This window comes from Bemisia tabaci, chromosome 7, assembly GCF_918797505.1.
Source record: "Bemisia tabaci chromosome 7, PGI_BMITA_v3".
Classification (NCBI taxonomy): Eukaryota; Metazoa; Arthropoda; class Insecta; order Hemiptera; family Aleyrodidae; genus Bemisia; species Bemisia tabaci.
In genome coordinates, this window is record NC_092799.1 from 22,248,691 (window position 1) to 22,825,406 (window position 576,716).

The 576,716-nt window shown below is 39.8% G+C and overlaps 15 protein-coding genes and 3 non-coding genes across 26 annotated transcripts in view; 4 read left to right on the plus strand and 14 right to left on the minus strand.

Moving 5' to 3' along the window:
• Positions 1-3,082: 3,082 nt before the first annotated feature.
• Positions 3,083-28,235, minus strand: LOC109029594 (uncharacterized). 3 transcript variants are annotated; one of them, XM_019040108.2, is made up of 14 exons: positions 28,085-28,235; positions 25,790-25,910; positions 25,207-25,347; positions 24,675-24,841; positions 23,648-23,831; positions 22,347-22,418; positions 19,325-19,385; positions 18,259-18,404; positions 17,505-17,623; positions 16,189-16,262; positions 15,312-15,576; positions 13,884-14,106; positions 12,692-12,816; positions 3,083-5,040 (listed from the first exon to the last, which is right to left on the minus strand). In XM_019040108.2, the coding sequence occupies exons 2-14, from the start codon at positions 25,908-25,910 to the stop codon at positions 3,727-3,729; spliced, it is 3,012 nt and encodes a 1,003-aa protein (XP_018895653.2). In that variant the 5' UTR covers positions 28,085-28,235; the 3' UTR covers positions 3,083-3,726. The 3 variants fall into 3 exon arrangements, with proteins under 3 accessions (XP_018895653.2, XP_018895654.2, XP_072158559.1); XM_019040109.2 differs by lacking the exon at positions 22,347-22,418; XM_072302458.1 differs by lacking the exons at positions 22,347-22,418; positions 23,648-23,831; positions 24,675-24,841; ... (1 more) ...; positions 25,790-25,910; positions 28,085-28,235 and adding an exon at positions 19,869-20,106.
• Positions 28,236-28,377: 142 nt separating this feature from the next.
• On the plus strand, positions 28,378-41,340 carry Tsen54 (tRNA splicing endonuclease subunit 54). Its single transcript, XM_019040107.2, has 6 exons — positions 28,378-28,753; positions 30,184-30,348; positions 31,785-31,932; positions 33,492-37,359; positions 38,356-38,509; positions 40,015-41,340. The coding sequence occupies exons 1-6, from the start codon at positions 28,659-28,661 to the stop codon at positions 40,175-40,177; spliced, it is 4,593 nt and encodes a 1,530-aa protein (XP_018895652.2). The 5' UTR covers positions 28,378-28,658; the 3' UTR covers positions 40,178-41,340.
• Ppt2 (palmitoyl-protein thioesterase 2) lies at positions 41,210-49,850 on the minus strand. The gene is made up of 5 exons (XM_019040110.2): positions 49,353-49,850; positions 48,321-48,462; positions 45,369-45,476; positions 43,215-43,488; positions 41,210-41,691 (listed from the first exon to the last, which is right to left on the minus strand). Exons 1-5 carry the CDS (start codon positions 49,512-49,514, stop codon positions 41,493-41,495), a joined length of 885 nt encoding a protein of 294 aa, XP_018895655.2. The 5' UTR covers positions 49,515-49,850; the 3' UTR covers positions 41,210-41,492.
• A 951-nt stretch (positions 49,851-50,801) lies between these two features.
• On the minus strand, positions 50,802-64,047 carry Ak1 (Adenylate kinase 1). 5 transcript variants are annotated; one of them, XM_019040112.2, is made up of 6 exons: positions 63,882-64,047; positions 59,287-59,362; positions 55,988-56,151; positions 55,388-55,504; positions 53,814-53,999; positions 50,802-51,692 (listed from the first exon to the last, which is right to left on the minus strand). In XM_019040112.2, the coding sequence occupies exons 2-6, from the start codon at positions 59,339-59,341 to the stop codon at positions 51,621-51,623; spliced, it is 594 nt and encodes a 197-aa protein (XP_018895657.1). In that variant the 5' UTR covers positions 59,342-59,362; positions 63,882-64,047; the 3' UTR covers positions 50,802-51,620. The 5 variants fall into 5 exon arrangements, with proteins under 5 accessions (XP_018895657.1, XP_018895660.1, XP_018895658.1 ...); XM_019040115.2 differs by lacking the exon at positions 63,882-64,047 and adding an exon at positions 63,517-63,654; XM_019040113.2 differs by lacking the exon at positions 63,882-64,047 and adding an exon at positions 61,133-61,523.
• Positions 64,048-68,745: 4,698 nt separating this feature from the next.
• LOC109029557 (adenylate kinase isoenzyme 5) lies at positions 68,746-126,594 on the minus strand. The gene is made up of 10 exons (XM_019040055.2): positions 124,409-126,594; positions 108,306-108,476; positions 91,629-91,739; positions 90,668-90,816; positions 88,370-88,552; positions 77,595-77,817; positions 74,782-74,957; positions 74,180-74,293; positions 72,398-72,562; positions 68,746-70,061 (listed from the first exon to the last, which is right to left on the minus strand). The coding sequence occupies exons 1-10, from the start codon at positions 124,428-124,430 to the stop codon at positions 69,762-69,764; spliced, it is 1,614 nt and encodes a 537-aa protein (XP_018895600.2). The 5' UTR covers positions 124,431-126,594; the 3' UTR covers positions 68,746-69,761.
• An 11,050-nt stretch (positions 126,595-137,644) lies between these two features.
• pcx (pecanex) lies at positions 137,645-167,251 on the minus strand. 2 transcript variants are annotated; one of them, XM_019040198.2, is made up of 24 exons: positions 166,940-167,251; positions 164,957-165,141; positions 163,987-164,132; positions 162,588-162,707; positions 161,654-161,811; positions 160,921-161,134; positions 159,934-160,458; positions 158,039-158,803; positions 157,291-157,404; positions 156,115-156,243; positions 155,485-155,652; positions 154,141-154,311; positions 153,822-153,932; positions 152,659-152,995; positions 150,573-152,335; positions 149,930-150,129; positions 149,334-149,498; positions 146,367-148,091; positions 145,025-145,174; positions 144,396-144,565; positions 143,901-144,013; positions 143,456-143,718; positions 142,213-142,353; positions 137,645-141,236 (listed from the first exon to the last, which is right to left on the minus strand). In XM_019040198.2, exons 1-24 carry the CDS (start codon positions 167,090-167,092, stop codon positions 141,096-141,098), a joined length of 8,127 nt encoding a protein of 2,708 aa, XP_018895743.2. In that variant the 5' UTR covers positions 167,093-167,251; the 3' UTR covers positions 137,645-141,095. The 2 variants fall into 2 exon arrangements, with proteins under 2 accessions (XP_018895743.2, XP_018895744.2); XM_019040199.2 differs by lacking the exon at positions 156,115-156,243.
• Positions 167,252-180,943: 13,692 nt separating this feature from the next.
• On the minus strand, positions 180,944-185,735 carry LOC109029558 (uncharacterized). The gene is made up of 2 exons (XM_019040056.2): positions 185,005-185,735; positions 180,944-183,486 (listed from the first exon to the last, which is right to left on the minus strand). Exon 2 carries the CDS (start codon positions 183,473-183,475, stop codon positions 182,123-182,125), a length of 1,353 nt encoding a protein of 450 aa, XP_018895601.2. The 5' UTR covers positions 183,476-183,486; positions 185,005-185,735; the 3' UTR covers positions 180,944-182,122.
• Positions 185,736-195,132: 9,397 nt separating this feature from the next.
• LOC109029713 (uncharacterized) lies at positions 195,133-199,158 on the plus strand. The gene is made up of 2 exons (XM_019040300.2): positions 195,133-195,336; positions 197,341-199,158. The coding sequence occupies exon 2, from the start codon at positions 197,352-197,354 to the stop codon at positions 198,669-198,671; it is 1,320 nt and encodes a 439-aa protein (XP_018895845.2). The 5' UTR covers positions 195,133-195,336; positions 197,341-197,351; the 3' UTR covers positions 198,672-199,158.
• A 2,332-nt stretch (positions 199,159-201,490) lies between these two features.
• On the minus strand, positions 201,491-458,674 carry LOC109029642 (Transmembrane O-mannosyltransferase targeting cadherins 2). 2 transcript variants are annotated; one of them, XM_072302864.1, is made up of 14 exons: positions 457,897-458,674; positions 436,482-436,561; positions 434,969-434,994; positions 406,968-406,993; positions 379,696-379,876; positions 333,403-334,045; positions 274,842-275,715; positions 267,873-267,987; positions 225,197-225,282; positions 216,317-216,561; positions 210,126-210,266; positions 206,707-206,791; positions 202,804-202,982; positions 201,491-201,827 (listed from the first exon to the last, which is right to left on the minus strand). In XM_072302864.1, the coding sequence occupies exons 5-14, from the start codon at positions 379,812-379,814 to the stop codon at positions 201,657-201,659; spliced, it is 2,658 nt and encodes an 885-aa protein (XP_072158965.1). In that variant the 5' UTR covers positions 379,815-379,876; positions 406,968-406,993; positions 434,969-434,994; positions 436,482-436,561; positions 457,897-458,674; the 3' UTR covers positions 201,491-201,656. The 2 variants fall into 2 exon arrangements, with proteins under 2 accessions (XP_072158965.1, XP_018895738.2); XM_019040193.2 differs by lacking the exons at positions 406,968-406,993; positions 434,969-434,994; positions 436,482-436,561; positions 457,897-458,674 and adding an exon at positions 391,979-392,413.
• Positions 285,987-286,074, plus strand: TRNAY-GUA (transfer RNA tyrosine (anticodon GUA)). The gene is given in 2 exon segments: positions 285,987-286,023; positions 286,039-286,074. It is a non-coding gene; the product is annotated as a tRNA-Tyr (tRNA).
• Positions 403,743-403,830, minus strand: TRNAY-GUA (transfer RNA tyrosine (anticodon GUA)). The gene is given in 2 exon segments: positions 403,743-403,778; positions 403,794-403,830. It is a non-coding gene; the product is annotated as a tRNA-Tyr (tRNA).
• On the minus strand, positions 404,360-404,447 carry TRNAY-GUA (transfer RNA tyrosine (anticodon GUA)). Its single transcript is given in 2 exon segments — positions 404,360-404,395; positions 404,411-404,447. It is a non-coding gene; the product is annotated as a tRNA-Tyr (tRNA).
• LOC109029644 (uncharacterized) lies at positions 408,861-414,318 on the plus strand. Its single transcript, XM_019040194.2, has 3 exons — positions 408,861-408,967; positions 410,825-411,235; positions 412,453-414,318. The coding sequence occupies exons 1-3, from the start codon at positions 408,926-408,928 to the stop codon at positions 413,392-413,394; spliced, it is 1,395 nt and encodes a 464-aa protein (XP_018895739.2). The 5' UTR covers positions 408,861-408,925; the 3' UTR covers positions 413,395-414,318.
• A 20,800-nt stretch (positions 458,675-479,474) lies between the features above and the next one.
• Positions 479,475-492,686, minus strand: LOC140225054 (uncharacterized). The gene is made up of 6 exons (XM_072302520.1): positions 492,560-492,686; positions 487,352-487,435; positions 484,885-484,989; positions 483,391-483,456; positions 481,087-481,482; positions 479,475-479,726 (listed from the first exon to the last, which is right to left on the minus strand). The coding sequence occupies exons 1-6, from the start codon at positions 492,633-492,635 to the stop codon at positions 479,551-479,553; spliced, it is 903 nt and encodes a 300-aa protein (XP_072158621.1). The 5' UTR covers positions 492,636-492,686; the 3' UTR covers positions 479,475-479,550.
• A 14,091-nt stretch (positions 492,687-506,777) lies between these two features.
• Positions 506,778-514,352, minus strand: LOC140225101 (uncharacterized). Its single transcript, XM_072302667.1, has 2 exons — positions 514,197-514,352; positions 506,778-508,332 (listed from the first exon to the last, which is right to left on the minus strand). Exons 1-2 carry the CDS (start codon positions 514,282-514,284, stop codon positions 507,773-507,775), a joined length of 648 nt encoding a protein of 215 aa, XP_072158768.1. The 5' UTR covers positions 514,285-514,352; the 3' UTR covers positions 506,778-507,772.
• A 21,017-nt stretch (positions 514,353-535,369) lies between these two features.
• On the minus strand, positions 535,370-537,234 carry LOC140225133 (uncharacterized). Its single transcript, XM_072302899.1, has 2 exons — positions 536,891-537,234; positions 535,370-536,504 (listed from the first exon to the last, which is right to left on the minus strand). The coding sequence occupies exons 1-2, from the start codon at positions 537,092-537,094 to the stop codon at positions 536,160-536,162; spliced, it is 549 nt and encodes a 182-aa protein (XP_072159000.1). The 5' UTR covers positions 537,095-537,234; the 3' UTR covers positions 535,370-536,159.
• Positions 537,235-537,485: 251 nt separating this feature from the next.
• Positions 537,486-557,315, minus strand: LOC109036057 (uncharacterized). The gene is made up of 7 exons (XM_072302306.1): positions 557,172-557,315; positions 554,928-556,500; positions 547,751-547,903; positions 547,184-547,261; positions 546,421-546,486; positions 540,839-541,936; positions 537,486-539,036 (listed from the first exon to the last, which is right to left on the minus strand). The coding sequence occupies exons 2-7, from the start codon at positions 555,070-555,072 to the stop codon at positions 538,852-538,854; spliced, it is 1,725 nt and encodes a 574-aa protein (XP_072158407.1). The 5' UTR covers positions 555,073-556,500; positions 557,172-557,315; the 3' UTR covers positions 537,486-538,851.
• Positions 557,316-568,075: 10,760 nt separating this feature from the next.
• Positions 568,076-576,716, minus strand: part of LOC109036058 (uncharacterized) — a 14,052-nt gene continuing 5,411 nt past the window's right edge. Inside the window, exons 7-9 of the mRNA XM_072302554.1 lie at positions 575,609-575,764; positions 572,997-573,253; positions 568,076-569,125 (exon numbers count right to left, since the gene is read on the minus strand). Coding sequence (XP_072158655.1) covers positions 568,814-569,125; positions 572,997-573,253; positions 575,609-575,764 — 725 coding nt within the window. The 3' untranslated portion in view covers positions 568,076-568,813. The remainder of the gene's footprint in view (positions 569,126-572,996; positions 573,254-575,608; positions 575,765-576,716) is intronic.

Genomic DNA, 576,716 nt, shown 5'->3' on the forward strand with positions numbered 1-576,716 from the left:
AGCGTCAAAAAGTCAGTTTGAACTTTCTCTCCGCCATAAGGATCCATGTAATGTCAAAACTTCAAACACGTATTCCTCGAAATAGCAAAAACTGCACTTCAGGGCCGGATTTTCCTACTTGCCGCCCATGGGCCGCCTGTTTTTTGCCGCCCCCTTCTCATTCGTTTTGAAACATCAATAAAAACCATCAAGTGAACGTGCCAGCGGGGGAGGGGTGCATAAGACGCGTTTACTCGTGTTGAACACATTTTTTGGGAAAGCCCTGTCAACACTACTAGCTAAGGGTCACGGAACTTTGCGCGAAAGTCAAGTTTCGTAAACCTATCTCTAATGGACAAGGCCTTCCATTCATAAGAAATGAACGAAAAAATTATGAAAGAACAAACACAAAATTTGGTTTAATGATTTTAACTTCCGCTGCCGCGCCGACCGCACCGTGTTTGGCGTAATGCGTGAAGTATTCACGCAGTCTTGTAGGCGCTATGCGTTTCACGCTGACCGCACTGTGTTTGGCGCAATGCGTGAAGTATTCGTGCAGTCTTGTAGGCGGCAATACGTGTTACATGCCGACTGCCGCGCCGAGGGCTTCTCTTATTCATCTCAAGTCCTCGTCATTATTTCTCCCTAAGTCGCGCCGTTCCAGGCCAAATTGTGTGTTTGGTTTCTCTCTTAACTCGACTAATAAACGGTGCTGTCTCTTGTATCACTAAAAGAGGATAAAATTAGAAATTACTATACTCTCAGAGAATGAGAGATTTTGTAGCCTTTTCTCGTTTGTAATTTTTTTTTTCTAAATCCGATTTTTTTTATACCTACATTTAAAAAAATTTCAAAATTTGTCGCCCCCCTAGATTTGCCACCATGGGCCGCGGCCCATGTGGCTACCCCCTTGATCCGGCACTGCTGCACTTATGCGCCTTGTCTTCCAAGTACCCCAATTCCAGTCTGGAGATCGATTAATGAGAAATTTTCGTGCCGAAAATAATCCTCAAAAATTTTGAAGCAAAGTCAAAATTACTGTTTTCATTTTGCAGGGACTCATATCTCCAGTCCGGAGTTTACAATATTATCTGTGAATAATTTTCATTATTTGTTATTATGCAAGACCTCTTTATGGAATGACACATTCATTCTAAAAATAAATTAATCCCTGATCATCAATCATTAATATAGCTTCTTTTTAAAGCAGTGAAGAAGTAGAGTAAAGTTTTTCCCGTGGATGGCAGAAAAGGACCCTAAAATTCTGATATACTCCAGCTCCATTTATTTCCGGGTAAAATTTCACAACCCATTGGATGAAAAGTATGTATATGTCACTCTCAAGAAATTTGGCAACAGTGCTGAAATGGCGTGGCGCTTTGGTGCATGCGCGTGAGCTTTGGGTCTCATCAATGGCCCTTCCCGTGCATCTCCATCAATAATTGACCTCTTGACCTCGATTTCCCAAACGCGACAACGCGTCTCAAAATAATTCGTCACATTAAGTGAGCACTACTCCACTTAAAATCCGGTAAATACGGTACAAAATTTCCCATCGCGGAATACCTAGGTATTGCGGCTATTTACTCCTTTTTTTCAAAATTGATAAAAAAATGAGTTTTTTTTTTCTTTTTTTTTCTGAGAGCTGTTGTCATTTTAGACTCCCTGAATGGCAAATTCTATAGTTCAATCCAGCCACCCCCTCCCCCTTCTGCGTGAAAGAATTTTTGCTCTTACAGTGCTCAAAGTGGATTCCAGGTCCTACTTACTTTTTAAGTTGTAGAATACAACGTAACATAGATGTATGTAGGTTCAGAAATTATAACAAAATCATTCTCGTTAAGGGTGCCTACTCTGGCAAGGATTTGTTAGACGGTCCTGCATAATGCTAATTTTTGAGACTCTATGGTGCGCGTGCATCTGACTTCTGTATCTGCATACAATACGTTCCTACTTTCATTATCACGAAGTTATTTCTAAGGATATTTGACATAATAAATACAATACCTATAGTTTCAGTTTGGTTCTTTTGGTCTCGTAGTTTTGTGGAAAAAACGGAGAAATAGGAGTCTCGCCCTTATTAAAAGGAATAGATGGTACCTAAAATATGTCATTAATTGTATACTGTAACTTCTTTCTAAATTTAGTCTGATTTTTACCCGTTTAAAGGATGGAATGTTTGGATGAAAATGAAATCTGTATCGTAGGCCAATGGTCAAGACAGGCGTTGATTTAACATTGGCGGGTGCAAGAGGAGAGTGGGAGCGCCCCCCTCCCTTTGCCCAAAAAAGAGGAGGGAAAATACTGAAAGAAAGAACGAAGGAAGAAAGAGCTAAGGAAGAAAGAACGAAGGAAGAAAGAACGAAGGAAGAAAGAACGAAGGAAGGAAGAAAGAACAAAGGGAGAAAGAACGAAGGAAGAAAGAACGAAGGAAGAAACGATGGAGGGAAGAAGGAAGAATTCTTATTTTTGGTAATTATTCGTGACGAAATTGATTCAAACTGCATATTAGATTTGTTAACATTTCGAAACTTTTTTGGAGGGAGCCCCCTAAACCCCCTTCCGCCCCCTCATCTCGTGCGAAGTGTCTCGATCCGCCTACGTGATTTATAAGTACTTCGCCAAATAGGTACTAAAATAATCAAACTGTATAGAAATTCACGTTGACTTTTCCGAGGCATTTTCTTTGGATGGGTACCAAAATACAAGAGGAACTTCCAACCTGCCAAACGGAACTATGTGCATTAAGACGTGGGCCCTGAGACCCTTAAGAATATATGCAAATCAGGGCTCACATCATGATGCACATAGTTCCGTCTGGCAGAAATACGTCCATTGCGTATCTTATTGAACAAAAAATCAAGGACTGGTAATTTGCGGATCCCCAACGCAATGGTGCCTTACAAAAACGTGCTAACGTAATTTAATGGAACTCATAGAGCTTTCAGAGGATGATTGTTGCAGCAAAACTGAATCAGACTGATTCACCAAGCGGATTCTGAAATATCGCTGAAGATATACATCTTTTTCAACTTTAATCATCAATAAAATTGCCGAGGTTGAAAACAAGTGTTGATAATTTTATAGAATAAAAGAGTCCAGATAGAGAATGAAACATTGAATTTAATATGATGAGTGATTGACTATTAAATATCATAAAAGTACAAAATATGAAAACGAGGGAAAATTGATAAGCCCTCACTTCTGGATGAAAACGAGTATTTAAAGGAAAAATTAAAGTGAGTTTGAAGAGAAGAAGCCTCGCGTGCTGGTCACTAAGCGGAAACAATGGTCTACGAGTGGAGGTGAGTGAAGATTAAAATAACTGCAATCAATCGAATTAAAACCAGAGATCGATCAGTTTAAGCTTTGACCCAAGTAGCAGTGATCACGATTAGGTGCGATTTGATCGGAGGATGTATAGCGGTTGTATCGGCGTCGATTTATTGTGAAAGAATCGGACAAAAAAATTGCGATAAATTGCGATTTCATTGCATAAATTTGCAATAAAATTGCGATTTTATTGACGGCGATTCGTCGCAATATTATCGAACTAAAAATCGCGATAAAGTGAGAAAACATCACGATTTTACAGGGATAAAATTGCGACAATGTTGACTATAATTGGTCAGATGTTGACAATCCTGGCGATTTTATCGCCAGAAAATCGTGAAAAAATCGCAACTTAATCTTAAAATATCGCGATGCTCCCGTTAAAAAATGCTACTCGGGAAAACGATACAAAAATTACTTCGGCGTTTTGGATCCGCCGATGGTTTTCTCAGTATCACCTGAAGGATTACCTTTCACGCCTGTGGGTGTAGTTGTGACAGAATCTGTTCCAGACTTCCTTTCGGTGCCAGGATCCTTTGCACCCGCAACCGTCGAAGTAACATCTCGCGCTCTCGTTACAAGAGACACCGACGAAGCTGCAGTTGGATTTGACAAGGTCACCGTCCCGGAGACAGTTGTGGAGGGCACCCTAGGGTCACCAGACTCAGGAGCGGGTGCCATTGGTCTGCTCTCAGAGCTAGAACCACGTGGCACAAGCTGTGTGACAGATGGATTGGTCGTCGAAGTTACAGAAGAACTGTGTGTTACAGGTAGGTTTGATACATTAGCGATGGTAAAAGTAGGTGGATTAGAGGCGGAACCCGATTCAGGAGATACTGAGAGTGTGACAGGTTTACTTGGAGCTGTCCCTCCGAGAATCGGAGCCTGTCCAGACTCAAGTGTCCTAGCGGGCGCAGTCGACACGCCGGCAGTTGACAATTTCACGCCTGAGGTTGAAATTGCTGGAGTAATTGCAGATTCCCGTGTTCTAGTGGAGACATCATCGGTTGACACTTTCTTCGGTGAGGTCAAAGTAGCTGAAGATTCACGTGTCCTATCAAATTCAGTAATTACACTCGGATTCGTTCCTTTTACAGCCGAGGTTATATTTGCTGGAGTTACCGCAGATTCACGTGTCCTATTGGATGTGGTCAATGCACTGTCAGTTGACTCGTTCGTGACTGTGGTTGAAATTGCCGGAGGGACCGCAAATTCACGTGTTCTATCGGATGAAGTTGTTACACCGTCAGTCGGCCCTCTCGGGGCTGGAGCCCGAATTGATGGAGTCACTGGAGATTCACGGGTCCTATTGGATGCGGTCAATACACTGTCAGTTGACTCGTTCGTGACAGTGGTTGACATTGCCGGAGGGGCGGCAGATTCACGTGTTCTATAGGATGCTGTCGATACACTGTCAGTTGACACTGAGGTTGATATTGTTGGAGAGACCCCGGCAGTGACCACTCCTGAGGCGACTTCGGGCGCCGCACGTGCTGGATGCGGCACGGGTGGACTCGCAGAGGCTGGACTGACCGTACGTGGAGGACGTGGTTGGGGAGGATCAGCCGTCGTGACCGCTGGACGAGTGACTGGCAGCGCGACGGGTCCGGTCGGTGCACCGGCTGTGTTGTATGCCGGGGGTGTGGTGGGCACGGACGCGCAAGCGAAGAGCCCGCTGGGTGAGAAGTTACCGGCGGTGGGTGTCGTCGGTAACGAGACGGTGCCTCTCTGAAATCAGTAAACATTTTCGTTAAGTTACATCATGTATATAAACTTAAACATATATAGTTAGTAGATACTGTAAGTCAAGTACAATAGTTGTGAAAATTGTATAAAATGAAAGTGTTAATAAAAAAACATTTGCAATGTTATTCATTTGGTATTTGCGGAGAGAGAATGATGCCAAGAATACTACCGTGCTGAGTAAAACCGCCGAGAAAACGCGTTCCCAGGTGGAGTTACGCCTCCGATTCAAAATTCCTAGGGAAATTACAGTATTTTCTGAATTTCGGAAACGGCTAAATGGACTAAAATGCATTAAAATTAGCATGTCTTATAATTTTCAATTGAAGGAGAGGTATATCTCAAACTAGAGGCTCTTCTGAAACAAGTAGAGGAAAAAAGACTTTGATCCATCTAACGGTTTAAACGGTTAATGAGGCAAAGAAAGCACTTAATATGTGTAACCAAGTACGCTCGTAAAAGATGTACAATTTTTTAACAGATGTGTACACAGCATGAAAAAGTTACTGACTGAGTAAAAGTTTGCCGTTAACATGAGCTTCCGAAAAAAATGTTTTTCTAGAGGAAAAAGAAATGTTCGACATTTATCTGAGTTGATGGTTTAGAGAAAAATCACTACCTAAAATATTGCTCAATACTTGCGGATAGGTGCTAAATTGTAAACAAATCTATCGAGCTGCAGGTCACTCTGAAATTGCTGGGAAAGAAAAAAACTTCGGTCACTGCGATCTAAAAAATATGCTAAAAAACGCACCCAAAAACGGTTTGCAGGGGCTGAGTCTATGGTACGTGTGGACTTAAAATCGCAAAAAATCAAAATCTTGGCTGATCCTAATTTCGGAATGTCCCTAATTGACATTATCATGGTAAATGCAAGGATGCTTTTTCATTTATCGGTCGTCATTGAATCGGCGTGAATCGGTTCACGTTTTCATTTTTCGTTTGATTCGTGTCGATCGAATCCATACCCTCTCGTTGCATGCAGACTTCCTACCATGCTCTTTTTTTCAACTGAACAATTCGCCCTCTGCTGCGTCTGCAGCAATTGTTATTGCGGATGAGTTGTGCGTGCTAATCTCAGCTCATTACATACTGGACTCTCTGAAGGCGTTTTATGTGCGAGAGCAATTCGCCTTCAGTTGCGTCTGCAGCAATTGTTGTTCCGAATTTGTTCTGCGTACTGATTTAAGTCCATTAGGGGAGACCGGGGCTATGTTGACCAGATTTTTTGAAAACTTGTGTCTGAAGAAACAGAAGAATAGAATGCCATTTCTTTGATGCTCTAATCCTTGAGCATACAGTGTAAAATTAAAATCAACTGAAAACATTGTACAAAATACTTTAATTTTGTGAGTTTCATGCGTTTTTATAAGAAAATCCATTTTGGTCAACATAGCCCCTGCTTGGGGCTATATTGGCCACCCCCGGGGCTAAGTGAGCCACCTGTAAGGAAGCTATGTTAACCTTGTTCAGTTGATTGTAATTGCACTTAAAAAGCTTAGTATTATGCCCTTACACTTATCTTTCGTAATGTTTGTAAAACTCAATACCTTTGGAGCTGAAAATTTAAAAATAAAAAAAAAAAATTTTAAAGAACAGTATCAAATTTAATAAGTGAGTTGGCGTGAAAAGCAACTTAAAAAATAATAAGAAGATCTACTTCTCCACTAAATAGGACCGTTTTAAACTCAAAGAGAATGGATTTGAAACCTTACGCAAAAAAAAGTATAAAATGTATGTCTTCTTAGTAGGTCAACATAGCCCCAGAAAAATGGTCCACATAGCCCCGATCGAGGTTACCTCAAATCAAAGTCATCCAACTAAGAAACAAGGAGTCAAAAGCCATAAATCCATACACTAAAATCAAAGGAAAGGGGTCTACTTCAAATAGAAACAAAGATTAATAAGATACAAAATAAATACTCGCCACAGCAAACAAAATTCAAAATTAAAAAAATCGCGTTTTCGGGCTATTTTCGAAGGTAAACAAGAATGTTACAGCACAGAGCATAACAGAGGGGGACACCATCGATGTTGATATTTTAAATTGTTAGTCTACATCGCTGCCAACCTTTTTGCTCATCAAAACATCAAATTTACATTTTCCTCTACAAAATTCTCACGATGGTTATCATAGCCCCGTGGCCAACATAACCCCGGTCTCCCCTACATGCTCGTCTCTCTGAAGGCGTTTTATGTGCGCAAGTAACGCCATCTGTCGGAGACTGAACGAATTAGGGATTGAGCGATTCAATCGATCTCACTTCTGTTGTTCTCCAACAGGATGCTCTACTTTCGCACGTTAAACGCCTTTAGAGAGTCAAGTATGTAATGACCTGAGATCAGCATACGCACAACATATTCGTAACAACAATTGCTGCAGACGTAGTTGAAGGCGAATTGAAAATAACCGTATAATACATGTACAAAATGAATTGAAAGCCTGGGGACTTGAACGCGCGGATACAAGAGAGAGCAGTTCCCCTTTCTCTTCAACAAATGTCTCCGGGATTAGATTTGTGATTTAGGTATCTTTTTTTCGTAGATGATGAAAGTCATACGGTTTCCACTTGAAACTCGGGCAAGGAATAAAGTAGTGAAGCACCCAAAACAGGAACAAGGAACTAAATGTTGAGAATTTGGTCGGACAAAGTACTAAGTCCCGTCGATGGTTCCCGCAAGTGGAGGATGCCGTGATCGAAATTGACAGATCAGTGGTTTCTAAAAACGTATTTTATTCGCTCCCCTTAAAAGTGTGGTCTCTAGTTGCCTATTTTCTTAAATCGAAGGAGAAATTTAAGTGCACAAAATCTGAGTAGGTACTAATAAATCACTCTTTGCTCATTGGTTCAGTATGCAGAGGATAACTGAATGTTTTTTTAATAGTTTTCAGATGACCTGAACTTGTTCCTGCGTGAAACACCGATTTTTTGTTACTCTTTTGTGATAGAATTCGCCCGTAGGAACCAAAAATAAATACCGACACTCTTTCAACACTCATAAAAATCTTCCTGCATGCGTAGCTCCCTCAAGGTCCTACCGTTGCCTACGAGAATGGTCCTACGTGGTTTTTTAGTCTTGGTTGCAATTTTACTTCTGTGGTAATAACTATTTCGTTCAGGGCCGGATTTACCTACATACTTGCCGCCCATGGGCCGCCTGTCTTTTTCCATCCCCTTCTCATTCGTTAAGTGAACATGGCGGTGGGGGAGGGGTGCATGCTGCCATGCTAAGCAAGAACGCCGTAAATCCATCAAGATTTCCCCGCATTTTTTGAAACTTAACACTTTATAAGATAAAAACTATTATACCCATGCACCTCAAATTTTCAGGTTACCTAAGTTCTTGACAGTATCTGCAAAAGAATTCTGTAAAAAAAAGTGTCCCCAGGTACGCAAGTTCTTCTGCTATGATACATTGTTTCCAAAAAATTTAAAATGGCGTTTACGTCGTTTTTGCGTTGCACGGCAGTAGTATGAGACACGTTTACTCGTGTCGGGCACATTTTTTGCGAAAGCCCTGTCAACGCTAACAAAAGCTCACGGAGCTTTACGCGAAAGTAAAGTTCCATAAACCCAACCCTGTTTGGACGAAGCCTTCCATTTAGAACAAACGAACGACAAAATTATGAAACAACAAACATACATGTGGTTTAATAATTTTAACTTCCGCCGCTGTGCCGATCGCACTGTGTTTGGCGCAATGGGTGAAGTATTCATGCAGTCTTGTAGGCGCTATGCGTTTCAAGCCGACTGCTGCTGACTGCAGTGTGTTTGACGCAATGCGTGAAGTATTCATGCAGTCTTGTAGGCGCTAGTATGTGTTACATGCTGACCACCGCGCTGAGGGCTTCTCCTTTTGATCTCACGTCCTCGTCATCATTGCTCTCTGCGCCGCTCCGCTCAAGGTCAAAGTGCGTGTTTTGTTTCTCTCTTAACTGGACTAATTAAAGGAGTGGTCTCTTGTATCATCGAAAGACGACAAAATTAGAAATTACTATACCCTCAGGAAGTGAGAGATTTTGTCGCCTTTTCTCGTTTGTAATTTATTTTCTGAATCCGATTTATTGTTCTTTTTTTTGGTACCTACATGCATTAAACAGATTGCAAAATTTGCCGCCCCCTACATTTTGCCGCCATGGGCCGCGGCCCATGTGGCCATCCCCTTAATCCAGCCCTGATTTCGTTCCCGGCATCAATGCTGCACGGGTCATGTTTTGTTGCAAAATAAATAAGTTGCCACTTTTTTTTTGCATTAGAAATTGCCTGTATATATTTCGTTTGTTATTCGATTCCAATCAGCATTAATTGACTGATAAGTAATTACTTATCAAAAAAAAATTGGGATTCTATTTCAATCTCTTTGCTGTAAAATGCTACTTTAAAAGCTGAAATTGATAAGCGAAGGTGGCTCGGAAAGTCCTTACTGGCGTTTTATTTTCATTAAGAGAACCTAAAAAACAGTTTCTTTGATAATTTTCTGAGAATTTTTTTCACTCATTTGATAATGTTTGTACTGAATTCCGCAATGAGATTGTTCCTGAAAAATAAATTGTACCTAATGGGAGAATTTCAAACATTGAAGTAGGAATTTTCAAAATTTACCTCCTGATTTTATAGTAATACAGTAACTTTGGAAACAACTAGGGGTTTGAAAATCTAGTTAGAAGCTAGATAGAAATTTTAAAATTTGTAGAAATTGTGCAGCATTGAAGCATTAATTTGAGCAAGATTCAAAAGAAGATTTCTGCTGCAAAAACAAACATTTTTGCAAAGTAAACGCGAGGAAAGATTAAGACACTGAGATCGTTATTGGATATCGTCGAGATGTTATTGGTACTGACTTCAGGGTTGCCACAGGATTTAGGAAATGAAGTTTCATGGCATTTCCCTGACACATTTTGGTGAAATTTTCTAACAATTGAAGATATGCAAGATCGTTAAAAAGACATAATTTGAAATACTTTTCAGGCAAAATTTATGGTTTGAAATGTCAAATCCGGTTGAGACAGGGAAATAAAGGTGACTGATCAATTTTTCATTGACACTTCTGTCATTTTTTAAAATTCCTTGAAGTTTCCCTATTTTCCTCTTATCTGTGGCAACTCTGTTTATTAGTGCTGAGTCAAGATTTGCAGGGAGGAGCTGTTAATTTCAATCAACACACAAAAAAGAGAAAATTATTTGATTATGGCAGACCGCAAGAAGGAGGGTTCATTCTTTTATTATAAACGCTGGGCAGTGAAAAAAATGAAAAAAAATTAATTCATAACACAAGACACGTTTAATAAGAGAAATGCGATACTTGTAACATTACAAAAATACAAATATACAAAATAATGATGGAGAAAATTGAAGTAGAAAACAATCAGTCGCAATTCAATTGTTAATAGGGAAAACATTAACGGAAAATAAGAATGAAAGAATAAAAGAAAAAAAAAACTCAACACAAACAAAATGGTAGGTAGTTACAAAAAGAGGGGAAAAATTAGATTTTTCCATCCGAGAGTCGCAAATAAGTTTAATTAACCGTTCTCAACAAGGTAAATCAACTGTGGGAGGAATCATCCTTCACTGAGCTCCCGTACAACACAGCCATTTTTGTACTCAAGCCTTCTAAGTGAATTACTCAGAAATTCTTTCTGGTAGAATTAGGGTCTGAAATTAAGGGGGGGGGGGCGAGGTCTGCAAGTTGGTAAAAAACTTAGCTATTACTAATCCGGGCTCATTACGCTACATTTAACCACATCATCAAAAAATCATTGAATCTGTCATTCTCTAGAAGAATCAAGCACCAAGAATTAAAATAAATCAAAGAAAATAGTCAAAACCGTTTAAATCGATCCAGTCTAACTCTCAGATCTCTTAAATATTAAAGCTAGTAATTAATCTGAGATTTAAAATGGGTCAATTTTTAGTTTTCTCCCGCTTTCCTTTCTTTCTTTCTTTTCATTTCTGGCTCTTCAGTATTTTTGAGAATGACCGTATCAATTCATACCAGAAATACTCGCTACAGTCATGGTGGTTGAGACTTCTCTTTCAAGAAAAGGATCTTCAGATTTTAAACTATCTTTTCTCTGTCCATGAAAAAGAGAAAATACTGACAGCTAAAGTATGGATGTTTACTGATTGACGATTATGTATGGTATTTCAAAATCATTTAGAAGGCTGTAGGTGTAGGCTGCAAGGTGGAATTACGCTGGCAATTTACTTATTTCTTACAAAAAAAAAAAAACCAATATAATAATGATGTTACATAAAATAAAAATAAATTAAGAATTTACAATAGGCACATTCCTATGGTACTACTTCTTTAAAGTAGAGTCGCAGGGGTAATTAAGTTGGTCTGGGAAATCTTTTTCTATTACATCATTTCACTTGTTTTAACACTTAAATTAGAGATATATACTGTTCTAGAGATATTTTTTAGAAACAAGTATTATTGAGTCAAAACTTTCATTTTGGAGGGACTTCATTGTTTAAGTATTTCTACAGACAGTAAGTCAAACAAATGAATATTTCTTAGCCTCAAGATAATACTTTTGAACAGAGGGTAAAAAAGTTGGAAGTAAGTTAGTATGAAAAACATACATTACTGAGTTGCAGAGTAGCAAAGGTCATTTTAAAAGCTCGGTGTATAAACTTATTGCTAGTGTGAAAATAGGTTAAGTATCCAATTACAGAAAAAGTAGTTTGAAAATTTCAATGATTTCAAATTCAACAATGAAACATCACTAACAGTACACAGTGAAGTAGATTTCATGTGTTATTGCGGGGTTTTAAAGAGATAAGACAAAGTTATTTGCACAAAACAAAGAATAGTTCAATAAGAAAAAAAAGGGGGAGTATATATTCCTAGTACATGAGTAGTCAAAGTTGTTTAATTGAAGAAAGTGAAAGTATGTATGATGTATTACTGAGACATACTCATCATAATATACATGCAAAATTAAAGAGAACATTATACTTCTGAGTAATGATGGACCATAAAATCCATGATGAGCATTTAGAACTTAGAATAAAAAAGCATTAACTGCATTTTAGAATTTTTTTACTCTTTTTTTTAAAATTCTCAATTACTGCATGCTAACTCGGTAAATTAGAGGGCTAAAAGCATATTTGTTTTAAATTAAATAAAGCTTTGAAAATCAAAATTAATAATATCTCATTTTAAATATCACGAATGAATCAGTCAAGCATGTAATTTTGAGTTACATGAAAAAAATTAGAAAAATATGTTATTTAATAAAAACTTGATTTTCACATTAACACAACACACCACAGTTGAGATGAAACTTTTTTTTTAAGGGGAATGAAGTTGCAGGAGCAGTTATGAAATTCAGGATGCATTATTTTCATACATCACGCATTCACAGTTATAGTCATATACATTTCCATTAGAAGCAAAAAGATAGTACACAAGCAGTTACAAGATGGATTATTGAAAGGGTCTATTATACTTGGCACTGAATTAATGAAATGAATGAGTACTATATTAAAGAGCTCACAAAACCATCAAGTGAAAAAAGAAAGAAAAAAGGCTCTCTGCTTCAACGAAGGGAGGCTCTGTGATTCAGAGGGGCATGCATATCAAACCGCATACCAGGATCACTAATTCCTCGATTGTAACGTTTTACCGTTTTAACGATTGATGGGAACTCCTCTGCAATTCTCTCCCAGTTCTGCGGTGGTTCTGAAGAGATGTTCGACGATCGGAGGGCTTCAAGGGCATCTTTAGAGTACTGCTTGATTCTTGGTTCATCTGCAGGAGAGTAATATTCGAGATTTCATTAGCATGAAAAGACAAAATCAATTAGAACACAATAAAATCAAAGTGATAACACACTTCAAAGTGTTAAAATTTCTGATTTCAGGCATAACAGAGAGAAAAATTTTGCATGAACAGTGATAATTATGACACCCAGCCAAAAATTTAGAGCAGATATGTGTTGAAATTTAGATCCTTTCAAGTTCAACTAGCGCACAAATCAGGGATTCAGTTCTCATAGCACTTGCTTTGCAGCAACAAATTACAGAAAAATTCATGAGGTTTTCCCTGACCTTTGCACCCTAAATATATCACCGATGGAAACGGGACTCCCAAGGTTGCAAGAAAATAATTTCACTCATCACCCATTTCATGCAGTTCAATAGTGATTAATGTAATCAAATTTAAAGAAAGTAAAAATGTATTCTTAAGGTGAAAATGCAATTCAACTCATGATAAGTTTTAATTAAATCATCAATCAAGAATTAAATAAAGAATTTCAATTCAATTTAAAATTATTTTACCTGTTTCAAGGAGGCAAGAGAATGAAAACTTATGACTCTATGGGGAAATTTCATGCATAATCCTCCGTTCGATTGTCTAAAATTATGGTGAATAAATACATAAGAAAAGAAAAACTAGTGAAAATGTGTCCCAAAAATTGGAAACAACAAGATAGTAGAATACTGCTCGGTCCACACTATTCAACAAGAAAATTAAGACCGAAAAATTGCAAAAAAATTAACATTAAAGTCTCAAATTGAACCCTACAACTGAGACTAATTAGAAGTCACAAAATGAACTCTTGCACTGAGACTCATTAGTTCACAACATAAATGCTCTTGCCAGAACTCATTAGCATACATTTTGTAACTTTAATGCTAATATGTGTAATTTTTACAGCCTTAATTTCCCTGCAAAATAAAGTGGAACCCAGCACTATTCTACCGTCCTGTTAAAATGGTGATTGAGAAATGAGTTGAGTAAACACAAGATAATACTACTATCCAAAAGAAGGTTTAAACAGAAATTGACAAGAGTTTTCAAGGTGATAAGCTCACCTTTCTTAGTAGAAGTAACAGAAAGAAGTGCACTTAAAGATTGGTTGAGACTAAAGGCTTTGTTGCGACCATCATTCAGCTCTGCTAGACTGATGGGGGTCACAAGGTCACCGGGACTAGATAAAATCACATTATTAGCAGAATCCGCAGATATAACTGGACTCAAAATGCTTGAATTGCTGCTGAGTATTGACTGATTTCCAATTTGGTTTGAGTCGCTGATCTGAAAATGGATTAACAGTATAGAATAGTCAGACAAGTGAAGGTAGGTATTGGACAAAGACAATGAATTCAGTAGACCCTGTGCTGCGTACCTCCGCTGTGCCAGAAAAGCATGGCAGGTCTGATGGAGCTTCATGATACCATACCACACGTGAAATCTGCCATTACAACACATGGGTTTGTCCTATGCTTCCAGGGCAAAACTGCTGACTGATAGGTGGTCAGTGTTTCAAATTCATGTCAGTGCATCATCCAAATAAAAGTTAAGTCATTACAGTTCAGCGTTTTGAACCGCCTTCACTTATTTAATTTTTTCTTATTTCAACTTTTTTTGGCATTGAAGAAAGCATTCCAATGAAGCAAATGTAAGTTGTGAAACATTAAAGAAGTACAAGAACAAATTAAACCAGCAGTTTTCAATCTTTTTGGAGCATAGACCACATTTTGGCTGCAAGGAAAAGCTGCTTTTTTCTTTTTTTTCTAAGCTTCTCTGATTTGACTTATACTATTGGTTTTATTAAAAGAGGGGAGGTTAAATCTTCACTGTTATTCTCTAATGAGAGCATTGAGCATTTTTTCTTTCCGGTGTTGCCTTATTTTGGGCGATACTTTAAAAAAGAAAATTGATGAGCCTTTGCTGACCATCATTTGAGAACTGCTGATTTAAACCACGAACAAAGATTTTAAGTTACAAATATCAGTTTCAGAAAATTTTAACTTAACGGCATAACTTCCATCTGTTAAGACTCAGAAACACAGGAACATTTGTCAACTATTCTGCCAAAGTTACCAGCTTGACCATAAAACAACATACCTCAATTGCAACGTTTCATAATTTTCAAGATATCCATGAGTATTTTACTTTTAAGAGGTAAGCAAATCAACATCCTTGCTGATTACAGCTTTTTAGCAATGATAATGAAATGGTACAGGAAAAGCAGAAACAATTTTAAGCAATGAAATTGTCAGTGATCCTCACAAACAATTAAGTATGCACGGAAATTTTGAAACGGTGCAATTCAAACCCTGGTCTTAAAGTTAATCCTTCACATGGTGCTATGTTCAAACAAGGAGTCAAGAAAATTCATCTATCATGCAACTACACTCAAGCAAAATAAGATCAAGACATCTGGGATGCAAACTAAAGAATTGAGTCTGACGTGTACTTTTATAAACATACAGCAGTTTCTTCAGCTGTTCACTTACCAAGTTGTTTGCAACGTAAGAGGAGAAGGGTTGCGCAATAGGTGGGCTTTGTAGATCACTGCTCAAGACAGAGCCGGATAAATTTGAATAAGCGATTCCACTTGGAGTGCTGGATAGTGAAGAGAAGCTTGGATTTAAACTACTGGTGCTGCCGAGAGATATGCCAGATGATTTTAGGCTATCGTTGTCCATTGATAATTTTTTTGAAATACTGGGCACTACTTCGTTTACACCTACTGAATACATACTACTGTTACTTTTGCACCTGCAACATTAAATGGAACATCGGTCAAGTAAACTAACCTCAGAGGACCACTAGACATGATAAGAAATTGAGCACTACAGCACATGTTTTTTTCCTTCAAAATTCTACGCAGAAAAAATTAAAATTATCAAAAAATTTCAAAACTAAGTAATTAACACATAAGTGAGTATAAATGTGCGTTGTTTACATTACAAACAGTAAACTTAAACTTTTCGCTCGCAAAACTCCATAAGAAACGTAGGCCGATTACGGCAGAGCAATCAGTCTGAACATTAAACAAATAACTAGAGCTTGGTTTCACAGAGAATTCCTTCCTTTTCTGATAACATTTACACTAATCTAATAGAGTAGAATTACTTTCAGAGTACTAAAACGTATTTAGCAGTAAAATTGTAAAAGGTTCAAAAAAAGGGGCCCAAGATAGTCTGGGGTGCGCATTTTTCCAAGCAGCAGTGAACAAAAGACAGCATGACTGGCTGAGACCGCTTCGACTTGCTTGCCCTGACAAGAGTGATCAGAGAAACAAACTTGCCCAAATTTTATGGGACCTTCTTTCGGAGTCCTCCTCAATGTAAAATTAAGAAAAAGAAAAACTAAAGTTACTGAACTTACGGAGAAAAATAATCAGATGATTCGATCGGATTTGAAGCATTTGCAAAATGTTCATCGAGTACAAGTTTCGCTGTCTGTAAAAGAAGAGAGAAAAAAAATTAAAAATACATTAATAGGAGAGACCTCAATACATTTAGATTGGAACTTGAATTTAATTTCCTCTTTGATAGCATAACATTTGAAAATTAATTACCATATTTGACTTAATTGGCATTACATATGGTTTAAGAGAAACATTGATACTGAAGGATTCACTATTTTATTTCAGCATAGATTACCTCAAAAGTTGGTTCCTTTTGCGAAGTACTAAATACAGCAAATTATATGTAATTAATATGATTTTTCTCAAAAATTGAACCTCATCGGCACACATTTAAAAATTCCACTACATAGGTATAACTTTCTCTCAGGATTTCTCATCAAAATGCTTTCTCGCAATTTTGTGTGGTTTTTTTTAGAATATTTGAAGAAAATTCACAGGAAATTCAAATAAAAACTGTTGGCCCCTTTTCCATTAGATAAAAAAATACAGCAAGAGCAAAGACCTGCGGATTGATTATTGAAATGAAATCGACTCTATCTCACCGTTTTGTTGTTTTGCACAATCGATTGAGTGGAGGCGCGATTTTTGAAATCTATGTCTTATCGGTTCATGACATAGAGGCGACATAGTGTCGACAAACTAAAGGCACCTCCGGAGCACCCGACAAAGGCTTAATCGATGAATAACCTCAAATTTTTTTCACATGATTCGGTGAAAAAGGAACTTATGAAGTGAAAAAGTGCAACTTTTTATTTGAGATTCGTCCCAACGAATTCAGACGCGTTTTCATAGTCCACATAGCGCAGGGCTGAGTATTCCATCATTCTATCCAATGACCAACCGTATGTTAGCCAAGTCAGCAGTCAACGGGTTGTTTACAACCAAATCTACGTCATCAATAAGCGGATAAGTAAAAAGGCGGACTGATGTCATTCAGTTGGCCGTGCTGCGTTTTGATTGGTTCAAAGACATCTAAAAATTCGATAATTACGCAATCAACAATGGCAACGCTGCCGCTTTGTCTAATCCACTTAAATAGACAGTTAGTCTTGTTGTGTCAGGTCCGAGAAATTCAAAAATCACTCTCTGCTAACCCAATCGACACGGCATAGAGTCGATTGAGCTTTGTTGCCCATTTCCCATAATCATGCTGAACCATAGCAATCGGAGATGCCTTTTTTTTACTGAAGCCATCAAAATGAGCTTCTACCTCCTATAGATTAACTAAATAATTTACTAAGTAAAACGGACACACAAAATCAGAAATACTCACCATGGCTAGACCAAAGTTACTTGAGACAATACGAATAACTTCATTACCCACAGTTACAGTATACTTGAATTCGTCAAAACTTGATTCGTTCGTTGAATTGCTGTGCAATCGTTTCTCACCTTCCAAAAATTGAAAATTTGTTTAGTTTACAGAGGAATAAAATGCAAAATAATTTTTATGAAATAAATTGTGATACAGAGGATTTGAAAATCAGTTTCCATTAGTTCTTAATCAGCTCATAGTTATATTTTGATCCAAGATTCATAAAATATTTATTTTCAATTTAAGAAGCCTGAAATTGTTAGTGCCAGATGATGAATGTGAAGTTCTTGGACTAGCAGTTTTCTGGAAAAAGGATTGGAATGATTTTTTATATCGAGAGTCAAATCTGCTGATTCATCATTAATATCCTAGCTTTCATGTCATCAAAGTGCGATTAATGTCAACAATAATTTGCAACCAAGTTTGTTTTGCACCTTTGACAGGGAGCTGTTTATCAGTATGTAGCTGTTTTTACTATATTTTGTATGAAGAGAGCTTCCTACAAAATTCCTATTCACTCTCTCTAGCCTCAAGGAATTCCAATTTTTTATTTTGATAGAAGGCTTTTCATACTATCATTCCCTTTCTTGACTTATATGTGTTCTCTCTTTAATTTGCACGTTTCCCACTTAAACGGAATGGATCTGTTTCATATCAAATGAATAATTTTAGTTATTTGGTAAAACATGAGTCTAGGACATTACAAACTTACTGATATGGTTGGCTATTCTGTTGCTTTCATCAGATGCACTGCTATTGAGACTAGAGCTGGATCCACCCATTTGGTCTTTTTCGACTGGGTCTCGGATTGGCGACGCATTTCTCCTGATTGTATCATCCATTAGATGGATGGCATGACTAAAAAATTGATGAAAGTTACATCAATGAGAACTCAGCAACTATGAGTTTTTTTTTAACTTCAGAATCAACTTTTAATTTTCACCTAATCTTAATATTAATTCTAGGCGACCAGAATTCAGACAAAGTGTTGATGATTTTTCCAACAAGCGGAAAAATTCAGTATAAAACTCAAATTCTCATTACAAGAGGTAAAAACCCCATTCCTAAACAAATTTCTCCTCGAGATAAACGCTGTTTGATGCAACACTAGTTGCGATCCATCAGAAAAACAACTGAGGAAGTTTTTTGGATGTATTTGAACTCATCATCAGTGCGACACAGCCTCAGGATTGTCTGTTTCCAAGCTCAGAGAGGTCGAAAAAACCAATCCAAGATTTTGGCGTGGAGCGATTATCCAAACGGCTCTGCTTTTTCCTTCTGTAAAAGGAATTTCAGTTGTATACTTTTACACTGAATTTTAACACATGCTGGAAAAATCACTGTCTTTTGTATGTAGAGCCGCAATCTATTCATAGATCCAATCTTAACTAGGAGCTCAACTGAAATGAGCACACAAGTAAAATTATACTTAAAATTATAAGTAATTTAAATCTAATGACTATTGGACATCATAAAATCTTGAGAATTTTCTATTCTTTAGGAAGGAGTAAAAATGTGATTTTGAAAAAACTTGAAATCAAGTAGAGATGACTGAAATCTAGATAAAGGCTCATCTAGAAAAAACACACTGGTGAAGTTAAGACTAATATGATGGGCAATTATAACCTCACAGCCATTGGATAACATGAAATCTTGCCGATTATTCTATTCAGGGAAGAAGACCCAATACCTGCAATGCAAAATGGATTCGAATAAGGTGAGAGAATGGTGAAAGAGAAAGAAAATTTGATCATGACTGAATTTAATATTATACTTACGATATATTGTCTTCTGACGGTCCTGTGATTTGCACAAGCCTCTCTTTAGCACCTGATGGGACTGAAAAAACAAAGAGTTTAATTGGATATGGGAAATGAAAGAAAAACTAGCCCAACCCTAATCAATAAGTTGGAGGAAAATGTGAGCGTTAAAAACTCTTGTTGAGAGGAATTTAGGCGGCAATATGACTGACGGCATACAGGACCTCACATAATTTTTTTTTCCTTTTGTTTGGAGTCTCAAGCCTATTTTGAACTCTTCATCCCTCCATTTGACACTAGCATTAACTTACTTGTCTTGAGTCTGTTTAAAAATTTCAATTTCAAGTCGGTAATTTCTCTGATATAATACCATCCAATTCCATCTTGATTGATGCATTAAAATAGTTGTAGAGGAGGGAAGCAGCTATAAAATACCGTGGGTAAAACTGAACGATTTCTAAAATACCACTATCATTCTGATACTGACAGCATTGAATGAATATGGAAAGAATGAGTTAATGAAAACGTTCAAATTAGAAAGAAAAAATGTTGCCAGTTGTACTAGAGTCTCCAGGGAACTTTAAACTGGATTTGTAACAATCTGAGGTTGAAAGAGGGGCCAAATCGGATTTAAAGTTGCCAATTGTAAACATCACTACAAAAAAAATTGTTGCCGATCAATATTCATTGTACGATAAATACATGGAAAAAAATTGAGGAAAAAAGTCAGAATGCGGGGAAGAACACAAATAAAGATAAGCTGCCATTTCATATCATCATTCTTTAGCACATAACTGGCAAGAAGCCATTCGCTATAAAAAAAAAGGCCTTTGAGATAAATGCAATTGATAAGATTATATTATGATAAGATGTAATCAGGGAAATTACAAAATAGAATTTTCTGCTGAATACAAGGTGTCTAAAAATAAAATCCGTACCAGCATTTCAATAGGATCCTATTGATTTTATGCCCTTTCTTATTAATGTCTTCCGCTGAATATTTTAAACACAAACATTCTTAGCCTTTTCTCTTGATTTATCATAAAAAAAAGTCAGACTCAGTGACGAGATCGATTTCTGTTCATATTTAATTCAACATGCTCAATGTAGTCATGGAACTAAAAATTGAGGTCTAAAATTATTTCTACCAATCTCCATGATCACTGTTGACAACTCAAATACTTCACAGTGATTGAAAACAAAAGAGACTTCATCATTTTGTTAGGATGATGACCTAAAACGAAAACTAATCAATTACGTTAGCAAAAAACTACACTATTAGAGATCTGAAATTAGTGCGTTAATATCTGGGTTAAATTAAATCTTGTTAGAAGTGCATCACTCAAGGAATATAAAAAAAGTGTATCCTCTATATGGCTTCGCCTTGGAAGATAATATGCCATAGTTAGGTAATTTGGGAAAGTCAATAATATGTATTTAACTCCTAAAAATCTGTTATTTTCTCTTTTTGGAAATACAGCTAATTTACTGCTAAATTTCATCATTGAAGTTTCTTTCAGTAAACCTCTGGTTTTGTTAAGATCCTTACTTTTCATCCTGAGCCTTTATTTCATTGCAATTAACTCTTACTTGCATTATAACTTCAGCTTTCATCTTATCCATCACTTATATTCCTTTATTTTTTTCAACTCCCTCCTTTCCCTGCCCATACATCTGACTTGAACTGACTGAAGGCTGTGTGAGAAAAAATATAATTCTGTGAGAGTAAAAGTTTATCTGTCCCTTTTTTTTCATTTTAATACCACTTAAACTTGCTTCTTTAGAATCAAATTTTCTGTTTGTTTGCCTCAAATAACTTTGAAAAGTAGAGCTATTGATGTTACGATTCAAATTAAAGGACAATAAGTCCTTCCTGATTATTGAAAGCAGACGCAAAGCAAAAGTGCAGTTCTCATAAACTATCCAGTGTTGTTGTCGCTGAGTTTGATACATACAAAAATCAAAATGAGAGGCATTTATTTATTGGTAAATGGATTTAAGCATTGAAACGATAAAACATTTGTATGATTGGAGTCAAACATGTTAGGGCTCGGAAGCAAGGGGATTTTATGATTGTGAAATTCCACTCTTTGGAATTCTCTCAAGCAGAGGAGACATTGGTTAAAACTGAGGGTAAAAAGAATGTAAAAGAAGAATATGTTGCAAGAAAGATTTAGAATTGCAATCTTAAAAGGGGAAAAAAGAAAAGAGAATCCTCAAACTTCCTCTAAGCTTGGTTCGAACCTCCTAAAATTATGGAAGCTACTTCTATTTTGATAACAGCAGGAAAAAAAAAATGATAAAAAAGAAAATAAAACTTCTCCTTAACATCATTCCACAAAGAATATCCGTACTGCCAAGGGAAGAAAACAGCTCCATTTTTGTTAGGTTGATTCATTTCACAAAATAAATTTACTGATCTGAGGGGACTGATCTGACTGACAGGTGTCCAGATGAATCATTGATGGTAAACTACATGTACTGCATGTTTCTAAACACCGATCTTTTCCGATAATAAGGCCGTTCTTGTCAGAGACGGGCAGCTTTATCAGAATTGCGAAAGCTTCGGGTCGCAGCACCACTGCCTGTCTCATTCAGTCGCTTGGCCCATATAAGTTATATTCATGACGAGAGTCCATTTCCACGAGCAATAAAAACTCTGACTTATGTGTGAGAGTCTTTTCATCGTTACATTTTTATACTAGGACTGTTCCAATAGCTTACTGAAAACCAAGAGGACACTCCCAACATACACACACAAATTTACTCTTTAAGGCAGAAGTTTATTCATTCTTGGAGAAAATGTACCCGCTTTGAAGAGGAGTCATGGATGCATGAGTAATTAAAATGCTACTGAAAATTTACCATTCCGAACTTAGAGAAAAATTTGAGGAAGTGTGAATGTTTTTGGTTTGTTTGAGTGTTTGCTTTAAGGTTAATCTCTTGTGAAGGGGTAAAACGTTTCAAGCTGTTAAAAGCAGCAAGACATGAACTTGAGGCCATTCCCACACAATAGTGGACAGATAATTGAAAATTTTACCTCTCTGGAACGAAATAATAGTTTCACTCAGTTCTTCTATCATATGCACACGTCTGCCTTTGATTCCCATCACTAAACAAATATATCCATTAACCTGATTCCTACTTAAGCAATAAGTGCTGATCAGAAGCAATGAATACAGAGGCAAATTTCCGCTGGTGGATTTGGTCAACTTTTTCAACCAGATCAGCAGGGTTGCAAACCAAAGGAGATTAATACTTTGCTGCAGTCAAAAACTAAACTCAGTTACTTCGTAAATGTTTGCCAATACATATTTGCATCTATTCACTTTTCAGTCCACCTCAGGAGAATTTCAGATGTGGTAGCCATTGCTGCCAGCATGAAAACCAAATAGTGTAAGCGCACCGTCATCCCGCAGGAATTTTCTTTCATTATAGCAGAGGTTGGCAGTAATGTTAAAAAAAACTTAATCAAATCCACTTGCAAAAATTTGACTAAGGAGGTTTACAATCTCTGATCAAAATTTCATTGCTGCAACAGCTTGTCTCATTTCAATTTTGAAACAAGTGAATCATATTTAAATTCAGTGTAAGTTATAATCTTGAGGAAATCTGAATTAACTCTTCTATTAAAAATATGATTATATTCATGAAGCCATTGGAGTATATATCTTCAAACCTCCGCTATTTAAATTATAGAGCAGTACTGTACATATTACAAGATAAAAAAAGTTCATTTTGCGAAACGGTAACACATTCCAATAACATATTTCATATGTTCTTTCTTTCATCTCACTTCAGGTTTTTCCCCACTACGTTCCCTTCTGATACTTGTTCCAATTTCTCAACAGCAAATACTGCTACCTACAGAGAATATTTTTTTTTTTTCGCCGTATCACCCATGACTAGGTACAACTAGGTTTTGACTAGGTACACACAGGATACTGTGAAATTTTTACTTGCTGCATGTTCATTAAATACAATACACTCTTTCTAAAAAAAATGATTTAGCAACTAGCTGTGAGATTTTTGTTACAACGAAAATTTCCTTAAAAAAAGTAGCGCATGGCGCAAATATGGTGGCATGAGGGCTACATAATTCCTCCGCTACAGAGGAAGTTTATTCACAACGGACTACGCTGTAGAGACAGAGGAAGAGTACTGTAATGTAAGGAAAAATACTTTCTTATCATCTTGAGAAAATTTTACAGATAAATAAAAAATTATCCGATTTAATACATGTTTCCATACTTTAAAAAATAGGATGCATTAAATAAAAAAGAAAGGAACAAAAAAAATTACGGTGTAAAAATTGGTATGAGATAAGAATTTTGTCGGTACCTTTTCCTGAGTCGGCGTTGCGAATAACTACTTCATCTTTACAGTAGTTCTTCCCTGGCAACTTTGTTGGTTTAGGAAACTTTCCTGATGCTTTGATCATTTCTCCAGGACTCAAAACAGGTGAGAGGGGAGGATAAGGCACAGATTTGGAGTTAAGTGTCAGTTCATTGACAGCGTTTTCCAACTGTAATGAAAAATATTAAATATTAATAAGACTTAGAGGATCAGGACAAAAAAGAGAAGACGTTTGCCTCTACAACCTTCCAACTTGGATGGCATACTCTTAATTGACATAGGCAACTCTTTTTTGGAACGTTCTAATCGGATTTTTTAGAATTTTTTTCAAAGGACCACTGGAAAAAGTGGGAATTAAGGCATTAGAATTTGCGTTATCTCATCAGAATTTCATTTAGAACACGATTTGTACAAAAAAAGTTACTGAAAGTAACTCCTAACAAAGAAATTAACAAAATTCGACGCATCCATTCAACCCTCTCCCTAAATAAAGTAACCTTAACCTACTTGAGTTGCATTGCATACTGAACGTTATCGTGACAGTCTGTGCAGAATGAAAATTACAACCTCAATATTTTCCTTTCAACTCAGCTATTGCATTTAAACTTTGAACGACACAGAGAGGGGGAGGGACACTGCTTGTTTGAGAAGCCTGCCAAAACAGTTGTACGACACAATTTGATTCAAATAGACTCCAGGTTTTCTTAGGAGTGGAAAATTAAAATTTATCGTAACCAATGCCAAATAAAATCAATACCTATCTTGGTTAGGTGTTAATTTAAGTGCATTTTGTTGCACAAATCGTACTTTGTATGCAATCTTGAAGAGAAAACGTGCATTAGAATTATTAAATTTGTAGGAATTTTGTCTGAAAGTCCATTTAGTAAAAATGTTTCTACACCTATTTTCTTTTCAGTTTTTACAGATGCTATATTAAAATTATGTTGGATTGAACTGAATACAATAATAAACTAAGTAATAAACTGGGTTAATTAATTGGACTGATTCTTACTGATCCAGGGCTGAAGCTTGCTGTATAAAATGATGTAAAATTGTTTCCAGGTTGCCAGTGAGAGTCTCTCAGCTCAATGAGTTTCAGCAGATTTAATCGAGCAACGTGATCCAATCTATTATTTCTAGAAGCATCCCGGAATAAATAGAACGCTTGATCTAACTGGGCTGGAAAATAATAAAAATAAATTGGAAAAAGTGGTTAGTAATAAAATATTAGGGAAAAGAAGCTAAATAATAAATTGGTGTGGAATAATTAGCTGAGGAAAAAAATATTAAAAAAATAGACTTCAGCACTGAAAGATCCCTTAGTTCAATTTGAAACATAATGAGCTGTAAAATTTGGTGGCTATTTGATTTAAATAGGTATGAAGAGCAAGACACATTGATAGGGTTTCCATAATTTATCCATTTTTCAATTTTCCAACTTTTTACTTTTTCCTTGACTTAAAAATTAATGTGAGAAATTCCAGTGCACTCAGTAAGGCTACCAAAAAAATTGGATTCAGTCATCTTGTATTGTAGGTGTGTACCTTTGTTGGTGGCTTCTAGCTGAGCACCATACAATTCAAGCTGTTTACAGAGCATACCAATGTTCACTGCCAGCACATCGTCAAAGTTTTCTTTGGAGATTGTAGAGGATACAAAATCAAGAAGAGTCATGACTCCTTCGCCTAAAAGCAGAAAAAAACACCTTTAAAATAATGGATAACACCAAAAGTAGACAGGCAAAAAACTCAAATTTTCCTTTATTTTTACATCATGACACATACCTACTGTAAAGTTCGGATAGTTGTGCGCTTGGTGTCTGCTTTTACCAGTGTTGATCCATAAAGCATTGTTAAGCAAATTTCTGTGAATATTATACAATTTCACGGAAATTAGCTTGACAATGCTTTATGGATCAACACTGGTCAAAGCAGACACCAAGCTATTTTACCAGAAATTTGATAAAAAGAGTGAGAAATTATACGGTTACCATCTCAACATCGCGGCAAATACACAATTTTTTCAGCGGTTTTGCAAAAGTATAAACAATTACGCATACTAAAAAGTACCAACTGACCAGGAATTTGCTACCTATTTTAAGAGAAAGATTCTCGGAAGTTTACTCACTTATATTTGTTTCAATAGATGGAGTGAATGACTCAACCCCCTCCGTTGGTCGATTTAAAGGTCTTGGTTTCTCTAGCCGCCTAACAGCACGGGTGTTCAGGCTCCTTGTTACGGAGGTCATCTGCAAACAGAGTGATGAAATTTACTTCTTCAGAATACCAAAACAGTTTTGAAACTGAAAACTAAGATGGAAATTTAATTAAATCAATCAAAACCATTTGATGCTAAAGTATAAGCCACAGAGGTGATCTGAAATTTGGGCCCGATTCACTTGCTTGAACCAAAGCTTTGTCTTGTTCAGGATAGCTTTAATTTAAAAATAAGTAAAGTGATTTTTCCAAGCAAAAGGTTCTGTTTAACCTGAAATTTTCTTGGCTCTCTTGTATCTCGACCCATGAAAGGGCCAGAGCCGACAGGACTTAATAGCACTGCAATGTAGGAAAATATCGCTGAGACGTTGTTTCTCTGTTCATAATCCCTTGTAGGTGTGTTGTAAATTTAAAATTTCAGAAAATTTTGGGTGAAAGACAAAAGTTAATAACAACGAAATACAAGAGAGGCAACAGATACACCTACTATTGAGTAAAGCCAATGAGCTATCAAAAGAAATTTAGATTCATTGCATTACACGCGATATTCCAGAGATTTGCGATTCAAGTGCTTGGCTTCAAATGCAATTTTTAAAGAAACACAATGGTGCCACTGGTTAAAATTTAGGGCAGTGATCAGGGCCGGATTTACCTATAGGGCACTGGGGCACTTAGCCATAGCGGCAAATTTTGAGGGGCGGCAAATTTTGAGGGGCGGCAAATTTTGGCACTGGATTAATTGCAAGTTAAAGCGAGAAAAAAGGAAAAAATGGAGACAGAGACGGAGCGAAGTGAAAAGATGAGCGGCAAAATGTATGAAGGAAGGAAGTTGACGCTTGATGGGAGCGGCAAAGCTGCCGCCCCTTAGGTCCGTCCTTGAGCGCTAGGATGATCGTTCGCTGGAGTGATACTAAACAACACGGCAATTTTAAACATTGAGGCAGACTTGATAATCAATTTAGACGTTGATGCTCTGGTTGACAGCTTTGCTAAACTGAAAACCCGGAGAAAAACTTTTAAAACCTGATCTTCCGAAAATACATTGCAACTAATACATTAAGCTACACTAGCTTCAACTTTGTCTCCACATTTTATTTTTGTCTCATCCATCCATTCCATTTTATATATTCGCGGCGCATTTTGAAGCAGCTACACGCATGCGCCCAGGCGGCGCACGAGAGGGGGGGCAAGATGAGATGGCGTGGGAAGTTCGGAGTGCGGAGAGGGGGAGGGGGAGGAGGGGATACTGTTGACAATATAGTGGCGAAATATTGCAGACCCAGGGGCGGCAAAATGTAGCTTACCCAGGGGCGGCAAAAAGCTAAATCCGGCCCTGGCACTCCTGGCAGTGATGGTGGGGATTGCCTAGTCAAACTCTTCATGTAGAGGTGGAAAACCAAGGCAATGGCAGGCTTGCCACTTTCTGCGGGGACTTCAAGGCTACAGTCACAATAAGCAAATTGACAGTGAAACTACCAAACCATGTATCTTGTTTGCAATTTTTAAAAATCTCCGCTCCCACATCATTTTTTACAGGTGGACGAATCAACGTCATTAGGTACTTGAAGTTTTAACAAAATTTTCTTCGCACAGAGAAGAAAAATCATGACAGTTTTTAAAACTTGCCGTTGAGTAGTTTTCCATTTGAAAAGTAAAATGTGATGGGAAGTCTGCAACGTCGCAAACCAAGAGACGTGGTCTGGTAGTTTCACCATCGAAATGTGTTTCCTCTCTCTGCAGACGAACAGCATGGCAAGTTCAATTGAATCTAGGGATGGACTCTCACCATGACAAAGGTGACCCTTTTCACTGTAGCTTCAACTTTGTGAGCTTTCTTTGAACTTAAGACTTTTATTTCAAAGAAAACCCTGTGTTGGATAGTAAATTTTCTACGTAATTCAATATGGAACTAAAGCACGTCGGAGTCCTGGAGGCGACTGCTATCCTGCCACCAGAATCTCTCTACCCCAGATTGACTGATGCACCATTACAAGACTTAAGGAGACATAATTTGGCACTATGTGAGGGACAAAAAAGGATCAACTTAGGATAAGCTGCTAAGGCTGCTGTGCGAAAGGATGGGGATGCTGGCACAAGTCCATACGGTGCTAATAGAGGAGGTCCAATCAATTTAAAATAGTGAATGCTACAATAACATTTACCGTTAGTTGTAATCCCTAAAAAATCAATAGGAGAGGCAACTTACGATCAGGTGCTAAAGAAAGCCGATTAAGTCCAATTTAGTTTAAAAGTTTCACTTCACTTCCACCATACTCAGTCAGACCAGCGAGAATTGTCAACATAACCTTAATTTGCCAAAAGCTCACATGGTTGTCAATTTAGAGTAAATTGGAAAATTTAGTTCATGACAACTTCAAGGACAGATTTGAAGGGTTCATGATTCATCTCTGAAGAATATACAACTTCGCGATGCTCAATAATGGATTTTTTCCGCAGAGGTGATAATTTTGAAAAATTGCATTGAAAACGCATCAACGGCATGCAACAATCAGGCAACGGTGCAAAGTGTGAAGTGTGATAATTAAGGTTAGAATTTGAAAGTGAGAGAAAAACAGCAAGTTTCTCTTTGGTTCCTGCAGCTGCAATCATTTACTTAATGCAAGTACAAACGCACTCTACATTTATAAATTTTTCGAACTATTTGAAAGTTTACTCTCTCATGGCCACGTTCAACAGAACCTTGACATCTCACTAGCGGACTTTATCAAACTCAAATCAACCCACATGTTTGTCCATTATCGCGATCATGTCATCCGCTTATGCAAGTCTGTCTTTTTGGAGTTGCTCTTAACTGTCTTTATGGAACAGAATTGACACTCGCAGGAGGCAACACAAGGATGGCGAAAATACTCACGTAAGATACCTTGGAATAATCTTTTCTGATATTGCAAAATGTAGTTTGAATGCTCCTTAAAAAGCTGTCGCTAAGAAATTATTAATTTTTGGCAAGATCAAGCTGATGAAGCATATCCTGCACCAGGATCCAAAAATTCAAAGCTACGCCTTTGGTTGAAAACTCATCACACGTTGAGAGTTTGACAATCGTTTGAGAGCTCGATCGAGGTAGCAATTTTATCCAACGACTGGCATGACTGCATCAGCTAAATACTTATAGGATTGTGACTACTGCATTGAGTGAATTGGCAGGGCAGTGGCGAGGCGTGAACGTTCGATTATCGATATTTCTCTAATTGAAGCTATGGTAAATAATTGATTCTTAAGGTGTTCGCAGCAAACACCCTGTTTATCGATCTTTTTCCATAGGTTTAAATGGCAAATCAATCGATAAATCGCAAAGTACGCCACGTCACTGTGATAGGGTGCCCTGTCCAAGTTCACATCAAGGCACATTCACATGGCGCGTCAAACGGCCTCTCAGGTCGCTGGTTAAACCTGTAAGCAAACATGCTTTATATGGAGAAAAGAGAGCGCTTAAGGAGGGCTTGTCGGGTGGCAGGCTTGGAGACCTGCCAAGAGGCTTGATGAGCGGATTGAGTGCGCTTCCAGCTGTTGATACTGGAGGAAGTACCCTTACTTTTAGTATAATAGTGAAGTATTGACATTGTTATATTGCCATGCTACTGAAGAACACCATATAAACATTCGATAGTTGCCAAATTTTCTACGATACAATGTTTATCGATTATCAATTATAGATGTTTGTTGATATTTTTCCTTAAAATTTTAAGAATTTTAGATCAAATCACAAGCAAAATTCCCTGTGAAAGTGGAGATAATATTCACAAATTTTCTTGAAAATTAGTGATTTGTCAATGTAAATTTGGCAATGCCTGAAGGCTCATAGGGCGTTTTTTCTTAGCACGGCAGTATAGGGGGTAGTTTAATCAGTATCTTAGTAATGACTCTGTTTTTCATATTTAAGGGCAGTAAGGGTACCACAGTATATGCCTAGCTGCATCATCAGAGCCCGCCAAAAATATCGTTTCAAATGGATCCTGTTCTCAGCATTTTCAAATCAAGTTTTCCTTACCATTTACTTAGGGTAAAAAAATCTGCAAAATTCCAAGTAGCTTAGTTCACACCTTACTTTCAGAAAAAGAGTTTAATTGGCTGCTCCTAACCCAATACACATGTTCTTGAATTGATTTTAATCAATTCAAGAAAGATCAGTTGCATAACTTACCCTCCCAGTTTCATTTTTAATCTCATTTATCTTTCCTAAAATGCCTCATCAAATAATTCTACCAAAATTAACAAGGTGGAAGTTGCTTTTCAGTAATGACTGTGTAGGCCTCCAATGTCATGTATTCTCTTGTTTTCTAGTGCGGAACAGCTAATTGAAGAACGGCTAAAAACTACTAAAAAACAGTTACCTTCTTTTGGCCCGAAAGATTTTTGTGTAACTGGTTCAGAGGAGGAAAAAGAAAAGATTCATAATGTTTTATCAACAACTAAGGCTCTGTTAGCTTGTGAACGAGTGGAGAAAAGGTACGTTATCCTCACTGTAATTTTTAGTTGGCTGCTCACCAACATACTTACATTTAATACAACATTGATGTATGTAAAAAAGAAAAAAAAAAAAAAAAAAAAAAACGGAATCATCATTCACTGTACCATCAGGTTCAACATTTAATCGAAATCCCTCAATTTTGAGGCCAGTTTTAAGCTGCCACTAAATAAACCATTTCCACTTTTATCCTGTGAGTTTTCTTTTTTAGCATATCGATGGCTAAATGTGAAACATGCCACTAGCAATTGTAGTGTTTAAAAATCTCTATGTGTTTTATTTCTTTAAATAAAACCAATCAACGTTTTTCCTTGAAATTCTGTGTAATTTTCTGTAGAGTGAGTGAAGGAAATTTACAAATAATCTCAGTACTTAAAAACTATTGACTAGTTTGCCCTTCAAAGTTTACAACATGAGTGGAAACTTACAATGTTGCAGTCTGGGGTGCACATTTTTCAACTTTAGCCATCAATATGCATTCAGTCATGATAGGATGATTGCAAATTCTAAAGATGGTCTTCAAAAGCTGTTGCATCTGTTCAATTCAATTGCGATGAAATACCTAGATGATAAAATTGTTGGAAAGAAGAACAAAAAAAATATGTAGGTTGCTGGAAAAAACTGAATTTTTAAGCCTAGAATAATTTTAGCCGGTTTCTCTTCCAAGACAATTATAAGCAAATCTAAATTAAAGTTGGTAGTATAGGAACGTAAGAATTAATTAGACAATTTATTAAATTATATTAAATCTTGACTTCACATTTTAATGGGAAGTGACAAAAAAAAGCATGTTTTCAGATCAGTGGCTATGGCGCCATCTCTAACAATTTTTTAACAGCTTTCTGGGTGGCTCCACTGCAATCAATTGTGTTATTCTACCATGTTTCATGTTTGCATACTTCCAACTTGAGTTTAATGTTTTCAAAAGGAATTTTAGGGGCAAAAGCAAGGTGGAATGTGCTTCCAGGTGCAAACATTTTTGAAGTGGGCTACCTGTTTCACAAAAAACAAAATTAACCATCTGATTGCACTAATAAAAAATGATACTTAACATGGTTCATGTTTGCATACTTTTACTTTTAATGTAGTTTTTGGATGAGATTTTTCCATAGCAGCTAACTATAATGTGTCTATAGGCTGACCATCCTCCTTTTTGTTGAAATTTCAGTGAGACCAGTATCAGAGCGTTTGTTCAATATTTTCAAGTTTCTTGAAGATTATCTTCGAATACCTTTTTACAAAAATTTAAATTTTCATTTCTTACGTATTTAATTTATTGTAACATGCATTCCATAGTAGACATAGGATGTTCTGAACTTCTGGGAGTATCTTTTAACTTCAGAAAAGGAGGCAATAATGGCAACAGCTAATAAGACTTACTGCAGGTCCTTTCACTTATAAATTATTCTCTTTTCAGCAACTTCCTGTCAAATGCAGAGTGGGACAATGACCTGAAGTTAGCTAAAGTAACGAAAAAGGTTGGCAAATTTTTTGAAACTTTCGGACATTCCATCAATGGATGTGACTATCTTTATCCAGAAGAGTGCTTATTCTTACTTGAAAATGTAAGTAAAAATTAATAGTGGTTTTAGATGCTGCTTTTCATGAACCATTCTTATTAAAGTACCGATGTAAGAAATAAATCTTAAGGTAAAATATAAATATCAAAATGAAAATTCTCGCCTTACATGTTTGTTGATGTTTTTATATTACTGTCTATACATGATTACAAACAGTCTATTACATGATTGTTCTCTTTCGTTTTTATTGTCTTTTACAGCCCAAATGCATTAATTCAATGCATTTTTTTTGATAATAGTGCTCAGGATGGACTTGTATAGTCCGAATGTACATACACTAGACAGTAATATATAATTTAAAAAAAAAGTGAAGTCAGGTGTGTAAGGCAAGAATTTTCATTTTAATTATATATTAATAAAATGCGCCTCTCAACTCATGTAAAAAATTAGTATCTAAAGAGTGGCAAAGAGATTCAGAGGCGAATTCAGCAATTTGGGAACACTGGATTTCCTACATTTAAATCTATGCTACATAATCGATTATTGTCGGAGCACCTGGCCCCTCCAAAAATTGATACATTTCCACAGGTTGAAAGGAAGAAAAGACAATGTTGCCAATTTGCTGGATCAAATTCATTCCCAATGGGATGGGCAATGATATTTAAACCTTATTTACCCCCCCCCCCCTTCTTTTTAAAGTCAAACCTTTTCTTAATCATCAGCCTTGTTGTGCAAGAGAGAAAGTAAAATCTGTATGCAACAAAAAACTTGAGATCTGTGAAATAAATTGCATCTAAAATTATACAAAAAAAATCTTTATATGCTTTTGCTAAAAGTAAATCAAGACTTGTTACTCACATAGGTTAACTCAAAAACCATTCTTAGTGCACCAAGAAAGCTTGCAAGTTACTCTTTACATCACAATTTTCATAGAGAATTGGCACATTACTATTTTTCCGTACAGTGTGCAATTTTTAGTTGCCTTTATTTTCGTGTGAAAACAAGTGCCAGTTTTCTATAAAATTATGAAGCATTAGCAAAAATTTTGAAATATCTCCATCTTCCAATTACGCAGCTATTTGTTATACGCCATTAACATTACCTGTATAAGTTAACCAGTTCAATATGACCGAAATTTTGTAATTAATCCTAAACATGAAGAAAACTCTAAAAGAACTCAAATTCTGCAAAATTCTAACAAAAATGTGTAATAAAAACAGACCTTGAAGAAAACTTGAACCGGCTTTCATCAGTCCAAATGATTGGAACATTGCTGCTGGAGGCTCCTACTTTTTTTTTTTTTTTTTTTTTTTTTTTTTTTTTTTTTTTTTTTTTTTAAAGGTAGGCAACTATTTCTTGAGTCGCTGAGATGTGATGTATTTGACTGCTAAAGCGTCAGATATACCCACTAGCTAAAAGCATTGGTTGAAGCCAAGAGTAGGATTCAATTTTACTCTAGGCGAGTTATTGACAACCAGTCTCAGCTTACAACAATTGCCCAATCCAGTCAAAGACTGACTAAATGCAGGTCTATCTAGCGCTTAACTTCTTACTGTTTGTTCCTTTTCACCTAATTGTCAAATTTTATTTGTTTTGTTTTGCAGAGTAACCTAGAGCTGTTTTTCTGTGGTCTTGCCGTTAGCATCCAAAGAGGATATTCTCTCCTCCTGGGCTTCAATTCTGGTTGCACTTTGAATGAATACAGAGTGTATGCTCATCTTTCCAAAAGTGGTTACAGAGTTTTCAGACATGATGGAAAGGAAACCATACAAAATAAAGAATCGAGCAGCAGTTTTGTGCCGAGTGAAGTTACAACATCAGGCAAAGAAGCAATTCCTCGGTCAGACATCACTGCTGAAACTTTGGCTAAATCTCCAACGCATACTGAATTACTCAAGATCTCATCTTCATCTATCGCGCATCATTCTCCTGATAAAATTCCTACCATCGATCAAGCATCTTCAGTGACTAAAGTAACAAATCAGGTAGAAAAAAAAGAAATCATCTCTAAACCAAAATTTCAACCCCAAATACGTTCGCAGTATCATTTCTATGAATTTTTTAGAAGGAGAGATGACGACCCAGAACTTGCCAAGATAAGACAAGTTGATATTGATGCTTTTATGATGGCATTTCGATTTCTCCTAAAAAATAACAAAACAGTCCAATCAGAGGTATACAAGAAAAGTTTCAGAATTAAATTAAAACTCGCTTATTGCCTGAGGTTTTATCCACCAGTATATGAAAGTCTTCAACCTTTCTCTACTTATCACAAAGCAATGAGGTGGCAATTCATTCAGCCTGAAGATCTAGAGAGAAAGCATGTCACTGCTTTCAGCTATAAACCGCCAGGTCTTATTCGGGATTCAAAATTTGCTGCAATTGTAGAACTTTTCCCAACTTTTGATAAAGGTGAAATTTATGCACCCATGCCACCAAATCAGATCATTCCTACCAAAATTCGGAGCAAATTCCTTTCAGCCACCATCAATCTAGAAACTAACAAAATCACCCATAAAACATGTCCTTCTGAAAAGGAGTTTACTTCAGTTCTCCAAAATTTTGTTAGACCAAATGAACGTCATAAAAATCCAACGGAACTCCCGAATTCCAGTGGAGGACCTCAACCTAAGCGATATTTTTCCCAACCGGTTCAACCCAAATTGACAGGCAGACAAAGAAGAGGGGGGCTCTCCAAAAAGCAAATGAAACGCCTCAGGAGAGTCGAAAATTTCAAAAAAAGGCAAGAAAAACTAATTAAGGAAGAAAATTTGTCAAACCAGAAGCAAAAAAAATTTCCTAACTCAGCAACTGGCAATCGGTCTGCGTCTGGCCCTCGCGGTGAGAGACACAGAGATGGTTCAAGGTGGGACTCTAGGCCAGATAACTCAAATACACAGACTCATCATCAGATTCAAGTCAAATCTGAGTTTCAATCAATCTCAAGTAGCAATCAAACGGAAGAGTCGCTGACTCATCAGCCGTTCATGAATCAACCACAAATGAACCAGTCCCTGATGGGAGGGCCAGTCAAACCTGAATTTCCAAGTGCTGGCCAAATTCATGAGCCACTGATGAATCAACCATTCATGAATCAGCCTTTTCCAAATCAACCTGTATTGAGCCAACCGTTCATGAATCAACCAATTCCGAATTTACCACCAATGAGCCAGACTCCTGTTGGAGGACAAACCCCTTTAAACAACCCAGCAAACCCATTAGATCCTGGCGTACTAGGTCAGGTAATTGCAAATGTTGTGAGTCAATTACTACCCAACCAAATGAACCCAAGTCTCCAAAATCAGATAAACCCTAATTTTATGAATGCTGCTCCCCAAAATTTCCAACCTCCTATGATTCCTGGTCCCCCAAATCCAATTTTTCCAAATTTTCCGAATCCTATGAATTCTGATCCTCATAATCAAATTAACCCATCCTTTCCAAATCCCAACAATCCCAACTTTTTCAACCAACCGCAACCTAACTTTCGTTTCCAAAACTATAATCCTCGTTTTCCTAGTCAAAGGTTTCCTCGTCCGTACAATAATCATGGAAATAATAATGGTGAAATGAGTGAAGTTACCAGGCAAGCCAGAAAAATGCAAGGAATGGCCAGAAGAATGATGGCAATGGCACAAGCAATGTTCAAGAACCCGGAAGAATTTGCTGAAAACCCAGAAAAAATCAATATGTATAATTACTCGAACCGATTCCGTCACCCAAACAATCAAGGTAATTGGAGATTTCCCAACCAGATGCAAAATCAAAATAATAATTATCAAAATCTCTTTAGACCCAGGTTTGGTAACAACTACAACAACTTCAATCCCAACTTTAATCCTAATTTTGGTTCAAATTCCTTCAATCCAAATATGCCTGAAAATTCTCAACCACACTTCTCGCACAATCCTGACAACTCTGCAAGACCGAGAGATGAGGAAGACAATGGTGATGGTTCTGCACCCGTCAATGAAATCCCTGAAACAAAATTCAATCCTCGTGTTTGTAGGTCATCTTCTAATCCATCTCCTCCGGGCGAAGAAAACGATATATTTTTTGTCGACGTTGCAGGTGAAAATCCATCCAATCTGTTGAACCGAGCAAGAACCATCCCCGCCTGCAAACCAACCGTTACTTTCAAAAAAGAGAAACCTGATGAAAGTTCCTCTTCCTCTTCCTCCGAATCGGAGAGTGATGAAGATGATATTGAGGTTATTGAACAACCCACCCCTAAACCTGTCGTAGAAACTATTGATGTTTTATCTTCAGATGAAGATACTTTCATTAGCATTGCCTCCAAAGTTCGCCAATCAAAGTCTGAAGCTGATAGAATTTGCTCAAAGTTTGGAAGAGCTTGGAAAAAGAAAAACTCTGATGAAAGGTATAATGATGTGACGAAAAGAAGGAGAATAGATGATGATGCTGAACTCATAACTCTAGATGACGATGTTGTAATCCTTGATAGTGATTCGAGTCAACCAGCACATAGTTCAGAAAAAACACCCCAAAACGCTGGTGCTCAAAACATGTCTAACCCATTAAATATGAACAATCCAGCAGATGGTGCAGCAAATGAGGGAGTCATTACTGTCAAACAAGAAAGTATTGATGTCACAAGGGTTAAGACTGAAAATGGAAGTGAAGCTACCATTACTATCCCACCACTAGATGTGCCTAGAATAAAAGAGGAAAAGGATGCAGCTAGTGATGCAACTCAGGAATCAGCGATGGACTCTATTGAAGTCCCCATCAAGTCAGAAATTCCTGAAGTTAATGAAGTCGAAATTGAAAGGGTGAATCAAAATATTGGTTCAAATCTCATTGAAAACACTGCCAAGGTCTGTAACGTAGATTCTTCATTTCCTGCTACGGATGAATCAGGATCAGAAGATGAAAGTACGGATAGAAGTAGTGCCTCTGAAGAGCATAACACATCAAGAGATAGTGAAATTATGGATACCAGCTCAAACCGAACTCCTTCCAGAACATCAATATCAGAAATTTCAAAAGACCAGCCTACTGCGGGTAATTCACAATCAGTGGCAGATTCCCAAAAAGTAGGTTGGGCAGCTCTAAAAGCAAAAGAGACCAACGAAACATCATGCACTTCTACGATTGACTCACGTAAAGTCGTGAGCACCTCTTTACAAGGATGGGCAGCTTTGAAAAGAGTCGAAATCAACAAAGCGTCCAACGAGGAGCCCAATGATTTGTCATCTGTTGAAAATTCTCAGAAAGGAGAGGACACCAACGAAACCTCAAGAATCACTACTGAAGCTGTTGAAAGCACTCAGCCGGGGAAAATTACAGACATTGGTACAAATCAAGAAACCACTTCTTCGGAAAGTAATGAAATGGAAATCAATTCAAGTCAAACTAAGCAGGAATCTGAAATATTAAACGCTCCATCTAGTCCACAAGAGAAAGGAAAAATGGAATCGCTTTTGCAGCCCTACCATTGTAAAAATTTAGGTAAGTCTCAAGATCAGCAATCCCCCCCTCCCTTTTTTTTCTTTTCTCATAACGAAAATGCATAGGCATATGTAAGCAATTATAAATCTATTCTCAAAGAGAAAAAAAATTGGTGAAAAACCTGGTTCAAAGTAATGGAGGTACTATTTCAAATGGCTTTTTAGCGAGAAATGATTTATTCTAAGTAGAAAGCCCCCTCAAAAGAAATCCTTGTCTATTTCCACCATTAATTTTTAAGTTGCATTTATAATACGTGGAAATAGTATGTTGTTAAATTAGGGTAAAAAAAAACAGTAACCAAAATAGTAGTCAAAAATAAATCAATATAAAGAGGGAGGAGGAAGAAATCCTCTGGAGTTTTTAGATCCAAAAAATCCGTTGATGATCTATTATTGTATGTTTGTTGAGAACCACACGTCATTTTCATTTGTGCTTCTACCGTAGTGCAACAAATTTGCTGCATTTGCAATGATTTCTGCCTCTTGACAGAAGCGATGTACGTGTTGTTAGTCTCCCTATGTACATAGGTATTCTCATACATGAGCCAGGAACAGTATTTCCTGATTGCGAAATTGAGTCCAAGTAATACTCAGCTATAACCGTGGTGCTTTAATATTGAATTTAATTTAAAACAATTCTGCATCATGGAACAATTTAGTTGCCTTGTGGAAAGCCACCTAAGAGTGTAGAAATGATAACAGTACAACTAGAGGTGAGTTTAAATTGTTTTCTTTAGAAATCTTGTGAAACTTATGATAGTAAATTGTTCAGTCAGCAGAAAGGATAGAAAGATTTACATAGTAATCTCTTATTTCTTGGCTGACAGTCCACAAAAAAACATAAAATAGTATGCAATAAGTCCATTTTTGGTTTTAACTTATCATGAATTCAACATCAAATAATTCCGCTGCTTCATTACCAAACACTATAATCAAGTCATTTCCTCTGTCAAGTCAAAATAATTATGAATGTTTTTTCTTAATTTTTTCAATCCAGGCACAGCATTAAGCGCTCTCCAGATTTTCAAGTCTAAAGTTAGGGAGGCAGGAGATTTCCTACATCTGAAAGTTAGCTTTGATGTTTACCAACCAAAAAAGGTCTTTGCAAAAGTGTCAAGGTCAGACCCCGATTTTAGAATCATCGTGACAAGGTAAGTCGTTTCTCCCCCAACAAATAAGGCCAGATGTAATTATGTTAGAATATCACAAACCACATCTCTTTTCCATAACTAGGAAAGTCCTTGCAGAGTCATTTGAATGTCCAGTATTTATATCCTTCATAGATTGTTTCATTTTCTTATCTCATAACTTGGGTAATTAAGATTCATGATTTTGATTCCAACAATTGGGGCTCTAGACTCCATCTCTTGAGATTTGAAATACAGTCTCTCGCTAAACCCGAGGGTGGTAGACCCAGCCTTTCAACCAAAGCTCCCTGTTTTCTTTTTACTTCTCAGCCCTTTTGCTCTTCAGGCCATTTTGATTTCCAATCGCTCCTAGCACCCTTAGTGCCTGTATTTATTTTAAGTCTTCTCAGACTACTTATTTTTTTTTATCCTCTCTGTTGTTTGTACTTATATTCACCATTAATTCAACTTTTAAATACATAAAATGTGTATTTATAATTAGATTTAGAAGAGCACAATAAACTCATATAAAAAATAATATAAAATAATAAATAATAAAAAAACTACATACTTTTTAACTAAGATCTCCCTTTTAATAATTTTTTATTTCAAAATGTTTTCCTGTAATTTACTTCCAAAATGAAGGGAGACATTTTGAACGGAGAGATGTACGAAAGAAATTTGTTTTTTCTTCCTTTTGTGTCCAACCCGTTTTCCTTCCAGCCAAATCTCCTAAGGCATTTTTTCTCTGTCCGTTTCTGGATTCTACATACATCTTGCTAGGACATTGACCAGCTCTGAACGTGACGGTCTGGCTGAACTTAAAGTTTTCCTTTGATTCGTTCCTACATCTTGGATCTCTTCAAGTTTAAAAAACAAAGTCAAAATTCAATTTTATTTATTTATTATTATTTCAAGGATATTCCATCCTTTTAAAATCAGACTCCTCAAAAACCAAACTTCAACTTACCTAAACCAAATTGGTACTAAATTAATTTCATTATGTTTTACATCAAAATCCCTCAGGATGCTGGATCCACCTTGCCAAGGTTAAAAGCATCGTATTTTAAGGAAGGTAGTTTTTTCGAAACATTCAGTTCGGTCCTGATGATCAATTTTATTAATACTTATGCTTTTGTTTTTATACCTAATTACAAAGTTGATATTAACTCATTATAATTTGAATCAGTACTTTTATAAGGAGCTGAACTCCATCTTTTGAAATTCTTTTTTTGTTCTGCATTTTTGAACTCTGCATATTAAAAAAAAAAAAAAAAAAAAAAAAAAAAAAACAGTTTGGAAAATTTGTCTTCTGCTCTTTGTAAAAGTACTGATTTATTTAAGCCATAAAAGTCAAGCTCCCTTTTTCAAGTGGATTTTGAAAATCTTGGATACGTTCAACGCTTTGCATGAGGTGGTAAGGAAGCATGTTTTTGGTTTATTCACTTCTCAACCTGTCTAGTGCTCCGCTTAGTCACTCTTTGCTAAATTTTTGCAGTGATTTTCATGTACTCTCGATTTTGTTTCAGTTACCTGGATCCAGTGCCTTCGCCTGCACAGATCAATGAACTCTCAAGCCGCTACAGTGATAATGTCAAGATCCTTTTTGCTGTCGTCCATCCAAATACTATCTCCTTCTTCTTTATTGGTAATGTACATGTTCCAGTTCAAATTGATGAAGTCCTTTTCTAATCCAAAATATCTGAACACTTTCGCACAGAAGTCTTCTCATTTTTTTTCTGTATTCATTAGAAAATAAGCTTGCCATGACTTTTTTACTTTTTCTCTTTTCCTTTCTATATTCCACTCAATGAAGTCTTACCCTGATATTTCATGATTGTTTAAAGATGAATGATTTTAGAAGTGCACATATTTCTCACATTGAATTGGTGAGAGATTGGTCCCTCAGAAATTCAATGTGAGAAATAGTGTCCTTTCCTCTGCAAGAACAGAACGAACTGATGTGAACAATTATGGTTAAGACAAAGACCTAAGAATTGCTGGTGGGTAATGAGCGGATTAAGTTGAAGGGAAATTTTCAGATTTTATTTCAAAAACAGGTATTTAATGAAGAATTTAAAAAACTCTTTCTAAAAATTTGTTTCAAAGTGGAGTTAGTTTTACGCAACCTATTTCATCCGAGTACAAACCCCTCATGGAATCTTTGGTATCTGTAGTCTCAAAATTTTGACTCTTGAAAATTAAGGTTTGAGTTTTATACAGTCATCCCACCTTAGTGTTCATCTAGTTTTGTCATCCTATTCTTACAATTTGCAAAAATCCAATCAGACAGTAATACCGTACCCTGTGGAATCATGTGATACCTAGTCTATAATTATGTACTTTAATTTTTTTTTAACCATCCGTCAAAACAATGTGAGATGACAAGATCTGCAGCTAATCTGTAGCTTGTTCTGAGAATCAAGAGTTTGTATGAGTCCCATGGTGTTATTGATGTACACTGTTTGATCTTTGAAATTTATTAACGCTCTATTTTTATTGAAGGAACCAAAGTGACGGAAGAATTGAAAGAGAGGGCGCATTTGTACTCTCCTCAACTTTTCTCGAAATCATTCGAATTTAATGTGCATCGTGTGTTATTCAAGAGACAAAACATGCGCCTCTAGTATATTAGTTCCGTCTAATTCTTTTTTATTTATTTGATCGGGCAACGCAGGACTATGACGCCGATTTTTCGGGTTGTAACAAACAATACAGGAAGCATTTATTTTTCTAATTTATTTATAAATTTTGTGTAAAAATGTAAACACTTGTTACTTTTTCCAATGGTTCTCCTCTCCGAGAGAGATATTATTATAAAATTATTTCTGCATAAAAGTATTTTTTCGTTAAAACACCTCTTATTCCATAAGATCCAAAATCCGTAATCACTTTTTCAAATCTTTGATTTTTTTCTTTCTTTATTGCTGTTTCATTGATGAAAAATCTAATCATCACTTGGTACTTTTCAAAATTTTGCAAGGAGGTAACAGTATTGTCGTCATTTTTAATCCAGCCAAGGAAGAATAAAATCATCTGTCACTGTATGATTTCTGTGCCAATTGAAATGGGAGACATTGCTGAGCGTTATAATCTGTAGCTTGTTCTGAGAATCGAGAGTTTGTAGTCCCATGGTGTCATTTATGTACACTGTTCGATCTTTGAAATTTATTATCGCTCCATCTTCATTGAAGTAACCAAAATGACTGAAAAATTAACAGAGACATCAGTGATTCAACATCCTCAAAGATCCATGTTTTCAGTAGCTATAGATAAATGTACAGTTCTTGACTTCAGAGAAGTAAATTTGGTAGATTTACAACCACAGGGCGAAGTAAAAGAATATTAGCAAATCATTAATTATCTTCAGAAAAAAGTATCGAAGACCTTTACAAGTTTTCAATCGCGAAGTGACGAAGGCCTTTTGGTCAAATCTGCAATTCTTTAAGAAATTTGGCTTTTATCCAGTCAAATCGCAATGTGACCAGTCCCATGCTGATTTCACCACAAACCCGCCGTTGGTCGAAACGTAAGTCGTTTTTAAAAATGAACGATTTAACTGGACAACTCAGGAAATGGCTAAAAGAGGAGCCAGTGAGTAATAAATATCTCAGTAAAGAATCCGGTTACTTCAAAAGGTCCGTCTATTTAAATTTATTATATAACTTTCAAAATTTATCAGATCCACAGAATGAGGACCAGTATCAAAATTTTAAAAAATAGGAAGATCTTTAATTTTTTATCTATCACTGCAAGGCAGTGAGAAGTAATTTCTTCCTAGGTAACACTTCTTTGTCGTACCCTTAGTTTTGCAGCAACAGGCGAAAAAACCCTGGCCTCCAGTTAGCGATGTTTGAACGTTTACGATCCTGATACAGAGCTCCTTTCCATCGGGAAAATCGGTGGAAGAAATTAAACTCACTTTTAACAGACAATTTACGTTTTGACCAACGAGTTTGTGGTCAAATCGGCATGTGACTGGTCACATCGCTATTTGACGGGACAAAAGCCGACTTTCTTGTTGAATTACAGATTTAACCAAAGGACCTTTGTCCCCTCACGATTGGACCAAATTTCGGGTTTTGACTACAACATACACAGAGTGATCCAAGGTTAAACGGCCAGACTGCAGGAGCTGAAATAGCCCCAAACCCCCTCTTTCAATTGAGATTTAGATTTTCTTTGGATCATTTATGAATGCAGGGCATAAAAGTACAGGTAAGTACAAATTTCCATGAGATTTGGTTCACGACCGTTGCCAAAATTCAGGGAAAACGATTTTCTTTTAATTTTTTTTTGGAGGGGGGGGGCGTAGCCCCGACTGGGGGCACTTATGGAAAAATCTTCATACTACAAAAAATTCTTATTTTGACCCATAGAACATGCTCCTGCAGTTTAGCCGTTTAACTCTTGATCACCCTGTATATCATTATCTGATTTTGAATACTGAATAACATGGCACTTCTGCTGACCCAACCGAAGGCCTTGCTCTATATACCCCCGAATGATACCTGTCACGGTTGATGCGGACAGTATAAGACACCAAGGCTCAGGATTTCTAATGAACGCAAACATGCCATAATGCCCAGTGCATTTTTTCAATTTTTAAATCAGCGTCATCAATAGTTTGACTATTCATTTGAAGGTAAAATTTTAGGGAGACCTCATATCTCTCACAATTTTACATTAAAAATCCGGCAAACTCAAAAGCACAATCACAATTACCTACCTTGACTGCCATGGAGTTATCACCCCATCATCAGGCCCGCCTATCAGAACCATGTTCTTTAACTTAGAGATTCCTTCTTTGAACTGATCGCTAAAATCACTTTTAATCATATTGTTCAAGAACGGCAGGAAAGAACTGTACTTGAAGAATAACTTTTGATGGTATGGGTCATTCCAATAATTTCCAACTGAGATCGTTTGACCAATTTTCGAGTAGAACAGCTCGTAAGCAGTTGCACAGACCAGGTTTGGAAAAATAAGGTGCAAAAATGAATCTGGAATGTATCATAGTAAGGAAAAATGAAAAATAATGCCTTTAATCATAGATTAGTCCACCAATCAATTAGACAAAAGTTATGCACTCAGATTATTTTCCTTTAAACAAATAAAACCCAAAAAATGGATCAACAAGACTAAAATACACAAAATGTCTGGAACGTGTGTTGGGATGGGGGGGGGGGGGGGCAGTCTTGACATTTTATCAACCGAGAATGAAAAATAAACAAAAAATCAAAACCCTCAGACACCCCCCGCCCCCATTGTACTAACTGACGAAATAAGAGGTCCACATAGGTCCATATCCAGCGGTAATCCAAGCATGCGCGAGAGGTGACTACGCGACAAAGGCACTAGGATTGCGCGAGTAGAAACCTTACCATCTGCTACAGGAATGCGCGAATTTAAAATGAAGTATTTTCAACTGTTAAGTAGAATTTTGGCAAAACAAGGAACAGTTGGAAAATAAACGCATTTTTATTTTAACGCTGGTTTTGGTTAATTTTTTGACAAGTCATCGATGTCTCACGTTTTGACGATAAATGATGTGAAAAGATTGAATAATGGTCGTGGATATAAAGAACTTTCCTAACTTTTCTCGGAAAAAATACTTAATCGGGAGAAACGAGGCAACGCTGGAATGCTCATGCCGCGTCGAAACACAAAATGGGCCTTTTAAGCTCTATTATTCGATAGATGCCGCGATTATTCTGACGCGAGTTCGAATAATCGCGCCAAACACAGTGCTGCCGGCGGTAATCGTATATCAGCGCCTGCAAGACTGACGGAATACTCCACGTATTGCGCCAAACAGTGCGGTCGGCGTCAAGCCCATATTAGCGCTTACAAGACTGCATGAATACTTCTCGCATTGCGCCAAATGCCGTGCAGTCGGTCAGTTGCCGTGAAACGCATATTAGCGCCTACAAGACTGTGAAAATGCTGTAGGACTGCGTGTTATTATTCTTGATTTTCTGCTCCAGTTTTTACCATAACTAAAGGTAAAATACAAATCTTCATCGCAACGATTCAGAAACTCGGATGATATTTAATTGTTCTTGGGTTACATTAAAAGAAAATAGAACAAACGAGTATATCGCGTCAAAATTTTCGATACTTATATTTGAGATCATTTAAGTAAATTCGCGGGAACTTTTTAGAAAAAGTGTGCGCAGCTTTTCAAAAACATTTATTAAAAATAAAACATAAAATTGGCACTACATAACGTTGCGATCAGAGATGACTATACGCATTCTTTCGGGTGCAACCGGCGGGTTTTGAATCCATCCATCTCTTAAAAAACTTGAACATGGCTGTTCTACGCTTTTTTTCAGTGATTGGCGGCCGTGTAGCAGCCACAGGCCCCCTGTTTACTTTTTTAATGTCTATGAAAGCTCTCTGGGCCATTCGTGCTGCGAGGGCTATATCGAGCTATAAGAGAGACGTGCCCGTAAGTATATGGAGGGAATAAACTGTCTTCTGCGATCTAGTTATCTACCACTAACTACCAAGGTTGCCAGATTAACGCTTCCTCGTTGAACATTGAATATTCGCGCGAACATTTACCAGAAAAATTCACGCATTCCTACCATGCAACTCCAAAAAGGTACAAAAGAGGACATTCGTGCAATCCTATCGCAGCCTCTGATATATATCCAGGTGCTGAGACCGACAATGCTCTAAGTCTACAACTCTGACCTTACATAAATTGTTTGCCTTAACTTAATGTGCTACTCAACATGAATCCATCTAAATCTGGTTATGGGTCTCAGCAAGATGAACCTATCAGTGTGATGAAAGAAACCCAGTTGTGTGTTTGAATGTAAAAGAAAAAGAAAAAAATATACGAAGAAGATGTAACACGTACTTAATTACCCACCTCCATACTGGCCAGCTTGAGGAGAGCTCAGCGAGACGAAAGTATGAACATTATGTTTGGGGAACAATTCTAGAAGTCCCCTGGCTATTAAACCACCTTGTGAGTAACCTGTGCAAATCAAAATCATGAAAATTTAAAAGGGGTAAGTACTCGATTTTAAGCATGAGTATATTACAGTCTAAGACTTTAAAACTTTTGTCAATACCCAATCCTTATCCTCCTTTCTCTTCTTCATCTGCAATGTTTAGTAGCTGTCAAGATTCTCTAAAATTACATCATGGTATCGCAATAGTTTTTCAGTATTTATTAGGCCATGATCGGTGTCTGCCTAATAATTTGTCGAAGAGGCTTCCTCGAACTTCCATCGATTTTATGATAGGATTTCCATTTTTATTTGTCACCTCCATCTCTCCCTCCCCCTTTTTTGAAAACTAAATTCCATCTTTTCGTCCGAGACTCAAAGTTCAGGGTGTCTACCGTCAGTAAAAACCGGAAAATGTCAGGAAATTCGATTGTATCAAGAAAAAATCGGAAAATTGGCCGTACACCAGGGAATTCTGAGTGTTTTAAGCATTTTTCTAACATTTGATTAATTTCATCAGATGTAAATGAGTGTTAATTTATTCGCGAAAAAAAATCAAGAAATCACGTCTGAAATACTTAGCAGAAAAAATCAGGAAAATCCGAAGTTAAAGAGCCTCGCCAAGTTTATAGCCCCTTTTTTTTTATACCCGAGTTGGTCAATCGGACGGTGCTCAAATGAAAGCCTATGGTAAGGCAAACTTCCATGCAAAGTTTCAACTTGAAGTGACCCCTCGTTTAGGCTGTACAGCGTTGCCAATTTTCCAGTTTCATGTGCCAAAATCAAGGATATTGGACTATTAGTTCGGTGCATAAGTAGACTAGTACACCCGAGTTTGTCAACGGGACAAGGCCTAAACGAAAGCTTATGGTAAGGCAAACTTCCAGGAAAAGTTTCAACTTGAAGTGAAACCTCGTTTAGGCTGTACAGCGTTGCCAATTTTCCATTTTTATGCGCTATACTCAAGGAATACTGGATTCATCATGGTTGAACAGACTAGTATACCCGAGTTGGTCAACAGGACAAGGCTCAAACGAAAGCTTATGGTAAGGCAAACTTCCAGGAAAAGTTTCAACTTGAAGTGAAACCTCGTTTAGGCTGTACAGCGTTGCCAATTTTTCATTTTTATGCGCTATACTCAAGGAATACTGGATTCATCATGGTTGAACGGACTAGTATACCCGAGTTGGTCAACGGGACAAGGCTCAAACGAAACCTTATGATAAGGCAAACTTCCAGGAAAAGTTTCAACTTGAAGTGAAACCTCGTTTAGGCTGTACAGCGTCGCCAATTTTCCATTTTTATGTGCTAAAATCAAGGAATTCGGGACTAATAGTCCAGTGCATCATAATTAAACAGACTAGTGCATCGGTCTACGAGCTGAATACTACCCTGAGATCGAATAGAAGCGCAACTAAAGGCCATCGTGAACTCTTCGAAGCAGTGTTGCCAATTTATTATTAATTTTTTAACATAAAATTAGGGTTTTTTCGAGATTTTTGACGCTGTACAGCCTGAACGAGGTTTCACTTCAAAGTGAAACTATTCCTGGAAGTTTGCCTTATACCATAAGCTTTCGTTTGAGCCTTGTCTCGTTGACCAACTCGGGTATACTAGTCCGTTCAACCATGATGAATCCAGTATTCCTTGAGTATAGCGCATAGAAATGAAAAATTGGCGACGCTGTACAGCCTAAACGAGGTTTCACTTCAAGTTGAAACTTTTCCTGGAAGTTTGCCTTACCATAAGCTTTCGTTTGAGCCTTGTCCCGTTGACCAACTCGGGTATACTAGTCTGTTCAACCATGATGAATCCAGTATTCCTTGAGTATAGCGCATAAAAATGGAAAATTGGCAACGCTGTACAGCCTAAACGAGGTTTCACTTCAAGTTGAAACTTTTCCTGGAAGTTTGCCTTACCATAAGCTTTCGTTTGAGCCTTGTCCCGTTGACCAACTCGGGTATACTAGTCTGTTCAACCATGATGAATCCAGTATTCCTTGAGTATAGCGCATAAAAATGAAAAATTGGCGACGCTGTACAGCCTAAACGAGGTTTCACTTCAAGTTGAAACTTTTCCTGGAAGTTTGCCTTACCATAAGCTTTCGTTTGAGCCTTGTCCCGTTGACCAACTCGGGTATACTAGTCTGTTCAACCATGATGAATCCAGTATTCCTTGAGTATAGCGCATAAAAATGGAAAATTGGCAACGCTGTACAGCCTAAACGAGGTTTCACTTCAAGTTGAAACTTTTCCTGGAAGTTTGCCTTACCATAAGCTTTTGTTTGAGCCTTGTCCCGTTGACCAACTCGGGTATACTAGTCTGTTCAACCATGATGAATCCAGTATTCCTTGAGTATAGCGCATAAAAATGGAAAATTGGCAACGCTGTACAGCCTAAACGAGGGGTCACTTCAAGTTGAAACTTTTCCTGGAAGTTTGCCTTACCATAGGCTTTCATTTGAGCACTGTCCGGTTGACCAACTCGGGTATAAAAAAAGGGGCTAAAAAACACCACTTTTTGGCGAGGCTCTTTTAGTAGACACTCTGTTTCTGTTTTTACGATGAGAGAAATGCTAAATCATGGACGTTTTCCTGGCCTTGAAGACTAAGTATGAAAGGCACCGTCTGAGGTAAGTTTTACTCATCGTTAGGCCCTCTTAAATTTCGTATTAATTTTGATCATTCAATATCCTGATCTTATATTTTTTATTATCTCTGTGTCAAGACCATTTTCCAACAGGGCTGACAATGCAAGAAATCTCGCAACTTTTTGTTTCTCCAGATATTTTTTACATCAGGCAACGTTTTATTCTATTTTCAAGAAACATATATTCAACAAAACCAACAAACACTGTCCACAGGGCTTACCTATTACGTGAAATCCATCTGGGTGAGAGTCCGATATATTTTTGAAATCCTCTCCTACTCGTGAAATTTGCCGCCAAATGGGCTCTAAGCTAGACCATTTCAGGAATCTATCGGAAACGTACGTTTTGGTGCCAGGATGCTTCTACACGAGGCAGAAAAAGAGAAGAGTATCATGCACCCACTTTTATTTGAAAATAAATTGACTGACCCAGGCTAGGTTGCTACTCACTTAAAGTGTGTTGAGGACGAAAAGTTATTCGTATAGTGAAAAAGGAGTCAAAACTGCTGATTTTAGCCTCAAATCGCCTCTAGGGACTATCAAATTGGCAACATTTTCCGGGGGAAGCCCCTCCCCTCACACCTCCTTCAAGGCGTCCACGCACACCCCCTCGAAATCCGCGGCTGTTTCGAGGGGGGGGGAGGGGTGCAAAGTAATGAAATAGGGGGGAACTCGGCAAGTATCTAGGGAGAAATGGCATAATAAGTACACATAATTTTTACTCGTGAACTGAATTTTCACGAAGAAACTAAATTGGGAAAAAAATGTCACTGACTTTTTTCTCTGGTTACTCGCAAAATTCAGGAATATTTTGAACCGATGTCTTTTAGTCACAAATTTGTCGAAAATTAAGGTGTTTAAGTCAGTTTTGCAACCTTGGAATGGAGTTACGTTCTTTCGTCTGGGAAACGACAAATTCGACAACATTTTGCGATTCGGAACCACATTTTCTGGCTCGGTTTAAAAACAACCTATGAAGCATTATTTTCCCTATGTACGTAAGTGTTTTTAAGGATGAGCCAGAAATTGCAGTCCTCATATTGCAAAATTATAGCCAATTCCAAGGGAATTAGTGCACGCGATTTTTTTCACGGTAGAAGAAAAGTGCCAAGAAAATCCTTCGTCACGGAAGGAATTCGACAGTCCATTTTCTAAGCTTTAAGTGCCATCTTTTTAGTGTAAATGAGATACCCATTAGATAGTGATAAGTATTACAAAGAGGACTTTATAAAGTACAGTTAATGGAGTCAAACCTCCTCTATCCTTCTTGCCAGAGCCTCCATAGAACGGTTCGATGATAAAATCCCGTGGACCAAGAAGACCGGTTTGTAACAATCGCCGACAGAAATCGCTGAGAAAAGCACCAGGAAAACTCCCAGTCGCTGTATCAAAGCTGCATGGATTAACAACAACATTTCCAGTATGTACACCGATCCCTGAGTTGGTAGATAAAACTCTCACGACACCGTCAATCGATTCCAGGCACCCGTGAAAAAAAATTCGTTTACTATGACATGTCGATCCATAGCTCGTAAAGGAGCTTCTGATTTGACTCTAAGGGTCTATCATGTCTACCGTAGTGCACACAAGGACGAACACTACCACGAAAAGCGAAACTGAAGCTGCTAGAATGTGGATCGAAGCTGTCCGTAGATTTTTAGGGAGGGGGATCTGTTTCAATTATCAATTGAACTCATTCAGTCGCGAAACGATGTCCGCTGAGAACTGAGGCGGTGTTAGAGTGACCATTGATAAAGACATGATTCGCTCTGAGATCTTGGTCAAAGTCGAGAAACGGTACCGGTCAGCAATGGTCGTAAACGCGTGCGCTCCGATCAGTTCGATAAATATTTTCAATTATCTTCGATGCGGTACTGTGTTACGCTGAGAACTGGATTGCGCTAGGATATTATCTCTCGAAACTGGCATCGATGTGTCTTCTGGAGGTCAGCGTATTGCTCTCACAATCAGTTTATAAGTTCAAACAGCTGTTGGGAGTAAGTAAATATTTAAGTGCAACGCGCCTCCCGCTCCCGTAAAAAACTCACATCAGCGTAACGTCCAAAAAATTTCAATGCAGCCTGTGAAATCGTGACAGTCCAAAATAGCAGAGAGCAACGAAAATACTGAAATACAGTTGAAATTCAATGCAGTATATATGTACCTAATTAGATTTGGTCCATATATGGCATTGTTCAACGATCAATAAAATGAGTTTCTCGTTCCTGAAAGTTAGTCAATTTTCAATACAAACAGAAAGGGCGACTTACTCTTATTTCAACTTTATTGCAGTAGTTTTCAGTAAGAGTAGCCCCTTCTATCAGTAGATAGGCAACTTACACTACTCTCCACATTTCGATCCTTGTTTTTGCGTACTATGTCCTCATCTAACCGTGTTTGGCTCACTATCAGTTTGGATTAGCTTCGCTTCCAAACGATCTCAAATGGAGGAGTTTTCCTCTTGGGTATGTCCAAAAATTAAAAAAAAAATCCCAATATAATTATGTTTTATGAATTTTCCTTTAAAATGTTGCACAAATTCATCGATGGTGAAATCTCTACCACGATCAATTATAAGGATTCATGAAAGTCACATTAAAAACGCACAAGTATTTTCATTTTTTTTTTTTTTTTTAATTTTCAAAGCATATACATTATTTACAATAAATAGTATATTTATATATGAATTAAAAAAATAAATGTTTTTACTTAAGAGGGACAAAATTATTCTGAAAAGACTTCACGTTCACAGGCCTAACAATTTTATCCAACAACTTTTACCCGAGAAAAATGTATGCAACTTTTTTATTACTTATCTGTGGAAGCAGGTACTTAGTGATTTACTAACTTAAAATACTGTGTTACAAATCCGGTAACAAAGTTTCATCCAAAAATAATTGTGCAAAAACATAAATAGATCTTTGATTTCTGACTCTTAATTTTCATGAATAAAAAATTGGTAACCTTCTTTTTTCACCTTGTGTTGAAATTCTCAACATTCAAACTGAATCTCCAATAAATTTTACCATGCACCTTTTCCTTTAATTAGGAACATGAATGAGTACGTATATCCGCATTCCCTATAGTAAAATTTTTAGACACGCTAAAAAGCAATCATATGTTGCAGCAAACCATATCTACCTCAAGCTTAAACTGTCACCCTAAGTTCACATCAATTCCACCGAAATAAAGCATGAGTATTTCATAGAATAACATAAGGAGATGTACCTAGGCACTCGAAACTGTAGACATATTGATGAGTGGCGAATTAATAGTTTGTACTAGTCTAAAAACTTGCAGATAGAGACGAAAGTGTATCAGAAGTGTAGGTATATGCAGAGCTACGTAGCTACAACTACATGAAGGTGAAACTTTATAGCTGAGCTGAATCTGGTTATATGCCGAATGATCATAGTAATCAGGCTCTGTTCTTGACCAGATCCTGACCAGCCCCTCTTTGATTTTTTCCTCTTTGAGGCCTTATGTTTTGCACTTTCAGTGGAACGCTTCAGAGTGGATTTTTACTTCTTTAATTCGTCCAAGTATTTCACCACCTCTGCAAAGACTTCATCCGGAGGTCGCTCCGCCGATATCTGAAAAATAAATTGTAAAACGGATTAGTTTTTTTCAATGAATGCTGTTATACGAGTATTATGCAATTTTCATACAATGATGAAAAAAAGTTACGGGCTTTATACACATACCGCCCGTTCCTGGCTCAGAGGCCGAATGTTCCGGGTGCTGGAGCCGTAGTTCGATTGTTCCGGGTGATGCGCCCGGAACTTTCGGCCTCTGAGCCCGGAAACCGGACGGTATGTCTATTCATCCGGATGGTCTATAAAGCAGATAGTCTATATCCGGAGTCTCTATAGCCCGTGAGTATGGCTTCCACGGCCGGAGTTTTTTTTTCATTTTTCAGTGTATGAGGGAACTCTTTGAATGAATGCCCCTCAAAAATCAACGAGATAAATTAACAGGTTCTCTGGAAAATTTGTATTTTATCAGAAAAACATAAAGAGCGTACGAATATCAGGACGAGTTTCCTTCGTACAGTGGTCATAGTGATGACCTTGCAAATAACACCTTCTGATAATTTGGACATTTTTGTTTGTTAAGAATATCTAAGAAAGATAGGAAGAATAATAAGGACGAGAGAGAGGAAGAGGAAAATATCTGAGGAATAAATACGAACATAAACGCGACCTAGACTCAATGTAAGTACTCCTTGCATAAGTGCAACGTAAATATTCGACAGTTCGAGCGTGGCACAGTATTACTCGAAATTTAAGGCGAACTAAACGCGCCAACTCCCGAGGCCAAATCTGCAACGACTAAAGTTGTTGTAAGGAATAACAATAAAAATGAAAAGGACCTAAGCATATGCAAGCGCGAGGCAACTCTTTGACCACCCGAGCGTGGCACAGTATCTCTCGAAATTGAAGGCGAACTTAACACACCAACTCTCTATGCCAAACCTGCAGCGAGCAAATTCAAGTCGCTGGATTTTCAGGAACAAACATAAAAATGGTATTTGCACGAAGCAACTATTTGACCACCCGAGCATGACACAGTATCACTCGAAATTGAAGGCGAATTAATGCTCCAACTCACCATTTCAATTCCTACAACGGCTAGAGTCGCTGAATTTTAAGTGTTTGTCATGTTTTTCATTTTGTGTCAGTTAGTTTTTTAATAGTTTATTCAGTTATTGATATTTTTAAGAATGGTTGTATGGCCTTCAAAAGTTGATGAAGAATGTTGAGTAAGAAATTCTACCAGATCTTATTCTGACGTGCTAAGGAAAAACGCCGTATGAGCCTTCAGGCGTTGCCACATTTCCTTTAATAACCAACAAATGCACTGGGAAAATTCTCACTATTTTTGTCCAATTTTTCAGACAATTTTATTCCCAATTAAATATAAAGTATCGAAAAAAATTAAGGGAAAATACGCATAACTTTCCTCAAAAATACAGGTTTTATTTGGGGAAATTTGGCAACTCCAAATGTTCATACGGTATTCTTCCTTAGCACGGCAGTATTGTTAAACTGCATATGGGGAATTTGAGCCGGAAAAGAAGAAGTAGATCTTTGGGATCACTCAAAGAGGAGCAAATACCACGGGAGGAGAGAAATAACACGTGCGAAATTACAGCATGCACGCAACTAATGCTAGCCACGCGTCATTTCGAATTTCGCGCGTTGCCGAAACGGGTCAGCCGCTCCCGCGCGCAATGCGCGTTGAGTATGCGCAGAGGAAATGGCGCGAAAAAGTTACTTCGGTGTTGCCGCACGTTGCTCTTATTGCTCGTCACTCTCCCGATGTAGGTAATAAGACTTCCCTCTAAATGTCCCTCAGTGACAATGTATAACTAAATGGTTTATTCCCTGAACAAAGGAACTGTCCATTGAGCAACGACTAGCCGTGCCTCTGGAATTGAGATAAAATAGACAGAGTTCATCAGAAAGGAACCAACCACATTAAGTTGAAACTGGGGAAAAGAGGTTCTAAGTTTTATTCCTGTATAAGGCTCAATGTAAAAAATAAACTTTAACCTCTGTTTTCGCATCAAAATTTTTGTTTTTAGACTTCCAGCTTTTAGCAGGAGAAAATTTACGGCTACTTAAACTCAAAAAGATTATTTACTTAATTTTTTCGAAAATGTGGGTTGGTTCCTTTCTTATAAACTCGGTCCAAATATAGTGCAATCTTACCGTTTTCGTTTTGCTTGCGTATTGTTGAATGATTGGGTCATTATTCTGATGGAAGGTTGCTAGTCTTTTCTTAATAGTTTCGGCGTTATCGTCCGAACGGCCCGATGTTTCAGCTCGTTTCAAAAGCCTCTGCGTCATCGTTTCATCGGAAGCCTCGAAGTAAAGGACTATGGAAACTTCAGCTACCTGCAATAATATTAAGTAATACCATAACGCTAGTGACAAAATACCAACATTTTCTTTATTTTGAACCGCGGTATTCTAAAAACCTACTTGAAAACGGCCCTTTTTCCTTTCAATTTCGAACAACTTTGGGATTATATCGATGGCCAAAGTGCCAAAGTCCGTTAGCTACGCTACAGACTTCCAGTCATACTAATTTTTTCTTCAAGAAACTATAGTCAACCTAATGCCTTGGAAACTTCCTTGAATTTCCATTCGTACTTATTTGTAAACTATTCTGCACTCATTTCAAACCATAAAGTCAGCTTGTTTCTGTTCGAAAAATGAAATAGAAACGAAAATTTTGAAATACCGCAATGGAAGACACGTGGTTTCGCACTTATTTAGGCTATATTGATATCAAAATGTGGCTGAAATGAAACTTTATGATGATGAAGCTGTCCGTAAAATTGAAACAGCAGAGCAAAATAATCCCCCTCTCCCAGGGCCGGATTGGGGTGGCCACGTGTGCCGCGGCCCATGGCGGCAAATTTTGCAATTTTTTTAAATGTAAGTATAAAAAAATCGAATTCAAAAAAAAAATTATCCATGAGAAAAGAAAATCTCTCTTTCCTGAGAGTATAGTAATTTCTAATTTTGTCGTTTTTCGGTGATACAAGAAATAGCATCTTTAAATTAGTAGAGTGAAGAGAGGCACTAAACACGCAATTTGGCCTGGAGCTCAACGCAGAGAGGAATGATGACGAGGACTTGAGATGAAAAAGACAAGCCCTCGGCGTGGCGATCGGCTTGTAACACATATTAGCACCTGCAAGACTGCATGAATACTTCACCCATTGCGCCAAACACAGTGCGGTCAGGAGCGGTTGGCGTGAAACGTATAGCGCCTACAAGACTGCAGGAATACTTCACGCATTGCGCCAATCACAGTGCGATCAGCGCGGCGCAGCGGCGGAAGTTAAAATTATTAAACCACATTTATGTTTGTTCTCTCATAATGTTTTGGTTCATTTCTTATAAATGGAGGACCTTGTCCACATAGAGAACGGTTTACGGAACTTAACTTTCGCGCAAAGTTCCGTGAAATTTTGCTAGTAGTGTTGACAAGGCTTTCGCAAAAAATGTATCCAACGCGAGTAGGTAAACGTGTCTTATGCACCCCTCCCCGCTGGCACGTTCATTTGATGGTTTTTATTGATGTTTCAAAGCGAATGAGAAGGGGGCGGCAAAATGCAAGCGGCCCATGGGCGACAAGTAGGTAAATCCGGCCATGTCGGATAAAACGCTATGTCATAGAGGGTTATAGCACCAATGCATTTGGGAATACATAGCAGGAGGAGCGACTAATCTAACCCTGTACATAATTGAGGCAGTTCAATGTTGTGACTTACGTCTCTTTCGAATTGGATTCCTTGCTCCTTCTCGCGTGGATAACCGTCAATCAAAAATCCTTTGGTGTTGGGTAATTCTTTTACAATTTTTTCTTTCAGTAAGCTCATTACGATATCCTGCAAGTCAATAAAAGAAACTGTATTACTTACACCATTTAAATGTAGAAAAAACTGCTTTATTGATATAAAAAAAATTTATTAATCTCCAATCGTAGGGGGTACTCCTTAAAATGGAAGACAGCTGCTTCGAGTATCGCAGCAGACAGCCTGTTGCCTTTTTTGCAATTTGGCAGCATCTGCCAGTTATTGCACTTGCAACTGTTTTCCTTAATGCATGTTAAATAATCTACTCCAGATGAGGCTGGTTTCTTCACTTAGAATCGATTTTTATGATGGATTTAAATATAGGATTACAGTGTTGCCAACCTACAATACTCGGCACCGCATCATCGCTCAGGTGATGTTCGAAAATCAACATGCAATTCTTTCTTTCACCATTATGATTCTCAACCGCGGAGCACGCGTAAATTGAACTCATAAGAGGGTCGGCTGTGCTTTTAACATGTCCGTAAACTCCACGTTAATGTGTCTGTTACTCACCGTGGGAACTAATTTCCCTTCCTTCATAATAGCCGTAAGTTCTTGACCCCTCTCGGATCCACTGGCCACCTCATCCCGCAAGAGATCGCCGGTGGAGATGTGAGTGAATCCGTATTTTTGAACGATCCTGTCACACTGGGTGCCTTTTCCACACCCCGGTCCACCTGACAACAGAATGAGAATAGAAAAACAATATAATAATTATTCAACTGAAGGCAAAGCGATGACGGAAATATTCGCCATCCAGCGGATCTTTTCTGCGAGGGATGCTGAAATATTTGTTGCAATTTTATATTGATTAATAATTCAATTGGACTGCGTTTAGAGCGTTTAGCAGAACGGAAGCAAGCCACATCAACTTTTGCCAAACTTAACGGAGCACTTTAATTTTTTACAATTGAACTTTTGTGAAATTTTTTTTATAATATGTAGAGAATTTGCCTCGCACTATGGCAGAAAATTCACTGAAATTTGCAAAAAAAAAAAAAAAAAAAAAAAAAAAAAAAAAAAAAAAAAAAAAAAATCCGCACATCCATTTTCATGTATAAAATTAAATTGTCCATTTAAATTTGACAATAGCTGATGTGGCTTGCTTCCCTTTCTGCTTATCGCGGTCCAGTTTTAACCCCTCATGAAACTGCAATACTTTTGGCCGATGAATTTCAATTTTTAATGATTGATAAAATAATGAAAGGAAAATGCTTTTAATGAGGGACGTATGGTACAGCCAAAACGCTGTAAAAACGCTTTCTCTTACTGCGTTTTGGCTGACTGATCAAACTCGATCAGTGAAGTAAGTTTCATGCATCAGAAAGGTAGCCACTTTTCAAAGCAAATAAATAATTCAATCATTTTATTTTATCCTGATTTTTTTAAACGAGAGGAGCCCCTTCAATTAGCAGATAGGCAACATGCATTACAAAAAAAATGTTCTGCGATTCTACAATACCAATCCTGCTCAGCAGTGGCGTGGCCTCCTGTTGTGCGTTAATTCGATTGATTTGCCATTTGACCCAATTGAAAAGAATCGATCATGAGGGTGTTCACAACGAACATTTTAGCAATCGATTCTTTGCCATTGCTTCAAATGGGATAATATCGATTGTTGACGATCCAGCACTGCTGCCCAATGGGCGGTTCAGGGAGTGACGTCTTAGAAGCTTAATTGACTACTTATTCATACTAATATATTTTCATTTGAAGGTATGTATAAACATCAAAGACTAAAATCACCTTAATTACTTAAGTCATTACGATTAAAAGCGAAAAAAGGCTCCAATCAAATAAGCGCTTTATGCCAAATTGATTTATTTGCGATCTGTTTACTAACAGCTAATGAACTTAGATTCTTTTACTTTCGGAGTTCGCCGCTGTAGCTGGGCGAATTATTTTTACCCGACAGCCCAACGTGCCATGCTACACGAACCACGCGGGCGAACTGCCAGTTTTGAATTTTTGCCGCGCTTCTCTAGATTCAATCTTTAACTCACTTTTTTTCTATCCTCCCAGCGTGAACTTGACACTCAAATTTTATGTGACAAAATCCCACGGTTATTCTGCCGTGCTAAGTGAAAACGCCGTATGAGCCTTCAGGCTTTGCAAAATTTCCTTTAATAAATCACACATTTTTCAGGTATATCTATAAGCATTTTTCTTCCAATTGTTCAAAGAATTTCATTCATAATTTGAACTAAATAGTCTAAAAATTCCAAAGAAAAATATTGATAACTTTCCTCAAAAATAAACATTTAATCGAAGAAAATCTGGCAACTCTCGAATACTCATATCGACGGTGAAACTACCAAACCACGTATCTCGTTTGCGGTGTTTAAAAATCTACGCTCACATTTTATTTTTTTGAAGTAGACCAAATCAATATCATTCCTTGAAATTTTCACGGAATTCTCTCCGCACAAAGAGGAAAAATCACAGAAATTTTCAAGACTGGATGTTAAGTAGTTTTTCATTTAAAAAATAAAGTATGACAGGAAGTCTGCGACGTCGCAAACCGAGACACGTGGTTTGGTAGTTTCACCGTCGATATGGCGTTTTCCCTTAGCGCGGAAGTATTATTCATGACGTTGAGACCATAAAGTGCGTGAAAGAATAAACAGGCAAACATTAGGTATTTTCAGAATTTGTCGTTCCACTAACGTAAGGGCGTAAATCCATTTTTACGAGGGTCATCCAAAAAGTAAGGTTCCCTACCTTGTATCTTCCGAACGAAACAAGATAAATCAAATCGGTAAAAACGTACATATTAGACATACTCTAAGCTTTAAAACAAGCTCAAGTTTTTGAAAATCGGTTGAAAACTTCGCGAGAAAACTCAATTTTACTGAGACGACCTCCCGTCGTCGCGTGCCCACCTCTGAGGTGAGGATGCGCGGAGAGTCCCTCACTTCAGACTTGGCTTATCGCCTCTGAACATCAAATCGAAAAGGAATTTTAAAGATTATATCAAGTAGGCCTTACCTTACTTTTTGAGATAGTCTCCGCATCTTTTTTGACATTTCTGGTATCATTACAGCAGCTCTTTCATGCCTTCCGCGTAAAAGGTCTCGTCTTGGCTCCAAAACCTGTCATTGCCAGCGATCTGCACTTCCAAATCAGTTGCTTACCGTGGTAAAATTTTTCCCCAATCCTCCGTACTCTCTTAATTTAGCCTCAGGTGGCTTTCGTCTATTCCTGAGATGAAAAACTCCCACTGTGGAAAGCGATTTCCAACCAATTTAGAGGTGCAGATCGCTCGCAATGACTGGTTTTGGAGCCAAGACGAGACCTTTTACGCGGAAGGCATGAAAGAGCTGCTGTAATGATACCAGAAATGTCAAAAAAGATGCGGAGACTATCTCAAAAAGTAAGGTAAGGCCTACTTGATATAATCTTTAAAATTCCTTTTCGATTTGATGTTCAGAGGCGTTAAGCCAAGTCTGAAGTGAGGGACTCTCCGCGCATCCTCACCTCAGAGGTGGGCACGCGACGACGGGAGGTCGTCTCAGTAAAATTGAGTTTTCTCGCGAAGTTTTCAACCGATTTTCAAAAACTTGAGCTTGTTTTAAAGCTTAGAGTATGTCTAATATGTACGTTTTTACCGATTTGATTTATCTTGTTTCGTTCGGAAGATACAAGGTAGGGAACCTTACTTTTTGGATGACCCTCGTACGTACGTCTCCGGAATCATAAAGTTATACGGGCGGAAGGCTCATCTTTAAGTGTTCTTATGTGTTTTCGGTGGAGTGATAACTATTCTTATTTGACTGTGGCTTAGTTTTATTCTCAAAGGAAACCTTACTTACCTAAAACCCACACAATTGGGACGTCCGTAGGTACTCTAGAATCCGTGGGTGGCATGGTGTTGTCTGTTATCCGCCACTGAAACAAGAAAAGGTAAAACTCGTATGTTAATCCGCAGAAAGTGTGCTCTCTAATTGGACAGCATTTCGTAGTTCGGAACTACAATTTCTGGCTCACGATCAATGTAGAAACAAACGTACGAGACATTTGTTGTTGTCGAGCCGTCGTATGTACCATTTGTTTCCCACTTCATACAGTGTTCTCACAGTTGAGCCAGGAATTGAGCTTCCGAGTTGCAAGATGTATAGTCTACGATGATAGATGTTAATTTGTTTAAAATCACGTGCGATTAAGTGAAAGAACTCGTGACGTAATATTCTGCTGAGCACGTCCGTTCCACCCCGTGCGATGCTACGAAACGAGAGGGATGATAGGTGATAGCCATGCTCCTATAGTATGGAGCAATGGAGCGTTACACATGTACAATTTTCAGACGGCTCCATACGCAATTACGCACTTCCTCAAAAAAGAGTGGCATAAATTCTTTTAAAATCCCTGCGCTAATATTCTACGTAACTGAAAGAATGCCGTCATTCCTCCGGAAAAACACATCGAAAGTTAAATTTAAAAAAATGCGTACCTTTGACTGCAACGGTGCAAATCTCCGCTCAGGTTTTAGGTATGTTTTTAAATGGAATCTGACCAAGAGGTTTTTTTTTCCTATGAATTTTCCTACCTCCTCTAAAAATATTCACAAAAAATTTCAAGGAGTTTCTATGCTTTTCTTATGGTCCTTCAAAAGAAAATGAAATGTGACCAAGGATTTTTGAACGTTGCAGGTGAGGTGCGCATTTTTTCGACTATGTAACCGCACCAACATGAACGCACGCAGAGAATACCACGCTTTGGATCTCGTTCTTGAATTTTCTTTTCAACCAGAAACGGCATCAACACGACAAATAGTCGTGCATTATTAACTCTCTTAAATAGCAGAACTACAATGTAACGAGACTCTCAGTGGAGGACTCAATGATTATTGTCTATGAGTGTCGTACAATTCGTACATATCCGAATCATGCGATGATGTTATCACAAAGATGACAATGAGGCTTATTTCACACGCCTCGCTGCTGAAATTAAGAGGCTCAATTAAACCATCCGAAAGCTGTAGACACAAGTATTAACTGCGATAGATAGAGAAGGATGGACCTGCAGCCTGATCGTTGGAACTTCAACTGGCTTTGTCGGCAAGATTAGAAAAGACATAGCACCGTCTGCGCTGTGTAATGTATCGATTTTCGATTCTTGTCGTTCGCTCATAAATTTCAACAATCGGGCTGCTGCTGTACGAAGTAACAAGCTGTAAGTACTGCCCAAGTAGTGCAATGTAATGAAAATATTATAATAGAGTTTCGATTAAATGTGATAAAATTCATTTTTTTTTTAACTTACAAAATTTCTACAAAATTTAATCAGGAAAATATCGATTTTAAAGATCCAATATAAGATGAGATTCATGTATCAGGAAATTGGAGCACTAAAAAATGAAGAGAGAGAGAGTGTGTGTGGGAGAAATCCTAACTTATTTAATTTTTATCGCGAAGTTTCTGTAAGAAGTGCCCCTTCAATCAGTAAATAGGCAACACACCGAACACTGAGCCGCAATAGCAATAATTATTTTACCATGTATTTGCAATTTATCGCAACCTTATCTACTAAAGGTGCAGTGACGGAGAAATTACATTTCAATCCGATTTTTTGGACAAGCATGTCACCCAATTTTTTTTTTTTTTTTATTCTTTTTTTTATTTCAATTTAAATTCTGAAAATGAAATTGAACTAGCGTACCTCAAAGATGAGAAGACTTTAGATCGTGACTTGGAAATCGTGAAGATTGTTATTGGAGAATAGGAAATTATTGATGTACTGTGCTATATGGTAGCAAACAAAAAAGCCGACTGCGAAAATTCCCGTAATGATGTAGTTCTCCATTTTAATAAGTGCGGTAGAAATTTAACTCTCCCCGCCACGAAATTCACTTACGACCGTGTTTCGGTCAAGTTAGAAAATGGCAAACGAGTCACTGGTGACTGAAACCTAACTGCACTGAAGTAGGTTTTTTCAATGACTTTTCGCGGCACGGTGTAAGACGGAGGCGACAATCACTAAGATTCGTTTAATTATGATCATTATGAATAACTTGCGCGAAATGGAAGCAAGCGATGACGCTCATAATGACAAAAATGAAGTAGAACATGTTAGGTTTTAAATAACCGACTGACCATGCATTCTTTGTATGATGTTAGGTCACCTCTTATTCATTTAAAATTATATAACACCCATTTTTTCAGGTTTTTACGACAGAAATAATAGTTCCTCTACTTATTTCCTCTCAATTTAGGCTAATAGCTTTTCTGACGGACTGATAGGCCGTAGGTATCAAATGATTATGGTCCTGGCATTAAAATTGCGACAATTTTGCCTATGATGACGAATTGAGTCCAATAAATGGAAAATGATAGACATCGCATTTTTTTTCCACACTCGTCGAGTGCAACATTTTATTTTGATAGGTGCCAATATGAAAGTCCGTAGGACATGACAGAAAATTTTGTATCACGGAACGGAAGTTTTAATCGCTCTAAATTCTATGAAGGCGAGAATTTCGAACGCTTTCAGGTGGGTGCGAGGTACCTATATACGTAGCCGCGGTCCACCAATATAGTTCAAGATTGGAGATCAGCCATCCACGGTTCAGCAGTGGGTTTTTCTTTCTTTTTTCTTTTTTTTTAATAAATAAAGCTCTATGATTTTACAGCTGTTTTCTGCTCTAGCCCATTTTACTCTCTCTATCTCTCCCTCATGCTTCCTCTCTCCTTGTTTTTCAAGCACGTGATCATATGTGCGAGAGAATTTTTGCGTTGATAGCAACTCCTATGGCATTTTTTCAGTAAGTAGTTGTAGGGATTTGTTTAAAAAATAAATCAAAAAGAACTACTTATAAGTTTCATAATTCCTTTTGATTTAATTTATTTGTACATAGTTTGTTATTAGCATATACACAGCCAGTTTAGCTGTATCAAGTACGCATTAAGAATAGTTTTTTTAAGCCAAAGTTAGGAGAGCAAACATGTGGACTGAAATGAACAGAGAGAAACCAAGTCACATTTTAAGGAAAGAATGAGCAAAGAGTATAGTTTTGAGATTAAAAAGCCGCATATTTTCTCCTGTCAAAATTTCAAAGTCGAGAAAAATATTTTGAATGTGATTTTTTAAGGCGTCGAACCCTATTTCCAAAATTGCGATCCTAAATTATCCTATCGATGTCAGTCATCAGTGGAATTTTTTCATCATTTTCCAAGAAAACTTATTCTAATTAGAAGGTTTTTTCACGTGGGATTCACGTTATCTATGGCATCTCATTTTGATCTATTTTTTATTAGGTATTTTTTCTTTTTTTTTGTTTTGGATGCGGTGTGAATAGATTTTGAGATAGGTATCTGACATTGCATAGTCAAACTCTGTCCTAATTATTATTATTATTATTTGTCTGTCTAATTATCTGTTCGTGTATTACTTGGATCTGCGCCCATCAATCGGCCAAAAAGAAGTAAAGAGAACCTACCAACACTCGCATTAGCGGAGATTCAATTAATATCATTTGGGACTATCAACTGATATCATCAGAATTTACCTGTTCAAATTTTTCATTCTCAGCAACGCAACGATGTGACTTGATTTCTGTGTATGTATGAGCCGCTTTTACGGCGCGCTAGGGCGCTCTGCGACGCCTATTCTCCACAGGAATCTGTCATGGTAGAGATCCTCCGGAAGTTGGCATCTCTCCATCTCTTCGTGGATGCCCTCTACCCACCGTTTGGCTGGACGTCCTCTCCGTCGCCTACCTGGGGGGACCCACTCCAACACCTTCTTCGGCAACCTGGTATCAGCCATTCTCTGCACATGCCCATACCATACCAATTGCTTGGTCATGATATCGTGCACAATCGTCCCCTCAACGCCCATTATCTCTCGGACACGTTCATTCCTGACACGTTCTCTCCTCGAGATTCCTTGACTTGATTTCTCTCTGTCAAATTCAATCCATGTAACATGACGACGCTTTGATTCATACCACCGGTCCATAATCCTCCCCGAGCAAGGGGTAAAAATCCAACTTAACCCTGACAAAAATCCCGCGTAACAACCTCAAAGCACAAATCATAACTCACGTTTTGAGAACTCGCGAGAACGAGTAGGAGGGTGAGCGTGATTATTTTAATCCGAACGCAGGGGCGGGCGTGATTTCGGAGGCGGAACTGAGACTGAAAAGGAATCCGGGCAAAACAAATCCGATCGGATAGTATATATAACTATTATATATATAACTATTATATATAACTATTATATATATATAACTATATACGAAACCCAATATTTGAGAGCTGTAAGCCAAATGGAAATGCTTACTATGTAGGCAATAAAATCTCAAAGATTGTTATTTATTTGTATCATTATGCCAATAATTCTCACTCTTGTTATGTATATAATTATATATGTAATTATTTATATAATTAATAATGCAAAGATGACTCACCTGGGCGTAAGTGCGGCTCGTGAGACAGGAGGAGTGCAGCCGGAAGAGGAGCGAAACAACGACGAAAAGCGCGAAGAGGAATGCGAGCCCCAGGCCCAGGGTAGAAGGCGGATCGATATACACAAATCAGCTGTTCCCCGAACGAAAGCGCGCCGCCGAGTTTTCAAATCCGGGGCCGCCGTTCCCGCTCGACGACCACCCCCGCCCCCCCGGGCCCCCCTCGCCCGGCGTCCCCGCTATCCCGGTCTCCGTCCCCTCCCAGCGCGACGAGCCGCGACCTTCATTTTCCCGTGACATACTTTACCTCCGACGATTTGACGGTCCGTCGCCCGACCTACTGATTCGCGCTAATAGCCCCCGCTCCCCCGCCCGTCGGAGTGGTTGGGGGGGGGGTGCTCCCTCCTCGCCCGCGTTCGTTCTCTGGTGCATCTCTGCGTTCACCTGGAAAAGTCGGTGGTCCCGTTCGGGAGAGCTCGTTGCAAGATTTCGACCCGTCGAATTTCGCGATTTTTTTTTTTTTTTTTTTTTTGGAATCGGTTGCGGGACGCTCATGTATGATTTTGGGAGCAATGATCACTGAAAAGAGGCGGTTTTCAAAAACTCTCATAGGAAAAAAATGATATATTTAACGAAATAGAAAACTTTCAAGGTCATTTTTAAGAAAATCACCCAGGAAATTACTTGTTTCGGGACATATTTTTAGAATTTTGAAAAATACCAAAAATGTGTTTCCATTTTGTATTGTTTCAACGGTCATTACCACCACGCAAGTAGCACAGAGGTTGCAATGGATTACGATGACATGATGGTACAATATTACTACTGCATTGAGGTATTGAGGTGTCGAGAATGTTGCCTATGTATTCAGGATTCCACTTTCTGTAATTCATTCATCGCAATAAAATTGAAATAAGTTGTAACTTTCTTTGCATTGCGAATTGCCTATCTTGCTGTCGCACGGAGCTCATTTCATTTGCGCTTTTAAATCGGCATTAATTGACAAGTTATTGGAATAGTGTTGGTGTCTCGTGGTGAAATAATTGAATCATCAAAACAAATCTTCATTCGAATTTTTTTAAAAAATACTTTAAGTACTCAAAATTTTTTATCCACCAAAATACATATTTATCTAAATTAGCAAATTGAGTTGAACCAATTTTCTTTAAATCAGCAGCAAGTTTTTTTACTTTCTCATCCGAATAGCAAATGGCTGGGTTGCAAAATGCACTGTCACCTACTCGGTGAGGGTGGGTGGCGAAGAGCAAACGAGCTGGTAATCGTTGCACTTTGATTGAATTAGATTCCCTGTAAAAAGCGTGTTGCTCCGTGTTGACTCGCGGAGGTCAAGGAAGCGCAAGAGTAAACAAAACCCTCACCCCCCGTCACCCTCCCTCGCGCAGAGTTGATAAAAGCGTGAGCTTAATAATAGCCTCCCTTTTCTTCATATTTATTAAACCCTCCACCTGTAGGGCTAATTAAAAGTATCCTCTCATCATGAGTCAGGAGCCGACATTATATTCGGTCCTAGACCTTTCTACTTAGGGGTGCTACATGTGTTCCTCCTCTCGCGGAGAGGGGAGGGGGTCTGGGAGGTGGGATGTCTCCAGCAATGAAGCCTCCGAGAGTTCTTCCTCGGAAATTTTTTTATTTTTCCTTCGCAAATGTGATGCAAAAGTAACCTCTGAAAGGGAGCATGCGACGTTAGATACAGTTTTGTAGAGAATACACCGAAAAAAAAAAGTTAAGAAACATTCTGGATGTAAAAAAGGTGTGCGAGCACTTGTAAAATGCTAAATTACCCGTCACAGCAGTTACTTTTACATCTCGGCATTGCTAAAGTAACTGCTGTAGCGGGTAATCCAGCATTTTACAAGTTCTTGCACCTGCGGGTCGATTGTTGAATCGTTATCGAATGCTTCTGATCGATAAATCCCTATCTTACCAACGTTATATATCGATCAAGGTCATTCGATATCGATTCAACAATCGAGGAGCAGGGCCGGATTTACCTACTCCGCCCATGGGCCGCTTGTATTTTGCCGCCCCCCTCTCATTCGTTTTGAAACATCAATAAAAACCATCAGGTGAACGTGTCGGAGGAGGAGGGGTGCATAAGACGCGTTTACCTACTCGTGTTGAATACATTTTTTTGCGAAAGCCCTGTCAACACTACTAGCAAAATTTCGCGGAAGTTTGCCTCTCCATTTATAAGAAATGAACCAAAAAATTATGAAAGGACGAACATAAATGTGGTATAATAATTTTAACTTCCGCCGCTGCGCCGCGCTGATCGCACTGTTTGGCGCAATGCGTGAAGTATTCCTGCAGTCTTGTAGGCGCTATGCGTTTCACGCCCACCGCTCCTGACCGCACTGTGTTTGGCGCAATGAGTGAAGTATTCATGCAGTCTTGTAGGCGCTAATATGTGTTACATGCCGACCGCCGCGCCGCGCCGAGGGCTTGTCCTTTTCATCTCAAGTCCTCGTCATCATTCCTCTCTGCGCTAAGCTCCAGGGCAAATTGCGTGTTTAGTTCCTCTCTTGACTGGACTAATTAAAGATTTTGTCTCTTGTATCACCGAAAAACGACAAAATTAGAAATTACTATACTCTCAGGAAAGAGAAATTTTGTCCCCTTTTCTCATTGATAATTTTTTTTTCTGAATCCGATTTTTTTATACCTACATTCAAAAAAATTGCAAAATTCGCCGCCCCCTTAATCCGGCCCTGTCTCGCACACTTTTTTTACATTCAGAATGTTAAATCAACCTCACCCTTTTTTTTTTGGTGTAAGTATTTGCACTTCCTTCATTTATAATTCTGTAGGTATCCAGTCAAAAAGTAAAATGGAGTGAATTACGCGAATTTAAAAAAAAAGGAATGGGTTAATTTTGGAATCTATCCAGGACAGTCCCTGCACCACAACGTTACCTATTGATATATTTTTCAGGTAGTTTGCTTCTGAAAAGTCTAAATGTCCAAATTTTACCATACAATTTCTTTTATATAATTACATAATTGAAAGACGAACTAAGTTTTATTATTTTCGTGAATGGGTGTAAATTTTCTGTAGGTAAAATAGTCCCAATGCTTGGAAAAAAAATCGAGCCAAATATCTTTCACCAGACCCTTTAAAGAAAATTCAAGGTCTCACTCTCTCACTGGTATTTAGATAAATGAAATTCAGATAAATAAAAACAAGCGCTTAGAAAACAGAAGTCAACTAATTTATTCAATAAACGCGTGGTATCATTTATACAAAGTTACAGATTGTTACAAATATACAGTATAAAATAAAATTTATAGTACAAATGAACAATAAAAAAATACTCATCTACTTCATCCAGAAAATATTTACAAATTACGTAGAATTTCATTTCGTTTATAACTCGAAAACTGCGGCAATTCTTGACGTTGCGAATTAAGTTTTGGAAATTAAATAACATTCAACATTATCGGTAGTCAGTCGTTTGTAATGATGAAGACCACTGTAGACTAGACTTGGAATTCCGAATGGAAAAAAGTTTTTGCCCGAATTAAGACTATATTACATGAATTCAATTCTATAATACCTATGCAATCCATGGTCGTAGACCACTATGCAAATCAATGAACCCACGTACCAGGGCCTGATTTAGGTCATACGGCGCCCCAAGCCGATGATTTTTTGGCGCCCCCCCTCATCTCCTTCACTTCCACCCCCTCCCCCCCACCCCTCCCCCGCCATAACCAACTCTCCACTACTACACCCCTTTCCCTCCCCTTGCCCTTCTCTCCCAATTTCCTCTCAGAAATGATTGACAAACTTAGATTAATGGAATCGTTTAAAATTCTATAGCTTCGACAGAGAAAGAAGAAAAATTCAACTTATGTGAAAATGACAGTTTAATAGGCACTTATTCGACATAAGGTATTAGATATTCAAATTAAAATGTAATTTTTGGGACGCTTACCTAAACAAATGTTTTTCTTCGGGCTTTAGCTGCTGCAAAGTCACTGATTATACCACTAAAGTCAAGAGTTTGTAAGAGTTCGTTCTCAATATAGAGCAGAGCGGAGGAATTAAGAAAGTCTTGCTTCTTGGTTGTCTGCAAATGATTTTTCACTCGTTTAAGAACCGAAAACGACCTTTCACCAGTGCAGTTGGTGACAGCCATACACAAAAAGATACGAAGACTTATATTTACATTTGGATAGTCTTCAATTCGATTTGATTTTAGAAACTTCAAAAGAGCTTGGGGATTGCCAAAATCTTTGACAGCATTTGGATCCATTTCTTTGTATTCTTCCAGGAAAAAGGCGAAACAGACGCATTCCTCCGGAAAAGTTTTGTCAAGATCGTCGCTATATTTTTCTTGAAGTTTTTTTGCATGCTTTGAGATATCGCTTTTATGTAAATTCAGCAGATTCCATAAAAATCCAAAATCTTCATTAAGATCTGAATAAATTTTTATCTTGTCCGACAAACTGGTACAGATTTTGTCGAGAGCTGCATAATATACATTGAAAATGAATGACTCTCGACCGGAGAATTCTGTATGATTTTTGGTACTTTCACCGAATGGAAGTTTTGGTTTCGTCGACCTGGATTGATCTTTTTTGTATTCATTGGAGCCACACAGTTGTTTAGCTTCTTTTTCAATCTTACTAAATTCATTTTCATTACGCAAAGACGTCCCAAAAGCTTTTAAGGAAACATACAAGTTTAGCACACTTTGTAAGTCCAAGCCTTCTGTTTGAAGTTTTTTGCTGTAACGATGAAATTTGTCTAAAACTTTGTTCCAAAAAAGCAGCAGTATCGCAGTTTCAAGCTTTTGAAGTTGCTTAGCGATGGAATTTGCCTCAACCCGTGCAGCGATTTGTGCCGCTTCGGTTGGAGAATATTTTTATTTTCTCTCCTTTCTCATCCTTGGCAGCAAAATCCAAAATTTGGCGCCCCCCAAAATTTGGCGCCCCAAGCCGCGGCTTGATCGGCTTGTGGGGAAATTAGGCCCTGCCACGTACCATTTCATTGGGAATTTCCCAAATGGTATGCTGACTTTAATTAAGTACGCCTGATTAAAAAATTGATGAATTGACGACAAGTTCAACAAGTTCGTTTTCCACAAGTTCTGAATGTCGTTGGGAAATTAGGTACATGATTTTTAATTTGGACTTATGAAAGGTACAAGATATTCCTCGCACTTAGTTAGCTAACTCTCTCATATAGGTATTTAGGAGGGAGCCATTTGGATCTCTGGCAGGGGTAGCCTTCCCTCCAGTGACGTAGCCAAGAGAGAAGAAGGGGCCTGTACCTGACGAACCTTCATTTTTAGCGATTTTCAGGAATCATTTATCCTCGAATCCCTCCTTCTTAGCGGAAAATTTTGAAATTTCCGTCTGTGCCACTACCCGGTCCCGCCCACAAGTTTAATTAAATTTGGACTAAAATTTCCAATTAGGAACTGCAATTTCTGGCTCATCCATAAAAACACTTATGGGCATATATGTAGAAAATAACTGATTTTGTCGTCAGATCAACTTTCCGCGAGTCATACGCCATAATCCGCCACAAAAGCCAATTTCAGGCAATTTTTGCCAAATTTGGCAACTTTCCAGTCCGAATTTTTTGGTTCAAAGTTAAAATTCGGATTCAGCGTCAAAAATTACATAGGAATCACTGAAGATATTTTTGCAGGCTCTAATCCTTTTTTGCCTGAACTATTAGGGAAACTGCATGGTACGTACGTTATTGCTAGGCTGATTGTGAGCCGGAAATTGTGGTTCCCAACTGCAAAATGTAGTCAATTCATTAGGAGTCGGACGGATTTTGAGCTTCTGGTTCTATGACTCCGAGATCGCGTGTCAAATCGGAAAGACGCTAATCACCTTTTCAGTGTCGCTATCTGGAGTCCGGGAAGAGACTCGTTTGCTTGGCAAGTCCTGGCCCATCGCGGCCAGTCCTCGCTTCCCTAGGGGGGCCGTAGCCGTTCATTTGAAATTTCGGTGGGGATCGCGGGGGTGAGATGGGCTCTCCGAAGGCATCGCCGTGGACGTCGACCACCGTTTGGGTCCTTCCACCTCTCGCCACCGGCGAGGCGGCTCCCCCTCTCTCGCCTTGAGACTGGATTTCGTTTATCCTTTTCAGGAGGATTTCCGAGAAAATGTCCTGGACCTCAGATAAGTCTGTATCGCCATCAACCTGCGGAGTAATAAGATCGTCGTAATTAACACGGGGCACAACATGGGAACAGAGCAAGGGAAAGGATGAGCGACGAGCGTTATGCCGGCGCTCTGATACAACTATTCGTGCTCGATGGATGTCCGTGTTGCGTCTGCAAAATTGAAGGCGCGATGGCGCGAGGTGCGGACGGAATAAAAGCAGACGACGAAAGCAAATAAGAATAAAAATAGGGAAGAGAAGAGGAGGAAGGCAAGAAGTCGAAGAAAAAGGCAAAGGAAAAGTATTCTTCTACTCCTGGTATTCTTTTTCTTCTTCAATCGTTTTCCGATAACAATTTTAACCGCAATGGGTCATTGCATGCAAGAAAAACGGTTATGTGAATCGTCCTAATGAAGGTAAAATAGCACAAAAATTATGGTGGTAACGTTAAAAAATTCTAAAATATACACCGCAAGGGGCAATTTAGGTTGTATAGAATACGCTTTTTCAAATCTGCCGCATCTGCTGGGGGCTGTTTTCAGACAACGTATCTAAAAACAAGAGGCGGAAAGTTCCGACAACTTGCGGTGAACGAAAACTGACAATTTTAAACATAAGACTTAAGCAGATCGATGAAATGGAGAGATCGTTTGCATGGACAGGAGCCACGATCAGAAATCACGTTTTGGTTGTAAACAAAGCAAATGAACAACACCAACTAATCGGCAACTACCGATGCAGGCTGAAGTTGCCGTTTGCTCCGGTAACTAGAAAACTGCCCCCAGACGTAGGACACTTAAAAAAGCGCGCTCCATGAAAATTTCAAATTAAGAAGTGTATTTTAGGCTTTTTTAATGTAATCGTTGCAATTATAACGTGCCATTTTACCTCTAAAACGTCTTTTCACCACCGCTGTCTCTTTTGCGTACAACAGATACATTTGATTTAAATTAGTTGGAAACTTCGAGGAAAATTTGTTATAACGTTCCTCAAAAATTCAGATTTTACCTGGGAATATTCGGCAGCGGCCGATCACGAAACGGGGGGTTTCCCTAAATTTTCAAAAGAACAATTTTCAGGAATCTTCGAAATACTTTTGGTCCGAGAACGCCACTGCTTGAAATCTCCTTGGAAATTATTTTAAAATAGAAACTTAAGTGAATGTAAAGAATACTCTAGGAGATTTCAAGACAAGACAGTTAAAGGATCGTCTTGAAATTTCTCCCTAAAACTTAAAAACTCTCCTCTTTAGTGGAAAGTTAACAAAGGTTTATAGGCTTCTAAAGATAGAGAAACGATTATGAATGAATACGAGGTCTGTTAGATTAGAAACCGGATTTTGGTCATAACTAGCCCACAATGCGTCCAAATTAGGTTTTCTTGAGCTTTCCTGATAGCTGGAAATATACTTAAGAACGCTACGTTCACAGATTTTGTTTATTTTGATCAGTGTTTATTCTGTGTCATCTTGAATACGAGTAAGTCAGGTGCGTTTTGCGATTTTCATCATGCGATCACTGATAGAGCAAAGATTCAACATTAAATTTTGTTTTAAACTCGGTATACCTTGTACCGAAACTTTTAGTATACGCTAAGTAAAGTTTACCATGATCATTGTAGGAGATGTTCCCACTGTTTTGAATGAGTTAAACGATTCAAAACTGGTCAGGAGTTCGTCAAAGATGAGGAGCATGGGAATCGACCCTCAACGGCAACTGACATTTGTCACGCGTGGAAGAAATGCGGGCAAAAGTGCTCGAAAACGATCGTTTCGAGCTTGTTGAACAGAGTAATATTTCTGAAGGCTCTGTACATACAATTTTGATAGAATATGTAGACACGCACTGAATTTCAGGTACACTTGCCCCTTGATTGTTGTCCGTTGAACGAAAATCCAACCAAATGTCAATTTTCCTTTAGCTGCTTGAACGTTCTAACAATGATCCTACATTTTTGGATAGGATAATTTTCGGTGACAATACTTAAGTGTACGGCTACGATATGGAGACGAAACTCCAATCGTCCTTGTGGGTTGAAAAATGTAGTGCAAGACCGAAAAAAGAGAGACAAGTTCGGTGAAACATAAAAATCGCAAAACACCCTTGAGGTTGCCTTACTTCAAGCCACATACCAACGAAGCTAATTAGGATTTTTCAAACTTGTGAACGTAGCGTTCTTAAGTATATTTCCAGCTATCAGAAAAGCTCAAGAAAACCTAATTTGGACGCATTGTGGGCTAGTTATGACCAAAATCCGGTTTCTAATCTAACAGACCTCGTACAGCCTCAAGTAAATCATCTTGAGATCGGTATGAAACGAGAATCCGAGACAGCTCGGGTCAGTGACAAGCTAATAATGAATGATCGAAGACTTACAATATTCATTCTATGGTCATCATCCAAATGTTTGAGCAATGGTAGAGTGTGTTCTCGAAAAAGCTCGAGTCGTTTCCGAAAAGCTGCCACAGTGTCGTCTAAGCGTCCTCGCGCCAGCTGAAGTTTTGAGCAATCCAACAATATCAAAGTCGGCTTTTGCTTGAACTGTATCGAATCAGAAAAAAATTGATAATACGATAAAAACTAAAAGAAAAAACCCGTCATTCTAGTATTCTCTACGCAAGTAGCACAAGTTCCCTGGTAAAAATTGGCAGTAGAATCTGTGTTCCAAAATACCATGGACCTACAGCTGGCTGTAAGATTTACAATAGCTTCTATAGCCGGCTACACAATTTCTTACAACCTTCTATAGCCGATGGCGACTTAACAACAGCCAGGCGATAAAGTGTATGCTAAGCGTTACTAATTACGGATGCTAGGACTTAGTGAGTTTTTGGAATACTGCTCTCTTTTTGGGCCATAGTATCTTGATTTATTTTGCGAGGAAAGCTCCGTACTTTGGATGGATGCCTGCCGTTACTAATATATTAGAGCACCTTCAGTTTTGTATGATACTGTGCAATACCTCTGGTGTGAAATAGTTGCTTCAAGCGCCGTGGTACGCTGCGGTGCGGCAGGCGGGCAGCCAGCGCGAAACGCGCATTGGCGCCTACAAACCTAACAGGGATACTTCACGCGTTGCGCAATGCGTGAAGTATCCCTGTTAGGTTTGTAGGCGCCAGTGCGTCGCGTCGCCGCGCGCCGCTCCGCCTTGTGTTAGACTCAAATTTTAATCTCGCGGAGTCAGCGTTTTTCAACTCATGATTTTGAAATGTTTGCACATCCTGTATGGATTTTTCTCATTTTAATTGATGAAAAAAATATCTATTAAAGGAAAAAATAATGTGTGTTTTGTAAATATTAAGGTGGTTCCGTATCAAACTTAATGATTTCCAAAGCACATGAATTTCTACACAATTTCTTATAGCCTTTTATAATCGATGGCGAAAAAGCAACAGCAAGGCGATAAAGTGTAAAGCCCGGCGATAGGAACTATAGACCGGCTGCATAATTTTTTATCGCTTCGTATAGCCCGGCCGTATGATTTTCTCCGCACTCTACAGCCAGCTATATGATTTTCTGTAGCCTTCTTTAGTCGGCTATAAGAATTCCTATGGTATTTTGAAACGCAGCTCTTATCGCCAATTTTTACCAGGGTTGCTATCGATAAAGTTACGATTACGTGGTAGAGGCTTCGATCGAAGATCGAGTTTTGAACGAATTTTGATCAAAATAGACTATTTGATGACAGATGATAACCATGCAACATGTTACGGTCGAAACTTGCCGGGCCGCCGAGTTGTTTTCAGGAAAGAGTTTTGATATTCATCATATTTTACCGCATGGAACATTTTTGCCAACTCTTTATCTGAACTTGACCCGAAACAACGTTTTTAGGACTGATGACTTTCACGTTTCGATCAGATTCTGATGAGAATTTTAATCATGGATCAAGGGCTGAAAATTGTGGATACTATGTAGGTGTGCCGTGTATGTTGCCTATCTAGTAATTTAAGGGGCTCCGTATATTGAAATTCATTTGAAAGTTAAGCAAAATGAGTCGCAATCTTTTTATACATTGCCAGTGGCTCGTGGCTCGTCTTTCAAACACACGGAAATTATTTTATTGATCGATTAATTGACATTCATTCTCCAAATGTCAAGAATTTAGTGGATTTGATGCAATTTTAGGCTTGCTTTACGCAAATTTAAACATCTTACCTTGATTTGGAACTGTTCTAACTGCTTTAGATCTCGGGGGAATCCATCTAATACGATACCTTTTGCAAATGAGTTATTTTTAATTTCTCTTTCTACTAGATGCATCACTTGCTCCTAAAATGACAGAAAAATTCATTTAGATTAGAGGAAATCATGATGAATGTATCAATGACGTTGACACTGAATTAACACATTGCCAGGGGTCCATGATTTCGTCAATGGACAAGACAAGACAAAGCCCTATCTTAACCACTTATTACATCGCAAATCAATGTCTTATAACGCTGATCTAAAATTTCAATCATTGGCCTACAGTGCGATGTTTGATTGAAATCTTTAGCCTCTTTTTCTGTAGAAATTATGGGCGAGTACTACAAAAAAAATCCGTTTTAAAAGTTGCTAATCTTTCATGACAGAGTACGGTATAAAAGAAGTTAAGGAATTTACATCTAGCGACGTCAGAATCCATCACCATGACATCGACTCTTTCGACTACTGACTCAGAAATCAACTTGGCCATTCGTGGAATTCGTAACGCTTGTGCTGAATAATATTACTCGCATATTTAACGCTTTTTCTCATGTTGATAGAAGTTAACTCACCGATGGCGCTAAATCTCCGCGCGCTATGATATTTTTTAGCTGGTTATCAGGCACTTGAGAGGCATTCGTTGTTTCTAAAAGTGAACGCAACAACTGTCCTACACTAATATGAATCCATCCATGAGCTTTTCGAATTGCTTTTTGGCACAAGGTAAATTTATTGCTTCCAGGTCCGCCTAAAAATAAAAGAGAGGAAATAAAAATTCAAGGTTCATTACGTACTCAAAATTAATAACAACTAATGAAACAAATCAAAAATGCACGCGGCTCAAATATTTTGAGAAACTTAGATTTGTCTTTGCACAACTTCAGAGAGATTCTTCTCCTCGCCACACCACCCTCATTCTTCCGACTCAGACACAAAAAATAGCCACAAGTTCTGGATGGATAGCTAGCACAATCGAAGTGCCTTCAATTGATCGTGATACCACCACCAATGACGGTTGAAATTCGCGCTCAAGGGCTCACTAGATTTCTCACCAGGATTAAGGCATTCCAATTACTCGCTTTAACATTGATAGTCCATTCGCATTCAATGAACTCTTCGAAAAAAAATTATTTTTCTTCGGAATAATTTCACTTGTATAGATTAATCATAATATCAACGTTTTTATATTTTAATTTATAAAACTAGGTTTATCGATGTTCTCAGCCTCGAGTTTGTTTCTTAGAGAAAATGTAATTACGAGTTCTTAACATGACATTTCCGCGAATGGAGGAGAAGCGTCGAGGGCCTTTTTAGTTTCTCGGCCTCACCTGGATTATGATAAGTGTTTCATATTTTCAAAGCGTTAGCCCTAGGTAGGCGCTATGCCAAATATTTAGTCAAAGTCCTTAGGCATACCGATCTATCAAATTTTTGCCGTTTTGCCACTCCAGAGCAATTTTCGCAATAATTTAGAAACTTATAAAATATTTATAGAGAGCATTATTTCATAAATTTTCTTTTTTTTTAAAGTTAATGTACCTACACAGTTTTTAAGTTAATTTAGGTTTTAAATGTGTAAAATTGAAAAGAAACCAGTCATTAACAGCACTCTACCCTTTTGAGTCAGTTGGAAACCGCTTTCCAACGAGAAAGTTCTCAGGCCACGGAACAAAACAAATATGCATGAAGCTAAATCTTGAGAGTGAGGAGACTGGGGAAAAATTTCCCTGTGAAAAGGAACTGATTCGGAAGGTTAGTGCGCTGTCAATGACTGGTTTCGGTGCCAAGACAAGATCTTCTACGCCGAGAGCATCAAGGAGCGGCCATATTGATACCTAAAATTTCAAAACAGAGGCGGAATCTATGTCAAAAAGTGAGGTAAGGGCGTATCTCTATTTCCACATGAGACCCGGGAAGCATAGACTTATACAGAGAACAGGGCTCACGTTGAAATGGGTCAATTGTGCTGGTCACAGAATTCTGATTTGACGCTTTGATAAGCTAAAAATAATAGCTCTGTCAAAATAGCAATTTTCACTTTCAGTATGAACCGAGGTATCGCGCTTCGAAAAATTCGGTTCACAACGTCACCCACCGCGCCTGTATTTTGCCGCCCATGGGCCGCCTGTATTTTGCTGCCCCCTTCTCATGCGTTTTGAAACATCAATGAAAACCATCAGGTGAACGTGCAGCGGAAAGAGGTGCATAAGACGCGTTTACTCGTGTTGGGCACATTTTTTGCGGAGTCTTGTCAACATTACCAGCAAAAATTCACGGAACTTTGCGCGAAAGTTAAGCTCCGTGAACCTCTCTCTATGTGAACAAGGCCTTCCATTTATAAGAAATGAACGAAAAAATTATGAAAGAACAAACTGACCGCACTGTGTTTGACGCAATGCGTGAAGCATTCCTACAGTCAAATAGGCGCTGTGCGTTTCACACTGACCGCTTCTGATAACGCACTGTGTTTGACGCAATGCGTGAAGTATTCATGCAGTCTTGTAGGCGCTATGCGCTTCACGCCGACGGCTGATGACCGCACTGTGTTTAACGCAATACGTGAAGTATTCATGCATTCTTGTAGGCGCTATGCGCTTCACGCCGACCGCTGCTGATCGCACTGTGTTTGACGCAATGCGTGAAGTATTCATGCAGTCTTGTAGGCGCTATGCGTTTCATGCCGACCGCCGTTAAACGCGCCACTCCGTTCGAGGTTAAATTGCGTGTTTGGTTTCTCTCTCAACTCGATTACTTAAAGGTGTTGTCTCTTGTACCACCGAAAGACGAAAAAATAAGAAATTACTATACTTTTACTCTCAGGAAATGAGAGATTTTGTCACCTTTTCTCGTCTGTAACTTATTTTCTGAATCCGATTTTTTTCTCTCTTTTTTTGATACCTACATTAAAAAAATTGCAAAATTTGCCGCCCCCTAAATTTTCCGCCATGGGCCGCGGCCCATGTGGCCATCCCCTAAATCCGGCCCTGTCACAAACCGAATTTTTCAAAGCGAGATATCTCGGATTATAGTGAACGCAGAGAATTGTTGTTTGGACAGATTTCAATATTATTAACTGATCTACGAGAATCAATCATCAAAACACGATTTTATGACCACACTGGTAAAAAAAACCTCCTGGTTCAAGAGTGCCGTTTCTTGTCGCCAGATTTAAGAGTCTGGACTCTTGTTTCAGTGCAAAATCCGCTTGAATTAATGCAAAATCCGCTTGAAACAAGAGTTCAAGACTCTTAAATCCGGCGACAAGAAACTGCACTCTTAAGTCAATGCAATGCGGCATTGGTCCAAGAGGTTTTTTTTTTACCAGTGAGCGCAACTAACCCATTGAGATACACTTGCACTTGAGAGAGGAGACGAAATGTCTTACCGACAATCCAAATGACAGGCGGTATCCTGTTGCTAGTTTTCTGTTTAGTCTCTTTCGTCGGAGAGTTGTAAACGGAGATGCTGGTCTTGATCGGCCGATCAGAGGCTCCTTCACCGGCGGTCTTCATGCTTCCAGTCTGTGTCGTCGACTGCTTCCCGATTATCTTCAAAACGGCCGATCGGAAATCCGCGTAAACCTCTGTCGGATTCCGCTCCCCGTTGATCTGGGAACAATAACGAACGGCCAAAAGTAAAAACACAGTTCAAAATATGCGTGATTAAGGTTACTTTTCTTGGTCAGATCAACCGAAAGGACCTGGTCACTCAACGAAATTTTTTATTAAATCGACCAAAGCCTAGCCGTAGGTTGCTCTGAGACATCTTGGGGTGAAGAAAGTGTCCTGCTCAACTTAGTGTCCTGCTCAACTTAGTGTCCTGCTCAACTTAGTTTCCTGTACTGGAAAAAAAAACACATTGGATCTAGAGTCCAGACTCTTGAGAACATTGACAAGAAAAAGGACTCTTGATTCAAGCAGATTTAAGCTTAAATCAAAAGGAAATCCGCTCAAATTAAGAGGCTTATTGGTTCTTGATTTAAGCTTGAATCTGGTTGAATCGAGAGAATTTTTTCTCGTCGATGTTTTTAAGCGTCTGGACTCTAGATCCAATGTGTTTTTTTTTTCCACTGTAGACTGCCGTACTAAGGAAAAACGCCGTATGAACATTCGAGAGTTGCCAAATTTCCTTCTATAAAATGTTCATTTTTGAGGAAGGCTATGAATATTTTTCCTTGAAATTTTCAGAAACTTTAGATGATGTTGCGAACAAAATCATATTATAAATTGGAAGAAAAATATTCCCGAGAATTCGTGATTTAATGAAGGCAATTTGGCAACGCCTGAAGGCTCATGCGGCATTTTTCCTTAGCACGGCAGTAGAGTACCCTCTTTTTCCTCTCGATGACCCCTAGAGGGTGACTCGCGATCGGCCAGCGTTATCACGAGATATTCATATCAATGGCCAATTTGCGAAATCACGTACCTCCCTCCATAGCGGTGTTTCAAAATATCCTTTCCTACTTTATTTTTTTTTTATTTTATTTTTTTTTTTAAATAACAAGTTAACTGCATAGCTTGAAATTTATACAGAATATTTTACCGACATAGATGAAAAATCAAGGAGGTTTTCAAAAAAGTACGTTGACTGTTTAAAGAAAAAAAAACAAAACAAACAAACAAAGAATGACAAGAAGTCTGCAACGTTGCCAACAGATACACGTGGTTTCGCACCTTGGCCATCAAAATATACATAAAGATTTCCATAATTGGCAAGAAAAACAGTTCGCAGCCTGCTCTCAAAGACACCAAAGAGAATTCATTCTTGAATCCAAATTCAATCATTTAATCCAACTCCACAAAAATTGCTTTACCGTTTCGCCTCCGTGTACTTACGTCCCTTTCACGATGGATCTACGTACACCATGTCATACCATGTGACCACATACACTTCGCTCCGCTGCGAACAATGATGGGTGGGTGGTCTTTTTGGGGCATCGAGCATGTTATAATGGGTCAAATGTGTAATTTTCATGACATTTTCCTCTCGTGACGGGCTCTCGTGGTCATAGCAGGAGGGTGGCGTGCTTCGCGATACATCGATTAATTTCCAAATTAAACCTATGGAAAAGGATCGATAAACGGGGTATACCTTAGTAATCGATTCTTCACCATAGCTCCAAATGGGGAAATATCGATAATCGCAATCATTCACGCTTCGTCGCTGCTAGCGCCAGGCTGGGGTGTCTCAAGTCGTCAAAAAACTATCAATGCTGAGCTGAATCGAACGCACAACGCAAATATTTATCGATGGGCCGCTGGTCGACCCAGGGACGCGGGTCATGAAAAATTCATTGTTTCGTGACAGGGGCTATTTAAGCCATTTAAGCTATTTAGTCAGGAGTAGTGAGAGGCCGCCAGTGGTATCCGTTTGTAACTCTCGTCTCATATTCGAACTTTATGACTATTGAGCCTCTTTGCCTCCCTTGCAACTCTCTGTCCTTTTTCTGTATCGACTTAAGTGGTGTTCTCTCTCATCAGGAAGCATTGTTAAATTTTGAAACTTTGTATCACCTGATCTCCTAGATTCAGAATTTCACTCTTTGCACTTTTATATGCACTGTTAAAAATCAATGATTTACTCTGGATGAACGACCGGCGAGAAAAACAAACCCAGCGCGAATTTCGCGCCGAAATCTGAGTGAATAGATCAGAGCGTAAATATCACCAACGACGCGACGGACGCATTAGTTGAGGTACCTCAAGTAGCGCGAATTCAGGGCTGCCTGAAAATGAGTGCCGAATGGCAAAGTGGTAGCGCTCTTTTCTATCATCGCCGCGACTCGAGTTCAACTCCATGCTGCGGCAGTTCCGTTTTACGTTTGCCTATCAGATTTTCACTCCCGCCAGAGCGCGAAATTTCGCGCCGGATCCATGCACTCAGAGTAACAGGTGGTCAAAATAGCAACTGAGTAAGCGTGCATTTCGCACCGGGATTTTTGACAGTTTGCGATGATCACGTTGGCTATTCCACAGGTATCCTTAGGAACGTATAAGAACATTTCCGGACTAATGCTTTTCTGGTCATTATTTAAAGGAAAGAAGCGCAACTTATACATTGTTAGAGGGACAAAATAACCAACGACTAAGGAAATGATAATCGTATTGAGAAGTGAAGAAAGATTATCATTTATATTCATCGGAAAGAACACGTAGAACAAATAAACAATATTTTTTCGTATGTTTTAATCGAGTTTTCTCTTGACGCTCTATTTAACATATTAATCGCTTTAAAGTCATAATGCACAGATTTTCTTCTTCAGATAGAATTAACTTCAGTATTTCCTTGAAATTTTTTGAATTTGTCTGCATGACTAAAAACAAATTCATATAAAATTTCAATAATAATTGTTGGTTTTAAAAAATAGTGTTTTTTGACTTTTGCAACGTCGCAATGAGGTATACCTTTTCTCCAATTTTACCTATTCACATCGTTGATTAAACTCAGAGATCACATACCTCCGTCCGAGACGTTGCTTTCCAGTTGAAGGTCCTTTTTTTTTTAAATCAATACAGAAATCAATCATCGCAATTTATTGGAAATTTGAGTGCTTTGCCTTCTTCGTTTGAAGAGTATCATGTAAAAAGTTAAATGGACCGCGTTAAACAGAAAGGAACCAAGCCACATCAGCTATTGCCAAATTTAGTTGGGTAATTTAATTTGTTACATGAAACGATTGTGCGGATTTTTATGCAAATTTTGGTGAATTTTCCGCATATATAGATCGAAGCGAATTCCCTAGAGGTCCGCACCAGGGCCGGATTTTCCTACTCGCCGCCCATGGGCCGCCTGTATTTTGCCACCTTCTTCTCATTCGTTTTCAAACGTCAATAAAAACCATCAAATGAACGTGCCAGCGGGGGAGGGGTGCATAAGACGCGTTTACATTGTGTTGAACACATTTTTTGGGAAAGCCCTGTCAACACTACAAGCAAAAGTTCACCAAACTTTGTGCGAAAGTTAAGTCTCGTAAACCCATCTCTGTGTGGACAAGGCCTTCCATTCATAAGAAATAAACGAAAAAATTATGAAAGAACAAACATAAATGTGTATTAATGATTTTTCTTCCGCCGCTGCGCCGCGCAGACCACCCCGTGTTTGGCGCAATGCGTGAAGTATTCCGACAGTCTTGTAGGCGCTCTGAGTTTCACGCCGACCGCTGCTGAACGCACTGTGTTTGCCGCAATGCATGAAGTATTTGTGCAGTCATGTAGGGGCTAATATAAGTTACATGCCGATCGCCGCGCCGAGGGCCTCTCCTTTTTATCTCAAGTCCTTGTCATCGTTTCTCTCTAAGTCGCGCCGTCCCAGGCCAAATTGCGTGTTTGGTTTCTCTCTTAACTCGACTAGTTAAAGGTGCTGTCTCTTGTATCACTGAAAGACGACAAAAGTAGAATTTACTATACTCTCAGAAAATTAGAGATTTTGTTGCCTTTTCTCGTTTGTGATTTTCTAATTCTAAATTCGAATTTTCTATATTTACATTTAAAAAAAATTCAAAATTTGCCGCCCCAATAGATTTGCCGCCATCGGTAGCGGCCCATGTGGCCACCCCCTTAATCCGGCCCTGGTCCCCACAAACGTTCTCTTGTAAAACATTAAATTGCCCAGCTAAATGTGGCAATAGCTGATGTGACTTGGTTATTTTCTGCTAGACGCGGTCCAAAGAAAGATGCGAACGTGTTTCTCTTCAAATAAGTCAAAAAGAGTGGGGATTTTAAAATACTACATACGATTGAGGTTTGTGGGCTGCAAGTTTAGCCGTTTAAACCCAATTCAATCGTGCAACTTTCAAACTTTTCAGCTATCTCTCTCTTGAATGATTTTACACGCACAATTTTTCCTAAATTATTATGTTTTTGCTGGATGTATAATCATCCTCTTCCGTTTCATTCGTCATTTTTTATGCATCAGAAAGTCATTTTATCCAGAATCAAGACTCTAAAACCACTGATGGGCAACAAGAGGCTTCCAGAGAAGCAGCCGCATCCAATCTCTGAGGACCGGCAAATTGAGGCCGCGACAAGATTCACACTCTCCATGATGCACAGCAAAGTCTCCTTCATTTCAATGGTTAGGCAGAAATAACTACATTGTGTCGAAATAATCACACACATTGCGTTGCGGGAATTGAAATGATAGCATTCTCAAAGCTTTACGATAAACTTCTCATTGATTCGGCTGGTAAGTGATCGGCGCGTCTGACTTTAGGTCAACAGGTCCCGGGTTCAGATCCCTAGTAGCGCACTGATTTTCAAGGAGCTGATGAGTGAATCGGTTCCAGAGACAAGAGACGCTCCACTAGTTTCTTAGCCATTGTGGAAGCTTTTACTTTCAGGACTTAAGCATGCTACTGTTGACTTACCTACATGGTTGATGTTTAACAACGTGTTGGCAGTTTCGTTTTACAAACAAGCCGAAAATGGCCGACGTTTGGGAAACTTGTTTGGCTCATGACGTCACCCGAAGCTCATCATCGACCATGTAGGTAGGTCAACAGCCGAAATTAGGGTGATGACTGGTGTTCCCTAATAATTACCCATAAGCGATTGTTGAAACCCCGAAAGTAAAAGCTTCCACCTGTCGCTAAGAGGCCAGCGGGCCGATTTTTGAAATTTAAACCAGCCAGATAAGACATCGAATTGCGATATATTTCATGGTTAAGATATGGCTATGTCTTGTCGTGTCGGGCTGACACAGTTTCAATAATCGGGCCGCTGTGGAGGGTCTCTTGTCCCTGATCGGTTCTAGTAGATTTCACTCAGTCTAAATCCCTACAAATTTGAGAAGCATAAAGTATGCGTCTTTCCTGATGTTGCCTTCAGACAATAAACATCGTAACTTTAAACACTGCAGCTGTGGGTTCCAGAACTGGAGTATAAACCACGAAACTGAATACATTTTTTAAAAAAAAAATTCTCATTATTGTTTTTTCGAGTATTTACACCCTTCGCTGCAGTTGATACCTAGTTAACGTTGGACACAAAATCCCTGCACTTAAATCTGCACATCGGGTCTCATGTCTTTTCGTGTTCACGATCAATACAATTTATATGCAAATCGAGGTATCTGATAATTGCTGTACAGCAGTTTGGATGAAGTTTATGGAATATCGAAAGATATCAACCGAGGCCGGCCTGTTGTTTCGTTTTCCTGGGATCCTCTGAAATTCATATCGGGTTCCCCGTCCCGTTTGAAAATGTATAATTCACCAAGTCAATATCGTAGCCCTCGGAGCAACCATTCATTAAGCCAACTTCCATCGGCTTATCGTGAATACTTTAATAGCGACAAATTAACATGGGGAAATTATACGAAGGCGCAAGGATGAGTGGAAGCCCGTATCGACCCGACCCGACGCATTAAAATTATATCGATAAGCCACGAGGGCAGGAGGCAAGTCCCGGATAGTTTTGATTACCAGTTACCGGCGCATTAAAATTATATTGATAAGCCGCGAGGCCAGGGGGAAAGTCCAGCATAGTTTTGATTACCAGTTACAGACCCTGCGGCCGGGAAAAGAGAATGATAGGTCTTAGAATAGACAAATTATTACACGAGAGACCGCGGAACAGGCCAATTCTACCCCGCCGCACAGTTGGAATTTGCCGTGTTTTATATCACTGCGGGTTGATTTTCTTACGGTTTGATCAACTGAAACGCTTTGGTTTATTAAAATATTTTTTGATTGAATCGATCTAATTTTCAGTTGGACTTACCTAAAAGTTTGGTTTAATCAACCATAATCTTAGGTTACTCCAAGATGTCTCAGGATGAAGAGATAGTTCTACTAACCTAACTTACTTACGTTACGTTACTTACGTTACGTTCGTTGGTTGCGACTCGTAAGTGACCAGCGGGCTGCTTTTTGAAATTGATAGACAAAGCTATGGACAAAGACGACAAAGATGATATGGTGGGCTCCTATTGGTGGACGCGGGTAGTTGCAATGGACACAAATGGTAGGTAATAGACTAACTGACGGCAACTTACGAGAGACCCTATAGTTAGTACATCATTTTGTCCCTTAGTCTTTAGTAACCAACCAATTCAACCAATAGGGTTACTCCACGCTCCCTATGTCCTCTTTGTCTATAGCTTTGTCTATCAATTTCAACAATCAGTGCAGTTCATTGAATAATAGTGACCCTGCCACCTGTTCCTGTTTTTACTAAAGAAGGTTCTATTTCTTAATCCAACAGATTTGCTAATTTGACCCAGAGATTCGGTTAATTTAATCGAGAGAAAAATTGACCGAAAGAAACATTAATTTGTGTTCCGTATCCCATATTGACGGTGAAACTCCAAAATTATGTATCTCGTTTGCTGTGTTTGAAAATCTCCACTCTTGTTTTGTTTTATTAAAGAAGAACGAATCTAAATCATTCCAAGCAATCTTCACAGAATTTTCTCCGAACAAAGAGGAGAAATCAAAGAAGTTTCAAAGAATTGACATTGGATAGTTTTCCACTTAAAAAATTAAAATGGACAGGAAGTCTGTAACGTGGCAAACCGTTTAATCGCCACAACCGTGGTTAGGAAGTTTCAACGTCCAAATGCTAATTAACATTTTGGAGGGTTTTCGATATGTGCATTTCAACCCCGAGCATATTTTGCCATAAAAAAACCCAAGTCATATTAATAGGAGTAAAATCCTAAAATTTCATGAAAAATTGGAATTTGAACTTGAACGCAGCATTCTGTGAAATTTCCTCGTGTTTCAACGATACATTGAACAATTGAAATCTAAGAATATTTTCCATGAAACTAATGAAATCTTTTGAAAAGTCATGTGACATTTAACGTAAAATTTCACTTCCGCTTATTCAAGCAGCAGTGATCGCGACAAGTTGCGATTTGATCGGAGACTTTATCGCGATTTTATCAACGTTGATTTATTGCAATATTATCGGACCAAAAATTGCGATTTCATCCCATGAATTTGCAATAAAATTAAAATTTTATCGACAGTCCCAAGAAGCCTTTTTCAACGGAAAAATCGGGATGTATTGCAATTTTATCGGCGATAAAAATGCAATTTATATCCAGAATATTCTAGAAAACTCCCTCTTCATTTCAAAATATCGCGATTCTTCCGTTGAGAAAATCCACTTGGGTACTGTGCGGGTGTCGAACGACGGTGACAGGTGGAAATGTCCTATTTAAAATGTCCAATGTACAAAATGTCCAACAGGAAATGTCGATTACAAAAATGTCCACTTTGAAATATCCCATTTACAAGGTGTCCATGATAAATAAATGTCAAATGTAAAATTTGTCCATTATACATAGATGTCCTGAAAGTGGTGCCGAATCATCAACTGGGTAAGACGCCCGAAAAGCCCACTATGTGCTTCGTCCAAGAGGAGCTTCGTCAAAACGTACAATTTCATTCCTGCTTTCTGCCTTCTCCGTCATTTCTGATTTTAACCACCTCCTTCGAGACATTTAACACCCTGGGGTTTTTAGATTCATGGAAAAAATCTACTATTGGACATTCCTTTTTATGGACATTTACTTACAATAGAAAAAGTGCATTGGACATTTTAGAGCCGACATTGTTGCAATGGACATTCCTCGTTGGACATTTTGTAAATTGGACGTATTTCTGCCAAACGGAACTATATGCATTAACACATGAGCCCTGGGGCCCATAAGAATATGTGCATAACACTGGAAAAAAAAACACATTGGATCTAGAGTCCAGACTCTTGAAAACATTGACAAGAAAAAGAACTCTTGTTTCAATCAGATTTAAGCTTAAATCGAAAGTAAATCCGCTCAAATTAAGAGGCTTGGTTCTTGATTGAAGCTTAGATCTGATTGAATCAAGAGCATGTTTTCTTGTCGATGTTTTTACGAGTCTGGACTCTGGATCCAATGTGTTTTTTTTTTCTCTTTTTTTCCAGTGAATAGGGAGACTCACGTTATAATGCACATAGTTCCGTTTGATAGAAATACGTCCAATTGAGGAGCTTTCCGGAAAAAGGGCACATAGCAAAAAATTGCGTTTGAGAGAAATGCATTTGAAGTTTTGATCATTACTCTACGACCATTGACAATGACTTCCGTTCGAAATCGGGAGTCCAAGCTGCGATGAAAGGTATCATCAGTGGCCAGAAATTAATGATGGAAGCCTAAAATGCATTTCCTTCAAACGCTATTTTTTACTATGTGCCCTTTTTCCGGAAAGCTTCTCAATTGGACTTTTATAATAGGACATTTCCACTGATCACCCGAACGACACTTCCCCGGTTTACTTTTTGTTTTGCGGCGGTGTTACATCTACACGGCACGGATTCGTGGCCGTCCGTGCGGGGGCCCAGGCCCACGTGTCTCGAACCTCGATATTGGGAGCGATAAGTTTGATAAGTGGTCGCCGGTGATTCGTGCAAAGAGGGTTTGATATGCATAATGAGCGGTATGAATGACACGTCTCATGTTTCTTTGATCGGACGTCCGTCGGCGCGGCGTCCGCGTCGCCCGCGGCTCCAATGCATCCTCGCGTCCTCCCTCCGGCGCGGCGCTATTCCAACGCGGTGACCACCCAATGCCCTTGCTTCATCGCCAAGGTGGTAGTTACCGATTTCATTGATCATCGTCCCAGTCTAACGTCCTTCGCAACGTGTCGGAGAGAGATAGTCCCAGAGACAATTTACAGATATAAACTACCTTAGAGCAAGGTGAGTGGAACGAGGGTATGCTCCTCCCGACCCTTTTCGGCTAGAACTAGAGTACCTATAGACACCTCGCATTATGTAGCTCGTAGAGCCCAAAAGGGTAAGTAACCTTTGAAAACGAAAAATGTCACTGTCAATCTTTAGACTCTAATATCAAACGAAAATGGACAAGAAAATTCATAAATAAGTATTCTTCCGCAAAAATGAGTAAGTTTATGCAAAAACCAAGTCAAATACGTGCTTTACCAACGACAGTTCCCAACAATGGAGATGTTGCATGTGTGAGGAATTTGTAATTTGACTGTTGATTCTTCTGTAAAAGTTCGTGAGAAACAAGATGGTGCCACTGGTTTTCTCTGAAATCAACTCCCCAGCTCAAAAAAAGCTCTCAAGTTGAGGCCAAAATGGAGGGAATATCCTACGCTTTCCTGAGAGTCCACCTCTACATCAAACTCCCCCATACTCCCCTCGATCAACGTAAACGGTGAAATTTTTTCATTTAAAATAATAAAGAATTGCTGAAATATTATTATAGTCATTATAATAGTATGTATATTTACAAGATCAATACACGGAGTTTTCGAGCGATAGAAGAATATACCTATTTAATAATATTTAAGTGTTGTACTAATGAAACATCACTTAAATATATTAGAATAAAGAAATATGAAAATATATATCTAATAAACTGACTCTCTACTTCTGAATCTGAGAGTGACATTTCATCGTATTGGCAACATAGCGAGTTACGCCTCGTGCCATCGCGCCTTCAATTTTGCAGACGCAACACGGACATCCATCAAGCACGAATAGTTGTATCTCTGCGCCGTCATCAACGCTAGTCCTTACTCTTGCTCAATCCTTGTTTTGTGGGTTCAGTTTGTCTCATTTGTGGTGGTGCTTTGAGGGCTGCCTGAGCAACACGGCCGCAGATAGGGAAGATGTAATCGGGCCGCGGTTTTTAACGTTTTTTCCCGAATCTAAACGACATCTTAATGGCAGCAAAAAGCAGTGCATACATGCAGCGAATGCTGACCTCGTGTAGTGCAAAAGAACTTATTTATTGATTCTGAAAGAAAGACTCGTACATTTTTTCGCGATGATAGTGAAATTTTTGTCAAACATGACAAAATTGGCTAAAAAAAGTGGCGAAAAGTGTCACCGGATGATGTGGACACTGGAAAAAAAGTCGCTTGGATCTAGAGTCCAGACTCTGAAAAACATCGACAAGAAAAAATACTCTTGATTCAATCGGATTTTCGCTTAAATCGAGAACCAAGTCTCTTAGTTTAAACGGATTTCCTTTTGATTCAAGCAAAAAGCAGATTGATTCGAGAGTATTTTTTCTTGTCATCGTTTTCAAGAGTCTGGACTCTAGATCCAAGCGACTTTTTTTTCCAGTGGACGATGATCAATAATAAAATTTCTTGTAATGAAGAGCACGGTGCCAAGAAAAAATTGGAATAAGGGAGATTCTTACCATTGTGAGCATTTTCTTCTGATCAAAGTAATCTATGACGGGGATCACGTTCTTATAAAAATTGGCCAGCTCCATCCGCGCCAGGCCGAGAACAACGTGACCCAATTTGGCTCCGTATTCTATCTGCCTCTCGAGAACTCGCTGTCGCCAAGAGACTAGGATAACTCCACTAATTGTTTGTATCTGTAATTATATGAGATTAATTGAAGAAAACCGAAGGCATAAAAAGTGCTTTCGTTACATTCAAACTAGGACCACTTTTACCTTTCATTTCGGCATGTATTCTCCACACAAATCACCAAATACAAAATAAATCAATCGCAATGAGCCAATGAAGTCTTTATATTCTTTTTTAACGCAACAACATGCTTCCATCTGTATTCTCTCTTTCCCACCTAATTGTATTCTCTGTCCGAACTCTTTTTGAAATGGTTCAACACTCGCTAAGTTATATAGAGGCAGAACTAAATGCGAAAACATTGACGTAGCTAGTCTCCACCCCCCTTTCCTTCCATCCCGAGGCAAAATTGTTACCACATGTAGGCATTGTAGGTCCTCAATACCATTAAAACTCCGTGAAGAATAACGCCCTTTTCCGCCCTTCTCTCCAAAAAATATTGTCTAGCTCCGCTCATGAATGCAAAATGATTTGACATCAAGGTACAAAACGTCTCGTAATGTTCGTGGCAATTAAGGAAAAAGAAATACAAAACTGCTCTAATATTGAACATACTATATACTTAGCTTGGTTACAGATTTCTGGTTGATCATTTTTTGCTTTCCTTCCTGCTATTCCATTCCCTTCTTAGAACTTTCTTACAAAATCCTCGGTCTACTTTTTTTTTTAAAGATCCCGACTTGAAAGAGCGACGCCAAAAACGACCGTTTTTTGGCACAATTTGGGCCAGAAGGGATTTTTCTGAAACCGGGCCCAAACGATACCTTATGATACCCTAAAACTCTGGTAAAAATTTTAGCTTGAGTATACGCACGGTTTTTGAGAAATGAGGGGGCAAAGTTGCCTAATCGCCATCATTCTGGACAACATTTCTACAGCAAAAAGACGGGAAAAATGGACGAAAAAGTTACACCTTTGATGAATTTCGGCTGTACATGTTCTCATTAGGTTCCCAAGCATTTAACTGTGTTCAGTTTCAAACATTTTGGTCGCACAGTGGTCCAAAATGGGGAGAAATCGTCGACAAATCAGGATTCTTTGTCAAATTTTTAGAAATGGAAGTAAAATTGTCGGTCTACTGCAGTTTTCATGGCTAACAATGTTCTCATCGGTCATCAATGCATGAAATTGTGTTCAGCTTCACAAATTTACATCGCACAGTGGTCAAAAATGAGGGAATTAGTGGACAAATTAAGATCCTCTGTCAAACTTCTTAAAAATGAAGTGAAACTGTTGGTCCCCATTAGACTGTAGATCCCGGAAAAATTCATGTTTTTAATTTTTTTAATTATTACTACATGTCAGACCGTATTGTCTATAGAATAGACTTTGTAGCATTATCTCAATAAAATATGCAAATTTTCAGAAATTTAAAAAAAAGAAGTAAAAATGGAGAGAAAAAATTAAAAAAAGATTTAAATAGTCAAAAAAAGAATTTAAAGAATTTTTCCGGGATCTAAAGTCTTCTGGGGACCAACAGTTTCACTTCATTTTTAAGAAGTTTGACAGAGGATCTTAATTTGTCCACTAATTCCCTCATTTTTGACCACTGTGCGATGTAAATTTGTGAAGCTGAACACAATTTCATGCATTGATGACCGATGAGAACATTGTTAGCCATGAAAACTGCAGTAGACCGACAATTTTACTTCCATTTCTAAAAATTTGACAAAGAATCCTGATTTGTCGACGATTTCTCCCCATTTTGGACCACTGTGCGACCAAAATGTTTGAAACTGAACACAGTTAAATGCTTGGGAACCTAATGAGAACATGTACAGCCGAAATTCATCAAAGGTGTAACTTTTTCGTCCATTTTTCCCGTCTTTTTGCTGTAGAAATGTTGTCCAGAATGATGGCGATTAGGCAACTTTGCCCCCTCATTTCTCAAAAACCGTGCGTATACTCAAGCTAAAATTTTTACCAGAGTTTTAGGGTATCATAAGGTATCGTTTGGGCCCGGTTTCAGAAAAATCCCTTCTGGCCCAAATTGTGCCATTCTTGGCGTCGCTCTTTTGCGCCTTAAGTTGCGACTAGTTTAGTTTAAGTATGAATTGGGCCACAGAAACATGGCATGTGTGCGCATTCCAATGATAAATGAAATCATAAAATTAGTATACCTTATTAGAATATTCTACTAAATCACGCATATTCCTCGGATATCCCGAGACAAGGTAAGTCTTGGCTGCCGGCGCCATTTTCATCTCCAACATTAAAACCTCGGTTACAGTTCGACTCATCAAACGACTGAAATCACTTGTTCCAGCAGCTGAAAAAAAATCGTTTATCATTAGTTGATACGCTATACTGGGTGGAATATTCACGCAGCTCGGCAGATGATACAGCCTGCAAAATACTCCTTTAGTAAATCAGATCCAAGCACTAGAACTGAGCCTCTAGTCAGGAGGCTTCCTCATACTTTATTGTTAGTTTGAAGGGGTATCCCGAAAAAAAAATAAATAAAAGAAAAACTTAATTAAGGAGACAGAGGCAAATGGTGAAATTCCAAAACGACGATGAAAAACAAAAAGCTATGTCAAATTTTAATCAGCCTCCGGTTCAAGACATGAGGTTTCTGGATCATAATGCTACTTTACTTTTTAGGGGACTGAAATTTATTAAACCTCTTGCAACTCATTTTTTAAGACTTTAAAGATTGTGCACGTTTGAGATGTGAAAATTTGATCATTTCCTCTAACCAAATTAGCTATACTGGGAAGTGTGTTTTCGTGGATCAAGGCCTCCTTTTCTCTCGACAGTCGCCATTACAGCAATCATAAATGAAACATGTTCTGTTCTACCGAGCTGAGGAAGAACGCTCTAAGGGCCTTCAGATGATGCCAAATTTCTTTTAAAAAACACGAATGTTTGGAATTTTTTTAGATATTTTTCTCCCGATTTTGCAGAGAATTCTGTTCGCAATTTGATCTAAAATGTCTGAAAAATATGGCAACGTCCGAAAGCTCATACGGCGCCCTTCCTTAGCACCGCAGTGTTAGCATATGCCCCTGCAAAGCTGGGAAAATTTGACGTAATTTTTGATAAAACTGGGCGGAAGCGAAACAAGGCGGAATCACTCACAGTCTCCAACACTGTATTGTTGAAGTAGATCGGTCATATTAATGTGGACAACCCCTCTTTTTTCCTGCGTGAGACTATCACAATGGGTCACCTTACCGCTCCCTGGTCCACCTGAAACACAAAGGAAACTAGGTTCGTGAGTGTGAAACCGCATGCAACTCGTTGAATGAAACGTGGGAAGAAAATGTAATCAGCGTAGAAGGTTTAAGAATAGCCTTCGGTGACCCGGTGAACTAGTGATCGAGAACTTTATCAATGCTACTACTCTCATATTCTGCTCTTTTCATATTTGTATTCTCGTATGCGGTGCTCTGAAAGATAAATTGGACATAACCTGTGAGAATAACGGTCTTCGTGCAGAAACCGAGTCATTATTTTGGACGTGTCCGTCAATGCTGTAGCGGGATTGCAATGAAAGAGGGATGAAGAGAGCGAAAAGAGGAACCAGCAAGTGAGAAAAATGTAATAATGAGGGTAGAAAATATTTGAATTGAAGAAATCTAACAGCACTTTGAAGGAAAAACCATCATATTGCAAGAGCGGCATCGGCTAATTTGAGCCGTGTCACTACGTGAGGTACAGTTTTTACCCTGAATTCTCGAGGATTTTTCGTGAAAAATTGCGCTTTTCCAAATTTCAATGAGTGACAACTTTTGCGTTGAGAAATTTACTTGGAACGATGGTCAAAAAACGCTTAGTTTGCGAAACTGTCGCCGAATACCTTGCTCATCAGCCATAACTAGGCGAAGATTATAGCACTCTTATAGCAGGGCCCTGAAGCATCGAAATTTTACTATTTAGGAATTCATAGTATTGATAAACTTTAATTTTGGTTTTTGCGAGAGTGGGAAGTTTTAATCGCTCGATTGTAGTTTAAACCACAAAAAATGATTCCTTACTCATGCACTGAGAACAAAATTTTGTCGTATGACTCGTTAGAAAACGGAGATGCATGCCGGTCGCAGTATTCGATTCAAATAACCGTTTTCTCGGCTCTATACGAACCGTACCTATCCTCGATTCATGCAACCGAACTTTGAAATCAAATCGAACTATAGAAAAAGCTTGGTTGCATCAATCGAGAATGCGGTTTCTAAAACTAGGAACTACTGCCACGCGAACCGCATTATGCAACACTGCACTTACGGTTCATAGCAATTCGGTTTATTGTTGACATTTTTCGATATGCTAAAGATGTTCTGCCAGGAATTTAATGAGAGACCGTGTTTTGAGGAATTTTCCAAACCATTTGCATGTGGAAGTCGAGTTGGTGGATGATCCCACTCTACAGAATCCTCTTCATCCCTCATCCTTCTCCCTGCGTTTACGCGCCGGTTTGTGCCACTTTCTGTTGGCGCCTCCCCATGACTGACTGTTGGTCGTTGGTATACCTCAGCCCCAGAGACGGATCCAGCAATTTGGCAACGCTGGATTTCCTCCATTTAAACTTGCGTTGAAAAATCGATTCTAGTCGAAACACTCCTCCGAGAATCGATTTATTCCCATGGGTTTAAATGGCGAAAAGACGATGTCGCCAATTTGCTGGATCCGTCAATGCACCCAAGAAAACGACGGGCTTAGCAGTATGTTCGATTTTCAAAGGCGAATGCACATGCACAACTGAATATTTTGCACTAAAACGCCTTCAATTAGGAGCGATACTGAAGTATACACCTATGGTCGAATAGTTGCATCTTACGCATTGGCCAATACAGCAGCACGTCTATAAGTGTGAGGAGCGAGGATTCGATGTAGTTCAATGACAAAACAATTAAAATTATTCGTTATCACTAATTTTTACATAAAAATTTATAGAATCAGTAGTGTAGCAATAGTTTACTCGACTCCATTCTTTTACAGATAAATATCACTTCAACATTAAAATTACAAGCGGTGGTTACCCGCTTCCACCAACAGTAGCCTGATTGTTGAATTTTTTTGTTTGTCGGGACAGCATAGATGACATAGGTTAAAAAGCGGAGCGTGATTGGTCGGCTGTGTCTTATCGCTGCTTTGTCGTGCCTTTGTCAGGTGGAATGGACGACATACTGTCGGAAACTTAAGAGGTGCAGTCAGCTTGTCGTGAGTTCAACCCGACGTAGGCACGACGAAGCAGCGATAAGACATAGCCGACCAATCACGCTCCGCCTTTTAACCTATGTCATCTATGTCGTCCCGACAAACAAAAAATGTCAACAATCAGGCTGCAGGATCCCTCCGTATCTCTTTTGTCTTCTTTGTCTATAGCCTTGTCCATCCATTTTAATAACCAGCCTGCTGAAAACGACTATTTCGGCGATGAAAACTTGTTCTGAGTGGGATTCGCGCGTATTTTTACCGCGGCGAAGATCGATCGGAGGACGGCCCTCCGAAAGTGAGGATGAACAAAGGAGGGGGGCTGTTTACCTCGGAGACTAGACTTAATAAAGAGTGGAGGAGCCGCCGAATTCAGGGCCGAGGAGGTGCGTATTCAATGACGGGATCCGCGGTGTCCTGGTCTCGGCTCGAACTCCAGTGGACTCCAGGTGAGCGAGGGGTGGGTGGGGGTAGGGGTCGCGGGGCGGACGTAAGGAGGTCAGGGGCAGCCGCGGATGGAGTGGACGCGGGTCCGATGGGCCGGTCGTGTCCACGATGAGCTCCGTCAATGTGTGCCCAATCGATCCGTCCTCGGCCCTCGAACCCTCGACGCCTCGAATCCTCAGTCACTAGCTGTCGCGGACCAAAAACCATTCCCGTCACTTCATTTACATGCCCGTCCATACGGAGACGGGATATTTCAGCGATCGTATAGGCTGCCCACACTCGTTGAAATCCAGGAATGGAATGGAGATGCTGCATGTGTGAGGGATTTGCGATTTGACCATGGATTCTTATGTGAAAGTTCGCGAGAGACACGATGGTGCCACTGGTTTTCTCTGAAATCATCTCCCAAGCTCAAAAAAAGGGCTCAAGTTGAGGCCAAAATGGAGGGGATATCCCACCCTACCCTGAGAGTTCACGTCTACATTAAAACAAACTCTCTATACATAGATAGGGAGCGAATACATTAGCAGGGTTGCCGTATTTTCAGTTTTAGAGTCCCCAAGTAAAGTGGCAGCCCTGTCAATGTATTTGCTCCCTATCTTTGCATGGTGAGTTTGTTCTGATGTAGAGGTGGACTCTCAGGGTAGGGTGGGATATCCCCTCCATTTTGGCCTTACTTTGAGAGCTTTTCTTGAGCTTGAGAGATGATTTCAGAGAAAACCAGTGGCACCATCGTGTTTCCCGCGAACTTTTACATAAGAATCAATGGTCAAATCGCAAATCCCTCACACATGCAGCATCTCCATTCGGTGCCATTGAAATTGATAGACAAAGCTATAGACATAAATGACAGAGGGGAAAAGGAGCTATATGATCGGCTGTAGGGGTGGTCGCAATAGACAAAGGAGGCGGGTAACAGACTAACTATAATGGCAACCCACGACTCTATAGTTAGTCCATCATTTTCTCTCTAGTCCGCATAGGAACCACCCAATTCAACCAATAGGATCGCTCTATACTCCCCATGTCTTCTTTGTCTATCCATTTCAATAGTCAGCCTGCAGGACAAGAGTCATTTTTAGGGAGGAGACAAAGGGGATTCCCGGTGAAAGGGTGACGACAGGGGGTTTTAGAAGAAAATCCAACTCCCTGAAGGGCTTTGGGAGGATAATGAACTTTGGCGGCTAGATGTCGCAGAGTGACAGAGAGCGCAATAAAAGTGGCTTATAAATATAAAAGTCATTTCCAGGGTAGCTTACGATAGTCACTTCTGCAGGTTGATTTTTAAGATTGATAGACTAAGCGATGGAAAAGCAGGACAAATGGCAAATGAAGTGACCTTATTGGTACAAGCGGGTGGTTGCAATAGACAGAGGAGGTAATTATTAGGCTTACTAATGACTGCCTACAAGAGAACCTACAAATGTAGGTTCTCTTAGTGAATACTCCACCGTTTTCCCTTTCAGTCCATGACGACCCACCCATCCATTTCAACTAATAGAATAGCTCCATTATTCCTTTGTATAATAATTTCAATAATCGGGTCTCAGGTAAGAGCGGATGAAAAGGGGTTGCAGTCAACCTTCGATATTTGCCAGTTCTTGCACTCTTTATCAACTATACAATTAAAAATGCCCGAATGTATGATTTTTTTTGGTTACTTCTCTTCGGTTGGCTCAACCAGAAGGACTTAGTTGATCAATCAAAAATTTTGGTTAAATGGACTGGAGCTGTTGGTTACTCCAAGACTTTTGTGGATGGAGAAAGTATCCTGCTGAGCTAATGTAACTTTACTTCACTCAATGTTACCCAGAGGTTACAACTTGCGAAAGGTCAGCGCATCATTAACCCACTACCAATATGGTCCAACTGGTCCAGGGTCTGGTACGTGATGAGCGCGCAATGCGCGAAGTATTCCCACAGTCTTGCAGGCGCTACTATGCGTTCCACGCCAACCGCGCTGCGTCCGGAGTAATTAGTTAAACTCAATGAGTCAACATGGCAAATCGCTCCTGATTTTGACGAAGTTGCAAATTTTCACCCGAATGATTTGGTAAATGTAACTCATAGGAAGACTAACCAAAAATATTAACTTAGTATTATTTAAAAATCCAAATAATAGTAAAAAAATTTCAACTTTTGGGGAAGGAAAACGGGGAATTGAAAAGGGGAGCTGCTACAGTTTACCGGTGTGTTGTCAGTTGTTGAATTTATTCATTTTAAAACGTGTATCACACCATTAGTAATACAAATTTTAGCTTAAAATTTTGACTCGATGCTCTGAGGAGTATTGGAAAAAGTTTAGCACCGAAAACTGAAAATCGACTTTGTTAACTCCAAACCTGTTTTTCCACTGATCTAAAATAATATAAATGTTCATTTTATGGACCATTTCTTCTTCTTTCGTCATATAGTGTACAGAACTTGTACTCCCAATCTAAGCGATGTGATCGGCTGCAGAGAAAGGTGAATTCGAAAATCAACACTATTTGAGCGTCGCAACAACTATAGCTATAGCTATAGCTATAGCAACACTATATATCACACACTCATGAGCGTCGTGGAGATTACTTTGATATACAAAGGTTTTTCAAAACATGTTAGGTTTGCCGAACTGATTTTTCAACGCTTTTGTCACCAGTCGCCATTTAAGAATATCAGCGTTAACTTCCAAACATAACCTTAGCTGTATGGGGAACAAAGCGGTGCAGGACTTCAGGGTCTCAAAATTTTAATGTCTCTGAAATTTTTTTTTTTTTTTTTTTGGTCGTCATTTTTTAGGGGGAGTTTTTTAGGATGGGCCGGGGTGGCTACCGCCACCTAGAATAAATAAATAAAAAAAGTGCGAATTCATCTGGGCAGGGTTGTCATTTCAGTCAAACCATCGGCAGTTGTGATCCTTACTACTCACGGCTGCACCGAATTTTGTGCATTTGAAAGTAAGTAAGTAAAATAAAATAAATGGTTTTTTCAAAGGAGGAACATCTAAGTGACGGCTTGTTGTATCTATTTTCTCGATAAGATATTACGGAATTTTAGTCTAACTTAAAGAGATGTAATTTTGAATGGGTCTTGTTCGAGACGTGCAAACTGGATTATAAATCCACCGCTATCTTGTTTGAGTCTAGATTCTATCAAAAATTGACCTGCGTACATCACTCCTTCAGAATGATTATAGTTTCAAAAGGAGGCCTAAGACTTTTGAGTATGATCAGTATCTAGACCAGAGGGGCTCGTATCTAGAGGGGTAGTATCTAGATCAGATGAGAAGAGTGGGATATGAGACGGCAGACTGGAATTCCATCGTTGGACGAAGGGTTATTTTCCGTGCGTTCTCGTCAGAATATCATGAAACCTGTCAATTTTCTTCTATTTCGGTCCGCTGAACTTAGCTTCAACATCTCAATAGTAATTATTCCGCGTGTTCGTCCTACGACCGTGGCTTACAATCAGACAAATTACCTTGACCTAGATAGGTTCGCGGGCTCATCGGAAACTGGCAAATTTTCCTATTGGCCTAAATTGGCCTATTTTTTGAGGCATTTAAGTGAGGTATTCGAATGCTTTTTCTCCTTTTCCTCTCTTTTGAAACGTTTAGTCGATTGAGAGAGAAGCTCAACTGAGCCGTAAAACATGGAGTGTTTTCACCATTCAACAAAATAAACGTAGCTCAGCTGTTAAAAGTAACCGATGTTGCTCCCAAGTCACTGATATGGCCTAATCAGTTCTTTGAAGGCGAATCGTTATTATATACCGCTGAGGAGCACTTTAATGTAAAGTATAGCATGTGCTTTACAGAGACCAGATTTTCAAACTGCTGAAGCAAAAAATGGTGTCTTGAGTCTCTCACACGTTTTAAGCAAGTTTTTAATTTTAGATTCGTTCAAATAAGTGTGAAATACCGAACGCACACTGCCACGTTACTGAAAAGAGTTGAAACATCTAAATTTTCAAAATCAAGTTTTCTTCCAATTTGACTTATCAAATTACTGATCCAGCTAATTCCGCAATATTCGCCTTATTCGTAAAAAATCGAAGGCCATGAGAAAGAGCAGCGAGTCCGAATAATGCTGTGACTTGCTGCTGTCTTGCGTAAAACTTCACGCTTTTTTGCCACTTTGCAACCTTAAAAGTTGCTGGTCGTTTCTCCAAAACGAAAACACACAAGCATACTGTCACCGCGATGTTAAGACACTTCTCATACGGGAACTTTAAAATGAAAATTGTTCCAATTTCGATCAAAGATATATATCGCGTGATGACCGGATTTTAAAGTGTTCACATTGGTTTACGCACACAGAATAGGCCGTGGAAAACTTGAAACGTCACAAATTAGGCTTTGAATGTTTTTCAAGTCATCGTTGGTGATGAGAAAATGTGCAACTAGGTACGCGCTAAACTTTAGTGTCAGCGGTAATCGTGATCCTCTGCCAGCAAGTCTACGCGATACTCTGGAAGGCGCTCTGAGCAACTATTTGGCCTCAGCGGTATTGCACAGTATCAGACGAAATTGAAGGCGCACTTTCGTGATGACTGGACACAATATGACTAGTATTGTTTATCACTATGTGGAGTTCTACTGCGGTTCTTGTTCGATCGATTTCAGTGAAACATGTCACTAGATGGTACTTTTTGACGGGAAACTTTAATTTCAACACAAATTCTCAAAATTCGAACACCCAAGATGGTAGATGTGGCTTAAATTGCAATATCAGCTCCTGTTTGGTGAGTTTTTCTGTGATTTCACGTTAGGGGTACTTTTTGACGTAAAAATTTCATTATTCTCAGTCACATTTTCAAGATTCAAAAATGTGGAAGTATCCTAAAATTCTATCTTGGCGCCTGCGAAATTTTCCAACCCTCCAATTGAGATACTTATATTTTTTTAGATTCAAAATCGATGAACTCCCCGCCAATTTAGACGTAGTAGGGATTTATACATCGGCCCTCTCTGCAGCTTTTTGTGTTGAACCTGCTTGTTTATGCATCCGTGTTTTTATTGCCGTATTTTTTCTTTTTTATTTTCTCATTTGATGAAGCAATACGAGAAAAGCTAATAATCGCTACATCATGAACGCGAAGACGCAAAAACGAGCTGATGCTAGCAGCAAAAAATGATATATGTTCTCAGTCAAACATTTATCTTTTCACGACCTTGATAACATAGAGGCGGAGATTTTCAGACACCGCAAACGAGATATGTGATCGCGGACTTACGCCGTCGATATATACCAAACTAAAAGAAGTAACAAAATTTATAAGTATAGTAATTTTTTTTTTAGTTATTATTACTAGACACACAGTTAGAATGTTTTTTTTTTTTTACTCTGCATGAAGACTGGGCTCACTTTGTCTTTATTATTGACTTTATGCAACCGAAGGAACAAAGACTTGTTGCAACGCCGCACTGACTAGTGTGAGGTCGCTCTTAAAAGTCAATAGTGAATGCATTATTTAATGTTTATTTTGATTCGCATAAACTCACCACAAAAGGCGACGGGAGAGAGGGGGCAGTGAAACTGTGGCGCAAAGGTTGTGTTGCTGTGTTTACTATTTGTGAAAGAACTCGCTGACATCAATAGGAGCCAAGGGTGGCACTTGTGAGGAGAGAATTGCTGATTTTACACATGAAACTAGGTAATCCGACTTTGAAATATGGACAGCGTCGGAAAATGACCGAGATTTTAAAGAGCCTCCCAAAAAAAGGGCCTTTTTTGGCCCCTTTTGTGAAACTCGGGGATTTCATTCAAATGTGGCCTAAACGAAACCTTATGATGACCCAAGACTCCAGTAAAAATTTTAGCGTGAGTATACGTCTGGTTTCGGAGATACAACGTTGCAAAGTTTGCATATTTAAGCTTTAAAAATCTTCATATTTTCAAATATTATCTTCCTAAAACTAACATAAGAGTGAACTTTACAATACTGAAACAAAGCGTAAATGAAGCATAATGATAAAGCAAGTCTCCAGTAAAAGTTTCAGCTTATGTATGACCCCTGTTTAGGTAGTGCAACGTTGCAAAGTTTACCTTTCTGAGCTTTAAAAATACTCATATTTTTGAGTTTCTTATTTAAAAACCAATTTTAGTGAATGTCCAATTGTATTTTGTGGCACGAGATTAACCCCTAGTGGCACTCTTGGATGCATAGTGCATTGATGTAAGGCTACAATAATTTCAAGTAACACAGCGTTGCAAAGTTTACATCTTATACCTCTGAACATGTCTTTTCTATTGTTTTTTTATTAAAAAAAAACTTCGATCAAACATGTCTCGGTATTTTAAAGCAAAATGTTAGGACTCTAGTTAGAACTAGATCACAATTGGTATAAAAAATTACACTGTTGCCTATTTTTTTGTTTTCCTTCAACATTTATACATAAAATAATTTTAAAATTAGGATACTTCCAAAAATAATAATCTGATTTCAAAATCAAATTCAAGAGACTTTGTCATGCTTAATGGAATACTCATCATCAGCGTTTCTTTCAAAATCCAACAAATTCTGCCTCGCCATAGTTGCCAATTCGACCTTTTGTTAAGAAAAATTAAAAAATAAACATAGAATACGGAATATTTCGAGTTTTTTTAAGTATAAATTAATCTTGATCTAGAGAATACATTTATTACGCCTTGAAAAAATAATGCGTTCATCCATTGCATCCGTTCTTGTTCCTTTAGTGTTCATTTAAATCATTTATTTGTTTTTTCTTTTTTTTTCTTAATGTTAAAGTTTAAGATTAGCGACAGTGTCAAGAGTGTCAAGAGTGTCAAGACATTGTCCATAGATTTGCAGGCAGAACTTGTACCGATGTGTGATAAATTCATGCAAAAAAAAAATAAATATAAAAAATGGGAAAAAAATGAAGAAAAAAATAAAAAAAAATTATAATTGTTATTTAAAAAATGTAAAAACATTAAACATGTAAAAAAAATAAAATAAGTAAAGTAAAAATTAAAAAAGTAAAGCAAAGTTATAAAAAACAAAAATCAAATATCAATTCTTAGAGGATTCCTTATTTTAATTTCTCATTTATTTATCGTTTTAAAAGAAGTATTAATAAACTTGATCATAGTATTTTTGCCAATACCAATTGTCACTCGGAACTGACATCAACCCTCGATATTTTGCCTTGATATCAGGTATTACATTCATAGACGTCATCTTTAACTACCATAAATAATAATTTCAAGAGTTTAACGTTGTTAGCTTGGCAACGCTGTACCACCACCAATCAAAGTATCCCTGTTTATTCGAACATACATCTACAAATGACACGTGGGTAGATTTTACTCCTCAAATTCGAAAACAAGATCCACGAAAATCGCTCTTTAAACGCGGAACTTCAAAATATAAACATTTTTAAAGCTCAAATAAATAAACTTTGCAACGCTGTATCATTGAATCTGTGCTTACGCTCGCGGTAAGGCCTATATGGAAGACGTATCTTATTATAAAATCACACCTAAACCCCATAAACATATATTTTGGTGATCAGTAAGTTCGTCTTTTTATAAAAAAACTAACCAAACTGAGCATTTTTTATAGGTCTTTGGTGTCAACTTTGCAACGTTGTATCAAGAGAATTAGCAGTATTATTGTATCAATAGATGTATGCATTCAATAATAAGACTAACTGTTGGTTAAATGTCACAAAATATCATAAAATGTCCGATGGAGGTGTTTTCGACAATAAGATACTTGAAAATATGCGAATTTTTAAAGCTTAAATATGCAAACTTTGCAACGCTGTATCTCGGAAACTAGACGTATACTCAAGCTAAAATTTTTACTGGAGGCTTGTCTCACCATAAGGTTTCATTTCAGCCACATACGAATGAAATCCCCGAGTTTCAAAAAAGGGGCCACTTTTTGGGAGGCTCTTTGCCCGGACCCCTAAATTATACCTCAAATTGGACTATATTTGTATTTTATGCGGGACTACTATTTCTGGCAGATATCCGGAATGTCGTATGCACCCTTAGTCTCTCCAAACAGGTAAGTGCTTTTATAAATAAAGCCAGAAATAGTGGTTTCCTATTTCAAAATGTAGTCCAAAAACCCGAGACTGGCAAATACCTATCACTTGGATGTATTTATGCTAAAAGGAATTATGTACATAGGGTTTGCGTGTAACAGTTCCTTTTAGCATAAATGAATCACATATTGCAGAAAGGGCACTATTGCAGAAATGTTAACTGTTCAGAAAATGCAAAAAACTGATTTGAGTAAACTATAAGCTTTTGGAAAAAAATTTTTCGAGGTTTTCTTTTGTCCCCCAAGTAGACTGACAATTTCCATAAAAAAATTTTACATGATACTCTTTCTGGGTTGTAAATAATGACACTTGAAGGAAGAGCATTAGTGCCCTTTCTGTAATACATGGGGGAAGGAGCCATAAAGAGTGATAGAATGAAGCCAGAAAATTATTTTAGTCCTTGTTTTTCATCTCAAATGTATGGCAATGATGCATGTCTATAGCGAAAGTTGGAAATTGTATATCTCCATTGCAACGTTTCAAAATTTCTGCTCTCTTTTTATACTATTTTTTTAAAGAGAACTAATAGAGATTTTCCCATGAAATTTTCAGAAAACAATCTTGATGGTTTGAAGAAAATTTACACAAAATTTCAATAGAGAATACTTAAGAACAAAAAAAAAGAAGACGAAATAAAATTGGCAATGTCGCAATTGATGGTATGCGATTTCGAACTTTCACCATGTGGTTTGCCCACAGCTACCTATGTAAATTTTAAAAATATTTCTGGCTTATTTCAAGTCAAGAAATTAAAAAAAAAGAAGAAGAAGAAAAAAAATGTATCCCTTGAAGTTCAATAGCGTAGTAATCTTCTACCTACTTCCTCATCCAACCTGTTAAGGACTCCTCTCACTTCCTACACTCAAGGTTCAATTCTCATTCCTTTCATTTTCAGCGTGAGTGAAGCGTGTAGCGTGATCACTGTCGTTTCGAAACGCAAAACTAACCTCTCAATCGTATCAAAACAAAACAAACGACGAGTTGCCGCTGCCGATGCGCGCGCACCCAGTGGACATGTACTGCAGAAACGGCACTTTATGCTGCAATAGTGCCCTTTCTGCTCTACGTGAAGAACTTAACCCCTGTCAAAAACACATAAAAAATGCGAATATAGTGCCCTGTCTGCACTACAAGATGTGTCTACATACACTAATGCGAAAACCGCAAAAAACTCAATTTCGAAAAAAATGTCGATTGTGCCCTTTCTGTAATAGCTGATTCAAATACGTCCACTTATCTTATTCAATAGGCCCGGAGAGATGGAGTAGAATCCCAAACGGTGGCGGAAGCGGGGGGGGGGAGGTAGAAAATTTCTCGTGGAAATTAAACATGAAACATAATTTTGCTGCACATCTCGTGAAAGATAGGCTGTTTCCGATCATAACCGTGCAAACATTGATTAATGCGTTTGATCGGAAGCTAAAAACCGAAAATGTTTATGAATTAAACATGTTAAAAGGAAAATAACATTCTTTTTACGTCTTTAAAACATCATGACGTCGTACTTTGAAGTCAAAACTGAATTTACTGTTCGTTTTATCATATCGCTGGCTAACTTCGAAAAGTGCTTGTCTTCATTGTAACGTTTAAAATTCTTCGATTATATTTTCTTCTCTTCTTAACTAACCGAACTGTCCCCCAGAGATCCTCAGAGAATATTTCTGATTGAAGGGTGGGGGAGGAATCTTCAGAAAATATCGAAACAACCCTATTTAAAAAAAAAAAAAAAAAAAAAAAAAAAAAAAAAAAAAATGAAAAGACAACTTGAGTTGAAGTTTAAAGCGTCACAATAGGAGATACGTGTTACTTGGCTGTAGCCATCGATGTCTCTTAAGAATCAATACATATCCAAACTACCAAAATTCAATCATTCCTCGTAAACATGAATTGTGCTGATGAGGGAATAATTATTTTTTACGTCAAAATTGGCGTTTCGGGTCTTGGCAAAGACATAACTAATAATACTGCCCATGAGATTTGCGGTGGCTGCTGAGGGCCCATCATTAGATACGTCACACAAAGAATTGTATTTTTTATCGCCCTCACTCTTCCCTCTAAAGTACCTTTAATGGAAATCTGTATCTTTGTAAAAAAAAATGTTGACTCTCCCACCACAATCCAAATATTGTCTATAAAACCAAATTTCTCTGTTTTTTTTTTTTTTTTTTAAATTTTTTAATACGTGAAAAAAACAAGGGTTGAACATAAGCAAAAATATGTATGAAATAAAATAAAATTCAATTTGTTTTTAAAAAGGCATAACCTTGCAAGTAATATAATTAGCAAAAAATTACATTACAGCTTTAGACGTCTTTCGGGCATAGCCCATCTTCAATAGCTTACAAAAAATCAGTAGCTCAACAAACAAATCTATTCAAATAATAACAGAACAAATTATTTGATTAGCTTTGTTTGTTAAGCTATTGATTTTTTGTAAGCTACTGAAGATGGGCTGTGCCCGAAAGATGTCTAAAGCTGTAATGTAAGTTTTTGTTAATTATATTATTTATAAGGTTATGGTTTTTTTAAAATTTTTTTAAATTTTATTTTATTTCATTTATATTTTGCCTTGCTCGACAAATAAAGCTCGCAAACTCGTTTAAAAGAATATGTGGTTCGATCATTTCCTAAACTCAGAAATTCAAGAAAAAAGGAGACTGATGAAACAGAGACTCTTTGCTGAAGAAAATATCGCTAAAAGTTCTCTCTCTCTCTCTCTCTCTCTGTGCGCACGATTCGGCATCGCGGTTTCGGAGGGAGCGTAATTAAAGTTTAAAATTCGCACAATCCTTTCTTCAGGTGACGGCTCAGGGACTGTGGCGGTCGGCGCGAGGTCAATAAAACGTGGAGCGTGGCGGTGTAAGCGCCTGGCGTCGACCGACCCCTGAGCTCCCTAAGAAGTCCCCCCCCCCTCCTCGCGGTTCCTGGTGATGTCCACTTCCATCGTCACTCATGGCCGGCCCTTCATGTTGAGCCGTCACCCCCCTTCGCTTTGCTTCAAATCGATGCTTTGCTCATATCCTAAATTGGGTTTTCTTTTTGCACGTGTCTACAAATTTGATGTAAAATCTCATGACGGACGAGAGGTGGTTCCAAATAGTACTTATTATTGCGATTAAAAGGAGTCATGAGAAACCAAGCCACGGAAGTATTGGCAAATTACAGTATCAGTACAGTATTGGCAATTAGTATTTTAGTATTGGCAATTTTTGTATTGTCGGCCTCCTGTGGTGTAGTGGTTGTAGCGCTGGCTCTACAATCAGGAGGTCCCGGGTTCGATTCCGTGCTAGACGACCCGAGTTTGATGGTCTCAAAATAACGGTCGCCTTGAGCTGGTACATGGTAGGGACGAAAGGGGGAGGGGCTCTGACTGGAAGTGCAAGGATTACCATTTGTGTGGTGTTTGAAGCAGTAAAAAAAAAAAAAAAAAAAAAAAAAAAAAAAAAAAAAAAAATTAAGTGGGCAGTTTAATTTTTTACAAGAGAACATTTGAGCGGATTCCTTTGGAAATTTTAAGAAATTTGCTTCGTACTAAGTAGAACATTCAGTAAAGTTTGCATAAAAATCTGCACAACCGTTTTCATGTGAAAAATAAAACTGCCCAAGTAAATTTGGCAATAGCTGATGTGGCTTGGTTCCTTTCTGTTTAACGCGGTCCAATTACAACTAGAAAATTAAACTGAATCACCTAACACAGAAAAATTGCGATGATGTTAAGATTTTTATAACCATCATTGTATTGGAGGTTATGATAGATAGAGAGACAATTCTCTCGCTCAGCAGGCTGGGGCTTAATAACGTTTTGCACTTAACAGTATTTTATTATTTCAACTGGAGATGGAGATGCTCTAAGAGTCGTGGTTTGAAAATATCAGAATTGAGCTGGTAGCATCAACTTTAATTGAGGGAAATTGCCAAAAGAGCGAGAAAATACAAAACTACCTAAACCAGAGTGTCATTTTAATGAAGAAGCTACAAACTTTTTGGATAGCTCTTTTTGGAGAATAGGTTAAAAAGATGAGAGATTTTCTAACTTCCGGTATGGTTTAGCCCGACATATTAGTTTTGGAGTCATAAGGGCCAGTGCTAAAATGCGGAATGATTCGTTCACTTAAAGTAATCAAGCCACCCTTTGAAAGTTTCTTGAGTTCGGACTTCCTCAAAGTGTATATACAAACTCTTCACTTTAAATGGAAGGGGCAATAGCAACTATTTTAACTCCCAGGTGAGGGTAGAAGTATCTTCAAAATTGAAGGCGCTTTTTGGTTTTGAATATCATTTCGTTTCACAATTGAATCGCCTTTTGCGTCAACTGCCGATGTTCATCTTTTCTATCTTTTTAAAAACTTACTCGAAAAGTTTTTCAGCCACATAATCAAAGAGAAAGTACTCAAAATGACCCATAAAATTTCTGTGAAAATATGTGGACGAGTAAAGAAAATTTGTGAGAAAGATCAAGAAATACTAATGGTTGGTTTTCTTTTAGAAAAATAAAACATGAGCAAATATTTACCACCTTTCAGTGTAAGATACACATTTGCAGCTTAGCCATCAATGTGTACCTAATGAGTATGATGAGACGTGTTTTGTTCGAAACAACAAAATGTTTCGGTTTTTTTCTTGTCTTTTTTTTTGCAATTCTGAACAACCAGTGAGAGAGCAACTTCCGATTTTAAGTTATAAAACAGAGTTGCTTTTTTGAACAACATAAGAACGACTTGTTTAGAGCACGTTGCAGTTATGTACAATAATTCTGCTTCTAGAGGTTTTCTTTTGCGCGCAAAAATTAAGCCCCGCCCCCACAACACAAAACAACTTCGAACAAAATGCGGTTGTTGCTTGTTTTCACAACATGTTGCGAATGTTGCCTCCGAACAAAACACGACTATGATTGAATGCGTATGTGCTGCTTGGAGAACATTCAATCGCAGATAGCCAATCTTCCGTGTAGCGCACTGCAGAAATACTATCGAGGACTGACCTAAAAACCTTGATTATCCTGCATATTTTATCGAAAGATCCAACCTCCCACGTATTCGTTTCGGGAAACGCTCTTCTCTATAAAAAGCTCGAATTAAATCAATCCCATAGCCGGCGTTTGGGTCTCTAAATACTCTCGATGTCAATGAATCCGACAGTTGTTACACGCTAGGGCCGAGTGTAGTTCTCTTCGGGTATTCTGCCGCAATGCATGCAACATCCTGCATTATAACTGAAGATATTAATCTTTTACCTCTTGTATCAGGGTTACTTAAAATAAAAAAAGAAATTTAGAATACACAAACTTATCGCGGTAGACGCGCAGGACAAAAGACAGTATGTTGGAATTTGTCAGCCAATTTGCTTTGAAAATCAGCATAAAGCTGAAAATCTTAATACAGAGGAAAAAAGCTTATACGGACACAATTTTCCCTCAAAGAGATACGCTGTTTGGTGCAACACTAGTAACATTTTTTAACGCACGTTAACATACCAAATTTAGAATCTCGAAATTGATTAATAGATTAAAATATTAATATTATTAATGTTTAAGAGTTAAAATAAATATATTTTTAGATTTTATAAACAATCATGTTTCAAATATCCATTTATTAAATAAATTGATTCGATCAAAAAATGTCTCATTAATTTATGGGAATGTAGATTTTGAGTTTAAACATTTTAAATCTTTAGAAGACAAGTACTAACTAAAGTAAGATAAATTAAAATTAGAAATGATACCTAAATAAAATTGATAATTTTTAGTTATAAAAAATGTAAAGATATGGAGATTAAACCGAGATTTTAAATTTAATTATTTAACTATTTAATTGAAGAAAATAAGAATCAACTGGAGGACGGTCTCTATCAGCATCATCACAAAAATGAAGCAAACCACTTGCAAACTTTAAGTATTATTTTTGGACACCAAAGAAGAGTACTGATGCTTCAAAATCAAATTTTTTAGCTTAGTTATACAAAAAATGCTGCTCTAAAAATTTTACCCGCGTGAACGTAAGTTCATTTTTGCACGATAATCCGTCGTAAATAAAAGCGACATAATTATCATTAGTTTTTTTTTTCTTTTCTAAAAAAATGACATTGATCTTATCAAATAGTGTGAAATATCAACTCACCGAGGACAAATATAACAGGAACACCTGGCACTTCAAACTTGACGTGCCCATCAGTTTGGGGAAAATTTACGTTACTTGGAGAGTCCACTTTTTCAAAGTCATTCTCATCTGTAAGCCATGCATCTCTGCCGTGCATTTCAAACTCCTGAGATCCATTTTTACTGTTTCGTTCTGAAATAAAACCAAACATAAAACTTAGTAAAATAAGGGTTGTTCTTTCAATGAATAACAAGAGAGAGAGAGTAACTTTTCAATTGTCCAAACGTCTATGCTTGGAAACCTGTACCACAGGAGTAGTAGTAGTAGTGAGATAAGTTTATTTTAAAGCGGTGCTTCAGCATCTAAGGCCATTTACACCTCTGTGTGTGGAAGGAGTAAAGGAAATAATTTCTTCCACGGCTTTTAAAAAAGTTATTCACTTGAAAAACATTACTCATGAATGGACATTCATCAAAGTGGTCGTAAATTTCACCTATTAGGAACTATATTTCCGGAAATCTTAACCACCTCGCGTGTATCGAGGACGTTTAGGTAACGACACACCACCTGTTGAATTTTTCACTTCCCTTCTTTCCTCTTCACGGAAAAAATGACTTAGTGCTGTGCTGAGCCCTAACTGTTTAGATCAAATGGAGCCGGCTGATATGGCAGTAATGCTGAGACCTACAGTCTGTAGGACTGGATTCTAGACTGTCGTGCTAAGGAAGAACGCTGTATGAACCTTCAGGCGTTGCCAATTTCTTCTGGAAAATCACGAATTTCCGGGAAAATTTGTAAATATTTTTCTTCCAATTTTTCAGAGAATTCAGTTCTAAATTTGATCTAAATAGTCTGAAATTTTCAAGGGGGCATGCATATTCATAACTTTCTTCAAAAACAAACATTTTCTAATAGAAAATTTGGCAACTCTCAAATATTCATACGGCGTTTTTCCTTAGCACGGCAGTAGAGTTGTCAGGTAGGACTCAGCACTACCGCCATATTAGATGGCTCCATTTGATCTGAACGGTTAGGGCTCAGCACTAAGTCGTAATTTCCGGGTTTGAAATTGAACGTTTTTAAGACAATCAAAAAAGCTGTCTCCATTCAGACATGGGCTCTGTCGTGCATTTTTACGGGTCCTAAGGGCCCAAGCCATGATTAAGATAACTATGTAAAATACGTTCAATTGGCTGATACTCTCAACGCGCTATGTTTATTTCACCGTTTTCAAACATCACCCTACCTCAGGATCGAAGAGTTTTTAACAGGGTAGCAAAATTTCCTGAAAAATAAAATCTTGAAATTTTACGTGAAATATTTAATGAAATTCCAGAAATTTATGAAAGATATTGAAAAGTACCGGTCTCTTTTTATGTTTCGCAAAATGTAAAAATTGCGACTTTCTTCCATTTTCGAATGTTTGAGTGCGCGTTGCATAATCAAACCCCTGAAATATATGAAATATTTCACAGCCTCGTAAAATTTTATGAAATATCTCACTGAAATTTCCGATATTTCATTTCTTTCTCACGTTCCATGCCACCCTGGTTTTTACTAGTAATGTGCACAGTAAATCACACAGCAGCAGCTGGGAATCGAAGGATCGAGGGATCAATTTGCATTGAGAAGTTAAAAAACAAACTATAGTAGGTATTATAAATTTTAAGGCGTTCTTCGATAAGTAGGGCGTTGTGTTATGCGAGACTGTTCGCATTCAAAACCAGCTCAGCAGCTGTCAAAGCGAAATTTTCTTTGAGTATGTTCACTATGAATTCCACTCATACCTACTTTAAACATGTAAGATGCGAAAGACGTAGAATGAGAGAATCCTGATTCTCCTCAAAACCAGGAGACCTATGCCTCGTAGAAAGTTACACAAGATTAATCTGTATGCTTGTCAAAAACTCGTTTAGGAGTTAATTTCTGAGCCTTCCGTTTTTTAAAACGTTTTATATACTGAAGATAATTGGAGAGAACGCTTGACTTTTTCTATACTGTTAAAAATCAAGGCGGGAACTTCGTCGATGCTTGAATCAATACGGCACCCAAAAACCGGGAGTAATATGATTACCTACGAAGCGAAATCAGCACTATAAAAGCGTGCGTAACTCCGCAAAAAGAGAAGATTCTGCTCCGTAATACACTGTAAACCACTCCGTGAGGAAAATAGACTCCTCTCCGCATTCATATCACTGGAGGCGCATAGAGGGAAAAAAAAGTGTTTGCATTTCGGGCATCTTGGAATTTTTTTGATGACGTAGGTCGGTACAGCGACGTTTATCATCGATTTTCTTGGACATGGTGAAATTTATGGAAAAAAGTCATTCTATAAAAAGTGCTTGAAATTATATCATGAGTTGGTTGAAGAAAAAAAATCGGACATTATGGTCCGTTTTTCATATTTCAAATTATGGATTTCGCTGGTCAGGTTGTACCGACCTACGTCACAGGGTAAACAAACCTCAAGATACAAACACCTCCTTTTATTTCTCTATGCTGGAGGCGGAGGTTTTTGGGCTCTTTACAGACTCCGTGAATGTACCTCCAACATTCTCTAGGTTCTCAACCCATGTGACCCAATGCATCGTTTGCTATTTTTGAGGCTCTTAAACCCTAGTGAAAATCAGAAAGGGGCCAGAAATTTATGTTTAAAATGAGGTTCATGAAAAATGATCGAGGGATCGCTGATTGCTACCCGAAGTTTCAACTTCAAGCCGCGACATGCGACACGCTTTCCAATAATTTGATTCCAAGTGTGGAGTGACCACTGTCCGGTGAGTGAGTAAAAAGCGTCGAGAGCTACATCACTGACCCTGGTTATTGACCTTATTCCATCGAATCGCAGTCGGCACGGGTAACTCAAGTCCACCAACCGAGTCTCAATACTTCTCCTACAATGCCCAGATAATCGATTATCGTTGACAAAGAATGTACGGCCGCGACTGCATAAGGTTTTTTTTTTCTCTTCTTCAATGCATGAACTTTTTCTAATTTACTCTCAATTTCAAAACGTGAATCTTTCAGAAATCGAAAGAGAATAAGGCGGTAGATGAGGTCTTAGATGATAAAAAAATACCGAATGTTATTCTTTTCAGAATCTCACGTAGAGAATTATTCACACATTAGAAAGTTTGGAAATCAACTCCTGAGCAAGATTAAAAAGTATTTTCAGCACAGATAGATTGGAGTTTAGATTATACAAATGACGGTACTTTTAGGTTCGCGGTTTATCCAATGGTATCTACAAATTTGAACACTTATATCTTGTTTGGGAGTCGGTTTTCAAACTTCCCGTCGTGTAATTTATTTTCCTCGTGAACTTTTGAGGTAAAAATATGTTGCTATAATTCATACCTTGCCAAGTCTCCGTTGCAAAATGCATTCAATTAATTGTATACCACTGTTAGAAGAGACTCCTTTGCTGATTTTTAACAATGATTGACTCCTTAATTTAAATTTGCGGTGGTACCAAATAAATTCAACACAATAAGGGGGAACTACTATCATACACACTAAGTTACGAATATATTTAACTTATAATATTTACCGTCATAACAAACTAGTAACAAGATACATACACTATAATTCTTGTAAACATATATGTATTTACTGAATAAACTTCGCTTGACAAAAAAAAAAAATAAGGGGGAACTTTATTTATTAATAATCATTTTATTTTTTTGAAGTTTAAGATTTGTTTTTTTACGTTTTAACAGACAAGAGTTTGACTCAGCTTTGGATTAGATTAAATTTAAAACCTGGGAGACAAATCATAAAGCAAAGAAACTCCAAGGAGTTAACCGTAACTAGTTAATGATCCAGCCTTGAAGGTGGAGGATTATTTTTAGACAATAGTTTTAAAATATTTAGACGTTAGATTTCCGCGCATGAATGAACACAGATCATTTCATAAAAAAAGGCAGACTTATAGTTACTTTTTCTAAGTGACACAGGACACACACATAAGCGCAGGCGAAGACGCATCTTTTATCGTAAAGTCTTGATGCAACTATTCGCGCTCCAGAGTTAGCTGTGTTGCGTGCTCAAAATTGAGGGCGTTTTGACTTTCCCCCGCAACACGATTATTAACTTGCCTCGCCGCTTCAAGTCACCAGCAAGATGTTCCGTCCATGATCTAAGGACGTGAAAAGGAGGAGTAAAGGCGGTGGAGGACTCGTCGTTCATTCCTTTACGCCTCTCACGCTACAGGGCTAAGCATAATGTTTTACACGCAATACAGGGTGTCCCAAGCCACCTGCACCGGGCTTTTTTCTCGGTTATTTTAGGTCGGATGTAGTCGGAGATTACGGAGGAGAATAGGATATCGACCCCAAATAATTCCAATTCCACGCCTCCCCCGTAATTTCTTGGCATTAACTTCAAAATTTGACAAAATTACGGACCCCCAAGACTACATCGAAAAATTGAGAGTTTCAAGTGTCAAATTCTAATTCCTGGTGGTCGATTAATGCCGGAAAAAGTGAGAAAAAAATTATTTGAAAAAATTGAATGATAAAATAAAATAAAAAAAAAAATGAAAATAAAATTATATTGATTATAGTTGAAAAATAACCGGAGAAAAGCCTGGCACGGGTGGTTTGGGACACCCTCTACTACGAGTAGAACATTACGCTTAGCCCTACAGCATCAGAGGACTGAATCATGAGTCCTTCACCACCCTTAATCCTTCCACCCATGTCCTTAGTTCATGGAGACAACACCTTGCTAATGATTTGAAGTTGCTATTTAGCATGCGTTTGGGGCCATGAACTTCGCCAAAATGGGCCACTAAGCCATGAACGACTTTATTCCACCTACAAGTACAATATTCTAAAGGTATAATACGCGTGGAACATGTCATACCTAACAACGTGTACATTAAAACGCTAAAAAGTAACAAAATAACGGAGAAAAACGCGGTTCAAAGAGCAAAACTTTTCCGCAAATTGAAAACGCTCCGGTTTCGCGCTGAGCCAAGTGATGTCATCCGGCACGAATCAGAGGCGAGCTCGAGTTTCTACGGCTTCCGTCAAATGTCGCTCTACTCTTCGTACATGAAAAATACAATAGGAAAGTCGAAACTACAACCTCAGAATCAAAGGATCGAATCTCATTCATGTTATCTGTTGTGAACTAGCAACAGCCCCCTGCGGGCTGATTGTTAAAATTGATAGACAAAGCGATAGACAAAGAAGACAAAAAGGATATGGAGGGATCCTGATGGTGCGAGCGGGTGGTTACAACGGACATCGGAGGTAGGTAATAGACTATCTAACGGCAACCCACGAAATACCTTATAGTTAGTCCATCGTTTTCTCCCTTAGTCCAAAGGAACCGCCCATTTCAACCAATGGGATTGCTCCATATCCTCTATGCCTTCTTTGTCTTTTGCTTGGTCTATAAATTTGAAAAATCAGCCCGCTGCGGGCCGATTGAAATGTATAGACAGAGTTATAGACAAAGAAGACATAAGGAGTATAGAGCGATCCTATTGGTTGAAATGGGTGGTTCTTATAGACTGAGAGGGTAAATGATGGACTAACTATCGGGGCTCTTGTGGGTTGCCGTTAGTTAGTCTTGTAATGGCTCGGGGATCCATACAACAAAAGGAACAGCACGAATCGCAATCCGATCGGGCCTCGGAGGCCATCCGGATCGAGCCTCCGAGGCTCGACCGGAGAGGACGGTAAAAGGAAATAAGAAAAGATGAAGTCACGGGTTTAAGGGTTTCGAAGTGGCCCGCCGGCCACCTCCGCGCACTCCGTCACATCACGAGAAAGAAAGGAAAAGCTAAACAATCACCCCAAAGGGGTGAAAACTGGGAAGAACTTACATGTTCTCTAGATCGGGAAACGGTCTTCGGCTAACTAACTGTACGGCCAATCAGGCGTCGTCCACTCCCCCTCCACCAGAGGCGCTGCTCTGGTGAGCGGAGAGTGGACGGAACCCGACTGGCGGTAAATTTAGGTTCGTTGGTGGCGAGCTGGTGCTGATGGATGATGGCCGTGGTGCGTCTAGATGGTAGTCCGCGGAGTAATACAACGCACAACACAAAAATGGCGGCGGATCGGGACTATTTCACTACCTCGTGGATCGGATTAGAATGGGCAGAAAAAGTCAAGCAATAATCAAACATGACAACGTAATCAGAATAAGATAGAATAGATTATGAAACACTAATAACGAATGCAGGAGCACTTCAAACATTTCCACTAGTTAGGTACGAGAGTACAAGATTACATTGTGGAGGACGCGTACCCGCGCACGCCACGTTTTTCGTTTCGGTTCGAAACACTTAGAGATGGATATCAAAGATATCCTCTTTGAAGCCACTAGTTGGAACGCCAGTTGTAATAGCTCGAGGATCCATACAACAAAAGGAACAGCACGAATCGCAATTCGACTAACTAACTGTACGGCCAATCAGGCGTCGTCCACTCCCCCTCCACCAGAGGCGCTGCTCTGGTGAGCGGAGAGTGGACGGAACCCGACTGGCGGTAAATTTGATTTAAGCTGTCTGGCCTATTACAGTCTATTACCTACTTCCTTTGTCCATTGCAACCACCCGCTTCCGCCAACAGGATCCCTCCATATCCTTTTTGTCTTCTTTGTCTATCGCTTTGTCTATCAATTTTAACAATCAGCCCGCAGTGGGCTGTTGCTAGTTCACAACAGATAACATGAATGAGATTCGATCCTTTGATTCTGAGGTTATAGTTTCGACTTTCCTATCGTATTTTTCATGTACGAAGAGTATAGAACGACATTTGACGGAAGCCGTAGAAACTCGAGCTCGCTTCTGATTTGTGCCGGATGACATCACTCGGCTCAGCGCGAAACCAGAGTGTTTTCAATTGTGTTGTCACCATATCCTTTTTGTCTTCTTTGTCTATTGCTTTGTCTATCCATTTGAATAATCGAGCCGCAGGGGCACAATATACTTAGACGACGAAGCCGTGAATATCAGAGGATCTTCTTCGGCTGTGGAGAGGCGTGTTTTTGAGGGGCTCGTACGCGCGAGTATAAGTCGCTCCATCACCTTGACTCCCTTCGCCGGGTCGGGAATTAGCCGTTGGCCTATTTTCCAGCTCTGCCCACTCAACTTTTCATTCATCATTTACCCGCGCCCTGCTCAGCGTTTACTCGCCGGCCGTCACCACTCCGACCATAGCCCCTCGCTCGTCTTTTCTCTCATTCCTCTCCCGAAATTATACAACTTCGCGCGGACACTGTATTCATTTAATTATTTATTTACTCACAAGGAAAAAGGTCCGGGTTGAAAGACAAGATACTCCGCTGAGAGGCGTCAATTATATTTTCGTGTGTTTCATAACCGGTGATTAAGGCCGCGGCTCAAATTCGGTTTGTACGGATCAAATCGTCATTTTTTAGATGATGGGATAACGTGACCCCGTTCGGGTATTGCGAAATTATTTTGTCGGTCTCCTGAGGAATGGTGGTTGTGACGCTCGCTCTCTGACCGACTCGACTGCGTTTGGTGCAATGCAGGAAGTATTCATGCAGTCTTGTAGGCGCTAATATGGGCTTTACGCTATCCGCACTATTTAGTGCAATGCGTGAAGTATTCTTTTAGTCTTGCAGGCGTTAATATACGTTTAACGCCGGCCGCACTGTGTTATGCGCGATTATTTGAACATGCGTTAGAATAATCGCGGCATCAAATAATAGAGCTTAAAATAAGGTCCATGTTTTGTTTCGACGCCGTATGAGTATTCCAACGTTATGCCTCGTTTCTCTCGATTAAACATTTTTTCCGAGAAAAGTTAGGAAAGTTCTTAAACCCACAACCATTATTCACTCTTTTAACTTCATTTATCACCAGAAGGTAAGACATCGATGACCTGTCAACAAACTAACCTAAACTAGCGTTGACATAAAATTGCGTTTTCCCCCCAACCGTTTCCTGATTGGCCAAATCTCTACCTTAAATTAACTTCATTTTAAAATCGTGCATTCCTGTAGCAGATGTTAAGGTTTCTATTTACGCAATCTTTGGGCCTTTTTCGCGAAATCCTCATATATTTTCTTAGACCTTTCTGACAATCTTAGATTACCGTCAGGGATGTTTGAAGTGTAAAATTAAGAAGAAGAAGAGAATGAACTCAAATAATTCAATGTCCTACAGAAATATAACTGCAACTTCCTTCCAAATTTATACTAATTTTTGCGTGTAATTAGACGGAAAAATCGTAAATTGTTTAGAAAAACCAGTGATCAGTAAAGCAGTAAAATTGTAAGAAATGCGAACTTCTTCCCTCATAAAAATAGAATTAATAAGATGGAAACTGTGCGACACCGAAAGCTAGTCACGTTCTTTTAACCAGGAAACGACGAAATGTGATGGGGTCGGTGTGTGGGGGGGGGGGGAGGTTACATGGTTGATATTGCATCTTTCAGGGCTAATCCAAAAATTGAAAAAAAATAATTGATACTCTGGTAGAAATTGAAAGTTTGAGAACGGAAAATCCGCGATTATTTTAACGCGGGTTCGAATAATCACGCCGAACGCATTGCGGCCGGCGTTAATCGTATATCGGCGCCTGCAAGACTGTAGGAATACTTCACGCATTGCGCCGAATAGTGCGGTTGGTCAGTCGGTGTGAAACGCATATCAGCGCCTACAAGACTAGAGGAATGTTACAGGACTGCGTGTCTTTGGTTATATTAAAAGAAAAAAGAACGAACGAAAATATCGCGTCGAAATGTCAAATACTTTTATTTGATATTATTTAGGTAAATTCGCGGATACTTTTCAGAAAAACTTTGTGTAGCATCTTAAAAACATTTATAAAAAATAAAACATAAAAGTGGTGCATAACGTTGCAATCAGAGATAAACATACGCTTTATTTCGGGTGCACCCGTCAGGCTTTGAATCCATTCATCTCTTAAAAAAACTCGAACATGGTTGCTATGCGATTTTCAACGATTTTTCACGATTTTTTACGATTTTTCAGTGGTTGACGGCCGTGTAGCAGCCACGGGGCCCTCGTTCACTTTTCAAATGTCTATGAAAGCTCTCTGGGCCATTCGTGCTACCGCTAGGACTAGGGCTATCCATCGAAGAGAGACATGCCCGTAAGTGAGGAGGGAATGAGCAGTCTTCCGCGATGCAGTTATCTACCACAAACTACCAAGGTTGCCAGATTAACGCTTCCTCGTTGAATATTGAAGATTCGCGCAAACATTTGAGTTTTCAGTATCAGAAAAATTCGTGCAATCTTGTGTATCTCCAAAAAGGTAAGAAAGGTGGCACTTGCGTAATCCTGTCACCTGTCGCAGCCGCTACTTCCTTACGAAAAATGAATCAAAGCCCGTAACCAACATCCTACGCACTTAAGGCTCGTACTTCATTCATACCACAAAATGTGATTCTAGTTCGCTTCAATACTCTACGACTCTATTTACTCCATTTGGAAAAGTAGGACAGTAGCGGGGGAGGGGGGAGTTAGACTGGAAATAGGAGTCGTTTGTTCAAGTCAGGTGGCAAGATGAAGAACAGAAGGGCTCGTGACGTAAACGCAGAGGACTGAGGAGACCGTGAACGATCGATTATCGATAATTCTCCATTTGAACCTATACTAAAGAATCGATTATTAAGGTTCTCGCTGCGAACACCCTGTCTATCGATCCTTTCTCATAGGTTTAAATGGCAAATCAATCGATGTCTCGCAAAGCACGCCACGCCACTGGAGAAGACCGGAGTCAGAGGGGACGGAGAAGAGTAATTGACCGATATGGACGGGACGCTTGCGAGGACAGGTGGTTGGTCAGGGTGGGAGGAGAGGGGGTGAGTGAGGCGAGTTCGAGCGAGTAATAACTAATAATTAACATCCAAAAAGTATATGAAATCGATAATATTTGAAAGAGAGCGGCTCGCACTTTTCAACCGGGCAACGGACGCGGCACGCCAACCGACTCGGCCTTTTTTTCCAGGTTGGAGCCTTTGTCACGCTAGGTCTGAGTAGAGAGCTCGGATGGGACTAGTACGAACATGTCGAAATACGACCCAAAAGTGCAGCCGATCTTCCCTCAAGTAGGTATTACGAATTTTCAACGATGAAAACGCGCATTGTAGTGAACGCGCAATGCGTGTAGTCTTCCTGCAGTTTTGTGGGCACTAATAAAGGCAATTCTATGAAAAGTGTCCAATTTTAGTCATGAACGTTTTAGTCATAAAATGTGCACTGGAAAAAAGACCATTGGATCTAGAGTCCAGACTCTTAAAAACATCGACAAGAAAAAATACTCTTGATTCAATCAGATTTAAGCTTAAATCAAGAACCAAGCCTCTTAATTTGAGCGCATTTCCTTTTGATTTAAGCTTAAATCTGATTGAATCAAGAGTCCTTTTTCTTGTCAATGTTTTCAAGAGTCTGGACTCTAGATCCAATGTGTTTTTTCCAGTGTGTGGTAAAATATCTCACATTTCACTTTATCAAATGGCTGATAAGTGTTTACAGGGTGTCTACTGGTTTCAAGAAAAGCACTGGAAGAATGTCACTGTCGACCTTTACATTCAAAGTTCAAATCAAGATACGGCCGACAATGTTTGGAAATGAGCATCTTCGTTTACACGACTGCGGAAACTCATATGCAAAAAACACAGTATAATACTTTCTTTAGACAAGAAAAAAAGCCATAACGACGTGGCCCTCACTATGTATGTATAGTTTTCCAAAGGAAACATAAAGTATGGTAGGAAGTATGCAAGGTCGGAAACGGAAACCAATTTTGGCCATCGATATATTTTTTGGAGCGGAATGCTAAAAGAAGATGCAAATCTCTTATGGTGGGGATTCTGAAGTTAGGAGTGAATCTTAGACTCTCCTGATTGACAGTTAACAAATAAGACACACGAAAACAATCACAATATGAAAATAGAGTAAGGCAAATGATGCGCGATGACGACGGCGCAGAGATACAACTATTCGTTCTCAATGGATGTCCATATTGCATTTGCAAAATTGAAGGCGCGATGGCGCGAGGCGTGAACTCACAATGTTTCGCTCGATGATGCCAATCAGGCGTCAGTTCGGTTATCGAGATAACAGTTAAAAAAGGATGGGTCGAGTAGGTCGCTCCTATCTTCGGCTGTATTGTCTCTCGATTTTTTTCCTCTTTTTTTCAATTTGACGTCCAATCATTTTGTTCTAGGATGTATTTATAGACTTATGTTTAATGTTTCTATGAACAGACCCATACAACCAATTTTCCCAGCACAATTTTTCACAATTTTTCTGGTAAATTTGACTTTTATTGAAGGAAATATGGCAGCATCGTGATGCTCATAGCATCATAGCTGCATTTTCCTTAGCGAGGCAGATATGAGGAAAATGTTTCACAAACCGAGCTTGTATTTTTCACGACTGAAATACTATCGGATTTTTCCTTGGATTTTTCCTTCTAAGATGTATTTATAGACCTATATTTTTTGTATGAACAGTCCCCATGCAACCAATTTCCCCAGCACAATTTTTCACAAAATTCCCGGTGAATTTGACGTGAATCGAAGGAAATATGGCATCATCGAGAGGCTCATACGGCGTTTTCCCTTAGCAAGGCAGATATGAGGATAATGTTTCACAAACCGAGCTTGTACTTTTCGCGACTGAAATACTCTCGGATTTTTCCTCGACTCGAGTCAGTCAGGAGTCTCTTGTATGTTGTTGGTATGAATCGGCGATGTGACAATATGCTAAGCCTTCAGTGCATAAGAAATGAGTGAGACAAGAAAGCGAGTGAGCCGGAGAAATGCTCAACACGTTTGCATAGAGTGAAGCGGCGATGACGTCGTAAATTGGTTCATTGATTGATTTACTCGGTTCCCATTCACAAGATTCCCAAGGATTCCCAAGTGTCTCAAGGATAACAGCTTATCGGCATCAAATCACATAGGATTCAAAGAATCTTCCCCTTCCCCTCCCCCCACCACAGTCGCGGCTCCCTTCATTTACATCAAATTCCGTTTTCAGCATGGTTGCCGCCAGCGTTCGAAACTCATAGACGCCAACGCGCCAAATGCGCCTACAAAATCGGTCATGGCACCTAAAAAATGAAGGCTTTGCGCCATCGTGGCCCCTAAAAACTGTAGGAAGTCACATAAAGAAAAAAAAAAAATCTATTTGAATTGTAAAAACTCAGAATTTTCAGCACTACAAGTGAAAGCTTTTTCTATTCTTCACTATTTCATTCTTAGTGCTTTTGTCTTCCCCAAGTTCAGGCTACTTACTAGTTCTGTTACGAAAACATCTTGCGCCTAACTTTCCACTAAATGCGCCGTAATATATAGGCAAAAAGTCAATTTGGCCTAAAAGATCTTCAATGGCGCCTAAAAATCGAGCTTAATGCGCCACATGGCTCCTAAAACTCAAAGGTAAGTTTTGAACACTGGTTGCCGCCATTCTGCCATGCTGAGGAAGAACGCCGTATGAGCCCTAGAAGTTGCCAAATTTCCTTCGATAAATACCGAAAATACAGGAAAAATTGTGAATATTATTTTCCAAAATTTTCGGACAATTTTGTACGTAATTTGATCCAAAATATCTGAAAATTTCAAGGGAAAATATGCATGAATGTTGTCGAAAATACATGTTTTATCAAGGCAAATTTGGCAACTCTCGAGGATTCATACGGCGTTCTTCCTTAGCACGGCAGCATTGCCTACCATCATCGATACTGCCGTTCTGAGGGAAAACGCCGTTTGAACACTCGAGAGTTGCCAAATTTATCCGGATAAAACTCGTATCTTTGGGAAAAGTTATGCTTAGTTTTCCTTGGAATTTTAGCATGTTTTAGATTAAATTGCGGACAAGATTGTCGGAAAATTTTGGAGAAAAATTTTAACCATTTGCTCAGGAAATGCGTTTTTTATTGAAGCAAATATGGTAACGTCTGAAGGCTTATACGGTGTTCTTCTTCATGCGCGGCAGAATAGTTGTATTTGATAATAAGCTCATACTCATCCTATTCAATAAAGGCAACTCCCTAGCAATGTTTTCCCCTCTTCTTTTCCCTTTTCATACGTTATTTTTACAGCGAAACTCGGAAAATTTTGCTTTCATTAGCCAAGTTGTAAATATCTCGGGACTTTTTGTCATTTTCAAGGAATTAATAGGCAAATTCAGCCAGACTCAGCCTAATTGCATGCAATTAGGATGCATGCAATCAGGCGAGAACGATTCAAATTTTTCACAGAAAGGCCTCTCGGACTTTCCTTTGGAGCTACAGAATTCTCCCAAACATTCCTTTGAAACTGAAGGAGTCCTACAGATTTTCTTCATGGGATATCTATTAGTGCCCCTATCCCTTGATATGGTACCCTTCTGTACCCCACTTTCCCTACAAAAATTTCCTAGTCCCGACCATGCAGCAAGGACGCAGAAAATTTGGAAAAGGGCGATACAGACAAAGCAAATTCGGTACAAATAATTTTTGTGCAATTTTACCCATGCACGGTATACGCAATGTAGTTCTCGCATATGTGGGAGATTTGCGATTTAAGTGCTTGCTCTTGTGTTATATTTTGCGAGAAACACAATGGTGCTACTGGTTTTATCTTAAACAAACTCCTAAGCTCAAAAAAAAAACAAAAAAAAAAACCTGCAAAAGCTGAGGTGGTAATGGAGGGGATAGGGGGATACCTCACGGTACCCTGAGAGTTCACCTCTATATCCGGCTAAACTCTAGCCATGCAAAGATAGGAACCAAATACATCACGGGGTTGCCACTTTGTTCGGGGACTGCGAAACTGGAACCACGGCAACCCTGTTAATGTATTTGATCTCTATCTATGTATGGAAAATTTGACGGGTTAAAAAGGTGGTCTCTTTTGAAATGTAGGGGATTCCCTCCATTACGGCCTCAACTTTGAGATATTTTTTTGAGCTTTGGAGTTCGTTTCAGAGAAAACCAGTGGCACCATCATTTTCTCGCAAAATTTTACAACTGAAAAAATTGCTTTGATCGCAAATACCTCACACAGGGCCGGATCTATCTACTTGCCGCCCTTGGGCCGCCTGTATTTTACCGTCCCCTTCTCATTCGTTTTGAAACATCAATAAAAACCATCTAATGAACGTGCCAGCGCAGCGGAGGAGGGGTGCATAAGACGCGTTTACTCGCGTTGAGCACATTTTTCGGGAAAGCCCTGTCAACAATACTAGCAAAAGTTCACGGAACTTTGCGCGAAAGTTGAGTTTCGTAAACCTATCTCTGTGTGGACAAGGCCTTCCTTTCATAAGAAATGAACGAAAAAATTATGAAAGAACAAACATGAATGTGGATTAATGATTTTAACTTCCGCCGCCGTGCCACGCAGACCGCACCGAGCTTGACGCAATGCGTGAAGTATTCAGACAGTCTTGTAGGCGCTATGAGTTTCAGGCAGACCGCTGCTGAACGCACTGTGTTTGACGCAATGCGTGAAGTATTCACGCAGTGTTGTTGGCGCTATGCGTTTCACGCTGACCGCAATGACAGATCTGTGTTTGATGCAATGCGTGAAGTATTTTTGCAGTCTTGTAGGTGCTAATATGTGTTACATGCCAATCGCCGCGCCGAGGGCTTCTCCTTTTCATCTCAAGTCCTCGTCTTCATTTCTCTTTAAGTCGCGCTGTTCCAGGCCAAATTGCGTATTTGGTTTCTCTCTAAACTCGACTAATTAAAGGTGCTTCCTCTTGTATCACTGAAAGACGACAAAATTAGAAATTACTATACTCTCAGGAAATGAGAGATTTTGTCGTCTTCTCTTGTTTGTAATATTTTTTCTAAATTCAATTATTTTAATACCTACATTTAAAAAAATTGCAAAATTTGCCGCCCCCTATAGATTTGCCGCCATGGGCCGTGGCCCATGTGGCCACCCGCTTAATCCGGCCCTGACCTCACATATGCAAGAGCCTCATCTTTCATGTGCAACAGACCCACTTTTCTCAGATCCAAATGATGTATGGAAAAAATGTTCACACCACAAACTGGGAGGTGGTATCTCTGAGATATTTTCCGTAGTCTGAGGGCTGATTATTGAAATTGATAGCCAAAGCGATCGACAAAGAGTACGTAAGGAGTATGGAGCGATCCTATTGGTTGAAACGGGAAGGTTCTTATAGACTACGGGAGAAAAATTATGGAATAACCAATGAGGGTCTCTCGTGGGTTGCCGTTCGTCAGTTTATTACTCTCCTTTGTCCATTGCAATTACCCGCTTCCACCGCAATACCGCCGTGCTAAGGAAGAACGCCGAATGAGCTTTCGGACGTTGCCAAATTTCCTCCCAGAAAAAATTATCTTTGAATAAAGTTAAGAATATTCTTCCTTGAAGTTTTCAGAAATTTTCAGATCAAATTGCGAACAAAATTCCATGAAAAATCGGCAGAAAAATATTCACAATTTTTCCGAACACTTGTGTTTTTTCAAAAGAAATTTGGCAACATCTGAAAGCTCATACGGCGTTCTTCCTTAGCTCGGCAGAATAGGATTCAAAATGTTACGAAACCTTTTTCTTACCGATTTTTCCAAATTTTGATGCTTTTACTTTTCCACTAAGGCCGTTTCGAGCAACCGATCATCGTCAGGTGTTTTCAACATCCGACGATTTGACCTGTGTTGAAATTTTTAACACCTGACGATGAGCGGTTTCTTGAAACGGCCGTAGTAGAAAAGCAAAAGCATCAACTTTTGGAAAAATCGGCAAGAAAAAGGTTTCATAACATCTAGATAAATATATGACCGATAAAGTTAATAAAAAAAGTGAGAATACACTGGGATAAAAAACACATTGGATCTAGAGTCCAGACTCTTGAAAACATTAACAAGAAAAAATACTCTTGATTCAATCAGATTTAAGCTTAAATCAAAAGGAAATCCGCTCAAATTAAGAGGCTTGGTTCTTGATTTAAGCAAAGATCCGATTGAATCAAGAGTATTTTTTCTTGTCGAGGTTTTTAAGGGTCTGGACTCTAGATCCAATGTGTTTTTTTTTTCCAGTGTAGGTTCCTCCATATCCTTTTTGTATTCTTTGTCTATGGCTTCGTCTACCGATTTCAGCAATCATCCGCAGTTCGTGTTGAGAGAAAGTTCCGGATAGTGAAAGCTCCTCACCTGTATCCAAGCAAATTCCCATAGTCCGGGAAGAAGAGATTAGGGCAGAGGCGGCACTCGGTTCAGGCCCTTCTGTCGACGACGCCAGTTTATCCTGTCAGCCTGGATCATCTTGCCACATCCTACCACTTCCACCCTTGCCCGACTCTCAGTAAAAGCGTCCCGCGGAATCTCAGCTCCGGAGTTAAACCAACCCTATCGCGAGAACCCGAAGAGTCATGAGAGCCCCCGAATCACCAAACAATCCGCACTGACGAGATCAAACCGAAAAACGTCTCGCGCGTTCTCTTCAGACACTGCCCGAGCAATTTGACTGTCTTCGATGCCAGAGAGTTCCGGATCACTAGTTTTAAATCCAGTTTTGGATTTTTCCGCAATTTCCTAGTTTCGTTTCACAGTTTTGCCGGATGCAAGACCGAACCGCGTCGGTTCATGCAGGAAGTGGGGGTGTTCTTAGAATTCTGATGCATAACTTGGACTCCTCGCAGATAAAAAGAATTTTCAGGTACAGTAACAAGATATGCAGTCTTTGTTTCTTTATCATCGTGGTTGGCACCTTCTCCTAAGAATAATTATATTCCAATATCGTTCGTAGCTCAAATGCGGTGGTTGAGCGGTCGACTTCAACATCGTTTGTTCTGCCTCGTCCATTGGCACGAGCAGCTTTTTACCAACTATATGCTGTAAAACTGTCAATTTTAGGTTTTAAAAATTTTCTACTATAAGGTCAAGCATTGCATACCTCTTGCGCAGCTTAGATTGGTATCACATCTCATCAAACCTCTAAAAAATTGTGATTAAAGCTATATCATTCTTTTCGGGGAACTCATCGTAGCGCATGAATATGCTTGGGTATTGAGTACCTACACCGCTCCTTCGTTATTTTCAGCAGAATATTGTGCTAATTGATACGAAATATACTTTACCGAGCCACATTAGATACGGAAGAGGAATCGGAAAAAGGACTTTGCGATAATACACACTCGATTCTTACTTTACACACTTGGTCGCTGCGTTTGATGAAAGATTGCCGAAAAAATCATTTGAATGTGGTTCGCTCATTTGCACTCTTAAGGACTGAGAATATTTCACGGGTAAGTAAGAATTGAGATTCACCCGACCAATTTTTCAAAATGACCTGATTTATGTTCACCGTAAACGAATACAACGAATCATATTATAGCTGACACTCACTGTATTTGAATTCGAGTAATTTATGCCCGACGCGTTACCAGAAATATCAAGTGCCCGAATTCTGAAATCGAGGAAAAGTTTCAGGAGGCATCTGTAGAAATGACGAACACATCGAGGACCGAAGTCAACGCTTTCGAATGAGATGGAAACGAAGAACGTGCGACTGCGAAAAGGCGAAAGGCGATTCACAAGAGCGGAATCAGCACGAACAAGGGTTGTTCACGTCTTTCTAAACATTGTTCGTAGGGGTTGAAAATTACAGGATCGCGCGGTGATATTTTAACGAGCGTGTTTTGAGGTGCGTTTCCCGCGAAGTGCGATGTGCCCGCCGGTCGGCCGTGGAAGGGTGCGATCTAGGACTAGCAGTGACCACCGTCCGCGGCTCCAAGTCCGGCCCCAACCAAGTCCTTGAAGCGGCGACCCCGCGGTCTCCCCTGACAACAACTCAGCCGCGCAGTCGCCATCCGTGAAGCACAGTTGGCGGAAATCCTGTCTTCTCTGGCCATCACGGAGAAGAACCCTTCGTGCGTGAGACCCAAAATCCAGGCCGTATGCTGCCAGTAAAGGCTGCCGTGCTAAGGAAAAACGCCGTATGATCCTTCAGGCGTTGCCAAATTTCCTTCGAAAAATCACTGACACTGGAAACAAACACATTGGATCTAGAGTCCAGACTCTTGGAAACATTGACAAGAATGAGGACTCCTGATTCAATCAGATTTAAGCTTAAATCAAAGGGGAATCCGCTCAAATTAAGAGGCTTGGTTCTTGATTTAAGATTAAATCTGATTGGATCAAGAGTATTTTTTCTTGTCGATGTTTTTAAGAGTCTGGACTCTAGATCCAATGTGTTTTTTTTTTTTTCCAGTGAATTTTTAAGAGAATTTGTGAATATTTTTCTTCCGATTTCTCAGGTAATTTTGCTTGCAATTTGATCTAAAAGTCTGAAAATTTCAAGGAAATATATCGACAATTTTCCTTGAAAATAAACATTTTATTGGTGAAAATTTGGCAAATCTCGAATGTTCATACGGCGTTCTTCCTCAGCACGGCAGTATGGATCTCTGAAGTTTCCGGATCGCGCATCCGCAAACTTCAGAGATCCATACTGACGTGCCAAGGAAAAACGCCGTATGAGCGTTGAAATGTTGCCAAATTTTCCCAGTCAAGAAAATTATTCCGCAAAAAAGTTATGCATATTTTTAGTAACATATCCAGATATTTTATATACGATTGCGAATAAAATATCCTGAACAATTCGAATAAAAATATTCATAAATTTTCCTAGGAATTCGCATTTTATCTGAGGAAACTTTACAACGCCTAAAGGTTCATACGGGGTTCTTCCTTGGCGCGGCAGCGAAAATTGATTTGTTGACGATCTGATATCAGTTACAGCTTACAAGCAACTTTTAGCAAAGTGATGAGCAAAAACACTGGTTCTTATTCTACAAACCTGACAATAAATAAGGAAAATTTGTTCGAAAAAGTCTCACAAAAATCCAAGTAGTTTGAAACTAAACAAGCTGCTGTTTCCAACACTACTGTGTTGGAGAGCTCGCCTTTGGGAAACTATTAACAACTATTAATGCTTTTTTCTAAAATTGTATACGTATTAAATGAATCTTTACCCAATTATCAGAGGTTACATGCCGATGCAAAATGTTATGACGTAATTTCATAAGTCAAATTTTTCACATTTCAATAAATAAAGAGAAATAAAGAGAGAGAAATGGAATTATCTTTTATGAATGTGATTTTGCGGCAAATGTTGCAATGGCTATTTTTGCCATCGCATTTTTAGTCGTCTTTTTTTATGTCGTCGGTCGCTTACCGATGGCATCGCTGTGATTGCGACTGATGGTTACGCCCATTTTTCTCTATCCAATCACACGGGATTACGCTACTAAAAAATTGTTAGAGGTTAGGTCTCACTGATGGTGCTCCATGGAGACACTCCGGACTCGGGTGACGAGTGATTGCGGCTGATGGCGTCAAAGCGTCACGTGACTGATGGTCTAGCTCAGTTTGACAAACTAAGCTCCGCCCATTTCTGATGGCATCAACGAAACAAAACACGAATGATTGCGCAGTGACGGCGACTGATGGCGACCGATGGCATAAAAAAAGACGACTTTTGTTTCTGGCTTTCATCGTTGATAAGCTTTTTCTTAACTTGTCAACAATGTAATGAAACCATATGATTTAATTTTAATTTTTTTTTTTTTTTAAATCAAGTCGCCAACTTGAATTAAGGTTATACTTTGTTAAGCTGGCAGTCTGAAATTCTGAATTTTTATCGGCACAGAGTTCAAAGAAACTATAATTGAGCACGGTTCGGAGGAACGTTTCTGCCATAATTCTTACACAATACTTATGGTATACACTAAGAGCGGAAAAGGAACTCACTTGAATTTTAGCGTGGAGCTCGAAAGACCACTTCAAGTCTTTGTATGCGAGTGGCTCAATGGAGCACATCACGCCTTTGTATGTATGCGGTGGCTCAATGGAGCACCTCGCGCACTATAAATAGCACGGAGCTCGAAAGAGCACTTCATGCATCTGTATTTTAAGGTTAAAACGAACTCTAAAGAAACTCAATGCGAGGCTCAAACGAACTCTCAAGCATTCTTAATGCGAGGCCAAGCATTCTTAATGCGAGGGGCTCAAACGAATCCTAAAGCATTCTTAATATGAGGTTTAAACAAACTCTGAAAGGATCCCAATGCGAGTCTCAACCGAGCTCTCAAGCATGCAATTATTTTGAGGTTAATTAACCTTCTATGGTACCAATAACGGCAATCTTAAGGATTATCCATTAATTATGCGCAAATCTCAATCTTAGTCTTAGTAACTTAAAATTAATTGAACAAATTATTAAATCACGTCGAGGTCACCATGTTTTTTATTTTAAGAAATAATAACAATTGCAAGTACAACTGCACACAAAAACTGCATTGAAAAGATAAGAGGATGATAACATACAATTAGGTAATTTGCTATAAAACCATAGCAACATGCTATGATATACTCGGCCACTGGAAAGTGCTGCTCTCTAGTGTAGCAAACGAGGAACAATTAATCCTCAGTTGAATGAGGGAACGGAAATGTTCGACGGAGGAAAACTGTAACCCGCGAAAATTCAACTTTTAGACCTTGAAATCAATGGGATTTTGGCCGTTCCTCCGACGGCAACGAGAACCATCCATTTGTCGCCACGGACACTACCAATGCTAAAAGAAATCGATCGCAAAGAGCTCTCCCGAGTGGGCGAGCTCAAAAACAATAGGTATATCTCGATCGGAAGGTTGAACGATTCCGAGGGCGGCGAGATAGCCATTTAGGCCACCACAGTATTCTTGGATTTTCGATTTTTGAAAATTTGACTGAGCCCTGACTCTGAATTCGACTCAGGCGTTGATAAATGTGCCCTGCAAGTTCCGTAAAAACCGATGGAACAGGAGCCAAGATAGCATTTTAGGCCTTATCCACCATCTTGGATTTTCAAATTTTAGAAATTTCAGTCGAAATTCAAGTTCCCCGTCAAAAAATGCGACATGGTGTACCGACTTTCACCAAAATCGATTGAAAAGAAGCCGCATATCGTACGATCAAAAGTACTCCACACGGTGATAAACGAAACCAGTCAATTTACATGTGGCAGTGCGCCTTCAATTTCGTCTGATACTGTGCAATACTTCCGAGTTGGAATAGTTGCTCAAAGCGCCTTGTATTATCATTTCGACTCGTTGGCAGAAGATCACGGTAACCGCTTACAACACAGCGCGAGGACAGTTGCACATTTTCTCATCACCAATGGGAGGTAAGAAACATTCACACCTCAATTTGCGACGTTGCAAGTTTCCCACCGTTTATTTTACGTGCATAAACTATTGTAGGTCAGCCGTACTTTTTTCGACATAAGATAAATACATTATTTTAAAGTTCAATTCAAAACAATTTATACATCAGCTTTCGTTTGGAAGGAAAAATAAGTTCACTGGGCATTTGTTAAAAGCATATATCTAAATTAAAAAAAAAAAAAAAAAAAAAAAAAAAAAAAACTAATCGTTCGTACGTTGTTACTGTAATGAGCAATAAACAGGATTTTGTTTTGGCAGAATATAGATCAAATATAATATAACTTCATTAATAATCAAAAATTACGGAAAGACCTCAATCGAATGTTCAAAAAAATGAGGTTGGATTAAATCAACGATCATGACCCATGTAGGTATGACATTTTGACATTACATGACATTTCCAATGCAATATTCACTTTCTCAGGGAAAGAATAGGAGGCACGGGCCGTTGGGTCACCCGCCCTATGACCTCTCAAGTTTCTGTTTAAAATAATTGAGATTTTTCTTTCTCTTTTCTCTCTCTCTTTTTTCCTCTTTAATAATAATGAACTTATTCAAGAATGAGATAATGGCGATCATTATCCGGGAGCTAGGCTATCCTGTACTTTACTGGAAACCAACACTTATCATCGGAACGTAATTGTAGGTTTTGGTTACCTACGAATCCTTAACCATAGCGTTTCTAAAACTATGTCCCGCCTATGAGGCTATTGAAATATTCATACGATTTGTGAACTGTGTTTAGACAGTCTCGTGAAATCTCGGATACCCATTTCGTGTTAAGTTTCTAGGTCATTCAAATAGCAAAACTTCTCAACTTTTTAAATTGTAGGCACAGGACAAGTCCGGAACAAATTTATCGTCCGCTCTTACCAATCGAGGATAGGCTGGCAATACTTCGACTTTGTTAGCGATCGTCACTATAGAACCTTTTTATGCATTAAAGCAACGCAATAGTCTAAACCAAGGGCGAATGTAATGGTTTTTATTTTCAGAATAATGGGGTAAACTCCAAAGTAAGAATATCATACATTGGTAGTCATCGAGATCTGGTAGATGTACATTACGGAGAAAAAAACCTCGGTTACACGAACCACATATTTGAGTAGGCGCTTTTCAGAATAGAGTCGTCAAACTTTAATTGGACTGCATTTTGCAATTAGGAACTATAAAGTCCGGCCCGGTTTAAAAACAACGTATGTGCCATTAGTTTTCCCATGCACACAAGTGTTTTTTCAGATGAGGCAGACTTTATAGTTCCAAATTGCAAAATGCAGTCCAATTGAGCGACACGACTCGCTTCAGTTGAGCATTTTGTTTTGGAGTTCAACGAACCAAACATCCAGTTCACCAAAATGAAATACTTCGTTCGATCTAGAACATATTCTTTGTTTGCCACAGTTGTCGGTTTGGTAGACTGAAACCTCGGTTCGTGGAATTGAAGTTCAGCTCCATCAACTGAAGCGGTCGGTCCGCTCAACTGAAGGCTTCAAGCCGAAAACTAAACCGAACGTCCTCTGAACCGAGAACTTCCACAAAACTATTTGGTTTGAATCGCCGAAATGTTTTTCTCCTTGTCCACGCAAAATAAAACTTTGATCTTGCTGAGCTGGAGAGTTTCGCCAGCTCACACGGATAAGATACGCGCAGGATGCTTGAATCGCGAGCATTTTGTTGGTTTACCCGCATAAAACAAGGAGAAAAAAACTTGCAACGTCGCAAATTGAGGTATGGATGTTTACCTCACCGTCGATGATGAGAAAATGTGTAACTGCTCGCGCGCAGTACCTACCTAATCGTGATCCTCTGTCAGCGAGTCTAACAATGAGCGATTCTCTTGAAGGCGCTTTCAGCAACTATTCCGCCTCGGAGGCGTTGCATGGTATCAGACGAAATTGAAGGCGCACAGCCGTACGTAAATTGACCGTTATCGTTTACCACTGTGCCCTAGGGTGGATACCGGCATAGACACCACGGACGAGGAATGAACTGTCAGCTCTGCCTTGCTCTTTTTTCTTGCTTTTATACTTCACTTCTAGACAGTACCATATAACGTAGACTTAAGGTGCTTAAAAACCTTATGCTCTTGTCCGCCTTCCATCGCGAAAATCCAGGATTGCGCGAGAGGTCTAAGAAAATATATGAGGATTTCGCAAATAGAATCCTTAACATCTGCTACAGGAATGCGCGAATTTAAAATGAAGTTAATTTAAGGTAGAAATTTGGCAAGGCAGGAAACAGGGGAAAACGCAATTTTATGTTAGCGCTAGTTTAGGTCTTACCTTCTGGTGATAAATGAAGTGAAAAGAGTGAATAATGGTTGTGGGTTTAAGAACTTTCCTAACTTTTGTAGGAAAAAATATTCAATCGGGAGAAACGAGGCAACGTTGGAATGCTCGTACGGCGTCGAAACACAACATGGGCCTTTGAAGCTTTATTACTTGATGTCGCGATTATTCTAACGCGAGTTCGAATAATCGCGCCAAACATAGTGCGGCCGGCGTTAAACGTGTATTAGCGCCTGCAAGACTTTCGGAATACTTCACGCATTGCGCCAAAAAGTCTGGTCGGTGTAAGGCCCGTATTAGCGCCTACAAGACTGCATGAATACTTCTAGCATTGCACCAAACGCCGTGCACTCGGTCAGTTGGAGTCGAAATGTAGGAATGATGTAGCACTATGCGTGTCATCGTTCTTGACTTTCTGCTCCAGTTTTTACCATAATTAAACCATGCTGTTTTTACCATGTTATTTATTTTATATTATTATTATTAGTGTATTTTCCGAAGAAAATACACTATTGCATTCTCCCATGATGTCGGACCCAGACCCGAGACCTTGTGAAGAGCACCGATCACGGGTCGCGTAGATCACGAAAATATATGCCATTCAAATTCATGTGTATATATATATGTATGTATATATATACAGGGTGATCCAAAAGTCCCTTCCACCCCCTCTAACTTTTTACCTAATTGAGGTAAAGATTTGAAACTTGGGGGATATTCCTAGGTCAAAGGGAGCTACTTTTTGGCCCCCCTAAAATTTTCAGGGGAGCCCCCCTTGGGGGGGCAACGGCCCCCAACTTTAAATTTTCAAATGGGAAGACCCCCTTTGTGATAGCTCGTTCGAAAGAGCATAAAAAAAGAAAACTTTTCGTGCAAACCCGAAGTCAATATCTCAAACCGTTTCAAAATGGCGGCCGGTTAAAGTTCAGAATGGCCGAAAATTCACACCGGTTATTTGTTGATGGATTTGCGCGAAAATCGGCATGTAGGGGTATTTTGACACGAGAAAAACGAATTTGACGTTAGATTTTCAAAAAAACCAAAATACCCAAAATGGCCGCCGGTTAAAGTTCAAAATGACCAAAAATTGATTTTTTTATAAATATAAGTTCAAATTTGTTTATCTTATGCCAATATACTCTCAAATTCCAAGTTTTAGGCAAATCCATCAGGAAAAAACCAAGGTGAAAATTTTCGGCCATTTTAAACTTTAACCGGCGGCCATTTTGGGAATTTTGGTTTTTTTGAAAATCTAACGTCAAATTCGTTTTTCTCGTGTCAAAATACCCCAACATGCCGATTTTCGCGCAAATCCATCAACAAATAACCGGTGTGAATTTTCGGCCATTCTGAACTTTAACCGGCCGCCATTTTGAAACGGTTTGAGATATTGACTTCGGGTTTGCACGAAAAGTTTTCTTTTTTTATGCTCTTTCGAACGAGCTATCACAAAGGGGGTCTTCCTATTTAAAAATTTAAAGTTGGGGGCCGTTGCCCCCCCAAGGGGGGCTCCCCTGAAAATTTTAGGGGGCCAAAAAGTAGCTCCCTTTGACCTAGGAATATCCCCCAAGTTTCAAATCTTTACCTCAATTAGGTAAAAAGTTAGAGGGGGTGGAAGGGACTTTTGGATCACCCTGTATGTATGTATGTATGTATGTATGTAATGCTTGATGATTTCAAGTCAAAACATAACATCAAACAGTTGCTAACAACTAGATGTGAAATTCCTCCTTTTCCACCCTGGTTTCAGACTATGATCAATATAGACACCTCTTTAAGCTCTGTCAAGAAAAATGATATTAGTGTCCAACAGCAACAAACTAGTTTTTCCAACTTCCTAGAAAAGTATGATGGTTATAGGCGGCTGTACACGGATGGATCAAAGACAGAAAATGGTGCTGGCTGTGCTTTTGTTGAACTTGAAGAAAATATGTCCTTTTTACAAATTCTCTCTCCTTTGTCTTCTGTTCTTACAACAGAACTCTATGCAATTCTGGAAGCCGTCAAGTACACTAAAACGATAACTTTCTCGCAACCTCAAAATTTTTTGCTAATGTCCGACTCCCTCTCTGGTCTTACAGCCATAGAAAATCAAGGAGATAACCCTCTTCTCTTTGACATTTCGGCTCAACTTCAAAATTCACCACATAACATCATTATGGCTTGGATCCCGGGTCATTCGGGAATCGTCGGTAATGAAACAGCGGATATTATTGCCAAATCTTGTTGTAATCCAAATAGTCCCCCTCTACACACACATTTCGTTCCTCCACAAGATTTGAAAAAAGCGCTCCAGTCTCACATCAATGATTCCTGGGAAGACTACTGGATGAACAACGACAAAAACTTACTTCAAAGAAGACCTAAGCCATATGATAACACCTCCTTCAACAAACACCGCACCTGCGAAGTCCAAATTGCTAGACTGCGAATCGGCCATACTTTTTTCTCTCATTCTCATTTAATTTCAAAATCTCCAGTTCCTTTATGCTCTCTTTGTCAACACTCCCCCCTTACAATCGACCATATTTTACTTTCTTGCCCTAAAACCTATGCCACACGTATCAAAATTCGAAGTTCCCTCCCTCTTAATATGCACCCTTTGTGTTCAGATAGTCCAATGGTAGTAACAGAAATTTTAAAACTCTTCAAGAAACTAAATTTAAAAATTTAAAATTGCCTAGTCCCCGACGTAAATAGCCTAGATGCTGATCGTCGTTAAATAAAATTAACTAACTAACTGTATGTATGTATGTATTTCCGCCTTTTTAAGATTTTTCGATTTTTGAGTAGTTAAGTATATCTTTCTTACGTTGAAAGATATTTTGACCAATTTTTTTGCATTTTGTAGAGACTCATTAGAACTACTATTCTGCGAAAAAAAATTGAAATTTGAGGCAAAATATTTTGAGGGGTGGGGCTCAAAAGTGGGGGGAGGTCAAATCTTGTCCACTCGATAACTCGAGCGAAAATGAATATTTTGAGCTGAAATTTTTACGGGTGGTAGTTCTCCCCTAGGACTGGTTTGGTATTGAATTTGAGCTAAATCGGCCGAGCCGTTTAAAGATGGCGAGCTTTGAAAGTTTTAGGCGAGGGATGCGCGGCATGAGGGGAGCCGGCCGGAGCAGGGCCGCACAGTGGGTCGGGGGAGAAAGTTTTTGGACAAGCTGATCGTCGCACAGTGGGTCAGGGGAGAGAAGTTTTTGGACAAACTTTTCGTCGCACAGTGGGTCAGGGGAAGGAAGATTCTGGACAAATTGTTCGTCGCACAGTGGGTCAGGTTAAATGATCTGTTCTTGAACAAAATCTCACCATTTAACCGTCACAATCTTTCGCAGCGCGTTCGCTGGCAACGTACGCAACTACTATTTTGTGCTATTGCTTTCTGGTGACTGCCGGTGGGTATGTTGCTGCCGGACCGCCTCCACGTAGGCAATTTCTCGTACATCGTCCGTCCGCAACTCTCGCCTCATGGTCAATCAGCGCAGTAGTGGGATTCCCGCTCGCCGCGCACTCTCGCGACAAGGTACGCAACTTCTAGCTCACAACGTGCTCACCTGCTCACAACTCAACTTCTGTTTCAATTCTTAATTCATTCCCTTACAGATTGATCCCCCCCCCCCCCCCCCCCTTCGGAAAATACACTCTTCCCGCGGTGGACGCGCGGGTCGCTTAAGAAGACAGAACAACTGGAATGGACACTCAAACTAAAAAGCGCGCGCGAAGCGCGCGTCTTGGGGGGGCTTGGGGGGGCGAAGCCCCCCCCCCCCCCCCCCCAAAAAACCGGCGCGGAGCGAAGCGGAGCGCCGGTTTTTTTTTTACATCAAAAGAAAATAGAACGATCGAAAATGTCGTGTCAAAATTTTCGATACTTTTATTTGAGATCATTAAGGTAAATTCGTGGAAAGTTTTCAGAAAAATTGTATGTAGCTTTTTAAAAAAATGATTAAAATAAAACATGAAAGAGGTACATAACGTTGCAATCAGAGATAAAAAATACGCTTTCTTTCGGGTGCACTCGTCGGTTTTTGAATCCCTGCATCTCATAAAAAACTTGAATATGGTTGTTCTACGATTTTTCACATGTAGTTTATTTCATTAGTTGGGGGCCTCGTAGCGGCCACAGGCCCCTAGTTCACTTTTTAAAAGTCTACGAAAGCTCTCTAGGCCATTAGTGCTGCGAGGGCTATCCACCGAAGAGGGAAATGCCGTAAGGGAGGAGGGAATGAACGGTCTTCCGCGATGTAGTTATCTACCACTAACTACCAAGGTTGCAAGATTGAAGCATCCTCGTTAAAATTGAATATTCGCGCAAACATGTGAGTTTTCAGTGCCAGAAAAGTTTGCGCAGTCCTATGCATCTCCAAAAAGGTAAAAAAGGGCACTCGTGCAATTTTATCGCAGCCTTCTATCGTAAAGACGACTTTCCTTTGTAATAATTACGCATCTGAGAAGTGAATAAGTAGGTAAGCAAAAAAACGAAGAAAAAACCACTTTGTAGAGTCCTACTGATTGTACGATATACCTACGACTCCTGTCCGATCGATTTCAGTGAAACTTAGTACCAGATGGCATTTTTTGACGGGAAACTTGAATTTAAATTGAAATTTTCTAAATTCGAAAATCCAAGGTGGTGAATGTGGCCTAAAATGCTATCTCGGGTCCTGGCCAATCGGTTTTTGCGGAACTTGGTTCCAGGGTCTTTGACGTAAAAGGTGAAATTTTCAAAATTCAAAATAAAATGCTACCTTGGCGCCTCGGAAATTCAACGATCAAATCGAGGTGCCTATATCCTTTTCTAATCCTTCCTTCAAAATCGATGCACTCTCAGCTAATTTAAACCTCAATGATTATGGTGCCCTCAATTTTTTTTTTTTTTTTTTTTTTTTTTTTTTTTTGAAACTGATTAGGTATATTTATTCCTGTGACGCAATTGAATTGCATACCGTCCGAAATGAAGGAAATAGCGGGTTCGTTGATACGCGTATGATCATGACAGCCTCGCGCCCATTGCTCTGAGCTTGAGCAACTATTCGAACTCTCCGGAGATCAAATTGCATACCATCTAAATTGAAGGAAATTTGAATGGGCGTGATAATTTGTCATTGGCTTGCAGCGCAATCGAGGGTGCCGCGCATTGAGATCTTTGGATTTCGAAAATTCATTTTGGCTCTCATGGTTGATCAAATTCCTCACCCAATGCAAAAAGAATTATTTGTGAGGCTGATGTAAGGCATTCGCGGCGCCAAACAGCCGAGACCAGGAGTTTGTGGCAATGCTTGACAGCGAATTAGAAAATTACAGTGAAGAAAAAATTTCAGGTAGGTAGTCTACGTGACAACCATCGATTCTTTTGCCTGTTCACTAAATAGGAGTTAACTTTAAGTGCATCGGAGCCTTCACCAAGTATCCCAGAAGAGAAAAAAATCTTATCAATGGGCCAGAGGGTCTTATGAGGAATTTGATACATTTTCTAGACTTTAAGGGATTAAATTAAATGGTCCCTAGATCAACTAATGTAAACCATAGTCATGTTTTAAACTTTCAGCAGTTATATTAAGAAATCTGGAGGGAACACATTTCATAACTCCCCCATCCATAAGATACCTGAAGTATACGCCACGAAAATTGGCAGCAGAAGGAAAGTAGCAATCTATCGGCTCAATCTATTTTTTGAAAATTGATTGCCTTTGTCGAGCGTGGATTTTTTGAAAGAGCCGATGACCTGCTTTTAAACCACTAATAAATAGATTAAGCTCAATACTGAACTTCGTCCCTCACTCTTCAATTTTTATGAAATAGTCTATAAGACCAGGGCTAGTTACCTATAGATAAGATAAAATGTTATGTGACTCAAAATAGAAATGAGGTAGTAAAAAACACAAAGACGAAGATCATTTTTAAAAACGAATGTAATTAGATGAAAGAAAATAAAGGTATAAACATATTTAACTTAGACTACAAACATTATGACAACAAAAAGTAAGAAGGGAAATCCATCACCTTCCCTACTTCTTTTCGTTGAGTTCTGTCTTTTTGCTCTTAGGCTGATACTAATAACTAAACAAAAATGCATTCATGCATGCTATGGTAATAGCATTTCTTGAAGTTTCTTTTCCTTTTGACTTTCCAAGGGTGAAACTGCTTTGACTAAATAAGAGGAATGAGAGGACCAACAGATGAACAGAAAGTAAGGGTTCCTAGAATATTCTCTGAGCACCAAAAAACTTGATTCGTCACACAGAAGAAGTAGCTGATCTTTTTAAAACCAGGGTCTCCAACAGCCCTAATACTAATGGTGAAACCGGTTTCGAGCTTGTGAATCTGTGAGTAGAAAATATTATTCGAGCTTGAGAAATTTGATGAAACTGACATCACTAATAAAGAGGAAAAAAAGACCAAGAAAAAGTGAGATCTTCAATTACTCCCTTTTTTGACACTGAAGGCTTGTAAACATTTTAAAATGAAACATCAAACAGAATAATAAAGATTTTTCTTGATAATTAATGTGGGGTTGAGTCATTTTTAAAATAAAAAGTCTGGACTTACAAATGTTTTGGCAGGAATTCAGAATACATGTCTATGTTCCAACTGAATTGCTCTTTTAATTTAAGAAAGTTATCTGATCATGAAAGGAATCACGTGCATGAGGTTTTAATCAGGGCATAAAATTCACAGTCTGCATGACAAAATAGGCACAACATACACTGAAGATTTTAGGGCTGGAAATGCGTACTTTTAAATGCTCTTCATTCTTATGGAGAAATTGTAGTATGTCCCACACTGCTAATATATTCTTCATATTTTCTTCACTACAATTAAAGTTTAAGGATACATTTCGAAATATTTCAACTGAGTATAAATTGAGAAATGAGGCTGATATTACAATCACTGAATTCTTAGCCTAAAAAGGTCCTTTGTGGTGCAGAAATGTTCACACTTCTCCTGTACCTATCTTTTAAAAACGTTAAGCATACATAAAATGAAGTTACTATTTGATCAGAGGATCACAAATGAGAAAAAAAAAATAAAAATTAAAAACGGAAGAAAGGAAACAGTCTAACTGCAGGCATTTCAACAAAAAATTGGTCGATAAGGGTATCAGTCAGTCCTGAACTGCTGTGGGGATCTTACATTCTAGAGGAAATGATTATCAGTTGTATAATTGTACCTCTAAATTGTCAAAAGTGTCCCCATACCTACTTGAAAACAACAAAATTTCACAGCCTACATTCAGAGCAGAAAATTGAACATTGGCTCTAGCAATTTTTTCTCATAATTATTCTACTGGAAAGAACCAAACATTCATTATCGTTTATTTCACTTCCTAGAAGAAATAAAGATTAGTGATAACAGCCCTCCTGAGGAAATTTTGGCATATGCTTTCACTCACACTGTTACTAAAACAGGATTACAGGGTGGAAAAGAGAAAAAAAGAAAAACAAAGTAAGTAGTTAACAATTAAATCTATGATTAAGGCAAATAATTTAATCTCAGTTACTCTTCAGTAAAATTAAGATCTGGGAGACACAGGTTTGACCTTCGCTTCACACCAGGCTGCAATAATCGTTTGCGTTTCTTTATTGTAAAATTATAAAATGGCAGATGCCGTTCATTATCAATTCTTCCTCTAGAGCTCATACCTAGATGAGCACATAATATATCAAAAACTTAGAAACAAGAGTAAGTTTCAAAAACATACAAATAACATAATTCATTTCATTGGTTGTTCTTAAGTGCATAGTTCATATCACAAAATTCAAAGCACAAAATGAATAAAAATAAGAATATTGAGAAAAATTTACAAACCCTGATTTCAATTTATAAAATTTAAAATGATTCCTTCGAGATAAAGAGCAATAAAAATTTCCTGATCCTCCGTAATTTTGGACAAAAAATTAGACTTGGGGCCGATTAAAATTAGAGATAGAAAGACAACTGATGCTTACACTTGCATATGGATAGAAAAGCCAAAATAGTACTATTCAGACTGAAGGTATGCCATGGCAGTGCCGGTTTAAAGGGCCAAAAAATAACAAAGAGTGGTGCCTAGTGAAGAGTATAAGTGGGTAAGATTTAACTTGGAGTGTGACTTTGGCATAGTGTTTCTTTCTGGCTTTCAATAATTTTCCTTCTCGTGAGGCAATAATGCGATACACCTCTCCTTGAATAACTTTTTTTCCCCAATAAAATCATTCCTTCTTCTGGAGAAGGAAGATAAATAGGGAAACTGGACGAATGTAATGGGCTGCAAGACAAGGCCTGAAATGAAAACCAAAAAAACCGAACAAGTTTTGTCTTCAAAATTTTATGTTTTCCTCATGAAATTTTTCTTAGGTGATGGAATACTTCATTGTGTTGGAAATTATACCTTATTTAGTGGCCTACGGTCCAAAACATAAAAATAAAATAAAAAATTTAATAAAAATTTAAATCTTTTTATAGCATTTTAGCCTCATTCTGAAGCATATATATGGATTGGATATTTCAAAGAGCATAACTATGTATCACATCTCACTTTAAAAATTGTTATATATCTCTCTTCTTCTTGCAATAACACAACAAAATTGGGCAAGACCATTACAGATGAGATTGGAAAGACTCTAAACAGCTGCATCAAACTGATTATTTTCCAAATTTGAAGCTATGAGATTATTCTTTTAAAGATCGATACCACAATGTTGTGGAAAGAGGGATATTTTCCATACCTCTTGCGTGAAACATTTTTACATAAAAAAAATATCGGACAAATGATTCAATTTAAAGTGCTTTGATGTCAAGATTATGGAGGCACACATCTAAATATCAGAATTCAACTGAGGTATTCAGTCACACCTGATCTCCAAGTCAAGGCTCACGACAAAAAAATACCGTTTAGGAAAATAATAAGAAAAGTATGACAAGATTTCCTAACAGCGACAGTACATACATTTATGGCTCAACCAGTCACAAATAAATTTAAAATTATTCTAACAGTAAGGATCAGTAAATTTTCATTGCGCTTGTGAATTTAACTCTTAGAGAATATTCTCCTTACCTAGCTTGAGATTAACAGGATACTCATCTTTAATATTCTCAGAATTACATTAGAAAAAAAGATGAGAAAATTAAACCAATCTTTTATACATAACAACTGCTTCATAAATGGGAAGACATATCTTAGCAGATAAACTGACCATTTATCTGAAAAGCAGCAACTTGGAGTTGCATTTTGTACTTCTTTTTCATTCACAATTCAAGGATGAAAAAATATAATGGGAAGAAACTGAAAAATAAAAATGCTTTCCACACCATGCTCTTTTAAGAGCTATTGCGAGAGATGGATGGGATGACTTTGATAGAGGTTCAGACTTCAGCTCCTAAATCTTGGACCCCACTCTCTGCAATGGGCACATACTTATCATCTATTTTCACTAATAACACAGTCTTATCAACGTGAGACCTCCGGTTTGGATCTCTATGGTTGGGAATCCAGCGATGAACAACCTGAAAGCATCAAAACGACAGGTGAGTTACGAACACTTGAAGGCTATCAAAAAGGTAAAAAAAAAATTCTCAAAGAACACCCCAAGCAAGATTAAACTAAATACATTAATCCAGCCAATTAAATATTTTTGACCTTTTCTTGCCTTTTGCAGATGATGAGTTACAGTTGATTGTCAATGTTTCTTTGAATCACTATATGATTCCATTAAAGATTTAAGGGGACACTGGAAACTGGACTCATTCGACATAAAAATACATGAAAAGGTGACCAGCATGTAATAGCTAGGTGCATTGTCAGGGTTAAATAAAGAAGGCATAACTGAACTAAAAAGATAGATTGAGTAAATAATGGCCCACCAGACGAGGTGCAAATTTAAGCATAATGATGTTTTCTCATTAGAATTTGACGTAGAGTATGATTTATGCAACAAAATTGTTGAAGGTACAGTAAACCTCGTATTATCCGAACTGGTTTGTTGAAAAATATTCCTCACTTTCACTTGGCAGTCACAATGGATTCGATAAATGGAGCGGATCAGTAGCTAAAAGACTGGTGGCTGGCCATGCCCAGGAGAAAGTCATAGATTATTTTGAATAGGTTAACACCAAAGAAACTTTGTATAAGTATACTAATATTGTTTTACTAATTTTGTGTGTACTGAAGTACAAAATTAAAAAGGTTTGCATTAATTCATCGACTATCCATTTATTTCACGAAAAGTAGACGCCGGATTATCTGAACTTTCCATAATCCAAATTGGCCAACTGTCATGTTAGTTCAACTAATCCGAGGTTTACTAAATCTCTTAACCAAGACATTAACAGGATTTTATGCAAAAGTTCAAACTTTCCACTCACACTAAACAACACGACTAAAACAGCCGGATAGAAAAGTGCTGAAAAGAACGTTAGTATTGCATAGAGGCTTTGACATCCAAAAGCTTTTTTGCTTTGGAAATAATGAATGTAAACTGACCTGTCCTTCCATTCCAGTTTGGGGTATCCAGTCTTGCCAAAAAGTACGACCACCTTGCTGCCGCATCCTCTCATCAGGCCAAAGGACATCTATCCGTCGCCCCAAATTTACAGCATCATACACTTGATAGGGATCCACAATCTAAAAAACATAAATGAGCACTTATTGTAAACTTTCAGGTTTCAAAAACAAATAAATAATTCAAATAAATTATCGTGCGAAGAAAACTAAGTCCCTTACAATTAGTAGGACATCCATGAAAGGAGATACAAAAGTATAAAAATTACCAGCATTTTCAAATAACCACGCTCAAGGATTCTCTTTTGTTTGATTATGAAATTCTCATGAGTAAAAGCAGAGAGGACATATTTGAATTACATTTAGCAATAAGGAACCACTATTTTTGGCTCATTTAAGAAACAACATAAATGCCATTGGTTTCCCTATGCAGATACGTGCTTTTATGGAAGAGCCAGAGGCAGTAGTTCCTTATTGCAAAATTTAATCCTGTTCACACACCTTGCACTGCTATGTTTCCTATAATATGAGAGTTACTCTCAAGCATGGACACTTAGATTTGCCTAATGATGACTGGTGACAGGACAGTTGAGCGACTAGTTTATCAGTCTCATCGTGATTTGCAAAAACTCGCCTAGCAAAGTGCTTACCCCCAACATTTATCAGTCATCATTTGGCGAATTTTACTCAACAAATTATTCATCAATCATCATGAGACAAAAAAACCGTTGACTTCAAAACTATACTGTCGCCTCATCTAATGATGTTGCATAGATTGTTCAGGTGGGATATCTAAAATGTATGATAAAACTATTATTACAAACTTTGGTCATTTATATTGCTCAATAGATTGCACTAACTCTTTATCACATCTCACCAAATGTTTGTAATCCAAATAATGGCACGCCATTTGTACACCACCATCATGAAAGAATTTGGATTACAAATATTTGGTGAGTCGGGATAGAAAGTTAATTGCGATCTACTAAGTATCTTCAGTATATTCTCTCAGAGTGTGAGTGGTAAATACTGCTAAAAGCGGAAAGTTTTTAAGTTTTTAAGTACTTTTTGCTCTGGACCCGCAGAGTAAGTCAATTTGGCGCCTATCATTTCTTCTGAACATTTTTTTTTTTAAATTTCTTTGAGATACCTACAAAAATAAATAAATAAATTAAACAAAAAATGTATTAATACTTTCACGAGAAATGTACAGTTTGCTACTTACTCGAACTCGTTGCTGTAGAGGTTCTTTCTCATGGTCATCCTTTGATATAGAAGGATTGTTGTTGGAGGTGGTTGAAGTTTTGGAATTACTATCTGCGGATGGTTGCTGGGATGATGACAGGAGTCCAGCCAAACTAGCTAGTGTTGATGAGCTTGGCTTCCCTGTTGTGCTACCTAAACTACCTCGGTTGATTCTGCCCATACTCCCACCTCCCATGATGGTGCTTTCAATGGATTGACTCGCAGGAGTTGATCGATTATACCCTACGACAGAAAAAAATTTTGATCAGTGAATATTCAAAGATCCCATAAAAAATTCACAATTTTTCAAGACAGTAAAGTTTGACAGGCGTCTTTGACTTATTTTTTGAGCAGCCATAATGTTAAAATGATAAATATCACTGGTGCCTCAAAGAGTATGCTATTAAACATGCTTCTCATCTTACCTGAGTGAATATTGCACGGAGTCATTGCATACATGCCTTCATGACCAAAACCACCATCATCGTGTTGCAATGATCCGCCGCTGGAACAACCCTCGATACACCGCCGTCTCATTCTGTGAACATAAGATGACAACAAAGACATTAAAAGGAGGTAAAATCAACGGAAAATTGCCAGTAATTTCTATCAGATAATAGGTAGGAAACCACAGAAGGCAAGAATACCTGAAAGGGGAGAGTGATATTGCTTATGAAATTATGACTCAGTAACTGAACTGATGAGCTTTCATGTTTACAGTAAGATGAAATAAAAGCTGAAATTCTGAGTAATTTGAATGAAAAAATTCTGATTAAATTATTTGAAAACGAACTCATGCTAGATTTTCAAGTGGCACGGCAACAAATTTCTACAAATGGTAACTTTTTCGATGAACACTGACTGAGTTCTAAAAAAATATTAGGGACATTCTAAAAACAAAGGATACTAAAAGTACTTACCGGTTCCATAATCTTAGAACAGCTCGCTTCATAGCGCCTAAACTAAGTGAGCCACCAATAATACTGCATAATTGTTCGTTTGTTTCTGCGTAGGAGGTTGTGAGAGGAGACACGAAGATAGGATATCCAATTGGTTGATCACATGAGGAATTGATAATGTTCCGAAGAGCCTGAGATTAGAATGAGAAAAAAATTAGTCTGAGTCAGCACTACGTAATTTTTTAGTTTTTTTTTTAAATTTTTTGCGATTTAATTCCAGTAGATTATTGTTATATCTATGGGTGGCAAGTTTGAGATTATGCATTGAAAAATGTTAATATCTTGGTTAAGAGTTATTATTAATACTTATCGTTGCATAAATCGTTTTCAAAGTAAAATTTTGATGAGAAAACAGATATCTTGATGCTTGAGTTCACACCTTGTTTTATGATCCATTTTGCAACAGCCTCTGAGATAAGCAACTAAGTAAGCAAGAAAGATAATCTACTTTTGCTGTTATCGTGCGTTAAAATTTGGCATAATTCTTCATCAGGAGAAATAAATTGAGAGAAAATTACATGTGAAATAAAATTATCGTAATTTTTTGGTGATTCTATCCAAATAGAATTATAATTCCTGTTGATATTTACCTGTTTCGCATTTTGAATGCTTCCTCGCTCCTGGTTACAATTTCTCAAATAAACAAGTTCTTGTTGTTGTCCTGCCCAGAGTCCTCTTACACACTCTTTGTTCATTTTGATCACCCGAAAACTTAAGTATCGCTTGTTCAACATTATCACCTGAAACAGAGAGGACATCCATTTTACATCAATTCAAACACATATTGTCAAGAAAACCAATATGACACAAACAAATATTCTTGGGTTACACTTCCAATTGTGCATTACCTCTAGAATGATCTAAAGGCCAAGCAGTCATTATCAATACATGGTGCACAGCTATATGGACACAGATCGCACTAGAAAAGTGCACCTGCTGCATAAAAGATATGTTCTAACTCTTTCTTGGTTTATCTGGCGATGTGTAAGATTATTACAAAAATTGTCAGAAAGAATTCATATGAACTAATTTCTTTTTCAACTTTTCAAAAGTGTAATAGTTGAAAATTACTGGGCAAGCTCATTCATAGTCTGCACGCTAATTAAAACCATATTTTGTTCAGGCTGTGGAATATGGTACAGGGTCATTTCCATGGCCAAAGTGCAAAACTACATATCTCTATTGCAATTTTTCAAAAAATCCACTCCACTTTTCATTTTTTAAAGATGAACGAGACAAGTTCATAGCTCGATTTTATAAAAAATAGTCAGCTGACGGAGACAAGAAATTCAAGAGGGTTTCAAGAAATTAAGTTGGCTAGTTTTCTGAAGACAAAATAAAATATGATAGGAAATCTGCAAAGTTGCAAATGGAGATACACAATTTCGCATTTTGGCCACCGATAGGAATCGTTGAAACATGGGTGTCTCTACTTCCAAAGTTGAGAAACCAAGATGAAATTTGGTAAGATAATTAAAATTAGTGATTACGACAAACCTCACTGAGTCGAAACCTGCTAAGGCTGCAGACCCTCGTTAAACCTGTCAAGTCCTGTTTTATTGCATATTCACCCACTGTGGAACTGAATGGACATAAAGTGTCATGTCTGACTTTACTTCATGACAGTAGTTTACTTTAAGCTTTTAACTCAAACCTTTGTCCAGAAGTCATCCATATTTTTTTTTTTTTTTTTTACTTTTTTAAAGAAACGGAGAATAATGAGAATAAAGTTAGGATTTCAAATGACACCTGTGAAATGGGGTAAGTTGTTTTGTGACTTAACAGGTCCATAGGTGGACGCAAGTGCAGTGGACTTTTCCTTCATTTTGCTCAGACCCTTCCCACAACCTCTGGAGCCCCTCTAAATTAGAATAAAGCCTCATTCTTGACACATTCCAACTCAGTGAGGTCTAAATATATTGAGAAAAGTACCTTGTAATCATCATTATCGTCCTCAAGTATGTGACGTAAGGCAAGGAGGGACGGCATGCCAGACAAAACGGCATTTCTCCAAACAGGATCTCCTTCGTGGGAAATGACAAGATTTTCTTGATGACTGACGATTGCACTGTAGAGTGCGTTGGGATCTTCATATTCGTCAGGGGACATGAAATGATCTTGATGTAGTTTCAGAGACATCCTAACCCCTGGTGCGACTACTTTCTTAAGAAGTTCCATGTCTGAGAAAATCCATTCATCTCGAGTGGAAGTTATCCGGAAATCTCCTTTGAATAGCGCATGTAAACCATATAAAAAGTACTCCACACTAGAAACAGAATAGTGAGATGCTGCGCCCAATGTCCGTCGGCCAAGCAAACTCAGAGCAAAACAAAGAGATACTAATGGTGAATCACGGCCTTTGTCTCCTAGTGGTTTTGATCGTTTAGATGCACAAAACTGAATCCACTCTAAGTAGATAGCACAGAAACTATTTCTTGTGATACCACTGGCTCGAAAATCGTAGTCTTCATCGATGTTCATGCTGAAAATGGGATCTAAATCGACAAAATTCCGGTCTAGAGTTGATTTTAAGGCATCTAAAATGGTTGATGATGATAGCCAACTTTCAAGTAATGGAGAACTGACGGCATAGAAGATGATACTTTTTACGTAGTAGGTCACTAACACTTTGCGGAAGTCAAACACTTGGAACATGGAGGCTGCTGAATTGTCCGAGATGCTGTATCCTTCGAGAACATATTTTGTTTGCGTTACTTCCCAAGCCAGCCATCTCTGACTAAAAGCTGCGTTTAGAGAAAGCATGTCTGGAAGATGACCGGGCTTGCAACAGCAACATCCCTTGTCTTCTTCCACACCTTGAGTGATTGCGTCAACTTCACGTTGTTGACAATACGTTCCTCGAAATTCCAATCCGCGCATTTGAAAAGTGACTAGACCGTTTCCAAGTTCGATTATGTGGACAAGGCAGTTTAGATTTTCTGATGCTAAGACGAAGCAATCACCTTGACCAACAGGTCCCCAACGGCCGAGAATTAAATCACCGCATAATGAGTGCTGAAGCGATCGTGTTAAATGTTCGTAAAAAATTGAATTCAGATTATTATCATCAGCTCCTAGGTTCCTTTCCAGATGAGAAGACAGGCGAGTATTCGAATGATCAACTCTGCGAGTATTATAGTCTCGTTCCCAAAACTTGACAGGGCGAGGATAGGATGTCAGGAATATTGCACTTCCCAGAAACGGATACAGTGGCGTTGAGAGCACTGCTGATAAGGTGGCTTGCATGAACATGATTGCAGAATGGGGCACGGAGAATGGTTGAGCAAACGCATGAAATGCTGAGCCCCAGGTGATTTGCCAAGGGGCGATGTAAGTGACGACAAATTGTATTTTCAATAACAGTTCATAAGTCTTGTGGTATACGATTGCCGTTATAAAATAATCTACAAGGACAGTTTCTGAGCTTGCAGCGTAGTCTAGTTGGAAAAATAAGACAGAAAAAATTAAAATGAGATACTGAGAGCGAGGATCTGAGAATGAAGAGCGAAGACATTTTAGTCCGCAAACAGTGACAATAAATGCACCAAGGGCAACCCCGAACTTTCGAATGATGACTGGGCTGTCAGATGTCAGACAACTGAGGAATAAAACTGGATACAGAATATTTTTCTCAAAAAAACACAGGTACACGAACATCTGAAAAGAAATTGAGAGAAGGAAAATATTATTTTCTAAGAAATCATAAAACCTTTAATAATAACTCGAATTGTGCTGATGCCGTAATTGATGGTAAATATAGAGTCACCGCCCTTCAAATATTTGCACATTTTCATAAACAAATTATTTGTACTTGACGGAAAACTAATATTAATGGGCCTGTTGCAAACTTTTGTCAGAGCAAACATAAGAGTTGTTCCTCATAGATAATGTCTCGAAAATCTTAATGAGCGCATCGGCAAACTCTGAAATGAACTTCTAACTTCACAATCTGCTTAAAAAATTTGCGTTTTTTTATGCTTCCTGCTTCAAAAAGGATACTGCGGCATAGGTGAACATTTCGTAAGAGGAGTCGTTCCATTCAATCCCAGCTCAACATGGCCAATGCTTCCGCGCGCAAGTTGAGGATAGCACGAGGTTAATAAAGGCGGATATCTATCAACGCAAGAAAAACGTGAATGTAAACACGCCGTTTGTTATCAGGTGGTTAGAATCTTCGTCCCGTCACATGTGTTTTGGCAGATTGGCATCGGCTATGTTGAATTGCATAGTATCCTTGTGAGCAGAGGTTGGATGGAATGACTCCTCTAACGAGATGTTCATCTGGGCCGTAGTATCGTTTTGGAGGCGGGAAGCTCGAAAAAATGCAAATTTCTTGAGCAAATTATGAAGTAAGAAGTGTATTTTAGACTTTGTTGATGTGCTTATCATGATTTTTGAGACATTTTCTATGAGTAACAACTCTTATTTTTGCTCTAAAAAAAGTTTGCAACAGGCCCATTTGGACCATTTGCTTTGTATTTGCTTTGCACTAAAAATTCACTTCCTCAACGGCCCAATAATGTAAAATGAGTTTTGATCCTGAATCTGCTACTGGCTGAGGCCAATGAAAAATTAATAAGAGTACTAAGACTGAATAATAAATCAACATAACTTGCTGCAAGACAAACCCCTTTCTGCTACACCACATTTAAAAAACTGCAGTTCTTCTGTATCAAACTTATTTTAGGGTATAGCCAACAAATTATTTGGTACATATTGCGACCAAGTGTAGGTTAAAATTAGCATAATAATCCACAAATCATTTCAAATAACTGAATTGTTTGAAAAGCCACGGTATTAAAACCAAAATAGGGGATGTAAAAGGTTTAATTCTACCACTAAGCGACCAACTAGAATCAATTAAAAGCTATTTTTAAAGATGGGAGAACGGAAATGTACCTTTTCAAACCACATAATTTTCGCAGGTCCGCAAACTTCATATTGTCCATGTTCATGAGATCGTAAAATAGGTCTTGCTATACATAGCCATGGAAGTTGTTTTCGCAGTTGCGGTAAAATATAATGTAAAAGCAGGCCTAGACAACCACAGACACTCCAAAGAACCTGGAAACAAGTAATGTTTACAGTTAAGTAAAAGTGAATCACATAAAGCGGTGCATGGGAACAGTACAGATGTTGACATCCATTGTGTTTAAGGATATTGGCTTTGTACAATCTTCGAATTTTCAAAAGTGCTTGTACGTTACAAGTTTTTGACTCAAAATTCAAGTCTGCAGAGAGAAAAGCGTTTAAACCAGAGTTAAATGTTAAAACGATGGATGTATAAATTAATATTAGGGATTTCCTGGAATCTTCTAGGAGGGCAATGTCACCGCATTAAGGACCCAAATCATCTATTAGGAGCTCATCCATTTTTGAACACTCATTGACTCAAATTGTGAGTTAAGATACCTCCTTATCTTTCATTCTGTTTGAGATGAATTAAAATTCAAGAAGTTTAACATAAAAAAAAAAAAAAAAAAAAAAAAAATTACCGGATTGAGTTCTGGTTGAAGAGCAGTGAAAACCGCACTGCAATGAATCACAAAGACAAACACAGCGGCAACAGTACAAATAATAAGATCTGACTTCAGTCTGGCATTCACGGACTCTTGCAGCTTGGATGGGAGAGGATCTACAAGTTCTTGATCATCTTTCTCTTCAAATCCATTTTCTGCATTGTCTAAACATTGCTCTGAAAAATAATATAAAAGATACGTCAAACACAGAACTAACCCGAAAAATAATGATTGAATAAACCTTTGGTCTGTTAATTTTATACAGAATTAGAAAATATGAAAACTTTAATAGCGTTACCTCAGCATATTAACATGGTAGGTATGTTAAGATAAGAACTAAAGTAAAAATGTTAAACTTCCAAATTAGCATTTAAAAATGAAAAAAATCATCCACAATAAAAGCTAGATTTCAAATTAAGAAAAGTCATTTACAACATTCTTGCCTCAACGTGGTGTTTACGACAAACTTCTCGACAAAATTTGGGCCTCGATAGTTTTTTTTTAACATTTTGGAGGTTTTTCTAATATTGAAGTTTCACGATATTTCATTCTGCCGACTTTCACACATTAAATAAAAAATATAGTTAGGAAATAACTACTGAGTGTTACTTAGACTTACCTTGAACAGTTGTCTGAGAGCAATTTGGAGATTGTTTCTTATCGGACCCAGCACTCTTAGAGCTGTTTAAAGAATTGCTTTTGGCTTCACTAATTTTTGATTGACTAGCTGATTTCTCTGAACCTTGGTGCTTCATCTTGTTCCTTGATTTACTCCTTTTCACACTTGATGGAGTTGGAATGGATTCAATATCATCATCAGGCCATAAATGCATTTTAAGTATGTTCCATATTGGTGTCGGATCACTCGCACTTCGACTTAGATGATAAGATGTTGCTATGAGGAGGCCGCAAAATATTGAGAACAAAATATGTTGTGATTGTTTGGGCTCATTTAGACCCCCAAATGCAAAACCGTAAAGCATTAAAACAGCCAAACAACTGCGAAGAACGCAGTAAAGAGCAGCAGATGCTGAAGCAGTCGCATTGCCACCAAACAGATGCATTTCTATTTGTTCTAACAAATACATGGAAAAGGTATTGACTTGCGGAAACAGACCGAAACTAAAAACAAGAGGAAAGTAAAGTAAAAAGGAGACTAGCGTATCACGCATGAATGTGACTGATTCCCTAGGATAACAAAGCAGTCCATATATTTGAAAAGGGGTCCAACTTTGTTTAGTGACTAGAACCAAGTGCAATATTAAGACTAAGGCACTGCATAATATAAAGTACACAGGTCGGCTGAATGCAACTATCCTGTTGAAACCATGCGTGGGCGACGATGCGTCTGGCTGGACACTTTTAAGCAAAGAGTATTGACAGCTGGCGATCACCAAGCAGAACATGAAAGCTTGAAGATCTTGATAGAAATTTAAAAATAATAATAAAGAACCTAAAAAAGCAACAACTATGGCTAAAAACAAGGTTAAGAAAGTTTCAAAAAAACTTAAATTCCGGTCTAGGACAGCCAGAAGAGCTAACCGATCAAATTTTATTTTAATCGGAGCACATGGGAATAAATGGTAATTGTAATATTTTTGAGTTTTTTTCCCGTTCTTCGGAGAGTCAATCGAACTCATGAATTCATACTTGGTACTCCGGACAATTTCACGGTCTCCTGCCTCACGCTGGCATATGTAGGGACTTGCGAGGAACTGATCTCGAAACTGTTCAATACCTAGCTGGTGAGAGGCGTTCTCTTGCATTCGCTCTGAGACCGAGCCTAACAAAGATACCCCTGCTTCGGGAGGAGCAATTAGAGGATGTATAGATTCAACTACGTAAACACCGCTAGAATTTAAACGAAGATGTTGCAGAAGGGACTTAGAGGCAGCAGAGTTTGCAGGCACTGTTGGTAACAAATGAACAGGAGAAGTGCAGCTGGAACAATCACTTGACAGCGACATTCTCCGAGATAAATACGGAACTTGAACTCCGGCATCTGCGACAGCTGATATCTCATTAAACGCATCTGCCACTGGTGGCGATTTGGTGACTTGACGATTCTCTGGGTGGGTCTGTTGCGCCAAAAGCGATTGCAAAAATTTGTTGGGGCCCGGAGGAATGAAATTGTCTGTGCCAGTGCCCTTTTCATCGAAAGTGTAGGTCATCCACTGTCCATTTTCGTCTCGGAAAACATGAACAGCACCATCTACTGTGTCGTCGTGCGATGATGCAAGATGTGTGCCACCAACGAGTTCTGCAAGCTGCATTGAGGCGGCACTATGAGCTTGCATCCCCGATAAGGCTCCAGCTCCTGCAGAGGGGGATGGAGCCATTGATGGTCCAATCGGATCACCCATGTTTCTTGTTCTTCTTGATCTGTAAATGAGAGGTAAAAAATAAAAACCGTAGCAAGGGCTCAGCAGGTAGTGTGAAAGTATCAAATTGTGATTGATCATGGCTCTTGTTAAATAACACAAATGGGAAGGAAGAATTATGATATTATTGAAACTTAACTGGCGCAAATAGTACTGGCATTAGGCAAATAAATGCAAAACTATGGTTTCTTAATTTTGTTTCGAAGTCAGAGACACAAACTTCTTTGATTGTACAGTGAAGAAAACATATTTTCTCCCATTGTGAATTACTACAGTAAATTATAGAACTTAGGCTAATTTCATTGGTTGAGTGACTAAGTTTACCTGTATGTTTTAGAGGCACGTTTTAACAGTCGCTCGGACCGCTTAAAGTCATTGGAACTGGAGGACCCTCCGATAACATGAGAGCAAGAGGTGGAAGAGGTTGAGGACTTCAGAAAAGAGGGTGATAAAGGCCAAAGGGGAGGTTTTGGAAGAAGGGAGCTCAGTTCATTGTTGGAGCCAGAAGAGGAAGCTTCATTTGCGACTTGATCAATCTGAGACTGGATTTCAGCCAAATCACTTGTGTCACGGTTTTGTTGGGTTGGGTGGCGGTATTTGTTTGTGAACTCTTCTTCGCCACTTGCTTTCAAAAGACTTTCCACTGCAGGTCTACTTGATGCTGAAAACAAAAAAGTTACAACTGATAAAGATTTACAGAATACAAAACTATTGGACTACCTACAAAGACTCTTTTTTTCACCGAAAAGAGATTTTCAGTGCGCAAGTAGTGAATATGTTAATAAAGTTTAAAAAATGCCTCTGCAGACGAATGAAGTCGAAAACATTAAAATCTTGGTTTAAATGTTCAATATTTAAAATCTAAAAACTGATAAATCTCTTCACTAGAAGGCAAAAGGGAAATAAAAAGACAAAAATGAGAAGGTAGCAAGTTGATCGTAGCTTTGATAGAGAGCTCTTCAGCTGTATTTTTAGAGGGTACTTGGGAATAATTTCAGCAAGATGAGCGCGATTAAAACTGAAGAGTAACAATGTTAGTTTTTTCATTTCTCATTTATACATAGTTTGAAACATCAATTGAAAACCAAAATACCTTCTGGGTAATCCTCAGGCCAATTATTAAAATGTTGTCTTTGTTGTAAAGACATGAAAATACTATGCGTAAGAGTGGCATGACTGGTTAGTTGGTTAAAAAGATTTGTTTGTCCATTCAGCGACTCAGATTAAAGCTGAGCTAACTGCATTTCTTACATAGAAAAGTAAAGACACAAAACAGATATTATGCAGTCAAACCAATCAATAAAGCAAATCTACTTCAGTAGAAACCACTTGTACACATCCCACTGTAAGAGAGATAAATTCACAGTCATTGCTTCAAAAATCTGGCTACTAAACACCAAACAAATCAAAGATTTTAATCTGGAACTTGATTGTAGCTTTTTGTGTGAATATTTTCTTTGAAAATTTTCTTACGAAAATAAACTTACCTTTTCTTGGTTTCGTTCGACGCCGGACTTCCATGGACTGTTTTGGATCGTGACTTAAAAGGGATGATGAAGTTGATGTAGAAGCATGTTTCTTTAAGACTTGATTAGGATCTGGAAATATAAATTAAAATTTGCTTAATTAAACATAATTAACGTCCATTTGATACTATGCTCATTAGGTAGACGTTTTCATAAATGTCCTGTAAAGTTTAACTTTCAAAGTATTTTAAACTCTTACATTGACCCATTCAAAAGGAAAAGTTCCTCCCCTCCCCCCCAAAAAAAAATGAAGAAAGGGTACGATAGTAGAGAAACTTACGTCTGTGGAGTCTGGACTTTGGTATTGCACCAGTGCTCTGTTTTGGGGTCTTTTCTTGCTCCTGAAGTGACGGGCATTTACATGGTTTATTCTCATTTCCACTTGTGCTAATTCCTGAGCTACTAGGCGAATTACTCAAGACATCTGGATAGTTACGAGTTCCTCTGGCGTCTGGAAATTAAAATTAACATTCAACAACTTGGGGTTATCTCCACGATAATCATAATGGCGCATTGATGGCGTACGTCTGCTATCACATATCTCATTTGCGGTGTCTGAAAATCTCCGCCTCTGTGTTATTTTTTTAAAGAAGAACAAATTGACATCATTCCTTGAAGTTTATGCAGAATTTTCTTTGCACAGAGAGGAAAAATCATGGCAGTTTTAAAGAATTGCCATGAGTAGTTTTCCATTTAAAAAATAAAGTATGACAGGTAGTCTGAGACATCACAAACCGAGTTATGTGATTGCCAACTTACACCGTCGAAATTGTAGGAGGAGCGAAATAGCACATCATTGAGTATTAAGATCGAAATGATTGAGGTCAAAGACGTTGGCGAAAATAAATGACTTTTAATAGAGCACTAGAAAGGGTGCAAACTGAAGTACCACAATATATGTTTTTTTAATGGAATTTTACAATAAAGACAATGGATGCATTAAAGTTTTCCTAATTTAAGTAATGAGCGAGGAAATAGTGTTTTTTGGTGCCTCAATTCACATGTCCTGCTCACAAAAAACTTAAACCTGCAGGAGTCAAATCAAGTTTAGACTAATTTTGGTACATTTTACGATCGAAAAATTTATTTCTTGGGTACTAACGCTTCTTGGCGGAATTAGAGAGACATTTTTACCAATGGAGGAGGAAAATGTGTCGCACCAAGTTCCAGTTATTTGTCTCCAGATGGATTTTTATCAATTACACTTTGACCTGAGTTGATTATGGTTTTTTCACCAACAGAAATTTTGAATTAACTGTTTAAATGTAAACTATAAAATAGAATTCATACTGAAATGCTGATTCTTCGCTTGAAAGTTAATTAAGGAGGTTCTCTGCATTTCCGATTTGCTTGAAATTTTAATGAAGGAACAGGTCTTTTGAAAGCTTGGTTAAGCTCCATGTATCTTGTGATCCATCATAATCTTAATGTATAGAAATATGGCACAAATTATCGTGAAAGGAAAAGAACCACTGCATTCATAAGTTCGTTTTACATCAGGAGTGAGAGAAAGAAAACATTTTTTTGACCATTGAAAAAAAGGAAAACTCATTCTCAAAAGCTAAATTTTAACTGTAAAAAGCTAATCCTAAATGTAAGCTTAATTTTAAATGTAAAATATTACCGTTGAGATTCTGCTGGGTGGTAGCTGGAACACTTGACTTCAAAACTCTATCACAATTGTTCATACTCGAACAAAAACAGGTGTCAGGCTCATTTTTTGTAGTGGATACACACGGCTGTCTTGAGCACTCACTGTGAGAATTTTCATCACTTGCAACTTTACTCTTTCCTGTAACAAAAATGCATCATTCAAAGATTATTTTTGAACTTTAAAAATCAACAATTCTTCTAATATTCCTTGATTCATGATAAGATACCAAGAGTCACAAATGAAGAGTCAGACTAAAAGTAAAAAATTAACCGATTCTCCAAGTAATTGCTCTTCAGCAATTTTGCAGACACTACGATCGACTGATCATGGCTTTAGCTGATTCTCATTTCCACACCAAGCATCAACCAAAAAATGTACATATTGATAGCTGAAGTCGAAAAATGCATACCTTAGATTACAATGTTGTAAGTATCCACTGATGGGTTTTTATTGTTATAGAAAAATCAATTTTCTTCACCAATTCTGAAAAGTTTTACAGAGTTTGCAAGGATGCATTTTGATTAGTGTCCTTTGAGGGAAATAAAGCAAACATAAAACGAACAAATAATAGTTGGCTTTCAGCTGAAGAGGACAACTTACCACTCGACTTAAAAGACGTTAAATGAAAATTAGTTTTAGGAGTTGCCAAATCATCATCAGAAACAGTGTAAAACCAAGAGGTACTTTTTGATCTCGGTTTCTTTTTAATCTTCACAGCAGAGGAGGCAGCTACAGGAGAGGGCGCAGCGTCCATAACAAGTTCATTCATAAAAATTACTGGTCATGTAAAAACTGAGCTTACCTCAACGCAATGGGAACATATTTGAGTTTATTACAGGAAAAATACACAATTACTCTTTGGTGCTGTCTCAATTTAACTCATGCTAGGTAAAGTACAAGTAATGATGAAATTAAACTCTTTTGCTTGGTAAATCTTAATGGAAAACAATATGTGACTACATCAGTACGGAAAATTAGATGTTGTAGTCCAAAGACTCAAAATGAGGCTACTACTTCAACTTTCAGTTAGATACAGGACAACTGCTTCACAGACTCCCAGAAGTTAATCTCTCTACCTATAATTGACACACAATGCTGAACCTAAATGTTACCTTGGAATCAATTAAAAAAAAAAAAAAAAAAAAAAAAGCAAGATGTTATGTGAGCCATGAGAAATGGTTGGATGGAAATCCACACTCTCATTGAATCTGTTACTTAAAGATCTATTCTCGGGAGAATCTAAAATTACTAGCTGTGGATATTTCCTGAGGACAGTGCAGCAGATTTTCTTTCTGACAAAGATCTCAGTTTCATGTGATCAACTTTTGATAAACTTACTTCAGAGGAATTTATTCAGGGGAAGAGCAAAGGTGCAGATATGGTGACTTCTGTATGGAGTGAAGATAAAGCGGTTATACGAACAGACATTAGTGTCGGTAGACGAACTGTGCCTTTTCTTTTCTTACATCTACTCAATACATGCACCAACTTTTAACACCTTACTTTTTAGCATCCTTTTCAATATCATACAATTCACTGATTCGACAGATCATCATTTTATGAAACCCTTTCAAGCTTAAAATAATCAAGGTGCTGCATAGATGGTACTGTCTTCAACGCCTGATTGAAAACTTCTTAAAAACAAAGTTCATAAAATCATTCAAGTATGGTTGTTGTGACATTTGTGAGCTGATAAGATAGGCGAAAGATCACAACCAAAAATATTATTATTTCCCTCTGAATAAAATTCAGACTAAAACAATATTAACTACATACCAGTTGTAGCTTTGCAACTATCTGGTTCACTGTCCGTGTTTCTGAATAACCAATCAAAGAGGCCTGGTAATTCTGACTGAGAATCTGATTTCTTTCCATATTGTTGATCAATGCCTGTGAAAAGAGACAGTAAAAAAAAACCTAGTTAGTTCAAAATTTGGGAAATGTAAACTACAAGGTATTTTAAAGCGTAAACAAAAATCTCTCATATTTTTACCTTTAATTATCTCATTAGGGTTTGGACTATTAAGGTTTTAAACTTAATATTTTGCACTACAAGACCATTGGACTTGCACCAAGTATGCATCGGACAAATCCGTCACATGCTCTTTTTCACAATTACTTTATTGGCGCATTGAAATGCTCGTAAATGCAAATATAGGTGCCTTATGTTCTGATGTTAGAATGTTCTGATGTCTACAATCAGTCTGATTTTTCTTTAAAAAAATATATTCAACATCTATAAATTTTTCAGCCTTAAAAAAATTTCAAATTAACCTTTCATCACTATGCCTGCTAATTGAGTGAGCAGAAACTTAAGTCAAGGAAAAAGGTGACCTTTTTAAATTCAGGAATGCTCTGCTGAACTCAATTTTTCAACAAATGAAAGTGATTGCAAGCTATGAAAAACTATTCGTTCAATTTAGAATTTTCGGTTCAAATCTGATAAGATTTAAATCTCTGTACACAGGGTAGAAAAGCATACTTAAAAATTAATGTAAGAAGAGCTATGAAGAGGAAAACTCACTTTCATCAATGGTAACAGTAGTTGACATTGCATCAAGACTCTGACTTTTCTTTTCATTTACATGAGAAACACCCGATTCGTGAGTTGCACCTTGTATTCCTTTTGCATCTGTCACTGAAGGAAGTGAGAAAGGAGATCTAGGAGGGGGCGAGGGCGGCAAAATAAAAAGAGGAGACGATGGAAAAGGCCCTCCGTCACCTTGATCTTTTTTGTCTGAGAGTCCTGCTGCGGAACATGGGCAAACTGATACATCTTTTGATGCCGGTAGCCTCCCATTCAAAGAGTCAATACGCTTTTTCACAACATCAAGCCACATTTTACCATACTTGGCGACGTCTGCTGTGATATCCGGGCCCGCTCTTTCAGGCAAACTATCAGCATCATCTATATCTACTGAGACACAGGCAGGAGCTATTGTGCTGGGGATTGTTCCGCTGGCTCCAACGCAAAGGAGGGGTGATCTGCTGCCGTTATTTTCATCATCGTTTTTCTCCTGTTCATCATCGCCATCCCCATCGGTGTAATCATCATAATCGTTGTCTTCATCATCATCATCTTCATCATCGTCCTCATCATCATCTTCATCATCATCATCCTCAATATCATCTTCATCATCATCGTCATCATCTGCATCATCAGCATCATCTGCATCACCCATTAAAGCTATCGCTTGGTTGCAATCTTCCACTATGTCACTTGCTGTAGCACTGTGGCATATGGCTCCATCCTCTTGATCGTTCTCACAACTTACTCCACCAATGGCACCTAAGACAGAGGAAGGATGATAAAATTTACTCATATGGCTTGCTTTCTCTGCATGAAGCTACACAAATTAGTTTGGAAGTCAGGGAGGATACGGTCCTGCGAGACCGGAACCAGACAGAAGATAGGAGATTTTGAACAGGGTGTCTACTAAAACAGGCTGGCCAAAAATTAGTACTTTTACGGTACTTTTTCAGGACATTCCAAAGAAATTCAGTACTTTTTCAGTACCTCCATTTGACGTGATTTGAAAAATTTCAAAAATTTGAAATTCTTGCTCAAATTGCAAAAAAAAATTACGTAGCCATAAAATTTCATGGGTGGCTTAAGGATTATTTGACTACACAATCGCAATCTTGCAAGAAAATACAAATCTAAGAATCAAGCGAGGGGATTGCAAACTTTCTAGGCTTCATAAAAAACTTGCATGACATGACGGGAAAAATTCCAGACTCTCTCGCGGAATTTTCGCACTTTTTTGGGCACTTATTCTGGGCTGCCCTTAGAAAATCACTATTTCTGGAAATTCCGGGCTAGTAGACACCCTGTTGAGGGGGTCAAATTTACAATGGGTTTGAGAAAATTTTACTTCATAATGACACCCATGAAATAGTTCAATTTCTAAGCAAAATCATTTACAGAAAATTTCAGCCAATTTAAAACATTATATGAATTCTGGGGCAGTGTTCGAAACTCACATTTGAGTTTTAGGAGCCATGTGGCGCAGAGAGCTTGATTTTTAGGGGCTATTGAAGATTTTTTGGTGGCCAAATTTACTTTCAGCCTATATATCATAGGGCATTTAGTGAAAAGTTAGACGCAAGATGCTTAAGTCACAGAATTAGTAGCGGTAACTTGGGGGAAGTTTTGAAAAGTCACAATACAGAAAAATTAGGATTTTTTTAGGGGCCACGTTGGCGCAGAGCCTCCATGGCGAGGCACCATGACCGATTTCTTAGGATCATTTGGCGCGTTAGCACCTGTGAGTTTCGAACACTTTTCAGAGGGCAGTAGGGTCAAATTGTATCTTTAATCAGCTAAACGGGGGGGGGGGGGGAGCGTCCACTGGTAGAATGAGGTACATGCTTCCTAAAAATATGAGAAAAATAATAATCTAATAAAGCAACTCATACCTTGTTCATAATCAGCAAGTTTATCCTCAGGTAAGATTTCATCCTTTTTCACTTTTTCATTCTTATCCTTGCTATTATCCATGAGAAGGGTCTTATTTCTCTCATCATGGTTACTGCTCACTTCCTGTGATTCTCGGCTCATGTCTTGTTTTTTAACAGCCTGTCCTTCTTCACCATGTACAAGGGCTTTGGATCTAGTGTTCCGACCTGTGCGAGGACATCTGTGACCTGATCGATTGCTCCGCTGACCTGAGCGACCACTCCTGTGATTTGGACGTGGAGTTCTTCGACTTGACCTTCCACCACTCCTTCCATCCAGATCCATCAGGGCATCCGTATTAGTTTCTCTAATTGGATGCTCAAAATCTCCTGTTTTTAGGTAATAGACTATAGGTGTTAATATTTTGTTGCGGAGCTTGGTAAAGGATAGAGGATCAGAGCGAGATCTTTGAGAGGCTGAGGATCCATGGAGATAGTAGCGTACTCTTCCGGATGGCAAACTTCGTTCATGGCGGTTTTTGAGTTCTAGAAATGAAGAGATTAAAATAAATTTATGTTAGGCAGGAATGAAAAAATGTAAAGTTACGTACCATTTTATTTTATAAAACAAGATGAAATACAGTGATGTTTCTGGTTTTTTTTTTCCAAGGCCAATTGCCCCTCCCCCTTTTCAATCCAGGTGTAATACTTAATCTCTAAGATTTGGCTGAGCTGATGCCTCTGAGTTTATTTCAAGTAATAAACTTCTAAATAAATGCACAGGAGAGAATCAAGACTTCAACATATTCCGCTAATTCATTAGGCACAATTATAGCACAAACTCAATAGTTTCTCTACTCCATGCCAAATCAATTTCAAAAGGATCAGTCACTGAGGTAATGAAAAGGTCGATCCAATGCTAACAATACCTATTAGTCCTCCATTTTGAAAAATAAACTGCATGTCACATTTTGAGAATGAGGGAAATAACAGAAAAGGCTCTATTACCATCATCTATGATACCGGCAGCAGCAAATCCATCGGTTGCGGTATGAGCTCTCAGGTAATCCACAGCATTCAACTCTCCGTAATCTTCTGATGGTAGGTCAGGGAGTCGAGTTTCAGTCAATCGCATGTCGTGAGAATATCTTCTTCGACGGCCACTGCTTCCAATGCAAGTGACACTGTGTGGCACGGATCTGATGGCGAATGACATGTTTTTCTGCAAATAACGAACATAACAATGAGAAATGCTGAATTGCAAGGTACATAAATGTACTAAACAGTACAAGAATAACAAATATTGATGGCTAGAGTAAAAATATGTGAGTATTAGACAGTAATTTAGCAATGGATGAGACTTTTTCCTACCAATTTTACTGTATAATTTTTACCTTTTTAAAAAATAATAAAAATAATCTTTTTTCATATTTTTTAACAGAAAATCTCTTATTAAAAAGATACATAGTCTACAGTGAAATCAGTTAGAAAAAGTAAATCAAAACATCGATTAAGCAATTAATCCATCACAAATCAATGAGTGCCAATAGAGTTAACAGAACTCAACTACCTGCTAGCCATATTGCATGTCTCCTCATACTTTATTCTTTTAAAGAAAACTGACCTACACTCTCTTTAAATTTTTTGAGATTTTTTCTCATTTTTTAATAAATATTTTAAGAAGAGGGTTTGTAACTGGGGTAGGTTAGATTGGGTTAATTTTTAGAGACTCAATACTTACGTCTAGGGGTAGGATGGCAGTGTTGCGACGATGTGTTTTTTTCATGGGCTCAACTTTTTGAATTGCTGGTAAGCTACTTGTTTGGTTTGAAATGGAATCAATTGGCATGCTAACAGAAATGTGTTCCATTTTCAAGGGGATGATAACTCCTGTATTACCTAGAAGTAAAATTAAATAGATAATTAAAAGTTTTAAAAATTAAGAGCGATGAGAAAATATGGAGTCAAGCAAAAGCATTGTTATCGTGTTTCGATGGACGCTATATTTTGTGGCAGAACAACATGCAATATATAGCATCAATTAGTTCCATTTTTTCAGCTACTTGTCATTTTTCTCGAATTTTGAGATTGCAATTCTGTTGTTAGGAGACTAAAGAATTCACTTACCAATTTTGACAAACAAATTTACCATAATTCAGGGGTGGTTTTATTAGGGAGAAAATATCGGATTCAAGTGAAGTTTCATTATCAGTATCAAATGCGATATTCTTCCACTGAAAAAACCATGCTTTTATTCCGTTGAATTTGGTAGTGAAAATTGGTGAGTGAATTTTTCAGTCTACTAACAACAAAATTGCGATCTTAAAATTCGAGAAAAATGGCAAGTAGCTGAAAAAATGGAACCAACGGATGCAATATATTGCATGTTGTTTTGACACAAAATATGGCGTCCATCGAATCACCTTAAGATACACCTGGTTGAAACATAAGAAAAAAAATAAGCACAAATCAGCAACAACTAAAATAGAACCGTACTAAAAACAGTGGCAGTTTGACTGCCAAGTAATTTACAGAGAGAAATGGTGTATTTAACAACTCTGTTCGGAAATTTCAGATCCATTCCACTAGTCCTGTTATCATCAGTCTTTTATGACTACTTGCTCAATTAAAATTGAGAAAACAAATAGGATTCAATTAATAGGGATGAATGGTACCTTGTACTCTCATCAGACATAGTTCACTGTTTGCTGGCCTGGTGATACCAAAGTTAAGATTAGTTTGCTCTTCTCCGCTACTCTCCGAACTATTTTTCCGATGGACATCAACTTTCAAATCTAGAAAAAAAACGATTCATCACAAAATAAGAGGCAATAGAAATGAGAGCTCACTATCTAACTAGGTAAAACAGATACGTGAGAGCCTATGTTTCTTGTGAACATAAAACATAGAAATGTGTTTCATTATAATCTTTATTTATAGCCAGAAAAAACTTGCCGGAAGAATTGCAAAAAATCAGAATCTTAAATATATTTAAGACATTTTTGCTGACCCCACTTATTTCTGTGACAAATAGAAGAGTTACAAAAGGGGAAATTTACATTCCGCTTGAAGAACTTGCTAACTTTACTGCATTAAATTTTTTGCTTTCATTGACTCCTAGTCAGCTTTAGCTTGAAAATTAAAAAAAAAAAACCCAAAATTTGCAATACCTACTTGGATTTTTTTGCTATCTGGTATGTTTTCAATTTTTTCATCACTATCAGAATGCACCGCATTTTGATATACATTTAATATAGACACTCGGAAGAATATTTTTGTGAAAAAGACAATCCACCCCTTGAAATGATAACATATTCAATAGAGTATAACTCTTCCCTCATGGTAAACCAATATAATAGAATCGAGATCCTTGCCTTAGAATCAGACAAAAAATTTGCTGAATTAACATCTGCTATGTTAAAATTAGGTAGGACAACTCGGGTACCTTGATTTAAATTCTCTGGCTGTTTATGTGACCTCGCAACACTGTATTAACAGCCAGAGCCTTCAATATCAACATCTCATAGTTGTTACGCAAATTTTTAACATCCTGACTGATAATTCCACAAATTGTCTTGCTGTTATTTTGGAGATCTACATCAACTGTCAAAACAAAAGCAGGGTGTCTACTAAAACAGGCGGGTCAAAAATCAGTACTTTTTCAGTACATTCCCAAAAAGTTCAGTACCTCCTCAATAGAAAAATTCAGTACTTTTTCAGTACCTCCATACAATGAAATTCGAAAAATGTCAAAAATTTGAATTTCTCACTCAAATTGAGACAGAAATAACCAAAAAATGAAAAAAAATTTCGGACCTTTGGCGGAATTTCCGCACTTTTATAGTACTTCCAGACCCCCCTTAAAAAATCGGTACTATTTCCGGACTTTCCTGAAATTCCGGACTTGTAGACACCCTGAAGGGGCAGAAATGCAGTAATTCTTAATGAACATGAAAGTATGTAGAACAAAGTAAGTGACTAAGGGCCATGCTGAACAATAAATTTGAAAAATAAATGCAACATACAAACAATCATCAATACTTAGTGGGAAATCCACAGGAAAGATTACTTTACCTATTGTACTGGCTGCTTGGTCCCTCACATTATTTCTTGAATAATCGACACTGTCATCAGAGCCACCAGACGGTCTAACATTGTTGATTTCAGTGGCAGACTTAGCTCCACTTCTTAACACTTGGAGTTCAATTCCTTCTTCTTCCCTATACGGATGGGAAATAAAATCCAAAATTTTGTAATTAGTTTCGAGAAAATATTTCAAGTAACAGGATTGAAGGTGAAACTGCAAAAAAAACTTGTCTTGATTGCAGAGTTTCAAAATGTTCACTTTTTATTTTTAGCAAGAGCCCGAACCATCATCAAGACTTGACATTTTGAAACAATTTCCTTCATTTATAGAAAGAAAAAAAAACCCTAAAATTTTCAAGGAATGGTATGGAGTACGTTTTTGGTATGAAATAGAGTACAGCAGGAAGTCTGCATTGTCACAAACAAAGATACTTGTTTCGGCAGTGTCTTGTGATAAAAAATCTCCAATGATACACTTTTGAGGTAATTCTGACATCATTATTTTACTAGTCAATACTACTTGTATTAGAAAAACCTTTAAAACAGATCCTAATATTCTGCAATAACCTACCTGATATTGGAATTTGAACATTAAAGTAACAGAATAATATTTTTCATTAATTTACAAAATTGCATTTTATGAGTATCTAGTGGCAGTTTTCTAAAAAGAAACGTTTTTGCAAAACGCAATTTTTTTGCATGAGCACTGATTTTTGAAAATTCATCTCTTGCACCTACTCAGTGACTTATCTTTATTAGCTCTACATAATATCCAAAATGCTTACTTAAACTGTGAGTAGATATGAAGAATTTGTCTTGATTGAGATTTTCTTTAAGAAAAAATTAAGCTTTCATATCAAAGGGGATAGGATTTAAAACATTCAAAAGCCACACAACCTTTTTTAATCTGCGTTTTCAAAATTAAAACTGGGTTATTAAGTTTGGTAAATATAATTACCTCCTTTGTAGACAAGATGGCTGCCGCGAGCGAAGACCTGAGCTATCATCTTCTAATTCCTCAATAAGACATTCATTTGTGTCGAAAACTTTGTGTAAAGTGTTATTTACAAGTTTTATCATGGAAAAAAGAATACTGATGATGGCCGTATATATGCCCCAAATGAATATTGATGGTGGTGCATACTACAAACAGAAAAATTAGATATATTTATTAATAGAAAAATTGGTGCGGTAACAGTAACAAAATATATTTCTTCATTGTATCAACTCTGAGCCATTTGCACAGGGACACAAATTGTTCTAGGCCATCCGCAATTTACTGCAACGCGCAAGGTTTTTGCAAAAAATATCAGCAAAACGCACTGATCAAAGTTTTGTTACACGCAAGGTTTTGACAAAAATCAGATCAATGAGAAGTGCTGATTAAACCCCTAGACCCTGAAAAAAAAACTGCTCAGCCTCTGCAATTTTTAGGGCATGTCCGCAATTTGGTCCCAAACCCGCGGTCAAAAAAAAATTTGTACCCCTGCATTGACACAAAATAGAACCAAGATAACATTGGAGGTGTAAGCATGGACTTGCACACGGTGAAAGCAAATCTGTCAAAGATCTGTTTAAGCCTATGATCAAAATCTATATTATTTTGCCAGAACATTGTCTTCCTTACAGTTGTCATTTTCTCCTCCGTGTCTTCTTAAAATATACATGAGAGAGTGAAAGCTCACTTTAAATGTTAAATAACAAGGAAAGTGGGCCTTCTGTATGTTTACCAAAATTTCACTGCCGACTTGTAGGACAGTAATAAGAATCTGCCATGTTGACTTTTGCTTTAAGCTTCATTGTTAAAATGAAAATGGTGCGTAGAGCTTGTGACTTGGTTTAGGATTTATTTAAAAAATTTGGCAGAAGTTCTCCTTGCAAACCTTGAGACTAATTAGAGGTGTCATCAGCTAAGTTGGCAGTATTATTTACTTTCGGTTTGCAAGCGTTTCCGTGTCACTACTATCCACATGAAAACATCCGACTCTCGCAGAGGCAAGAACACAAGCTTAGATAAGTTTTTTAATATTTTCAAACCCTGTAACACTTTAATTTTTAGCCACACAGAAATCATACCTACATAAAAGTTGCAAATCATAACTCTTAAATAGTTTTTTTCTGATACGATCATGAGACGGATGTTTTCAAGGTGGATGGTAGCAAACGCCGCTTTGTGCAGAGGCCCAACTTTGTCGTTGGCGCTTGCAAACCAAAAGTAAACAACCGTAAACTTAGCTGATGACACCTCTACTTCCCAAAATATGCAACATAGGATCCTTGTGGGCTTGTCTCTCTGTAAGTGTAGCCTATTTAGTCAATTCTACTAAACTAGCCTGCTCAGCAGTGAGAAAATTCCAAAGTGAGTGACAAATTGGAGCTTGAGATGAGTGATCAGCTGAGTTGGATTTTCTTCAACCATTCAGAAAGAAACAAAAAGTACAGGGCGTTGTCTATCTGACATTGATATCTTGTTAAACAAAGATGTACTTACATTAAGAATAGACTCAGGTTTGAAGATTTTAAGCTTTTGAGTTTGATGTTCAACACCAACCTCTAACTTACTGATAGGGGGAACATTTCTTATAGAGAGTGGCTGATTAATGAAACGCATGTTAGTTCCATATGAGACTTCTAAACTTTTAAGCTGAAATGGCTCAATACATACTCGCTAAAATGGCTCGGCCCCAAAAAGCTGTCTTTGGGGCCTGAACGTAACATGAACCATAAACTTCTGATGACAGTTGAAATCACGCCGTCATCTTTTAATGATTGACAGAAATATCTAGAGATGACAATACGGCTAACAAGCAATGATAAGCTGATAAGGATAATTCTTTGTAATAGTGTAGATCCAATGGTTAACCTAGTTTGGAGCTAACCTCACTTTCTCAAATCAAATCTGCGAAGTCAATTTGGAAGTAAAAATTGAAGTTATACTTACAACATAGATAGCAAAAGGTAAACAAAGCAGAATTAGCCATAGATATAGGTGGAAAGTGTTGCAGAATAGACTTTGATGGGGATCGTAAAACCATCCTCCTGTTAAAGATGCCCAAATTCCTTGACGAAGTACATCCAAAGTTTGGGAGCTCATTCTGAGCAATGGAGCACAAACCCCCCGTTTCAAGTGACCATTAGAACTAGAGGAATTGAACTTAACACAATTGCAAGTTGCAAATTTACTACATTATCAGGCAAAAAATTCGCGATAAAATTGAATTATTCGAAATCGCAACGAACATCAACAATAACAAATCGGGGAAAATTACACCACTCACCAATTAGATTACCTGATCACCTGGGGACGATGAGTGATGAGATATGAGATATCCAAGAGAAGAGGAGGGAAATTCGAATTTACAGTATCGTGCTGCTTGAGCGAGACCATGTTTGGACCTTGTGCAGGAAAAGGGGACATTATATGAGAGAATCTAACGATACGATTATACGATTATAATGGTAGAATTGGGTCGCTTTAAGATAATCTATTGATAATAGGGAGTATTAGGTACTTAAATTAGCGCTGATAAAATACTAAAAATCACCTTACTATCATCTTGGAAGTTGCTACTTTCAATTTTAAGATGAATACCTAACTCTTAATTTATGCTGAAAATTCGAAAATATACGTGACAAAAATATGAATCCGAACACATGCCGTGCTACTTCATCAATTTATTCGCACTAACAACTCACTGATAAAATTTTCAAGAGGCGGGGCGGGGGGCGAAGAGCCCCCTAAAACATTTTCAGAGTGCTGATTATCACTGAGCTAATTTTTGAAAGTATATATTTTTGCCCTCACGGATCAAAATTGAACCAGTAGAATCCAATAAACGGAATATCCATTATATTGGACGAAAGCAGGGTGAGCTCTTATAAGTGAGAGGAATACAGGGGTGGGGAAAATTGAGGTTTTTGAAATATAAATAAAATTAGAGTACATATAAATTAAATATAAAATTAAAGATAAAATCATACATCCATTTTTATTCAATATAGCTAACTAATCACATGGTTGTTTAAGTTCATTGACTACCTTTGTCTAAAACCATGGATAGTGATTTTCATAAAATTATTCTTAAGGGCGAAAAAAAATTTCTGATTGCCTTCTCCCATGCGAGACATTCATCACAGATACTGGAGAGAATGGAGAGGAGACTATGAGGCTTCTTGGATCCGCCACTGGTTGCGTGCCTCTCACTCTGTCCGTTTCGCCTTCAAAACACGTGATGGCAATTTGAGCGGCTTGGGAACACGAATAGTAATTGAGGACACCGCACCAAGAACAGCCTATAGGCGTATAGGTCGTTATTACGCCCATCTGCTTTTCGGGTTCTACGTACCCTGGACTATGCTGTGATAGCGATAGAATATAGATAGGTAACGACTCGAGGTCGAAAAACCTTTTTTTTCCGAGTTAAGTCAGGCCTCTGGATCGATGGGTGCACGAACGACCTATAAACGGGCCTATATGGTGCTAGTTACCCCTTCCTTTACTCACTATCGATATTCTTTCATTTTGCGTTAATCATGCGTGATTAAAATGGTTTATACTTCATATTGCCACCAAAATGACTGTTGGGCGTAATAATGGCCTATAAACCACTTTTTTAAATTAAATATATGAGAGTGTAAATCAAAAATGTATCGCAAATTCAACCCGGCATCCTTCAATAGAAGGGTTAGTTCAACCAAAAACACCAAAACAGGGTACCTGCATGGAAAAGTCTGCGCAGTACATCAAAAACAAAACTTTAAATGTGTTTTTCTCAAAACGCGGTTGTTTTTAGTGCGGTGTCCTCGATTGAATTAGCTTCCATACACGCTGGGCTTGTCGATTTCCTTTGACATTTTGGCAGTGGTGAATGCATAGCTGAAGTGCGCTCCAGCTAGAATTGATTTTAGCAAATGGGTGGTTTTTATATGAGGATTAAAAGTAAACAAGTGGTACGGAACAAAACAAAAGAATAGGAACTATATAATGGACCTTAGGTTGATTTTAATTTCTGACCGAACTGTTTTCTGACGCTTCCGTCAAATAAAACACAAATTTAGTGAGTTGCATAAGCTCGTAAAATCAGTCATTTTATTGATTTTGTAATTCAAATTCTTACGAAACTACAAACCTGATATCGAAACTTGGCTGTTTTGAAAACACCTTCAAATGCAGCGTGATACTTCACGCATTCTGGAGAGTTCAAATAGTTGTATCATTGCGCCTTAGAATGTGACTGCAGATTACAATTGAAATAGCCTTCATACACGCTAGTCTTGTCGATTACCTTTGACATTTTAGTAGTCGTGAATGCATAGCTAAAATGCGCTTCAGCCGGAAGTGTATTCAGCACATGAGTAGTTTTTATAGGAGGATTGAAAACAAACAAATAGTAGGAAATAAAACATAATAATAAGAACTTTGCAAGACGATAATCCGGGTATTGGAACTTGGTTGTTTTGAAAACGCCTTCAAATGCGGCGTGATACCTCACGCATTCCGGAGAGTTCAAATAGTTGTATCATTGCGCCGTAAGTGCAGTGTTTTTATCGTTTTCACTCTATCTTGCCGGGAAGGAACATACGTTGATTAAACAGCCGAGTACAACAGTACAAGTGCGGAGAAAGTCAAAATTCCCTCAGTTTTTTACACATCGATGGCCAAAGTGAGAGACCACGTATTCTCGTTTGCGACGACGTTGCAAACCTCCAGTTTAACTTTATTTTTTCTTCGGAAAATTAGTTAACGTACACATAGAACTTCCATGATTTTTCTCGTCTGTCAGGAAAATATTTTTTATAGGTTTTAAGCTGTAAAGTTAGCTTCTTTCTCCTGGAAAATATAAAGTAAGAGTGGAAATTTTGAAACAACGCAATGGAGACACGTGGTTTTGTACCTTGATTATCGGTATATGATACGGACATCCGTCAAGGTTAAAATAGTTGCATCAAGGCGCTGTCACCAACGAGTCCGTCGATCAAGGCAGCTGCAGCCAGTAAGCGGGAATAAGTCAAAACGCCTTCAATTTCTCTGATGCAATACGGACATCCGTTGAGGTTGAATAGTTGCATCAAGGAGCTGTTGTTAACGCGTCCCGGTGTTTATCGCTGCAGAAGAGTACAAGAAATACGAGGGAAAAAATGCCTTCAGTTACGTGCATATGGATAATGGCCTTATTGAGGCACATGGACCGCGTTAAATAGAAAGGGGCCAAGCCACATCAGCTATTGCCAAATTTAATTGGGCAAAGTGCAGAAATTCGTATCTCGTTCTGGCCCCTTCATTTGATCCGGCGCGCCTTACGTATAACGCGCTCTCCTCGGTGTTTCCCGCCTAAAACATATTTAAGCTAATTAGATATTCTGTATTTTTATATATTTTCGGGAATTCGCTGGTTTTGAAATGTTATTTTAAAAACAATTTTTTTTTTTTAAAAACCGTTATTTTAAAAATAATTTTTACGCAAGTGAGTGTGTTTTTATCTTTGTGTTTTTAAGGAATTTGAAATGTTGCTAAGTGCATTTCATTCTAGGGCCCTCCAGTATCATTTCTTCATAGGTACCTGTTACTAGCGGCGCGCGATGTTCATGTCCATAGCCCCTAAGGGCTGGACCTCTTGGATGCCAGAGGGGGGGGGGGGGGCAGCCCCGTGGGTTGGATTATTTAGATGTCAGGTGGGGCAGCCTCCAGGGGGTGGACTTCTTGGATGCCGAGGGGGGGGGGACAACCCCGTGGGTTGGGTTATTTGGATATCAGGTGGGATAGCCCCCGGGGGGTTGGGCTCCTTGAATGCCCAGGCAGGGGGGCAGCCTTTGGGAGTTGTACTTCTCGGATACAAGGTAGGCAGCCCCGTGGGTTGGGTTGCTTGGATGCCAAGTGGGGCATGTTGCACACAACCCCTATGCACATATGTAGTTCCTTTTATCATAAATAAATCCAACTGATTATCTAAACAAGTTTTATCTTTACTCCAGTTGCACAATCCTAGCAACGTTGGAATGCTCTTGGTTCCTCGCTGCAAAATGCAATCCAATTGCTTCAAGGTGATATCATTATCGATCGACCCAGCTGTGGTTGGTTCGCAGGAAGTCAAAACGCCTTCAATTTTTTGGATGCAACACGGACATCCGTCAGGGTTGAATAATTGCATCAAGGCGCTGTCATCGACGCGTCTCCTTGTTAATCGATCGATAAATACGAGTAAAATTAGTGCAAAGAAAGTTAAGTGGCCTTCAGTCTCTGGCAAATGCAACACGCACATCCACCGAGCTTCATCCACTCCGGGACAAATGAGTTTTTTTAAGACGAACTTAAGCACTGACGAATCCTATTCCAGGCATCATCGGTTTCAAAGGAGAGGGATATGCTCCCTCCCATCTTCTAGGCCGAAACAGAGAAATATGAGTAAATGGGGAGAAAAGGCAACGAAGATAAACGGTAAATGGTCAAACAGGTTACAAAAAATTTGAGTTTGCTTAACTGCCGTTCGTTGAAGTCTCCGGAAAAGTCTATTTTGATGGCCTACATACTGATGAATCTTCTCTTCAGCTATTCAGCCTCATTTTTGAGAGACGATGGGTAAAATTGACAGTAAGAGAAGAGGAATATAAAATCTCCCTTCATATCTCTTAAATGGATTTTTGGATTCAGTACGGACATCCGTCGAGTTTCAATACTTGCATTAAGCCGCTATCATGAACGCATACAAATCATGTATAGGACAAGAATAATTCGCCTTTGCCGCGTACAAAGGCGGATCCAGCAACTTGGTAACAGTGCCTAAGACTATGCTTATCTACTCCTTTACCTTCTTATGAGGAAATATTGACATTACTGCAAAGCCATTGAAGTAATAAAAATCTAACAATAATGTGGTTAGATTATTCATGAGACTCATGCACTTGCAAACATTGAAGGTCGAAAAGGTGACCTTGGATATCCATAAGTGCAGAGAAGTATTGCAAAGCTGGGAAGGATATTACTTATTCACTACATTACCCACTTATTGGATATTTCCATCAAGATAGTTGTATTCTGTTCCACGTGTGTACAACATTTTACTGAAGGAAAGTAACGGAGGGTGACATTACAGAGGTGTGGTTTTAAACAAGCTGCGTGCAGTTTTAAGTCATTGACATATTTCATATTTTCATTTTTCATACTTCAACCCTGATTAGCGGAAACCATTCGTCTTTTAAAAGCGGAAGACAATTGAGAAAATAGTGCGTCATTTCCTGAATTCTTATCCAGTATAATTTGTTCTTTAATAATTAAGCTCATATCTGTAATCTGTAATTTTTATTTAAACAGCTAAGTTAAGTCTTAATTGTCTTTAAGTCTTAACTGTTATAAATTACTAATATTTCTCTAAAATGGGGGTGGGTTGAATATTAAAGAATTTCGCAAGGGAAATCATGAATATTGGCCTTCAATTACGGTCTGATGGTGAGGCGTGAAATCCAAGATGGTGACCTAATGGGTCTGTTGCATACGGACTTTCGACAGTGAATTTTACACGAAAATCATGAGGCTGAAATCCATTCCGTAGTGCACAAAGTTTGTTTAGTTTATAATTCGCTTTTACAAATTTCACACGCCCGATGGCAGTTTTTGCTAGTCGCCGTTATCTGCCCACAAAGATCTAAGAGAACCTAATTTTAAAAAGTGAGTAAACAGTCTGCGAACTGTTACAAACTTTTTCAATCGACTTTAAAGTCTTTGTTTCTGCAAAAAGAAATTGAACAAGGAGGCAGGGTCGTATTAAGGGGGTGGCCACATGGGCCGTGGCTCATGGCGGCAAAAGGGGGCGGAAAATGTTACAATTTTTTTAAATGCAGGTATAAAAAAATCGGATTCAGAAAAGAAATTATATATGAGAAATGGGGGCGAAATTTCTCTTTCCGGAGAGTATAGTAATTTCTAATTTTGTCGTATTTCGGTGATACAAGAAATAGCATCTTTAATTAGTAGAGTGAAGAGAGGAACTAAACATGCAATTTGGCCTGGAGCTCAACGCAGAGAGGAATGATGACGAGATGAAAAAGACATGCCCACGGCGCGGCGATCGGCATGTAACACATATTAGCGCCTACGAGACTGCAAGAATACTTCACGCATTGCGCCAAACACAGTGCGGTCAGGAGCGCGAGCGGTTGGCGTGAAACGCAAAGCGCCTACAAGACTGCAAGAATACTTCACGCATTGCGCCAATCATAGTGCGATCAGAGCGGCGCAGCGGCGGAAGTTAAAATTATGAAACCACATTTATGTTTGTTCTTTCATAATTTGTTGGTTCATTTCTTATAAATGGAGGACCTTGTCCACATAGAGATAGGTTTGGGGAACTTAACTTTCGCGCAAAGTTCCGTGAAATTTTGCTAGTAGTGTTGACAGAGCTTTTGCAAAAAAGGTATCCAACACGAGTAGGTTAACGTGTCTTAAGCACCCCTCCCCCTCTGGCACGTTTACTTGATGGTTTTTATTGATGTTTCAAAAAGAATGAAAAGGGGGCGGCAAAATACAGGCGGCCCACGGGCGGCAAGTAGGTAGATCTGGCCCTGCAAGGAGGACACGAAAGCTTAAAAATGATTGATATCATACTTGAGAACAATTTTACGTGATCAGTCCTTTACTTATGTATGTTAGGTTTTCTAAGGCCAGTTTCTGGGCCAACTTGGTTGCACCGGTTTTTGTAGCCCTGTAGCCCTACTTTCACTGAAGAAGAGGGAAAGACCAACGCATTTGATTGAGAAAAGAGAGCTATTTTCAGTTAGAAACCTAAAGACCAAGCCAACAACGCGACGATGCTTAGTAATAGTACCTAACCATCTGTGGATGCAACTATTCGAACTTGATGGATGCTTGTGTTGCATATACGAACAATTAAAGGGGTTCTTGTTTGTCTTATCTCCCCCATAGAACGACGCTATCGGCGTATCATTTCTTAACCAGTTAGATGTTTCTATGGGACGTGAGGGTAGCACCGTATTTCTTACCTTCACCGTATTTTCTTAGGTTAATGCTGGCTGTCAGACCAAGCGGCCTATATTATACTTGCCGAAAAAATAAGTTTTTGAAAAATTTGGATATTGTTCGCGCAGGACTACCCTCTCATATCCATGGCTAAAGTGCGAAACAACGTATTTCCTTTGCGATGTTTCAAAATACCCGCCTATATTTTGATTTTCCGATGAGAAAAAGCCAACTTTATAGCTTGAAAATTTTACAGAATATTCGGCTTATGAAGAAAAAAAAATAAAGGAAGTTCTTAATTAATTACGTTTACTAGCTCTTATTGGAAACCATTAAGTATGAGAACGTTCAAACGGAGATACATGGTTTTGTACTTGGGCCATCGATATGTAACCGTTCGAGGAAAAAGAACCTTGGTGCCGAATAACATGAAATCAATTTTTGGTACAATTTTTTATCTTCATAAACAATTGTCTGATTTCTTGTAATTCTGTATTATTGCATCTGTCAGATATGACTTTACTAAATTAGTCTAGATGCATGAAATTATAAATTTTCATTAATTTAATGCAACCTCCTCCTGGCTGATACCAGGTTGCCGAAGACGGTGTTGGAGTGGGTCCCCCAGGTTAGAGTACCTATATAGCGAGAGTATGGACAGATCGCTTCATGGAGGGCTTAGGGCCCAAAAGTGCAGCCACCCTCCTAACCAACTTCTACCGCACAAAATTTCACTGCCAGTCTGTAGATTCCAATTCTAACCAAGATGGCTAAGAATGTACATAAATGAGCGTTCTTCCACAAAATGAGTAAATTTATGCAAAAACTAAGTCAAATACTTGCTTTATAAACGATGTTTTGTAATAATTGTACGAGTAAATCGCTCTGGATAATTTAAATTCATAGGTTTTGGCTGAATTTCTGGGCCCTAACTTTATTCGCAGAGGCATCGGTGAAGGCCTGATGGATTTTCAGAGTTTCACATCTGTCTATACTCTCTACCCCAGGTAGGAGACGGAGAGGGCGTCTAGCCAAACGGTGGGTAGAGAGCATCCGTGAAGAGATGGAGAGATGCCAGCTTCCGGAGGATCTCTACCATGACAGATTCCTGTGGCGGGTAGGCGTCGCAGAGCGCCCTAGCGCGCCGTAAAAGCGGCTCATTCATACATACATCATATAACATACAAAAAAAACAAAAAAAAAAAAAAATTGTAATGTCCTGAATCTAGGCCAATTTTGTAAAGTCAAAGATTGTCTCGCGAATTTTGTGATACAAAAATATGGGACTACGCATTTGGGAAAGGAGCGGAGCTGAGGCGGTTTTTCGAGGATCAAAGCACTCAATTTTGGATGCTCCATTAAATATTTCAATCCGATATCTCCAAAATTTTGGATTACAATGCAATTTTATTGCTCTCTTTCGGCTTTGTTGGTACAAATATGAAGTAAACTATGCTCTTTCCTGAATATCGTTTTAATTTTACCGCAAAAATGACGAAAACTGCAAAATTTAAGTATACGGGTAAATACATGATACATTATGGATGATCATGCTATCCACGTATCTTTCGAAAGATTGCACTTTAATTATTTGTGATCTGGGATTTTGGTTTTTGAGCCAATGTTACAATTATTTGCAAGTTTTTCTGTTGGTTTTTTTAGTCTGACTTTTTTCCTTGTTAATACAAGTAAATTGTACGAGAGGTCTGCATCTTGCAGTTGAGATCTAGTATTTTTGGCTCACCTACAAAACACCCATCTCCAATGGGAAACTAATGGCTCTTATTTAAGTTTAATATGCATATATTGCACCTTGTAATACAATTCAATAAAATAATGATATGCGAAAGGTAAGCACCTTTCGCATTCGCATATATCATTATTTTATTGAATGACTCTCAAGTTACCTATTTGTTAATAAGCAATAAATAATCGTTCTCTTTTGCAAAATTTATGGTTCAGAAATCCGACACGAGTTCCATTCTGTTTCACGTGCAGTTTTTCCTCGTGTTGATGTCCGAGTCAAAACCAAACAAAACGATCTCGAAATTTAACAGAAAAATATTTAACATTTAGCGCCTCATATTCCTGAATCTTAAATGACGGGCTGAAGTTAAGGTTTACAAGGAAGTAAATCTAAAAGGCTCTGTAATGTACAGCCGAACCCGTACTGAATAATGTCTGCGTTTAAATAATTGATTACTGGTTTCAAGGGCAAACATGTAGGTCAAAAAGGTGACATTGGACTAGCGCAGTGAGCATGTAAATCGAAGAAAGTTGAATGGTTAGGTTGTCCACTCTCTATATTACAAATAACTGTAATACCTTTTCAAATAATCGCAGTTTGCACACTCGACCTGGATCAATTTCGCACGAAGGTAAATTGTTGAAACGCCGTTACTATAAACAATGTTTTTAAACAGTTCATGAAAAATCTGTGGAAATTTTTTCCGTGTCTTAAACACCTGTACAAACCTCCTAACTACTGTCCCCTCAGTGCAGGTATCTAAATTGTATTACCTAAATACAACTGAAAAAAGAAATTGTATGTTTCCCTGTAATAGGAGGGAGCCTTGCTTTTTATTTGCGTCTATCACAATATATTTCGAAAAATTTGAAATTTGAGTCGGAAAAATGTACTAGTGCATTCAAGTATTGTAGTTATTAGTGTCAGCCATAACTGGGACTTAAGAGGCCTTTTTTTGAAAGATCTGCGATCAAAACCTAAGTGCAAGCAGATGTCATTTAAGAGTGTTGAAATTGCTGAGTATTGATTGTACTGAGCACCAAAGCATACTGGTAGGTGCCCTGTCTTTTTATCCAAACTATCTAACTACTAATTAAATCATGGTAAGCATGGTATCAACATGTTTGATTATTACAATAAACCTTCTCATTTTAAACGGTCGCATAACTGGACAAATTATTCTTCATCAATTTATGGAAAACTCAAATGATCAAACACAGTTGAAAGCAATGGCTCTAAAAGTTTGCCACGAAACAATTGATCAATCAGACGAAAACTTGTTTTACATAGCCAATTTAAATTCGGATAAATTTGCTCCCGATTTGATTCGAACCTTACATGCTGATTCCGTTCAAACCATACTAATGACACAGCACGATAAATTGAAGGATGTAACTACCTACCACAGGAAAAATTTTATTTTTTTCGTGAACAATCTTGAAGAAATACTAAGCTTAATTTTGGATTCGGCATCAGAGCAAGGCTTTGGGAACGATTTTCAAGCGAAAAAGATTGAAACGGCTGTGGCTCATAAAGGTCCCGGTTTTACAAGCCCGCATGTAAGATTTCCGCGTGAATTATCGCGAAAAATTCCTAGTTACTGTGTCAATGTTGACGACAACTACGAGTCAAAAATTACTGGAAACTGCGATAGAATTATGAGCATTACTGCGGAGGAATTTGAAGGCTCCTCAGTTTTGTCCGATCGAAACTTCAACCTGACTCGCGGGTTATACAACAACCCAATTTGGAACTCCATGAATCACCTGATTTTCATGCCTCTCATTGAAGGACAGAGCACTCGTAGCATGAAGGGATTATTTAATCAGAAAAAGTCACGACAAATTATCCAGAATTCAAAAAACGGAATTTTGTTGCGAAGCAGGTACGAAACCTTACTCTTATGTTTCAAATTTGCCTGGCGCTTCTTCAGGGGCCATAAAATGGTCGTTTGTGAAACGAGCGGCTGCAGCAAGTATGATCCTTTCGCAGGTGAAATTATTTGGCACGTCGGGCAAGACGGTGATAGTTTTTTCGACTTTTCTTTGAAAAACTTGCACAGAAAATCTTTAAGAGTAATTACAAATTACCATGACGGAGAATCTGCTGAAGATGGAGAAATTAAATCCGATATGATATGGGGTTTGATCCCTATACTTGACGGTCTCTCAAGATCGATGAACTGTACATTTATATACGAGGATTCATTAATAATGTACGATGGCCCGGGAGGTCTCCTGCGGGGGCAACTATTCAACATTGACCTTCTCATGGTGAGTTTCGGAGACACTATGGATGAAATTGATCACTCGAGATTCGAATTTTCAGCTGGGTTGGAGACCCAAGTCATGTGTATCCTCACTCCTCACAGCAGTTTGCTCCCTCAGAGTTTGGTCGGTTTTAAAAGTTTCACCCCTATCGTCTGGGTTCTAATTATCATTACAATTTTAGTATTCATTTCGATGCAATTTGTTTTCCAGCACGCACATTGTAAAGTATTTCCCCGTCTCTACTCTGAGATAGAGATATTTCAGTATGAAAGTACATCAGCGATTCTCACTGTGTACACATATTTCATCTGCGGAAGCCCTCCTATCTTACTGCTAGGACGTCTCTACACCGGCAAGATACTCTTCGTTATTTTCAGCTTCTCTGCCCTTATCATCTCATCTGTTTTCCTGAGTTGTATGACATCACTCATCACAGACACGGTTCAATATCCGGAAATCGATTCGCTGAAGGACTTGGAGGCTTCTGACTTCCTTATTCAGGCACGAGATGCCAAGTCAGCGTCCATACTTTTTACCACAATCGGTGAGTCGGAAGCATTGAAGCGTAAGCTTGTCAATAATTTAAAGTTTTATACTTATACGTTGGGTAAATACGTCAGCGATGATTCACGTATCCTATCAATTCTGCAGTCAGATGCCGTGGGAATATCAAAGGCGACATCTGAGGTCCTGGATTTAACTCAGAAATTCGTTAGTAATGTGCATTTAATAATGGAGGCGGATGCGTTTTTGTTGACCATTCCGAAATCTCTCGTTTCGAAAGAAAACATACTCGTGAACGCATGGCCGATGAAAGAGAAACATGAGTACCATAGAGTTCAAGAATATTTGCTGGCAAAACCTTTCATGTTTCAGTTTCTGAGGAATTCGTTTTTCACGGATATTCTAAAGCGGAATATCATGCACTTGTTTGAGTCGGGGATCTTCATCAAGATTTTAGAACGTACCATGGCCAACGGTATGTTCGAAGCCGCGCCACCCCCGAAGGATGATGGTGAACCGAGGCCGTTTAGTCTCAATGATTTACAGTTAGCCTTCATTAGCCTTGTAATGGGTTTATTGATAAGTTTCCTCGTTTTCATCGCGGAAATGGTTATTGACTATTGTAAAAATACAGTATTTTCCAAACTCATGAGGCGCTTTACAACATACATTACTTCTCTATTGAAGCTAAAATACCTGTTTGCACTCGCCGCGGTCCAGGGAATTTTGTCATCTTGTAAATTTGAATAGGAACTCCATTAATATTTCACAAAACACTTTCATGCATTGGCTCCTTGCTCAAATGCCTCATTGCCTCATTGTCAAATAAAGAGTATGAATTCATAACATCCTTTGTTGCTGAAATAATGCTTGTTCTCTGTCACTGTAAAACAAGTGAATAATTTTTGTTGCATAACAAATTGATTGATCATTTTTTTTTCCCGGCCAAATTGCTAATATTTGGCCACTGGATTTGCGCCAAACTTGAGATACATAGTCGCAAAATCTTAGCAACATCCGATGTCGCGTATACTTTGAATTTCTCTTCTTTGAAATACATATTTTCTAGAAAAAAAGTCTTTATTTCATATGCATCGTTATACCATGTTGGCAAAGAGCGTGGTTATCGTGGTGAGGCGAAGTCAAAGCGCCTTCAATTTTTCGAGAACGCATCACGCACATCCATCGAGCTCGAATAGCTGCATCCGGGAGTTGTCATCAAAATAATCCTTTTGATTCGATTTTCTATCTTGCGTGAAACGCAGCGGTTACCTATATTTTTACCTTAGGATGCAAAAATTGTCGCCAATCAATTTTGATGACCACGAATTTTTGACTCATTATTCCGAGGACTATCGATCTCCTAATGACATTCCAGCCAATAGATACCTGACGCAAAACCTGAAGAGATTATTCCTCAGTTAAAATGATTCGAAATTCATGAGAAATTGAAAAAACTTAAGTATTGTGTTTGTTTTAGTATTTGTAATTTTTATTTACTTATTACAATCGTACATTGATTTTCAGGTAAAATTGCGAGGGACATACATTTTTAATACCAGTGGTCTTGCACGTTGAAATTACACAAGTATTTTAAATTATAAACACAAGTGTCAACATAATTTAATACAATTATTTTTAAGCAAGGTTTGAATAAAATGTAAGCAGGTATTCGCACAAAACAATGGATTCAAGTCATCTACCTACGTAGCTCCTTGCATTATGTTTATTATGTCATCTTACGTGGTTTGCCCAATTCAGTGGTACCTATGAAACAATAATACAACGGCATTGCCCAGCTTGTCGTAAGTAACTGTAAGTTTCAGCAATGTGATGAAGCTCCATTTTGCTAGATTTGTTAGCTAAGATTTTAAGCTTAAGCTAGATTTTGTTTCTTATTGTAAGTTACGGAATCTTCACAATACAAGTGCATTGAGAACAACCTATGATCCAAACATTTTCACCAAAAAGGTACACTCCACACCACATTTGCACCAATTTTTCTGCGTGTTTGCCATCTCTAACATTTATTGCTGATTTTTATTTTTTTCTTCTGTAAATTACTAAGGCTTAACATCAACCATAGAGCTCAATACTTGTCGTGCAATAAGATTGTTGATGAAACTTGCTTAAGGAAAATCAGTTTCTTTAATTGGGGCTTCTCTTTTACATACACTGAAAAAAAAAAAAAAAAAACTCCGGCCGTGGGAGCCGCTATTACGGGCTATATAGACATACCGTCCGTTCCGGGCTCAAAGGCCAAAAATTCCGGCTGCTGGAGCCGTAGCTTCGGCCTCTGAACCCGGAGCAATCGAAGCTACGCCTCCAGCAGCCGGAATTTTCGGCCTTTGAGCCCGGAACGGACGGTATGTCTATATAGCCCCGTAATTGCGGCTCCCACGGCCGGAGTTTTTTTTCAGTGTAGAATGATTGAAAATGCGCCACAGAGGGAAAAATTGTTAGAGGTTATTAGATTTCGGGTTAAATTTGATCTTAAGAAAACATAATTGCCATCACTTGATTTCTATCATGGTTAATTTTGCATTTTATAATGTTTAATAGAAGCGTCATAGGCACTGTAAAAATTTAGTACCATACTACTATATTTCCTGGAGATCATAGATACCTAAGAATCTAGTGACTACTTAAATTCTTTATTCTGTGCAATAAATAAACAATACATTTAAAACAATTCAAACAGCAGGTAACAAAGGCTTTTTAACACAAATGACCATTACTTGTCGGCCGGAAACACCACAGCCTTATTCTTCGGTTGGATAGTAAAAAATACAAATTTAAACTATTAAAATATTTAATGTATAATCATTCTCTTCTATCCAACTGAAGAGGGCTGTGGTGTCTCCAGCCAAAACATCCTTGTCATTAATGGTAAAAAAAGCTTTGTCACTCGCTGTTTTAATTGTATGCCTCGTCACGGGCTGTGGAGCATCCTGAATAAAAATATCTCAGTTATTCGGACGTATTGCTGCTAAACGGAACCAGAGTCAGGTTGGAAAGAAGGGATGTGCTCGTTAATCGAGGAACCTGAATAAGAATAAGAATTATAAAGCGCCAGTGACGTCAGCGGGTCGCGGTCGCCCGTAGTCCGCTGTATCTCATGACCCCCTCTCCTCGATGCTCTTTTGCCATGCCTATGGCTCATTAGTCTCATACAGTTGCTTAACACCGTTTAGTAGAATGTAAAATTCAGCTTTTTCATCTCTCCAAAGGGAATTACGTCCACTTTTGCATTGCCCCTGTTCACTTTTCTAGAGCACATCCCATCTTTCCCACTCGCCTACATTGCCGTGCTCAGGAAGACCGCCGCACAAACCTTCAGGCATTGACAAAAGTTCTGCGGTAAAACACGAATTTTTTGGAAAACTTATGAATAGTTCCGCTCCAATTTTTCAGATAATTTTGTCCGCGATTTCACCTAAAGTTCTTGAAAATTTTAAGGAAAAATGTTCGTAACTTTCTTCAAAAATAATTATTCTATTGAGGGAAATTTGGCCACTCTCGAATGACATACGGCGTTCCTCCTCAGCACGGCAGTACAGTTCAGTTGTTTAGAAATCCGTCTATTTGATTCATGGTGTGTTTAAACATAGTCCTACCTTAGCGAAACTTGCATCAATGACTTTTGACTCCAATATCATTACAACTACAACTGTCAGGCGGACAAACTTCCAGCCCGAGCGTCGCCGGGTCGCAAAAACTGGCACAAAGACTCCCACAGGGCCTCTTAAACCTATACAAAACATACGGTTTTTGCCGCCTATCGACACCTATTGGACCCGTCCCCGGATACACCAACGAAATCCCTTGCAAGTCGGGGCAAAGGAAATAAATATAACCATCCTCGTGTGCGATCGGCGAGTACACCCAACTAAGCCGGGGGTCCCGGATATAAATGCAATTCATGGCGAACGGGCAGTTGGGGTTGTGGAACGAGATGGCGTTGTTCTCCATACTGCCGGACCAGACCACGCCCTGCTCGTCGCAGGTCATCCCCTCGGACATCCCTCTTCCACCGTGGTTCCTTACGGTTTGAGCGACATCGGCGAACGTTAGCGTACGGTTAAGCAGAGCCGCCGTACAAACGGAATACAACCTCCTTGACGTTAAGCCCGCGTAGTACAGTTTGTCCCCACACGGCGAAAGACACATCGGCGTTATGCCTAACGTAATGGAAGATATGATGGGCGAACACACTCCCGTACTGCCGATGCTGTATTCGGGTTGACCCCAACTGACAGGCAATCTGAATGGATAGTTCCTTGTGGTCTCGTCCTGGAACGCAACGTAAGACTTCCCGGTGCACAGATCCAGGACGATGATCGAGTACCCCAACGCATCGGCGATGTACGCCACGTTCTTGCAGGGGTCTAAAGCCAGAGAGATGAGGTACGACCTTTGGAGATCCGCGACGTCTTCGGGGAAATAATAAATTCGGGCGACGCAGTCGTTACACATGTCAACTACGACGAGTTTTATCCCACCGCGTGATGCAGGGAGGAGGACCTGATTACAGGTCCTGGCGCGGCCGGCGTCCAGGCACATCATTCGGTTCGTCTTCTTGTCGTAGACCAGGGTTTGGACGCTGATGAAGTGGTGTTTGAGGCCTCTCGTTGTGAGCGTCCCGTTGCAGTTGCTGATGACCCCGCCTTCCGGGTTGTTGATGCAGTAGTTGGGAAAGGGGACCTCTATGCAGTCCTTCAGTTCGGCGACTTGGAATTTGCCGTTGCATCCGTCGTTGACGTTCTTGGAGTCGATGCCCGCCGGGTAGCAGGAGAACTTCCGGCCGCAGGGGGTCATGGTGAATGCGTTCGGCCATTGGTCCTGGTACAAGTAGACGACTTCTAATCTGGGGTCGTGGCACATCGGGTCCTCCGGGAGCTTACAGCATTTGCCGCAGTTTTGGTACCCGGAGACTTGGAGTATGGGTAGTATGCTGAGGAATAGTATCCGCAGGCTGCGTTTCATCTTATGGCAACCTGTCGGAAAATTAAGAATGTGTACGTATGCATTGTTAATTTTGGATCAAGTTTAAGAGATAAAACGCGGTAATTGATTGAAAATCGAGCTACAAGCCAAAATAAACAAGTATTATTTCAAACTGAAATGCAACACGAATACTTGTTTATTTTGGCTTGTAGCTCGATATTTGAACCAATTACGATGTTCTAGACAGCTTAGCCAGCTAAATTTGGCAATAAAATGTATTTAAGAGATGAATGCACTCAGCCTCCGCAAAATTTGAACCGAAAGGAGGTTTAAAGTTTTAGTCTTACATAAAACTCCATGTTGAATGTTAACCAATTACGATGTTCTAGACAGCTTAGCCAACTAAATTTGGCAATAAAATGTATTTAAGAGATAAATGCACTCAACCACAGCAAACTTTGCACCGAAAGGAGGATTAAAGTTTTAGTCTTACATAAAACTTTATGTTGAAAGCAAAGTTTAATGAACATTTTCATGGCCAAAATATTTTTTCTCAACTTTGAATTTTTCATGAAGGAAACTCTACGACTAATTGATTTCAAAGTTTTTCCTGACCATTTCCTAACTTTTTTTTTTCCAGAATGCGACTCGGCGCCTTTCTGTCAAACTCACAATCAGTCCAATTCTTGGATTAAAATCTGGCGCCCCTTTTTAGAGTCTATTTTGCCCCCATAAACCCAATTGATATGAGTACAGGACAGAGTTTATTCTAGCTGCAGACTGCAGACGCAGAGAGAACATCGCTCCCAGAGTAGAATTAATTTTTCTTTCCGCATGAACTCTGTTCTTACGGATTTCACTCCTTATCCACATCGAACGGATTTTTTGCCGGCAAAAAGGCTCCAGAATGAAATACGCTCCGGCTCACTCTAAGATCTGTAACTATGTGTATTTGGAAAGAGGTCACACATGTATGAAATAAATTCGCGCGACAAATATAAAAAAAATAAAACGACGTATTTAGTATGCGACTATCTGAATAAAATTGTAATTCCACCGTATCACATCGTTTTTTCTTTCATTTTCTTGTAATTGAAACGAAATAATAAAATCTGAATCTTCTTTACCACAAAAAATTGAAAAGCATGTATTTTCCTGAAAGTCTTTGGAAGTGCAAATGTTTGAGACAGATACGAAGATAATGGTATGTTTCATCAGTTTTAGTGCTATAAGATAAAAAGGTCGACCTTTTATAGATTTTTTTTATACCAAATCGCTCCCAAAAGAATACATTTCTTTTTGAAAAAAATCTGCGCATTTTTCCTTGAAATTTTTAAGTGCGCAGGCTCAAATTTCTGAGAGTTTTCTGAAATTTTCAAATAAAAACAACCAAAAACTTTCCCTACAACTCAAACTTAATCAGCAGAAATTTGGCAACGTTTGAACCTCCTTGGTTTTATAGTATTCTCCCCCTTCCCCCTTTACATTGAAACAAATCAAAACATCAACCCAGGTTGAGTAAAAATATTAAATGCATGCGCCTAAAATTAAGAATTTTGTTAACTTACTCGAATGTACAGGAGACGTGGATGGAGATACCTCAGCCCAAAGCGGATTCGTTTGAACATATGCGCGTTTTATACTTCCTGCGGCAAAGTTGCCTCCATTTCTTAATATACTTAATCTTGCTCTGATATTGTGTTGTTGGAAAACTCAAAAAGTATAGGAGCTTTCTCACGAGCAAAATTTCCTTTTTTCAGGAGTTCTAGTCTTCGTTAGTGTTAACACTTGTGGAAGAGAAGATGAACGGCTGAGAAAATTTCAAGAATTCTTAGAGTTTCTTTCTTCCGACAGCCAAATATGCAGATGTTCAAGGCCTCTTTGTTCCTTTAACACATGGTGTAACCTTAATTTGATGGTCACTTAAAACTGTTAAAACAGAGAGAAATTAGTCCACGTTGTAACCCAACAAGTCTACGTTATGATGAGCTCTACACTCCATAAGATTGCTTGGATTCCAGGGCTTGAATCGTTCGATTTTAAAATTGACCGATTCATTATGCAACTCGAGGCTTCACAGGTGGATAATGAGCTGAGCTTTTGGAACTTTCAGCTGGATTGGCTAGGAGCGTGCAAAATTGTGGTGCTGTGCGGCGATCCATTGGAATATACGATAAACCCAGCTGCGTGAACTGTAATTTGCAACCAACACCGCGCCGTGCCACTTTGAAGTGATCTAGTTTTAAGCGTGAAATGTTGTCGATAAAATTGTGCTTTCACACGCAGCCAAAATAATTCTGCGACTACGGAGAAAAAAGAATCGTCGCTCTTTCAATGCTTATATTGCCAGAAGCCACCCACATTTCTAGTAATTCTAGTTGTGGGTCCAATGTCACTTTTGTGATAACATTGCAACTACATGACTAGAAAATGAGAAAATTAAACACTAAGAAGCGGCCCAAAACTGTATATAACAAGGTGGAGAAATGGTGCTGGGTCCACACCATTTCGCGGGGAAACAAAGCCAAGAAATACCAAAAATTAAAATTAGAGTCAAAAATAAATTTTTAGAACTCTAATGCGCACCAGTACGAAACTGAGGGGGGGGGGGGAGAGTGTTCAGCTCAGGCAGTTTGCAATGGAATATTAAATTGGAGTCACGCCGAGAGATCTTTACCGGTTTGGGCCTTATTAGACCTCATCAGAAGATCACACTCGGCAGTGAACCCAATTTAACATGCCGCAAAATCCAAGACGGCATTAAAACGCCGTCATGGATATGACCCGAGGCATGACACAAAAGTGTGATCCTCGCGCCATCTACCGTCGCTGCTGAACAACTCTCATAACAAAACAAGGAAAACCCGAGAAAAATGATTATCGGACTGGTTGGAGATGCGAACGCATCTAGACGCAACCGCCCGCTCTCGAACGAGAGAGAAACACATACCCCGAGCTGTGCGTATACAAATGAGAAAATTAAACACTAAGAAGCGGCCCAAAACTGTATATAACAAGGTGGAGAAATGGTGCTGGGTCCACACCATTTCGCGGGGAAACAAAGCCAAGAAATACCAAAAATTAAAATTAGAGTCAAAAATAAATTTTTAGAACTCTAATGCGCACCAGTACGAAACTGAGGGGGGGGGGAGAGTGTTCAGCTCAGGCAGTTTGCAATGGAATATTAAATTGGAGTCACGCCGAGAGATCTTTACCGGTTTGGGCCTTATTGATGAGGTCTAATAAGGCCCAAACCGGTAAAGATCTCTCGGCGTGACTCCAATTTAATATTCCATTGCAAACTGCCTGAGCTGAACACTCCCCCCCCCCCTCAGTTTCGCACTGGTGCGCATTAGAGTTCTAAAAATTTATTTTTGACTCTAATTTTAATTTTTGGTATTTCTTGACTAGAAAATAGGTATAGGACCTGGAATCTATCATAATCATTCCGCAGAGCACGAATTCTTTACTCTCCGTACCTTTCAAGTCATGTTAACAGGTCTGACGCGGAAAAAAGCTCTATCCATTGTGCATGGAATTACGCTAATACATAAAGACCAGGTTTTCAACGAACGCTACCTGTAGGATCATATTCCCCAAAATATACTTTTAATAATTGTTTCACCGAAAAAAAGTGAAGTTGATGTAACATTCTGGACGTAAAAAAGTGTGAGAAAACATACAAAATGCTGAATTAACCGATACAGCAGTTGCTCTAGCAATGTCAAAATGTTAGTCTCTAGCAATGTCAAAATGTAAAACTAACTGCTACAGCGGGTATAGGTAATTCAGCATTTTGTGAGTTCTTGCACACTTTTTTTACTTAAAAAATATCAGATCAATTTCACTTTTTTCGGTGTAACGTAAAGTACAATAATTTGAAAGCACATGCTGCAATCTTTGAATGAATAATGTTCTCAAGTGATTGTGTTTAGCATTATCAAATGCGTTGGTCTTTCCCTCCTCGTCAGTGAAGGTAGGGCTATAGCACCGGGACAACCAGGTTGGCCCAGAAAACCTAACCTACATACGTAAAAGGCTGATCTCGTACAATTTTTCTCGAGTATGATATCAATCATTTTTAAGCGTTCGTGTCCTCATCGTTCATTTTATTTTTGCAGGAACAAAGGCTTTAAAGTCGATTGCCATCATTCGTACAAAAAGTTAGTTACAGTTCGCAGATTGTTTACTCACGTTTTTAAATTAAGTTCTCTTGGATCTTTCTGAGCACATAACGGCGCCTGGAAAAAACTGCCATCGGGCGTGTGTTTGAAAAAGTGAATTATAAACTAAACAGATTTTGAGCAGTACGAAATAAATTTCAGCCTCGTGATTTTCGTGTAAAATTCACTGTAGAAAGTCCATATGCAACAGACCCATTAGGTCACCATTTTGGATTTCTCGCCCCTACATCAGACCGCAATTGAAGACCAAAATTCATGATATCCCTTGCGAAACTCTTTAATATTCAACCCCGCCCAATTTTAGAGAGATATTCGTAACTTATAACGGTATGTTTAAACAAAGCTTCAGAAATTAGAAAAAAATACACTAGTATATTTCACTCTGTTGAATTTTATTTGTATTTCAGCACAATATATTTTTCAAAACAAAATTTAACCCCACCTTACAATTGTAGTTTTTTCATACTCCACCTAAATGCACGGTTTTGGTGCGCACATTAGAAATGATAACATAATCATTTTGACTTGAGGTTCCTATATTAATGCATGGAATTCACCCAAATATTGACAAAAATTTTTTTCACAACATTGTACCAGTTTATCGCAACCCAAAAACAGTTACGCCTCAATTTTTTTTTTTTTTTTTTTTTTTTTTTTTTTTTTTTTTTTTTTTTTAGCAGCCTAGGGATACCCTTACAACTATCAATGAGCTTGCCGTACTTATATGAGGGCTGACTTACTTTACAATTTCTGAGATCGAAATAGTCCCTGAATAGCAGTGAACGCATTGATATACCCCTGTTTGAATTTAGACTTGACATACACAGTAAACCGTTTTATATGTTTTAAAAAAACTGTGTGCTTGTAGTAATCGTTGAGTACCTCCGCAATAAATACCAGGAAACTTATGAATAGACCTACAACGAGGCTGATGAAACCCAACTGTAAATCATTCATATTGAACGGTCTCGGTTCGCCATCATCTACAGGTGGTGGTGCGGCTTCGAGAAGCCCCTCAAGCATGATATATTCTAAAATTTTCCCTGAGAGTCCTGATTCCATGAAAAGCATAATCAACCGTTTTACACTGTCTAAGAAAAACGAATTCCTTGGAAATGTATATACAAAAGGTTTTGTCAACAAATATTCTTCAACTTTATGATACTCACGTTTCTTGGCAAGTGGCCATACGCTTAAAAGAATGTCTTTTTTTGAAAAGATAGACCTCGGCATCGTCGTCAAAAATGCATCAGCCTCCTGTATTGAATGCACATTCCTCATATATTTCTCCGAAAAATCCCTAGCCTCAGACGTTATGTTAAGATGAACACTAGGGTCGATCGTGATGTAGCTCATAATTCCATTATCTTCAGCGATGTAATTAATCAACGCATTAACATAATGATTTAAATTATTGACAAGTTTTCCTTTCAGCACCTCTGACAACCCGAGAGAGGAGAAAATAGTGGAAGCAGATGTGACATCTCGCACCTGGATAAGTAAATCAGAAGCCTCCAAGTCCTCCAGAGAATCGATTTCCGGATACTGAACTGTGTCTGCCATCAACGACGTCATACAACTCAGGAAAACTGATGAGATGATGGGAGAAGAGAAGCTGAAAATAACAAAGAGGATCTTGCCGGTGTAGAGGCGGCCCAATAGTAACTGCGGAGGGCTACCACAGATGAAGTACGCGTACACAGTGAGAATCGCTGATGAGCTCTCATACTGTGAGATTTCTGTCTCAGAATAAAGACGCCGTAAAAATTTACAATGTACTCGTTGAAAAACATATTGCATCAAGAGAAATGTTGAAAGCGTCACGAGAATGTGAATCCACACAATGAAAGTAAAACTTTTGAAACCAACCAAACTCTGCGGCAGAAGACTGCTATGAGGAGTAAGAATACACAGAGCTTGGGTCTCTAACCCACCTGAAAATTCCATCTGTGAGTAATCCATGTCATTTGATTTAGGTTCCACAATCACCTGTATCAGATCAATGTCAAATATTTGGCCTCTTGACATGTCTTTTGAACCTCCATACACCCTTTCAATGTCGGATTCTTGGTATAATGTGCAGTTCATGGATCTCGGAAGATCATCCAAAATAAATGATAAAAGTGATAACATTCTGGAATCAAAGTATCCATTCTCAGCAGGTTCTCCCACTACATAGTTAAGCACCATTTTCAAAGTTTTTTTTTGCAAATTATTCAGAGAAAAGTCGAAGAAGGTCTTATCGTCTTGACCGCTGTACCAAATTATGTTACCTGCGAATGGGTCATACTTGCTGCAGCCGCTCGTTTCACAAATGACCATTTTATGGCCCCTGAAGAAGCGCCAGGCAAATTTGAAGCATAATAGTCGTGCTTCATAGCCGGTTTGGAGAAATGTTTCGTTTCCTTGATTTTGGATTTGTTGTGACTCTTCCTGATGAAACCGGATCTTCGAAGGGAGGGTGTTTCGGTCCCCATTACGGAGCATAAAAATCAGATGATTGTTGGAATTCCAAATTGGGTTGATGTATAACCCGCGAGTCAAGTTGAAGTTTCGTTCGGACAAAAGTGAGGAGCCGTCAATTTCCTTTGAAGTGATGCTCATATATCTATCACAGTTCCCAATAATTTTCGACTGATGGTTGTCATCAACATTGACACAATATCTAGGAATTTTTCGCGATAATTCATGCTCTGGATTTATATCCATACTTATGGAACTTGAGCCTCTTCGAGTACTATGCGGCTCAATATTTTTCGCTTGAAAATCTGTTTCAAAACCTTGCACTGAAACCGAACCCAAAATTAAGCTTAGTATTTCTTCAAGATCGTTAACGAAAAAAATAAAAATTTTCCTATGGTGAGTTGTTACGTCCTTCAACCTATCGTGATGTGTTATTAGTACGGTTTGAACTGAATCAGCGTGTAAGGCTCGAATCAAATCGGGAACAAATTTATCTGAATTGAAATTTGCGATGTACAACAGTTTTTCGTCCGAGCCTTGAATTGTGTGGTCACAAACTTTAAGAGCAAGAGAGTTCAAGGGAGTGTGATTCTGGAAGTTTTCTCTAAACTGTTGGAAAATATCGTTCGGAGCAATGCAAACCGGTACAACTAAAAAATGGACAATGCTTAGAGAACACGTGAACATAATTAAGACTAAACTTAGGAGTTTAAATAAAAATTACAGATTACAGATATGAGCTGAAATATTAAAGAAAAAATTATACTGTGTATGAGGATTGGGGGAATCACGCACTATCTGCTCAGTTCTCATCCCTTTTTAAAAGACGGATGGTTTTCGCTATCCAGGGTTGAAATATAAAAACACCTTTTCTAATTTGTACCACTTAATGACTTAAAACTGCACGAAGCTTGTTTAAAACCACACCTCTGTAATGTCACCCTCCGTCAATATCCTCCAGTAAAATTTTGTGCACACATGGAACAGAATACAAACATTTGATGGAATATCCAATAAGTGGGTAATGTAGTGAATAAGTAATATCCTTTCCAGCTTTTCAATACTTCACCGAACGTATGGATATCCAAGGTCACCTTTTCGACCTACAATATTTGCAAGTGTGAGACTCATGAATAATTTAGCAAAGTTGCTATTATATTATTATTACTTCCATGGTCTTGCAGTAATGCCAATATTCCCTCATAAGAAGGTAAACGAGCAGATAAACAGGTAGTCTTAGGCAGTGTTACCAAATTGCTGGATCCACCTTTGCACGCGGCAAAGCGAATTCTTCTTGTCCTATACATGATTTTTATGCGTTCACGATAGCGTCTTAATGCGATTATTCAACCTCGACGAATGTCCGTTTTGAATCCAAAAATCCACTTAGAAGGTATGAAGGGGGATGTTTCTCCTCTCTTACTGTCAATTTTACCCATCGTCTCTCAATAATGAGGCTGAATAGCTGAAGAGAAGATTCATCAGTCATCAAAATAGATTTTTTTCGGAGACTTTAACGAACGGCAGCAAAACAAACTCAATTTTTTTGTAACCTATGTTATCGGATTGTTCCAAAGTATTACACATTTTCTGCTTCTGAGTTTATCTCTATACTATAAGCTCCAAGACCTCAGAAATTTGCATAGGTACCTGGTAACGCTTAGTTCCAGCGTTCTACGGGGCCGATTTTCATTATGTTTGCGGTTATCGATAGGGAATTGTCTCTAGATGAGCCCGGTAGATTTAAATTTTGAAAAATAAGATCCAGGTTTTTTATATTACGAGGTAAAGTTGCGATATCTCCCATGTAAATAATGTAAATTTTTATTTCTTGCCACAGTTCGTTTGAGCGTTCTAATGGGCCTATAGCCATGATATTTGCGGTCATCGACAGGTGATTGTCCATAGATGAGCCCGCTGTAATCAGATTTTAGAGAGAGCACCCAGGTTTTTTTTATATAAGAGTAGATCAAGGAGCTTAGAAAGGGGGGCAAATTTGAAATCCCGCAGTCACTGAAAAATGACCGAAATTTCAAATTTAGCGGAGAATTGAACAAAGCGGGAGATGTCGAATATGGTAAAGTAAGTAAATTGATGGTACGCTCTTTTGCTAAACGGAATAATATCCAAAAGCGACGAAACGCTCCGTTCTGTTTGTGTCGCGAAGGCTTGTCGTGAAGTTTGAAATAAATGACGATTTTTTTCATTTTGATTCTCATTGGTCCAATCGCTTTCGGCCATAGGGAGATCGGACAAGTGAGAGTCGGGTATGAAAATCTCTTTTTTTGGTCTTCCTAATGTCGAAGCGGGCCTTAGAGAGCGCGAAGCAACTTCTGGGGGTTGGACCGCCTGGCGGCTAGGGGGCATACCCCCTAGAGTTCTGTATAAAGTTCAAGCGATACAGAGTTGGCTTATTTCTCCTCGGAAAAATTGAAAATGGAGGGGAAATTTCGAAACATGCGATGCAGATACTCCGATGGTGAAACCAATATACCAAGTTTCTCGAACTAACTAACTTGAACTTTCTCTGTGCGAAAAATATTCTGTAAAAACTTCAAGGAATGATAATGATTTGTTCTCCCTCAAAATGATAAAATGGGAGCAAAGATTTTTTGATCCTGCAAACGAATTTTCTCTCCGGATCAAAAATGTTTTGCGCTACGGAGAAAATTATCTCTTTCCGGAGATATTAGTTAGTGTTCCGGGGAAAAATATTTTCTCTTCGAAACCATGAGTTATTGCTGGGAAGGGAAAATATTTTGCTCCGGAACACTAACTAATTCTCTCCGTAGCACTTAATCCGTTTCTGTAACACAGGCGGAAGGCCAAAAACTCATGAGCCCCAGCGTCTTGTGAGATCAAAGAAAGCCAGGGCTCATGATTATTTGGACTAACGCCCGTCGAACTGTAACCAATTCAATTGTGACAGAGAAATTAGTTTGTGGTGCTTTTTCAGAACGATTCGACACTATTTGCCACGGCCCATAGCTACGAAGTTGAAGGAGTTCTTATATAGCGCTATAACTCGTGACCTTACAAACCAGTTTGTCAAACTTAGTAATGTCGCTGCCTGGTCACTACTTATGAGCAGAAGCGAGGCATTAATAATCGATTATCGATATTTTCTCACTCGAAGGTGTGGTAAAGAATCGATTGCTGAGGTATTCGTTTTGAATACACCCGTTTTACCGATACTTTTCCATGGGTTTCGATCGCGCGAAGCGCCCTCTGGGGGTTGGGCCGCGTAGCGGTCAGGGCGTATAGCCCCCTAGTATTTAATACACTTTCTTACACTTGAAAAGAGTAACTTGATTGGAGCAGAAAAATGTTTGAATGCGTTTCCAACGCACTTTTTGATCGCGGTTATTGATGTTGAGAGTAGTACTTGTTGCCTGAAGCGACTCTTGAAGGAGTTTCATATCGACGGTGAAACTACCAAACCACGTATCTCGTTTGCGGTGTTTAAAAATCTACGCTCACATTTTATTGTTTTGAAGTAGACCAAATCAATATCATTCCTTGAAATTTTCACAGAATTTTCTCCGCACGAAGAGGAAAAATCACAGACATTTTCAAGACTGGACGTTAAGTAGTTTTTCATTTAAAAAATAAAGTATGACAGGAAGTCTGCGACGTCGCAAACCGAGATACGTGGTTTGGTAGTTTCACCGTCGATATGCAACTTCTTATGCCGAGCCCAAATGCACGGCGTGATCCAATGCCCGACAATGTTCCGACGCAAAATGTTATAAAGTTCTGACGTTAACATCTGTTGGTAGGGTCTCATCTATAAAAAAAGGGTAGAATAGCCTTCCCTTTCATTCAAATGTTTGATAATCATTCAATATGTGTCGTTATTTGTTATACTACGAATGTAGTCTACCACAAGACTCAGAAAAAGAGTTTCATATCACCCCACCTCACCTTCCTCCTGGTGGTTTTTTTGCAGCTTCGCTGTTTAATCGGACGTATTTACGTGTATGCTAAAAGGAACTATATGTATAGGATCTGCGTGCAACATCATTCCTTTTAGCATGAATTTGTCCAATTGTTACGAGCTAAATTGTCCGTCTCAAAATTAGACCAATTTGAATTTTTGGGAGCTCGAGGGGATTTAAAATGGACACAGTTGCGGGGATATGATCTCCCGCAATAGCGAGAAAAACAGCTTGTTGTTCATACTGTGCTTATTGTGGATTCTTGGTCCTACCTTATCTAGTTGAAGTTACTATGTTCCTTTTCGGTTCATAAGGAGGTCGATCCTGGTAATTGTGCATTATTGTAAATCAAGACCGAATAATGGATCATGCAACTGTAACAACGACTTGAAAAGTAGGTAGTGGAATTCGCTATGAGCATTGTAAGAGCAACGAATCTTCCCTCTTCATGTGGTTATGTGGTTACACGAACCACATACTGAGAGTCATTTCCTCTCCGCGCGAGTTCGTAAAATTTTATTGGAGAGGCATAAGTTGGAAACGCAAATCTCAAAGCGGCATAGATCACAAGTCCAAAGCTCAGGTAGGTAAATAGTTTATTTAATTTCACCTCGTCGCTCAAAGATACCGCCGCGCCAGTGTGATTTCGCCAGCTTAAAGCTCACCCACCTGAAAGCTCGGTCTCTCTTGCAGCTGCGAAGCTGAACTTTGCTCCCTCGACAGCGATACTCACGTTACACACTTGTCAGTAGCCATAACATCGAAATCCAGACTTGTTTTCGTAGCAACGAAGCAAATTTAAGAGTCTTAATGAACCGCGCACTGGGGCAATGGAGCGGAAAGTTTTTATCGCCTACGTCTTTACTCACCTCACTACGAATGGTAATCTGCCTCGCTAAGGAAAAACGCCGCGTGGAAATTAAGACGTTGGCAAGTTTTTTTCTGATACAGTAAAGAAATTGGGATTTTTCCGCTTTGAATTAGTCATTAAATTTTTCTTCATCCCACTGCACCTGAAAACATTAAAGAAAAGTATTCGCATCTTCAGTTCTCAAGTATTAATCGTTTAAAGCGGTGGATTTGGCAACATTTTAAAGCCCATTCGGTGTTTTTTCTTAGCACAGCAGTAACATTCGCATTGATTCGTGCGTACTGCACTGCTGTAAGAAAGAGCCTCGCGCATGGATCAAAAATAAATCTTCAGCGGAAAACTTACAGCTTTCAAGTGGCGAAATATAAAATGGACTGCCGTTTAAACTAACTTTATTAACGTCGTGGAGCCCCCATCAATATCCGCTGGTCTCCTGACCCCTAGGTAAGTTTACTTCGTTACAATTTTAAAAGAACCATTCATTTTTAAATTTGTCCGATCATTAATTGATTTATTTTTATTGTTTCACAGTGAAGCGATTTTTTTAGACATTTTAATAATAAAGAATAAAAGTTAAACAAAATTGGTGGAAAATCCACGAGAGTGCATCAGTTTATCAGTGTAATTGATATACTTTTATTTAGTTATTTATATTTTTAAAGATTAGATATAAACTATTAACTTGAGTTTTAAACAATAACCTTTGAAGTTAAGTAAATTAATTAATTTTATTAAGTTTAAGTTAAGTTTTTTAAGTTTTTATTAAGCATTTTCCAAATAAATTCCATAAATTTGAAGATCATTTAGTTCTCATGAGGCAACTAATTTTACTCGAAATATATATTACGCCGAACGTTGATTTTTTTTTTCCTTTAATAATTTTTTGCAACAAAAATGCAACTTTTAAAATGGCCTGAAGGTGTGTACGGTCAATGGCAGTAGATTTGTATTTTTAAAACTGGATTATTGCTGAATTGAACGAAATATGATAACCCTGGTAAAAATTGGCGATAAGAGCTGCGTTTCAAAATACCACAGGAATTCTTGTAGCCGACTAAAGAAGGCTACAGAAAATCATATAGCTGGCTGTAGAATGTTTAGAAAATCATACGGCCGGGCTATACGAAGCGATAAAAAATTATGCAGCCGGGCTATAGTTCCTATCGCCGGACTTTACACTTTATCGCCTGGCTGTTGCTTTTTCGCCATCGATTATAAAAGGCTATAAGAAATTGTGTAGAAATTCGTGTGCTTTGGAAATCATTAAGGTTGATACTGAGCCACCTTAATATTTACAAAACACACATTATATTTTCCTTTAATAAATAATTTTTTTTTTTTCATCAATTAAAATGTGAATAATCCATACAGGATGTGCAAACATTTCAAAATCATGAGTTGAATAACGCTGACTCCGCCAGATTGAATATTAGAGCCTAACTTAAAGCGGAGCGGCGACGCACTGCGGCGCCTACAAACCTAACAGGGATACTTCACGCATTGCGCAACGCGTGGAGTATCCCTGTTAGGTTTGTAGGCGCCAATGCGCGTTTCGCGCTGGCTGCCCGCCTGCCGCGCCGCAGCGTGCCACGGCGCTTGAAGCAACTATTTCACACCAGAGGTATTGCACAGCATCATACGAAACTGAAGGCGCTCTAATATATTAGTAATGGCAGGCATCCATCAAAAGTACGAAGCTTTCCTCGCAAAATAAATCAAGATACTACGGCCCTAAAAGGGAGCAGTATTCCAAAAACTCACTAAGTCCTAGCATCCGTAATTAGTAACGTTTAGCATACACTTTATCGCCTGGCTGTTGCGTAATCGCCATCGGCTATAAAAGGCTATAAGAAATTGTGTAGCCGACTATAGAAGCTACAGCATGGAAATCTTACAGCCGGCTGTTGGTCTATGATATTTTGGAACACAGATTCTACTGCTAATTTTTACCAGGGAATATTTCGACAGTTCAAAATTACCGACCGCAAAAAAGATATTAATTTGGGTGAGTATCCCTGAGCCGTGTGCTGGATCCAAGTCCATGTGACCTCAGGTCTGCACGTCACCGCGTAAAATTCAATTTTGAAAGTACTGATATCTTTAAGTCTCTCGTTTTTTTTTTTTTTTTTTTTTTTTTTTTTTTTTTGCCGAGTCCCAAAGGTTTATAATTATTAAAACATTTTTGAGCGTTCTTGAATGCACTTCATGCATCCTGTCTCTTATATTTCATTTATGGCACATGATTGCTTAATTTATTGGGCCACGTTTTGCAAATAGGAGCTACAAGTTCTGGCTCAGTTTGGAAACAACGTAAGGACCGTCAGTCTCTCTATGAACATAAGCGTTTTTAAGGATGAGCCACGAATTGTAGCTCCTAATTGCAAAATGAAGTCCAATTTTATGACCTCTTGGCACACCTGATCTTACAAAAAAATTGATTTTTGATAGGTCGCGATAAGATGACACAAATCCTGTGTGTCCTTACCCTCAACATACTTTCCGCACTTCTTGTACACGGAGGTCAGCAATGCAATACAATCTGTAACCTCCCAGAGGACACACTTTGTTACGACCCGAAACTCGAGATCGTCCACCTATACGAGGACCAATGGCCTACCGATATCGCAATCACCCCCTGCGGCCGGAAATTCTCTTGCTACCCTAGCGGCATCGACGCTAAGAACACCAACAACGGATGCAACGGTAAATACGCGGTCGCTGAACTGAAGAAATGCGGAGAGGTCCCCTACCCCAACTACTGCATCAACAACCCACCGAATGGCGCCATCAACTATTGCACCAGCCCTCCCGTCACCTACGGCTACCCGGATTACTTCCTCAGCGTACAGGCACTTCTTTACGACTGCGCCTACGGGCTGTTCTGTCTGGACGCCGCCCGGGCCAGGGACGACAAACAGATCATCTACGAGGCGTCCAAAGGCGGGACCAAAGTCGTTTTGGTCGACACGTGTAGTGACTGCGTCGTCCGGACGTACTGTTTCCCGGTTGACGTCGCCAAGCCGACGTCGTACTTCATCAACATGGCCGTGGACAACGTGAAAGGTGTCATGTACATCGCCGATGCACCAGGTTACTCGATCGTCGCTCTGGACTTATGCACTGGGAAATCCTTCATCGCTTTCCAGGGAGACCCAACGCTGATGTGGATTCAAGGCGGGTTGGATTGGATCTGGGGTCAGCCGTCGTACAGCACGGGGACGATTTTGAACTGTGATGGAAAAGAGTCTAACTGTGAGATCCAAATAGGGTCAATTCCGTTTGGGGTCTCGACACTGTCCCTTTCGTGTGACAGGAAGAGGCTCTACTACAGCCAGCTCGGGGGTCGCACGCTGTGGTCCGTGGATACGAAGGCGCTGTTGGTGGCGGATGGGGTTGCTGATACGATCGTGAATCACGGTGAAAAGGGGGTGACCCTGGGGTTGATAACCGATGAGCAAGGGCTCATCTGGTCCGGGAATGCGGAGAACGATGCGATCGTGTACTACAATCCCTGTTGCGCCTTCGCTAAGACGTACCTGTACATACGGGACCCGAGGTTGAGCTGGGTGCACGGGTTCAGCGAGGCGGGGGATGGGTACATGTACTGTCTTGCCAACTACATCAACGGTATAAACCTAGTCTACCCGGGGACGGGACCGATTTACGCCGACAGACGGAAGAAACCGTATGTTTTGTTTAGGTATAAGTTGCCATGCGACTGCCTCTGTCCGAATTTCTGTACTGAGCCAACCCTGGGGAAGCAAGTCTCTTGCGGGTGAGTTGCAGTTGAGGAAGCCGGGAAACAATCTTTTCAAAATTGAGATTTCTTAAAAATTCGACTGATTTAATGTTAATGAGCTTTCTGCAGATTTAGATGGGGCAACACAAAGTTGTGTTATTGGTAAAGAAAAGTGAGATATGAGATAGAAGTGAGAGGGCGCTTGAATCGGCGTCATTTTGAGACAAAACAGCAGTGTCCACACTATGCCACGAAGAAGCTGTACTTACTGCTGTCTTAAGTAAAATGGTACAGTTTTCTGCAAATTTTTACCCTAAAAATGTGTTTGTTGTGTATGAAGTACGTCAAATAATTCCCACAGATCAACTTTTTGTTAAATTTTGACGGATAAATTATTTCTCCTAGTTCAAAAATAAAAGCACAAACCAGCTGAGATATACTTATACTCGTAAATTGTACAATTCTAACGGGATATTGCTGAACCAAAATATTTTTGTAGAAGAAATAAACACAAGTATAAAACAAGAGTATCGCATTTTATTTGAATCATCTTCGTATTTTCTGGACAGTCAAGTGCACATAGGTTGAAATTGCCGAATAAACAGCTCATCGGAACAAGCTTAACATGACTTCGCATAAAAATGATAAGTTACGTTGATTCAAAACGCATGAAATCTATCGTTAAAAAAATAAAACAATGAAAAATCCTCTATAGGTAAAATCAATTTTTTTGTTTTAGACTGAATCTAAAATAAAACATGAGCTCATGAAATCCAATATTTTCATGATCATTGATAGGAAGTTTATGACTGGCGTGTATTTTCAATGTAGTGTTGTTCTTCAGTCATTAAAAAATATGAAATCTTCACTATCGCTCTAAACATGGGTTTAATTGGAACCTGATATGAAGTATTTTAGTATAGTTAAAAATATCGTGCAGTATTTGAAATCCTTTTGAGGATGGCTACAGATCTTTTACATAAAAGCAAAAGAGATACAATAAATGAGCGGAACAACTATTTTTAACAAAACATTCCTCTTCGTTTCACTTCAAACCTTTTTGATTGAAATTTGTTTTTGAAGTCTTTTGAAGGAATTTTTCAAAGGCAGATGAACAAACGTTCAAGGACTGAGAATGCATTAATAGATGTTAAACTCATCTAGTCAGTGACAACTGGCCAAATTAAATTCTTTTGGGTCAAATGAAACGTTTGTGTTTTCAAAAGTTTGCCACAACTTGTGATACGGTCTAACAAAAGAGCCTTCCGTTGGAGATTCAAATTACTACTGCAATGAGATGTATTGGGGTCAAAAATATTAAAGAGCTTGATGCAAAAACGGCTTTTTTCGCCCCCCCTCTGGAAATTCTTCAGACTTTGTCTATTGATTACTCATACTTGAGCGCTTCTTTTCCCAAATTTTCAGACCCCCAAAAAATTTTGGGGGGGAGCTAGGGGGGGTGGAAGTCAAAACCTGTGAACCTCGATATCTCTTGAACAAAGAAAGATATCGAGGTCCGGTTTGGACGAAAAATCGTCTAAAATTGCATACTTTAAGATTCTAATGGTCAAAATCCCGATATCACATTTTTAAGTTAACATATGTGCTTATTTCCAGTTTTTAGGTCTAGAAAATTTCTTTTAAACGAAAAATTTACAAAGATCTCAATTTTTTATTTGAACCAAAACCAGTTTTTTAAATTGTTCGTCTTTTTCCGCATCCAACGAGTGGTCCATTAAGCTGGGGAACCAAACGGTTCCGGAGTTATGACCGATTGAAGTTTCCGCTCAACGCGCGCCGACCGATTTTCGCGCGCAAAAAAGTCGGATTTGACTGTTATTAGATCATATTGAATGTTCAAACTGAGCAAAATGCTTTATTAGGGACTCTTGAGGGTCGCTGAGTTCAGAAATTACCGATACTTCCAAATAATTTACGTTTTTAAGATTACAGTTCCGCAGCGCTATTTTAGAGGCCCACTGAGCGCCGACCGGCCGCTCAGTGGTCCTGTACGAAGCTGCAATTTTAAAAACGTGAATTTTTTGGAAGTATCGGTAATTTCTGAACTCAGCGACCCTCAAGAGTCCCTAATAAAGCATTTTGCTCAGTTTGAACATTCAATCTGATCTAATAACAGTCAAATCCGACTTTTTTGCGCGCGAAAATCGGTCGGCGCGCGTTGAGCGGAAACTTCAATCGGTCATAACTCCGGAACCGTTTGGTTCCCCAGCTTAATGGACCACTCGTTGGATGCGGAAAAAGACGAACAATTTAAAAAACTGGTTTTGGTTCAAATAAAAAATTGAGATCTTTGTAAATTTTTCGTTCAAAAGAAATTTTCTAGACCTAAAAACTGGAAAAAAGCACATATGTTGACTTAAAAATGTGACATCGGGATTTCGACCTTTAGAATCTTAAAGTATGCAATTTTAGACGACTTTTCGTCTAAACCGGACCTCGATATCTTTCTTTGTTCAAGAGATATCGAGGTTCACAGGTTTTGACTTCCACCCCCCTAGCTCCCCCCCCAAAATTTTTTGGGGGTCTGAAAATTTGGGAAAAGAAGCGCTCAAATATGAGTAATCAATAGACAAAGTCTGAAGAACTTCCAGAGGGGGGGCGAAAAAAGCCGTTTTTGCATCAAGCTCTTTCAGTTATTGATAGTGTCTGTCTTCTCATACTCTGAGGAACATTTTAAGGTCATAATTTACATTATGATTGATGTTTTAAGCATTTGAAATTGACAATTTTGAAAGTTGTTAACAGTAGTAGCAAAATCTCTGTTTTTACCTGAGTTGCTATCTTCCCTTTTCTAAATTTGAAATTTTCTTCAACTCTCAGTTTTTATGTTCTTTGCACCTTGCGTCAGATGACACAGAGCTAATTCGTCTGAGCTGAAGTATTTCTAGCTCTTTACGCGTATTTCACTTTTTCCCGCTTTAAGCGGGGGAAAAAACTGGACTCGTTCACAATTCAATTTTTTTCTAATAGAATATAATTTATCCAATTTTGCACTATTATACTTTTACGTTTTTAAATTACGCCTTAACAAAATTCGTTGAAGTTTTTGGATGTTTTGAAGCGTTATCTGGTCTTCAGGCTCGATGCGCAGTGCCTCATTATAGTGAACTATTGCTTCACTATACTTTCCTTGCAAATGAAGAATCGCTCCAAGATTGCTATGACTGTTTGGGTCCTGTAAAGAGAAATGAAAATAATCGAATTAATTTTTATTAAAGTTAGTACGATAACCTGATTTCTTTAAACTAACTTATGCTTTAAGAGTCAGCACAAAAATCCAAAGATCAACAAGTTTTATGAGTGTGGAAATGCCCAAAGGTGCATCAGCCGCGAGTATGTCCTGTTGCCTACGCCAGCATTGAAGGCGTTTTATATCAGATGTTAATTCAGGTATACTCAAGGACGTCGGCGTCGTCGGCGCACCGACTGAAACGACGAGATGTGCCTTTTTAAAAATTCCAAGATACCGTACTGCATGAAATGAACAGGCCGTGCGTGTATGTGGGAAACAGGTGAAAGTTTTTCTGGTGGCTTGTATGTACATGGCAATAAATTATTGGATCTACGGTCCACGGCGATTCCTGTGAGTAGAAAAATGAGTTGTAGTTCTTAAACACGATGGTGCGTTAAGTTAACTTTTAAACTAGCAAGTGACCACTGGTAAAAAAAAAAAACCTCTTGGACCAATGCCGCATTGCATTGACTTAAGAGTTCAGTTTCTTTTCGCCGGATTTAAGAGTCTTGAACTCTTGTTTCAAGCAGATATTGCACTGAAACAAGAGTCCAGACTCTTAAATCCGGCAACAAGAAACTGCACTCTTGAACCAAGAGGGTTTTTTTTTTTACCATAGACTGTTATAAATGAGGCCACATTCATCTGTTTTACTTATTATTGTTCTTGAATATTTTGTTTACATATTTTTTGCAATTTTACTTAAATTTCCGGAAAACAAGGAGTTTTATTTACAACTTTCCTCAAAAATGAAGATTTGGCAAGGAACAAGGAACAAGGAGCAACTCTCAAATTTTCATACGGCGTCCTTCCTTAGCACGGCAGTAATGTGGATAGGTGAACGTGAATTTCCACCGAGGAAGCGGTTTCTAACGAGTCGATGAATAGGTCAAGAGGTTAAGGGCGCTCGAGGACTCACCCAAGGGCTGTGCATGAGTGCTTTGCGGTAGTACTTCTCGGATTTGGCGATTTGGCCGGCTTGGCGGAGGGCGGTGGCGGCCCCGATCAAGAGCTCGTTCTGGTGCGGGGCGAGCTCCGTCGCCCGGATCCAAATTGGCACGGCTTCGGCGAACCGCTCGTTCTGGCACAGGAATTGACCTTAGAACAGAATTAAACACATCCTCCGTTACACCTTAGCTGGAAACACATCACCTTTATTCTGCCGTGCTAAGGAAAAACGCCGTATGAACATTTCAGAGTTGCCAAATTTCCCTTGATAGGACATGTACTTTTGGCGATATTTATGCATATTTTTCTTTTAAATTTTTAGATATTTTTGGGGAAAAATATTTACAATTTTCCCAGTAAATTCGGTTTTTATCGAAGGAAACTTAGCAACGTCTGAAGCTTCATACGGCATTTATCCTTAGCACGGCAGAATTGGACGAAGGAACGTAACTCGATTTCCAGATCGAGGAGGTTTCCGCGGAAAAAGGACCCACAGCGAAAAAGCTCGTAATATCGTGAGCCCTGTTTTACACGTTTTTACGTGTAAAACCATGCTTTCTGAGGCTCGTGCGGATATCGAGATACGCTCTTACGCCAGAGGAGCGACGGAATGCGTGAAAGAGCGGATTTAAGACTTTGTGATGCGCTCGAAGTAATTTGTGCGCAATTTTAGAGCAGTATCTGGACCGCGTTCAGCAGAGAAGAACCAAAGCCACATCAGCTATCGCCAAATTTATCTGGGCAATAGAGAATTTGCAGGTGTATGAAATTTTGTAAGTTTCATCTTTAAAATGATACTGCTAGTAAAACTGAGAACGAGGATATCCTTGGTTTCTAAATTAGACAATGATCAGAGAAAATATGACAAAATAACCCAATCTGCTAAAATACATGTGTTTAAATGGAAAATGCCGCCAGATGACGTCACAAGGCGGGAAATTTTACTCACTACTAAATCTATTTTTCTCCAATTTCCAATGTCAGGAAAAAATTATGAAAAATACTGCGACTCAACTCACACTCATAGATGAAGCATTACAACTTTTGTGTGCAAATTCTCCATTCAATTTATTTTATATGAAAACAGTGATTTTCTTTGCAAATCCGAATGAGTTTTCTACAAAGTACGAGGCAAATTCCTTAAAATTTGCAAAAAAATCCATACAAACGCTCTCTTGTAAAGAAATAAATTGCCCGGTTAAATTTGGAAATAGCTGATGTGGCTTGATTTCTTTCTACTTAACGCAGTCCATTTAGGTTATTCAATTATGGGTTAATGTCATTGGTATGCAACAGACCTATTCAGTTGTGCTCATTTCCAGAAGATTTGTTACGAGTATATGAATGGAGAAAATAAGAGCGACTTCGTGAGGTCCGTAAATTCAACGCTCTCTGAAGATGTCTTCCTAAACAATGCTCTCGATGAAATTGTCGGAGCGGTCAAAAAGTTGGGGTCAAGATATCGAGTTGCGAAGCTGTCGAAGCCGCTTCGAGTTGGTCAAACTTCGAACGGAAACCCGAACTTGCTCGGTTGGTCACAGGAAAACGAAGGAAAGCTATGCTTACACAGGCGGTGCGCGACGCTAAGTTGGCCTCCCGAGACGGAGTGAGTTCGTTTTAAATCCGCCCGTTGTCAGAAACATTGTTCACTGTGGTCTTGAGGCAAGGAAAAGCGAGAAACATGTACCCAAAAACGGTTTGCAGGGGGTGAGCCTATGGTGCGTGTGGACTTAAAATCGCGAAAAATCAAAATCTTGGCTAATTCTAATTTCGAGGTATCGCAATTAGAAATTTTCATGATGAACACAAGTTTTCTACTGATTTTGATCCGTTTTCATATTTATTTTTCCATTGAATCTGGGTTGATCGGTTCACTTTTTTATTTTTCGTTCGATTCATGTCGATCGAATACACACCCTCTTGTTACATGCAGACCACTTATCGTACCCTTCTTTTTTAACTGAACAATTCGCCTTCTGCTGCGTCTGCAGCAATTGTTGTTACGAATATGATGTGCGTGATGATTTCAACTCATTACATACTCGAATCACTGAAGGCGTTTAATCTGGAAAAGTTGAGCACCCTGTCGGAGACCAACAGAAGAGAGATTGAATGAATTGTTCAATCCCTACTTCGTTGGTTCTCCAACAGTTTGCGATACTTGCGCACATAAAACGCCTTCAGAGAGTCGAGTACGTAATGAGCTGAGATCAGCACGCACAACATGTTCGTAACAACAATTGCTGCAGACGTAGCTGAAGGCAAATTGCTTTCGCACTTAAAACGCCTACAGAGATTCGAGTATGTAATGAGTTGAAATCATCACGCACAACATATTCGTAACAACAATCGCTGCAGATGCAGCAGAGGGCGAATTATTCAGTTAAAAAAAGAAGGGTACGATAGGTGGTCTGCATGTAACGAGAGAGTGTGTATTCGATCGATATGAATCGAACGAAAAATAAAAAAGTGAATTGATCAACAAAGATTCAATGGACAAATAAATACGAAAACGGATTAAAATCAATAGAAAACTAATATTCACAATGAAAAGTTCGATTTGCGATACCTCGAAATTAGGATCAGCCAAGATTTTGATTTTTCGCGATTTTAAGTCTTTCTGTTCTCCATTTCTGACTTTTTTCTTCCTCATCGCATTTCTCTGTTCTGAATTTTCTTCTTCCTCTATTCCTGAATTCCTCTCATTAACGTCCTACTCTCCTTAGTATATTATAGTATATTATACCCCTCTCTTAGTATATTATACGAGGAACCCAAGACTATTGCAAGGTGCTACGGTGAAGTCTTTTTTCAGAATCGCTCATAGACATAACTGATTTGCTTAACGCTACCCAATTTATTACACGTAGTGACGTAGCCGACTCGGCGTCGCGCGCTGCCTGTGGAAGCGTGCCTTCGGAGTGGACCCTGTTCGGGGTGGGGGTGCGAGCTGGATCGCGGGGGATGGAGCGGAGCGTGGTGAAGTGGTGTTTTGATAAAACACGGTATTTAGAGAGGTTGAATCAACGATGAAGCGGCTCTTAATCCCGCGTTAAAACGGTCAACACTCGGAAACTCCGCGAGAACTTTATCTCGTCGAGGAGTCGACAACACGCTCGGCCCGAGCACGCGTGGAACCGACTCTTTCTTCGTTCTTTCTCCGACGTAAGGGCGTATCTCGATTTTCACATGATCCCCGAAAAGCATGGAGCTATACGGAGAGCAGAGCTTTCCCTGGAAATTGAGATACGCCATTTTAGAGGAACGACGTCGATTGCTTCCGGGTCCGGGCCGAGAATAGTCTTGCCTTTGATTTTTAGATGGGTTTATCCGTCGACGAGATAAATGCTCCACGATCAAACCGGATTATTCTCAGGTTTATATGGATCCAGTTTAACCCTAGTCTGACAAACTCGGATATTTTGACCCCGCAGTTTTGACCTGCTGCTTCTGAATTGGAAGGTGGAGACAGTAAAGAGGAGAAGAAAGAGGAAAAATAGACAGAGGAAGAAGAAAAAGTAGAAAAGGAGGAGGCAAATAAAAATTGCTTCTCTCTCTCTTTTTCTTAACTTCCTCTCTTTCTTCTTCTCGCCCTTCTTCCTCGTTCTTCTATTCTTCAGACTCTTCTTTTTTCTTATTTCTCCTTTTCTCACTCTTCCTATTTTTCTTCCTAACATGATTACTTCTCCACTTCCCCATCTCTTATTCCCAATTGCCCCTTCTTTCTTCTTCCTCTTCTCCTTCTCCTATCTCTTCATCTGATCCTTCTTCTACCTCTACTTCTTCATCATGCAGTTAACACGTCTCTGCTTTAGACTGTTAATTTAATAAGAGAAGTGTTCACTATGGGATAAGTGAAGCTGGAAAAACTTACCGAAATGTTGGTACACTTGTGGGTCGTTGGGTGATAGTTTCTTAGCCCTTCTAAACCAGTGTTCTGCCTCATACAGTCTTGTTCTCTGCCACACACAAAAAAAATGAATGAATAAAAAATGAAACAAGTATTTTGATTCAATGATAAGTTTTATGGAGTGAGTGTTCATCTTGTTTGGACACAGGATATCTTGAGAGCAACGGGAATGATTTCAGGAGGGTTTCGGCTAAAACTTCTGGAGGGGATATGGTTCGTAATGATGTCAGGTTATAAAAATCGGAAATGACGTCGTATTTGGACCGCATTAAGCAGAAAGGAACCAAGCAACATCAGTTACTGCCAATATAATCTCTTACATGAAAACGATTGTGCGTATTTTAGTGCAAATTTCAATGAATTTCTGCAAAGAACGAAGCAAACTCCTTACAATTTTCAAAGAAATTCGCACACGCGTTTTCTTGTAAAAAAGTAAACTGCCCAGTTAAATTTGGCGGTAGTTGATGTGGCTTGGTTCCATTCTGCTGACTGCGGTTCATTTAACGTCCTGAAGATCATCGATGATTTTCAGGAACGGAGGATTCGTTCAATAAAATGATCCACTTGAACTATATTTTTTCAGAACTTTACTTTTTCACTCGTTACTCTTCTTGGTAACAAGATGCCAGTTTCGTTGACCCGTTGTTCGGTCATCGTGTGACGCGTCTTTTAAACGATAGATGCGTCCTCTGAAGGCATCAGAGAAAAAACGTCGCTGATTTTTGATGGATTACCCGATGACAAACTCTCGTCATGTGACTTTCATGACGGCTCAAATAGACATGAGGTTCTCTCAACGCTCAGCGGCCTTGCCCAGCATTTTTGAGAGGTGCTGGGCGATTACGTTGACTGATGACTCACCATGACAGTCATCGGGTAATTAGCGAAAAGTCATCAAGTTTTCAAGAACGATCGTCCAACTCTCAACGGCACTCATCGGGTAACCAACAGTTGACCTGATGCCTCCAGAGAACGCATCTCGTGAGGTAAGTCATTACGACCTTTGACTCTTAGACTCAACATGACTCGTTGCTCCATCGCCGTCTTGATTAATCACCCTTAATTCGGTGACTGGCGCCCCAGTCGTTTAAACCCCGCTAAATCACCGAGCGAGCAACGGGAGAAAAAGACGATGAATCCATAACAAACAGAAGAAGCCCGGCGGGATGCAGATGATGCACGGCGCGACGGTGGCGCGACACCGAACGGGCGAAAATTAAATTAACCGCGATGGCGCGGCGCGGTTGTCGCGGGAACTAAGGAGATGTAAATTAAGTAATTACCGCTATGGGGAGCTTATGAATATTCCCGCGTCGCGAATATTCTCCCGGTGATAAACGGCGCGCGAGATTGATGACGCAGAACCGACGGCCGCCAGGTGGCATCACCGTCGACGCAACCTCACATTCATACTGAGGAAAAACGCCGTATGAACCTTCAGATGTTGCCGAATTTCCTCCGATAAAATATGAATTTTTAGGTAAATTCGTGAATATTTTCCTGCCAAATTTCCGGAGGATTCCGTCCCTCGAGGAAATCCGAATTATCTGAAAGTTTGAGGGGAAAAACTTCAAAATTCTTCTCGAAAGTAAGCGTTTTATCGGAGGAATTTTGGCAACTTTCGAATGTTCGTACGGCGGTTTTCCTCAGCGCGGCAGTGAACGACGGGGGGATGCGCACGAGTCGGCAACACCGCCCTCGGCACTGAAATTATCATATTAAGCTCCGTCTGACTCGACTCTTTGTGTCCCGGGGGTGGGGCGGGGGGCTGAGGAGCGTTTAATGGCAGGTTAATTCGAATTCAAAAATCTCGCAGTAATTATGTCATTCACTCAGCTTCAAGCGTCAAACGGCTTCCCGTTTCAAGCTGTCTCTTGAAACTTTTCTGCCGGTCCCCCCTCGTCTCTCCCCCATCCCCCCCTACCCGGAGGAGCTTGAGTCAAAGCTCTGTGTGCACAGCTCTCGGCATTATTTCACGACTCTTTCACGGGGTTCTTGATAAGGGGTGCAGTTCTAAGAGAGGGCTTACGGGGCTATTTACCGGTCCTTGGTGTTTGTGAACTTATTATCAGGTCCCAGTGAGGGAAATCTGTTTCTGAGGCTGTGCGTGGGCGTGGAGGATGCTTCAGAGTCTCACTTCAGAGCAGTGGCGTGGCGTGAATTGCGATATATCGATTGTCAAGCCATTTAAACCTATGGTAAAGAATCGATTATTAAGGTGTTCGCTGCGAACACCATGTCTATCGATCCTTTTCCATGGGTTTAAATGGCATAACAATCGATATATTGCAAAGCACGCCACGCCACTGCTTCAGAGGCGCGGGTCGGTTTGAAACGGATGTCCCGGAAAATTAGAGGACTTTCGTTTTATCGCTCTATAAATCGAGATCTTTTGAGATCACGACTCAAGAGGGAGAGGTAATATGAAATAAACCATTGTAAATTTTACTAATGCAAGAATGGGCTCTTAAACGTCTGTGCATACCAGTGGTTTAATTTTCAATTTACTCTAAGCTATCTTGGTTTATTTATTTTTTTGTGGTAAGTATGGGAAAATTAATAAAATTCTTGTTTAATACTCTATGACGAGCGGAGAATATTATCTCATTATGGAAATTTCTATAATTCTTGTGACTTATGACGATTATTAGTGGTACTTGATCAAGCACTCTGATAAGTATGCCAGATAAGGGTCTTATTCGTAGTTGGACTGCATTTTTCAATTAGGAACTGCAATTTCTGGCTCATCCGTGAGAACGCTTATCTGCAAAGGGACACTAATAACACATACATTGTCTCTAGACTAAGCCAGAAATTATAGTTCCTATTTTCAAAATGAAGTCCGGTCGTTCCTTAGAATCTTTGGAAAGATCCTCCTCTTAGAAGCCCCCCCCCCCCCCTCTTACTTTATATTGTGATCGAGAAAAATTTTAGGTCTTCAACATGGCGTCTTAAAAACAACGAATTTCACAATCCTCCTTCAAAATTCAACAGTAGAACTTTGAGAGTTTATCCTTGCAAGAAAACGCAATGATTTATCTTAAATTTAAAGTATTGTAATCCCTTGAAAGTATCTCCGTCCAAAGTGTTGCTGTTGTATTCCACTCGAAGCGTGCAAAAACTGTTCTCTCTATATTGCTGCGTTTTATCAACCTCAAACCTCCCTTAGTCAAAATGGAGCTATACGGAGCCTCCTTAGGGCAAAAACCTTTAAAGAGATTACAATGACTACTTGCAGTACGGAGGAAAACAGAGTTACCTTGAACCTTAAACTATTAGTTTGGATATTTGCCACATAGATTTCTGAGCGAGAGGCTAATATGCCGAGACCGATTTTCACAACTAAAGCGGAAAATTTAAGGGCAATTGCGGCTATAACTTACATTTTTGGCGAGTAATTTGCCGTAGGTGAGATAGGCAGGCACATGGTCTGGTTTCACTTGGAGCGCCGTCTGATACCATTTCTCCGCCTCTGCCTGGAAACCCAGGTGCGACAACGACTCTCCCAAGAGACTATACAAAACCTGAAACAGATTCAAAGTATGATATAGTAAACCGTGAATTCAATATTCAAAACGAAGTAATTAAAACTACTTGCAGAGGAAAACATTTTAAACGGCCCTCAGGAAGTCAAATGTTCTCGGTTCGCAGAGCCCCGCGACATGAAGGGATGAAAATTCAAAGGCCAAAATCGGCGAAACACCTAATTCCGAGGCTACGGCGCGAGTCGTGACGGGGGTGTCTCAAAATGCCGGTGGCAGCGCGAACGAGGAGCCGAGGAGACAACGCGGATCAAATCCGGGCCCATAAATTACGCCATTCCGACACCTCCGGCATCACGTCCCAACTCCATCACCAGCCGGGTAATGAGAACTTCGGCGCGCAGCGCACCGCCATGCAAGCATCCGCCCCCCAGCCCCCCTCGCCCCCCGACTCCGCCCCACGCTGCCAATTTGCGAAATCCCTCCCCAAAAAAAGGAGCACGTACTTTGCCTCATGTTGTGAAGGCTCCCATAAAAATCCATAAGTTTTTGGTCTGACTCTAGCATGATAACCGCGCGGGTCTTCTAGACCATGTGGACCATCGCATCGATGGAACGAAGCATGGAGGTCATCCTGAGGTTTTTCTTTACAAACTCAGATGTGCTTGATAATACATTCTCCCTTTGACGCAAGCACGTATTTTGCCTGATGTTGTGAAGGCCCCCATAAAAATCCATAAGTTTTTATTTTAACTCTAGTATGATAACCGCGGGTCTTTTAGACCATGAGGATACCATTGAGGTCATACTTATGAGGGGTTTTTGCACGATAATTGGACTACATTTTGCAATTTGCAACTATAAATTCTAGCCCGGTTTAAAATCAACGTATGTGCCATTAATTTCCCTATGCACATAAGTGTTTTTTCACATGAGCCAGAATGTATAGTTCCAAATTGCAAAATGCAGTCCAATTAGTCGTCCCTCTGACGTGAGGGCGTATCTTGGTTTCCACGCGAGCCAGGTAAAGCAAGGAATTATGTGGATAGGAGGGCTCATCCCGAAATAGAGTTAGGCACTTATGTTAGAAGAGCGACGAATTAAGAGATTCTAATACTACTTTTTCAGACGGGGGCGCATTCAAAATTATAGGGAAGAGGAGAGGGAGAAAAATATTGAAATGAGGGAGAAGATGCAGAAGAGGTGTAAGAAGAGGAAGAAGATGAAGGAGGAAGAGGAGGAGGTGAAAAAAACGAGAAGGACGAAGGAGAAAAAGAAGAAAGAGATGCAGAGGAAGAAGAAGGAGAGAAGGATGACGTAGAGGAAGAGGAGGAAAGGAAGAGGAAGTAGAGGAAGATGATGAAGAATGAGAAAAAGAAGAACTAGAGGAAGAGGAAAAAGGTGATAACTGGGAAGAGGAAATAGGTGAAAACTAGGAAGAGGAAGAGGAGGAAGATGAGGAAGATGAGGAAGAGGACGAGTAAGATTAGGAGGAAGATGATGAGGAGGATGAGAAAGAGGGGGTTGAGGAAGGGATGAGGAAGAAGAGGAAGAGGAAAAGGAAGAGGAAGGAGGGAAGGAGAGGAAGAAGAGGGAGGGGAGGAAGATGAGGAGGATGAGGAAGAATTAGAAGAAGAAGGAGAATAAAAAGAAGGAGAAGTCTAGGAGTGTACTACTGTGAGGGCGGCATAGCTAGACATAGTAATGTAATACCCTCGTCATAGGCACTCCAGTTTTTTGAGAGTCAAGCATCCCAGCTTTCCTCGCGGAATCAACATAGAATGGCAGATTTCCCGGCGAGATTCGGCAAAGGAACGAAGCGCCGCGTGCACCAGCAAAGTTTCAGGCCGGAAGGAGGGCCGGGGGCCTGAGGGGCCGAGGAGAGGGGGGGGGGCTGGGTGTAAGAACAAGCCGTGAAAACAAGGGCGTTCATTCATCTTACAGATTGAACACGTCGGTGGCAACAACATTCTAATTTCTCACCAGCTCTTAACTTGTCGGATCCTCTAATCTCCAGTCTTTTTTCCTTCTTCTTCCGCCCCCGTCCTCGCCTTCATAATCCTCCTTATTCATAATAACCCTTCGATGCTACTCATTGCATCGCTCCCTCGTTTCTGTGTCAGCTCAAAAATCTCCCGTCTCATACTTCATCGGAAAGTTTGCGAAATATTTCGTAATACGATTGACTTATTCCGAAACGGTAAAAAATAATGTATATCTGAGTTCCCGCACGGGTTTTGGAGCGTTGTGATAGGCGGGCTGCAGACTTATTACTGAAATTGATAGATAAAACTATAGACATAGAATACAACGACAAAATGGAGCGATTCTAAAGGTTATGGACTAAGGAGGAAAATGATGGACTAGTTATTGGGTTTCTCGTAAGTTGTTGTTACTTAGTCTATTACTAATCTTCTTTTCCATTGCTCGTTCTTTGGCCTCCCGTTTTCTTGTGTTTGCCGTTGTGTTTTCGTCAGATGTTAGAGGTAAAAGGGGTTTAGTTAATAAGGATTCAGAGAGATTAGAAGATGTTAAGAGTGAGAACTGCGAGCTAAAAAGCTAAATGGAACTAGGTCTTGAGAGATATTTTGAATTTTTGTTTAAAAAAAAAAGAAGAAATATTTAATGCCCTGACGCAGATCCTGATTATCTTGACAGACGAATCCGAACTTACAATACGACGCTCCATATGGACTGGGTCAACATTGGTTATTTATTCTTTTTTTTTTAAAAAAAAAAAAAAAAAAAAAAAAAACCCGCTATAATTCGCATCTTCGAAACACGATAAATAAAGTTGATCAGGCATTGATCAATCCGAAAAAAGATTTCATTCGCGGAATTTCCGAACGCCTTCCTCTTGCACTCCTACCCTTTAAATGTCATCAAACAGACGTAACTAAAAGCTTCATTACTCTTTCATTCAAAGGTTTTCAAATCCATTCCGTACTCGGAATTCGCTCGAGAAAAATGAGAAAAATAGACAGCCCGAGGAGAAATAGGCAAACCAATTGCGTACATCGAATTATCTCCTCAGCGCCAGCAATTATTTTGCATTTACTCGCGAGTACTTTTGAAAGCGACCTTTCCTCGAGAGGAGATTGAGTCGGCCGCCGTGACATTTGAGAGCGAATAAAATGAGTTGAGAAAAATGCGCATCCACAGCACCAATAACAGCAGAAAAGATGCAAACGTAGGAATAAAATTGGATTACATCCTGCAGTAAGAAACTCTTATCACTGCCTAAATTTCAAAACAACGTATATGTCACAAGTTTCCCCAAACAGGTAGGTGCTTTAATAGATGAGCCAGAAATAGCAGCGCTTTATCGCAAAATGTAGTCTAATTCAATCTAGACGAATCGAGGTAACAAACAGCGACCGGGCGTAATCATCTAATCCTATATCGACTTTGTTTTAAAAGTCATTTGGATGAAGTCTCTCTCAGAAAGGTTATAGATTGTGATGTAAATTGGATAAACTTTCAGTTTAACAACTTTATTGTACGTATCTTAATGAGCGCATTCGAGTAAATCGAATAATGCCAGAAGATTTTACCCCTAGATGCCCAGGTCGGGTCAAATTGACCGCACGCCCCTCGGTTTGTAGGGGGCCATCACATATGAGCTTCAGATAAAGGTCGACAAAGACATCCTAAAGAGAGAATCAGAAGTCAAGTTGAAAAAGAAAAAAAATAGTCCGGTGTTAACACAACACGAAGAGAGGGAAAACGTAATCGGGCCTCGTTTTCCAACTTTTCTCCCGAATCTGATCGACATTTCCGTGGCGGCATAGAGCGGAGCGTTGCGAGTTCACGCCTCGCGCCATCGCGCCTTCAATTTTTCAGATACCACACGGACATCCATCGAGCACGAATAGTTGTATCTCTGCGCCGGCATCAATGTGTGACCTTCACCTTGCTCTAATTAAACGTTGCGTTGATTCCGTCTGTCTTATTTTTAATGGGACTGACATAATGTTGATTTCAACAGTCATCATTAGGCGAATTTTATTTTATTTCTTTCTCAACCAGTTGCTCATCAATTGTTAAAGGGTGGAAAGTAGTGCATGACCTCCGAATGTAAGTTTTGGGTCACTCCATTATATTGAATGATTGTTATTGCGAGGTCTCCAAAATATACACTGGAAAAAACACATTGGATCTAGAGTCCAGACTCTTAAAAACATCGACAAGAAAAATTACTCTTGATTCAATCAGAATCTAGCTTAAATCACGAACCCAGCTTCTTAATTTAAGCGGATTTCGTTTTGATTCAAGAAAAAATCCGATTGAATCAAGAGTATTTTCTTTGGTCAATGTTTTCAAGAGTCTGGACTCTAGATCCAATGTGTTTTTTTTCCCAGTGTATTCCCTCCGGTCAGGATCTTTTCATGCGTTTTTTGAGGATTTTTTGAAAGGCCACCGTTGTATTTAAAACACTGAAACACATTTTTGATTGAAGAAAATGTAAATGTAATCTTTTAGGTTGTTAATTTTTGAAAATATAAAAAATGTGTATGTATAAATTGAAACAACGAATCCCCGAGTGTTATTGATTACTTAATAAGAAAATTTGGAATTATTCCCTACTATCCGGCATTCGTGTGCCTTACTGGGTAGATGCAGCAACACAATATTTGATACCGCATCGCGGTTTCAGGAGACGGGATCTCAGAGAGAATCGTTGCCACATTATGTGATGAAATTGCTGCACTCCTTACATTCGCACTCATACGGAAAACAATGATATAATTCAACACACTCTGGCGACCATGGAGGAAAGGGATGGGGCGCGCTAGATACGTTTGAATCGCGAGCAACCACTTTTTGCCATCGCAAAAACATAATGTGCCAAACTTTCGCCCGGAGCGCCTAACTTTCAGCGCTAATTAGAATCAGTTAAAATTTAAAATGAAAGATTACTCGATGAATAATGGCTTGGTGGCTGTTTGTAGCAGAAGAAAGTTGGGGCACCCTTGAGAAGCCGGTAATTTATTTCTTACACCTTCTATCCTTCCGTCTTCCTCCTTATTCCCTCTTGCTTCTCTTATACTCGTCCTAACCGAGCGGTTTGTCCAGTTCGGTTTGTTTATCTGGAGAAGTGGAGACCATTAGTCAATATAATATAGCAAAGGGGATACCAAATTTACCGTACTATGGGAAAAGGCCGTATGAATATCGTATCAATGTTGCTAATTTTTTACGGATGAGAGCTTTCTACGATTCAATCTCAAATGTCTGAAAATGTCAACGAAAATTGAACATAAACTCATCTCAAAAATAAATATTTAATTGGTCGGGAAAAAATTGGATTACAAACATGGTTAGTTTTGAAGAGACAAGCATGTGCATTAGCTACGGATTTGTATCGAACGTCGGGTATAAGAAGTCATTATGAAGTAAAAGACAGAGAAAAAGAGGGGAAGAAAAATAAGAAGTACAAAAAGAGGGAGAGGAGGAATGAGAGGAGGAAGTATGAAGAAGAGCTAGAGGGCTACGAGAAAGATGAACAAATGTGCTGAAAACGATTTTTTTTTTTTTCTTTTTTTTTTTTTTTTTCCTTTTTGGAGATCTTATTTTGACCTGAAGCGTCGTATCTCGTCAACAAAATGTGTTTTTTTTCAAAGTTAAATTCGTGCGGATTCAACTTAAAGTCAGTTTTTTTGAGTTAAAGAAACGTTGTATTGCTATCGTCAAGTTTAAGTTAAAAAAACGATAGCCAGAACACGTTTCTTCATCTCAAAAGAACCGACTTTAAGTTAAATCTGCACGGATTTACCTAAAAAAACCAAATTTTGCCTAAAAGAACCGACGTTTCAAGTCCAAATAATATCTCAAGAAAAAAAATTTTCAGTGAGAGAAAAAAGAAAAAGAAGAGGGAGTAAAGAAGCAAGAAGGAGTAGTAGGAATTAGAGACTCCCAATCTCTAGGATGCGTTTTCATCAGATATACGTATGTCAGGACATACTTTCGATTTGAGTCTGTCGATGTGATTTGAAAGCTCTCTGCCAGACTTAACCACAGTTACTGATTCCACATCGTAGTCACTGACTCCACACTACTAAACAAAAGAGAAAACATTAATCATAGTTTACCTGTGGCTGGGGGTAAATGTTGACATGCCTCAATGCCTGACGGTAGCTATTGGCTGCTGACTCGAATTCGCCTCGTTTCATGTACAACTGACCCAAGTGCACCATCGCTGAGACTTGCGCCGTCATGTGCGCTTTAGGGTCCTTCAATCCTTCCCCCGGAAGTTGGGAGCCCTTCGTCAGGATTTGTTCAGCCTCCTGTTCCTTCCCCTGAGTGGATAACAACTGACCCAAATTTAAATATGCAACTGAAACAAAAAAGAAAATAATCAAAATTAGAAACATAACTGACATACTTAACAAGTTGAGAAAAATTGGACCGCGTTTAGTATAACGGAAAGCCACATCAGCTATTGCCAAATTTATCGGGGCAATTTAATTTTTTACAAAAGAACGCTTGTGCGAAAATTTTAATAAATTTATTTCGTACTATGCAGAAAATTCAATGCAATTTGCACAAAAATCCGCACAACCCTTTTTAGGTAAGACATTAAATTGCCTAATTAAATGTGGCAATCGTTTACATGGCTTGGTTCCTTTCTGCTTAACGCGGTCCGATTGGGCTGTCGATTTCACAAGAATATAGTCCTGTTGATAGCTTTGAAATGCCAACTAGAAAAATTGTCGTCTCTTAAATTTTTCCCGAACTTATAAGAGGAACATACATGGACATCAACAGTAAGTTCAGGCTCTCAACGTCTAATCGAAGTAACAGGGAATCTACTAAAGGGAAATAGAAACGCTATTAACAGTCTTAAATGTCTGGTTACCTTAACCGTCATTCCAGTGACTTTAATAGGAAAACCAGTGACAGGAATGCCGGTGAGGATCTTATTAAAGTCAGTTAGGGCCTATTCCACTAATCAAATTTCGGCTTGGCAGTCGCAAGGAAATTTTTCTGAGCTATGTCGCAGAGGCTCCAATGCCCAATTTCAACGGATAAGACGCGTGCTTTCAGGAAGTACTAAAAAAGCTCTTCTATTCAAATGAGAGTGGGTCATATCGAAGGGCGGTTCGCGCTTACCAATGTTGAGCAAATAAAACATACTCTTAAAATTAAATTAGAAACGACTAAATAATAAAAAAAAAAGATATATGAGCTGCGAGCTTTTTGTGATTCGTGATCGGGTAAAGAATTTAAAAGATTCAAGAGTTTCTGTCAAACGACCTGTGTGTCACAGCGGATCGTCATGAAAAAGAGGTAATTGCAAAGCGAGTATGCAGCAAACGAATTCCAACAAATACTCGACGCAATGCGAGAAATTATTTTATTTGCTCCCTCTTTGATAAGAGATCAGGGGCCTTACAATTCGGTACAAACGCCAGGCCGTAAGGGAGCTTCAGCTCGAGAGAAACCATGGCCGTGTTGACGGATTGAACAATAATTTGGAGCACTTGTAAAAAGGTACTTGGTTATTAGAAGAGATTTAAGAAGAATTTTGCGCTGTTTGGCGGCCCTGTTCAGGAGTAGATTTTCCATTGAGATGATATCAATGAGAGACATGGAGGGGGGTGGATTCGATTGTCTGAGCAGCTCAAGTCAGGTGGGTGAATAGAGTGACGAATGGGGAGGAGGGTATTGCCACATCGGCAAATTTGGAGACATTTTTATAATAATAGTGAACTTAACAAAAGCGTGTTCAATTGACTGACAGGAAAATTTCTATTTGAATCAAAAAGAATTTCTATTGAATATATATATATCAAATCAAAATCAAATGCAACGATCAGCCCTAAATCTTCTTTTAAATCATTCCCATAAAGGAGTTCAGGTCGCACACAAAAATGGGCTTAAAGAATTTTTTTAAATCAATCTTCAAGAATCTTCATTTGGAAAAAACTTGATTCTTTTCTGTTAAACTTGATCTATTAACTCCTTGCATCAATGTCTGATGATGGCAATCTCTTGCATCAAGGACAGCTGCAGAGAGCTAGTTCCTAGAAATGACTCCAAGCACAGGTAACGAACGACGAAACCCAAGATACCACTATTCGAACGCTACTGTGCGCGATTGGTATCACGCCCAATTGAAGGCGCGCCGAGCGATGCAACCGCTCCGCGCCAGTGCCACGAAAAAAACGCTACCAAAGGGGAAAGACTTTTGAGAGGATTTGAAAGTTTTCAACCAGGACATTGAATAGCTGGCTGGAATTACTATTTAAAGTCAGCTCTTCCTCCCCTTCCTCCTTAAGTTCGATTGTATAATCGAACTTCAATTAACCGGTGCTACATTATCCGACGGGCATTTTGAGGTCAATTTATTAATTTTTAAAGATACGCCTTGTTCCTGAGGTTATAGTTTTAACAGCTCTTTTTAAATTCTTTTTGACGGGTTTTGTGAATTTTAAACATTCAGCTTTTTTAATATCCGCTGCAGGTCTCTACCAAACACCGCCGGACAATCGAAGTTCGGCTTTACAAAAAAATTTCCCATTTTTAAAAGAAAAAACTCCACGCACACTGAAATAAAGTCTCTTTGATCCAAGGTCTAGACTCTCAAAAATTTAACAACCAAAAATACTCTTAATTTGTTCGGATTTTTGTTTGAATCGAGAGCCAAGCCTGTTAATTTAAGCGGATTTCCTTTTGATTCAAGCAGCAATCCGATCGAATCAAGAGTATTATTTCTTTTCAAATTTTTCGTTGGGTCAGTGGGCTAATAGTTGAAATCAATAGACAAAGAAGACAAAAAGGAAATGGACGAATCGAATTGGTGGAAGCAGGCGGTTGCGATGGACAAAGAAGGTAGGTACCCTGGTACCAGACTAACTGACAGCAACCCCCGAGAAACCCTATAGTTAGTCCATCATATTCATCCTTCGTCTATAGGAACCACCCATTTCATCTAATAGGATCGCTCCATACTCCTTATGTCTTTTTTGTCTATTGCTTTGTCCATCAAGTTCAACAATTAGCCTACTGAACTCTGAAATCAAGAACCTTTTTTTTTTTTTCCGGCGGCGCAGTTTCTGCGGCATTCTATACTCCTTATGTTTTCTTTGTCTATCGCTTTGTCTATCGCTTTGTCTATCAAGTTCAACAATCATCCTGCTGGACTCTAAATCCAGAAGACTTCTTTCCCCGGTTCATTTTCACACTGAAAAAACCTCGGTGTATTCACTAAGAAAAGGGTAAAATTACCAAGAATTCAGGGTTCTATTTGATCCCAATTTTTTCTTGGTAAAATCACCACTCATGGAATTGGTAATTTTACCGAGAAATCTCGGTAAAATTATCGAACTTTCTCGGTAATTTTACTGGACCTTGGTAAAAACGCCGATATTTTTTATCGACTGTGGTAGAATTACCGAGATAAAATGGCAAAGTTACCGGGAATTGATTACCAATAAAAGTGGTATTCTTACCTGAAAAAAACAGTAAAAATACCGGGTTTTAGGTAAGCTTACCAGTCTGTCTTGGTAAAATTACCTTTAATTCGTAAAAATGATGAGATGGCAAAGGTACCAACGGACCTTGGTAAAAACGCCGAGAATTTTTTTTCAGTGCCGGTTCATTTTCCGGGGGAAAACGCTGGGAAATCCTGCACGAATCGACAGCGCGGGAGAGGCCGAGAACGGCAGGGGCGTATTTTCCCGAAGGAAAAACGATATCCGTACTATTGGCGGATGCCAACTTTGCGTCTCCTTTTTTAATTTATGCTTTGATCTTGCATTCGCGCGCTCCGCTCCGCGCGTCACCCTGGCGCGCTCTTTATTCACCTATCGCTAGCTATCACTTCCGCCTCTCCCCCTCCTCCTTTCCACCCCAACCCCCCTCCCCGGCACGCGTGAGACGTGCCATACTGCCACCGGCGAGGAAATTAAACACTTTCCCTGTCAAACGTTCCCATGCAAATAAATCGATTCCGACTTCGCCACGCTCGGCTTCCATATTTGAATTTTGAGCCTTTTGAACTAGAATTTCGACGCCGCGGAGATTTTCGGGGCTCCGGAATATTAAAAATAGGGCTGAAAATTTAGCTTGAGGGGTGGGCGGGCATTTCGAGAGGGCGCAAAAAGTTTTCGAAGGTCGGGTTTTTGCCGATTTAGAAGTTCCGCTAAATACGAGAAAAAACGAATGATTCGAATGGACCTTTAGGCAAGGTGACCATAAGGACTACATTGATAAAAATATTAATATTCTTTTCCCATGCAGGAGAAGGGATCGATGCAACTTTGCCGCCGTCCAAGTTAAAAATGCCGTTTCTCCATTCATCATTTTTTCAATTTTTTTCTGACAAAATGCTGCTTCACAAGAGAATTAACAATCATTCATCCATTATTTTTTTGAATCGATTCTGACATACCATTCAGAACTCTCAATCAAAAAATGGAGCATCGTTGCAATCGGGTTTTCTCGTGAAAGAAATCTGCGGGAGAAAAATTCAAAATTTGGAATTAAGTTACGGTATTTTTGTTATGGTCGGCAGTTTTGCTCTTCTTGCAACTCGGATTCGACGATAGTTTTATATGTTTTTGACTCTAATTAACTTAAAGTGGCTCTAAAATGACTCTAAATTAATTCAATTGCCTCGAAGCTCGAATGCTGCGAATATGTTGACTTGGATGATCTTCAATGTGGACATAGAATGATATTATGTTTAACAATGTATTTCTCATTAAAATGTCTCTGAAAACACGTTGATTCACATTTACAACACACGCACTTTCCAAAATTGGCTAGAAAGTGAGAAATTATCATCTGTACTTATTTGATTTTACATTATTAAGCTTTTAGTGAGCTTTTCAACTTAAGAGTGCCTCAACAAAATATACCGGAGTTTTTGAGTGTTCTAAGGCGTTATCTGGTCTTCTGGCTCGATGCAAAATGCCTCGTTTCAGTGATATCGATGACTGAATTACGGGACCACGCATATCTATTTGTGACGTTGCAGACTTTCTATCATACTCTATTGTTTCCTATAGTCAACGTAATTTCTTTCAAAATTCTTTGACGTTCCACCTCTGCTGGCAGGATATTCCATGTAAATTTGAAGCCATATAGTTGGTCTGTTCCTCTTTAAAAAAGTAAAATGGGAATGTAAAATTTGAAACTTAGCTATGGAGACACGTGTTTTCGCCCTCTGGCCATCTATGTAAGGGCCTCATGGACTTTCAAGCCTCATGGACTTTCAAAGAAATTTTCGTCGAACTAGAAAGATACGGGAACAATCACGGGGACTTGATTTCGATGATGAAACTACAGGAATACGCATCCAGATTTGCGGCGTTGCAGACTTTCTGTCCTACATGGAAAACTACTGAACGTCATGTATTGAAAATTCAGTGATTTTTTTTTCTCTGGGTAAAGAATATTGTGTAAGAACTCAAGCCGTGATGTTGGTTGAGTCCGGAAAACAGAGTTGGAGTAGAAATTTTGATATACCGTAACTGAGACACGCATTCTTGCAGTTCACCGCCGACATTGTAATGCAGTTTTGCATCGTCAAAGTAAAGGCCGAATACACGGAAAACTTAGGTAGCATTTACCATGTTCTGGTTGATAAACGGCACAACCAGAGAGTATGGTAACTTTCATCAACATTATCGTGAAGATAACAAGACTTTTCCTTGTTGTGACATTAATTTTGGTGGAAGTTACCATGCTGTCTGGTTGTGCCGTTTTTTAACGAGAGTATGGTAAATCTGCCGTGCTGAGCAAGAACGTCGTAAATCCATCAAGATTTTCCCTTGTTTTTCGGAACTTAACACCTTATAGAATAAAAACTGTTTTACCTCTGCACCTCAAATTTTCAGGTTAAGTTCTTGATAGTATTTGCAAAAGAGTTCTGTAAAAACATCACCCCAAAGTACACAAGTTTTTCTGCTGTATGATCCATTGCTTCCAAAAAATGTAAAATGGCGTTAACGGCGTTTTTGCGTCGCAGATATTGCAGAAACACTGAAAAAAAATTCTCGGCGTTTTTACCAAGGTCCGTTGGTACCTTTACCATCTCACTTTTTTTACCAATTATTGGTAATTTTACCAAGACAGACTGGTAAGCTTACCTAAAAACCGGTATTTTTACTGTTTTTTTCAGGTAAGAATACCACTTTTAATGGTAATCAATTCCCGGTAACTTTGCCATTCTATCTCGGTAATTCTACCACAGTCGATAAAAAATATTTGCGTTTTTACCAAGGTTTAGTAAAATTACCGAGAACGTTCAATAATTTTACCGAGATTTCTCGGTAAAATTACCAATTCCATAAATGGTAATTTTACCAAGAAAAAACTGGGATCAAATAGAACCCTGAATTCTTGGTAATTTTACCCTTTTCTTAGTAAATGCATCGAGATTTTTTTTCAGTGAATGCTACCTAACTTTTTTTCCGTATTACAAAAAAGAGTGTAGCATCTTGAAATCGTCTTAGTTCCCCTGCAAACGCGCAGAAAATATTCATTTCCCTCCGAAAACTGAATAGCGTACAGAGGGGAAAAAACACCGCAATAAAACGACCCAGCACTTAATAACGAGGGCGTCGTTTTCGGGGGGTGGGAGGGGGGCGAAAGGGCGGCAGATACACCGAGGGCTCGAAAAAGTGGGGTCGAAGAACATGACTCAGGCCAGGAGCCGCGTCAAGCGTTCCGGGGCCTGCGAATAGCGACAGGTTGAGGTGATATAAGGGTTATTTTGATTGAATTTTAAATGTAATCCTCTTACGGAAGGCCCGTCGTTAAAGGGTTTAATTTGAGTACACACTTTAATTTTGAGAGGGACCCGACCCTAACGATCACGGGGCTCGAGAAACGGGCCAAGGGTTGAACACGCACAAATTTCAGTAAGGTCGGCCCAAGCGGCAGCGGCTGTTGAAAGTGAGCACTTTAAGCCTGCTACCCCCCGGAGAGAAAATTTCCTCTCTTCGTCCATATGATACTAATTTCGGGCCTGTTTGTTTTTCAGATCGTTCAAAATTAAAAATGATTTTTTTCGTTCTGTGATAACAACAATCAGGAAAATCTGACGCTGAATAGGAAATTCTTAGCAAAAACAGAATTGAGGGGCCTGGAGGACAAGGCGCATAATTGCAGTTTTCTGAGATTTTCAAAAATTGAGATGTTAAGGATTTCAGGTAAAACTTGCCTTAATGAATATTTTGTGAAAAATTTGCTTCCAAATTCAAATTTTTAAGCATCAAAAAGTTAGCTTCAACTTTCTTTTTGCCGACTACTTTAGACAAATATTTACTTCATCAGGGGGAATTTGGCAACACTTCAATGTTTATACGGAATTCTTTCCTACAGCAGAATAGGTCTTGCTACAGTAACTCCCTTGTTAGAGCTATCAATATGCAGGGAGCTCTAATTGATTAAGACCCCAGTACCGAACGAAATCCGAAAAGACCGAGTGGCGGGCACCATAAGAGGCGCACTCGACGAGGGGATATTACATGCGATAAGCATTAAAAAAAGTGCATTAGTTTAATAATGCCAAGCTTTTAGCGGCGAGTCTAGTTTGAGTGTCTGTCCCGCCTCCTAGCGTTTCCCGTCAAGGCGATTCCTTTTCATTTTCCCGCGCCCGGCCTGGCGATCGGCGTTTATTTCCGGTACTTCCCGATGTCGGTTTCATGTTCCGAAAGACGTAAAATCGTAATTGAACATTTTACTCGAAGAAAAGCGTGAATGCTACGTGAATGCAATTGCACTTATGTGATTCTTGGAATGGTTAGTTCAATTAAACCTTATCGGCGGCAATCGGCGAGCGCCAAGATCCCTTGTCTTGATCGAGCTTTGTTTGACGTTCCTGTTGAATAAATGATGGAGGCCTCTAACTCTCGGCCTAACCCTCTCGCATTAACTTTTCATCCCTGCGGATAAACAAGCGATTGCTCCCCTGATTTGAGCCGGCCGTCGTTTTTGTCGGGTTTTTTTCGACTAAGCACTGAGATAGCGTGGAATGAACCGTGGTGCCAGGTGGTACTGTTTCAGGCAGTTCTTCACGGGAAAAAATGGATTGCTGGTTTATCATTTAAATTTCGACGGTGTAAGTCGGCGATCACATAGCTCGGTTTGCGACGTCGCAGACTTCCGGTCATACTTTATTTTTTAAACGGAAAACTACTCAACGGCAATTCTGTAAAGCTGCCTTGATTTTTCTTCTCTTTGCGAAGAGAATTCTGTAAAAACTTCAAGGAGTTATGTCGATTTGTTCTCCTTTACAAAAATAACATAGAGGCGGAGATTTTCAGACACCGCAAACGAGTTATGTGATTGTCGACTTACACCCTCGATTTTTGAAAAATATGTCTAACGTGTTTCAAATGTACATTTTACAATAGAGGAAACCACATATATTATGAGCATTTAAAATTTAAATTTAAAGGGCATAAAGCATTTTACAATAAATTTAACAACGGGGGTGGATAAAATTAGCATTCTTCTATTGTAAAATCTACATTAAAACATATCGGATACTTTTTTAACTACAAAATTTTTAAATCAGTAATTCGCGTGTTGTGGTTCCTTTAACCTTCTTAGCTCCCAGCGGGCTGATTGTTGAAATTGAGAGACAAAGCGTTAGACAGTGAAGACAAAAAGGATATTAAGGGATCCTATGGTGGAAGCGGGTGTGAGCAATCGACAAAGAGGTAGGTAATAGACTAACTATAACGGCAACCCACGAGAGACCCGATATTTATCCCATCATTTACCCCTTTAGTGTAAGAACCACCCTTACCACTGTGAACTTTCTTCTAGTTCATACCCTGTCTAGTGTTCCATTGTCAATGACCATCCTGAAGAATCTTAGAGATAGTGATTCAGGTAATTCAGAATCCATTAATTTTACATTTAATTATAAAACATGTGTGTGTTTACTATCAGCTCTACATTACGGTTTAACTCGCTTCTGATTAATGACGAAATTTTAGGAATTTACTCACCGGCTAAAGATGGTCTGTAATGGATCGCAAGTTTGTAACATATAATTGCCTCCTCGTGACTGCCTTTCCCTTGCAACAGCAAGCCCCTGAAAACAAAAACAGTTACTTGTTTATAATTTGTCGATCAAAATAAAATCAAGTACAAATGATGGTTTTTCGTTGAAAAAAACAATGTGCAATGAGTAATTTTACGATTTTAAAATTAAGTTACAATCTTTCGTACGCGAAATGACGAAAATTACGCGCCATTCAGCGTGAGATGGTCTTGGATCACTGGGAAAATAAGTCGCTTGGATCTAGAGTTCAGACTCTAATTAACATTTACAAGAAAAAATAATCTTGATTCAATCGGATTTTTCCTTGGATCGAAGAACGAGGCCTCTTGATGAAAGCGGATTTCCTTTTGAATCAGACAAAAATCCGATTGAATCGAGAGTATTTTTTCTTGTCAATGTTTTTAAAAGTCTGAACTCTGGATCCAAGCAACTTTTTTCCAGTGATGTTGGTTGTTTTGAAAAATAGAACATTGCAGATGAGAAAAAAAATGCAAAATGAAAAACGAAAAAAAAAAAAAAAAAAAAAAACCACATTAATTTTCCTATTATTCAACTTTCAAATGAGATAAATTGACGTTGCTAATTGAGGCGTTTCGTTCATAATAATATCGCTGTCCCGACTGACGTAGAAACCACGTGAGTAGCGGTGTTTCCCGAGCCTGCGGTTGAAGAACCGTCATTAATTTATACACGGGCGAACGAATTAAATTAAGGGGTAGATGACCGATGGTGACTCATCGATCCGCTTTGGCGACAGCAAGGACTCTGGGTGGTTAATTTCAATAACATCCAAGTAGCCTCATTTGCTCCTCTCGTCGCTTATCGAAACATAACTCGCGCTCGCGCTCCAACCGACATCTGCTTCCAAATTAAGGCCACAACTGTCAATACTACCTTCCAGTAGCGTGGCTTGAACTGCGATATATCGATTGTTATGCCATTTAAACCTATGGTAAAGAATCGATTATTAAGGCGTTCGCTGCGAACACCCTGTTTATCGATCCTTTTCCATATGTTTAAATGGCATAACAATCAATATATCGCAAAGCACGCCACGCCACTGCTACCTTCCCTGTCCGAGCGGAGCATATTCGTCGTGTTCCATACGGAAGAGCCTACCTACACCGTCGCGCTAAGGGAAAACGTCATATGAACCTTCAGGCGTTGCCAAATTTCTTTTGATACATAAAACACAAATTTCCGGGTAAACTTATGAATATTTTCCTCCTAATTTTTTAGATCACATTGTTCGCAATTTCATCTTGAGTTCCTAAAAAATTCAATGAAAAATACTCATAACTTTCCTCAAAACTAAACATTTCATTGAAGAAAATTTGGCATCTCTCGCATGCTCATACGGCGTTCTTCCTTGGCACGGCAGTACATTTCAACGTTGCAAAACTTTCAATTGTGAATTAGATTTTCACCGGGCAAATTCTCGGCGTTTGCAATTTGAAAACTAAACCGTGGGGTAAACGGGCCTGAAGAGTTGAAAAAATACTGAAAAAGACTAACTGACAAACTGTGTTATTATCACCATCGGACTTCATCATCGGTGAAGTTGCTTTGCTTGCGGTGGGGAAAGGATATTTACAAGCCCCAACGTGTTAGATAATAAAACAAACATATTGAAAATAAAAAAATCAATACAATATTTCATTCAATTTCAGCACAGTTTTGAAATTGGCAGCGATTATTGTCTTTCACAATCGAACCCTCCTTTCTCCATATCTTTTTATTATTTACTACAATGGTAGGTGAAACAGGGCATACAACCAATTTTTTTGAGGATCTATCTTAATAATACCCATCGATTGGTTTCAAAAGTCAATAAAATGCCATCATCCCCATTTCTTACACGAGAGATTCCGCTACGACTATAGAGGTTCCCATGGGTCTCTATGGGAACCACTCACGAGTATAAGAAATAGAAATGACGGCATTTTCACTTTTGCAATCAACCGATGTTAATTAAGATAGGTCCTCATAAAATAGGTCTCATGCCCCGTGTATATATGAGGCCTTATATATAACAATGGCGGATGTGAAAAATTACCTTTCAGAAACACGCTTAAAAAACTGGTTTGTTCACACAAAAATTTAATATGTTTGGCTCTGGCATAATGTACAGATCTCGAAGATCACATCTCAAGTATTTTCTCAAAATTTTCTCGATGCCAAAACAGTTTTTTAAGCGTGTTTCGAAAAGGTAATTTTTCACATCCGCCAGTGTTACAAATAAGACCTCATATACAAATTTAGAAGGAAAAAAGGAAGAGGATAAAGGGGATTCCATCGTTAAAGCCAATTGCTGCCGGTTTTAAAACTGCGCTGAAGTTGTACGTAATATTTTATAGATTTTTCAGTTTCAAAATGGTTGTTTTATTATCTAGCACGGTTGGGCTTGTAAATGTCCTCCCCCCTCCCGGACAGAGCAACTTCACCTATGTCCATAAATCAAACGCGTATTTTTGTGCCGGTGTATGGACCCAATTTCACGGCGTATCATCATACTGATTAATCGAGTTATGAATTGACAAAGTGCACACAGGAGAGCGGCTCTCATAATTATTAGAGGAGCCTAAATTAATGCGATTGATACGTCCAGCGCGCTGACAAGAGCAGACAATTTGATCTACGCTGCAACATAAAATTCATCTCGTGTGGAGTGTTTTGCGCCAGACAAAGGAAATTAAAACGGAAGAGAAAAATTATTCTCACCCCCCCTCCCTCTTCTATACCCAAACGCACACACACCCACCCTTACACACACTATGTGGTTGTCCCGCTTTTGACTAGTTCACGACATGCACCCGTTAATATGGTGCCTGTGGATGCAGAGTTGCCGAACGACATAATGAATTCATTTTCGGATCCAGCAGTTTGGCAACACCGGGTTCCTTCCACTCAAACCTATGAAAATGTATCGATTCCTGGAGGAGTCAGGTGCTCTGACACGAATCGATTATTTAACATAGGTTCAAATGGAAAAAATCCGGTGTTGCCAAATTTCTGGATCCGCCTCCGAATGAATTAGGAAGTTTAATAATTAATTTTAAGCAAGTAAGACTTCGAAATGATTTCGCTAGACTGAAGTCTCCTGAAAAAAAAATTCTGAGACTTTGTATTCGTCTTCTTAATAAAAACCAAAACAAATCAAAGGAAGGAACGGCTCGTAAATATTTCCCCTTCTCAGATTCCCTGTTGGTGAGATCAATTCAAAGAAAAGAACCACCTGCATTGCGATACCTATATGGGGTTCTTTCAAGGAATAATGCTTGCCAAGATACTTGCTACCCTCCTGTTAAACTCTTATCATTTAAACCTTTAATTAGTTTTTAATGAAGAGCATCATAAACTTTTTTATTTTAAAATATGTATCAACAACAGTTCCAGAGAGCCAGTGCATGAAAATAAAGAATACGATGAGACACAGGTATCGATCATCTCTCAAGATACCACTTTTCGAACGCTGCTGTGCGCGATTAGTATCACGCCCGAATTGAAGGCGCGACATATTTCATTCGCTCCGCGCTGGCACCGCGCAGAACGCCGTGAAGGAGCCAACATTATAAAGGACTTCTTCCAGCTCTATTTTTTAAATTGGTTCTTTTCTGCTAATCATGATCCGTTTAATCCTCGTTTCAATGTCTGATGATAGCAATCGCTTGCATCAACGACAGCTGCAGAGAGCCCCTAGAAACGATGCCCATAAGGTAGCAAACGTATCCCAAGATACCACTATTCGAACGCTACTGTAGGCGATTGGTATCACGCCCATTTGAAGGCGCACAGAGACGCAACGGCTGTTCGCGCCAGTCCCGCGAAGATAACGCTGTCAGAGGAAAACACTTCCGAGGGAATCGAAGATTTTTCAACGAGGAGACTGGCGAGTTGGGAATAATATTTAAGACTCGCTTCTCTCTTCCTTCCTGCCCCTACGATATACTGGCGCCTTGACGTGAATTCGCTTCAACTGCACGAGAATCAAGAGTTTAACCTGTAGTATTATCGGTCGCGCAACGGATCTCACCCTTTCGCGCCACGGCGAAACTCCGTCAAAGATGAGGAGGAAACTTTTCCTCTTTCCCGTTTAGTTGTTGCTCAAAGATAAACAGCAGACGAGCTCCGAAATTGTTTCCCTCCGATCGGTTATCGTTTGAGTCTGCAAGACTTCATTACCTGCTAATATACGCCATCGAGAGATAAAATGGAGCATTCAACTATTTTGTTCGACTGCACTTTCCCGTCTCTCTGCTGAGGGTGTTGCCGAATGGTGCTAACATTACAGATCATTTAGATAGAGAAACTAACTGAAGGACTAACGGTAAGAAAGAAGAAGTTTCAGCAAGACTAAGTAACTAAGATGCTGTGCTCAAATTTTTTGTGATATTTTTTAGAGATGGGAGAAAAATTGAAACAAATCGAATAAAATATGAGGAGCCGCTGCTGTTCCGTTTTCTTGGAAGAATTTGTGTTGAAAGAAACCACGTGCGTATGAGGTTTGCGGGCAACATTGTTCCTTTTAGGATAGATACGGCCTTTTAAAATATTCACTAAATCTTTTAAAAACTCACTAAATCTTTTAAAACAATTAAACGTAAATGAATGACACTCATTTTTCGACTTGGCCATGGATTTATAGTTTCACGTTAGCCCTAGTTTGATTGATAGATTTAGATCGTAGGACTCGTTACAATATGTACGGCGGCGAAGAGGAAATAGAAATTGGAAGGAAGGGAAGGGAAAGTGAAGGAAGAAAAAAATAGAAGAACATTAAGAAACAGAGGAAGAAAAAAGGATAAAAAAGATCAAGATGAGAAAGAGAAACGAGAGGGGAAAAAAAGGAATCAGACACAGAGGAACAGGAGGAAAAGGAAGATAAAGAACACGAAAAATAAGAAGAAAACAGACAAAGAAAACCGATAAGCGAATGAAGAAGAAAAAGGTAAGACGAAATAAAAAGAGGCATAGGAAGTAGCAAAAAGAATAGGACAAAGACAAAGTCTCAGGTCAAAAAGGCTAAGGTCTGTCAGACCAGGGCAAAGGCATTTCACGGAGCTTCAGCGCGGTTCGATCAAACGTTGCATAATTTAAATAGCCCCTATCAAAGCGAGAACATTTTGCGAAACTTTATCGAAATTTCACGTGAAAATTGAAACGCGCAACTTCAATAACAGCCCCTCTCCCCTCCTCCTCCCTCACACTCCCCGATCCAAATAGCCCGACAGGAGCGAGCGGTGCCCGAAGCCCGCCGCGACCACTTTGAGAGCCTAACCGGATTCATAGCGGAGGTATCAAACCAAGGAATCACCGGCGAAAAACCCGGCGACGGGGGAGGGGTATTAGAGGTTAGTGGGAGCTACTTTGCTCGACTGCAAATTGAACGCAAACCGCAAGACAGATAAAGTTTGCTCCATCAAAGAGGAACGGCGTTTGATCGCGGCTCAGGTTAATCCTCCCCCCTCCCCCGCCCCCACCCTTCATCGAACCCCGCGCGGAGATCTTGACTAATTTCCAGCCCGCGACTCGAAAATGAAACGACCTCCGCACCGGATTTTTCGACCGTAAGCCTCGGTTTGCTCTCCGCCTGGATTCTTAGAAATTCGGGCTCCGTTTGAGAAGATTTTCGAAACGTTCGGTCCATTTTACTAATCTTACCTCTGCCGTACGAATGGCATTGGATCCAAAGGAGAGCATAAGAAATGCCCATAAGAAATGGAGAAGAAAAAGAGGAGACAAGAGAGAAGGAGGGAGAGAAGAGAGGAAGAAGGAAAGACGATTGTATTTGACAATTCGTCATGAAGAAATTCGCTCATACTGCGCACTGCAGCCTGATCGTTGTAATTTTGTGTTTGTCGGGTAGACATGATGACATAGGTTAAAAAGCGGAGCGTGGTTGGTCGGCTATGTCTTGGTTTATCTCTGCTTTGTCGTGCCTATGTCGGGTGGAATTCACGACAAGCTAAAGGCACCTCTTAAATTTCCGACAATGTGTCGTCCATTACACCTGACAAAGGCACGATAAAGCAGCGATAAGACATAGCTGACCAACCACGCTCTGCCTTTTAATCTATGTCACCTATGTCTACCCGACAAACACAAAATATCAACGACCAGAATGCAGGATGCTTTAAAATTTCGGAAATTTTTTGGGGGAAGCCCCTCTGACCCCCTTACGCCCTCCTTTCGGCGCGTCTGGATCAGTGGCATGAGTGAATTGCGATGTATCGATTGTTCTGCCATTTAGACCTACGGCAAAGAATCGATTATTAAGGTGTTCGCTGCGAACACCCTGTTTATCGATCCTTTTCCATAGGTTTAAATGGTATAACAATCGATATATCGCCAATCACGCCACTGGTCTGGATCCGCCATAGACAAATGGAGATAGTTTTTGCAAGGTGTCTCAAAGAACCACCAGTAAGAGTAACATCAACTGTTTTCGAAGACGTCTTTGCATTAAGATTTCACGTGAAACGCGATGACCACGAGACTAACAATGTGAAAAAATGGACAAATCCGAGCAGAATCAGCCTTTAGTTGCATTTTAAGTAACGTCATTTGTTTGATTTTCCTTTTTAATATTTTGGATATCCTCGAAATTCCCACTCTTCGCCCAACAAACCGAAGTCATCGCCGAAACCCGTATCATACGATCAAAGCAGGGCTCTCAAAGTGGTGCCACGTGGGGTCATACGACACTCAGCGATCCTCAAAGCCGACGATCTTTGAGGGTCACGTGACCCCACGTGACGCCACTTTGAGAGCTCTGCTTTGATCGCGCGATACGGGCCTGAGTCAAGTCGATTAAACCGTAGAATAATCATGTTTGTTTCCTCTGTGCAAATACTATTAATTGGTCGAATGCTAGCTATCATTATGCCGTCCAAGTGAAGGAGCCGCGTGAGCATTTGAATGTTGCAAAATTTCCTCTCAGAAAACATGTATTTTTACGGAAAGTTGTGAATATTTTATTGGGTTCCTCATGGGAGAAGACGCAGAAGGCGCCCAATGAAAGGTTGGAGGGAAGGGATTGAAGCGGAAATGTTAAGGTGCTAAATGCCCCAAGATTTGTGGTTTGAAGGAGAGCAGTGGAGGTTAGGAGTCGTAGAGCGCGAGGGAGTGCTGTAAAGCGACTTATATGTGTGTGATGTGTGAATATTTTTCCTTAAAAATCTCAGACTTTTTAGATCAAATCATGAACAAAATTCTCTGAAAAATCGGATAAGAAATATCCACAAATTGTCCTGAAAATTCGTGATTAGTCGAAGGAAAGGACCCTACAACAAAACGGCCAAATCGGCCTAAACACGGAATCGTACGATTTTCTCAGGGATGATAGAGGGTCTTCCCAGACACTCAAAACTGGTCATATTTTTTGCCTAACCCCCAGGGAAAAGGGGGGGATGGGGGGTCAAAGTCAAAACCTTTAAATTAGCATATAACTTCTCAACGGTTTGTTGTAGAAAGATGATCTTGGTGTCAAAATTTCCAAAAAAATGAGAGCTTTCAGAATATATGTATGAAATTATTAAAATTTTAAAATTTGACCCACTTTTGGGGCATTTTACAAGGTCCCCCTTTCGTAAATTTTCGTTTTTTGAGATTTTCGGTTGTTCGGTTCGCACAAATCAAAACAAAAACAATTTCAAATGAAAGTAGAGCGTTTAAGCTTTAAAACAAGCCCAAGATGATCTTGAGGAAACGATTAGAAGCGGAGTTATGAGTCTTCAAAGTTGACGCGGCGCGCGGGAACAAGCGGAGTTATGAGTCTTCAAAGTTGACGCGGCGCGCGGGAACCTTGTATGTTCCGAGTCTCAAGGTCACCTGCGCGCCCCGAATTGCCTGCAGGTTGCAAGTTTTTGTGTTTTTATGCTTCTGTAGGTCATTTTAATGTAAATCATTCAATGAAGATAGAATAATCAGAATTTTTTAATTTTACACAATGGGCCTTCGGCGAGGTACACCACATTAACGTCAAAAAATTTTAACTGCGTTTCAAATAGCCCCCTCAAGCATAACTGAGACTTGTTTTGAAGCTCAAAGCTCGTCTGCTTCTACGAGAAACTATTTGGCTTTACCAAGTGAGTTCCGTCAAGCGCTGTAGCTTATAGCTCAATTAAAAATTTTAAAATTAGGGGTACCCCAAAATTTGGCATCAATGGGTTATAATTTCTAAATGGTTCAGTTCTGTATGGAGCATATGTATATTTGAACTGAGGGTCCATGGTTTCTTCTAAATTATAAGAGCAGAATCGTCATCGTCAGCAAATGTTTAATGAGGCATGATGGACATAATGGTTGATACTCTAAGCCCCCTCTCGCTCCTCCCGTAAAATTAAAAAAAATCGATTATTCTATCTTCATTGAATGATTTACATTAAAAATGACCTACAGAAGCATAAAAACACAAAAACTTGCAACCTGCAGGCAATCCGGGGCGCGCAGGTGACCTTGAGACTCGGAACATACAAGGTTCCCGCGCGCCGCGTCAACTTTGAAGACTCATAACTCCGCTTCTAATCGTTTCCTCAAGATCATCTTGGGCTTGTTTTAAAGCTTAAACGCTCTACTTTCATTTGAAATTGTTTTTGTTTTGATTCGTGCGAACCGAACAACCGAAAATCTCAAAAAACGAAAATTTACGAAAGGGGGACCTTGTAAAATGCCCCAAAAGTTGGTCAAATTTTAAAATTTTAATAATTTCATACATATATTCTGAAAGCTCTCATTTTTTTTGGAAATTTTGACACCAAGATCATCTTTCTACAACAAACCGTTGAGAAGTTTGACCCCCCCCATCCCCCCCTTTTCCCTGGGGGTTAGGCAAAAAATATGACCAGTTTTGAGTGTCTGGGAAGACCCTCTATCATCCCTGAGAAAATCGTACGATTCCGTGTTTAGGCCGATTTGGCCGTTTTGTTGTAGGGTCCTTTGACAACGCCTGATGGCTTATGTGGCGTTCTTTCATAGTGCGGGAGCATTCTATTTCATCCGCCGTAGATGGAGACCGAGATACAGGCTCATTTTGCTGATATAGAACCGATCATAGCAACAGACAGACACGTTCACCGACAGAATTCCCATTCGATCTAATCGGAAAGCAACTCATCCAATTCAGGGCACCACCCATGGCTCAGAAGTGCAAGTTACTTCCTTCCACTGACCGCGCACAACGGCGCACGGTGGATCAAGTCAATAATGAACACTGGAAAAAAAAAAAACACATTGGATCTACAGTCCAGACTCTTAAAAACATCGACAAGAAAACATACTCTTGATTCAATCAGATTTAAGCTTAAATCAAGAACCAAGCCTCTTAATTTGAGTGGATTTCCTTTTGATGTAATCAAAAATCTGATTGAATCAAGAGTCCTTTTTCTTGTCAATGTTTTCAAGAGTCTGGACTCTAGATCCAATGTGTTTTTTTTTTCCAGTGAAGGTCGGACATACAATTTTTCACTAAAACTGCAATTTTTATGTTTATTTCGTCAAATTTTAAAGTTTTAGGTGTGCTTTTGAAAGTAAATTTTACGGAAAAACCGATGTGACCCATTTTTAAGCCCGCGACGTTTTTTAGAGCTGAGCTTTTTAAGTTCCCAACTTTGTCCGAGTTCTCTCATCGACTCGACCCACTGTGCGGCGTGGGGAGGCCGGAGGCGGGAAGGTGAGTGAGAGTCACCGGAATGGCCGGAAATTTCATTTTGAAGACTGCCCCCGACTCAGCACTTGTAGTTGCCCCGACGACAAAAGCACCTAACTCAACCGCGCCACGAGACCCGAAAAGCTCCAAGTTATACGGTCCATTTCCGAGTGCAGTTGCGTCCCTGCCTCGGAGCGAAGTCGGAAAGCTCACTTCCGCAGTGTTTATTGCGTACAAGCTCAATGAAAAAACTTCGCTACGGGCGGGAGCTGGGATGAGGAGGGGGGGGGGGGGTCTGGGAAAGGAGAAAAAAGATGCCGAGCTGGAAGAACGGGGTGAATAGTAACAGACCTATCGAGTAAGTCAATGTGACAGGAATTAAGAATGACGGAGTAGTTTCCCGTTGCCCAGGCAACGCATGCGACACGGCCGCAGGGTTGCCAGACTGGACGCCCGAGCCTCCCGATAGCCCTGTTCTCGGAGAATCGCGTTTCGATGGTAGTATTCCGCAGGTTTGCGGAGAGCAATTTGTTCTGTAAAAACTGAGGGGTCAGTATTTCCGTTAAAATATAAATTGTTTAATTGTATACAATAATGTTTGTTGTTGTTATAATGTGTTTAATTGTATAAATATTGTTTTCATCAATATAAATGATAATAATCCCTGTCGAGTGTGCAAACATTTCAAAATCATGAGTTAAAAAACGCTGACCCCGCGAGTTAAAATATAAGAGCCAAACACAGATCGGAGTGGCGTGCTGCCAGCACGACACGCGCACTGGCGCCTCCAAACCTAACAGGGATACTTCACGCATTGCGCAATGCGTGAAGTATCCCTGTTAGGTATTTGTAGGCGCCAATGCGCGTGTCGCGCTGGTCGCCCTCGCCCGCCGCGCCTACATGGCCAATTTATGGTCAAATTATGGTGAAACGGGTCAAATGGGCCTGTTGCTCGCAAGAAATACAGCCAAGTAAATACACATTTTAAGGATGAATATGCTCGAAAATCACGCTGGGTTTATCAAAAACTCTGAAATTCGCTCCTTAGCGCGCAATCCGCGTGGTTCGTAACACGCTTTTTTAAGTATCTCGCGTCTGCGGGCAATTTTTCTCAGTCACCGCTGACGAGGTTTGCACAGGCAGAGGAGTAAGTAAGAGGAGTAGGAAAGTCAACAAACGATTAACTAACTTTTCTTTTGTATGATTTCATTTATTTTCAAGCGTTTGCTTCCTTTTTCTCTCTTTATTTTGCTAAAGCAAAAGATTTAAATCAATTGAAATCTCACGCAAGACGAGTTCGTAACAGTTCGCAAGATTGTCTATTTACATAGGTTAGGTTTTTCTCTGGCAAACCTGACTGCCAGCCACCAGGAAGAACTGCTCGCATGCGCGGCAAATTTGAAAAAGCGTATTTTAAACCAAGCGAATTGCGTGCTACGGAGTGGATTTTAGACTTTTATTATTTGCCCAACGTAATTTTCGAGCGAATTTAGTTTTAAAAAGTGAATTTAGTTGTGTCCCTGGCTTAGGTTGTGTCTTTTGCTTGGAACGCATTACGGCCTTGAATTTATATCATGTTTTATAAATGTTTTTATTTTTATTTATAGTCTGATTCTGGCAACCAGGATGACGAGGAAGGCCATTAATGTTTCCCTTCGAGGGAAGCAGAAAACTGATATTCCTTCAAAATAACGAAAAGCCACATTTTGAACAACGCTTGGACCATAAAACGATGCATTTATTTTAAACATTTAAGGCTGCCGACAGAAAAAGGGACCTCAATTCACATATACTCCAAGAGTCACTGACACCTGAATTCAGAGAGGTGTTTATTTTTAACTCAAAGCTGCCCAAACCGGGTTCAATTGGCCCTAGAAATGCTAAAAACACGTGCCTCGTAGGTTATATGGGGTCGGTGCATACGAGCTTTAAGTATGATTACATAAATACACCCTAAAATAAAGGAACAGGCATACAATTAAAAAAAAAAAAAAAAAATAGTGTCAACACAAGACAGGAGAGACGTATTCGAGCCAAGTTCTTAACTTTTCTCCGGATTCAGAAGGACACTTCATTAGCAGCATACAGCGAAGCATTGCAAGTTCACGCCTCAAGCCACCGCGCCTTCAATTTTGCGGACGCAACACGGACATCCATCAAGTACGAATAGTTGTATCTCTGCGCCGTCAGCTACGCGTGTTCTTTTCCTGGCTCTATTCCCATTTTGTGTTGGATTCCGTTTGTCTTATTCGTAAAATGGTGTTTCAAGGGCTCCTTGAGCAACGCAGCCAAAGATGGCAGAGTCGTAATCAGACCTCTGTTTAACTTTTCTCCTGGATTTAAGCGACGCGACACCTCATTGCTAACATACAGCGGAGTATTGAGATTTCGCGCCTTCAATTTCGTAGAAATCCATCAAGCACGAACATTTGTATCTCTGCGCCGTCATCAATGCGCATTGATGCGTCTCTTATTTTGGATATTTGAGAAAAGTTACGGTTAAGTTTGCTCAAAATATGGTAATATGTATCCAAATCAATAATCATTTGAAAAAAATGAAAACAGTTTGGAGGTCTCTCAAGCGTACTAAAGAGCTCACGCCTAAAAATTGATATTTTGGCGAGAGTTTGTCGCTCTTCTGACATAAGAGCGTATCTTGATATCCACGTGAGCCTCATTGTCAATATAAATTCATGCTTTTTAGGGCTCACGTCAAGATAAATATACGCCCTTACATCATAGAAGCGACGACTTGTGTAGTGTGATTGTTTCAGGGAATTTCTTTTGACAACTACCCCTAGAAATTTCAAGCCGAGTCAAATTGACTTATACTGAGGTTAAATTCTGTAATAGTCTGTAAGATTTAATGTCAAGGACAAGTTTAAGAACCAATTCTAAAACTGGAGAATCGTATTGCGCGTGTTGTTAGTAAAATAAAATATAATAATCAAATGTTTACCAGAAGACACATTTCAAAAATTAACAGAAGCCTAAAAATACACCTAAGAAAGCAAACGGTTAATTATTCGTCTTTTAAAATGCTTGTTCTGGTAAGTATTTTATTCCTTTATTTCATTTAACTATTTTTACGTTCGAAAATTTTTTCTCGACTTTGTATTTCAAAGAAGAGAATTCGACGATTCTTTGATTTTAACAGTTTCGTCTACTCATTTTTCTCCGAAAATGCGACTTGGCGCATTTCTGGTAACGTGACATAGTGGATCGAGATAATCAGAGAGGATAGACATGTCAGTTTTAACTAAAGTTGCAAATTTAATTATTCGATTCATCAAATTTAAAATTTCAAGGGTTGCTTTGAGAAGAAAATTTCACGAAGAAACCAATGGAACCACTTTTAAAACCCAAAGTTTTGCATGAACGGAGTTATGAACTTCTAAAGTTTCCAAATTTTGTCCGATCCCTCTCCCCTTGACTCGATTCGTTGTACGTCGTTCCATTTAACCATTAAAATTAGCAGTTTCAGTCGAAAATTTCATAGCGGCCAACCTTTCAAGAAGGCTCGTTTCTTTGCTCGACTTTAAAATGCACCGAGACATTTTTCCGAGCTGACAATGGCGCGGAGCTCCGTGTTTAGCCATCCAACAAGTGAGACGTGTTGATTTGCTACCTACACGGGAGCCACCCTGCCCCCCTCCCCGCGGACCCTCCGTCGAGATCCATGTCGTGTCCATCCCCGTCCCCGCGATTCAATAACAGCTCCTCGTGCAGCGAGCAGCCTCACCCCAAGGAGACATCCTCCGAGACGCCTAATGCGAACCGAAAAAAACCGTCTCCGTGCTCGCTCGAGTCGAAACTTCCAGTACGATTTGCTTACGAATTCCTCGTTGCAGTCGAGCGACTTCGCCATGGCCAATTTTCAGCCTTGTCGGCCGGAAACTCGACTTACAATTCTGACGGGCTGAGGAAAAACGCCGTATATTCATTCGAGAGTTTCCGAATTTCATTCGATAAAATGTTTATTTTCGAGGAAAGCTGTGATTTTTTTTCTTTGAAATTTTCAGGAACCTTATATGTGAAATTTCAAACAAAATTATCTGCGATATTGGAAGAAAAATATTCAAGATTTTCTCGCAAATTTGTGATTTACCAAAGGAAATTTGGCAACGCCTTAGGGTTCAAACAGCGTTTTTCCTTAGCACGGCAGAATTGGACTACATCTTACAATATGGAATTATTACTTCCGGCTAATCGCAGGTACAACGTAAAGTCTTCCAGTTTCCCTGAGCAGATAGGTGTCTTTATGGATGAGTCAGAAAAATTAGGTTTTTTGTTGTTGCAAAATTCTGTTCAATTGGGAAGTTCAGATAGTACAAGGTGAATTTATAGCGGGAGCAAGAGAACATCAAGATATTGACAAAATTTGGCCCAAATCGCACAATCGCTCATGTGAAAAAATCGCAGATACGATGAAGTCTTTGAGTTTCCCTAAGCAGAAAGGCGTTTTTATGGATGAGTAAAGAAAGTAGTTTTTTTTTTTTTTTTTTTTTTTTTTTTTTTTTTTTTTTTTTATTTGCACAATGCTTTTCAATTTAGAAGTTTCGATGGCACAATGTGAATTTATAGCGGCGGTAAGCGAACATCAACAAATCAAGGAAAGCTTAAATACTCGTATCTAAGGTCATAGACGCCGTAGTATCTTGATTTATTTTGCGAGGAAAGCTCCTTACTCTTAAAGGATGCCTGACATTCTTCATAAGTTGGAGAGCCTTCAATTTCGTATGGTACTGTACAACACCTCTGTTGCGATATAGTTGCTTGAAGCGGCGCGGCGCGGCGGGTGAGGGCGACCAGCGCGACACGCGCATCGGCGCCTACAAACCTAACAGGGATACTTCACGCATTGCGCAATGCGTGAAGTATCCCAGTTAGGTTCGTAGGCGCCAGTGCGCGTGTCGCGCTGGCAGCACGCCGCTCAGCTGTGTTTGGCTCTAATATTTAAATTCGCGTAGTCGGCGTTTTTCAACTCATGATTTTGAAATTTTCGCACACTCCGCATGGATTATTTTCATTTATATTCATGGAAAAAAATATATTTTAAAGGAAAAATATACTGTGTATTTAGTAAATAATAGGGTCAAATTTATAGATTTCCAAAGCACTTTAATTTTTCTCTTATATATTTTGTGCTTTTGTAGTGCTGCTCTGTGGTGTACGCGCAACCAAACGCTCAAAATTGAACGTATTTGACTCTAAAATATTGATGCACGAATGGGTTAAATCCAAAGGTTGTGTGCTCTTCCTTTTTTCCCTCTTTTATTAATTTTTGCACAGTTTATTTCAACACAACTACGGCTCATTGAGACTAATATCGATGCCATCGCTCGGAAAAGGTTTTACAAATATTTGCCACGTTTTAAAAATGAAGTAATATTTTCATTAAGAAAAAAAAGAAGATATATAAGGTATATTTACCATGGCTTCAAATGGGGGATATATCAATAATCGATCTTTCGCATTTCGCCAATTTCATGCCGTGATTATTTAACTAGTTTTTTAGTAATTTTGCCAGGAAACTAATTGATTTTGTTTAGCGTCATTTTGCCTTAAAATTTTTCAATTAATTTCGATAATTTTCTCGGCTTACAACCGTTAGAGTCGATCGATTATTGATCGCGTGTGCCTTCGAGACTGACTCGAGTCTCAGCGCGGATGAAAATTGATAACCGCGAGTTTCCCGCGCCCTGATTACTTTTCGGCGTCTTCAACTAAACGAGAAGAGGACACGAAGCTGGAAGCAGGGCCAGACAATTAGAGACCGTGAAGGAAACCACAAATTCAGCCGAGCAGGACGTGACAGCTGTTGTGTCCTCTCCGTTGCCAAATCGCCTCCGAAATCCCAATTTCGGGTTCCGAAAAGCGGATACGCCGGAAAATTCGGCCACCCGGCAACACTGCCCGTCTCAGTTTCAAAAATAATCAACCGCAGCAAAGGCAGGGGCTTTCGGATCGGGAAGACGAGGAGAGCTGAGGGGAGAAGGCTTTGAAGAAAAATGCGCTTTTATGCAAGACAAAGCCTTGCTGTTTAATTTCGACTAATTACTCTCCTAGCTGCTCCGCGACAAGAAGCCCTCCCCCGCTCCCCCAAACGCGTGGCTTGACATTCAACTAACCACCAAAAAAAAAAAAAAAAAAAAAAAAAAAAAAAAAAAAAAAAAAGCTAACGCCTTTTCGGGAGGGCTTGCGTCGTCCGCAGGAAAAGCAAATGTAATGAATGAAGGGGCACTTTAATCAAGGTGAAAATAAGGCGACTTACATTAGGGACCGTATTCAGAGTCATTCTTTTGACCATAAGGATTCCTTAGGCCGAGAGAAGTATATTTCTGAGGAAGGCCTTCAGGTCGTGGAGGTAAAAGATACCTTCGACAAATGAAGAAGGTAAGTAACATCATGAAAAGTAGGGGTACCGTATGGGGGACTGTTGTCACAGGTTTAGCAATCCTGCGGACCCCAGCTGGTAGCCCCTGCCTTAAAGGGGGCAGTGGAGATGGTCACCGGCCTCTGGGCGTATGAACCACCTGCTAGAAGGGCAGACAGGGCTCTGAGCTGAAGTGAAAGCAACCTGTCTAGGAGAGGCAACTCCGAAATCAAACCCTGGTCCTCCAGGTTGGGGGTTGAGTCATCGGGCTAACTCCCCGGTACTTGTAAAACGTTTTACTGTTAAACGACCTAACAATACAAGCCTCGGTACCACTAGAACTAAACGGACACGTCGACAAAAATTGAGAAAACGGACAATGGTATTTGGGACGTGGAATGTCCAAGGCATTTCAAATAAGTTACCGGAAGTGATATCGGAGATTCAGAAACTTGGAGTGGATGTCGCTGTTCTTACTGAGACCAAGAAAAAAGGGCACGGGTCAGAGAATTACGGTGACTATGATCTATTCTACAGCGGCGTAGCCAAAGATCAGCGTGCTCAGCAAGGAGTAGCAATACTTTTGCGGAGAAGCCTACGTAAGTTCGTGGGCACTTGGGAGGCCGTCAACCAGCGCATTATCAAAATGAACCTTAACCTGTACGGACATAAGATCACGCTGCTCGGAGTATACGGTGTAAATGATGATGCCACTGTCGCATGTAAGGACCAATTCTTCGAAGATCTGAATGATGAAATACTGAACGTTGGTGCTGGCAGGGAAGCCATTCTTATGGGTGATTTGAACAGCAGAACGGGACGACGAGTAAACTGTAAAGTTGTTGGACCGTTTGGGGAGGATGCTGTTAATGATAACGGTGATCGGCTCATCTCAATTTGTTCTCAAACTGAGATGAAAATTTTGAATGGCTTTTTTCAACACAAAGACATCCATAAGTATACCTGGGTCCAGCCAACGCGAGGATTGAAATCCATCATCGATTATGTAATTGTAAAGCACACTACTAAGTTGAAATTGCAGCAAGTTAGAGTGTGCAGGGGACTCTCTTGCGGCAGTGATCATCATTTCCTCCGAGCAGATATAGCGTTTCCCGTTAAAGGGATTAAAGATAAAGAGCCAATGCCTGAGCAACAGCAGAGTCAGGGAACGCAAAATCATGAAGTATGGTATAACATCGAAAGTTTGGAGCACCCTAGTGTCAAGGCTCTGTATCGGAAACGCTTAGATGAGAAGCTGGGGGATGGACTCTCGGGTACCACGGAAGAGCAATATCAGTTCATCAAAGATTGTATCCACTCTGCAGCGAAAGAAGCCCTAGGTGTTCACAAAACCAGTAATAAATACCAGCATCCTTACTGGTGGGATGAAGAAATTGAAGACGAGATAAATCTTAAGAGGCAAAAACACCTTATATTTCTGTCGTCTAAAAAGACTGAAGATAAAGTTGCTTACAGGAAAGCTCAGTCTAAAGTTAGGAGCCTCATAACACGGAAGAAGAATGAAGCTTGGGAAAGCAACTGTTCTAGAATTAACACCTACCTAGGGGGGAGAAAAAGTGCTGAGAGCTGGAAGTTAATTAAAGGTTTACGTAGAGACATGAAGCGCGACATCGTTTCTCCGATATCACTTAAAAAACTGGAGGATCATTTTAAAGATCTTTTGACGGAAAGGCGCCCAGAGTTTCGAGACAACAGCACGGACAACGGAAGAATGAACAACTTGGAGATCCACACTTGTGACATAATTAAAGCGGTTAAAGAGCTAATTAATGACAAAGCACCGGGTCCTGGTGGGATTCCTGTCGAGTTGGTCAAGTACGGGACTGCCAAGCTCTTTGAGTGCCTCAGAAAACTGATGCAACAATGCATCAGGGGTGACGAGGTACCAAGGGAGTGGAAGGAGTCTTGGATCAAGGCCATCTACAAAAAGAAGGGAAGGAAGGACGACTGTAACAACTACCGGGGGCTCTCAGTGACCGGGACAATAAGCAAAGTGTACGGGAAGATACTGAAAGCGAAGATCGAGGACGAATGGCAGGATCACGAAGCAGAGGAGCAGGCTGGTTTTAGAGCTGGCAGGTCTACGATAGATCACCTCTTTGTTATTGTCCAGGTCATTGAGAAGAAAATGGCCGTAGCTCAGGAACTGCATTTAATTTTTGTGGATCTCCAGAAGGCGTATGACAGCGTGCCGTTGGTGAAACTTTGGGAGGCCTTGGAAAAATCGAATTTTAACGGGGGGTTGATTGACGCTGTTAAGCGATTTTATAAAGGGAGTTTTACCAAAGTTAAGTGCCATGGGGGGTTGTCAGCGGGATTTTATGTGACTAAGGGTTTAAAACAGGGATGTTGTTTGTCGCCAACATTATTTAAAATTTATCTCGAGTGCGTGCTAAAAGAATGGAAAAAGAAATGCTCTGGTATGGGTGTCCCCTTGGGTGATCTCGAAACTCTGTTTACTCTGTGCTTTGCTGATGACCAGGTGGTGGTTGCTCAAGATCAAGATGACGCGGAATACATGATGCGCAAGCTAGTAGAAGAGTATCGGAAGTGGGGTCTGGAAGTCAGCATATCCAAATCTGAGAAGATGACTTTTGGCGGTGATCAGCAAAGCATTGAGTTGGAGGATGGGCAGCAGATCAAAGGCTGCGAGCACTTTAAGTACTTGGGAGTGCGGTTGACCCAGGATGGAAGGACGGATCAAGCTATCAGGGAAAGGAACACCTTAGCAAGGAAGGCTATAGCGATGTTAAATGGAATCCTCTGGGATCAGCGGATTTCCAAAGATAACAAGAGGAGGATATACAACGCTGTAGTCAAAAGTATATTAACATACGGATGTGAAGTTTGGCAGCTGAAGAAACGGACACAGGATATGCTAAGAGCAACGGAGATGGATTTCTGGAGAAGGTCAGCAGGAATTTCTAGGAGAGATCGGGTCCGTAATGATAGAGTGCGTCAGATAATGGAAGTCGAAAATGACATCGTGTTCGACGTCATGACCAAACAACTTGTTTGGTATGGTCATGTCAATAGGATGACGGAAGAGAGGCTGCCAAAAAAGATGCTTGATTGGGTTCCTCCTGGGAGGAGACGTAGGGGACGCCCAGTGAGAGGTTGGCGACAGGGGGTGTTAAATGAGATAAGAGATTGTCAACTCCCTGATGACCTGTGGGAAGACCGAGCTTTGTGGCGATTAGGCGTCGCACAGCGCCAAAGAGCGCTATAAAAGCGACTCATATATATATATCCTTATGAGCAGAGGTTGGATGGAATGGATCCTCGAAATGTTCACCTGTGCCGCGGTATCGTTTCTGAAGCGGAAAGCTCGAAATAACGCAAATTCCTTACGCAAATTGTGAAGTAAGGAATGCATTTCAGACTTTGCCAATGCGCTCATCGTGATTTTTGAGACACTTTCTATGAGTTACAACTCTTATTTCTTCTACAGCAAAAGTTTGCAACAGGCTTAGGTATTGGTGAAAGAATAATCTTTCTTTCCGTTTGTGACACTGTGGATGCCTAAAATACGAAAACTAATCAGAAATGGGCTCCTTATATTTTAACTTTGGGTGTAAAGGGACTCTAGTGGCACTCCAAGAGTCGCCGCCATTTTTTTACTCACTAAGGTGTACACTGTACAGCCCCTGACCGCTATGCGGTCCAACCTCCCAAGCGCTTCGCGTTTCAGGCGTTATGCGTTACTCTTATGAACATTATTTTTCACCCATAGAATTTGTACGAATCCAAGTGTCCATACTCTCCTCATAAACAAATTCTAACCAAAATCACCCTCTCTGGTCTCGTAAGTCGGCAATGAGAACACGACACCAGCTCAGCCTTACTATATCGCGACTCTAGTTTACTCTGTCTCGGAGAGGTTGACAGACGCACAATGGTGGCGGGGGCGGGGGCGCTAGACGGGAGCTCGGGAGTTCGCTCGCTCGGTATTCAAAGCGTCTAAGCGTCTCGATATGAATGCGGAGCGGAGGGTGGGGTAAGTCAGGCGAGGGTAAAAAAGGAGTCAACGTGGAAAAGACGCGGCGCTAAGCGGCTACACCGTGAGAACGCGGCACCTGCCTCGCCGAGTGCGCCACGCTGCCTCCGGGATGCATATTCCCAAACCCCGCGTGGATTGTGAAAAATCTAGCCTGTCCTCAAAATCGTTAGCCGCTGCCTTCTGAGCCCTGCCGCGGTCGGCATGGGCCTCTTCCGCAAGTGGCCTTGGGCACTGCGGCCATCCTCTCTCCTTTCTCCTTTCTCCCGTCTCGCGTCTCGCCGCCCCGTCTGATTGTCTCTTCAACCCTTCGGAATGAATGGGGGTGACCTCGCGGTCCACTCTTTTTGTTTTCCGGAAAATATCTTCTTCCTCCTCAAAACAAGCCCTTCGCAGAGTTGTCACATGTTGAGTGCATTTTGAAATGCACCATTGACAGTATTTTTAGGTTTCTGCCTTCATTCATTATGTTCAGTCTCTCAAACAACGTAGTTGAATGATGAACTTTTTTTGGGGAACATTTATTTTTCATAAAAATTTCTATTCCTATTTAATGGGGTTTTAATAGCTCTCCTATTGATTCGGGTGAGACACCAAGTGCATATTCATCCTCGCAAATGCAGAGACTTTTTTTTATAACTTTTCTTCACCACCAGGTTTACTGTTTATCCTTTCAAGCAAGGTGATAGGTTCTGCGCAGAACTATATAAGTAAAAGAAAGGAAATAATTGAAAAAAGAAAAAAAAAATTACTTGAATTTTTCGTCAAGAATACTGCTCTTGAATCAAGAATAAGGTCACTGGAATAAGGCCGAATCCTGCTTGATATGAGCGGCAGCGGCTTTTTTCTCAAAGTAGGTACGCATTTTGCAGCTTAAGCCAAGAGAAATCTCCTCCTAGCGGCAAATTCAAGAATATTAATTCTTACGTAATCATTTTTTTCCAGTACAAAAGCTCCGCAAATTCCACTAATCAAAGAGGCTTGTGAGATGCATATGCATTGCGCTGCTCTAAAAATGTTCCGAGAGTTTTCCATCAAAAATGTTTTTTACAAAGAACAAAACGGTAGGCATAGCCAATAGACAAGTTTATTGATCATGCGATCAACGAAGGTGACGTCATGACTCTGCATTGCGAAATTTTCGGCATTAAAAAATATTTCCACTGCACGTAATTTAGGCATTTTTCGGTGAAAGGGCGTATGAGACGTCCATTTCTGCTAAGATTGTGCAACGTAGTTCTCTATCCGACTGTTTTGCTGTTTATTTTTCGTTGAATCTGCTCAGAGTTTTTCCTGGCGATTTAAAGGACATAAATCGACTGTGAATGAATTTCATTTGCCGCGAACGGTAAGAAAACTGCGCAATCGCAACAGCATGGCAAGCTCCATTCGCCCTTTTACCGAAAAAGTCCTCAAATTCTGCTGTTTCAAAAGATTCAACTGAATAAATAAATATTACATCGATTAATTCGTGGCCAAAACTGTTGAGAAGAAATCAGAGGAAGGGCATGAAGGTTGGACGGAGATGAGAGACTACCTGAGCCGAGCCGGTGCGGAGGAGTCTCGGACCCGCACAAGGGGCTTCGGTTGTGGTCTGAACGGGATTTCACAATCCACGCGGGGTTTGGGAATATGCCTCCGGGATGCTGAGATCGGCCGGGAACCCTAGATTCAACTCCCAGTGCAATCGCTCGAGGAGAAGAGGAGTGGAATGTTGTGCACTGTTGCAGAAGAAAAAAAAATAAAAAGAACACAACGCCCAATGGATTGAGCCAATAGGAGAGGTCGGACAAAATTTGGAAACTTTAAACACTCACAACTCCGTTCATACAAAACTTTGAGCAGAGGCTGATCCAGCAATTTGGCGACACCAGATTTCCTCCATTTAAACCTATGCTAAATAATCGATTCTTGTCAGAGCACCTTGTCCCTCCAAGAATCGATACATTTCCATAGGTTTAAATGGAGAAAAGACAACGTTGCAAAGTTGCTGGATCCGCCAATGACTTTGAGGTTCCGAAAATAGCTCCATTGGTTTTCTCGTGAAATTTTCTTTCAGAAATACCCCTTACAATTTAAAATGTGACGAAATAAACATTAAAATTTGAAATGTTAGTCTAAAATTGCATGTCCGACCTCTCCAATTTACTCGATCCACTATGCAACGTTGGGACTTTTCGGTACTCTTCTGCTGTGCTAAGGAAAAACGCCCTATGGACCTTCTTCAATTCTGCCGTGCTAAGGAAGAACGCCGTATGAACATCCGAGAGTTGCCGAATTTCCCTTGACAAAACATGTATTTTTGACGACATTCATGCACATTTTTCTTTGAAATTTTCAGATATTTTAGATTAAATTGCGCAGAAAATCGTCTGTAAATTTTGGGGAAAAATATTCACAATTTTCCGAGTAAATTCAGTTTTTATTGAAGTGGCAACTTCTGAAGGCTCATACGGCGTTCTTCCTTAGCACAGCAGAATTGCCAAAGTACCTTTGATTAAGTGTGAAATTTCAGGAGCACTTACGAATATTTTCTGTTCGATTTTTCAGTGAATTGTCTTCGTAATTATATCTATGTCATCTGAAATTTTCAAGAGAGAGTATTCATAACTTTCCTCAAAAATAAACATGTTATCGAAGAAAATTTGGCAACTCAACTTTGGCGACTCAAAAATCAATTAGACTCATACGTTAGAGGGCCGCGATACTGCCATGTTAAGGCAGAACGTCGTATGAACCTTCAGGCGTTGCCAAGTTACTTTGGATATAACACGAATTTCCTGGTAAAACTATGAATATTTTCTCTCCAATTTTCAGATACTTTGGTTCGCATTTTCATATACCTTCTCTAAAAATTTCATGGAGAAATATTCAAAACTTTTTTCGAAAATGAACATTGTATCGGAGGAAATTTGGCAACTCTCAAATATTCGTACGGCGTTTTTCCTCAGCACGGCAGAACAAATTGTGGCGACGGTTTTCTCAGAAAGACGAGGGCCCGATTCATCTGCTTTGATAAGCGTCCCGAAAAATATTTCGGCGAATACCGTAAACCCGATGCGTCGGACCTAATTTAGCCCGATCCACCGCCGCTATTCAGTGTCCTATATTTGAATTCCTGCGGGTGTTTATTCATGGACTTTGCTTCTACCTTAAGTGGGAGGGGGGTGGGGGGGGGCTGCGTGTGTCACCCTTTAATTTAATAAAGCTTCGGCCGGCGTGTTTCAGTTGCTGCCGTCGAGAACAAAAACATGTCCGGACCTACCCCAACCGAAACCCGTAAACTACGTGACGCTCGCGATTAGGGTTGGCGGGGGTGGGGTTTTTTTAGCCGCATGAAACGCGCGGGACCGTTAGCGTCAAAATAAAGCCTCGCGTTGTCCGTTCCAGAGATGGTTGTTATTTCAGGCCGGTAAATGAGTCGAGTTTTTGGTTTAATCATAATTGGGGGCAGCGGGAGCATACATGGGGTGTGGCGAAGGTCTGGAGATGGCTGGTTTTATTTTTGAACGGCTGTTGTTGGGGTATTGCGCTCGCCACGAAGGACCCTCGCGGTGAATAGAATGTCTCATTTTACGTGGTCAAAAGTACCCCTCGCGTATTGCCGTGCTAAGGGAAAACGCCATATGGGCCTTCAAGATTTGCCAAATTTCCCCATTGCAAATCACTAATTTTCAGGAAATTTTTTGAATATTTGTCTACCAATTTCTCAGTTAATTTTGTTTGTAATTTGATCTAAAACTTTCAAGGAAAAATATTAATAATTCTCCTAAAAAATAAACATTTAACTGAAGGAAATTTGGCAACTCTCGAACGTTCATACGGCGTTTTTCCCTAGGACGGAAGAATTCCCTCACGGGATCTTTAGATACACCACTTGGAGCCTGACACACTTCAAAAAAAGAAAATCCTCCTTCAATAGCAACTTAAGTTCTGTAACACATCGCGAGGAGGAAAAAAAAACTCCAATAAAGTCAGGCGAGTAATCGCCGCATGAATAGAGTCCGTTTTACTTATTACTAATTTACTCACTTATTTTTTGCAATCGCTAATGTATTAAAGAGGCAAAGCGCTCTACACTCCTGCTACGACAGCGCACGAATGCAATGAGAGACACTTTTTGCTATCACCAGCGGAAAAAATTGAAGGCGCTTTGGCGTTTTCAATGTCTAGGTCTGAATGCAACTATTCGTGTTCTGAAGATGTCCGTGTTGCATACACAAATATTGCAGGCGCTCTGACTTTCTTGAGCGCAACGCGTGGCTGCGGCTGTTAGATCTCGAGGGTTTTTGCGTGCATTTTCGATTGCGTTTACCGTGAAATCTTTGGAGTTAGAATCAGCTGTGCCGCATTAAGGGAGCGTTGCTAAATGGTATAAATTTTCCGTCAAAATTCTTTCTACGCAGCGGGCCGATTATTGAAATTGATCGACAAAGCCATAGACAAAGGAGACAAAAGAGGTATGGAGAGATCCTATTGGTGAAAGCGGGTGGTTGCAATGGACAAAGGAGGTAGGTAATAGACTAACTAACGGCAACTCACGAGAAACCCGACAGTTAGTCTATCATTTTCTCGCTTTGTCGATAAGAACCTCCCATTTCAACCAATAGGATCGCTCCATACTCCCTATGTCTTCTTTGTCTATAGCTTTGTCCATCAATTTCAATAATCAGTACGCAGGCATCGCGGATCTCAATCGCGCAAATTACTACCGATAACACTATTCCGCAATTCGCACTATTTTGCGACATTTTCGCATCATTTTTTATTCTAATTTACGTGGAAATATGTAAGATCGTCCTGCCAATTATTTAAAAGCTCCCGTAAATGGCCGTGTTGCCAAATAGAGCAAGTTTGCAGGACCATTTCCGGCAAAACAGCGGAATCACTACCAATCGTGATCATCATTGTTTGTATGGTGACAAGTTTTCTTGAATTTAAAATTCCCTGGATATAAGCACTCTCTTGAAATGTATCCTTCACCTTTTTCATGAACAGATCAAGGGAGAATCTAAAGAGGTAGGAGGCATACGCCCCCCCCCCCCCTTCCACACGTTTGCCCGAAAAACAGAGTAAGAAAAAGGGAGGAAAGAAAGGAAAGAAAGACAGAAAAGAAGGAAGAAACGGAGGAAAGAAGAAGAGAAGACGCTCAGCTTTGTGATAATTCACTACAAAATTGACTTAAACTGCATTTTACAAGAGGATGCCTTAAAATTTCAAAAAATTTCTGCAAGCCCCCCCCCCCCCTCCCTACAACACCCCCATTATGAGGTTCTGGATTCGCCTATGAAGGTTTCTGTTTTTTTTGTGTCTCGAGAAGTTGCGGTTGGTTATCAGGGGGAAGAAACAAGTTCTAAACTGAAACCAAACGCACTTCCTTGGCTTTTCTGCGGATCCATTATTGAATATGGAGGTACGGATTTTCGACAATGATGCACCACTGGACCTCCCTCCGGACATACGAGGGCTTTGTCGAACTTACAAGTGCTTTCCTACGTGTACGAGACTCAAAAGTCAGTTTTTCGCACAACAATAAATGCTTCCATTGCTGGCGGAGAGGGACGAACCCCGAAGACGGGCGCTGGAAATCCTCTCACCGAAACGGGAGTTCAATCGGAGTTCCCGAATTATGAGCCGAAGTTGGAGTCGGGATTTTCCCCCGACAAATCGGTAAATAATGCGCTTAAAAACTGCTCGGGGTCCGGCCCCGGAGAGGCTATTGACGTTTTATTTATTGACCGCAGGCGTTGTGGGTATTTACTCGAGTCTATTACTCCAACTTGGTCGGGGCCCCGGAAACTTTGGCCCATTGTTGGCGCGAGCGGGGGATCCCGAAGTTGGACGCTTAGGCCAGGTTCGGGCTTGTGTGCGGTCTCCGCAAAAATCCCCCGCCGCCATCTCACCCCCCCCCCCCCCCCACCCCCCGGACCACCGTTGTGCCACTCGACGAGTTGCGAATAATTGCAAGCAACGTTGCCGGCCCTCGGCCGATGATTTTCGGTAGTAAATGTTCACTGGAAAAACGTTCCGGGCTCAGAGGCCGAGAGTTCCGGGTGCTGGAGTCGTAGCTTCGATCGCTTCAGGTGCTAAGCCCGGAACTTTCGGCCTCTGAGCCTGGAACGCGGACGGTATGTTTATACAATCAGCATCCAAAAAGAACACTGAAAAAACCCCGGCCTTGGAAGCCGTGCTAACGGGCTATATAGACATACCGTCCATTCTGGGTTCAGAGGCCAAAAGTTCCGGGTGATGGAGTCGTGGCTTCGATTGCTCCGGGTGGTAAGCCCGGAACTTTCAGCCCCTGAGCCCGGAACGCGGACGGTATGTCTATATAATCAGCATCCAAAAAGAACCCTGAAAAAACTCCCGTACTTGAGGGCTATATAGACATACCGTCCGTTCCGGGCTCAGAAGCCAAAAATACCTGGTGCTGGAGCCGTGGTTTAGATTGATCCAGGTACTACGTACGGAACTTTCTGCCTCAGAGCCCGGAACGCGGACGGTACGTCTATATAGCTCGTAAGTACGGATTCCAAGGCCGAAGTTTTTTCAGTGTTCTTTTCGGATGCTGACTAAGGGGAACCTGCACTAGAGAGCTCATGAATTTTAACTGGAGTCGGGCCGATTCAACTGATCGCCGCGAATACACCATCTTCTTGTGCGCAAAAGTTACAGCGTCAAGTGAGTATTCGCCGGAAGTACTCAGCATTTCCTACTACATCATCTGATTGCCGGAAACACTATATGATTTCGCGCGAAAGTATACAGCGTCAAGTGAATATTCACCAGCAGGCTGATTGTTGGAATCGGTAGACAAAGCGATAGACAAAGAAGACAAACAGGATTTGGAGGGATCTTATTGGTGGAAGCGGGTGGTTGCAATGGACAAAAGAGATAGGTAATATACTAATTAACGGCAACTTACGATAGACCCTAAAGTTAGTCCACAATTTTCTCCCTGAGTCTATAAGAGCCACCCATTTCAACCAATAGGATCGCTCCATACTCCTTATGCCTTCTTTGTGCATCGCTTTGCCTATCAATTCCAACAATCAGCCTGCAAAATTATTTAGAATTGCCGGTTACTAATACTGCAGCGTCGAGTGTACTGTACATCCATTGCACACACACTACATTCACAATTTTACTACGAACATATTGCAGTTTGAGGCACAGCGGGCTGATTATTGAAATTGATAGACAAAGCAATAGACAAAGAAGACAAATAGGATTTGGAGGGATCCTAATGGTAAAAACGGGTGGTTGCAATGAACAAAGGAGGTAGGTAACAGACTAACTAACGGCAACCCACGAGAGACTCGATAGTTAGTCCATCATGTTTCCCCTTAGTTTATGAGAACCACCCATTTCAACCAATAGGATTGTGTTATACCCCCTATTTCTTCTTCGTCTATAGCTTTGTCTATCAATTTCAATAATCGGCCCACAGGTCGTTTGGACAGTATAATGATAAATATTCATTTATTTATGATTGGATGCAGGAGTATAAAGGGCGGATGAGACGAGGGCTCGCGATTTGCGGCGAGAGCAACCGAGGCAGGATTCGTTCGACGGGAGCGTATTAGGAAGGCGAGAGGGCTGCTCTTTTGATCGTTTGCTTCCTGCTCCGATAACTTTCATTCCGCAGACGGTATCGCCGGGAAGCCGAGTCAATAGGGAACAAAAGGAGCGACACTTGTGAGACAAAAGGCCCTGCGGCCACGAATCAAAGACAAGCTCTACAAGTTCGAGTACTTCCCGGGGAAATCTCCCCTCGAATTCGATATTGCAGCCAAGTTTTGTCGACACCTGAGCTCGCCTCTCCAGTGGAATATCCACGAGAGTATCTTCAGCTGTATCGAGGACGTTTTTCGAGAGGAGGGGAAAGAGGATGAGGCTTATGCTTAGTGGGTACACTCTTAAAAATGCTGGTCCTCGGTTAACTTCCTTGTACTGAGAGTAAAGATAATGCGAATTCGTTTCTGATTGGTTCCATATTTTAGGCCTTCACAGTTTCACAAATGGGAATAAAAATCATATTTTCACCAATTGCAAAGATTATAAACTGGAAAGGACCCGGGAATAGGGGGTACGGCAAGGAACGAATGGAATGAGAGAGGGAGCGGAGAATTCTCGCATCCGAAAAACTTCGGTTCTCACATCTGAAGTACTTTAGATGTAAGAACTGAAGTTTCAGATGTGTGATCCGAACCTCGACAGCTAGAAGTGTTCAGATGCTCAATCCGAAAACTTCAGAGATCCATAAGACCTAAACTTCGGGTCCGACGCACGAGGTTTTTTTCTCCGTGTACCGTCTGCCTAGGCATTTGATCAAATACCTGATTTGATTCTTTGCTTGCGATTTATCTACTTTTATCTCAGTCGATACCCTTGTGTGACTTTACGTCTTCGGTCTTGGTAAGAATATTTGCCTAGCTTCGATCATTTTGGCCTTATATTTTTTTATGGAAAAAAAGTTACCTTTTTCCACTGACATCCTAGTTATGATGTTATGTTTTTGCTAGACTATGGCCATTTCGGGAAATTTAGTCATGGCCATAGTTTAGCAAAAACAAAACATCACAACCAGGACATCAGGGGGAAATAGGTAACTTTTTCCCACACAAAATATAAACATGAACCCTGATAAAAATGAAGAACCTAAGAGATTATTTTGCGGTCTTAATCAATACCCGCTTGTGACGTGATGACTGGAACAGTCTATCATCTTCTCCAAGACCGCTTATATCCTAGATTTCAAAGGGGCTTTACACGCAGATCTAGTCCCTTATCTATCGCCTGATGGCTTGTCTCCCCGGGCTCCTCTGCGCTTGACTTCAAGTGCCTCGCAGGTTCCGAGACCCTTAAATCTGCCAAGAGCACCCCGTCTCAGAGACACAAGATAGTTCCCTTTATGGGAGCCTGGCACTCCCCTCAGAAGCCCCATCTGAGGCTCAGATGGGGTTCGACGCCAGCGCTGCGGTGGCCGACCGGCGAAACTCGCGAGTGCGGATGCGGTGGGAGTCGATGAGTGAACAATAACACAATTACACGCATCGTCTGGGCTCCTGTCAACCCGAAAGCTCGGCTACGAATTAGGCCCCGTTGCCAATTCCTCGGAGATTTTCGTGATTTACGACGATTTGTTACTGACGAGTTGCGTGGTCACGCCTGTTGTTGCGTGCTGAGTGAAAACCCCGCATGAGCATTCACACGTTGCCAAATTTCTCCGAATAGTTTAATTTTGAGATAGTTTTTGTGATACTTTACTTTTTAGAAATATTCATAGGAAGAAAAATGACAATTCCGTCAAAGCAATTTTTAGGAGATTGGTGAAATTTATTAAAAATTAATATTTCAAAATAATCTGAACAAATTAATGAGTGGCATTGCCCCATTATTTGTGTTTAAACTGAGAAACTCCTTTAAGACTTCCTCAAAATAGTGAATGGGGTGAGGAAAGTTATAAGTTACTGGTAACGTAATCAGTGGCGTGGCGTGAATTGCGATTTATCGATTGTTATGTCATTTAAACTTAAAGAAAAGGATCGATACACAGGGTGTTTGCAGCGAACGGCTTAATAATCGATGCTTTACCATAGGTTTAAATGGCATAACAATCGATACATCGCAATTCTCGCCACGCCACTGAACGTAATTGTTCACTGCATTACAGGTTTCAGAAAAACGATTACATCAAAACCAAAATGGCTCTCCTCAGTCGACGTGTGTTGAAATCCATTTTCAATTCTTCAGAGTCAATTTTTAAAGTTTCTAACACTAAGTTATCGGCGTTTTCTTTTCTTTCCTTTCTTTTCGAGTTGGTTACGGTAAGAACAACCACGTGTGTGCTCCCGCAAAGATTGAAACACCAGGAAATCATGCACAATCTGACAGCCGTGGAAACACTTCAAGCTACAGTCGCATCCGCTTTGCAGTTGCGTCCGACAGATTTCGGTGCAGCCAAAGATTTTGCCAAATTCACTGAAAATAGCCAGACTTCGAGGGTAAAATAGGGCTTTCGAGGGAATCTGCGGGAAATTCAGCAAACATGAAGAACCGCCTGCGTGCATGTTGCTGTCATTTGCTTTGCCGAGATGCTGTTGTGCGTAGTTGCCATTTGGGCAGAATGAGGAAATTTACTCATGGTCGGTATTATACATATTACCACAATAGAGTGATCTTCGAATTCATTATGCTTGACTCAAACTGAATTATCAGATAAATTCCTGCTATGATGGCCTGGTTACACGATCAAATTCCAGTCAAATTCCGATCAAATGGTGACTGGTGCGCACCATTCTACCATTAAAATTTCTGCGGCCCGCAAAAATTTGATGGTATGATGGAGCTGTGAGGCTCATCCTTCATCTGATTTCCACACAACCGTGCTTATTTCATGCTTATTCATCAACACGCTTTTTGTTAATTTTAACTCATCAATCTAGATAACTTTACTCAATTTCGTATCATTTCTGTGGAATTTGCATTTGATCGATTGTAAGCAACATTAATGGGTAACAACTCGCTTGCGCGGCTGATGCACTGTTTCGAATGCGTGAAGTATTCATGCAGTCTGTAGCGCTATGCGTTTCACGCCGACCGCTGCTGACCGCACTGTGTTCGACGCGATGCGTGAAGTATTCACGCAGTTTTGTAGCGCTACTAGGTATGTGTTACATGCCGACCGCCGCGCCAAGGCTTCTTTTATCTCAGTCCTCGTCATCACTGCTCTCTGCGCGCGCCGCGCTGTCTCTTGTATCACCAATGACGACAAATATAATTACTACACTCAGGAAATGGAGATTTTGTGCCTTATCTCGTTCGTAGTTTTTTTCCTGAATCCGATTTTTTTTTATACCTACATTTAAAAAAATTGCTAAATTTACCGCTATGGGCCGCGGCCCATGTGGCCACCTCCTAAATCCGTCCCTGGTTATTTTATGGTGAAACTATGAACACTGGAGAGTCCGTGGCTGGTTACTTTAGTCAACTTAGGCGTTATGGAACTCTTAAGGTGTAAAAAATATGGCGTATGCCTCATGCAGGTGATTCAAAGGACAGAAATCAAAGTTTACTTCTGATTCTATCTCCGTGACCTGAATTTTAATCACTCATTTTATTTCTTTTACTTCAGCTTGATTAAATATACTTACAGCACACAATTTTCGTGCACCGACGACGCTTTATAAGAGCCCTGAGTAACACATCTAGTCATCACAAGCGAGAAAAATTGAGCATTTTCAATGGCTGCAGGATGTGGATACAACTATTCTTGTTCCTAGGATGTCCGTGTTGCATACACAGAAAATTGCAGGCACTCTGGCTTTCTTTAGCACAGCGTATGACTGCGATGGTTCAGTCTCAAGGATTTTAACGCTGCATTTGCATTTGCTTTTACCATGAAATCCTCAAAATTTGGATGAGTCGTGAAAAGCCATTGTAGCATTGCCAAATGATGCAAGTTTCCCAGCCAAAACATTTTCACAAAAGCATCGCGGAAGAAAATAGTGGAAATTACCACCAAAAATTCTTGAAATTCACACCATTTTGAAACGTTTTAGATTTTCATTTACTTGAAATGTGTAGAAATCGTATCCTCTCAATAACTTTCCAAATTTTGTTCGACCGCTCCTATTGGCTTGATCCACTGTGCGCCATTGGCGTGGGGGTTTACGATAACGTCCGTCTTATGTCTTCCATCGTATGTTTATAATACACGAGGACACATATCTAAGTCCCATTCGATCGGTGACGATTTCAGTATGGCAAAATTCCAGATGAGAAAATTTGATTTCCCCAATTCGTGCGCATTGAATAAATTTCAGGAAGGGCTGAAAATTCAGGAGCGATTGCAGTCGAAGCGACGGCTTGGGAATATGAAACGTTGGCACTAAAGGGTAATAAAGCATTAGTTCACGCTTGTTAGTTTCTTCGGAGAAAGTCGCGCGGATCCAGCGGGGGTTTATATCTTCACGTTCAGCTTCGCGCAACGTCGCCGAATGGCGCTTGAAAGTCGAATTTTTCAAATACATTGATAGGATTTCAGAAAAGGAGATGACACCCCCTGTGTTTTCAGTAACCGAAAATATTGTATTTTTTCGACGTTAAAATATCGAGTAAGAAATAGTATAAGGAGAGAACTAAGAACAACAGAATGAGAAGAAGAAAATTTATATAGGAAAGACGGATACTTAGAGGAATATGCAGAAGGAGTGGGAAAAGGAGAGAAAAAAGGAGAAGGAGAATGAGAATATAAAGATAAGAACGGAAAACGACGCATGCAGGAGAAGCAGAAGAAAAAGTGATGAAAAGGGTATGTGATGGAGCAGAAGAAGGAGAAAGAGACGGGGAAAAGAAAAGACGAAGACGAGGACAGGGAGAGGAGAAAAGCATGGGAGAAACAGAAAGAGAAGTTGAAGGAGGGAAATAAAAGAAAGGTGGAGACGGAGAGAAAGAAAAAAAGAAGAGAATGGAAAGAAGAAATATTAAAAAAGCCGAAGATGAAGACAAACAAATTAAGAAGGATTCATGCATAGATGAAGGGTAGGAGGAGAAAAAATAGAAGAAGGAGAAGAAGAAAGAAGAAAGCGGGCAAGGAAGGAGAATAAGGAGAGTGTAGAGAGGAAAAATAAGTATGAAAATAAGGAAGAAGAGAAAGAGAAGGAGGGAAAAATGATGAACAAGAAAAAAACCGCAAATGCTGCGAAGGAGAAAATGAAGAAGAAGCAGGAAAGTTCTGGAGTTCCCAGATTTTAGCCTCCGCTGGCAGTCTTTGGTAACTCAACCTCTTTCCGATGCCACTCTTACGCCGCGCCGGACCCTACCACCATTGCAATAAAACCATCGCGGGGCGATTGTTGAATCGTTATCGAAGGTTCCTGATCAATAAATCTAACGATTTTTATCGATCAAGGTCATTCGATATCGATGCAACAACAATCAAGCGGCTGGAGTCATCAAAACTTCAGCAATTTTACCAAATTCTATCCCAATTTTTTTAAATTTTTTTCAACGATAACAATCCTTCTTATTGTTGCCTTTCCCCGCGATTCTACTGTATCCTATCGTGCCATGGCAACACGCCGTAGGAACATTCAAAGGTTGCCAAATTGCCTCTAAGAAAATGTTCATTTTTGAAGAACTTTAGGAACATTCTTTGGAATTTTCAGACATTTTAAATCAAATTACAAACATAATTCTCTGAAAAATCGGAAGAGAAATATTAACCAATTTGCCGTAAAATTCATGATTTCTCGGAAAAGATTTGGCAACGCGAGAAGGTTCATACTGCGTTCTTCCTTAGTACAGCAGCATATTTGTTACGCATGTATTGCATGTTTATTGTGCGCATGTATTTTTATCGTTATTTCGAAAATCACGCGGCAACCGTGCTGCACGCCGAAGCGATTTCCAGTTTAAAAACAGATAAAACTATTCGCTTCAATAAGGGAAAGTTAACGCGGGGAAAAATGACGAAATTCAAGCGCGGAGAGAATGGGAGGAAGGGACGGGGGGTCCTCGCCCGCGGCCCGCGGTTATAGAAAAAGTATGAAAGGGATCGACGGGACGAGACGGGAGCGGAATCTATCTTCCGCACGTATTTTTTCGTGAGAGGAGTTGTCGGTTGGCGGATGAGGGATTCTCGGAACTATTTTATTGGAGCTGTCGCGCGCGGTTTACGAGATTGAGACAGCCCCGCATCCCGCGTCCTAAACAGCTCCTTGCTCCGGCTTAGCCATGATTTAATAGACTTTTGATCTTCGATTGCTCGACTATCATCTTCGATTCCCGCGGAGAAATGGATTCCAGATTGAAGGGATTCCTCCTTGGATTGGATTGAAACAGGGATGATAAAAAGGATCAACCGCAGTAGAGAGGAGCCTTCCGGAAAACAAGGGATCAATGATGTTATGATGCGCCTTCATTTCGAATGGGATACCAATCGCGCACAGCAGCGCTCGAATAGTGGTATCTTTTAAAGCGTTTTTTATTGCACGGCACCGTTTTTTTCCATTTCCAAGAATAGCCCCTCCAGAACTGGCGTTTACACATTTTTTAATGGAGAATAAGTTTGTAAGGACCATCATTAGACTTTGATTCAAGAACTAAATGCATCGAGTTTAACAGTAACATTAAGGAGTCAAATTTTTTGGGAGACGATGGCTCTTATATTCTTCGGACCGCGTTAAGCAGGAAGAAACCAAGTCACATCAGCTATTGCCAAATTTAATTGGGCAATTTAATTGTTTACACGAAAACGGCTGTGCAAATTTGTGTGCGAATTTCAGTGGGTATTCCGCATGGTGCAAAGTAAATTCCTTGAGATTTACAAAGGAATTTGCACAAACGTTCTCTCGTAAAAAACTAAATTGTCCGGTCAAATATGGCAATGACTGATGTGGCTCGGTTCTTTTCTGCTAAACGCGTTCCATTTGGTTACCTGGAAGAGCTCCAGGAAGATAAGTGTCCCTATAACGTTATGCCCTGGTAAAAATGGCAAGTGTTAGGTCAGTGAATTTTCCACTGAGGTCAGTGCAATTTGCTCTGAGGTCAGTACAGTTTTCTCTGACGTAAGTGTTAAAGCACTTACCCAAGAAGTCAGCACTGAGGTAAGAGGCACTGACGTCGGGAGAAAGACTTACCTAAGTGCAGAGATGTCTCTGAGGTAAGCGGGACTGAGGTCAGGACTTGGTTCAGAGGGTAAGTCTCTGACATCAATCTTAATCGAACCGCACTCACTCCCAAAAAGTAGAGATGGCTCCCCCTTCCCCCACCCTATTTCATTTTCGTGGGGGAATATTTCCTCGGGACACGGGGACCACAAACTTTATCTTTCAGAGAGGCATATTTTGTGGAAGGTGGGATTTTCTAAGAGGGAAGGAAAACTAGTTTAAGTAGCCACACTCTTGAATAATTTGTTTTACCCTCTTCGTTTAAGATGGCACTTAAATAATTAAAACACAACAAAAAATGAGATCGATAGAAATATTATCACCGCTAAAATATGTATTTAGATATATTTACTTAAGCATTATTATTGTTTTATAAAAAAAAAATAGTTTTAAATTTGGTTTTAATTTTTTTCAGTTTTAACTGTTTTTAAAATGTTTCAGTCTCAATTTTTTTTAAAATTTTCCTACTTTATTTTCAATTCTTTTCTAACTTTTGTACTCCTTTACTTTCAATTTTTGTATCTGCTAATTTATATTTTTTGTATAATTTCAACTTTAATTATTTTTTTTGCATCATTAGCTTTATTTTGAATTTTAGTGCGATCCATTTTTTTTTCAAAGAAACGTAACTAACAAAACTTCATTTACATGTTGATTGATTAAAAAAGAATAATAGAAAAATTAAGTATCGGATTCACATTCAAAGACAAAGTCATCATTTGCTGGCAAAATTACCCCAATGGGGGCCCTGTAATGGTAAAATTACGCCCCTAACACGTACACGCGCAGGTAGTGTAGTGGCTCAATCGCTAGGATGTTCACCGAAGTTAAGTTACGTCGGGCGTAGTTAGTACTTAGATTGGAGACCGCATGGGAACGAGCGATGTCCCCTGAAGATTGTGATACTTGCTTGGGATTGAAAACTCACAGCAGCCCTCCCTGATCGTCAAATAGTGACTTAACGTACCTGGCAGATCGGTGATTAACGAAATTTTTGCCTGTACAGTATTTCTGGGAGTTTCCACTCCGCTTACGTCTGAGACACTTAGGTCAGTGCCACTTACATCAGAGGCACTTGCCTTTGGAACAGACCTAACACTGAGGTAGCAGATCAGCGCCCGGCAGCACTGACATCAGTGCTTAGGTCTGTTCCAAAGGCAAGTGCTACTGATCTGAGCACTTGCCATTTTTACCAGGGTGGTGGGTCTTCATTTCCAATGGGATACCTATAGCGCACAGCAGCATTCGAATAAGAAAACATGGGTAAAAACCAGGCAACGTGAATTAATCCAGCGAGGCTGATAGTTGAATCTAGGAGATTTTTTAATTGAAAGACAAAACGTTTCGCTTCAGATTGTGAGGGTGACGTAAAATGAATAAAATGTGTTATGGGAGGAGGAGGAGTGTAGAGAATTTTCCATTTTGTCGATTTGAACATAATGCCTTATTCAAACATTGTCCAGGTGCGTATTAACTGAGCTCCCGAAGGAATGCATAAGGCTTGTGAGCAGCTGTACCTGACTCAAAAGCAAAGCTAGTTAAAGTCTGCACACACGAACCGTTCAAAACACGCAAGCGAATCCAAAACAACGCGGTGCTCTGCAAGTTTCAAGGCTCTTATGGGAACGGAGCCACGGAACAAGAAAAATGGAAAACAAGCGAGGCCTAATCCACGAGGAAACCACGAGTATCAAGATCAAACCAGGGTACAAAAGACGCTCCAGCCGATACACTTTTTGTATCAGGGGTAATTCCCGCAATTGCACTGATGCGGCGTGCGCAAAAATTGCTCCTCACTTGACCCGGAAAAGCGTATTATGCCTCGCCCTTCCGGGTTTTGCGCAGAAAAAAATGAGGGGGGGGGGGGGGGGTGGGTTCGGAAAATTACAGAGCGGCGAAGCTGCGAATAAAAAGCTAATTTTCCTGCGCGCACTTATTCGTCATCTGCCGGGCAGTCGCGGTCGGAATGGGTTCGTCGCGAGGGTGCCACATCGTCAATGAATTTTAAGAATATCCGACACTGGAAAATAAGTCGCCTGGATCTAGAGTCCAAACTCTTAAAAACATTGACAAGAAAAAATACTCTTGATTCAATCGGACTACATGCTTGAATCAAAAGGTCTCGGTTCTTCGATTGAAGGAAAAATCGGATTGAATCACGAGTATTTTTTCTAGTCAATGTTATTAACAGTCTGGACTCTAGATCCAAGCGACTTTTTTTCCAGTGAAGATTTTGAGTGTTTAGATTTGAAAAAGAGACCCTAGAATGGACCACTAGACAGGGTAAGAAATCAAGCTCTAGACTGCCATTCTAAGGACAAATGCGGTATGAGCCCTCAGACGTTACCAAAAATCTTTAGACAAGTGGGCATTACACAAGTATGTGTCTTGATTATATTCATTTTTTCGAGTTGGTGTGTTTTCGTTCTCACTGATTCAATTGGTGTTGCGTCAAAGTCAGGATCAAAAGTCGATCACGTCCTTTCCCGGAATTTGGATTTTTGAATTTCCGCTTCTTACTTTTCTTGTCCCCGTTGAAGTCACCGGGAAAAATTGACGAGACTCCCTCAAAACCAACTTCCTCCGACACGGAATCCCAGGAGCTGAACTTCCGAACTTTCCCGTCGATCCGACACCTCCGTCTCAAAGTCGCGCGACATCAAAGGTGCTGCCGGTACAGACCAGAAGCGCACCGTTGCCGCCCCGGAGGAGTCCCCTAAAACTCGAGGGTGCAAAAAAGCGAATTCGCGAACGGTCCGGCGTCCCGCGGAAGAGGAGAGTGCGCGCAGAGCGAGGGGGTGAGGGAGGAACGCTGCGCAAAGCGGGAGGGTGACTATTGAAATTCGTTGAAGAGGTAGTAATAAATGGGACTAGAGAGTACAACTTTAAATTTGAATAAGTTAACGGAGTGGGAAAGTGGGGGTGGCGGGCGAGGAGGGGGCGGGGAGGGGGTTGAAGGTCGTAAAAGGGTTGTTGACGAGGCGTCGTCGACATCGTTACGTGTGCAGGCGCCTCGCTTGCCGCGCTGCAACGGGTTCGGTCCCTGGTGCATCGGGATACAGGGTAGTCTCCAGCGGTGAAATTGGAATTATTGGCGTGGTTGTACCTTTCTGATTTAAAAATTGAATTTTTGGGTGATAATTATTATGGATGAGCACTTTCTGAGGGAAAGCTACCCCTAAAAATTGCTATATTTCCCAAAAAATCATGGGTTTTGTTTCGCGTATGAATAAACGTCCTGGTGCATCAGAATACACGGTAGTCTCCAGCCATGAAATTGGAATTATTGGCGATTTTATTCTTTTCTGCTTTAAAAATTAAATTTTCGGGCAATTACTTTAATGGATGTGGACTTTCTGAGAAAAAACTGACCAAAAAATTGCTATATTTCCCAAAAAATCATGAATTGTTTAGGAACGATAAACGGCATTTAGGTGGGTATTTTATTAACTCATTTATTAATTCCTGATTTACAAGTTGTGTGTTTGGTCAGTTATTATAATAAACGGGATTCAGAAATGTTTGAGCCATGGTTGTCAAAAAAAATCTCTCTTCCCTGGCAAGGTAGAGAAACGAATACACGGAAGACATGGTCGTTTATCGACTCATTTATTCATTCCTGATTTGAAACCTGAATATTTTGTCAATTATGATAATAGATGAGATTGAGGCATTTTTGAACCGCGGTTGCCAGAAAAAATTATCTCTTTCCTGGAAACAACGAAGGTTTTGTTTCAGAAAATGAACAAACGGAATACGGGGTTGACTGTGATCTCGCCGATTCAATTGGAATCATTGACTCATTTATTCATTTCTGTGCTAAAAAATGGAATTTTTGGTAATCATTATTATTAGAGCGGATATTTTAGCTTGACTTGGTTTAATTTTTTTCTCTTTTTAAACCGACGTTGCCAAAATTGCGTTGGTTTTGCAAAAAAAGGAAAGGAAAAAAAAATGCTTGCGATTTACGATTTTGCAGAGGAACAATGCATTTTGAAGAAGGTCTTTTGAATCGAATTGAGTTCACGTGATGCCTCGTTGTAATCAGTTCATTCTTTTGCTGGTGTTATGTTTTGAGATATTTAAACCAGTTCTTTTGAAAAGAGAACAAGTTCATTTTCATATGAGGTATTAGTTTGCGTCTATTATGCACTTTAGAACCGATACAAACAGTGGTTTTTCCCTTTTTTAAAACAACACAGCAAATAAGGAAGGAATGTGTGTGTGTGTTCTTTTTTAGAAAATAACTCCAGGAGTTTCTATTTAACATGAAAGTAGGAACTAAAATTGTCTGTCTTGGGAACAGTGACCAGTTCTATGAAAATAGACGACATGAAGAGAGACATTGAAATTTCGAAAAGTTATTTTCAGCGGATGAACCAGGATTCGGACAAATTTGATCATCGGTGTTATCATTGGCGGATCCAGCAAATTGGCAACATTGTTTTTCTCCATTTAAACCCATGGAAATGTATCGATTTTTGGAGGGGCCAGGTGCTCCGACAAGAATCAATTGTTTAATACAAATTTAAATGGAGGAAATCCGATGTTGCCAAATCGCTAGATCCGCCTCTGAGTGTTATATCAAGTACCCTGCCTTTAACTCTTCAACCTCGGCCTTTAAGACTTCATTAACGTTTTTTCCCAAAGATTTTCGAACTCTAGACCTGTGAACTTCTTCATATTCATAGAGCATTCACATTAAAAATTTCGCAGAAAATGATAGTGATTTTCTGCTCCTAATAACGGTATCGCCCCAACACCAAAATTTTGGAGGCCACCACCCTGTCAATTAAACCGATCACCATTTTAAGTGTGCAATTTAAGTTGAATTGAAAATGAGCCCTCTCATCTTAGTGGAGGGCTCTATCTCGCAGCTTCACTCGAATGGCGTTGAAGGATCCACTACAAATCGGAATTCAGCCCGTAAATCTAAGCGAGTGGAAACAGGAGCGATGATTTGAGTGCGCCTTAATGCCGGTAGTTATGTAATTTGAACCACTTGAACATCTAAATCATAGTTGTAGCATGCTTAGCGGTCAGTTTGCGATGTGTTTAACGGGGAGTCGATAAAGAGCAAGGGTAGTCGGAATACAGCGATACACTTTTCTGCCTTTAAAAACAAAAACGTCATATGAACATTAATGCATATTGCTGATTTTATCCCGATTGATTTTTGAGGAACGTAATGAGTATTTATTTGTAGTTTTCTGTAACTTTAGATCAAAACACGGACAAAATGTTCTAAATATTGGGAGGAAAATATTCGCTGGTTTCCCCGAAAAATTGCATTTTCAGCTCGGAGATTTGGCAACGTATAAAGACATGGTAATATATTCAAAAAGGAATCCACCCATGCTTTCTAATTTTAGGCATTTCTAACTTTATTGAACGAAAAATTCAGTAACTATGTAGCAAATAACCCTACCTGGAAATAACTAATTGGACTGCATTTTTGCAATTTGGATCTATAAATTCTGGCTCTTCTGGAAAAACATTGACATGATAATATATTCAATGAGAAATCCACCCATGCTTTCTAATTTTAAGCATTTCTAATTATATTACACGAAAAATTCAGTACCTATGTCGCAAATTATCCTACCTGGAAACTACTAATTGGACTGCATTTTGCAATTTGGACCTATAAATTCTGGCTCTTCTGGAAAAACACTTGGGTGTATAGGGAAACTAATGGCACATACGTTGTTTTTAAACCGGGCTAGAATTTAAAGTTCCAAATTGCAAAATGTAGTCCAATTGTAACAAGTACACTGAAAAAGAAACTCCGGCCGTGGGAGCCGCGATTACGGGCTATATAGACATATCGTCCGCTCCGGGCTCAAAGGCCGAAAATTCCGGCTGCTGGAGGCGTAGCTTCGATTGCTCCGGGTTCAGAGGCCGAAGCTACGGCTCCAGCAGCCGGAATTTTCGGCCTTTGAGCCCGGAACGGACGGCATGTCTATACAGTCCGTAATTGCGGCTCCCACGACCGGAGTTTTTCTTTTCACTGTAGCAAAAATTAGCGAGCAAAAAGTAATTGGAAAGTTTTTTGAGCGATAGAAGATACATTTTTTTGTGAAAATAATTTGTAGGAATTGAATTAAACGATATGAACTTAGTTCGTCGGTCGGAACCGTGAACTGCAGACCACCCCGTACATTATACGCCTGCGACTTCCCCCAAAAACCGGCGTCGTGGCGTCGTTCAGCAGTTCCGAGTGGGACTTTTTGCAACTTGCCAAGAGCCTCAAACAAGGTTTTCAACTCGGGGCTTATGAATCTACTTCGGATGTGAGCCCCCCCCCCCCTTGAACCCCCCCTCGTAAATAACATAATTAGGCTATACATTTCGGTCCAAGAACCTGATCTTCGCGTGAAATTCATTAGCCTAATCAGGTCGGCACGGACTCGGCGCCCGTTCCCGGAATTTTATCAAAGTTTTAAGCCGGAGCTCGTCTTTATTAAACTGCGATATCCGATTAAAACTCCGCCGGGGGAACCATTGTTTACCTCGGTTACGCATCGGCTACGATTGTTGCAGTCCCGCCGGGTCCCCCCTCCCACCCCCTCCCGCTTCATCTCTCTTGTTGCACCGCCCCCTCCCCCGCCACCCCCTCGTCCCCCCGTTAACCCTTCCGCGAGGCTAATTAGCTTTTGCTCCGCTCTCCAGTTTCTTTCGTGCTGCGATGAAAGCGATAAATTAATTTTTTTTCTGCTTTATTTTCATTCAATTCCGGAGTCGCTAATCATCCGACATCGTATAGCTGCCGTTAATCACTTCGAGTAGACTGGAGAAGTTGAAAACAATTTGCACTTGTAATACACACTGGAATAATTAAAAAAAGGGGGGGGTGGTTTGTCCTGAACTGATTGTCCCGTTTTGTAGGAACAATGGAGCCTCAATGTTGGGAAAAATTGAGCGCGGTGTTGTTTCTACACGGGGAATGTGTCAAAACAACACAGGACTCGGTTCCGTCTGTGTTGCGGTGTTGTCAGTCTTCGATTTTAATGTTGGTAAGATTGATAAAAGCGGAAATTTCTGTCGCTCAATTGCCGCAAGAATCCGAATATTGGGCCTTTGACTGGATTACTGAACTGATACCGAATGATCCTGATTGATAAATCGCATTGCTATGATGCATGGAGATTGGTCAATCGAGGTCATTATGACGATGCAAAAATTAACCAACCAGCGTTTGATCTTTTACGAACAATATAAGCTCAAGTAATTTTTCAAAACATTTTTACACCGTCTGTGAACACTTTTGGTAAAACAACTAATTCTTTAGATATTTTGACCAAAAAATTTACAATCACATTTTGCAGAGCCACCTGCTTGCTATTTGACAAAAGGACTATTTTGAATCATTTTGTGGAGGTTTTTCCATTTATATGTTGAAGTACTGACTGCTCAGTTAAAATCTCAAATGAGGGACTTAGAGGACAAGGCGCATAAGTTCGAGTAAAACTTAGTCTCCATGCGTATTTAATGAAAAATTCGCTCCCGAATTCCAATTTTTAAGCATCTAAAAGCCAGTTTGAACTTTCTCTCCGCCATATAGGGATCCATGCGTAATTTCAAAACTTCAAACACGTATTTCTTGAAATAGCAAAAACTGCACTTATGCGCCTTGTCCTCCAAGCCCCTCAGATATCCTCTTACGTATTTCATGATAAGGAAACTAGTACATGAGCTACTTTCATGAAATATCTGTATATTTTTCCCACCCATTAAATAGTATTCATTTTCAAGGAAATATTTTAATAAAAAAAAAAAAAAAACGGACATTTTTGAACATTGCATTATAGGTACGCATTACTCGAATCCAGTCTTCGATATTACGAATTAACACGGAGATGGAAGAAAATTAAACTTATTTGGACGAATTCATGCGAAACTTACAAGTTGTAGTGGACATCCGCCATATTTGGTCGAAAGCTCAAGGCCATCCTGAATGCCTTCTCTGCCTCTTGAATCCGCCCTTTGGAACTCAATACTGAGCCAAGATTTCCATAAGCTGAAACAAAATTAATAAGTGATTTTAGGTAAGAACGTACGAATCAGGCGAATACATATGTTGAAACCTCATATCAGGATAGTGATTCGTTCAGATAATAATCAATCAGTTAAATAAAATCCTGCCCTGCCTTGGCTGTCTTTTTCATCTTGATTCATGCCCTCTTAGTGATTCATTCAGATGATCAATCAGTTGATTAAATCTCACTTAAATGACTAAACTTTTTGAATAACTTTAATCAGTCAACTTTCCGAAAGATTCTTCATTCAACGCTCATTCTATCTTCGATAACAAATCTTTCCCTCATCCGTCACTTCAATCTTAATGGAGTTTTTGCATGTATGGGGGATTTGCGATGTAAGTACCTCTTTTTGCGTAAAATTTTGCGAGAAACACGATGATGCAACTAATTTTTTCTGGAACGAACTCAAAAGCCCTCAAAGTTGAGGCCGTAATGGATGGGATATCCAATGTTATGAGCCCACCTCTTGGTCAAACTCATAGGCAAAGATAGGAATCAACTACCTTAGCAAGGTTGCCGTGTTTTCAGTTTTGGAGTTTTCAAAGTTTCTTTTAATTTATTTGCTCCTCATCTTTACATGGAGTGTTTGACTTGACATAGGGATGGACTCTGAGGATAGCGTGTGATATTCTTTTTATTACGGCTTCATTTAGGGGAGTTTTTCTTTTTGAGTTTTCGATATTTTTCAGAGAAAACCAGTTGCACCATCTTGTTTCTTGCGAAATTTGACATGGGGATCAATTTTTAACCCTTTGGCCCCGGAGTTAGATTTTCCCACCTTGCTCTCCAAGCCTGGATTAGGGATGGGAGATCATGCAAAAATGACTTTTTTCCTCAGTTTTCTTCCCTTTATTCGATTATTTCCCAACCGAACAGCCTACAATTTTGTGTGCCTTATCAATAGGTATGTTGAAGATTGGCCATCCAAAAATAATTACCAGTACCTATTTTTTTTTAAAAAAAGAGAAAAAAAATACACCAAAAATGAAGAATTTTTAAGTTCCAATAAAAGAATTCTCTTCCGATAGGTCAGAGCGCGATTCCGCGAGGACAAGAATCGTTTTCCGTGGGAGTCAAAGCATCAAATCGCAAATTCTTGACACAAGAAAGGTCTGTATTCTTGCCGCACTCAGAGATCCGTCCAGATAATCAATCAGTTAACTAAAATCATACTTAAACAGCCAAACTTTTCGAATAAATCTGAGCCAGTCCACTTATCGAATCCCTTTACTCCTACCCACTCCTTCGCCCCTCCAGTCTGTCACTCGGCGCTGTCCCCGGGGAAAGAATTTGTTGTTAACTTGGCGTCGCGACGCGCGTCGCGGCTGATCAATCTCGACCGCGCCGCGTCGCACAGTGGATCGAGTCGATCAGAGAGGTCGGACATGAAATTTTTGACAATAACTGCGAATTTTGATGTTTATTTCGTCACATTTTAAACTGTAAGGAGTGCTTTTTGCAGAAAATTTCACGAGAAAACTAATGGACCCACTTAAAGAACCTGAAATTTGTATATAAACAGAGTTATAAGCTTTTAAATTTTCCAAATTTGATCCGACTTCTCCTGTGGACTCGATCCACTGTGCGCAGCGTCGCTAATACGGCCCTAAAAGCGCGAAGCATCTGTTCCGGGCAATTTTCATCCGGTGGAGAAGACAGAGGAGCTCTTACATCGGGGCGGGGGGCGGGGGGGGGGGGCGCCTTGCTCCCGGATAAGATTAGTTTTTCCGGCACCGGAATCCAAATGATAAGAGGATTAAATTTGTCATGCTCCATAAATTGCGCCGGCCCGATTCCCGATACGGCTCCCTTTGGGAACTATTTATAACGTCGTTGGGGCCGATCGATTGAAAATTTAAGGCATGCGGCCGCCCCGGCCCCGACTGCACTGCGAGCATTCGGAGACAAAATGTACCTAGCGCTCCGACGTGTTTGCCACCGGCGAGAGAGGAGACGGAATAAATAACATTTACGGGCGATGTTGCCGATTCGCCGGCTTCGGGTAATCCCTTAACTTCTCTCGAACGTTCAGGGCAGAAAAATTGCCGTTTCCCGCAAGAAGAAACGTAGCTGTATTTCAATGTTGCCAAATTTCCTTGCGCAGATTGCATTTTTACTAGGAGAATTTTTAAAATTTCTGACTGAAAAATTCACTAATTTTTCTTCTGATTTTATGCGAAAATCAGACCAATTTTCGACAAAAATTGCACAGATCTATTCTTGTTGAACATTGAATTGTTTGAGTCAATTTGGCAACCTTGGAATGGAGTTACGTTCTTTCGTCTGGGAGACGACGAAATTTGTCGCTTTTATCACACTGGAAAAAAAAACACATTGGATCTGAAAAAATACTCTTGATTCAATCAGATTTAAGCTTAAATCAAGAACCAAGCCTCTTAATTTAAGCGGATTTCGTTTTGATTCAAGCAAAAATCCGATTGAATCAAGAGTATTTTTTCTTGTCAATGTTTTCAAGAGTCTGGACTCGAGATCCAATGTGTTTTTTTTCCCAGTGCACGAAAAAACGTAACTACAATGGACCACTTGACAAGGTGCAAATTTCAGCATTTTGATACAAATTTCAGAACCAAAATTTCACGTAAAACACGATGCGCACAACGAAAATTACCGAAGTCACATCCTTACGAAGATATTCAATAATTCGTGATGCGTGAATTCAAACCACCCGGTCATGGAGACTCAATGCTTTACGTGATTCACATCGCACGTTAAACGTTTATCATGACAGTCTCTGAGATATAAACATCTGACAACCTCAATCTTGACGCTTCGGCTCAGCTGTAGCAAATTGCTTATAGTTTGAACAACACATGTTGGGAAATGAACATTACTCGATTGAGAAGATTGCTGAAACCGTTGTAATGCGCGATTTGACTCACGTAGAGCTTTGAGTTTCTTGTGAGTGGGCAGTTCAAATTCCTCGTAACCAATGTGAAATAAAAATGTTAATATCTCCGTTAGGAGTTGGTTTCAGTAATTTTCGTTGCGCGAATCGTACTCTACGTGAAATTCTGGTTAAGAAACATGTATCAGAATGCTAAAATTCGTACCTTGTCAAGTAGTCCATTGTGGGACTTGGAGGACAAAGCGCATAAGAGCAGTTTTTAATATTTTGAGAGACAAGTGTTTGAAGTTTTGAAATTGCATAGATCCTTACGGCGGAAAGAAAGTTCAAACTGACTTTTTGATGCTTAAAAATTGGAATCTGGGAGCGAATTCTTCGCAGCATATGCTTTGAGACTAGTTTTACTTCAAATCATTAGTATTGAGTTTTTTTCAAGAACCACAATTATGCCCCTTGTCCTCCAAGGACCTCAATTTGATGTTGACGAATTTACCCTCACAAATTGCGTTACTGTCGGGATAATCTGGAGTACTTCTAACTACAAATGTCGCTGATTTTTCTTCTGATCTCATGCAGAAATTAAAAACATTTTGGACGAAAATTTTGCAGGTGCATTCCTGTGAAAAATTGGATCGTTTGAGTCAATTTTGCAACCTTGGAATGGAGTTACGTTCCTTTGCTCGGGAACCGAACAGATTTGTAACTATTTTTCTTCCAATTTTTCTGAGAACTTTCCGCTCAATTTAATCTACAGTATGTAAAAATGTCAAGGTGATTCATGAATTTTCTCAGAAATTAATGTTTGCTTCATGCGAAAATTAAAAACAATTTGGACGAAAATTGCACAGGTACATTCTTGTAAACAATTGAATAGATTGAGTTGGAGTTACTTTTCTTCGGCGCGGAGACGACGAATTATGTTGAAAAAAAAATCAAAGTTTACCAACGATATATAAAGATTACAGATTGACCGTATATTTTAGAGGAGGTGCACTCAAAATAGAGCGGCCGTTCAATAAACGGGGGTATAGCTATTCTCGTCCTATTCCCAAACTTGAAAATAAGTTGAGCTCTTATGTGAATTTTGAATGCAGGAATGGACGAAATAGATCTAATTGCAACTCGCGTAAATGATACGCATGTATTCGTACATATACTTTTATATCTGAACACAGATTTTTAAATAATTCTGGAAATCAATTTTCTAATTCCATCGTAAAAGCGAATCAGACATCAAATTGCGAAAAAATAAATAAAAAGATTCAAGAGTAAGGGAATTTTAATTTGATAACTAGGTGCCCCTAAAAATCCGGAGCCGCGTCAAATTGACCTGACAATCTCTTCCGGTAGAGTTACGCGGCTGATGCATGCGAGTTCTAAATATGGATTTACAGTTACATATTTAACAAGAAAATCTGAAGTTAAATTGAAATAAAAGAAAAAAATCGAGTGTCAACATAGTCAAAGATAGAAAAAACGTAAGCGGGCCTTATTTTTCGCTTCCTTTTCAAATCTGAGCGAACTCTCATTGGTAGCATACATATAGCGAAGTATTGCGAGTTCATGCCTCAAGCCATGGCGCCTTCAATTTTGCAGACGCAACACGGACATCCATCAAGCACGAATAGTTGTATCACTGCGCCGTCATCAACGCGCGCCCTCTCTCTTGCTTTATTTCCAGTGGCGTAGCGTGTTCGCGATATATCGATTGCTCTGCCATTTAAACCTGTGGGAAAGGATAGATAAACAGTGTTCGCAATGAACACCTTAATAATCGATTCTTTTCCACATCTTCAAATGGGGAAATATCGATACTCGATCATTCACGTCTCGCCACTGTTTATTTCCATATTGCGATTGTTTCCGTTTCACTTATTTGTAGTGGTGACAGAACCCTGACTGCTTTGCGGTCTTATGCGTGACGCGATACTCTTAGGATTTTATATTATAAGTAAGATAAGATAACTATGATATCTATACATACTCGATACTCAAAAATTGACGTAAATATGGCACACACCCTTAAATGCTTGGCTTTATGAGATCACGATATGACATCATGACATCGCGTTAAAAAGCGTTTTTATGACCACTGAACAACATTGTTATTTTTTAGCTTTACGATCGTCATAGAGTTCGGATCTATTTTTACTCTTGTTTCAAGAGCGTCCTCTTACTTTTCAACTTAAATTTCAAATTTTGGAGCCTTGAAATAGTTTGTAAGCTTATTTTTATGGAACCATTAATATTTTAGTGTTTTCTGCAGGATTCGGAATAGACAATCATTTTTCCATTGCAATATTCACGTCTTGAGTGCTTTGAAGTTCCATAGAGAATTAGAGGACAGTTTGACTTTTTCTACCCCTTCTTCAAAAGTTGTAACATTAAATTATTTAATTTTCAATCGAGAGGTTTAGCTCTGAAAGCAGGTGAGAAATTTCTCATCTCGAAGGTAAAACAGGAAACACATGTACTTCGTTTTACGATGTTGTCAAATTCTTGTCATAATATTTATTTTAAGATGGACAAGTTTACGATTCAGTTTCTCGGAAACTTTCCTGGTATTCCATTTCTGGGTGAATATGAATAATACGTAAAAATTTCAAACCATGAAGTTGGATCTCCCTCCGAAAACAAATTAAAGTTTGTAATATAAAATTATAAGAGTAACGAATAACGCATACCACCTAACGCATGAATCATTTCGGGGGGGGGGGGGGGGGTTGACCGCGAAGCGCTCCTGGGGCGTAGCCTCCTATTGAAATAAAATAAGTTCCTCTTTACGTTTTCCTTGTTCCGGAACTCTTTACCTCACTATTTTTCTTCTTCTTCTTTACTTCTCGGGAAAAGCGTCTCTAGAGGAGCTTTCACAACAACAAAGGTAGACACTAAAATTATTTTTACAGCTTTTTCCCTTTCGAAAGTATATAATAATAACATTAGTTGGAAACAGAGGGTTCGACTTAATCCGAGTATAAATATGACGTAAAATGGACTCGCTTGCAGGAAACGCTTCAAATACTAAGAGAACGCTGTGTTGAAGGGTATCAGTACATCAGTCAAGATTGTTGCAGGCTTACTATGAAATCGCATTAAAACAGTGATGCCAAATCGGGCTGTTCTAAATGCTGACTAAGGTAAAGTAGGGAATCGCTTGAGGATCATTGGGAGTTCATTGGCCGATCCTCAAAACACCCTGCCTCCCAGACTGAGAAGGAACCAATCTTTAGTGTTTTGTTTTAAATAGAATACTACAAGTACAAATAGCTGAAATTTGATTAGAAGAGCCACCCCTATCTGATAGCTTCACAGGAATTTAAGAAATGGTGCGACTTTTCAAATAAAACCAATTACAATAATGATGATGTTTCAACAGATATCATATCGACATCCTCCTCCTTTGCAACTGATAAAGAGTTCAATGGATGAAGCCGCATAAACTAACGGAAAAACAAGGTTGAGAAATGGTGCTGGATTCACACCATTTCGCAGGGGGGAAAAAGCTAAGAAATTCCAAAAAAATTTCAATTAGAGTCAAAAAATGTTTTGCTCTAATGAGTACCAGTACACACGGAGCAAAAAACTTCGTGCACGGGACCCGAAGTTGAGGTCATGTGGATCTCTGAAGTTTTCTGATCACGCATCCGAAAACTAGAGGTCCAGCTGCCGAAGTTTGGCTTAGACATCGAGGCACTTCGGTATGTACCGGAGTACTTCAGATGTGAGACCCGAACCCTTCGGTATATATCGAGGTACTACAGATGTATGACCCGAACTTTGGCAGCTGGACCTCAAGTTTTTAGATACGTGATCTGAAAACTTCAGAGATCCATATGACCTCAACTTCGGGTCCCACGCACGAAGTTTTTTTCTCCGTGCAAGACTGAGGAGGGAAGGAGAGTGTATAAAAATGCTGGAAAAGTTTAAAATGTTGATTTGGACCGATTGATGATTGATTTGACCCACCTTTGGGCGGATTGATGGAAACACCAGACGAGTACAAGGCCTCCTCGTCGAACCAGTCCCGGTTGCGGTGAACGGTGCGCGCACTCAAGACGACCAACAGCGCGACGAAACAGAAACTCGCCTTCCTGCGGTTAGTCCTGGACGACAGGACGTGGAAGCCGAACGCGACGGCCAAACAGAACCCCAGACTCGGGATGTACAGCACCCGCTCGGCCAGGACGAAGCCCACGTAGAAGAGCAAATTCGACGAGGGCAGAAACGGGAACACTAGGAAAACCAACACCGTCAGCACCACCTCACTCTTGCGCGAGAAACACAGCGAGGAACTCTGGAAACACACTTTCCCGTACGCGTTCGAGCCGAAGCTCTGCGGGCCCGACGGGAAATTCCTGTTGATGTGGATCGTGTTGTTGTTGGCGTGGAACCCGCACTCCTCCAGCCCGCAGACGGACTCGTTGCACTGCGCGCACCTCTTCTGCGGCGAGTACCTAGTCCGCGTATCACAGATATTACTAGCGTTGCACCGCGTGTCACTTTTCCTGAGGCTGTTGGTCGCTTTGCGGACGATCATCGCTAAGGCTGTGTAGAACGCCGCGGTGTAGAGGTTCCGGACGTCGAAGAGGGTTTTAATCCTGGGGATGGCGTCCATGGACCAGTCGAAGCTGAGGTTGCTTGGGAGGAGAAGGAGTTTCAGGTTGAAAATTGGGAGGTAGAGAAAGGTGAGGAGGCGGACAAGGAGACGGGGCTCCTTAGCGGTCGGGTTGTCGGCTGTCGCGAAGGTCGGCAACCGGTAGCTCATCAGGTGGAGGCGGCAGAGGAAAAGGAGACCCAGCGAGGCAAGGACGAAGACCAGGCTCTGGCTGATGATACGGCGCTGGAACACACAAAAAGGGACGAATTAGGGATTTTTTGAAAAAAAACTCACAGTCAGAAAAAGTAATCAAAATGTTGTGTTATTATTACAGAGGACTTATCTGTAACAATGGCGGATGTGAAAATTACCTTTTCGAAATACATGCAAAAAACTGTTTTGGCATCGAGAAAATTTTGAGAAAATACTTGAGATGTGATCTTCGAGATCTGCCCATTATGCCAGAGCCAAACATATTACATTTTTGTGTGAACAAAATAGTTTTTTAAGCGTGTTTCGAAAAGGTTATTTTTCAGATCCGCCATTGTTACATACGGGAAGGGGGAAGTAGAAGACAAGGTAACTTAAACGTGCGGCTCATATTTTTTGGTTAGTTTTTCTTTGGGTTGCATGGACCAAATTTTTGGATTGAAAATTTCAAAAATGTTTAAAAGTCGGGCGCAAACCTTCAGGATCAAAACTAAGATTACGATAATTGTCCGATGAGCTAGTCACTACTTGCAGGTCGCAACCTCTGGGTGACATCGAGAGAGACAAAAGTACATTCGTCTACTAGGACACTTTTTCCATCCCTAGTTATCCTAGAATTACGCATGGTTTTGGTCAATTTAACCAAACATTTGGTCCTTTGGAGTAACTGTGAATCTGTTATTGAGTGCATCGAAGGAAGAAAATAACCAACTTTGTGTTCTTCGTTGAAAAATTACGTATTTGTAGCTATTTTCTGGGGGAAAACATCGAAAGATCAGCTTGTGATAACGGATAACACATTTAAAATGCGATACAATTTTAAAACTGAGTTAATGTATTCGAAGTAACGGTATTTAAAGTAATATTTTTTTGTAGATACTAACTTTAAACACCTCGAATATTAGAGCCAAAAAAGGCCGTCTTGAGCTCTTAATCTTTTACTTTAAAACCACCCTAATAGATGAATTCGCAATTTTTATCATTTTTTAAGAGCACTGAAAAAAACGGTATGCTTTTTCAGCACCTAGGATGTCAAAAATGTGTCTGGTAATCTTAAGATGCTACCTTGATTGCCCACGCAGTTAAAGTTGCATTCATAGGTTGTAAAGTTAACTGCGAGGGAAGTAAAGGCCGCATCTTGGGATCACCAGACACATTTTTGACATCCTAGGTGCTGAATTAGCATATTATTTTTTTCAAAGCTTTTGAGCTTTCAAAGATTGATTTTTAACAGCCGCTGCTACCCCAATTGGCGCAAGGACGCCCTGATAGAGCGATTTGCGCATTGATACATGCGGCATTTAGGGCGAGTATCGACTATCGACTCCCCACAGAGGTCCACTGATGAGCTCCCGAACGCAAATGAAAACCACACGCCAGGGACGACAGGGGAGGGGTGGGCAGGGGAGAGCAAAGGGTGCGGGGGGAGGAGCAGAAGGGACGAGGATAAACACGGGGGTGGAAACGGGAGAGCGCAGCGCCCGAGGGCAGAAGCCAATACCGACCGCGCCGCGCTCCGCGAAAACCGCGCAACCGCGCAGGGGCGGCATTGAACATACGCGGTTTTGAAGAGAGCAACTCTCGGCGTTTCCCCGCAACACGAAAATCATCGACTCGACTCCATTGTTCCAGATATTATTTCGCGGATACCGCTAAAAGCTCCGGCAGATTACATTTTAGATAGCGTCCCTTCATTTTCGCATTAATCTTTAAACTCTTTTATCGGCCCCGGGCTGCCCGTCACGCCCCCACCCCCGCCCCCTCCCGGTTTTCTCGGAAAGGGCGAGCGTCTTACCTCGGTCCTCCGGGCGGTGACATTTGGACGGCGCTTATCGGAAATGAAACCGACTGTTTCGGCTTATTTCGGAAATGTCATATCTGATATCGATTCCTCCGCGCGGATAAGAGCTTTTACGAGTGACGATTTGAATACTCCCTGCGATAAGGCGTAAGAGTCGAGCGTTTTATTTCGACTCCGAGCAGTGACATTTGCCGGCGAGGAGCGATGCCATCGAGGTGCGCCTTCATTTTGGGCGTGATACCAATCGCGCGCGGCAGCGTTCGAATAGTGGTATCTTGGACGAGGGTCAATAACTGTGCCGGGCACGGTGTTTTTAATTCTTAAGAAATTGCACTCTGAAGCCGTCATTGGTGCGTTTTTTCATGTCTACCAATTAGGCCATCAGACATTGATCTAAAGATAAAATGAATTGAGTTGCATATGTATAGAGGAACCAAGCTTTAAGAAAGCAAGTGGTCTATTCTGTGGCTGCTTGGAGGAACTTCTAACGCCTGAAAATGCAGTTGGTTCCTTTCTCTGAATTGATTCCAGCAAAAGAGAATCTTGTAAGGAACCAACCGTGCACCACACTCGACTCATCTCCTTAAATAGTTTAGTGGCTCTCTTTTATACTTTGGATAGGGGGAGGAAGTTATTGCAATGTTAAAAAACTTATGATTTCTTCTGTCAGATATGAACGAACAAAGCCTCCAAAATTCATTACATTCAATTTTTCGAACTCAAATATTCCCTACGAAAAATGAAACGGATATTCTAGGAATAAGCAGGCATTTTTCTGTGCCCTATTGTGTTAAATTAAATATCGACGGTGTAAGTCGGCAATCGCATAACTCGGTTTGCGACGTCGCAGACTTCCTATCATACTTATTTTTTAAACGGAAGACTACTCAACGGAAATTTTTTAAAACTGCCATGATTTTTCTTTTCTCCGCGAATAATTTTTTGCAAAAACTTCAAGGAATGATGTCAATTTGTTCCCCTTTAAATAAATAACACAGGAGACGGAGATTTTCAGACACCGCAAACGAGTTATGTGATTGCCGACTTACACCGTCGATATATTTGAATTTCTATCGTCAGGAACAAATCGACTGATTCGCCTCAGAAAGATTTTTTATTTTTACCTTATTTTTTAACATGTTTTACTATTGATTCCTCTGAATAGTTATTGACGGTGAGACTATAATACCGCATACTCGCTAATGAATGTCCTTTCTACGCTTTTGGAGGATGCCTTTCATCTTTGGAGGATCTTTGCATTATTGGATCATGATTTTTCTCCGCCTCCTTAAAAATTCCGAGTCAGGTGCTAGAAGTTACTACCATTTATATTTTAATACTCGCCATTACGAAATCATTTTCCCGGCACGGAGGGAGAGGATAATAAAAAGGGAAAATGTTTAAAACCGGGGCCGCGAGCAACTTTTTGACTGACCTCCATAATTTGTTTAAAAGGCGTGGTGCGCCGCGAATATTTGACGAGGGAAACGGGGAGGAGTGGCGGAAAGCCATCAAGTCGACGTGACCGTATAATCATGGAGGTGTAAACAGTCCCCAACCGAAACATCTGGTGAGGACTCGCGCGATGCTTCAAACCTTCCGCGGATTCATAAACTTTTTACAACTCGGCGAGTAAAAGAGTTATTCGAGACCGGGGACACAAAGCGGGGGCGACTTTACGACTCTTGCGGGAGGAATACACTTTTAATCTCGCCTCACAATATTTCATAATTAACCCGCCAACTTGGGCGCGAAACAATATTTCTTTCGGCTCGAAAGCCGCACGCGAAAAGGCACCGGGATGAAGTTTTTTCAAGTCTCACTTTTAAATGTTAGCGAAGAAATTAGAAAATATGAAAGGGAGGCAGAGTGGGAAGGGACGTGATCTTGATAAAAGAGTCGCTAGCTAATTCCACGCAAGAGTAAATCCTGCCACAGGTCACGGAGGACAAAGGTAGCGGAATGCTGCAAAACATTCAGTCCGTACCGTAAATATCGCGGAAGCCGGGTTTTGTGAGTAAACAGTGCTTTAGCCCTACAATCGTTGGGGGTGGGGGATTTTTTTGCGAGATCTGGCACGAGGGGTCGGAATCCGGAACAAATCAGGGCGACCGCTTATTTGCAACAAAAACCGTCATAATTTACCGTTATTGAGATGGTAACTGCCCAAGTTTCGTGTGACGCACCTGAGATTTTCCCGCCTCGGCGACCCTCGCTTCCATCCCCCGCGCGTGCATCCCCCGAAAGTTGCCAAACTTCCGACTGGAGAAAAAATCTTCGACTGAATTAATTTACTCTGTGCGGTTGCGTTGTTGAAGATGAGTCGTTTTTTTTCGTTTTATTTGAGCATGAAAACAACTGTTCAGGAATATTAAGTTAATAGCAAAGTGAAGGGCATGCTCTTTCTGAGGTGACCTTAAGCATTGGCGTTCCTCGGAATTTGACAACATTGCTTTTCGTGTAAATTTATCCCAAATACTCGATTCTGAGCAATGCAACTTGCTTTAATATTTATATCGATTATTTTTCATGCGTGTTTGAATGGGCAGAATTGAGTGTTGTCATCCAGTAAGAATCATCGTCATTGTTGATTCTTCCAAGGTGATAGCATTCGACTTTGCCCTTTAAAGCGCATGTAAAACAATCGATTTATAAATCGAAGCAGGTTGCTTCAACCAGAATCGATTACTTTTAATGCATTCAAATGGAGGTGAAACATGCAAGAATCGCCAACGACTGCAGTCAACTCAGAAAAATCTTATCTTAAGCACTTTAACAAAGACAACTTAAACTTGTCAATCTATGGTTTTAATTTTTGTCACATTTAAACTAAACAAAAACAGCTCATTTTGTTCAGCAACACAACTCAAGGAGTAAATTAATTCACATATACGTGCTAATTACCATCAACAGATCAGATCGATGATTACGTCCTTGGCTCGGCCACTATTCGAACACGACGGTATATTGTTGCCTATACGTCCGTTTGAAGGCGATTTCTGTCGTGGTGCGTTAATTCTTACGTGTCTTCGGGTATTGCGTCGATAAGATGCTTGGAAATAGTTGTAAATCGCTTGCTATGAATGGCTCGGAATTTTTGCGCGATATTGTACTCTCACATTTCCTTTCAACCCAATATGTTTATTCTTATTTAAAACTTGCAATGCTCGTATTATCGATACCCCTTCATTTGCCTCCGCCGTTTATTGATTGTTTCTGAAACTAATACTAAATTTAGTAAAGCACGATTTCAACTATGATCTTGCCTTATGTAACTGAATCATGATGCGTGCCTATGGTAGGGTGATGGGTAGTTCACTCGTATTTTTTGGCTGAAAAATCTGAAAGAAATATAAGGAATAAAATGTGTGTGTTTAAGCCTATTGGATCCGTGTTCTGCCAAGAGTTTTAAGTAGAACTGGTAATCTTGCAAAATTCGCTCGATAACTCGGTTTTATTCACGTTTGGTGTAGATTCACTCTAATTGCCTAACGAGCACACAGGAATAGACTATATAATAGGATAATTTGAACATTAAATTTTCTAGTATGACCCGGAAAAGAAGATAAGGCGGCGGTTTAACGACCTTTATGACCTTTTTCCGGTGTTTTTTCTCCTTTCCCCGGTGGGTGCACACTGCACATGTTCCGCCACTCCCTTGTTTGCTCTCCACCATCCACGTCCATCCGCGAATCCTCACGTTTGGCGAACTTTGAAGCGCGCGGTTGCGTTCGGCGCTTAACAGGCACCGGGAACCGCGAGCTATCGGACGGGATGATTGGAATAAAATGCGAATATATTGGGGAACAGTTATGGGCGCGAAGTGGCGCTGCTCGGGGTACGCGGAAATGAGCGGGCCGGGGCTCCGGTGGGGGCCGGGGAGGCGCGGAGGGGCGCCCGTGATTGTCCCTCGAGGAACTTTTTCGCAAAGCGATTTTCCTAAACGACTCTGCAGAACTCACTTGAGACGAAAAGTTGTTGCAACTTCACTCGCCCTGAGTTATGGAAATATGTGGCCGGGAAACCCGGATAGCGGGGAACAGTCGGCGCGACGTTGCGCGACCTGCAGAGCGTCGACTCGTAAATCGAACGTTAAATTTTTGTCGTGGTGGCTGTGCATAAGAAAGAGGCACTGAACATTACTCCAAAACCCTTCGATTCGTATGCAATGGCAAACTAAAATGCTTTTTTAGCTTAAAAATTCAATCAGAAATTTTTAGCCCCCTAGTCTGAACAACTGTGATCCTGTAGACCCTTGCTGTGTTTGGATAGGGAAATGCGGTGGGGAACCTGCGAGGGGAGTTTTAGGGAGACAAATATTTTTGCGATAATTTTCTTTCAGGTGAGTACAAGTTATAAACGAAGGGTGAAGAAGAAGAAAATAATGAGAGGAAAAAGATGATATGTTGAAAAAGAAGGGGATAAAGAGGAGGGTGATGGAACCCATGGATGGAGGGCATAAACCCACGTAGTAGAGTTTTCAAAAATAGGAATTTGATATAGTTATAAATGACAACTAAGTAGCTGTTAATTATATATTGAAAAACTTAAAAGAGTTGTCAGAAATAGCGATTTCCTAGCCATGAATGGACCACGTTTTGCATTCAGGAACAAATATTTCCCGCTCAGTTTGAAAAAAAACTTATACCATTAGTCTCCCTACGGAGATATGTGTTTTTTACGAATGTGCCAAAAATTTTAGTTCCTAATTTCAAAATATAATCCAAATTGCAATAAAATGGCTAAGATGTATTCAAAAATCGAACATGACTGTTTATAGCAAGTTTGTATTGGTTTTAATTCACATGTAGATTAAAATGGCTATTTAGTAGAAGTTTCATAGCGATAAATACCTAAACAATAAATTGACTATAAATAGATTATGTATCACTATCAATCTTAACATTCTGCTACATGGGAAAAAGAAGAAGAGGGATAAGAGGAAGAGGAAGAGAAATACAAAGAAAATTAGATTCTTGATCTTTCCTTTTTCATTCCTTGATCTTGTTCTTTATTCTTTCCTTTTTCTCCCTTTTCCTCTTCATCTTCTTCTTTTTCTTCTTCTTCTTCTTTTCCTTCTTTCTTCTATGATTTTCCTTTTTATCTGCACGGTGTGATTGCACAAATTATGTCTTAGGAGAGTTATAGCACAAATAACACGTGACACTCAATTAAAGGCGTCTTCCAGCCGAGTGTTGGCAAAAAAACGAGTAAAAAATAAATTGTTTCAAGTATCGGCGATTAGAGAGAGAGAAGAAACTTTTTCGAGAGGAAGGTTCCACTCGATGGTTACAAAGACGCACGTGAAATCAAATCACACAAGTCTCTAATAACATGGGTACGATCAACATTGTCTAGACTAAACGGTGACATATTCTGGAAGTCTAGGATGTTGCTTTTGGATTGAAAATCGGCGTGTGTCTTGTCGTTAATATTATAGGATTTAATACATGCACGAGTGAAATATTTGAGAAAAGAAATAAAAAGGCTCTTCTTATTAAGAAAGTTCTAGTGCGTTGACGGGCAATTAATCCGAACTCGTGAGAGACCCTTCTTTTAAATTAAAATATTATTCAAGGCAGACCATCATTTTAAAGTTGAATAAACTTTGGTAGCCCGTCAAAGTAAATGTTAATTATTTAATTCTTCATGTTGAACCCAGATGAACTTTTTATCCTTCATATCTACTTTCCTTTTTCAGATATTTAAGAACCAAATAATTGCTGTAATTTTATGAAACCATCCCTTGTTTGTTCTCTTAGAGTATTTTACAGCTAAATCCAATCGAACTCTCGCGCCCGTGCCACTTATAAATTGGATTACATTTTGCAATAAGGAACCATTATCTCTGGTTCTTCTACAAAAGCCCCTTATTACAATGGGAAACCGATGGCATATATGTTGTTTCTAAAATGAGCCAAAAATAGTTCCTTATTGTAAAATGTGGTCTAAATTATTCTTCTCGATGTGTCGGCTAAATTTTTATCTGCTAGCTGCAAAGATCGGCCTCATTGCAACAAGGGTTGGTACTTAAATCCTAGATTTCTCGGTTTTTGTGAAATGAGGTGTTTCGTAGTGTAGAATCCCAATATTCATTTATTATTTTTCATTAATTTGTTACTCATTCACATCTTCTGGGGGATCAGGATTCGGCATTGGAAGAAATATAGTATGAGCGAGCTCATTTCGATACACTCGTGGGGATTATAGACACCACCCCCCCCCCCCATAAAAAAAAAAAACTTAAATTTTTTGTGCCTCACCGAAAAAAAAGATGCTGTACTAACATCCCGGATGTTGCAGTTGTTCAAAAAATGTGCGACCACTCTTGGATGTTGCTATTAACACTCTGGCAGTTAACGTAGCATAATAGGATGTAAGAGTAACATCCTGGGATGTTACTTTAACATCCAGAGTGGTAATGACAACATCCAAGAGTTGTCGCACATTTTTTTAACATCCAGGATATTACCACGGCACCTCTTTTTTCCGATGCTGTTATTTTTAGCTCCTCGTTTTCTTTCCGGTTTTCTTTGTTTTTGCTCTCAATCGTCAGTAGAAAATGCAATTACAACACGTGTCGTTCACTGATTAAATTTCTCATCAAAATTTTAAAACTATAGAATATTAAACCTTATTCTTTTTGTATCAACCAGATAACACTCTACCTCTAAACTCACTGTGCTGTTATGATATGTTCTATTCTCTATGATTTTGATATGATTTGTTGGAGTATTTTGTAAGACCTTAAAGTACGTGTACTGTATACTTTGTAATAAACTTGTTATCTTAAAAGAAAAATTCTTTTTGTATCGACAGGATTAACTGGACCGGCAACATGGCGGAAAAGAGGTTGGCCCTGGAGCGAGAGAGTCAACCGAGAGCGGGAGGACTCAAGAGGTGGAGCAAGGTGGTGACGAGAGAGTCAGCCTAGAACGAAACTAGAGCCAGACCAGCAGCCAAGGCAGACTAATAAAACGGCTAGCATGTACGATTTATTGTGTGATTCAGAAAAATACATTATGCTCCTTGCCTCCATAATTCCACCCTTGTTGTCATCTGTGTGTGCTCCGCGCTGCGGTGCACCAGAGGGACCCACCACCGTCACGCTGCCGTATTGCAGTATTATACTCACGTCGCTACGAAAGCTATACTATTTTAGTGTGCATAGGGTCAAGTTCTAGGTTAAAAATAGGTTCATGTGTGGATTACATTTTGCAAAAAGGAACCACTAGCATTGCAATGATGCTAAGATTGTGCAACTTCATCCTTTGCAATAAAATTGCGGAAATCGTGAAATAAACTATGAAATTTAGATGGTAATTGTTGTCTTAAATTCACAGTTTTTAGCGAGTAAAATAGAAACTACTAATGGATAATCGGGTTTTTCCACCAAGACAAAAGAAGTTGCACCGTCTTAGCAACATTGCAATGCTAGTGGTTTCTTTTTGCAAAATGCAATCCATGTGATCTGTCGTTTTTCAGGCTTACGGTCGACTTTAGGGGTTCACACGGAGAAAAAAACCTTGTGCGTGGGACCTAAAGTTTAGGTCATATGGATCTCTGAAGTTTTCGGATCGAGCATCAGAACACTTTAGGTCTAGCTGTCGAGATTTGGATCACACATCTGAAACTCCAGCTCTTCCATTTGAAATTCTTCAGATGTGAGAACCGAAGTTTTTCGGATGTGAGAACCGAAGATGTTCGCATGTGAAAACCTAAGTACTCCAGATGTAAGAACTAAAGTTTCGGATGTGTGATCCGAAAACTTCAGAGATCCATATGACCTAAACTTCGGGTCCCACGCACGAAGTTTTTTTCTCCGTGTAGGGAGTCTGTGGTGTGCGCCCCTTTACAGTGAACCTCCCCAGGGAAGAGGGGCTAAATGAGAAACTTAGGGTAATCCATGACCGGGGATTTTTTACTCCGTTAAGTAAGGCATATGGATCTCAAAATGTCACATTTGCAAACTGTACGAACCTTACTGACATTAATTTGCTCAAAATGACACATTTCGGAGCAAGTTTCATTGACAAACGCTCTCAAATGTTTCAATAGTGAGGATTTTTCCACTTTCAGGGCGTCTAACGCTGATTTAAACAACACTGGGAAAAAACACATTGGATCTAGAGTCCAGACTCTTGAAAACATTGACAAGAAAAAATACTCTTGATTCAATCAGATTTTTACTTAAATCAAAAGGAAATCCGCTCAAATTAAGAGGCTTGGTTCTTGATTTAAGCAAAAATCCGATCGAATCAAGAGTATTTTTTCTTGTCGATGTTTTTAAGAGTCTGGACTCTAGATCCAATATGTTTTTTTTCCAGTGAACAATGACATGACAACTGGACGCATTTCTGTCAAACGAAACTATGTGCATTATGACGTGAGCACTTTTACGCACACATTCTTAGGGGTCTCAGGGCTCATGTCTTGACGCACATAGTTCGCGTCCGACAGAAATACGCCCAACTATGAGAAGCGTATTTCTACTTCATAATTACCCTTGGTAGCTCAGTTGGCAGAGCGGTGGACTGTAGATTGTAAAACTGGTAATCCATAGGTCGCTGGTTCAAATCCGGCCCGAGGGATATACTTTTTTTTTTACCGATCAGCATCGAGAAAACGGCATGGTATCTTTCAATTCTAGATCCCTCCCTCGAGACGAAATCAAAAAACAAATCGATATTTCTTCATCTGAAGCTTTGCAAAGAATCTGTTTTTAAGGTGTTCGTTGCGAACACCATGTTTATCGATCCTTTTCCATAGCTTTAAATGACAAATCAATCTGTAAATCGCAAAGCACGCCACGTCACTGCTGGACAAGGAACCCATTTCACGAAAATTGCGACCATGGCACCTTTTTAGATCCAACCTATACAGCGCTGGATTCATGGAATCCTAACTTTTAAAGTAACCCTGGTTTCATGAAGCTGATGTCCGCGCTTTATTCGGGTTTGGAAAGTGCCGATAGGTTTTCAGCTTGACAAGCATGACATTTCATACATGTGTAATATGTTGATCTTATTGTTTATGTCTGAAACTCCTTTCCATGGTCTCAAATCGCTTTCAAGGTTGAGGCTTTTGGTGGTCACATTATGACAGAATAATAGAAATGTTTACTTTCGGAATTAGTAATTCACTCTACGCGGATGGAATCAACCATACAAGCAGGGCTGTCAAGTTTATTTTCAAAAGTTCTTCCACATAACTATTCGAATATATACATAGCTCATCGCAACTCCTTATGTATTTTGTCTGATTTTCGCATAAGGCCACGAAAAGAGTTACTACAAAGTCTTGGCTCTGAGGATTGACGATTTGGCCTCTTCGTCTCTTGAAAATTACGGAGGAAAAAAACTATAGTCATACGAATCGTAGGACGGTGTTCTACATAAGCCGAACAATTAGATTTTTGTTATTTTATTTCTCGACTTGTATAAAAGTACTTCGGATTATTATTTAACTGTACATTCAAAGCAAACCAAACTTTTTCAGAAGTACTCGGTTCCATGAACCAAGGATTTGGTTTTATGTACCGATGATACGGCTCTATAAACAAACGGCACGGTTCTATGAGCCCGAAAATATTGTCACCAGAACTGAGATTACGATCTTATAAAGCGAATTGTATGACCGAAAATTCGTCGTTAGTGAGGAGATTTTGTCAATCTCAGGATGCAACTATTCGAACTTAATGGATTTGCATGTTGACTACACAAAACTTGAAGGCGCTCGAGAAAACATGGAGGAAGAATAAGGAAAGAAAGGAGGAGGAAGAAGAGATGTAATAACCTAATAGGAAGAAAAGGAGGAAAAGAAATATGGAGGAAGAGGAGGAAGACGAGAAATATGAAGAAAAAGAGGAGGAGGAAGACGCGAACAAGAAATAAGAAATAACTTGAAATATACAAAGAAAAAGGGAAAGAATACGATTTTTTTTGCTTTCCCTTTCTCTCCATTTTCGTCTTCGGTTTCGAAAGACCTGAACTCGGGTGTGAAAGACCCTTGTCGGGCAGACCAGGGTTGAATGTTGAACGGAAAACTTTGATTTTTGGGTCGATCGTGGGTGACTTTTGCCGGCGAGAACATAAACCGACACTCCTTTGGCGTAAAGGCGTATCTGGACCTCCGCATGAGCCCTAGAAAACATAGGTTTACACGTAAAATAGGGCTCACGTGGCAATTGAGCTACCCCCTTATGTGGGAGGGACGACGAAACAACGGGAGCCCGCGGCCGTAGACGCGTCGCGACGCTACCCTTCAACAATATCTCCCGGCCCTAGCCCCGCTTGCGTTCTGTTCCCGAGTTATTTCGCCTCCCCCGCGCCCCCCCCCCCCCCCAGGTGGAGCTCAGCTTTTATCCGCCTCCAAGCCGAGCGCGAAAAACCAGAGATTTCGCGCGGAGACAATCCCGGTCCTTGCCACGTCGCACCCTGTCGCAATCCACGTCGTCAGACCGTTAGTGCTACGTTGGAGATCACCAAGCTATGACCAGTATTCTGATAAGTTGACGCAGAAAGCAGTAAAGACGAAAATGAAATTTCGAGAAAATGGACCTGGCGGTTGTTTGTTGAGATTAACAGACAAAGCTATAGAAAAAGAGGACAAAAGGAGTATGGAACGATCCGATTGGTGGAAGCGGGTGGTTGCAATGGACAAAGGAGGAAGGTAATAGTACACTGGAAAAAACACACATTGGATCTAGAGTCCAGGCTCTTGAAGACATTGAAAAGAAAAAATACTCTTGATTCAATCAGATTTTTGCTTGAATCAAAAGGAAATCTGCTCAAATCAAGAGGTTTGGTTCTTAATTTAAGCAAAAATCCGATTGAATCAAGAGTATGTTTTCTTGTCGATGTTTTTAAGAGTCTGGACTCTAGATCCAATGTGTTTTTTTTCCAGTGTAGACAAACCAACAATATTAAACAAATTACAAAGCGGAGAACAAGGCTAATTTTCACGTTAATACCACCAAAATGTTTCGGCTGAAAACTCAGCCTTCCTTAGTTGGATAAAAGCAGTAATAAATTGTAAAAATCCAAAATGTAGTACTTGGCTGTACATTTCAAAGCGAGAAAAATGTTGTTCGTGTTGCTTGATAACAACATTGTTCTCGTTTTGAAAGGTACAACCAAGTACTACATTTTGGATTTTTACAATTTTGTACTGTTTTTATCCAACTGAGGGAGGCTGAGTTTTCAGCCGAAACGTTTTGGTGGTGTTTACGTGAAAATTAGCCTTTTTCTCCGATGTGTAATTTGTTTTATCATTGTATATCTGGTCACGGGCTGCGATTATCAATCATATCTCAAGACTAACCGACGGCAACTCACGATAGACCCTTTATTTAGTCCATCATTTACCCCATTAATCTACAAGAACCGCTCAAATTAACCAATAGGGTCGCTTCATACTCATTATGTCCTCATTGTCTACGGCTGTGCCTATCGGTTTCAAGAATCAGTACTCTAGTAGTATGTGAATGGAAAATTTTGTGCGGCAAATCCGAGCAAGAGAGGTAAAACACAGTATGTGCTGCCTTTTGCATTCGTGAAGACGTTTCGAACACGTAAGAAACATAATTAAAATTTAAATGTTGGCAGAACGGGTACCATTTTACCGATGACAGGGTGATTCAAAAGTCCCGCTCTAGCCGTGTAATTTGTATGGTTTTTGCCCCTTTTCAGGGTGGATCCCAGAACAAAGCTCGAGGTGATTCTTACAAACACTTTAAATTTTTAACATGATGCCGCAATCAGACGCTGAATTTAGCAGCTGAATGTGGAAGTCAACAGTCATCGCCCAACGGCTGAAATTTAGCAAATTCGAGTTATTTTCATCCAGATGTGTATTAAATCTACTCGAATAGTTCAGACAAATTCAAAATTGGTCCGATGGTTGCTGAGAATCGTTGCTGAATTTTGCGCGTCACGCGCAAAATTCAGGCATCGGGCCGATGACTTCCACATTCAAGCCACATTCAGCTCCCACATTCAGCGTGTGATTGCGGTGTGAGAAAATGAACATGTTTTATTTACATTAAATGTATGTATAAAGTCGCTTTTATAGCGCTCTTTGGCGCTCTGCGACCCCTAGCCGCCAAAGTCCCCTATCCTCCCAAAGCCCTTCAGGGAGTTGACAAACCCTCATTTCTTCTAAAATCCCCTGTCGCCACCCTTTCACTGGGCGTCCCCTTCGTCTCCTTCCAGGAGGAACCCAATCAAGCAACTTCTTTGGCAGCCTTTCGTCCGTCATTCTATTGACATGACCATACCAGACAAGCTGTCTGGTCATGACGTCGAATATGATGTCATTTTCGACTCCCATGATCTGACGCACTCTTTCATTGCGGACCCGATCTCTCCTAGAAATTCCAGCAGACCTCCTCCAGAAATCCATCTCCGTTGCTCTTAGCATCCCCTTTGTCCGCTCCTTCAGCTGCCAAACTTCACATCCATATGTAAGAATACTCTTGACTACAACGTCGTAAATTCTCCTCTTGTACATTAAATAATTTGCTAATTTTTACAACTCAATTTCTCTCCAAAATACGACTTGGTGCATGTTTGTCACGGTACCGCCCCTGTAACCGCACGTTCGTTTTGAGCATTTTTTCTGACAAACTAGATCAATATTCCAGAATCGGCAACACCGGGGGCACAGGTACTTCTAAGTCGCGCGACTAACGAAGACGGTAAACATTGGACGGAAGATCAAAACACGACAGCTTGACTTACAACCAAAGCGTAAACAACTGGCGAAGACATCGGAGCCATTGTAAGGAGCCCGAATTTCAATCGACACGACTTCCGAGCTTACATAATCTCCCTCACGGACGGAGCCGCGGAGAAATATCGTCTTTCTGATCTGATATCCATCCGGGGAGTCGCTTTCCGCACAGTCAATAGATCCTGAAATCGGGGCTCGAGGGGGCGACACTCCTGGACCAGGCTTGCTCTTTCGCGGGGACCGAAAGTTTACTTTATTTCAAGTCGCGTCGTCGCACAGTGGATCGAGTCCATGGGAGGGGTCGGACATAATGGAGATGTTGCATGTGTGAGGAATTTGCGATTTGACTGATGATTCTTTTGTAAAATTTTGCGAGAAACACGATGGTGCCACTGGTTTTCTCTGAAATCAACTCATAAGCTCAAAAAAAGCTCTCAAGTTGAGGCCAAAATGGAGGGAATATCCCACGCTATCCTGAGAGTCCACTTCTACATCAAGACAAACTATCCATGCAAAGATAGGGAACAAATAAATTAGCAGGGTTGCCGTGTTTTCAGTTTTAGAGTCCCAACTAAATTGGCAGCCCTGTCAATGTATTTGCTTTTTTGTTTTTAGTTGAATTATGCCGGCTATTTTTGTGTATCATTTTATGACTTCGTTTACACGAAACGGAGGCGTTTGAAAGTGGGAGTGATTGTTTTCATTTTCGTACGAATTTCATTTGAAACTCATAATGTAACGAAATGAACACGATTTGCAGTTTTAGCATCCGACCTCCTCTGTGGCTCGTTCGATCCACTGTGCGTCGCAGTGCAAAAATGAATTATTCATCCGTCCGGAAGCCGAACGCAAACTGCGGGCGCGAATCTCGACAATTTCAAGGGCCTGGCGTTTGCCGTGCATGTCGCGCGCGTCCCCTTCAGGAAAGAACAAACTGGTGACCTCTCGTCCGCTCCTCAGAAATCCTCGTTCCCCTGACGGAGGAGCGTTACTTTGTTTTAACGCTGTAAAATTTCTGCTCGCGGACGGGTTCGTTTTAAACTTTGGCAGAGCAAAATAAATACCTGCTTTGAAGGGTTTTTTGTTTGAAAAACAAGTTGAATGCATTGGAAATGTTCGAAAATCTTCACGATCCGCGGAAAAAAGGCGCAGTTCAGTGCGTTGAAAATCGTAACGCCTTGAGGTGTTTGTAATATCTGCGTGATAGCAAAGAGAGCAGTGAGTGCAAACATGAAGTTTTAGAGATAACGGGCGCAGCAACTTCTGACCTGAAAATTTTTTTGAAGGAATCCTTCGCTATTTATCAAAGTGCCGCTAATCGTCCAAGAGACTCCTAGAAATCAAATGGATCACTGGAAAAAAAACACATTGGATCTAGAGTCCAGACTCTTGAAAACATTGACAAGAAAAAGGACTCTTGATTCAATCAGATTTAAGCGTGAATCAAAAGGAAATCCGCTCAAATTAAGAGGCTTGGTTCTGGATTTAAGCTTAAATCTGATTGAATCAAGAGTATTTTTTCTTGTCGATGTTTTTAAGAGTCTGGACTCTAGATCCAATGTGTTTTTTTTTTTCAGTGGATGAGTAAAAATCGACCAATTTTATTTCAATTATATAAAAAGGGTATTTTTTATTTTCATGCTAGGTTATTGTTTGGCAAGACAGCCGTGAAGGGTACCTTCTGCGTGCTTTCGTGGTTGCGTTTTGGACACACAAAAAAACCATTTTCAGGTTAGAAATTGGCAGAGGAGGACGACCTTTACTTGAAAGCACTGTTTCCATTGGCTCTCTGGATAGGAATATTGTCACTTACTGCTGCCTTTTCTGAAACTACGTCATTTTTTGGGTACGCACGGCTTTCTCATATGTCTCGTTTTGATATACACTTAATATACAGCATATATGTACAGATATACATGTACAGCACACTGGAAAAAACACATTGGATCTAGAATTCTAGAGTCCAGACTCTTGAAAACATTGACAAGAAGAAGGACTCTTGATTCAATCAGATTTAAGCTTAAATCAAAAGGAAATCCGCTCAAAGTAAGAGGCTTGGTTCTTGATTTAAGCTTAAATTTGATTGAATCAAAAGTCCTTTTTCTTGTCAATGTTTTCAAGAGTCTGGACTCTAGATCCAATGTGTTTTTTTCCAGTGTATTAAAAGTTACATAATTATTTCTCTGTAAAATTAACAATTTGTTGGTGGGATGCAAAAAATTGTCGCTATATTGGGAGCGTTTTTAGATAATTATGGAGGAGCAACAATTTAACAAAACTGTGATTGCGCTGGTTCCTATTTGCTGAATGCGATCCAATGATTGTGCTTCGCCGTTTGAATACCTCGAAATATCGCTTCACTGAAAGTACGAGACACGCCCCCCGCAATGAATCCACGCTCAAAGGTGCCTGGAGGGGTTAACCACCCCCTCGACCCCTCTTAAAAATGGCTCGATTTTGCGTTTTCACCGCGGAGAGGAATCCGCGGGGTAGGGCGCAAATCTTTCGGGATATTTCGGACGAGCAAAGGCCGGCGGCTATTGTTGTGTTTGAGCGAAAACGGAACGGAGGAAGGGAACCGACTGGGAGGCAACGGCGGTGGCGGCGGGATATGAGACGGAGTTCAAAGAAAAGCGCATTGCTCGCTTCAAACTTAAATTAAAATAACTCCGCGCCGGAGTGCATTATGTTTTGTAAGCGTCAAATTGGTTTCGTATTTATTCATAGAGGGCGCTGCTGGGGGCCCCGGCCCCGGCTCGCGTAACACCACAACTTGAGGACGCATTTTTATTAAAGGTTAAGTTGAGCGTGCCTACTCCGCTGTTGCCGCATCTCTAGGCTACTCCGACTCCACCGAAATAGGTGGATTTCTGATTTAGCAATGGAGACGTTGCATGTGTGAGGAATTTGCGATTTGACTATTGATTCTTTCGTAAAAGTTCGCGAGAAACACGATGGTACCACTGGGTTTCTCTGAAATCAACTCCCAAGCTCAAAAAAAGCTCTCAAGTTGAGGCCAAAATGGAGGGGATATCCCACGCTATCCTGAGAGTCCACTTCTACATCAAGACAAACACTCTATGCAAAGATAGGGAGCAAATACATTGACAGGGCTGACACTTCATTTGGGGATTCTAAAACTGAAAACACGGCATCACTGCTAATGCATTTGCTCCCTATCTTTGCATGGAGGGTTTGACTTGATGTAGAGGTGGACTTTCAGGATAGCGTGGGATATCCCCTCCATTTTGGCCTCAACTTGAGAGCTTTTTTTGAGCTTGGGAGTTGATTTCATAGAAAACCAGTGGCACCATCGTGTTTCTCATGAAATTTTACATAAGAATCAATAGTCAAATTGCAAATTCCTCACACATGCAACATCTCCATTAAACGAGGTGGAGAAATGCTGCTGGGTCCACACCATTTCGCGAGAAAATCCAAGCCGAGAAATTGCAAAAATTCCCAGCGAAATGGTGTGGACCAAGCACCATTTCTCTACCTTGTTACATTCAGTTTAGGGCCATTTTTTTTCGTGTTTTTCTCGTTTAGCAATTAAATTGTTAAAATTCATGTCCGACATGTTTCAAATGTACATTTTACAATCATAGAAAGCTAATTTAACCATTGGGCTGGTTTAATTAGCATTTTTTTCTATTGTAAAATCTACATTTAAACATGTTGAACCCTTTGTTTAACTACAAACTTATTAATTCAGCAATTTCATTTTTGATGGACTTTAGGACTGATCAAGTCCTAATTTCTGTCCTAATTTCCGTTTGGGCTGGTCACACGCGTTTTAATGTGGTGGTTTTTCTAGCCTTGGTTTTAATTTTTTATTTGTGTTTTAGCGGTTGATACAGGCTCGGGTGCCCAGCCGAAACGTCCTGCATATTGTGTTTATTGATTTTTGCCTTGTTTCCCACTGATTTTTTTGTTTTTGTCGTATAGTGTTACTCGATAGTCGTTACTAGTGTTCAACCAAAAAGCGTATCTCTTGAAAGGAAAACTGTGCTCATATGAGCTTTTCCCCTCTGTGTTGTGATTTTCAGCTTTATGCTGATTTTTGACGCACGTTGGCTAAAAAATCCCAACTCACTGTCTCACGACCCTGGCGTCTATTACAATTAGTTTGTGTTAATTAAATCACTATAATAGAAAGGAAGTCTTCAATGAATCCATCTCTAGTTAACCTGATCTCAGGGTTGTAGAAGCTCACACCTGTCTAAGTTCTGTTCGCATTTCATCAACTCGATGGTGAAACTACCAAACTAAATCTGTTTTCAGTTGCAGCGAGGTAAATAAGTGCAATATCAATGACTTGAAAGCGCATGATAAATAAAAGAGAATCTACGAAATTTCTCGTCATAAAAGCAAAAGGAAAGATGACGTACGCCAGTGGCGTGGCGTGAATGATCGACTATCGATATTTCTCCATTTGAAGCTGTAGTAAAGAATCGATTATCAAGGTGTTCGCTGTAAACGCCTTGATAATCGATCTTTTTCCATAGATTTATTAGGCAGATCAATCGATATATCGCACAGCACGCCACGCCACTGACGTACGCGTGTCAGTCTCACTGCCGAGTTAAGGGAGGATTTTAAGGATAGGGGTGGAAGATTATGTTTTGAGGAAGAGCAGACTCGAGTACACCTCGTGTATATTTGGACTTTATGCTAAAAGGAACTATGTGAAGAGGATTTGCGTGCGAGATAGTTCTTTTCAGCATAAACACGTTTATTATCGAGCTGAACCCCGGGAAATACACTCGGAGCAGGATCTTGATTAAGCTTTCATTAAAATGTAAACACTCACAAAGACTGTAAGCTATTATTTCCGCTTTCAGGAAAATGACTCAGATTAAAAAGATGGTTCCTTGTCTGTGCTGCTTACAGAGGAAACTCCTTTGAACTACAAATCTCCATTATCATAACCTAAAATTGACCAATTTCAAATTTCCATAGCGATTTAAAGACGCCTCCTTCGGGGTTTTGATACAGTGAAGGCAGGGAAAAGTATACATTTTCGTGGTAACCAGTTCGAGATGCTAAGAAGCACATAAAGTTTTTGGTTTGTGTTTTTTGGTCGAAAAAAGATACTGAAACGCTTTAATATCCATACAGCTAAGAGTGGTTTGTTGGGAATCTACCGCTCCTTAGTTACGGATGATTGGAGTTAGAGGAGTTTTAATAGGCTCATGATTCTAAACGAAAATCATGTGGAATTTAAAATCAACACACACTCGAGACACTTCACATTCCACAAAAGTGAGTATCTACTCATTGGTAGTTATATTTTTGGTAATTCTTAAATTACACTAGTTGAATTTTCAAATTCTTTGTAGCGCCAGCCGTTGAGGTCTTAAAAAGGAGTCGAATGAAAAAATTGTAAAATGTGAAAATTATTTCCTTACCCAACCCGTGAAAATCTTCGTTATTTGGACAAAAGGGAGGCCACTACATTCTGACGTTGCAAAATTTCCACTCGCAATTTCACATGTACAAAAAAACAGTTTTCAATTTAAATTATCCCAATTTTTCTACCAATTATACGCACAAATTAACGAAAGTCTTGGACTGGAATTGCAGTCGTAGCCTAGTGGAAAATTTAATTTTATATGAGTACATTCGCAACATAGGATTGAAGTTACGTTCTTTCATATGCAAAACGATATAATATATGTGAGAAGAATGTGACTTAATGCAAACAGCACAATCCGTCTTTGCATACGATGATGGAAATATAAATGACACTCTCATTTCCTTGGATCCAAAGAAATTTGTCAAGTTATCAAAAGATCTGATTGTGAGCTCCATCCGTCGCAAAATGGAGTGAGGAACTCGTGTGTTTGTCATCTGAAATAGGAATTCTCATCTGTCTTTGCAGTAACTCCACAACAATGATCCGGAGGTTTGACTGACACTCAAGTTGATTTTTCTAGCTCCTGTGCTGATACATGGAACCAACATACAAATGTTCCATACTCTCCTTTAAAAAGGCGTACCTATGTCAAACACAATCATTTTTTGTGTAGTCCGCACTTTTTAAATCTATAAATTTTGTAGTCCACAGGTATACCTTTTGTATTAGTACAAAAAATATGAGAAACAGTTTACATGATTAATATGGATTACATAGGGAAAATATCGTTATTTGCAAAAAAAAATATCTGGCTTGGAATTTCTTGAAGAATATCTGAACGTCAGTTGCCACATATGCGGAAGTATTGAATGTCGCAAAATTGTCGTCAACCAACTGACCTGCCGATTGAGCACCGGGGAGACTTTCATGAGCGCCGTCGCCCGCGGCGCATAATGGTCCAAAACTCAAGAATAGGAAGAAATAAGTCGGATAATGACTGAAAGATCACGAGAGTTTCATAATGGATGATTTTTGCGTCGCTAGTTTCGAATTTGATGTCAAATTGCCTACATTTTAACACCCGGACCCAGTAATTGTGGACAAGTTTATGGCACGTTGCGGCGCGGCGCGTGCTGCCAGCTCGAAACGCGCACTGACGCATGACGCCTACAAACCTAACGGGATACTTCAAGCATTGCGCCATGCGTGAAGTATCCCCTTAGGTTTGTAGGCGTCAGTGCACGTTTCGAGTTGGCAGCACGCCGCGCCGCAGCTCTTCCGGCGGGCGGGTGGGAAACGATTTTTCGCGGGGAGAGCTCCTTGGCGGAGAAACTCGTGTACCGTGTAGTTTTTTTTATTTTTTTTTTATTTTTTTATTTTTAAATTTTTGACTTTTAAAATTCACACTGGTCGTGTGAAGTAATTAGTGGACTCTCAACGCTAGATGAGGTGTAATAATGAAAGGCGGGTGATGCTCCATGCGCACTGCGGACGGCGCAAGGCGGCTCACGATGTACCGTGCTCTGTCACTGACCTACGGGCTGATTATCGAGAATGATGGACAAAGATATAGACAAAGAGGACAACGGAAAAATGGAGCGAGCCTCTTGGTTGAAACGGATGGTTAGCGTAAACTAAAGAGAAAAGGACGGATCAGGCGGATTAAAGGGCGTCTTGTGAGTTGCCGTTAGTTAGTCTAATACGCATCTCCTTTGTCTATTGCAACCACCCACTTAAGCCAACGGGATCGCTCAATTTGCTCTTTGGCTTCTTTGTATATGGCTTTGTCTATCGATTTCAATAATCAGCTGGCGCACAGATTCCGCGCCTTACGTCATTCTTCATTTTTCTCTAAGATTCTCCTCCATGCTTTCCCTTCAACGTCTCTCTAAATTAAGGAATTTTGCATTCCCATAAACTCTTTCATTTATCATAATTGGTTGTCAAGAGTTATATGTCCAGAGACTCGTTGGCCTGTCTAATGGCATGACGTGATCTTTCCATGAGCTTACTGTAAAATCTTCGAGGTTATTCGTAGCCTATAGAGAAGGTTGGACCACGTAGGATAGCCAGGAAAACCCCCTAAATAACAATAACCTGTTTGACGCATTTGCGATCAAAGCAAGTTTAAATTGCATCCACAGAAATAGAGATAATTGGCAACCATCTTTTGGGAATCTAAGGGGAAATTCATTCATAAAAAGTTCAAAATTATCCAAAAATGGTATTGTCTAAAGCGGAAATTCATTCATAAAAAGTTCAAAATTATCCAAAAATGGAATTGTCTAAAGGGATTTTATTATAATTTCATAATTTGGCTCCTTCCTCATCAGCCTTGTCTTTCAAGAAATGTCTTAAGTCACACCATTTAAGGGCAATAGTATGAACAAAGCACAAACCCTTCAATTTCTAGGGCAAAGAAATCACTCTTCTTCCGAAGTTAGGCAACATTGGAGAGCTACGGAGAGCCGAGCTTTGAGTTATACAGCGCTGTTTCCGGCAGAAAATTGTCAGATTTAAAGGGATGTAAATTCTCATAAGGAAAGCTGCTCTGTACCGAGAGGAATACCCGAAGCTTTGTTCACGACTCGAGACGCTTAAATACACTCTTTCATGATGAAAACGCTTCAGAGGCGTCTCGCTATATCCCTATGACCCTTCAAAAGACGCTTATTCTCCCCTCCGCCCATTTGAACCGAGCAATAATACACTGGTTTGTTTGGTGGAATTTTCAAATAATATCTGTGTTCGATTATCTCGTTAGTGTGCAGGAAATTAGGCTCATATCGATGGCCATAGAACGGAACTCCGTTTGTGACGTTCTTGACTTCTTTTCATACTTTAATTTATTGTTCCTTGGAAAACTCCACTGACAAAAATTTTTGTTTTTTGTGTTACTTTTTGTTATAGGTTAAATAGGTTTGGTTATAGGTTAATAGGTAAAAGCACAACTTCTGTGTTGATTTTGGTACAGTTTGTGGTGACTTAGCACAGAAAACGACGGAGAGCCTGGAAAAATGCATTCCTCTGATTACAACATCGTATTCAGCACTCATTTTTTATTAAATTTCTTCAAGAAAACTAGCTAACATTTTCTCCTGAAATTGTCAACGCGGAAAGCTTTATAGTTATTGTATTTTACTTCCCGTACTATCCAAACTTTTGTGTTGATTTTTCTCTCTGTTTAGTCAACATAATTTCTTGAAAACTGCCTTGATTTCTCAGTTAGCAGAATAATCGGTGAAAATTTCATGCTATAAAGTTAGCCTGTTTCTCCGCGAAAAAATCTAATAGGAGCAGACACATTGAAACGCCGCTATGGAGTTACGTGGTTTCGAATTTTGGCCATCGGTACGTTCTTCAACCAGGAGAATCCCAGAATTTCAGAAACGTAGTAGTAGTTGCCAGAACTTTCGTCATCCACCACGATAAGAATCCCTCTGATCCAACCCTTTAAGTTTTTCCCAGCAGTCGGAGGAAATTAGAAAACTTCCTCGAAAAAAGGAAGACAGAGAGGAGTAAATAAAAAGAAAACAGACTAGCTACTGTCAATCCGAACTTAATGAACTTATCGTCACAAACCGGACAGGTCTCCGAAGGAAACCCTGACGCCCTCCCGTAAAAACGACACATCTGACGTTCAATTCCAACGGACAGATGGCGCTTTTGCACGATCGGGACTGTCGAAATTTAACCACACACTCTTCAAGAGTACCCGAGTGACGTGGCTGTCAATAATCATTACGTGTGTTTACTCTGTCATTTGTCAGGCGACGGATTCGGGGAGGGAGGCTTGGCGGGCGGGAGGCGGGGGCAGGGGACGGGAGACCCCTTAATCAATGACAGGACCCGTGAAGAGAGCGCGATTAAGGTCCAAGGAAAAGCGGTAAAATATTCATGTCCGTTGCCGTCCGCAGTTTTATTTAAAAAGTGTCAATAATTCAATATTGACTCGCCGCTTTACCAGCGCGCTTCGCGCGGTAGGGTGTTTTTCATGCTCGCTTTTAAATCGCTTTGTTTTTGCCCCGCCATTGTTGCCCTTTCCGTGAGGAATTATGGTACAAAGTAGAACAAATTGCATTGGACGCATTTACGCCGAATGGTCGATCTGCTATGTAGTTCTAATTTAGATGGATTTTTTCAACAACTGTCCAATTGTCCAAGACCGTCAAGAATTTCTTTCTCTTAATTTCGTCTGTACCGGATTTTACTTTTTATGCGCATTTGTGGATGGTAAAATTTATAAGGAATTCTGTCTTAAACGGTCCTTTATGGGGCTAATCTTTCTTTTAACTCTCGTAGATCTTCTTGTTTGGAGTTCTTTTTTTTTAAAATAATTTTTCCTTAAAAAATGTTAAGCCTTGTAAAACCACACCAGATTTTTTTCACACTCATTACATTTTTTCTCCCCACGTTTTCCACTCCGTAAATTCCGCTGTAAGAATAGATGCTAAAAAGGAAGACGAAAAATCTCTTAAAATTTACAAAAACAACTAAAATAACAATTTCACCAAATGTGAAAAAAATACTTCTGTTCTGAATTTTATTTGTTATTAATGATTGGTCTTTCTTAAAATTTACAATATTTTACATTTTTTTCTTTCAGTAGTCATTTAGAGCGGAGAGGCACAAGCGAGCCTCGTTTTTTAACTTGATTCTCGTATCTGAGTAACAAGAAATCTCATTAGCAGCATACAGCGTAGCAATAAGAGTTTGTGCCTCAAGCCAGCGCGCCTTCAATTTTGCAGACGCATCACGGACATCCATCAAGTACGAATAGTTGTATCTCTGCGCCGTCGTCAACGCGCTTCATTTCCCTTGCTTGCTCTATTTCCATACTCCGTTGGCTTAATTTGCCTCATGTATGGAGGGGCTTCAAGAGTGACATGAGTACACATCTAAAGGTAGAGAGACTTAATCGGCCTTCCTATTTTAACTTTCAAGCAAAATTACTCTCAGTCAATTTTTTCAACCGAAATCAATGTATTTAAATAAATGTCAATTTAACCCGAGTTGAGACTTCATGTAAAAGTAAAAGTTTTAGGCATCTAAGATTCAATACAACAGAAATCCCGTCTACATTTTTGCAATCAATAGCATATTATGCTGTTTCCAAAGTGAGGGGGAAATTTTAGATCCTAATTGCAAAATGTATTCCAACTAATGAAAGCTTCAAAAATTACTACACAAGCTCATTGAAATAGTCATTTTATCGACGGCTGTTATTAAAAATCTCTCTCAGTTTAAAGTGTACACTGGAAAAAAAAACGCATTGGAACTAGAGTCCAGACTCTTAAAAACATTGACAAGAAAAAATACTCTTGATTCAATCAGATTTAAGCTTAAATCAAGAACCAAGCATCTTAATTTGAGCGGATTTCCTTTTGATTTAAGCTTAAATCTGATTTTATCAAGAGTCCTTTTTCTTGTCAATGTATTCAAGAGTCTGGACTCGAGATCCAATGTGTTTTTTTTTTTTCAGTGAAACCGATTTGGACCGCGTTTTTAGCAGAAAGGAACCATGCTACATCACCTATCGCCAAATTTAAGTGAGCAATCCAATGCTTTACAATAAAACGTTTGTGTGGAGTTCTTTGAAAAGTTCAAGGAGTTTGCTTCGTACTGTGCAAAAAAATTACTAAAATTCTTTCTAATCCGCACAATCGTTTAAAGTACAAAATTGAGTTGCCCAATTAAATTTGACAATAGCTGATGTGGCTTGGTTCCTTTCTTCTTAACACAGTTCATTTTAAGGTATACCTTAAAATTCCTGCTCATGCGCCTACGGTTTTTACCATACCAAGAAAAAGTGTGTCGTTCATACACAAAAGGTTTCGTTCCTTCATAATGATACCCTTCGATGCGCTTTATTCTTTCCGATACAATTTGACACATACTTATCGGAAACGGCGGGGCAGGGGCGGGCCGTAAGTGACAAGTAGTCCCTCGCCGAGAAAGTAAGCGGCCATGTTGACGCAGTATAGGAAATTACAGGGCTCGTTCCTCCACTGTCAATAACCGGGGGGTGCAGATCAACTAAATCATTCATATCTCCCGGTCCGGCTCACAAACGGCCGCCCCCTCCCCTCGCCCGCCTCTCCGGTGCTTTTATCTCAATTTTTATGAGGTGAGCGCTTGTCGCCTTGTTTGCTCTTTTCACCCCCCCCCCCCCGTCTCACTCCACCAGGGGCTCTATGGGGACATTTCTGCTATCTGCTGCGTGCGAGCGATAAATTCTGGCTTTTTGACCGCCGCGGGTTCGGAATACTGCCGTGCTAAGGAGAAACGCCGTATGAACCTTCAGACGTTGCCAAATTCCCTATGATGAAACATGAATATCCTGGTACATTTATGAATATTTTCCTTTCGATTTTTCGGATAATTTTGTACGCAATTTCACCTAAAGTTCCTGCAAATTTCAAGGCAAAATATTCATAAATTTCCTCCAAAATAAACATTTTAGTGAAGGAAATTTGGCAACTCTCGAATGTTTATATGGCGTTCTTCCTTTAGCACGGCAGAATAGTAGGTCCCTTGTCGGGGAGCTCGGTCATCGGGGTCCGGTGTACCCGGATGTCGTCATTCCTCTGACGTAAGAGACTATCTCCATCTCCACGTGAACCATGCGCTCCGTATTACTCTATATTAACTGGGGTTTATGTGGGTATTGAGATACGCCCTTTCGTCAGGGCAGCGACGATGTGTTGTTGAAATCGAGCTCTGGTGGATGGAATCAGTTTAATTTATTCGCGAGCCGATACGAGAGTATAGTAACCGAATGATTTTCTTCGCTGTTAAAAACAGTTTACTTCTTCTACTATGCTAAGTAAAAACACCTTGTCAACATTCAGACTTTCAGACAAAATTTAAAAATCTGAGAAGGCGGAAGTGGCATAAAATACTATCTCGTGCCTCCAAATTTATTTAAGCTTACAATCGAGAAACCTATTCTTTTTCTGTTCAGTTTTATAATCGATGTTCTCTCAGCTAGTTTAGACCGCGATATCGGTGCACTTTTCAATGTTTTTTCATCAAAATTACTCGGGCCTGAATGGACTTCTATTTCTTTTACTAACCGAGTGAAATATTTCTTAATTGGTTCGGATAAAACTGACATACCAGTGGAGGCTCTGTGATTGAGACATTTTCATTTACCTGAAACAAAAAACAAAACAAGATTTTAGTTTGCAGTTGAGAAATGTAAATTTTTGTTTTTGAAACACGAAGAATTTGAGTGTGCACCTAACCAACTCAGCGCCTATTACAACGCCATAAAAAAACCTTGTTGAGATACAAAATGTGTTCAAAACGATAAGTGTTCAAATAATCGGAAATGTATAGTACCCACCCCAAAAGAAAAACGAGAAATATCGACGATATCCACACACCAAACAGCTCCACAGTTGGAGCCGAGCATATCAAATTCAGCAAAGCTGTCAAAAGCTCCACATCTCGTGCCGAACTTTCAGCAGTTGTACCAAATTTCGACCTTAACCGAAAATTCGGCTCCAGCTGCTAAGCATTTCTAGGTGTGGGTACCGCCAAAAAATCAGTGTATTTGGCACCGCCGATACGGAGATTCTAATCAATATCCCTCTCCCAATTCTTTTTATCATTGAATGTCTACATTTGTTTTCAGCTTCAACGAATGCAGGCCCCGATATCCGATTCTGCACTCTCAGCCTCAAGTGCCAAACTCAAGTGTTCCTCGCCTTAAAAGACGCTACGCGTGTATCAAGACACCCAAGTACACCCACACAGTCAAAAGCTCTACAACGGACGAGGATGAGGGGAGGAGGGGGGATCTAATTTTGAACAGTTGGACCGGTTTCAAAACACTCAAGATGAGAGATGCCGGCGAAAAAAGCACGAGGGAGGGCGTGACGCCGGGGGGGGGGGGTGAAAGAAACGAGGGGCAGATCCATGAAACTGAGGCACAGAGCATATAGGTAATGCTTTCTCCTTAATTTATGCCGCCAGGTGTTATTTATCGGACGTATTTAATTCAAAACAACCCATCCACGATGTGACATGGGCCCTCTTGTGCATGCATCGTAATGCGTCTCAGGGACCACGCTACGACGAGGGCGGTTCCTTTCGCTTTGGAGCCGTCCTATTCTGTCTTGCGGGCTTGCCGAGTCCCGCGGCGAGTCCGAGTTCTGCCACCCCGAGATCTGCTGCGCTAAGAAAGAACGCCGTATGACCCCTCAAACGTTGCCGGATTTCCTTCGATGAAAGAAAAATTTTCCGGGAAATCCGTGATTATTTGTCGACCGAATTTTACGAGAATTTATCCGTGGCCAGGCCTAAACTCTTCAAAAATCTCAACGGAAAATATTCATAATATTCCTCAAAAATAAACAGTTTATCGGAGGGAATTTGGCAACGCTTCGATGTCCATACGGCGTTTCTCCTTAGCACGGTGAGATTGGGGAGGGCTGCCCGCGTCGTGGCGCCGGCAACCCCCGTTCTTTCCCGGTTTAAACACACATTAAGAATTTAAAAGTTTTTTAATTCAAACTTCGCCCTGTAGCACTCCCGGCCCCCGGCGGTGGGGGCGGGGCGGGGGGGTTGTTGTTCGCTTTGAAAAATATGTTGCATGCCGGGAGATGGCTCCCGCATTAACGCGGGCGGATCGGATTGCGCCTCCGCGTTGCCGATCCGCTCGCGATTCGATAATCGATTCGAGCGATCGATCGAGTCATTCGATATATTGTCGTTAGGTTGCGCTGCCTTAAAAATGCGATATTAATATCGAAAAAGTCCATTTGTTTTGGGTAGAGCACCATTGAATGTCTTATCGATCCGCTCGCGATTCGATAATCGATTGGAGCGATAGAATGAACTGATCGAGTCATTTGATATATTGTCATTAGGTTGCGCTGCCTTAAATATGCGAGATTGATATCGAAAAATTTCATTTTTTCTGGGTATAGCACTATCGAATGTGTCATCGAACAACGCTGGAAATATCGAGTGATATCTCTTTTATATGAAATCGCTGAAATAGCTAAAACAACAAAATTCATCTTAGTTTCATGAAAACGAGACATACGAGATAGCCGTGAGTGAGCAAAAAATGTCGTAGTTTCAGACAGGTATCTGAGAGACAATATTCCTCCAGAGAGCCAATGAAAACAGTGCTTTTAACTAAAGTGCTCCTCTCCTGCCAATTTCTAACCTGAAGATGTGTTTGTTGTGTACCCAAAACGCAACCACAAAAGCATGCAGAGGATAGCGCTTGAGGCTGTCTTGCCGCACAATAGGTAACCTAGCATATGAACATGAAAAATACTCTTTTTATGTAATTGAAATAAATTCAGTCGATTTTTAATTATCCAATCAATTTCTAAGTCTTTCGGCTGATTAGTGGCAATTTGACAAAAAACGGAGGCTTCTTTCAATAAAATTCTCCAGCTAGAAGTTACGGAGCCTGTTTTCTCAAAACTCCATTTTTGCGCAAACTACTCTCTTAGCTATCACGGTAGTCAGGTTCACTCCGAAAATCATTCAAACCACCTTAACCGACCAACGTGCACTGGAAAAAAAATCACATTGGATCTAGAGTCCAGACTCTTATAAACATCGACAAGAAAAAATACTCTTGATTCAATCAGATTTTTGCTTAAATCAAGAACCAAGCCTCTTAATTTAAGCAGATTTCCTTTTGATTTGAGCTTAAATCTGATTGAATCAAGAGTATTTTTTCTTGTCAATGTTTTCAAGAGTCTATACTCTAGATCCAATGTGTTTTTTTTTTTTTCCAGTGTGCCGGTATATGTGTGAGAGTTAGGGAGTCACGAATTGGAAACGGACGCTACCTCACCTGTGTATAGGCGGACCTTGATAAACGATGTGAGAAAAATCATCAGGAGCGAGATTTCTCGAAGGCATCATGACCCGCACAATCGAGGAAAACTCCCGTTCGAGGGCGCGAGGGGAGGCGGGGGAGGCCGCTAATGCGAGGGGGCGCAAAGGGGCGCCCGGGCCAGGCAATAGAATCCAACCCAGTTACTGACTTAAATGCGGTTGCAAGCATTAACGCAGATTTCTTTCAGACTCAAATGCTTTCAATGGCTCTCGTTTTCAAGTCCGGATCCCTTTATGTTCCCAGATTAGTTTCACTTCCTTCACCTTCTGGCCTTTTAGCCTCCCTCCCAGCTGTAATATTCGGATTTCTTCTCACGGTCCTACCGCGGCGCGGGCGCTTCACCCTCCTCCTTCTAGGAAATAATCGTAAATCCTACACTCTCTACTCCTCCTCCTTCGCTTCGGTCTTGGGATCGTTGCGAGGATGAGAGCTGACGACTGGGAGGACCGAGCTACCACTCTTTCTGGATACTGCGGAGTTAAAGTGAGGTGTAAAAATGTTTTAGGAAACGCCAGCATGAGAGCTTTCTGGGAAAGGCATTAAGGCCGTCAAGGATCTTTGCGCCGTATTTTGATGCAGCTTTCAAGTGAGGGAGAGTTTGATCGTGTGAACTTCATTTTGCGATTGGGAACTGGTCAGCCGTGCTAAGGAAAAACGCCGCACGAACCTTCGTCAGTTGTCAAATTTTCCTCAATTATATACGAATTTTCAGGAAAACTTGTAAATAGTATCCGCTCAATTTTTCAAAGAATTTTTTTCGTAATTCGATCCAAACTATCTGAAAATTTTAGGAGAAAATATTCATAACTCTCCTCAAAAATGAACATTTCATTGGAGGACATTTGGCGACTCTCGAATGTTCATACGGCGTTCTACCTTGGCACTGCAGTAGTATTCCTGGCTCTTCCGTAAATGTACTTATCTGCATAAAGACTAACGGCACTCTAAAATAAGCGATAGTAGGTCCTATTGCAACATGTCTATTTGAACCTCAGCAGAGTGCACTACATTTGTCGTAAAATAAGGTTTATAAATCTGTAATTTTGGTTTTGATAACCGGGCGCTGAAACTAAATCGGGCTCCATAAATATTATCGTTAATTGAACGGAACTGAATAGAGAGAGTACAATGGTTGCTTTAACCAAGACCACGGTTTGTTGTTCTTCTGACGTTAGGATGGATCTCGATTTCCGTATGAGCTCCAGAAAGCGTGGGTCTATATGTTAAACAAGGCTCACGTGAGAGTTGAGATGCGCTCTTACGTCAAAGAAGCGACGGGTTATCAGGACCAAAAGTGCGGTTCATGAGGCGCACAGTACACCCAACATGTCGATGGTTTCAGTGCGAAACTGCGTAACTATCTATTTGTGACGTTGCAGACCCCTGGTAAAAATTGGCGATAAGGGCTGCGTTTTAAAATACCGTAGGTTTTCTTATAGCCGGCTAAGGAAGGCTACAGAAAATCATATAGCTGGCTGTAGAATGCGGAGAAAATCATACGGCCGGGCGATACGAAGCGATAAAAAATTATGCAGCCGGGCTACAGTTCCTATCGCCGGGCTTTACACTTAATCGCCTGGCTGTCGCTTTTTCACCATCGATTATCTATACTATAAGCTCCGAGACCTCCTAATTTTGCGAAACTGGTAACGCTTAGTTCCAGCGTTCAACCGGGCCGATTTTCATAATTTTTGCGGCTATCGACGGGCAATTGTCTCTAGATAAGCCAACTCTTTTCAGATTTTCAAAATATGGCCCAGGTTTTTTTAAATTACGTGGTAAAGTTGCGAATTCTCCCATTTAAACAATGTAAATTTACACTTTTTGTCATAGTTCGTTTGAGCGTTCTACCGGGCCGATTTCCATGATTTTTGCGTAAATCGACAGGTAATAGGCCCTAGATGAGCCCGCTATAATCAGATTTTGGAAAAAGGACCCAGGTTTTTTTTAAAATCACGTTATAAAAGTGAGTGAGTTTACAGAATGCTCCGGTACTGCTACCGCTATGCGCGGGAGGATGCGCAGTGGTCGAGGAGGTTGCGCAGTAGCTGTGTAGCCTGCGCATCAGCTCTACACTTATCTACACAAGATTCGCCCCATAGACGCATGTCGAGCGGTGGCCGAGTCGTCTAAGACGTCGAAGGCGTCCTCTTTAAAATCGGTGTGGGTTCCGATCCCCGACTCATGATATCTTAATTATTACCTGACTATCATTGTTCATTGTTTTACTGCAATATTTCATCAAGCAGTCATTCCAAAACGCGTCCTTTTAATTTTAAAGTAATTTTAAGTAAAGTTTAAAATTAAAGTATACCTCATATCGTAATTTTTTATGGGAAAAATAAAACGAACACTGATAGAAGGGTAAAAATAGGGCCGCGAAGCGGCCCATTGATGGCGCGGAGCGCCTTCGGGGGGTTGGGCCGCGTAGCGGGCAGGGGGCGTAGCCCCCTAGTAATAGGCTATAAGAAATTGTGTAGAAATTCGTGTGATTTAGAAATCATTAAGTTTGATGCGGAACCACCTTAATATTTACCAAACACACACTATATTTTCCTTTAATACATATTTTTTTTCATCAATTAAAATGAGAACAATCCATACAGGATGTGTAAACATTTCAAAATCATGAGTTGAATAACGCTGACTCCGCCAAATTAAATATTAGAGCCTAACACGAAGCGGAGCGGCGACGCACTGGCGCCTACAAACCTAACAGGGATACTTCACGCGTTGCGCAATGCGTGAAGTATCCCTGTTAGGTTTGTAGGCGCCAAAGCGCGATTCGCGCTGGCTGCCCGCCTGCCGCGCCCCAAAGATATTTGGACGCGCCGCAGCGTGCCACGGCGCTTGAAGCAACTATTTCACACCAGAGGTATTGCACAGTATCATACGAAACTGAAGGCGCTCTAATATATTAGGAATGGCAGGCATCCATCAAAAGTACGGAGCTTTCCTCGCAAAATAAATCAAGATACTATGGCCCAAAAAGAGAGCAGTAGTCCAAAAACTCACTAAGTCCTAGCATCCGTAATTAGTAACGTTTAGCATACACTTTATCGCCTGGCTTTTGCTTAATCGCCATCGGCTATAAAAGGCTATAAGAAGCTAGGGGGCTATGCCCCCTGGCCGCTACGCGGCCCAACCCCCTGAAGGCGCTCCGCGCCATCAATGGGCCGCTTCGCGGCCCTATTTTTACCCTCCTATCAGTGTTAGTTTTATTTTTCCCCTAAACAATTAAGATATGAGGTATACTTTAATTTTAAACTTTACTTAAAATTACTTTAAAATTAAAAGGACGCGTTTTGGAATGACTGCTTGATGAAATATTGCAGTAAAACAATGAACATTAATAGTCAGGTAATAATGAAGAATTTGTAAGTCGGGGATCGAACCCACACCGAAATTAAGGAGTACGCAATTGACGTCTTAGTCAACTCGGCCACCGCTCGACACGAAATTTCCGGTGCGAATCTTGTGTAGGTAAGGGTAGAGCTGATGCGCAGGCTACACAGCTACTGCGCAACCTCCTCGACCACTGCGCATCCTCCCGCGCATAGCGGTAGCAGTACCGGAGCATTCTATAAACTCACTCACTTTTATAACGTGATTTTAAAAAAACCTGGGTCCTTTTTCCAAAATCTGATTACAGCGGGCTCATCTAGGGCCTATTACCTGTCGATTTACGCAAAAATCATGGAAATCGGCCCGGTAGAACGCTCAAACGAACTATGACAAAAAGTATAAATTTACATTGTTTAAATGGGAGAATTCGCAACTTTACCACGTAAAATAAAAAAACCTGGGCCATATTTTGAAAATCTGAAAAGAGTTGGCTTATCTAGAGACAATTGCCCGTCGATCGCCGCAAAAATCATGAAAATCGGCCCAGTAGAACGCTGGAACTAAGCGTAACCAGTTTCGCAAAATTAGGAGGTCTTGGAGCTTATAGTATAGAAGATTGTGTAGCCGGCTATAGAAGCTATTGGAAATCTTGCAGCCGGCTGTAGGTCTATGGTATTTTGGAACACAGATTCTACTGCCAATTTTTACCAGGGACTTACTGTTATTCTTTATCTTCTCTTGAGCAAACTTGGTAGTTAGCGTAATTTCTTGAATACTGTCTTGCTTTTTCTTCCGTGTTTGCAGAATATTCTGTATAAATTTTAACCTATAACAATGGATTGTTCATCTTCGGAAAAATAAAATATACATGGAAAGTGTAAAACACTGCGATGAAGATACGACATTCCCTATTTTATGTTGGGCATGGTGGGCACTTTAGTTTAAAAAAATAGTTTTTATACGTTACGGAAAAATTGGAGAAAAAGTGAACCGCGCTGAAAGCAGAAAGAAACCAAGCCACATCATCTATTGCCAAATTTAATTGGGCAATTTTATTGTTTACATGGAAACGGTTGTGCGATTTTTTTGGGTGCATATCTCAGTGAATTTTCTGCATAGCAAGAGGCAAATTCTTTAAATTAAATTGCTGAAATAAAATTAGCAATACCTGCTGTGGTTTGGTCCCTTTCTGCTATACGTGGTCAGTGTACGAATAATACTAGAAAATAAGGAAATAACGAATTTGACTCCATCTCTTGAATATTCGTCAAATGAAAGCAGTGGCGTGGCGTGAATTGCAATATATCAATTCGTACGTCAATTAAACATATGGAAAAGGATCGATAAATAGGGTGTTCGCAGTGAACACCTTATAATCGATTCTTTACCATAGGTTTAAATGGCATAACAATCGATGTATCGCAATTCACGCCACGCCACTGAATGAAAGCTCTCTCGTAAGCTAAAATCACACGAATTTTACAATGTGACTCGATAATTGGACAGATGCGAGTTAAAAGGAACTATGTGCATAGGGTTCGCGCGGAACACAGTTCCTTTTAGCATAAATACCTCCAATTTACGATAGGGACGCGAAAGAGAGAGGCGGTTAGGGAGACGTGACAAAAAGTGAAATTGGCCCGAGCTTGGAGCAGCAACTTGAGCGGCAGTCGGGACTGAGTCGAGGCTCGGGGTTCGGGGATGAGAGTAATCAAAGCTGAGAACAAAATACCTGTTGCAATCACTTCGATGAATTAGGGATTCGAACGCGGCGGAAAAGGGGGGTTAAGATGCGGAAGCATATTCATGAGAAGCGCATGTTACTGCTCTTGCCTCGTTGCCAACTTATTCTTTCCATAGCCCGGGAGATTGTTAAGGTGATTCGATGGACGCCATATTTTGAAAAGAAAAGACTATTGAATTAATGAGAATGAGAACACACCAACGAAGAAAAATGGAATTGTTTTAAGTGACGCACAAAACTGCGTGGTAGGTGAAGAAGTCGTTCCATGGACAAGCTTTTCGGTATCAAAGCACAACTGAAAGTCTCAGTTTAAATACGACCCATCTCGGAAAAATGAAATTCTTCAGGAGACAATAAAAATTGCGGGACAGTCAAAAAAAGAGGAATGTTTCTAGGCCAGGAAGTGAACATCGTAAAAAACCCAAGTCGGGTCATTTTCGAACTGAGAGATTCAATTACTTTGGGCACTTTAAAAGCCTGAGTGGACAAAGATGTGCCATCCTTAACGGACTTCATGAAAATTGGGCATCTTTAATGAAAGTTGGGCATTTTTATGTTTCCTAGTTGGTGTGCTTCCATTCCTAAAGATTCAATTGTACGCAGTTGATTTGTGATTTTATGGTAGGTTCTTTGATGAACTGAACTCTACAAGAGGGAAACAGATTGTAGTAAGTTTAAACAGAGAAAATGAAGCTTAAAATATTACGTTTTTTGCCTCGGAAGGTTTAGGATATGAAGAAGTGTTAGTCTATGTTGAGTATTCTAAAACACTGCTGCGGGATTCCTTGACAGGAGTAATTGCAAAGGGAATACTTTGCAAGAGCATTCAAATTGCCTCTGATAAAACAAGCATTTTCTGAAGAACTTGTGAATTTTTTGCTCGAATTTTCCAGAGAATTCCATTTGTACTTTTATCTGAAGTATACAAAAATTTAAAGAATAATAATCCCGAATTCCTCAGAAATTAATGATTTACACAGAGGAAGCTGGCAATTTCTGAATGCTCTTACGACGCGACGGTTGCTATTGGCACGGTAAAATTGCTCAACGATCAACTCAAGTCTCCTTTGTAAGCAGACGCGCAACTATTTGAACACGGATAACGGGCGGGTGGTATCACAAAAATGGAAGGAACTTTAATCCGACGGGAATTTCACCTCGCTATTTTAAAAGACAACATGGAATAGTTTTGCAATGAGTGTCTGATCAATGGCCTCTTCATCACAGAATGGTATTTCCGTGGTATTTCACTTTTCTCTGCATTTTTACACAGAGCCTTTTTTTTTCAGCTTTACAGGTGAGAGGTTGCAAAACTTTACTTCGGTGCGTGGTGTAATTTTTGAAGCGTTGCTTTTCTGCGTGTTTTTCACCTAAAAAACTCGACGGTTTCCCGCCAGATTTTGACAGCAGTATTGGGTTTCGGCTTTTTAAAATGAGTTGGTTGTAAGTTGAGCCGTTTTTCATGAGAATCGACGCTTTTTGCTCAATCAAAAGTTTGCAACTGACCAAGTAAGTTTAAAATACTCTACACTGAGAAGCCAGTTTGGTAACACGAACCATGGTTCGGTTGCACAAGCAAATGGTAACGCGAACTGAGGCTAGGGTTACTAGAACCATAATTACGATAACATGAATAGTACATCCGCTTTAGAACATCATATCCCGGTTCATACAACCGAACTGTTATTCATAATGTGTGTTTTAGACCTGCCCCGAGGATGATCGAGTAACGCAATGCATCAGCGAGGTTAATACTCATTACACACGCGTTCGAGGTATACAAATTGTCTTTTATTCCTTATCACGTCGGCTGCGATGTGCGATTTCCAGCGGGGGGTTCCTTTTAAACACTAGCAATAGGCTCAAGCTGCGGGGTTGAACAATTTGACAACAGAGAGCATCTGTTGCCTTTAGGTTGCGTGACCAAGAAGCGCCAGGCTGGCGGCGCCACGAAACACAAGCTCTCTGAATGAAGCCGTAAGATGTTATCGTTTTTCCATTATGTCCTCCGAGGTTCAACTGTTGAACATGCGTTGCTATCGCCCTCAGCGCTCAGAGCTTTGGCGGAATAATTGCGGCTCCTAACCGCTACCCCCTACTCCGGTCCCCAGGCTATATCCACCTAAATGTCCTGTGCTTTGAGACCATGGCGAATAAAGACGAATGAGTTACATTTTGTAATAAGGAACTACCATTTTAGGCTCACTCACAGAAGTGCCCATCTGCATACAAGAATTAGTGGCGCGTACGTTGTTTCTCAAATGCTCTAGGAATTTTAGTTCCCTATTGCGGAATGTATTCCACTTTGTTATAAGGGATTACTATTTCTGGTTTATGCATGAGAGAACGCTAATTCCCAGGAAAATCTCAAAATGGGAGAGGATAATGAAAAATATAAAAATATAAGAAAGCAGAAGAGAAAGAGCGAGAGAGGAAATAAAAATTAAAAATAAAAGAAGAAGAAGAGGAAGAAGAGGAGGGAGAAGAAAAAGAAGAAGGAGGGAGAGGAGAAGAAGGAGAAGAAGAAGGAAAAGGAAAAGAAGAAGGAAAAGGAAAAGAGGAAAGACAAAGAAGAAGAAGAAAATGAGTAGGAAAAAGAAACAGAGAGAAAGGAGAGAATCGAGACAAATTCCATTTACGAAATGGAAAAGTTGCGAAATTGCAATTTAGTCACGCTCTTTACGTAGAGAACGACCATGTGACCAAAGTATAACTCTGAGTGTAGTAGATAAATACATCGTCTGTCCTCTGGTCTTCAATATAGTTTTTTCAAATTTTTCTCTCTTAACGTGAAATCTGGAAAGAAACGTGTACCTGAACTACACCAATCTTGAGTAATGGCGCGGACAGTATTTTCAATAGCGGCTTGCAAATTCTATATGGACATATGGTCGTTTCTCTTGCTGCAATCACACGCTGAATTTAGCAGCTGAATGTGGAAGTCAACAGTCATCACCCAACGGCTGAAATTTCGCAAATTCGAGTTGTTTTCATCCATATGTGTATCAAATCTACTCGAATAGTTCAGACAAATTCAACATTAGTCCGATGGTTGCTGAGAATCGTTGCTGAATTTTGCGCGTCACGCGCAAAATTCAGGCATCGGGCCGATGACTTACACATTCAAGCCACATTCAGCTCCCACATTCAGCGTGTGATCGTGGCATCTCGCAAAAGCTCGTAGCTATTTTTCAAACTTGCCAAACTTCCCCTCATAAGTTGTATATTTACAAGCAGAATTTCGGGCATTTCTATCTGAAAATTCCCCCGGATTTCCTCTGATCTCATGCAGAAATCAGGAAATTTTGGACGAAGATTGCACAGGTACATTTTTTTTTACAAAATTCGATTGTTCGAGTTACTTTTGCGACCTTGGAATGGAGTTACGCTCCTCCGACCGAAAAACGACGATATGTCACCCTGAAATAATCAGAGGCGGATTCAGCGATTTGGCAACATTCGCTTCCCTCCATTTAAACCTGTGTCGAATAATCGATTCTTGTCGGAGCACCTGGCCTCTTCGAGTGTCGATACATTTCTATAGGTTTAAATGGAGAGAAAAAAATGTTGCCAAATTGTTGGAACCGCCAACGGAAATAATTTAAATTGGGCTGATTTCCCCACGGAAAAGGCACCGTCGAAGCTGTGCGAACGCGATAAAGAGCCGAAAAATTATTTCGCTTTCCTCGACGGAAAATAATAAAATACGCGCCGTGAACAGCTTGAAACGCGAGTGTGTCAAAGGGACGAAAACGGAAAAGGAAAGAAGAAAAAGAACCGGCGAAGGACGAGGAAACGAGAGAAGCGTATCTGATAAAAGATTAGGGCTTTGCATGTAAAGTTTGAGAAGCGAGGTCGGAGACGACACAGGATGAAAGATGAAAGAAAATCCAGCCAGGTGAATGATTTGATGCAAAAACCATGTACGTAATAAGATGAGAGAAAATAGGAGGTCAATGATAGGGTCATATTTTCGAGACCTTCACGGACACAGGTCGCAAGGGAGTGAATGGGTCGTGGTTCAACGCGCGGTTGTCAGGATGGACAGTTAAACACTGCGAATCATGTCTCTTCGTCAAAAATGTTGCATAAAATAGACTGAGAAAAAAAGTTTGGTGAAATAAACTGAAGCACAGTGTCCAATACATCGGCCGCACTATTCGGTTCAGGAAACCTGCGGGCTGATTGTGGAATTTGGTAGACAAATCGATGGACAAAGATGACAAAAGGGATATGGAGAGATCCTATTGGTGGGAGTTGTTGGCTGCAATAGACAAAAATGATAGGTAATAGACTAACTAACGGCAACCCACTAGAGACCCTATAGTTGGTCCCTCATTTTCTCCCTTAGAGCACAGGAGCCATACCCATTTCAACCAATAGGATCGCTACATACTCCCTATGTCTTCTTTGTCTATAGCTTTTTCTATCAATATCAACAATCATCCCGCTATATTTTGCCCTTTTTGTGCTAGCAAATTATCATAAAACCTTGCGAGGGTCCATTTTTAAAGACTTTGCTGAATTTTACTGAAGACTCGCAAAAACTCGACTACATTTCGCAATCAGGAACTCATATTTCTGACTTATTTTAGACATAACATACGTGATACAAGTTTTCCTACGTAGATAGGCACTTTCATGGAAGATCCAGAAATCAGAGGTAGTTTCTAATTGCAAAATGTGTGTCATTTTTTCATTGGTATGATGCTAATTTAAAGGCTCCCTAAAATCTCACAATGGAAACAGTGGGGAGGTGTGAATGAACAGTTATCAATACTTCCCTACTTGAAGCTGTGGTGAAGAATCGATTACTAAGATGTTTGTTGAAAACACCCTGTTAATCGATCTTTTTCCGTAGCTTTAAATGGCAGATCAATCTGTACATCGCAAAGCACGCCACGCCGCTGAATTGAAAGCGTACAGAGTCTCCCTAAATAAGGGTTTAGTTTGCGGAACAACTACGAATCCCGTCCTTAGTATCTGGCTTGCTTCAGTTTCGCAATTTCGTCACTTTGGAAAACGGACTATCGATCGAATTTCAATAATCGGCCGGCTGAATGACTTTGGCAACGCTTCTAACCGACGCACTCTCACATTCTCGCACCCACCCATTCCCGCAGTGGCAACCACTACACCGATATGAGAAATAACTGAAGCAGCGCGAGACTTGGTCTTTTATTGAATGCATTCCAAATTTCACCGACGGAAAATGAAGGAAAGCGCCGAAATGTGCTCGAGAAGAAAGGAGATGGTAATAGCTGTGCGCGGCGAAATCCATAAAAATATCCCCGTGCCCTCCATAACTCGAGGAATCCATAAAGAAATGCCGCAGCCTGTGGGTTGTGGGTTCCGGGTTTTGGGTTCGTCGCACGTTGCGAAGCCGCGTTTCGAAGTATGTTGTTTAAGAAATGGCGTCGAGAAGGTACCCTTTTCTCAAGTCTCGAAGATGGAATCCAGCCAGGCTTCCAGTAAAAGTTCAAGTTCCAGTATAAGAGGAGATTGAAACGTTACTTTATCATTTTTGATGAGTAGTTGCCTCACTTCTTCATCGTCCAGACCGTTCAAGTTGTAAAGGATCTTGGTCAACAAAGACTTAAAATTGATTTTTTTGAAAAAAAATTATGAAGAAGTATGCCTATGGCTAAGGTGCAAAACCATGCATCTCCATTGCGGTGTTTCAAAATTTCCGCTCTCATTTCACTTTTTCAAAGAGAGACAAGCCAACTTCTTGGCGTTCATACAGAGTGTTACGCTGGCAGGGAAGGAAAATCAAGACAGTCTTCAAGAAATTACTATGAATGGTTTTCTAAAAAGAAAATAAGTATGCTAGGCGACGTTCCGAACGGAGATCCGTGGTTTTGTACATTGACCATCGCTTTTAAGTATAATTTTCCGAGTCTTTAGGGTCTAAAATGCTCATATATCAAACCAAACAAGAGTCACTCAGGTTTTCGTTTCCTGCATTAGAAAATAAATGTACGTTTTTCTTTAAAAAAAAAAAAAAAAAGGAGAAGAAAAAATAAACGAAAAATGTATTTTAAGTTATAATCGGACGTGTTCAGACATTACCAATTCCTGCAACGGCTGAAATCACTGGAGTTTAAGGAATAAGAATGAAAATGAACTCGGCCTATACTCAGCGCTAATAAGCGCGAAGCAACTATTCGACCACCCGAGCGTGGCACAGTATCGTTCGAAATTGAAGGGGAACTTAACGCAGCAACGCACCAGGCCCATTTCTATAACGGCTACAGTCGTTGGATATTAAGATTACGTGTCCGGTAGGAACGTTCCTGGACCTGGTAAATAGAGGGCACAAACCGGGGGGAGGGGGGGGGGAGCCTTTACTGTTTGCTTGACCGAAGATTCGGCGGTGTTTATATCGGACAAAAGAACACTACTACATTCTGATGCTACACGATTTCCCACTCGTCACAAATAGTGTTTTTAGCAAACACTGTGTGGCGGCCCTGACTGAATTTAACACTTATTTTCCCTCAAACGACTGCCAAAAATGAAGAATTTTCGGGCCGAATTTGTATACCGTCACATCCCTGTAAAAAGTTAAATTGTTTGAGCCAGTTTTAAAAATCGGAATGGCATTAAGTTTCTGTACGTATAAAACCACGAATTACCCTTGCGATGACCCAGCGGACAGGTTATCGAAATTGGTATACAAAGCGATAGACAAAAAATATATACGGAGTATGGAGCGATCCTACTGGTTAAAGGATGGGTCCTACAGACTGAGAGAGAAAATAATTATGGTGTCTCTCGTGGGTTGCCTTTAGTTAGTCCAATATCTACCTCCCTTGCCCATTGGAAGCCTCGCTTCCACCGATAGGATCCCTTTACGCCCCTTTTGTCTTCTTTATCTATAGCTTAGCTTTGTTTATCAATTTCAATAATCGGCCCGCTGCGGGCTAATTGTTGAAATTGGTAGACAAAGCTACAGACAAAAAGGATATGGAGGGATCCTCTTGGTGGAAGCGAGGCTTGCAATGGACAAATGAGATAAGAAATGGACTAACTAACGGCAACTCCCGAGAGTCCTTGTAGTTAGTCCATAATTTTCTCCCGTAGTCTACGAGAACCATCCAAATCAACCAATAGGATCGCTCCATACTTCGTATATCTTTTATGTCTGTCGCTTTGTATACCAATTTCGAGAACCAGTCCGCTGGGTCAACGGAAGGGTAATTTGTCGTTTTATACGTACAGAAACGTAACGCCATTCCGATTTTTAAACTATGTTTTAAACTTAACTCCTTATGTCTTTTGTGTCCACGGCTTTGTCTATCAATTTTAACGATCAGCTCTTTGGTCCCTTTATGGTGGTTAAACCGTTATTTCGTTATTTTACTTTCATATAAGGTTAGGTAATAGTTCAAGCTTCAAATACACGGAAATCGTCGTGAAATATGGCGATCGGGTTCTGTCCATCCAGTCGCGTCTTGCTTTTCTCAAGAGCGGAGTGCTTCGGACAGAAAAACGAGCGCCTTGAGAAAAGTGGCGGGAAGCGTTTTACGATTAAGGGTGAATAACATTAAACCTGGACGAGATACCCGATAGCGGTAGCGACCTCGCGAACCTCGAGTCCCGAAGAACCGCGCCGTGAAAGTGGTCATTATGCATTTTGAAACAAAATATGACAGATCTGTCAATAACCATCCGAGCTGTCTTTCATGACCGCGGAGAACTCTTCTGGCAGGAGTGCCTAACGCAGGGATGCCAAGTTCCCAAGTAGCAGTGATCGCGATAAATAGCGATTTTATCGGTTGATTATCGCAATTATATCGACGGCAATTTATCGCAATATTATCGAATAAAAAATTGCTATTCATGGCGATTGAATCGCTATGCATCGAAATGTTTTGTTCAATAAAATTGCGATCAATTTCGTCGATAAAATCGATATTAAATCGCCACTTATGGCGATTTTTGTTGCGATAATATCGCGATTTTATTGCAACAAGTTCGAGGATAATCGCTCAGATGTTGATGATCTTAGCGATATTATCGCCGACAAAATAGCAACAAATCGCGATTTTTCCGTTGGAAATGCTACTTGGGTTGGGAGAAAATCACCGGATTGGAGAAATATAGTTTTCGTGGATTTGGTTTTCATCCTACATCCAACCCTACCTTTCTTTTTTTTCTTTTTTTTTTCCTCGCACTGGGTGGTTTTAAATTTTCGAAGGAAACACCCAGATCCGTAGAAATGTTCTAACTGACAACAAAACTGCACAAGAAAACTTTGGAAGAAATTTGGAAGGACTTGTCTCAATTTGTTCAAATTTTCTCAGTTTCAGAATCTTAATCCTTGATGATGCTTCTGTAAATGCGCTGTGGGCCATATTGATTAATCTTTCAATGCATAGGTTGGCAGCTGAATATTTCTAGTGATTTTCGTTTCACATGTTGTCGTCCTTTTGGGCCCTAAAAGTTACATAAATCGAGTTGCCCTACTCTCCCTATAAATTTACTCTAGGCACCTCGATTCAAACCACCGTAAGTCTCTCAAAAACCCGACAACCCTGCCCAAATCTCAAGCATCCAATCACCGACTTGCGTTTGGCAAGTTTCCTAATCGATTTTTCACTTTTTCTATCTCTCCTCACCCGCGCGAGCGACGAGGCGTCATGTCGTAACGAAGTTGGGAATTTGTGGGGCCGAATGTTTACTAGATTACAGACTCAAGTTTACTTCTCTCATTTACACGCTCTCGTACATCTACTTATCACGCCTGCAATCCTCAACCCCTTCCTCCGCCCATCGGAGTCGAGTCAACCCTCCGCCATTTTTTTCGCAGCTTACGACAGCCTATCTACCGACAATCTGGATGCGTTAATCGAAAAACTGCAATGGATCGGGTGCGGGTGGACCTAGACTGTTGAATTATTATCAATAAATCGTTGTCTTATCAATATAGGTTTATTTATTTATTTTTATTTATTAAGAAATAGGGGCAGTTACCAGTGTCACTTGCGATCAAATTCAGTCAATAATGATTCAACGATCCAGCAGGCTGATTATTGAAATTGATAGACCAAGTAATAGCCTACGGAGACATAGGGAGTATGGAGCGATCCTATTGGTCGAAATGCATGGTTTCTATAGACTAAGGGGGACAAAGATGGACTAACTACAAGGCCTCTCGTGGGTTAATTGCCCTTTGTTGGTCTATTACCTACCAACCTTTTCCATTGCAACCACTCGCTTCCACCAATAGGATTCTTCCATATCCTTTTTGCCCTCTTTGTCTATAGCTTTGTCTATCAATTTCAATAATCGGCCCGCTGACTTTTAAAAATTGGACAAATAAAGCTACTCTAGGGAGATCTACTAATCGGATTCTCACTTGAATCAAATTCGCTTTAATTAGAATGTTTAGTTCTCGATTCAAGCAAAAGTTTGATTAAATCAAAATTATTGTCTATGCTGATTATTGAGAATGATGGACAAAGCGATAGACAAAGAGGACAATGGGAAAATGGAGCGAACCTCTTGATTGAAACGGATGGTTATAGCGTAAGCTGGAGAGAAAAGGACGGATCATTTAATAAGGGCGTCTTGTGAGTTGCCGTTAGTTAGTCTATTACTTATCTCCTTTGTCCATTGCAACCTCCGCTTCCACCAGTAGGATCCCTCCGTGTCCCGTTTGTATTCTTTGCCTATGGCTTTGCCTATCAATTTCAATAATCGGCCTGCAGGCGTAGGTGAGATGTGAATATTCCTACTTTCTTTCTCTATGTATGATAGAAATCTAAAACACAGATGTTTGAAAAGCCCATCTCAGCACACGCTGACCTAATTTCAGCGCTGTGAATTTAAGGAGAAAACGAGCATTTCCTGGAGAGAAAAACCTCGCCGTCTGAATTTTTTCCCTCGTTTGTTGAGGACTAGTTTCCTCATTTTGAGTCTTCGAACCTCGGCGAAAAAAACCGAGTTTTTCCTGCATCCCTCAAGAATGCTGCCCGCTCAACTCTGTTCATTCGCTAGTCCGTCTCTCGGGCGCCCCACGGCGGTTTGAAGTTTTCCGGCTCTAACTAGGATCGAGACTGAGATCGGAAAATTATTTCCGACGACCCACCTGCGTCCATTTTTCCCCGGTCCGAAGTTTCCGCGGCGAAGTTGGTCGAGCCGCGATGATCAAAAAATGGTTAGCGTTTTTCCGACCGGAGCCACCTCACATTCGCCCCCCCCCCCCCCCCTCCGGAATCGAAGACGGCGATCGGGGGAGGAAAAAATCGAGACTAATTGAACGATAATTGCGCCGAAGCTCCAGACGCGGCCGTCCCGGAGCGCTGTTGAAATATTTGAAACAATATTAAATTGTTTAAAAGTTTGTTCGTTCGCATGAACGAGGAGTTATAAAGGAATCAACGGATAAAACTTTTAACGGCGTTTGTCCCAAACAAATGGGCCATCTTTTATTTATTTGATTTTTTGTCCCTGCTCGAGAACTTTCCGCGACTTATTTTCCGCTAAATTTCATTTATAAAGTCGTATTGAATTATTTTCTCTACCCATTGGAGAGGCTTTCATTAACGAACGTAGAGCCTTTTGTCTCCGCTTCTCTAAAGTGTCCCTCTTTTTTCAGGGATTATTTGCAATTTAACTGTCGAAACTACTCGTCGTAGCCATCTTAAAATTAGTTGTGACCACGGAGCAAATGTGTCTTAACCGAGGACCAGTTTTTTCATGGTAATGATTACAGTATTGAAAAGAAGCATGTTGAATAATGTTGATACTATTATGATATTTAGTTCGTCATCTATTGATTGTAAGCACCAGTGGCGTGGCGTGCTTTGCGATAGATCGATTGTTACGCCATTTAAACTTATGGAAATAAGGATCGATAAAAAGGGTGTTCGCAGCGAACGCCTTAATAATCGATTATTTACCGCAGGTTTAAATGGCTTAACAATCGATACATCGCACTTCACGCCACGCCACTGGTAAGCACGAGACGGTGAAACTACCATACCAAGTACCTGGGTTTGCGACGCTGCAGACTTCCTGCCAAACTTAATTTTTGAAATAGAAACTGACTGAAATGACAACTCAACGTCACTTCATGAAAACTTCTGTGATTATTCTTCTGTAAGCGAGAAAACTTTTGTGAAAATTTCAAGGAATGATATTGATTTGTTAACAAAGAAATAAAAGAAGGTGGAGATTTCTAAACACCCTAAACGAGATACATGGTCCGGTAGTTTCACCGTCGTGATGTTCATTTCTTATTTTTGCTTATTTTTAAATTTAAATCACCTTACACCGAAAAAGGTGCTGCAGTAACACCACAGATTTTAAAAAAATGTGCGACAACTCTTGGATGTTATCATTAACTCTCTGGTGTTAATTATATGTACAACACCCAAGAATTATCGCACATTTTTAAATACCTTTTTTTTTTGGCGTAGGAGTGATATCCACATCTTTTTAAGTCACTGAAATGTTCATTGGTCAATAATTGGTTGAAGCCAATAATCTGAGATCCAGCGACCATACAAAAATTAAAATGGATCTGAATAAAAATGAGCTTGTGACCTGGCGTAGAGTTTTTGACTTTTGATCGAGGAGAACGCATGCGTGATGTACTGAACGATTTCAAATGCGGTAAAAAATACAGCATGTTAACCCCTCCCTTTGTTTTTCGTCCGTGCTTTGAAAAAAACCAACAACGAAAGTCATTTCTGCCGTGATAGCGAAGAGAGCAGTAAGTACATGTCTGTATGAGCCATGTTTAGCAATTGCTTTTATGTATCTCGAGGTTTATAACAGCATTCACTTACTGCTCTCTTCGTATCGCGGCAGATTTTGCACGAGTCGGTACCATTTTTCTCCCGATCACACAGACAATACAATTATTCCTGAATATATTTCACCCACACTCTGGCACAGGGGAACATGAGCGCACATACCACTTCCGATGGTCTGGCGATTAATAAGTGGCTACTTTTTCAAATTTTCATACACCTCTGCACGTATATCCGCCTATTTGCTCTCCGGTCAGAAATTAAAATACTTCTGCCACGGTCGTAACTGAGTTTTCAATCGGCCGGGATGAATTTTTTATCATCGCCGAACGAGACACAGTGGTTCAGCTGTGATATTGTCTCGAACAACTCCTCGTTATAAGGAGAGGTTAAATGAAACAAGATTCTCAAGGAATCCGAATCTTGCGAATTTTCAATATGATTCACTTTTATAGACGGAGACGGAATCATTACAATTTTATTTTTTTAAGAGTTTATTAATATCAATTAGTTAATTATAAATATTAATTTAGTTTAGAGTCCCCTCATATTGCATTTTGTTTTTATCTTGAGTAGGTCAAAGATTTAAGGCTAAAACATCAGTGATTGTTTATTATTATTATTTTTTTTTTCTCAGTAAGAAACACATTTTGACACCTGCCACGATGATGATTCTCTACGATGAGCTCTAACGATGCAAACGATGGAAATTTTTTAAACTTTGAATCCAGAGGATAAACAGAAATGTGCCTATATCATTTAAATAACTTGGACGAAAGTGCTTTGGATATTCTTGGAGTTCACCGATCAAAGATTTCCAACTATTAAAACAAGATTCTGTGAAAAGCGAGCGAATTTGAGCCATTCTCACCCCTAGTATCAAAATTTTTTCGACTGGTATGCGCTCGTTTTCATGCTAAGTATCAATTCCTAAGCGTGTCCTGACGTTAATGAAATTTTCCAAGAAAAAAGGCAAATTTTGATCGATTTCATCGAACTTTTGACTCAAGACGTAAAAATCGTCTGAGAAATGTCCGAATCTCCATGGAAATGGCTCCACAGTGTGATGTTTTACATTCGTACAGAATCAACGGCACGAAATCAAAAGGTCCAGGCAAAATTTGCGCTCAAACGGAAACCATTTGCCTGCGAGTGGCTTTCCCGCGCGAAAAAAAGACGGGAAAAAACGGAGGGCAAAAATACATGCGAATATAATGAAATAATGAAAAAATGGAAATGAAGTGAGTAGAAACAATGGGAATTGCCACGGCCAAGTTGTTGACTTTCCCCGCGTAAATGGAGAAGGAAATGGTGTTTAAACGGAGTTCCGAACAAAAAAATAATCATCAGTTGACCACTGTCCGGAACCGTAAGGGTTGCGATTAGAGTCGATATTTCATTTCAATACTCCACTTTCTGAAGGCAATATATCGAGAGTCTAACCTCGATTAGATACATTGCATCGTGGAATACTAAACATGTTTACTGGCTTGATGGCTCTGCTTTGGACCTTCAGGTGTTGCCTAACATTTGCAAGAACAACTTTGATGGACGTACTGATACTAAAAATAACTAAAACATCAATTAAATTAATAAGTACTATCAGCAGAGGGTTTGCACGCGGCACAGTCCTTTTTTATTTTATTCATTTTCATACGTTTTTCTTTTTTTTTTTGACGAAATAGTTTAGATGTAAATGAAATTGAGACCCATCCCATACTGAGAAAAAAAGTTCGGCCGTATGAACCGAATTACGGTGTTCAATATCGGCCGTATAGTTCGGTTCATGTAACCACTCTCTCGGTTCTGGGAACCGTATCCTCGGTTTATGCAACCGAGCATTCAATTCGAACAGAACTAATGAAAAATTTCGGTTGCATGAACCGAGGAAACGGTTCTCAGAACCGAAAGAGCGGTTGCATGAACCGAACATAATACGGCCGATATTGAACACCGTAATTCGGTTCATACGGCCGAACTTTTTTTCTCAGTGCAGCCAAAACAAAAATGGGGGATGGAAGTGAGGAGGGTCGAGGAGCCTCCCGCAGATACATTTAGAATTTTAGAAGCATTTAATATGCAGTTTGAGTCTATTTCGTCTTGATAAATACCAAATGTGAGCGTCTTTCCTTCTTCTTCCTTACGTCTCTTCCCCTTTCTTCCCTCTCGTTTTCTTTCTCCTTTTTTTCGGGCCAACGGGGGAGATCGTACGCCCTTTACGCACCCCTTGATCCACCCATGGGCTACATTCCTGCCAAAAGATGTTCAACCATGAGTTTCCACTAATTTCGCACACAGTTTGACTCCACCGGCCTGGCGGTCTTTAGCATAGCAGACCGAGGCGAGGCCTCGCCTCGGTAACGCGTGCACAATTTGACTCGATTCGATTCGCGAACGCCATGGAACCACCGCACCGCACCGCGCCGGACGGTGATTTTTTCCACGTTTTTCCGCCTCTATTTTCATTCACCCGGCTCGTCACTGTCGGCGTGGACCGCGGTTTCCCTCGACCCCCCCCCCCTTCCACCCCACCCCCTCATCGCACCCCCACATTTACGATTTTCAGTTTTATCTCTCACCTCAACCTGCTGTACCGCTATCGTTGGAAAAGCGGACCTCTGTGTGCGCCTGCACACCTCGTAGCTCCTCTCACGTAGGGGCCTATCTCTGTTTCCACATGAGCTCTGGGAAGCGTCGGGTTTTACGGAGAACAAGGCTCATGTGGGAATCGAGGTCTGCCCTTACGTCGGAGGAGCGACCACTTTTTGCAGTACTTTTCAGATGCGCTATCACCTCTATTCAAACTACTGGGCCGAAAGAGTCATCTGAAGAGTGAAGTGGAAATCCGAAACCTGGAAAACGCAATCGGGTGTTGCTAAAATTCGTCGTTTTCTAGACGGGGAACGTAACTATATTGCGAGGGTGCAAAATTGACTAAATTTATTCAATTTTTTATAAAAATGTACTTGTGCAATTCTGGTCCAAAATTTGTCTGATTTTTGCGTGAGATCAGAAGAGGGATTAGGGAAACGCTCATGCTAGAAATATGAAAGATTCTCATGATAAAAATGCAGTTTGAGAGGGGAAATTTGGCAACGTTGAAGTACATTTACGTTATTTGGCGAGAGAAACAACGAATTGTACAACTATTTTCCTCTTTTGATGAGAACCCGGGGGTCTACGAATAACGATTTGTGTCATGAAAAATTTCTCATTGAAAAGTCCATTGAGCGTAACCAAAGCGTTCTGGTTCATTACGGTAAAATGATTTTTCCCCAATTTTTAAGATAATTTAATTTGCAATTTGAATCATAGCAGCTGTAAATTTTGGGGGAAAATATTCATATCTTTTCTAGGAAATAATGGTTTTAAAGGAAAATTTGACAACAGACGAATATTCATACGAAGTTTTTCCTCGGTGTGGCAAACTTGCTTGGAATGACGAAAGGTTCAGCTTCTCTCCTATATGAGCGGCTGCAACAATTCAAACCCGAATAACTCGCGGGCAGTATCATGAATAACGGAGGGAACTTTTACTGGGTAGGAATTTTATCTCGTAGAGCAATAAAGAATAATAATTTTGAAATTAGTATCTGATGGATGGTTTCGACATTCCAAAATGTTACTTTAATAATGGTTTAATGCAACGTCCTACTATTACGGTGTTTTTCATTGACAAGGAAACCCTTTGCAGGAATTCGCGCCTTGTGTTACATGTCATGCCTTATTCTCGTAATTTTATTACGCAGTAAGATTCACGGAAAAAAAGAGGTAGGGGCTAGTTCCGAATGGCTATGTTGGATGAGATGGACATTTCTAATTAATTGTCGTATTACCCCAATTAATTGTGATACTATCCCAATAAATTGTGTTACTAACCTAAATGTTGCGGGACTACCCCAACTTGAGTTGCGATAGTACCAAAATTAATTGGAAATGTCCATATCATCCAACAAATTGGGGTAGCACCACAATTTTAGGGGATAACCCCTGACACTTTTTTATCCATGTTAGCGAGAGAGGCGATTCTCATATGTTTGCGCCCTATAGATCAGTGCTCCCATTTTCCGGAACTAGTTCCGAATTCCGGAACTTAGGAGATTTTCCTTGATTTTTCCCGGAACTTTTGGAATTCTCGAATTGTTCCGGATCTTTCGCATTTTCCAAAACTTTCTCGGAACATTTGAAAAATTTATAAGGAATCCCCAACTTTTTGACGGTCATGGTGTGGGAGAAATTGGAACAAAAAAGTTCCGAATTCCGGAACTTTTGATGGTCATGGAATGGGAGCACTGCTATACAGGGTTATCCAGAAGTCTGGGACCCCCCTTATAACTTTTGAACAAAAAATGCTAGAGATTTGAAATTTGGGGAATATTCCTAGGTCAAAGGGAACTACTTTTTGGCGTACCCAAAATTTTGGGGGGCGCCCCCCCTGAGGGGGGGCGGACCCTAACTTTTTTTTTTCAAATGGGAACCCCTATCTTGTGATACATCATTCGAAAGGGCTTAAAAAAAGAAAACTTTTGGCGCAAACCGATTGTCGATACCTCAATTTTTAACAAAATGGCGGCCAAAAAATGGCGGAAATGCGGATTTTGGTTATTTACCGTCGTCGGGAACTTATTTTCCCGCCATTTTTCGGCCGCCATCTTGGAAAAGCTCGGGTATTTTGCAAATCCAATATCGTATTTGTTTTTTTCGTGCCCGAAAACCTGTGGAAACCAAGTTTCAAGCGAATCCGACGGTAAATAACCAAAAAACGCATTTCCGCCATTTTTTGGCCGCCATTTTGTTAAAAATTGAGGTATCGACAATTGGATTGCGCCAAAAGTTTTCTTTTTTCAAGCCCTTTCGAATGATGTATCACAAGATAGGGGTTCCTATTTGAAAAAAAAGGGTTAGGGTCCGCCCCCCCCTCAGGGGGGCCGCCCCCCGAAATTTTGGGTACGCCAAAAAGTAGTTCCCTTTCACCTAGGAATATTCCCCAAATTTCGAATCCCTAGCATTTTTTGTTCATGAGTTATGAGCGGAGGCCCAGACTTTTGAATGAGCCGCCATTTTGTTAAAAATGGAGGTATCGACAATCGGTTTGCGCCAAAAGTTTTCTTTTTTTAAGCCCTTTCGAATGATGTATCACAAGATAGGGGTTCCCATTTGAAAAAAAAAAGTTAGGGTCCGCCCCCCCTCAGGGGGGGCGCCCCCCAAAATTTTGGGTACGCCAAAAAGTAGTTCCCTTTGACCTAGGAATATTCCCCAAATTTCAAATCTCTATCATTTTTTATTCAAAAGTTATAAGGGGGGTCCCAGACTTCTGGATAACCCTGTATGGATCTCGCCAATTCAAACGCGTTCGGAGCAACCGATATTTACCGAAACAGGCTGACTTATTTCGAAACGATTACTTCTGCTAGATTTGCATGGAGGGAAACTGGTCCTACCAACCTGCAAGAGCCGCTACCGCGGGCTGGGAAAAAAATCTCGGTGCGACGTGCCCTTGTTGCAGGTCGGAACTGCCATGCTTTTTGAAGAGGGAGGCACTCCAGGTATACCGCTCGCCATTGATCACAATCCAGTGACACGACGGCGTTAAAAAGCTATTTGTGTTTGTCGAACAAACATACATGCGCTCGAATTTATGTATACGTACGAACACCAAACAAAGTGTGCACGCATCGGTGGTGGCGGGGGCTCAAACGCAAACGTCGAGTGCCGGTGATAAATATTTCAACCGTTCTTAACCGTTTCCTTGTTTGCCAAATACGGCGTGGGTGACCGGATTGTTCTGCATTCACGAAAAAAGAAAAATATCACATGAGAACACAGCTTTCTGTTTCTGATGACCTAAAGTTTCTCTTGTTGCAGTTACACGCGGAAGAAAATTTGCCACCAAAGTTCGAACACCACAGTTTTTGGTTCACATAACCAAAGTTTTTGGTTCAACAACCAAAGTTTATGGTTCAGGTATAACCGAAGTTTATGGTTCAGGTAACCAAAGTTTTTGGCCACAGAAACTGAACTTAAATACGCGAAATTCTATGGCCAAGAACTTTCATTACTTGAACTGAAAAATTTAGTGTCAATATGAGACGAATAAGTGCAGCTCCTGCAATCGGAAGTAATTACTCAGTGCCGCTGGTTCTGATTGAAATTGATGTACAAAACAATGGACAAAAATAGCAGAGAGGAATAGAGATATCATTTTGGTTAGAACAGATGCGCTTTTTATAGTCTAAGGGGCAAAATGAGTGCACTGAAAAAAAAAAAAAAAAAAAAAAACAAGTTGGTTTTTGCAATCGCTAGCGATAGCAATATTCGTCATGGGAACTTTTGCTTCTGGGATATGAAAATTTTAAGATAGGTACAGTTCGTTTGTAGTATCTTCAGAATTGAAGGGGCTATGTAATTTTGTGTCGACATCTCTTTTTTAACATTTTTAATTTTTTTTCTTTGCATACAAGAAAGCTGTTATTTACCAATTATTTATTTTCGTTGGATTATGTATGGTTTTTGGAAGTTAACGCATTTAACTTTCAGTTTCGTTTTTTCGGCGTAAAGTATGATATTTTTACTCTACGCATATGCCCGAATACGCATCATAACGACGGTGAAACTACCAAACCACGTATCTCGTTTGCGGTGTTTAAAAATCTCCGCTCACATTTTATTTTTTTGAAGTAGACCAAATCCATATCATTCCTTGAAATTTTCACAGAATTTTCTCCGCACGAAGAGGAAAAATCACGGAAATTTTCAAGACTGGACGTTAAGTAGCTTTTCATTTAAAAAATAAAGTATGACAGGAAGTCTGCGACGTCGCAAACCGAGATACGTGGTTTGGTAGTTTCACCGTCGATAAGTGACCTATGTGCTTCCTAAGTTGCCATTTTTTTCATTCAAATAGATGTAACCGAAATGTTAGATGTGTACTACCTATACTACTTTCATGTCATTGCTTTATTTATTTATTTACTTTTTGCGTAGGTATATATTGTTATTTTTTGCTGAATTTTGGAGAAAATATTGCTTTAAGAACGTGGAATGTAAATTAATTTTATTGAAAAAAGAAAATACCATCATTAATTTGGGCGAACAGAGAAAATATACATCAATATTTGGGTCAACATCTCCCTGATTATATAAAGGATGAATATATTAGTATTTCTGTATCAAAAAACTTAGCTTTTGTCTTCAGAGATACGATGATTCTAGTCCCAGTCAATTTGTTTTATTGAAAAAACAAAAAAACAAAAAATAAATAAAAAAAAAAAACAACTGAAATGTTAGCATACTATTTTCATGTCTTTCTATTTGTATCAATAGGTACTTTTTGCTTAACTTACGAACGTTGAATGCAAATTAACTTTATTGAAAAAAGAAAATAACGTCATTAATTTGGGGGAACATGTGGCTGATTATATGAAGGAGGTATATTCCAGTATTTTTGTTTAACATATTAACTCACGAGAAAATGTTCGTACATTTATCATCTAGTATTAATTATTTTTTGATGATTGGTCTAAAACATTCAATACAACCATTAAAAATTAACTCCCATCGCCGGGTATCGAACTCCCGATCACCTATTGCCCGCACCTTATCAAAAATATGGGGCGCCTCAGTCGACTAGGCTATCACAGATCGGCGAAAGGATGGGAAAAAATAGCATTTAAAAGACTCGGACGATGGGCGGGACTTATCACAAGAGTTGTCCTTGAGCGATTCGGCGATTCGCGTCTTCGTAGCTTCTGGAGAAATGAGCTAAGCGCCTTTCTCTGTGAGACATTGTTTGCCTATGCTATCATGTGTCTCAAGGTTCATATCAGCAGGCATTTGCCATCGCGGCAGTAAGCTGAGGCAATATTTCTGTATTCATGGAATAAATCAATCAATCGAGTTCCGATTTTGGCTCATATATCCGTAACGGGTCCTCCAGAGCAGTTTTCCACCTTGCACAATAGTTATAATTTCTTTATTTCTATTTGTAAAATTTGAGGTGGGATAATGGCGGCTTCTCAAGAGCAACGAGGTAGGCGATCTTTTGCACCAACGAACAGAAAACTGATGGCGAAAAATAACCAATCAGAACCTCCCAAAAAAAAGAATTTGCCTAAAAACGGAACTTCGTGGATCTGCGCAGATTTACCAGTCAGACACGACATCTCAAGTTGGAAAAAAACTCGCTGAAAGCGAATTTTAGCAATCAACACAACTTGACGTAGAGACATGATTGGCTAAAAAATACAACGGTTTTTGATACATCGGAAAATCAACCAAAAATCGGAGACTGGGCGAAACGCTCAAGGTCGCAGAGGTATAGGGAATCCCATAGCGAAAGCAACGGAACGATTGTAATATCATGGGGAACTCCGTTCCCATGACAAAAAAACACATTGGATCTAGAGTCTAGACTCTTAATAACATCGACAAGAAAAAGTACTCTTGATTCAATCAGAATCTAGCTTAAATCAACAACCAAGCCTCTTAATTTTAGCGGATTTCGTTTTGATTCAAGCAAAAATCCGATTGAATCAAGTGTATTTTTTCTTGCCAATGTTTTCAAAAGTCTGGACTCTAGATCCAATGTGTTTCTTTTTCTAGTGTAGAGTATCGCATGGGTTATACCGTTACTTGCATCGTGCAACTGCAAGCTAATTTAATTCGCATCCTTGATGGATTATTTGCTTTTAAGAATCAGATTACTCTAAACATCCGTTAAAAAACCGGTCATCGCCCATTGCCCTGAAAACGGCCCCCGCACGAACTTACAAAAGAAGCAATACTTCCTAAACAAATGCCTGAATTACACCCAACATTTCGCAACTTGGAGCCCAATTACCCTGAACAGCTTCTAAATTAGGCTCAGAGTTGCCAGTCTCCCTGAAATTGCCCGACGGGCGGCGGACATAGCGCGGGCACATTTTTCAGGGATCCGGCAATACGTTTCCCGCGACTTCAAGTTCACGGTTTGTTTGCTAGCTCGGTGATTGTGATTGAGAGCTCCCATCTTTATTAACGCACTTCTCCGGGAGGTTAGCGGGCCCGGCCCCCACTCCGGCGGCATAATTTATTTTCACCACTTTTCATCCCCCACGCATTTCCGCCGGGGAAGCTGCTGGAAAAATGGAACGAAGTGGAATTTCTTTTGTTTCTCTCCGAGTGGGGTTTCACTCGGGTCGTGGCGATGACGGCCGGGGCGGCTCTGAAAAATTTCGCGCGGTCTTCGCGTGTCGAACGGTTCACCGTAAGGGTTCACGTACACAGAAAAAAATAGATGGTGCTGACGACAGAACCTTCTGTTCCCAGGGCTCCTGCAGTTTCTTTGTTACACATACAGAATTTTTCTGTTGTGAGAATATAACTTCGGTCGTGGGAACAGAGTACTATGTCCTCATAACGGAAGCTTCTGTGACTGTTACAAAAGAAGTGCAGGAGCCCTGTGAACTGAACTATTTTTTTCAATGTACTGCCGTGCAACGCAAAAACGCCGTAAAAGCCATTTTATATTTTTTGGAAACAATGTATTATAGCATCAGGAAAACTTGTATACCTTGGGATGATGATTTTACAGAATTCTTCCGCAAATACTATCAAGAACTTAAACTTGGACTTGAGGACTTGAGATGAAAAGGATAAGCCTCGGCGCGGCGATCGATCGGCATGTAACACATATTAGCGCCTACAAGACTGCACAAATACTTAACGCATTGCATCAAACATAGTGCGGTCACTGTGGTCAGCGTGAAACGGATAGCGCCTGCAAGAATGCATGAATACTTCAAGCATTGCGTCAACCACAGTGCGTTCAGCATCGGTCGGCGTGAAAATCATAGTACCTACAAGACTGTCGGAAAACTTCACGCATTGCGCCCAACACGGTGCGGTCTGCGCGGCGCGGCGGAAGTTAAAATCATTAAATCACATTTAAGTTTGCTCTTTCATAATGTCATCGTTCATTTCTTATGAATGGAAGGCCTTGTCCACAAAGAGATAGGTTTACAACACTTAAATTCGCGCAAAGTTCCGTGAAATATTGCTAGTAGTGTTGACAGGGCTTTCGCAAAAAGAGTATCCAACACGAGTAGGTAAACGCGCCTTATGCACCCCTTCCCCTCCGGCACGTTCACTTGATGGTTTTTATTGATGTTTCAAAACGAATGAGAAGGGGGCGGCAAAATACAGGCGGCCCGTGGGCGGCAAGTAGGTAAATCCGGCCTTGGGTATCCCCATTACGAAAATTCAATATCTCCATTTTATTTGGAATTTACTGAGATTTTTGGACAACTTTCTTGAACAACGTCTCTGTTAAAACAAGTCAAATGGGGACGGAAATTTTGAAACGTCGCATAGCGTTTAAGATATTCGGCCGAAAGGTGACGATGTTACGTACAGAGCTCATTCACACTTTGAAGGGCCACCAAAAACTTCGTCGGGATGTTCCCAGGGAATTTTCCCGTTCCTATTTTACGCCTGTGACTTTACCGGGAAACTTTGAATCCTCTTTTTTGGATAGAAGAGGAAAATGCGCAGGGAGTCAGAACAAAAAATAAAACAAGAGCAGCAATTCGCAATGTCATGATCGAAGGCGATTCCAAACTTGAGCCGGGGATACTTCCAGCCCCTTCCCGCGCACGCAACAGTTGGAACGACGAAGGGATCACCCTTGTCGTCACGGCCTCCCCCCGCGAGCTTTCGGGGGGAAACTTTTAAATTAATTCCCATCGACAGCGCGACGTTTCAAATTAAATAACACGGTCCGAGATAAAGGAGCAGAACTCGGGGGCGAGCGCTGAATAAAGAATGATCGAAGGACGCGGTGGCCCGGCGGAAGGACCCGGGCAAAAGAGGAAAAGGATCCAGCCAAGATAACCTTGTGAACTCGCGAGCCGGTGTTTGATCTCGACGCCGGGCTTACGTGATAAGAACATCAACGAGGCCGTGTGTGTGTGAGCCCCGGCTAACACCTAAAACGCACCGCGAAGCCCTCCCTTTCAACGCGAGCTTTGATTCGCGCCCATCTATATTTTATGAAACGGCAGGGCTTTCAGAAGAAAATCCGGGCGTGAATAGCGATGCCGCCCGTTTAAAGGCGGCGTGTCTTACCTTTATGGAGGGCAGCAATTTCCTAAATTGATAGTAATGGATGAACTCGTAGCCGACGCAGGCCAGCAGCACCGTAATGCCCGTTTCCTTGCAGAGGGTGGAGCAGACCGCCATTAGGAGGGAGCTGCAGAGCCAGAACCACTTTAGGCACTCGTTCCTCGTCGCGCAACTCGCGCCCTCTGCCCACCGCTTCCGCGCGCTCTCTCGCGGCGGCTCCGCGAAGCTCTTTATGCAGCGGTAGCGCACTCTGACGTGTTTCAGGTAGAACAGAAACGAGAGGAGGAAGAAGATGCATGATAGGATGTCCGCGCGACCGACGATCCCGGCTACGTTCTCGGTGTGGATCGGGTGGACGGCGAAGAGGAGGCTCGTGGAGATTGATATGTTTTTCTGAAGGAAGAGGGTCTTGACGGTTCGGTAGACGAGGTAGGTGGCGAGGGCGTGGAGGAGGATGTTGGTGCCGTGGAAGGCCCAGGGTTGGAAGCCGAAGAGTTGGTAGTTGAGCCGGTAGCTGAGCACGCACAGGGGGCGGTAGGAGCCGTGGGAGCTGTTCGAATCCAGGCTCGTGCCCCAGTAATCGTTCTTGAACAGGTTTCGGATGGGTGTCGTTGGAAGCAGGTCTGGGTTCCCCAAAACGGCTCGACTGTAACAGAAGAAAAAGTTCGATGGATTAGATAAAATGTTTTTAAAGAACTTTTATACAGAGATCCAAGACCCAAAAAAAGAAAAAAGAAAAAAAGAAGAGGAGAACAAACTTGTAAATCTGCATTATTTTACCGAAAAAAAAAAAAGGATGCTGACTTAACATTCTGGGTGTAAAAAAGTGTGCGACAACTCACAAAACGCTGAGTTAACCGCCACAGTAGTTACTATAGCAATGTCAAGATGTCAAGCTAACTGCAGTGGCGGTTACTCAGCGTTTTGTGAGTTGTCGCACTCTTTTTTACATCCAGAATGTTAATGGACCACTAGACAAAGTACGAATTTCAGCATTCTGATACACGTTTCTTTACCAAAATTTCACGTAAAACACGATGCGCACAACGAATATTAACGAAATCAACTCCTTCCGAAGATATTAATGATTCTTGGTGCGTAAATTCAAAGCACGCGCTCATGAAAACTCAATGCTCTACGTGATTCACATCGCTCGTAAACGTTATCATGAACGTCTCTGCGATGAAAAAATCTGGCAACCTCAATCTTGACACTTTGGCTCAGCCATAGCAAATTACTTATAGTTTGAAAAACACATGGTGGGAAATGAGCATTGCTCGATTCAGAAGATTGCTGAGACCGTTGTACAGCGTGATATGACTTACGTAGAGCTTTGAGTTTCTTGTGAGCGGGCAGTTCAAATTCCTCGTAACCAATGTGAAATAAAAATGTTAATATAGTTTCGTTAGGAGTTGGTTTCAGTAATTTTCGTTGCGGGAATCGTGTTCTACGTGAAATTTTGGTTAAGATTCATGTATCAGAATGCTTAAATTCGTACCTTGTCTAGTGGTCCATTCAGCATCTTGGTCCCGGATTGGTCAGGCAGCGACATTATCAGCATCATGCACGGCATAACATTCTAACTCTGTAAACTCTAATCGTCACCATTCCAAACATAAAAGCTCTGGACGAATAGGTCAACTCCAACTGCCTGCTTGCACGCTGTTTCCGAGTTAAACATTCTTGTAAAATGTTAAACATGTTTGTACAAATATCAATACCAAATATTATTTTGTAGAAATAGTAAGGCCAAGGCATTGTGTTCGAGAAAAAAAATCCAAGTTATTACAGCGGAAAAAATTACCGACGAATTCGCACAACGGTTCGCGCGATGAAATTTCCCGACCTGAATATCCCTCCCCATGGGAAAGCGGCCTACCTACCCGAATAATGAAGGCATGGAGGAGAGAAACACCGGGACCGGGGCTCTGGGGCGGGCCGCACTCCCTCGCATTGTCGGAATGGCTTTCAACCGATTCATTCGGCGGGGTCCCGTCAAAAGTTGGCGAAACAATGGCCGAAGATGGGTTGAATGGATTAAGTGCAAATAATATCAGCTAAAAATGAATTCATTCCCGGAGGATTATCGGCGCGCTGATTTCGGCGGGCGGGCAGAGCCGCGTGTTAACAGGGCGAAACTTTTTCCGAGCAGCGTTGCCAACTCTACTGGCACACAGTGGACCCTGGTAAAAATTGGCGATAGGAGCTGCGTTTCAAAATGCCATAGGAGTTCTTAAAGCCGGCTAAAGAAGGCAATTGAAAATCATATAGCTGGCTGTAGAAAGCGGAGCAAATCATATACCCGGGCTATAGTTCCTATCGCCGGGCTTTACACTTTATCGCCATTGGCTATAAAAGGCTATAAGAAATTGTGTAGAAATTCGTGTGCTTTAGAAATCATTAAGTTTGTTACGGAACTACCTTAATATTTACAAAACACACATTATCTTTTCCTTTAAAACATTTTTTTATTCATCAATTAAAATGAGAATAATCCATACAGAGTGTGCAAACATTTCAAAATCATGAGTTGAAAAACGCTGACTCCGCGAGACTAAATATTAGAGCCTAACACAAAGCGGAGCGGTGACGCACGGGCGCCTACAAACCTAACAGGGATACTTCACGCATTGCGCAATGCGTGAAGTATCCCTGTTAGGTTTGAAGGCGCCAATGCGTGTTTCACGCTCTCTGGCCGCCCGCCGCGCCGCGCCGCAGCGTGCCACGGCGTCTGAAGCAACTATTTCACACCAGATGTATTGCACAATATCATAAGAAATTGAAGGCGCTCCAACATATTAAGAATGACAGGCATCCTTCAAAAGTACGGAGCTTTCCTCGCAAAATAAATCAAGTTACTACGGCACAAAAAGAGAGCGCTGGTCCAAAAACTAACTAAGTCCTAGTATCCGTATTTCGTAACGTTTAGCATAAAATTTATCGTCAGGCTGTTGCTTAATCGTCATCGGCTGTAAAAGGCTAAAAGAAATTGTACAGCCGGCTACAGAAGCTATTGGAAATCTTACAGCCGGCTTTATGTTTATGGTATTTTGGAACACAGATTTTACTGCCAATTTTAACCAGGGGATCGAGTCATTAGAAGCGGTCGGACAGAATTTGGAAACTTTAAACGCTTATAACTCCGTTTATACAAAAATGAGTGGTTCCAAAAGCAGTTCCATAGGTTTTCTGGTGAAATTTTCTTCTGCAAGCATCCATTGAAATTTAAAATGTGACGAATTCAACACCAAAATTCTCAGTTTTGGTCTAAAATTTCATGTACGACCTCTCTGATTGACTCGATCCACTGCACTGTGCGGCAGCATGGCGACGGTGAATCTCCCAAACCATGTATAAAAAAAAAAGAATTGACGGTAATTCAGCAAATTTAAATTGTACAAATTGTTTTTTTAACAGCTGTTATAATTGCAAAAATTACGCTATATTCGCAATATATCTTGTAAAGACAGCAATTTATGAGGTGGTGAAAATCGCAATATTGAGATTGCTGAGGTAACGATTGATTTTAGTAAGTTCCGCAAAATGATTAGTAAAAAGAGCAAAACCATACGCTAATTCGGCAAACATTTTGCAAATCTAGCAAAAGGTTAGCAATAACTTCAGAAACTAGTAATGTTATTTTTCCAAAATTATAGTTTGCTATTTTCGCACAATAAATTATTATTTTTGCAAATTGTTCAGTCATTCTCGCCACGAGGGTGGGCGAATTTTAGAAAAAAAAGCGAATTGCAGAAATCGCAAACCATTTTTTTGCCATTTTAGCGAATATTTTTTTCCCCTCGTCGGATCAGGTAGATAGGATCATAAGGCAGACACAATCATTCGGTAGATATGATCTCCATTTTATCTTTGTAGGACATGAGATCGTGAAATTAGAAAAAAAAAAAAAAAAAAAACTGGGGAGACTTCACTTTACTGGGTACAAAAGGTTCAAACTGTATTTGAATCAACGCTTGCTGAAGGGTCGTAAGTCCAAAAACTTATGAGCTCTGGCTTTCGATGACTACGCAAGCTTATGAGTTTTTGGGCATACACCCTTTCAGCAAGCATCGATTAGAGTACCTTTATAGACAGAGTATGGCCATTACTGTGCCGGTTTCTCATTGGTCGCGTGAAAATAGGCTGACACGATGTTCTTACGACCGTAAATAAACAAACAAGACGGCTGCTATCAGCAAGCAAGTTTGAGGTTATGCACATCTCACATCCGCCTGTGATAAAAGCGAAAGGCAATTTTACCGTGTTTTCATGTGTTTTTCATGTGTTATTTGTACATATGCTAGTTTAAATTGTTACTGCTGTATAATTGAATTTTTTTTTCTTCAAATTTTGGCTTCTTATCAACGTTACGGTGAGTTGCCATCTTGTTTATTTATTTACGGCCGTAAGAGCATCATGAAGCCTGAAAACTCGTCGACCAATCAAAAAGCGGCACAGTTTTCCTGTAGTAAAAAGATACGAATGGCCATACTCTGTCTATAAAGGTACTCTAGCTCACATTACGAGCTTTCATGCCGATTCGGCAATAAGGCGTAAGCTCGCAGTGAAATGCCCTTACTGAGTGGGAGAAGGGGGCAGCGGTGGCTCCGAATGCGGCAGGGGATTTTCCGGCCGGCTCGGCCCTGTTCTGCCGTGCTTAGCAAAAATCACTTAACTCTACGGGGTTTTAAATTGGAATTACGCGGTTTTTGCCTGGGACGGGCGCACGGGAGTGTTGGATGGTGGACGTTGGCCGGTGGCGTGCGGACGGACGTTCGGTGGCACCGCGGCTCCGGGTCCAAATAACGCCGCCAGATAAATCGTCCTGGCCGAAGCGTTCGGGTCCTAATGTAATTTCGGCTCCGCGCATGATGCCCAGCATCCGCCCAACTCATCCTCCAGGGTTGCTCTGTTGTGCGGATGTAGGGCTTCCACTGGTATATCTACAGACAATACTGCCGTGTCAAGGAAAAACGCCGTATGAACCTTCAGGCGTCGCCAAATTTTCCCCGGTAAATCATGAATTTTCGGGACAATTTGTAAATATTTTTCTTCTAATTAGGTTAGATAATGTTCGTAATTTCAGTTCCTAGAAATTTCAAGGATCATATTTCATAGCTTTTCTCAAAAATAAACATTTTATCGAAGGAAATTTGGCACCTCTCAAGTGTTCATACGGCGTTTTTTCTAACCACGGCAGAATATATCGATGGCTAAAACGCGACACCATTCCGATGTTTCGAAATCTTCGCTCCTTCCTTATTTTTTCGAAGAGAAACGAGTCCGTTTTATACAGCTTGAAATTTACACGAAATCTCCTGCGGATGGAGGAAAAAATCAGGGGAGTTATCAAGATATCATGTTGGCTAGTTTACCGAGGAAAAATGAAATATGGCTGGAAATCTGCAACGTCGCAAAGGGATCTACGTGGTCTCGCATTTTATCTATCGATATATGAGCGGTTCATTTGAGAAATGGCGTAGCCGCGTAATTTTCAGCAATAGGTTTTTTGACGGAACTTACTAAAATAGAGATGGGGGCGACTCTGGTTGGGCGAAGATTGTTCTTTGTGTAATCTTTGACGGTTATTGCCTTTACATTCGTTACCAACCTTAGCTTACCATTGTAGAGGTCTAGGTTGAACACATTTTTCGTATATAATGCCCAAAATTGGTTTAAAAACCGGGCAAATACGCCTAGTTGTGTAATTTGAGGAAAGTTCTCGGTGATATGCGAAATGCAAACCGCAATTTCAGTCATTTTTACCCCCGATATGTGTTTGGATTTTAAAAATTTCCATGATGCCTACGATGACTGAGCAAATCAGGGATAGAACCTACAGGGGCTACAGGTGGCCTTGCTCTTAATTGTTTTAGTCGCACACGACGGAACGTTTTGCTCCTTCACCAGTTCGCCTTCAATAATGAGATAGGCAATGTGAGTGGCTCAGGAGCAGTAATAGTTGCTTTCGAGAGTTTGAAGGTTTCATTAGTTTCAGTTCCATTACCATCTTGTGGTGCGTTACCCTCATTCTCACCAGTTCGCCTTCAATAAGCTGGTAGGCAATATGAGTGGCTCAGGAGCAGTAATGGTTGCTTGTAGCAGTTTGAGGAATTCACTAGCGTCAATTCTAAAGACTTGAATCTCTTTATCTCTTAAGATATCTTGGGGATTTGAGAATGTTTCCTGCAAAATCAAAAGTTCTTTGAGCGATTTGACAACGAGCATGAACACATCGTCCATTGAGGCCGGGCGCGTTGAGACCGCAGAAAGCCGATCTGGAGCTTGGTACGCTGCGGGCCTAAATTCAAGCCCTATCGTTCCCCATTTTCGGTGATCAGTATTGCCGCGCACAGTGCATTAGTGGTAGAACCCTCCCACTGGACAGACGCGAGTGTGTCTTCAAAGGAACCACACTATCGTCTGTGAGGCTGAGAGTCAAACGTCATTCACACACCTTGGTTGACGTTCTCTCCGTCATAAACCATTGGCCGATCCAGCGAATTGGCAACATTGTTATTTCTCCATTTAAACCTATGGAAATGTATCGATTCTTGGAAGGACCAGGTGCTCCGACACGAATCGATTATTTAGCATAGGTTTTATTGGATAAAATCCGGTGTTGCCAAATTGCTGGATCCGCCTCTGCGTAAACCTCGCACGAACTTTCAGTCTGACTTAAAAAGCATGTGAAATACCAACTGAAGGCTTAATTTGGAGCTGAACGACATATATCGTACTCATGATCTATGATCTAAGAACGCAAAAAAAAGAAAACAAGGGAAAGAAGAAAAAAGTGTCAAGAGGAGGAAGAAAACATTAGAGGAAGAGGAAAATGAGCTAGAAGTGAAGGGGTAGGAGTAAACAGAGAGAGAGGAGGAAGAAAACATTAGAGGAAGAGGAAAATGAGCTAGAAGTGAAGGGGTAGGAGTAAACAGAGAGAGAGGAGGAGGAATGAATGAGGGGATGAGGGAGATAAGGTTGGAGAAGAAAGAGGAAGAAAGGAGAAAAAAAAGGAAAAAAGGAGGAAGATGAAGAGACATAGTAAAAAAGGGATATAGAAGAATAATACAAAGAAGAAGACGGAAGAGGAGGAAAAAAACACGAAAAAAAGTATTGGGGGCTATCCCCTATATTTCTGGGACTATCCTAATTTGTTCGATGATATGGGCATTCCCATCAATTAATTGTGGAAGTATATCGCAACTCAAGTTGGGGTAGTACCGCAACATTTGGGTCAGTAACATAATTTATTGCGGGTTACCAAAATTATTTGGAAGGGCTCCTATCATCTAACAACCTCTACCTCTTTTTTCCTGAGGACAAACTCTGGTTCTTTCTTGCATGATACCATCCAACTTAGCCGAACTGGATTTTGCAATACTGATCCATCAGTTCTGCCTCATTTCAGAAACATCATATATGCACTATGAATTTCTCAATGCAGACGCATACTCTTTCAGATTCGTCAGAAATAAAGGTGCCTCATCGCGAAAATTAGTCCAATTTAATACTTATCTCGGTATGTTTTAATTTTCTCCTCGCCAATTTTTTGGGCAAAAAGGCTTATCTTGCATAATCCGTGCCTGAGGAGGGGATCCTTTTTGAATGTATGTATAAAGTCGCTTTTATAGCGCTCTCTGGCGCTCAGCGACTCCTAGCCGCCAAAGTCCCCTATCCTCTCAAAGCCCTTCAGGGAGTTGGCAAACCCTTATTTCTTCTAAAACCCCTTGTCGCCACCCTTTCACTGGGCGAAACCCCCTTTTTTTCACCCTTTCCTGTTTGTATACCCACCCCAAAAAAATGGCACCAATGTAATTATATCCGAATTGGACGCGTCCGAAAATAAATAATGGGAAAATCACGAAACGAAGCTCTCGTTCGAGCCGACCGCAAGAATCCGCACAGAGAGTGGGTTCATCCGGGGGCGAGGCGCCGTTGCCATTTTCCACCCGAAATCCCGAATTTAAATTCGTTATCCCTCGGGGATCTTCGAGACGTGGCATCGGAATGGCGGACGTCCCGGAGAAACCGCACGAATTCGGGGAACGGGACCGAAAGCATAACTTGCCTTTCTCCGGTTCCCAACTCGCATTTTTGCGTTTGATCCAATAATTAAACGGAATACCAGGAACCCGTACCAGTACCAATATCTACGCTTCATCTAGTCGCAATAAGGGCGCAGAAGGGCGCTGTTGCATGGCGGGACGTGATGGGTGCCCCTCCGGTTCCCCGCTGCCAGATTTTCCATCAAATGGAATTTTTCAGGGACGTCCCGTAAATGGGTGGCGGCAGGGCGTTGACGAGATGTTGCGAGGATAGGTAAATGTGGCGTTTGGGTGTCGCAGAACGCCAGAGGGCGTTGTAGGAGCGACACTATTTATGTATGGAATTTTTCGGGATGAAGTTTCAATTTTAAGACCATCGGTGAATAAGTTCGCAGTGAAGAATAAAAAAACTTCCGTGGTAACAACATCTTTGATTTTGACTAATCAACGTGAGGCCTTGTCTCCAAGAGCCGTTTTCACGAAATTCGTCCCAGGAAAAAATCCCACTTACGAAGTTGGGAAAAATATTGAGTTAATCAATATTTTTCCCAGCACCAAGTTGTACCAGTACTTGTACCCCTAGGACCCACTGAGAGAAGAAGAAGAAGAAGAAGTGAAAACGAACTGTGCGATATTTTATTCATTACTACATTGTTAATGTTTGTTTAGTTAAAATAATGTGTCTAATTGTCAATTGAGTGCATTTATTATTATAATCCCGGTTAAATACTCGACTTTAACTAATTTATCTTCCCGCGCAAACTAGTCGCAGGACTGCATGAGCCCCGTCCCGTGGAGACGGTAACTGGGAAAAATCCTAGAAGTTTCATTCCTGCGATTCGAACTTGGGACAAATCCCATGAAAACGTCCCGTGGAGACAAGGCCTACGCTCCTTACCAAGCTGACGAAAGTGACAAAACTGCGAGCAAATATTCAAGCTCCCGAATTGCTTATATTGCCATCGCGGTTTCTGAAGGCGAATTCGACATAATCAGAAAAATACAAGACATAGTGAGGACAATAATTGACGTGTGTTCCTTGGCTTCCTAAGGTCTATCGGTTTTTTATTTATCTATCAAGAGGAGAGAACGGAGAAGAAGGAAAATAAGGAGAAGAAGGAAAAGAAGGAGAAGGAGAAGAAGGAGAAGAAGAAAGAGAAGGAGAAGGAGGAGAAGAAGAAAGAGAAGGAGAAAGAGAAGGAAAAAAGAAGTAGAGAAGAATGAGGAGACGGAGAAGGAGCAAAAGGAGGAGGAGAAAAACTCTTGTAAGAAGTAATCAAAGTCTCTGTGAGCCAATTTATGATAGAGAAATATGAAAGAGTCAGGACAAAATGCGATTGGAACGTTTTTGATCATGAGTGGCGGTAGCCACCACCGGGCAAGTAACCTATCCTCCAACAATTGGCAACACAGCACAGCACAGCACAGCCCGGTCGAGGCAACGACACCATAGTTACACGAACTTGGCTTATTTGGGTTTTTAGTTGCGGTTCAGTAAACTTTTCAAAGCAACGGAGCGACGGATTTCAGAAATTTTGGTGTCTAAAGATGCGTCTCGGTCCCGTCTAACGAACTGTTGAGTTTCAAGGAGGTTGATGATTTATTAAACGAGATAATTACGCATATGTGCCTAAAATAGCAAAAAGTATCCACTTTGACCATTTTCACGCTCTGTCAAAGCTATGGAGAATACGAGACATCGGAGCCCTATATAATGTTATATCAAAAGAATTGTCATGTTCCCGTGTAGTGCGCGTTTAAGTTTCATTAATAACCAAGGCATCCTAAGAAAAATATTGCGTCTAAACTGCTTTTCGGGTGCAATGGGCGACCCGACCTGCTGACGTTTATCATTGAATTTCTCGCTTACACTATTCTGGAATGAAATTATGGTTATTTCGAGGGAACATCCTGAAGTTATGAGGATTCTAAAAATTAAATATGAGTAGGGGTTTACTTTTACCGTTTAGGCTGTAGCTTTGATTATGTCCCAAAAATCGTAAAACCGGAATTTACTAACACATACACACGGTAGAGTGACAATGTTAGTGCTCTCTGCAGTCAGCATCTCACCAGCGGAACAACAAAACAAACCACGAATGTTAGGTTAGTTCCTGTTTCACAGAGCAACAAAAACGATCGATACAATACGGAATCATTTGGTTTCAATCATTTCAATCCATTTACGACTTCAACAATGTTTGTGACAAGCATTATCATCGTATTTTACAACCTGGAGCAGAAGTTTATCGCCTCATCGTGAAGTGAATTCTGAATATCCAATCTTAGAACTCAAAACCTCACCATTCTACTCTCATTGTTCTCTCTTCATTTTTGGTTCAAATCAAGTGATTTAAAGTCGCTTCACTAAAATTATGAGACCCTGAATCCATTTAAGAGCGTGAAGCTCACATTTTTCTGGCATTACAGCCTTTTTACTCCTCAAGTTCTACGGATATGAGTCCATTTCGCTCAAGGTTTTTCTGAGCTCTGAGCGATACCAAGTGTTTATACATTTAAGATAAGTGAGGTTTGTCTTTTGGTTCTTCTTTTAGCAGTTTTAAAGTAAATTAGGTATTACAGTACCTTCGTCCAGTTTTGTTTCCTTGTTTAATGTTTATTAAGAGTCTTTCTACGTTAACACTCAAGGACATACATACTTACGCTCAGGTACCAATACCATTGTTTTTCTCTCACGTCAGGATGTACCTTTAAGCATGCTAATTTACTAAAGAAACTCCTCCAGTGATAAATAATTTTAAGCTTTATTACGAAGTGAAAACCTCTGTGTGGTGTCGCTAAATTTCTCTGATAAGTCTCAGTTTAGACACGTAGAACAGACGTTCACTTTTGTCCGTTACGTTCCCTGCTCTTATAGCTTCACATCTTACTTTGATCTCTGATTCATCGATTAATGGCACTTTTAGTTCCATTCATCATCAATCAGTTCAAAGCTATCTCAACGATGAATCATCAAACGTCATATCAAGGAAGAAATTTTCTGCTGAAAGCTATGCGACGGAATTGACAGTGCAACTCAACTTACGAAAGCATGAACCAGGACATAAGAATCTGTCTCTAAGTGAACATTTTTTTCAACTCATCAGGCAGTTTAGCAGGTAAGAAATCTACAGTTGATTAATTAAGGATTACCAGATTACATGCACACTGGTTTTCCAACATTTACGGTAGATAGGGATATTTTTATTGATAAGTAATGATTAATGACGAAACGAATATATCAATACCATGGCCAAACTGGGAAACTACTTACCGCAATCCACAAAGTTCATCCTCAAAGACTTTCAGTCTTTTCATTTCTCTGCTGATAAATAATTCAACATAATTTCTGAAAATTGTGTAATTAATGACTTCGATGCGCAGAAAATTCTTTTCTGGGATTTTAAGCGTAGTGGTCACTAACTTTTCCCTGATTTTGGAATGTCCTCTTTTGACATTAGGTGTCTCAGATAAAAATTCTTTTCACAAAAATTTCAAGTTTTTACTTGACTTAATTTTAAGTGTTTAGTCTCTTTAAACTGAAAAGTCCAATTTTTTTACTGGGAGAAGGAATTTCAATGCTCCGCAGCAAAACTACCTGACATATTTTCACAGTGAGGAGGGCTTAATTTCCTAACTTTTACAGAACCTGTCACCCTGTCTATCCCTCGGAAATTCAGTGAACCAGATGAGATTCAATGAGGGTCGTTGATAACTTTACCACTAAATTGATACCGCTTAAAGGATTTTGGAGGGAGCAATTTTACCCACTAACATTGTTGTCAAACAGGGTTTATTCATCAGAGCCCTGAATTGAGGAACCAAGAGAAAATAATTTGTTTTCATTTACTCCTCAAAGATGATACTATGACCATGATGCAGGTCAGTACCTGGGTGAGTTCAAATAAGCGTCTAATCTGGTGTCCCTAGCTGTTTTAATCGTCATAATCTAAGAAACATGGGCAGATCAAATTTTTTTCTCATTTTCCACACTATTGTTGACGATTACATGCTATTTCCCACTTTATTTGGACTGAGATAAAAATTTAGGAGAACTTTGAATGTGCAAATTGCCTACATTTATCCCAAATTTGCGTGTCCCCCGTGCCTGGTTCTTGACTTTAAATCGATGTTGCAGCATAACTAGAGTGATTATTTAAGAAAACTTTATCGGAGATGATAGGTAATGCTTTTGAATTTGAGAAAAAAAATATGTCAATTTATTTTTTGCTCCATCAATAACTTTTTCACGCGCTAGAATCATTGTCCCGAGCAACAGTCAACAACAGTCAGGAGAGACATGGCAACGATGTAATAAGCTCTAAATGACTGCCGTAACGTTGAGGTTTTTCCAAAAACGACTTTTTTTGTTTTGATTGAATAGTTCACACGTCGTAGATGGCAAAAATTCTGAAATTCGCAAATTTTTGTGCAAGATTAACGCCATTAATGATGCCAAACAGAATGCTATACACGATAACTAACGGGGCGTCAAGCATACACACACACACTAATATCAGCTCGTAAAATACTTCCGAAGTGTGCGTTAGGGAAAATTTTCTCTTATTCCGATCCTCTAGAATGTGCTACTAAATATTCCGTGAAAAAAAACACCAAAATTGTCTTTACTGTTAGAGATAAGCTTAAAAAACAGCTTATTCCATCCTGTCCCGTTCCATCTTGTCCCGTTCCATCCTGTCCCATATGTTTCCATCCTGTCCCATGTCCCAGTTTAGTGGGACAGAGTGGAAAACTGTTACAACTGAGACTTGCTTATTTAAGCCCTGTAGGCGCTCTTTCCTACCGATTTAAGTGAAACTCAGTAACCGGGGGTATTTTTCAATGGGGAACTCGAATTTTTAGTCGAATTTTGAAAATTCGAAAATCCAAGATGGCGGACATTGCCTAAAATGCTATCGCAGCGCCTAATCAACTGAGGCTTGTTTGTTTAAGCCCTGTAGGCGCTCTTTTCGACCGATTTAAGTGAAACTTTGTACACGGGGGTATTTTTCAATGGGAAACTTGAATTTTTAGTCGAATTTTCGAAATTCGAAAATCCAAGATGGCGGACATGACCTAAAGTGCTATCTCAGCGTCTAATCAATCGATTTACGCAAAACTTGGTACCCGGAGGTATTTTTGAATGGGAAACTCGAATTTTTAGTCGAATTTTCAAAATTCGAAAATCCAAGATGGCGGACGTTGCCTAAAATGCTATCTCAGCACCTTATCAGTCGATTAAAGTGAAACTTGGTACCCGGGGGTATTTTTCAATGGGAAACTTGAATTTTTAGTCAAATTTTCAAAATTCGAAAATCCAAGATGGCGGACATGACCTAAAATGCTATCTCAGCGCTTAATCAATCGATTTACGCGAAACTTGGTGCCCGGGGGTATTTTTGAATGGGAAACTCGAATTTTTAGTCGAATTTTCAAAATTCGAAAATCCAAGATGGCGGACGTTGCCTAAAATGCTATCCCAGTAACTAATTAATTGATTTTAATGAAACTGGACCGGAAAACCTTGGCATTAGGAAAAGAAAGGAAATTTTAATAAGGGTGCAATACATGGTTTCTTATGTATCTTAGGCTACGAAATCGAAAAATTCCTAGGTTTTTTCCATCGTGCACAGATTCTCCCGGAAGATTGACTCTGCTGGAAAAGCTAGATTTTTAAGGAAAATTCCGATTTCTCCGGAAAAATTCCGAACTTTCCCGGGATAAGTCGCACTGATACAGGTAAATGGAGGTGATCTTCGGAATCAGCGCCAAAAGTCTACTCCAAAACCGTTGGCAAACCTTCGGAAAATCAAGGAAAAAAAAAAAAAAAAAGTTTACCAGTGTAATTGATATGTTAATGCAATTCCTCAAACTTTTCCTGGCTTTACCTCCACTTCAGCGGGTACATGCCCACTTGAAGTTTTAAAATTCGATGTTTTTGATCAATTTTGTATTGCAATATTCCTAGAAATAAAAGCTTCTTCTCGTGTTAAAGGAAAACAGTAGGCATTTTGATAAACAGACGGAACTGTCTAAAAGATAAGCAGAATAAGCTCCAGATATCTTTCATGACGGATGAATTTTTTTGGTTCTGTAAGATATGAAAGAGTTACATGTTTTCAATTATGCTTTAATTTAGTGCTCGACGATGCTTTTATGACAATTGCGTTCAATTTTCAATTAAAAGTATTGTATGTCACCTCTGAGATGAAAATTTGGGAAATCAGGCAAAATTAGAGCAAATTTTGGGAAGTGATACACGTAACGGTGGAAATTTGGGTTTAAGCATAACTATTAAGCTCGACGAGCTATATTTCCTAAGTCTACACCTAATGAGAGTCAAAATAAAGTTAGGTTTGCCCAAAAATTCACAAAAAAATTTTGGGAGGAAATTGAACCTGGAATTTGACCCTTATTTGAATTCACCCACCTATGAGAACTATATAGATCTCATAAAATTTCAGTAAACCTTGTCGCTGGGGGAAAGATCTAATACATACTGAAGATAATCATCGAATAATGTACTCTCCTAAATATAGACAAAAATTACAATGAAAATGTTCATTATTTGATGAAAAATAAAGTACAAAAATTTTCAGAGTCTCAGAGGACACCAAGAATGCCAAAAAATCTTAAAATAATTTCCTTTCACAAACAAAAATAAAAATGACACTGAACATTTTTAGCAGGGCTTCTTGATAATCAGAGAATAAAAATTTTGAGAGCTTGACACTTTTAATCCTTACAATTTTTAGATTGTAACACTAATGAGGTCTGGGAAGCTGTTGAATGCCCTGATTTCCAAACTTCTATTACTCAAGCAGCTGCACACATTTCTTTGAATTTCAATTCCATGGTAAAATTATTTCTATTGCATTGTAGTGTTGAGAATGTTGCCTATTTACTCATTGAAGGAACAATTTTTAGAGCAATTAATTTGAAATAAGTACCTACCGTTGTTGCAATTTATCATTGAATTTCTTCGTATTTCTTTTCTTTCTTCTTTTTCTTTTCTTGGGATTCTACAATTGTATTTCTTTTCAGGGATATCTACAGTTGTGTAGATTTTGATTTTTAAAACTCATCTCTTTTTAAAACTAAGAGAGCGTTGAAATAATTATCACTTACCATGTATAACTTTCTGCAAAATTTGCCTCAGTTGATGCTCTCACAAGTTCAGTTGTAAAGTCAATTCAGCCATAGCTTTCCGAAGAAAATTTCTTCTTCGATCTAACAATTAATGATTAATCGTCGAAATAGCTTTGAACTGATTAATTAAAAATGACAGTCAAGGGTGTAAAAAAATAAGACGGATCCGAGAAACTTTGCTACACAGCAAGGAGATATCCACTTCATAGCTATAAGCATTAAATGGATTACATTTTGCAATTAGGAGCCACTATTTCTGGTCCATTTTAGAAACAGAATACATGCTATTGGTTTCCCTATGCAGATATGTGCTTCTATGGGAGAGCCAGAGGTAATGGTTCCTTATTGTAAAATGTAATCCAATTCCTTCACAAGTGCGGGACTTCATTTGGTAAAATAACAGTTTTCTTGCAAAAATGAGATGATATAAACTCCAAAAAACCCAAAAACTTGGGTAAAGAGACTCCGGGCAAGTCACCATCCTCTTGCCAAAAACCTCCAAAAGCTCTTCTTTGTTCCCCTCTTCAGTGGAAAAAGAAAATATCACACTACGACAGTTTCCATTTCTGTCATAGAGTACCCCAAGCGGACCAAAGAACGGAACTCTTAGTCGTTTACACATTTACCTATTTAACAAAATCTCCAGGAGGTCACAGACAGGCTGGCAGCCCCTCATCGGACCAAAACGCACACCGTACCATTTTTTTCCTTGTAGGTATGTGCCTCCAAAGTACATGAAATGACTCCTTGAGGGGCGGGCAAGTTTGATTGAAATTCACGTTGTCTTCTGAAAATGAGCTAAAATTTTTACCTTGAAGAAGAAGAAAATCGAGTTATCATTTTCTTCCATACACGGTAGGTATGCCTATGAGAGGCACCAGGAACGCCTTCCAAAATTATTGATGCAACCCGCACGACTCCGAAGTCAGCGGAAACTTTCTTGAAGCGTCTCCTAAGATTTTCCCTACGCAATAATCCCCTTCAAAAATGAATGATGCAACAAGCGCGTCCTGTTTGACCACGAAAGCTCCTCAGATGAGAAGTCTTTTGGTCTGGTCAGAAAAATATTCGAACTTTATTTTTCATCTTCTCTTCTCATTTCCCGCATTGACGGAGGCGAAATTTTTTGGAAAGCATGACGCGCCCGGCCCAATGCGTAAAAAAAAGTGCGAATAGAATATGACCTTCCATTATGAATGATCGTTCAGGAATACTTGTACAACAAAGACGGTACTGTTTATTTGGAAATGTACAAAGCCTCCTCGTAGTCATAATTGACTTTTTCCATTCTGATCCCGTACTATCAGTTCGGAAATTGGCCTCATTCTCAGTGAGCCCGAACATCTGTTTCCTAAATATTTTTAGCAGTCTATCTACAGGTTGATCCTCAGTGAGAGCATTGGGCCGGGCGCGTCATGCTTTCCAAAAAATTTCGCCTCCGTCAATGCGGGAAATGAGAAGAGAAGATGAAAAATAAAGTTCGAATATTTTTCTGACCAGACCAAAAGACTTCTCATCTGAGGAGCTTTCGTGGTCAAACAGGACGCGCTTGTTGCATCATTCATTTTTGAAGGGGATTATTGCGTAGGGAAAATCTTAGGAGACGCTTCAAGAAAGTTTCCGCTGACTTCGGAGTCGTGCGGGTTGCATCAATAATTTTGGAAGGCGTTCCTGGTGCCTCTCATAGGCATACCTACCGTGTATGGAAGAAAATGATAACTCGATTTTCTTCTTCTTCAAGGTAAAAATTTTAGCTCATTTTCAGAAGACAACGTGAATTTCAATCAAACTTGCCCGCCCCTCAAGGAGTCATTTCATGTACTTTGGAGGCACATACCTACAAGGAAAAAATGGTACGGTGTGCGTTTTGGTCCGATGAGGGGCTGCCAGCCTGTCTGTGACCTCCTGGAGATTTTGTTAAATAGGTAAATGTGTAAACGACTAAGAGTTCCGTTCTTTGGTCCGCTTGGGGTACTCTATGACAGAAATGGAAACTGTCGTAGTGTGATATTTTCTTTTTCCACTGAAGAGGGGAACAAAGAAGAGCTTTTGGAGGTTTTTGGCAAGAGGATGGTGACTTGCCCGGAGTCTCTTTACCCAAGTTTTTGGGTTTTTTGGAGTTTATATTTGACAACCATGATATGATCGCTCGAATATTTACGGAGCTGCCTTTGCGGGCTGCGACACAGGTGGTATCACATGTGCCTTTGGTTCAAGTATTGCACATAAGTTTGCACGCATCATATGTTGGCGATGTTTTTGAGAAAATCTAGGTCTCAGGAGGGACCATTTTGGAATGGCACCTGAAAAAAAAAGGAAAATGGTTCTCGCGTTCTTTGTGTCCAACAACAGCTTTTGGTATCAGTTCCTTCAATTTCCTTTTGTAAGAGGTAACTTACTGGTGATTTAATGAAAAATGACGGGTTATGTCTATGACGGAGATTCAACTTTCAAGAGAGTTAACTCAAAGCATCATACAAATTAACAGTGCATTTCACCCCGAAACTTATACTAAATCCTTCCTCTAACTTAAAGGCGAATGTCAATTTCCACGAGAGCCCTACTTTGCATGTAAGTCCATGCTTTGTGGGCTCATGTGAAATTGAGATACGCCCTTATGTCTGAGGAACGACGATATTGCTCCTGAATAACCGGAATCATATGAAATCAGAGTGATATCCAATCTTCTTGGTCAGTCAACTCCGCGTTCATTAAGAGCGGAGTCAACTATTTTTACGGATTTAACTCCACTATCATCAAGAAACTGTAGACGAGTGGATTTGCAGAAACAGACTCAATTTGGCCTTAATCCCTGAAAATTTGAAAGTCTAGAACATAGATGTGTACTAACCCTAACCCGATGCTCATTCAAGGTTGCAGAATCCCTAAATGGATTAAAAACCTCAATAATTTTAAAAAAGAAGCCAAAATTCACAATTACGGAGAGGATTTCTTTCCATCTTCACATCACTCGGGTTTATGGGAGCCAAAAATATTTTAGAGTGAAATTCATTCCGGATTTCTTTCCTCGGCGATTATTTCCAGCGAGCGTCCCCAAGACGGGACGAGGTTTAGAGGAAGGGATCTCGAGGTGTTTTTCTTAAATTTGTGACCTCTCCGTCAAAGACGAGACACTGATGAAGCGGCTCTTGGAGGGATCTCCGTCTTTTGTCTTTTTAAGACGCTTACGCTGTTGTTCTGGTTTTCAGCTGAAATCCCTTTTCAAAAGGACTTAATCCTCCGCTCCACCAAGATGGCGCGGAGCGTCGTCTCAAGCCATCCCTCTTCCTCGGATTAGCAACTCATTTCTGGTTAATGGGATCCCACCGCACCGGATCCCACGCCCTGTTGCCGCACTTAACTCTTTTAAATCTAAATTTTGAGGGAAACAAATCTGAAAAATCATCTTGGAGGGACGAAATGTATTGTAAATAAGGGATCATCGGAATGAACCAGCAGAATTTTACATAAATAAATTTAAGTACGAATGCCATTTGGGTCTCTTCTCCTAGTGACCAGGGATCATAAGATGTCTATAGTGGATATGCTCATGGGATGGAGATAAACAAATTGGTTACATATTCATTCAGCCATTCAAAAAGAGTTTATCTAGCTGATGAACTTAGTTTAAATTTTGTTACATAAAAAATCGATTGGGGAAAATTCTACAGAGCACTTGCCTTCTGGTAAACTGGGAATTTCGTATCGTATGCTAAAGCAGTGGATAAAAGCCTATACAGCATTTTTCCTTTAAGATTTTGCTCTTTTCAATTATAGGGATGGATACATTAAGTAAATCAATCTCTAGGAGAATCAGAAACAGTGAAATTACTATGGATTTTGATGGAGTTTTTAGTCTTGCGAAAAGATCACATTTTGAAATGAAGAAATCCGCTATTTCTGGCTCATTTCAGCACAATGTGTGTGCCATTAGTTTCTCTATACAGATAGATGATTTTATGGATGAGCCAGAGGTAATAGTTCCAAATTGCGAAGTACAGTTCCTCCTATCCCCGCTTCGCAAGTCAAGTTGGTGTCTTAAAACCACACTGGAAAAAAAAACACATTGGATCTAGAGTCCGGAATCTTGAAAACATTGACAAGAAAAAATACTCTCGATTCAATCGGATTTTTGCTTGAATCGAAACGAAATCCGCTTAAATTAAGAGGCTTGGTTCTATATTTAAGGTAGATTCTGAGTGAATCAAGAGTACTTTCTCTTGTCGATGTTTTTAAGATTCTGGACTCTAGATCCAATGTGGTTTTTTTCCAGTGCATTATTGCTCTGATGACTGAAATTTTGATATTGCCAAAAAAAAAAAAATTGTTTCGACTAAAATTTCTTAAAAGTGACGGTGATACCCGGAGCTAGAAACACGTATAGGCGATCCACCATAATTAATTCGCTAATGATGCTGCACCGTACACCGGCAACATTGCCGCAAGGTTCTTGTTCCGCGTCCCGGTGATGCTGGCGCGGTATCCGTGTCCCAACATTTATCTCGGTGTCATTTCGGGGTATTTAACCTAACAGATTAACAGTTACCTCGCGCAACTTTCACACTTCGCGTCTGACGAGCCCTGCGCCCTGCACCGTTGCCAACGCCGTCCCTGCATCCCTGCGTCCCCGCAGCCCGAGGGACCCCGGATCCCGCCGTAATCTTCGCCGCGCATCTCGACGCTCCTGTTTGCCCAAGATTTATCGGTCGCGCTCCCGTTTCCGCCAAAACCGCACCTGTGCACCGCCCACGCGACTTTTTGCGTGCCGAAAAAAAGACACGCTGGAGTTTTCGTTAGGAACGTGGTTGTGAAAAAGTACATTCTACTAATTTACGCAGTGTTATTATTTTCTGGATCGTATTACTCAAAGAGGAACCAAGTTTTTTAGGGGTGAAAGTGGAGCACTGGAAAAAAGAACACATTGGATCAAGAGTCCAGACTCTTGAAAACATTGGCAAGAAAAAATACTTTTGATTCAATCGGATTTTTGCTTGAATTAAAACGAAATCCGCTCAAATTAAGAGGCTTGGTTCTTGATTTAAGCTAGATTCTGATTGAATCAAGATTACTTTTTCTTGTGTGTTTCTTGTGTGTGAAAATGTGTTTTTTTCCAGTGAGATTTATTTGTTGTGGGAATTCCTCTTTAATTTTCTTGGAGGAAAGGAACTCGGAAGGAATAGGTTAGCGGGCTGATTATTGAAAATAGACAAAGCTATATACAGAGAAGACAGAGAAAATCAAACGATTCCTTTCGTAAAAGCGAATGTTGTAATGAACAACGGAGGCCAGTAATAGACTAACTAATTGACAGAAACTCACGAGACATCATATTTGTTCGTCTATACTTTCCTCACTTATTAAAAACGGAAGGTAAGGAATTTGACATGAATCGATCGACAAGAGCCGATAGACAAATTATTTAAAAAACTGTGAATTCAATCGACATGCTTCGATAAACACTGATTTGATAAAACCGTGAACTGATAAAAAAAATCGACTCGATCGACACCGATTCGATAAATTCGCGGGTTTGTCGATCGATGTACGGAGTTGTCAATCGATTCAAGAGTTTGTCCATCGATTCGCGGGTTTGTCGATCAATTCACGGCTTTGTCGACCGATTCACGGTTTTGTCAATCGAATCGGTGTCGATCGATACACGTTTTAATTTCTCTATCGATTCAAGTCGATCGAATCCATAGGCTCTATAAGAACCTCCCTCTTCAACCAAAAGGATCCGCTCCACTTCACGTATGCCCCCTTTGTTCATAGTTTTGTCTACCAATTTCAATCATCAGCCTGTCACGCTAAACTCATCATCCACCCAACTTCACATGAAAGTAATTAGACTGCTCGAATGTCAAGCCGTTTCACTTTCATATTTCTTGTCTCCCTCAGACTCGATCAAAATCAAAGCCATACCTCCACTCCCTTGACAATCACATGCAAAAATCAGAAAATATTCTCCCAGCCATCCTCATGATTCTTGAATGACATTTCTCATAAAGATGGATCAATTTCAACTCGAGAAAAAATACGCCAAGGGAAGCTTTTGACTGTTCTCACTTGCTCCGGAAAATGGACGTCCGAACAAGGCAGGCCTTTGCTAGACTTATCGCATTTCCGCCCGCAATAACACGCCTCAGCAGGTCGCCTCCTGCCAATCCGCCAATTCGATACATCGCAACTCCCCCCGACTGGATACGCCACGTCTGAAGCAGTCTTTGGCGGTGCAAGGAAAATCTGCATCTGTGATATACAATGATGGGTTTTCATGGGTGCAAGATTTTTGTTATCCGGCTGGCAGCTGGATGAAGAAAAAGAACTGTATCGAAAAGAAGAAAACTCTATATCGTGGAAAAGATCAGAGTTGTATCACTACGGCGCACAGTGGATCGAGTCAATAGGAGAGGACGGATTAAACGTGGAAATCAATTTTAAAAGCTGATAACTCCGTTCATACAAAACTTTGAGGTGTTAAAAGTGGCTCCATTGATTTTTTTCGCGAAATTTTCCTCTTGAAGTACCCCTACAAATTTAATATATGACAAATTAAACATCAAAATGTGCAGTTTTAATAAATAATTTTCCACCGAAGAAATGCCAGAGGGCGGTTCCGGTGTGTCAGCAACAACGGGCTGACAACAAGTCCCGAACGGTCCATATAATGAATCAAATTATAGTTAAGTACCTTTTTAATTATTTTATATATATTATGTATACACGATACTAATCTAGTATTTGTATTTATGTAATTGTATATCCGAATGTATGAAATAGACTTGTTAAATAAAAAAAAAATAAATCATTTTATGTCCGACCAATTCCATCAACTCGACCCATTGTGCGGCGAGGTGTTAAAGTTTTGAGAAATGTCGAGGGACAGAAGTTTCATCGCGGTGGGCAAATACAAAATTATAATATGGTCTGATCTCTCTTAACGCTTTTTTTCTGGGTCCTCCAACTAAAGGGCCGATGGTTGCATCGTTTTTAAAAGACTTTTATTGATAAGAAGCATTGAAAGATAGAGAACTATCGATCAAAACTATTTGATAAAGACTCAGCAATCGACATGCAGGCTGAGGAAATATTCCTGACGGTCACGCACCCGGTCAACTATGTGATACTCTTTATCGATTTCATTATACTATCTTACGCATAGAGCTTTTTTAATAAATCGTACTTTCTGGTTCGGAACACTTCGAAAATTCGAAGGAATTGCAGGATTTGCATTTATCATTAGGCAGGCAGCAGGCTGTCATCTCTTGACTATGACGTCAAAGAAAATTAAGCTTCCTCCCTTCACTCTTCTTGTGGGGCATCAGCCTGGAATGAAATTGCCTCCATCTTGCTCGTTTTATCACAATGTCCGCATCTGTTTGATAATGGCTTTGTTTGTGACAAAAGCCATAAAGTGGACTATTACACCGTCTGACGATAAGTTGAGACACTAAACTCTGTAGACGCACCTTAATAAAAAGTTTTACATATTACTGGGGCAATTTAATCAAATTGAAGGATAGTAAGGAGCCTGCCGACAAGAAACGGGCTACGAAAGGAGCGAACCGAAGCAATAAAATCTAAATGCGTAAAAGAGGGACTTCGTTCTGCGTTAGCCTCCCCCCCCCCCTTTCCCATCCCGATTCTACGGAAAATTTGGCAAACCTCGAATGCTCATACGGCGTTTTCCCTTAACACGGTAGTATTCGAGAGTTGCCAAATCTCCCTCAGTAAAACATATATTTTTGACGACATTCATGCATATTTTTCCTTGAAATTTTCAGATATTTCAGATTAAATCACGTACAAAATTATCTGAAAATTTTGGTAAAAAATATTCACAATTTTCCCAGTAACTTTTGGTTTTTATCGAAGGAAACTTGGCAACGTCTGAAGGTTCATACGGCGTTTTTCCTCAGCACGGCAGGACACTTGACTACCGCCAACGCAACTTGCTCAGCTTGGCCCCTCGATTCTCCCCAATCATCCGACTCAATCAAAGCGTTTAACTCGTCGGAATATCAGAAGCCCGGATGCAGTTAATTTAGCCTTCGTATATACCCCAGTCAGGATTCGGACGAATAAAAATAGAGCGTCTAGTCGGTTTATGGCACATAACCTGGGATACCGGGCAATGATCGCATCGTGCCTCCAAACAGTGCCTGTCTATGTTTCGCCCGCTCATCATTTCAGCCGCTAATGAATTTCCCCCGCTGTGACAGGATCGGGCCACGTTGAAGCTTAATACTGCCGTACCAAGGAGGAACGCCGTATGAGCTTCCAGGCGTTGCCATATTTCCTTTGATAAAACACAAAGTTCCTGGTAAACTTATGGATATTTTTCTTCCATTTTTTCTGATAAAGTTGTTTGTAATTTCACCTAAGTCCCTGAAAATTTCAAGGAAAAATATTCGTATCTTTCCTAAATAATAAGCATTTTATCGAAGGAAATTTGGCGACTCTCGAATGTACATACGGCGTTCTTCTTTAGCTCAGCTGAATAGCCATTCGTGCTTTAATAACTTGTGCCGGAGTATGCGCTCGCTTACTAAGTTTCATATAGCTTGTTGGAGTTTATCATAATTTCAGTATTGACCTGAAATCAGGCGTAATATTGATTTCAGGCGTGCTACTGAAAAGCCGTGCACATTTAGGCGTAATCATTATATTTTTGACGATACGAATTGATTGTACAATTTGCTAATATTTTGCTTGAAATTTTCGACATAATGATACTTGCACATTACTTTTGCGCATCTGAAAAATGTAAGGGAATGCAATAATTGTGTACCTCAAAAATGGAATTTTTATCGAGATTGACCAGACAAAAATCAGACACTCATACGGCGTTTTTCTAAAGCATGGCCCAGGGTGTGCTACACATTTTTGCACCAAACTTTTGCCTTGCAATGTGGCATAAGACGGAATGTCTTGCGTGTGAAAATCGTTATATATACGCAAAATTTAAGGAAACCATCATAAATAAAATTTGAAATCGCGATTTTTGAATCACTTATACTAATGCAACCTCCTTAATGTGTTTACATCCTAAGAGCTCCAAAAATCATTACATGGTCGAACAAATCAAAAATCGGCCTTCTAGTACACTGGAGAAAAAACAGATTGGATCTAGAGTCCAGACTCTTGAAAACATTGACGAGAAAAAATACTCTTGATTCAATCGGATTTTTGCTTGAATCAAAACAAAATCCACTTAAATTAAGAGACTTGGTTCTTGATTTAAGTTAGATTCTGATTGAATCAAAAGTACTTTTTCTTGTCGATGTTTTTAAGAGTCTGCGGACTCTAGATCCAATGTGTTTTTTTTTCCAGTGTATGTAAACTACCATGAAGACACTGAAGTCAAGCGTAGGGTCAAAAATCGTTTTAATAAAAAGTGAGTGGATTTCAAAACCCCACAAATATACTTTAGGGTCGATCACATTGACTAAATTTACTGAGAACTTCGGCAACCTTGGATCCTCCCTCCTCCCGGCCCGGCGAATCGGAAACGCTCCAGCAGGAGTCAAAGCCGGTCAACACGCCGAGTCACAAGTCACCGAGACCCCAATTCCACCCTCGTTTCCCCCACTTACCGGATCGAGCGCCGAAAATCTGTCCCATGCGACCCCCTTCACACGCGCGCGAGGCGCGGTTGCGTCGGCGGCGCCGAAGGCGCCCCGACCGTGGAGCAACCCCGTGCTCCTGTATCGGCACGAAGGGGGAGGTCGACGACAATATTGAGTGTCCCATCACCGTAATGTCCGGTCGGGAGCGCCGTCAGCATTCGGGGCACGCAGGAGTGCGGCTACCTGTGCCCCCGTGGCCTCACAATGGTCATCCCTCAACCACCCTCCCCTCCCTGCCCCCGCGGAGGTATCCCCTCGATTTCCACTTATGCTCGCAAGCTGTTCCTCGCCGGAAGGGAAATTGTCTTGGATTTCTGGAGTGATGCGATGGAACGCGACCGTCGGACCGTTCGATCGCGCGATTACGTGTTTCGGTTTCGGATAATGGTCGCCTTGTTTTATCCGCCCGTTTCATCCTTGACTTCCGCCGTTGAGGACGTGCGTGAAAATTGCCTTTTACATCTCGGATGAGTGTTAGACACGGAATTGTTTGGTCAAATGTATAGGATCCTGCGATCGTCGCATACAAACATTTATTTTCGCTAGAACCCAGTTCATGGGAAATATAGTTGTAGGCGTGGGTGTGACCTACCGGGAAAATAAGCCATCGAAACATGTTTCCATAGACCTTTAGTGCAAGATGAGATAATTAAGCATGGCGATACATGCTCTACTAAGAATTATTACGATCTTTTCGGTACCATGTTGAGATAAATTTTGCCACCGACCGTGGTCCGTTTTGAATGAGGTTGGTGTTGACAAGGCACACGCACATGTGGTATCAGTACGGTACCAACTTGATCTCAGCATTATTGTCCCGTGTTGCCACACCATGTTGATCCCTCTCGGTCAATTCGACTCATTTGGTAGCATGTTGAAAACATGTTTGCGCCAAAAAGGTATCATGTTTCACTCGCCAACATGGTAATTTTTAAGGATGCACTGTTGCATCATGATCAATATTTTACATTGAATATGTTCGACGCTTAGTGAAAGGGTGGCGACAAGGGGTTTTAGAAGAAATGAGAGTTGCCAACTCCCTGAAGGGCTTTGGGAAGATAGGGTACTTTGGCGGCTAGGTGATGCAGAGCATCAGAGAGCGCTATAATAGCGGCTTTATACATATGTATGTATATGTTGGAAGTGTTGGATTTTTACGGATGCAATTTATTTTTGGGAGTTTAGCATCTTACGTTTTCAATGATACAAATGTCTCACTACCCAGATACTGAAATCGACTTGAGTGAAATTGGGATCCCTAATTAATCAACACAGGTATCAATAAACGACAAGAAACAGTTTTAGCTCAATTGTTTAGCTATGCGGGAGCTGGACTTACAATTAGTTTTACGAACATCCGAATTAAATTTGGTAAGTTCATAACAAACTTAACCCCTATTGTATCATGTCGTAAATTGCAGTCGGTATCTATGAAACTCCACTTGGAATCGAGATAATTGTCACTAACGTGAGATAGATTTGTCAAAACGTATACTGGTGGTGGTGTCGGCGAGTCAATAATTCGTGCCTTGAACAGAGACGGAGAGAGACGCCAAGCGGCCTTTCAATCTAAACCGCAGTCGTAACTGAAACCTCAAATTTCCAACCCCTGCATGGTCCATGCATTTTGCCTGCTGACGCAATAACCGAGGTAGCTGCAGCTGACACAAGACTGCCGATGCACAAGTTCCAAGTAAAATTTGATTTACAGTTGATTTTACCATTTGGCAAGCCACCAGCTGGATCCCGAAATTTTGGACCTTCTTCTCTCCATCTCTCCTTGTCATACACGTATAATTGAGGGGCTTGGGGGAAAAGGCATAAGTGCAGTTTTTGTAAAAATTGAGTTAGTGATGATTTCCAGTAAAACTAATCTTAATGCGTATTCTGCGAAAAATTTGCTCCCAAATTTTTATTTTAAAAAATCAAAAAGTGAGTTTAAATTTCCTCTCTGCCATAAGGCTCCATGTAATTTTGAAATTTTTGACACGTATTTCTTGAAAAAGCAAAAACTGCACTTATATGGGCCTTGTCCTCCAAGCCCCTCAATTAGCATGCAAGTCTGATTCCCTATCCCTCTTCACCAAAATCTTGGGTCGTTTTTGTAGTTGATTCTCTTTTGATCTAAAAATCCACATGAATGCGTCTGATAGTTCTACCAAAACTTGGACAATTGGCAAATTTCCAGAAATTTACCGCTCTGGAACATTTTTTGTGTACCGCCACGCATGACCTCCTCATTCCCCATCCTCGCGTATTGCACTCGTTAAGCCTTACTATGCCCTTTCCCACCCTCTAGTGCGTAGCACAGTTTACGAACGACCCTGTAAACAGAGACACTAACCCTTCATACAGCTTGATAGTATTGTTTCAATTCTCCGGCGGACACAAATTCCCGAAGAAAAAGCTCTTGAGCGTTCTTGAATAAGTTTCCTGATTGTTCAAGTCTCGAAGTAGATGAGATGGTGCTCATGTTTGATTTACGACTCATTACCTGCACTCGCGCCTTGAAGAACAGCCCTTTCGGGGGGAAAAAACTGCAGCGGCAGATTAAATTTTAACGGTGACACCGACGCCACTTCCGACTCAATCCGACCGAATCTCTGCTCAGACACGACACGTAGCGGAATTAAATTTTAATTTATTGAAATTTATCGCCGCGACCGCAGGTTCGGGCTGGTAAACTTTTATAAATACCTCGAAAAAAGGCGGCGCAGCGCGCTCTGCAGCCGGAGTCCCGAACTCGGTTGTCAAGTTGCGAAAGTTTACACTTTAACCTGGAGTTGACTCTGTCTGAGCGGTTGAACCACTCCCCGGGGAAATCATACTTAAACTTCCGTGCACTCATAACTTTTTTTTTGTTTTCCCGTTTTACGTTTTAACTCATTCCGTCCCGACCCCGCGCGGAACGCGCCTTCTTTCCTCGGCCATGTTTTTCTTGCAGCTTTCTTCGGGGTTATTTACTCGCTCCGCGACCCCGGCGCTAATTTCGAAACTTGCGAAAAATATTACCCGGTCATTTATTAAAAATTAAGGAGGGGCCCCTCGCAACTCTTTTCAGTGCGTTGAATAATGGAGCCGGCTCCCGCGCAGCGGACAGCCCGGGAAACTTTCCATTTATTATTGAAAGCTAATCAAACCCGCAGAACTCTTTAAATAATCAAAATTTGAGCCGAGGCGCGTCTAGTCTGCAGCCGAATCTAATTTCAGACTTTTTGCAGCGCGGCTCGGTGCAAAAAGTTTTGATTTGTGCCTTGGAGTTGCTTTATTTATTCACGGCTTCCTGGTCGGGGCTTAGCATTCAAGTCGGCCGGGGAACACTGTTGCAGCCGCTTAAAACGTTTGGATAGAGATATTAGAAAATTGAATGTTTGTGAAGTCTCAATACATGCATCTACGGTACCGTCCATAAATTAATTCAGATAGGGACCAAGGGTGGGGATCATAGTTTCCAGGCGACTTGTCAGCAGCCATCAACCACAAAAACTATCTAATGCCTCATTAAATAGTTACCACGCTAGAACCTCAGGCCCACCAGATAGCCCAAGATTAGTCAATAAGTCACGTTAATGCGAAATTTCTTAATATCACTGGGAAAAAACACATTAGATCTAGAGTCCAGATTCTTAAAAACATCGACAAGAAAAAATACTCTTGATTCAATCAGAATCTAGCTTAAATCAAGAACCAAGCCTCTTAATTTGAGCGGATTTCGTTTTGATTCAAGCAAAAATCCGATTGAATCAAGGGTATTTTTTCTTGTCAATGTTTTCAAGAGTCTGGACTCTAGATACAATGTGTTTTTTTTCCAGTGATTGTTATGAAGTAGAAATACAAAAAAAAAAAGAAGAAGAGAATTCTCAAATTCCACCTTGTTGAAAACCGAGGAAATTTAAAATAAGCGGAGCTTGAAATCGAATTCCACCATCGGTCTCTGATATTTCCACAGTCCAAAAATACCGCTCTTTCGCGCGCAGAAGTTGGAGAACCGCTCGTGAAATTGCGATACGACCGGTCCCTCGCCGGCAATTCGAAAGGGAGCTTTGGCGTTGGCGCGTGCCTTTGCGACTACACGGCGAATAAAGCACCGGAACATTGAAACTAGACGGGCGCTCCGTCGGAGGGGCGGGTAGGCGCGTTTCAAAAACAGCTGGTCCATAAAAATGATTTATTCCGTCAGATTAAATGCGTAAAAGGCTCCGGCCCCGCAAAACCGAGTTTATGCCCCACATATTAGACGTTTATTTACAAAACGTGTATCGGCGCGCCCGGCTCACCGGTGATGAAATATATTCAAATTTCGAATGGGGATCGATGGCAATACTCGTCTTCCGACATGAGGGCGTAACTACACTTGATAATGAGCCCTGCTGTCCATACAAATCAATACTCTCCCGGGCTCATCGCAAATTGTAGTTACGTCTTTCTGTCAGCCAAGAGACGAAGGCCTCCGCGCGCTCGGCAAAATTGACTCGTCCCCGTTGTCTGCCTAGCTCCTCGATTCGGTTCGTTTTATGAGTCGTGGTTTTGTATTCCTGCGGAGTATTTTGCTATGCTAAGGGAGAACTACTAACAGTACTGCCGTGCTAAAAAAAGGTCGTATACCCAAGTAGCATTTTTCAACGGAAAAATCGCGATTTTTTGCGATTTTTTGGCGATAAAATAGCTACGATCACCAACATCTGAGCGATCATCCTCGATCTTGTTGCAATAAAATCGCGCTTTCAGCGCCCGGCAATTTGTCGCAATATTATCACAACAAAAATCGCGATATATGGCGATTAAATCTCGATTTTATCAACGAAAATTGATCGCGATTTTATTGAACAAAAAATTGCGATGTATAGCGATTTAATCGCCATAAATCGCAGTTTTTTATTCGATAATAATGCGATAAATTGCCACCGATATAATTGCGATAATCAACCGAAAAAATCGCTATTTATCGCGATCACTGCAACTTGGGTATAAGCCTTCGGACGTTGCCAAATTTCCTTCAATAGAACCTAATTTACTAGGAAAAATTATGAATATTTTTCTTCAATTTTTTCCGACAATTTTGTTTGCAACTTCATCTAAAACGTCTGAAAATTTCAAAGAAAAATAAATGAGCCTGATTCTCTTAAAAAATACACGATTCATTCAGGGAATTGGCAACTCTCGAATGTTCATATGGCGTTCTTCCTTAGCACGAGAGAGTACCTGTGTCGTCATTTACCAGGCTGAGGAACGTTACTCCTTTACCAGGTTGGAAACCAGACTGAAACAATGCAGGTTCTTTCAAAAATATGACTCGGCAATTTCTGCCCATTTTGTCTCTGGTTTTATATAATCAGAGGATGAAGCTGCGAAAAAAGAATGTTAGGGGTTACCCCCTAAAATTATGGTATTAACCCGACTTGCAGGACGATACGGACATTTTCAATAAATTGCGTGGTCGTGCCGCAACTCAAGTTGGGGCAGCATCGCAACATTTGGGTTAGTGACCCCAACTATTTGGGGCACTACCACAATGGAGATGTTGCATGTGTGAGGGATTTGCGATTTAATTATTGATTTCTTATGTAAAAGTTCGCGAGAAACACGATGGTGCCACTGGTTTTCTCTGAAATCATCCCCCAAGCCCAAAAAAAGCTCTAAAAGTGAGGCCAAAATGGAGGGAATATCCCACGCTATCCTGAGAGTCCACCTCTACATCAAAACAAACTCTCCATTGCAAAGATACGGAGCAAATACATTGACAGGGCTACCACTTTATTAGGGGACTCCAAGACTGAAAACACGGCATGACTGCTAATGTATTTGCTCCCTATCTTTGCATGGAGAGTTTGTTTTGATGTAGAGGTGGACTCTCAGAATAGTGTGGGATATCCCCTCCATTTTGGCCTCAACCTGAGAGCTTTTTTTGAGCTTGGGAGTAATTTCAAAGAAAACCAGTGGCCACATTGTGTTTCTCGCGAACTTTTACATATGAATCAATGGTCAAATCGCAAATCCCTCACACATGCATCATCTTTATTAATTGGAAATGTCCAAACGTGTCAAATATGCTGAAAAACATGCGTTACGTAATTTGGGGACGGCTCCACAGGAAAAATCTGTGGGAACTATATCTCGGACATTACACTTAAACTGTGGGGAGGAGCTACACTCTGTCTCTGATGCGCGAAGTAGCGCGACTATAATATTCCATGTAAAATACGTCACCTATGAGCAGTAATGCTCAGTTAGTTTCCTTCGTAAGCGTTCGCTTTTTCTGGAAGTAATTCAATGCCATCGAAGAGGAAGAGAAGAGGAGGAGCGTTTTGACATTCTGATCGACATTTCCCGCGATAAGCGAGGAAACTTTCCAACGGGACTGGATTAACGGCGTCGCTGTTTCAGCATGAAATAGCACGTTTTCAGCAGAGTTTCCATTCAGCCACAGAAAAGCCGTCAAATAAACGTCGATCCGAGAAAAATGACGGCTAGTACGACCGCATGGCAATAGTGTCGGCGCGCATTAAATCGAGCAAAAAGTGCGGGAAAGCGCTATGCAGACGCATGAAACTCGAAAAGGGGAAGAATAGACCGATTACCGTAAGGGATGATGATACTCGCCGTAGGATTCGATAAAGTATGCGGGCGGTGTTGACAGACCGAAGAGATAACACCTAAAAAGTATCGCCGTGTCCATTAAAATCAATAGGAAGGGAAGGTGGCGCAATCTGAAGAGTAAATCTTTCAAAACAATTTTACGCTGAACTCAATGTACATTACATATCATACTATCAGCGAGAAATCATTGTATATAGGAGAATTTTTACAGATCCGTAAAAAGTGTGTGCTCTCTCCGCAGGTTGGCGTAATAGCACAATGTTTATTTTCATAGCAGTGCCGCAATGCAACTATTCGTGCATTATGGACGTGCGTGTTGCTGATACGAAGATTTGAAGGCGCTGTAGCCCTGGTCGCGCTCTCAGGAACACGTAGAAGAATTTGGATTGAATTCAACAGAAGGAAATTACGTTGTTTTGACAATATAGGGGTTTGCTCTTCACTCGCACTCGCTTGGAAAAACTCCGCACTCTATTGTGCTGAGACAAAACGGTGTATGAGCAGGAGCACCCACACGTTGCAAAACTTCTTCTGATACATGAGCATAGTTTTTAAATTTATTTGTTTTCTTTAAAGAATTTTCATAGTAAATTGATGTGGGGTGTCTGATATTTTTGGGGACAAATATTTATTATTATTTAAATTGAAAATTGCACAACGTCAGACAGAATTTTGCAACTTTTGAATATTCATTCGGCATTTTTCTTTAGCACGACAGCACTAGAGTCACAATGCACTTACTTACTTTCCTCTCTCGAATCAATTTTATCATTAGGGAACCTGACAGGGAATAAATTTTGCATTTCTTCCTTTTTTAATTGATTTAGCACTTTTTCCATTTTCGATACGGAGACCAAATCCATAGAGATCCAACAAAATAATGATGATTTTCATTAGACAGATGGCATTTATGGTGAAAGAGCAAAGCTATTCCCACAGTTGAATTTAGTGCTACTGAATCGTTTCCAAATGAGTTTTTCCTTCTGAGAAGTAAAAAAAAAAAATATTTTTTTTACTTCTCAGAGGGAAAAACTCATTTCACAACAACTCACTGAAACAAGCAGATTCCTTGTTTTTTCGGCATAAAAAAATTGGTTCCTTAATATGAATTTCCATCCATTTTTCAATACGAATATATTAGCATTGAGATGGTACGGTAATGCACGCACCGAAATAAAATTCTCTTGGTACCAGAGTCCAGAATCTGAAAAAAAATTGACGAGAAAAAAAATACCCTTGATATAAAGGGATTTTTGCTAGGACCAAAAGGAAATCCGCTTAGAATATCCTTGGCTCTCGATTCAAGCAAAAATCCGATTGAATCAAACGTGTTTTCTTCTTGTCAAATTTTTTAAGAGATTGGACTCTCGATCCAAGAGACTTTATTTCCTATGCGGTGTAGAAATTTTCCTTAAATTCAAATTAGGCAGAGTTTTCCGCCAAAAATTTGGTTAGCTTCCTCAATAAGTTCAATCCATTTGACGTACCACCGTCGAAGCGTTCCGACAAGAACGGACATGAACGCTTTCCTCTCACGATAATTAGAGTCCTTTTATGCTCAGAGTTAAGACAACTCAATTCTGATTCGGCTTAGAGGGCGGCCTAAAAGAAAATCCAATTCTGATTAGTTCTCGCTCGTGGTGTCATAAAAGTTTGCACCAAGATGGCGGTGGCTCGAGTGTGAGCAAAAATAATGATAACATAACCTAATTGTTATTTATCAAGAGTACATTGTTATTTTAATCGCACCAAAATGAAAATAGATTAAGAAATTATTCACAAATCAATCTTATTTAATTTTATTGCAATTTCTTAAGTTAGGTTTTGATCAGTTTTGGTGATATTGGTTTTGGATGACACACATCGCAGGATTCCTTATCTTTATTCCTCAATATCGTTCGTTGGGGTGCACACTTTTGTGACATCATGATGGCCAACCAGAATTATTGTCTTCACTCTGAGTACACACTGAAAAAAAAATCTCGGTATATTTACTAAGAAAAGGGTAAAATTACCAAGAATTCAGGGTTCTATTGGATCCCAGTTTTTTCTTGGTAAAATTACCATTTATGGAATTGGTAATTTTACCGAGAAATATCGGTAAAATTATTGAACTTTCTCGGTAACTTAACTGGACCTTGGTAAAAAAGCCAATATTTTTTTATCGACTGTGGTAGAATTACCGAGATAAAATGGCAAAGTTACCGGGAATTGATTACCAATAAAAGTGGTATTCTTACCTGAAAAAACAGTAAAAATACCGGTTTTTAGGTAAGCTTACCAGTCTGTCTTGGTAAAATGACCAATAATTGGTAAAAAAAGTGAGATGGTAAAGGTACAAACGGACCTTGGTAAAAACGCCGAGAATTTTTTTTCAGTGTAAAAGGGATCTAACGATAATAACATTTTCGGAGAGCGATCTGACAATACTAAAGGCACCCAAGCAGTGCGGGATGGAAACGGGAGCCATATTTTAACGAGACGCCCGGGAGGACCCAGGCGATTGGGGAAAAGAAGAATACAGACGAGGAGGCAGACGATGGGCTTACTCGAAACATGAACAGTCGTTAAAGAATAAACAAGGTTTATTTTATTTCCCTGCAAATCGCAAGAAGCGTTCCAGTTTTCGGCTCCTGGAAATCCTCTTGTGCCTGCGTCTCCCCACCACTCAACTTTCCCGAGTGCATCTACTAATACTACCCTGCTGAGAAAGAACGTCGTAAGCCTTCGGAGCTAGATAGATTTTCTTTGTCAAAACACGCAAATCTACCAAAAAAGTAAAGAATTTTTGTATCCTGACGTTTTGTAAAATTTCCTTCGTAATTCGATCTCGACTATCTAAAAACTACGAGGGAAAATATTCGTAATTTTCTTCAATAGTAAATATTTTATCGAGAGGTATTAGGCAACGTTCTAATGTTGACACGTCGCTTATCCTAAACACGACAGAATGCTGCTTGCAGCTACTCTTTGTGGTAAGATTTCATTCAGTCAGGAAACTTAGATAACAATTTTAGTTATTTAGTTCTCAAGAACACGTCACTTATTTTTACACGACGTTCCGGAAACCAGGACCTCTCCCTGTGTATTAAAACTGGGTACAGAGATGGTAATTTTGAAATCGTGCGATACAATTTAGAATGAGCCATATTTCCTTCTACCATGAGAACTTTAGTTTTACGGTGAATTTTAGCGACCTATGTCATGATTACCATCTCTATTCGAACATCTCTCCCATCGAACTATTTAATATCGAAATGACCCCAGAGTTAAAGAGGAAGACACGTCTATACTGCCACGATAAGGAAAAATGTAGTATAAACATTAGAGAGTTGCTAAATTTCTTCGTATAAAACATGTATTTCTGAGGGAAGTTATGCATAATTTTTTTTGGAATTTCCAGATATTTAAGAATGAATTGCGAAGAAAATTTTCCGAAAGAAAAGAGAAAAATATTCCCAATTTTTCCAATAAAACCGTTCCTTGCCGAAGGAATTATGGCAACCTTTGAAGGCTCATACGGCGTCCTTCCTCAGCACGGTAGCATGAGCCAAGCTTCTTTTTCATACTGATGTGACCGTCCACGAGATGGCATATTTTAGTCAAATGGAAAAATGTATTCGAGCCGGATAGGAACATGAAATTGTGATGAAGATTTTTCTTTTGTATTTTGAGGAATCGTTTGCAAGCTGTGCGTTTCAATATTATACCAAATAATGCATGAAATTGCATCATAATCCAGCAATTTTGCACCAGGAACATGGGTTATTAGAATTTCATATGACTGTTTTCGAAAGTCGTTAGGAAACTTTAAACCGCGTCGTAATTCATGCTCATTTTAACATAATGAGCGTTTTCTTCTCAAAATCTCTTTAAAACACTCCTCCATAACGCAACGGTGATAACCTAGTATTAAGTTTTTGTGAACTTGGACCCTTCCTCCCATGCAGCCGTGCTAAGTAAAAACGCCGTATAGACATTTAAATGTTGTCAAATTTCCTCTCAGAAAGTATTTATTTTAGAGGAAAGTTGCTCATGTATTTTTCCTTGACAATTCCAGACATTTTAGATCAGATCACGGACGAAATCCTTTGAAAAATCGGAGGAGAAATTCCAACGATCTAGGAACAGTCGATTGGTGGTGGCCTGCGAGAAACGTAACACACATGGAGCGGTCGTTCGATAGGCGGGCGGGGAGTAGAAACGGCGAATTGCTATCATCGTCACAACCTCAAATACACGGGATCTTACGGGAGTTTTAACAATAAATGATTTAGCGTTGAAAGTTTAATCGTAAACTCACTTGAAGAATAGCTAGGTTTCATATCAGGACACATAGATCTCAAGACAGTTGGTTGCGAATTTGCTGTAAGTCGTTGTTTAGCAACAGTCACATAAGAAGCCACGGAAACCGACTATCCTCGTCCTAACGAAATGGAGAAGTTGCATGTGTGAGGGATTTGCGATTTGACCATTGATTCATATGTAAAAGTTCGCGAGAAACACAATGTGGCCACTGGTTTTCTTTGAAATTACTCCCAAGCTCAAAAAAAGCTCTCAGGTTGAGGCCAAAATGGAGGGGAAATCCCACACTATTCTGAGAGTCCACCTATACATCAAAACAAACTCTCCGGCTCCATGCAAAGATAGGGAGTAAATACACTAGCAGGGTTGTCGTGTTTTCAGTTGTGGAGTCCCCAATTAAAGTGGCAGCCCTGTCAATGTATTTGCTCCCTATCTTTGCATGGAGCGTTTGTCTTGATGTAGAGTAGAGGTGGACTCTCAGGGTAGGGTGGGATATCCCCTCCATTTTGACCTCAACTTGAGAGCTTTTTTTGAGCTTGGGAGTTGATTTCAGAGAAAACCAGTAGCACCATCGTGTTTCTCGCGAACTTTTACATAAGAAACAACAGTCAAATCGCAAATCCCTCACACATGCAACATCTCCATTGTTGCTCCTAGTGTGTTACGAAATTCACCATTGGCGTAACATATTATTCCCCTATCTACAGTTTCTAGGTCGTTGAGAAATACTCACAAATCCTTAAAATCCACGATTTTTCGAAGGAAATTCGGCAACGTCAGAAAGATCATACGGCGCTTTTACTGAGCAGTATTGATATGCGTGACGCATATTTGCGGTGAAAATGAAAAGTGCTTTGTATCCTCTATTTTGGATCGAAAGTTTTGCGGGGAGGCTGCGCAGCGGGGACGCGCGGAGCCATTATCTTCACGTGTTGCCGCTTGATAAGGCGAGACGCCGGCTCCATACAAATCCGCGTAATTAGACTACAGACAATTAGCTTGGCGCTTCCCAGCTCCCGGTCCCCCGCTACGACACAGCCTCCCCTGTTCCCCCTTCATGGAATGCGTGCTCATCCCCAGCTACGCATCGCTCCGTGTTGCCGGAGCGAGCTTTTCAAAGTGAGAGTCGTAGATTGAAGCCTCCTAAAATTCTTTCGTGGAATGGATACACAGGGTGTCTCAGAGTTCGATCGCCGGACTGCATGCGCGTGTTCCAGTGGCGATTCTTCAGAGTTGGCAATACTGTTTTTCAGTGGCGTGGCGTGCTTTGCGATATATTGATTGTTATGTCATTTAAACCTGTGGTGAAGGATCAATAAGCAGGGTGTTCATAGCGAACACCTTAATAATCGATTCTTTACCATAGCTACAAATGCGGAAATATCGATAATCGATCATTCGCGCCACGCCACTGCTGTTTTTCCTCCATTTGAATGGCACCCTGCGTTATCAACAATTGAATTCGCTTTCGACGTTTGAAATGCAACTATTCCAGCTCGATGGATGTCCATGTTGCATGGCTAAAAATTGAAGGCGTTTTGAATTTTTTTTGCACGAGCACTGGAAGTCTCGGCCTACAACTGCTTTAATTCTGTAAAAACATTGTCCCAAGGTACACAAGTTTTTCTGCTATGATACATCGTTTCCAAAAGATGTAAAATGGGATTTATGGCGTTTTTGCGTTGCACGGCATTGTTATGGTACTACTATTATAGAAGATCGTCCTGTGCGGGTGGAGCCTTAAAAATGAATGGATCGTATTCGATACTGGTTCGATGTATCGTTTTGTACGAAGCAATAGAACATAACCTCAAACCAAAAATTTAGGATATAAGTCAGAAAAGCTGAAAATGAGAAATTTCGTAGCAATTTCACTACTCTTGGCCAATTAGTACTGATACGCATCAAAAATCTAGCACAAAAAAACCCGTTTCGTCAGATTACTTGATTGACTTGTGAGGATATGTTTATGTTTTGAACCGATCGATATCCTTGCATGGATTGCCATTTTTCTTGAACCTATTGCAGCGAGCTAAGAAGGTTGAACACATGCAAAATCTCACATCATCATTGAATTAATCACCAATTATCTATAAAGCCTCGTATCAAAGAAAGTCTCCGAGATTGGAATTATCCTTGGATGGCTAAAAAGGATCGTTTTATAATGGAAGCAGGAAGCTCATCCAATATAAATGAGATCTCATTAAAATTTAAAACGCTGATACCCCTTGCCACGCGCACCGTTATCTGATCTGAAACGCATGGATATTTATTTAGAATATATTTTTTGATCTGAAAAATTATAACTTCATTTAACTCCAAAACTTATCAGCGTCGGAGGATATTCTCCTCTATCAGAGTTTGTTAATTAGAATCGCCATTGCTTATTAAAATTGTTACGCAGAGCCTGGAATCTTGATTGCGATTCACCCTCCCTTGTCTCCCGTCAATACAGGGCTGCCAAAGTTATCGCAATACATGTATACCTTGTTGCATGCCGCAATCACACGCTGAATTTAGCATCTGAATGTAGAAGTCAACAGTCATTGTCCAACGGCTAAAATTTCGCAAATTCGAGTTATTTTGAACCAGATGTGTATCGAATCCATTCGAATAGTTCAGACAAATCCAACATTAGTCCGATGGTTGCTGAGAATCATTGCTGAATTTTGCGCGTGACGCGCACATTCAAGCCACATTCAGCTCCCACATTCAGCGTGTGATTGCGGCATGAACGTTGAATTTGTCTTGACAATAAGTTTGTATGTGTTGCACACCAGGTTAAAAAGGATTTGTGCGGAATTCAACATGAGGTGGATGGAGTAAACTGAGTTGAGCCTCGCACTGCATCAGACGTCGCATAATTTTCTCCGAAACCTTATTTTTTAAACAGAAAACTAAGCAACACTGAAACCTGAAATTGTATTAGTATACGCTTTATGATCTAGGGTAACCCACAAAACATTTAAAGACCTTAAGTAGTTTCTTTCTCCATGAAAACAAATACGCAAAACGTGTGAGAAATTGCAGGCCACATCAGATGTATCCAATTAGTTTTTGAATTTTTTGTAGTCGATTCGACGTTACGTTGATATAGATCTCTTTGAAAATGCGAGGTTTGAATTTACTGTGTAAACGATTATCACAGATGTTTCTACACTTATTTGATTTTGGACTTTTTCAACGTACTTCGGGTGTAATCTTGATGAGGAAATTTGTCTTGCGAAGCCTAATTTCCTACTCTGTTAAGTACCTAATTTTCTATGTTCTGAGGGTTTTTGACAGCTTTGAAGTTTTTCAATCATTTTTAGTTTGACAATCCTGCCGGTTAAAATCGTAAATCTCACTTTAGGAGCTCCTCGTATAACGTAGAGAAGAGTGCACGTTCAGTTAGGAGTTCTCTATTCACTTTTCTGAAGTCAAGATCCGACTGGATTTGGAAGATGGCTTCCGGTGTAGGGTGCATTGAAATACAGACTGACATACCGAAAAATAGCTCAAGTGAAATAGAATATCAATGTGGATACATGCTGTTTGCCCCGCGTGGCAGCGAGCCTCTCTGAACGTCTCAACGTCTCAGCCGAACATAAACGCTCAACTCAAACATCCGACTTAAACATACACCGAACTCCATTCAGTTCCCCGATCCCACTTTAAAACCATTGTTGCCTAAGCTATAGCATGTCACTCACTTCATACGCGTACTGTAAGTAGGCATGGAGGAATTTAATCCGATTAATGCCTTTTCCGCCCTCCTCACTTGATTCTTTGGAAGTTCTCGAGTTATACTCGTCATTCTCTCTTTGATGGGTTCTCAGAGAGAACCAGTTAATTGAAAGCGATGGGTCATGTGATTTTTTTAAAAATCTTACCATGATTCAAAAAACCAAAATGAATTTTCGAAATAAATTGGACTCGCCTAGATGATGCCCTTTTTCCTTCAAGACTTTGACGTAAACTTTCTCTTTCGTACTTTGACCATCATGCTCCTCTTTGGTAAAACTGGTGACTCGCTGACATTATTTCACTAATATCATACAAAGGCGTATTGATTTACTCTCGTTATAGGCGTATCACAATATGTTAGCTCAACCACAGGAGACGCAGTGGTACACGCCCCAAGAGGAGAGAAAGTAAAAACGAAGAAACGGAGGAGAGAAGAAGGAATGCCGTTTTTATTTGCTATTTGTTCATGAAAAAATTGACTCAAACTGTGTATAAGAAGCTTTAAAATTTTGACAATTTTCTGAAAAAGCTCCTTGGACCCTTCTCACGCCCTCCTTCTCCGTTTCAGGTACCTAGATCCTGCTTTGGCATCAGGGTTGCTTGATTAACATCAAGAAATTAATATGTATTAATTAATTATTATAAAGTAATTTTTCCGTGGGGATCAACTCTGTTAGATAATTTAGACGAATAATATGAAGACAGTTTCGATAGACCGGCAACCCCGTTTGAAGACGTCGCGTAAGTCGTAAACACCCAACTTAAGCCCTTTTTTGGTCCCCTCAGGCAGGGATAGAGTCAAGACGTCGCGCAATGGATCGAGTCAATAGGAGTGGTCGAACAAAATTCGGAAACTTTAAACGCTTATAACTCCGTTTATACAAAACTTTGAGGTTCTGTAAGTGGTCCCATTGGTTTCCTCGTGAAATTTTCTGCTAAGAGCACCCTTTCTAGACTTCTTGTTATGTGATTCTAATCCCACGTGAAATTTTGAAAGAGTAGTTACGTGTTACGTAGCGTTCCAACCAGATGCATTCATGCTAAAAAGAACTATGCATGTGCATGGGGTTTGCTAGCGACATAGTTCCTATTAGTAAATACGTCCGATTCGTACTTCGTCTACAGGGCTCATGTCTTACTGCAAATAGTTCCGTTTGGCTGAAATACGTCCATATAACGTCATGATTTCTCTAGCTTTTATAGACGTATTTCTGCCAAACGGAACTGTGTGCATCAAGACATGAGTCCTGAGGCCTATGAAAATAAAGCCATAACAGGAATCACGTCATAATGAACATAGTTCCGTTTGTCAGAAATACGTCCATAAGAAAATTTAAATGCGCCCTTACGTCAGAGGAGTAACGAAATACAGTCCGGTTGGTTCAGCAAAAAAAACCCTGGTTCTAACAAAAAATCATATTTTTTTAAGAATCCGACAACACTGGACGTTAAGTTCCGTGTCCAGCCGGCAATGCAATGCTCGCGCGGGTTTGACGTCGGATGTGCACTGTGCAGCGGCGGGAATAAAAATATCAGGAGACTCGAGCGTCGGAATATTAAAATATAACGAGTGAGTTGTCCGATAGTGGGTGTACGAATATAACGGCGAGGCAGGGGTTGGAGGGAGTGAGAGGGGCGGGAAAAAGAACGGGAAACTCAGGAAGGTCGCGACTGTGTTGCTTCGTTTTAAAATTATCCGGGGGAAAAAAAACCCGGGTGAATCGAGGAGTCAAGTGGAACGGAAAAAACAAGCGATGCGTCCCGGCTAGAGATACAAAAGGACAGTAATCAACCCCCGTCGATTGGCGCCCTGCGATGGGTTGCCGGATTCCTCGAAAATTGCGAAAATTTCACGAAAAGATTTCGGATATCGTCATCTTACGACTAAAGTATCACAAGCGGCATGCGATGTTTGAAAATTTCCGCCGCCATTTTATTTTTTCACAGAGAAATTGTTTACCGGAGTAGTCCGAAAAAATCACTGAATTTTCTTTGTGCTACCAATGAAATTCATTGAAATTTTCAAACAGATTCAACCAACAATTTCTCTGCAAACAATAAAAAGGCAGCGGAAATTTTTATACGTCGCATGGCACTCGTGATACTATGGCTGGAAGGTGACGATATATCTGCCTGTTCTGCCGTGTTACTGACAAGAGCAATACCACGGAGAAAAATTGTTCGGTTCATATCGAACACTTACGTTTTTTAGCTCTGGTGACGGAAGTTTTCGGTTTCAAGAACCGTACTTAGATTCAAAGTGGAATTTGGTTACTTTAGTAGAAAACATTGGTTACCGGAACCAAGAAACTTTAGTGTTTAATATGAACCAAAGTTCTGTCCTTTTAATTGAAGTTTTTTCACCGTGCAAAAATGAAGTTTAGAAAGGATGGACTTGGTCTCGACCTACGGAAAATATTTCAAAACACACCTACTGTTTTCCTTAAAATTGTCAAAAATCATGCAAAGTAATATTAGGAATCATTCAAATAGTGAAAATTTGACGCAATTTGAAGTAACATTATTTTTTCATATTTAGAATAAAATCATGCATACAGCCGGTAATTTTCGCGATCGTTTGCTTCATTTATATTAATTACCTTGACTTATTAAAAAATATTTAAATCGCGGCCAGCATTCCGAATGTACATTACTTTCTAAAAATGTATTCTCACCTTAGCGTCCGACGTACCGTTGGAAAAAAAAAAAAATCATTCTATTACTTCCTATATCATTTCTTTGAGCAAATCGTCAGTTTAAAAGTGTAAAGTTGAGAATTAAATAGGTTTCGGGAGAAATTGTGATTCTCAAAGGATAACAAATGGAGTCAAATAGCAGCTGAAAAGTAAAAACCGCGAGAGCAAGAAAAAGGAAGGCGCCTTCAATTTTGCCTGTATGCAACACGGACAGCCTCAGAGCTCGAATAGTTGCATCCAAGTGGTTTCATCCACTCCGGCGAAAACCAGCGTTTCTAAAAACATTTTCGCTACATCAAAATTAAAATATTAAAAGTAAAATAAATCAGTAGCAACAAACGTCCAAAAACTTTAAATTGTGAACTTGAAAAAGACGCGCGTTAAAAGAATATTATTAGGGTCTACTCAGGAGGAAACATCCTTCCAGCATTCTCTTGAGTTAACTTAACGAAACTTAAAATTTAAATCACATATATGTTTGGTCATATGTTTGTGGTATGGTCATGTCCAGAGAATGGCAGGAGACAGGTTGTCGAAGAAGGTCCTTAATTGGGTTCCTCCTGGGAGAAGACGCAGAGGGCGCCCAACGAAAGGTTGGAGGGAAGGGATTGAAGCGGAAATGTTAAGGTGCTCAATTCCCCAAGATTTGTGGTTTGAAAGAGAGCAGTGGAGGTTAGGAGTCGTAGAGCGCGAGGGAGTGCTGTAAAGCGACTTATATGTATGTATGTTTAAAAAAACTACAAACTATTAAAAGCAAGCAATAATAAAAATGGACCGAGTTCATCAGAAAGGAAACAACCCAAATTTAGTTGAAACTGAGAAAAAGAGGTTTGAAGTTTTATTCCTGCATAGGGCTCAATGTAGAAAATAAATTTTAACCCCTCTTTTCACAAACCAATTTCCCTTCTTTCGACTTTCGATTTTTGGCAGAAGAAAATATACAGCTAAAGGAACTCTAAAACATTCTTAACTCAATTTTTTCGAAAATAAGGGTTGGTTTTTTCCTGATAAACTCGGTCCAAATCATAATGCCAAGAAAACTAGACTGCCTTTAATTGCTCTCACATGCAACAGGGACAGTTGCAGAGCACGAGTAATAGCATCCAAGCATTTTGGAGTCACTATTTGGCATCCCCGCGGTTCAAGGGTGGACACTACTCGGCTCCAGGGTGGGGCGGGAGAGGCGTGCTGCGACGAAGGGCGACGGAGCGAAGCTGGGACACATCGACGCAAGCTCATTTGGGCAGGATCTGTTTTTTAGCGGACAGCAAACAAATAATTTAGTGACGAATTGACCTGTTGATAGCGCCCTGGCCCAGCGTCAGCCGAGCTTTGCCTTCGCGTGACTTGGACTTTTTTCAATCTTCTCCGCGGACTCAACCCTACGTCCGTCGCCGAGCTTACGAAAAGCTACCCCCAACCCCCCACCCCCCACCCCACCACCACCCCCGCGCCCTCACGCCCCCTCTGCGCGTATACCACATGAGCTACGAAATAGAGAAACGCTTACAGGATCCATTCTGTCGTGCTAAGGAAAAATGCCGTATGAACCTTCAAGCGTTGCTAAATTTTCTTTGAAAAATCACTAGATGTTTCAAGATCATTAGTTTTCAAGATCATTTGTGAATATTTTTCTTACAATTTCTCAGGTAATTTAGTTATTCAGAATTTGATCTTACAAGCCTGAAAATTTCAGGGAAAAATATTGATACATTTCTTCAAAAATGAATATTTTCCGAGACGAAATTTGACAACTCTCGAATGTTCATACGCACGGCGTCCTTCCTCAGCACGGCAGTAGAGCATGGAATTCCTGCGATAGCCGAGGATTTTTTATAGTTGATGAACAATTTAACGGGAAAATCTTACAAAAAGTGGATGGTGCCACCAGTTTTTTTGTGTAAAAACTGAGTTCAAAATTTGATACGATCATTCAAGTTGGGACAGTTCTGGAGAGGGAAGAGAAGAAGTTCATAGGAAGATGTTTTGATTTAAAGCGAGAAGTGTGTAAAATTAATTCTATCTCATAAATTTCACCTTTCAATATCACTGTTTAGAGGCCCTGCCTTGGTTTCGAAGCAGTGGTGCATATTTTAAGGGTCGTATTTTGGTGTTCAAAGTTAGGTTTCCTAAAATTTTCCCTTGTAATACCAAAAATAGTCAATTTTGTATATAATTTTGTCCATACTTGATAAATTGCTACTTTCAGGAGAAAACGAGGAGAACCAAATTCGGACACTAAAAACTACTCTAGTCAAGTGATAAAACTTGAACTGAGCTGACATCCTTCATTAATGACATGTAAAAGTAAAGTTTGCCACGTAGAAATTTTTCTCACGTCTTTTGCCATTTTAGAGGCTTGACCGACAAGACGCAAAAGTGCAGTTTTTGAAAAAAACGAGATATTATAGATTCCAAGTGACACTATAGTCTTAATGCATATCTTGTAGGAAATTCGCTCCCAAATTTTAATTTGTAAACATCAGAAAGTCGGTTTAAACTTTCTTCCTGTTGTGAAGGTCCATGTAATTTCGAAACTTCAAACATGTATTTCTCGAAATAGCAAAAACTGAACTTCTGCGCCTTGTCCTCCAAGCCCCTCGTTTGGGATCGATTTTAGGGTCAAAAAAGGTTGTTTTGGGCTTCTGTCTTCCAATCAATCCCACCTAATGAGAAAACGATTTCCTCAATCGAAGTTTCCCCTCTCGCCCGGGAAAACAAAACGAAAGTGCAAAGACGAAATCGCGAGAATTATATCGCGGTGTAGTTTTGCGGGAACGGGGAGGTTTTCAGGTTTGTCGAGCGGCGATATTTTCTAATCCTAATGAAGTCTTCGAGCGACGACTTCGCTGGCGGAAGATTTATACGAAAGCAGCCCTCGGCCAACTCCGCCTGCTCACCGTCAGCACATATACCCCGTAGCCGAGGGTCAATACTCTTGAACCGCAGACATCTTGGATTCCGAAATCGATTCCGGTGCAATCTTCACCGAGTGACACTGCATGCAAGGAACCTCCCCAACCTCTTAGCGAGCTTAAGGAATGGCTTTTGATTTTTTTCCTCCATTCTTCCCTCTGATAAACGAGGAGTGGAAGATGGCTAACCTCTCAGGATGGGCGGTGCCCTTGTACTGATCCAGCGGGCTGGTTATTGAAAGGGATAGACGAAGCGATAGACAAAGAAGACATAAGGGGTATGGAGCTATCTTATTGGTTGAAATGGATGGTTCTTATAGACTAGGGGAGAAAATGATGAACTAACGATAGGGTCTCGCGAGTTGCTGTTAGTTAGTCTACTACCTACCTCCTTTGCCTATTGCAACCACCCGCTTCCACCAATAGGATCGCTCAATTTCCCCTTCATCTCACTTGTCTATCACTATGTCTATCAATTTCAGTAATCAGCTCGCAAGTCTCATGGGGACCCTCAGGACCAGAGACAATTATAATCAGAAGGATCTTGGCCAGGCTGGCCTGACTCTAGACCAATGGGTCCCGGGTTCGTGTCCCGGTGGTGGCGACAAATTTTCATGGAACTGACGAGTGGATCTGCAGAAACAGACTCCACTTGGCCTTAATCCCCGAAAATTTGAAAGCCTGGAGTATGATTTTGTACGAATCTTAACCCGATGCTCAACGTTTAAGGTTGCAGGATCTTCAAATGGATTAAATACCATGCAGTTACTTACGAGCAATTTGGATTTCTTTGTTATATAATTTCATGGCATATTGAATTTTATGCCATGAAATCCAATAGCGAAGAAACCCAGAATGCTCCTAAGTAACTGTATTATTCTTATTATACTGGTGAGGTAAACGATTATTGATTAAAAACACTGAGAAAAAATCACATTGGATCTAGAGTTCAGACTCTTAAAAACATCGACAAGAAAAAATTCTCTTGATTCGATAAGATTTAAGCTTACATCAAGAACCAAAGCCTCTTAATTTGACCGGATTTCCTTTTGATTTAAGCTTAAATCTGATTGAATCAAGAGTCCTTTTTCTTGTCAATGTTTTCAAGAGTCTGGACTCTAGATCCAATGTGTTTTTTTTTCCAGTGAACCTCTAATAACTTAAAAAAGAAAAAAAGAGGGATGTTGTTTGGCGTGTTAAGATACTCTATAAAGAGGGAACTTGAGCTTACCTGTCATCGTAGACGAATCCGGCTTGAAGGGTGTTGAGGTAGACTCCGAGGGCGACGAGGCCGGAGAACCAGCCCCAGAGATCCCTGCCCTCGTCTTGGGGGCGGGGGCGGGACGCCATGCCGCGGATCCACCCCGCGGATCCCCCGCGCCGCCCGGCCAGCGGGTCCCCCCAACCGCGCCCTGCAAAAAAAAAAAAAATCACAAGGTTACTTTTGTAGAAAAACGGTTGATGTGGAAATTGGAACACGAAATAACCAATCCCCTGGTTGATTCTGACATGGCGAAGAAGAATTAGGAGTTATCCCCTAAAACTGTGGTAATGCCATAATTTGCTGGATGATATGAGAATTTCCAATTTAGAGATATTATATAATATTTTCCCTTTAATTATGGTAAAAACCGGAGCAGAGAGCCAAGAGTGATGAAACGTTATCATGGTTTGACGGTGGCTTTAGCGTCGCGCGAGCCAAAGAAGGGAACGCGGTGGAGTCATCTTTGCAGTAAGACGCGCCCTCTACTCGTCTAGTGGAAATATGGATACACCCGTGGTCGAATACTTATACCGTTACGCCTGTCGTGAATGAAATCAAAAATCGACGCTTGCACGTGGAAAAAAGTGCTCTTATCTCCGTTTGCAACGTGACTCATGTTTCATTTTCAATACTTCTTTTTTTAAAGGCTACACCCAGTTTTTTTTTAAGTTCCCGAGAAATTTCCGGAATGATTTAAAATAAAATCACAAAAATTTTCGATACAAGATTTTCGTTTTTTTAATTACACCAAAATTAATTTTACGCAAATCAATTTTCAGAATAGCTGCATCCTTTCAACATCGTCCAAGTTTCTGAATCGTTGCAATCAAGAGACATTCATACTCTTTAATTGTGGTAAAAACCGGGCAGAGACCGTAAAAAGAAATGACGCGTGGTCCTAGTTTTGCGGCGACTTTAGCGTTGCACAAGCCAGGGAAGGGAGCGCGGTTGAGTGTCGAGTCATCCTCACAGTGTGATGCGGCATCAATCCATCTAGCGGCAATATGCCCATACCTGAGGTCGACTAGTTACCGCAAGTAGTTTTCGCCCCGCATTGCCTTTGGCGCAATGCGAGAAGTATCCATGCAGTCTTGTAGGCGCCAATATGCCCTCACGCTAACCGCACTGTTTGGCGCAATGCTTGAAGTATTGCTAAAGTCTTGCAGGCGCTAGTATGAGTGTGCCTCCGACCGTACAGTGTTTGACGCGATATTATTCGGACTTGCTTTTCGAAAAAAAGTATTGCGGTGGCATCAAAAGTATGTTAGTATGAAATATGCTCATTATTCAAATCAATGACATCAATACGGCGCTTTTAAAGTATTCAAACAGCGACGGAGCCCGGATTTGATCGGATCAAGTTGATCCTCTTGATTTGAAAGCCAACCATATTTTCAATAATGTCCACGTAATGCTATGTATGTTTCTAGTGATCCATTGCTTAAACTCATCATTTTCGTCTTTAAAGCACAGGAAGTAAAAGGGAACAGAGTAGGGGGTAGCAGAGAACAAAACTTGGGTGTTGAATAATTGGATCGCGTTTAGCAAAAAGGAGCCAGCGCAATTATAGTATCGTAAAAATGCTATATTTTTCCATAATCATCTAAAAAATTTCTCAGAACGGCAAATCTTGTAAACTTCCTACCATATAATCGGCAATTTTAAAAGAAAATAACTGTGTAAACTTTAATACTGTACATATATTTAGCATTTTTAAAAGAAAAGAAGTAGCACAGTTTTGAAAACAGTGTAATTTTGCCAGTTCCTTTTTGCTAAATGCGATCCAATTGAAAGGCGGAGGAAAGTCTTCCTTCTCCCAAGGCATTTCGTGAAAGATCCAATTTTGATAATTTTATCGTACGATGATCAACAAATCTGCGTGCACCTTTCGTAATTTGCATTCCACTAAATAAATTTCAGAGCATCTTAAATGAAACCAAGACAAAGTAACGCAGCCGCGAGGACAGCATCATCGGAATCCGATACACGCGATCATGACCTAAGAACAATTCCGCCGTGCTATGGAAAAACGCCGGATGAACTTTCAGACGTTACTAAATTTCCTTTGGTAAACCACGAATTCCTGGGAAAAGTTGTTATACAGTGAATATTTTCTCTCTAATTTTTTAGATAATTTTGTTCGCAATTTCACCTTAACGTGATTCGATGGACGGCATATTATGTGTCAGAACGGCATGCGATATATCGCATCAATTGGCTCCATTTTTTCAGCTACTCGTCATTTTTCTTCAATTTTGAGATCACATTTTTGTTATTAGGAGACTAAAGCACTCACATACCAATTTTAACAAAGAAATTCAACGTAATAAAGGCGTGGTTTCTTTAGAGAGAAAACATGGCATTCGATACCGATATCGAAACTGCACTCGAATGCGATATTTTCTCTCTAAAAAAACAACGCCTTTATTACGTTGAATTTCTTTGTTAAAATTGGTAAGTGAGTGTCTTAGTCTCCTGACAACAGAGTTGCGATCTCAAAATTCGAGAAAAATGACGAGTAGCTGAAAAAATGGAACCAATTGATGCGATATATCACATGCCGCTCTGACACAAAATATGGCCTCCATCTAATCGCCTTAAGTTCCTGAGAATTTCAAGAAAAACATTCATAGTTTTCCTCAAAAATAAACATTTCATCGGAGGGAATTTAGCAAATCTCGAATGTTCATACGGCGGTTCTCTTTTGGACGGCAGAATGGAACCGATCACGTTAATTTTCCGCTAGGACAGCGATCGCGGCAAACATCGTATCCTCCGTGGCGTTTGATTGCGGGGCCTCCGCAGAACGAAGAAATTAAGCTCCTTATCGCGTCGTAAATTCTGCTCGTTGATTCCGCCCGCATGCAATGTCTCGATGCTCCTTTTATTTCGAGCCCCCTCCGCCTCGCCACCGCCGAGATCTCCTAATTACCGGGCAGCGTAATTGAGACCACCTATGCGTATCCTATTACGACTCCTTTGAACCCGCAACCCGCAGAACGCGGAGGCTTAAGTTCAGTCTGGTGCCTTCCGCAGTTCCGCAGCGGAGTTCATTATCATCGATGTCGGTTCGGTGGTTCCGAATCGCGGAACTAACGTACAATAGGCATGCTGAGGCTCGTGATAATGATGCCGTGATACTGAAGAGAATAGTATGACGATCGCATTTTCGAGATTGAGTCTCCTTCATAATTTTACAATCTAATGTACATGAACTGAACACTGGAAAAAAAAGATTGGATCTAGAGTCCAGACTCTTAAAAACATCGATAAAAAAAATACTCTTGATTCAATCGGATTTTTGCTTAAATCAAGAACCAAGCCTCTTAATTTGAGCGGATTTCCTTTTGATTTAGCAAAAATCAGATTGAATCACGAGTATTTTTTCTTGTCAATGTTTTCAAGAGTCTGGACTCTAGATCAAATGTGTTTTTTTTTTTCCAGTGAATGATTCTTCTACACGGAAAAACAAGTTTGCTAATTTCAATTTTATTCCTGCTTGATTTTACCGATCGCCAGATGTGTGATTGCGCTATGGTCAAAGGTATATCGACAGTTGAATTACCAGACTACGTACCTCGTTTGCGAGGTTAATGAAGCTCAGCTTCCGTTTCATATTTGTGAAGGAGAACAAACCAATATCATTCCGTGACGTTTTCACAGATTTTTCTTCACACGGGGACGAATAATCACGGGAGTTTTTAAAAATTGACGTTGAGCAGTTTTCCATCCAAGAAATAAAGTGGAACAGAAAGTCTACGATTTAGTCTGGTATTTTCACCGTCAATATGTGGCCAAGTTAGCCAAAAATGTAGTTGACTCAACCTCATCTCTAACTGCTACAACCCACCTTCTGACTACCGCCAAAATCAGGAAGGATTTTACTAAACTATTATTAGCAGGTTACTATCTGGAAGTTAGCAAAATTTACGTTACTTTCGAAGTGGAAGGATCGTTGGAAAGCAGCAAGTGCACATAATATTAACGTTGTTAATATTAACATACACTGGAAAAAAACACATTGGATCTGGAGTCCAGACTCTTAAAAACATCGACAAGAAAAATACTCTTGATTCAATCGGATTTTTGCCTAAATCAAAAACCAAGCCTCTTAATTTGAGCGGATTTCCTTTTGATCTAAGCAAAAATCTGATTGAATCAAGAGTATTTTTTCTCGTCAATATTTTCAAGAGTCTGGACTCTAGATCCATGTGTTTTTTTTTCCAGTGTAATAGCAGTGAGCTAGTCCACTTTAATCCGCAAAAGAGCTGCACATACTGCCGGTTTTTGTAAAATGGAACTCATTTCTCCCGATATAGATCCCTAAAACTTGTTTGTTTATTGTTGGAAACGTATAATTCAATAAGCATGCATGCGCAGTGGATTGCACATACGGCTATTTCGCAGAACATGACAGTATGAAACAAACGAGTTCCTTTTTCATCGTTCAATATAAAATTCAGAGTTTTGACCACTCAAATGATTAAGGAATGCTCTGCCGTGCAACGCAAAAGCGCCGTAAACGCAATTCTAATTTTTTTGGAAACAAAGTATCACAGCAGAAAAAATTGTGTACTTTGGGACAATGTTTTTAATGAATTCTTTCGTAAATACTATCAAGAACTCAACCTGACAATTTGAGGTACATGGGTGAACCAGTTTTTATTTTAGGGAGTGTTAAGTTCCAAAAAACGTGGGAAAATCTTGATGGATTTACGGCGTTCTTGCTTGGCACGGCAGTGCTGGAGGACTGAAAACTCATAGACATGATTCCCTCCATCGCTTACAAATCCCATCGCTCATGAATTTCGCCCAATCCCAGAATCGAACGATTCAATCGTCCGTATTTTAATCGAGCAAACGTTTTATCCGTCCACCAATCGAGTCAAAGAAGGATACGGCCTCGCTTCCCCGGGGGAATCCCGCGCACTTTTACCCTGTAATAAGAGCCAAGCCCTCCGCAATCCCAAAGGAGGCTGAGGCCTTAATTTGCCGGTGAGCGATTGTTAATTCGAAGCGCCTTCCCCGACCACGGACCGGGGGGGGGGGGGGGGGTACGGGTCCCCGGCCTGGTGTAGGCGCGAGGTCTAATTAAAACCTTGATTACTCCACGCGAGAAAAGAACAACAAAGCTCCGCGGAAGCCGGAAAAACGTGATTGGATCCCTTTGTAATCTGTGTGAATTACAGCGAGGCGTCGCGGGATGGGGATGGTGGGGGAAGTGGGGGAGGGGCCGCCCCGCGACTTGTCAAACGGAGTCGGCCGGGGGGCACCGTCGTCGTGGGGTTTAATGAAATTTCGGGACGTCTGGCGAAAGGCCGATGCCGATACGTGGCGATCCAATTCGATCGAGGGTTGAGGGCGGCCGAAACGAAAGGTTCCCTCTGATGTTGACCAGATGACGGCCTCATTTTCCGCGGATAATTCGATTCCCTCGCCGAATCGGGGCCCAGCGGTAAAAGCCCCCGGAATACCTGTGCGTAATTTCGGTTTGGCACTCGGAAAATTACTCGGGGATCCGAGTGAGATTTTTATTCAATATTTCTGGTCAGCGAATGAAGCGTGGAGATGATTTAGACGTAATGAAGGGTCCAGTGCGCGAACATGACCCTCTATGGCATAGCGTTACGAATTCGTAACAACTTATTTTGGGGTTTTAAAAATTGAATCTTTTTTCTGTCGTGGCAAATTTTCATTAGTTTTTTCTTCTTTCGAATATCTGACTCGGAGTGAGATTTTGGCGCGTATACGTAGTATACCGCCTTTGCGATCGTTTCGAACCCTGCTCGATACAATAACCGAGTCCCTTAGTTCCTTACCGAAAAGTGACTACCGCGAACTTTTGAGATTTTCCAAAGCGTGTAAAAAGTTTATTTATCCATCAATAATTATGATTTAAAGTTGTTTCTCATTCTGGGGGTCGCTAGTTTATGTGCAGTGAATACCAAGAGTCTACGTTACTTGGTTTTTTTAAAAAAAGCCTAAGAATGCGACGCGCTGATTTAAAATATGCATATATAAGCAGAATCAAGCGAATTGATTCGAGGATGGCTGAGCAGGTCGGCACTCTCGGAATGAGAATCTAACTCCTCCGTTTTGTTCAAAACGTTGCTTTGACAGATCTGTAACCTCGGTTATACTTTTCAAAAGTTGGTACCCGTGCTCTGAAAAACCCAAATAAGCCAAGTTCGTGTAACTATGGTGTCATTGCCTCGACCGGGCTGTGCTGTGTTGCCAATTGTTGGAGGATAGGTTACTTGCCCGGTGGTGGCTACCGCCACTCATGATAGTGCAATCTGTGTAAGTGCAATCTGTGATGAGCCTCGAGACTCATTAGACCATTAGCTAAACGTGGCTCATACAGGAATCCACTTACCCCTCTCTTCCCCACGCTCCTGATCACTGCGTCGGCGTCTCGACGAACAATAGCTAATGACGGTCGCCAAGCGAGGCCGGGATCCTCAGCCCCTCGCCCAATTACTTACGCTTCATTAACCATTTCACCGTCACGCTAGGATTCGTCCAATTTTAAAAAAAAATTGTTTCGCGAGTTTTTAGCAATTTTTTCCTTACTTTCCGTTAAAACACGAATTAAAAGAGGTCTCATTCATAAAAATCGGCCAATTAGAAGAGAAGTTACAGTATTCGAAATCCGAAGAAATCAACAAAACTTCTCCAAACAAAAAATAAAATGAAGGGGGAAAAAAAGAAATGTATAAATTACAATTTAATATGATTGACCTCAGAATTTGACAAGCAATTCAATTATAAAAAGGAGAAAAAATTGAGTGAAATTACAAAAAATTAGCCTCTTGCAAGGGGCTTTCTTGTATGAGTTTTGACCTGAAGACAAGTAAATCCCGTTATATTATTAAAACGAAATTGACTCCATAGTTTAATGCCTTAGTTTCTTGAATACGATTATTTTAAGCACTCGAAAATTTATACCAGCAATTTTACCCATGGGGTGATTTCCTGAGAGCTGATAATATCACGAATTTCTCATAGAGCCCTTCAAAAATGGCTTGCTTTTTGGGCAGCCGATTCGGCCATCAAACCGGGGTTTAAATGGAAGCTGATAATAACACAAAGCTCTGAGAAAAATTTTGAGATGAGTATAGGAACGGTTTGTAAATTACGAGGAGAGGCGGGCATTCTGTTCAGCATATCGATACATAAGTATTTTCACACGTAGAATTTAATTTTCACGTCAGGGAGTCGACATATTTTGATTTTTTTTATTTTATACGGAAAATTTATGGTTTTTCGGGATTGAAATTACTTACAATTGTTTCATGAAAAATGAATGCACCCAAAATGACTATAGCATTTTGACTTTCACATACGTGCACTCACTAAATTGATTGGTAAATTCAAAGAGTGGGTACATCGACCTGGTATATCAAGTTTCTGCGATTTTTTACGGCAAATCGGTAGATTTTCGGGATGTGGATTGCTTACTTTCAATTCATGAATGAATAAAGCATGGGCATGGTTGAGCTTCTTTGCATGAAAAGACGTTTAAAATAACAAAATCAAGACATATTTAAGACAATGGACCACTAGACAAGGTACGATTTTAGGCATTCTGATACATGTTTCTTGACCAGAATTTCACGTAAAACACGATTCGCGCAACGAAAATTACCGAAATCAACTCCAAAATAAGCCCCAAAATACCTTTAAATCGACTTTATCTTCTAGGAGTTCGACAGAATTTTTCCTTTCTTCGCTTAAATTTTTCCGTAGCACTTTTCTTCAAGAATCTGAAAAGATTTTGCTTGAGGCAGATCAAAAAACTTAAATTTGTTCGAATAGCTTTCTAGATTCACAATACACGGTCTCGTGAAGGTGCGTCGTTGACCTTGCAGTGTTGGATCGTGAATTCTCTTGTTGTGCTGCTTGCCTTTTTTGAAATCTCTGTAAATGAAAACTAAAGGGGTTGATATGTGCGAGTTAATGACGCGCCTTATCAACACATTGTGTTGGAGTTCACTGCTTGTTTATTCAATGTTTCTGGTCAGCAAATGAAGCGTGGAGATGATTTGGACGTAAATGAAGGGTTCACTGAGCGAACATGACCCTCTTTAGCGTTACGAATTCTTAACAACTTATTTTTGGGGTTTTTAAAATTGACTTTTTTTTCTGTTGCAAATTTGCATTAGTTTTCTTCTTTTGAATAACTGACTCCCAAATTTTGATAAACAATTTGATACTCTATGTTTTATATGCGACCTACAAAATAGATTAGTGCCCCCCAAAATGTGAGATTTAAAATTAATTCATGCCACAGAGGGTGGTGCCTGAGGGCTGTATTCATGGCCACTCCTTGATCAGTTACTATCTTCAGGAGGATCCTTATGTTTTCATTAGGTCTGGAGTAGGTTTTGGGAGTTCTTTCAGAATACATTAAAATAACAATTTTGACAAACTAGTAAACTTCAAAAGTAAACCTTGGAAAATAAAACTTAAATCCCAATGATTTCCCTCCATGAAATATGAATGACGTAAAATAAACATTTTAAAAGGTTTTTAAAAGGAACGATGGTGATAAGGACTGTTTTCGGACCCTTTCCCTTCCGTACCTTCCAGTTAATGCATACATTACGAGTTAAATATAATGTATAATGTAACTGGGCGTGATTAATTTTAGAACTCGTAAGAATTACTTCTTCATCCAAGATTTTCATTGAAAATTGTGTGTATGAGACATGATTAAGGTACGTTTCGTTGACTAAAATTCCGGATTTGGTGACTTTTGCCGACTTAGAGAATCCACCATTTATGTAGACAGGAAATGCTACATGGCACGATACGTTAAGTTGTTCCATAATTTCATTAGGTTGGATGAAGTTTCACAAAATTTGATGACAGCGGAATCGACGATTATACCTCATACATAAAAGTACGTTCAAAGTGACGAAGCTGCTCGGTTGATAAAACCGAACTGGATGCTTGAGAAACGATTTATTCCTCGTTCTCGTGATGAGAGATTTTCAGTGGTGTGGAAATATCATTCGTTCATGATCACCAAAAAGTTTGGACGCAACCAACAAACTGCAACTATGCCAGTGCGCTTGAGTCATTTTTCAGAAATGTAAATTTCGATTATTCTGCAAGAACTCTCTTTTTGTACTTTCTAATTTTAAGTTATCTTAAGCAAGTTTGATGGAAAGGATTGTTTTAATGTTTATCAAACATTTAATGTGTATGTTTGTTCAAGGACGAAGACAAGTTTTTCGAAGCAAGCGCGGCTGAAAAAAAAAAACTGTTTTTTTTTTTTTGAAGCATTGAATTATTTCGCGTCGAAAGTGTGCATACATCTCAGGGAATACAAACATTCTCCTAGAAAACCAGTAAATTTACGCTCCTCCGTCTGATTTCAAGAATCTGCGTTTTGGAAGCTTATGATAACTGAGCTACTCTCAGTAGAGGTCATGTTGTTCCATTGTAATACTCTTTAATCTCCATCAACGTTAAATTTTCATTTCTAATTGCATAATTTATTCGTTTATGCGAAATTAATCTCTCATGAATTTGCCTCGTGGTTCCAGGGAAATTAGCTGAAATTTTAAAAATGATCCGCAGCAAAACTAGATCTTTGCATGATCAGCAATCATCAAATTCTGACACTTAATTTGAATTTCAGGGTAAAAACGACTGTTCTACCGTCGTACTTTACAAATCGTTTAACGTCTACTCGTTAAAAATTTAAAAGTCTACAAAATCTCAGAGTTTTTTTGTAAAATTACACCGCCTTCTATTTTTAATGATGCTGTCTCAGAGTTTTAACCGATAAAAGTATTAGTCATTATTTAAATTGTGGCTCAAAAAAGAGAGTGCGCCTTAATTCCTTTGCATATGCAACGCGGTCAACTTCCGAGCGGGAAAAGTTGCATTCGAGCGCCGTCATGGATATCGATAACTGAACTCTGACGAAATTTAGCATCGATATCTATAATAATTTAGAGTTCTTCTTTGAACGCGCTTCTTCAATGCGACGTAGTAATAGTCCTCTCAAATTTATTTTTCCAAAGAAAAATAAACTCGTTTGTATTCTTTACTCTGCTCTATTCTTCCGCTAGAATATTCAAGTCATTGTTGGTAATTTTTGAAAACATTTATATGCACGGGGATTTTAAATCGGTTATTGAGTGGAGTGTTTTCAGAATTCAGTCACCATATGACAGTTCTGTTCATTTTCATGAGCAGAGATTGTGTTCAGCAACGATTGTGATCGACGCATCTCTTGTAATTAAGGCAGGGTAATTTTTTCATTTCTTTTCTTTTTATGTACAAGGAAAATATGATTATTCAGCTAAAAATAATAATTTGTAGATACATCAATCGGATTTGCGTGATAAATTGGTCCTTACACCAAAAACTTTAAATCGAGAAGAAAAAATCCAATGCACTTCTTTACGCGATATTGTTTAAATGCAGAGATTTTACCCTAGCTTGTAGCTTTAAGTAATTCAAAATGAACGTACGAAAAATACAATCCCGTAATCTTCAAAATATTTTGATACATTCTTGGTTTAATATCGTAAAAAATATGATACAATACCTCACGAGCTGTGAATGAACGCACTGTGACTTAAAATGTAATTCTTTTTCCCTTCTTTTTATTTCTTTATCGATTTGTCGCGCTCCTTTCCTATTATTTTCTGTTTCAAATTACTCAATTCTAAGAATATTTTATTATTCTGACGATTTTTAACTAACAAAATTTCTCATCATAGAATTATAAACGCACGATGAACAAATCTTTAAGACCAAATAATTTAAAAATAAATTAGTGGTTAATACGAGTGCAAATATTTAACAAGCAATCATTAAACAATCGTAACTGCTTTTCTTTGAAATGATCGTCTGGTCGTAAAAACAGCGAAGTTAGGCAAATATACTATAAATCTAATTTTTCATCTGAAATATTTAAGGCATGGGTGAATTTAGAAGGAACTATAATCAAATTCAAATTTTTGGTAAAAATATCAAGTTTTTTGGTGCTTTAAAAATAATTCTGATTTAGCCAAATACCTTGATAAAAATGTTAAGAAATTTTATTATTTAATGTGATTCAAAAATGGTCCTCTACGGGTCGGAGGATTTTGACTTAATTCCTAAAACATCCTGATCGTTAATTCTGTGTATTTTGAGTGTTCTAAGAATTAATTTGGGATTTAACTCCCCTTATCCGCTAAACTCTAGGAACAATCTAAAGCAAGAATGGCAAATAATTTCTGAAATTTCGATCTGAAAAGCGACGTCAAAATGAAGTTTCTTTTCTAAGAATTTAATAATATTTTATGATTGTTTGGTATGGTAGTCAAGTCCTAGATGAAAAAAAAAAATAGGGTCTCGAGAAGACTCAAATTCATTTAAATCAAAAACAGATCCGTGACTTTTCTCCTAAGCGCAATAATTTTCTGCAACAGCATTTTATTAAAATTAACATCTCACAAGCAGAAATAACAGTGCAAGTTATCACTACTGTTAAGCTGCAGTAAGCTCCATTAATTGTTGGAATAATCGTAATTTAACAGTGTATGTGTGCGTGTTCTTCGCATTTAATTTTTTTAAGGCCTGGTTTTAAGGTTAGTTTCACTCAAATATCTTCGTCGCATATATCGATGGTAAAACTGCAAAATGCGTGTCTCGGGTTGCGGTGTTGCAGACTTCCTGCCATACTTTATTTCCAGCACAGAAAACTACTGAACGTCATTTCGTAAAATTGTAGCAATTTTTCTTTTTCTTTTAAAGAATATTCTGTGCAAATTTCAAGCCATAATGTTGCTTTGGTCCCTTTGAAAAAAGTAAAATAGTAGGGGAGATTTCAAAACACCGAAACCGAGATACGCATTTTTCAGTTTCACCGACGATATTTATTCACCGCGCTAAGCAAGAACGCCGTAAATTTATCAACATTTTCCCTCGTTTTTTGGAACTTAACACTTAATAAAGTAAAAACTGTTTTACCCGTGCATCTCAAATTTTCAGGTTAATTTCTTGATAATATTTGCGAAAGAAATCTGTAAAAACATTGCCCCCAGGTGCACAAATTTTTCTGCTATGATGCATTGTTTCCAAAAAATGTGAAATGGCATTTGCGACGTTTTTGCGTTGCATGGCAGATTTCATGCCGCAAACGTCTCACCCTCGATGTTTATGCAGAATAAATTACAGCGATATACAATTGTATTTCGCAACACGAGCTATTTTTCCAGATACTGTAAATAAATGAAATTACCTCACGAGTCTCTCATCCCGATCCGGAAAGCCGGCCGGCGCGGGCCACAGTCATCTCCATCAAAACCGAACATACTCACATCGCCCAGAGCGAAATCGCTCTAGAATCAACTAAACGGCGACAACCAAAACAATACGTTCGAAAAAAACCTATCTGAAGCTAAAATTGCACATTTCCTGAATCGGAATTCGCAGACAGCGAGAGGATTCCGCAGACGCCGGCAAAACAACCGGCCGGGCCTCCGGTGAACAAGGAAAAAATCACGGGGCTATTCCGCGAGCGCTGCGGAAATTTTTTCAAAGCGCGGACGTGAAATTTTCAAACAATTCAGCGTCTTAAATTTCCAGGGAAATTTATTTTTGCGCTCGTGAACGAGTCGATCTGAGACCGCGCGAATGCTCGTCACAGCCGCACGGAGCTGCTCTTCACACTGACGCAACCAGCTGTTGAATGGTCGGGCGAGACTTTTGTTTTGATCAATGGCGCGACGGAGCATGCGCCCCCCGACGCGCCACCCCTTTCCCCTCCCCCACCCACACCCCCTCCTTTCCACCCCCCTCCCAACGTCGCCCGCCCCCGCTCCCAGCGGCTCGTTAAACCAATATCAAAATCGCGATAATCATCGTTACCACATTCTTAATATCATTATCCGTCATTAAAACCCGTTTTGTCATTAAGGCCCCCGCGCGGGTGGGAGGGGGGGCCTTCCGGGGAGCAGGTAATTAAGAGCGTGATTGCATCGCTAAGGGCTGTCGAGATGAGGGCTTGAACTTTTGGCTCCGGTGTCTTGTGCGAATTTCGCGCTGCATTCTGGCTGCGGGTAGGTCTCGAGTAACGACTGCCCAAGGCGAGGAGCGAAGCTCTTTGCCCGTGCATATACCTTTCATGATGTGCATTTATACGGAGAATCTCGGCGAGTGCAGTTATCTTACTTCTAGTTACTCAGAGCAAAGTTGCAAGTTGCTGGTCTTTTTCAAAATATTAAAAAAAAATGATGGTTTTGATACTAAAGTATTGTTTTTTCATACGGGCTTTTAACGAATGTTACCCAAAACATGTTTTACCATTGAGTGTTAATCGCACCAAATTTCCACTACCACTAATCTGCCGTGCTAAGGAAAAATGCCTCATAAACATTCGAGAGATGCCAAATTTTCCTCGATAAAACATGTATTTTTGACGACAGTCGCGCACATGTTTCTTTAAATTTTTCAGATATTTTAGATTAAATTGCGTACAAAGTGGTCTGAAAATTTTGGAAAAAATATTCACAATTTTTCCAGTAAATTCGGTTTTTATCAAAGGAGACTTGGTAACGTCTGAAGGCTCACACGGCGTTCTTCCTTAGCACGGCAGTAATCTGGTTCTCATAACACACATTTTTCGAAGTGTAGTCAGGGCTCAGGGATGTTTAATGCAGACGTGCGGAAAAAATTTACTTCGAGAGGATCGTAAAAAAAAAATGAGTTTTGAACAAACGCATGCCCTATTTTTACCGAGCTGAGCCAACCGGTACTGTGCACTGAAAAATATATTCCTGTAAAATATGCCGTGACAGGAATACTCGTTGCGTTTACCGGATAATCCTAGCGACAGAATGTAAATCTGAAGGAAGCAACAAGACTCCTGAATGAAACAAGGAAATTTCACTCCAACAGCCGTATTTGGTTAATTCAAATGTATCCATCGGGTTTTAGGTAACATTCTAATCGGGGTACAGATTTTAATACAATCTTTCCTGCTGGCTCAATTTTTATATCCTGTTTGAATGTTGGCAAGAAAAGACAATGATCAAAATTGTCGCCCATCAAAAGGGTGGTCCAGTCTGGCTCTGTTGCATACATTTCTTAAAGTGAAGTCATGCTATTTTGAAAAGATCAATGTAAAGTACTTAACTTTTACTTCAAGAGTAGCATTTTGGATCAAAAAGCGATATACAGAGGATGTATTTTAAATCCCTCACAATAGCAAAAATGATTAAATTATGCTATTTTGAAAATATCGATCTCAAGTACTTATTATTTATTTTACCGCAAGGAGCCACTTTGGATCAAAGTGCGTTATAATGAGGATGCATCTTAAATCCCTTACAATAGCAAAGATGACTAAATTATGCCATTTTGAAAATATCAATCTGAAGTATTTAACAATTTCACTGCAAGAATAACATTTTGGATCAAAGTATGTCAGGATGGGGATGTTTACTCAATCCCTTAGAATAGCACGGTAAAAATGATTAGATTTAGCTAATAAATGCCCCGGTTCCCGGCAAAAGTTCGGTTCTATTTCATTACCGATGATTCCCCGCCGTGCGACAATGGAAAAAGAATGAAATTAGCCGCCGAGCAGGGGAAAAAACCAGGTTCACCGAGCAAATAATTAATTCAGAAATACCTCACGATGAGGTTGCTCTGAGGGTGACTGTTGCATCGTTGGTAAGTAAATAAACGAATTAAAGTTTAAATCCGAGGATTTAGGGTTGGCAAAAAAAAGGGGAAAAAACCAAGGGTTGATAACGACGAGTTGCCATGGTTACCGCTGATATCCATGTGTTCATTGGGAGCGGTCTCTGTTTTCACTTATTATTTTCGACGACGGACGGATCTCCTGTCCGTAATTGGACGCGACGTTTCCAATTAAAAATCCTCGTCCGATGAGCTTAAGACTCGATAATTATTTTTTTATTTTATTTTTTTCGTCCGGGGAGCGGATTATCGGGAGGGCTCAACGGTATCGGACGGAAGGTCGCCATAAATATGGATGAGTCTGAAGTTTTATCATATTGATTTTGAGCGTGAATAATTGGTGTCCACTGAGAGCAGGGGTGAATGCGCGGGGTCATCCTGCTGTGCTACGAAAGAAAGTTGTATGAGCTTTCGAAGTTTGCCACATTGCCCCTTGCTAATCTACGTATTTTAGGCAAAATTTATGAATATCGTTCCAAGAAATTTTAAGATACGTAATTTTTCTAGTTTCACTAAGCTCTTCCAAATTGCTTCCGAATTTTTCTTGTGCGGTTTTGTTGTTGGGCAAAATTTTTCTACGGATCAAGGTGTTTCCTTGGAAACTTTAAAACCACCTAATGCGAAAAAAAAAGGTGAGCCAGGATTTAGGATTGAACGGAGAGACTGCGATAGGGGCTTGTTTCGCAGGTCAAAATGAGATTTTTTTCTATAGTCTATACTTCTTATTTTCGGAAACGTATACCGGTTTTAACTTCACCCTGCCACCCTCCTTCGCTCCATTAACGAACTGAAGGTTCGTCTTAATTTCGGGGACGATTTTTCATCTCATGAATAATGTCTATCATTATGTTTCTGAAACACCATAAATGATCATCCACAGCCTCAAAAATGTTTAAACCCCCTTGATTAACGAGGGATATCAAGGGGATGAAGGGACCAATTTTTCCCCTCTAATAGATCGTAAACTCCTCCAATCATGAAGTCCTCCTCCAATTTGAGATGTCGACATTTTTAGGACGTGGGTGACTTCATTAGTAAAAATTATTTTTAAAATTGATGAGTTTTTGTCTATACTCGTTGCAAATAAAAGTCTGAAAAACCGAATAATTTTCCAAAATAGAGGTGTGTCGTATTTCTGCTCGGGAAAACTTTTAGGGAAAACTTGAAAAACTGCATGGACGAAAAAAGTTTAGTATTGAACTATAGAGTACACTCCTATCACCCAGCCGTTTAACCTTGAGACTCTTTGATAAGAATGCAAGTGGCAAGTCTTTTGAATTATGCAAGTTGGCAACACTGCTTTTCCTACATTTAAATCCATTAAAAATATCGAATTTACGTGAGATGAGCTTTCTCACCAAGAATCGATTGGTTTACATGCATTTAAATGGAGGATAAACAATGTTGCCAATACTTTCAAGAATCGCCACTGCCTGCATGTTAAATTGCAAATACAATTTTGCATCATTTTCAAGGCAAAGCATTCACAACTTTCTGTAAAATTGATATTTCAATCAGATTAAATTTGGCAGTGTCTAGATATATTCATGCGGCGTCCTCCCGCAGAACAGTGTAACTCCCCATATCCACCGATCACCGGCTTAAAAGCAACTGAAGTTCTTATGTGTAAAACTACGTATGTGCCATTGGAAGTACAAGCTCCATCCGTTGCTTTTACACATAATGCCTCAAGTGCATCCTGACGAAACACTCGAGTGATGTTATTTTCTTTTGAGTATATTACACGGCGAATAGTGTAGTCAATGTTCCGGGAATCATTACGAGACTCCTAGAACTCACCTGAGGCTGGTATCGAATAAAAATTGAACTTTTATCAATAATAAACTCCAAAACCTCTGAGAGGTGCTGCCAATGATAATTTGGTGGTGAGAGTTCAAATGTGCAAATTGATTACCTAAAAATAAGAAGATCCTTCCAAACAGCAACTTTCTATGTTCAATATTAACCGAGAAATCGTCCTTTAAAAAGTCGGGTTTTTGACGTCGTCCGCCGCGGTAAAGACATGATATGTATTACCACAGTAGATGACTTCATAAATCAAGTTTTTCAAGGCGCGATATCTCGATTAATATTCGAGGTAGAGAGTTGCTGTTGGGACAGATCTTATTATTTTCAGTTGATCGGTAAGAATAAAGCATCAAAACATGATTCTGTGTCCAGAGCAACCGGCCCATTTTACGGATGAACTCTTTTAGCGCATGACAGCAATTATTTTGTATCTTGATAAATCAGAAGGTTCCAAATCCGAGAACCGGAAAAAGGGGTCACGCGCAATCCCAGCATGAAAAAGGCAGATGCGAGCAGTGGTTTCCAATCTCTACCTGTGGCTCATGTCAAAAACCACAAAAAACCGGAGGAAACCGCTTGTTTTTGTAGGTCACTGGTTTCGACGCATTAAAGCTCGTCACATGGAAATGTTATAATGGCTTCTCCTTCACACCTGCATTGGGAAATAGCAGAAAGGATATGCACAAAGGATATTATCTCAGGACAGGAAGGGAGGTTTTACCGCGGCGCAGCGTTGTAAAAGCTAAGATAATTATCAGCATATAAAATTGAAGTAGCACAAGGCACGAAATTTAAAATTCAGTATCCAACAACGACGCTACCATGATAAAGTGCGGTCAACAAGGTTGTCAGCTGTGGGTGAGAAAGAAAAAATGAATTGATTGTGAAATTTGATTGAACGTAATAGGAGAAAACCAGATTCAGTTTTATGTCTTTAAGTTGAGGGTTAAAAGTCTCCCTTGTCCAAAATTTGAAAATATAGTCTCAAACAACATTTAGTTTTTGAAATTAAGTCCATGAACTTAGGCATACCCGCAACAATAGGGAATAAACACATCTTACAGAGATCAGTTGGAAAAAAAAAAAAAAAAAAAAAAAAAAAAATCTTAACAAAACAAATCAAACCTTCATAGTGGAACTTATTTATTCATTATTCATTATCAGTGAACGGTCCTGCGCATAACGAGTTTTAGGATAAAGGATTGCATTGAGTTCTACGGCTAATAATAACTTCAAATGGGCATCATGAAGCGCAAAATTTAATTACCTATTTAGGCCCTTATTTTCTCTCCCTTCTCATATTTTAAGATCAAGTGTGCTTGACATTACAAACATCTTACATTTTTCAGGTGGATCACTTGAGAAGTATGGAAACACTATCTTTAGCTTGTTTTAAAATAAACTTTTGTGCCATAATTTTTTTATGCGGGAAGGTGATTCTGTAGATTAGTCAGAAATAGTGTATAATTTCACCCGATTATTCACCTTTTCATTCACCGAAGGTTCTTACCATCGAACTGAAGCTATGAGTTTTAACGTTTATGACGAATGGTGAAGCTGACTTTACATAAGTGCATATGCTATCAGCTAAAAATACACTTTTTAAAGATAAAATTAATTTCTTCCCCACTGAATTTAGAGGATTTTGTAACTTTAGAGGATCTTGGCAACGGTGGTATGAAGGTAGTAATTCATAATTTTAATTAAAAAAACAAGGGTAGGAGCCGCGCGTTCATTTTTAGTTTCCTTAATCTAGAAAATAATTATTTTAAAACGGTCTGCGTTTTTTCTTTGAAATGCGCGCACATTCCCTTCGCCAGCGGAATGCCTTGTGACCTTACCCCCGCTGACGATTGTAATTTGTGTTATCTTGCCAGTGAACCCGACTTTGCTGTCTTCCTTAAAGCTGCGGTTTTATGAAGATTCTTCATTTTTATTTGCTTTTTTTTCGCAAACCGAGTTCTTTGTCATTGCTGTACGCAGGCAGATAGGGTGAAGTCCTTACTTTTTGCCAAACGAATGAATACACATACCTGTATATAGACCGTGGTGTGGTAATAAGGGTTCAAAGAATTAAAACCAATGGCAATTGGTTTGAAAATGTTTCATTGAGACAATGTTGATCCAGTTTCTCTCTTTTCTCTATAAATCATTATGGATTGCCGCAACTGCTTCCCTTTTCACATGAATTGTTGGATTAGAAATGGGTTGTATCTCTTAAGTTGATGCAAGACCAAAATTCATCTCCAAATCACGCTTCATTCATGGCCTCTAAAATATCGACGTTTCCAGATGAAGGCCCTACTGGGGACCTCAGATTCCCCCTTTAAATTGCGTCATTGATTTCGGTCCTAGAATCGTCACCAAAATTTGAAAAAGAATGATTATCCCAAAAAATGTTGGGAGGCTTTTAGGCTCCTCTTGAGATCACTCTTGAAAAAAACTTCATAGAGGACAAAATTATTATTTGAACCCATAGTACGCTCTTGCAGTGTGGCGGGTGTAGCTGCCGACAATCAGTACATCGTTTGACTCCGGTGAAGCGTTTCTTAAACGATAGAATACGACATACAAAAAAAAATGATTATCTCAAAAAATTTTGGATGCCTACGGCTCCTCCTGGGAGCACTCATGACAAAAACTTCATAGAAGACAAAATGGAGATGTTGCATGTGTGAGGAATTTGCGATTTGACTGTTGATTCTTATGTAAAAGTTCGCGAGAAACACGATGGTGCCACTGGTTTTCTCTTTAATCAACTCTCAAGCTCAAAAAAAGTTCTCAAGTTGAGGCCAAAATGGAGGGGATATCCCACGCTATCCTGAGAGTCCACGTCTACATCAAGACAAACTCTCCATGCGAAGATAGGGATCAAATACATTAGCAGGGTTGCCGTGTTTTCAGTTTTAGAGTCCCCAAAATAAGGTCCAGTCCTGTCAATGTATTTGCTCCCTATCTTTGCATGGAGAATTTGTCTTGATGTAGACGTGGACTCTCAGGGTAGGGTAGGATATCCCCTCTATTTTGGCCTCAACTTGAGAGCTTTTTTTGAGCTTTGAAGTTGATTTCAGAGAAAAACATAGACGCCATCGTGTTTCTCGCGAATTTTTACATAAGAATCAACAATCAAATCGCAAATTCCTCACACACGCAACATCTCCATTATTATCTCAACCCAGTGCGCTCCTGCAGTATGGCGGTTCAACCCCCGACAACCAGTACATCGTTTGACTCCAGTGAAGCGGTTCTTAAACGATAGAATACCTTCACACACGAATAGACGCGGGGCTGAATTCACTGCTCCCGATTTGAGGAGCCATTCCATAGACGGCCCCACACGAGGCCACGAGGCATTAGCGTAATGAGCAATCGCGCAAATGGAATTTCGGCGGATTCCCGATCCGGGGTGCAATGGCGCAGAGCGAGGAGATTAAACGGCGCACCCGATTAGAAATGATGGATCTTGAAGGAGGAATCGGAATGCCGGGCGGGCGCAAACGCGAGATGCGAGCTGGATATGCACCCGACGCGGCGCCTGATTTATCGCGCGGGATTTGACAAGCCAATTAAACAGCCGCGGTCGGTTTCGCGGTGCTCTTTGTGCGAAAAATAAATGGAATCGCGGATAGACGATCTCGGAGGGTGGAGGCATAGTGGATTGGATAGGGGTGGGTTTCTTGGTTCTTCTCGGGTTTGTTTATGGGGAGGACGCCGGTTGGAAGTGAGGTGGAATGCACCGAAGCTAGATAGACATAAAGAGCGTTCGGACGAATTCAGATCCACTCTGAAATTGTGGCTCCTCTGATCTGCCATGATAGCGGAGAGAGCAGGAAAAGTCATTTTCGAAATCGAGTTTCCATTCAAAATTGATCTAAACTATTTTTGATGAAATCACTGAAATAACTAAAACAGCGAAATTCATCTTGGTTGTATCAAAACAAGACACATGGGAAAGCTGTAAGTGCGTAAAAAATGACGTAGTTTTAAGCAAGACAGCAGCAAGTAACAATATTTCTCCAGAGAGCCAATGAAAACAGTGCTTTCAAGTAAAGTGCCGCCCTCCTCTGCGGATTTCTATCCTGAAAATGGGTTTGTTGTGTGTCCAGAACGCAACCACGAAAGCATGCAGTAGATAGCACTTACGGCTGTCTTGCCGAACAATAACCTAGCGTGAAGATGAAAAATGTCCGTTCTATGTGACTGAAATGAGATCATTCGATTTTTAACCGTCCGAACAATTTCTAGGAGTCCTCTGGACGATTAGTGCCAATTTGACAAAGAACGGAGGCTTCTTTCCATCAAATTTTTCGGTCAGAAGCTTCTGAAGCCGTTTTCTCCAAACTTCATTTTGGCACTTACCGCTCTTTTCGCTTTCAGATCAGAACATCTCTTCCTCGCTGCGGTGTCTCCGAGTTCTCGGTCGACGTGGCAACCCGCGCGCCACCTGGCGGCGCGCGTGCGAACGAGAGCACGCGCCCCGCCGAGTCAGCTGAGAAGGAGTACGAGTCACGGGAAGGAAATCAACGAATAAATGAATATAAATGAATGCGCAAATAAATTGAGTCTCAATAACGGAAAAGCGGGGAGCTCCGCTTTTCTTTTGTACGACGCGTTGCGGAGCGGAGCGGCGGCTCTTGACAGCAACTCCCGCGAGCCTCCGCCGCTGTCGCGCCACGCGCCTTTGCCGACGTCACGTCGGAATCCGCTCCGAAAAATCCTCCTCCTTCCCGCTTACATGGTTTCAGGGTTTCCATCGGTAAATTTCAGGGTATTAATACTTACGAACTGTTCAATTTTCATCAGATTTCAGAGTACGATATCGCTCCCTCAAAAAATAATCCTCCTCCTTCCCGCTTACATAGATTCAGGGTTTCCATCGGTAAATTTCAGGGCATTAATACTTACGAACTGTTCAATTTTCATCAGATTTCAGAGTACGATTTTGCTCCCTCAAAAAATAATCCTCCTCCTTCCCGCTTAAATAGTTTCAGGGTTTCCATCGTTTTTCAGGGTATCAATACTTCCTAACTGTTTGATTTTCATACTGTCATCAGGTTTCAGGGTACAGTTTCGCTTCGTCAAGAAAAATCCTCCTCCTTCCCGCTTACATAGTTTCAGGGTTTCCATCCTTAAATTTCAGGGTATTAATACTTACGAACTGTTCAATTTTCATTAGATTTTAGAGTGCAATTTCGCTCCCTCAAAAAATAATCCTCCTCCTTCCCGCTTACATAGATTCAGGGTTTCCATCGGTAAATTTCAGGGCATTAATACTTACGAACTGTTCAATTTTCATCAGATTTCAGAGTACGATTTCGCTCCCTCAAAAAATAATCCTCCTCCTTCCCGCTTAAATAGTTTCAGGGTTTCCATCGTTTTTCAGGGTATCAATACTTCCTAACTGTTTAATTTTCATACTATCATCAGGTTTCAGGGTACAGTTTCGCTTCGTCAAGAAAAATCCTCCTCCTTGCCGCATGCATAGTTTCAGGGTTTCCATCGTTAAATTGCAGGGTACTATCACTTCCTACTGTTTAATTTTCATATCATCATTAGATTTCAGGGTACGATTTCACTCCGGCAAGAAAAGTCCACCTCTTTCCCGCTTACATAGTTTCAGGCTCTCCATCGTTAAATTTCCTAGTATCAATACTTCCTACTGTTTAATTTTCATATTATCATTAGATTTCAGGGCATGATTTCGCTCCGTCAAGAGAAATCCTCCTCCTTCCGGTCCACATATTTTCAGAATTTCCATCGTTAAATTTCAAGATATCAATACTTCCTGCAGTTTAATTTTCATAATATCATTAGATTTCCGCAGGATGATTGTTCAAATTGGTAGACAAAACTATAGACAAAGATGACAAAAAGGATATAGAGGGATTCCATTGGTGGAAGCGGGTGAGTGCGACTTGCGATGCACAAATGAGCAGGTATAGATAGGTCCTAGAATAACTAACAGCAACCCACGAGAAACCCTTTAGAATTTTTTCCCCCCTTTTTTCTCTAAGAAAAAAATACTTAAATTCACCAATTCACTGATGACATATGAAAAAGAAATTGATGTCCTAATTATTTCAGGAATCATAAGTTATTTTTTGCCGGTCCTACTACTTATGATTAACCGGGTTAAACATGAAATGAAGCGAGCATAAGGATATCTTCCTCAAGATACCTGCATGCTGTACGCATAAATCAATGGCACATATGCCGTTTCTGTAGAAAGCTGAGAGAGCTACTTGCTAGGTTAGTGTCGGCATACCGTTTGAAAATCCCAACAAACACACTAAAAAGAACCTCGTTTCCGACAAAACGTGGCAGCAGCATCGAATTCCTCGTCTGAATTCTCTTGTCCCGCGTCCCTTTGAAATAAAAGACGGGAAGATGCGCGCGATAATAATAGATGGGATCCGTCGGTAAAAAATGATAGCACTATTAAAATTCATCTCGGAGCCCCCCTCGTCCCCCTTCAACCCCCGCGTTTCTCCCGTGCTCGTGCAATGCGCAACGCCCATTGTATTGAATTACTCGCGATTGGAAAAATAATTGCGCCCCCGCCCCCCACCCCCCACGAGGAGAACTTTGGCGAGAGGGGAAAGTTGTTGGAGTGGAACCTCGTCAGGTAAAATCAAATATCCGATACATGAGCGAATCAACTGAATTAATAAAGGCTCCATTAATTACGTGACGCAACGCGTGGGGGCTGGGGTTGGGTAATGAAAGGGGTTATGAAGCGTGAAGCATAGCGTGGGGGTTCGGATTTCAAAAATCACCCTTTGACTAATTCCCGAGACTTACCGAACTTATACAGTGAGGTTTTTGCGCTGCGCTGAGTTGAGTGAACTAATTTCAGGCGGCATACCAGACCACGGGGTGGTATACAGGGTGTCTCTTGTCCCAGGGGTAAAAGGACCAGCAGTTTGATCGACCTGATCATTAAAATTGTGTATTTGTCGGCTAGACCAGTGGTGCACAGTGGGATCGAGTCAATATAGGAGAGGTCGGACAAAATTTGGAAACTTCAAACGCCTATAACTCCGTTTATACAAAACTTCGAGGCTCTAAAAGTGGTCTCATTGGTTTTCTCGTGAAATTTTCTTCTTTTTGCACCCCTTGAAATGTAAAATTTGACGAAATAAACATCAAAATTTGCTGTTATAGTCAAAAATTTCATGTCCGACCTCTCTGATTGACCCGATCCACTGTGTGGTGTGGCGCGCATTGCAGAATATAGATTGATCTGCCCCTAAAACCTATGGAAAAGGATCGATATACAGGGTGTTTGCAACGAAAACCTTTATAATCGATTCTTTGCCACAGACTCAGATGGGGAAATATCGATCTGTTCTCTGATTCGTCGGCCTCGTCAGTCGTCAAAATGTTTGTTCCCAAGTTGGGTGGAACTGCAAAGTCGGTCAATGAGGGAGAGACCAAGAATTGAAAGGCACCATGCCGTTTTCCTCGATGCTGATTGGTAAAAAAGTATATCCCTCGGGCCGGATTTGAACCAGCGACCTATGGATTACCGGTATTATCATCTACAGTCCACCGCTCTGCCAACTGAGCTACCAAGGGCTACTGTGAAGGCAAAATACGCTTCTCATAATTGTCGTGTCATTGTTGTTTGAATTAGCGTTGGACGCCATTGCTTACTGAAAATGAAAAAATCCACACTATTCATAATCTGAGAGCGTTTTTCAACGAAACTTGCCAAGTTCCTGAAAATTTCAAGGAAAAATATTCATAACTTTCTTCAAAAATGATTATTTTCTGAAAAGAAATTTGGCAACTCTCGAATGTTCATACGGTGTTTGTCCTTAGCACGGCAGCATAGGGCAGAATAGGGCTCACGTGGCTCGCGTCAAAAAACGAAAAAATCGTCTCTTGGGAGAGACGATTTTTTCGTTTTTTTTTCTCATTTAATTTTTATTTTATTTTCAAATAATTTTTTCTTCTTCTTTTTAAGGAAGAAGGGGGAGATCAATATTCAAATTTTCACCAGGTGGGTTTCAATTCCGTTTAAAAACAGCAATTTTCCATCCCATTTAAACGCATCGATTCTACTGCCTGATGACGAATATTCTTGACCTCTACAAAAAGTACGTCCCTCGGGCCGGATTTGAACCAGCGACCTATGGATCTCTGATCAAGCCAACTACAGTCCACCGCTCTGCCAACTGAGCTACCAAGGGCTCACGAATGCAGCTGAATAAATTCCTGATCATTACAGCGAGTGAGCGCAAAGCTTCAGAGTTTAGCGCGAGAAGAGAAAGTGGCGGCGCGGCCGGTCGGGGCGGTAGCACACAGCTGGCGTCGCGACGCCCGCCGCGTCGCGCGCCGAGTGTCGACAAGGCGCCACGTCGTCTGACCGCGCCGCGACGCACCGCACTGGCCATTAAAATTGCAGCGCCACGAGCCAGAGATGCCACATTTAAGCCTGCTAAAAGGTAGAATTGGACTTATTTCGAGTTAATTAGAGTACCTTTTTGGGGAGAGTATGTACAACTCGATTTAGGTAGCTCTTAGGGCCCAAAAGGGCGACAACGTGGAAAACGAAAATCACTAAAAAAAGTGCCACTGCTAGCCTATTCATTTACAAAATTAATTAGTAGGGACGACAGCGTATTGTAAACAAGCGTTTTTAAGGATTAAGACTTTGAGACTGAGAAAATATATGCGAAATCATAGTTTAATATGTGCTTTTATGATACCCTCGGAATTTAAATCAATAGCATTGGATAATTCGAGTTCATGGGTTGGCTACCTTTTTGGGCCCCAAGAGCTACATGACCTCATCAAGCCTTACCTTCAAATTTTCAAGTTTTCCGTACTTTCCCTACAAAGATATACTCTAGAGTAATAAGATAAGGTAGAATTTTCAGATATATGAACTACAACTGCATGAAATGAAACGTTGCAAAATCTTGATTCATAATTTTTAGTACCGCCCCTAAATTCCAAGCTTTGGCTCCATGGGAAAATTTAAAAGTTAGTGAACGATTATGGATCTGTGGATCTCATTGTTGATTTCTACAAACTTGAATAACCTTGCCCCAGCACGGTTGCCAGATTAGAAGCCCGATTAATTTCAAACACTCATATCACAATTGTTAGAACTAGTTCCGAATTCCTGAATTTTCGAGATTTTCTTGCACTTTTCTCGGAACTTTTGAAACCCCGAAATGTTCCGGATGTATTGCATTTTTGGAACTTTTGAAACCCCGAAATGTTCCGGATCTTTTGCATTTTTCAAACTTTTGAAACCCCGAAATGCTCCGGATCTATTGCATTTTCGGAACTTTTGAAAAAATCTGCATGGGATCCCGGAACTCTTGACGGATAAAGAATGGGAGCACTGCTATATACCCGACGACAATTTCAGGGGTGCAATTTTCAAATTATTTTTCAGGAATGATTCGATGTATCTTGATCGCACCGTGCCGAAAGCACTCTCAAGAGAGAGAGAACAGCGCGAATAGCGCGAGCCGCCGGAAGGTGGACGCCCGAGCAAACTGAATTCCCCTCGCGAACTTTTACAAAGTAAACGACGCTACTAAATTACTAAGAGGTAAACCATCACTTACGAAAGTTCGAATCCGTGCGCTCCTACTTACGAGCCTCAAATATTTACTCCCCCCACTCCGCGCCGCCTCCGATCCGCAAAAACCGCAGATCCTCTCATGGACTCGATTGGACTTGCGCGGTTTTCGATCGCGAGGGGGCAAAAATGCACGTCCCTTTGTTAACATCAAAGGCCGGCTGAACCCGAAACTCATACGCGGTAAATGGCATTCCTCGGATGGAATAAGTTCTCAAGACCTTGCTTTCAAAGCTCTCAAAGCTGCGATGAACAAAAGGAAACAGTGCTTGCGTCCCGGGCTTTCGTCCTCTTTTTCCGGCCCGCTCCCTCTGCCTATCGTCATTCAATTTCCCGGGCTTCGTTTCCGATTCGGGGAAACCTTGGGAAAAAAGTTTTATCTCCTCGTCCCGGTGGTGGATTCTCAATATGCTCCACGATATTTGGACTTGTTTCTATCAAACGGAACCATGTGTATTGAGACATGAGCCCTGCGACCCGAAAGAATGTATGCATAACACGGCTCACGCCATAATGCACATAGTTCCGTTTGGCAGAAATACGTCCATCTCTCGGTGCGTCTCGAGACGCGAGGACGTTCCATGCACTTGAATCGTCGTTTCTCGGTAGAAGGAACATAACTCCATTCCAAGGTTGCCAAATGGACCCAAACAATTTAATTCCTCGCAAAATTATATCCAAGCACTTTTCGTTTAAATTGTTCGTAATTTTGGCATGGAATGAGAAGAAAAACCGGTGAAAATTTTAGGTAGAAATATCCAAGATTCTCCGTGTAAAAATGCGGGGGTGTCAAAAAAGGGTGTCACTACCACGGTGGATGACGTCAAAAACCCGACTTTTGAAAGGGCGATATCTCGGTTAATATTGAACATTGAAAGTTGCTGTTAAGGCGGATCTAATTATTTTTAGCTAAGTGCAAAATTCGTGATATAACTCCGGAGCCGATCAAATTGAATTGAACAGAGTTGTAGGCTAACTTAATTTCTCGTTCCCGTTTTAAGTTATTCAAAGAGGAGCGCGAGGACAGGGGCATATTCTGGCTTTTTCAACTTAAAACACTACAAATAACGTGAGCCTATATTTGTTTCATGCAAAATGCAAAAAATTTACATACCAAGAGGCCGCTACCAGCACTGGTTCCTGAAAAAATAAAAATAAAGCAGGTATGACAATTTGAATAATATAATAATAAATTATTTTGTATTATTTTGTCAAAAATAAAAAAAAAAACATTTCTGGGCCCTTCTAGCTACACCTTTTTGCCAAATATAGTTAAGATTTCAATCATTTTTTTCCTTATGGATCATTCTAATTCAGTCAGACGGCAGAGATACAAGTAATAATTCAATTCAAATACATTTTATAAGATTAAAGAAGAAAAATCCCAAAAAATCAATACATAAATGGGTAAGGTCGGTGTAGGCGTATTTTTCCTTTGCAGCGTTGCAAATCGCCAGTTGTTTCCAAAAGGAAAGTCACATAAGGTTATTCTTATTTTCTGTGAATTTTACCAGTAATTCAAATGAATTTCACAAAACGTGTCAAAGAAATACTTTACTTAGCTCCCTGTCAACACAAAGCACAATTAAATCGAAGATTTTGAAACATCGCAGTGGAGGTAAACGCAATTCCGAGCTCAGCCATCGATATACTTAATTTTTAAATTTTCAGTTAATGGACTACATTTTGCAATAAGGAACATTCTATTCCTCGCTCATTATAGAAACGACAAGTAAACACGATTAGTTCCCATATGCAAATATATCTGCTTCTGTGCGGATGAACAATAAATAGTTTCTTTATTGTATAATATTTGGTGTATAAATTTTCACTTCGAGACAGGCAGTAATATTTGGAATGAATATTGCAATTTGGAACTCTAAATTCTGGCTCTTCTGAAAAAACACTTAAGTGCATAGGGAAACTAATGGCAAAAACGTTGTTTTTAAGCCAGGCTAGAATTTATAATTCCGAAATGCCAAGTGTAGTCCATTTATACAATGTTTATCGCATTCTGTTCCATGTATGTGTAATAGGAGCTTTAACCTATCGGAGCTTTTCTAGCTCCATTTGTAAATCTGCAAATTACTGATCAGCCTGTTTTAATTTACTTATTTTTTTTTTTTTTTTTTTTTTTTTTTTTTTTTTTTTTTTTTTTTTTTTTTTTTTTTTTTTTAAATTGAGATATATGGACAATATTTCAGTTTTTTCAATTCGTGTACGGTTTCAAGAATCCGACTAATGAGACTCAGCCTACTCTGCCGTACTAAGGAAAAACGCCGTATGAAACTTCGTCAGTTGCCAAATTTACTTCGATTAAATACGAATTTTCAGGAAAGCTTGAGAATATTTTCCATTCAATTTTCCAGAGAATTTTCTCTGTAATTAGATCTGAATTATCCGAAAATTTCAGGAGCAGATAACTCTCCTAAAAATAATGTTTTATTCGCGGAAATTTGGCAACTCTCGAATGTTCATACGGCGTTTTTCCTTAGTACAGCAGTCCTGCGATACTCAACTGTGGCTCTGTTTCATGCGAGTAAGAACAAAAGTTCTCTGCCCGAAGCTCAGGTTGGAAACTTATGTGAATCTCAAGACAGAGCTGAATCCGGCGACTAGCGCAAGTTCACCGTTCAAAGTATGAACAACGCCCCGCGATTTCGCTAGAACTGGTGTGATCCACCTGAGCGCTCCGCACCGAAAGCTCAATTTATCACGGGTATCGAAGCTTGAACTTATTCCCACCGATAGCTTTGCAATGCCGCATGCCGGCCTGCCAGACTCGCAACTTTCAAGTGTTCCATTTCTCGATTAAACGAGGAAAACAGACTTGCGCCTCTCAGAAACCGCCAACCGAATAGAATGCCGACAGGATGCTTTCCGAAGCGCTGTAATCCCTCTAATCGGTCTAAGACAGGTGTCAATGCACCAAGAAAGGACCCGTTTAGTGGTCGTCTCGGCAAAGCTCACGTGAATGAATGATAAAGTTCTTCGAATTAAAAACTATGGGAAAAGTGGAAATTTGCACAATTTTTTTGGAAAAGTATATAACGGAACGAAGCGACTTGTCACATGCCAAAGCTGGTTTCCTCTCGACGGTGTCTGCACTCCCAGGTAAGCCCTAGCGAAAATATTACCTTGCGGTGAGCTAACCATCACCTTGCGGCAAGGTGTCGGCCTTGCCACCCTCTTCGAGCCCTATCCGAGCCCTCGCCGGGTCAATTCGTGGAACTTAACGACTGGGAATAATTATGCATGGCAACGTTGGAGACGAAAATCAAGCCCAACACGGGGTATTTCCCGATGCTGTGTCGCCTTTTTCGCGCCCTGCGTCTGGATTTGGGTCTACAGTGTTGTCATATGGTTTTATTCCCGGTCGTCGAGTTCCTTGAACTGGCTCGGCGAGGGCTCGGATAGGGCTCGGAGAGGATGGCAAGGCCGATACCTTGCCGCAAGGTGATGGTTAGCTCACCGCAAGGTAATATTTACTCTAGGGAGTGAAGTAATAAACCGTTTGTACGTTATGAAAGGATCGTTACCGGTTCATGATATCGCCTAAACATTAGAGAGTAGAATTTGAACGTATATATTTTAGTTGGGCTGAGGGCATGTTTTGGTCAATTATTTCGAAAAAATTTATAAATACTCTAATAGTTGTGATAATTTATATGCAGTCATAAAATATATGAATTATGCCAATGAGGAAACGACTCTTAGCAAACATTTAATGTAAAAGTAGGCCAATTAATTTTAATGCACCACAAAGCAGGGTAGTATTTAGTTAGACCTCAGAGAAAATACAAGTGTCCCCAGTAAAGTTACACGCGTAATACGTTCAGCATATGGATAACTTCCAAAATCGGCTCATAAAGGGAGTAATTTTGCAATTTGGAATTATTGTAATATCTAGCTCGGTTTAGAAACAACGCACATATACTATTATATTCCTTATGCACTTAAGTGTTTTTACAGATGAGCCATAAAATGTACTTTCTAGTTGCAAAATGTTGTCCAATAAAGGAATTAACGTTTGATAGTTTGTACAATAACCAGCAAATTTAACTTTAGGGGGAAAAACTCAGGAACAGATACTGAACATTAGAACATATTGAACACTACAAGTCGATCACGAAGTCTCACCTCTATAAACCCTGATAAAGTGGCACTCTGGTCTATAGGGAAAGATCTTGTTAGATAGACCGAATCCATTGCTGCCATAGAGCTGTATGGTTGGACAGCTGAATTTGCTGATTGACCATACTTGTCGATGAAACGGGCAGAGGTTCGGTTTTTTTTGCCTGAAAACTTCGGTTACCCAAACCGAAAAAGTTCAAAGTTTAATATGTAACGAAGTTCAGTGTCTGTTACTAAACTTTTTTCTCTGTGTACCTTGTCCAATGCTGCCGTGCTAAGGAAGAACGGCGTATAAACCGTCAAATGTTGCCAAATTTCTCGCAATTAAATTGTAGAGAAAATTCATGAACTACCTTGACATTTTTACATGCTGCAGATCAAATTGCGAGTAAAATTCTGAGATTATCGAAGAAAAAAAGTCACAATTTTTCGGGCAAAAGAACGTAACTCCATTCCAAGGTTGCATAATCAACAAAAAAATGTACCCAAAAAAATGTACCCAAGAATGTACCCGTTAAATTTTTGTCCAAAATTTTCCTAATTTTGCACGAAATCAGAATGAAAATTCGTCAAATTTTTCAGACATTTAGTCAAGTTTTTAAGTGAATTTTATTCTCCTGGTAACAACGCAATTTTTGAGAGGGAATTTGGCAACAACGTGTGATTGTGTTCTTTCAGACATGCATTTCTTCTTTCGGAGGGGGGACGATGAACTGTTTCTGAATGCTTGCTTTTTATTCAAGAAAATTTGGTGACGTCGGAAGGTTCATACGTTGTTTTTCTTCAGCACGGCAGAGTGTTCCATCATCACTCTTTGAAATTTACGATTTTCTTTAGGTAATCGAAAAAATGGCGCGATGGATAGAGCTGCTTGCCGTGAGTTTGTTGTTGGCGGTGTCCGTGCGCGGTACCTGCGATTGCCCCGCCGGCGATTGCACATGCATCGCGGAGGACCCCCTCGGCTATGACGCCAGGTTCGAGATCTGTCACCTCTTCACCCGTCAGGCCCCGCACAGGGTCGCTATAAGCAGCACCGGAAGAAAGTTCGTGTGCTTCCCGTGTTCGTTCGACGCTCAGAACACCAACGACGGATGCAACGGGAAAATCCAAGTCGCTGAGGTAACCCCTAACGGAGAACTGCCCTACCCCAACTACTGCATCAACAACCCGCCGAGGGGTGTCATCAATCGCGCCTGTTGTCCGGCGGCGGCCTTCCCTTACGCGGATTTCTTTATCAGTGTCGAATCGGTAAGGTCAAGAGAACATAAGATTTCCTAAAAACTGAGCAGCGGGCCGATTATTGAAATTTATAGACAAAGCTATAGACACAGAAGACAAAAAGTTATGGAGGAATTCTATTGGTGGAAGCGGGTGGTTGCAATGGACAAAGGAGGTGGGGTAATAGACTAACTAATGACAACCCACGAGAGAACCTATACTTAGTCCATCATTTTCTCCCTAAGTCTATAGGAACTTCCCGCAATTTAACCAATAGCATCGCTGCAAACTCCCTATGACTTCTTAGTCGATCGGCTTGTCCATCAATTTCAGTAATCAGCCCACTGGAAGCTGATTGTTGAAATTGATAGACAAAGCTATGGACAAAGAAGACATAGGGAGTATGGAGCGATCCAATTGGTTGAAATAAATGGTTCCTATAGACTAAGGGAGAAAATTATGGACTATCGATAGGGTCTCTCTTGGGTTGCAATTAGTTGGTCTATTACCTATCCTCTTTGTCCATTGCAACCTACGCCTCTACGCCTTGTCTTGTTTGCGTGTCGCTATGTCTATAAATTCCAACAACCAGCCCGCTCTGTGACAAGACATAAATGTTTGACAAATAAAACTGCGTGTAACGAGGCCAAAAAAGAATACATTTACCAAGAGGTTTTGGCTGAAAACACCATGGCCTTCTTCAGTTGGATAAAAATATATATGAAAACTTAAACTTTAAAAAAAAAAAAAAATAGTACCGGATTGTATATACCTTTCCAAACGAGACGATGTTTTGAACATATTTTGATAACAAGGTCAACACACATAGGTATTATTCTATGCACGAATAATATTATTATATGGGTCGCATTTGGCAAAAAGGAACCAGCGTGATTGCAGTGTTTTCAAAATCGTGCAACTCCTTATTTTCTTCAAAAATACTTGATATATGTGCAGCATTCAAATTTACGCAATTATTTTTCTTCAAAATTAACAATTTTTGGTTGGGGGGATAAAAACTATTTTCTACTCACAATTAGGGAAATCATCAAGATAATTATGGAGAAGCAACATTTTAACAGCACTGTAATTACGCTGCTTCTTTTTTTGCCAAATGCGATCCATATTAAAGTCACGTTCTTTCGCGAGGGAAACAACGAAATGTCCAGCTTTGAAATGTATCTACGTTCTTTTGTTTGGGGAAAACCGAAATAAATAACGATAATAACCCGTTTCTCGTTCTCTAGCTGAAGATTCTCAACGATTACTTATGGTGCATGGACTCCGGCCGCCCCTTGGACTGCACGACCCAGGTCCTCCTCGAAGCCACCGGCGGGACCAAAGTCGTCGTCATCAACACCTGCAGCAACAGCGTCGTCCGGATCTACGAGCTCCCGCTAACGGTGGCCCTGCCCACCTCGCTTTGCAAGGACATCGCCATCGACACCTGCAACAAGAAAGCCTACATCGCCGACGCGGGTTGCCCGGCGCTCATCGTCTTGGACATCGTCGACGGCACCTCTTATCGGCTCCTCGCTGGTGACCCATCGGTCTCGCCCGTGTGCGGAAACATAGCGTACGTATGGGGTCAAGCCCAGTACTGGCTGACCAAGTGCGGGGATTGCACCACCGTGGGCTTCATCCCTTACGGGATCTACGCCCTCGCCCTGTCTCCCGACTGCGGACGACTGTACTTCATCGACATGGGCGACCGGAAGCTGTATTCCGTGTGCACGTCCTCTCTTCAGACTCCGGGAGCGGCCAACTCGGACATCTTGCCGACGCTGATCAACCACGGTGAGGTCGGGAAGACCCTCGGTCTGGCAGCCGACTGTCAGACAGGGGTCGTTTGGTTCGGGAACGCGGAGGCGAACGCCGTCGGGTACTTCAACCCCTGCTGCCCGTTCTCCAAGACGAACATCCTCATCCGCGACAAGAGGGTCGCGTGGTCGGAGGGTGTGTGTATCCCGGGTGACGGGTATTGTTACATCATTGACTCCCATTTCAACGGGATCCCTTCAATCTACCCCGGGACAGGTCCGCTGTTCTCCGAGAGGAGGAAGTGCCCCTTCGTGCTCTGGAGGTTCAAGTTGCCCTGCGCCGCGGACCTGTGCCCGAACCCTTGCGCCCCTGCGACCTTGGGATACTACCCTCCTGGTGGCTGTACTGCTTGCAGTGTTTGCTCCTAATAAGCATCGCGGAAATTTTCGGAAGTTTCTAATCATCGTATAAATGAACACAAGGGATTAAAATTGCAAGAGACTATAATTTTGGACAATATTAATGTAATGGAGAATTTGCAGGGGTCAGACATATGCTGAATTTTACATTTAATGGGAACTACTAAGTGGGCTGAGAACAAGAATACTATCTCTCTAAATCGGTTAACTAGAGGAATGTTTAGGACAAAATATCTAATGCGTTCGTTGAAATGGGAAACACCGCTTATTACGTCAAAAGAGGTACATTTCCTCATTTTTAAATATATTGGTCAACTTTTTACATCTACAAAATACTGTGAACTTAATTCAAAAATCAATAACAATTTCTCTTGCAAATGCTCTATTACATTGTTGAAAGAAAAATTATCGAGCCGTATCCACCTGAAGCAACTAATTGACATAAATTGACTGTGACAAGTTCAGGAGGGGTCCTCGGAATTTTCACAAAGTTGAAGGTGTGGGTTGTAACTGCATTAAATAGATTCGTGTAATGTTCTTTTTAAAATCTTTCAATTTGCTTTCTGTACACTATCAAGGCCACTAAAAATGTGCCTAAAATTACAACATAGTAAATTGTTCGAATCAGAGCAACATATGAATTTAGTGAAAAGCGTTAAAATTAAATGTCCTCGGATCCGTCTTTCAGTTCTAAGACATTAAAATTCTGCCTGTAGACCTCAAATCAAGTTAAATTACAGCCAACCAAAGTTTCTTTTTAAAATGACAGTCGATTGGGTTTTACCAAAGTTGAAAAAAAATGTTTTAAAAACAGTTTCGATCTCACATGCTTCAGATGTTCGTTAATAATTGTTCACCCAACCAGACATGATACAGCAGTGAAGATGAAATGATAAATTAATAATAAATAAATAAAGATTACCATAACAGTTATTTCAAGTGTCAAAATTATTTCTGTCACGAAACCCATGTAGACTAATTTTTCCTAGAATTCGGTTTTGATAGGTCATCACGTTGCTCATCACACAGCATAGATGAGGTCGAATTTCGAAGTATACTTTAAGTTCTAAAAAAGGAAAACAAATTATTCGTGAAGTAGGGGTTGTAACGGAATTCGAAGAATTACTCGTAATTATCAACAATTTTCCACGAAAATAATCAAGGTATCGCTTTCTATATAGAAAATATATCATTACTATGTGAGAGTGTTGAGTACATGTATCTTCTGTTTGTTAATTGCTCTGAAGATGAGAGAACTCCCGAAACGCGTTAGCATGTGTGCATGGCCGGATTTACCTACTTGCCGCCCATGGGCCGCCTGTATTTTGCCGCCCTCTTCTCATTCATTTTGAAACATCAATCAAAACCATCAAGTGAACGTGCCGGAGGGAGAAGGGTGCATAGGACGTGTTCACTCGTGTTGGACGCATTTTTTGCGTAAGCCCTGTCAACACTACTAGCAAAAGTTCACGGAACTTCGCGCGAAAGTTCAGTTCCGTAAACCTATCTCTATGTGGACAAAGCCTTTCATTTATAAGAAATGAACTAAAAAATTAAGAAAGAATAAACGTAAGTTGGGTTAACTAATTTTAACTTCCGCCGCCGTGCCGCGCTGATCACACTGTGTTTGGCGCAATGCGTGAAGTATTCATGTAGTCTTGTAGGCACTGTGCGTTTCATGCCGCGCCGACCGCTGTTGACCGTACTGTGTTTGACGCAATGCGTGAAGTATTCGTGCAGTTTCGTAGGCGCTAATATGTGTTACATGCCGACCGCCGCGCCGAGGGCTTCTCCTTTTCATCTCAAGTCCTCGTCATCATTCCTCTCTGCGCCGCGCCGCTCCAGGCCATATTACGTGTTTGGTTTCTCTCTTAACTCAACTAATTACAGGTGCGCAGTCTTTTGTATCACCGTAATACGGCAAAATTAGAAATTAATGAATTCTCAGGAAATGAGAGGTTTTGTCACCTTTTCTTGTTTGTAATTTTATTCTGAATCCGATTTTTTAATACCTGCATTTGAAAAAAATTGCAAAATTTGCCGCTTTCTAATTTTGCCGCCATGGGCCGCGGCTCATGTGACCACCCCCTTAATCCGGCCCTGCATGTGTGAAAAAATTGTCCGTTGTCAATATAAATACGCAGTGTTTTGGCTAAATAACTTTGAAATTGTTCCTTAAATTTCTATATTTCAAATACGTTTGGGTCAAAAAAGCTCCTTATACTTGTTGTTACTCGAACCAACATCAGCACGCCACTAATACACTTTCTCTATAAATCGCAATCTTTCTCCCTTCTCTCCCATCCTTTTATTCAGTGTAATACTTGAATCTGAGCATTACAAAGAGTGTCCGCGCATTCAACCGTACTTTGAGGATTGAGAAATAGAGGGACCGAGGGGTAAGGGGGGGGGGGGAGTCGCGCTAAGGCCGCAATAGAATCCGCGCTCGTTTCCGGTTGTACCCGATTCTATTTCCTGTCTTGGGCTTCATGAGCCGGACCCTTAACGCCACTCGTTGTGATTTGTTCGGACTGTCCGCATATCCGCTCGAATATCGAATATCCGCTCCCGAGAAGGACACTTCCGCGCCTTCCTTTCGTCCAATTAGCGGCCGCCTTGCCCTCGAGTGCCCCCCAAATAAATGCAGAGTTGCCGCATCGCCTTAATGCGATTAAATGCAAATAGCTGGGGACGTTTCTCCCAAAACTCCGGAATAATCGTAATATTGTTCCCACGGTTAAATGGAGCGAATTCATCATGAGAACTTTATAGGATCTTATTGGAACACTGGATACATTGGATCTAGAGTCCAGACTCTTAAAAATATCGACAAGAAAAAATACTCTTGATTCGATCAGATTTAAGCTTAAATCAAGAACCAAGTCTCTTAATTTGAGCGGATTTCCTATTGATTTAAGCTTAAAGCTCATTGAATCAAGATTCCTTTTTCTTGTCAATGTTTTCAAGAGTCTGGACTCTAGATCCAATGTGTTTGTGTTTCCAGTGTGTTTTTTACCAGCGAATAGTGTCAAATTTGACATATGTGATTTTTTGTCAATTTCGGCTCGTATTTCGTTTAGTCTACTCCTGTTTCAGAAAGGACTCAAACCACATTTTCGAGAAAATTGAGTTAAGAATATTTCTGATTTTCACAAGTCGTATCTTCTCTCCTGCCAAAAACTCAAAGTTGAAAAAAAAAATATTGTCTGTGAAAAGAGGGGCTAAAGTTTATTTTCCACGTTGAGTCTTATGGAGGAATACGACTTCAAAACTCTTTTTCTCTTCAACTTCATGTGGGTTGGTTCATTTCTGATGAACTCGGTCCAAATGGACGAATTTATGCTGAAAGGAATGGGCGGGAAAGATTAAGTGTGCCTAGAAATGCATAAAAAACAATGTAAAAGTGGGGGTGATTCCTTTTGGCGAAATTGAAAAGTGGGGATTCATACTAATACTCAAAATGAACTAAGCGGCAAAATAATGCTAACTCCTGAGAGGTGCCTCCTCTGCTAACCTAACTCGAAAGAATAAGAAACAAACAAAAATTGGAGACACTACGGTAGAGATGCGTCCTCGGCCACTTAGGCCTCCGTAGACCATCGATATCACGGAAAGAGGCGACTCCTAAACAGTCTTTACCGACATTCAGAAACGACCCCCAGTTCTCAACAACACACTTAGTGTAATTAATAGATGATCCCAGCCCTTTTCCACCCCCTGGTCAAACACCCAAACTAGTGCTGGGATGCTCGAGTAATTCACTCGACGCTAACGAGGGTTTAAATTAATTACTTGAACTGCGGCAAAAACCAGGTGAGCGACAGCCGGAGAAAAATGAATCACGTTGGAAACTGCTGGCGTCGAAGGTGAGGCAATGTGATGGATAGTTGGACGTATATTTCTGTCAAACGGCGCTATGTGCACTTAGACGTGAGCCCTGAGACCCATAAGAGTATAGGCATAACAGGGCTCACGTCATACTACCCATATTCCCCTTTGGTGGAAATATGTGCAATTGGCTGTGACGAGGCTCTGTCGTCGGTATAACCGAGCATGAGTAAACAATGAGCAATTTGAGCAATTACTAGGTCATGATTTCCGAAATTTCCTCGGTGAGCCAGCTGCGAATAAAGTTGAAGTTTTCCTCCAAGAAAGGCAGAAAGGAGAGTTAAAGCAACATTTAAGGCGTTGAGAGCAGAGAGGGCATTTCTTGGTTGCAGTGGATCAAAATCTTCACTGCTATGATTCATTTTTTAGAGAGGAAATTATTCGATGAAATTTGAAATGTTTCATTTTCAGCAGTGTAAAATCATGAAGAAAACTCGGAAAAGTTTCAACGAATTTCGTACAATTTGCAACTTTAATTATAATGGATAAAACGTCGGCGCGGAGATTCTGAGACGCCGCAACTAAGAAATGACTATTCTGCACACAACGCTCCATTTAGGCGCGACAAATTTTGATACACTTATGCCTTCTTGCATTCTAGCTTTAAATAAATAAGAAATTTATTTTAATGCGGACTTAGCAGTTAACTGTCGCAGAGTGTCAGAGAGCGCTGTGAAAGGAGCTCTCATGTATATCCTTTATATAATACACTGCAAGGCTGCACCAGGTACAACTGTTCAATGTGTTGTGTTGTTATCATGGAGCAGTTCATTTTAAGATTCTTCTTTATATCACGTTTTTGATAAATAGTAATATATAATCTATCTGTAATTTCAATACATTCTCTACAATTTTAAGTTTATATTATAATTTAAATATGTATAATGAATCAGTTTTGTTCCTAGCTTAAAACTGATTATGGGTCTTTTGCTAGCAAAAATACATATAGCCAGCTGGATAGACTTTTTATGGGAAAATAATTGCATAAAATTACGCCAAGTGCATCAAAAATTTTTAAAATCCTCTTAGTGGGCACAATCAGACATATTATGGTAAAAAGAATGCGGGACTATGTTAAATCAGGAGTATCCTACGGGCTTACGTCAGTAATGCAACGGTAGGACCGAACTCTTTTTCTGAGTGTATACTTAAGTCATCATGAGGATATTCTGAAGATATTTGAGGTGCACTGAAAATATATTATTTTTGAGATACTATGAATCCAGAAATAGAACCAGTGGCGTGGCGTGAATAATCGATTATCGATATCTCGCTATTTGAAGCTATGGTAAAGAATCGATTACTAAGGTGTTCGCTACGAACACCCTGATAATCGATCTTTTTTCATAGGTTTAAATGGCATAACAATCGATGTATCGCAATTCACGCCACGCCACTGAATAGAACACCTACATAGAGAGAGTACGGACATGTCGGTAATTTTGAGCTTAAATCATGGAGCTCTCAGGTCCAAAAAGGGCAGCCAACCTATGAATTCAAATTATCCACAGTGATTCATTATTACAATGGTTACGATCCGGAAATCACGTATTTGACTTATACTTTTACCATAAATCTACTCATTTTTGCGAAAGAACCCTCATGAATGAACATCTTTGCCCATCTTGGTTTGATAATGGAATCTGAAGATTGGCAATAAAATTCTGTATGTTAGGAGGTTGCCTGCCCTTTTGTAGGTACCTTAAGAGCTCCAAATATTAACCTGTCCATACTCTCCCTGTAAAGGTGCTTTATTCAGAAACACATCATTTTATTTCTGGTAGAATCGACCTATTCTTCCGCGACATTAATTTTCGGAGCTACGATAATTTCGGGCGGGGAAATTCGAATTTCCGCTCTTCGGAGGGGCAGAGACGGGGGGGCCCGGAAAAGGGGAGAGTCGGGGGTCTTGCTGGGGAAAGTGGTTGGGTCGGTAGGAATGGCGCAAGGTGGAGTTGGTACTCGCTGGGCTGTGTAATGAAATGCGAATCGGATGAGGGTGAAATGAGCCCAGTTTGTTTGACTACACATCAAGATGTGACTTCCCTTTTAATAGATTCACTTACCCGATCGACTCAACTGCCTAATTTAACCAAACACTCGCCGCCCCGTCCGCCCCGCGCCCCGTGAAACCACCCTCGCTTATTTGCCACATCGCGCATCGGTTAGATCTAGAGTACCTATATTGAGAGAGTATGGCCACTGGGCCCCATGGAGAGGCTTAGGACCCAAAAATAGCGGTGCGTTGTTTTGGTTTTTGTGGAAGGGAGGGGGGTCATTGCCAACTTTTGACGGTTTTCACCAACCGCTCTTGCTGCCAACCTTACTACATCTAAGATAATTTTTGTCAAAAGTTGCACACGATTAGCCTTAAAAATATGTAAAGAAGTCGCAATAGTGCATTTGAGTAAATTTCTCGTTACGATAAGCAAAGAAAACTACATTTGGAGTCATTTTGCATTACATTAATTTATGGCGCCCGCCATTTTTGGGTCCTAAGGGCTCCATTCAGCCTAAGATGGCTAAGCCAATCAGAGGTGGTAACACCAGTGGCCATACTCTCTCAATATAGGTACTCTAGCTAGATCTAGAGTACCTTTGTAGGAAGAGAATGGACAACTCGAAAATTTCTAGGTTAACTTTGATCAGGTCATGTAGCTCTTGGGGCCCAAAAGGGGAGCCAACCTTTGAACTCGAATTATCCCAACTATTAATTTTCCCATAATTACCCATTTCAATCAATGGGATCGCTCCATACTCTCCATGTCTTCTTTGCATGTCTATCGCTTTGTATATCAATTTCGATAGTCAGCCCGCTGCTTTCACCCCCACAAAGTGTCTACTAAAACAGGCTGACCAAAGATCAGGACTTTCACAGTACTTTCCTGGAACTTTCCAAATAAATTCAGTAACCTCCACAACAGAATAATTTAGTACTTTTTCAGTATCTCCATTTGACGAAATTTGAAAACACTCAAAAATTTAAATTACTCGCTCAAAAATAACAAAAAAAATGAAAAAAGTTCCGGACCTACTTGCGAAATTAGCGCACTTTTTGAATACTTCCGGACCGACCTTAAAAAATCAGTACTATTTCCAGACTTGTAGACACCCTACCCCTCTCTCGATCATGGTGTCTAGTTTTCATGGCAGAGCTCATTCCCTGATTTTTTCCTGATTTTCCCAGATTATCAGGATTCAGGAGCTCATTCCCTGATGAAAAACCGAAGTTTTCTCCTACTTTCCCGGGATTTTCTAGGGGAAAAGAATATAATTTTCCAGACTTTCAGATATGAATATCGATTTTAATTCATCTTACGGCCATTTCTTTGGCGCACATTCAAAATTTTAATTTAAAAAATGTTCCTGATGTTGATTATCTGGTCTATGAAAGAGATTCCCGGTTTCTGGAACAAATTCCCTGATTTTCCCGGTAAATTTTCATTCCCTGATGAATCTCGGTTTTCCCCTGTTTTTAAAAAACTAGACACCACGCTCTCGATACAGGCTCGCATACATCTCAACCTAGTTGCTGGCTAACACTTAATTTTTCAGTCAAGAGGCTCGATTCGGAGCACGAGTTCGGACGATGTTTCGTTCGCGGGGAAGAGCCGGCAGTGCTGTCCCGAGGGCACCAACAACCTGGCCTACAAAAAGGGACGAAGGATCCAGCTCCTCCAGATGCTCATCCTCCCTTTCATCCCCATCCTGGCGCTCATCATCGCCCAGACGGCCGTCCCCTCCGGGTCCTCGTAAAGCACCGACAAGAAATGGCCGACATCGATTCCCAGCAGGCTGATTATTTACTTTCATAGATCTCGGCTATAGATCTGCAAATCTCATCTATCGCGAATCTATGATCAAACTATTTGTGATTCTACACTGTAATTCTATCCGATGAATGAGCGATAGATCAGCAGAATTGGAATACAGTGTTGAACGATTGCTTTGAGATGAAAATAATCGTTCTAACCAATCGGACACCTTGATTCACCGAGTGAAGAGGAAGAAGCGCGTAGGAAACCTAACCTCCAAATGGATCATTTATCGTGTTTTACTCAACTCCGTCTTATCAGCTACCGTAGCGCAGTGGAGAGCGGCGTCGATATTCAGTCGCTACCAATCCGAGCTATGGTGGGTTCGAATCCCGCCGCGGCAGTACCAGTCGGCCAATCAGAAGCACAGTTTTAATGGATGTCATCGCATCTACTGCCTTCGGGCGGGGGGGACCCGCATCTATCAGTGGATCTATAGCTGGATCTATTGAAATTAGTTCTGAATCGCTCCGAATTTCTGTCTCATAGATCCGGAACCCGCATCTATCAAGGTCAATAGATGAGGGAAGTAAATAATCAGTAGGGTGCGTCAAAAAAAATGAAAGTCTGAAATGTTCCGCTCCCCAGGCGGCAATCGATGACGTTTAGTAAAAAAACATGTTTGCCAAAATTTGGGCCAATTTCAATCATTTTAAATGGTGCCAAAGGTCAATTTTGTGATGAAATTATGATATTTTGGTTTAGACCTCGATTTCGTACAAAAAACTCGATTTTACGCTGAAATCGTGCGTTTACGAGAAAAATGTCAAAGAACTCGACTTGTAGAGGATGAAATTTTACACTAGGAGGACGTCTTTGTAACCGATAAAAATCAAATTGAACTAGAAAAACTCAACTCGGTATTTATTTTTTTTCCCCTCAGAATTTCCGAGGTCTTACTAAGTAGAGGTTTAAAAGACTCATTTTTCACGAAAATAAGTCGAAAGAGGGTATAAATGAACTGTAGGCAAGTGTTGAGGATGCAAATGTCATCAGAACTTCCTCAGTTTCAAAAAAAGTTCCAACTATTTTGCACAATCCTCCAAAAAGTGTACGACTCGAGAAGCAGGATCGTGCTATAATAGCAGGGGAAAGTGCGGTTTGACCGGGAAAAATTGCGTAACAAACTTTCCCTATGTAATCGTCATCAGTAAGTCCCCCTGAACAACTTCCTAAAAGTTAAAAATGGCCCGACCCCGGAACACCCCTCTAAGTACCTAAAATTCAAAATGGCGGCCGTAAAAAGGGGTCCGACAAATCTGTATTTTAAAATGTTCATTCTGTGTCATGTGAGGTGTCATTTCTTATGTAATTTTGGTCGTAGATTTCATAAATAAATTCCGCAAGGCCCTCCGGCCAAAGGGGGCGCTTCAAATCAAAGATGGCGGCCGAATATGAAAGGCAGGAGGTTGCATTTTTTTTAAATATTCACCGAAGGAACAAGGAAAGTGAAGTGTCTTTATTTTCATGTATCTATGGCCAAGAAACTTAAATTTGATGTTATAAATGTATTTAATAAAGGAAATTAAAGGATACATACGACTACCGAGAGAAACGTAAGCTCAGAAGGGGCCTTGCGGAATTCATTTATGAAATCTACGACCAAAATTACATAGGAAATGCTACCTCACATGATGAGACAGAATGAGCATTTTAAAATACCGATTTCCCGGACCCTCTTATTACGGCCGCCATTTTCAATTTTAACTTTTTTGAGGGATATTCCGGGGTCGGGCCATTTTTAACTTTTAGGAAGTTGTTCAGGGGGACTTACTGATGACGATTACATAGGGAAAGTTTGTTACGCAATTTTTCCCGGTCAAACCGCACTTTCCCCTGCTATTATAGCACGATTCTGCTTCTCGAGTCGTACACTTTTTGGAGGATTGTGCAAAATAGTTGGAACTTTTTTTGAAACTGAGGAAGTTCTGATGACATTTGCATCCTCAACACTTTCCTACAGTTCATTTATACCCTCTTTCGACTTATTTTCGTGAAAAATGAGTCTTTTAAACCTCTACTTAGTAAGACCTCGGAAATTCTGAGGGGAAAAAAAATAAATACCGAGTTGAGTTTTTCTAGTTCAATTTGATTTTTATCGGTTACAAAGACGTCCTCCTAGTGTAAAATTTCATCCTCTACAAGTCGAGTTCTTTGACATTTTTCTCGTAAACGCACGATTTCAGCGTAAAATCGAGTTTTTTGTACGAAATCGAGGTCTAAACCAAAATATCATAATTTCATCACAAAATTGACCTTTGGCACCATTTAAAATGATTGAAATTGGCCCAAATTTTGGCAAACATGTTTTTTTACTAAACGTCATCGATTGCCGCCTGGGGAGCGGAACATTTCAGACTTTCATTTTTTTTGACGCACCCTAATAATCAGCCTGCAGGTCAGCTTGGGGGCCGTCCATAAATTACAGGACTCCTGGTTTATTCTGTATATTTCTTATTCACCCCCCCCCCCCCTTCGATCACTTAGGATGTCAGACAAGAGCTCTCAGATGCCAAAGATCATTGAAAAGTTGCCGAATACAACGGAGCCATAAAATGCACACTATTGCCGAACACAAGGCGACTAAGTCGTCTGCTCTTGCGCTAATATTTATTCGTCCTCTTGAGCGACGGATCCTAGTCAGTAGTAACAGACGATAGTGCCACGTGTCGTTTCCATTTTGCACTTGCAGATGCAACTATATGCACTTAGATGGACACAATTAATTGGCGATTAATAATTGGAGTGAAGCACATAAAAACGCGTTGTCAGTTTGTGCGTGATGGACTTTAAATGTTCTACCGACAGAATACCTCCTTGTGGCAATTTTTGAAACAATTTATGACTTTAAAGCGACTTGTGGAGTTAAAATTATGATGACTAAGGAAACTCATGTGCGGTACACTGCACTGGAAAAAAAAAACACATTGGATCTTGAGTCCAGACTCTTGAAAACATTGACAAGAAAAAGGACCCCTGATTCAATCAGATTTAAGCTTACATCAAAAGGAAATCCGCTCAAATTAAGAGGCTTGGTTCTTGATTAAAGCTTAAATCTGATCGAATCAAGAGTATTTTTTCTTGTCGATGTTTTAAGAGTCTGGACTCTAGATCTAATGTGTTTTTTTCTCCCCAGTGTGTACAAAATAAAAATAAAATAAAGGAGAAACAAAAAAGGAGAGAAAAAGTGGAAGATTTCGACTGTCTTAGGGTGAGGTAGGATTTGACGTTACTAGCTGATGAAATAATCTATCGTCGTGCACCCCAAAGTTGGACTGTGCTCCTGAACGAAATCTCATGACACTTGTCACATTTTCCGCAAGAACTTCCGCCTGAGCAAATTACACAGTCCTATACTTTAAAAAGCCACCCCCCCCCTTTTTTTCGCGGATTTTCATTAATCAGAGGTGTTAAGAGAAAGAATATCTTGGCGATAGGAGGGAAAAAAATGTCAAACAAATATATTGGCACTCCTTAGACGCGATGAAATAATCTATCGTCGTGCACCCCAAAGTTAGACTGTGCTCCTGAACGAAATCTCATGATACTTGTCACATTTTCCGCAAGAACTTCCGCCTGAGCAAATTACACAGTCCTATACTTTAAAAAGCCACCCCCCCCCCCTTTTTTTCGCGGATTTTCATTAATCAGAGGTGTTAAGAGAAAGAATATCTTGGCGATCGGAGGGAAAAAAATGTCAAACAAATATATTGGCACTCCTTAGACGCAAGGGCGTATCTCAATTTCCAAACGAGCCATAGAAAGCACAGGTTTAAACGTAAAACATGGCTCACGTTTAATTATGTTTTCACTAAATTCATTCCTAGGTGACTGTTGCGACCGAATTGGGTAAAATAGTGACACATATTCAAGAAGAGCGTTCGAAGGTTGCTTTTTTCATCTACACAAATGGAAGCACATACAGGTATGCTTACTTTTTTAATTAATGATTAATGAACGTAATTCTGCCAAACGGAAGTATGTGCATTATGACGTGAACCCTGTTATGCATATATTCTCATGGGTCTCAGGGCTCATGGCTTAATGCACATAGTTCCGTTTGATAGAAATACGTCTAAATAAGCACCACTTAAGCGTGTTAGGGGCCGTTCATAACGCCGAAGTTCTTAACGCTCCAATTTTGAGCCTGAGTTATGAGTGCACTTCAGGGGGTATGAGGATGAGGGTGTTCAGGACGCTACAATCTCAAAAGCGCAAACGTCCAAAAGCAGAAACTCCAGAAGGACAAATAAAGATTCCGGCTTTTGAAATGGTGAAAGCGAGGAGTCATTTACGCAACTTATTGCCCTTGAAACTGAGAAAAAGGATACAAGAAAACTTTATTTCTGCAAGAAATCGGATTGCGATAAAATTTTTCGTGTTTGGCGATTGAGTGATATTTTAGTACTATCAATGAGAGATTGAAGGCGCTCTATCATTTTAGATTCACGGCATTCACGGTTGGATTCGAGTGAAGCAGTGCAGTGAGTCGCCGAAGCGTCAAAACGCCTTCACTTTCACGCGTATGCAACAAAGACATCCGTAGAACCCGAATAGTTGCATCTATGCGTTATAATAAAATTCGTTTACTTTTTGTCGCATGCAGTACGAACTGAGCGCGCTTAGCCTGCTTCTCATGAACCTAAACTTGCTTCCAGCATCGTCGCCTTCCACGACAGTGTCAATTTGGCGAAAAATGCACTAATTTTATTATGTTTTAAATGTATACCAACGTTGCCAGTCCTCTAAATCGTAAAGAAATTAGGTATCTGAGCATTTTGCATGAAACGAATAATACTTTAACTACTTTCGATACCATTTTTCATGTTAAGAAATATTTCAATGACTTTTCACACGCATGAAAATGTTAAATGATTAATCAGGTAGGTATAACCCTATAGCTGCAAGCTCAAGTGAAGATTGGCTTATACCATTTCGGAACTTCTGAGCAGATCGTAGTTCAATCTCCATGTTAAATAAATCCCATGCCAAATCTCATGGATATTCCACATTTTTTGTTCTTTTCATCTCTAATGCTGAACTTTTTTCTTCGTCCAGGAAAAACCTAACAGAGAGGTATGATGCGACTGATTCAGTTTTTCTGAATATGAGCATATTGCCGTCTGTTTTTCATTTACACTCTGAAAACGGCTCTCAATTCACACTCATCAGGAACAAATCCGAATTTCAGATGGAACTTTCCCAATTCAGGTGACTTTAGTTGTAATTCACTTTCGTAAAGCTGAAATTTTTAAGCTTTGTGCTATTGGGGGAGTTGCTCTTACCGTCAGAAATAGTCTTAGTAAATTATATACGAACATATCAGATGTTTAAGCCGCTTCCATTCGGGAAAGTATGTTGCTTATTACACAGGGAATTATCCATATGCGCCCAATTGTTAACCATTATTTGGTGCGCAATCCTGCTCGTGCCGAGAATACCGCGGAATATAAACTAACTAGGGGGCTGCGTCCCCTGGCCGCTCCGCGGTCCAACTCCCCAGAAGCGCTTCGCGCCTCTAATCTCTATACTATAAGCTCCAAGACCTCCTAATTTTGCGAAACTGGTAACGCTTAGTTCCAGCGTTCTACCAAGCCGATTTTCATGATTTTTGCGGCTATCGACGGGCAATTGTCTCTAGATTAGCCAACTCTTTTCAGATTTTCAAAATATGGCCCAGGTTTTTTTATATTACGTGGTAAAGTTGCGAATTCTCCCATTTAAACAATGTAAATTTATACTTTTTGTCATAGTTCGTTTGAGCGTTCTACCGGGCCGATTTCCATGATTTTTGAGTAAATCGACAGGTAATAGGCCCTAGATGAGCCCGCTGTAATCAGATTTTGGAAAAAGGACCCAGGTTTTTTTAAAATCACATTATAAAAGTGAGTGAATTTTCAGAATGCTACCGCTATGCGCGGGAGGATGCGCAGTGGTCGAGGAGGTTGCGCAGTAGCTGTGTAGCCTGCGCATCAGCTCTACACTTATCTACACAAGATTCGCTCTGCCCCCTCAAGACGAGCGGTGGCCGAGTCGTCAAAGACGTCGGAAGCGTCCACCTAGATCAAGGTGTGGGTTCGATTCCCGTCTCCCGGTATACTTAATTATCACCTGATTAAAATCGTTCGTTGTTTTACTGCAATATTTCATCAAGCAGTCATTCCAAAACGCGTCCTTTTAATTTTAAAGTAATTACAAGTAATAAGTTTAAAATTAAAGTATACCTTATATCGTAATTTTTTAGGGTAAAAATAAAACTAACACTGATAGGAGGGTAAAAATAGGGCCGCGAAGCGGCCCATTGATGGCGCAGAGCGCCTTCAGGGGGTTGGGCCGCGTAGCGGCCAGGGGGCGCAGCCCCCTAGTTAGTAGATATCGTGAGATCGTTAAAAGATCATTGAGAGTTAGGGAAAACCCGGTTTGGAGACGGCGGGAAGCATGTGAGCGAGCGCGGCGGGAGGGGAGCGGGGAGTGGAGGAGAAACCGGTTTGTGACACCCTCAGCGTGACACCCTCAGCGTGACACCCTCAGCGTGACACGTCACCCTTATGATTTTATACTATAGGGTAAGATTTACAATCTGTACTTAGGGGGTGCTTCGGCTGATTTTCTTTCCGTGTCAGAAGCACATTGTTTTGGTTTGAGGCTGATACTCTTTCCGAGTGGAAATGGTTGAAACTTTGAATCTTTAGAAACCATGTGAATGCCGACTTCGTACAAATGTTGTCCCCGAAAAACTAAGAATCGGTCCATGTATCGGGCGAGCTCAAGTAGATATTGATGAAATTCAATATTGCAATATGTGCGGGATTGTAAATTCCCTCACAGTAAAGTTTTCTCTCTAATATTTTTGGTACAAGGTCGAACAATAACCCAACAGGTTTTATGAGCTCGCAAGTTCGATTCTGCTTCAAGTGAGGCATTACTTATAAAATGGTTTATCTTCATATTTTGATGTGACGTATGAATTTCATCTCAATCGATTACACATTATATGCTATTTCTTCAGAAAAATCGTTTGCCTAGTACTGAACACCGCTATAATATTTGCATTTGTTCGATCACAGGCTCCAAAACCGTTTTAAAAGCTTCAAGTCATTTAACAACCTGGCCAAGATACGTAGTTCTACGAGAGTTAATAACCCAGGACGTCTACTAAAACGGGGTGGTCAAAACTAAGTACTTTAACGGTACTTTTTCAGTACATTCCCAAGAAATTTAGTACCTCCTCCACAGAAAAGTTCAGTCCTTTTTCAGTACGTCCATTTGACGTAATTCTTAAAATTTCAAAAATTTGAATTTCTCGCTCAAATTGAGACAAAATTGGCAAAAAAAAAAAAAAAAAAAAAAAAAAATTCTGGGCCTTCTTATGCAAAAAGTCCGCACATTTTCAGTGCTTCTAGACCGCCCTTAAACAATCAGTGCTGTTTCCGGACTTTCCGGATTTGTGGACATCCTGTAACTATAACAGTACAGCCGCATTGACTCACAATCAAACCCAGTCTGATAAGTTTTATTTCCACACGTGTTACCCTCTTCATTTTTAATCACATTTCTGTTTGACTTGGACAGAAAATTCTCTGATGACACCTTAAAGTTCGTAAACTTGAAAATTTAAATGGAAAGTATCAATCGGGATCAGCCAGTGAAAATTCAAAGTATCCCTGTTTCCAATTGAATTCACTTCGCAGGGACACGATTTCTGAAGGCAACAAGGATAGGATTTTGCGATGGTACACATCGGTCAATGCCGCAATGCTGACTCACTTGACGAATCATATCAAGGAAGCGGACACTAATGGAGTGTGGAGGTAAATTTTCTCAAATTACTAAAGACACAAAATTTTTCCTTCTCTAATATTGTCATTATGATTTCCTCGTCTTACAACGGTGCAGCGCTCCTATTCTATGTCCTTTGAAAATTCCAGGATTCGGAACTTTTTTTGTTCAAATTTCTCCTAGAGTCCCTTTATACTGAGAGTCAAGACAACAACCCCTCATAGAGTCACAAACGGGAATAAAGATTACAGGGATTGAGCGTTTTTTGTAATCTTTGATCGGCCCATTCTCAAATTCCTTTCTCCGTTCCTTCTCTCATTCCGTTTATTCCTTGCCGAACCCGTAATTCCCTGGTCCATTCCAGATTATAATCTTTGCAATCGGTGAAAATGTGATTATAATCTTTGCAATCAGTGAAAATGTAATCTTTATTCCAGTTTGTGACACTGTGAAGGCCTAAGATACGGGAACCAATCAGAAATAGATTCACATTGTCTTGACTCTCAGTATAAAGGGACTCTAATTTCTCCCACTCCATAACGGTCAAAGGTTCCGGGATCCTATGAAATGTTTTCAAAAGTTCCAAAAAAGTTCTGGCAAATCGAAAAGATCCAGAATATTTCGGGAACTTCAAAAATTCCGGGAAAAACTCCGGAAAATCACAAAGTTGCGGAACTCGGAACTAATTCCGGGAACTGGGTGCACTGCAACGGTGAGGTAAAGCTGGTGTCCGATGATGGATTCCAGAGTGAAGAGGTGTGTGGAAAAACGGCCGAAAATGCCCCCTCGAGAAAGGGAGGGAGGGGGGAGGGAGGGGGAGGGGATTGAAAAAACTTGAAAATGAGTACTCCTGACTGACTTGCTATGCCAATATTTTACCTATTTCACCACCCTTTTAGGTACCCCGAGGACCTGCCCTGCCATTAAGGGTAGGAAGGAGGGGGTAGATAGAAAGTCGAGCAGCCACTTCATTTGGTCACAATTAAGTGTTATGATCATTTTGCACTAACTGTTCCCCACCAAGAACCACACGACTCGATATTTGCGCCGACGATTAAAGGGAAAATCGGATTTCAAAGATTCGTTGAATCCTAAATAATTACGCGCTTCTCATCTCGGTATCGCTGGAAATGAGCGATTTTTCCGAAAAATGAGAAACTATGCGATTATCCCTGCGATATTGCAGCACATTCGCGATTTTTCAAGTGGTTTGGTAAAATCAATAAATATTACGAGTAATTCACATCAATATCGTGGAAAATACGCAAATTTTAAAGCGGCTGAGGGAGAAAACAGAGGGTCTCACAGTTTTCAGCTTGATATCACGGAAAATACACGATTTTTTTTTTATCGACGCAACCATAACAGTCATCAACGTTACTAACATTAGATGGGCGCTAGGCTACGAGTATGATTCTCCTTCAATTTCACGTGATACCATATACCTACGCCGGAGTTCGAATAGTTGCTCCCTTGGCTTCCTCTTGTTAAAACGTGAAAAAGTATACGCGAATCTTATCATCTCAATTTCGCGAAAATTACTCGATTTTTTCAGTGGATTTGTCGAATCTTATACATACGCATTTTTCTCTCGGTATTCCGGGAAATAAGCGATTTTTTCGGAAAATAAGAAATTGCGCGATAATCATCGCGATATCGCAGCCCATACGCAATTACGCCCACTTTTCTTGCGGTTTCGTAACATCATTAAAATTAAGAGTAATTCACATAAATATCATGAGAAATACCTTAATTCTCTAGCGGTTGATGGGGATCACGAAATGTCACACAATTCTTAACTCGATATCGCGGGAAAAAATGCGTTTATTTTTTTTTTTAAATCAATGCGAGCGTGACATTTATTAACGTTAGTGACTTAAAATAGGCGATATGCTATGATTCTCCTTCAATTTCACGTGATACCACATACCTACTTCGAAGTTCGAATAATTGCTAGCCTCATTACTGCGTACGAAAGAGTGAGAAATGATGCGAATTCATCTCAATACCACGCAAAGTAAGCTATATTTCGAGCGGATTCGTCACAGCAATTGAAAAATTGCTTGTTGGAAATCCGCATCAATTTAAATACGCGATTATCTTACTATAGTAAAAAAAAATAAGGCCTTTTTTGTGTGTACGTCCGTGTCATTTCGCATTCTCATTGGTCTTTCATTAACCAATCAGAAAACGTCATTGAAAATCCCCGGGAAATTTAAAGGTATTCTTCCGTAAATCATTCGATATTAATGATAGGTAGACACGGATAAAAATAGGATGTATTTCTTCTAATTAGCCAGGATAAAATGGAGGAATATTACCTATACAGGATATTCCTGGAAAAACGGGATGTACCTCTATTAATAAACTGGGATGAAGGGAAGGATATCGATCTTTATGTATCGCTCTTCGATATATCGTTTGATTAAAAGGAATATTGACTGGGATAAAAGGTGATTTCTTCTCATTAACCAGTATAAAAGGTAGTAATATTACCTATACAGGATAGTCTTAGAAATAAAGGGATGTAAAAAAAAAGGGAAAATAAAGGGAATATAGGGATGTGAAATAAAGGGATTAATAAACCGGGATAACAGGAAGGATATCGATCTTCGATACATCATTTGTTCTAAAGCAGTATTGACTGGGATAAAACGGGATTTCTTCATAATAACCGGGATAAAAGGGAGGAATTTTACCTATACAGGATAGTCATGGATAAAACGGGATGTAACTATGTTAAGAAACCGGGATAACAGGAAGGATATCGATCTTCGATACATCGTTTGTTCTAAAGCAGTTTTGACTGGGATAAAACGGGATTTCTTCATAATAACCGGGATAAAAGGGAGGAATTTTACCTATACAGGATAGTCATGGATAAAACGGGATGTAACAATGTTAAGAAACCGGGATAACAGGTCGGGCTACTCCGATTTTATCCCGGTCGTGATTTAGGGATTTTATCGTGAAAAAATGGGAAAATTGAGGAGAGGAACGGGTCCGCGGTTGCTAAGCAACCGCAGCATCGCCGTGTTGCGATTATGGATACATTCGATTATCAGTTTGATGTGTTTGATGTGTTTTATCGATATTCGATATATCGTTTCATTTAAAGGAGTATTGACTGGTGTAAAAGGTGATTTCTTCTCATTAACCAGTATAAAAGGTAGGAATATTACCTATACAGGATAGTCTTGGAACAAACGGGATGTACCTACATAAATAAACCGGGATAACAGGAAGGATATCGATCTTTGTGTATCGATCTTCGATACATCGTTTCTTCTAAAGCAGTATTGACTGGGATACAACGGGATTATCCATGACTAACCTGTTTAGGTAAAATTGTCATTGCGATTATCGATACATGCGATTGTCAGTTTGATGTGTTTGATTTGTTTGATTGTGTTTCATGGTGTGTTTGTTGTGTTTGATTGTGTTTCATGATGTGTTTGATGTGTTTGCTGTTTTTCATGATGTGTTTGCTGTGTTTGATGTGTTTGATTGTGTTTCATGATGTGTTTGTTGTGTTTGATGTGTTTGATGTGTTTCATGATGTGTTTGCTGTGTTTCATGATGTGTTTGATGTGTTTGATATGTTTGATTGTGTTTCATGATGTGTTGGATGTGTTTGCTGTGTTTCATGATGCATTTGATGTGTTTTTTGTGACACGAAACACACAACAAACACAAAAAACACATCAAACTGATAATCGCATGTATCGATAATCACAATACGGCGAGGCTGCCCGTTCCTCTCCCCAATTTTCCCATTTTTGGACGATAAAATCCCTAAATCACGACCGGGATAAAATCGGAGAAGCCCGACCTGTTATCCCGGTTTTTTAACATTTTTACATCCCGTTTTATCCATGACTATCCTGGATAGGTAAAATTACTGCATATTATCCCGGTCACTATGAAGAAATCCCGTTTTATCCCAGTCAATACTGCTTTCAATCAAACGATGTATCGAAGAGCGATACACAAAGATCCTTCCTGTTAACCCGGTTTCTTAATATAATTACATCCCGTTTTATCCATGACTATCCTGTATAGGTAAAATTCCTCCCTTTTATCCCGGTCATTATGAAGAAATCCCGTTTATCCCAGTCAATACTGCTTTAGAACAAATGATGTATCGAAGATCGATACACAAAGATCGATATCCTTCCTGTTATCCCGGTTTATTAATAAAGGTACATCCCGTTATTTTCAAGACTATCCTGTATAGGTAATATTACTACCTTTTATACTGTTTAATGAGAAGAAATCACCTTTTATCCCAATCAATACTCCTTTAAATCAAACGATATATCGAAGAGCGATACACGAAGATCGATATCCTTCCCTTCATCCCAGTTTATTAATAGAGGTACATCCCGTTTTTCCAGGACTATCCTGTATAGGTAATATTCCTCCATTTTATCCTGGTTAACTAGAAGAAATACATCCCATTTTTATCCGTGTCTACCTATCATTAATATCGAATGATTTACGGAAGAATACATTTAAATTTCCCGGGGATTTTCAATGACGTTTTCTGATTGGTTAATGAAAGATCAATGAGAATGCGGAATGACACGGACGTACGCACAAAAAAGGCCATCATGTTTACTTTCCATCCATCATGTTTTATCCCATATAAACCGTTTCAAACAGATTATTCACCTTATCTTAAAATTCCAAACTTAATTGAAGTAAGTTTGTAGCTAAATTGATGATGATGTTTTGAATGAATAAGTATCTAACAAAACTTCAGCAGTATCAATAAAAATTACAAGAATAATGGGAATTAAAAAAAATTATGTGATATTTTCATCATGAATTGACAGAATCTACGAGGGGGTTGGGCCGCGGAGCGGCCAGGGGGCGGAGCCCTCTAGTTTTTTTTAAAAAAAATTAAAGAATATGCGATAATTGTCGCAGTTTCGCAGAAATATACGCGATAGTGGCCGCAGTTTTGCGGCAAATATACGTGATTTTTCCCGCGGTTTTTTAAAAGCATACTATATTAAACGTATTAGCGGAAAATACTAAACTTGCGAACGGTGTACAGGAAGCTTACTAAAGATCACACAATTTTCACCTCAACATCGCGGAAAATACGCGATTTTTATACAGATGCGGCCATAATATTCACCAACGTCAGTAACTTGAGATAGGGGAGCCGGTAAGAATCTCCTTCAATTTTGTGTGATACTATATACCTTCTCCGAGATTCGAATAGTCGCTAGCTTGATTTCCGCGTGTACAAAAGTGAGAAATTACACAATTCTAGCGGATTCGTTAATTCAAATGAAATTACGCGCTTTGCATCACTGGAAGAAAAAACACATTGGATCTAGAGTCCAGACTCTTGAAAACATTGACAAGAAAAAATACTCTTGATTCAATCAGATTTTTGCTTAAATCAAAAGGAAATCCGCTCAAATCAAGAGGCTTGATTCTTGATTTAAGCAAAAATCCGACTGAATCAAGAGTATTTTTTCTTGTCGATGTTTTTAAGAGACTGGACTCTAGATCCAATTAGTTCTTTTTTCCAGTGATCTAATGATGTAACTCCTCGATCAAAGTGCATTCAACAGAGCCGAAGGTGAACTTGCTCTCTGGTTCATGTGTTTTATTTAATCACATTTGGGCGTATTTATGCGATAAGGAACTATATCACAATCCCAGCAATCCCTATGCACATGGTTCCTTATCGCAGAAATACGTCCATATGAGCGCCAGGGCGGGGCCACAAGTCTACAACGCAACTTATCTCTTAATTTCACTGTCAACATTGTTTTCAACGGAAAAAATCAAGTAAAAATTGCTGGACATTTCCCTGCTATGATCATTAATAAAACGAAGTTTACGGTTGAAGTTGCTCGCCTTTCGGACATCGCGAGAGAACAAAATGCATAATACAACTCCTGAGCCGATCAAATTGCATCGCTTCGAATTGAAGGCGAACTTGATTTCTCGTTCCCGTCTTTCTATTCAGAGAAGAGCGTGCGGACATGACAGGGCCATATTCTAGCTTTTGTAACTTACAAACGACAAATAAAGGCATGCTAAATTTATTCCATACGAAATGCAAAAATGTTACATACCGAGAAGCCGCTAACAGCAAAGGTTCCTGGAAAAAAATAAAAATTAAAATTATTACATGTAGTGAAAATCTACACATTAGAGGAAGAAGTGAGCCATTTAAGGAGAGAATAGAAGGAACGTAGGTGGATAGTGATTAATTCTTTCAGACATTGAAATTATAGGATTTTTCCTGCTTTTTGACGATGAAATATTTGTATCAGGTACATCTACACTGGAAAAAAACACATCGGATCTAGAGTCCAGACTCTTGAAAACATTGACCAAGAAAAAATACTCTTGATTCAATCAGATTTTTGCTTAAATCAAAAGGAAATCCGCTCAAATTAAGAGGCTTGGTTCTTGATTTAAGCAAAAATGTGATTGAATCAAGAGTATTTTTTCTTGTCGATGTTTTTAAGAGTCTGGACTCTAGATCCAATGTGTTATTTTTTCCAGTGTAAATTCTTCATTACACATTTCATTGAAATGCATGGTAATTTTTAGCGTTTCTAATAAGTTTATTTCGAAATTTGTCGATACTTTATTCAATTTTAGAGTATTTGAAATGACCTTGTTTAAGGATTCGTAATTCTTGCATTTGTGAAAAGTACAGGGTGCACTTTACTTTAAAGCAATTTTTCCGGTATATTTAAACATTTTCTATCAAAACACAGTACATTTTTAGCAGATTAGATTATCTCGTCATATATTCTCCAATAATTGTTCAATTGAGAAACCAAGGATACACTCGAGCTCAGTTCTCTCAATTAGTTTCATCATAGACATGAAATTGACCAAATTTTAGATACATGCATATTCTCCATTGCATGATTATTCTTTTGAATGAGTACTGCTTCGATTGGCAATGAGTTTCTCAATTATGCACGGAGAAAAAAACCTCGTGCGTGGGATCCGAAGTTTAGGTCATATGGATCTCTGAAGTTTTCAGATTGAACATCTGAACACTTGAGGTCTAGCTGCCGAGGTTCGGATCACACATCTGAAACTTCAGTTCTTACATCTGAAGTACTTCAGATGTGAGAACCGAAGTGTTTCGGATTTGAGCACCGAAGTTCTTCGGATGTGAAAACCGCAATACTTAGGACGTAGGAGCTGAAGTTTCAGATGTGTGATCCAAACCTCAGCAGCTGGACCTTAAGTGTTCGAATGCTCAATCCGAAAACTTCTGAGATCCATATGACCTAAACTTCGGGTCCCACGCACGAAATTTTTTTCTCCGTGTGATTTCAAAGAGGCAATACGTTAGGTAACGAGTGCACATTTTGGGGAGAACTATGTTCTTCACCGATGGTATCTGCTTAAATAATCATTAGGAAGATGTAAAATCTTAAAAATTTGATGTATAACCATTTTAACCGTAGCCGTGCATTCTTTTTTATTAATGCTTACATAGTCTACCTTGCTAGGTAGAGTGTAGGAATGATAATTGAAAATTATTCGGTAACTGTCCGCTGCGGACGGACAATATATTAGGTTATTGAAAAAGTAACGAAAAAATTTGTAGATACGTACCGGAAGAGGGTTATCCGATTGCCCGACGCCAAGCTGAAAGCACTCGCGACACGACACTGTTACTGAAACCGCACTTTGCACTACAAAAATTGGTCGAGAAAAAGATTATTTTCATAAATAGTATTTAAAAAAAATTTACAGACTCATCAGAAAAAGAATCAAAACCTTAACTGATTTAAATTTTGCCCAAATAAGGTGTTTACAGGTTACATTGTGAAAAAAAACCATGATAATGAATAATGATCAGGATAATTAAATATGTATCTTGAAACTAGAAATACAATCGAGAGGAAACACTCCTCTGGATGAAATAAACAGAAACAAAATAAAATAAAATCATGATGCATATTTTGAGAGTATGCCATGCATTATTGCATTATTTTTCCGTCGAGTTGTGTGACGGATACATTGGTGTATTTTCCGAAGGAAATACACTATTTTGTTCAATCGTTGTTTTTGTATCTTTGATTACTTGGAATCGGAAAAGAAAAGTAACAATTGCATTGTTTTTAAAGACCTGAACGTGATAAATATACGTTGAATGATTGTTAGTCATGAATCGCATTAGTGCTATCGTTTTGCTGAAGAGTATTAGAATATGCTATTTTACTTGCATGCAGAGCTGTTAGGATGCGGAGATCGGGACCACAAAAAGAAAATCTCTGACAACATGAACGGAAGCCTGCACTTGGGAAGTTCGTGGTTTGAATTTCATAGTCGCTGAAAACTAACTTTCCGACAACTATTTCGTGGATATTTTGCTACAGAGTGATTCATACAATTTGCTGAAAAAAGGCCGGTTCCATTAAGACGCATGCCGTACTGAAAATCATACTTTCTTAGCTCTACTTTTCTACCACAGAGAAAATTGGAAAAAAACAAGAGGAACTCATATGATGAGATATTCATACAGTTTTTCTTTCAATCCCTCAAAAATATATGAATTAATAAATGAATATAGATATATCAATACATAAATAAAATAAAGTACGGAGAACTTAGCTCACGAAGCGATTAAAATTCTCTCGGTTCACTTCTTAATGCTCAATATTAATCATCAATATAGGTATGTGGGCTAAGGAGGTGAACTGTGTACACTGAAAGCAACTCTACAAACTATCTTTGGGACTGCTAACATAAAAGTATAATTACTCTGATGTAATGGGCTTTTTAAAGGTGGTTGCTGATAGTTATACAGTGGTAAATTTTTGCAACTACACACCAGAAAAAAGTCATTTGAAGCCCGAGTCCAGAATCTAAAACTGAACAATAGAAAATACTATTAATTCCATCACATTTTTGCTTGAATCAAAAGGAAAAAAGCTTGGCTCTCGATTCAAGCAAATATTGAATTGAACTATGCGTATTTTCTCTTGTCAAATTTTTTATGAGTCCGGACTCTAGATCCAGAAGACCTTTTTTCCAACAGAATTTTCCGACAAGAATATTAATGAAGTCAGGACTGCCGATACTCTTACGGACTTACTCGTACGTTTCGCGGATTTTCAACTCATTTGCTACTACCTGTTCAAAATTGTTCTCATTAGCTTTCCACAGTTTTCGAATTTTCTCACTTCTACTCATCGTCCTCGATTTTATTAACTATGTACAAACCCACTTCTCGATTTTACTCAAACACTTATTACTCGCCGTTCTCAATTTTATTTGTTCAAAATTGTACTCATTTGCTTCTCACAGTTTTCGAATTTTCTCACTTCTACCCATCGTCCTCGATTTTATTAATTATGTACACACCACTTCTCGATTTTACTCAAACACTTATTGCTCGCCGTTCTCAATTTTATTTACTCTTCGATCACCTTTCTCAATTTTACTCACTGAATACTCGCACAAACCGCGCGAAATAACGAGTTCTCTTAGAAAGAGCCAGCATTTCGTTAGTCGCTTCAACAGAGAGAATTACGCACAAAATATTCTCATTACTCGTGTTTTTCTCACAGATTCTCAAATTACTCACAATTCGGCAGCCCTAACAAAAATATACTCATTAGCACTAATTGTTCTCCTTGTCATATTAAACAAATTTCATATCCATTAAAAAACGATGATTTAAAAAAGGGACTTCTGGAAGCTACAGCGACCTATAATTGACCAAAAAAAGGACTAGGTACATGATGAGAAGACTAAGGTAACATTCATAACACTATAGACCGGTTAAACCACGGTATTGCAACAAGTGCGTGACTGTTGCGAAAAACTCTGCGAGCTTTTTGATGAACTTCTACTGCTAGTTTTTCTTTGTCTCCTACTTTTCTCTCTGAATCTTCTTTTGCTGCTGCTGCTTCCTCATTATGGCTGAGATAATTGAGCTCAATTATCACGACCTAGGTCGTGGAGTTCTTTATGTTTTACTAGGCCTGCTATTGCTGCCTTTGCTACTATCCTTGTTTCACTCCTCTTCTACTGCTACCACCAGTTCTTCTTCTTCTTCTGCTTGTCCACCTTTACATTCTTATTATTCTAATCTCCCTTTTGCTCGTACTGCCTTTCCTTGTCAAACCTGGTTTGATCTTTAAAGTTGAGGGATTTTTTTTATTTTTCAGAGGCTGTTATTACTTCTTCGTCTGCTACTGGGACTGCTGTAACTTCTGTTTTTGCCTAAGCTCCTAATAGTTTGTTTTTTTGAACTAAGAACTTTTTTTCGTATATGCATCTACATATGACATTATCAATGCAGATAACACTGAGTTGTCAAATTAAAATTAGAATTTGGTCTCTAAGATAAGTAGCTAAATTAAAATATACCATTTACACGGACAGAATGACTCGAAAAAGATGTTAATCTTGTAAAAATTAAGTTCAATACTGAACCTATTTTACTAAATGAAGTAAAAACCACGGTCAATTTAACTATTGGACAAATAACATAACCAAAAAATAAATTTAAAAAATAAAAATTAATCATAAGGAGAGATGTAAAGACGTAAGACGTTGTTCTCGCTGGATGTTTCTTTCGGTCCTATTTCTGATGCTGCAGCTGGTTCTCTTCTTATTCCTCCGCTTACGCTAATTTCTTCTGATTTTTCAACATATTCTGTTCTATGTCTGCGCTTCTTCCTTAGCTGCTGTTTCTTCTCCTACAGCTCCTAATATTCCTTTCTTCTGTTTCTTCCTTCGCTGTTTGCTTCTTCTCACTTTTCGTGAAGAGCATTTCCAATGACGAGAAGTTTTTACTTCTCTATAGCAGAAGAGGGAACTGTTCGCCATGTAGCCTCTCCGCCTTATCTGTGATCCTTTGATAACGAGGATGTTAGCGAGAGATGACTTTGCGGCCGGAAATCCACGCAAGTACTTCCACCATTGTTGATAAGAGATTATGTGAAAAATTGAGAGTTTGATTAGCAGAATGGATGGTAACGATGAAAACGCTGACGAATTAATCTAGCGAAGCTCGAGCAAGGAGATCATTTGCAGAGTGGAGCAAGTTGTGTGGCTGAAGTATAGTAACGAGGCTGGAAATTCGATGATTATCATACATAGACTGAACAGTCAAATATGATTCACTAAATATATGCGTCAAACCCTTCGTAAAAGTGGGAAGAAAGAAGATAGAAGAAAGTAAGGGACGGAATACACGGCTTTTTAGTGTAGGTTAGTGATTATTTCATGCGGTTGTTGAATTGAGGGAAAGGACGGAAAGATACGTAAGTGCACAGAATTTTATGATATTAGTAGCTCACGAGTTAAGCCAAACAACTTCCTTTAACACAGGAGAGGCATTTTGGATGGGTGTATTCATGAGACATGGAAAAGAAGGTAAGAAAATGACAGGGAGATTTAAATACAGGAAGGAACATGCGATGTTAGAATAAACTGAGGAGGAAAAAGACGATAATATATTATCTCCTTTTTCTTCAGTCTGTATATACAGACTGAGAATTGGACTATATTTTGTGATTTGGAACTACAATTTCTGACCTACTTGAAAAGCAACATAAGTACTATCAGTTTCCCGATGGACGTACGTGTTTTTACGCATAGACCAGAAATTATAGTTCACAATTTCAAAATGTAGTCAAATCGTAGAAAAATTCGAGGAATTCTACGATTAAGTGAGTTTTTCTTGATCAAAAGTGAGTGAATGTGATGAATAGAACGTTCTAACCTACGAGGATAAAACGTTCTAACCATTTGTCCTCCTACCCTCGTGAATCATGAACCATGACGTTCCCGGTTGGTTCAAATAACCTTTTACATTTCTTTGACTGTTAGCCCTAACCGTAGACCCTGAAAGAGAACCTGATTTCAAAGAAAGTAAAGTTGAAATGTTCGTAATCATTTCCCACTGTCAGAACTTACTAGACTATACATTATATTCATGGTAAATATAAAGAACATCGCCGACAAAAGTTGATCTACCCTTAGGTTTGGCACTTTTTGTATGATCTACGGTAAGGACAAAAAAATTAATTTTGTCCTTATCGTTACCGTAATACAAAAAGTGCTAAATCTTAGGAAAACTCAACCTCTGACGGCGATTTCCTTAAAATTTATCATGAATATATTCTTAAAATTTATTATGAATATAATGTAGTCTGGTGAGTTCTGACGATGGAAAATGGTTATGCACATTTAAAAATCTTCTTTCCTTGAACTTAGGTTCTCCTCCAGGGTCTACGGTGAGGACTAAGAGCCTAAAGAAATGCGAAAAGTTATTGGAGCCAACCCTCCTAATCCCCCTTAAGCCACCCCCTAACTTAACCTAACCTAATCTAACCTGAACAAAACCACCTCCTAATCCCAACCCTATACCTCCTAGCCCACCCCCCACCCCCAGTCCCCTTAAAGCCCCTCCCTGACCTAACCTAACCCACCTCCCAATCCCAACCCTATGCCTCCTATCCCGATCTTATCTCTCCTAACCCTCGCCCAATCCCGACCCTATCCCTCTTAAGTCGCCCCCAAATCCCAACCCAATCCCTCCTAGTTCGCCCCCCCCCGATCCCAACCCTATCCTTCCTAACCCACCTCCCAATCCCAACCTTATGCCTTCTAACCCACCCCCCAATCCCAACCCTATCCCTCCTAACCCACCCACCCCCACCCTCCCTAACCCATCAACCGCGATAAATAACGAGTTTGCGCCTGAAACCAAAGTGGGCGGGAAAAAGGCATCACCTAACGCTTTCTACGTCTCACCACTGCTAGAACAGCAGTTACAAGACACAGAAAAGGCTAGATGGTACCACTGATCCACCGACTTCTGCTGCGGACGTAGACTTGTTTTACCACGGCGGATAACGCGGGTAACCATGCCATGGTAAAAAGCTGCGATAATGAGTGTTCCAAAAATGCGTACTATCGGGGTAATCGCGCGATCATCAAACATGGGCACGCACCCACGTCTGATGACAACGCAATCATCCTGAATGCACACGTATACTCAGAGCACTCACGATCACTCCTTTTACCAAGGCATACGGAGGTAATTCAAGGTCACTGACCTGAGGATCTTAGGTCACCGATCGCCATCCACGGACAAGACCTCTGGCCGGGGCGGTGTCTGCGGATCCCCCCTTCTAGTGCCCCCCACACGGATCCGAAGTCCGACGGTCAGGCGACGACCGAACGCCGAAACGGTCTCCAATAGACCGTTCGGCGGGTCGTCCACCCGATCGTCGGACGGACCGTCGTGACGGACACTTTTACCTGAACTGACGGCGGTTCTGCCGTCGCCGAGCGCCACGGCTGTGAATGCAAGTCGTTGCCGAAACGGAACTTCCGGGACCTCTTGAAGCCCGTGTCACACTCGCAATATGGGCGTCGATGCTTTCTTCCGACAGGGTCCATGTCCCATGGGTTCATGCACGAACCCATGGGACGTGGACCCTATGATACGGATGGAAACATCGAAGCCCACTTTGTGAGGATGACACGAGCTCTTGAGCCGATTGCGCACGTCGAAAGTGGGAGCCAAGACGATGAGCATTGACCTAGGTCAACACTCATCGTCTCGGCTCCCATTTGCGACGTGCGTAATCAGCTCGTACCTCTTACCCCCTTTAATGGGCACATCCCTTCGAGGATTTTTTTTTTTTTTTTTTTTTTTTTTTTTTTTACCACTTTAAGTAGCCCACAAGGGCTAATCCCGCGCTTTTTTAGTCCCGGCCCCCCTCCGTCCCTACTGAACAACCAGACCCAGGCAACCATTGTTTGAGACCATCAAACTCGGGTCGCCTGGCCGGGAATCGAACCAGAGACCTCCCGATCATAGAGCTAGCGCTACAACCACTACACCACAGGAGGCCGACAGAGCTGCAAAATGTTCTCAATAATCGCGTGAGAATTGGGGAAGACTGTGAATTTTGGATTTTTTTTTTTTTGTCTACTCATTTAGATTAATTTTGGAATGAAAATTGCGAAGCACATAGTTTCCTGAGTTTGATGCCTTTCGAATGTGGTGCTTTCAGGGAAGGAATGCATCAAGTGCGCTGTTTTATCTGCTGGAAATCTTTCAAGCGTGCTACTTTTGGGGAAGAAAACTGTTAAGCGCGTTGTTTTATGCAGAGGCGCTCGCAATTATAGCAAACCATCTAATTTTGGGGGGGGACAAATCATAAATTGAGGAAGGCAAATTATAAATTGGGGTAGGCCGAGAACTTTTTGCATCCCTGTCTTCAAGCTGTTGCTCTTACACGAAAGTGCATTTTAATTAATACTCTTTCATAATTTACTTACTAACTTACTTACTTACTTACTTACTTACTTACTTACATACTAGTTAGTTCGTTACTTACTACATACTTACATACTAGTTAGTTCGTTACTTACTTACTCATATACCAGTTGGTTACTTATTTCCTGATTATAATTTAATTCATAGTACTTCTACGAGGGAAGAAAGAAGAGGAATCAGTAATGAAATGTTCTTGTATCTGTTTTCACCGATTCCTTACGAGAAGGCATACAGTGAGCGAGAGCATCGTTCGCTCGGCTGAGTTAAAAAATGCATAGATCCATTTATTTAATTTTTGTTTTTTTACTTCTTCAATGAGAAAACCCAATAACACTTTCGGAACACACTGACTGTTTGCAGAAACTAAATTGAAGTTTTTAAAAAAAATAGCATGGCGCTTAAATTTATTAATTTATATAGTTCACGAATCAATAGTCCCATGGTTGAGGGAGGTGAATTCCATAGGACTATAAATATGAATAATATATGGGACTCATTCTTTCGGCTGAGTTAAAAAATGCATCAAGCCATTTAATTAGTTTTTTTTTCAATAAGAAAAAAATCAACATTCTCAAAACACAATGACTGTTTGCAAAAACTAGATTGGAACTTTAAAAAACAGCATGAAGCTTAAATTAATTAATTGATCTAATTCACGAACCAACGGTACCATTTTTAAGGAAGTTTAATTCTATGGGACTGTAATGAATAATATAGGGGAGGAGGATATGTTTGTAAAGAGAACTGACAAAAATAAAGGGAAACCGAAAAATTGAGTGAGAGATCAGCTACTTGAACTTTCAAAACGACACTGAGCACAAACACAGGCATAGTATAGCCAAGAGGGAGGGGCAACCGGAATTTTTGGACGCTCTCCCACCCCCTTTCCATGAAAAGTACATGGGTAATCGTGACCCCCCTTCCCATGAAAAATTTCTGGCTGCTCCACCAGGTTTAAAATAAGAACTACAAAAAGAGAGCGCAGCATTGAAACGACTCGTCTACCAAACTGCAGAAAAAAAACTGATTTTTCCATTACTGGGATAAGTCAAGTTTTATGTGAAAAATTGCGAATCAGACGTCACGCACGACCAGATGACCTACCAACAAAAACGAATTAAAAGTAGCGACACCTCTCATGATCGGAGCGCGAGACCAAACGCTTGAAAATGGAAGAAAACAGATGCAATTGCAAACCTGACGACTAAATGATGAGGGTCATTTCACAATATGGCCACTTGTGTTTTCGACAAAAAATTGGCTAGGTTCTAAAATCTAAGAAACACCTACTACCCTGAGAAGACTGTTCAGAAATGGACTGCGCGAGAACTAAAATTTTTCCAAGGAAAGTTCGGAGGAAAAAAGATCTAGATTCGGAAGAAGCACTTTCAATAAAATTGAAATATAAGTTCGTGCATCCTACACCAAACTCAAGGCGTTAGTGGGTGATGCACGTTCTATGTTTTTGCAATCCAAGAATAAACATCTCTCACCTTTCCTCGCATTGAGGAAAGTAAGAACCTTCCTAACGAGATGGATGTTACACGACTAAAGAACTCCAATATATCTCAGAATCCAAACGCAACACAAGAAATTGACACATATAATGAGCCATAATAAATTCGCGAGCAATTAAAAACATCAGTTTCTGATCGAAGTATGGGTGTAAACGGAAACGAAAGAAAAGGTTAATATCTGTTCCTAATATTTTTAGTAGATACAACGAAAACTTTTAAGATGCTTGAGTGAACAATTGAAAATTAAATACACTATTGAAAACACTGCTCATGTCCATTTTTCACATCTTTCGAATGCTCTTTGATTTTGAAGACTGCTTGAGGTTTGAAGGTTAACTTTTGGACGTGACTTGATCCCGAGATCTTATGTCTTGAACAGTTTTGTAAGGTTTCCTCAAAATTAGAAAAAGAAGCTGTTTTTGCACATGCTGATACAATTATTGCGTGTTATGTAATATTCAGGCCTTCATTTAATTTTTCCAATTTTTTTTTTTTTTTTTTGCCTTGCTTTGCTTTGCGCGGTTATTGGTGGTTTCAAAAGTCAGCGATCTTCAGAGAGGGTGCAAGCCTTCAAAAGAAAATCTTGTCCCTGATATAGTTTTTATGAATGGTTTGTGTCCTAATGACACTTACGTACCTAATTACTCTCGCGGCCCGAAAATGAGAGCAATACCTAAGTTTAAATAAAGGGTATTTCAAAAGAAATTATTTACATTGAATATCCTTTGTACAAAAAATTCGAATGTTGAAAAACTAAAGGATGAATTTCTAATGAGTAACAATGAAATTAATTTTTCCTTCTGCTTGTTTTCATTTAATTTCAATCTCATCATTGTGCGTAGTACTGTCCTTTTTCATCCTTTTCCCTCCGAATTTCTTTTCTTCACGTTTTCCAATTTTTTTTACGTTTTTTATCCGTTTTTATTTATTTACAAGTTTTTCACTTTATTTCTTTCTTCTCTGTTTCTTTCTTAATTGCTATGTTTCTTTTGTTTCTTTTTCTCTCTACATTTTTTATTCTGTTTTTTTTCCCCTACTTTTTTCCATTATCCATTTTTGTGATTACTCTCTAGGCATTGATATTCAACAGATTCCTCCCCACGGTATGATTTTTTTTTTTCACATACCCAACTGCCCCAAAAATGCAGATTATTCGATTTTTCATTGCAAGGGAAGGGGGTGGTTAAATAGTAAAAGAAATAAGGAGGAAGAACAGGAATCAGACGGGGGGGGGGGGGTGGTGGTGGTGGTAAATAGATTTTTCGCCGAAGTGATAAAAACGGAAAAAAACTGCTTTTACGACTGGTACTTGTTGGCAGTGATGTTTTTGCAGTGACCGGTATGCTGAGTAGCGATTACCCAGCAGTGACCGTGCTAGCTCATCAGTAGATAGTTCAGCAGTGACCCGGTTTGCTTCGCGAAAAAGGACAAATCCCTGCAGAGGCGTCCGCATTTCCATGATTAAGGCCGAGTGGAATCTGTTTCAGCACACCCACTCGTCAGTCCTATAAAAATGTTTTGCCACTACCTGGATCAGGACCACGGACCTGGCTGAAGTACAAATCCATGCGAAGGCATCCACATTTCCATGGTTAAGGCCGAGTGGAATCTGTTTCAGCAGACCCACTCGTCAGTCCTATGAAGATGTGTTGCCACTACCTGGATCAGGACCACGGACCTAGCTAAAGTACAAATCCATGCGAAGGCATCCACATTTCCATGGTTAAGGCCGAGTGGAATCTGTTTCAGCAGACCCACTCGTCAGTCCTATGAAAATGTGTCGCCATTGCCTGGATCAGGACCATGGACCTATTGACCTAAATACAGAATAGCTGACCACTAGGCCAACCTAGCAGTGACCGTGCTAACTGAGAGTAATTACGTGACAGTGACCAGTTTCAATAGTAAAGCTACCCTCCGTCGACCTCAGTGTTATCCTCGGTCTTCGAAGGAGGCTTCCAAATTGTTGAGAAAGAGAGTACATTTAAAAATGAACAAACCCAGTTTTTATCACTTGCAACGGAACTTGAACACAGGAGGGCATATCGATGAATTGATCAGAAATTCTAGGGGCACTTAGGTATGAAGTATACATGGTCAGCCAGAACTTTAACGGCAATTTTTTTTTTTTTTTTTTTTTGTCATCTTAGAAAAGTAGGGTTACTTAGGCATAAAAAACCGCGAGGAGGAACCGGTTGAATAGAGGTCTATTTATTCTACGATAGGACTGAAAGTCAAAGCAAAACAGCCGACTACAGATGATGAAGAAGAAAAATTCGGGAGTACTATGGGTTCTATCTACCATTTAGACGCAAGAAAAGATAATTCCACGTCCTATTTGAACAAAATAGAAGAGAGAGAGAGATAAAAAGAAACAACTTCACTTCTACCTATAAAAAAAGTAGATTCGGTTTGTAGATTTGCGATGAAGAAAAAAACTCGGGGGGAATCGGAATGAAAAACAGCTGAGAATTGTGCCGGTTAAAATTACTAGGGTTGTTTTTTTTTTCTTTTGAAAAAAATAAAAACAATTTTATTAGTTTTTTTTTAAATGTATTTTTGAGGGTAGGTAAGATTAAAAAAAGGCCTTGCCACGTTGGGATAAAATGCAAGGCTTCATTCAAAATTAAGAGGCTGCAAACCCTCAATGTTCGTTCCTGACTTGTTCAGTGCTCTGGGGCCAAAAGGTACCCAACTCACATTATTGGAAACATCGAGTAAGTGACATTTAAGAAACCTCCAATAACCGTTTCGTAAGTGACTGGAAAATTTGGTAACCCTATCTTACGCTGGTTATGAGATACGGAACTCTAAACATCGCGATTTAGATTGAAAATAATTTGTGCTGACGCGTGGTTTTCCCGTAATACGTCGAAAATGCTAAAATTTAACTTTAAAAAATCTTACTGGTTTATTCGAATTTAACTCTAAAATTAACTTTCACTCTGGGGTGTTGAAGTAACACTGGAAAAAAAGTCTATTGCGAATCTTGAATTCAGACTCCTTTGAAATTTGATAAGAAACATGCTTTTCTTGAATCGAATGTTTGCTTGAATCAACAGGAAATTCGCTTAGGTAAAGAGGATCTTCCGCTCTTGATTCAAGCAAAGATCCGATTGAATCAAACGTATTTTTTCTTGTCAAATTTTTCGAGAGTCTGAACTCTGGATCCAAGAAGCTTTTATTCCAGCAGATGAAGTATAACGTTAATTTAATATTATTAGACTTAAAATTTTCTTGTAGAATGTACAAAATCTTGAGGCTACTGATATTAATATTGAGTTTTAAACGGCGAGGCAACAGTTCTTTCAAAGATGGCTGGATCCTGAGAAAGATTGAAGCTCTTAGAATTACAGGGGGGTGTCTACTCAAACTGTCTGACATAAAATCAGTGCATTCACAGTACTTTTTCAGGGCTTTCCCAAAAAATTCAGCTCATTCTCTGTACCTTCGAGAGACAAAATTTAATATTCCCGCGTGAAACGCGAAAAAAAAACGACGGAACCATGAAATTCGAACTAGATCAACTGGCTGCAAAATCGCGATCTAATAGGCAAATATTGAACTAAAATTTAATGCGAGAGGGATTTCGTACTTTCCAGGCTGTCGTAAGAACCACGCGTGGCATATGCAAAAAATTCCGGAATTTCTACCGGTATTTTCGTGCTTTTTCAGTATCCTTTCAAACTGCTCGCGTCTTCAAAAAATCAATGTATTTCGGAACTTTCCGGATCTATGGACATCCTGCATTAGAAACGCAACTTAAATAGAGAGAAAAAGGAGAGGGCGATTCTTCAGCATCAATACTGAAAGCTAGGAAAATATGAAATAATTACAATACCAAAAAGAAAGAAAAAAAGAGACCTTTCCTCTGCCACATTATGCAGACAAGAATCGATAAGAAGACAGAAATACTGAAAAGAAGAAACGGGCCCTAACGTGCAATAGAGAACCAAGTGATGCAGTGACGCCTGATACGGGTTTCAACTAGTTGTTTGATGGGGGGAAAACACATTCTGTTGATCGTAATGATGAAAAGCTTGACTTATTTTTGATGGATTCCTAATTGTGGAGGATTTTGTACATTATTTTGTATTTCCACGGCGTTTAAGCTCAATTATTTTGAGCTTCGCCATTGATTGTTTTTTCATGCCTTTCTCATTGGGCTCCTATTTAAGTCCATGGCATTACTGCCCATGATGAATCGGGGGCGCAAATTGGTGCGACAATGAGACGCAATGTTTCCTCACTCAACATTCTTACATCTTCGCTACAATAAACCTCAGATTATAAGTGAATAAGTTCATGTAAGCTATGATCTCTCAAACATTTTTAACTGGTTGATTAAATTGATTTTTTAAGGAAAACAAGTTTAAAAACGTTTTGCCTCCGGGATTTCGGATTAAGGATGAAAATATGTTGGACAGGTACCTGAACTAGTTAATTCAGCCTAAAGGTAAGCTCATGCAATTTTTTTTACGCGCTGTTAAATTCACGAAAATTGAAATTGCATTTGGATGCATACAAGCGCATTTTTTCTGAGATGTGTAGTTCCAAGCGAATCTTCGGTGGACAATTAAGAGAAAAGGTCATGAACTACGAGTTTAGCAGGTTGTCATTAATTAAAAGTCGAAAAAATTGGAGTGGTTTTAGGAAGTCTTGAACTTGGATCTATGATATTGAATTTCACGAAGGAGAGAGGGTCGGCTTCGAAGATCGAAAACAAATTAGAATTCATAAGTAAAGTGAAAAACCGCTGGAACTAATAGATAGAGAAGGAGGTAATTGGTGCTAATATCACATCATTGATTACCGGAAACTTGTGAGATACCTTTAGATTATGCAGCTTGAGAAATTAGTTTCTTTTAAAAACATGGCATGAATGGGTGTTTATTGAGAGAATTTTTTTTTAAAATCTGAAAATTAGAAGTGGACCGTTTGGGTTTCCTCATCTGATTAAGTCTCAGTGTAGATTTTTCTGGGAGGCCACGTACTAGATTGGAAAAAGTCGCCATTCTTCTCTTTGTCTGAGTAACTTCTGCCTACGCGGCAATGAATAAAATAAATAAAAAATTAAAAAAAAGTTTAAAACCTGGCACCTAACTTTTCCCAGGCTGCCGATTTCGTGAATTAACTAACAACATTTATTCTTAGGAAATCTCTTCAATTAATTGAAAAAGAATAACGTCAACGCTTTGCACGATGCATTCTCGTAAGTCGGCGACCAGAAACAGACCATCACAATACTCCTATCATCGAACCGATTAGAAGAGTCGGAGATAAAAGACGGAAGATTTAGCTAACGACAAACAGCAACCTCCCTTGAGCAATCCTTCATAACTATAGATCCAAGTTTATTTTATAGACTATATAAGTCGAAACTGAGTCAGTCTTCTTAAAATCTGACAGCTGGTAATGGTCACAGTGGATGCAAGGATTAATGTTTCTTGGAAAAATTTCCGGGTTGGCTCTTTCTGCGTAATTCCCCCCGGTAAATAAAAGCAAGTAACTAACAATGAAGATAGGTGCAGGGCCGCCTAAAGAGGGAGGGGGGGGGGGGGACTTTCATCCAACGACCTGGGCTCATCGAGGTCGAAATGGTTCTAAGGTTGTTGAGGTACCGAAGCAATTTCTTCATCCCTCTCGGAACTTCACGAATAAGCAAATTGTTTGCTTTTTATCCAAGTTTTGCGGCCTCTCTCGCTGTCTCGTGGGCCCCTCTGACCCATTTCTCCCATGAAAATTTGGAGGGACTCAGAAAATTGAAAATATTGATATTCTCACGTTATAATTTAAGCTATTCAAAAGACTTGGAAGTAACGTTGAGTAAGCATAAAATTGCATTACCTGCCAATTGTACCTTCAATTTTGAAAAATTTCTTGGAGAGGCCCTCCGGGCTCCTTTCTTGCGGTTTGGTGCCCCCCCCCCCCCCGACACGCCAAAGGCGTCACTTTAGTTTTTACCGGGGCACCAGGGCCCACATTGTGTTAGGGCGGCCCTGGATAGGGATGAGAGAGTAAGTAAGTAACGAAGTAAACGTTTTTATTCGTAACTTTCTAAAATTAGTTAGTTTGGATTAGATCTTGATAAGAGTGGGATTCTATGTAAAACAGTACTGGCAGTATTAAATGCGATATTTGTCACTGAAGGGTTTCTTCTGGTTCTAGAAATTTTGCGTGGATCTCGACTATTTCTAATCGAAATAAATGTGCTTTAGCACAAAATAAATAAATAAATAAATAAATAAACAAATTTTGAAAAAAAAAGCCTTAAAATGAAACATGTATAATCAAATTTAATGGTAAGTAAGTAAGTAAGTAGTATAATTAGTTTTTCTGGGAGCAAACTTTGGTCGGAAATGGAGCTCTTGCATGCGTCAGGAATTTAGGATGATGCTGACAATAAACTCCCACCCCCCCCCCGAAAGTCTGAATTGGTTTCAGCCATTTTTCAATTGAGAGTACAGAATCGGCCAGAGTGCGCTATTTGAGCAGAATGGCAAGTAGCCGATATCAGAGCGTATCGCTTCCGTTTTCTTAACCGTGGTGCCAAAAAATTAGAAGTTTAGGACTTGCGATACAACTTCAGAAAAAATTATCGAAAATTGGATCCATCTAACAGCAATATTTTGGTTTGCCGCTGCCCTCCCCCCCCCCCCCCCCCTAATGGAGGAATGTTTCTTTGAAGAACTCATCAGCTATGAGACCTGTAGGTATAATAGAACCATTGGATAATTTTTCTTATCACATGTTGGAAACTTGCATGTTTATATGCTGTAACTTCCCTCTTGAAATGTGAGCTTCCCATTCTGTCTCAGATGATCGCACAGCGAAAATAGGAACGAATTTTTTTAACTCTGAAATCAACGCTGAGTTTAAAAGTGCTCATCCGAATAAATTTCGTTTTCCCTAGAAAAACCAATCTAAAAATCCACACTGATGTTCATGATGAACTGAAACATCTGCCGTCAGTTAGGGGAAAATAAAGTGGCAACTTTGCCATTGAAGAACCATGAGTATTTTTCCTTCATGTTGAGCGAGAGCCAACTCGGGGGGGGGGGGGGGGACTTACAACTTCATGGGCGTAACTAGGGGGGGCCTGGGGATCCTGCCCCCCCCCCCCAGAAATCTCGTGGCCTTCTGTGGTGAGAGCCAACTCGGGGGGGGGGGGACTCACAACTTCATGGGCGTAGCTAGGGGGGGCCTGGGGGGCCTGCCCCCCAGAAAAACGGGATCCTCCATTCCTCACACCCCCCCCCCGCTCTCTTCACCACGAGAGGTGGTCCCATGCCCTCCCCCCCCCCCCCCAGAGAAATTTCCTAGCTACGCCCCTGCACAACTTATAAAGAAAAGTACTTGAATCACAAATTCCTGACGTATGCAAGAACTCCATTCCCGAGAATGGGAAGGGGTTGCCCGTTATAGGGCAAGAGGTGAGAACTCGGTCCCGGAAAAGTTCCGCTTTCGGCGCGACGTGCATTCACAGCGATAGCGCCAAGCGCGACAGCCGCGGGTCAGTTCAGGCGAGGAGGTGATCGGCAGAGCTTCCCCACCGACCAGCAGGCACACTGCCCGGGTGGCTATGGTGCCTAAATTCTCTTGGTACGGGGCCAAGAAGCCTCGCAGGTTACCCACCGAGGTCCTCGTTACACCAACGGGTCGCGATTCAACTCCCATCCGAATGAAGCCACCGGTGACTCCATCAAGATGGGAGTTAAATCGTAAACTGATGGTGAAACGAGAGCCTCGGTCAAGGTGAGATCCCGGGGTTTGCATGCCCCCTCCCCCCCCTCCTATCTTAACCTGACATGCCCCCCTCCCCTGCCCTCCTACCCTATCCTGGCATGCCCCCTCCCCACCCCTATCTTACTCTGGCATGCCCCCCTCCCCACCCCTATCTTACTCTGGCATGCTCCTCCCCCTCCCCCCTCCCCCCTATCCTGGCATGCCCCCCTCCCCACCCCCTCATACCCTGACATGCCCCCTCCCCCTCCTATCATAACCTGACATACCCCCTCCCCCCTCCTACCCTGACATTCCTCCTCCTCCCTGCTATCCTAACTTGACATTCCCTTTCCTCCCTTTACCCCTTTCCTCCCACCTACCCCCTTCCTCCCACCTACCCCCCTCCTCCACCTACAATCGAAGCACAAAATTCACGCGGGAAGGATCAACAAGATTTCAGGTGATTTGATGGACGCCATACTTCGTGTCAGAACGAGACGCGATACATCGCATCGATAGTTGCATGTTTTCGGCTATTCGTCATTTACATTGAATTGTGAGATCGCATTTCCATCGTTACGAAACTAGAGGAATTCACTTGCAAAATTTGACGAACAAATTCAACGTAACATACCTAGGCAGGATTTTTCCTCTTTAAAAAAACCTGCCTATGTTACGTTGAAATTGCTTGTCAAATTTTGTAAGTAAGTGAATTCTTCGGTCTCGTGACCACAGAAATGCGATCTCAAAATTCAGTGAAAATGACAAATATCCGAAAACGTGGAACTAATCGACGGAATGTATCGCGCGTCTCGTTGTGACAGGAGGTATGGCGTCCATCGAATCACCTTGAGCAAATACCTAGAATAAAATCAAGACACAATTACATAAATTAATGAATGAATTGAAAGATGATGTTATGAAGAAAGAACTACTCATACGAACATGCAATACAATGAAAAAACTAGGAAAAATTAGTAAGAGTGTAAGAGAAGGTTAAGATCATAAATGAGAAAGAAAAAAAGCGATAAAAGGGGATTATGGATACGGTCATTTTCTTCTTTCTTCTTTCTTATTACATGAAACCGCAGTCTAAAAGATGCAACTTCTTGTATCCCTACTTGACAAGTTCATGATATAATTTAAAGCCGCACTTCACGAATGTCTAACATTAAATCACACCTAAATTATAGCTTAGAGGTAATAATGTTGGGAATCAATTTTTGTATTTCACTTCCTTCTGCAGAGACCATCATTCAAGCACCAAACAAAAAACAGTGATCGCTAGAAATTGTATTTTAACTTGAATATGGCACCTAGACATGGAAAAGCTTATTTATAATTTTAATTTTAGTATATAATTTCAAGTTAGAGATAATTAGTTGTAATTAATTGCCTGCTTAAATAAATGGTAATACCGAATCCCTGAAATTCTCTTCCCTAAAGCATGGACACAAAATTGGAGGTGTATTTATGGTAGGGGGGGGCGGGGGATGGCGAAGATTTTCATTCAAAGGTTACGGTGGTTTCATCAGCCCTCTGAGAGACGATTCGTTAGTGGCTAGATCAATTGATTACTCCTGAATTTCAGGACATTTCTTCGAAAATTTCTGCGAGTCTCGTCACAACGTAGATCGTCAGGTACCGACACTGACTGAGAAAAATTTTGAAAGAACTTTAAAAGTATATCCCGAGCGAAAATCACAAATCGAAGGGTACAACGACTCGCGATGCCCACAAGAGATATTCGTTTACAGTTAGTCCAAAGTTTTACAAGGTCAAGTTTTGTCTAAAAATATCTGACGCGCTACAGCGTGATATTACACTCAGGAATATTTAAAGTGCGAAAAGGTAAAATCCAGAAATAATCAATTGCTAAATCGGATATCGAATCATTTCAAGATTGGATGAAAATAAGGAAAGGGAAGGGGGGGGGGGGGGAGTCTGATGGAGATTTTCAACCAACGCTTTGGTGGCGGCTATCACCAGCGGACAAAGTCTAGACATGTCTCGACACAAGAACAATGGAAGCGATCTGAAAGAGAGGTGGCAGCCAGCCGTGGACGGGGACACACTCACACATGTCCCAAAAATCTGAAAATTGAGTTAGATCATGTAACTCTGAGGAGACTGGAAGGAGGGTCGAGACGGAAAACATGTGTTATCGGCAGACGGAAAGCGAACGATTTCAGTTCACATCAAAGGCTCTCCAACCGAAACTCTGAATCAATCAGCTAAAATCTCCCGAGCAGGGGGAATTCCTAGGAAGGTTTGCTGGTCGGCAAAACTGATTACTTACGGGCATCCTGTCGGGTCGAGTGCTGGGGTGGGCCGATTCTGAGCGGAGCCTTGGTTTTCCCCCTTTCCCGATCTCACTTTCTGCTAACACCTGACCAAAAATTTACGAGAAAATCGGACGTAATCTTGTCGCTTCGGAGGGGCATGAATGTTCACTCGCTCACTCTCTCACCATCTCTCCCTTTCGTCTATCCTTCTTCTCTCTCATCAATTCCGTCCGCTGAGCCCACCGCGAGAGGACTTGGACCCGAGTCATGTCCGCTATTGCCAAATTTAACTGGGCAATTAAATTTTCGACAAGAGAGCGTTTGCGAGGAGTCCTCTGAAAATTTTAAGGAATTTGCCGAGCACTGTGCAAAAAATTCACCGACATAGGCACGAAAGTCTGCACAACCGTTTTCACGTTTAAAAATTAAAATGCCCAATTACTTACATTCAGGGATATCTAATGTGGCTTAGTTCCTTTCTGCTTAACGCGGTTTAAACTAGCTTTTAAAAAAAATCGCCTCGCCTGAGGTAAACATCTTCACTATTAATGAACGATGAAGAAATTAGACCCGAAAATAATACATGGGGAAACATTGAGAATTTCCTCTGACATTTTCCGAGTAGCATTTGGATGGGGGAAAATTTTAATAGCCCCTCTAAAGTTTGAAGTATACCTATACAAGAGGAGCAAATTTTGTCATTGTAGGGCATTATCCGGGAGAATTTTTGAACGGCGCTCCTCAAATCAACTGATGCCCCCCCCCCCCCCCCCCTCCAGGATTTGACTGGCACTGCTATCACTCCACATCCTCGTCTCGATAGTCTGACAAAACTATTTAAAACTTTTATGGTAAGCCACGTGGCTAGAGCAATCTCGAGGTGACTTGCTTCCCCCCCCCCCCCCACCTATTTTTTAGGGAGTCTGCGTCTTGCCAATGTGATGAAAATTCGGGGAGTCTCTCTCGGAAAATCTTGGCACATTGAACTCTCTCTCGGAAAATCTTGGAATATTGACCTCTCTCAGACTATGCATTTTGAGCAACTCCTGCGCAAAATTTGGCCGAAGGCAAACATAAGGTTTATCTCTGCAAATAATTATGGGAAAAGCTCTCTAACTGTCTCGCCAGCTCGGAAGCTATATTCTACTTTGCAGATTTTGCAGGGAGGTGAGGGGGGGGGGGGAGCAGATGATACTATTTCTAACACCGGGGGGGGGGGGGGGGGGGGCTAACCCATCCTGACACTTAAGAGATACGTCTGCAGGAAAAAATTCTCTCTGAGCTCGCTTTGTGGGGCATGGATGTTCGCTCTTTCTCTCTCTTTAACATCTTAAGTAGTATCTTCTTTCTCTCTTCAATATCATCTGTTGGACCCTTGTCGGCGAAACTAGACACTTTAACTAAATCACTGAAAAACAGAAAGTTTCTACTGGTCGTCTTCGCGTGTATCCAACTGTGACGTCATAAATTTCAGGAAATGTTATCAGAAAATAACTCTAAAAGTGAGAGCCAGCTTATCAAAATTTAAGGGGAAATATAGGATCTAAGTATATGGAGTCGAATGTCGTTCATTTTAGAATAACTTAAAAGCTTTTGGAAAGCACATTATTATTTTAATTGCCTGGAAAATCTACTTGAAAGTTCGCCGAATAAAAATAGATAGTGACTGTGAGTGAACCATTTGAGGGTATGAGGTCGGAAAGGAGAGGGGGATTCCTGAATCAAGGATTAGGCACATGAATCTATGAAAATACTGCCGGTGTTGCTGATATAGCTACTAAACTTAACACGACAGGGACTTGCAAAACTATTTTTTCTTCTTGTGGAGGGGCTGAATGAAACAAGAATTGTTACAGTGGAAAGCTGTAAACATGGTATAAGGTCCTAAGAGGAGATGGGAATTAGGTATTCATGATGGAAATCAGGAGGGGGCACATTTTACACATTTATTGACACAGGATTATGCTCTCATAGAAGCACCAATATTCATCATCAGTAAATTTCTGGAAAAGATGGTTGCAGAATTTCGGTTTCTAATTTATCTACTTTGCATTTATTGATAGTGGACAAATTTCCTCTAGTCTTCAACATATATAACTAATCTAGAAATTGATATGCAGAAAAACAGTTTAAGAAATATTTCTTCCCGAGACTGTGAGGCTTGTCAAAATTAATCCGGGGACCTCAGAATGTTGGTGGGAAGGAAAGGATATTGAATTGTTGTTGACCATTCTACATTTAGGTAAATTGAAGACATGTTGAAAAAAAAATGAATTAAGTACAGATCATGATAACGATAAGATGATAGGTACTTGACTACTAATCTTAGAAGTTAGAAGCAATATGAACTTCAGAGAGGAATTTAAATTCAATTAATTGTCCTACGATAAGTGTTGAAAACCTGAAAAGTTTCTACGGTAGGAAGATGAATCATCATATGGTTTCTGGGGTGCCCAAATTGGCGTGAAATGTATAGCATCAATTGAGTAACAAATCTGAGCAGATTTGGAATTTATAACATGAAAAATAATGATGGCCCATGCGCATGAACCTTGACAATCATTCTAAACCAACAAATGAGCAAAATTCAGAGAAATGAAAATAGTATCCTTCTGGAGAAAAAAATCACATTCAATGCATTAGCCAAATAACTGTTGCACGCAATGTTCTGATCCGAAGAGGATCCTGCTTTCATTTCTCTAAATTTTGCCAGTTTGTTGGTTTAGTATGAAAGTTAAAGCTCATTCGTAAGGAGTATGGTTCTTTGTTTGGCTAAAAATCCAAGATTTGCAGAGATATTAGACTTTATTGATGCGATAAATTGCACTCCAGTTCAATCACAACAGGAAATGTAACAAGTCACCTTAAAAGAAGGTTGCCAGAATCTGACTCAAGGCGATTGCAAATGTCTACAGACCTCTCATTTTCATGGATAGAGTTTGAGCTGTCAAACCGAAAACACTGCTAGAATTTTTTACTTAAAAGTAATGATCATAGACTGAGTCAGATCATCGTTGAGCCACTTTTACTTCACCTTCAGAAAATAAGGAGACCTCCTAAGTAAGAGGGGAAAACGACAAGAGAAAAAGAACAGACAGATTGAGAAGACAAATAAATTGAGTACATAACAATTTCGCATTGAATGACACCTTATCTGGGCAAAATCTAAAAAAATTAAAGATACTTCAAACCTCAATCCAGTACCCAGCTGTAGCAATAAAGACCAGCAATTCGACCAGATATTGGAAATCCTATTCGCAGTAATGAAAACACTCGATTTATTCATTCTTAGAGAATTCAAAAGGAGCCGCGAACCGCACGAGATCACTTGAGTCGAACGAACACCGCGACCACAGTTTATCAAACGATTCGCACAGAAAGTTCACACTTCACACAAACCGAAACGAACCCGAAAACCGCACTGGAGTACCGGCAATTCACTTTTTCCATTACACGACAAAAATCGATTGATAATTAACAATCTCAAAAACCGGACATCAAGAGACACGGCTTGGGACCCACGAGTCATAAGTCAACAAGTGCCGGAATAATGGCAAAATGGCCGACCCTTCTATTTGCCGCAGGCGAATTTTGACTCGACCTGCGAATTCACACGCGACCGAAGAGTTTCCGAGAAACACGATAATCCGGCGATTCGCACACTGCGACGAACGACGAAACTTCTTAGAGTAAGAATTCAATTCAGATCACTCAAAGGCAGGACATCATGCGTCAGGGCTCGAGAATCACGAATCAACAAGTTCCAAAAACGAGACCGTGTCTTGCACTTGACGCGGGCGTAGTTCCGATTCACGCAACGACTGTTCTAAGATACACCGAGGAGTTTTCACGAAACACGATAATTAGGACAGATTACTCGAAAAGAATGATCTAGAAAGTTTAACACTCAGTTTCAAGATGGCTATGAATGATCAGTTTCGATTTCACGCGGTGGCGAGACAATGCGAAGGGACGGCCGGGCCGGCTGACTGAATAATGAGAGGACAGTGCAGCGCTGCGGGGTGCCGCTGCGTTGGAGTGGCGTGACCATCCACAGATTCGCACTCTCTGATTGGCTGATTGGCGCGCACGAGGTGTCGACAGACTGAGACATGTTTTGATCTGTTGGCGTCGCACTATGGTCCCAATCCGCTCGGGAGCGCTCAAAAATCGATGTTTATGAAATTGGACGACATTTTTTTTTCAAGTCAAAATTGATAAATATAGTATCTACGGGTCATAAACTACACGTAGTATACCTCAAAAAAATTTCTAGTCACTTTGAAAGTGTCACAAACTGTGCAAATAGTCGGATACGTATTTTCTGACCCGTGAAGTGGCTATTTCTAACAAAGCGTTCGGAGCCTCTCCTGAATCATGAAATGGTCTCTCAGAATTCTTGCTTATATTATTTTGTAGAGGACTCTAAGAGGATTGTAACGCACTAATTACAATTTTTCTCCGAGGCATTCTGACACATCCCACACAAGGTAGAAGTTGGATACCTATTTTTCATAAAAAAATGCCGATTTTTCCCACGAACTTTCATTTTAAAAAAAAGTCACCAAAGGTCACCTAATGAGACACCTTTAGGGAGCTTCTACACATCCTTGGGAAGCTACAGTAGAAATATTTCGTGCTTTGGTTTGCTTTTTCTCGAGAAATCGAATTTACTAGGTCTCTAAGTCGGTGGCTAAAATAACGGTATTTAGCAAGTTTAGCCATCGATCAATCTGTAGTCGTCTTAAACTTTTTTGAGTCATGCGATACCTCCAAAAACGTGCTTAAGTAGTCTCTATGAATCCTTAAGAAGGATTTTAAACCAAAAATTGTTGGTTCTTCTTGCTTTTTGGACGAATTTTGAATCTTTTTCGTACCTGCGTGTTTCTTTCAAAATACTGTTTTACAACCCTGGAAAGCCCCTCGAAAAATATTCTGAGACATTTGGCACCTCCAGAGACACTTTTAAGTCGTTTCTGCAGATCCTTAGAAAGGCAACCGAACCAAAAATAATTGCTTCCGCCTGCTATTTCGACCAAATTTGAATTTTTTACGTGACTACGTGTTTGTCCCAGGAAAACTCAATTGTTTGCCCCGAAAAACACCTGTAGTTGCAGGCTTAACACGTGCTAAGCACTTTTGCATCTACAGAGACGCACTTATATAGCTTCTATGAATCTTTTTGAGGTTGACCGTTTCGAAAAAAATTTGGTTCCCCCTACTTTTTGAGATTTTTTGGGAAGTTTTCCGTTCCGCAGTTTTATCTTTAAAAACGCTCTTTTCAATCCTAGAAAGTACCTATTGATGTAAAATTTCTTACTCTCCGAATATTTATCCATTGTTGATTGAATTTTTCTTAACGTGACAATATTATGGAATGATTTCCGTAACCCTTGCGCGGGGGAGCGCTGCAGTCGCGGGCGGGTGACTGATTCGCGGGGGGGAGACATTCTGGCGGGGGGGCGTATGTGAATCGCGCGCGGGCACCACTGTTGTGCGCGAGGGTGACTGATCCGGGGGAGGGGGCCATTGTTTCGATTCATCGAAGAATCGATACACTACAGTGTTGCCAAGCCTATACACCAAATTTTCATGTCTATGGTTTTGAAATGGACATTACAAGTTCGAGTTTGTTCTGAAGATGGAAGAAGAAGAAGTTACTGTTGTTTGTTTACATAGTTCACGAAGGAATATGGGGTTAGGTTTTATGCTTCAAATTTATGCTGACTTTAATTTCGTGAATTACTGAATATCTTAATACGTAATTTGGTGAAATTAAACGCCTATTGATTTGGAGATGGCTGCTAATGAGGGAATAGGTAAGTACGTAGAACTAATTTTATTTTATCGCTGACAGTCTTCCGGAACTGTAATTTGGGCAGCCCAAAACATTGCCACAGCAGATAACGTAAACAATCTTACACATCGCTATATTGAAACATTATAATTTTATGGAAGATAATGTCTGAAAGTTCTTCCAATACCTATATAAAAATATTGGTGCAATGATGTATGGTTGTGGAAAAACAGATTAAGTCGTTTCATGTCCAAAGTCCAAGAAATGGCCTCCTTGGTGTTTCGTAGGTTTAGGGAAAAAAATGAGTCGACAAAATTCATATCAGTTTACAACGCCATTCAACAGAAAATCATGTTCTAACTGTTTGATTACGTTGATTACAGATTGTTTACGTTATCTGCTGTGGCAATGTTTTGGGCTGCCCAAATTACAGTTCCGGAAGACTGTCAGCGATAAAATAAAATTAGTTCTACGTACTTACCTATTCCCTCATTAGCAGCCATCTCCAAATCAATAGGCGTTTAATTTCACCAAATTACGTATTAAGATATTCAGTAATTCACGAAATTAAAGTCAGCATAAATTTGAAGCATAAAACCTAACCCCATATTCCTCGTGAACTATGTAAACAAACAACAGTAACTTCTTCTTCTTCCATCTTCAGAACAAACTCGAACTTGTAATGTCCATTTCAAAACCATAGACATGAAAATTTGGTGTATAGGCTTGGCAACACTGTAGTGTATCGATTCTTCGATGAATCGAAACAATGGCCCCCTCCCCCGGATCAGTCACCCTCGCGCACAACAGTGGTGCCCGCGCGCGATTCACATACGCCCCCCCGCCAGAATGTCTCCCCCCCGCGAATCAGTCACCCGCCCGCGACTGCAGCGCTCCCCCGCGCAAGGGTTACGGAAATCATTCCATACAATATTGCACCCCCGCTCTTCAACATTGTTATGTACCCGATTTGCGTTTCCCGTCAAATCAACGTTAAGAAAAGTCTTCTCTGAAGCATTATTTCGACATTTTTAAAATACAAATGAATTTTAGATCTATTTCATTTTTTTCAGTTCAGTTTTCCTTAAAAAAAAAAAAAAAAAAAAAAAAAAAAAAAAAAAAAAATTGGGGGGGGGGGGTGTCAAAAAATCAAAACATTCTTAATTTTACATGAACTGTACATGTATGTGCAATGAACGCATGGTTTTCATCCAATCTAAGCAAGTACAACCAGCCAATCGTATGGTAGTTTGTGATTTTTGTGAAAAAATGACAGTAACTTCTGCAAATGATTTTTTAGGGAAAAGCGGAGGTCAAATTCGGATTCAGCGCATCAAAATCATGAGGAAAACACATCTTAAATGTATTTATACTCAAACGGAGAGCCGCTATGATTTTTGATCACTGAAAAGTGAATTGGGACCATAGTGCGTCGGAGGGTTCGTCCTAGTCCTAGTTCGTCCCGTCTCCGTCGTCGCGACTTCTGATCCTCGCCAAACAGGTGCCGGGCTTCTAGAAAACTGATAGGAAGCCTTCCGCCAAAGCGAAAAAGCGTAATTTCCCTCCTTTCTCGCACCTTCTCCCCTGAAGCCGGATGTTGACTTCAAACCGAAACACGTGTCCTTTTCCCACTACTAAGAACCACAGTTGTTGATGTTGATCTGCGAGCCCGCCGATTTTTTTTACGTATGATGCCAGATCGTGCTACAAATTAAACATCGATGCATAACGATGGTGCAACCATCAGACCATTCATCTCGGCTTGCGATGTTGCATACTTTACTTTTAAAATGGAAAATTACTCAACGTCAATACTTGAAAATTTGCGTACCTAATTTTTCTTCACCGTGCAGAGAAAACTCGGTGAACACCTCAAGAATGATATTGACTTTTTTTCCTCCAAAAAAATAAGATAGGAGTAGAGATTTTTAAGACTGAAAACGAGATAATGAGGTCTGATGATTTGAAAGCTGTATTTTGTGTAGATTCTGACATTAATTAACCTCGTATCCAAGTATGATGTTCAAGTTTTGAAATTCATCTGCCTCTCCCCTCAGTCTTGCACTAGGTAATTCTCAGTGGACCAAGTTTTTGAATCTCATGAGCATTTTATGATTTATTTTTTGGCCTTTCTTTCTCTGAAGACCCAACACTATTTTAACATCCTGTAACCTCGTATCTTGGTCGCAGTATTTCAAGATTACTTACCATGCGCACTTGAAAATAAGACAAATTAAGAAATAAGTTGACTGGAGAAAAAAACAAGCAGGAAGCTCCAACGCATTGGCGTCGGAGAGCGGCTCTGGGGGCAGTAGTTGTAGTCAAGAATGAGGGCCTAGACACATTTTGTCATTGATGTACAATCCGACAACTGTCGATTCATGTTTTGTAACTTAGCAGATTTACGTAGCCGGTGTATAAATGTGTATTGGGCTTTGATATGGCGAATACATGGCATTATCACTTGTTGTATACTTTTAATTTTGAAAGCTCTTTGGAGGTCCGCTTCCTAAAAAATCTCTGGTTGATAAGTCGTTTAGCGAGGCTGCAAAAAATTTGCATTTTTATATCTGAAAGTGTAGGTATTGGTTTTTTGTATAATTGTTTTTTTGGATTGCTGGAAAAGTAACGCATACTTCTATAATTTAGGACTGAGTCAGGGAAATATAAGGTTCGTTAAATAGTAAATATTCCTAGTACCGTGTGACACTATTGTTAACGAAAAGTTTTTGCAACTTGTCAAAGAGGTTGTTGAATGATCTTCGAATAACTTTTGATGAGCTAGAGGTAATGGTTCTATCTGCAGCTCGTGGACTTCTGTACGATATTGTCCAGAATCATCTGAATTTTCAAAAAGTGTCCGCTTGTTCGATACCCAATTTGCTCATTCATGCATACAAGGAGAAGCGCATGAAAGCTTTAGCAGACATTTTGGAGATGAATCAAGAATTAGATGAAGAATTTATGACTTAAATCACGGCACCTTAATCACGGGATGACCTTAATTACGGCAACTATTTATTGTCCATGAGATGCAGATGGTTCCATTTCCCTAGCTCATCAAAAGGTATTCGAAGATCAATTTCATCAGCCACCCGTACGAACCACGTTTCTAGTGACCCGTACTTGCTTCGCACGTATGAAACATACAATCAGAGAAAACAGAATTCATCTTACAATAATCAATAATCAGTAGGACATGAATCGTTGCGATGTATAATACGACATTATAATGCGGCATTACTATTGTAATTCATTTTAATGGATTAGGGGCATTATAAATCATTATTGCCACGTCGGAATGAAATGTTGTAGACTGAATTGAAAAGCATGTTGGCAAAATTTATTATAAAAATAGTATAACATGTAGGTACATAACATAAAGGTAATACAAATTAAATGATTAGAGCGTGTATATTTCATTACATTATAGGTATATTACAATCATTTTTGTCATTGTTGGAAATTTTGATAGTTTGAAATTTGATAGTTGATAGTTGATAGTTTGAGAGTTGAAAATTTGGTTATTTTATTTAGTTAAGGTGATTCGATAGACGCCATATTTTGTGTCAGAATGGCATGCGACATATCCCATCAATTGGTTCCATTTTTTCATTTACTCATCATTTTTCTCCAATTTTAAGTTTCGCAATTCTGTTTTCAGGAGACTAAAGCACTCACTTATCAATTTGTATATTTATATTGAGTTAAGGGTAGAGACGTATTCCTCACCGGAATTGAGGAATGGAGGTGTTACAGTAAGTCCGGCATTAGGTTCCATTTCGACATCAGCGACGATCAACGCTACGATACTGGAAGCCAGTCTTCCGATATTAAATCCCTAGCGGGGAAGAAAAAAAATGCCTAGATTTCGCTAAAAATCCCTAAATCCCCAGATTTGCTCAAATATACTTAAAAAATCCCTAGATTTTGCAAAAAGCGCCATTTTTTTATGAAGAATCATGATGTCATTCGATGTAGCGATTTGCAATATTTAAATCTGATTGGCTCGTTTGAATTTTGGCGCTCTCTGAAAGCAGTGCTAATCCAGACCAATAAAATGAAAGAATATTAGTTGATTTCTTATTATTAACAGGTTGAATGCAGTTGAATGTCAAGTACATCGAAGGACGCAATCGTTTTAATTTCCGGCTTATTTGCGGGGAAAATAGTGTTGCCAAAAAGGCCTACAAAATATAGATGAAAAAATGTTTTCGATTGTCGAAGCTAGAATTGAGGTTAAAAAGTTGATTTTTGGTAACTTTACCTCATCAAAAAAAAATCCCTAGATTTCCTGAAAAATCCCTAAATCCCTGGAAATTCCGGAAAATCCCTAAATCTAGGGATAAACCCTTAGACATCGGATGGCTGTTGGAAGCATTAGAGTCAACATTTGAAACGCTGCTGCAGAATTTGCCGGGAGTATAATCGAGTGTTGAAAGTCAGTAGAATTGAACAATGTAATAATTGCTTTCCGAAATAAGCGTTATAATAAAAAAACCACGAATCTGAACTGTTAATACTGGAACACACCTTCTGTAAATGTACCTTGCGAGAGATAAGTAAAAAAATAGATGTACTGGAGGAGAAGTGCTTCTCCACAGAGTTTGAAGAAGGAAAAAAAATGCCCAAATTTACTTACTTCAGCATTTTCGGCAAAATCACTGCAATTTCCGAACCTTTTTCTGGCCAGGGGCCAAAATTAAATGATTATGAAGGGCCACTTAGATGTTGTAGATAAAAATAGGACTGTTGAAAAAGTCGCCGTTTTCAATAAATATGTTCCCGGAATGGAAAAAACAGCTCACAAATAAAAGCAAATTGCCATAGAAACTTCTTCACGAAATCACACACACAACGAAGAACGAGGCGCTACAGACGAGTCCGTCCAGGACAAGTTAAAAAATTCCCATGAGCCGAGTGCCAAAACTAATCGGAACTGTATGAATGAATTGCTCCTTTTAAAAATCAAAACAATATCGAATTGCGATATATTACACAGTTAAGATAGGGCTATGTCCTGTCGTAAGCGGCGACATACAGTCGATATCATTTCAATAATCGCCCCAATGGCCACGATAGTTGTTAGACGTTTACGGTTTCCCTGGTAACCTTTGTTTGCTATCAGCTGATATCGAGTAATTAACTAGGAAGCTCCAACCCAGTGGTTAAAGCTTCCTTAACCGCGAAAACTTTAAAATTCAAATTTTCAAATTTTGAACGTAAAGTACATTTTTTCCATCACGAGATAAAAGCACAAACAAGTTTTGAATTATTGACTGTATCACCATGATTCCAAAAATACAATACACAACATAGCATTGACTAACAATAAAACAGTATGCAATAAAATAAAGTCATGACAAGGAACATAGCCGAAAATGGCGCCGATTCCCATCAACCAACGCGCGGTCTCTACAATGTAACATGCTGCATTGATACTCCCCAGCTGGGACCGTCCGGAATAGCAGCTCTAGTGCAAGCACTAGAGCCGCTAAAAAGGTACTTGTTTCACTTGGTGCCATGAGAATAGGCATGGTTCTGAGTTATGAGGTGGGGGGGGGGGGTGTCCACCTAATTTTTAGCCGTTTTTTGTCTGATATCGTCACAAGGCTTCAATCGATGATTACACACATGTAGCATATCGATTCAATGAATATGTTTTCCACGTATGTGAAATTGACACACCTAACGTAAACGAGACGCTGTTTTTGTTCTATTTATCGATTTTTGGATAGTTCATACGAAAAAATGTATGGTTCTCTAGATTTTTAATTAATTATTTTTGATTCACAGCAGACGTATGAATGCACCCGACATGACTGGAAAGTTAATTGACTCGTCCATACAGTCATTTTATTTGTAAAAATTACCATGAAATTATGGTACGTCCAGAATCTTGAATTCTCCATTTTCATACTTTTGACCCTCCCTCTCTCACGTAAAGAGGGTGGTCTACTCTTAGGGTATCACGATACTCAGGTCTTAATATTTCATGGAAGTATAAAATGAATACAAAATCCTAGCACATTCAGAATGATAATGTTTCCCATTTTATATCCACCATGACTTTCACCATACTCTTTTCTTTCTGGAGCGTGAAACCACTTAAGGTGATTCGATGGACGCCATATTTTGTGTCAGAACGGCATGCGATATATCGCATCAATTGGTTCCATTTTTTCAGCTACTCGTCATTTTTCTCCAATTTTGAGATCGCAATTCTGTTGTCAGGAGACTAAAGCACTCCCTTACCAATTTTAACACTGAAATTCAACGTAATAAAGGCGTGGTTTTTTCAGAGAGAAAACATCGCATTCGATACTGAAATTGAAACTGCACTCGAATGCGATGTTTTCTCTCTGAAAAAACCACGCCTTTATTACGTTGAATTTCATTGTTAAAATTGGTAAGGGAGTGCTTTAGTCTCCTGACAACAGAATTGCGATCTCAAAATTGGAGAAAAATGACGAGTAGCTGAAAAAATGGAACCAATTGATGCGATATATCGCATGCCGTTCTGACACAAAATATGGCGTCCATCGAATCACCTTAAATAAAACCAGGCGTGCTGAATGTGCTCGATCGCTCGATCCGTGGATCACGGATGGAACGGTAAGCACCTCTAACTACATATCGACGGTGAAACTACCAAACCACGTATCTCGTTTGCGGTGTTTAAAAATCTACGCTCGCATTTTATTTTTTTGAAGTCGACCAAATCAATATCATTCCTTGAAATTTTCACAGAATTTTCTCCGCACAAAGAGGAAAAATCACAGAAATTTTCAAGACTAGACGTTAAGTAGTTTTTCATTTAAAAAATAAAGTAAGACAGGAAGTCTGCGACGTCGCAAACCGGGATACGTGGTTTGGTAGTTTCACCGTCGATATGGTGTGCACACCGGCAGGCGCAGTGTAGGCAATTTCCACGTTGGCACGTATGTATAACGGTGTAGTGTTTGAAGTATTTCTACGATGTTGAAGGCGCTTGTATGACGCGCTCTCAAGCGGACGAACGCGCTTTTTTTGCCCGCGTTCGTTACTCGTATTCGCGGAGTCAGCAACTTAAAATTATTTGATTTTTTTTTCTTTTTTCTTTTTTTTAAATACATGGACACTACACAGTGTTAACCCTAATAATACATTATTGCAGCTGGGCTAAATGCTTCGTTGATATTATCTAAATTGCGCTTATTGTCTTTGTTAAAGTTACTTTCACTGTTTTGAATGTTTTGTCAAAATTACCATAACAGTGGTAATTTTTCTGCTGTAATTTACTTCGGCCATGCTATCTAATAGTGCGCAGAGGGAATTTGTGGATTGCTGGAGAAAGGGTACACCGCAGAATGTATACCACTTTTGCTCAGGGCAGTGTTACAAATGTGGTTGTACTTATTCTACGACAGTGCAAAATTATCACAAAATTCCGGGACGTTGAAATTATTCTATCTTTCCGTATTATTATGTCTTTCCATTGCGTTGCCTTTTACCACCTCTTTCGCTACTCAGAGGATGTGTTTCTCTTGGATCTTAGGTATGAAATCTAATCACGTGGTACTTGACGCGACACATTTGATGTGAATTTATCACAACAGTTTTGTGCGAACAAAACGGCAGTATATCTTGGTGAGCATTTTGACCCTTCAAAGCCCCCCCCCCCCCCCCCCCCCATCCCATTTTCATAACCATTTTAACTACGAAAAGCAGGTCCATAGGCCCAAATGATAAGAGGACGGCAACACATGATGAAATAAGCGGAAATGACGAGATGACGGCAATGCCAAAAATCACCTCATTTGTAAGTTTCTTCAATTGCCTTCTCCACTCCTTCCCCCAAGAAGGGTAAATGGTTGTTTTACTATTTTAAGAGCTGATACAAAAATGTTTCATTTAATAGTATTAAAGTATGACATGTAGATCCTTCCAAAAAAACAAAAATATGATTTTTGTACAAAATTTCGGCCCAATCCAAAAAATGTCACTAATTACCAAAAACAAAAAAAAACAAAAAAAAAAACCAGGCACCCAAAAAATATGATGGCAGTACCGTTTGGATTCATCATATAAAAGGAAATGATATCAAAACGGCCCAATTTTCTCTTTCATGCCCATGCAATGTACCAAACACCCCAACTTTTTTCACAAAAAAGAAAAAAAATAATAAATAAATAAATAAATACCTATAAGGTATGATGACCTGAACACGTTTATTGGATCCATCGATTTAAAGGAGTATGATATCAAATCGGCCCAACTTCTCTGAAATATGCCCATCTCGGATCAATAATTTTTTTGAGACCTTCCGACTCATCGCTGAGGAGACACTGATCATTACTTGACCCTTAGTATATGTCCTTGTTTAGATGTCAAAGAGTTCCTTATGAGAACTGTAATGAATTTTTTTTTCTTTGAAGAGATAAAATCAAAAAATCGTCATAAAATTGAAAAAAAAATTCGAAGAAAAAAAAAGGAATGGGCCGGCCGGCCGTACATACAAGTGGTAGATAATATAGGGTGATTATCGTCTCTCTTTCACATATACATGAACAAGTATCATCGTCAAAAGGAGGATCAGTCCTTCTTGAAATCGTCATTGAAAGATAGACTGAAAGATATTCACACATGAGTGAACAACTTAACAACTTTCAAGCAATGCCATATTCTTTTCTGATAGAAGGCCTTACAAACTACTGAACCTTGGCGTATTATTGCGAATATTATGTGCCTCCTACTTACAATGCTTCTTTCTTAGCAACTTCATGGATGTTGGCAAGACCGGGTCGGTCACCCATGCCAAAATGTTGGGGCATACCAATGTATCTACATTTCCCCCCCTTTTTTTTTGTACGTGCCGGCCGGCCCATTCCTTTTTTTTTCTTCGAATTTTTTTTTCAATTTTATGACGATTTTTTGATTTTATCTCTTCAAAGAAAAAAAATTCATTACAGTTCTCATAAGGAACTCTTTGACATCTAAACAAGGATATATACTAAGGGTCAAGTAATGATCAGTGTCTCCTCAGCGATGAGTCGGAAGGTCTCAAAAAAATTATTGATCCGAGATGGGCATATTTCAGAGAAGTTGGGCCGATTTGATATCATACTCCTTTAAATCGATGGATCCAATAAACGTGTTCAGGTCATCATACCTTATAGGTATTTATTTATTTATTTATTAATTTTTTTCTTTTTTGTGAAAAAAGTTGGGGTGTTTGGTACATTGCATGGGCATGAAAGAGAAAATTGGGCCGTTTTGATATCATTTCCTTTTATATGATGAATCCAAACGGTACTGCCATCATATTTTTTGGGTGCCTGGTTTTTTTTTTTTGTTTTTTTTTTGTTTTTGGTAATTAGTGACATTTTTTGGATTGGGCCGAAATTTTGTACAAAAATCATATTTTTGTTTTTTTGGAAGGATATCACGTATTTTTGGTATGACTTCTACGAAGTATCAGGCAAAGAGAGTTCCCATTTTAAATTTAAAAGTTGTTCCCGCGGGCGCGAGGCAGAGAGGAAACGACCCCCCCCCCCCCCCCCCTCGAAAGCGGCCCACCTTTTTTTAAGGAATTTCGTTCAAACCGCATGTCAATAATCTGTAATCGTTCTCGAGACATCAGTAAGGAAGGATCCATATTTTTGGCACACCCTGTACGTCACAGAAAAAAAACCGCAGGTCAGTATTGAAATCGTGACAAAGTTGGGTCACTTGACGTAATGCCTAATTCTCATTGGCTACGAACGATAGAAACTACAGTAAAGCGCATTGACTTATAACGCAATCTAGGTCGCGCGGTAGGTAAGACAGCTAGCGGGGTAAATCAGGGTAAAGACGCGCCTTCCGCTTAGTGGATACATCCGGATATACGAACGAAAAGTACCCGTATCAGGCAACGGCACTGGCATGACAGGCATTTCCATTGTCTCGGTCTCGGACTTGCTGGGTGTTGCTGAGTTGCCTATCGTCCCGCCTGAAGGGACTCTAGTCTCGCCGAAATTTCCTAATGCGCAGTCTAAGCCGTAGATAGTGCATGCATAGAGAGGTTATGATAATTATGTTATTGTTTCGTTTGGAAATTTTGAATCGGGTTTGAGCAAAATAGCATTGCAATTTCAATTTCTCCTGGCTCCTGTCTCTTTTTCTATGTCATATTATTTCTGAAATTAATAACAATATAACTTCTTGAATGGTTTTCTCATTGTACGCACGAGACATTTTCAATTTTATGCTGCCCCGAGGAATAATACTTCCAACTGTGACCATTCTTGATTTTGCATGATTCCTTCTCTCTCTAGGTACCTTTTTCGTTGTGAGTGAGTTTTCTTTTATGATTCTCTGATTATTGAGGGCACAATGCTTGGGCACAATGTGCCTGAAACGAAAAGTTGCTACTTACTTGTTTACTATGTGCATTCCTATCCAGACATCATATGAAATCATCTTGGTACTTGCGTTAAATCTTTCCGTTCATAAGGAGATGGTATACAATAAACTTTAGTTGTGATGACATAAATTTTCTCAACTGCATGCTGATTATTGAAACTATGTCAGTACGACAAGGCAAGACAGCCCTATCTTAACCGTGCAATATATCGCATTTCGATCTCTTATCAGACTGCTTCAAACTTTCAATAATCGGCCTGCTGCAATGAAATCCTTTTATAGCTTTCATCATTATGATTCTCCATTTGGCCATTCTGGTCAACTAGAGTCCACAAAGACACATTGACTTTAAACGCGCAACAGGGTGAAAGGGAGAGTGCCAGTTTAACTAATAATGGGTTTATTTTCAATGATAAAATTAACCAGTCTATTTACTGTCACACCTTCAAAGTGGGTGAATGTGTCAGGCAAGAACCCTGATAATCAACAACTTCAGAGCTGCTCTTAATATAGGACTTCTATGTAATGTTCCATCTCCTGTGTACAGTAGGCACAAAACCAGGATTTACATTAGAGGCATCACCTGTGTTAAGGGATACCTTTTATGTCTTACATAATCCAACATTTTTTTTTTGGATTCTTGGAACTAATGATAGAATGCAAGCTAGATTCTGCAGCTCAGTGCAGGACCTCTATCATTTACGCTGCTTATACCTAGTTATGCCTGCCAGGTCCTTTGACCATTCGAATCGCAATTTCTCCGAGCTCCAATTTCATCATCAGTAATAACATTGCAAACGCGTGATACCGTCTCATAAAGACAGTAAGCAAAGTAAGTATTTATCAATATTTTTAGTTTAATGAGAGATGTCTCTAAAGCTATGGCATTCTGTATCTTGAGAAATGTGACCAGTTCACTCGTCATTGGAAAAGATAAACAGTAAAAGTTGATGCTTCCGCAAGCAAAAATTACAGTTACCACAACTGAAATTTCGATCTCAATAGCATGAATCTTCTGAACTGTAATGAAACAGTTTGATAACATTTCATTTTCAGGAGCCTTTATCTGCCAATGCTGGTCATACAGAGTCAACAGCGATTGAGTTTCAGTGCGTTATCAGGGTACAACAGAGAATACCACTTTAATTTTTGGTTTTCCTTTCAACAACATTTCATTTTTATGAGTCTGTATCTGCCAATTCTGGTCATGCAGAGTCGGCTGCGATTGAGTTGCAACGCACTATAAGGGTAAAACGGAGAGTACAATTTTGATTCTTTGTTTTACTTTCAAGGATGGAAAAAACAGTCCATTTTCTGTCGCACCTTCAGGCATGAACTTTTCAGCTAAGGACTCAAATAAATGACAACTTAGGAGCCACTTGTCATGTATGGTTCTTCTGTATTAGTCCGTCCCTTTCGTACCGTAGACCGAGAACCAGAGGTTAAAGTATAAACATCACCTATATTCAAGGCTTAATTTTATATCCTATGCTATGTGATCCCTCTCATACGATTCTATCGAGCGAATGATTCTGCCGGTAAGTTAATTATGTGGAGCACCATCATATCTATGCTGGGAATTGCCAGGGAGATTCTGCAACCATCCGATTAAGGTAACTCTCACATCAATACAGTGGCAGGTAAAGTAAGCAGGTATTTATGAGAGATTTCTCAACTCGGGCATTCAATGCCCACTTTCCGTCAAAGAAGATGCTCTGTTGATATACTGTTGCAGCCCAAAATATTAATTACAACTAATATTTTTAGTCGCCTCAGTCTCAATCGATAGCTTTCATTATTCTGCCAGTTCTGGCTACCCAAAGTCCACATCTAATGAGTTTTAACTCACTTTCAGGGTGTGCCAGAGAATTAATTCCTGTATCCATTTTCCGTGCCAAATGAACCAGCTAATTTTCTGTCGCACTCTCATAGTGGGTAAATTTGTCAGGCGAGGACTCAGATAATCTAGACGTCAGGCGGCACTGATGTATTATATCGAACAGCTGCTCTGTATTATTTCCTATATGTGGTAAGCAGTGACGGCAAGTTTACGTCTCCAGGTACTGCAAATTTTAGCCGATGTATAGAGAGGTTATCATCAAGGATATCCTGCATTAGTTATAGCATTTCAATTTTATCAAACCAATGAAATAGTAGCATACAGATACATACCTTCTGCAGAGGTCAATATGAAAGACCTTGATTTGAAGAATTTTATCCAAATACAGGCAAATTAGACGATTCAATCAACTTCTGACACAGAATCAAGGAGACTTGCTGATAATCAAATTAACAGTAATGTTTGAAGTCAAGTATCTTGGATGTTGTGACATTGAGTTGATTTCATTAACAGAGTGCTGCGTAGCTTCTTTAAGAAGACACATACGCACGACTGATGGGTGAATGCGTTAACCAGTTTTCCAATATAAAGTATCACAAGTCTATGAAAACATACAGGCTTTAGGCACCAGTTGCATGATACACTGAGAAAACACACATCAACTCCGGAGGAGGTAGGCTGCCTGGCTGCTAGCAAAATTTTAGTAGAAAGTGGAAACGCAGATTCATTCCCACCGATTGAGATCCCAGACACACATCATCGTATTGAGGGAAAGGATGATTTTCTGGTGAAAAGTTGCTGAATCTTGTTAACGAGAAATAGTATCTCGGACTCACTATAGTGGGATATCATCAATCATTCATGAACAATTAATACTTGATTACTTGAAAAGATCACTAGATCAGGGCCGCTGGGAAGAAATGGCAGGTTGATCCGAGTACTTACTGTGACAGCTAAATTTGTCAAGGGTGCGGGAATCATAAAAGTGTTATATAGAAATGGATCCAGTTATCTTCGGCTACGATAAAATGGAAACACGCATCAATTAATGTACCTTTTCCTTGTTATTTAAATATTTAAAGCCATAATAAAACAGTAGCATAACCTGAAATTTAGTTTTTCTGGAGTCGGCGCTCACCATCCATCGCGCGGTTCTACAAGTTATTTTCAAATTCAAATGTGCTTGAAAAATTGAAGGACCCGCTCCTTCTTTCAATAAATTCTCCTTTCGACGCCCATATAAGTTCGCAAACTTTCCGAAAGGCACATCCTGGGAGTCTACAGATTTGAATCATACCTAGTTTAATGGATTTTATGCTACCCTTACCTCCACAGCCCTAGGGACCGATCGACATTCAAATCGTCAGAAAACGGGTTAATTATTAAATTGTTCTTCTTTATACGCCATCTATTTCAAATTTCCAAAAAATCATATTTAGTTTATGTGACGCTGATTCAAAATATCTATACTTGTATGGGGTTTTTTTCTACGGTATAGCTGTAATGTCAGTGAACTAAACACGATGGTCAATCCCGCGGCCGACCGTTTCGCGGGCCCCGTATCTGCTCTCTGCTCATCAACAATTCCATCAGTGTCAGCTTTTGGGGTCCATGTCGTCAAAAACGATCGTCAAGTTTTGGGGTCCAAAATTTGTCGTTAAAGTTTAATAACTTTTTTAATATTTAACTAAAGTTAAAAAACGAGGGCATTACGAGTAGAGCTGAGCATACTCTACCCAAATATTATAGGGTTTTTGGGGTTTACTCTCCGACTTAATTAGTAGGAGAGCTTAATGGACCGCAAACCGTGCAGAAAAGCCCGGTCGCGTTGTTTCGTGTAAATCTAGTTAGGCAGCAGCCACCCGTCTTTTTTTTTTTTTTTTTTTTTTTCTTTTTTGGTCGTCATTTTTTAGGGGAATTTTTTAGGATTGGGCCGGGGTGGCTACCGCCACCTAGAATAAAACGAAGGATTTCCAAAATGGGTCGGCGAGCTTGTCTCTCCCCCTTGTGACGGTAATTTTTCCGTCACTTAAGTTTCGAATAAGTAATCACCTAGTAGTCCAGTCAATTTAGCTCTAAATAAGGGTCATCTGGGAAAATCCATATATAGAAGGTTTTTTTGCGGAAACTTGTTGCATTAGGCTACCAGAACTATATATCAAAAGTTTACCAAAATCGGCCGTCCGCTAAGGCCGCCATCTTGAAAAAAGGGGGGGGGCGGGGGGCCAAAATACGCCGCTGGCGACCGGTTTTTAGCTTATATCTTTTTTATTATCTTACCACAGTTACTTTTTCCTCCTCTTTTTTACCTCTTTCGTCTCTCGATCGGAAATACTTTTTAAGACTCAGCATAGAAGATCGATAGCGGTCCTCAATACGAACCCCAAACTGAAAACTTTTTTCGTAGTTTGCTTTTCGCACCAATCGAAAGAAAACTAGTTTGTTGACGTAGGACAATGGAGATGTTGCACGTGTGAGGAATTTGCGATTTGACTGTAGATTCTTCTGTGCAAGTTCGCGAGAAACACGATAGTGCCACTGGTTTTCTCTGAAATCAACTCCCAAGCTCAAGAAAAGCTCTCAAGTTGAGGCCAATATGGAGGAGATATCCCACCCTACCCTGAGAGTCCACGTCTACATCAAGAAAAACTCTCTTTGCAAAGATAGGGAGCGAATACATTGACAGGGCTGCCACTTTATTTGGGGACTCTAAAACTGAAAACACGGCAACCCTGCTAATGTATTTGTTCCCTATATTTGCATGGAGAGTTTGTCTTGATGTAAAGGTGGACTCTCAAGATAGCGTGGGATATCCCCTCCATTTTGGCCTCACTTTGAGAGCTTTTTTTGAGCTTGGGAGATGTTTCAGAGAAAACCAGTGGCACCGTCGTGTCTCTTGCGAACTTTTACGAGGGGCGTTCAATAAGTAAGTATCCCCCCTCTCTAAAATTCATCAGAATGGACCAATTTTAAAAAAACTTGGGCTCAAAATCTTCCTTATTTTGAGTTCAACAAAATAAACCGCAACAAAATCGGACTATGTGCGGCCGAACGCGAGCCGTTTGAATGCGCCGAGGTGCTCGACGCTCCCGCCGAATCCGCGAGGATTTGAAGTCCGCTACAGGAGAAGAGCTTCTCTGCCAAAGCCTCAGTCGTTCATCACTGACGAAAAATCAAAGAAATTTTTGTAGAATAAGGGGCTTACCTCATTTCTCCACATAACCAGCTCGATCCAAACAAGTCTGAAACTGAGACTAAGAGTTACTCCTCTGGCGTAAAAGTTTATTCCAGGAACAACTCATGTGCTAATAGTTTCCTTTTGCAGATAGATCCTATCATGATAAGCCAGGAATATTGGTTCCTAGTTGCAAAATGAAGTTTAATTACTGCCAAGTATCTCATGCGCATTTTCAATTCATTTTGGTATCACTAGAGAAGTTTCATTTCTCCTTCATTTTTGCGTACAGGCAATACTTCTTTCGTGGCTGTCAAAAATTTTTAAAAGCAATACTACAACTTCGATCATGCGAATCAACTGCGGGGTTTTTTTTTCACCAATGAAGATGGTCATTCACGCTATGGCTTAAAATTAGAGACTGAGGTATATAAATTGGATCAAATTTTGCAATAAAAATGAATAAAAATGAGTAAAAAAATGAATAGTTCGAATCGATTCCACTGGCATCGTGGAATGAAGTTACGTTCATGTGTCTAAGAGAAAAGAAAAAGAGGCTTAAAATCAGGAATTTCGGCTAAAAAAATGCTTAAAATCGTGGAGCAATAAAGAAGAAGCGAAGAACAATGTATTCATAGCAAATAAACACAGACAATTTTTTCTTCGAAAAACGAGATGATATTAATAAAATTATTTTTATACATGTATGTTTCAGGTATTTTTTTCTCTGGTTGAGGAGGGGGTTTGAACCATCCCAAAGCGTCCCAAACTTTATGTTTTGTTGTTTTTAGCCTTAGTTACACGTTTAGCTTGTGCTATTTAGTCAAATTAACATATTTATAGCCTTCTCGTATTTGCTATCCTACCTCTGATATACTATTAAATACGCACCGCTTATTGTACGACGCAGTCAGCCTCAGTGGTGTAGTGGTCAAGGCAGTTCGCTGCCAACACTGAGGTCCCGGGTTCAATCCCCGGAGGTGACTGATATTTGAGGACACTCAAATATCAGTCATCGTGACCGTGGATGACTATGCCACTCCAATACCCTGACCCTTCGAGGTTACAGGGTGCGGGAGGGACATAGTCACCCAGTAAGTAATCCGTCTGCACTGTTCGACTGGGTTGTGAAAAATCGGTAATCACTCGTAGTGTGCGCGACTGCCAGCGCTACCTATCAGTGTAGATTGCAACAACACAGTCCAACTCGGTGGAGGCATGGCCGTGCTCCGAAAGTCCGTGCTCTGCAGCGTCTGCCACAGTCTTTGATAAGACCTTCCGTTGGCTATCAGACGGCCGCTGAGCCTTGCGGGAATATAGTTGATACTCAATGTGTCAATAGTACGAAGATAAGTTAAGGAGCACGGTCCAACTTCGGGGTGCACGACGGCAGTTGCCAGTTGCCTTGGCCCCTTGAGGGCGCCTCGCCGGCCAGCCCGGCCTTACTTACTTACTTACTTATTGTACGACGCGCGTTTCTACTCCAGTGGCGTGACGTGCTTTGCGATTTATCGATTGATCTGCCCTTTAAACCTATGTCAAAGGATCGATAAACAAGGTGTTCGCAACGAACACCTTGATAATCGATTCTTTACCACAGCTTTAAATGGGGAAATATCGATAATCGATCATTCACGCCACGCCACTGTTCTACTCTTACAGCAACAACCAATCTTATTTTCCCGGTTTTGTTTGGCGCGTGGGTAAAACCGCATTACTTTTTTTCGCCAAACCCTCATTCAAACGTCGAATCGGCCGCCCAAAAAGAGGCAATTTCTGCAGCCGCTGCCAGTACCTCCAGCGTGCCCTTTGCTGACTGTGACCCCCCGCTTCCCTCAAATGCTTCATAACATCAATAGTCTCGGGATCCAGATCAAATTTCTGCATTGTCAGCAGCTCGTTGAACATGTCCCTAGTGTCCATATCGGTCAAAAGCTCGATATTTGTATACTCGAGCTTTTTCTTCAAGGACCAAACCGCCTCGACCGAATCGTCCTTCTTGAGCCGTTCGAACTCCGAGAGATCGATTTCGTACTCCTTCATCAGAGCCGAGAAATCGTCATTCGTTTTACAATCGCACGTAACTTCCACGTGGCCTGGCTCGACGTTCTCGGATGCGTCTTGAGAATTGACGATGACCTCGCCTTCGGTGACAGGGATGAGCGTTCCACACGCAAAGACGTCCAGGATGTTGAGGGAAAAGTAGCCTTCCGGTGCCTGGAGTGCGTAGCCGAACACAGCCGTGCAGTACTTGTTGCATTGTCGTCGGTAACGGGGACTATCAACTGAAAAAATTTGTGAATTCTTTCAATTTTCAATCTTATGAATAACTTTTAGCTGAGAGAGTGGGGGAGATATTATATTTATACACTGGAAAAAAAACTCCGGCTGTGGGAGCCGTACGTGCGGGCTGTATAGACATACCGTTCGCGTTCCGAGCTCAGAGGCTGGAAGTTCCTAGAGTACCTATATTAAGAGAGTATGGCCACTGGGTCCCATGGAGAGGCTCAGGACCCAAAAATGGCGGTGCTTTGTTTTGGTTTTTGTGGATGGGATGGGGGTCATTGCCAACTTTTGACGGATATCACCAACCGCACTCGCTGCCAACCTTACTACATCCAAGATAATTTTTCTCGAAAATTGCACACAATTAGCCTTAAAAATATGTAACGAGGTCGCAATAGTGCATTTTGGTAAATTTCTCGTTACGATAAGCAAAGACAACTACATTTTGAGTCATTTTGCATTACATTAACTTATAGCGTCCGCCATTTTTGGGTCCTAAGGGCTCCATTCAGCCTAAGATGGCTGAGCCAATCAGAGGTGGTAACTCAAGTGGCCATACTCTCTTAATATAGGTACTGTAGAAGTTCCGAGCGTAGCACCCGGAACAGTTGCAGCTACGGCTCCAACACCCGGAACTTCTGGCCTCTAAGGCCGGGACGAACGGTATGTATTTATTGCCTGTTAGATTTTATCCATTCTACATTCTCCAAAATGGAAGTTTTGAAAGAGCCTTGCGCAGAAAAAAACAAAATCTGCCCTCTTTTGTGCCCTTGAAGTTGGGGTCCGTGTGAGGGGTTTTTTCATCCTTATGATGATCCTTAATAGATTGTTACGGGCTATTAAATTCCTGAACGTGTTATGATCACCAGAAAATCTAGTAGCTAATACTAGATTTCTGCCATTGTAAATCTAGTATATCGATGGAGAAACTGCAGAGATGCGTTTTCCGATTGGCAGCGTTGCAGACTCCCTATCATACTTTATTTTCTACGTGAAAAACTACTAAACGTCATTTTTTTTTTAAATGTCAGTGATTTTTCTTCTCTTCATGAAAAATATTCTGTGAAAACTTCAAGCCCTGATGTTGGTTATGTTTGCTTTTAAAAAATGAAATAGTAGAGGAGATTTTGAAACACTGTAACCGAGACACGCAAATTTTCAGTTTCACTGTCAATTTGGTAAAATACATTGTTCTTTTTCTCAGAGTGGATTTCATGCACCCAAGTAAATCATAGAAATCAATAAAAATTGCATTAAATACCTGTTACTGTGTATGTAATTAGACTGCTATGACAACGACCGTCATTTCAAATAAATTTTTATTTTTCACGCGTGAAAGGGGTACATAAAAGTACTGTCACTCAACTAAACTTACAATCCTCATCACCCTCGGGATTCTTTTCAAAGCAGAACTTCTTCAAGAACTGAGCGGATTCTTCTTTTGAGTTCCTCTCGTCATGTTCTATTTGGTACTTTGCCTTGTTGGCGTCCATCATAAGTTTCATGAAGTCAAACTTATTGGGAGGAGTTGTCCGTGCTGTGATGAGGCAGAATAGAAATAATGGAAGTGTTTTAGACAGCACGTTCAAATTTGACTAAAATTATTATGCTAAGAGCAAACTGGGGCGGTGGCAAGGAATTTTTGCAGGGTTCAAATATAGCTTTTTGCAAGTTAATTTTTGTGAGAAAGTCAAAAAGTTCAAAACATTATTTCTAAGGGAAGAACATCTTATTCAAAATCCAACAAATCGAAAGCCAACAGTCGAGTTGACGATGCCTAAAGCTGAGTTTGGTCATTCAGCAAACTCCGTTTATACTCAGCCTAGCTAAGTCGAGTAAAGCCCCCCTCAATAATATATCTTTTCAAACGGGTCCCATTTTCTGCATTTTCAAAAACAGGATTGCTTCGTTATCTTTTAACAAAACGGAAAAAATTCCTAAATGCTTATTATCTACGTACCTTCAGAAAATGACTTACAAAAAATAAAAAATGGCGCGACTGACCTGTTTCAAATACGACTTGGATATGTAAAGCACGATGGGAGATGGCCTTAACCTCAAACAAATCATGTCAAGGTATGGAAGAATCCTGCAGATTTGGAAATTGAGGACAGGAGCGGATCCAGCAATTTGGCAACACCGGATTCTCTCAATTTAAGCCTATGTTAAATAATCGATTCTTGTCGGAGCACGTGGCCCCCCTAAGGATCGATACATTTCCATGGGTTTAAATGGAGTAGATCAACGTTGCCAATTAGCTAGATCCGCCAATAATTGAATTAGTGAGTTCGAAAACACGCAACCAACTCGGGTTTGTTTCGATTTTCACTTTTTTACCGTTTATTAATACTTATGAATAGAAGCATCTGCACGCAAAAGGAAATTTCGAAATTGCAATCGGAAGTGCTCAAAACAGCGACGGGAAAAGGGAAGAATCGAAGTATTTCATTGGAAATACCAATTTTTGGCCATTTCAAGGGAAACGGGTGACCATCCGATTTTGCGGTTTTCTTTTTTTGGTTCAGTATACGTTGTACCAACAAGTTATATAAATATTCAAGCGTTATTTAGGTCGAAAAATATACATTTGTCAGGGCAGACTATGAAAAATCCGTATCTTAAAGTCGGTGAGAATGAAAACACAGCAACTCGGAAATTTTTAAACGCTTAATTCTCTGTCATCAAACATGGTGTATCGATTTCAACTTGGTGATTTACAAAGTCTCTAAGTACTTGTCCTTTGGCACCGAAAAAGGTTTTTCTTAAACTAACTTCTTTGCCCGCTCCGCAGTTCTAGGTGTTTCCTGAACAATTTTTTTTCCGAGTTGGTGTGTTTTCGAACTCACTGATTCCATTGAGGCTTAAAATATAGGAGTAAAATTTTTAATGACACTTACAGAAAATATCAATGAGTTCCTTTTGAGTCTGCTCGTAGAGGCACCGATTTATGTCCTCAGTAGCTTTGCTGGAAGAGTCATCGGAGGAACTGCGTGAAATGCTCGTTGGAGAACTGCGCGAAGATTTGGATGAGGACCCGCTGTGTGAGCTGAAAGACTTGCACGGGGTCCCAGGTTGAGCTTTCATCGGGAACTTTTGCCGAAGCTTGCGTTGGAGCCAAGCTGGAGCACCAAGCAAGAACTTCGGAAGTGACTTGGGAAAATGATTAGTGACAGGGGAGATAACTACTGATGGAACTGGTGATGGGGCGGATATGCGGACACACAGAGCGTACGGTGATGTTGACGATTGTTTGTTCGTTGTGATATTGTTTTTTCGAGATCGTGAAAGTCCATCTAAAACATGAAAAAGTGTTACATGTCCATGTCCTACTTTGCAGACATCAGATGAATTCAGATTTGATGCGAATGACACTGAGTTGTATCTTGATAGCTGCACTTTACACATTATCAAAGAATAAAGCTATTTAAAGTGTATTTATCTTCAATGTGTATATAAGCTGCAGCCATCAAGATACAATAATTAAGTAACATTCGCAAAATGTAGATAGATCTTACAAGCCTCCTTCCTATCAGTGTGGAATTCATACGTACGTATAATCAGTACCCCTGGATTAAAGGTACCTAACTCTGTCACAGTCTTTTTAAGATGTTGGGGTAAAACTTCACGTTGGTCTCATTGATTTGTGTGTAAATTCAATTTTAGACCCAACGTTAGATAAGGAGACAAAATGTCTGATTAGGAAAGCTATTGGAAGGTCTTAAAGCACCAGAGCCTACATTTTCAATGAAATTTTGGGCATTTTTCCGCCCCAGGGTTACTGATTAATCTGGCAGACACACTGGACAAACCTAACCCGCCTGGTAAAAATTGGCAGTAGAATCTGTGTTCCAATACTATAGACCTACAGGCGACTGTAAGATTTCCAATAGCTTCTATAGCCGGCAACACAATTTCTTATAGCCTTTTATAGCCGATGGCGACTAAGCAACAGCCTGACGATAAAGCGTATGCTATCCGTTACTAATTACGGATGCTAGGACTTAGTGAGTTTTTGGACCGCTCTCTTTTTGGGCCGTTGTATCTTGATTTATTTTGCGAGGAAAGCTCCGTACTTTACAAGGATGACTGCCATTCCTAATATGTTGGAGCGCTTTCAATTTCGTACGATATTGTGCAATACCTCTGGTGTGAAATAGTTGCTTCAAGCGCCGTGGTACGCTGCGGCGCGGCGCGGCGGGCGGGCAGCCAGCGCGGAACGCGCATTGGCGCCTACAAACCTAACAGGGATACTTCACGCATTGCGCAATGCGTGAAGTATCCCCGTTAGGTTTGTAGGCGCCAGTGCGCCGCCGCTCCGCTTTGTGTTAGGCTCTAATATTTAATCTCGTGGAGTCAGCGTTGTTCAACCAAAGACATGCATTGTGTTCAACTCATGACTTTGAAATATTTGTACACTCCGTATGGATTATTCTCATTTTAATTGATGAAAACAAATATGTAGTAAAGGAAAATATAATGTGCGTTTTGTAAATATTATGGTGATTCCGTACAAACTTAAGGATTTACAAAGCACACGAATTTCTACACAATTTATTATAGCCTTTTACAGCCGATGGCGAAAAAGCAACAGCCACGCGATAAAGTGTAAAGCCCGGCGACAGGAACTATAGCCAGGCTGTTTAATTTTTTTATCGCTTCGAGTAGCCCGGCCGTATGATTTTTTCCACTTTCTACAGCCAGCTATATGATTTTCTATCGCCTCCTTCGGTCGGCTTTAAGAACTCCTATGGTATTTTGAAACGCAGCTACTATCGCCAATTTTTACCAGGGCCTCATAAAAAGAAAACTGAAGAACAGAAAAAGGAGGAAAAAAGAGGAGCCTTTACTAATGTTGATCAGAGGCAAAGTGGGTACAATGTTATTGGTTCACAGAAATTGGTGCTCATGCTCGCCTAAAACTTTTTTCATTGACTGAAAAATCTTCTTCTGATGGTACTTTGTGTATGTATCGAAAGGACAGTTTCAATTTAGTTTGGTCTTTTTTACTGAGTGTGTTTGTTGACTATTTTTTTAAAATAAAATCGGTTCCAAAACGTACAGCGTATAGCAGCGATTAATATCGATTATTTTCCAGATACGACAATACCATTTTAAACTATTTTAAATATTTTGGTATTGTACATTATCATAGTAAAAACCTCACAAATAATATTGAAGGAATGCAAACATGGTCATGATACCTCTAGACAGCCGTTCTCTTGCACTTCTTCCAAGACTTTCCAGTATCTGATAGCCATTTGAGAGACCTGAACGAACAGAAAAGAAAATTTCTAGTTTTGAACTTACAAAAGAATCATGTCTGGAACGTTTTGTTGCAAAGGGCTGTTTTTAGATGTAATTAGATTCCAAGAATCTTGGATGAAGTTTTTTGAACATCTTTATGGTGAAAGCATTAAATCATCTTGCTATGGGCATATTTTAGGAGCATTATTTCATTTGCACATCAGGTAGCATGTTCCAATAGTTGTTACAATGTGAGGAATACAGCTCCCATGGGATCACAGCGCATGCCTCGAGGAGTGAAAACAATTTGGATGATAATATTTTGATCCAGAAGCTTATAATGTCTTACCCACACAGCGGTTTGTTACGCGCTTTTTAAGACACCCAATTAGGTTTTGGTATTCATAAGATATTTTTGAGAGATAAGGTATTCCTGACCATTCAACTGAAGATACTGCCATGGAGCGGCTGCCCTCAATTCAGACAGTTCAGCGGCGCTTCTGAGAAGTTGGCAACGCGAACGGGTTTATCTCCGTCTAAGCACATTAAAACTATCGATTCTGGGTGAGGAAGTCTGCCTCATGTGGATTTTAGAATCGATTGTTTTAAATACGTTTAAATGGACAAAAAACAGTATTACCGACTTAATATAATCACCATCAAAAATGGTTTTTCGAGCCTTAGTGAAACTTTACAAATAAGTTCTTTCGTTATTTTTGAACGAACCAGGTTATTCGGCGGTACGGTAGTACGGTGCGCTGACTGGAAAATCTTCTAAGTATTGCCAAAGTGCTTTAACGCTTGAAACAATTTTTAACCGGTAACCGGAAAATTTCCCATCGCTAAGGTGCCTTACCCGATGGCTTTTGACCTTTAACATTTAACCTTTATTTTTTCTTTGTTCAAACATTGAACCTGACAGATACTTAGAAGATTTTCTTATCAGGGAAAATTCCGGTAAAAACACCTTAGTGGTAGGAAATTTTCCGGTTGGCGGTTAAAAAGTCATCAGGTAAAGGCACCTTAGCGATACTTAGAAGATTTTCCAGTCAGCACACCGTACCTCCGAATAACGCGAACCATTTTTGGAAGGTATGATGAACTTTCATTCGGCTAAAACAGTTCCGTGGTGCATAATTTCAAGTATTGAAAGAACTTTAATACGTGGCGGATTATAAGATCCATTCGAATTATTTTCAAGAAAATGATAGATAGAAAGTAGATATATCGATCAAAGTATATTGTTAAATTCATAAGGCATAAAAGAATATAACTTTTGATTGAAAAATTATCATCAATCGAGTATGGATGCCGAACCATTGATTTTTTTTTTCAAGTCTTACTCTTGACTTCATTCTCAAATACAGAATTATTTAAGGTATGGTATCACTTTAAATGGTGCTTCGAATATGCAGCGGGTGAAAAGTTTATTTTAGTTTCATATTACTTACCTTTGGAAACAAATTCGAAGTATTTCCTCCAAGGACGTGACAAGCATAGGTTAAATTTACCCTTGAAATTAATTTTCGGCTTTCCTTCCCGCCAAAATCTAAAACCTGAGAGAAAAAACTAACAATAGTATTAATTTATCTAAGCATGGGAAAATTGGATATTGGCCTTAAAATTATATCACCATGATGAAAAACCAAGAGATTAAAAAGGAATTTATCAAAATCATTTGATCTCTGTATATTTTTGGTCAAGCGTGTTACAACACAACACACTATTTCCAAAACTGACCATTATAGTGAGAGAGTGAAGCATAAATCCGTGGTTTCAGTAATATCATTGTTACTTTCATTTTTAGAGATACGTGAAATTATCTACGAAATCCACTTCAACAAAAGTGACGAATGACAATTAATTAACAATTTTTTCGCGGGTTCACCTTTTTTTTTACTTAAACATGTTTTTCATATAAACATTGTCCCCATATCAAATTCACGCACGTGCGCTCATGCTGAATTATTAATTTGCAGAATTTTGTCGGCATCCTATGGTGTAGTGGTTGTAGCGCTAGCTCTAAGATAGGGAGGTCCCGGGTTCGATTCCCGGCCAGGGAACCCGAGTTTGATGGTATCAAACAATGGTTGCCTGGGATTGGTTGTTAGGGGCGGAGGGGGACGAGACTGCAGCGCAGGATTAGCCCTTGTGGGCTACTTGAAGTAGTAAAAAAAAAAAAGAAAAGAAAAAGAATTGCTCTCGCGTTCATTGTTCTTTTGTGGCATACGGAATTTTTTCTTAAGGTGATTCGATGGACGCCATATTTTGTGTCAGAACGGCATGCGATATATCGCATCCATTGGCTCTATATTTTCAGCTACTCGTCATTTTTCTCCTATTTTGAGATCGCAATTCTGTTGTCAGGAGTCTAAAGCACTCACTTACCAATTTTAACAAAGAAATTCAACGTAATAAAGGCGTGGTTTTTTCAGAGAGAAAATATCGCATTCGAGTGCAGTTTCGATATCAGTATCGAATGCGATGTTTTCTCTGAAAAAACCACGCCTTTGTTACGTTGAATTTCTTTGTTAAAATTAGTAAGTGAGTGTTTTAGTCTCCTGGCAACAGAATTGCGATCTCAAAATTGGGGGAAAATGACGAGTAGCTGAAAAAATGGAACCAATTGATGCGATTTATCGCATGTCGTTCTGACACAAAATATGGCGGCCATCGAATCACCTTAAACATGTTTTTCATATAAACATTGTCCCCATATCATATTCACGCATGTGCGCTCATGCAGAATTATTAATTTGCAGAATTTTGTCGGTCTCCTATGGTGTAGTGGTTGTAGCGCTAGCTCTAAGATAGGGAGGTCCCGGGTTCGATTCCCGGCCAGGGAACCCGAGTTTGATGGTATCAAACAATGGTTGCCTGGGATTGGTTGTTAGGGGCGGAGGGGGACGAGACTGCAGCGCAGGATTAGCCCTTGTGGGCTACTTGAAGTAGTAAAAAAAAAAAAGAAAAGAAAAAGAATTGCTCTCGCGTTCATTGTTCTTTTGTGGCATACGGAATTTTTTCTTAAGGTGATTCGATGGACGCCATATTTTGTGTCAGAACGGCATGCGATATATCGCATCCATTGGCTCTATATTTTCAGCTACTCGTCATTTTTCTCCTATTTTGAGATCGCAATTCTGTTGTCAGGAGTCTAAAGCACTCACTTACCAATTTTAACAAAGAAATTCAACGTAATAAAGGCGTGGTTTTTTCAGAGAGAAAATATCGCATTCGAGTGCAGTTTCGATATCAGTATCGAATGCGATGTTTTCTCTGAAAAAACCACGCCTTTGTTACGTTGAATTTCTTTGTTAAAATTAGTAAGTGAGTGTTTTAGTCTCCTGGCAACAGAATTGCGATCTCAAAATTGGGGAAAAATGACGAGTAGCTGAAAAAATGGAACCAATTGATGCGATTTATCGCATGTCGTTCTGACACAAAATATGGCGGCCATCGAATCACCTTAAACATGTTTTTCATATAAACATTGTCCCCATATCATATTCACGCATGTGCGCTCATGCAGAATTATTAATTTGCAGAATTTTGTCGGTCTCCTATGGTGTAGTGGTTGTAGCGCTAGCTCTAAGATCGGGAGGTCCTGGGTTCGATTCCCGGGCAGTTGACCCGAGTTTGATGGTCTCAAACAATGGTTGCCTGGGACTGGTTGTTAAGGACGGAGGGGGACGGGACTGAAGCGCAGAATTAGCCCTTGTGGGCTACTTGAAGTAGTAAAAAAAAAAAATAAATAAAAAAAAAAAAAAAAAATAAATTGCTCTTGCGTTCATTGTTCTTTTGTGGCACACGGAATGTTTTCTTAATATTAGTCACAAATTATCGCAGGTTTTTCTGAAACTATCAACACGGCAGCGTACTAGCTTACAATTTTAATAGTACTTGAAAAACAAAACTTACGTTCCCATAATGCTGTAACTGCTGGAACTCGCGTTATCGGCCTTGGCAATGATTCACCGATCGAATTCTGCTTATCTTCAAGGTCTAAAGAGAATTAAAAAATCAAGACTATAATTTCTAAATAGCATGTAAAAATAGACAAGTTGGATTTTGCAATCGCTAGCGATAGCAATATTCGTCATGGGAACGTTAGCTTCTGGGATATGAAATCGTTAAGGTACAGTTCGTTTGTTGTATCTTCTGAATTGAAGGGGCTATGTAATTTTGTGTTGACATCTCTTTTTTAACATTTTTAATTATTTTCTTTGCATACAAGAAAGCTGTTATGTACCAATTATTTATTTTCGTTGGATTATATATGGTTTTCGGAAGTTAACGCATTTAAGTTTCAGGTTCGCTTAAAGTTTGCGTAAAGTATACATAAGGTGTCCCAAAAGCACCGGGACTTGTTCTGTAACTTCAAAAGTAAGATAGATACAGACATGATCTTGATCTCATTTTAAAGATCAACTCAATACCTATCGATTAAAACCAAGATCAGCTCAATCGGATAAAAATTGACCGAGTTATGGCAATTTGAAATCAGCGAGGAAAGTTTACGCCTAACGGTTTTTAAGGAAGATTCTTCATCGCCGTAAATCGAAAAGTCGGCCGATAAAGTGATGCTTATTGTATGTTTTTTTATTTTCGAGGTGTCATTTATTAACATTTTGTACCATCAAACACAACAGTTGACAGTGCGTATTATTGCAAAGTACTAAAGGAGTTGAGAATGCACATTTCCCAGAAACGGTCGGACTTGAAAGCTTCGTGGATACTCCATCAAGACAATGCGCGGCCTCACACATCGAGCTTAACACGTGAATTTATGAGTAAAAATGGAGTTGAAACAATCCCTCATCCCCCTTATAGCCCTGACTTGGCTCCATGTGATTTTTGGATGTTTCCTACGCTTAAAAAGGAGCTTCGCGGACGAAGATTCGTATCGAAGACCGAAATCCAGAATGCAATTCAAAACTTCTTCAACTCCATCCCAGAGGAAGAATTCAGGAAAACAATGTTGGATAAGTGGCAAGAGCGCATGAAAAAGTGCATCCGGTTTGATGGACGGTACTTTGAAAAGCAAAAGGAAGTTATGGAAGATTCGGAGGAAAGTGGATAGGATTATTAACTTTTTGAATCCTGGTAAGCGAAAAATCTTCCTAAAACCCGTAGGGGTAAACTTTCCTCACTAATTTCAAATTGTCATAACTCGGTCAATTTTTATTCGATTGAGCTGATCTTGGTTTTAATCGATAGGTATTGAGTTGATCATTAAATTGAGACCAAAATCATGTCTGTATCTATCTTACTTTAGAAGTTACAGAACCAGTCCCGGTACTTTTGGGACACCCTACGTATGATATTTTTACTCTACACATATGCCCGAATACGCATCATAAGGGACCTATGTGCTTCCTAACCCTTGTAGCAACGGTTCGTGAAAAACTCGTAAAAAAAATGTAAAGAACTTGTGAATTTCATTAACACATAAAAAACTCGTAAAAAAGTTGTAAAAGAAAGAAGTTTTTTACAAGTTTTCGTTTTTATGTAAGAAACTTGTAAAAAACTTGTAAATAACTCATAAAATTTACTTTTTATTTACAAGTCAGCTTTCAAAATTTTGACTCGTAAAAAACTTGTAAATAACTCATAAAATTTACTTTTTATTTACAAGTCAGTTTTCAAAATTTTGACTCGTAAAAAACTCGTAAAATACCTGTAAATAACTCATAAAATTTACTTTTTATTTACAAGTCAGTTTTCAAAATTTTGACTCGTAAAAAACTTGTAAAATACTTGTGAATAACTCATAAAATTTACTTTTTCTGAAAATCTGACCAAAAATACGAGTTTCCCGTCGTAAAGTACCCACGGATACCGAGTTTCACGAAAATCGAGCGAACAGGAGCTGACTTAGCATTTTAGGCCACGGCCGCCATCTTGGATTTTGAAATTTTGAAAATCTGACCAAAAATTCGAGTTTCCCGTCGAAAAGTACCCCCGGATACCGAGTTTCACGAAAATCGAGCGAACAGGAGCTGACTTAGCATTTTAGGCCACGGCCGCCATCTTGGATTTTGAAATTTTGAAAATCTGACCAAAAATTCGAGTTTCCCGTCGAAAAGTACCCCCGGATACCGAGTTTCACGAAAATCGAGCGAACAGGAGCTGACTTAGCATTTTAGGCCACGGCCGCCATCTTGGATTTTGAAATTTTGAAAATCTGACCAAAAATTCGAGTTTCCCGTCGAAAAGTACCCCCGGAAACCGAGTTTCACGAAAATCGAGCGAACAGGAGCCGACTTTGCATTTTAGGCCACGGCCGCCATCTTGGATTTTGAAATTTTGAAAATCTGACCAAAAATTCGAGTTTTTCGTCGAAAAGTACCCCCGGTCAGAATGTTTCAAGTAAATCCGTCGATAAATACCCCCTAAAACCTGAAATTTCATCTATAATGCTGTGACGTCACGCGACAGGATTGAACCTGTTGAAATCTCGGTACAGTAGCTTTATATGTATAATTCATACTTTCTAGGTATTTTAAAGAACAAAATACGAGGGCTGAAAAATAACTTTACGGATGAAACTTAGAAATTTTTAGTTCCGAAAAGGTTTAAGTGCTCTGAATGAAGTAGTAAGGACGAAGAACAAGCTGCATAACTATAGAAGGGTTTGTAGGGATATTTCGACCTCGCTCTTAATCAGCAGCTAAAGCTCAGTTGGTAGAGCGCTCGGCTGTGAAACCAGTCGCCGCGCGCCGTGGGTTCGAATCTCCACGGGTCCGCTCGAGATTTTACGCCGCAACATCTCTCGATTGGTAAGTCAAAGTGTTTAATATATGTATGTCTCTTGTCTCTCTAATGAACTTGTGTAATACTTGTATATACTGAATAAACCACTAAATAGTTGATGATGTGTGAACAGAAAACTTGTACTCTTCACAAGTAGAGATGCGCTCCTGATCAATTTTTGGAAATCCTGATCTAAGAAAACAGAAATCTTGATCCAAGAAACGATGGAATTTTAAATTAAGAAACCAGGTTTCTTGGTTCAACAACTTTCGGATGCTAGATCCAAGAAGCATGTTTCTTGTCGCCGCTTTTAAGCAACCAGGACTCTTAAGTCAATGCACCATTGCATTGGTCTAAGAAGGTTTTTTTTCCAGTGAGCACTATTATCTAACATGAGTTTCTCACTTATTTTTCATAAGCTTTTTACGTAAAAAACTCGTGAAATGATTCCCAATTCGTCAACTGGGGACTTTTTTTTACGAGTTCTTTACGAGTTCTGTATATGTTGCGCATCTTCATTTCACAATGTTTTCAATTTTTTTTTACAAAATTTTCACGATCCGTTGCTACAAGGGAAGTTGCCAAGTATTAATTATTGTTAGATGATTGGTCTAAAACATTCAATACAACCAGTAAAAATTAGCTGTCCCCTACGAGATTCGAACCCCCGCTCGCACAAAAAGTGACACTCTCCCGTAGTCAGAACAGTGGCGTAGCTGACTGAGCTATCTCGCCGCTCGGGTACAGCCGGAGAAAAAGAGAACAGTTAAGTGATCTCGGACGCTGAGCGGGGCTTCACAAAAGACGTCCTTCAGATTTCAACGGTTCGGCCACTGGCGTGATAAGTGACAGCGGATTAAGAGCATTTCTCTGTGAGACATTGTTTGCCTATGCTGTCATGTGTCACAAGGTTCATCTCACCATGCATTTGCGATCGCGGCAGTAAGCTGAGGCAATATTTCTGTATTCATGGATTAAATCCATCAATCGAGTTCTGATTTTGGCTCATATATCCGTAACGGGTCCTCCAGAACAATTTTCCGCCTTGTAGGATGGTTATTATTTCTTTATATCTATGTTTAAAATTTGAGGTGGGATAATGGCGGCTTCTCAAGAGCAACGAGGTAGGCGATCTTTTGCACCAACGAACAGAAAACTGATGGCGAAAAATAGCCAATGAAAACCTCCCAAAAAAAAGAATTTGCCTAAAAACGGAACTTCGTTGTTCTGCGCAGATTTACCAGCCAGACACGACATCTCAAGGTGGAAAAAAACTCGCTGAAAGCGAATTTTAGCAATCAACACAACTTGACGTAGAGACATGATTGGCTAAAAAATACAACGGTTTTTGATACATCGGAAAATCAACCAAAAATCGGAGACTGGGCGAAACGCTCAAGGTCGCAGAGGTATAGGGAATCCCATAGCGAAAGCAACGGAACGATTCTAATATCATGGGGAACTCCGTTCCCATGACAAAAAATATGAACATTACCGTCCTTCAATAAAGAGGCCGCTTGGGGGTTTTATCGAATGGCCGCCATCTTGGATCAGACACAAATTTGAAAGTGGCACTACGGGCAAAAACGACTATTTTATCATTTAGAATGGCCTCCGAAATTGGCCATTTCCAACAAAAAAATCGTCGTTTTCGATCGTGCCCACCGTACTAATGACGTGAAAGTGGCACTACGGGCACAAACGACGATTTTACCATTTATAATGACCTCCGAAATTGGCAATTTCCGACAAAAAAATCTTCGTTTTCGATCGTGCCCACCGTACTAATGACGTTACAAAATTTCGATAAGGGAATGAGCTGAGGATTAAATTTTTAACTTGATCATAACTTCGGTTCTTTTTGTGTTACTTTCAAAAGTCAGTTGCACCTCGCTTATTGCACCGCACCACCGTTCTCGCCCTCATGGAAATGGTAAAAACCTCTCGGGTTGCCTTCCGATATTTTTGAGGCACCATGAAATCCACTTGCAGTTTCAATAAATGAAAACTTTTTTGAAAGTATAAACGGTGAATCGAGGTTAAACATCTTGCAGAGATAGGCGGGATCGATCAAAGTACAAAATGTGTCAGATAGCAATTCTCCATAACTAAAACTTATTTTTGGACTTTTTAAATAAATTACAATTTTTCCTACAGACAAGACAATTATTTCAATTAATCCTGAAAGAATCGAATGCTACCAGCTTGTTTTCTCCCTGAACCTTTTTTACTTCCTTACTTTCTTTCTTTTTTTGTGGGGTTTTATTTCCACCGCAGGTTACAAGTTACAGTGAGATCGATCGTAGACTTAAAGCTTGCAGACGCAGATATTCCAAAGCTAAAGATAATTAAATTAATGAGAAAAGCACTTACTTTTATGAGTGCTAAGCAGTGTAGTGTCTTGAAAACAGAAAGTAGTGATGATCATTACAAAAAGGAGCAACAACATTGAATCAATGACTTGCTTTCAGGGGGCTCACTTGCAAATTTTAGAGCAAAGACAAAATCCACGATTGAAACGTTGAAACTTCGCTCTTGCATGTTTGCATTTTGAACACGTCATTGGTGTGGGGTAAATTTCCCACTTTTTTTCCTCGAAAGTTCTTTTTTTCTAACGTACCCGAGCACTAATATCACTCGCGATGTTCTTTATCCTTAGTTGCGGATTTTTTTTACACTAAAGTCTCTTATGAGCTACGCTGATCCGTGAACAACGTTAAAACATAGTAGTAAAATTTTCAAAAAAATGCGTTCAATATCGCTTTTTCTTACGGAAAAAAGTCTGATACAGTTTTACCCAATATTCCACATCCATTTATTCAATGAAGGTTTGCAAAAGAAAATCATATCATCAAGCTACTTATGAAAATTAATTATATTTCCGTGGTTCTCCGTAATACTTGCAACTTTACTTCGTCTCATACATGGAATGGCATTCAAACTTCTCTCATCATAAGTTAAACGACAGTAAGGTGTTGTAGTGTAAAAGTTTGCTGATATTGCAACCTGGGGTAAACAATGTTAATATCGCGACTGTATTTTCCGACGCATTTTCTGGATTTTTCAACTTTGACACGCAACTTATAGTTGAAATTTGTAACCGGTGCCTGAATCTATTTTTGGAGGATCTCCCATGGCATAGGTAAACCTTTCTCCAGAGCGTAGGTGCGTACGTTCAACAGTCAGTCGGTTTAGCACTCAGATTATCATCATGACCGAAGTATAGTGGATCGTATTCGATTTCGATAGGGGTTCGATGTATAGTTCGATCTAAAACAATAGGATACAACCACGAACAAAAATTGTAGGATTTGAGTTAGAGAGGCTGAAAATGAGAAAATTCCTAACATTTTCACTTTTCATTGCCTGTTGGAACTGAAATACCAAAACATGAACCGAATGTTGCGGCCTATACAGCTACGTCAAGGCTAAAAGCATTCGAATTTTCTCAAATTTTCTCTAAAAACATTTTATTTAGGAAACAAGTCAGGACTACTTTGCCTTCAAATTTTCAGGCATTTTAGATCAAAGTACTAAAAAAATTTTCTGAAAATTGGTAAAAAATATTCACAAATTTTCTCGAGATTCGTGATTTGTCAAAAGGAATTTGGCAACGTCTGAAGGCTCATACGCCGCTCTTCCTCAGCACGGCAGTGTATGGAACACCTGTATTCACAACCGTACTATTACCCTCAGTGTGGGGTCCTAGATTTCATCTTCTGGCGCCTTATGTTAGTTATCACATGATGACAATCAAATTAATGACAGTTCAAAGGTCAGTTACTAATAAAAATCTACGGCGTATTTTGCATTATTTTTTTATTATTATTAAGTGACATCATAATTACAATTACGTTTTGAATGTTTGCAATCAATGCTGCCTTTTCACGTTTTCATAGTATTCCCTGTTGTATAGTATTCTTTTGAAGGTTTATGTCTTATCTGCGGTGCCCCAAAAAATTATTTTGCTTAAATTTTAATCTGCTTGACACTTAGACCCACCTTACTAGGCTAAAGAGAGGTTTGCTAAGGAGAGAACCGAGGAAAAACCAAATTATGTATTTGAGGAAATACAAATTTTGAGATACAAAACGATTAGAAAAAGAACGTTGTAGGGTATAGGCATGCACACCCCTCATATCGTTGGCCAAAGTGTGAAACCACGTACTTCCATTACGGTGTCTTAAAATTTCCGCCACTATTTTTTCTTTCGAGGGGGAATAACCCAACTTCAATGAATTTAGTACAAACTAAACCGAGGGCTAACAAACAATACTGCTTAGCTGACAATTTTAGCAAAAACGAGTTGGCAACTGTGCCGCATTTTACAGTATAAAATACGCAAGCTGATGATTTTAATTTTATCTTTCTAGCTCTGCAAGGGAGCTCTTCAATGTCGCAGTAATGTATAAAAAAATTTCAAATTTAACCTTAAAATTAAAAAAATGGCGAAGTTTCCTCTTCGTTTTGCAAAAATGTAAGTTTACAGAAAGGTGCGGTGTTGTTCGTTATATCCACCAACATGCGAATCGACGCAGGCAAGAGTCGTATAGAAAGAGCATTGATGATTTCACCAAGTACGTTATAATTCAGTATAAAACTGACATCTGACACACTGAAATTCTCATTACAGAGGGGAATAGTTCATTCGAGCACAAGTTTCCTCTATTATTTTTCAATTTAGTACTAAATTGTGACGCACTTTGGCAGAATTACCAACTCTCTAGCCGAAAATGGTTTACAAAAGTGTATCTCGCCTCCCCCTATACACACTCTTTTTTCAAAATTTCAAGACCAATCCTTTAAAATTCCTCAACTTAACGATTCATTCGGAGACTCTATGTTCCTAACTATCTTCAAGAAAGAAATGTATCGGAGTCGCAGTTTCCACTCTGTTCGATAAATACCTTTCATTTTCTTGATTTTGGCGTTACAGTAGGACCTTACGCTCAATTTTCCTAGCGTGAGCTTTCATAATTTCAAACAATATTTTACGGTAATACTACTTAATGCATTTTCGCACCCATCCTTCATATCCGCCACGTGAAACTCCCCTAAAAAAGGCATTGAGGTTAATTTTACCCGGTTTGTGGTTATTAGGGGTAGTCTTTAGAACTAAATTTCCTAACACGATACGATTCTCCCCAAAATACCAATTTTTAAATATGCACCCTTAAAGGTGCTTGAGAAACCTCATCACATTATTTTTCAATGATCATTGATTTGGACGCATTAAACTTCATTTGAGCAAACTTAATTTTAACTTTTCTAAAATATCAAAAATAAAAGACACCTCAACGCGCGTAGTTGACAGAACAGCGGTACAACTATTCGTACTTGATGAATGTCCAGGTTGCGTCTGCAAAATTGAAGGCGCGATGGCAGGAGTTAACTCGCAATGCTCCACCATGTGCTGCCGACGAAGTGTCGCGTCGCTTTTATTCAAGAGAAAAGTTAAAATGAGGCCTAATTACGGCTCTGCGATCTGCGGCTGCGTTGCGCACGTAGCCTTTAAAACACAATATTAGAATTAAGGCAAACGGCAATTAACAGAATATGAGAGAAGAACCAGGGAAAGGACGTGACGTAGAGATACAACTATTTGAACTTGATGGATGTCCGTGTTGCGTCTACAAAATTGAAGGCGCGATGGTAGGCGTGAACTCGCAATACTCAGCCATATTCTGCCAATGAGGCGTCGCGACGCTTTCTTTCAAGAGAAAAGTTAAAATGAGGACTGATTACGGCTCTGCTATCTTTGGCTGCGTTGCGCACGAGCCTTTAAAACACCATATTAGAAATAAGACAAACGGCAATTGACAGAGTATGAGGAAAGAACCAGGGAGAGGATGCGATTTGTTGACGGCGTAGAGATACAACTATTTGAACTTGATGGATGTCCGTGTTGCGTCTGCAAAATTGAAGGCGCGATGGCAGGCGTGAACTCGCAATGCTCAGCCATATGTTGCCGATGAATTGTTGCTCAGATCCGGGAGAAAAGTTTAAAAACGAGGCCTGATTGCGTTGCTCCTATCTTTGACTATTAAGCGTCCAGCCCACATACAAACTAGAGGCTTCAAAGAGACTCATCGATTGCCCCGACTTAAACCGCTGGCCAATGAGAGGGCCAGGAAAGGCATCGATGAGTCTCTTTGAAGCCTCTAGTTTGTATGTGGGCTGGACGCTATATGCTCACGTAGCTCTAGGAGCATCGCTGCAAATGTGACAAACGGAACCAACACTATACGGAAATACAGCAAGGGAAAAGACGCGCAATGATGACTGCGCACGCGTATAGTCATCATTGCAAATCTCTGCATCTCTGCAGAGATACAACTATTCGTGCTTGACTGATGTCCGCGTTGCATTTGTAAAACTGAAGGCTCGATGGCGTGAAGTGTAAACTCGCAAATTTTGTCGATGAAGTGTCGCTCAGGTTTGGGAGAAATGGTAAAGAACAAGGCCGAATACGTCTCCTCTATCTGCGGCTGTGGTGATACTCCATTTCTTTCTCTTTTTCGATTTTACCCCTTACTTTCTATTTTTAGGATGTATTTGTAGAACTATATCGAAAGCCCTTTCGCAACGGTACCACAACTCCTCCAGAGGCAATTGTCAGGTGAAAACGACCAGGCTCGGACATCTAAGGATTAACTAATAAGCATCTAACCCTAAAAATCGCTAACTTCATCCCCAGGAACCGTTTTCATGCAGAACTTTTTCAAAAATAATACCATGCAAACCTGATCCTCCATGATCCACATTTTGGTATCTTTTGAATTTCCTTATCCAAACAAGCTCAGAGCAATTCTAAAGAATTAGAGACGGAAAAAAACATGATATACTTAGGAGCTTCAAAACACTCTACAAGTAGGTTATGTAAATATTTTTCAAGCCTCGTCATTTCTTCCCACATCGAACGTAAAAAAAATTTTATCACGCGAATTTGCAGCTGGCAGTGTTTTAAACACACATCCTGTTGTAAACACGCGATAATAAAAATTAGCTGTAAATATTCTTTACGCACGTTTGTTAAAAAACTCCAACATAGTGTAAATATAACTGTCACACATATGTTATGAGGGAAACTGACTACATTTTTCCTCAGTGATTTGTGACTCCATAGTAACAGATCAGTATCTGCTCGTTTCCTACATTTTTCAACTGTTCACATCAAAAATTCGCGTGAGTATACAGATTTCATTAAGTAATTACATCTATTTGGTGGCTCCTCATATACACTGATAGTTTAAGTGAGACGACCACGGACAACTTAAGATTATTCATTTTAAATAAATATAAATCAAAATAAAAAATTAGAATTGTGATTATTAGAATTACACAAATTACACAATTAGAACAATTGTGTACTTCTCCATCATTTTAGAATTATTGTAGCCTTTTTGACAGTCAACATTTTTCCATCTCAAGAGTGTATAGTATACTGTATAGTGAGGGTGATACATTCTTGATATAATAATGTATGAAATAACTTCGAAAAATTAAACTGTTTCTCACACCTCATCTCTCCTCAAATGACACACGGCCCCTTATTAGATAGGTATGACCTCTGAAGCAGTTTCTTCCTGCTGAATCTTATCATTATTACTCTTTCTTTTCTTCTTACTTTCATTGTTTCAAGGCCTCACTCAACTTTTTTGACCCTGCTCGACTGTGGTTTCGTGGATGCTGGAACTTCCTGCCTTCTCTTTGGACTACACGATCGTGCTCTGTATGAGCTTTCAGACGTTGCCAAATCTCATTCGAGAAATCTAGAAATTTCGGGAATATTTCTTAACTTTTTTCATATAATTTTTTGAAGCATTTTTTCGTGATTTGATCGAAAGTTCCTAGAAATTTTAAAGAAAAATATGCAGAACAGTCTTCAGAAAGAAATATTTTCTATGCAATTTGGAAATATTCGAATGCTCATACGGCAACGGTATTCTTCCTTAGCACGTCAGTATAGCGTCTGGTCTCTCTACGAAGTAGTATTTATGTTATTTACGCTTTCATGAAACCAACCTTTCGGATGCTTTGAGTTTTTTAACCATATCTTACTCGAAAAAAGATCGAGAGTGCATCAATATTCGAAGCTCTTTATTTAAAAAATGTATTTTTCATGACACAGTTTGGTTAGATCGTGGAAATTTTGACGAAAGAAGTTCTTCTACATTATTATTATTATTATTACTCTATATAAAGCTGCTGTTCCCACTCACTCTGCCCCCCCTAGATAAAAATTGGCCGAAGCGATTTCCTTTAAAATTGGCACACGCTTAGCTATTGTAATGAGGAGTTGATTAAAATTATTCCCACTCAAATCCGCTGCTTAGGACGCCCGCAAGAGCGAAAAGTTGTTTCTCCATATAGTATTACATTGGAGATACGCGGTTGTTTACGCGCATCGCGCCGAACAGGTTCAATCCTGTTGCGTGACGTCACTGCCTTATAGACGAAATATAAGGTTTTAGGCGGTATTTTTCAACGGATTTTTGAGGAAATTGGTAAGCGGGGGTATTTTTCAACGGGGATCTCGAATTTTTGGTCGGATTTTCAAAATCTCAAAATCCAAGATGGCGGCCGTGGCCTTAAATGCTAAGTCGGCTCCTGTTCGATCGATTTTCGTGAAACTCGGTATCCGAGGGTTATTTTCGACGAGAAACTCGAATTTTTGGTCAGATTTTCAAAATTTCAAAATCCAAGACGGCGGCCGTGGCCTAAAATGCTAAGTCGGCTCCTGTTCGATCGATTTTCGTGAAACTCGGTATCCGGGGGTACTTTTCGACGGGGATCTCGAATTTTTGGTCGGATTTTCAAAATCTCAAAATCCAAGATGGCGGTCGTGGCCTAAAATGCTAAGTCGGCTCCTGTTCGATCGATTTTCGTGAAACTCGGTATCCGGGGGTATATTTCGACGGGAAACTAGAATTTTAGGTCCGATTTTCAAAATTCAATAATCAAAAATGGCGATCGTGGTCTAAAATGTTACATCGCTTCCTGATATCGATAGATTTTTGTGCAACTACCGATTAGGAGGTGTATTTCGACGGGAAATTAGAATTTTAGGTCCGATTTTCAAAATTCAAAAATCAAAAATGGCGATCGTGGTCTAAGTTGTTATCTTGGCTTCCGATCCATCGATTTTTGTGAAATTCGGTATTAGGAGGTGTATTTTGACGGAAAACTCGCATTTTTGGTCAGATTTTCAACATTTCCTAATCCAAGATGGCGGCCCCGCACGAAAACGCGGTCCGGACTCCTAGAACATCAATTTCTGTAAAACTTGGTGAAAAAGAAGATTAAGACATAGATGTTGTCTCCTCATCAATGTTAAAAACTGTGCGGGGCGGTGGCGGCTCGCGGAGCGAGTCGCAAGTTCGTCGCGAAGCGTAGAACTGGGGTCCAGGGGCACTCCCCGGCTAGACGTGTCAGCTCGCAAAGCGAGCTAATCACGACTAGTTACTCTATATAAAGCTGCTGTTCCCACTCACTCTGCCCCCCCTAGAGAAAAATTGGCCGAAGCGATTTCCTTTAAAATTGGCACACGCTTAGCTATTTTAATGAGGAGTTGATTAAAATTATTCCCACTCAAATCCGCTGCTTAGGACGCCCGTAAGAGCGAAAAGTTGTTTCTCCATATAGTATTACATTGGAGATACGCGGTTGTTTACGCGCATCGCGCCGAACAGGTTCAATCCTGTTGCGTGACGTCACTGCCTTATAGACGAAATATAAGGTTTTAGGCGGTATTTTTCAACGGATTTTTGAGGAAATTGGTAAGCGGGGGTATTTTTCAACGGGGATCTCGAATTTTTGGTCGGATTTTCAAAATCCAAGATGGCGGCCGTGGCCTTAAATGCTAAGTCGGCTCCTGTTCGATCGATTTTCGTGAAACTCGGCATCCGGGGGTACTTTTCGACGGGAAACTCGAATTTTTGGTCAGATTTTCAAAATTTCAAAATCCAAGATGGCGGCCGTGGCCTAAAATGCTACATCGCTTCCTGATATCGATCGATTTTTGTGAAACTTTAGATTAGGAGGTGTATTTCGACGGGAAATTAGAATTTTAGGTCCGATTTTCAAAATTCAATAATCAAAAATGGCGATCGTGGTCTAAAATGCTACATCGCTACCTGATATCGATCGATTTTTGTGAAACTCGGTATTAGGAGATGTATTTCGACGGGAAATTAGAATTTTAGGTCCGATTTTCAAAAATCAAAAATGGCGATCGTGGTCTAAGTTGTTATCTTGGCTTCCGATCCATCGATTTTTGTGAAATTCGGCATTAGGAGGTGTATTTTGACGGAAAACTCGCATTTTTGGTCAGATTTTTGATCAACATTTCCAAATCCAAGATGGCGGCCCTGCACGAAAACGCGGTCCCGACTCCTAGAACATCAATTTCTGTAAAACTTGGTGAAAAAGAAGATTAAGACATAGATGTTGTCTCCTCATCAATGTTAAAAACTGTGCGGGGCGGTGGCGGCTCGCGGAGCGAGTCGCAAGTTCGTCGCGAAGCGTAGAACTGGGGTCCAGGGGCACTCCCCGGCTAGACGTGTCAGCTCGCAAAGCGAGCTAATCACGACTAGTTAAAATTATAAATCCGTCTCTGATAATGAGTCTAAGTTTCAAACTGCACCTACTTTCCTGCCTCCTGATCCTTGAGCTCAGCACAAAGTCAAAGGCGCTCCGACTGTCTGATAATAGCGACATAGAACAGCTTATCTCACCTGCTCTCACAATATGCAAGAGGACTGCAAAACTCTCCGGGAGGGCACTTTTTTATGTGATCAGTTTGAACTCCGAGTTTCCAATCCACAAGCTTATCCAAAAATTGCACGAGAATATGATTGACACGGTCCTCATCACCCACCACACTTTATTGCAACAATCAATAGTCGGGAGCTGGACCAAAAATATAATTTTATTCCTCAACAATTTGGACGAAATCATAAATTCATTCTAGATACCGCTTCAAAGTTGACATCTGCAGAAGTTCCTGCAGACGAATCGCCAAAATTGAGGCACTTTTGCATTCCAACTGCACTTCATCATTTTGGCATGACTCGAGGCAATAAGACTTGCGATTTTGCATTGCAGCTCACCAAATCCGAACTAGACGGCGAATCAGTACTAGCGGACCCAGTTCACAATTACACCAAAAGCCTTTATGCAAACAGCGTCTGGAACTCGAATAACTACATCACATTCATGGTGCCGATTACGAAAAGTGGTAAAAACGTAACGAGCTCGAATGCACACGAGCTTGACCACCAATTAAACTTCCTTTTCAGATTTTTCTGGCGCTTTTTCAGGGGTCGTCAAATCATCATTTGCATTGGACACGTTTGCTACGCGCATGACCCGTTTATGAATATCCTTCAAAGAATCGGCCTGACCGCTAAAAATCATGTCGCTCCTGTTCCAACTTTCCAGCGGAAAGTTTTCACAGTCGGGTTTGTTTGCAAAAAAACGTCTTCGGCAATCAGGAAGATTCGTCACCTGGATCAACCAGCGTTTTCCACCATATTGTAACAGACGTCAGCAATAAACTGCAGTGTCATATTAATGTTTACTTGTTTTTGAAAGGGGTTCCCCAAACCGATTACTTCGAGCAAGCTCAAAGATTGAATATGGATCTTCTTGTTTTCGATGGAAACCTCCATCAAAAGCAAGACCTCTCTATGTTCGACTTCTCGTTTCCCATACAGTCTTGCTCCTATTGCTTCGTCACTTCACGCGGCGATTTTATGCCTCAGCCCCTCATACCATTCAAATGCTTTTCACCTCAAATCTGGGCCGTTACTCTTACCGCAATTTTGTCGCTCTACAGAGCATTCTACGTTTTTCAGCGCTCCCAGTGGAAGCTTTTCAACCGGCTATACTCCACACAAATGCAGCGAGAATTTGAAAATACATCGGTGCTCTTTTATCTGTACTCATTTCTAATAGTTGGGAGTCCTTCGAAGCAACTTCTGGGACGGATCATCGCCGGAAAAATCCTATTTTTAATTACGTCTTTCTTGGTCCTGATTATTGGCACCCTGTTCCAAAGTGAGATGACAACCTTGCTGTCCAAACACGCCCGTTATCCAGACATAGACACCTTGGACGATTTGAAAAACTCGGACTTGATGGTACAGACACCGGATTTGGAGACGACTTCCGCGCTCCTGCAGGATTACCCTCATTATCAGGCGTTCAAGCATAAATTAGTCGAAAAACAGGTTTATGCTGAAAGCGACTTTTACCACGGTGTGGAGATGAGTATTGATGCCATTTTAATGAACTACAGTTCTACTCCAGAGGATTCAAGTGCAGTTTTAAGTCGTTTGAAGAGGATGAAATCCGAGATTGCATCCAACTTGAGGTCGATGGTAGAATCGGATGCTTTTGAGTTGGCGATTTCAGATATGCGCTCCAAGTATCATGGTAACATTATGGTGGAAGAACTGTCGGATCTGATCGGGATCGGCGAATTTCACCTAGTTAAAGAATGCTTGCTCACTTACCCGATGTCAATCCAGGTCCAAAAGAACTCTTACCTTTCTGACTACCTCATTAGGAAGATAAACTCGTATTCGGAGATCGGGTTACTACGACCAGCTATGTCCGAGACCAGTTTTAATCAGGAGATTTTGTCTGACCGTCTCTACGTAAATGACGACGATGAGGATTTCTCTCCACCCGAGGCATTTACAATTCAACATTTGCAGCCAGCATTCGTTTGCCTTATCCTTGGTTGGATTTTAAGCGGTATTATGTTCAGTCTGGAACTGATAGTTGATGTCACGAAAAAGAATCGTAATTCAAAGTTTCATGAATGTGTTGAAATATTGATTCGCCCATCAAGTCTTTGGGGTTGAGCTTTTTCATTCACATATTTAGGATCTTAAAATTGCAGATCTTTACTGTCCGAATCTCCCTTCCGAGGACGTATTAATCTTTAATTAGGAAAAAAATGAACAAATTCGAGTAAAAATGAGTATCCTTTTCGACTTTTTCCTCCAACTATCTTTTCACTTTTTCTTCCTTTTAATAAATGACAGTCTATCAGAGTTGAACCTATTTGAAGAACTCAGTCGACAACGAAAATTTCTACGATATTTCAACACGAAAACTTTTCGTGTGGTATGGTTATCTGCTCAATTTTATTTTACTCTCGGTCTTGCTGCACAAGGGCTTTTTTTGATAAGTTAATACAATTTGTTTGCATAGATTTAACGTTAGTCTAACCCGACTCCCATCCCTCCCCCCCCCACCCCCCGGTTTCACGACTCTTAACAAATGTCAGATGAGGACGCATTGCAAAACGGAAGAAAGAAGGTACAGAAGTAAGAGGAAAAGAGGGAAAGCAGAAGAGGTATAGGAAAAAAGTTACCCTTTCAATAGGTACTGGGTTCGTATCCCGGTGGAAGGAGCTGGGCCATATTTTAGCCTAACTTAATACTCATTCAAGCTTGCAGAGTCCTCAAATGGGTTAAAAACCTCAAATAACTTTAAAAATAAAAAAAAGGTTGCTGCTTTGTGGATGCCGAAATGTTTAATTGTATGAGCTCTCTAGCTGTGAACATTTTCGTAATGTGTTTTGTTCACAGTCACTCCACGTGTGAACGTAAATTGCAAAATACAGGATGCTCTGAGTATATGGCGGATTGTAGGTATGATTTCGATATGAGGCGAAACTACGGTGCCCTCCATTGCCGAAATTGCGTTCCATATTTGTGAGCTCCAAAAAGTGCCCTCATTTCCAACATTTTTAGATGCACACTTACACTACAAAAATATATTATTACCAAAAATCCATCGGAAAGATTCTTATTGGTTACATTTTGTACTTAAGAATTATCATGTTTACATTTGCGTACTTAGTTAGCTCATGATCATAGAGTACACTGAGTCGTCATGTAGATGGGAGATCTGGCGCCATGTTCTCCTCGACGAATTCCGAGCCCGGTGTACGGGTTATACTTTTTCGATTCGCATTCGATCCAAAATGGCTGTGTGGAATATGTAGTAATTCCATGGCCGGGTCCCCGTGTATGGCAAACAATCGATCATGCATCGAAAAAGTGACCCGGCGCCGCACAGGAGTCTCGGAACTTGGGACCTGGAAATTGCTTAAAAGTGGCGCCAGCTCTCCAACTTACATTCCGACTCTACTTACTCTGTGCTCATGCTGAATAAGAGAAAATTTTAATACTTGGCTAAGTAAAAATAAAGGAAACAAATTCAAGGCGGACAGATATTTATTATGAAAATACACTTGAAAACATGGATTGAAACGTGTAAACATGGTGAACCCTTAGATACACCTATACCTATATCCGCTCATTTTATGTCACCTCTACATGATATTTAAGATATTTTTCGAAAATCGTCATATAGAAGCTATTCTATTATTGTTTCAAAAGGGAAAAAATTCCAAGTATAGACGATACACATTTTGTTCAAGATTCTAGGGTTGGGATCATTGAATTCATTGCTTCAAAAATGCAAAAACCGTATTACTCGATGTATTAAATTTCAATGTGTTTAAAGAATAGAATATTGTGCCAGCTTCCACCGGTAAACTGTCTCTCCGCGCCTGGATTGTTTCAATGTTGCCGAGAGGCCTTGAAACGAAACCTTGATCAATGAACAACATTATTTTGTAAGCGTAATTTTGTACGCGCCCTGTCCTCCAAGCTCCTCAATTTTTACTGCCTATCAAGGCAATTAAGCCACGTCAGGTAAGTTAGATCCATGATTGAGAAGAAACGTTAAATCAAAATTATCATTTTGTACCCCTTGCTTGAATTTCTATTTCTATTGACATTCAAAGTGCCCGTGAAAGGTTTCTTCTGCAATGGACTGTTTTTAAGTATGTCTGGAATGTTGAACTTGTTCTAAATTTTGTACATACGAAAAATGAACACACTGCAGTGTTGATCAATTAGTCTGAATACGTACCTATGTCCTCTCTGTTTGACTGATCACTCCAATTGACTGCCAATGTGAGAACGTGCGCAAGAGCTAAATAGAGCATGTAATGTAAGTTTCGAGATTTTTTCAATCTTTTTAATTGTCGGACAAGAATCACAGATTCTTATCTCTGGCATGAGAAGAAAGCTCTTCTTGGTGTTTGAACCAGGAGAGCCTTCATATCGAACGATTAAGGGCTCTCTGTTCTATCCTCAATTCGAAATTGTGAGAGATCCACCATCTGAGTGCATTACTACATATCAAGCAAACAACTACTTTAAATTCCGGGAGGGCTTATGGCCTTTGCAGAAAAATGGAAAGTGAAAATGCGCACTGCTTCTCAGAAACCATCTATATTATACAGGTACAAGCAAAATCTTGGAAGCACTACCACAAAATGACTAGACGACGAATTGTAAATATCTTGGCGAAAGTCCTGCTGTGCATCCTGAAAGAGGGTCTTGGATATTGCGGCTGAATTTGGCAACAATGCCAAAATAATTAATTTAATTCCAGGAATTATGACGCAAGTGCGTGGAGGAAACTCAGCAGGCCATTAGGCATATGGTCAAAACTGTCACGAGCAGACTTAACGTCAGGAAATATTTTAGGTTGAGTTTTATACTGCCTACTGCGTAAAATAGCGGCTGATGAAGGATAGAATGTATTTTTTCGAAAACCTCGAATCTGCGGGATGTTCAAGGTATGCGTGCAGTCTAACAGTATGCCACGTCGTTATTAGAGGCACGTGTCACTGGCGGAGGCGAAAAACTTTCCTCTGCCAGCTCTGCCACCTCTTCGATAAGCTTGTCCGTACTGCCTCGCTAAGGAAAAACTCCGAATGAACCGTCACACGTTGCCAAATTTCTAACAATAAAATATTAATTTTCAGTAAAATTGGTGAAAATTTTTCTTTGAATTTTTCAGAGAATTTATTCTTAGCCAAGTTTTCAAAAATTCAAAAGTAAATATTTGTAACACTCCCCAAACATCAACATTGCTTGGATAGAGCCCACGGATATCCCGACTTTTACATTACCCAATTTTTGTCCGGACACGGATCCTATGGCAGCTACTTAGCTGAAAGGAAACTGGTTGATTCTCCCTTTGTGCTCCTGCGATGAAATAGATACACCAGAACATGCCTTTTTTACTTGTATATTAGTTAAGGAATATTTAGATAAGCTATAGGAAAAGAGTCAAAGCAGAAGATAAATAAGAATAATATATTAATGCTTAGGAAAAAGAAAAATTGGCAAATAGTGTACAAATTTATTCAAAACACGTTAGATACTAAAAACAAATTCTATGTGGAAAAAACTAATATTGTAATTAAAGTTCATAATTCTCACCCCGATGTAATACCTACCTACAGGTGGTTCCGGGGCACCTCCACAAAATTAAATTTAGATTATCTATAGTTAAAATACTGATAATTTTATACGTGCAAATGTTACAGTCATTAGTTCAATAAACTAAACTATTAATCTTAATATTAATGTTACTATAACGGGGCGATAGCTATGTCTGCGGACAGATCCGGACAGAATATCCGGGAATGTCCCGGATATTTAAAAAAAAAAAATCAACATTTTATTACAGGCAATGGCATGCTCTCTAATGTTTTTGCGGCGTTTTTCTTTAGCACGGGAGCGTAGTTTAGGTACCATCATCATCGATAGTGTTTTGATCGTTCCTTACCGATCTTTTACAGTACTTTGAATTATGTTTGAAGGAAACTTTGGGCTTAGCCAGCTAAATTGATTGTTATCGAAAACGAGGAACGCACATGGAAAAAAAATCGATTCAATCAAAAGAAATTCCAATTTATAATGCTTGGATTATTGTCAAGTCAACAGGAAATCTCCTTATCTGCCTTATGGGCAGAATATGTTTAAAAAGTTCAAGCTATCAAATTGACTTATTTCAGTACAAAAAATATAATAGTGATAGAAATTTTGAAATATCGCATGGAGATACATGCTGTTTTAACACTTTGGCTATCAATATGTTGCTCTCAAATGAGTCAGAAACAGTAGTTCCTTATCGCAAAATGTAGTTCAAGTAGGCATACATCGAAACAGTGACCTTAAACAGAGCCGCAGACTCTCAATTGGACGTATTTCTATCAAACAGAACTATGTGCATTAAGACATGAGCCCTAAGAAATATAGAAGAATATATGCACTACAGGGCTCACGTCACAATGCACATAGTTCCGTTTGATAGAATTACGTCCAATTCATTTTAAACCACCAGCGGCGTACAAAATAGACACGGTGAATTACTTTTTTCCCCTTTAAATTCGTCCGCTCAGCGGGCTGATTGCTGAGATTGGTAGACATGGTGATAGACAAAGAAGACAGAAAGGATTTGGAGGGACCCTATTGGTGTAAGCGGGTGGTTGCAATGGACAAAGGAGGTAGGTAATAGACTTACGGCAACCCACGAGAGACCCTATGGTAATGATCCATCATTTTCTCCCTTAGTCTGCAAGAAACACTTATTTCAACCAACAAAATCGCATGCACTATACTGCTTATGCCCTCTTTGTCCATAGCTTTGTCTATCAATTTCAACAATCAGCCAGTAGTTGTAGCTCTATTGCATGTCCTTTCATCCTCTGTAAAATTGCATTCCTTTCCAATAATCCTCATCTGCCCTCGACTCACTTTCTCCACCTATAGCTCTGTTTATTTTATCCCTATGATCCGGAGACATATCTTCGTTTACACTAGGAACGCCCTTCTTTCTGAAATAATCCCTCAACCGTTCCTCGTATTCAACTTCGGTCAACAGCTGTACATGCTGCACGTTGGTGTCATTAAGTTTGAGGTTTAGCCACTCTAAAGCCTCCTGATAGCTTTTTTTACTTTTAAACTCATTCACGTCGATCTCTAATTCGTCCAAAATGTCGATGAATTCCTTGGTCGTATTGCAAACACAACGATATTTAATTTTTCCACCTGGTGTTATCGTGGGCTCCTGCATTTCGGATATATATCCGTCTGCGACTGGTATGTGTTGCCCACAAGCGAACAATTCCACAGATGTCTTACGGCGGAGGAATCTCAACCCAGAGGGGCCAAGGTATTCTTTTGGTACATAATAAACATAACCCCACGACTCAATGCATTTTCGTTTGCAATGTATTATCGTGGCGGCGTCGTCGACCACTGAAACATCATGCGCAACGATATGTAAATATAAACTGCAGATTGGCGGTGCGGGGAGTAGAGAGAGAGCATAGAGAGAGAGAGTATGGACACGTCGAAAATTTGGAGGATAGGTTTGATCAGGTCATGTACAGAGTCATGTAGCTCTTGGAGCCCAAAAGGGCAGCCAACCTATGAACTCGAATTATCCAGTGGTACTAATTTTCGCAATTGCACAATGAAAGAGTAGGTACACTGATCAAAAATTGTGAAAGCAAATATAAAATTTTGATTTTGCATTAATTTTCTTAGTTTCCAAGTCTTGATCCCTAATGACGCTTGTTTACAATGCGCTGTCGTCCATATTGATTAATCTTTCAAATGCATAGGTTGGCAGCGGCACTTTTCTGTTGATTTTCTTATTAGGTGATTCGATGGACGCCATATTTTGTGTCAGAAAGCACGGCATGCGATACATCGCATCAATTGGTTCTATTTTGTCAGCTACTCGTCATTTTTCTCCAATTTTGAGATCGCAATTCTGTTGTCAGGAGACTAAAGCACTCACTTACCGATTTTAACAAAGAAATTCAACGTAACAAAGGCGTGGTTTTTTTAAAGAGAAAACATCGCATTCGATACTGATATCGAAACTGCACTCGAATGCGATATTTTCTCTTTAAAAAAACCACGTCTTTGTTACGTTAAAATTGGTAAGTGAGTGCTTTAGTCTCCTGACAACAGAATTGCGATCTCAAAATTGGAGAAAAATGACGAGTAGCTGACAAAATGAAACCAATTGATGCGATATATCGCATGCCGTGCTTTCTGACACAAAATATGGCGTCCATCGAATCACCTTAAATGTTAAGGAGAGATTTCCCCCCTCTTCCCCCCGTTTCTGCGTCCACTCATTTTTCGGCACTCACGCCCCATTTAGTGCCCCCTCCCGCTCCCCATGGCCCCTCTGGTCCCGGGGCCGAGCCCGCTCTGTACTTATGATTCACTTGCCTCCCCTTGCCCCACCGCACTTTTGCCCTCCTCCATGCTCTCTCTCGCACATTTTGTATCAATGCTTCACCAATAGATTTCGCTGTCTGGTCTTTCGGTTCGCGTTCCTCCACAGTTTTTCGTGTTTTGTCTTTGATGGGGTCCGCGGCCAGAGCCAGTAGCCCTCGGGTCTGTCACCCAGCTCCTCGTTTAGTAAGGCTTGGCTCTGCTCCTGCGACGTATGAGCGCGGACGGACCAAGTCCCTATTCGATTTCCACCTTGCTTCCTTCCATTTACCTTACACCTTGCCAAGTCGCCGCCTCCGACACCGATTTGTGCTTGCACATTTCAAGCTAGGAATGGCATTGGCTCCCTAGTCATCCCCCCGGTCGCCGCCCCGACACCGGTCTGTGCTCTGCACTTTCCAAGCTAGGAATGGCACGGGATTGTCCATCCTCCATCCTTGTGCAAGGCTAAATTTTTGGAAGGGAGCCTGGTTTCCGGCTCCCACCCCCCTTATTGTCGCCCTCCACTCGCCCATTAGTTTGCTATAGCTCCGCCCGCCATTTTTGTATTCATAGTTAAGTTCTGTTTGTAGTTCTGATTTTGTAAGTTCAATAAATGCACCCCTTTTGAGAGCTTCCGATGATGGATTTCACGCGTCATTAGAGGTTCATCTCTTTCGTGGTCTGAGGAAGCTCCAAAAAGCCCATAAGGCGTTTGGTGCATCCCCCTCCCCCAAGTTAGCCCCCCTCTCTCTTTTCCTCCATTTTGGAGGTGGTCCCTCGGTTTCCCCCTATTTTCACCACATTGGCTGAGCCCCTCGGGATCCCCCCATTCAACCACCGTGACTGAGCCCCTCCCCCCCTCTCAGTCTCGTTCATTAAACGTTGTTACCCTTTTGGGCCCTGAAAGCTACATAATCGACGTGTCCAAGTCCAATATCCATGCTCTCCCTATGAAAGTTCTCCAGTGGGTTAGCTCTTGCATGTGTCGGGAATCAGCGATTTAGGTTCATTTTCTTACCGCCGGTGTAAGTCTGCAATCACATATCGACGGTGTAAGTCGGCAATCACATAACTCGGTTTGCAACGTTGCAGACTTCCTGTCATACTTTATTTTTTAAAAGGAAAACTACTCAACGGCAATTCTTAAAAACTGCGGTGTTTTAGTGTATTTTCCGAAGGAAATACACTATTGCATTCTCCCATGATGTCGGACCCAGCCCCGAGACCTTGTGAAGAGCACCGATCACGGGTCGTAGATCACGAAAATATATGCCATTCAAATTCATGTGTATATATATATGTATGTATGTATGTATGTATGTAAATTTAAAAATTTAAAATTGCCTAGTCCCCGACGTAAATAGCCTAGATGCTGAACGTCGTTAAATAAAATTAACTAACTAACTAACTGTATGTATACATATATGTATATATGTATGTATGTATTTCCGCCCTTTTAGGATTTTTCGATTTTTGAGTGGTTATATCTTTCTTACGTTGAAAGATATTTTGACCAATTTTTTTGCATTTTGTAGAGACTCATTAGGACTACTATTCTGCGAAAAAAAATTGAAATTTGAGGCAATAGATTTTGAGGGGTAGGGCTCGAAAGTGGGGGGAGGTCAAATCTTGTCCACTCGATAACTCGAGCGAAAATGAATATTTTGAGCTGAAATTTTTACGGGTGGTAGTTCTCCCCTAGGACTGGTTTGGTATTGAATTTGAGCTAAATCGGCCGAGCCGTTTAAAAATGGCGAGCTTTGAAAGTTTTAGGCGAGGGGTGCGCGGCATGAGGGGAGCCGGCCGGAGCAGGGCCGCACAGTGGGTCGGGGGAGAAAGTTTTTGGACAAGCTGATCGTCGCACAGTGGGTCAGGGGAGAGAAGTTTTTGGACAAACTTTTCGTCGCACAGTGGGTCAGGGGAAGGAAGATTCTGGACAAATTGTTCGTCGCACAGTGGGTCAGGTTTAATGATCTGTTCTTGAACAAAATCTCACCATTTAACCGTCACAACCTTTCGCAGCGCGTTCGCTGGCAACGTACGCAACTACTATCTTGTGCTCAAGAAATTAATTCATTCCCTTACAGATTGATTCCCCCCCCCCCCCTTCGGAAAATACACTCTTCCCGCGGTGGACGCGCGGGTCGCTTAAGAAGACAGAACAACTGGAATGGACACTCAAACTAAAAAGCGCGCGCGAAGCGCGCGTCCTGGGGGGGCTTGGGGGGGCGAAGCCCCCCCAAAAAACCGGCGCGGAGCGAAGCGGAGCGCCGGTTTTTTTTCTTCTCTGTGCGAAAAAAATTCTGCATAAACTTCAAATAGTGATGTCAATTTGTTCTCTTGCAAAAAAATAACATAGATGCGGAGATTTTCAGACATAGCAAACGAGTTATGTGATCACCGACTTACACCTTCGATATCTCGTTTGCGGTGTCTGAAAATGTCCGCCTCTATGTTAATTTTTTAAAGGAGAAAAAATTGACATCATTCCTTGAAGTATTTGCAAAACTTTCTTCGCACGGAGAAGAAAAATCACAGCAGTTTTAAATTATTGCTGTTGAGTAGTTTTCCGTTTAAAAAATAAAGTATGACAGGAAGTCTACGACGTCGCAAACAGAGTTATGCGATTGCCAACTTACACCGTCGTTATGTAAAATTTTGCGAGAAACACGATGGCGCCACTGGTTTTGTCTGAAATCAACTCCAAAGCTCAATAAAAAGTCTCAAAGTTGAGACCGTAATGGAGGAGATATCCATAGAGGTACATAGAGTCGTAATGTAAATGGGAGAGCTGGCACCCCTTTTAATCATTTTCCAGGTCCCGAATTCCGAGACCCATGTGTGACGCAGGGTCATTTTTTCGAAACATAGTCGATTGTTTTCGAGACACGGGGACCCAGCCATCTGATGTAAACATAAAGGATAGGCATCCTACATCGCCATTTTGGATCGAAAATGTTTCGAAAAAGTGACCGAGGCTCGGCGCACACCGGGCTCGGAACTCGTCGACCGGAACATAGCGCCAGCTCTCCCATTTACGTACATTACGACTCTTAGTGCTCTAGCAATGGGGATATCCCAATTATCCCATACGCCGCCCAAGGACAGAATCAACTTTTACTCCAAACGCAGATACAGTTCAAGAATAAAAAAACATCTACAGATGAAACTAAAAGTCACACTTTTACACCAAACGGAATAACGAAGCAGTTATCAACTCCTACTAACCGCATTAAGTTAGAAATTATATAGGAATCAAATTCAGAACTGTTAAAATCTCTATATTCGTATCTCGAAAATCACCGATGTCTCAGTACCTTACATTTTAAAATAGGATTTTTTATTTCATCTATCAAATACAAAATTCGGATAGAGGGGAAAGCTAAAAAGATTAAAGTAACTAATGGTAAAATTGTCCTAAAAGATTCCGCAACTTAATTATCTAAGTCATACTGCTTGACTACAGATTCAAATGTTAGGTTATAGAACATTATATACCTGAGAGTGCACCTCTATGAATCAAGTCAAACTCTCAATGCAAAGACAGGGAGAAAATACATTAACAGGATTGTCAGTTCATTTGGGGACTCCAAAACTGAAAACACGGGAAGGAACCGTGCCGTCAATATGGTAAGTTAGTTAGTTAGTTAGTTAGTATATTTTGAGACATTCGGCGTCACAGGCTATTAACGTCTTTACAGAGAATTTTGAAAATGGGAGTATATACGAAAATTTAGATTTTTAAATTAAGAGAGGTGAAGAGTTTCAGAATTTTGGTAGGAATATTGGGCTCATCGCATGTAAGTGGGTTTGTATTTCTGTTGATTGTAGGGGAGTAGATCTGTGACGTTCGACAGTGAAACCGTAAATATTCGTAAATCGGATGCGTTGTTTCGAAATCTCCGTTCCTATTTTATTTTCTAAAAAGAGACCAAACCAACAACATGCATTGTTTGAAGTTTTAACAGCATATCGACGGTGAAACTACCAAACCATGTATCTCGGTTTGCGACGTCGCAGACTTCCTGTCATATTTTATTTTTTAAATAGAAAACTACTCACTTTCAATTTGTGAAAACTTCCGTGATTTTTCCTCTTTGTGCGGAGAAAAATCTGTGAAAATTGTAAGGAACGATATTGATTTGATCTCCTTCAAAAAAATAAAATGTGAGTGGAGATTTTTAAACACCGCAAACGAGATACGTGGTCTGGTAGTTTCACCGCCGGTATTCTTTATAAAGAGAAGAAAAATCACTGAAATTTTTTTTGAAAAAATGACATTTGGTAGTTTTCTATGTAGGAGATGAAGTATGCTATGAAGTCTGTAACGCCGCAAACCGAAAAATGCATTTCTGCAGTTTCTCCATCGATATACTTGATTAGCACTCTGATAAAAAAAACCTCTTGGTTCAAGAGTGCAGTTTCTTGTCGCCGGATTTAAGAGTCTGGACTCTTGTTTCAATGCAAAATCCGCTTGAAACAAGAGTTCAAGACTCTTAAATCCGGCGACAAGAAACTGCACTCTTAAGTCAATGCAATGCGGCATTGGTCCAAGAGGTTTTACCAGAGGTTTTTTACCAGTGACTGTAATAAATCTAGCACTAGCTACTAGATTTCCTGGTGATCATAACTCGACCAGGGATCTAATAGCCCTTAACAATCTATTTTATCAGTGTGTATTATGAAAGAGAAATACGAAATATAAAAGGTTTTTCCATGGCATGGCATTTGTTATGAGATATGTGATAATTGCTCATCTCTCTATTTGTCACTACTAATTAAGGCAAAAACGCCAAGTATAAAGGCCACGTTAAATGTATAAACTTCAAAAATAAATAAAATATAAAATACAATTTAAAAAAAATAAAAAAATATGATTAACTTACAGGAAATTTCCTCCCCCGGCGTTTCTCCCAGGCAATACTTTTCCAAAAATTGTTTGGATGCTTTTGGATCATCTCGTGACACCTTCATGTTATTGTATCTTAAATGAAAATACTCATTCAGAGTTTTTAAATACGCATACCTGTCTGGGACCTCTTGACGCGCTGGAGAAAAAATTTAAAAAAACAAAAACAAAAAGATTAGCAGATTAACTTCATGAATCATGAAACTTCAAAGCTTATAACTATGCGTCTGGTGAGATTTAAGGGTTGAGACATCGAGTTTGCTCTTAGGAAGAGTTACAGTCAAGTCTCGATACCTCGAGGCTGAAGAAAATCGATGAATATTCGAGTCATCGAATTACTGAGGCTCAATCGGGCCAAGACAGCAATGGCGTGTCTTGCTTTGCGATATATCGATTAATCTGCTATTTAAACGCATGGAAAAGGATCGATAAACAGGGTGTTCATAACGGACACCTTAATAATCGATTCTTTAACATGGCTTCAAATGGGAATATATCGATAATAATCAATATATCATGCCTCGCCACTGACCAAGTATTTATGGAATCACGAGGGAGCTGCGCCCCCTGACCGCTTTGCGGTCCCCCTCCCGGCATTTCGCACCTCTAATATATAAAAAAAGAAAGTTGATGAATAAAAATAAAACATTTCTGACCAAACTTCATTATGAATCAAAATGTTCAAATACCCCCCCCCCCCCCGATGTTTTGAATTTGTATACCACATGTTTTGATTTACATCAGTTTCGTGGGGAGTTTTGGGACCTATCGATTGATCTGCCATTGACCCTATGGAAAAGTATCGATAAACAAGGTGTTTGCAAGGATACCTTGTAATCGATTCTTTACCACAGCTTCAAATGGAGAAATATCGGTATACGCGAATCGATCATTCTTGCCTCGCGTCCAATGTTCGAAACTCACAGGCGCCAACGCGCCAAATGCGCCTAATAAATCGGTCGTGGCCCTACCCACCCCCCTCCTAAAAAAATCCCAATTTTTCTGTTTGGTGATTTTTCGAAATTTCCCCTCAAAGTACAGTTACTAGTTCTCTATGTAACTTGAACATCTTGCGTCTAACTTTTCACCAATTGCGGCATGATATATAGGCAAAAAGTCGATCTGGCCCCTAAAAAATCTTCAATGGCCCTTAAAAATCGAGCTTGATGCGCCACATGGCTCCTAAAACTCAAAGGCGAGTTTCGAACACTGCTCGCATCTCTTCCGATCTCGATCCCAACCACGCAAATATATTTGAATAAAAACGAGGAAGAAATATTTTCATCGAGTTTTGGTACTTACAAAATGAATCCATCAACTGCTTAGTAATGTGATCGAAAGCGCGTTGGTCCGGATTGAACCAGGCATGATTCATTTTTGGAATTGCGCGTTTACCCTCATTAATGCGGTCGCGTTGAGGAACTTTTCGAACGTTCGCTGAAGGATTGACGGGAGAATTTAGAGGAGCAATAGGTGGGTTTTGATTAGGAGTGAAGTATGGGCGTCGTTTTGAGGGAAGTTTGAGGGGCTTATTGGGAGGATTAAAAGGTGAAGTATCCTCAGGGTCTTGTTTAACATCTTTGTCCTTCTTAGGTTCTTGAGGTGTCTCCCGTTGCCATTTTACGAGCGAAAGATGTCGCCGAGGAGCTTGCTTACTTCCTTTCGGAGGACTTCTCCGTGGAGACGGCTGGGAATTGCGTGGAGGTTGGAGATCCGATCTGGAGGAGGGACTGCGCTCTGTTTTACGTGGAGACTTGGACGAAGTTGTTCGGCGAGGAATGTTACCCGACAGGGTTTTTTGAAGCGGAGAGGACGCGACAGGAGATTTGGAAGGTGGAGGTGGCGGTCGTAGATGAGACTTCGAAGATGCGGGAGGAAGTTGCGATCGTGACTCGGGTGGGGACAGTCGCGATGCCGGAGGTGATGTCACACGCTTGACTGGTAAATAAGCAGCGGATTCGGGTGAAGCCATACACCAAGGAATGGGAATTCCTTCCTCCGGGTGATTAGAAAAGAAGTTACGAGGGCTGGGAGGTGAGTGTGCGGACGAGGATTTTGGTGAGGACTTGGGAGAATTCCTCGGTGAGGACTTTGATGGAGATCTGGTTTTACGTGAGGGCTTCGGTGGCGTGTTCGGGGGGGTCAGAGAAATATCCAGACCGTTGCTGAAGACATCGGGGGAGGACGTTGAAATGGAGAAATCTCGAGGAGGGGAACCAAAGGATGAATCCTCGGGGAAGGAAGACTGCTTACCTAAAACAGATTTACAGACATTTTAATTTACATAGAATATACAGCCAATGTTAAGTTTAAACACTTAAATTTTGTCCAGGGCTTGATTTTTAAACTTCTTTAGATTATTTATTTTTCTCGTAAAATTTTCAAGAAGAAATATGCTGCTTCGTGCATCAATTGGACTAAATTATGCAATTAGGAGCTATAATTTCTGGCTCAGTTTAAAAATAACGTATAATACTATTAGTGTCCTCCTAGAAATATGTGTTTTACAGATAAGTCAGACATGTAGTTCTTAATTGCATAATCTGGTCCAGAAGAGTCGTGATGTTCTGTAAAAATAACCAGATATTATATTAATGCAGGTGACGGTAATCATCATCATTTCATAATTAAAGTTGAACTCTTTCTGATAACGCTCATAATCTTCACTTCAATCTTCGATAGAGTGAATCAATTAAAATTGTGATTTCAGCGGACAGTCAACATCTGAAATATTATAGTCGAAAATAAGTATATGAACCGGTGTCTTACTTAGTATGCCACGATCACCACGAAAGGAACCAACTCTAGAGGTAATTCGGGCCAAACCTGAAAAGAGGGAAAATCGCAGGTAAAATTGATAGAAATTTTCATTGTGAATTTAAGAATAGTGACAATAATTACACTTATAGCATGTAGGCTAATTGTCTTTGGTAGGCGAGTGCAAGCTTATGGTTTGAGGAGAGATTTTCGCTGAAATAACCAAGCTGGCTTTACAAGTTTGTTCACAATGGGTCTACCAGATTCATTCCAAAAACCCCCTCATTCTATACCGTGTAAAGAGAAACAAACAGCAAAGACATCAAAAGATTGAGAGCCAAAATCGGTTGAAAAACATTTAGTCGGATGAAAGTTTCTTAGGAAAAATTATGTTGGAAGTTTGTGCACTGGACATTGTTTCTTGCAAATGTTATGATGGAAATTTTGACCTGAGTCTCGTCATGAAAGCCCTGTGCACGAAATTTAATTGCAGGTATGGGTGCAAGACGCCTCCGCATAAATTAAATACCTAAACTGCTGAATATCTTCAATGTTAATTTTAACACTCTTAATCTGCAAAAAAGAAAAAAATATTAAAAAATACCTTTAGTCACGGATTGAGTGGCGTCATCCCTCATACTTTTCAGTTTCGTTAATGTCCTTGAGAAACCTGAAAAATAAATTAGATAAGGCCAGAGAGCTTTTTGTTGAAAATAACTTTAGGTGTAGCGTTTGCATCTGAATCAGACTATCAGTATGAAGTTCACATTGGAGTAACCATTCGAAATTTTAGCGGTTGTTAAAATTTAAATAATTTACCTCTAGCTTTTTTATGAAACAACAATATTCTTTTTCAGCTTGAAGAATAATTTTAACGGCCATTGAATAATGGAAAAAGGTATCAAAAGACAAAATATTACTTAATTTTTGTAATAATTCATGGAGTTTGACATAAAATTCGGCCACGCTGAACTAATTTTTTTTTTTTTGTTTCTTTTTCTTTTTCACTTGTTTTGATCATATTTTGGAACGGCAAAAGATTGCATCCATAGAATTTGTTTTCTATTCTTATGTGTGCATTTTATTATAGACATCCATGATGATAAGAGTGCAGAATAGCATTTAATAATTTTGACGATACACCTTTTTGGGGATGTGAAAGTAAATCAGACGAGAATCTTTTTCATCCATTGAGGGGAAGGGGGACCTGCTAACCACGCAGTCTCTAAAAAATTGAGATTGATTGTAACGCAAAAACGTTTGCGGTTAATGCGTTCACATGACCTCGTTTGATATCTGCCATAAAATAATCATGATTATATCGCACTTTGGAAAGGCGCGCGTGTAAAAAATTTTTGAGGCACGCGATTGGTGGAGTCTTGCGTGATTTTTGGTAGGTAGCTGAATTTGCAGAGGTTCTCAGAATTTCTCCATTGCCTACCGTTTTCCTAGAAAATTCGGTATTTCGAAATTAAAAATTTTTGTGACAAAAAATAATTAATAGTGTTTTAATGTTTTCAGTTTTTTGGAAAACGATAGAGAATGGGAAAATACTGAGAAATTTTTTTAAATCCAGCACCATAATTTGCGGAGGAAATACGCTTCTGTGTTCTTGACAAAGTGTATTCACTCTAATAAAAATATACAGTTTGCCCTGGAAAATCTGATGGGCAGTTAAATATTACAGGTATGAGCCAGCCATATGAACGCAGAATGATATATTATAACTGCAAATTTTTAAACTTTTTGTCTTTGTTTTCGTCTTAAAATGGTGTGGAGTGGACCCATGCGTGTATGCAACAACTAAAACTTCAAACAGCGAGAGTACGTGTTATGAAAAAACAGAAAAATCCGCGATATAACTTGCAAACATTTTGATTCTTCATTTATTTCGTATTTTTTTTAAAAAAACAGGAATTTAAAAAAGAACGTCTTATCATTATTCCTGAAAAAATTGAAGGAAGGGTCTTGCCTTTAGCTTTGTTGCCAACACGAATACAACAATTAAAATCAGCATGCATACGATTTGTCGCTACTCAAACGTAAGGACGTATTTCGATTTCCGTATGATCCCCAGAAACCGTGAATTTATACGTAAAACAGGGCGCATATGCGGAAATCGAGTCACGCCCTTTCGTCAAAAGGACGACGAATTAACGGGAACTGTCGAACGAAATTCGACAAAAGGGCAAAACTTTTTGGCAAAACGATTTTAAGAACATTACACGGTATTGCTGAAAAACATTCAGGGAGAAATTTTACATGAACAGATTTCTAAATGAGTTTAGAAAACATCAGGGAAAAACATAAAAGATGCACCTCTTGAAAGCTTGTTGAGAGATTTTCTTCCAGGCGGGCATACAGGATTCTCATCACTCTCCGAGGAACTACTTTCGGATATTTTAGAGTTTTTTGAGGTGGATCTTGTGAAGGAGAAACTTCTGAGATTTCTTGAGAAACCTTTAATCAGAAGAAAAAATATTTCAGTCATCTGATATTTTTCTGCACGGAACGTAACTGCATCGCAAAGTTGCGAAATAATATTGACTCGAACAGTTCAATTTTTTATGAGAATAAACCAGCATACTTTTTATTAAAAATGTGTCTGATTTTTTGATGAGCTCGGGAGGAAGAATTTTTGAAATTCTCGGTTGAAATTTCCAAAAATGCAATCTGTGCGTAACCGATCAAAAACAGTGAAAGTCTCAAGTATCTCTTTCTAGGACCACGTTTGAGACTCAGTGGTCATGAAGTTTGTTCAATCAGCATTCATTTTTTCTAATGCGATATTCCTCACTGCGCCATATTTTCTTTCCTTCGCACTCGTTTTTTGAGCTCCTGCATGTCTTAAGTTTTTGAATTTGATCAGCCCCTTGTTAGGTGGACCATTCCAACCGTGACGCTTAAAATATATGACATTTTTTTTTATATATGATTGGATGCTACACTCACGCTGCCATGTAGAAGTTGATCCCGGTTGTTCTGCCTGTGTAATGTCTCCATCATTATCATTTGTTCCTAGTGACAGGCAAGAAAATCAACATACTAAGTCGTGCATTTTTAAAAAGAGGGACTAGGTACGAAGGAATTCTTAACCTCATAATACACTGCTCTGATTTCACGAAAGAACAGCTTAATATTTCGATGTGATGGTCAGTTGGTGCAAAACCTACAAATGATATTGGAATTTGTTTATACTTAACTAGAAGTATCCATCATATGCGATCGTTTACAAGAAAAGGGATCTTAGTCCTTGAAAACGTATGCACACAAACTAAACTAATTATTTTATTGTTATCAGAGCGAAGAGGAACGCCATAATAATATACTAGGGAACAATGAAGCTCAAACATTTTTAACCAAACCAGGCAGTTTGGCAGTTTGAAATTCGCAATTGAAAATACATTATTGGGGGGGAGGGAGCGGGGTGTTAAAAATTTCAACCTGTCACACTAAAGACATGACACATCGGAATATGACGGAGCCTCAAGCCTTTTATCGCACAAAAATAGACTAAACCGCTACGCATTATTACGTGGGATGCTAGGCTAAAATTGATTGGAAAATTTCAAATCAATTTTTCTTGGCTCAATTCGACAAAAATTAATGAGTAAAAATTTTGCATGTGTGGACAGTAGTCTCTTTTCCTCTAGAAAATCACATCCATTATAATATTCTCTCATAAACATGGTTAAAATAACTTTAACAAGTCTTACTCCTACCCTTGAACGTGCTGGTGAAAATTGCATTACTCAAAGGCAACTTAATTAGAATGAGCGCAAAACTCTGTCAGTAAGTGGAATTTAGTCCGTTAATCCTATACTCAAAACTATTCAACACGACATGACACTGCATACAACTAATACCGCTCTCATGCCTATCAATTTGCCTCCCTGGTTTATTGAAGGCGAACTGCACCGGGTAAGCACGAAACACGGTGGTGACAGTCCTGGTCATACATAAGATCCTCAGACGGGGAAGGGAATCTGGCTTACCTTATGAGGTCTTGTAGGGAAGGAGGTCAATTTCAGTCTAATGTAGGCCAATCACTTAAAATAACAAATATAAAGAAATTAAAGAATATTTGTAAACAAAAAAGAAAAAAAAAACCTATCATTACTCTCTTTTTTCGTTAATTACTAATAAATAAAGGGGGAGGGCTCAGGCCAGACTACTGTAATTCTAGTGAAGGGGAGGAAATTGTCTTAGAGGTGCCTTATTAGAGAGGAAGAGCGTTCAAAAAGTCTCACAAAATGCCTTAAAACTGTATAATACTTGAATGGGCGGGTAGAAGAGTAACATTAGTCCGTCAACGTTATGCTGTTAACTACTGAGGACGGATTATTTACTGCAATAATAATTTTCATGACTTTAAAACAGCTCTCATCGCCAACGGTTTACTTAGTTTGGACCCTATGATCAGTCATTTACTAAGAAAGGGATTGTAAACGCTTTAATTTGTTTGAACTGTTTCTTTCCGTGCCTGGATGTATCTCAGATAACCTCGACTATGGTCGTCTATTGGTCTGTTAATGGTTTGTATTCATGGAAAATTATGGATTCTACAAATATGTAAACTTTCCTGGTTCTTTTGAGAATATATGTAAAATTGAATTTTCAGAGCTTTAATTCATCTCTGTTCGGCAAAACTAATTTATTCTATTATAATGGCTGCAATGACGATACGATCAATGCAACCCAGATGAACTACGGTAACGACTCTAATCAATGACAACCTAAGCAAACTGTATCGTAAAGAAGAAATTGTATTTCTGAGAGAAAACAAAGGCAATATATAAACTTAGATTTTATGTTGGTTTTAAATAGTGCATTCAATTAATTGTGAACCATGCTTCAAATTTATAATTTTTCATTAAGAAGATGCACTTTTCTAAAGATCGCCCAACAATCATCATTTTTCCCCTTTCCCCCTTTTTTTCTTCTTTTTTCTCGGCGATTTAAATATGTTTTTTAATTATTTCTATTTATTCAAGTCGTTTCTAGCATACAGATGTTTGAAAAATTAGTAGAGATTGAGTAAAACAGCGAGAAGTAATAAAAATAGTACTAAATGATTTAAACAGTACAATGTAATTAAAACTGTAAGAAGAAATTAAATCACGAAAAATGTCACACTGATAATCTACCTGTACCGGCAACAAGTGAGGTCATATCCAGTAGGAGAAAAACTGAGATGATCACTACAAGGAAGAACCGCATTCCAAAAAGATCGTGGAATAATCGAATGCATGGACCGTTCGTTAGTCCTAAGAAGAATGAGCTCTTTTGAGCAAATGAATAGATGTTAAACGATATTAGACTTTGTCCGGAGGTGGCTACCGCCACCCATGATTCCCACTTACGGCGATAATAAGTCAAAATTTTCACCTTAACTCAGCATTTTCCTTGTACCTTTTAAAATTAAAACTCCAGTCAATTTTCCATGCGACACTTAGTTCCAGGAAGTAATTTCCTTTTTGCGTGCATCAAAATCAAGGTATTTTGCGGAGTCATGCAGGTAAGTAGTTAAGCAGATGTTTCTTACATGAAATGCGTTGTTGCATAGGTGATACAAATGGTCGAATTTTCCGATTGAGAGTTGCTTAAATGATAAAGCCACCATGTAAATGAAGACCTATATGAATACTGAGGCGCGAGTATAGCGGTGCAGATTTAAGGAAAATCATAGAATCTACATTACACGTGCGTCATTTTTCGTCACGATTTTGGGGGCGGCTTGACCTGATTGCTCAACATATTTATCCCATTAACCGTTCCACCTTTACTTGAAATTTAAAAGTGGAGAAATATACTTACTTTGATAACAATGTCATCCGGTTGCGTATTTTTTCAATTTTCTGGTAGAAACACAATTCAAAAATCACTTTCCTTTCCAGATGCTACCTACATCAAAATAAATAAGGCACACAGAATATTCAGTGATAATTGTTGAATTTCTCTTAATTTTCAAAGAATTAATAAACCCGATATCAGTTCATTACCTAAAATATACACAACGTAGCAGGCTGTTAAATATTAAAATATTGCTGTGGTGAAGCTTCAAGTCGGTAAGTTAAGTCTGAAAAATTTCAGGGTGACTAGTAATATCAGGCTGACTAAATTTTACCACGGCTATCTCCTTTATCGATTGATTGTAGAAAGACCGAGTTTTGTGGCGATGAGGTGTCGCAGAGCGCCAGAGGCGCTATAAAAGCGACTCCTGTAAGTAATCTCCTTTGTAAAAATATCACTATTTACCTACTGATAAGTTTGACAACGGCTAGAGAGCGAAGTAAATGATGAGGAAAGCATAGAAATAAAAAATTCTCTTGCCTCTTTTTGATTCTAGTTTTTCTAAAGCCAGTTCTTGGAAAAAAACTTTCCGCATTTACCGAGATTCAGTGTGTAAATGCGTGATTTAATACGAGAATCACGCACGTAATCTTTTTGAGGAGCTACAGTTATCACTAATCTGATTTCATCTATTCCTAGTCCTAGATTGGGTGAAACTATTGTTTTCTGAGTTTGAGGTGGATTTTCTGTTAGTAATATATATATTAATCATTGGCAATAGAGAAGGAGAGGTAGTATCGCGTGGTATCGTAAGAAGATGTTCAGCTCATTGAATTCAAAACATTAGGTTCTCCTTTTTATATTTTGCCTAGAATGTTCAGCTGTTTGAAGCCCGACTCAAAACATTTCAAATTGTGGTCGAAATAATATTAAAGAGAGAAAATAATAACTGCGCGGTAATTGAATGTTTTCTCGTTTGGTGCGCTCGAAAGACATCCGATGTTTTAGTTTTTAAAAATCAATAAGAAATCAGAGCTGACATTTGACACGTTAGGAATTAATACATGGTAATTAGTGCTCTCGTAACTCTAGTAAGAAATGGGACAAAGAAAGTGAAATTAATTGATGTTGCTCAGAACACACTGCTTGATTCAAGAGATCCAATACATGATTGAGCAAACTGATTTTTCATTGATATTATTTTACTTACTACGTTTGATATTGACGTTTGCGTAGTGAAATACCGTACGCACAACAGGGAAAAGATGATGCGGAAAAATTCAAATAATTTAATCTCAGAAGTATTGCTATTTTATAAATGTTTATTTTCAAAGTGCTGAAAAATCAGACATCTCTACATCTAGTATCATCATATTTGTACATATTAGACATCTTTAATACATAATGCGGCACTTAGGATAGATCATCAACATTTTACTACTTTCCCAGACATGACTGGCAAAATTCCATGTTTGATTGTCAGCCTGAAACGCGCCGTACACATTTTAATCAACAGCGAAGCGTGATGATCTATTATCAATATTTCCCCATTTGGAGCCATGGTAATCGATTATTAAGGCGCTCGTTCCGAACACCCTGTTTATCGACCCATTTCCATATGTTTAAATGACAGATAAATCGATCCATCGCAAAGCACGCCACGCCACTGATTTTAATTTCCAGACGGCCGCTTGTAGAATTGCATGTTCTCCCAGTATCCGGGCTCTGCCAACTCGTTATCTTCACCACCGGCCTCTTTTCCCTGTTGAATTCTGTAGAGAGAATCCTGGTCCGGGTCCGGAATCCTCATTTTTCTGGCGATACTTTTGATGTACATTTTGAAATCCGCGTCGCTCAACAACTCAAGATTGGTCCCTTCGAATGACTCGGACAAATATTCCAGGGCCGCAGATGGATCAGTTTGTTGAAGTTCTACGAATGGCTTGAATTTAATCCCATACCGGTCGAACGCGTTCCACAGGAGGGTGTTTGCTTTGCAGTCACACCAAAATTCGATGTTACCGTCTGCGTTCTTGTAGGGCTCTTTAGAAGGATCACGGCTGGGCTCTCCCTTGGTCAAGGGTATAACTGTCCCACACGCAAAGAAGTCTACAAGATCCTCGGACCAGTACCCGGTTGGACGCATGAACACGAAACCGTAATCGCTATGACAGATATTGATGCATTCCTGCGTCAGCTCTGCTCTTTCGATCACTAAAATTTGTTGAGAAAAAAGGGGAAAAAGAATGTTATCAAATATTAATTAACTGTTCCAATATCAATTGGACGGAGTTAAACAGAAAGGAACCAAGCCACATCGGGATCGAACCGAGAAAAAGAGGCTTAAAGTTTAGCTTAAAGTGCATAAGACTCAATGTAAAAGTTAAACTTCGAGTTCAATTTCTGCAAAATTTGCTCCAACAAAAACGCTGAATTTTTGGCGATAGATAGTAGAGCAGTGGTCGAGTTCAAAACCACTCATAACTCAATTTTTTCCAAAATGTGGGTTGGCTCCTTTCTGCTTAACTCAGTCCAATTAACTTCTACGCAATAAGAAATGTAACCTGAATGTTTGTGTTGATGTGCCCGGGCATATTACGAAGTCTTCTACGAGATTTTGAGCCGATCCTCAAATGAAGATGTACTCCGTGCCTTGCCCGGGCAAATCGTGATGTAACCAGGTCTTGTGAGCAATTCGTGACGTAACCAGGTCTTGTGGACAAGTCTCGCAACAACCACCATTTTTTTTTTTTTTTTTTTTTTTTTTTTTTTTTGATTTGCCCAGGTAGATGGCGATTTTCTTGGATGGAGATTGTCTTGGACAAAGCTTACTATAAAAGATAGGATGACGTCATTCGGCGGTACGGTACCGTCGGATAAACATTATTTGTCGGTACGGTGCCGTCGAATAACCACTTCGAAAAAAGGTAAAATGCAAATACAATTTGGGAGCACGAATTTTTGTGATAAATGCTGATATATATTTGTCAACATTCGCCGCGTCCATACTAACATATTATGCAGACATCTTATCCCTGATAAGATATACCCGGGAGAAATTAATCACGTGCGGTAGCTCAACACCTAATTTAGACTGATGTGTATGTGAGGGTGTGTGTGCGAATGTAGGTAGATTTTCTTCATCTTTTCTAAAAATCAGAATCTCCTGCATGGGTCATCCGTTTCTCACTAGAATACTTACGTTTCGTTGAAGAAAATTGAGTTGATGGTTTACTTACGCGGAACATGATGAGAGGAGGGTAGATCGGGCAAACAATATTTAAGAAGAAATTTTTTAGATTTCTCTTCGCTTTCCTTTTGTGCAATTTGGCTCCTGGTAATGGCAGCCTTATCCAGCAGGTGCCAAAGCAATATTCTGTTAGGTGGGTCATCTTTTGCTGATATGGGCAAACCAAAAATACATTTGAAATAATAAATTTAAATACCAAGTATTGAAAATAAGACTTTTAAACGAATTTTCAAAGTGAGTTGACACACTACACTGACTAGCATAGCACTAATATTTCCATTGATCCTCCCTGTGGTTTTGATTAGATGAAATGTGGAGCAGTGTCATGCGCAACAATTTTAACAATTGAAGGATTTTTGTTTAAAAAAAAGTATGAATAATACATTTTTAAAAAAGAAAAATCCCTGGCTTTAAAAATGTTAACTATGAAAAAACAACGGGGAAATATTTCATTGCCTATAATTTATGAAAAGGCTTTTAACTCCATAGATACATTTTGTTGGACGTGCTCGTGACTGCACCGAATAACTAGTGGTCAAGTTGTCTAAATGATTCACCCAACAACAAACTATGCCTGAATCATAATTTTTGAGCGAATAGATTTTTTGCCGCGTAATATGAATGTGACCGGTTGTACATTATTTTCAAAGATAGTCTCTTTCAACTTACCGAAGTATCCGAGTAATTGATTCTGAATCTGATTATATAAGAGTTGTTGGGGGTCGTTCGGGTCAACAGAAGGTACATCCGGGCTCGGAGGACGAGGTGGCGAGCTAGGCGGAACACCAAGAGCTGGTTTACGAACCACAGGCTTCCACGGGAAAAGACGGACCCCATATTTCCTCGGAGGAACTGGGGACCCTGGCCGCGTGACACCAGGCGAAGAAGATCGATGATCAGAAGTTCTTCTACGTGAAGGACTTCGCGAGGGTGATGCTTCATGCCTGGATGGACTTCGTGGGGGCGTATTTTCACGCCTGGGTGAACTTCGCGGAGGTACAGGCTCAAGCTTAGGCGGAGCTCTGAGAGGGACTTCAGGTAAACCTCTGGACGGTTGTCTAGCTGCGGCACTTGGTGAAACGGTGGAAGACTGTTTCGCCCTCTGCGTGGACGAACCACGTCCGGGTTGACTTCTCGACGAATGAGGAGGTGGTCGAGGGGACAAACGACTAGGCGAACGTGCAAGGGGGCTCTTGGGTAAAGGTTCAGGTGTGTTCAAGCGGGATAGCTGCGGAGAAAGTTTGGGCGAGCTTCTGGAGGAGCCTCTTGGAGAGTGTGTTGAGGATGCGGCTCGTCTGGGTGAAGCTGAGCATGAGCATCTGGGCAGACTGATGTCTCTTGTGCAAGCAGGACTGGGCATGGTGACTGGGCTTGGTGTGATGGTGATGCAAGAAGAAGCAGGCAACTCAACTGGAGTGTCGATGGGTACCTCGATGGGCACGTCTCTTGCTACGTCGGATACCGCGCCGACTGTAGCTGAATGTATCGAGTTATTCGACCGTTTGTCTGCAAAAGAGCATGGAAAGCGAAATGAAACGTGATTTTGTGCGGGAATGCTGCCGTGCTAAGGAAGAACGCCTTATGTACATTCGAGAGTTGCTAAATTTCCTTTAATAAAATGTTTATTTTTGAGGAAAATTATGAATGTTTTTCCGAGAAATTTTCAGGAACTCTAGACCAAAATACAAACAATATTCTCTGAGAAATTCCAAGAGATATATTCATAAGTTTACCAGGGAATTCGTGTTTTGGCAAAGGAAATTTGGCAACGCCTGAAGGCTCATTTGGCGTTTTTACTTAGCACGGCAGTATGGGAAAACTCCGTATGGGCATTTGAGAGTTGCAAAATTTCCTCGAATAAGACATGTGCTTTTGAGAATTGTTTTTCCTACTTTTCCTTTGAGTTTTTTAAATATTTTAGATTAAATTGCGAATGAGATTGTTAAAAATTTGAAGATAAACACTCAAAACTTACCCAGTAAATAGTATTCTATTCGAGGAAATTTTGCAACGCCTGGAGTTTCATCTGGCGTTTTTCCTTAGCACGGTATAATGAGTGATTTTCAGTATCTCTTTCAGGTGGGGTCCAGAGATTGGAATTGAATATTTCGACGTTAAACTCTCCTTCAAGTCATCATATATAAGTTCCGCGTGGCTTTGGTACAGTTTTATGCCAACAAATGTTGTAAATTTCATGACGATTGCAAAATTACTTATCTTCAATATGACATGTTAAAAATTGTATGTCCCCTCATATTTTCGAGACTAATTATTTTGAATCATACACTACATGCCTCCAAAACTCTGATTCTGTCCGATAGTTTTATTTAGATTTACTACCCCAATACAACCCAAGAAACCTGAAAAAATTAACCCTAAGACATCTCAGGGCAGAATTGAAGAGAAGCTTACGCTACTCTTTCGAAAATGCTTCACTGGAATCCCACTGCGAGAATGCCTCCGTTTTCCCCTCAGGACGATGTGGACCCATAATACTGAAAGGTGGTCATCTTTGATCATATTTTTACCTAGCAAAATTCAAATAATGTGTCATAAGTTGCAATGTATGTGAAATCTAAAAAGTTGGTAAAAAAAAAAAAAAAAAATAGAAAAGTAAAAACCAAATATATCATACCACCTGAGGATTTGGTACGCTGCTTCGTCAATCGGCGGCTAAGGCCTGGAAAGAGAAAAAAATAAAATAGGAAATAACATTTCTTTCGGTACTTTTATAATTATATTAATTATATGTATGTGTATGTATGAGCCGCTTTTACGGCGCGCTAGGGCGCTCTGCGACGCCTATTCTCCACAGGAATCTGTCATGGTAGAGATCCTCCGGAAGGTGGCATCTCTCCATCTCTTCATGGATGCCCTCTACCCACCGTTTGGCTGGACGCCCTCTCCGTCGCCTACCTGGGGGGACCCACTCCAACACCTTCTTCGGCAACCTGGTATCAGCCATTCTCTGCACATGCCCATACCATACCAATTGCTTGGTCATGATATCGTGCACAATCGTCCCCTCAACGCCCATTATCTCTCGGACACGTTCATTCCTGACACGTTCTCTCCTCGAGATTCCAGCCGATCTTCGCCAGAAATCCATCTCGGTCGCCTTGAGCATTTCTTGGGTCCGCTTCTTCAACTGCCACACTTCACTGCCATAGGTGATAATAGGCCTGACAACCGAGTTATAAATCCTCTTCTTGTTGTCTTTGGAAATCCTTTGGTCCCAAAGGATCCCATTAAGCATGGCGATGGCTTTCCTTCCTAGAAGATTACGGTCGCGAATGGCCTGATCCAGCTTCCCATCCGAAGTCAGGTTCACCCCCAGGTACTTGTATTGTTCGCAACTTTCTATATGTTGACCATCCTCCAGGACTATGCTTTGCTGAGCACCTCCGACTGACATCTTCTTTGTCTTACGGACACTAACCTCGAGGCCCCATTTGCGGTACTCCTCCACCAACTTCCGGGTCATATACTCCGCGTCATCGTGATCTTGACTTATGACTACCTGGTTAATTATATGTATTTACTTATATTCGATTTAATTGTTCATGAAAATATGAGGAATAAACTCGATACTTTAAATCAACTCACTGAAAAGGTAAGGGGAGATAAGTAAGGATGTATTTTTAAATGAAGTATTACCTCCTGACAGAGATTTGAGGGATTTGCCTCCAATACCTTGCAGCTTTTTTAAGCCAGCCCCGATACCTGGAAAAAGCACAATTTAGAGTATTGCATTATGAGCGCAAGTCAAATTTTGGTCAAGGAGAGCGACAATGATACAAGGATGCAAAATACCGATGAGCAATAGCATATGAATGTACGCAATCATGACCAGAGAATGAATTCATCAGAGCTTTCTGGGTAATATTTTGTTTTTCTTAAATATTTGATTTCATAAAAATAAATAAATGCCTGATCGTTCGAGAGAAATAGATTGTTAGCCTTGGTGACGGCCTACGTTCGGTATACGTTTTCATTTAAAAAATAAAGTATGACAGGAAGTCTGCGACGTCGCAAACCGAGATACGTGGTTTGGTAGTTTCACCGTCGATTTAAAGTTCCTCTCATTTTAACCGTAAATCTAACCGGCGAATGAAACATCGTAAATGCACTGACCAGTGGGACACATCTCCAGTGCTTTTTTGGCTCCTCCTCCGAAGCTACTCCTAAAACTGCTCGTTAAACTTCCAAAGCTGCTGTTCTTAGAAAGATTTCTTGATGGGCCTAGGACAAAAACCAAATTTTTATCAAACATTTTTATTTCTCATAGAAGGAAAAAAATTGTTGAACTTGTCTCCCTAAATTTCATCTAGATTAGCATAAATAAAATTTGGAGGTATGATCATGCGTATTTATATCAATTGCTAACAAGTTTCAGTTTTACAATAATACATTCTGAATGTGAAAAAAACACAAAATGGGAATTTGAAACATTTTTCTTCTTTGCGTTATTAGATAAACTTAGTAGATTACTAGCATAGCTCAATATCACGATACAGTTTCTACAGATAAACATAGTGATTTTCAAGAATTTGCATGAATTGGAGCAGACATGATGTGGAAGTTAGTGAAGTTAGGTCACTTATCTTTCATACATCCGAATTTGCATTTGAAGATTGAAAAACATTGTCGTACCTTTTTTGAGACCAAGCACTATAATGTTTGAAACACACATAGTTAAAATCATTATGAAAATTGCTCGATGAATTGGAACTTGCATGGTCCCAGAATATCTTTGTAACTTCACCCAGGCGATGGATGAGTGGGAATCCTCGAACATATACCCTCATTTTAAGGACGATTTTTCAAGCTCATTCAAGTGGACGTATTTATGCTAAACGGACACTGTTTTACACACATTTTATGCTTTTAACACATTAAAACTAAGTATCGTCATTTTTTGCAATTATTCAACATTTAACATTTGCTTGAAACGCGAAGTGACAGTGTCACACGTGCAGACTTTTTTTTTTTTTTTTTTTTTTTCAATTTTTATATTTTGATACTGCGTAACTAATGATAGGGCAGCTGTACACAAAAGGTACAGTCAAATGGCTGCGATAGGATTGCGTGAATGCTCCTTTTTTACCTTTTTGGAGATACATAGGATTGCGCAAATGTGTCTGATACTGAAAACTCACATGTTTGCGCGAATATTCAATATTCAACGGGGAAGCGTTAATCTGGCAACCTTGGTAGATAACTACATCGTGGGAGACTGTTCATTCTCTCCCCACTTTCAGGCATTTCTCTCTTCGATGGATAGCCCTCAGTACGAATGATCCAGAGAGAGCTTTCATACATTTAAAAAGTGAATTCGGGGCCTGTGGCCGCTACGCAGCCGCCAACCACTAAAAAAACTACACGTAAAACATCGTAGAGCAACCATGATCAAGTTTTTTAAGAGATGAATGTATTCAAAACCCGACGGGTGCACCTGAAAGGCGGCGTTTATTTATCACCGATTGCAATGCCATACACCACTTATATCTTTTACTTTTAATATGTATGTATAAGTCGCTTTTACGGCGCGCTAGGGTCCTCTGCGACGCCTACCCACAACAGAAATCTATCATGGTAGAGATCATCCGACAGCTGGCATCTCTCCATCTCTTGACAGATGCCCTCTATTCACCGTTTTGCTGGACGCCCTCTCCGTCACCTACCTGAAGGGACCCACTTCAACACCTTAACAACTGTTTTTTAAAAGCTACACACAGTTTTTCTGAAAAGTTTCCGCGAATTTACCTAAATGATCTCAAGTAAATTATTGACGATTTCGCCGCGATATTTTCGTTCGCTCTATTTTCTTTTAATGTAACCAAAAAAAAAAAAAAAAAAAAAAAAAAAAAAAAAAAAAAAATTAAATATCACCCGAGTTTCTGAATCGTTAAAACGAGGGTACATATTTTCCCTTTAATTACGCTAAAAAATGGAGCTGAAAGTCAAGAATGATAACACGCATTCCCACAGCATTCTCAAAAGACTACAAAGCCTGTGGTCTTTGTAGGCGCTAATATGCGTTTCATGCTGACTGTCCGACAGCAGTGCGCGTTTGGCGCAATGCGAGAAGTATTCATGCAGTCTTGTAGGCGCTAACATGGGCTTGACGCCGACCGCACTGTTTGGTGCAATGCGTGAAGTATTCCTAATGTCATGCAGGAGCTACGTTTAACGCCGATCGCACTGTGCATGGCGTGATTATTCGAACTCGCGTTATTCGAATCATCGCGGCATCAAATACAAGAGCTTAAAAGGTATGTCTACGCCGCCGTATGAGCATTCCAACGTTGTCTCGTTTCTCCTTATTAAATATTTTTTCCGAAGAAAGTTAGGATAGTTCTTTATACCCGCGACTATCGTTAAATCTCTTCTCTTTATTTATCATCAGAAGCAGGTAAGACATTAATGACTTGTCAAAATGCGTTTATTTTCCAACTGTTTCCTGTCTTACCTAAAGTTCTACCTTAAATTAACTTCATTTTAAATTCGCTCATTTCTGTAGGAGATGTTAAGGTTTGATTTCTGATTTCTATTCGCGCAATCCTGGTGCTTATGTCGCGCAATCTTGGTGCTTCTGTCGCGCAATCCTCATATATTTTCTTCGACCTTTCGCGCAATCCTGGATTACCGAGTTAAATGAGTCAGGAGGAAAAAAAAAATCCTTGGAATTCATCGGACGTCCTCCGATTCCGATTTCCGAAATTTTCAGTGAGAGAGGCCCGGCACCCCCAGTACAAATTGCAAGTTTCATTATTTACAAATTTCAATTTGATGCACTTACTTCCAGTACCGTCTGAGAAGTTAAGACTCAAGGACCATCAGATATCGTTGCTCTTCCAACTTGAGAGGGAGGATCTCGAATGCCATGTGAGCCCTGTTGTCCATGTTGTTGCTGGCCTCGCATGGCTCATGTGGAAATGAAGATCTGCTCGATATGATTGTGTTTCACTAACGCCTATATATTCTGACGCACTAATCATGATTTTCTGGTGCGAAGATGAGGTGTGAGCAGAGAACACCACCTAGATGACCTCAAACGATAATCGCATCCTCCACTCTCACCTGTCTTTTATTTCCACTCCAAAAACCTGTAAACTAGGTGTTTCGACAAACCGTCACCTTCCGGCCAAAGTATCACAAGCGCCATGCGACATTTAAACATTTCCGCCGCCATAATATTTTTTCAAGGAAAAATTCTTCAACGATGCTGTCCGAAAATTTCACTGAATTTTATTTTTGCTGCCGATAAAAGTCAGTGAAAGTTTCAAACTGATTCAACCAACAATTTCCGTGTACAGAAATAAAACGGCGGCGGAACTTTTCAAAGATACGGCTCGATTGAAGACTTCAAAATTATGAACATTACTAGTCAACATCCTTGTACGTGGACTATCACGCACGATACAGAAGAGCGCCTTCAACTTCAACCCATTCCGTAATCTCAATACAAAATTTCTGATACCACTATTCGTGCGCCATAACAGTCATTTTGCGTAGCCGGTTGCTTGAAGGCAAATCATTTGCCCAGGCAACATGGTACGAATTTCAGCAATGTGAATTGCCCCCCTGCCATGCAAAAAGTCCGAACCCCAGGGTATCCCCCCCCCCCCTCGAGATTTCCAACGGTACGAGTGGAATTAATCCCGGTTTGACTAGAGTCCCTCTATAGAGAGAGTCAAGAAAACACGGCGCATGGATGTCACAAACGGGAATAGAGATTACACAAATTGAGCGTTTTTTGTAATCTTTGATCTCCTCATTCCCGAATTCTTGTCTCCATTCCTTCTCTCATTCCGTTTGTTCCTCGCCGTGCCCCCACTTCCCCGGCCCATTCCAGTTTATAATCTTTGCAATGGACCACTATAGACAAGGTGCGAATTTAAGCATTCTGATACATGCTTCTTAACCAGAATTGCACGTAGAACACGATTCATGCAACGAAAATTACTGAAACCAACTCCTAACGGAGATATTAACATTTTTATTTCATATTGGTTACGAGGAATTTGAACTGCCCGCTCACAAGAAACTCAAAGCTCTACGTGAGTCAAATCGCGCACTACAACGGTTTCAGCAAGCTTCTCAATCGAGCGATGTTCATTTCCCACCATGTGTTTTTCAAACTATAAGTAATTCGCTATAGCTGAGCCAAAGTGTCAAGATGGAGGTTGCCAGATTTTTTTATCGCAGAGACGCTCATGATAACGTTTAGCGCGCGATGTGAATCACGTAGAGCATTGAGTTTTCATGAGCAGGTGGTTTCAATTCACGCACCAAGAATCATTAAATATCTTCGGAAGGAGTTAATTTTGGTAATTTTCGTTGTGCGCATCGTGTTTTACGTAAATTTTTGGTTAAGAGACATGTATCAGAATGCTGAAATTCGTACCTTGTCTAGTGGTCCATTGGTTTCTTCCCGTCTGTGACACTGTTCAGGGCTAAAACACGGGAACCAATCGAGAGAGGATTCGTATTGTCTTTACTTTCAATATAAAGGGACACTAAGGATGACGAGAAACCAACAAACACATGATTTTCTCACGTGGGTATAGTTCCGATTTTTCTCAAAAAGTGAAGGTATCGTCATGAAATCATCCGTCATCGTCATCGTCATCGTTCGTCATTGAACCATCGGGCCAAAGTATAACAAACGCCATGCGATGCTTAAAAATTTATGCTTCCATTTCATTTTTTTTAGAGAGAAATTGTTCAACGCAGCTGTCGGAAAATTTCACTGCAGTTTCTTCATGCTGCCTTTGGAATTCAGTGAAATTTTCAAGAAGACTCAACCAACAATTTCTTTGTAAAAAAAGTAAAATGGCGGCGGAAATTTTGAAACGTCGCATGGCGCTTGTGATACTTTGGCCGGTGGTTGACGATATCATCGGCGCGTCAGGTTCACTGAGTTCATAGCCCATGGCTCTGAAACTGCAACTTCCGAATTTGGGTGCTACAGCTTCGGTCTGAACCTAAAACGTCGCCGATGGCGTGTCTATACTATTAGCGATGATGGCTCTCAAGCCCGTTAAAGAAGAAAAAAAAAACAAAAAAATTAAAAGCTGCGGACGCACGCAGCAAGTTTTTGGAGTCACTTGTTTGGTAATGCAACATGTGATAGGGAATGAAATAATGCGAGCTTTAAAAAAAGTCACGCGCAAGGTCACGACCTTGGCAGTTATGGATTGATGAGCTTGATTGATTGAACTACCTGTATCTTTAATTGCTGTGCGCGAAGCAAAAAAAGGTTAGGTGGGTCTCTAGGGCACAACCAAAGACATAAAGACGGAGTGCTCGTATCTAAAAGCACGGGGGAAAAGTGAAGCCTGGTTTGGCGCTGGGTGTTTGTGTGAGTGTGTAAATGAGCGCGGGAATCCATGGCGGCAAACGGAAATTTGATTTGAACTTGTCCTCTTGATTTTTCCACATTTCTTCTTCGAAACGTATTTTAAATGCCTAGAACGAATATATTAAGAAAGTTGGGACTGCGTCCTATTATATAACACCTACTTTTGCTCGGTAATAGGCAGTAATCTCAGATAAAGTTAGTTTTTCTTCTGCTCATGGTGGTTCTGCCGGTTCAAACAGGCCATTACAGTCGTAGATGACCGTTACTCCAAAATGAAATTAATCGCTCGACGACGGACCAAAACTAACCTAAAGTTATACAAATATGAGTGTGTAAGTGAATTTGGGCAAAAATCAACCTAAAATACTTTGTTTTCGCAATTTTATTTAGTTCCCGCCCAACATTTGAATTTCAAACTTGTCTCGATTTCGCCGACAATCCTCTAGCCAATAGTAGAGGTGATTGAAAAGAAGCTTCATTTTTTGCTTTTAGCGCTCCGTCTTTATGTCTTTGGGCACAACAAGAATTTGACATCAACCTTAGTCTCTGTAAACGTATTTAATTTCCTCTGAATTTGGCAAACCCACACGTGTGGGGGTAAATTTTAACAAAATAGAATCCGATTTTATTCTACTTTATTACGTTTAATTTAATTTAATTTAATTTCAATTCAATTCATTTCGGCTCCCAGAACCGAGAGAGCGGTTACATGAACCGAACAATACGGCCGATGTTGAACACCGTACATTTGGTTCATATGACCGAAGTTGACATCATTCTTTTTCTTTCTTTTCATTGTCTGTAAGTGTGGATGGAGCTCTAGTTGGATGTGGAGGAGGTGGATTCTTGTAGAATTTCATATTCTCCCAGTAATGTTCATCTGCTTTCTCGTTATCCTCCCCTCCGGCAGCTTTATTCCGTTCAATGGAGTGGTACGCGAACTGCTCCGGGTCCGGCCAATTTCTCTTCCTGAACAATTGCTTCCACTGCATATGGTATTCCTCGTGACTCAAAATGTTCACTCCCGTACCCTGAAATGCCTGTTTAAGCCAGTCCACGGCATATTCCACCGTGGTGTCCGGATGATTCTTGATTTTATTGAACTCGGCGGAGTTGACCTGAAACGTGATAACAGAGTTTACGATTAATCTGCATGGCGAACTGGTTTTTGAAAGCTATAGACAAAGCGATCCTTTGTTCTTGTTTTTGCAGCCTTTTCCCCAAATTGAATTGTTCTTTTATTATGTGTATTTTGGCTGATTAAGTTGTTTTTCATTTTCGTTAATGTAGGAAGTGGAACACAAACCAACCGTAATTTTATGTCAATATTGATACAGTTTGCGGGTGAATTTAGCGCGGAAAACGATGTAGAGACTCGGAACCGCCAGAATCAACCAAAGTCTTGGGTTATTTTGTGTTTTACTTTCAGGATTAACCAAACGTTAGTGATGGGGTTTTTCTCTGTGTAGTTGGCGCTTTAATGATTCATGTAAAACTTTGTTACCCTGAACTTGCCCATGAGGCTGTAGAATTGCCAGTCTATCTTGCAGTCGCATCCGAAGACCGGCTGAAGGTCCACGTCGAGGTACGGCTCTGGATCTCGAGACACATCGCCGTTCGTGATCGGAACTAACCGGCCACACGCGAAGAATTCCGCTGGGTCCGAAGGAGCTTCTTCTGATGAGGGTACGAACGCGAAACCCCACATTTCATGGCAGCGTTTGATGCACTGTCGCTTCAACGCCGGCGAGTTGATCACTGGGATGTAAAAGAGAGAGATGAATAGTTGAGATTTTGTCACCTTCCGACCTAACTATCACAATCGCTAGGTGACGTTTAAAAATTCTCGCCGACGTTTTATTTTTTGCAGAGAAAGTGATCAACGAAGCCGTTCGAAAATGTCACTGAATTTTATTGGTAGCATACAAAGAAAATTCAGTGAAATTTTCAAACGGATTCAACCACACTTTCTCTGTATAAAAATAAAATGGCCGCGTAAGTTTTGAAACGTCACATGCACATGGCGCTTGTGATACTTTGGCTGAAAGGTGAACTTTTTTTTTTTTTTTTTTTTTTTTTTTTTTTTTTTTTTTTTTTAGGTGTAATGAATTCTATCAGCTCGAGAGGGTAAAAGGAAAAAAGAACAACTTGAAAATGAGAAATTCTGAGGAAGAAGGGAAGAATGAAAGCAGTAGTAGTCAAATATTTGTATTCTCCGGTACCCTAGCTGCTATGGACATTTACACTTCGATGGGAAAAAACAAGATACCTTTATTTTCTTCGGTTTGTCCTATTAGGAAGGAAATAATGGAGAATAACACGAAACAGTAAAACTTCTGGACAGGCATTGAATGAAAACAACATTTAGGAATACGTTTATGGGAAATAAAATTGAGGAATAAAAAAGTACCCTTTTTTCATTTTATTCGCATGTTTTTAGAATTATTGTGCATATTGATGGTAAATCATAGAATCTTTCAATCGCTAATCGAAGGTCCATGAAGAGTTTTCCAGCAAATAGTCGGGATAAACCTCACTAGAAACTGCATTATTTGCAAATGTTCTCGCAAATGTTTCGTAACTTGGCAGATTCTGACCTAGTCCTCAAAGAAATGACGGGGAGATGCGGGTTTATTTCATTGGTTCACGTCATACGCGTCGTCGTAATAAAATACAAACTGTCTTCGCCCGTCGAAAACCCCTTCAGTTTCGTGTGATACTTCACCCTCCACACTGGAGTTAAAATATTTGTATCAAAATTCATTCTGAAACTTGATAGTAACTCTTAGGATATTTCAATTCTTTATTGTTATGGAAACCTGAACACAATTAATGATCAGACCACTCTAAGTTTTAACGTTTATCACGATAAAAAATCGTATACTTCGCTTACCTAACCTAAACCTAACCTCACCTAGCCTAAACTAACCTAACCTGAGAAATGTACCATTTTTTTCGAGGACACACTATTTCGCCTTTATTTCACAAAAATTGTCTTAATAAGTTTTTGGACCCTATGCTCGTGTATTGTTAAAGAATACCTGCATTCCACAATTGTGGATGCTATGCTAACTTCGATGTTTCGAAAAAATTATCCCAAATTAAAGTGAGCATGGATTCCAAGATCTTGGACGTGATGAGCAACCGAACATTTTATAGCTGAGCATGGATCTAAGTGCAGTTTGCCTAACGATACTCGTTTTTATAAAGATTCTAGCATTCCACTCATATGTTCAGAATCATTGTAGAGAAGTCTAAAATTTGGTAAAAATGTCTAAAAGTGATACGTTTCGTCGCCAAAACTTGCAAATTCTAGTTCAAATTCACAATTGGAAACCGATCGAACCGGGGTTTTGTTTTCGAGCCATAATCGAACACCAATCATGGTTATTGTTGACCCTGGCCATTAGTAAAATATGAGAGACGAAGCTAAAATGAGTGGAGCATTAAATTTTTACGAAATATTCAAGTAATGTTGAATTTTGTTGACTTACATGCTACCCGATCCTCATCCTTTAAAGGACCGCAGTTTTTTTCAATCCATTCTCTGGAGCGCGTTTGTTGATCTATGGCTTCTGGTTTGAATTGATCTCCATGAAGATCGGACAGTTCCTGACGGAACAATTCCCTATGAGGAGCAGTGTGCATAGCTATTCGAACAGACAAGCAATCAAATCACAAACAAAGCAAGGATTTTATTATCCAAACCTATACCTATTTAATTTATTTGAACCACGTTCATCTTCGGGGTCCTTTCCTGGAATGTATGAGTATCGATTAGAACAATTCACGAAAACATTTTTTTTTTTTTCTGGTATTTCCGTTACGATTGGCACTCTTATGACTTTAGTCGTATTTTGTTCGCCGCAACAATTGTTTCCTGTTACCGATTTTGTGTTATTTGCGTCACTTTTTCACAACCAATGAGAGCAAAGCAGCTAGAAGTGAGGTTAGAAATTTTTTTTTTTTGAGAGCTTGCGCACTCTAGGTATAGTTCATTGGCCTTAGTCGTGTAGACAAACAGCCACCGCTAAATGATGGGAAGATTACAACAACAGTAGAAACAGAAGTACAAAGGAAGAAACGAAGGAAGAAACGAAGAGAAACATCCATGCCACTCCACGGTGACAAGATCTGAGACCATCAAATCTTGCCACCGAGGCCGGGATTCGAACCCGCGACATCTAGGTCTGTGATCAGTTGCGCTAACCACTTGACCAACCGATGTCGGCGAAATCTTGTTAACAAATTTACACAACAGCCGTAACAAGCTCTGAGGACGTTCCGATTGTTTCGAAACAATGTCGCAAAACGTTGCCAAATTGTGCAAAATAATGAAACGAATAAAAATAGGCCACGCCCCTTAACATAAATAACATTCGAACAAAATACGACTGTTACGAGATTTTCCGAGTTGTTTCGTCGAACAAAATACGACTTTTATATTATAGAGTAGGGTATGATATGGATTACATTTTGCAATGAGGAACCACTATTCTCGGCTCATTTTAGAAACAACTTATATTCCATTGGTCTCCCTATGCAGAAGGGTGCTTTTATAGAAGAGCCAAAGACAGTGGTCCCTTTTTGCAAAATGCATGTAATCCATATGATCAGGTCCGATTCATTGTCTCGATCTTTTTTTCTGGGGTCAATAGGGGGCCACATCATTGAAACCCCTTCCCTGGATTTGCCATCGGTATATTCAACATTTTGAACGCACCTCTGAAGCGTGAAAATGGTATTGCTATGCTAAGGAAGAACGCCGTATGGACATTTGAGAGTTGGCAAATTTTCCCTGACAAAACATATGTTTGAGAAAAGTTATACGAATTTTTTCTTGAAATTGTCAGATATTTTATGTGAAATTGCGAACAAAATTGTCTGACATTTTTTATTTTCCACTTCAAATATCCCACGAGGGATAATCTTGCGCTTTACCGTCCCTCAAGTCCTCCTCCGTCTCTTATCAAGCTAGCCCCAGATAATCGTTATTTGAGACCATCAAACTCGGGTCACCTGTCCGGGAGTCAAACCCGGGACCCCCCGATCACGGTGCAAGCGCTACAACCGCAAACATTTTAAATATTTTTTTTTTTAAAGAAAAATATTCACTATTTTCTCAGAAAGTTCGTTATTTATTGAAATAAATATGACAGCGTCCTAAGACTCACACGGCGCACAGTGGATCGAACCAACAGGATAGTTCGGGCAAAATTACGAAACTTTAAGCGCGTGTAACTCCGTTTATACAATATTTTGAGGCTCTTAAAGTGGTTTCACTGGGTCACTCGTGAAATTTCATACTACAAGCACCCTTTAAAATTTAAAATGTGACGAAATAAACATCAACATTTGCAGTTTTAGTCAAAAGCTTTTCGTCCGACCTCTCTAATATACTCGATCAACTGTGAGGCGTTGTTTCTTAGCATGACAGAGTACCGGTCCTTACCAAAGTATCTGAGCAATTTATTTTGCAAGTGAAAGAAAGCCACTTGATGAGGATCGTTAGGATCGATATTGGGAGCTGCTGCGGGCAGGAAATGCTTCATCCGTTGACCGACGCCCGTCGGATCTCGCCAATTTATTCGGGCAAATTTGAACATCCGGGGTGGAGAAGGAGGCACCTCTGGCGGCGGGGGTGGAAGGGGTGCAGGAGGTCGCGGCTGAGGTTGAGGTTGAGGCTCAGGCAATCCCATGTTTTGCATTTCCCTTCGCCAGCTCGCACGAGGGAATACAAATTTTCGCGGCGGCGGTGGCCACTGAGGATCTGCAGGCTTGGGTGGAAACTTAGGTGGAGATTTGGGTGGAGACTTAGGTGGAGATTTGGGTGGAGATTTGGGTGGAGACTTGGGCGAAGGCTTGGGTGGAGACTCGGGCGAAGGCTTGGGTGGAGACTGGGGTGGAGATTTTTGTGGAGTCTTGAGCGGAGACCGCTTTTTTGAGGAAGAGGTTTTAGGATCACTGGTCGAGGTTTTGGGGAGCTCAATGAGACCCTTGGGGAGACTTATCGAAGGTTTCAGAGGTCCAGGTGGAGGCAGGGGCTTATTGGGGCTGGAGGGGATCTGTGTGAAGTGGGGCGTATCCGTGAATTGAAGGGTGGGCACAGGTGATACCTTGCGCGACCCCCCAGGCGACTTTTTGGACTGTTTCTTAAGGCCTCCTTTGCGCGGCAAATCCTCTGGTGATTTTTGGCCCGAGGTTTCCGGTGGCGTTTTAACCGTTCGGTCAGGCGAGGTTCTTCTGCGCCGTTCGAGTGAACTGCTACGTGATTGCTCTGGAGATCTTGACCGTGGCGAATCGGATTTGCCACGCGGTGGTGAGCGCGATGGTGAACCGGTTGGGGAACTTCTTGGTGAACCAGTTGGCGAGTGTCTTGGCTTTGGCGAGGAGGGGGGCGTTGGTGTGCACATACATCGGGGCGAGGAACTGATTTCTACCGTATATGCGACATCTTGTTCAGGGAGGCAAGGCGAGACGATGGTGCATGTTGATTTAGGTAATTGTAACTCTGTACCAATGGGCAGATCGTAGCACCACTCAATGTCAACTGTAATAGAGCAAAATATAGTGTATCATTAACTCCGAAAAAAAAGTTTCATTTTCTTTACGACTACCGGGGTTATACCTGAAGTATTGGTATGTTTGCGCCGTTCTCTGATTGGCTCAGTAGTTGTAAGGTTTTGTGAGGCTTTCGAGGACTTCTACTTACAAAAAAAAATATTGCAATATAGAGAATACTCTGAATAATGTATCAGAAATCGTTTAAGTCCCCTTTCCCGTAGAAATACCTGGAGTATGTACGTTAAGGTGATTAAATTTGACCGTTTAAATTTCGTTTTTTTCAACTTTTCCCGAAATTTGGGGACTTGCCAACGTAATGTTGAACTGATTTCGACCTTACTGAGATAAAGTGGAGGCAAATCTAGGCGAAATTGGCTTATTTCGCGGGAAAATTGAATGACCTTTGAATTGACGTATTTGGGGGTCCGAGCCCCCCCTTAAAATTAAAACGAAGTGATTTCTGCAATTTTTACTTAAAAGCGGACACAATTTGGTACATTTTCCCGTTTTAATTTTTTCTTTACGATAATTTGAACCGGAGTTATGATTTTTTGAAAATAGGTCAAATTTGACCTTTGGCCTATCATAACTCGGTCAAAAATTAAGATATTGATCTGCGGTTTGCGCCAAAATTCTTAGTTTTGTATGCTCTTTCGAATGAGGCATCACAAGATAGGGGTTGCCATTTGAAAAAAAAAGTTAGGGGCCCCCGCGCCCTCCCTGAGGGGGGACCAAAATTTTGACCCCCCCAAAAGATGGTCCCCTTTGAGATAGGGACATTCCCAAAGTTTCATTACCCTAGCTCAATTCGTTCAAAAGTTAGCAGGGGTGGGACGGACTTTTGGTACACCCTGTATGTGCATTAAAAACACTATGCCCTGTAAATATTTTTTTATTGAGCGCGCCCACTCTTTGTGGACGTTGTTGGCCCCCTCTGTCTCTGACTCGCAACCTTTATTCATTCGACCAGGCGCCATGTTCTCAATGGCGCCAACGGGTTTGGCTTTAAGTTTATTTTCTCTCTCCTTCACCTATTACATCATTAAAGTTTTTGGTCATTCTGTGATTTGAAGATCCTGATCTTCAAACAATTCACAACTGCACAACTGTTTGTTAACAGTTACAGACAATTTTTAAACGTTAAACATAGTGGCTTTTGAAATTAAAACATGAGTTACTTGAGGACGTGACAGCGACTCTGCCTGCCTCATAATCTGCTTTAATATACGATCAACGTGAGTGACTTGAAGACGTCACAACGCCACTGCCTTATTCCTTACTAGCCGCTGTGGCTCGCTTCGCTCGTCTCGCGTCTAGCCGGGGGCTTCGCCCCCTGGACTCCCGGTCACTCGCTTCGCGAGTGACTTACGGCTCGCAAGCGAGCCGTATTCCGTGCCGTAAATGCAAAAAGATGATAAAGTAATGTAATCCAATAAGAACTCTTTTCTGAATACATGAATACGAGAGGCATTCCTTCCTAAATTAGTTTTCCTGTTTTCAGTTCCGTAATGATCTTCCTTGTAAATTTTCAAAAGAAAAACGAAATTACGCGAAATTGCCAGGAAGCATTATGGGTAGTTTTCCGGTAAGGGATTTTTCTTCGGGGGGGGGGGGGGGGGGGCATTAACTGTGAGTTAAAAAAGGCGAAGTCCCTCCGGAATATGACAATGTTAGCCCTGCGCACTTGGTATTGGCCAGTAGGAGTAGCTCACTGGGGTCCTCCAGGACTCCAACCAACACCACGCCAAAGCAACAGACTTATGAACGAACGGGGTACAAAACGCATTACTTTAAGAAAGAAGGATTTTCGGTTACTCGGCACTGACCGGCAAAATACATGTAAATTTGGAGTTACTCCTCCTAGTCGTTAGCTACTAACTCAAGGAACTCATTAATTAGTAGACACACTAAAAAGAGACAAACTTCATGCACAGGACGCAACAATCTCGCACATTTGCACCCAGAAAATATGAGCAGAAATCGTGTAGAACGTTTCTGGCGAAAACAGGTGTACAATAGCCTCGCACTGGGTTGGACACTAAAAAACCGAGGATATTCCGTAAAAAAAAAGAAAGGAAAGAAAGTATGAATAGAAATTGCTAAATATCCATTCATCGACTGGCGCGGCCGCAAAAGAACGTATCTCGCGAATACAGAGGCAAAATAGTATCACTCAGTATCGGACACTCACAAATCGGAAATGTTCCGTGAAAAAAGAAATAAAAATTGAGCAGATATTGTCAAGTACCCATTGATCAACTAACATAACCGTAAAAGAACGTATCCGACGAAAGCAGATGAGCTATGGGCAACCTCTCAAAAAGTCGCGAGATTTCGAAATCTAATCAGTGTTGCTCTCGAGATGCAGGATGCAGCTAAGTTGGCAGCGTACACGAATAGACTGATTTTCGGAGCAACTCAGAGGAAGCAATTCAGTCCTGAAAACATTTTGTTTCCTGTTTTTTCCCACGGTTTTCCTTTGCTCTTCGATAAGGTGGCTGATGTAGGGGTAACGGGAGGGACGAACATAATTCTGCAGTGGTAAGGAAGAACGCCGTATGAGTCTTCAGACGTTGCCAAATTTCCCCTGGAAAACCACTAAATTTCAGGAAAATTTTTGAATGCTTGTACAATTTCTTGGATACTTTTGTTTTTAATTTGATCTAAAACGTCTGAAAATTTCATGGAGAAAATATTCATAATTTTCCTCAAAAATAAACATTTTATCGAAGAAAATTTGGCAACTCCCGAATGTTCATATGTCGTTCTTCCTTAGCAGGGCAGAATTGCAAACACTGCGCTTTAAAAAAGAGACCATTTTCGGCTTTTCTTCAAAGTATTCGGACATAACTCCAATAAAAATACAATGAGAGGATTAGCGCGAGGTTTGGATGTCGCTCCCTGGTCGGAAAATCATGTTTTGACTCGTCTGCCGACAAAATCTCGTCAAAGCGTTCAAGAACAGCTGGGCCTGGACATGAGTCAGGAGACCAGGCGGCAGCAATAGATCTCAATTCGTCATCCTTTTTTCCCTTCCTGCTCGGCCTAGTGGAGCTCCAAAAAAATTGATGAAATTTCTCTCATCGGGTTCGATTTCAACTTTCTCAGTAAATTTACGCTCTGCTAAAAAAGTATATTACAATGAACTAAATTTCGTCGTGATATGTTGATAAGTAACGGAAATATCGTTCAGCAAGTTATAAATGCAGCAGTTGTGGTATCGATCTTAGTGTACCGTAGAATCATGTATTTTCATTAGTTTGACCACCATTCTGCTCAAAATTTCACCGCGAATCGAAAAATATACACTGTAAAAACAATTTCCGAATGATAGAAAAAATTGCATTTTTACTGTCTTTAAATTTTGAGGGTCAGATTTTGTTTGGCATATGAGACAATAGGGCTGCGATCCCGTAGCGAGCAGTCTCGGTCTCGAGGGTTGTTAGACAAAAGGACGGGAAAACCCATGTCATCGCGCCGCTTCGACAGTTTTATGGAACCACGTAGCTGCGGCGGCTTCCTTTTATTCAGACAGAGCAGTGCTGAGACAGAGTCCGAGTTTGACCTTCGGCGTTGGGTGAAGGCTGTGTAGTAGTAATATGGAGAGGGGTCTATTTGCATCTCTCAGCGGTTTACACAGATATGGCTGAAAAATTGGAAATTCTCATAGTTTTGCGAGCATCTAGGAGCTAGAAGCTTTCAATCGACCCAAAAATCGTAAAAATCGCCCCGGTAGATCTCTCAAAATAGGCGTTACAACAGGAAACATAACCAATTCCCGGGAACTTAAGGCCGGAGGGGGGTGGATTTGGCTTTAAGAGCGTCTCAGGAAGAAGAGTCTGAAAAATTTGGAAGTCTGACAATTTTGCGAGCATCTAGAAGCTAGGAGCTTGCGGTCGACCCAAAAATCGTAAAAATCGCCCCGGTAGATCTCTCAAATTAGGCGTTACAACGGAAACATACCGCAACTCTCGGAAACTTAAGGTCGGAGGGGGGTGGATTTGGCTTTAAAAGCGTCTCAAGCGAAAGAGGCTGAAAAATTTGGAAGTCTGAAAGTTTTGCGGACATCGGGACGTCAAGGGCTTTAACCAGAGTCAAGCATCGTCGAAATCGGTCCGGTAGAACTCCAGAAATAAGCGTTACAGTGAAACTCCCAACGATTTTATTTATATAGATTGGTCTGATTTAATGTGTGATCAAGATGGCCGTCATGGACTTTATTTTGTCTTTTGAATACGTCTTTGAGCCAAAGTGATGCAGAAGTAACCCATTCAAAGCTATCGTCCAAAGAAATTAAGGGTTTTTTTTTGTTCTTGCGACACAAATTGCACCGCTACGTGATATTGACTCCTTTTTGTAAGATAAAGATGGATGAAAAAAATTGCAATACGAAAGTACAAAAGAGAAAAATACAATCTCGGATAGAATGACATCTTTGTAAGACGTTGAACAAAATAAATCTGTTCTCACCGTCAGAAGATTCAAATTCTTGGGATCTCTGTCTACTTGTCCTACGACGCACACCCTCCAAAACACCTAAAAAACGTAAAAGACGTGAATTAACAATGGAAGGGATACATCTGGAAGGGACTGTAGAGGGTAGCATAAGGCACCTATCATTGGGGCGTATTAATTCTAAAAGGAAGCATGTTCGCATGAATTATATCAATATTATGCACACGATAATCGCGGATGTTAAACGCGATCTTCCTCTTAAGTGTAGATCCATCTATTTAAGATAAATAGTAACAGGAATTGAGAATAGTGGCAGGCCGACGGCCGACGTCATGTGACTCATGTGAGGGTAAATCAAAGCTTTCAAAGATTTTGAATTTATTTGGAGAAAAATTGGTAAGGACTGAATATTAATGCACCGTTTTTCCTCGCACAGAGTACTAGCCCAGAGCTTTAGCTGAGTTTCACAATATTCGTGGACAGCTTGTTGCAAACTGACGTTTTTGCTTCCCTCCCCTTCACCCTCGATATTGTCCAAATTTTGTCAATATATTATAATCATCATTTCTATTGCTCACACTGAGGCAACTTGATTTGCGCACCTTCGACTTGGAATCAGCCTATGTAACACTTAATTTCAATCGAACCCATTACTTGCTCTTGATATGGATTCAGTCACTTTCATCTTATTCCGAATCCGGGGATCAATAAATTTCACGTAAAATAAAACAAGTTTTCTTTATCAAAGTAACGTAGGTTTGTGAGGAAAATGAAATACCTGATGCCAAAGCTTTCAAAGATGATGAGCCATAACTTGCAGCTTTTTTCACCTTTTCTTTTACTCCTGAGGCTAAACCTGAAAATAAAACGAGATAAAGGCATTTGTGGGGTAAAATGTCTACAAAGCGTGCACAAATAATAACATAACTGAACCCACTAATGCCGTGAAAAAAATTAATGAGCCTATGTAATAAACCTGTATTGAATGGCTATGTTTTTTACGCTTGTTGTAGTGACTTTTCAAATTGACGTGAATCTTAATTTTTCTCTAATTTCGGATGAAGATTCAAAAGTATGATTTTTTAATTCTTTTCAGCTGCTGTGTTTTACAAAAAATGTTTTTATAGTGCGAAATGATAAAAAAAGAAAAAGAAACATCGATTAACAAATCGGTCTCCAAACTACTTCTTCACTTAATTGTTCATGAAATTTAGTCTTTAAAGAAAGCTCAATAATCGGTTTCTTATTCGATTTACTTGAGTTATATTGCTTTTAAAATTTATATTCTTTCTCTGCTTTTATCTCTCCTTGTCCCTCCGTTTGTCTCTCATTGTGTGAAACTTACTTTGAGCCTGCCATGATTCTCTCTCGGCATCGGTTCTATCGGTCATGAATGAATCGCTTCTGAGGCTAAATTTGCTGTCAGAGAGGCTGCGAAAGCTCCCATAACTTTTACTCGAAAGATTGCGTAGACCTTGGAGACCACCCGAGATCATACCTAAAAATGGAAAAATAAGATTTAAAAAATTATTTCACGTACAACTATAAAGAAAATGCCTCTAAAATCTCAGCTGTAATCAATTTTGATACTTTATTCCACTCCCTGAGACCACGCTATTTGGAAATCCGCTTATCTAAAAGTGCCTTACGTGTTCATCATCATAGCAATTTCAATACGCACATAAAGTTTCTTCGGAAATATGGAGTCAAATTTCTTACTATAGTAAAAAAAAATAAGGCCTTTTTTGTGTGTACGTCCGTGTCATTTCGCATTCTCATTGGTCTTTCATTAACCAATCAGAAAACGTCATTGAAAATCCCCGGGAAATTTAAATGTATTCTTCCGTAAAGGAATTATTGATAGGTAGACAGGTATAAAAATGGATGTATTTCTTCTAATAACCAGGATAAAAGGGAGGATTATTACCTATACAGGATAGTCCTAGAAAAACGGGATGTACCTATATTAATAAACCGGGATAACAGGAAGGATATCGATCATTGTGTATCGATATTCGATACATCGTTTGTTCTAAAGCAGTATTGACTGGGATAAAACGGGATTTCTTCATAATAACCGGGATAAAAGGGAGGAAAGTTACATCCTATACGGGAGAGTCATGGATGAACGGGATGTACCTATATTAATAAACCGGGATAACAGGAAGGATATCGATCTTTGTGTATCGATCTTCGATATATCGTTTGTTCTAAAGCAGTATTGACTGGGATAAAACGGGATTTCTTCATAATAACCGGGATAAAAGGGAGGAATTTTACCTATACAGGATAGTCATGGATGAACGGGATGTACCTATATTAATAAACCGGGATAACAGGAAGGATATCGATCTTTGTGTATCGATATTCGATACATCGTTTGTTCTAAAGCTGTATTGACTGGGATAAAACGGGATTTCTTCATAATAACCGGGATAAAAGGGAGGAATTTTACATCCTATACGGGAGAGTCATGGATGAACGGGATGTACCTATATTAATAAACCGGGATAACAGGAAGGATATCGATCTTTGTGTATCGATCTTCGATATATCGTTTGTTCTAAAGCAGTATTGACTGGGATAAAACGGGATTTCTTCATAATAACCGGGATAAAAGGGAGGAATTTTACCTATACAGGATAGTCATGGATGAACGGGATGTACCTATATTAAGAAACCGGGAAAACAGGAAGGATATCGATCTTTGTGTATCGATCTTCGATACATCGTTTGTTCTAAAGCTGTATTGACTGGGATAAAACGGGATTTCTTCATAATAACCGTGATAAAAGGGAGGAATTTTACCTATACAGGATAGTCATGGATGAACGGGATGTACCTCTATTAATAAACCGGGATAACAGGAAGGATATCGATCTTTGTGTATCGATCTTCGATACATCGTTTGTTCTAAAGCAGTATTGACTGGGATAAAACGGGATTTCTTCATAATAACCGGGATAAAAGGGAGGAATTTTACCTATACAGGATAGTCATGGATGAACGGGATGTACCTATATTAAGAAACCGGGAAAACAGGAAGGATCTCGATCAATGTGTATCGATCTTCGATACATCGTTTGTTCTAAAGCTGTATTGACTGGGATAAAACGGGATTTCTTCATAATAACCGGGATAAAAGGGAGGAATTTTACCTATACAGGATAGTCATGGATGAACGGGATGTACCTATATTAATAAACCGGGATAACAGGAAGGATATCGATCTTTGTGTATCGATATTCGATACATCGTTTGTTCTAAAGCAGTATTGACTGGGATAAAACGGGATTTCTTCATAATAACCGGGATAAAAGGGAGGAATTTTACCTATACAGGATAGTCATGGATGAACGGGATGTTCCTATATTAATAGACCGGGATAACAGGAAGGATATCGATCTTTGTGTATCGATATTCGATACATCGTTTGTTCTAAAGCAGTATTGACTGGGATAAAACGGGATTTCTTCATAATAACCGGGATAAAAGGGAGGAATTTTACCTATACAGGATAGTCATGGATGAACGGGATGTTCCTATATTAATAAACCGGGATAACAGGAAGGATATCGATCTTTGTGTATCGATATTCGATACATCGTTTGTTCTAAAGCAGTATTGACTGGGATAAAACGGGATTTCTTCATAATAACCGGGATAAAAGGGAGTAATTTTACCTCCTATACAGGATAGTCATGGATGAACGGGATGTACCTATATTAATAAACCGGGATAACAGGAAGGATATCGATCATTGTGTATCGATCTTCGATACATCGTTTGTTCTAAAGCAGTATTGACTGGGATAAAACGGGATTTCTTCATAATAACCGGGATAAAAGGGAGGAATTTTACATATACAGGATAGTCATGGATGAACGGGATGTACCTATATTAATAAACCGGGATAACAGGAAGGATATCGATCATTGTGTATCGATATTCGATACATCGTTTGTTCTAAAGCAGTATTGACTTGGATAAAACGGGATTTCTTCATAATAACCGGGATAAAAGGGAGGAATTTTACCTATACAGGATAGTCATGGATGAACGGGATGTACCTATATTAATAAACCGGGATAACAGGAAGGATATCGATCCTTGTGTATCGATCTTCGATACATCGTTTTTTTCTAAAGCAGTAATGACTGGGATAAAACGGGATTCCTTCATAATAACCGGGATAAAAGGGAGGAATTTTACTTATACAGGATAGTCATCGATAAAACGGGATGCACCTATATTAATAAACTGGTATAACAGGAAGGATATCGATCATTCTGTATCGATATTCGATACATCGTTTTTTCTAAAGCAGTAATGACTGGTATAAACGGGATTTCTTCATAGTGACCGGGATAAAGTGGAGGAATTTTACCTATACAGGATAGTCATGGATAAAACGGGATGTACCTATATTAAGAAACCGGGAAAACAGGAAGGATATCGATCTTTGTGTATCGATCTTCGATACATCGTTTTTTTCTAAAGCAGTAATGACTGGTATAAAACCGGATTTCTTCAGAGTGACCGGGATAATATGCAGTAATTTTACCTATACAGTATAGTCATTTATAATAGTGGATGTAACTATGTTAAGGAACCGGGATAAAACACATCAAATGCATCATGAAACATAGCAAACACATCAAACACATCATGAAACACGTAAAACGCAATATACACATCATGATACACCTAAAACACATCAAACACAACAAACACATCATGAAACACAATCAAACACATTAAACACAACAAATACATCATGAAACACAATCAAACACATCAAACACAACAAACACATCATGAAACACAATCAAACACATCAAACACAACAAACACATCATGAAACACAATCAAACACATCAAACACACCATGAAACACAATCAAACACAACAAATCGCATGTATCGATAATCGCACGTTTCGATAACCGCATTTATCAACTTCCTGGTGGAAAAACAGCTCACAGGGTTTTTAAATTGCCACTTCAGATGACATCCGAAAACGACATTAAACCGGCAAAACTTACAACAGCATTAAAACAAATATTAACAGAAGTTGATTTTATAATATGGGATGAGGCTTCAATGATATTGTCAACAGCTTTTCAAATAGTGAACGTAACCTTGCAAGATTTAATGAGAAACAATGATCCATTCGGAGGAAAAGCAGTTTGCCTAGGCGGAGATTTCAGACAATTATTGCCAGTAGTAAAGAAAGGAAGCAGAAATCAAATAGTCAAATCAGCTTTAATAAGCTCTCCTTTATGGAAACATTTCAAAATCTTCCACTTGAAAAAAATATGAGAGCAAACAACGAAGAATTCAGTGAATGGCTGCTACAAATCGGAAATGGAAAGAAAGAAATAGTTGAATTCCCATCAGAAATGATATGTAATGAAAACATTGTTGATAGCATTTTTAAAGAATATAACGAAGAAACATTAAAAACATCAATACTTCTTGCATCCAGAAATTGTGAAGTTGACAGATTGAATGAAGAAGTACTCTCAAAAATGGAAGGAGAAACAATTGTGAGTGAAGGATTCAGTTGGGCAACTGCAGTGGACGGAGACCTGACAGACCAAGACGAGTTAACTCTGAGATATCAACCAGAATACTTAGCTTCACTGAACCCTTCAGGAATGCCAAGTCAAAATTTGAAGTTAAAAGAAGGAGCTGTGGTTATGTTACTACGCAACATTTGTATCGAGGATGGATTGTGCAATGGGACAAGATTAATTGTCTTAAAAATAAATAAATACATTTTGCATTGCTCAATTTTAACCGGAGAAAAAAAAGGAAAAATAGTTTCACTACCAAAAATTACACTTAACACAAAAGAACAAACGAACCTACCTTTTGTTTTGAATAGGAAACAATTCCCCGTTAGATTAGCTTTTGCTATGACTATTAGTAAAAGCCAAGGGCAATCGTTTGACAGAGTGGGAATTTTTATAGATAAAGAAAGACCAATGTTCGCTCACGGGCAACTGTATGTAGCATTGTCTAGATGTAGGACTAAAGAGGGTTTAAAAATAAAAATCATTAATTTTGATGACGACAAAAATAAAAACACAGCAATGAACATTGTTTATCAAGAAGTTCTGCATTAACTTTGTATATTTTCTACTGTTTAAATTGAGGAATGCAAAATGTACTTATTATCTTAAAAACAATTAATTTTGTCCCTATGAACAAACCTTTTTTTATTATGTATATAACTTAAAATTATAATTTCACTAAACGTGATGGACGCACGGAGAACGCCCAGAGTTAACGCCAGGGGATGAAACCCCTTGGAGACTTGATGGTACAATTTTTTATCTACCAATATTATTCACGGTAAAATTAAATCACCCAACCCAAGTAGCATTTTTCAACGGAAAAATTGCGATTTTATCGCCGATAAAATAAAAATAATAAAAATAATATTGGTAGATAAAAAATTGTACCATCACGTCCCCAAGGGGTTTCATCCCCTGGCGTTAACTCTGGGCGTTCTCCGTGCGTCCATCACGTTTACCGGTCGCTAGGATCATCAACATATGAACGATTATCGCCTCAGTCGCCACGGTGGTAGGCCAACACTTTTCCATTAGGCTATGGCCGCAACATGATTCCCAAGTGCGAATTGCCTCTATGTAGATGGATCGGCGCTTCGCAACCTTACAACTTTTTACATTGCGTTGACTGACACCGAGTTTTCATTGGATTTTTTTTTTTTTTTTTATTTTCCCTCCTCTGTACTTTATGAAATACGTACTGTACTTTATGAAATACGGTTGGTAAAATGAGGTTCTACTGGTAATCTCATCATTCTGTCTTTGTAAAATTACCAAGAATAGTGAGATGGCAAAGATATCGATGGACCTTGGTAAAAACGCCGATATTTTTTATCGCCTGTGGTAGAATTACAGAGATAAAATGGTAAATTAAGTTACCGGGAATTGATTACGAATAAAAGTGGTATTCTTACCTGGAAAAATCAGTAAAAATACCGGTCTGCCTTTCTAACATTACCAATGATTGATAAAAAAAAGAGATGGTAAAGTTACCAACGGACCTTGGTAAAAACGGCAGCGGCGGCGGCATAGAAACATGTTTCATAAGCGTCATTCATGCGTTAGTAGGCGTTGATGAAAAATTGCAATTTATTGCAATTTTATCTCTATAAAATCGCGTTCGATAAAATCGCGATTTTATTGCAATTTATCGCGATTTTTCTCCCGATAATATTGCGATGATTCGCCGTCGATAAAATCGCGATTTTTTTATCCGATAATATTGCAATAAATCGCGACGTCGATAAAATCGCGATATATTCTCCGATTAAATCGCAATTTATGGCGATCACTACTACTCGGGAATTGCAGCAGCAAATCCAAAAATTGTTACGCATCACCGCCACTCTTTAATTTAAATATCAAACCGACCTGTGGCCTTTTATCAAGGTTAATATAAATACATCCCGTTTTATTAATGACAAACCTATTATATTTCGTTTATATTATATTATATTCTATCCTATTTGCTTTCCATCCATTTTATTTTATCCCATATAAACCGTTTCAAACTGATTATTCACCTTTTTTTAAAACTCCAACCTTAATTGAAGTAAGTTTTTAGCTAAATTGAAGATGATCTTTTGAATGAATAAGCACTTAACAGAACTTCAGCAGTATTAATATTAATACAATTTACGAGAATAATGTAAATTAAAAAAAATTAAGTGATATTTTCATAACGAATTGACAGAATATACGAGGGGGTTGGGCCGCGGAGCGGCCAGGGGGCGGAGCCCTCTAGTATTTTAAAAAAAAAAACAATTCTGATAAGACTCCAATTAAGTTTATTGTGCTCAGATAATAGTTTGAGTCAATCGCCGATAATAGGTTGAGTCAATAGTTTGAATCAATTTGTGTTCATTCCAAATTATCCTGAAATTTTGAGGGTATGCAACCTTTACAGTTTCTCATCGAACATTTTTTGTGACATTTTGTGGTGTATGATGCTGGAGATTAAAAATGTTTGTCTTTTGTATCAAATCTAAAGGACAAAAGTGTAACAAATGCGCACATTGAAAGAAAAAACGGGATATTATTATCTTCCACAGCTCTGGGAGTACAAATAATCATTATACGTATTTCTGCCGAATGGAACTGTGTGCATTAAGACAAGGGTCCTAAGACCCTTAAGAATATATGCACATAGGGCTCACGTCAGTGCAGTTTTGCAGTAATGAATGTTGTTTTTAGTTAGTTTGCGAAAGTGCGAATCTCTGAAAGAAAAAGTAAGAGAGTATCACATATGTTTACCAAGCGCCGGGTAAAGAGTCCCTCGGATAAGGGGACCCCTGTCGGCAGACAAGGGTTAAGAAATTTTTTATACGTCTAAGGTGTGCATCAAAAAAGCAAACGATAATGAATTCATTGGATACAATCAGAAATTTAGGAATATTGTTAATTTATAATCGGGGAATTAGCAAAAATTTGATAAATAACTTACGCTGGACTGAGCCTTTAAATCCTGTGCTCGCTTGCTTTTGCCCAGCTAAGAGACAGAAAAATGAGGTTTGGTATAAAATAAACACAGAAATACGCGCACATAGTGCTAGCCGACGAAAGGTTCTTATAAATCGAATCGGGCGCATGAAAAAAAAACGCTATTTAAAAATCGGAAGAAATGGGAGGGGGCAAAATTTTGAAAACTTTGAATTTCCATACGATTATCAAATACTGTCTATTTAAAGGCAGGTTTTTGATCACAAGAGACGAACACATGCACTCAAACGTGTTAAAATACTTCATTCATGTTAAAATATATATTGATAATGAATTAAATTGAAAATTAACTGGAGTTTACTGGTGAGTTTTAAGTGCAATTATGTGTTCCTTTCCCTTTATCCTGTACAAAAAAAAATAAAAAATAAAAATCACAAATCTTATAGTCCATTGATGAATGAGTAATTGATGAAGAAAACTGACACGACAATTGATAACATAACCCTCATCTTATAGGACCTGTTTTCAGGCTATCCAATCAATGAGCACTAGTGCTACAGCATGCTAATATATACCCACATTGTACTTGAATTATTTTTTTTTTTATTTCCTCACAAATCTATTCCTTTTATCCTATTTTACGATTGTGTCTCCGTGTCTAACTCACCGTTTGAGCAAGTTTCACGAGACCTCTATAAGTATACCGTCATGATGCCGGAAAGGTCACTGTCATGATGCCCGAAAGGTCACTGTTATGATTCCCGAAAGGTCACTGTCATAATGTGTCAAATACTGTCACATGCGCTGAAAATTTGCTAACGACCTGCTTTTTATCGTTTTTCTTTCCTCGAAAGCATAATGCGTAGGAAAGATGAGGTGTAAATCATCAGATGCAGGGTTTATAAAACATGCATGAACAGCCACCGACCTGTAATGAAAAGGACTGTACGTGCACTGCCCCGTTGTTACAAGATCCGTTTTTATTTTTTTGCATTTGCCACCCACACTATGGTTCCACAATTAATTAGACGTATACCAGAAATTATCTCGGATCATAAAAAAAAATGGGAGATAAAAATAAGATTCTAATCAAGATAATGTTGCGAATATCATAATTATTCAGGAAAGCGAGTTTAGTGCCGTAAAATTGTTTACACCATCTGAATATCAAGGGCCTAATGGAGCTTCTGGAGCTCCGTTATGTGTCAGGAAATCATGTTGTAAGTACCTACTGATTCCTGTTGAACTTTCGCGAGAAACACGATGGTGTGATGGTTTTCTTTGAAACTAACTCCAAACCTTAAAAAAAAACTCTCAAGCTGCAAGCTGTAATGAAGGGGATATTCCAGGCTATCCTGACAACCTCTACATCAAGTCAAAATCTCCATGCAAATAAAAGGACAAAACATAATGTCATAGGGAGAAAATAAAGTAACGGGGTTGCGACTCCAAAACTGAAAACACGGCAACCCTGCTGATGTACCTTGAGAGGTTTTTTGAGCTTTGTGGTTCGTTTCAGAGAAAACAAGTGACACCACTGTGTTTCTCGTAAAATTTTACGCAAGATAGAATATGTACTTGAGGTGATTCGATGGACGCCATATTTTGAGTCAGAACGGCATGCGATATATCGCATCAATTGGGTCCATTTTTTCAGCTACTCGTCATTTTTCTGCAATTTTGAGATCGCAATTCTGTTGTCAGGAGACTAAAGCACTCACTTACCAATTTTAACAAAGAAATTCAACGTAATAAAGGTGTGGTTTTTTCAGAGAGAAAATATCGCATTCGAGTGCAGTTTCGATATCAGTATCGAATGCGATGTTTTCTCTCTGAAAAAACCACGCCTTTATTACGTTGAATTTCTTTGTTAAAATTGGTACGTGGGTGCTTTAGTCTCCTGACAACAGAATTGCGATCTCAAAATTGGAGAAAAATGACGAGTACACAGAAAAAAATAGATGGTGCTGACGACAGAAGCTTTTGTTCACACGGCTCCCGTAGTTTCTTTGTTACACTTACAGGATTTTTCTGTTGTGAGGACAGAACTTCGGTCGTGGGAACAGAGTATTCTGTCCTCATAACGGAAGCTTCAGTGACTGTAACAAAGAAACTGCGGGAGCCGTGTGAACAAAAGGTTCTGTCGTCAGCACCATCTATTTTTTTCTGTGTAGCTGCAAAAATGGAACCAATTGATGCGATATATCGCATGCCGTTCTGACACAAAATATGGCGTCCATCGAATCACCTTAAATCGCAAATCCAACAGACACGCAAGAACTCCATTTCTGTAAAATGAGTCTCAATAAAGCTTATAAAAAGTTAGAAATAATGAAGTGAATTCAACTGGCGTGATAATAATTTTACTCTGCGGAAAACGTTGATCAAGAAATAATACAAGATAATGTAAAAAATAAAAAAAAAAAAAAAAAAAAAACCTGTGATATGTGTTACATGAGAAAATCTGTTATAAACATGCTTAGCATGTGCAAGCCTTCGCTCTGTTAATTCTCGAATATCGACCAAAAATACCGAACCCACTGTAAAACAATGGATTTTGTACAATGGTTTACAATGCGCACATCTCGCTTGATTTCATTATTTTTTATATTTCATTTTAACATTTATGATAGAGAATATACATATCAACCTATATTGAAAAATTGTAGATAAAACAAATGACCGATTGATTTTTTTGAAGTTCATCAAATTTCATTGAAGTTCGACAGTTCACGATTACGATACGATACAATCATCTCTGATGGTTTCTGTAATAAGATAACGAAGTAAAATTTTGTACGTGTACATTTTTTGTTAGATAAGAAACGAGAAAAAGGTTTCTCATTTCGCTGGAGGTTTCAAATAACTCTCCTTTTTCAGACTTTTTTAATAAATTTTGAAACTTGCTTTCAACAAATCCTCTGGGAAAAAGTGTAATATTCCTCCTGAGACTAACTTTAATGAATCGATGTAAAAACAGAAGTGCATTAATTGTTTCATGCAGTAAACCAATGGTAAAGGGAGAACATCTGCAGCAGATTATAATTTTTGAGTATCTGATAATAGGAATGCGTTAACCAAAAAAAGGAAGGAGGGTTTAACCTCATAGTTTCAAAATGTGATGTTTTCTGCTCAGTAAAGCTTAAAGTTATCGCTTATTGACGAGTCTAAGGTAAAAAATATGTGTTCATTTTCATTAATGTGTGCGAAATCGAAATAAAAATCACAAACCTTTTAGTCCATTGATGAATGAGCAATTGATGAAGAAAACTAAGATGACAATTGATAACATAACCCGCATCTTATAGGACCTGTTTTCAGGCTGTGCAATCAATAAACACCAGTGCTATAGAGCATGCTAATATATGCCGACATTATACCTTGAATTTTTTTTTTTTTTTTTTTTTTTTTTTTATTTTCTCACTCATCTGTCTCTTTTTCCCTATTTTTTTTAATATTGTGTCTCCGTGTCTAACTCACTGTTCGGGCAAGTTTCATGAGACCTCTAAGTAATTCTGTCATGATGCCTGAAAGTTCACTGCCATAAGGCGTCAAATTTTACCGCCACACGAGCAGAAATATTGCTAATGATGATAGAAAAAATAAAAAAGCAAGCTTTTTTTATTTTTTCTATCCTTGAAAGCATAATGCGTACTGGGTAGATGAAATTTTAAATCACCAGATGCAGGGTTTATAAAACATGCATTAGCAGCCTCCGACCTTTAATGAACAGGACTTTACGCGCACTGCCCCGTTATTATTAAGATCCATTTGTTCATTTGCTTCTGACATCCACACCACGGTTCCAGAAATTCGACGTATACCAGAATTTATCTTGGATCAAAAACGAGATTCGTAGAATCGTTTACATCATCTAAATGTCGAGGAACTAATAAAGCTCATGCGTGTGTCAGGAAATCGTGGTGTAATTACTGCTTCCTATTAAACTTTCGCGACAAACACTATGGTTAGGTCGTTTTCTCTGTAAAAAACTGCAAACCTCAAAAAAACTCTCAAACTTCAGGCCGTAATGGAGGGGACACTCCACGCTACCGTGATCACCTCTACATCAAGTCAAAATCTTCATGCAAAGATAGGGTGCAAATAAAGTAACGGGGTTGCCATTTTCTTCGGGGACTCTAAAACTAAAAACACGGCAACCCTGCTGACGTACTTGTATTTTGTGCCCTATATTTGCACGGAGATTCTGAGGTAGAGACGTGACCTCTCGGGATAGCGAGGGATATTCCCTCCAATTCGGCCTCAACTTAGAGAGGTTTTTTGGGCTTTGTAGTTCGTTCCAGAGAAAACAAGTGGCGCCATTGTGTTCCTCGTAAAATTTTACGCAAGATAGAGTATTTAAATCGCAAATCCCACACACATGCAAGAACTCCATTTCCGTAAAATGAGTCTCAGTAAAGCTGATAAAAAAGTTAGAAAGGAAGAAGTGTATTCAAGTGGTCTTATATTTCTTTTTCTTACTCTGCTCGAAACGTTGATTAAGAAATGAAAGAAATACAAGATAATGTACAAAAAAACATGTGTTATGTGATACTTGAGAAAATCTGTCATAAACATGCTTAGCATGTGCAAGCCTTCATCTCTGTTAATTCTCAAGATCTGATTCTATCCACCAAAAATACCGTACCAACTGTAAAGCAATTGATACCGTGGTAAGAAGGTATTGAAGCCCTAGGCATTTTTTTATCACGTACTTTAACAAAGTTGAACATATATTTTTCTGTTTGGTTGTTTGTTTTTTTTTTTTTCGTAGCATGTACTCATCGCAAACAACTTTGTGAAGCAGGTCCCCCAAAGTCGAGGAGGTCGTCACACAGATGAAATGTTGATCAATGATGGTCGTCATCCGATGCCTCTAAAAATATCCGAAAGCACACACTTGGTAACAAGTATAGTATCAGGCCGTGCTTGAGTGGTAATAAATTCAACTCGTCCAAATGTGTTTTTGACGTTCGTGTAAAAAACCAGGCGATCAATTTATCAAGCGGGACACTTCTCAAAAATTCTCATCCGGCTTTTCATTTTTCCGTTATGAAATTTTTAAAAAGCGACTATCCGCCGACCGGTTATTTCCAAACTGAGCTGGTTCGTTCATGTTTTAGGAACAAAAAATTTGCCAAAATTTTTTTAATCTTTTTTTATCGCTATATAGAAAATTGAATCTATACTCTCCATCTACTATTGAATATAGCTCTCAAGCCTAACGATAAGCTCTCATGCCTCCTAAATTTGCATCTCTGCTCATGCTTAGTTCAGGCGTTCTACCTGGCCGATTCTCATGACTTTTGCGGCTGTCGGCAGGTGATCGTCCATAAATGAATCAGCTTCATTCAGGTTTTGGAAATATCGCCCAGGCATTTGTATATTACGTGGTCTAGTAGCAAATTCTTTCATTTAAAGAATGCAAATTTTCATTTTTCTGTAAAGATCGTTTGAGCGTTTTACCGTACCGATTTTCATGCATTTTCGGCTATTGCAGTAGGTGACAGTTCTTCGATGAGCCCGCTTAATTTAGATTTCGGAAATATGACATGTTTTTAAGAAGGGTAAACTGGTACACTCAACAAGGTAAGGGGCCACAATAAGCAGAATTTCAAATTTGGCAGACAATGGAACTACACACGATAGAGCACAGGGGATAATTTCATGAGCCGCCCTGAGCCGTCCGCAGCGCGCATGGCGCACGACCCGCCTTTCATTACTACACTTCATCTGGCGTTGAGAGTTCACTAATTACTTCACACGACTGTGTAATTTTCAAAGTCAAAGATTTAAAAGAAAAATTAAAAAAAAAAAATTATACGATGTACGAGTTTCTTCGCCCGGGAGCTCTCCCCGCTAGAAATCATTCGTCACCCGACCGCCGGGGCCGCCGCGCAGCAGGCGTGCTGCCACGCATTGCGCAATGCTTGAAGTATCCCTGTAGGTTTGTAGGCGCCAATGTGCGTTCCAGGCTGGCAGCACGCGCACGCCGGGCCGCAGCGTGCCGTAAACTTGCCCACAATTGATAGGTCAGGGTATTAAAATCTTGTCAATTTGACATCAAATTTGAAATTAGCGACCAAAAAAACATCAGTAACGAAACTTTCATGATCTTTCAGTCATTATCCGACTTATTTCCTCATATTCTTGAGTTTTGGACCATGGTGCGCCGTGGGCGGCGACTCATAAAATTTTCTCCTGTGCTCAATCGAAATACACGAGAGATTTTGAATCCTCATTCGTTTCTACGTTCTCCATATAGTTAGATTTTAGCATGGACAGTCAAAAACGGTAGTAGATCAAGTTTAAGTGAAACGAAAGTATGCTCCTTTCCTACAGACTATCCGAAAGTGACGAAACGCTACGGTTCCATTCGTTCCAAGTCAGTCTGCCAATGTTAACATTCGATGACCATTTGTCCAATCGCTCCTAGCCAGTGGGAGATTCGTCTATACAGGGTGATCCAAAAGTCCCTTCCATCCCCTCTAAATTTTTACCTAATTAAGGTAAAGATTTGAAACTTGGGGGATATTCCTAGGTCAAAGGGAGCTACTTTTTGGCCCCCCTAAAATTTTCAGGGGGGCCCCCTTGGGGGGGCAACGGCCCCCAACTTTTAATTTTCAAATGGGAAGAACCCCTTTGTGATAGCTCGTTCGAAAGAGCATAAAAAAAGAAAACTTTTCGCACAAACCCGAGGTCAATATCTCAAACCGTTTCAAAATGGCGGCCGGTTAAAGTTCAAAATGGCCGAAAATTCACACCGGTTATTTATCGATGGATTTGCGCGAAAATCGGTAAGTAGGGGTATTTTGACACGAGAAAAAAGAATTTGACGTTAGATTTTCAAAAAAACCAAAATTTCCAAAATGGTCGCCGGTTAAAGTTTAAATTGGCCGAAAATTGTCACCTCGGTTTTTTCCTGATGGATTTGCCGGAAGCTTGGAATTTGAGAGTATTTTGGCATAAGATAAACAAATTTGAACTTAGATTTCTAAAAAAATCAATTTTTGGTCATTTTGAACTTTAACTGGCGGCCATTTTGGAAATTTTGGTTTTTTTGAAAATCTAACGTCAAATTCGTTTTTCTCGTGTCAAAATACCCCTACATACCGATTTCGCGCAAATCCATCGATAAATAACCGGTGTGAATTTTCGGCCATTTTGAACTTTAACCGGCCGCCATTTTGAAACGGTTTGAGATATTGACCTCGGGTTTGTGCGAAAAGTTTTCTTTTTTTATGCTCTTTTGAACGAGCTATCACAAAGGGGGGTCTTCCTATTTGAAAATTAAAAGTTGGGGGCCGTTGCCCCCCCAAGGGGGCCCCCCCTGAAAATTTTAGGGGGGCCAAAAAGTAGCTCCCTTTGACCTAGGAATATCCCCCAAGTTTCAAATCTTTACCTTAATTAGGTAAAAATTTAGAGGGGGTGGAAGGGACTTTTGGATCACCCTGTATGAATGTCAAGTATGAAAATCGACATTTTCATACTCCACCCTTTCATCGGTTCAATTTCTCCACAGTTTTCAAAGTTCCCACCAAGGTGGACATGAAACCAACAGAACACGGCGTTTTGTAAATTACCGATGCTTCAATAAGGGAGGTGTACCTTATTCGTTTCAATTGCCTTGGCAGTAGAGTATCTTGCTTATTAACCTTTGCATTGCTTATAAACGGGATGAATCCTGAAAAATGTACTGATGATGTTCCTTTTTTTTGTTTGAGCTCTTTGAATTATTGCCGTTTTTTTTTTCGGAAAAATTTCCGATTTGCGTGTTGCTGGTTTGCTGCGATAGATAAAGGCAGTCGCTTAATGGTCCCAGTGTTTGCTGCATTATATTTATTTTAGCGGCTCTGGTGCTTGCACTAGAGCTGCTATTCTGGACGGTCCCAGCTGGGGAGTATCAACGGACCATGTTACATTGGAGAGACCGCGTGTTGGTTGATGGGAATCGGCGCCATTTTCTGCTGTTTAGGGGGGACTGATTTTATTTTAATTGATATCTTTTTCCTGTGAGCGAATGCTATGTTGTGTAGTGTATTTTTGGAATCATGGTGATACTGTCAATAATTCAAAACGGGTCTGTGCTTTAATCTCGCACTGGAAAAAATGTACTTTACGTTTAAAATTTGAAAATTCAAATCAATAAGTTTTCGCGCTTTTTTCGAAGATTGCCGTGGTTGGAGCTTCCTAGTCATACTACTCGACATCAGCTGATAGCAAACAAAGGTTACCAAGGAAACCGTAAACGCGTAACAACTACCTACCGTCGCCAGAGCCGCTTTCCGACGCGAATGCGTTGGAGCTTCCTGCTTGTTTTTTTTTTTTTGGGGGGGGGGGGGGGGAGTTTTTTTCGAATCTCAACTTTTCACTTTAAAATAAATGGAATGATTCCATCGGTTTTTATTTGAAAAATACATAAATACAAGAAGTGTAATACATAAACTGTGTAAAGATAAATATGAAGTCCTGCATGTCGAAACATCGGATGAGCCGTGTAAATTCAATGAAATCGTTGTTATTACATGCAAGGCTTCAACATGATCTTCTAGCTCGAGAGAAATTCTATGTACTGCTCATTTTAATGATTTTCACATTCAACCTAAACTTGCAGCAATTTTTTTGTCCAAAATCAAGCCAAAATATTAGTCACTTGTCATCTTTCACACCTCAAGAGACACACGCAGAGAATATCTGCGCTAAATCCAAGTTTTGCGGTATTTTCCTGAAGAATTGAAAAATGGGCAATTTCAAGGAAACGAAAATTGTAGTGTGTTTTTTTTTACTTATTTTTTGTTTTCAAACTAGTAACTTCTGACATATTTATAAGACATGATAGACTCATTGTTTCCGATAAACTGTCATTTTGTGCGTGTGCACATAGTGCACAATAAGCTGATTTTTTTCGTGCAGTGATTCTATGACACAATTAGTTTTAAAACAATAAACAGAGCGTTATTTTGCGTAAAATAATTATGAAGAGTCCTGTTGCACGATTCGACCTTCAAAACATTCGTGCGGGATAGCCAGGACTAAAAAATGAAGGAATTTTACCGGGGTTTCTCCCCCCCCCCCTCATCCTCTTCCAGAGCATTTCATGGGTTCATGATCTTTCTATGCTCATATTTTTTAGGCTTAATGTAAAATGTGGAATATTGATGGCGTGCGCGTTTTATTTTTCGAGAAATGACATGAACGCTATTTCTGAATTCTAGGATACTGAAATGACAGGTCTGCACATGCCAAAATTACAACAATGTGTCGAGCATGTGAGCATTGCGTGCATGGCGGAACCTAATATCGTCACCTTCATCACAAAGTAGTTTTAAGTATCACAAGCACTACGGGACGTTTCAAAATATCCGCCGCCATTTTTTTTTTTTTTGTTGTGCCCGACAGCGTGTCCATTTTATAAAAGCAAATCATTGCGATCTCTTGCAAGTATCCGTTTCCAAAATCATACTGTTGAGCTTTACTCGACATTAGCAAATCTTGTCCTTTTCATGATGATATTTTGAGGGGTGTCTTAAACCTCCTGTCAACAAATTGGGCCTAGAGACTCTTGCAAACCGCTTAGATGCTTCAAAATAGACCGATTTTATTTTAATTACATTAAAAGGGTATTATTCATTTTTATGTAAGACTAGTGTTAGGCAAGACAGTCGTAAGTGCTATATTCTGCATACTTTTGTGGTTACGTTTTGGACAAACAGCAAACACATTTTCCGGTCAGAACATGGCAGAAGAGGTACATTTTTTTTCAAAGACAGTCTCTTTCTACTTACCGAAGTACTCAAAGAAGCGTTAATCTGGCAACCCTGGTAGTTTTTGGGAGATAAATACATCGCAGAAGACTGTTCATTCCCTCTTTACTTACGGGAAATTCTCTTTTCGATGGATAGCCTTCGCATCACGAATGGCCCAGAGAGCTTTCGTAGACATCTAAAAAGTGAACTGGGGGCCACGCCGCCACCATCTGCTGAAAAAACTACACATAAAACATCGTAGAACAACCATGTTCAAGTTTTTTAAGAGATGGATGGATTCAATCCCTGAGGGGTGCCCCTGAAAGAAGACGTATATTTATCTACGATTGCAACGTTATACACCACTTCTATGTTTTATTTTTAATAAGCGTTTTTAAAAAGCTACACAAAGTTTTCTGAAATGTTTCCAAATGCTTTGCGTGTTGCTGTTTGAATTTACCCAAATGATCTCAAATAAAATAATCGACAGTTTTGCCGCGATATTTTCGTTCGTTCTTTTTTCTTTTAACGTAACCAAAAAAAAAAAATTGAATATCATTCGAGTTTCTAAATCGTTACAATAACAATACATATTTGTCCTTTAATTGTGGTAAAAACTGGAGCAGAAAGCAAGAATGATGACACGCAGTCCTACAGAATTCTTACAGTCGTGTAGGCGCGAATATGAGTTTCACGCCAAGTGACCGACTACATTGCGTTTGGCGCAATGCAAGAAGTATTCATGCAGTCTTGTAGGCGCTAATATAGGCTTGACGCTGACCGCACTGTTTGGTGCAATACGTGAGGTATTCCTAAAGTCTTGCAGGCGCTGATCTACGTTTAACACCGGTTGCACATTGTTTGGCGCGATTATTCGAACTCTCATTATTAGAATCATAGCGGCATCGAAACGTTATGTCTACGCCGTATGAGCATTCCAACGTCACCTCCATTCTCCCGATTAAGTATTTTCTTCGAGAAAAGTTAGGAAAGTTCTTTATAACCACGACCATTATTGAATCTTTTCACTTCGTTTATCACCAGAAGTTAGGACATCGATGACTTGTTAAAATGCGTTCATTTTCCAAAAGTTTTCTGTTTTGCCAAAATTCTACCTTAAATTAACTTCATTTTAAATTCGCGCATTTTTGTGGCAGATGTTCAGGTTTCTGTTAGCGCAATCTTGATGCCTTTTTCGCGCAATCCTCGTATATTTTCTTCGACCTTTCCCGCAATCCTGGATTACCGAGTCAAATCAGTCTGAGGAAAAAAAAAATAATTCCTTGGAATTCATCGGACGTCCTCCGATACCGATTCCCGAAATTTTAAGTGAGAGAGGCCCAGCACCCCCCCCCCCCTCAGTACAAATTGCAAGTTTCATTATTTACAAATTTCAACTTGATGCACTTACTTCCAGTACCGTTATACTTGTTTTTCGGAGAGATAATTCAAATATTGCTGATTCATCGGGGAGGCCTTTTTGCAGTGAATAGAGAATCTTGATCATGATTTAATATTATGAAAACAAATATGGGCTCATCTAGAGACTGCTATATACCTCCAGCAATAAAATAATAGAAATTGGCTCGCAGATCTCTGAAAATAACTCGGATATGAAATGAGCATTCGAGAACTTAATGACGTTCAAATTACATTTTGCGAGGGTAATTTTTCTATACACGGAAAAAAATGGGATAGTCGACACAACCAGCGGCTGGTTATAAATGCGCCAGCTACCGTGCGGTAGTTACGATAACTATCGCGGTGGAGGTCACAACTAACACGGTAGTTACATAAACATCCATGGTTTTTGATGTAACTACCGGGTTAGTTGTGACCTCCACCGCGGTAGTTATCGTAACTACCGCACGGTAGCTGGCGCATGTTTAACCAGCCGCTGGTTGTGTCTACTATCCTCTCTTTTTCCGTGTAGTTTTATGTCTTTGAATTCCTTACTCATTATTCTCAGTGATAAAGCTGGAAGAATCAGGGGCCATCAGATATCGTCGCGTCGCTCCGCAGACTTGAGGGAGTATCTCGATTACCATGTGAGCCCTGTTGTCCATGTTGTTGCTGGCTTCCCATAGCTCATGTGAAAATGGAGATATACTCGATATGATTGGGTTTCACTTACTCTTTATTTAAATGCAAAAGATGTTTCATCCGTTTTATTCCATGAGTTTGACTAGAATTTCACATTCGGACGCACCATAGTCATGATTTTTTGGTGTGAGCAGAGAACATACCACCTAGATGACCTCATATGATAGTCGCATCCTCCACACACACCTGCCTTTTTTCCCACTCCGAAAACCTGTAAACTAGGTGTATCGACAAATTGTCATCTTCCGGCCAAAGAATCACAAGCGCCAAGCGACGTTTATAAATATCCGCATCTATTTAATTTTTTTTTACAGAGAAATTGTTCAACGAAGCTGTCCAAAAATTTCACTGCATTTTCTTTGAGCTGCCTTTGAAATCCAGTGAAATTTTCAAGTAGATCTAACCAACAATTTCTCTGTAAAAAAATGAAAAAGCAGCGGATATATTTAAACGTCGCATGGCGCTTGTGATACTTTGGCCGGTGGTTGACGATATCATCGGCGCGTCAGGTTCAATGAGTTTATAGCTCGTGGCTCTGAAACTGCAACTTCCGAATGTAGGTGCTACAGCTACGGTCTGAACCTAAAACTTCGTCGATGGCGTGTCTATTCTATCAGCAATGATGACTCTCAAGCTCGTTAAAGAAAAGAAAAAAACAAAATTCAAAGCTGCGGCTGCACGCAGCAAGTTCATTGCAGTCACTTGTTTGGTAATGCAGCATGTGATTGAGAATGAGGTATAATGCGTGCTTCAAAAAGGACTCGCAAGTTAATGACCTTGGCAACAATGGATTGATGAGCTTGATTGATTGAACTACCTGTAACTTTAATTGCTGAGCGCGAAAAAAAAGGTTAGGAGGGTCTCGGGGGCACAACAAGAATTTGACACCAACCTTAGTCTCTGTATACGTATTTCATTTCCTCTGAATTTGGCAAACCCACATTTTAGCGTAAATTTTAGCAAAATTGAATCCGATTCTATTCTACTTTATTTTGTTTCATTTAATTTCACTTCAGTTCATTTCATTTATCTTATTTTGATTTATTTTATTCACCTTTATTTCATCTTGTTTAAAACGAGATCTGCCCTTAGATTTTGTTTCGATTAAAAGTAATTAAAATTTGTATTTTAAATCGTCCGCCGATTACACTCACATCGTGAGCATGGTTTAGGCATCAAATTTTTAGCGATGTTGCTTTCATTTTTGCCGATTTTTCTAGATCAAGGTTACCATGACTCAGAAAAGAGTCAGCATTTATATGGAGAGCAGCGTTCACAATCAGTACTGTGCTTTGAAAATTTGAGTTCAGCAGTTTTTCACAGAAATTCCACCGGGGAAATTTAAAAAAGCCATGTTTAATAAAGCAAAAGAGAATATGAATGTATATATATATAGCCAATACTTTGAGAAAAAGAAGAATATCTCAAGGAGTCGGAGAAAAGTGAGGACAAATCATTAAAAGAAAAAATGCTCTCTAAAAACGATAGGGGGTCCTGTTGTTTATTTATTCAAAATGTCATAACTTTCTCAATTTTTGACCAAATGAATTGATCATATTCTCCGTCGATAGCTTTTGAGTTAATGTTTAAAATAAAACCAAGATCAAATGTTTATCTAGCATATAGTTTATTTTAATTACAGAACCAGTCCGAATACATTTTGGACACCCCATGCATTTTTTTGTGATAACGAGTATCTTACTGCCCCGCGAACAACATTCCTAGGTGTTATATGTATCTACCAAATAATCCATAATAAGACCCTTTTTTAGGCACGGGCAACTTTCCATTGCATTATCAAGATATAAAGCACAGCCTGGTATACAAATTTAAAACGCGGGGGAAATTATTCGAATAATGAGATTTACAATAAAGGTTTGTCAGAAATTTTTGAATAGTAAACTTATTATTCCTTTTATAATTAATGAAAAATCAATACATGTTGAGTAAAAAAGTGAGAAAATATTTTAAAATTTTATCTTTTTTCTTGGTGTGCCTCTGCACAACACAAGTATCATTATTTTTATTTTTTTCCCTTGTCTTAAAGTGTTGATGGAGCTCTAGTTGGATGTGGAGGAGATGATTTCCTGTAGAATTTCACATTCTCCCAGTAATTTTCATCTGCTTTCTCGTCATCCTCCCCACAGGCAGCTTTTCCTTGATCAGCACGGTGTTGGGCGTTCTGCGCCGGGTTCGGCATTTTTCTCTTGTCGAACAGTAGCCCCCACTGCATCTCGTATTCCGCGCGGCTCAGTATATACACTCCCGTACCCTGAAATGCCAGTCTAAGCCAATCCACGGCATTTTCCACCGTGGCGTGATTCTTGATGTGACTGAACTGGGCGGAATCGATCTGAAACGTGATAACAGAGTTTAAGATTAATCTACACTGCGAACTAGTTTTTAAAATCTATAGACATAGCGATCGACATAGAAGACATACCGACGGTGAAAGTCGGCAATCACATAACTCATTTGCGGTGTCTGAAAATCTCCGCCTCTACGTCATTTTTTTAAAGGAGAACAAATTGATATTATTTCTTGAAGTTTTTGCAGAATTTTCTTCGCATTGAGAAGAAAAATCATGACAGTTTTAAAGAATTGCCGTTGAGTAGTTTTCCATTTAAAAAATAAAGTATAACAGGAAGTCTGCGACGTCGCAAACCGAGTTATGTGATTGCCGACTTTCACCGTCGATACGGATTATAGGACATATTGGTTGAAACGGGTGGTTCTTATAGATAGAGGTGGTAAAGGGTGGACTGACTGTGGTGACTCTTTTGGATTGTTATTAGATAGTCTGTTGTTTAACTCCTTTTCACATTGCAATACCCACTTTCACCAATAAGCTCGCTTCATTTCCCCTATTTTTTCCCTGTTCATTGCTTTGTCTATCAACTTCAATAATCTGACGCTGGAAAAAGACGAGCATTGACACATTAAACGAACTTCGATTAATCCCAATAGGTCCGTTGAGCAGGTCCCAGAGTCGTGTTTTGATGCTTGATTCTTGTAGATTATCTAAAAATAGTTCAAACAGAAAATCTCTGCGACAAATATGTATATCAAGCGAGATATCGCGCTTTGAAAAATTCGAGTAATGACGTCATCCACCCCGGTAGTGACACCCTTGGTTTCACTCACCTTGACCTTACCTGAGTGAGTTTCACTTTGAGTAATCAGTAAAAGTGTATTTCTCCGTGACTGATGGAACGAAGACGAAAGAAACCAAAAGTGACCGTGGTGAATGACGTCATGAACCAATTTTTTCAAAGTGCGGCGTCTCGGTTAACATTTAACGTAAAGTTTCTGTTTGAATAGAGCTTATTATTTTTAGCTGATCCACACGAGAATCAAGAACCAAATCTTGACTCCGTGACCGGCGCAACTGACTCACTTTCTTTCTGACGCGCAATAGCGTTTGAAAATCACTCAAGTTTACTGGATTCATTTCAATGGAGATGTTGCATGTCGTGTAAGGAATTTGCGATTTGACTCTCGATTCATTTGTAAAAGTTCGCGAGAAACACAATGGTGCCACTGGTTTTCTCTGAAATCAACTCCCATGCTCAAAAAAAGCTCTCAAGTTGAGGCCAAAATGGAGGGTACATTCCACGCTATCCTGAGAGTCCACGTCTACATCAAGACAAACTCCATGCAAAGGTAGGGAACAAATACATTAGCAGGGTTGCCGTGTTCTCAATTTTAGAGTTCCCAAATAAAGTGGCAGCCCTGCCAATGTATTTGCTCCCTATGTTTGCATGGAGAGTGTGTCTTGATGTAGACGTGGACTCTCAGGATAGCGTGGGATATCCCCTCCATTTTGGCATCAACTTGAGAGCTTTTTTGGAGCTTGGGAGTTGATTTCAGAGAAAACCGGTGGCACGATCGTGTTTCTCGTGAACTTTTACGTTAGAATCAACAGTCAAATTGCAAATATCTCACACATGCAACATCTCCATTCTGTCCAGAAATAAGGCTGTCATTGCCACGTGATAATCAACTATCACAAAATCTTCAAAAGTATAGTCTGTACTTTTCAAAACTACGAGTCTGATACAAAGAGGCCCTTCTCGAACTACTGAGGTGTAACGCGTCGGAAACTTATGGAGGTAAAAAGAGGAGGTTATAATGAGACAGAAAAAATTTCGAGCTTTTAACGTGGAATTTTCCGAGATACCCCGGTTAAGGTCATTTTGCTGGAAAGTAGCGGAGTTTTTTTCAAAGTTACCAAGCAGCATGGTGGCATGCCCCCTCGGGCTAGAAAGAAAGGTGGGGGGGAGAGGGAGAGAAAACAAGTGCTCCGAAAATTTTATTGAAATGGTTTTAAGACAGAACTATAAAACTAAAGTTTGAATTTTCCTCTGTTTCATCAGGAAGGGGCCCGGGAGCGTATATTTACACTTCATTTCGCAACTTCCCTGAGCTCCTGGTCACTGAGAAAAAATAGTCCATACACAAAAATAAAATTACGCTAGAGCTAGAAGAGGTATTACTCGTCAATCTTTAACTTTCAAATAATGCACAAATTGTATGCTAAAATTGTTTGAAATTCAATCTGGGTGGGCCTGTTTTTATAATATTTTTCGGGAGTAACCACCGTGGCAACTACGTCAGCAAATCCCCCGCTTCTACTCGCTATGAATCCGCGACGGGAGTTATCAAGGTTTTAGCTATTGAAGTTCAACTAACATTTTGTGTTCTTGTGTTACGTGTGGTTAATGTAGGAAGTAAAACACAAACCAACCGTAATTATTTTGTGTTGATATTGGTACCCTAGCGTAAATATTACCTTGCGGTGAGCTAACCATCACCTTGCGGCAAGGTATCGGCCTATCCATCCTCTCCGAGCCCTCGCCAAGCCAGTTCAAGGAACTCGACGACCGGGATTAAAACCGTATGACAACACTGTAGACCCAAATCCAGACGCAGGGCTTGAAAAAGGCGACATTGCATCGGGAAATACCCCGTGTTGGGTACGATTTTCGTCTCCAGCGTTGCCATGCATAATTATTCCCAGTCGTTATGTTCCACGAACTGACCCGGCGAGGGCTCGGATAGGGCTCGGTGAGGGTGGATAGGCCGATACCTTGCCGCAAGGTGATGGTTAGCTCACCGCAAGGTAATATTTACGCTAGGGTATAGTTTACGGGTGAATTTAGTGCAGAAAACAAAAGAGAGACTAGGAAACACCAGACGTTGCCAACGAGAATGGAGAGGCCGTAACTTCTCGGTTTCGTGACGTCAAACTAGTAGAGTAGTCGCCGTGTTAACCAATCAGAGCTTTCGTCGATCGGCCGAAGTTGCATGAGCGGCGCATTTGAATCTTAGCAGGGTTGCGATTTTCCGTATTTAATAGTGTTTAGCTTTTATTTCCTCGATTATCAGATAATGTAATAAATGAATTAGGCGGTTTCCTGAAGTGAAATTTTATCTTCTTTCGAAAAGGTCCACGAATTTTTGCATCAGATCAAATTATATAAAATATATTCGCACAAAAAGAACACGTGTCATGCGTTCTCCCAAGAACACATGTAAAATCGCGGACGAATTTCATCTACTAGCATGACATCACAGAATCATAGGCCTCACTATTCTCGTACGAAACGCCCAAGAGTCAACCGGAGGCTTGGGTTATTTGGACGGAGTTAAACAGAAAGGAACCAAGCCACATCAGGATCGAACCGAGAAAAAGAGGTTGAAAGTTTGGCTCCTGCATAAGACTCAATGTAAAAGATAAACTTCAAGTTCAATTTCTGCAAAATTTGCTCCAACAAAAACTTTGAATTTTTGGTGATAGATAGTAGAGCAGTGGTTGAGTTCAAAACCACTCATAACTCAATTTTTTCCAAAATGTGGGTTGGTTCCTTTCTGTTTAACTCAGTCCATTTCGTGTTTTGCTTCCCGTACTAACCAAAATTTTGTGGAGAGTTTTCTCTCTATGTAGTTATGCACTGAGAAAAAACTATGGCTTATAAACCTATTAGAGGTAAATATGGAACACCACTAATAGTAGTACCTCTACATATAATAATAGCACATATACCTTAGTTATGGTACGGGGTACCTTAATTAGGTACAGAGACCTTAGTATGGTTCACAGACCGAGAATCATTAGTTTATTTACGACTATTATAGGTGTTCCATATTTACCTCTAATAGGTTTATAAACCATAGTTTTTTCTCAGTGTGGCACTTTAATAATTCACATAAAACTATGTTACCCTGAATACGCGCATTAGGCCATTGAATTCCGAATCGATATCGCAGTTGCAGGCGAAGACCGGTCGGAGGTCCTCGTCGAGGTAGGGTTCTGGATCGCGACGACGCACATCGCCCTTCGTAATCGGAACCAGCCGGCCACACGCGAAGAATTCCGCAGGATCCATAGGAGCTTCTTCTGATGAGGGCACGAACGCGAAACCCCACGTTTTATTGCAGAGTTTTATGCAATGTCGCTTCACCCGCGGCGCGTTGATCACTGGGATGTAAAAGAAGGAGATGAATAGTTAATATTTCATAGAAAAAACAACTTAATCGGCCCGAAACATTGATAAAGAAACAACTTAAAACGGGACCATGGCCGCAAATAATAAACATAAAATAAAATAATAAACCCGGGACGCTTCGCAGGGATCACACCCGCATTTTCAACCGGCAAAAACAAGAAAATTATAAGAAGGATACTCATAGTGCTCGAGAGGCTGATAGTGTCCTTCTTATAATTTTCTTGTTTTTGCCAGTTGAAAATGCGGGTGTGATCCCTGCAAAACGTCCCGGGTTTTTTTATTTTATTTTATGTTTAATATTTGCGGCCTTAGTCCCGTTTTAAGTTGTTTCTTGTTAATATTTCATCACCTTCCGGCCGAAGTATCACAAGCGCCGTGCGACGTTCAAAAATTTCCGCCGCCATTTTATTTTGTTGCGGAGAAATCGTTCAACAAAGCTGTTCGAAAATTTCACTGCATTTCCTATGTGCTACCGATAAAATTCAGTGATATTTCAGACGGATTATACCAACAATTTCTCGGTAAAAAAATGAAAAGGCGGCGTAAATTTTGAAACGTCGCATGGCGTTTGTGATTCTTTCGCTGGAAAGTGAACATTTTGGTTTTTTTAGGTGTCATGACCTAGATTAGCTCGAGAGGGTGAAAGAAAAAAAACGACTTGGAAATGAGAATCTCTGAGGATTCATTTGGAAAGAAGGGAAGAATGAAAGTAGTACACCGAAATAAAGTGAAGTTGATTTAACATTCTGGATGTTAAAAAAGTGTGCGAGAACTTATGAAATGCTGAATTACCCGCTAGCAGTTACTTTAGCCACAATGCCAAGATGTAAAACTAACTGCTGTGAAGGATTTTTCAGCATTTCATAAGTTCTCCCACACTTTTTTTACATCCGGAATGTTAAATTAACTTTACTTTTATTCTGTATGGCAGTTAGATATTAATTTTTGTTCTTCAGACGGTGCCTTAGCCACTTTGCACATTTACTTTTTGAGGGAGACACAAAACAAAATATTTTGTTTTTTCCTCGGATTTTCTTGCACGGAAGGAAATAATGGAGAATAACATCAAATAGTAAAACTTCTGGACAGGTATTGAATGGAAACAGTGTTTTAGGAATACGTTTACGCGAAATAAACTCAGAAATTAAAAAAATACCCTTTGATATGGATTTATTTGCATGTTTAAGAATCATTGTGCATCTTCATAGTAACTCAAAGGATCTCTCAATCGCTAATCGAAGATTCGTGAAGAGTCTTCCCGCAAATAGTCGAGAAAAATCTGCCTGAAAACTGCATTAGTAGGAAGTGACGGAGAGTTTGGGGTTTACTTCATTAGTCCACGTAATATGCGTTGTCGTGATGTACGAAAAGCTGTTGTTTCCGTTGAAAACGCCTTCAGTTTCGCGTGATACTTCACCCCCCACACTTGAGTTAAAATGTTTGTAACTAAAGTCATTGTGCAACATGATAGTAACTTATAGGATCTTTCAATTGCTTATCGTTATGGAAACCTGAATACTATGAATCAAGTTTGTTCAAGCTCAGACTTCTATAAAAAAAACCACGGGATTTTTTTCTACCTCTTTATGAAAAATTAAAATAACAGTAGTGGAAATTTTGATAGCACGAAGAACAATCCTCTCATACATGTAAAGATGACTTCGTCTTTGATACATTCTCCCCTTTGATGACGGCCAACATAATTGTTTCCGTAAAATTGGATCAGAGACAGAATTGTATTTCAAATACTCCCGTTTATTCATCTTAAAAAATTTAAGTGCCTCTTGACAAACAATATTTGTTTTTATAAAAAATTCTAGTGGTCCACTCATATGTTCAGAATCAATGTACAGAACCCTGAGATTTGGTAAAAATGTCTGAAAGTGGTAAGTTTCGTCGCTAAAACTTGCAAATTCTGTTCAAACCATAGAAGTAATCAAAAACTGCATTGCAGTACCTTATTCTAGTAAAACGATATTTGTCAGGTCCAGTGGCGTGGCGTGATTTGCGATAAATCGATTGATCTTTAATGTAAACCTATGGTAAAGGATCGATAAACATGTTGTTCGCATCGAACACCTTAATAATCGATTCTTTTACCAGGTTTAAACTGGGAAATATCAATAATCGATCATTCACTTCTCGCTACTGGCCAGATCACGGTTGGAAACCGATCGAACCGGGGTTTTGTTTTTGAGCCATAATCGGACACCAATCAGGTTATTTTTGACCCTGGCCATCAGTAAAATGTAAAAGAGGAAACTAAAATAAATAGACTATTAAGTTTTCACAAAATATTCAAGTAATGTTGAATTTTGTTGACTTACACGCTACGCGATCCTCATCCCTTAAAGGACCGCAGTGTTTTTCAATCCATTTTCTGGAGCGCGTTTGTTGATCTACGGCTTGTGGTTTGAATTGCTCATCATGAAGATCGTCCAGTTCCTGTAGGAACGATTCCTTATTAGGAGCTTTGTCCATGGCTATTCGAACAGACAAGGAATCAAATGATAAACAAAGTTATGATTTTTCTATCCAAACCTCCCTACTTAATTTATTTGAAACACGCTCATCTTCGGGCCTCGTTCCTGAAGCATACGAGTATCAATTAGGAGGATTCATGCAGGCATTTTTTTCTAGGATTATGCATTTTTGTCACGCTAAGCACTCTTATGACTTTATATTGTAGAGTAGAGTATGTAGATTACATTTTGCAATGGGGAACCACTATTCCTGGCTCGTTTTATAAACAACTTATATTCCATTGGTCTCCTTATGCAGAAGGGTGCTTTTATAAAAGAGCCAAAGATAGTGGTCCCTTTTTGCAAAATGTAGTCCATAAGATCAGGTCCGAGTCAGCGTCTCTCGATCTTTTTTTCTGAGGTCAATAGGGGCTACATCATTATGACTCCTCCCCTAGATCCACCATCGGTGTATCAAACATTTTGAACACACCTATGAAGCGTGAAAATAGTACTGCCGCGCTAAGGAACAACGCCGTATGGACATTTGAGAGTTGGCAAATTTTCCCTGATAAAACATATGTTTGAGAAAAGTAATACGAATTTTCTCTTGAAATTTTCAGATATTTTATGTGAAATTGCGAATAAAACTGTCTGAAATTTTTTATTTTCCACTTTATATACCCTACGAGGGATACTCTTGGGCTCACCGTCCCTAAAGTCCCATCCCCCATCCGTCCCTCATCAATCCAGCTCCAGATAACCGTTGTTTAAGACCATCAAACACAGGTCACCTAGCCAGGAATCGAACCCGGAACCTCCCGATTACAGAGCAAGCGCCACAACCACACAAATTCTAAATACATCTTTTTTTAAAGGACAATATTCACAACTTTTCGAGTTAATTCGTTATTTATTGAAATAAATATGTCAACGGTCTAAGTCCTCATACGGCGCACAGTGAATCAAGTCA

Excerpts from the sequence above, each read along its gene's own strand:
- LOC109029594 (XM_019040108.2), bottom strand. The coding sequence starts at position 25,910 with ATGACCTCCGTAACAAGGAGCCTGAACACCCGTGCTGTTAGGCGGCTA. Across the intron at positions 23,832-24,674 it reads CAAGCTTCAGCCCTGGATCA|TTGGAAAACGCTGTCAATGA; the intron begins GTAAGAATCAGT and ends TTTTCATTACAG. Across the intron at positions 5,041-12,691 it reads TCCCATCAATCGTTAAAACG|AGAGGCACCGTCTCGTTACC; the intron begins GTAAAACGTTAC and ends TACTGATTTCAG.
- Tsen54 (XM_019040107.2), top strand. The coding sequence starts at position 28,659 with ATGCAAGTCTGTCTTTTTGGAGTTGCTCTTAACTGTCTTTATGGAACA. Across the intron at positions 31,933-33,491 it reads GCTTATTCTTACTTGAAAAT|AGTAACCTAGAGCTGTTTTT; the intron begins GTAAGTAAAAAT and ends TTTGTTTTGCAG. Across the intron at positions 38,510-40,014 it reads TTTAGAATCATCGTGACAAG|TTACCTGGATCCAGTGCCTT; the intron begins GTAAGTCGTTTC and ends ATTTTGTTTCAG.
- Ppt2 (XM_019040110.2), bottom strand. The coding sequence starts at position 49,514 with ATGTTGTTGTTAATCCATGCAGCTTTGATACAGCGACTGGGAGTTTTC. Across the intron at positions 48,463-49,352 it reads TGGCAAGAAGGATAGAGGAG|AAGCATCCTGGCACCAAAAC; the intron begins GTTTGACTCCAT and ends TGCCTCGTGTAG. Across the intron at positions 43,489-45,368 it reads TCAAGCTGGCCAGTATGGAG|ATTCATTTTTGCACCTTATT; the intron begins GTGGGTAATTAA and ends GATACATTCCAG.
- Ak1 (XM_072302459.1), bottom strand. The coding sequence starts at position 60,802 with ATGAATCTCATCTTATATTGGATCTTTAAAATCGATATTTTCCTGATT. Across the intron at positions 56,152-59,286 it reads CCCAATTGTGTGGGTTTTAG|GTGGACCGGGGTGTGGAAAA; the intron begins GTAAGTAAGGTT and ends TTCTGTTGTCAG. Across the intron at positions 51,693-53,813 it reads ACGCAAGCAAAACGAAAACG|ATATCGGCGGAGCGACCTCC; the intron begins GTAAGATTGCAC and ends TTTATTTTTCAG.
- LOC109029557 (XM_019040055.2), bottom strand. The coding sequence starts at position 124,430 with ATGGGAATTTGCTTGGATACAG. Across the intron at positions 90,817-91,628 it reads ACAATACAGTGTTGGAGACT|CTGCTGGAACAAGTGATTTC; the intron begins GTGAGTGATTCC and ends ATTTTTTTTCAG. Across the intron at positions 74,294-74,781 it reads GCGGAGATTTAGCGCCATCG|GAGCAAGTGATGCATCTAGT; the intron begins GTGAGTTAACTT and ends CTGTCATTTTAG.
- pcx (XM_019040198.2), bottom strand. The coding sequence starts at position 167,092 with ATGAGCTCCCAAACTTTGGATGTACTTCGTCAAGGAATTTGGGCATCT. Across the intron at positions 161,812-162,587 it reads ATGTCTGATGAGAGTACAAG|GTAATACAGGAGTTATCATC; the intron begins GTACCATTCATC and ends TTTTACTTCTAG. Across the intron at positions 142,354-143,455 it reads CTCTACAGCAACGAGTTCGA|ATTGTGGATCCCTATCAAGT; the intron begins GTAAGTAGCAAA and ends TATGTTTTTTAG.
- LOC109029558 (XM_019040056.2), bottom strand. The coding sequence starts at position 183,475 with ATGAAACGCAGCCTGCGGATACTATTCCTCAGCATACTACCCATACTC.
- LOC109029713 (XM_019040300.2), top strand. The coding sequence starts at position 197,352 with ATGACACAAATCCTGTGTGTCCTTACCCTCAACATACTTTCCGCACTT.
- LOC109029642 (XM_072302864.1), bottom strand. The coding sequence starts at position 379,814 with ATGGCGTCCCGCCCCCGCCCCCAAGACGAGGGCAGGGATCTCTGGGGC. Across the intron at positions 334,046-379,695 it reads GGATTCGTCTACGATGACAG|TCGAGCCGTTTTGGGGAACC; the intron begins GTAAGCTCAAGT and ends CTTCTGTTACAG. Across the intron at positions 275,716-333,402 it reads AATTGCTGCCCTCCATAAAG|CGCCGTATCATCAGCCAGAG; the intron begins GTAAGACACGCC and ends TGTGTGTTCCAG.
- LOC109029644 (XM_019040194.2), top strand. The coding sequence starts at position 408,926 with ATGCCAAAGCTGGTTTCCTCTCGACGGTGTCTGCACTCCCAG. Across the intron at positions 408,968-410,824 it reads GACGGTGTCTGCACTCCCAG|GTAATCGAAAAAATGGCGCG; the intron begins GTAAGCCCTAGC and ends GATTTTCTTTAG. Across the intron at positions 411,236-412,452 it reads TCTTTATCAGTGTCGAATCG|CTGAAGATTCTCAACGATTA; the intron begins GTAAGGTCAAGA and ends CTCGTTCTCTAG.
- LOC140225054 (XM_072302520.1), bottom strand. The coding sequence starts at position 492,635 with ATGTTGTTGCTCCTTTTTGTAATGATCATCACTACTTTCTGTTTTCAA. Across the intron at positions 481,483-483,390 it reads AAGAGAACGGCTGTCTAGAG|ATGGACTTTCACGATCTCGA; the intron begins GTATCATGACCA and ends TTCATGTTTTAG. Across the intron at positions 479,727-481,086 it reads GGAACTCATTGATATTTTCT|CACGGACAACTCCTCCCAAT; the intron begins GTAAGTGTCATT and ends GCCTCATCACAG.
- LOC140225101 (XM_072302667.1), bottom strand. The coding sequence starts at position 514,284 with ATGAAGGTGTCACGAGATGATCCAAAAGCATCCAAACAATTTTTGGAA. Across the intron at positions 508,333-514,196 it reads GCCGGGGGAGGAAATTTCCT|TGGTCGACGACGCCGCCACG; the intron begins GTAAGTTAATCA and ends ATGATGTTTCAG.
- LOC140225133 (XM_072302899.1), bottom strand. The coding sequence starts at position 537,094 with ATGTGGGGTTTCGCGTTCGTACCCTCATCAGAAGAAGCTCCTTCGGAC. Across the intron at positions 536,505-536,890 it reads GCCTCATGGGCAAGTTCAGG|GTCAACTCCGCCGAGTTCAA; the intron begins GTAACAAAGTTT and ends ATCACGTTTCAG.
- LOC109036057 (XM_072302306.1), bottom strand. The coding sequence starts at position 555,072 with ATGCGCCCGATTCGATTTATAAGAACCTTTCGTCGGCTAGCACTATGT. Across the intron at positions 547,904-554,927 it reads ATTTAAAGGCTCAGTCCAGC|GTATGATCTCGGGTGGTCTC; the intron begins GTAAGTTATTTA and ends TTCCATTTTTAG. Across the intron at positions 546,487-547,183 it reads TTTGAAAGCTTTGGCATCAG|GTGTTTTGGAGGGTGTGCGT; the intron begins GTATTTCATTTT and ends TACGTTTTTTAG.